Source organism: Diospyros lotus, chromosome 13 (genome assembly GCF_014633365.1).
Source record: "Diospyros lotus cultivar Yz01 chromosome 13, ASM1463336v1, whole genome shotgun sequence".
NCBI lineage: Eukaryota > Viridiplantae > Streptophyta > Magnoliopsida > Ericales > Ebenaceae > Diospyros > Diospyros lotus.
In genome coordinates this window covers 1,272,066-1,833,665 of record NC_068350.1, presented here as the reverse complement: position 1 = coordinate 1,833,665, position 561,600 = coordinate 1,272,066, and the positions used below count along the sequence as shown (strand labels likewise).

General features: G+C 35.9%; 30 protein-coding genes, 1 non-coding gene and 1 pseudogene across 79 annotated transcripts; 16 read left to right on the top strand and 16 right to left on the bottom strand.

Annotated features, from left to right (window-relative positions):
- Positions 1-1,465: 1,465 nt before the first annotated feature.
- On the bottom strand, positions 1,466-10,930 carry LOC127788363 (uncharacterized). 5 transcript variants are annotated; one of them, XM_052316542.1, is made up of 10 exons: positions 10,623-10,771; positions 7,790-7,977; positions 7,383-7,456; positions 7,196-7,298; positions 6,857-6,954; positions 6,533-6,663; positions 6,335-6,443; positions 4,190-4,381; positions 3,975-4,111; positions 1,466-2,056 (listed from the first exon to the last, which is right to left on the bottom strand). In XM_052316542.1, exons 3-10 carry the CDS (start codon positions 7,410-7,412, stop codon positions 1,768-1,770), a joined length of 1,089 nt encoding a protein of 362 aa, XP_052172502.1. In that variant the 5' UTR covers positions 7,413-7,456; positions 7,790-7,977; positions 10,623-10,771; the 3' UTR covers positions 1,466-1,767. The 5 variants fall into 5 exon arrangements, with proteins under 5 accessions (XP_052172502.1, XP_052172504.1, XP_052172503.1 ...); XM_052316544.1 differs by having other exon boundaries at positions 7,790-7,958; XM_052316543.1 differs by having other exon boundaries at positions 7,790-7,941.
- A 59-nt stretch (positions 10,931-10,989) lies between these two features.
- On the top strand, positions 10,990-11,061 carry TRNAG-UCC (transfer RNA glycine (anticodon UCC)). The gene has a single exon. It is a non-coding gene; the product is annotated as a tRNA-Gly (tRNA).
- Positions 11,062-12,986: 1,925 nt separating this feature from the next.
- On the bottom strand, positions 12,987-21,255 carry LOC127788859 (uncharacterized). 2 transcript variants are annotated; one of them, XM_052317510.1, is made up of 2 exons: positions 19,156-21,253; positions 12,987-13,343 (listed from the first exon to the last, which is right to left on the bottom strand). In XM_052317510.1, the coding sequence occupies exons 1-2, from the start codon at positions 20,964-20,966 to the stop codon at positions 13,337-13,339; spliced, it is 1,818 nt and encodes a 605-aa protein (XP_052173470.1). In that variant the 5' UTR covers positions 20,967-21,253; the 3' UTR covers positions 12,987-13,336. The 2 variants fall into 2 exon arrangements, with proteins under 2 accessions (XP_052173470.1, XP_052173471.1); XM_052317511.1 differs by lacking the exon at positions 12,987-13,343 and having other exon boundaries at positions 19,152-21,255.
- On the top strand, positions 21,090-25,757 carry LOC127788749 (glutathione S-transferase T3-like). The gene is made up of 3 exons (XM_052317347.1): positions 21,090-21,167; positions 24,876-25,289; positions 25,374-25,757. The coding sequence occupies exons 1-3, from the start codon at positions 21,090-21,092 to the stop codon at positions 25,755-25,757; spliced, it is 876 nt and encodes a 291-aa protein (XP_052173307.1).
- A 532-nt stretch (positions 25,758-26,289) lies between these two features.
- On the bottom strand, positions 26,290-27,581 carry LOC127788748 (uncharacterized). Its single transcript, XM_052317346.1, has one exon. It carries the CDS (start codon positions 27,568-27,570, stop codon positions 26,290-26,292), a length of 1,281 nt encoding a protein of 426 aa, XP_052173306.1. The 5' UTR covers positions 27,571-27,581.
- Positions 27,582-45,094: 17,513 nt separating this feature from the next.
- LOC127789091 (polygalacturonase-1 non-catalytic subunit beta-like) lies at positions 45,095-72,208 on the top strand. 5 transcript variants are annotated; one of them, XM_052317866.1, is made up of 3 exons: positions 45,095-45,223; positions 45,402-46,660; positions 71,541-72,208. In XM_052317866.1, the coding sequence occupies exons 1-3, from the start codon at positions 45,158-45,160 to the stop codon at positions 72,115-72,117; spliced, it is 1,902 nt and encodes a 633-aa protein (XP_052173826.1). In that variant the 5' UTR covers positions 45,095-45,157; the 3' UTR covers positions 72,118-72,208. The 5 variants fall into 5 exon arrangements, with proteins under 5 accessions (XP_052173826.1, XP_052173827.1, XP_052173828.1 ...); XM_052317867.1 differs by having other exon boundaries at positions 45,402-47,186; positions 72,067-72,208; XM_052317868.1 differs by having other exon boundaries at positions 45,402-47,282; positions 72,163-72,208.
- On the bottom strand, positions 47,302-75,147 carry LOC127789092 (uncharacterized). Of its 2 annotated transcripts, none has more exons than XM_052317869.1 (4): positions 74,870-75,147; positions 74,037-74,696; positions 73,323-73,414; positions 47,302-47,956 (listed from the first exon to the last, which is right to left on the bottom strand). In XM_052317869.1, the coding sequence occupies exons 1-4, from the start codon at positions 74,963-74,965 to the stop codon at positions 47,488-47,490; spliced, it is 1,317 nt and encodes a 438-aa protein (XP_052173829.1). In that variant the 5' UTR covers positions 74,966-75,147; the 3' UTR covers positions 47,302-47,487. The 2 variants fall into 2 exon arrangements, with proteins under 2 accessions (XP_052173829.1, XP_052173830.1); XM_052317870.1 differs by lacking the exon at positions 47,302-47,956 and adding an exon at positions 72,354-72,834.
- Positions 75,148-82,151: 7,004 nt separating this feature from the next.
- On the bottom strand, positions 82,152-84,575 carry LOC127789188 (polygalacturonase-1 non-catalytic subunit beta-like). Its single transcript, XM_052318002.1, has 2 exons — positions 84,381-84,575; positions 82,152-84,220 (listed from the first exon to the last, which is right to left on the bottom strand). The coding sequence occupies exons 1-2, from the start codon at positions 84,438-84,440 to the stop codon at positions 82,388-82,390; spliced, it is 1,893 nt and encodes a 630-aa protein (XP_052173962.1). The 5' UTR covers positions 84,441-84,575; the 3' UTR covers positions 82,152-82,387.
- Positions 84,576-99,387: 14,812 nt separating this feature from the next.
- On the bottom strand, positions 99,388-106,450 carry LOC127789118 (uncharacterized protein At4g28440-like; annotated as a pseudogene).
- A 2,579-nt stretch (positions 106,451-109,029) lies between these two features.
- On the bottom strand, positions 109,030-111,729 carry LOC127788257 (60S ribosomal protein L38). Its single transcript, XM_052316373.1, has 3 exons — positions 111,577-111,729; positions 109,705-109,888; positions 109,030-109,353 (listed from the first exon to the last, which is right to left on the bottom strand). The coding sequence occupies exons 1-3, from the start codon at positions 111,577-111,579 to the stop codon at positions 109,331-109,333; spliced, it is 210 nt and encodes a 69-aa protein (XP_052172333.1). The 5' UTR covers positions 111,580-111,729; the 3' UTR covers positions 109,030-109,330.
- A 968-nt stretch (positions 111,730-112,697) lies between these two features.
- LOC127788256 (uncharacterized) lies at positions 112,698-131,638 on the bottom strand. Of its 12 annotated transcripts, none has more exons than XR_008020304.1 (14): positions 131,055-131,638; positions 127,155-129,491; positions 126,813-127,006; positions 126,647-126,707; positions 126,438-126,486; positions 123,550-123,604; positions 123,370-123,457; positions 121,826-121,944; positions 118,993-119,118; positions 118,220-118,313; positions 117,647-117,716; positions 116,094-116,171; positions 115,212-115,301; positions 114,131-114,179 (listed from the first exon to the last, which is right to left on the bottom strand). XR_008020304.1 is itself a non-coding variant. In XM_052316368.1 (13 exons), the coding sequence occupies exons 2-12, from the start codon at positions 127,375-127,377 to the stop codon at positions 114,120-114,122; spliced, it is 1,224 nt and encodes a 407-aa protein (XP_052172328.1). In that variant the 5' UTR covers positions 127,378-129,491; positions 131,055-131,636; the 3' UTR covers positions 112,698-113,641; positions 114,082-114,119. The 12 variants fall into 12 exon arrangements, 6 of the variants coding, with proteins under 6 accessions (XP_052172328.1, XP_052172327.1, XP_052172326.1 ...); XR_008020301.1 differs by lacking the exon at positions 117,647-117,716 and adding an exon at positions 117,030-117,090; XM_052316368.1 differs by lacking the exons at positions 116,094-116,171; positions 117,647-117,716 and adding an exon at positions 112,698-113,641 and having other exon boundaries at positions 114,082-114,179; positions 115,212-115,366; positions 131,055-131,636.
- A 1,390-nt stretch (positions 131,639-133,028) lies between these two features.
- On the top strand, positions 133,029-133,907 carry LOC127788688 (tetrapyrrole-binding protein, chloroplastic). The gene has a single exon (XM_052317259.1). The coding sequence runs from the start codon at positions 133,029-133,031 to the stop codon at positions 133,818-133,820; it is 792 nt and encodes a 263-aa protein (XP_052173219.1). The 3' UTR covers positions 133,821-133,907.
- Positions 133,908-134,037: 130 nt separating this feature from the next.
- LOC127788687 (uncharacterized) lies at positions 134,038-167,641 on the bottom strand. 2 transcript variants are annotated; one of them, XM_052317258.1, is made up of 12 exons: positions 167,499-167,641; positions 153,152-153,222; positions 148,055-148,130; positions 147,896-147,968; positions 147,726-147,777; positions 147,422-147,483; positions 145,942-146,005; positions 142,239-142,296; positions 142,065-142,151; positions 139,578-139,671; positions 136,643-136,747; positions 134,038-134,742 (listed from the first exon to the last, which is right to left on the bottom strand). In XM_052317258.1, exons 1-11 carry the CDS (start codon positions 167,585-167,587, stop codon positions 136,655-136,657), a joined length of 819 nt encoding a protein of 272 aa, XP_052173218.1. In that variant the 5' UTR covers positions 167,588-167,641; the 3' UTR covers positions 134,038-134,742; positions 136,643-136,654. The 2 variants fall into 2 exon arrangements, with proteins under 2 accessions (XP_052173218.1, XP_052173217.1); XM_052317257.1 differs by lacking the exon at positions 134,038-134,742 and having other exon boundaries at positions 136,495-136,747.
- Positions 167,642-173,550: 5,909 nt separating this feature from the next.
- On the top strand, positions 173,551-177,733 carry LOC127788313 (signal recognition particle 14 kDa protein-like). The gene is made up of 4 exons (XM_052316455.1): positions 173,551-173,572; positions 175,719-175,812; positions 175,906-176,015; positions 177,384-177,733. The coding sequence occupies exons 1-4, from the start codon at positions 173,570-173,572 to the stop codon at positions 177,564-177,566; spliced, it is 390 nt and encodes a 129-aa protein (XP_052172415.1). The 5' UTR covers positions 173,551-173,569; the 3' UTR covers positions 177,567-177,733.
- A 3,190-nt stretch (positions 177,734-180,923) lies between these two features.
- Positions 180,924-209,194, top strand: LOC127788312 (signal recognition particle 14 kDa protein-like). Its single transcript, XM_052316453.1, has 6 exons — positions 180,924-181,299; positions 184,096-184,218; positions 204,742-204,812; positions 206,978-207,071; positions 207,165-207,274; positions 208,842-209,194. Exons 3-6 carry the CDS (start codon positions 204,810-204,812, stop codon positions 209,022-209,024), a joined length of 390 nt encoding a protein of 129 aa, XP_052172413.1. The 5' UTR covers positions 180,924-181,299; positions 184,096-184,218; positions 204,742-204,809; the 3' UTR covers positions 209,025-209,194.
- Positions 180,940-228,283, top strand: LOC127788311 (peptidyl-prolyl cis-trans isomerase FKBP17-1, chloroplastic). Of its 5 annotated transcripts, none has more exons than XM_052316449.1 (5): positions 180,940-181,038; positions 212,785-213,045; positions 220,801-220,923; positions 226,293-226,409; positions 227,309-227,692. In XM_052316449.1, exons 1-5 carry the CDS (start codon positions 180,955-180,957, stop codon positions 227,429-227,431), a joined length of 708 nt encoding a protein of 235 aa, XP_052172409.1. In that variant the 5' UTR covers positions 180,940-180,954; the 3' UTR covers positions 227,432-227,692. The 5 variants fall into 5 exon arrangements, with proteins under 5 accessions (XP_052172409.1, XP_052172410.1, XP_052172411.1 ...); XM_052316450.1 differs by lacking the exon at positions 180,940-181,038 and adding an exon at positions 228,150-228,283 and having other exon boundaries at positions 212,677-213,045; positions 227,309-227,479; XM_052316451.1 differs by lacking the exon at positions 180,940-181,038 and adding an exon at positions 227,154-227,222 and having other exon boundaries at positions 212,677-213,045; positions 227,309-227,455.
- A 185-nt stretch (positions 228,284-228,468) lies between these two features.
- Positions 228,469-228,879, top strand: LOC127788741 (uncharacterized). The gene has a single exon (XM_052317336.1). The coding sequence runs from the start codon at positions 228,469-228,471 to the stop codon at positions 228,877-228,879; it is 411 nt and encodes a 136-aa protein (XP_052173296.1).
- A 379-nt stretch (positions 228,880-229,258) lies between these two features.
- Positions 229,259-248,786, bottom strand: LOC127788310 (uncharacterized). 3 transcript variants are annotated; one of them, XM_052316447.1, is made up of 10 exons: positions 248,376-248,786; positions 247,369-247,733; positions 246,435-246,582; positions 236,224-236,334; positions 234,220-234,592; positions 233,264-233,506; positions 232,296-232,365; positions 231,079-231,260; positions 230,343-230,412; positions 229,259-229,575 (listed from the first exon to the last, which is right to left on the bottom strand). In XM_052316447.1, exons 1-10 carry the CDS (start codon positions 248,417-248,419, stop codon positions 229,412-229,414), a joined length of 1,770 nt encoding a protein of 589 aa, XP_052172407.1. In that variant the 5' UTR covers positions 248,420-248,786; the 3' UTR covers positions 229,259-229,411. The 3 variants fall into 3 exon arrangements, with proteins under 3 accessions (XP_052172407.1, XP_052172405.1, XP_052172406.1); XM_052316445.1 differs by having other exon boundaries at positions 247,369-247,873; positions 248,376-248,784; XM_052316446.1 differs by having other exon boundaries at positions 234,220-234,580; positions 247,369-247,873; positions 248,376-248,782.
- Positions 248,787-259,781: 10,995 nt separating this feature from the next.
- On the top strand, positions 259,782-264,715 carry LOC127788740 (calcium-dependent protein kinase 24-like). Its single transcript, XM_052317335.1, has 8 exons — positions 259,782-260,306; positions 260,407-260,530; positions 260,615-260,758; positions 261,470-261,622; positions 261,905-262,020; positions 262,809-262,976; positions 264,214-264,465; positions 264,581-264,715. The coding sequence occupies exons 1-8, from the start codon at positions 259,782-259,784 to the stop codon at positions 264,713-264,715; spliced, it is 1,617 nt and encodes a 538-aa protein (XP_052173295.1).
- A 1,066-nt stretch (positions 264,716-265,781) lies between these two features.
- LOC127787898 (probable E3 ubiquitin-protein ligase ARI7) lies at positions 265,782-337,965 on the bottom strand. The gene is made up of 16 exons (XM_052315965.1): positions 337,926-337,965; positions 337,540-337,738; positions 324,003-324,127; positions 306,263-306,368; positions 305,961-306,051; positions 303,205-303,377; positions 290,103-290,207; positions 289,924-290,012; positions 283,664-283,771; positions 282,432-282,522; positions 282,240-282,329; positions 279,385-279,432; positions 270,485-270,556; positions 268,100-268,199; positions 267,890-268,016; positions 265,782-266,524 (listed from the first exon to the last, which is right to left on the bottom strand). Exons 2-16 carry the CDS (start codon positions 337,714-337,716, stop codon positions 266,260-266,262), a joined length of 1,767 nt encoding a protein of 588 aa, XP_052171925.1. The 5' UTR covers positions 337,717-337,738; positions 337,926-337,965; the 3' UTR covers positions 265,782-266,259.
- A 10,004-nt stretch (positions 337,966-347,969) lies between these two features.
- Positions 347,970-362,054, top strand: LOC127788279 (inositol transporter 1). The gene is made up of 6 exons (XM_052316403.1): positions 347,970-348,689; positions 350,361-350,431; positions 350,918-351,253; positions 360,013-360,120; positions 360,226-360,411; positions 361,084-362,054. The coding sequence occupies exons 1-6, from the start codon at positions 348,551-348,553 to the stop codon at positions 361,744-361,746; spliced, it is 1,503 nt and encodes a 500-aa protein (XP_052172363.1). The 5' UTR covers positions 347,970-348,550; the 3' UTR covers positions 361,747-362,054.
- A 3,326-nt stretch (positions 362,055-365,380) lies between these two features.
- Positions 365,381-368,695, top strand: LOC127787883 (uncharacterized). 4 transcript variants are annotated; one of them, XR_008020271.1, is made up of 4 exons: positions 365,381-366,031; positions 366,737-367,024; positions 367,215-367,273; positions 368,230-368,695. XR_008020271.1 is itself a non-coding variant. In XM_052315951.1 (2 exons), exons 1-2 carry the CDS (start codon positions 365,521-365,523, stop codon positions 366,814-366,816), a joined length of 591 nt encoding a protein of 196 aa, XP_052171911.1. In that variant the 5' UTR covers positions 365,381-365,520; the 3' UTR covers positions 366,817-367,317. The 4 variants fall into 4 exon arrangements, 1 of the variants encoding a protein (XP_052171911.1); XR_008020269.1 differs by having other exon boundaries at positions 366,737-367,273; XR_008020270.1 differs by lacking the exon at positions 368,230-368,695 and having other exon boundaries at positions 367,215-367,317.
- Positions 368,696-371,308: 2,613 nt separating this feature from the next.
- Positions 371,309-382,201, bottom strand: LOC127789100 (probable glutathione peroxidase 2). Its single transcript, XM_052317881.1, has 6 exons — positions 381,933-382,201; positions 381,344-381,420; positions 379,184-379,245; positions 378,952-379,070; positions 371,728-371,895; positions 371,309-371,632 (listed from the first exon to the last, which is right to left on the bottom strand). The coding sequence occupies exons 1-6, from the start codon at positions 382,071-382,073 to the stop codon at positions 371,600-371,602; spliced, it is 600 nt and encodes a 199-aa protein (XP_052173841.1). The 5' UTR covers positions 382,074-382,201; the 3' UTR covers positions 371,309-371,599.
- A 3,286-nt stretch (positions 382,202-385,487) lies between these two features.
- On the top strand, positions 385,488-438,391 carry LOC127789094 (isoleucine--tRNA ligase, cytoplasmic). The gene is made up of 27 exons (XM_052317872.1): positions 385,488-386,219; positions 386,433-386,498; positions 387,006-387,149; positions 387,757-387,977; positions 397,811-397,976; positions 400,318-400,431; positions 400,773-400,870; positions 405,245-405,323; positions 408,815-408,973; positions 416,805-416,894; positions 418,975-419,108; positions 419,588-419,747; positions 419,862-419,945; positions 420,092-420,304; positions 423,692-423,817; positions 427,654-427,791; positions 427,918-428,021; positions 428,146-428,209; positions 434,671-434,759; positions 434,838-434,979; positions 435,704-435,767; positions 435,855-435,922; positions 436,076-436,198; positions 436,684-436,749; positions 437,670-437,781; positions 437,891-437,982; positions 438,084-438,391. Exons 1-27 carry the CDS (start codon positions 385,686-385,688, stop codon positions 438,186-438,188), a joined length of 3,555 nt encoding a protein of 1,184 aa, XP_052173832.1. The 5' UTR covers positions 385,488-385,685; the 3' UTR covers positions 438,189-438,391.
- Positions 438,392-439,959: 1,568 nt separating this feature from the next.
- Positions 439,960-452,241, top strand: LOC127789098 (U11/U12 small nuclear ribonucleoprotein 35 kDa protein). 6 transcript variants are annotated; one of them, XR_008020497.1, is made up of 10 exons: positions 439,960-440,229; positions 440,300-440,397; positions 440,518-440,569; positions 440,949-441,019; positions 447,802-447,892; positions 447,968-448,043; positions 448,860-448,938; positions 449,303-449,452; positions 451,594-451,667; positions 451,753-452,239. XR_008020497.1 is itself a non-coding variant. In XM_052317879.1 (9 exons), the coding sequence occupies exons 1-8, from the start codon at positions 440,082-440,084 to the stop codon at positions 449,438-449,440; spliced, it is 753 nt and encodes a 250-aa protein (XP_052173839.1). In that variant the 5' UTR covers positions 439,960-440,081; the 3' UTR covers positions 449,441-449,452; positions 451,594-452,241. The 6 variants fall into 6 exon arrangements, 4 of the variants coding, with proteins under 4 accessions (XP_052173839.1, XP_052173838.1, XP_052173840.1 ...); XR_008020496.1 differs by having other exon boundaries at positions 451,591-451,667; XM_052317879.1 differs by having other exon boundaries at positions 451,594-452,241.
- Positions 452,242-453,519: 1,278 nt separating this feature from the next.
- Positions 453,520-457,337, top strand: LOC127789096 (probable methyltransferase PMT19). Its single transcript, XM_052317873.1, has 6 exons — positions 453,520-454,480; positions 455,321-455,540; positions 455,619-455,919; positions 456,008-456,400; positions 456,490-456,567; positions 456,817-457,337. The coding sequence occupies exons 1-6, from the start codon at positions 453,842-453,844 to the stop codon at positions 457,013-457,015; spliced, it is 1,830 nt and encodes a 609-aa protein (XP_052173833.1). The 5' UTR covers positions 453,520-453,841; the 3' UTR covers positions 457,016-457,337.
- Positions 457,338-460,048: 2,711 nt separating this feature from the next.
- On the top strand, positions 460,049-463,559 carry LOC127789101 (basic transcription factor 3-like). Of its 2 annotated transcripts, none has more exons than XM_052317884.1 (6): positions 460,049-460,175; positions 460,786-460,856; positions 461,635-461,783; positions 461,868-461,924; positions 463,069-463,107; positions 463,263-463,559. In XM_052317884.1, exons 2-6 carry the CDS (start codon positions 460,789-460,791, stop codon positions 463,436-463,438), a joined length of 489 nt encoding a protein of 162 aa, XP_052173844.1. In that variant the 5' UTR covers positions 460,049-460,175; positions 460,786-460,788; the 3' UTR covers positions 463,439-463,559. The 2 variants fall into 2 exon arrangements, with proteins under 2 accessions (XP_052173844.1, XP_052173842.1); XM_052317882.1 differs by lacking the exon at positions 460,049-460,175 and adding an exon at positions 460,263-460,315.
- Positions 463,560-464,334: 775 nt separating this feature from the next.
- On the bottom strand, positions 464,335-483,687 carry LOC127789097 (uncharacterized). Of its 4 annotated transcripts, XR_008020494.1 has the most exons (7): positions 482,700-483,686; positions 478,072-478,127; positions 476,413-476,522; positions 476,149-476,308; positions 475,478-475,570; positions 464,728-464,921; positions 464,336-464,644 (listed from the first exon to the last, which is right to left on the bottom strand). XR_008020494.1 is itself a non-coding variant. In XM_052317874.1 (6 exons), exons 1-6 carry the CDS (start codon positions 483,460-483,462, stop codon positions 464,784-464,786), a joined length of 1,320 nt encoding a protein of 439 aa, XP_052173834.1. In that variant the 5' UTR covers positions 483,463-483,686; the 3' UTR covers positions 464,335-464,783. The 4 variants fall into 4 exon arrangements, 3 of the variants coding, with proteins under 3 accessions (XP_052173834.1, XP_052173835.1, XP_052173836.1); XM_052317874.1 differs by having other exon boundaries at positions 464,335-464,921; XM_052317875.1 differs by lacking the exon at positions 464,336-464,644 and having other exon boundaries at positions 464,895-464,959; positions 482,700-483,687.
- Positions 483,688-486,153: 2,466 nt separating this feature from the next.
- LOC127789309 (chitinase-like protein 2) lies at positions 486,154-488,803 on the bottom strand. Of its 2 annotated transcripts, XM_052318196.1 has the most exons (4): positions 488,570-488,803; positions 488,098-488,500; positions 487,274-487,433; positions 486,154-486,828 (listed from the first exon to the last, which is right to left on the bottom strand). In XM_052318196.1, the coding sequence occupies exons 2-4, from the start codon at positions 488,471-488,473 to the stop codon at positions 486,417-486,419; spliced, it is 948 nt and encodes a 315-aa protein (XP_052174156.1). In that variant the 5' UTR covers positions 488,474-488,500; positions 488,570-488,803; the 3' UTR covers positions 486,154-486,416. The 2 variants fall into 2 exon arrangements, with proteins under 2 accessions (XP_052174156.1, XP_052174155.1); XM_052318195.1 differs by having other exon boundaries at positions 488,098-488,803.
- Positions 488,804-495,688: 6,885 nt separating this feature from the next.
- Positions 495,689-505,221, top strand: LOC127789271 (cellulose synthase-like protein G3). The gene is made up of 6 exons (XM_052318137.1): positions 495,689-496,313; positions 501,591-501,740; positions 501,822-501,947; positions 503,560-504,003; positions 504,085-504,432; positions 504,558-505,221. The coding sequence occupies exons 1-6, from the start codon at positions 495,729-495,731 to the stop codon at positions 505,107-505,109; spliced, it is 2,205 nt and encodes a 734-aa protein (XP_052174097.1). The 5' UTR covers positions 495,689-495,728; the 3' UTR covers positions 505,110-505,221.
- Positions 505,222-505,830: 609 nt separating this feature from the next.
- LOC127787916 (clathrin interactor EPSIN 2-like) lies at positions 505,831-517,264 on the bottom strand. 6 transcript variants are annotated; one of them, XM_052315983.1, is made up of 14 exons: positions 517,124-517,264; positions 515,874-515,963; positions 515,670-515,721; positions 514,812-514,891; positions 514,651-514,729; positions 514,257-514,340; positions 513,975-514,120; positions 512,271-512,645; positions 511,914-511,958; positions 511,677-511,784; positions 511,419-511,597; positions 508,131-508,324; positions 506,861-507,758; positions 505,831-506,731 (listed from the first exon to the last, which is right to left on the bottom strand). In XM_052315983.1, the coding sequence occupies exons 2-14, from the start codon at positions 515,906-515,908 to the stop codon at positions 506,298-506,300; spliced, it is 2,709 nt and encodes a 902-aa protein (XP_052171943.1). In that variant the 5' UTR covers positions 515,909-515,963; positions 517,124-517,264; the 3' UTR covers positions 505,831-506,297. The 6 variants fall into 6 exon arrangements, with proteins under 6 accessions (XP_052171943.1, XP_052171945.1, XP_052171944.1 ...); XM_052315985.1 differs by having other exon boundaries at positions 506,861-507,743; XM_052315984.1 differs by having other exon boundaries at positions 511,914-511,955.
- An 18,424-nt stretch (positions 517,265-535,688) lies between these two features.
- On the bottom strand, positions 535,689-560,900 carry LOC127788595 (prolyl 4-hydroxylase 1). 3 transcript variants are annotated; one of them, XR_008020427.1, is made up of 14 exons: positions 560,572-560,900; positions 558,218-558,265; positions 556,855-556,923; positions 555,008-555,060; positions 547,153-547,218; positions 541,698-541,772; positions 540,593-540,667; positions 540,300-540,370; positions 540,162-540,213; positions 539,913-540,002; positions 537,807-537,899; positions 536,571-536,697; positions 536,358-536,476; positions 535,689-535,938 (listed from the first exon to the last, which is right to left on the bottom strand). XR_008020427.1 is itself a non-coding variant. In XM_052317061.1 (13 exons), the coding sequence occupies exons 1-12, from the start codon at positions 560,636-560,638 to the stop codon at positions 536,590-536,592; spliced, it is 867 nt and encodes a 288-aa protein (XP_052173021.1). In that variant the 5' UTR covers positions 560,639-560,900; the 3' UTR covers positions 535,692-535,938; positions 536,571-536,589. The 3 variants fall into 3 exon arrangements, 2 of the variants coding, with proteins under 2 accessions (XP_052173021.1, XP_052173022.1); XM_052317061.1 differs by lacking the exon at positions 536,358-536,476 and having other exon boundaries at positions 535,692-535,938; XM_052317062.1 differs by lacking the exon at positions 535,689-535,938 and having other exon boundaries at positions 536,285-536,476.
- Between the last annotated feature and the right edge of the window lie 700 nt (positions 560,901-561,600).

The window sequence follows — 561,600 nt, the reverse complement described above, 5'->3', positions numbered from 1 at the left end:
AAGACTGCGTCCAAGGGACTTCGACCGACCGTGATCGCACGGGAGAGAGAGAAGGGGGAGAAGGATGAGTAGAAGGGAAAGCACGGGAGAGCGTGAGGAGAGAGAATGATGAATTGAAGGTATGTATGTATTGAGAGTATACTTATAATTACAAGTAAATTTGTAATTGTGTATTGAGTGTCACTTAGGGTGGGCTTGTGGGGGGTGGGGGCGAATAACATTACTTTACAAAAAAAGTCTCTGACATTAAAGATGATATTTTAAGTTTAGATTGGTCTAAATGGTGAAATCGCTCACTCTAGACGCCTCCCACACCCAGCCTGATAGGACGTGAGAGGAGGTTAATCATGATGATCCAGCCGGACGCAGTGATTAGACCCGGACTCACCGCGCACAAGAAGCCCCTTCATTTTGGAGAGAGGTATCCCACACTGCCACTTGCGAGACTCGATCCTCAGTCTTGATCCAAGATTCACCACGAAAAGCACTTTGTGCCCTCTTTCTTGACCAACTGGGCTACCCATGCGGGCATCTTTAAGTCCAGATTTGTTGTCCCCTTCTTTGTCCAGCCAATCAAAAATAATCACATCACCCATCATTAAATAATAATTTTTATAAAAATATTATAAAATCAAATAATAATATATAAATTAATTTTTTTATTTAATTTTATAATATTTTTGCATAAATTATTATTTAATGATCAATGATGTGACTATTTTTGATTGACTGGACGAAAAAAGAAACACCAAATTGGGACAACAAATCTGGATTCAATATCTTATCTGGTGGCTTTGATGTGATGCATTTTGTCTTAATACAATAAATTTAAAATTAATGGTACAAACAAAAATAAAATTAAAAAACAATCGATCACCACCCACAAGTGACAGCATTTGGAGCCCGCAGGGGTACCGTAACGTTTTCCAAAGGCTCCACACATAGCTTGTCTTAAGATAATGGCATGACAATATCAAATAGGATCCGTGACAGACTTACAGACTATGATGGATGCCCTTCCCTAACTTAAAATAGTTGACTATATGAACACACAATCTTCAACTACTACCTTCGAATGCTGAGAAATTTCCATTTGAAGTGCTAAATTATTTATTTATAACTTTAAATAGTATTATAATACTTCTAAAAAATAAATCTGCTCCAATAATAAGTGCCAAAATAAAGATATCATTAATATTTTAATATTTTTTATTAAATTTTAAATTTAAATAATTAATATTTTATAATAAAAATTAAAATAGACCAATTAAAAATGACGGTTAAAATTTACATCTCTTTTTTTTTTCTCTTCAAAAGTTATAAAAATGACACCCCAAGAAGGTTGTTGCCATTTTGTAACCCTATATCCCATCCCTTGGAGTGATTAATTTTTAATCCAGAATACCATTTTGACGATTATGGAAATGACACCCCATATGCCACTCCCTGGAGATTTCTAAGGTTCTATCCCAACACAAAATATAATATATTAATACACAAATGTCAGAAAAAATGTGACTATTGAATATTTAAGTAGTATTTTCGAGCTTTCCATGCTCTTTGTGACTTTGGGTATCATATAATATTTTAGAGTTTAAATAGGCGAATAGACTAATATCATTGACATTGAAGTCTATTAAAGGTAGTATTGCCAATTTCTTAAACGACACTTAGGTATAAGGGGAGAAAATTAAACATTGAAACACAACTAACTCGGCCAAGTCTAACTTAGCGGGTGAGATGCCATACCGGCCGGCTAATTAGACGTCAGGCCGTGGCCTCTAGTGCTGCTCGAAATTGAGCCGGAACGCGGAGCAGGGGAGCCTGGATGTCACCGGGCTTGCCGAGCTGACCACAGGCGGCCATCCGATCATCACCTCGACTGAGTCGCAGGAACACTACACATCCAGCCTCGGCCAGAATGTTCCGAAACTGTATCATCTTCTCTTCGTCTGTTGGTTTAAACTGGGACCCGGAATGAGGGTTGAATGAGATAAGATTAATCTTGCATGGAATGCCCTGAACAAGATTAATCAGCCTCTTTGCGTCCTCAATACTGCAGGCAGAAAGAGATAGTTGCACAGTGGCAATAGGTACAGATTGGAGAAGATAAATAGAATCCTTTTTAAGCTTCAAAGAATACTAAAATGATGTGCCATATAACTCTAAGAAAGGAACTAAGGGCAACCTTGAATCGTTCTGCAACAGAACAACAAAAGATCAAGCCTTCATCCCACCGTGTGGGGTCGGCTCTTGAATGGTTCGGCAATTTGGAAAAAATTTCATTAAGGAAGAGAGAGTGATGTGATCGTGTGAAGACATTCATCAGACACTTGCAATAACCAAAGTCAAATAACCATTCACAAGTAAATAAACTGAAACTATGTTTCACAACCCCCGGTAGAGACTGGAGACATCTCACAAGAGCTGAGGTAAATAACAGAAGGGTAAAATATATGATTTTCTTCAGCAAAGATGGATCTAAATTGTACACTGGGGTACTCCATTTTTAAACAATAAATGAAAAGAAACTCAAAATTGATTAAAAGGAAAATTTTGAAGGTTCTCACACACTCATAATTTCCACAAGCCAAATTTCATTTACAGGTCCAAAAATTCTTTTGCAAAATAATCCAATCCTTCCTAGATATTAGTGGCCCAACCACTTAAAATATATTTGAGCTTGCCAAGAAGCCCTCGGTACCATCATAGTTGGAGGAACAATATCTAATTGAGGATGCTCCAGTCTTCTTAAAAATGTAAGTTTCGATTGAAAAATATAAGCAACACCAAATTGCTCTAGAGCCAAATCCTTCATTTGTCCTACCCATCGCCCCCCTGTTTGGAATTTCCCCTAACGGGTAATCTCCGAACTATTTGAAATATAGAAAAGCCATTTAAGTAATATTTCCACTAGCAAAAAAAAAAAAGTGACATTTCCAAAAGGGATGCAAATGGATTTGTTGGTCCACTAATCATTGACAGTTCGTTCTAGAATTGCTAAACTTGCATTACTCGTAACAGTACCTAGAATCACTACTGCCACCTACTGCCCTCTTTATTTATCCTAAAAAAGAAAAAGAAAACCATCATAGAATGCAGTTGCTTTGATGGGTTGACATGAAACAGCCTAAAAACTCAGTCAAAACCAATGCAATTGCCAAAAATGGCAATCTAGTCACTCTTTTTCTTTTACAAGGAAGCCTGATAACCCTTAAGAATGATCAACAATGCTAGATGACAAATCAATATGCATGTTACAGGCTCTGATTTTCTGAAGTACCAAGCAGTTCTGTTAAATCATTTGTATTAGATTAGTTGATTGTCTCGGGTGAGCAGTTAATGTTAGGGATGTATTCGGTATTTCATTTAGTTGTTCTGTTAGTTGGTTAGTTATAACAGCCAAAGCCGTTAGTTCATTAAGTCTTGTTTTGTCTGCCCTTATGTTCTATAAATAAGGGGTCGGAGGCATTTAGTTCTCACAGGTTTTTTTGATTTTATCTTGAGAATTCTGTGCGAGTATGTGCTGTGTAGAGGAAAGCAATTGAGAGCTGTGTAATTTGTTGTAATCTCTGTATAGCCTAGGCATAGGGTTGTGAGAGAGGGTTTGGTTCAGTACATGTAATCGTTTTCAAGATTCAAGATAGTGGAGAAGAGGCCAGAGGCAGTCTGGATGTAGGTTTCCTTAAAGAAAACTGAACCGGGATAAATCTAGTGTCTTCTTGTGTGTGTGTTCTTCTAATTTGCTGCTTTCATATTCTGTTTTTCCATTTCTTTTGTGTGTGGGGTAATTCCGATTATCTTGAGGGTAGAGTGTTTGATTAAGTGAGCCGGAAGATTGGGACAAGAAGTTTCGAACTGTGATTCGAGAATAAACATGAATATAATAGACTTAAATGCCATGTATGATGAAGTAACATGAAATTGAATAGTCATCACAATCTAAATTATCAGCAGTGCAGAATCCTTCTTACCTGTCATTAATGCCTGCAAGCATTACATACTCGAACAGAACTTTGTAATTATTTTTGAAACGAAGCTCCTCTCTAAGGGTCCCCAGAAGAATGCCTAGGTTATATTTCCTGTTAATTGGCATGATCCAATTCCTAACCTGCAAAGTATAAAATTGTTTTAAGGGTGATCTTACGACTCTCACAATGCCGCCAAAACAAGGTACGGAAGGAAATACCTCATCAGTTGTTGCATTCAAGCTGACTGCTAAAGCACAATTAGATTCATAAAGAAAACGTTTTAATTGAGGGACAAGTCCACTGGTTGAAACAGTAACCTTGCGAGGACTGAAATAAAGGCCTTGCTCGTGCACCATTATATCTGCAGCTTTTATGACATTTTCAATGTTGTGAAGTGGCTCTCCCATTCCCTGCAGATTCAATTTTATATAACTGTTTAAGAAGAAACAAAATAAAGATTTCTAAACTAGGCCTGTTATATTGGCTTAAAAAGATTCAGGTTGGTTCCTCACATAGTTGCCAAACTCCTGACTTAGCTATGATCTTACAAGCCATTTTGGTGAACTCGATCTAGGTTTTCCTTGGAGATAAGGTCTTACAGTTTTTATAATATCTTATTGAATAATAGAATATCAATCTCAATCCAAATCTAGTCCAATCTAATTCTAAACTTCATTTTTTCTTAGTATATTGGCTTTCCTATCGCCACTTTGTTGGTGGCCTGAACACTCATTTCACACTAGGTTCATTCAAAATAAGTAAGAATGGTTCATATTGCGTCAAATGTAAAGAGAGCATCCTTGGTGCAATGACTCAGCATTTTTGTGAGAGTCAGTAAGGGTTGTTTGTGTACCTAACCTCACCCTTGCTTTGCAAAGAGGTTGTTTCTACAACTTGAACCATGTTTGTAGTCACATAAAACAAAAACACATCAAGACTTAGTACATGAGTTCTAGCTCGCTAATCATCTCTATATATGGCTCCTTACAGTCAAATAGTGAGTTGGAAGGAGAAAACAAATGAGACAATTGAATACATGGTTACAACTTCATGTGCACATTTAGTAAACACTTCTAACATTGAAGATATTCCTCCTTTTCAAAGCTATGCCCAAGCTTGGATAAAAGAGGGCTGTGTAGGTAGCCAACAACTGGGGTAAGAATTGCTGGTTCAAATAACCTAAATTCTGAACAAAATTAGAGAGTTGTAATTCGTGCAGCAGACTTCACCTAGTGGGATTAAGATTTGTGATGATAAATAATTGAATGCATTATACATGGTTATATTTAGGAAAATAAACAGCTGAAGGACAAAAGCAAAATAATGAACATCTTCATTGCCCTACTCTAACCACTTCACTATTTCAAAAACTAAAGATCTGAAGCAGAAAAGCAAGATAAAGCAATCTGAACATCTCCGCCCCCTTCTCTGACCTGCTTCATTCTTGAGCACACACCTCAGATAGACCATCAACTACAACCTTCTTCATTTCTTTCCTCCAATTAAAATAAGCTCAAACCTATTCATTCTTTACATATATATATTTGGCCATCTCAAACCTATTCATTTTCATTTTCATAATTCCTTACAATTGTTCTTTTGTCATTTCTATTGGGGTGTTATTCCCTTTCTTCTTTTCAATTTCCTTTAGTTACAACCATATGTTTTATCTTCTGTTGGTGGGTTTCACAATTAATTTTTCAATAACTTTTATAGTATCTATTGCTATCGCAAAATGCAACTATAAAGTTTCATTTATGACAATAATGCTTTATTTTCTTTAATTATTTTTGCTCGTCAACATTTCTAAATTTAAATGTTTTTATTTTTCTAATTTCTTTGACTATTGACTTAATGCAAAATGCTTTATTAGGGAGCTCCTCTTCTCCATCTCATTTGACTTCTACTTTTTTGCAATAAATGCTATATTTATGATTCATCATAGTATATTACAGAATCTTTTTTTATATTTTGCATAGGCTCAGTTGGTGTCTACTTATAATATAAATGTTCATACATTATTATAACATATTTTGTACTTCTGTCATCCGAGATCTTACTAACCCTGATCTAATTCTATGGTTCAATTTTATAAAGCTATCAGGTTATTCTACATAGTATCCATTTTCACAACGCTGGTCTCATCTAGCACAAATAGGAAAGGAAGCTTATCTCCAGGTATCAAAAGGTGAAGTGACCAAAGGATATCTAACATGTTTGATGATTTATTCAAAAGAAGTGTAATGCATTAGATGTGCAGTGGGAGAATGCAGACTAAGCTCGTCAATTAAGTCCATTAAAAGAAAGAAGCAGTTCCGACATCAAAATAGGCAGAATTGAAAATCACTGTATTTTACACCTACCATGAACACAACATTTGTAATGGAGCCAACTTCACTCGAGAGCAGCCGTCGAGCAAATACAGCCTGGTCTACTATTTCGGCAGCAGTTAAATTTCTTTTCAAACCCATTCTGAAAAATTGATTCATGTGTCATGCCTATCACCTTAATTGTGTCATTAATAACATAAGTATTATTGAAGGGAGAGGAATAAAGCTTACCTGCCGGTGTAGCAGAACTGACAATTCATGGCACAACCCACTTGACTTGAAACACAAACAGTAGTCCTGCCCCTCTCGCAAGGTATTACAACTGTTTCAATTACCAGCCCATCTTCCAATGTGAATAAAATCTGCAACAATCCTGTGAGTTAAAAATAAATGAGAAAAATCTTAAGAAACAAAAGAATTCTTGACAAAATAAAATATGCATTAGGCACTTTGTCTACCTATAAGCATATGGAAATTCCTACTCATTTGGAGGAATACAACCAACACACAAAGCAAATGGGTATCATAGCAACAAACAAGAAAGATTGTCCCTACCTTTCTGGTGCCATCAGATGCAGTAAGAACATCTTTCATTGATAAAGCCCTAAATTCAGCATGTTGACTCAACATTTTCCTGAAATCTTTGTTTAAACCTACAAATTAAATTAGACAAATAAAAGGTTAACAAAGTAATAAATAGAACTTCTATCTTCAATTATGCAGAAGTATAAGCATTGCACGGAAGAGCCAACAAATGCATGGAAGATCTAGAGGACTACTGCAAACAGAACCATGCAAAGATTAAGAGTAAAGTTCATGTATTGAAACAATAGTTTGAAACCAAAATAGAAAATAATGATGACAGATGAATGAGAAAGAATCCAAAGAATCAACCTTCCAATTCATCTATACAATGTGCCCAGATGTTATTCCCATAAAGGCGTTTCCATAACATTAGGGCCTGACCAGGCCTAAATCCATGCAATTGGACCCATTTCTGTTAAACAGATTCATAAAATTAGAAAGAGACTTGCAAAATGAGACGTCAGTGTTAAAGGATAGAACATATAGAAATACCCACATAAAAGGAAAATCTGAACATCGAAATCATGTATCAGTCACTAAATCCTGTGATTCAACAAGTTGCATGTTTCCCTTGAAATTTTAACAAGGTAACTCAAAAGTCAATACGAAGCAAAAATATGCAAAAGGAAAGGATAATTTATGTCTGTCAATTGAAAGAAAAAAAAGAAAGATGACTAACATGGCAGCAATTGCTTGGGGAAGAAAAGCAATAGCTTAAAATTTCCCTTTAAATTCATAAATCATTGAACAAACTTCCCAATGACAATTAGAAAAGGTAAAGGTCCCAAAACAGTTGCAGGTTACCTCAATTTATAAATAGTTCTATATTGCCATCTCTTGAAAAATATAGACCATGCAAGAGTTACTATACTGCCAGTGTTAGAAAGGGTACGATGTGTATACCTTGCCATGTCTTATTTGTAACACCTTTATGTAGGAATTTCACTACAAACTTGTTTTCTTTTCAAATCAAGGCTACAATAAGGTTGCTCCTTTGTGATTGGAAGGTCATGAGCTCAAATTCTGGAAATAACCTCTTTGCACCCTCCCTCGTCCTTCATAAGCAGGAAGCCTTGTGAATCAAGGATACCCTTTTAAGGATAGATGCAAACAAAGGGTTATACAAAACACATAGGCATTGATTTTGAAGAACCATTTAGACTAATAGCTCACTAGGACTTTCATTGCATTGTCAGGCACTCTAGGGTTGGTTATTTTATCAACTTGATGTATATGCCTTCTTGAATGAAGAAGCCTATGAACTTAGTATAGTCAAATTGATAGTTGGCAGAAAAATGTTTTAAGAAAAGCAAAAGGGAGCCAGCCTTGTACAGGAAACATGGAAATGGTAAGTGTTCTGTTGTTGCACTTTATGTTGATGATTTTGGTTTGGTGATGACAAGAAACAACAGAAAAATGATTCAAGAGTTCTAGAAAGACATGATAAAAAGAAATGAAAGAATAATATAGTGCTGATACATATTCTTGGCATAAAAATATATCAAAAGGATGACAGCGTGTTAATTTGTCAATAAAAGCTTGTCAAGAAGATTTTAAAAATATAAAATAGAATGTATGGGCGCAAACATATTCAAATTGCTCTGCTGATTAATAAGAAGTTAAAGAAAGATGGAGAGAGAAAAAAAAAAAAGATGCAACTCCATATAGAAGCTTGATTAGGAATTTACTTAACTACTACAAGGGCATATATTTTGTTTGCAGCAAGAATGCTTCAAATTCATGTACAATTCCAGCCATATTCATTTTCAAGAATCAAAGACAGTATTTGGGTATATCCAATGCACCATTGGTCACCGGATCAAGTATGGAAGGAATTCAAAGACAACACTACTCGAATTTGGTTGGTTGTGCACGTGACATGAAGAGCCCTTCTGGGGATACTTTCCAATTGGGTTCAAGTGTATTTACTTGGCACAAAGAAGTAAAAATCAGTTGCACAATCTTCTACTGAAGTTGAATATGTTTCAATTGCATTAGCAACATCACAAACTAGATAACCAAGAAGAATTTTGGAGGATATTGGAGGAAAGCAAAAAGATCCAACTACAGTCGTGGGTGACAATAAATCAATCATAGCAATAGCCAAGAGTCCAATTTATCATAGCTGAACGAAGGATATTGCTATAAAATGTCACTTTATTTGATATGCAATTGAAAAGGTTTGGTATAATTTGAGTTGTATAAGTGTTAAGAGCAATTATCTACTATATTCATCAAGCTCTTGTCAAAAGAGAAGTTGTCATGACCCCGAGGATCCCCAAGGATAGAGTAGGAAATATAATAGTATTTAGTTTACCTGCATTACTATACTTTGTAATTTCCTTTCTTCTTTCTGTTATAACTATTTGTTTTGGCTATAAGCAGTTATAGTCACTGTTGTAACTGCACATGGGTGCATGTGCAATACTATGAGGCTATAAAAGCCACAGCTAGAGAGGATGGAAAGGATGTTGTTGAATGGTAATTGAATATTCTCATTTCTTTCTCTACATTTCTCTCCAATCTCCCTCTCGTTTCTCTCTACTGCTCTCCCTCATTTCTCTCTAAATCCTTCCCCATTTCTGTCCAATCTTCCCTTAATTCCCTTTGTTCTTGGATTTCTCTATCGGATCCCTGTTATCCTTAATTTTTCTTCATTTCTTCAGATCTAACTCTCTCAATTCCTCCCCAATTACTTCTTAAACCAGTTATGAACTCTAGGTTCATGACAGAAGTTCATTCCACCGAGAGAAGTTTAGGGAGATGAAGGGCCACAATCAAAGGAAAGAGTGTTGTGGTTAACGTGCTTCAACTTATGCCTTCTTAATTAAAGTTAATTAAACCAGGTTAGATTTAATGCTATGATACGATAGAGTATAAGTGGTATTAGATTAATATATTAGGAAGGAGTTCTCGAAGAGAGTTTTAGAAGTTTATCAAGCCTATATAAATATGGCTTTGTCATGTAATCTTAGATTATGGTTTTGAGAATGAACAAATGAATGAAAAAGAGAAAAGAAAAAAAAAAATCTCTCCTATTTTTTGCTAAAGAATTTGCTTTGTTATTCAATGTTAGCAGCTAACAATAGCAATTCTAAAAGTCTAAGACTCTAAAGTACGAGTATGGATGCATCATACCGGAGTCAATCATCATACGGAGAACTGGAAACAGTATTGACCAAAAAAAACTTTTTTTGTTTTTTTTTTGGGAACCCGGGGGGGGGGAGGAGAGCGAGAATCTCAATTAGGATATTGATATGTGGCGGATTGAAGCTTGAGACCTCCCTCACCCACAAACTTTTCTTTTTCCCTTAATGGTCTAAACACCCTGAATGTTGACACTTCCATTGCATATCCTTAAATTCTATGCTGAATCCAATTATACTGCAATTTTGTTCTTCACAAGGTAGGAGTCGCATAAGTAGTTAAGCGGTGGTAAAGGTAAATTGCTACTCATTTATCTTCCGAGATTTTACAAGTTGTCTTTTCTACAACATTATTGGCTATTGGAAGAACGGAAGCAAGTAAACTACAACCTCTAAAAAACAGATATTGCTTTATGAAGTTTGCTTTTCTATAGTGTTATTGGCTATTAGAATCACAAAAGAAAGCAAATTACAACTTCCGAATACAGTCGCAGATTGTGCAAATTATAAAAATTGCATCAGATATTGATTTACGCAGCTAAAACTGAAAGGCATATAAAATATAACTGTCTATATACACACGGACATACTTCGAGTTCGGCATATCTCATTCCCTTGAGCAACGCCTTCTCTGAGACCTGATTCGGAACCCCCTGCTCCTCTTGGTCGACGACTGGTTCGAGAGGAGGAAGGGAAAAACTGGCGGCGGTTGAAAGCAAGCGGCGGAGGCGGAGGCGGGAGGACGATGGAGGAATGCGGCGAAGCGGAGCCGGAGAGGAGGGAAGTGGAGGAGGCCTGGTGACGAGGAGCAGATGATGGTGGTTCGCTCTCAGCCTCCTCATCCACACGCCGCAACTCGGCTCCATTCGTCTGCCAGGCAGTGGGCCGCTATTGGATCAAATAGGTCAGATGGCGAGAACCCATGACAAATTTCAGAAACGCGCCGTCAGTCAACAAGCGTTTGTAGTCCAACGGTTAGGATAATTGCCTTCCAAGCAATAGACCCGGGTTCGACTCCCGGCAAACGCACTTTTTGCATTTTTCTTTGTTATGTATATTTTTATCTCAATTTCTTTTTATGTCATGAATCCAAAGGAAAATTTATCCTACAGTTGTTTGTGTAATCAAAATTGATGAAATGACATTAAGGCTTAGTCTAATTGTCATTAATGAGCCAAAAATCAAAAATTAAAATTAATATCAATAAAAATATTTCCCTTTCAAAAGTCCAAACTTAGATTACGTTTTTTTTTTTTTTTCCTGTTTTTAAGTCATTTTTAATTTTTAATTTTCTAAAATAATGAAAACACGTTTTTTTATTATTTTTAAAAATATATTTTTAAAAATAAAAAAAATTATAAAAAAAAACTCAAAACAACAAAAAGTTATTTTGAGTGTTTTCATTCAAAATAAACTCTAAAAGTGTGTTTGATTGCACTAATTTTCTATGAAAAATACGTAATTATTACACATTTTTTATGAAAAATAATTAAACACTCTTAATTTTTCTATGGAAAAATATGTATGGTACAAGTATTTAAAACTTATTTCCATGAAATTTATTTTTCAAGGGGGTGAGATGATTTTTATTTTCTAGGTAATATTACCTAAAATTTAATGCAATCAAACATATCTTAAATTCAAAATATATTTATTTATTTATATTTTATTATTGTAATGAGAAAAAATATTACAAAATTCATAACTTTAAAATGTATATATTTTTTTAATAATATATTAACATTAAATATTTCTAATTTATTGAATAATCAAATTTATTGAATAAAATATCATTAAAAAATTATTTTCAAAATTTCAAAGAGAATGTATTTTTTAATTTTCTATTTTGAGAAATAATTTTTCAAAATGAGAAAAAGAACGTGTTTTTAATTTTTTAAAAACAGACTACCAAAATAAAAAATTAAAAATAAATTTAAAACTCAAAATTGAAAATTGAAAAGTAGAAAGAATGCAATCTTATATTTTTCCTCTTATAATTTTATTTTTTTTTCGTATAATTCATCAAGATTTATATTTTCAAATAAATTTAATCATTTACTTTAATGTGAACAAAGTGTAATGTATATTTTATTATCTCATTTTATATTTTTTATACGTAAAAGTTAAATTGACTTAAAAATAGTGTAATTAAAATAAAAAATAATAATTATCACACACAAAAAATCAAAATATAATAATTAAACTAACTTAAAAATCAAGTTTAGATAAATAATTGAAATAACGAAAAGTTCATGTACTCATAGAAAAAACAAGAAAGTATAAAGACAAAAATATAAATTTCGAGTTTTAAAAAGGTAGACATATAATACATTAACAATATTAAAATGTTAACACTCATAAAATGTATTAAATTATAGCAAATAGTATTTACCATTACAGTAGGTTAATGATTTTTCAAAAAGTGAATTGTTTAAATTAGAAGTAAAAAGCTTAATTAACTTTTACTTAAATTCAGGCCAAAATGAATAGTTTTCCTTAACAATGTGACAACTAATTCCTGGTTCTTAAGCCAAAATGAAGAGCAAGCAATCATTATTTTATAAATTAAAAACACGTTTCATCAATTAACCAAACAATTAAAATAAATAATTTGGACAGATACCATCTGAACACACACATATATGCCTTCAGAAATGAAGTAGGAGGGGACGGTAACCAGAAACCACAATATGCAAGACTACAAAGACACAGCTAATGCCCTCTATATTTCTACTCAATTTATACAATATGCATTTCAGACCCGACTCGGGTCGATCCCTCATCTAGTGAGATTAAGACTTATAAGGACGATGATGAACCCAATTCACATTCCAAAGCATCAACCAATTCAAACACAAGACAAGGTGCAGGGATGGTAAACACCCAATCAAGCTCGAAAAGCCCCGGCTAAAGCTACCAGAATCCAGAAGCTACAACAACAACAATCACAAGCATTAATCCCAAAACCTATAGTTATTTTATAGTGAAAGAGAAATTACTGTGTGTACACAATGAAGGGGGAATAAGCTAAAAATCGGAAGAGATAAGTACAAAAACCTAATCAGAAAACCCCTTCACATAAGCAACTGACTACTTACTAACCAGAGAGGTGGGAACCAAAAAAACAGAGGGCAGTAAGGTACATTGATGCCATTCTCAACACTTGAGTTGTGTACATGTGCATATAATTTCAAACAGAGGAAACTCATCCTAGAGTAGTGTATCTAGTATACAATCTGGTTAAAACAGTTTGAAAAGGCAGTAGGTTGCTTCGATAATTTGGGAACCTTGAAAGTTCAGGAGACTAGTCCCTGCAAGGCAGAGATGAAAAATATATTAGCCTTTGAACCGATGACATAACTTCACAGGCAATAAGCACCAAGAAAAAGCACATAAAAACAAGGCGTAAGAAAGAGAAAGAGAGTTGCTTTATTTTTCATTACCAATGTGATGTAACAAGGCGTGAGAATGCATTTCCCTACTCAGATGAGAAAATTTTCTATTGAGCAATTGGGGAAAAAATGAAGTTCACTTCATGACACAGAGGCAGTTGCTTGAAGGACTAAGTTTTGAAATGATAACAAGTTCCCTCCATGTTCCAACAAACGAGATAAAAAAGGTGGAGAGTTAGGTTGTTAATCCCACACAACAAATGTCAAGCAAAAGGACAACAATCCTGAACCTTGAGAAAATAATCTAATAGAAAAAAATTAAAGCAAAACAAAAGAGGTTTCATTTTCCCAGGTTTTGTTTGTCTGTGTGTCTATGGAGACAAAGTTAAAAAAGTATCACATGTCAATTTAAGTTGCCAGCTTTACAAATCTCGTCAGGCATCTAATGAGACATCTCTTGGTTATGGTCCCGCAGCCCTCTCACTTGTTGATAGCCCCATGGCAAATGGCCTTTGAACAAATATACAGACAATCCAACAAAATAAAAGCAACCAGCTTTTATTTGCTCAGTTGTTGTGTTGGTTCAGGCAAACCAATTGTTAAATCGAGAATCAAAATCCTTATCCTTATTTTATGAATGTGAATCGAGAATCGAATCATAATATTCAATACACATTATCAATTTCAACTATAAATAATATATATCCATAGAAAATAAATAATGTGCCCACCATAATCAATTCTTTTAAATATAAATAGATAAATAATACTTCTAAATATATTTGCTAAGTTTAAAATTACCGAAAGACAAAAGTATATTCATGTTGCTTTTAAATTCAAATTGCACCAAACCAAACCACTTTCAAAATAACAAGCTAGAAAAAAAAAAAAAAATACAACTATTAGGTAATAAACTCTATTGTCCATAATCTTCACTAATTATCAATCATCTTCATCTTCAACTTCAAGAGCTTCATCATTTTCATCTTCTTCTTTGTCTTCAAACATAGCCAAATCGGACGAATATTTGATTAAAGCGCACATGCAGATGAAGTCGCACGAATCGAACGAATCGTGCGATTCATAATCGATTCGTCCGATTCACGGTCAATTCTAAGGGATTTTCGATTCACCCTATAGATTCGACTCGATTTCTATATGAATCGAGTCGAATTGTATGATTCGAATTGTGAATTGCACGATTCTAACAACAATGCAATGAACCAACTCAGAACAGAACCGACCTCTTCAATCTCTCACATAGAAACTGGAACCTAAATCACCAAACCATGGATTCAGAGAACAAAGAAAACTGAATTTATTAAGATTCATCTGGTTCTAAAGCAGCTCACTTTTTCACCCATCCCACAAAGTCCTGGAAAATCCCCAGGGGATCATGGCCAGGCTAGAACCATTATCCCATTACCCTAACGTCTTTGTCCCCAGGATAGCTCGCAGATAAAGCTACTTAAGGATGCATTCAGAGATTGCTGGAGGCTCTCGTGATGGTCCTTGAAGAATGGAATCAGAATGGTTGAGTGCACAAAGAATATAAAGCACAATGGGAACTACTCAACCTGATAAGGCAGCACACAACAGCATAAGACAAGGCCTAACACTAAAACATGTGGTTTGACATGATGGGGAAGCACGCACTGCCAGACACCCCTGCCATTCCTTCAAGGGATTAAACCAGATATAGGCAGTCATGTGATACTCTTAGTGAGGCTAGACAGAAGGAGGGGGAGCATTTGCATTGTTGATTAAAATTTTACCCCATCAGATCAGATCAGATCCACGAGACCATAAATATATATACATATATATATCAATGATAAAGATTTAGAGTTGCAGATTGACCGCAAATGATTGTGAACCAAATGCCAGCAAAGGTTAAAATCTGCATAGCAGAGTACGCCATAAAAGAGAACTCTAGAAATGCCAAGTAATGAACTTAGGTCGTATCCTGCCATCCTCGCTCCAGTTATCTAGCCTAGGTTGGAATATATCTTATCATTGTTTATGACAGACCAGCTAAGAGCAGCAAGGAAAACAATGGCAATTTCACATGTCCACAGAAGCTCCCATTTAATTTACAATTTGTGCCGAGACTAATTATTTAGTTTAAAATTTTGCTCCCAGGAAGACAAGTTGGCTTCGCCTGCAACCGAGTAGTTCCCAATGACAAGCCACGGAAGATTCAAGTCCCTTGTCATATTGCATCCATAACACTGAAGCCGAGATAATGAAAATCCATACAAGGCCACTTTGCAGCTTGAATAATTATTATTTTTTATTTGGAATAGTTGAAGTTCCAATACTCGCTTTTCCAACAGGACTAGTTGAAGTTTGGATATTAGTCTCTCAAAAATTCATTTTGGTTCTAACCTGTCTTGTAATGTTTAGCCATATCTACTCCTTACTCTAACTGCAATACATTGTAAGATTGAATTGGACTTGAGTAAACTTATTAACATGAAAAAACAGCCCATCAATAATGACCACAAAATACCATGTCACTTATCAGCCATGCTGGCTTGTTACAAGTTGAATCTATCAGTTAGATGCATAGATCCCAAGCTTTATGTCACGACCCTAAGGATATTATTGTAATGATAGTACGATTGTAACTGTGGAGTGAATAAGCCTATTGTATTAGGCAGTTACAGCTTTAGTTGATTGTACCTATTCAGTTATGATATTTCAAACCAAGGGAAGTAGCCTATAAAAGGCCATGTGCAAGGGGGTGGGAATCATGAATGAGACTATTGATTCTTTCCCTCCATTTATTTTCCTCCTCCTCGCTCTCTTCTATCTAATTCTCCCCCCTTCCCTCTTCAAATTCTCCCTCCAAATTCTACACCCTACATATAATTCCAGAATTGGCCTAACCTCAGATCTGAGGCTCGACATTCTGGTATCAGAGCCAGCAAATCTTGGCAAAGCAATTGATCTGGCGCAGATCGAAGGGATGATCGGATCACAGTGTGATCATGATCAGTGAGTGGGGAATTCAGATCTACCTGATCAAGAGGCAGTGAAGTGCAAACCATGGCGAAAGGAACAAGGTTGAAACAATTGGAATGTAGAATGGAAACATTGGAGTTTGGAATGAATCAGACGCAAGAGGCTGTCACTAAAAGCAGGGAAGCTATGGCTATGATTAAGAGAACATGCAAGGGGACTTGACAGTTACAAGGGAGAGTAGCAGTGATAATTGGAAAGAAATCGGGAGACAATGAGACAATACAGCCATAGGATCAACAGCATGCTCAATATGCTGTGATCCCTTCCCCAATTCCGGTTACCACCGGAATTTCCTCCCTGATAGGTCTCTGAATCGGACTTGGCCAGTCAAGGCATTCTTCCGCAACCACAAGGAGTTATAGAGGCGGAGGAAGTACCCAACCTGGAGTCTGGTGATCAGGTAAGGGAATTCACCCCTCCCTCTCCCAACCATACACCAACGTTGAGGTTATAGATACCTCTATTTGACGGATCAAAGCCAAGGTGGTGGATCCGCCGATGTGAACGTTTTTTTCAATACTACAATATAGCTGCAAATCAGCAGATTAGTCTGGCCACAACCTATCTGAATGATACAGCTGACTCCAAGTACCAAGGATGGGCCAGGTCTAAGGGTGTTGAGACCTGATGGATTGACTTTGCGAAGGAATTATGTAAACGTTTCAGAGAGAAGAATATGGTCGATGTCTCGTTCTTTTTCTCCCCAAATTCTGTCTTTCAATCGAATTTATTCTCGAAATTCTGCCAATTGCGCAGCCCTTAACCTAAGGGCTTAACAATTTGGTATCAGAGCCGATGATCTTCGACGGCTCCCAAGCGCGAATCAACAACAGTGTTAGACTGCGGCATACGGCAGAGGAGTTCGATGGTTACGGACAGTCGGAAGTGGTTAGAGAACGACCAAGCCATGGCGGAAGGCACGCGAGTGAAGCAGCTTGAGTCTTGCATGCAGGCTTTGGGAGTCGGGTATGTCACACACGCAGGAGGACATGGAAGCCACAAAGATTCAAAGTCAGGAGGATATGGCAGCCCTGAAGGATAGCATACGTGAGCTGGAGAAGGGCCAAGAAAGGGCGGACTACTATGGGCAGAAGATCGACAGCATGTTTAACATGTTGTCCGCCTTGCCACAATTCTGTCTACCAGGGAATTTCCCTCCAAGAACAGGTCCCGAACCGATCTTGGACCGGGATGGTATTTTGCCCAGACTGGATGGATTGCAGGCTGCTGAAGATAGGCTTGCGTGGGAGCGAGAAAATCAAGTGAGGGGTCCTTCTTCTTCAGGTTTTAGCCATACACCCATGCCTCGATTGGAAACTCCAATCTTTGAGGGGGTTAAACCAAGATGGTGGGTCTGCTGTTGTGAGAGATTTTTCAAATTGTACCAGATCGGTGAGGAGCAAAAGGTAACTATGGCAGCAGCGTGTCTCAACGATACTGCTGACGCATGGTATCGAGGTTGGAGACAAGCTGAGGGTGGAGCAGTGACTTGGCTGGAATTTTCAGAAGAATTGTGTGGCCAATTTGGTGAGAAGAGCATGGCGGATGTGGTGGAAGAATTTAACAAATTGAGGCAAGAGGGATCGGTTGAAGACTACCTAAAGAGGTTTGAATAGTTGAGTGTCATGACCCCAGGAGCAATAGAGGGGCATTATTGTAATAGGGTATAATAGTTTGTTAGGGATATTTTGCAATTTGTTAGGAGCACATGGGTATTAGAAATTAGTTAAGCAGCTAGCTATGCCTATAAAAAGGCCAATTGTAAGAGGATGGATATCATGTGTAATGAAATGAAAATTCTATCTTCCTAATTCTCACTATCTCTCTCTCATTTCTTCTCTAATTCTCCCTCTTTTTTCTATTGATTTCTCCCCCTCCTTCAATTCTAACATTCTGATTTCTTCCCCCAATTCCAATCACAACCCTAGGTAACCCTAGGAATGTGACACTGAGGACATTAATATGGGTGGCCCAACCAAGCTTGATTGAACCCTATTTCGTGTCAAGCTTTATTAGTGGATTGAAGGATGAGTTGTGATTGATGGTAAAGATGATGATGCCATCATCGGTTAAACAAGCAGCGGAGAAAGCCCGGCTGCAAGAACTGACATTGCAGGCAATATTCAAGAAGAATAAAGTGTGGACACAGCCTAGCCAGGGTAAAAACACACAGTTAGGGGGTAATTTCAAGGCTGTAACCTGGGGTACAGGTCAAGGAGGGGCCAAGAATGCCACAGGTCAAGGGGCAAACAAGAATCAAACTATGGAGCAGAGGAGACAATTGGGCCCATGCTTCAAATGTGGAGAGAAGTACAGTCCAGGGCAATGCAGTAGATTAATGCTAAAAATGGAGGGTTCTGATGAAGAGGGTGAGGAAGAAGAGGAAAGGCTGGAAGAGGAAGTAGTTGAGGAAAATGCAGAGGAGGCACAAGGGGATGAAGAAGGTGAGATTTCTTTCCATAAGTATATGAGAACATGCAGAAGTTTGTTACTCTTACTTTCTATCAGCCAGATTGAGTGAGTTCTTTACGCCAATAACAAATCAATGTTAAAATACTTGTAAGAGTTTTTAAGTGATTTAGTATTTGACAAATGGAAACAGACATGGAGCAAGTTAATAAACACAAGATATCATGAAATATTTAATATGCAACATAACCATGCATAAGAATAATCATAAAAAATTAAGAACGAGATTTCTTACCAGTACTTAATTAAGCCATCCCAGCCACAAGTTGCCACTTTACTTTGCTCCAATGGATGCCACTGACAACCAATACATACCCCTTCATGACACTTTAGAGTTCTAAAGACTTTGCAACTCTTCCAGTCCCAAAACCAGCATTTACCCTCGCCATCTCCCGACATAACAAATCTTCCATCAGGTGAAAAATTGACTTGGCAAGCATATCCAGCCACTATGTGCCCTGCAAACCTTTTCTTCTTATTAAGCTGAAATCTTTCCCTAGTGCTGTAGATAAGAATCTGGTTGTCCAAACTCTGGGCTGCTAGCCAGTTTGTGTTGGGGTGAAGAGCTATGGATGGCATGGAATGCATGTGAGGCTCACTGATATACTTTATAACCACAGGAATACCAAACTCCCAAACACGGAGAGATTTATCATCACTGGACGTGACAAACCTTCTGTTGTTGTCCACAAAAGTGATGGTATTAACTGCTCCCAAATGCTGATCATATTCTTGAGTGATTTGCCCAGAATTCATATCCCACTGAACAATCTTCTTGTCACTCATGCCCGCTAAAAGAATATTCTGCTTATCGTCATCTGGGTTCAGCCTGACCACATAAGGTATCTTCCCTGTTGAGAATGTTGATATCACCTGCCCCGTTTCTGTATCCCAATACTTGATGTTCTTGTCATATCCAGCAGTCAAAAACTTAGTCCCATCGTTGCAAAACCATATATCACGAACTGCCTTTGAATGCCCCATGTAAGTCCTCATACATTTACCCGAATTGAACACATCCCAAATCTTCACCTTCGTGTCCATTCCAGCCGAGAGAATCAAATGGCCATGCTTAGGGAAAAACCGAATGGCAGACACACCCTTTGTGTGCCCACTCCAAGTATGGACCAATCTCTTTGGTATATAACAATGGTCATTCGTGGCCTTGGCGTCCTTAGGTGGCGCAATCCACGATCTACCCTGATAATCCCTCTCCTCCTTCCCGTGGAATGTACTCTTATCAGCAACCAACTCACCCTTTTCACTATTCCCAGCTCTCTCTTCACCCTTCTTCTTCGCATACTCCTCCGCATACTTCTTCTGCTCCTCCGTCAACTCCGCCTGCAACCCTTCCTTCTTTCCCGCCCATGGACTCTTCCGGTTCTTCAATAACCACGCCTCCGACGCCGGATTCTGGACCTCCGTCTGATCAACCTGATCGACGCCTTCGCCTTCGCCTTCGCCTTCCCCTTCTTCTTTATCCTTCTTCTTCTCAAGCCTCCGCTTTTTCTGCTCGTGCTGGGGTATATTATACACCGATATGCCATCGCATTCCTTCAACCTATCCAAGTCTCCGACGTAATTAAACCCGGCCGAGGCCGAGGGGTCAGCCGCATAACCGTATTTGTGGAACGTATTATACTGTTCGTCGAAAACGAAGGGCTCAATCGCGGCGTTTTCGACGAACCCTAGCTTGTGATTGCGGAGGCCCTGGGCGAGACCGTCCTTGGCGTAGGGATGCGAAGGGCCGTAGATCGGCGCCCAGAGCTGGTCGTAAGTGGGATTGTAAGCGACGACGTGTTGCTTGGGGTCGAGCGGCTTGGCTAGGGTTCGATTGGTCTGGGCCACGGTGAGGGCGAGAGTGGTGTCATCGACTTTGGGGGCGGACGATTTGGCGGGGAGGGAGATTCGGACCGGCGAAGATTCCGGCGAGGAGTGGTGGTCGGAGGCGGTTGAGCTAGGGTTCCGAAGCGACTCGTCTGGTTCCTGGGGCTGTTGGTCGTCGCCATCGATTTCGCCGTCTGTGTATGACTGGAGAAGATCCATAGCAATGGCTTGGAATGAAAAACCCTAGGCACCGAGGAGATAATGCACAATCAGAAACCCTAACTCTCGTCGTCTCACTGTGTTGAAGCTTGACCAATAATAGACCTACGCCGTATAGAGACGATGACAGATACGATACGACGACGTCCCAGACTGGTGCGTTCTTGTAAAACAGCCATTGTCAAAGCGAAAGAGTTGCCGGTATTATTATTTCGTCTTCTAAATGAGCCGAGCAGCTTGTCTGTCAGCGGCTCAACAAGACTTGGTTTCTGTTGGATTTGTGGAGTGCTGACATGTTACCCGCGTCCGCTAGCAATAGCATAGGTAGAAATGGCAAACGGGCCGAGCCGGGCCGGCCCGGCCCGCCACCAAGTGGCCCGCGGGCCAAGCGGGCCGGGCCAAATCGGCCCGCTTAAAAACGGGCCAGCAGATTGCTGGCATTTGGCCCGCTTAAAAACGGGCCAGCAGATTGCTGGCCCTAGCCCGGCCCGCCACAGGCCCGCGGGCCAAACGGGCCCGCCAAATTTTTGAAAGTCAGAGACAGGCAGCGTGAGCGAGGCAGTAAGCGAGAGATGGCGAGGGGCGCAGGCGACTGAGGAGCGAGGGCGAGAGCAAGAGGCGCGGGCCAGGGGCTAGGGCGCGGGCACGGGCGAGGGCGAGACAGAGGGCGAGCGCGGGCGCGGGCGAGAGCGAGGGCTAGGGCGAGCGCGGGCGAGGACGAGACAGAGGGCGAGCGCGGGCGAGGGCGAGGGCGAGGGCGAGGGCGAGGGCGATGACTAGGGCGAGGGCGAGACGAGGGCGAGCGAGGGCGAGAGCCAAGGGCGAGGGCGAGAATGACAGAGGGCGAGACGAGGGTGAAGGCGAGGGTGAGGGCAAGGGTTAGGGTTAGGGTTAGGGTTAGGGCGAGGGCGAGAGAGAGGCGAGGCTGAGGGTGGGGGGGGTTTTGTGGGCCGCGGCGATTAACGGGCCGGCGGGCCAAGCGGGCCAGCCCGGCCCGCCACCATTTGGCCCGCCGGGCCAAGCAGGCCGGGCCAAATCGGCCCGGCCTTAAATGGGCCAGCAAACTGCTGGCCCTAGCCCGGTTTCGGGCCGGGCCCATTTTGCCATCTCTAAGCATAGGCCAACACAAATAAAAGCTAACAAAGAGCGGAAACAAACAACATTATGGGGCCTAATTACAAACAAATAATCTAGAGTACTTGTTGAAATGAAAGCCAGGGAGACTTTCGAAACAACCCCAATTAAAAAAGTGTATACAACAATATTACTAAAAATATATAATGAGTACTCTTGCTTGTGATTTGCTTCTTAAAGCGTTTTTAGATGTCTCTAAACCCGATTTTATCTAGAACTTGTTTGACATACAAACATAAGAGTAGGGTTTGATCTAGTCACTAGACTTAAAACTAAATAACATAAAAATAATACAATCAATATATAATTAATTATATACTTGACTCTTGAAAAGTTGTGCTCTTAGAAACCTCCTCTTTATTTCACTTTTTATTATATTATTATAAATAATTCCCACTCTATCCTAATTATGCCTATAAAATTGTGCATGCTCCAACCACTCTCCCTATTCTCCTCTCTATTTCACTCTCTATCCCACTTATTTATTAATAAATTTTAATTCTATTTATTTTACCTCACTTATAATTTTTATTACTATAAAATTTATTAGTTATTTTTCATAATTTAATAATAAATATGACAGTATTAGATTTTTATAATATTTAATATATTTGTAAATAAATTTACTAATATTTTTTAAAAATGATTATTTAACAAAATTATTTGAAATATTTTCATAATTCAAAATTTAATCAAATTTTGAATACAAACAAATGTATAATCAAATACACAAATTAATCAAATATTCACATACAAATAAATTTATAATTAAATACACAAAATAATCAAAATATAATTAAAACTCAATACTTAATATATATACAAAATATATATATATAATACATAATAAAAATCACAAATCCAGATTGAAGAGATAGTCGTTGGATGTTGGAGAAAGGAGTCATCGTCGCCGCTATTGCTGGTAGTCGGATTTGGTTCTTCTTTCACGCGCACGGCCACATTGCTTCTCCTTGCCAATACTCCTTCTTCTCTGCTGACCCTCGTCGCGGCCACCTTGCTAGTGCTCCTTCTTCTCTATTGCCTATGCTCCTTGTCGTGATTGTCGTCACTGCTGCTCGTCGCCAGAATTTTCTTCAACTTTCAGATACAGTAGAGAGCCGTTAGAGTCTTATTCAAATCTCAAATGCAATAGATAATAACCATTGAAAAAATGTAAGGAGCACAAAATCACTCCTCATTTATATGGAATCTTTTGAAGCTCCATATAAATTTGAGAAGGAAATTGTTGGATAGAAAGGCTCGTTGGAGAGTTTTCCAACGATTTCCTCATCAAAATATGACTTAGCGAGAAATTGAGGTTAGCGTTGGTGATAACCTTATGCCACATGGCCAATCACATATAGAGTGCGATTTTGTTCACCCCTTTAACGGGGGTGAACATCACCGTCACAATTTTTGTGAGGGTGAAAAAGCAACGAAACGACATGAAAATGTTAATTGCCTTTTTCACCCTTACATGCCGTTTCATTGCTTTTTCACCCCTGTTAAAGGGGGTGAACAAAATTGCACGCTCAAATATAGCCATGACATATGATTAAGATTGCACCAAATGGACAATTGGACCTTTGGATCGACTTGGCTAATAGGGCAGTATGTCTTGGGGCTTGGTCCAGGCCAAATTCTTTGGGTTGGACTTGTCCTTGCCTTCTAAAGCCTTAGAGCAACTCCAACGGGAGTTGCCATTAGGGGTGCCATCGGTGTAACTGCCAAAATGGCACCTGAAAATACAAAATATTCACTCCAACGAGAGTGGCAAATGAGGTTGTAAAATGGCAACTTCTCTCATTCGGTGCCATTTTTGTAACTTTTGGAAAAAGAAAATCAGAGGTTGCATTTCACCAACGGTCAAAAAATTAACGGCTATATTTTACATTATGTATATATATATAATTACCTGAATAGAGGAGACGGGCTGAGCAAGGGATACCAGAGGCTTCTGCGAGGGCGAACAACACTGAGTGAGAAGAAGAACAAGGCGAGGAAAAACAGTGCCAGCGAATGGGAGGACAAGGGCGAGCTGTGAGCAGAGCAATTGATTTGCAAAAAAGAATAAAATTTCTGGATTGCAAGGGCGAGAGAGCGAGCTGTGAGCAACTGAAATTAATTTTCAGAGAAGAAAAGATAAAGGCTTCTGGATTGCGTTAAAAGCGAGGGCAGCAATTCATTTGCGGAGGAGAAGTTTCTGGAGGCCAAGGTATGTTATAATATATAAATATATAATCATTATAAATATTTACAATTGATTTGGAGGAAGGAAAGTTCTGGAGGCGCCCAAATATCTTATAATATATATGTATATAATTATTAAAATGTTTACAATTGATTTGCTGGAGGAAGGCTCTGGAGCGTCCAACTATATTATAATATATATATATAAATTAATTATAAATGTTTATGTTGTTATATATAAATATATATTAATTAATTAATTAATTATAAATATTTAAACAGTATGTGGGGAGTTGTAAAACAATTATTGAAAGTTAATTATTAGAATTATATATATTAATTATAGTTAATTGTTATGTTTTGTTTTAGTTAATTAATTATTAATCATATATATAAATGTTTTTATTCTAGTTAATTGTTAGAATTTAAATTGATATTTTTAGGTTAGAATTATATATTTTGATTTTAATTTAAAATAAGTATTTTAGTTAATTGTTAGAATTTAAATTAATTGTTAGAATTTATTTTAATTTATTATTTTATGCTCATTCTTTAAATTGATTATATTTTTTAATTGTTTTTTAGATGGATTCTCAATTTGACGGTTCTTTCACTGATTTGCTTATGAGTAACACCGATTTATATGATGATACTATGCGGTCCAATCCCGCAATATTGGCGTCAGTACAAGATGAAGTCGTTCTAAAAGTGAGAAAATCGCAAAGAACAAAGAACTTCTCTCAAGAAGAAGATAAATTAATTGTATCTGCGTGGCTTAACACGAGTAAAGATGCAATTACTGGAAATGAACAACAAGGTGGTGCTTTCTGGAATAGAATATTGAAATACTTAGAACTTCATGGAGGCAATCAAGAAGAACGTTCGCAAGCTTCTTTTAAAAATCGTTGGACTGATATAAATGCAAAATGTGTCAAATTTGTCGGTTTTTATAGTCAAATTGAAAGACTGCGACAAAGTGGACACACCGAGCAAAATAATGTAATGATTGAGTTTTTTTTTAGATAGACACTACTATGATTTAATATTTGAACTATTGATTTAATGATTTCATATGTTTTTCAGGTTGATGAAGCTAAAGAAATGTTTGCTAAGATTATTAGAAGACCATTTCAATACGAGCATTGTTGGAATATCTTGAAAATGGAGCGGAAATGGACTGATAATCTCACTAGCAACAAAAGAGCAAAAACCCATTCAACTGGTAGTCCTACTGAATCAAATCATGTTGAATCTTGTTATTCAACTCCACATTTAGGGGATGACATTGAACCATCGTCTACTCCCAACCTCAATAGGCCATTGGGTAGAAAAGTTTCGAAGAAACAATTTAAAAATAAAGAGAAGCAAACCGGGGCTGAAGATATACTAGATTATCACCACTGGAATCAAAGAATGGAAGTGGAACGACAAAAAGCGGAGCGACATGAGAAAATGTTTGCTCAATAAGAGATAGCATTGGAGCAACATCATAAACAGTTAGAAATTGAAGAAATGCAATTAGAAGTTCAAAGAAAGAAGGTAGAAGTTGAAGAAAAGAATAATGAATGGCAATATGAAATGAAGATCATGGAAACTGACACTACTGGTATGGACCCAATTTCTGCAGCATATTGGAATAACTTGAAGATGGAGATTATGAAAAAGCGGGGTTTTACTTTTTAGTCATTATTTATTATGTCGTTATTATTAATGAAAAACTATGTATTAAGTTTGATTGTTATGAAAGTATTTTTGAAATTGACTAAAAATCTTGAAATTGAAATTAGAGTTTGATTGTTATGAAAGTACTTGTGAAATTGAAATACAACTTGAAATTGAAAATGGAAATGAAAATACAACTTGAAATTGAAAATGGAAATGAAAATACAACTTGAAATTGAAATTGGAATTGAAAATACAACTTAAAATTGAAATTGAAAATACAACTTGAAATTGAAATTGAAATTGAAAATACAACTTGAAATTAAAATTGGAAAAATTATTCTTCGCCATGGAGTTCCCACAAATGCTCGATAAGATCTGATTGTAGTTGAGAATGAGTTACAATGTCCCTAATCTGACAATGGGTTTGCATGAAGTCTTCCAATTCTGGCGTATAGGCATGCGACACTTCTACAGGTGGATTTGCATTACTTCCATCAAAGTCATTGTTACCAATATCTCCTTCATCCTCAATGACCATGTTATGCATTATTATGCACGCTTTCATAATATCTGCAAGTGTTTGTTCATCCCAAAAGCGTACTGGTCCACGCACGATTGCAAAACGGGCTTGAAGTACCTCAAATGCCCGCTCTACATCTTTTCTTGCTGACTCTTGTCCTTTAGCAAAATGTTTTTTCTTCAAACCTTGTGGGCAGGGAATTGTTTTTACAAATGTCGACCAGTTTGGATAAATACCATCAGTTAAATAATATACCATTGTATACTCATGGCCATTAATTGTATAGTTTACTGGAGGAGCATGACCATTTGCTAATAATGAAAAAATAGGGGACCTATCTAGAACATTTATGTCATTCAGCGAACCAGGAAGCCCAAAAAATGCATGCCATATCCAAAGATCTTGAGAAGCCACAGCTTCCAAAATGATTGTTGGTTCATGACAATGACCAGTATACATACCTTGCCATGCGGTTGGACAATTTTTCCACTTCCAATGCATGCAATCAATACTCCCTAACATGCCGGGAAAGCCACGTTGTTCCCCTATCTGTAGCAATCGAGTAATATCGCTATTGTTTGGTGGCCTCAAGTAATGGTCGTCAAACACTGCAATAATAGCTTTCACAAACCTTCTTAGACTAAGTATGGCAGTATTTTCTCCAATTCTGATGTATTCATCCACAAAATCTACCGGTGTTCCGTAAGCAAGAATTCTATAAGCAGCTGTTATCTTCTGAATGGATGACAAACCAAGAACTCCAACAGCATCTATTGTTTGGATGAAATATGGATCGTGTTGTTCAACTTCATTTGCAATTCGAAGAAAAAGATGACGACTCATTCGGAATCTCCTTCGAAAAAACCCTTCATATACACAAGGGGTTGCAAAATAGTCATGATAGAGTCTTTCGTGGCCTTCAACTCTACCACGATTAATTGTTCTACGGCCTGGAACAGAACCACGATGCCTTCTTACCCGTCCACGATTAGATCCTTCTGATCTTCTGGTTGAATCATACAGCATATCTAATTGATCATCATCTTCTTCCTCAATATTGAGGATCCCTCCTAAAATATTAGGATAACGATTCATATTGATGGATGAATGCAAATATGAGAGGATGAATGATTTTAGAGAGAGAATGTAATATAGATGAATGAAAACATGAAAAAGATTATCATATTTATAGATGAATTTAAAATTTTTGAATTTTTATTTTGGCGGTTAAATTTTAAAATTTCAAATTCAATGGTTGAATTTTGAAATTTGAATTTCAGCGGTCAAAATTTGAATTTTGAAATTTAAATTTTTAATTATATTTTTTAATAAAAAATATTAAAATATTAAAATGACACCTATATTTGCAACTTGTCATTGGAGCAGATGTAAAATTTAAAAGTTCCATAACACTATTCAAAGTTGTAAAATGCTAAAATAGCACCCCAAAATAGCACTCCCCCTTGGAGATGCTCTTATAGCTAGATTTAGGCCTTGCACTCAAACCTGACCCCTTGAGGGGTTTTTTTGTCTTTTTACTATGAGTTGAAACTTTTTCTCTATTTTAATTTTTTCTCATCTTGTAATCTAAATTTTTTATTATTTTGAATAAATTTAACTCTTATATTTTTATGTATGTATAAAAAAAATTAAAATAAATTAATTTAATATTATTTTTTACATATCAAAATACATGAGTTAAATTGATTAAAAACATATAAATACAAAGTGTAATTAAAACAACATAAAATTTAACTTATCATAAAAAAAAGTCACATATAAATTAAATTAAATTAAAAATACATATAAGGATGTATAATTGACATAACAAAAAAATTGAATGATGTACAAAAAATATAAGATAAAAATATAAATTTAACTTGAAACAAATTTATCATATGAAAAAAAGAAGAAACAGTGAACAATTGAGAGTTCTTCACACATGGCACCCAAATGCCACGTCAGAAACTGGATAAAATTGGAGATGACGTGTGCACACGCATGCACTACATGCGTTGATTTGAGAATGATTTTATTATATTTTTATGTTTTAACTAATGATCAAAGTTGTAACTTTATTTGCAAAGCAAAGGTGTAATTAATATTTAATGATTCCATGATTACGACAGATAACAAAAGCATAATCTTGATTAAGGAATCTTTTGATATATAATTGTTAGTGAGTTTGCCAATTTTTATTAGTCAAAATTGTAATGTTATTTTCATCGAATAATATAATATTTATTTAATGGGAGATAAAATCAAGGAGAGGGCTCGATTCCTCTCCCACACCCCCACCCGTGTGTGCTCGCATTGGAAAACGGTGATCTGTATAGAAGAACATTTGTGCTTTATTAGTTGCCATTTAACAATAATATATGAGCATTGTTAATGAGTGTAGTTAAGACATATGAATGTACCTATAATATATATTTATATATTATAATCTAAGATATGTATATGCATATTAGCAAGTGGCAACAAGATAATATACATTATGATAATAAATATGTTGCACTCCAAATTTAATAATGAATAATTATTAAGTTTTAAACGACAAATTTACCCTTGTATTAGTGATGATTATTATTATTTACAAATAATCTAAATTGAGTAGTTGTTGAAATGAAAGCCAGGGAGATTTTGGAAACAACCCCAATTAAAAAAGTGTATACAACAATATTAGTAAAAATATATAATGAGTAGTCGTGTTTGTGATTTACTTCCTGAAATGTTCTTAGAAGTCTCTGAACCCGACTTTATCTAGGACTTGTTTGACATATAAACATAAGAGTAGGGTTTGATCATTTGGTGAGTCATTCGATACTCAAATTAGTCACTAGACCTAAAACTAAATAACATAAAAATAATGCAATCAATATATAATTAATTATATACTTGACTAAGTTGTGGTCTTAGAAACCCTCATCTTGATTCCATTTCTTATTATATTATAAACAATTCACACCATATCCTAATTATGTCTAAAAAATTGTGCGTACTCACACCACACTCCCTATTCTCCTCTCTATTTCACTCACTATCTCATTTATTTATTAATAAATTTTAATTCTATTTATTTTACCTCATTTATAATTTTTATTACTATAAAATTTATTAGTTATTTGATAATTTAATAATAAATATGACAGTTTTAGATTTTTATAATATTTAATATATTTGTAAATAGATTTACTAATATTTTTTAAATATGATTATTTAATAAAATTATTTAAAATATTTTCATAATTCAAAATTTAATCAAATTTTGAATACAAACAAATGTATAATCAAATACACAAATTAATCAAATTTTTGCATACAAACAAATGTATAATCAAATACACAAATTAATCAAATATTCGCATACAAATAAATGTATAATCAAATACACAAATTAATCAAATATTCGCATACAAACAAATGTATAATCAAGTACACAAATTAATCAAATATTCGCATACAAACAAATGAATAATTAAATACACAAAATAATCAAAAATATAATTAAAACCCAATACTTCAATATATACAAAATTTATATAAAACACATAATAAAAATCACAAACCCAGATTTCACAAACCTAGATTGAAGAGGTAGTCGCTGGATGCTGGAGAATGGAGCCGTCGCCGCCGTTATTGCTAGTAATTGGATTTGGTTCTTCTTCCATGCCGCGACCACACTGTTTCTCCTTGCCGGTGCTTCTTTTTCCCAACTACTCCTCGTCGCGGGCGCCTCACCAGTGCTCCTTCTTCTCTATCGCTGTTGTCGCTTCTACTCCTTGCCGCGACCGTCGCCGTTGCTACTTGTCACCATAGTTTTCTTTAACTTTCAAATGTAACATAGAGCCGTTGGAGTCTTATTCAAATCTCAAATGCAACAGATGATAGCTATTGAAAAAATGTAGAGAGCAAAAAATCACTCCTCATTTATATGAAGCCTTTTGAAGCTTCATATAAATTTGAGGAGGAAATTGTTGGATAGGGAAGTCCGTTGAGAGGTTTCTAGCGATTTTCTCCTCAAAATATGTCTTAGCGAGGAAATGAAGTCAGCGTTGGAGATAACCTTATGCCACATGGCCAATCAGATATAACTGTGACATATGGTTAAGATTGCACTAGATGGACAATTGGATCTTAGGGCTTGGACTTGGTGATGGATGCCCCAGTCCCCGGAAGACTGATTTTCACCTAACTATCACAGGATAGCAGGGAGAAACCAAAAGTGTGAGGACACTTCAACAAGATACGTTTTTGATTTGTTTAAAAGTCTTCAAATGAAGGTAGATCAAAGCCTCATATAGTAGATTGTCCCTGACCCTTTGGATGCTAAGTACATGAATATAGAAATGTAACTGAAACATCTACATGAATGCTAAAAATAAAGAGAATACATCAATGCTGAATTAAAAGAACAATTAAATGAAACAATTAAAGTATCTATTAAATAAGCCAGATCAAGTGAACTGACTTGGTTGTTAGTCTCTCTCTCTAATGGGCTCCACGAGTTGGGTTGATGAGCTTGTTGGACTGGGCCTGTGATGGGCCTGGTCTTGTGGGCTTCATCTTGTTGGGCTGGGCTGGCATTCTGTGGCTGCACTCTGGGCTGATCTTGCAGGTTGGTCGTGGGCTAAGGCCTCAAATGGCTCATGTTGGCCTAGCTGGTCCACTGGTATGTTAGGTGGGGCCTCAACTGGTGCAACATGCTTCTCATTGCTATCGGGTTGCCTTGAATTATCGTCAAATGCGCCAATGTTCGGGCTGTTGTCTGAGCCCGCTGTGTCCCGAACCTCAAGGGCTGAGACTCGAGATCCTAACATTCTTCGCCCATTCGGAAGCATTTTATCCTCAAGATGCAGGTGCGAAAATTGGTAGGCCAGGTACTCGGTTGACTCCTATGTTGCTTTTTTTGGTGACATGTTCTCCCACTAAACTAATGCCTCGGGTGTCTTCTTCCGATTCTTTTTAACCACATGGTAGTCTAGGACCTGCAAGGGCTAGGCTAGCAGCGTGGTACCCTCGTTGAGCTCAGGTAAGTCATGCACCATATCGATCAAGTGGCTTACCTTGGGCTTAAGCTGGGAAACATGGAACACTGAATGGACTCAAGTATTAGCTGGCAATAGGGGTGTTCAAAAAAACCGGTGCACCGCGAAAACTGCCCAGACCAAACCGAACCGGTCGTTTTTTTTTTTTTTTTGCGGTTAGAAACGGTTTAAAGGCTGTCCAAACCGCACGGTTCGCGGTTTGGACAGTAAGCGGTTCGGTTTAAAACCGAACTGCCCAGAAAATAATAATAAAAAAATACTATTATAAACACCAACCTAACAGTCCCTTCCCCCACACGTGCAACCCTAATTGGCACCCTGCAATCACAAATCCGTCGGCACCTCAGTGGCCCAGCCCTTACAATCGCACTCGGCACCCCACCCTAGCCCCTGCCGCCGGCGCCGCACCCTTCCATCGTCTTCTCTTCTGCTTCCAGGTAGGTGTGTGTACAATCTCCAATAGGGAATGCCTAGTCCATCTCAAGTTAGAAATTCAGTTTCTGGAATCATTAATAATAATTATATTGAGACACCCTCAGTTCTCAGCTTTGTTGTTGACGTTATAAGGGGGAAGGTAGGGGAGAACCGCATTATTGAAGCGCATTTGATAAGGCTTTTGTACAATCAACACTTGCAATGGCAGTTTGTAAATGCTAAGACAGAAGCTGCCTTGTTGGTGCAGAAACATAATACAGAGGTAAGGCATTTAGGAGCATGTTCTGTTTGTTTGAATACTTTTAAATTTTAATTTAGCTTATCAGTTCCCAATCTAAGACTCTCTGCTGTAGGTATATTCAATTACATGTACGTATATATATTTGGAAATAATTGTATGTTGCATATTCATTGTATGATGACATGCACTATTTGATGTTATCTCACTAGTAATCATAATGGTAATCACTAGTAATCTTTATTTGCCATTTTTAAGTAGCATTTTTAGTGATTTTAAATCTCACTTGTACCAAATTTTCAAACCATGGTAAACCGTACCAAACCAGACCGCAAATGCGGTGCGGTTTGGTACGGTTTGGCCACACCCATACCAAACCGCGGTCTGGTTTGATCGAAAAATCACACTAGCGGTTTGGCGTGTTGAAAATGATTCAGATCGGCCAAACCGCACCGCATACACCCCTAGCTGGCAAGTCCAGCTTATATGCAACCTGCCCAATCTTTTGCAAAATCTTGTAAGGCTCGTAGTAGTGGTAGCCAAGTTTAATCTTGGCTGTAAGTGTGACGCTCGTTTGCCTCCGTGGTCGTAGCCTCACATAGACCAAGTCCCCATCTTGGAACTGTTGGTTTAGACGCCTCTAATCATAATAATTCTTCATTCGAGTTTGCGCCTTAGACAAGTGGGCTTTCAACTCTTCTAGCAGCTCGTCTCTATCCATTAACTCTCGGTCCACAATATCCATCTTTGCTGATTGTGGCATGTAAGACACCAATGTAGGACGTGTTTGCCCATATATTGCCTCAAACGGGCTTCACCCCAAAGACTGGTGGTAAGATGTGTTATACCAGTATTCTACCCATGCAATTCGATTGGCCCATGTGTGCGAGTTGCTTTGTGAAAAGCACCTCAAGTATTGCTTCAATGTTTGATTGGTGACTTCAATTTGGCTATCATTTTGTGGGTGATAGGATGAGCTTGCAGATAACTCTGTCCCCATTGTCTTAAAGAGCTCTTTCCAGAAATGGTTGGTAAAAATTCTGTCCCTATCTATCATGATGGTCTGGGGTAGGCTGTGCAAGCGGACCATTGTTTGCATGAAGACTCGTGCAACAGACTGTGCAGTGAAAGGGTGCACGAGCGACATGAAATAAGCATACTTGCTATATCTATCCACCACAATAAGGATAAAAGAATACCCCTGCGACTTCGGTAGGCCTTTCACAAAGTCCATACTCAAATCTTCCCAAATTTGCTCTGGCACGGGTAACAACTACAATAGGCCATTGGGTTGTGTCGAGTCATTTTTGGCGTGCTCGCAAGTATCACACTCTGCCACGTTCCTAGCAACCTATTGCTTCATGTCCTCCCAATGAAAGAGTCGGTTAAGTTGCTGCCAAGTGTGGTTTACTCCAGAATGTCCTCATTCTCTCGAATTATGGAAATGTCGCACAAAGGTAGTGCGCAGATCATTAGCATCTGGCACATACGCCTTCCCTCGGTATAACAATAGACCGTTGCAGTACTTGTAGTCATTGACTGTATCACTGTCCTTGTTAGTCTCTATCAAATCTTGACTGCACTGTCCTAATGCATCTTTGATCTGTTGCCAAATTGCCCAAGTTGGCCCCATGATAGGCAGTAGTTGAGGCTTGTCATCCCGTCGAGACAAGGCATCAGCAACTTTGTTCTGTGCCCCTGGTTGGTAAACAATTTCATAGTCGTACCTGTTGAGCCAACTTGCTCATATTAATTAAGTTTTGATAATTAACAAAATATTTTTATGATATAAATATTTTCCCTTACTCATGTAAAAAGTTAATTTATTTTAAATTAAAAGAGAATTGATTTTAGACATGTTTTATTATTTTAATCATTTATGACTCAAAAGTTTATATTTGAATTTTCAAATTTTGAATTAAAGGAGAATTATTTTTAGACATATTTTCTCTTACTCATATAAAAAGTAAATTTGTTTTGAATTAAATGAGATTGCTTTTAGACATGTTTTATTGTTTTAATAATTTCTATCTCAAAATCTTATATTTGAATTTTCAAATCTTGATTTCTCATGTAAAAAGTAAATTTATTTTGAATTAAAGGTGATACATTGTTTTCTTATTATTTGAGAAAAACTAAACATTTTTTGAATTTCAAACTTCATATTAATCATTTCTTTAGTGGCTAAAATGCTTATAAATACCTCTCCAAACTCATTTTTTGAGCATTCAAGTACTTCCATTGTATATCCAAAGTACTCGAAAGCTCTCAAGCAAAACATCCAAGCAATTTGAGGCTCTCAAAATATTATTGCACATCCATCGAAGAGCCACAAGTCAAGAGGAGAAAAGTTCTTCAAGTCTTCTACGACAAATCCAAATTTCTCCATTTGAGGTTACAAATTTATTTATTTATTTAAATATTATTGTCTTGTATAATTTGTTCTTAATTGTTTATTTGTGTCCAAGTGTAGACAAATTATTTGTAACATTTAAATTACTACTGTAAATTGTATAGGTTTCCTAGAACCATTAAAATCTAAATGAATATAGTTTCCAAGATAAGTTATGAAGAAAATCTTGGTATAGTGGTTGCTTATAACCCGTTGCAATCTAAGTATGTATTTAGTTTCCAATGTGAGCTAGTGTGCAAACCTTGGTGAAATTATTTTAGTGGAATTTCAATGGTGGTTAGACATTGAGAGAGTGTAGTAGGTGTATGTAAAAACACCGAACTACTATAAATTGTCTTGTATCTCATTGTATTTATTTTTGTTATATCTTGTGGGTTACATTTATTATTAATCTAAAATATAATTTATTATATTTATCAAATATATATTTTTCAATAAAATCATTAATCAATAATATTTATTAAAATTAAAAAAAAAATTAATCACTCAATTCACCCCCCTCTTAAGTGGCCATACCCTAAAGGACCAACAGTACCCCATCAGCTTTGTCACCCACTCCTGCTGGTCTGGGGTTATTATGAATTGCTCTAATAAATGCCTTAAAGGCTACTGGTCAGTCACAATTCGGAATCGTTGCCCCAACAAGTAGGGTCTCCACACCCTAATTGCTTCAATAACAGCTTGCATCTCCTTAGCGTAGGCAGACCAAATGGCTTTGGCTGGGCCAAGCGCTTTGCTGAGGTAGGCCACTGGTCGATCTTGCTGCACAAGTACGACGCTAATGCCTATGTTGCTGGCATCGGTGTGAACCTTGAACGGCTGTGATAAATCTAGCATAGCCAAGATGTGAGTGCACGCCATAGCTTCCTTCAAAGTTGCAAAGGCTTGGTCAGTATCCTTTGTCCACTGAAACTTATCATTTTTTAGTAGCTTCGTCAATGGCCTTGCGATAGCCCCATAATGCTGCACAAACTTCTTGTAGTAGCTTGTCAGTCCCAAAAATCTGCATAGTTGAGAAATATTCTTCGGCTTAGGCCATGACTGAATGTCAGCAATCTTCTGTGGCTCTACCTTGACACCATTAGGGCAGATCCTATGCCCCAAGTACACCAACTCTGTCTGCCCAAAAGCACACTTGGCTAGCTTGATGCAGAAACTTTCTCGGGCCAGTATGCTCAAGACTTGCTCCAAATGCTGCAAGTGCTGGTCCTTGGACTTTGAATAAACCAATATATCATTGAAAAAGACTAGCACAAAGTTACATAGCATTTGCTGGAAAATGTGATTCATGGTCGCCTGGAAGGTTGATGGTGTGTTGCACAAGCCAAAGGGCATAACCAGGTACTCATAGTGCCCATGGTATGTTCGAAATGCAGTCTTATGTATGTCCCCTGGGTGCATTCGAATCTGATGGTAGCTTATCCTTAAGTCCAACTTGGTAAAAATCATTGATCCTGCTAACTCATCCAGCATATCATCAATGGCTGGAAGTGGAAATCTATAATTCACTGCTGCCTTGTTAAGCGCTCGATAATCAGTACAGAACTGCCACATTTCATCTTTCTTCTTAACTAGTAAGACTGGTGATGAGAATGAACTGGTACTAGGTCACGCCAGATTTTTATGTAACATCTCTTTCACTTGATTCTCAATCTCTGCTTTCTAATGGTGGGCATATCGGTAGGGAGCAACGTTGATGGGTTGCTTATCTAGTAGGGAATACGGTGATCGAAAGGCCGGCTTGGTGGCAGGTTTGTGGGCTTCCGCACCACTTTGGGAAATTTGGCCAAGACTACCTGAATATCTGTGGGTAACTACACCTCATCTGTGGCTTGGAAACTGTCGGATGCGCGTGGCTGTGATGTTATCTATATGGCATAGCACTTACTGCCAGCCCTATATTTGGCTCTGACTCTTTGTCTTCCTTCTCTGGTGGGTCATCTACTTCGATTAAAAAAGATTGTGCCACCTTGCACTTATGGCCTGGGGTGAATTTTTCCTTGCAGTTGAAACAGAGGCCTTGCTCATGCTTATTCTGCATCTCAGCCCATGATAGCCGCTTGACCCCAGGTGGTATGCGCTTACTAGATGCAGCTTGAGGCATAAGTGGTGTCCTGGGCTTGGGCGCCCCAGAATTGGATTCGGTTGTGATAGGCCCTTTGTATGTCGTTGCCTTGCGCATGGTGCGCAGTTGGTCATTTTTCAGTCAGACAATATTGATTGCTTGGCACATGCTGGTGGGTCAGTGAAGCTTGACTTTTGTAACGATGTGGCCACCATTTCAAATGCCTGCTGGTAGTCTCTCAAGGATCCTGTCTGGCACATCTTTGACATGACTTCATCATAGTCCATGTAGCCTGTAGGGCCAAAATGAGTCTGTACCTCATGTTCGAAATCCTTCCAATGGATGCTTTTGCCTTGATTCTCATATGTGCGTGACAGCCACTGCCACCAATGTCTAGCCTCGCCCTCAAGGTAATAGGTGGCATGCTCCACCTTCTCCTTGCGCTCATATCTTGCGACTTGAAAAATAAATTGGCCCTATTAAGCCACGAAATAGGATCCTCACCAAAAAATGTTGGAAATTGTAGGCACAGTTTAAACGCTGGCCGGTTGTTGCGTGTGGGGTTCCAATTGCTGCCTCGTCCATCCGTCTCAAATCCGCTATTAGAGCCAGAATCGGACCTCTGGCTGGCTGAGGCAGTGGATCGTCGCCTGTGGGAAGACGAACGACTACTGCCACGCCTTGGCATCTGTTGCCGCTACATCATGATGGTTAGATTTTGTAGGGTCTGCTCCACCCGTGAGAATCTTTCGTCCATGGTGTTGGTCATGTTCTCCAGATTCTCTATGCAATCCTTGTGCGCCTGTCCTCCTGCCATTGTTAGATGACTGTTGGATAGACAACTTCTGAGAACGTCTTCCAACCACTAGAGCTTTGAAAGAAAGGATGGGAAACCTCTCAACGAGAGCACCAATGATGGATGCCTTAGTCCCCGGAAGGCTGATTTTCACCTAACTATCACAGGATAGAAGGGAGAAATCAAAAGTGTGAGGACACTTCAACAAGATATGTTTTTGATTTGGTCAAAAGTCTCCAAATGAAAGCAGATCAAAGCCTTATATAGTAGGTTGTCCCTGACCCTCCGGATGCTAAGTACATGAATACAGAATTGTAACTGAAACATCTACATGAATGCTGAAAATTAAGAGAATACATCAATGCTGAATTAAAAGAACAATTAAAGAAAATAATTAAAGTATCTATTAAAGAAGCCAGATCAAGTGAACTAACTTAACTGTTGGTCTCTCTCTCTGATGGGCTCCACTAGTTGGGCTGAAGGGCTTGCTGGACTGGGCCTGGTCTTGTGGGCTTCATCCTGTTGGGCTGGGTTGGCATTCTGTGGCTGCACTATGGGCTGATCTTGCAGGCTGAGGCATTAAATGGCTCATGTTGGCCTACTTGGTCCATTGGCATGTCAGGTGGGACCTCAACTAGCACAGCATGCTTCTTATCGCTATTGGGTTGCCTTAAATTATCGCCAATTGCACCAACGCTCGAGCTATTGTTCGAGCCCGCTATGTCCCGAATCTCAAGAGATGAGACTCAAGATCCTAACACTTGGGTCCAGGGCAAATTCTTTGGGTTAGACTTATCCTTGACTTGTAAAGCCTTATAGCTAGATTTAGGCCTTGCACTCAGACCTAACCCTTGAGGGTTTTTTTTTTTTTTTTTTGTCTTTTTACTATGAGTTGAAACTTCTCATGTATTTTAATTTGTTCTCATCTTGTAATATTAATTTTTAATTATTTCGAGTAAATTTAACTCTTATATTTTTATGTACAAAAAAATCTAAGATAAGTTAATTTAATATTATTTTTTACATATCAAAATACATAACTTAAATTAACTAAAACATATAAATACAAAATGTAATTAAAACAACAAAAAAATATAATTTATCATACAAAAAAATCACATATAAATTAAATTAAATTAAAAATACACGTAAGGGTGTATAATTGACATAACAAAAAAATTGAATGATGTACAAAAAAAAATAATAAAAATATAAATTTAACTGGGAACAAATTTATCATATATAAAAAAAAAGAAACAGTGAACAATTGAGAGTTCTTCACACATGGCACCCAAATGCCATGTCAGAAGAAACTAGATAAAATTGGAGATGACGTGTGCACACGCATGCGCTACATGTGTTGATTTGAGAATGATATTATTACATTTTTATATTTTAAGTAACTTTATTTGAAAGTTGAATAGATTAATATATCCTAAATTTTTGGTTGATTTTTAATTTTATCTATTTTTTATTTTTACTTTAATTTGGTCATCGAATCTTTACTTTTGTTTCAATTTTATCCTCGATCCAACAAGTGTTTGTCCCATCTTACGTAACAGTTAATGTGGCGTGCTGACATATTCAATAATGAACACGTTAGCAAAACGACGCCATTTTTGGGTTGTTTATGGTTGATTTAGTCAAAGAAACAAACAAGAATAAAAAACTGAAAAGATGATATAAAAAGATGAGCAGATTGCTCTGCCCAGAAAGTTCTAGATTTTTTAAGAATGTTCAAGAAGAGATGAGAGACAGACTAAGCACGATCTTGCAAACCTTGACGTCGAAGGCGGCGAGTGTGTTGAACCTGTCAATTGCAGAGGCTGGTCGCCGGAACCACGACTAAACGACGTTGCTGCACGTGGTGACGACCCTCCTAGCCTCGTTGTCACGGTTCCTCAGGCAAGCCTTCATTCTGTCTCACCCAAATTCTTCCCATCTGCTCCAGTATCGCACGCTCGAGCTCTGCGTCAGCATGGCATTCAAACGGCTCCGCACCAGCCAAGTCACTGTCTCCAACGTCGAGCCACCCATTTCCGATGCGTTCATGAGGGCGCTGACCCAAGAGTCAACCGTGCCATGTGTGAAGCCAGCTTCTCCAGCCCCGTCGTGAAGGCTGCAATTGAGCAATCGTTGAATTCCCAACAACAAAACATAAACCCGATCCCAATTGGATTAGGGTTCTGGTCGAATCCCAATCTGTTCCTATCCCCAGTTAGAATCTCTATTTGAATCCCCGGTTGCAGGAAGGGAATTCGGCTCAATCAAGGCAGTGGATAAACGATGAGGTTATCAAGATTAGGGATGTGCTGTTGAGGAGCAAGATTACCTACGATTTTTAGCTACCCACGGCACTGAGAACAGGGGCGGAGTCAGAAAATATTTTCAGTGGGGGCGAACTTTATTAAAGAAAAAAATAATAAATAATATAAATATATTAAAATTAATATAATTTATTTAATTTCTTCTTGTTAACATATGACAAAGATTTTCCTTTTAAATTTTTTTTCATAATTTCTTCAGTGTGGGCCAACTTAATGGCAGGCCATGGCCTGCACTGGGCTATGCTGGCTCCGCCCCTAACTGAGAAGATGAAGTCGAGCAGGAAAGAATGATAGAGAAAAAGAGATCACGAGAGAGAGAGAGAGAGTCGGTTGTTGAATAAATGTTGCAATATAGGAAGACGTTACTGCTATGGAAGGAAATGTGCAAGATTGTCGATTCGTGAATAGGGGATGAGAAAGGGGAAGCTTGATTCACGCCTCTAAAGAAGAAATCAGTGACTGTTACAGAGAAAATAAAGGGAGCTTGGATCTTTAGGGATCCCTTTGTACATAGGCTCGATTAAAGGAATCAACAGCTATTTAGAAGGGTTAAAACCCTAGTTAAATGATGAATATAATGGGTTTTAAGCGAGTGGGGCAGGGTAGGACGAGTCGGGTCGGGTGTTTTGCTGATATGTCCAATGAATGGACACATCAGCCGCCACATAAGATGGGACACATGCTTGATCGATTGAGGATAAAATTGAAACAAATGTGAAAGTTCAATGATCAAATTAAAACAAATGTCAAAAGCAAGGGCAGATCCACAGTGTGGGCAAGGGGGCGGCTGCCCCCCCTGCCCAAGAAAAATTTTCACTGTACAGTGATGTACAGTGTATTAATCTTTGCCCCCACCCCCCCACGTTCCGCCGCCCTCCCCTCACCCCAACCATTTTTGCCCCTTGCTTACATTTGCTGGCTCTGCCCCTTGTCAAAACTAGATAAAATTGAAAATTAACTTAAAATTTAAGATATATTAATTTATTCAGCCTTATTTGAAAAGCAAATATGTAATTAATATTTAATGATTCTATGATTATGACAGATAACAAAAGCATAATCTTAATTAGGGAATCTTTAAATATATAATAATAATTATTGTGAGTTTGACAATCTTTATTAATCAAAAATTTTATATTGTCTGCGTTGAGCATATAACATTTGCTCGCCGTGGAAGAGAGCCTGGTCGTCCGGGTTCCTCAGGCAAGCCTTCATTCTGTCTCACCCAAATTCTTCCCATCTGCTCCAGTGTCGCACGCTCGAGCTCTGCGTCAGCATGGCATTCAAACAGCTCCGCACCAGCCAAGTCACCGTCTCCAACATCGAGCCACCCATTTCTGATGCGTTCATGAGGGCGCTGACCCAAGAGTCAATCGCGCCATGTGCGAAGCCAGCTTCTCCAGCCTCGTCGTGAAGGCTGCAATTGAGCAATCGTTGAATTCCCAACAACAAAACATAAACTTGATCCCAATTGGATTAGGGTTCTGGTCGAATCCCAATCTGTTCCTATCCCCAGTTAGAATCTCTATTTGAATCCCCGGTTGCAGGAAGGGAATTCGGCTCAATCAAGGCAGTAGATAAACGATGAGGTTATCAAGATTAGGGATGTGCTGTTGAGGAGCAAGATTACCTACGATTTTCAGCCACCCACAGCACTGAGAAGATGAAGTCGAGCAGGAGAGAACGATAGAGAAAAAGAGATCACGAGAGAGAGAAAGAGTCAATTGTTGAATAAATGTTGCAATATGGGAAGATGTTACTGCCATGGAAGGAAATGTGCGAGATTGTCGATTCGTGAATAGGGGATGAGAAGAGGGAAGCTTGATTCACGCCTCTAAAGAAGAAATTAGTGGCTGTTACAGAGAAGATGAAGGGAGCTCGGATCTCTAGGGCTCACTTTGCACATAGGCTCGATTAAAGGAATCAACGACTGTTTAGAAAGGTTAAAACCCTAGTTAAATGATGAATATAATGGGTTTTAAGCGAGCGAGGCAAGGTAGGACGAGTCAGGTCGGGTGTTTTGCTGATATGTCCAATGAATGGACACATCAGCTGCCACATAAGATGGGACACATGCTTGATCGATTGAGAATAAAATTGAAACAAATGTGAAAGTTCAATGATCAAATTGAAACAAATGTCAAAACCAAGGGCAAATCCACAGTGTGGGAGGGGGGCGGCTGCGCCCCCTGCCCAAGAAAAATTTTCACTATACAGTGATGTACATTGTATTAATCTTTGCCCCCACCCCCTCACGTTCCGCCCCCCTTCCCTCACCCCAACCATTTTTGCCCCCTGCTTACATTTGCTGGCTTTGTCCCTGGTCAAAATTAGATAAAATTGAAAATTAACTTAAAATTTAAAATATATTAATTTATTCAGCCTTATTTGAAAAGCAAATATGTAATTAATATTTAATGATTCTATGATTATGACAGATAACAAAAGCATAATCTTAATTAAGGAATCTTTAAATATATAATAATAATTGTTGTGAGTTTGACAATCTTTATTAATCAAAAATTTTATATTGTCTGCGTTGAGCATATAACATTTGCTCGCCGTGGAAGGGAGCCTGGGACCGACCCCCGCCCCCCGGCGCCCGGTATGTCTATCGTGGGCAAATGCTATATGAGTAGAGGAACATTTCTGCTCTATTAATTGTACAATAATATATGAGTTTTGTTAATGCGTGTAGATAAGACGTATTAATGTACTTATAATATATATTTATATATTATAATCTAAGATATATATATTAGCAAGTGGCAACAAGATAATATATATTATGATAATAAATATGCTGTACTCCAAATTTAATAACGAATAATTATTAAGTTTTAAATGACAAATTTACCCTTATATTAGTAATGATTATTTTTGGAGATTTCACGAAAACAAGCACTATAATCCTTTCATTAATTAAATATTGAGAGCCACCTAATAACACTCTTGTATTAGTATATTATTATTATTATATAAATTAAATATATAATATAATATATTAATAATCAACTGATGTTAATTCTATGATCAACTGATGTTAGTGGTTATATTGATACGAATTACATAGTTTTTGTTGATAAAAAAATCAAACGAGAGACTAAATTTAATAAAACTCAAAGTTTAGTAATTATGATGATAAAAATTAAAATATGATAATTAATTTATTATAAAATATAAAATTCAAGGATTAATAATATAAGGACAATGATTAAGTAGCAATAAATATACATTGTTGTAAGATAATTTGTATTTATTATATTTTATTTTTAACATCTAAATAATTTTATTAGTTGATGATAAATATATCGTATTTTAAACTATTTAATCAAATAATATAATTATTTAGTTATTGAAAACACGATGTAATAAATATATATTATTTAAAATTAAAGAAAAATGTATACATATATGAATATATGTATAAAATGAGAAAAATGTTATACTTATTGTTGTGTAAAAGAAAATGGACTCAACAGAACAAAAAGCCTATTAAAATAAGGAATCCATGGAAGAAGTCACAATTGAGAAAGTTATCGAATAATCGAAAAATTTAAGAGATATCACTTGGGGCCTTTGAGAGACTATTTAAGGAATTCATGTATCACTCGATCATTATTATTCTTGCATACAAATATAGAAAAAAGTTTGAAATATGTATCGATGTTAACTGAAACGTTAAATTTGCCTCGTTACACTGCTACGTCATCACGGTTTAATGCATTTTTTAGTCCCTGAACTAATAAAAAAATAGTTTTAAGCATATCAACTAAATTGTGCTCACTATTCATCCCTAAACAAAATAATTTTATACATTTTTAATCCCTAGCTTAACTGAGATGTTAACTTTGTCTCGTCATACTGCCACATTACTACCATGTCACTCATAATAACCACGTCTATTGTCCATATTTTTATAAAAAAAAAAAACGTCTCCACAATTTGGCTTCCCGACCACGGCCATGGGGAGGCTGGGTTCCTCGACCCAGCTGTGGTTGGGACCGGGAACCTAGCGGTCTGGCGACTAGTCACCATGGCCATCAACTATTGGGGGTCAGGGAACCCCAGAACCTTGGTCATCGACCCCCAACTGTTCCCCGACTGCTGGGTTTAGAGTCCTCGACCCCCAGTCGTTCTGAGGCGATCGACAATGGCTGAATCGACGACGGGTGCAGAGACAAGAATGGTCTAGAACGAGGAGAGAGGGAGATGAGGGAAAAAATGCTCCCTATGGCTGTTGGGATCCATGGTTGGGTGTGTGTAGACGTTTTTTTTTTTTTATAAAAATATGGACAATAGACATGGATATTATGAGTGACGTGTCAATGATGTGGCAGCGTAACGAGGCAAAGTTAACGTCGGTTAAATCAAGGACTAAAAGTGTATAAAATTATTTTGTCCAAATATGAATAGTAAACACAATTTAGTTGATATCTTTAAAACCATTTTTTTATTAGTCCAGGAACTAAAAAATGCATTAAATCGTCGTGATGTGACAGTGTTAAAGAGTGACGTGTCAGTGATGTGGTACCATGATGAGCAAAAGTTAACATCTCAGTTAACGTTGGTTAAGCCAGAGACTAAAAGTGGATAAAATTATTTTGTCCATGGATGAATAGTAAATACAATTTAGTTGATATTCTTAAAACTATTTTTTTATTAGTTTAGAAACTAAAATATGCATTAAGCCTTTTAGTTTTGGTGTTATAGATAATGTTATTTAATTTATATTAAATAATATTAATATAATAATTATATAACGTCTATCTATTTAATTATCTCAACATAATAATTGTTATATTTAAATGGATAGACTTTAAATAGATAGACCTTAATAATTATATTTCAATAATTATTGTGTATAATGCTTTATATAATTATTGTGTTGAAATAATTAAATAGATAGACTTTATATAATTATTATATCAATATTATTTAATATAAATTAAATAACATCATTTAGAAAATTAAAATTCTATATATATAATCTCTACAGTTGCACATTATATATCAGTGCACATTAGCATATATATATATATATATGTATAATGCCTTCCTTACGTCTCTCTCATATATATATATATATATATAAATTAAATTAACTCAAGAATATAAATTTATAGATGTAATTAAATTAATAAAAAATTCAGTGATAATAAAAAAAAAAAAAGAAGGGGAAGAACAAAAGAATTTGGGTCGTTTTATCTATTTCGTGTCATTATGCGAAGTTAGCCTCAGCTTATGAGTATAAATTGTTGCTTCCATTTCCAAGCCGGAATCACCCCCAAACCTTCCAACTCTCTCTCTCTCTCTCTCTGCCTTTCTCTAAGAAGTAGGAATTCGCCATCTGTGAGCACATGAGACCTCCGATCATCTGCATCTTCTTCTTCCTGTACCTCCTCCACCTATCTTTCAATTTCAATGTAAGATACTTCACTTTGGTTTGGATTACCCTTTTCTTGCACGTGATCATTCATTCCTCAATCCGACAGTTAGAAAGAAAAGGAAATACGTTTTTGTAATGCATTATGATTTTTCTTTTTTTGTTTTTTGGGTCTGTAATGGAAAGGCAGTTTCATGGTTTTTCGTCTCTCAATGTAGGTTGCCGGCGCCGGCGATAGCTCCGGCAAGACGGCCGGAGGAAATCCGTTTACTCCCAAGGCCTATCTCATTCGTTACTGGAAGAAAGAGGTGTCCTGCGACTTGCCAAAACCCTGGTTCCTTCTCAACAAGGCCTCGCCAATGAGCGCCGAGGAATCGGCCAGATTCTCCAAACTCGCCGATCAGAACGCGCTTTCCTCCCAGCTCTCCTCGTTCTGTACCGCCGCGAACTTGCTCTGCCCCCCCGATCTATCGCCCAGTCTGGAGAAGCACGACCCGAACGCCAACTTCGCCATGTATTCCAACAAGAACTTCTCAAACTACGGCACCGACCGGCTCGTCGGAGTCGACTCGTTCAAGAACTACTCCGACGGAGAGAATGTCGTAGAAGGCTCGTTCCAGGGGTACAGCCGTCACTCGACGGCTCACAAGGAGCGGTTTTCTAACTACGCACCCGACTCCAACTTCGTCGACCGGATGACTTTCAACACATACGCCGCCGCCGCCACCGGCGGCGCCGGCGAGTTCACCGGCTACAACCAAGGATCCAATCTCCCGAACCTCCAGTTCACCTCCTATTCCGCCGACGGAAACGCACATAGCCAGTCGTTCACTACATACACAGAAACGGCCAATGCCGGCGTTGAATCCTTCGCGAGCTACGGGAAGAACGAGAATGCCGCTCAGAATGAGTTCAGAAGCTACGGGGAGCACTCGAACGTGATGGGCTCGTCCTTCAATGGCTACGGCGAGTCGGCGAATGCCGCCACCGACACATTCACTTCATACGGCTCGGATGGTAATATACCGGCGAACAGATTCAAAAATTACGGCGAAGGCGGTAACCGGCCGATTGAGACATTCAAGAATTACAGAGATCTGGCAAATATCGGCGACGATTCGTTCCAGTCATACGGGAAGAAATCGAACGCGGCGAGACTCAATTTCCTGAACTATGGACAATACACCACTGCAGGGACCGAGAGTTTCGCCGGATACGGCGAGGGAGCTTCCGGCCAGGCCGTCGCATTCAAGATCTACGGAGCTGCCAACAACTTCACCGACTATGCGAATAAGAAGGCCGTCTCGTTCGCCAGTTACACAAACAGAAGCTCCGCTGAATTGACATCAATGGCGGCAACTGGAAATGGCAAAGTTGTAAATAGGTGGGTGGAGCCGGGCAAATTCTTCCGGGAGAAAATGCTGAAGCCTGGGACTGTGATGTCAATGCCAGACATTCGCGATAAAATGCGGAAAAGGTCGTTTTTGCCCCGGTCGATTTGGTCGAAATTACCGTTCTCGACCTCGAAGCTCGCCGAGCTGAAACGAATCTTCCACGCCGGCGAGGGCTCGACCATGGAAAAAATTCTGTCGGAGGCGCTGAGCGAGTGCGAGAGAGCGCCGAGCCGAGGCGAGACCAAGCGCTGCGTCGGCTCGGCTGAGGACATGATCGACTTTGCCGTCTCCGTGCTCGGCCGGAACGTGATGGTCCGTACAACGGCGAACACGGAGGGGTCAAGGAAGGACGTGATGATCGGATCGGTCAAGGGAATCAACGGCGGCAAACTCACCAAATCGGTCTCATGTCATCAGAGCCTGTTCCCGAACCTACTATATTATTGTCACTCGGTCCCGCAGGTTCGGGTCTACGAAGCGGATCTTCTCGACCCGAAATCGAAATCCAAGATCAACCACGGTGTTGCCATATGCCACGTGGACACGTCGGCGTGGAGTCCGGGTCATGGAGCCTTTGTGGCTCTGGGTTCGGGTCCGGGCAAGATTGAGGTCTGCCACTGGATCTTTGAGAATGACATGGCCTGGACTACTGCTGATTAAGCCACTCAAACTAAAAGGGTTTGAAAATTTGAAAATAAAACCAAAGTATCAATCTAAGGAGAAATAGCCAAGGCATAACGGGATATACTCAGTACCATTGCTAGAGAAATCCAATCAGATGGAGCAACCAACCCAGATTGGTCACTAGCTATTAACAGGCAATATTACAAAATACAAAAAAACCCACAAATTTTTCACTATATTAATAAGTGACTTAAAAATCTGATAGAATTGAGTCAAATTGAAGCGTTTAGACTCGAGGGTTATTGGCCTTGATCCTCAGCTTCCTGGCTATGTGAGCTGCTCTGGGGTGATCCTCAACTTCCACCCTATAAATCACCTTCAATAGCAACGACTGAGAGACTCCTTTGGATGATTTCTTCAGACCCTTCTCCAAAGCTTTCTCGAGAAAATTCATGAACCAAATCCCTGCTTCACTCTCAATCCGCTTCCCCAGATTGATTGCTTTGGCAAGGCTGCAAGAAACCGGTTTCTTGTTCTCATCATTCTCAGCTGTTGCTGCTTTGAAATGTGCCCCCAGAACCCTCTTCTGATTGAAGAAAGCATTGGAGTTGGAGCTTGGGTGCTCGTCCATGGAGGCGTCGGCGGGCATCATCTGGGCTAATTCTCGAGTAATTTGGCTATGGAAGGCCAAGAAGTGGTGGAAGCAGTCGGCTGGAGCATCGGGTCTTGCAGATTTGCTCAAGTTGGAAAATATCCTTGAGGCATCATCATCATCATCCATGACAACAATGGGTCTTAGCCACTAGCAAAACTAGTAAACAGGACAGTTGGGAAGAAAAATGAAGGGTAAATAGCATAAATGATGGTGATTCAACATTGCACTGTGAGGTATACTACCAGGGCCGGCCCTGAGATCTCATGGGCCCTAAGTAAAATTTTGTATGAATTTTTTATATTTAAAAATAAAATAATAAAATTATATATAATGAATATGATAATTTTTTTTATTATATAAAAATATTCAAAATTACCTTAGCTGCCCTATGCGTAGCCCACTACTATTGTCATATTTTGAAATTATGGAACCTTCAAAACATTCGGCTCAATGTTCTATGCGCATAGAACTTCAAAATATTCAGCCCACTATCTTGAGATTTTATATTCTTTTACTATATAAAAATATTTAAAATTTTGTATGAACTTTCAAAACATTAAACTCACTGCCCTATTCGCAGCCCACTGCCACTGCCATATATGCATTAAATGCCATTTTCTCACATCTGCTGCTTGCTGATTTTACTATTATTTAAATTTAAATTTAAATTTAGCCTTTGAATGCAAAAAGAGCTCCTAGCTATTCTATTAGATTTGAAAGGAGAGGGGAGGGCCCTAGGCGACTGCCTAGACAGCCTATGCCCAGAGCCGGCACTGTATACTACTTTAATTTGTAATCAAATACTCACTGAATTTTAATTTAGAATGTAATTCTATAATTATCTTTAGAAATTAATGAAATATTGATATTTTTGTATTTTAATATAAAGTTTCCGTCGTCTCACTGTGTTGTAGCTTGACCAATAATAGACCTGCACCGTATAGAGACGATGACAGATACGATAAGACGACGTTCCAGACTGGTGTGTTCTTGTAATATAGCCACTGTCAAAGGTCAGCGGCTCAATAAGATTTCGTGGATTTGTTTTATTAATGAATTAAATTTGAGTTTTAGATTTATAAACCATTGAGCAAGACAAAATTTGGTTCAATTGGACGCACAAATAAAGCTTGTGAATAAACTTATGAACTGGTTATAATTATGATCTATAATTTAAATTTAATTATATTTGGAGCATCTAATTTGATTGTGTTTAAAACTTCACCTACATTTAAAGATTTATCTTTATCACTTATCAAGATTTATCTTTGTGACTCGTATTCTGATCAAAATATAAATTTATATAAATTAATTATTTTTTTGTATGTATCTAGAGTGATAGATTTATAAATAAGTACTCAATATTCAGAAAACAATATCATTGTTGAAGTAACAATATCATCATAGCAAGATTTTATTCTTTCTACCGATAGTTTTTCTTAATTTGGGTTTTCTATATAAAATTTTTGTGTTTATTTCTATGTTTGATGATTTAATCGTTGTTTGTTTTCAATACTAAATTCTTACATTTGCGAAATAAATATTTTGTATTGTTATTTTAATATTTGGTTATTTCTCTTTGTATTTGTAATAAGGATGTTTATATTTATTTAAATAATTTTATTGTATTTATTTTTTAGAATTTATGCTTATGTTTATTATATTTTTGTTATAAAAAATAAGATTTAATCGCTTTAATTAAAAAAAAAGTTTTTGACAAGATTGAACTCAACTTAATAAAATCTCGTTTATCATGTTAAAATAAACTCCTAGCGAGTCGAGTTTAAACTCTGTAAATCCTTAACTAGCTTGAGCTCACCAGAATCCTAACAAACCAAGCTCAAGCCCAACAAAGTTTAGCTTGACTTGATTACAACTCCATTAATATTGCAGTTCAAAATTCAAATTAAATTGTGTTAGAATTTAGTGAAGCTTCATATGCTACTATTTTGAAGAATAAGGAGGACTAAAAGCCATTTGTCAGCCCAAAACAACAGCGTTTTGGGAGCCATGAACTGGAGGGCCAAAATGGCAACCTCCCCTATCGTTTCTTCAATTGGCACGATTGCCTTGTCGTTCAGCCTAGTGCTCTTTTGGTCGTCGATTCATCTTTACTAGATTATATCTTCTCCACTGCTTTTGCCTATTTATATCTTTCATTTCCTCAAGATCAGTACAACATAGCCTCCGATTGTTTATACCATTCAGGGTTTTTTCATTTTTGTTAGTTTATGATAGCTCTCTGCACAGCTCTTTTTCTCTTTGATTTTCTAGGGTTTTGCCTCTAATTTGTATTTGTTGTGGTTATGGGGTATATTTAGAGAGATTTCATGTTTGTACAGTGAATAAATGAGTGAGATGTATATTCTGAGCCTATAACTATTTTTTCAGATAGTGCAGTGAGCTCTTTTCACCAGAGCTCAACGTGGATGTAGCCCTTATTTACGAGTGAACCACGATAAATTATTTTGTGTTCGTTTTTGCATTCTTATTACTATTTCTGTTTATGTAAATATTCTTCTATTGGTTGTTCTATGTATTTGAAACTTTATTTTTGGGATTCTAATTGTTAGAGGTGATCGAGACTTGTCACGACCCAACAAATTGAATCTATTAATTTTGTATAGTTTGATTCAATTTTAATTTTATGAAGATAGTTTAATTTAAAATTTTCAAGAAAATGGGAGGGGTTTATGATTTGGTCAAATGAAAGATTGAATCGACATTAAATTAGGATGTGTTTTAAAAAATAATTTTAATTATATTAATTAAGGATAAATTATATACACAGCTCTTACATTTTGATCCATTTTCAAAAACATTTCTTATATTTTAAAATTGGTCCTAAAATTTTATATGGTTTTGAATTTTTTCATGTTTGTTTTAGGAGTCGATGTCATATATTAAAAGCTGAAGTGACATCATTTTACATCTTAAAACATTAATTAACTTATTTACATAAAAAAATTAAATTTAAATAAATATAAAAATAAGAATAGTTTGTCGTTTGAACCAGAAGATATGGTTTTAACTAGTTAATAACTCGTTGTCAATTAGGTTTTAGGAATCTCCATGCATGCAAGAGAGAGAGAAAGAGGAAGAAGGAGAATAAGATGATGATGATGGAAAACTCATTACTAAGGGTGCGTTTGATAAGAGTAAAAAATGAGGGTGTAATTCATTTTTTATCCAAAATCTAGGAAATTCTATCAAACAGTTTTTTGTTTTTTTATAAAATTTGAATTCCATCTTAGTTCAAAAAGTGAAAATTTTTCTTGAAATCAAGGAATTGGAATTCATAGGGGATAAGGTGAGAATTGAAATTCCATACAATTGGAATTCCACCTTCCAATCAAACGCACCCTAATTGTTTTTTTGTTCTTCTACGATCGAACCCATTTAGGATACGTCCTTAACCAATTCTAATGAGTTCGTTCTCATTCATTCTTTAATTGACCTACTTGGACTTTTCTCTGAGCTTATTCATATTTTGTTCGAACCTAAATGGGTTTGTTCTCTATCTATAAACAAACGCAAATGGATTCTTATTTGTTTTTCTTCATTATTCATTCAAGCCTATGTGGGTTCTTTTTCGATCTTATTAATTCTATATTTGAAATAACTTTTTTGATTTTCTTTATTCTATATTCGGAACTACTTATTCATTATTTTCCCATCTTCATCGATCTATTATTTGACAAGTGAGTTCATTGATCATTGGTGAGTTCACTTTCACCAGTTACTAAAATCCATTATTACGATAGGGTTGGATAGTTTATAGTTAGACAAAATTTTCTTTTATTATATATATTTTATTGTGATTAAATTTACATCAAATTTAACTTAATTAACCTGCATGCATGAGCCTTGCGTTCGGCCTGAGATGAGTAAGCAAGGCAATATCCTCTACACGCCAACCCGTGCCGCGTGTGGCTTCGGGATTCGAAGGCGCTTTTCCTGGAGGATTAGAGTGCTATTTGGATGGTAACTGGCAACCCCTTGGATGCGTGACATGAGGCGGCTTGGTGATGGTAGATCCATGGGATGAGTCGTAGGTGTTCTTCAACGATCTTTATAAGGATCCCCTTTCGGCTAAGGTTTCCTCGCTTTCTCAGTAACAGGAAGAAGGAGACAGTCATAGAGGTTTTGGCGAACCTTACAAGTGACAGCTTATTCGATTGCTACTTGCGCTTGTGTATTTTGTAGGGTGAATGGCTTCCGCATACAGTAAGAAAGACATCAGGGAAGAGATGGACACGCCTCGCAAAGAGAGAGGTAGGGCTTTGTCAAGCTCCATTTCGGTAAAGAAGGCAGCTGGGAAGGCTTTTGTTGCGCCGGCGCCTGTTACTCCCTTCGCACAACCTGTCGCTATAGTTGCTGAGACCATGACTCCGGGCACAGGCCTTGGGAAGCTTACGATTTCTGATGAGGAGGCTTGATCACTTGGTGGTTCGAATCTTGTTGAGAGTGGCGGCTTGGCCTCGTTTCAGGATCCTGAGTTTCAAAGTGACCTTTTCATTGACGCCTATCTCAACCCATCGTCGAATCGGAGAGGGCTACCAGGTGTTGGTTCGTCTGCCGCGTTTCACCAAATCAAGCACCAGGTGCTCCAACTCGCCGCGAACTGTCGCTTGCTCAAGGTGGGTGTGGCGACTTGTTTCTCCGAGATGAAGGCGGACCATGAAGAGGAGTTGCATCGGGCTCGGGAGTCGATAAATGGAGAGGTTAAGAAGGTCGTGGAGGCGGCTACCATCGAGGTAAATAAGCAGGTTGATGAAGCCGGTTGCACAAACAACGTTCTTCAGTTTAACCTGGATGTTGCCGAGGCGGAGTTGAAGAAGCAGGAGGCGGAGGTGGCGTTAGCAAAATATGAGGTGACAGCGATAGGGGCGAGAGCGAGGGCCGAGGTGGTCTTTGCCCAGTCCGAGATGACGAATGTGAGGACGGAAGCGAGGGGGTCGAGAAGGGACAGGTATGAAGCGGCCCTGTCCGACGTCAGAACTGCTTTCTCAGAGCTGGATCTTTCAGGTTTTGTGCCTCTCGAGGAGAGTCGGGTCATGCCGTAATTTTTACAGTAGCGTAGGTTTTTGGCGTTTGCCTTGTAACTTGTTGAGTGCCTTTTGGTTAATAAAAAATCACGTTTCTTTCCCTATCGGGATGACTTGTTCCTGTCTTTCTTTTCGTGTGTGTCTTGCCCGGTCCTTGCAGCTTTGATGTCCTGGTTAACCTATTGTGACCGTGGTTTTGGTTCATGGGATGGGGCCGAGCTGTCGTTCCCCCAAGGGGTTTGACGCCTGGGCTTTGGGCTTTTGTTTTTGGTGGCCTTGTTTGATTGTGCGGGGTTTCATGGGCTTTGAGAATCGAGGTGCCTGCTCGAGGGTGTAAGGTGCCATCTGAAGGCACGAAAGGGCTTGCCATCCTAAGCGGGGCAGGTTAGTCAGAATGCTCATTGCAGGACACATGGTGGGGTTTCGTTGGCCGCTGGTCATCTGTTCGGTGCCTCCTATGACGACTATTTGTATTTGTTGCCCCGTGCGTGCACGTCCCTTACCTTTGTTCACGAACCCGTCCTCTGTCTTGGGATTCTTGTTCCATCGTTCCATTGCTCTGCCTAGTCGATTAGTCAACTTCGCGAATGGCTATGTCTACTTTAATCTTCTCTTGCCCGCATGACTGGATACTTGAGGAGGTTGCTCTGATTGCGTCGAAGTTCTCTACGGATTCATCTTTGGCTGCGGTGAGAGGAAAAGTCACCTCCCGGAGTGGAGATGGAGGGAAGAAGGACGGAGGAAGGGGAAAGAAGTTCGTCTGCCTTCCCTGTGGCCGAGACGAATGCATCTGTCATTCATCCCCGGAGTTCGGGTTCTTGTATATGTACGAGGTGTAAGATCCCGTTTTGGCATAAGGTTGCCACGTAATTTCAATGAAATTAAAATACCGAAAAGTGGGTTTGATAGTAAAATAAATTGTCGAATCGACTGCAGGGAATGCCCCAGAGTGTAATTGGCTATGAAAAATGATATGGTCTCAATGAGCATTTCAAGATAGGATTTATGATATTAAAAGAAATCGAAATTGAGATTACAACGAAATTACAGCTATAATTTAGGTTGAAAAATCGAATGGTTGTAGGGGACGTCTGAAAAGTCAACGAAACCTTGAGGGGGCTCCGATTTTTTGTAACAATCAACCTTGAGACGGTTTCAGGATGAATCAAGGGCTCGGTGAGGACACTGGGGTAAAATCGGTCTTTATCGAGTAATTGTCCACTATTAATTTTGGAGAAATGAATGTTTTGAGTGATTTAATGCAAATTAATGGGTCATTAAAGGGTGTTTTTGCAATTGAAGAATTTTTCAAGTGAAATAAAGTTGAATTATGGGGATTAAATGTGCAATATAAATATAATATATACAATATTCATTTATGTGTGCTCGTGTAATGACAAGGAGGAACAAAAAGGCATGCGTAATGGAAGCATAGGAGATGGCATGCAGCACGTTGGATTTGGTCCTTCAATTGAGAGGATTGTCATATGTACGGTGTGCAGGAGGAAGCTTCTGGGAAGCTTCATGGCCAATCGAGTGGCACCCAAGCTACCTTGCTTATATATATAGATGAGAAATTTAGAGAGTTGTAGGGAAAGGGAGAAATGGCCGAATTCGGCCATGGCAGTAAGCTGGTTGAGAGTAATGAAGAGAAGCCGAGAGAGATAGAGAGATCGGATGAGAGAAAGAGAGAGAAAGCTAATGAGAGCTTGGGTCGAAGTCGGCCATGGTAGCTCACGAGGAAGCCGAAGCAATACAGGGGAGATGACAGTGGCCAGCAACAAAGTAGCAGCAGCAACTGGTTCTGAGGAAGCTTGGAGGAGGCCGGTAAGGCGAGGCCTAAGGCGGCCAAATCGAGCCGCACAGTTGTTAGAACCCATATTTTTGTAAGGTTGTCACGTAATTTAAACAAGTTTAGAATACCAAAAAATTGGTTTGATAGTAGTTATAAGTACCGAATCGATTGCAGGGAATGCCTCAGAGTGAAATTATCTAAGGAAAATGATATGGTCTCGATGAACGTTCTGAGATAAGATTTATGGTATCGAAAGAAATTAGATCGTGAATGATTTTTGGTAGAACTAAAATGTAGATGCTATTTAGGATTTAAAACTGAATTGTCGTAAGGGACTTTCGGGAAGTCAACGAAAACCTAAGGGGGTTCCGATTTTTTGTAATGAGCAACCCTTCAGTGGTTTCGGGATGAAACAATAGCCCAGTGAGGACACTGGGGCAAAATCGTCCAAATCGAGTAACCTTAAAGTTATTAATTTTGGATTTTCAGAAATGAAATGCAATTTAATTCAACATTTGAGGGCGCATTTGCAATTAGGGAATTGCATAAGTGAAATAAAGATGGAATTTGAGATTTAAATGTGTGATTTCTCTTGCATCATAGTGTAATATATATAGTTATATAAGTATATATACATATGTGTATGAATGACAGCCTCTGTGAGATCTTCATTTGCAAGCAAGTGACAACAAGATTTGAGGAAGAATCTGAGAGAAATTTGGGATAGGTAAGAAAGCAGTATTTGATATTAAATGTGATGTGTATGCATGTGCGTGGAGGCCATGCCTTTGCAAATCCATGGCATCAAGTAGAGTATTTTACACGCCAAGAGGGATGGGCATGTAGCTGGGCGCGGTGGAGCTTACCAATAAATAAAGGAGAGCTTGAGAGATTTGAGAAGAGCAAAACGAGCAATGGCAGTGAAGTGGAAGCATAGAAGCTGGCCGAGCACGATGAGAGAGAGGGAGAGGTTGTGCGAGTGAGAGAAGAGCGATGTGGTTCGTTGAGGCAACCGAAGTGGCGGCATTTGCTTGCGGCAACCATAGCTGCAAGCTTCCAGCAAACTTGAGTGGCTATGGCCTCAAGGCAGGGGTCGTAAGACGAAGTTGGGCGACGCACGAGCGGGCATCGAAGGAGACCGACAAAGTTGCAAGAGGCCGACGAGGTGGTCGGTGGTGGCAATAGCCTCGAAGATGGCTGCCGGAGATGGAGTCGCAGCCACGAAGCTGCGTTGCAGCAGTTGGCTAGCAATGCAGTTGGCGTCGGGGGCGGTATGGCGGCCACCGGCAAGGCAGGGGAGGCCGGCGAGGGCAGTTGTGGCCGGCGGGGGTGGAGGCAAGGTTGGGATTGCGGCAGTGCAGTGGCTGGGCGAAGCTGGTTCGCGCGCGTAGGGGCTGCGCGAAGAAGAAGAAACAGAGGAGGGAGGAAGAAGAAGAAGAAGAAGAAAAAAAGAAAAGAAAAATGAAGAAAAGAAATGGAAAAAAAATAGAAAAAATAGAGAAAATTCTCTAAAAATCCCAAAAAATAAGAAGTTGATATTTATTAATATTTCAGAGATTTTGGGTAAGAAAATGGTTCGGGCACACATTTCGAAGATATGCCACACATACCGAGGAAGCCTGAGAGGCTAAGTTAAGGTAAGTAAAATTTCTTAGAAAATTTCAAAAATTCAAGAATATTATTTTACGAATTGTCGTAGTGAAATACTTGAGAAAATATTTAGTTTGGATTTATTGAAGAAAGATAGGACGAAATAGAGAGAAAAATAAAGAAAATGCAAGAAATTATGGAAAAATAAGTTTTAATGTTTACTTAAATAATTATGGTGATTAGGATGCTCTGAGGCTTAAGTTGAAGTGACTTGTGTAAATTTTGAGGTTGACACACAAATGGAGACGATGCACGACACGAATATCGAGCTCGATAAACTTAAGAAGGTAAGTGATACTTCCCAATTGAATTTAATTTTATGGAAAATGCTTGGTTTATAAGTGGTTCAACCCAAAACCTGATTTTAAGTAAATGATTTTATCACATTATCATGCATTGATGTAAATATATCATGTTGATTGTATTTACATGTATTGATGATGAAATGTGCATATGTTCACGATAATATTATTGATCATGCATCGCATAAGGGTTTGAGATTATGGACTGGCACCGTTGCTTTGCCAAGGGTGCACCCATACACCTCGACCTGGTAAGGAGGCTGTAAAAATGGGGAGCAACAGTTGGGTGCGGTCGACTCAAACGTTCCAGATGGAGTTGTTGCAGAAACGAGGATGAATGATACATGAAATGACATTTAGTAAAGTGCATGATGAATTGAATGATGAATGAAATGTATGTAATGTAACCCATGTATTTAAGTTCTGGTACTTTAAATTCTGCACATTTTGAAAGAATTGATGTATAACCTTATTTAGGGTTAATATTAGTTGAAAAACTTTTGCTTTATATTAAGTTATGTTGAGGAACTATGATGTAAGAACTGAATTTCGATTAATGTCAAGATGTTAGGTTTGATCATTGCTTCTACATTAAATGCATAATGATTCTTTTTCAAGAAAATGTATGAAAATTTTGGGATAGATTTGAGAAATGATATGATTTAGCTTTAAGTTTGAAATAAAAAAAATTTATTATATCAGAATTGTCTTAAGTTATAACACGCCTGGAAATTGGGGTGTTACAACAGCCGCGGTAACCATGGCCGTGAGCAGCGGCTGGGCACGGCAGCAAGCGATACAGGGGAGGTCGATCGCGGCGAGGAGGAGACGTAGGCAGCTGGTGGCGATCGAGGGTGATCGGAAGAGGTGGCGTTGGCCGCGGGTGGTGACCGAAGGAGGCCCAAACGGTGATTGGCGGAGCTGGGCCATGCGCGCATGGCAGTGCGCATTGCAGGGGCTGGAGGTAGAAGATGAAGTGAGAAAAAAAGAAAAAGAAAAGGAAAAGAAAGGAAAGAAAATGGAAAAAATGTGAAGAAAATCCCAAAAAATTTTAGAAAAATAGGAAATGGAGATTTAGTAATATTTCGGATATTTTAGCAAGAAAAATTTGTGATGCCCGTTCCCACTTACGGGTACCACTCGTGAACAATTACTCGAATTGCCCACCTGCCCGGCCTTTGGTGAATGGTGGACTATGTTTCAACACGAAATGCCCTAGGTGGGAGCTAAGCTCATCATTCCCTTCCCTCAACCCTAGGATTCACTAGTATAATTGGGCTTTAACCACACCGCACTTGACTAAAAAGAAATCTCAATAAGATGCTCAATCGCCATTTTCTTATTTATATTAAATTCTTCTTCCATCCAAGAATTTTATTGGGCTCCATAAATTTCACCATTTCAATCAACCCATTGATTTTACCAATTTTTGGAAAAAAAACTCATAATTTTCAATTTCCCAAAAATTCGGCATTATTCTCCAAAATGCCCAAAATTCCCTTTATTTTAAAAACTTCTTTGGGAAAAAATCAATTTAGAAATGCCCCAAAAATCCCAAACTTTCCAGAATTTTTTAAAAAAATTGGCCGGCTGGACCTACCGACACGTCGCCCGCACGGGGCCCCGTTGGGCGCTGGCCGCGCGGCTGGCAGCGGGTCGCACGCGCCCGCGTGCCTGCTGTCGTCTGCTACCCGCTGTGGCCCCCTACGGGCCACACACGGGCCTCGGCAGCTGCTACTACTGCCTCCACTTCTTTTTCTCTTTTTTTCCTTGGGCTTTAAACCCCAAATTTTTCAAAAATTATACCCCCAATAAATGCATTTAAAATCTCCACATTTCCAATCAAAATCCATATTATTTTACTTCTTTGTTGCTTCCCACAACACACACCAAAAAATGAGACTTTCACCCAACCTAGGCTTTAACATGCCATAAGCCAATATCTTATTTCAAAGCAAAATCAAACATTTCAAAATATAAAATACACACATGATCTTAGGCTTTAACAAGCCATTACCAACCAAATAAATTTACATCTGATAAATCAAACACAACAACATAGGCTTCCATAAGCCATAATAAACTCTTGGATCTTCATTCACATGCTTTCCTATGCCATTTCACTTTGCCTTGACTTTCTCATGCCTTGACAACCTATATGTGAGGGTAAAACCTCATGAGCTATTAAGCTCAATAAGGGTGGAATGCAAAATAAATATGAACATAACAAAATTATATAATACCAAATGCATGCAAGTGTGGCTAGGTCTCTTTGCCCTCACAACCCACAAAGGTTAGAGGCATCAACCCACCAATCCAACCATGTTCTCAAACTACCCTATGGCCATAAGTCTCATGAACACAATAGAGCATGCTAATGCAACATACATATTTATGAACCATAATTACAACACATTGCAAGGCCACCATCCCATGGGGCCATCCCTTACCTTATTCTTTTCAAGCTTTAAACTCTCACTAGCTTCCTTCCAACACTTCTCCTAAAGAGATTCCTTGAAACAAAATATAAAGAAACTAAGTCCCCCATCAAGACAAGTAACAAGATCTTACACTACCCAAAAGAAGGAATACTTACCTTCTTGATAATCTTCTTTCATTTTCTTTCTTTTCTTCTCTTTTCTTCTCATTGGAAGGCTTCTTCCATTCTCTTACTTTCTTTCATTCTTTCAAATGGCAAAAGGGAGACAAGTCTTCCTTACTTGCCCTTATATACTACCATTTTTCATTTTCAAGAATGAATCTCTACCATTCATTAAAAGCACAATCCATGTGCTTAGGGAGAATTAAATCTCCACATTCCATTTCGAATAAACAAATCTCATCTCTTGGAGAAAGCACAATCCATGCCATTTCCTCTCTTTAAATCTCAACCATTGGATTACTTTGCCTTTACAAGACTTAATCTCTACCCTTAAAAGGAAGCACAATTCATGTGCCTTTCCAAAAATTAATCTTAACCATCCAAAATTAGTTTTTAAATTAAATCATTAATATGTTGGCAATCCTTGCCAACCTTCAAGACTAAATGGTGGCCTTTAGATCATTTCCAAATTCAAGAATCAATCTCATCCCTCCAATTTTTCATTTCTTTCTCATTTAAATTAATGAGATTATTTTCACCCCATCACATGAGAGACTACCTTGAGAGACATAAAACATTTCTTTCCCATTTAAATAAATCCCACCATTTTCAAACATTAATGGGTGACTAATTTCCCATTTTCCTTTGGATTTATTTAATTCACCATAATCATTCTCTTCATTAAATGCTTAAAAGACTAATATCATTTCCTTTTGCATTTAATTAAATCCCCTTTTTAACTTGGACCACATTAACCATGTGTCACTCCAAGACACCTACTTTAGCTTCCAAGTTCTAATCTCTTCCATCCATGTGGCATCACCACATTCATTCTCCAATATAGGGAAAATTAATTATTTTATCAAATAATAGAATATCCACCATTTTCCCAATATTCCATAATTAAATTCCTTTATGGAATTAATTTCAAAATTACCAAAATACTCTTTGTGAATTATTAATCCCATTTATCTCCACATAAATGCAAAATTGAGATTTAATTCACTTACACACTTATCTCCACATAGGAATTATTTTTAATTTACCAAAATACCCTTTATTGGACTTCACTATCCAAATTACCAAAATGCCCCTCTCATAGGGCACCCTCATTCTCAATGATATATCACCTTCTCAAGGGTATTTTTGGAAGTTTCATACTTCCTTTCTTATTCTCTTAACACCGGTAACACCAGGTGTTACAAAATTATTTGGGCACGCATTTCGAGGTAGTTCATGAAAATTGAGGCATGTTGCGCATAACGAGAAAGCTTGAGGGGCTAAATTAAGATGAGTAAAATTTCTTAAAAAATTTCATAAAATTAGGAATATTATTTTATTAATTTTCATGAAGAAATATTTAAGAAAATATTTGAGGAATATTTAGTTCGGATTAATTAAGGAAAATAGTTATAGAATAATTTATTTGATTTCTTGAAAAGAAATAGACTTTATGGAAAATAGGAGAATAAGGAGAAAAAATAGAAAAATTGGGAGAAAAATAAGAAAATTAGGAGTATTGATTTTAGAATTGATTGATGGCTAGGGAGAGATTTTATTTGGAAGACTTCACGTAAATCGAGGCAATCACACACTCAAGGTTAAAAGCACGCTTCTCGAGGCTTAAGCAAATTTCAAAAGTAAGCTAGTTTTCTCAAACTTAATTTATTTATGAAAGGTATTTTCTAAAAATGTGCCCTATTGTTTGAAATAGTATGCCTATATGTTTGATATGATGTATACTTCAAAGTATGTTTTTGCATGTTGACATGCTATGATGTGTTTTCACGTAGATGCATCGGCATGTTTTGTTGAGATGTATACATACATAAATGTTATCATCCATCATGCATTGCATATGTTTGAGGGTATGGACAAGCAATATCGATTCAAATCGGTATGAAAGTTGTTATGTCGGCTTAGACCGGCATGAAAGTTGTTAATGGCTTGTCGGCTCAAACGGCCAAGTGGTAAAGGACATTGTTGCATTTTGCACTCACGCATGTAAATTATAAATGTATCCTTACTTAGATGATTCATTATCTAACTCGGGTAATGCCCCTGGAATATTCAATGTTCCAGATGAAGGTCATAGCAGGAACGAAGAAAATGAAGACATGTAATGGCACTTATGTAAGTGCGTAAATGTATCGATTATATGTATAAGCATGCTACATTTAAGTTATGCTACGTTATTTATAATGTTGACTATGTTATTCTGGCATGTATTATTTTGAAGGATGATGTTAGGTTATGTTGAAAAAAACCTATTTAGGTTTCGGTCATGTAATAGAGAAGATATTCGGTTTGATGTTTTGTTCAAATTATGACTATGAGATTTTAAATATGAATTAGGTTGCGATCTGAACACGTTCCGCAATAAGACATAGTTTACCCCAGTGAGGAGAAAAAAAAAATATAAGGTAAAATGAGGAAATAGATGTTGAAATAATTATATGTCAGGGTAAGAAACGCTCCTAGAAGAACGGGGCATTACACGAGGTGCTATTCACGAGGCTGCAATTGCGATTTTCTCTAACCGAGGTAAAGACCTGGCAGATGTCGAGTTCTTGGCAGAAGTCTTGGAGTCTGCCGTTGGTGAATTGAGTGTCGTTATCTGAGCTTAGCACCCCAGGGAGGCCATACCGACAAACGATATTCTTCTAAATGAATCTGCGGATTCTTTCAACAGTGATTGTAGCTAGGGGCTCAGCCTTGATCCATTTTGTGAAGTAATCGATTGCTACTACCATGAATTTAAGTTGTCCTGCAGTGGTTGGAAAGGGTCCGAGGATTTCTATCCCCCATTTATAAAATGACCAAGGGCTGCTGAGGTTGTGGAGCTCTTCCGGGGGGGAATGATGCGTGTTTGCAAACTTTTGACACTTGTCACAACGTTTCACATAGACTAGGTAGTTGTTCCCCATTGTCGGCTAATAGTATCCGACTCTCAATATTTTCGCTGCTAGGGACTGTCCGCCTAGGTAGCCTCCACATACTCCTTCATGTATCTCAATAATGATGCAAATGGACTGATCGAGATTGACACATTTCAGAAGTGGTACGGGGTAACCCATTCAGTATAGCTGGTTCTCAAGTAGTGTGAAGTAGCAAGTTGTTCTTCTAAGTCTCTTGGCTTCTTCGGCTCCTGTGGGGAGCATCCCGTGCTGCAGGAATCGAATGATAGGGGTTCTCCAAAATTCGGGTGCTGCTTTCACTACTTATATATCTGGAAGGTCGATGGTGGGCAAATCCAGGGCCTCCTGTATAACTGACTGTTTGTTTCTAGGCTTCTTGATGCTGGCAAGCTTTGAGAGTAGAATTGCTCGCGTGTTTTGTTCTTTGGGGATGTATTCAATTTGGAAATAGTCGAAGGTTTCAGCCAGGGTTCTAACCTTGTGGAGGTATCGGCCAAGCTGTGGTTATTTTATTTGGAATGTGCCCTTGACTTGGTTGGTTACTAGTTGGGAGTCGCTTTTAGTGATTAATCGGGATGCTCTGATTTCCTTTGCTAGGTTTAAACCGGTTATGAGGGCCTCATATTCTGCTTGGTTGTTGGTTGCCTCGAAGTTGAAGTAGAGCGATTGTTCGAGAATTAGACCGTTAGGTCCTTCTAGGATGATCCCAACCTTGCTTCCTTTCACGTTAGAGGCTCTATCAACAAATAATATCTAGGGATTGGGTTCCGGGTTTTGCCCAGGAGGGAGAGTTCTGCACAAAAATCGAAGAGTACCAGGGATTTAATGTGCTTTCGTGGCTGGTATTGTATGCTGAATTCAGAAAGCTTGACTGACCATGCAATCATTCTTCCCAAAAGCTCCGACTTCTAGAGTATTTGCCGGATCGGTTAATCAGTTTGGACTGTGATCTAATGGCTTTGGAAATATGGCCTGAGCTTTCGGGCCGCCGTCACCAGTGCTAGTGCTAGTTTTTCGATCTTTTGGTATCGTAGTTTAGCTCATTGAAAAGTTTTGTTGATGAAGTATACTGGCCGCTTTGTTTTGCCTTCCTCCCTGACTAGTATCGTACTGAAGGCGTTAGCAGTGATGAAGAGGTAGAGTGAGAGTTCCTCCTTGGGCTCTGGTCTCGAAAGGATGAGGGGGCTACTAGGAAGGCTTTTAGTTCCTGAAAAGCGGTTTCGCATTCTTTTGTCCACTGAAACTCGATTGACCTTTTTAGGCATTGGAAGAAGGGCTTTTCTCAATCGGCCAACTTCGGAAGGAAGCGGGATAAAGCTGTTATTCGGCCAGTTAGCTCTTGGACCTCCTTCAAGCTGGCATGACTACGTACTGTGAGGATGGCTTCGCACTTGTCTGGGTTGACTTTAATTCCTCGACTGGTTAGCATGGATCCCAGAAACTTACTAGCTTGCACACCGAATACGCATTTGTCAGGGTTAAGCCTCATGCTGTGCTGCTGGAGTTGCGCAAAGATTTCGGTTAGGTCCAAGTAGTGGTCTTGTTCTTTTGAAGTCTTAGCTACCATGTCATCTACGTAGACTTCGATGTTCCAGCCGATCTGCTTGGCGAATACTTTATTCATCAGTCGCTGGTAAGTTACACTTGCATTTTTTAGCCCGAATGGCATGACCTGATAACGAAAGTTGGCATTCTCCGTGATGAATGCTATTTTTTCTTCGTCTTCAGGGTGCATCCAAATCTGATTGTAACCAGAATAGGCGTCCATGAAACTTAAGTATCTGTACCCAGAGGCTACATCCATAAGATGGTCGATATTGGGCAGCGAGTATGAATCCTTTGGTCACACTTTATTTAGGTCGGTGAAGTGAACACACATTCTCCATTTTCCTGAAGACTTTTTTACCATGACCACGTTGGCGAGCCATGTTGTGTATGGGACCTCTCTGATGAATCCTGCCTTCAGGAATTTGGTTGTTTCCTCGGCGACTGCGCACCGTCTTTCCTCTCCTGGTCTTCTTTTCCTCTGGACGACCTGTCTGGCCTCTAGATCTAGAGCTAGCTTGTGGCATATGACAAGTGGATCTGTCCCGGGCATGTCCGTGGGGGTCCAAGCGAAGAGATCGATGTTTTATCGAAGTAAGCTAATGAGCCTCTCTTTCAGCTCATTTGATAACGCGAAACCTATACGGACGATTTGTTCCGAGCGAAGACCCAGGCTTACAGGGTAGAGCTCCTCTATAGGTTGGGATCGTATGTCCGAAAACTTGACCCGCGGATCTAGCTTGACCATATGCACATGGTGCAGTGGGTTCTAGCCAGCCTTGGGACCCCGGGTGTCGAGACTATTGTGATAACATTGCTGGGCTTCATTTTGGTCAGACTGGATGACTCCGACCTCAGTGTTAGATACCAGGAACTTCATAGATAGATGGGAGGTGGATACTACCGCACCCAAAGTGTTGAGAGATGGTCGGCCTAGGAGCACGTTGTACAGCGCCCGACAACCCACCACCAGGTACCAGATAATGATGACCTTGACTAACGAAGCCGTCCCAAATGAGGATGGCAGGTCTATGTAGCCCTTGACATCTACCTGTTCTCTTGAGAAGACGATTAAGCTTTCACTAAAAGGTCCCAACTTTTGTTCAGAAATGTCCATTCTTCTCAGGGTAGATAGGTATAACAGGTCAGCTGAGCTGCCCTAGTCCACCAAAACCTTTATCAAGAAATCGACGACGACAACCGAAATTACCATGGGGTTGTCAGGGTGTAGATCCACTCCTTCTTAGTATTGTCTATTATCATGTCCGCATAAGGGTATTGACCTCGTGTCGAGCTTGGCACTCCATTGGTGAAACCTCCAACGATAGTGTCGATAACCCCGGTTATCCGATTGGTTGGGGGTGGGTCAATACAAGAAAGGGTGCGGGTATTTAAGCGGCAGTGGTCATCACTTGACCTTTGGGTATAGGTGTTTTCTACTCGTGCCATGGCGTGACAACGGGGAGGTTCGTTTGAAAGGCTTTTTGTGAGCTTATGGGGTAAGTTTTAACGAGCCCCACGGTGGGTGCCAAATGTTCCTTCTTGACCAAGTGAGGACGATCAGAGGCGGGGTGTGCGCTCCGGTGATGGGTCCATCTGGGGGGCAGCTGGCATCTGCAAGCATTCCTACGGTCGAGTGAGTAAAAGAGTAAAGAGAGGCAGTGTATCAATAGGTCAGAGATCAGAACATACCTTAGCTCTGAAGAGAGCTGGTTGATATAGAAGGAGGAGATGTCCTCTTGCATGCATGAGTCGTGCGTTTGCAGGTGATGGGACTGGTTATCCGGCACTGGTGGAGGTTCCCAGGCGGTAACATGGTGGCGACGGGACTCTCATTAATGTGGTTGGGATCCGCCATTAATGAAGACAGGATCTGGGACTGCCGCGCGGATACCTAGTGGAATTGCAATGATGTTGTGGCAGATTGGCACTAGGCCAAAGCTGAATCCAAAAAGGAGACCAAATTGGGCCTAAGGAGAGGGCCGAGATTGGGTCCGGACGATCCAAATTATAAACACTGAACAAAATAGAAATTAAAGTTATTGTATACTTGTTAACGTTTTATAATAAAATAATTTTCTAAATTTATATAATAAAGCACATCAATAAATGCTCTAGGAGCCTGTATTCTACAATTTCAGTATGTATTCTACAACGGAGGGGAACCCCGGTTTGGGGTCGGAGAACCTTAGATTCTAAATCAGTTGCTAGCAAATCAGATAATAAAATTTAATATTTTATTTAAATAAATAACTATCATGGATAAAAAAAACTTAACGGGTTACAATCAAGAGAAGAAGAAAAATATATAAAAAATAAATTTAAAATTAAAAAATAAAGAAATCGTCCTACATTAAAAATAATTCTATTTTTATTTTATGAAGAAACTATTTTTAATTGTTTACAATTAAGAGCATTAGTATGTAAATTTAATTTTTTATTAAAAATAAATTTACAAAAAAATTCTTAATTAAAACTAAAGCTATATTACATTGAATAAAGGTGAAAAACAAAATCTAACATTAAAATTGTAAATTAAATATACAAAATTTAGCACTTTGTAAATCATAGCTCATAAATCATCATATCTTTATATCCAGACAACTCAAATGCATTTCACAATCACAAAGATATCCCAAAAAATTTGTTTACAAAAAATAAAAATTAGAAAATCATGTCCAATTGAGAAATTTTTTTAAATAGACATCCAAAAAATATGTTCTTCAAAATATCCTTGTATTAATTTGTAAATACAAAAAAATATGTTCTTCAAAAAATTCGTTTACAGTTTGTGGAATGCAAAATAATAGACCAAAATGCATTATCTAAAAATTTGTTAATAGACTGAAATACATTAATATTTATGTAATTTATTTTAAAATTTTAAGAAAAAAAAAATCATTAATGTATGAATTCGATCTAATCAATTAGTTCAATTTAATTAAGGAATGTCAATTAAATAATGTATTTCGATCAAATTGTGAGCATAGTTTTAGCTAATCAATTGTAAATTGTGAGCATAGTTTTAGTTACTTCAAACTATAAAATATATTTGTATTAATATTATTAAAAAATATAATATATTTGTATTAATATTATTAACAAATATAATATCACTTTTTTGTTTAAGAAAACAGTAAAAAATCACTCTATTATACGTTTTCCATTAACAAATCCCTATATTAAGATTAAAATCACTATATATATTATATTAACAAATAATAGTTGGTGGGTTAGGCATGTGAGTCGGCACTAAGTTAGAGTGAGCATGAAGGCACGTGACCTATCAGTGAAGTGCAGATAGTGGATGGTGGGCTGAGGATCGTGGGTTGTGGGCAATGGTGCTTTCCCAGTGAGGAGAGAAAGAATGAAAGATACATACATACATACACACAATCACGATTGAGCTTCAGTGGCGACGGATATACATAAACACACAATGAGGAGAGAAAGATAAGGGATGAGAGAGAATGAGAGATACATACACACACATTTCATTTTTTAAACATTGTGTTGCCTTTAAAGGTGGTTGGGTTGAAGATGACTGAGCCCTAGCCTTCTTAGATAACCCAACAGTGGCTGTGCTATCACACTGATACAAACTAACAAATAGTGAAAAACTAAGAATTCGAGATGGATTTTGAAGAAATAACATACAGATTTAATTGACTTGCAGTTCTTTTATTTTTCCTTTACTTTCTTTATTTTCTCTTCTCCTTCCCATCTTTTTCTTCCCTCATACTTCTCCATCACGCATGGCCGAACCACCCACGCTAGTTGCCTCCGGCTATCAGCCTAGGCCCTCATCGACCATCGTCGCGACCTTTCCCACCACCGTCTGCAGCCCCCTAGCCACCATCGGGGCGCCGATGCTCGCCTCCGATCGCCATCTCTGGCCGCCAAGCGTCGCACCATCCAACTGCCATTGGCCAGCCATCGCGACTTCAGGCCACTGCCGCGCCTTCAGCCATCACATCCAGTTGCTGTATTGGCTCTCCATCACCAGACCAGCTCGTCATCGGCCACCTCTGGCCACTCCATCGTCGGTCGCCGCTGCAATCGACCCCACCGACCAACCCATGGCAGGCCACCGTTCAGCCTTTACTACTTGCTCTTTGTAGATATAGAGAGAAAGAGAGAGAGAGGGTTAGCAGAGAGAAAGAGAGAGTCGTGAGTGAGGGAGTAGGTGGGTGGGTAGGTGTGAGAGAGAGAAAGAGAGGTAAGACAGATGGTAGTAAGAGTAGGCGAGAAGTTAAAATTGTAATTTATCTCATCTATTCATTTACACTAAGAATTCATCTTAGCCATAGGATGAAAATATATCAAAGACATTTTCAAGAACTCTTGTGTTTTTTAATATAGATATATATATATGTGTATGTATGTATTTTTTTATCATGTCTATACAATGGCTTTTGACCCCTTATTTATAATGTGAGGTATTGATAATTTACACAAAATTCAAAGCGATGGGGCCACATCGTGAGGGATAATGTGCCCTTATTACCTCCATAAAATAAGGAGTAAAAGCTCCGCACTACGTGGGGATTGACTTTCCACGGATAATGACAGGTAGACATCAGATTCGGTTATTCTGCTTCGTGGTTTTCTTTGCGAGCTGATCGGGTTGACCAGCAAGCTAGAGTCATCGCCAGGAGCTCGCTTGCTATCGTGATCAGAGCTCGCACTTTAGGAATTATGCGATCTTGCAGAGGGCCTTGGGCCCATTGGGCTTCGAGAGGTTGGGCCTTATCATTGGACCGTTTCCAGCCCACAACAGTCCCGTTAATAGCCCAAGGCAGATCAAAAAATCCTCGTAACACCAGTAATGTTCCTTACGTCTCTCTTATGCAATTTTATGTAATAATTTAATTTTTTTATTATTTTAATTACAACTTATATTTTTATTTTCAAATTAATTTAATTTTATAATTGAATATATAAAAAAATTAAATTAATTCATCTTACTTTATTTTTTACACATGAAAATAGATAAATTAAATTAACTTAAAAAGACATATATATGAATGTAATTAAAACAATGAAAATTTTGAATTATCAAATAAAAAAAATAATGTATATGAGTTAAATTAATTTAAAAATATAAATTTATATGTATAATTAAAATAATAAAAAAATTAAATAATAATAAATAAAAAACATAAAAGTATAAGAGAAGGTGGACCTGAGTTTGGGTCGTTTTTTCTTTTTGGTGTCATTTTATAAAGTTAGTGTATTCCATTAGCCTCAACTCAACTTAAGCCATATCCAATGCATAGCCAGAATTCTCGCTAAGTCAAAAAATAGGAGGAAAGGGCTTAAATTCATCTCCAACCCAGCTCCCTCTATGTCTTGTCACTACTCAAAATTTGGTTTGGGATAAAATGACTCTCTATAGATGAGGAGTTGAAATTTGCTCTCTATTTCATTTTATATATATTTTGTATGTATTGAAGTATTAAATGAATTATATTTTGTGTATTTGATTATACATTTATTTGTATGTAAATATTTAATTATTTTGTGTGTTTGATTAAATATTTTGTGTATGCATGTATTTAATTATTTTGTGTACTTGATTATTCATTTTGTGTGTATTTGATTATTTTGTATATTTAATTATTGATTATGTGTATGTGTGTATCTATTTATATGTGTATGTATGTATTTGATTATTGATTATGTGTATTTGATTCATTTTGTATATTATATAATTTTTCTATATGTTCTAATTTAATGTTTTGAAATTAATCCTAAAAATGAATGTCAAAGTTACTCAATTAGATTATTTAATGTTGTATTTAAAATAATAATTATTATATTACAAGGATAGTATTTATTTTTGTAATTTTTTTACACAATTTGACCAATTAAATTTTGAATTATGGAAATATTTTAAATAATTTTGTTAAATAATTATTTTTAAAAAATATTAATAAATTTATTTATAAATATATTAAAAATTATAAAAATTTAATACTGTCATATTTATTATTAAATTATCAAATAAATAATAAGTTTTTATAATAAAAAAATTATAAGTGAGGTAAAATAAATAAAATTAAAATTTATTAATAAATAAGTGGGATATTGAGTGTGATAGGGAAAAGAATAGGGAGTGTGGTTGGAATATATATAATTTTTTAAATAAAATAAAAATAAGGATTAAATTATATATAATAATAATATAATAAAAAATAGGATATCGAGTGCGGTTGGTGAGGGTTCTAGCAGTATAAATTGTTGCCATCACCCACCAACATTCCAACTCTCTCTCTCTCTCTCTCTGCCTTTCTCTAAGAAGTAGGATTTCGCCATCTGTGAGCACATGAGACCTCCGATCATCTGCATCTTCTTCTTCCTGTACCTCCTCCACCTATCTTTCAATTTCAATGTAAGATACTTCACTTTGGTTTGGTCTTGCACGTGATCATTCATTCCTCAATCCGACAGTTAGAAAGAAAAGGAAATACGTTTTTGTAATGCATTATGATTTTTCTTTTTTTGTTTTTTGGGTCTGTAATGGAAAGGCAATTTCATGGTTTTTCGTCTCTCAATGTAGATGGCCGGCGCCGGCGATAGCTCCGGCCATACGGCCAGAGGAAATCCGTTTACTCCCAAGGCCTATCTCATTCGTTACTGGAAGAAAGAGGTGTCCTGCGACTTGCCAAAACCCTGGTTCCTTCTCAACAAGGCCTCGCCAATGAGCGCCGTGGAATCGGCCAGATTCTCCAAACTCGCCGATCAGAACGCGCTTTCCTCCCAGCTCTCCTCGTTCTGTTCCGCCGCGAACTTGCTCTGCTCCCCCGATCTATCGCCCAGTCTGGAGAAGCACGACCGGAACGCCAACTTCGCCGTGTATTCCAACAAGAACTTCTCAAACTACGGCACCGACCGGCTCGGCGGAGTCGACTCGTTCAAGAACTACTCCGACCGAGAGAATGTCGTAAAAGGCTCGTTCCTGCGGTACAGCCGTGACTCCGCGGCTCACAAAGAGCAATTTTCTAGCTACGCACCCGACTCCAACATCGTCGATCGGATGACTTTCGACACATACGCCGCCGCCGCCACCGGCGGCGCGGGCAAGTTCACTGGCTACAACCATGGATCCAATGTCCTGAACCTCCGGTTCACCTCCTATTCCGCCGACGGAAACGCGCATAGCCAGTCGTTCACTAAATACACAGAAAGGGCCAATGTCGGCGATGAATCCTTCGCGAGCTACGGGAAGAACGAGAAAACCGCTCAGAATGAGTTCAGCAGCTACGGGGAGCACTCGAACGTGTTGGGCTCGTCCTTCAATGGCTACGGCGAGTCGGCGAATGCCACCAACGACATATTCACTTCATACGGCTCGGATGGTAGTAATATACCATCGAACAGATTCAAAAATTACGGCGAAGGCGGTAACGGGCCGATTGAGACATTCAAGAATTACAGAGATCTGGCAAATATTGGCGACGATTCGTTCCAGTCATACGGGAAGAAATCGAACGCGGCGAGACTCAATTTCCTGAACTATGGACAACACACCACTGCAGGGACCGAGAGTTTCGCCGGATACGGCGAGGGAGCTTCCGGCCAGGCCGTCGCATTCAAGATCTACGGAGCTGCCAACAAGTTCACTGACTATGCGAATAAGAAGGCCGTCTCGTTCGCCAGTTACACAAACAGAGGCTCCGCTGAATTGACATCAATGGCGGCAACTGGAAATGGCAAAGTTGTAAATAGGTGGGTGGAGCCGGGCAAATTCTTCCTGGAGAAAATGCTGAAGCCTGGGACTGTGATGTCAATGCCAGACATTCGCGATAAAATGCGGAAAAGGTCGTTTTTGCCCCGGCCGATTTGGTCGAAATTACCGTTCTCGACCTCGAAGCTCGCCGAGCTGAAACGAATCTTCCACGCCGGCGAGGGCTCGACCATGGAAAAAATTCTGTCGGAGGCGCTGAGCGAGTGCGAGAGAGCGCCGAGCCGAGGCGAGACCAAGCGCTGCGTCGGCTCGGCTGAGGACATGATCGACTTCGCCGTCTCCGTGCTCGGCCGGAACGTGATGGTCCGTACAACGGCGAACACGGAGGGGTCAAAGAAGGACGTGATGATCGGATCGATCAAGGGTATCAACGGCGGCAAACTCACCAAATCGGTCTCATGTCATCAGAGCCTGTTCCCGAACCTACTATATTATTGTCACTCGGTCCCGCAGGTTCGGGTCTACGAAGCGGATCTTCTCAACCCGAAATCGAAATCCAAGATCAACCACGGTGTTGCCATATGCCACGTGGACACGTCGGCGTGGAGTCCGGGTCATGGAGCCTTTGTGGCTCTGGGTTCGGGTCCGGGCAAGACTGAGGTCTGCCACTGGATCTTTGAGAATGACATGACCTGGACTACTGCTGATTAAGGCACTCAAACTAAAAGGGTTTGAAAATTTGAAAATAAAACCAAGTATCAATCTAAGGAGAAATAGCAAAAGGCATAATGGGATATACTCAGTACCATTGCTAGAGAAATCCAATCAGATGGAGCAACCAACCCAGATTGGTCACTAGCTATTAACAGGCAATATTACAAAATACAAAAAAACCCACAAATTTTTCACTATATTAATAAGTGACTTAAAATCTGATAGCATTGAGTCAAATTGAAGCGTTTGACTCAAGGGTTCTTGGCCTTGATCCTCAGCTTCCTGGCTATGTGAGCTGCTCTGGGGTGATCCTCAACTTCCACCCAATAAATCACCTTCAATAGCAGCGACTGAGAGACTCCTTTGGATGATTTCTTCAGACCCTTCTCCAAAGCTTTCTCGAGAAAATTCATGAACCAAATCCCTGCTTCACTCTCAATCCGCTTCCCCAGATTGATTGCTTTGGCAAGGCTGCAAGAAACCGGTTTCTTGTTCTCATCATTCTCAGCTGTTGCTGCTTTGAAATGTGCCCCCAGAACCCTCTTCTGATTGAAGAAAGCATTGGAGTTGGAGCTTGGGTGCTCGTCCATGGAGGCGTCGAGGGGCATCATCTGGGCTACCTCTCCAGTAATTTGGCTATGGAAGGCCAAGAACTGGTGGAAGCAGTCGGCTGGAGCATCGGGTCTTGCAGATTTGCTCAAGTTGGAAAATATCCTTGAGGCATCATCATCATCATCCATGACAACAATGGGTCTTAGCCACTAGCAAAACTAGTAAACAGGACAGTTGAGAAGAAAAAGGAAGGCTAAATAGCATAAATGATGGTGATTCAACATTGCACTGTGAGGTATACTACTTTAATTTTAATTTAGGATGCAATTCTATAATTATTGTGAGAGATTAATGAAATGTTAATATTTTTGTACTGTAAAATAAAATTTAATAATCTTTTTATACTTTTATATAAATTTTAATAATTATTTATGTTATCTAATCATTTACATTATTAGTCACGTTAATTTTTTTAATGTCAATTGATAATAATAATTATAAAATAATATACTAAATTAAAATTTAATAATTTTTTGAATATAAATTAAATTTTAATATTTTTTTATATTTTAATTTAAAGTTCAATCACAATCATTTATATTATTTAGCCAAAAATAAAAGGATGAAAAAAAGACTGAGAGGGCCTGTACTTGAGACACCGGACAAGATTTTCGGTTGCTGCAGCTTCTCTGACTGCTTGAATGGCTGTTCTCTGCCCCGTCTTGCACTGTTGCACGGCCTCCTGTTGTCCAGAAAACCATGAAAAGTCAACACGAAAATTGAAAAATAGTTGCGAAACTAAAGCCTAAATAATATGAATGAGGATTGGTTCCCCCCCGCCGTCGCGAGGATTGTTCTCCACCCCCACACCCTCGCCGTTGCCGCCACCGCCGCTAGGCTAAACATTATCTAATACGAATAATATAATAATTATTAAATTTAAATTATAAAAAATATTAAATTTTAATTTATATTTAAAAGATAATTGAACTTTAATTTAATATATTACTTTATAATTAATATCAATTATTATTTAAAAGATTAACAAAATATTAATCTATATTTTAGTATAAAATTTAGCCATTTTTTTACATGCAAAGTCAGTAAATATTAATGTCAGTTATCCATTTATATTGTTAATTACATCAACATTACTCATTTAATAATAATTATAAAATTATATAATTGAAATTTAGTAATTTTTTATTTTAAATTAGAATTTAATAATCTTTTTATATTTTAGTGTAAGGATGGGACACCACTTACCCTATTTAGCCGAAAGTGAACACTAAATCCAGAAAACGGGCGCTGAAATCAAATAAATAAAAGCCGACATCAAAATCAAATGGGCCCGAATGAACTACCTGTACTAGCAGACTAAGCCTTCCGGGCAAATTCATGGTCGGCCCGACACAGCTTTTCCCGGCCAACGCAGGGTTGCTACAGCCCTTAAAGTCCACAATTTTGGGCAGATTTGCACCACCCGGAGAACACCTAATCCTCCCAATTGAGCTTCCATCCATGGCTGCTCCGCCTCTGATCACCCGAGAAAATGGGGGATTGCCCCCAATTCTGCCCGAAATAGGTCTCCCTTTCGCCGGGGTAAACTGATCAAAGTCTAAAGGGACCGGCCTTAAAGCCAGAGGAGATGAAACAGAGTCTGCTACATTATTTAGCCCCGTTCCCCAAGAACATCTTCTGCGAGCAGAGAGCTTTGGATTGGCATTTTCATGGCTTCTCTGCCCCTTTTCTCTGAGACCCATCAATGGCTCTGGTTTTCCCACCATTGGGCGCCTTCCGGGCAGCGGTTTCGTGCCTTTAACGACTGGAACAGGAGATCCGGGCTCCAATTTATCGACATAGATGAACTGTCCGAGCTGCATTTTGTTGCTGAAAATAAGGTCATCTTCTTCAAAAGGCAAGCTGACGTAGATGGAGTGTGAAGAATCTGAAACTTTCACATAAAATCCATGGTTTGGCCATAAATTTCTCTCATCAAGATCGGCCGGGACGATGCCGGTGACCTGCGTATGATCAAAATCGTCCATTCTTAGAGACGGGTAATGAAATATTCGAATCTATCACGAATGCTTATGATGATTGAGATAATTAAACCAACTACATAGACTAAATCCACTAAGATAATACAGTTAAAATGATAAAACTCTAGTTTTTAGTTCAGATTATCATCAATGACCTGCAGGAGCGAGCTCCGGTGCTCGCCGGTGGGTTTAACACCGGTATTCATCCCGTCGAGAAGCTTGAGCAGCGCTCCGGGTGCCAACATCGCCATTGAATTTGTGCCCGCTAAATTCAACGCAGAATCGCTGAATCTACAGCACACCCACAATTGAAAACATGGAGATCGAAACGCGAGATCCGGTGAAATTTGAAGTTTCAGATGGTATATTGATGAGGGTTTTCACGAGGAAGAAGACGAGCTTCGGTTCGGTTCTGAAGTGGGTGGAGCCAGCGGTTAAGTTGGAGCCAAAATGGGGCCAACTTTTGAAATTTCTTTTTCATTTTAGTACGTTGCTGGCGCGTCCCCATGTCATGATTTCCATTAAAAGAATATTATTTAGATATTTAAATTTGATTTTTATGATAAAAAAAAACATCAAATTTGAGTATAAATTTTATTATTTAATCAAACAAACATTTTGGTCTTCTTAATGTAAATAAGATATAAATTCAAAGCCTCTCGTATTTAACATAAAATATTTTTAATTTATATATAGATAGTAGTCATATTCTTGAGATGCCCTCCCTTACAGGGGTTTTTGTCACTCGATTTCACGATTTTCGATAAAAATAATAGCACACTATTTGTTCTTAGTAAAATTGAATGGCACAATTGTATGTATCTTTTATCTCAACTCACTTTGCTTGTGATTTAAATAAAGGTTATTTATTATTTCAAGGCATTATTGTTATTATGAGGATAAAGTTTAGATTTTATTTTTTGTAAATAAGAATTTCATAAAATTGACTAAAATGATCCACAACTCTAAATTAGGATATATTCTGAGTCTCACAACAAAATATTAAGAAGATTAAAATAGTTAAAGAATAAAAGAATATACAATCCTTCTAATAATAAAAGAAATAAAATATATAAATATTAAAAAGAGATCTGCATTAGTGTCACATTCAAAGATCATCAAGAGAAAACACCTTCCCCAAACACGTTTAGAAATTTTAATGGGTTTTCAAAATTAATAGGATTTAGTAAATTTTAATATTTAGTAGTTAATATTTAACATTTAACATTTAATGGACTAATAAAACATTGGCATGTCACCCGGGTGAGTCTTCTGCATTGTTACTTGATTAGGTAAATATATCAACTATCTAAGAGAATATATTTGCACGCGTCTACAAGATTTAGTTTGAGTATTTAATTATTCATTATTCTGAATAAAATTTATCTTTCGTTGAGATTTTGTTGATAATATCATGGGCTCTTATACCGTTAATTTTGTTATCCATACAATCGGATATAAAGAAAAATAGGGAACAAATTGAAATCCTTACAAATTTTTTACAAATGAATTTGGTTCGCATTTTTTTTTCACATTTAAAGAAGATTTAATTGAAAGAAGATTTGATGAAGGCAATCATGAGATAAGGAGAAAACTCATAGCATTAGGAATGGTGTTCCTTCAAATCTACTCACATTCTCGCTTAGTTTCCACACTTTGGAGACATTATTTGCAAGGAACATTAATCTTTCCTTAGCCACTAAATTACATTAATTTCACCACAAATTTTAGCATTGGTTTCTTTAAAAGTGGTACAAGTGGTAGGGGTTGCAACCAATTTGAATTGGATTGAGACCGGAAAGTTTTTAATTTAAAGATTTAAGATCGAACCATGTTGACACAATTTGGTTTGGTCCAAATTGGTATAACAAATTAATTTTATCTTTATTTAATATTGGTTCGGAACAACAAAATTATCAAAATATCCCTCTCAAGAAGTCAATCCAACCTTGTCACGTATTCGAAATTTAGGCATATAAGGAGATAACGCATATCATCTTTTCTAGCTTAGATCTAAATCTAAAGGATTAACTCAGATCTAACTCACATGTATCAATCTAAAAGGATTTAGGTTAAATTTAATAGATCTATCTTTATTTAAATTCAAATAAAAAGTTTTCCTATTTAATAATAGTTAAACTCGAGAATTTCAAAGCAAATCTCAAGAATCCCAACCATTTTAGGAATAACACCAATTATCTCACCTCTTTCAACCTATGTAAATTGAGGACTTTTTTAGGTAAAATTATTCGATGATAAGATCATCATTACTTTTTCTAAATTGCATTGGAAGTTATATCGGAAGACTTTATTCTCTTTCAAGTGTAGTTCTTGAGAAGTCAATCTTGCATGTGCACATCGTGAGGTTTAATTTTCGAGATAGTGTGTGATAATTAGTCTTTCATTCTATCATTAGATAGGAATTTAATAAAAATTTATACATACACACGTTAATGCATATATGGATTCAAGCAAAATCAACAATAATTTAACATTCAATTTTTGATTCAACAAAACAAGTCAACTTCGTGTATATATATATATATATATACACGTAACATACATACACACACTTGATTTTCAGTCTAAATCAATATTTAAAAATAAAAATTACTACTTGTCGAACCAAAGACCAAATTAGGATGGTTTGATCTTGAATTGAGATGGTGTTGTTAGTCCAATCTAGTTGAAATTTGCATAGCCCTATTAAGTGGTGACTCATGCTTGACAAGTATGAAGTCATGACTTTGAGCCTTTTTACAATTTTTGTGTAAATATTTTTATTTATTTCTTTTACACCAAAAAAAAAGAAGATAATTTTACATTTCATGGACAGATTTAACATCATAAGTTTAAGAAGAAAGAGTAATTTAGCTACGAGTAAAACTCTTTGTTAGGATCTCATTAGTACTATCATAAACTTCACACCATTATATTCATAAGTAGTATGGTCAAGATATCATTGAAACATAAGAAATGAGAAAAAAAAAAAACATTTATGATCCCACAAGGGTTGTTTTAGAGTAGGATATTCAAATATCTCGTGTCAAACATGTGATTGTTGTTTTAATATATTTTTTTATTGATTTTTTGGGTTCACTAAAACAATAAAAAGTTGATTTATTATAATCTTGTCACAAAATTTAAAAGAATTAAAAGATATGTTGTCTTGTATAAGTGATCCCACCTATTCATTGTTGTCAATTATTTTTATATTTAATTTGTTTGAAGTTTTTGTATTTAATTTTTTTATTATGTTGTATTTTTTTTTTAATCCCAAAATCTACAAACAAAAATCAAACAAGTTGTTTGATAAAAATAATTGGGTATTTGTTAAAAAATTATTTATTAACAAAATATCATTTTTAATGATACTTTATCTAACTCGATTAACATGTGTGCATCTTATAGAGGCTCCACTTGACCTCGACCCACTAGCTGGGTGACGCTCGGTCTTAGCTTATCTTACTAGTCTCAATGTTTTATTTGGGCTTATCTTGGCCCATATTAAAAAAGGTCTTCTATGAGGCCCAATGCTAACCAATTCTACTCAAAATTGAAATGCCAAATTTAGTTAAGATTCTTTTCCTAACATCAAGGGATAAACTAGTGATCATGCATTACTTCCTATAATCTAACTATTTGTTCTAATCTAGACAAACTTGGGGATAACTAAAATCTTCTCTTAAATCCCATAAATGTTGTCTTAAGAGGATAAAATTATTTTCTTAAAAAAAATATTTAACATTGACAAAAATACACGTCTTTAAATATTTTGATTTTATCATTAAAAATACCCAAGCAAACATGCTTTTTACATTTTGTTTTCTTGACATAATTGTCAATGAGTGTTCCGTAAACACTTTCCAAACCTAGATCTAGATTCGACCCGATCAAGGTTGGGGTTATTGGTTGTGTGGGGTAAAATTATCTGAAAACTTTTTATTTTTTAGGGGTTGGGGACTAAGCAAAAAAAGGTCAATAATATGGAGATGTTCCAAATTTGGGCTCAATGGGAGGAGAAAATGTGAGATTTGCTTTAGAGTCAAAAAGGAAAGAAGTTGCTTCCCACACATTATGTGGTTGGGCCTTAGAAGGTCATGTACCCACATTCAAATGGGCTACATCAGGGCCTCTAAATTTTACCCTCAAATTGCAATTATTATTATTATTATTATTATTGAAAAATGACTTTGCTTGTTTTCCTATCTAAAACATGAAAATATTAAAATAATATATATTTTGGTATTACATTTTTATTTTCATGACTAAAACTCTCCTTATTAATTCAATCCTCCGTGTCTAATTACTCATTACCTTTTTGATCAAGTGAACCTCGAGGTTGGACCTTTTCCTTTTTCTTGCAGGAGGTGGGTATTTTTGTAAATTTGAAATATTTTTTTTAGATATTTAATCACTTATTAAAATGCACAACACTTTTAAAATAATATTATATATATATATAGCAGTTGGGCAGACACAGAGAAGGGTAAAAAGGACATTTTTCCTATGTGGATTATGAGATCTTAATCAATTAAATTAATTAAGCCACCTTAGGCATAAGATAATGTTAATGGGTGTTGTTCTAATGATAAGTTAATCAATGATTGCTCACTAATAGACGACCATAGACTAATTGGGACTACTGGCCAGTGCCAATGCTCCTAGTAGGAGGGAGGGCACCTGGAAGTTGTTCGATTCCTATTGTTGGATGTATGTATATGTATATATGCTCCAAAGCCCCCATTCTGATTCTGGTTCTGGTTCTGGATGAATCCTTAATTTGGTCTAATCAAAGAAATGAAAAAAAAGCCCTAAATAATTCCAAATTTGATCAATCAGAGCTTCAAAGTGCTGGCCAGTTGTTCCTTAATGTCTTCATCATGAATGGGAAAAATTGTACAAAATCATGTCCATTTGAATAAGAAACACGCTTTTGATCACTGAAAATGATAGAAGAGAGAGAGTAAGAGAGAGAGGATCCACTCAATTATTTTTTTTTCTTCTTTTGAGAATCACCTTTTTACACAAACGTCTTTAGAATTCGATTTTTTTACGTTAAGTAATATTTGTTGAAATGAGTAATATAAAATTGTATTAAGATAATTTATCTGTAAAGTTCAATATAAGAGAAGGGATAAATTTATCTAAAAAGTTTAAGATAAAAAATTACATTATTATTTTTTAAATAAATTTAACAAATATAAATTTATCTGAGATATATCTTGAGAGTTGATATATTATCCCGAAATGAGTTACACGGGGTGGGGCAACATGGGTAGCGAGGGGTGGAGCGTGGGGCCAGCGTGTTGGCCGATGCAAGCAACATGTCAATTCCACATATATCCTTACAAAAATTATTATGAGTTACCAGAACAAACTAGAATTAACTAAAACCTATATGAGATCTACCCTTCTCGACATGAATACTCCCCCATCCAAATCTCCTATTATTAACTAAAATTTACCCGAGACGTACCCTTACTTTCACGAGTACTCCTCCATCCACATCACCTAAACTAAAATATAGTGAAAAGGGGGAGTGAAATCTGTGGGAGCCCTCAGTCTGGAGTAGGTGTTGGATTAATTTATGGGTAGGTCTTGGCAGTTTGACATTAATGGCAGCTCAAATAGTCAATAATGAACTAAAAATTGAAGTGACCCTTCACCAAATCACGATTCTTTTATCATAGATACCTAACTGTATTTATATTTTTGTAAAGAATAATATTGATGTTACTGAGTGATAAGGAAATCAATAAAGATGTGATACGTAATTAATGAAGATGTGACACATAATTAATTACGATATTATCAATCATTGATAATATTTTTTAATAAAATAAAAGATTTGTACACCGAAACAAAATAGAGTCTCATGATTAAATGTGACAAATAATTTATTTGCGAGTGACATCTATTTCTGGGGAGTGGAAGCAACAAATGTGGGTTGATCATTCTCATTGCGAGAGGTTTGTCCACACATAGCCAGGCAACAAGCAAAAGACAATGAGAGGGTCTTGTGGAAACAGAAACTCACTCAGGGCATCAAGCAAGCAAACCAACCAACTCGTCCAACTGACCAAACCAATATAAAATGTTATCTTCCTTTCCGTACCCACTATTTTATCCCGAATGAATTTTCTTTCATTTAAAAATGCAAGGCTCCTTAGCAACTTTATATTATTAAAAACACAAATTGTCATCCATTCAACTGCCACGACATTTTGATGGTAATTTTTGCACTTTATAAATATAATTCACAAATTAACATGACGTATATAAAATTTTATAATAATTTTATTTGAAGTCCTAGAAAGATCTGTGAAGAAAAAAATCGGTTAGGGATACAGATAATTCTCGTGCGTGACCCTTCAATGCTTAAGTTAGTATTTTAATTTGAGTGCAGAATACAGAGTAAGCAAAATTATAATCAATATAAAGTTTTGAACATATTTCAACTGGAAAGGGCTCTCCTATTTATAGAAATGATGATATTGAAAAAACTATATTCTTTGGCAAGCATATCGAATGTCCTTTCGAATTTGTAAGCAAAAAGGTTTGAGATAAGATTGACTCGTCATTTACGGTCTCATGTGAATAATGTTTAGAGATCAAGTCTCTTAGTATAGTCTCTTATATTTTGTTGGGAGAGTGACTTTTGGATTTGGATGGCCCACAAAAATTTCTCGAAAAGGGTTTTCTTGTGACTAAGTAACTATGAAATTTTTTTGAAAAGGTCTTTCAAAGACATCGAGAGATATTTCTATGAAAGGCCACCTGAAGCACTCGAATTGAAGTCACTCGAGACTCGACTCTCGATCTGAAGTTACTTGAGTTTCATCGTAGGTCTTTGAGTCTATTTCATATGCCCATCCTTGGGCATAACATATATAATATATAAATGTTATAAAAGATATATTACAAAGAAATAGCATTTTGATCCTGAGACAGAAATTCAGAGACAGGGATTGGGGCCCTACTCCCAGTTAGATTAAGAGCAAAATCTGGAATAATAATAACTTAGATGAAATGGATTAGGAAAAAATAATTAAACACAAGAAATAAAAAAAGGGGGGGGGGGGGGGAAGGGAAGTGGGCCCAATGACAACTGGCACATGGCCTTTTTCCCATACAACAGTAAAGCAGCAGCGAGCGGGTGCAGCGCGTTGTTTGTGTGTGAGGACCACCATGGCCTCATTCTCATTGTTTGCCACATAATAATAATAATATATAATAATATTAGTGGACGGACGGATGGATGGATGGATTTTGCCTTCGCTTCGGCCTCTTCTCCTTGTTTCTCAAATATTCAATCTCTCTCTCTGTCTCTCTCTCTCCCTAATTATAAATTATAATTCCTAATCTTAAATGTTATTATGATGACTCTTTTATCATAATAATAATCATATATATATATATATTTGTTCTTTGAAATCGGAAAATAAAACACCAAATCATTTGGAAATCTTTGCAATTAGGGTCTTAACATGGGGGTTCAATTCAAACTTAAAACATCACCTCCATTGAAGCTTGACCTTCAATGGAACTTGAAAAACTACATTAAAATGGGTTTTATGTAGGGGGCCCCGGGGGGGTTTGGAACCGGAGGGTCGGGTTTGTAACCCACCGGGTCAAACCCATCTCACAAATGGGACCCGGCAAAGCTTGCCTTAATCAGCAGTAGCCCAGGTCATGTCATTCTCAAAGATCCAATGGCAAACCTCGATTTTCCCTGGACCTGAACCCAGAGCCACGAAGGCTCCGTGACCCGGACTCCAAGCGGACGTGTCCACGTGGCAGATGGCAACACCGTGGTTGATCTTGGATTTGGTTTTCGGGTCGAGGAGATCTGTTTCGTAGACCCGAACCTGAGGGACTGAGTGACAGTAATAGAGTAGGTACGGGAACAAACTCTGGTGGCATGAGACTGACTTGGTGACTTCTCCGCCGTTGATTCCTTTGACCGATCCGATCATCACGTCCTTCTTTGACCCCTCGGTGTTCTCCGTCGTACGGACCACAACGTTCCGGCCAAGCACAGTGATGGCAAAGTCTATCATGTCCTCGCCGGAGCCGACGCAGCGCTTGGTCTCGCCTCGGCTCGGTGCTCTCTCGCACTCGCTCAGCGCCTCTGAAAGAATGGCTTCCATGGACGAGTTCTCGGCGGCGTGGAAGATTAGCCGGAGCTCAGGGAGCTTTGACGTCGAGAACGGTAATTTTGACCAGATCGCCCGGGGCAAAAACGACCTTTTCGGCATTTTATCGCGAATGTCTGGCATTGGCATCACAGTCCCAGGCTTCAGCATTTTCTCCCGGAAGAATTTGCCCGGCTCCACCCATCTATTTACGGCTTTGCCACTGTCAGTCGCCGCCATTGATATCAATTCAGCGGAGCTCTTGTTGGTGTAACTAGCGAAAGAGACGGCCTTCTTATTCGCATAGTCGCTGAATGTGTTGTTCACCCCGTAGGTTGCGAAATGGACGGTCTGGCCGGTAGCCCCCTGGCCGTATCCGGTGAATTTGTCGGTGCCTTCGTTGAACGATTTTCCATAGTTCAGGAAATTGACCTTCCCTCCCTTCGATTTCTTCCCGTACGACTGGAACGAATCGTCGCCGACATTGGACTGATCTCTGTAAGTCTTGAATGTTTCAATCGGCTCTTTGCCGCCTTCGCCGTAATTACGGAAAGTGTTCTCCGGTACGTTGCCGTCAAATCCGTATGAAGTGAATGTGTCGTTGGCGACATTCGCCGACTCGCCGTAGCCATTGAAGGCCGAGCCTATCACGTTCGAGCTCTTTCCGTAGCTACTGAACTCGCTGTGAGCAGCATTCTCATTCTTCCCGTAGCTCGAGAAGGATTGATCGCCGGAATTGGCATTTTCTGTGTAGCTAGTGAACATCTGAGGATGCGCGTTCCCGTCGTCGGAATAGGAGGTGAACCGGAGCTTCGGAACATTGACGTCTTGGTTGTAGGTGCTGAACTCGCCGGCACCGCCGGTGGCGGAGGTGGCATAGGTGTTGAAGCTCTGGTCGATGACGTTGGAGTCGGCGGCATAATTGGAGAACTTCTCCTTGTGACCCGCCGAGTCACGGCTGTACCGTCGGAACGAGTCAAACACCACATTATCTCCGTCAGAGTAGTTCTTGAACGAGTCCACTCCGCCGACTCGGTCCGTGCCGTAGTTTGAAAAGTTCTTGTTCATGTACACAGCGAAGTTGGCATTCTGATCGTGCTTCTCCAGACTCGGCGATAAATCAGGGAAGCAGAGCAAGTTCGCGGAGGAGCAGAACGACGGGAGCTGACTCGAGAGCCCGTTCCGATCGGCGAGCTTGGAAAACCTGGCCGATTCCACGGCGCTCATTGGCGAGGCCTTGTTGAGAAGGAACCACGGCTTTGGCAAGTCGTTGGACACCTCTTTCTTCCAGTAACGGATCAGATATGCCTTGGGAGTAAACGGATTTCCTCCGGCCGACACGCCGGAAATCTCGCCGGCCCCGGCGACCTACATTGGTAGTCAAAAAATTGAACCGTCAAATTACGCCTCGATTACAGACAAATCGCAGAAAAACAAAATCAAATTCAGAGTCACAATGCATCATTCGAGTACTTATTTTAATCATATTTGAAATCTCCAAAAGCAGAGATAATGTGAAGAATCTTACATTGAAAGATGAGAGAAGTAAGTACAAGAACAATGCGATCCAGAGTAACAGCGAACTCATGTGCTTCCCTTCTTCACCTTCCTTCCTTCTTGTTTCAGAGAGAGAGAGAGAGCGCCAATTGGAATGTTGGTTGGTTCGCTTGGAGTGGAGGCAGCAATTTATGGTAATAACCAGTGAGTGAGTGAGTGAGAGAGAGAGAGAGAGAGAGAGAGTGTGTTTAAAAATGGGGGCCGTAGTTCTTCTTTTTACTGATTTGAGGCTGTTTTCATTTTTTAAAATAATGAAAATGTGATTATTTTTATATTTTTAAAAGTAAGAAAAAAATTTGTAAAATAAAAATAAAAATAACAAAAAATCATTTTAATTATTTTCATTACAAACTAGTTTAAAATTTTTAAAACACAAAAAATGTTACAAACAAAAAGAACGTTTTTTTAATAATATCAAAACAAACGAGTAAATCACATCAAATATCACTAAACTTTAGTGTGTTTTTTATTTTGATCACTAAATTTTAATTCTTTTTAATGTGATCATAGAAGTTTAAAAAGTTTTACAATGTGGTTACATATAAAATTTTTCGATCAATCTACAGCCGGAGTGGGTGACGTGGTGTTAATGTGAAAAATAATAAAAATATTGTGTAATAACAACCAATCAAAAAGTGCCACATGGCGTTGATGAGTTTGATAGGTTTGACACGTGGTACATTCTAATTGGTTGTTATTGCACAATAATTTTTATTATTTATCATATCAGCTCCACGTCATCTACTCTAGCTATAGGGTGGCCGAAAAATCTTATATGTGACCAAATTGTAAATTTTTTTAAACTTTTATGATCACATTACAAAGAATTAAAGTTTAGTGATCAAAATGAAAAAATATCAAAATTTAATAATTTTTGGTGTGATTTATCCCAAAACAAACACTTAAAGTATAAAATTAAAAATAAATTTAAAATTTAAAATTAAAAACTAAAATATAAAGAGAACAACCGCTTAATTTTTGAAAGTCGACTATGAAAATTAGAGAGAAAGCAAGCAAAGAGAAAGCTGATTATTTTGCTTTTCTTCTTAATTTTGATGGTTGAGATTTGCTTCTTTACTTAATCTAGGGCACATTTTAATATATCCTACCACCTTTTTTGTGGGTTAAATTCGATTCATTATCATTTTTACAACATTTTTATCCTATGCTGGTTATGGTAATAGGAGTCTCAGCTCGAGCAATAATATTTTTTTGTTAAAATTTTCACAATTACATAGAATTGATTCAATATTTAAGTCAATTTTAAGTACTCGTCGGTCGAGATTGATCTCGTTTTTAAGTTTACAGTCAAAGATGTTGTGTCGAAAAGATTTTTTTTTTAATATGCAAGAATAATATTAAAAAAGAGTGTAGAAATCATTTTAAAAATTGACCCAAATTACATTACATGTGATTAAAATAGAATAAATCCTACAAAATTTAATTAATCTTGTAAATTACTTTACATAAAACATGTTAAATAACAGTAATTAATTATTAATTAATATTAAACCCGAAATCGAATTATGCGGGCCGGGTCGGGTCAGGGTGGGGCCTTGAAAACGAGACAAAGGGCGGGCACGGGAGAAAGGTTTTGAGGAAACTTATGAGTTTTGAGCCACTGTGTCCATGAAAATTGAGTGACAGGTGAACTCTGTGGAATGCCGCGTATGTCCGCGTGGCGCGTCTTTATTGGCCGGATGGGGGCCTCACGAAAATGGATTCGGACGCGTTCGTTTAGCCTCCAATCCTTTTGTTTTTTGCGGCGAAGGTTTCCAAACTTTATGTGAACCTCATACGGTAAGAGACAAAGCCCGTGACAGTGGCATCACTGGTAATTTCTTCCCAGCCATCGGGCTATTTCCGGGACTCCACTGTTTGAATTTTCGTTTCTGTGGATCCATTCATTTAGGATAAATTTCGCGACCACCTCTTGTGATTTAATCCCCTTTTAAAGATATATTGTGTACTTTAAAATCAACCCCCATAAGCTTTTGTAGTTTCCTTTCTTCTAGCCCATGTCCATTCCATCAATTTTAAAACTTAATGTTGTCTATTTAGTTTTATTTTAATATTTTTGATTAAATTATATGGAATTAAAATTTAATTGAACATAAAATAAAAAAAATAAAGGAATCAGATGAGAAAGCACAGACACGATCGAAGTTTCCATTAACGACTCTTCTCTTTTATCTTTTTATATCTTTCTTACCTTTTTGAACCCATCTCAAATGATTTTAAAGAGAGAAACTCATTATTCATCAACCTAATTGTCCAAACCCCTATCTTCGAGTCAACTTTCTTAACTCTCCAAACCTTTCTCGACAAATGCCTAGATTTTGACAAATTGCTCAACATCAAGTGTCTATACGATCAATTTCAATTCAAGAACCTTTTTTTATCATCTCGAGTTCATCACTTAAGCCACGGAAATAAAGGCTCACAGACAAATGGGTGTCGAAAATTGATGAACTCTAATAAGTTCTCTACAATCATTGAAGAGGGAGACTAAAAAATATACATAAAAGAGATGACAAATCAATGAAGAAAGAGAGGAATTGAAGAAGAAGAATTGTGATGCTATTGTTGCTTCTTTTTCATCTCCAACATCGTTTGTCTTTCTCATCATTAACATCAATTCGATCTTCTCAATTGTGGGGAGTCGTAGGACAAGTTACAATGACGAATAAATCTAGGTTCATTTCTTCTCGCTTTTAGTCCTCCAATAGCAATGAGAGATGAAAATATAGTGACGATAGTTTCTTACCTATAATTGATCACAACAATGGCTTCGAGCTTTCTCTTCCTCCTTCCCCCTTTTTTTTTCATCTTTATTTGAGTTTCAAATTTGAAACCATTGCTAACAAACGATGATGTTGGAACTGTCGATTTTTTAATGACCACCATACTTCTTAACTATGGTTCTAGGGCTTTTTCTTTATTTTTTATGTTAATTTTAATTTATTTTTAACTTAAAACTTATCACGATAATTATAATTATTGCAATTAACGTTGACCCAAGTTTATGCAATGCTTATTTTTTTTTAAAAAGTTTACGATAGTGGTGATATTGTAAATAATTTAAAATTTAATAATATTTTTGTAAAATAATCATATTTATGATTTTTTTATATTAGAGACAAAATTAATGTCAATTTTTTTTAATTATTAAGGATCAAATTTTATATTTATGCATTAAGCTTACTCTAATGTGTCTCATTGACGTGATTTTTTTTGTCATGTAATATTTTACTTGACATAGATAACGACTCCATTTATTCTCAATCACAATAAGAAGTTAAGATAATATTTTTTAATAATTGAGATATTAAATCTTGACGTTTTACATATTAAAAATTAAACGTCATATTTTTTAATTGTTAAGGAGTTACCGTACATATTGAGGCTATTTTAAAATTAATTAAACCTAATTATAAATTAAATTAAATATGAGTTTAAGTCACAATAATTTGGTCTCTACTTGGCCACTATAGCATAACTCTCGTGACTTGCATTTTGGCTGTGTCCATTCCAATTGTCTCTTCCAAAGTTAGACCTCTTTAAGAGATTTTTATTTTTAAAGTTTAAAGTTTAAATTTTAAATTTTAAATATTTATAAAATAAAATAAAGAATATTATTTGATTGTTAGAATTTTTTGGAAAATGGGTTATCATTAATTGAAATAAAAAATAAAATAAAAAATTTGAAAACACATTTATTGTTGTTGTTATTGTTTTAATATAAATAAATTAAAATAAATAACCAAATGTCACTTTCTCATTATCAAAATAAAAAAAGCAAAAACCAAAAAGTTGATATAGACCCAACCATGTACACTAAAAAAGCTCTTATTTCCACGTGGCAATGGATTTTAAAATTAAAATTTATAACTCCAATTGGAATATTCTGATAAGTATAACAATGGTTAAACAATAATAAATTTATTTTATTTTTAAACAATATTAAGGATAATGATTAACTTCATCTTTTTTTAATCATTGAACTTCTAGATAGATGTCTCTATTTATTTTTTATATAGGTGTCGTTAAATATAATAATAAATTTATTAATTAAAAATATTATTATTAACCCAGTTGAACTCTAAAATAAAAAAATAATAATTAGAGGGAATAAAACAACTCATATACAAACACTCTGATACTTAAATTATACATTAAAAATTTAAATGTTATATTTAAATCAATATCAGAAACGTATATTTTTAAAGTAAGGGCATCTAATTATAGAGGGCCATGAAACTTTTCAAGATTTACTAGAATTATGATTTTTATGGATAATATTTATCTTAACGTTTCGAAATCCACTAAAATTAAAGTTCTTATGAATAATGTTGATCATTTTTTCAAAACTCTTAGATGGATCTTCAGATGTTAGAGTTATCTTATTTGCGTTTTATTCAAGACTCCCTCCCCCAATTAAGGAGAAATTTACACGGTGGGTTTCAAGATCTTATAGTCTCCCAAAACTTGTTATAGTCTTCGGGAGACTATGAAAATCTCTCCAACTATCTCTTAAACGGTCTCTGAGTCCCGAATACGTATCCATTCTCTAGGAGGCACGGTCTCTTGGAAGAGTGTAGTTCGGTCTATGAGAAATTGCATTCTCCTAAGATCTGTTAATTATAGTTTATCTTTTTAGCCCAAAAAATTGTTTTGGGCAGCAGGCGGTATTTTTAATTGAAACCAAAAATGTGTTTCCAAAATGGGAGTGAATATAGGAAGCTGATTGATTCTATGAATGGAGTGAGTGTAGTGTAGGGTGGTGTGTGAGAGAAAACAGGCGATAAGGATGGCCCAACAAATAGAACACGCACGAGACGACACCTTTTCCCAGAGGATTTGAGATAAGACTGCTTTGTGTTGATAACATCACGGCCAGTTTGGTGGCATCGTGCTATGTTGGACACTTTTATTTTTGTGTTGTAAAAATAATATTTAATAATTGAGTATATATACTGTTCTAAAGCACGTCTAACACTTTTTTTTTTTTTGTTTAAGTGGGGGAAGTTTGAGGGGTTCTTGGCCAATGAATAATTTTCGGTCGGCACCATTCTACCCTGACTCGATACGTCTTGGGTCTGAATAGTAGACGGATAAGTAAGTTCGAAACCTGACCAATCAAATAGACACATATTATTAATTTTTGGTTCACTTCATTATTGAAATTCTAATTTTTTAACTCAAATTCACCAACACAACTTAGAATGGACAATTATTCAGCGTATTAAAATCTAGTAAATGGAGTTCTATATATATTCATGAAAAGTTAAGTTTGAAATATCTTACTCTACTAAGATTACCATTTTTACTAATAATAAAAAAGTTAAAATGTGGGCGAGAAAAAATTTAAACCTCTAACACTGTGGTTCGTAGCCACGTGTTTTGATCTTTTGAGCCATAGGTTCCATCTCGTCTCCATTAGATCTATTCCTGAGAGTAACCACAAAAAAAGGAACATTTCCTTTTAAAATTATTTGTGAAAATATACATCCAGCTGAACCCCATTTTTTTTTTTTTTTCAAAATTTGAAAACAAAATTAGAGATTTCAAAATAGCCAAACAGCACTTAATATCTAGGAATGCTAATCTCCTATCCATACCTCACACCTTCTGCATGAAACCCCACCTCACATCGTTTCTGCATGAAAACATCAAAAGCACAGCCGCGCACAAACACCAAACCTTCTTCATTTTCAATAATTACAAAGTATTTATTTCTCAAAAACAAAATTAATCTTATTTCTAATCCTTTGTACAAAATTGCTAGGGCCAAATGACATTTCTGCAATTACCACTCAATCAAGCCGATAACATTTTTTATGATATTAGTGTATTAATACTCAATACAAAGATACACCAAATTATTACACAAATTGATAAGTGTTTCGGGATTAGTCATCGCTTAATTCGTACAACAGCTCTCCCCTAGTTATTTTTTATTTTGAGATATTCCTAACAATCTTCGAGACCGAGCTTGTCTTGGCTTGCTCTAATTGCAAAATGAGGCAAAGCTCAATCTCTCGATAAATCCTCTGAATCTCAAGTCACTTACTATACATCATATTATATGATGCAATAGTGATACAATTAGTGGGGCCTTTGATTCATGAACATCACAATTTTATATGGACCACTTGAGGGGTAGGTAATGACCTCGTCGGCCCATGGGAGTTGGGGGCCCTAGGCCATTTAAAATTTGGAGTTCTTTTAAAAAATAATAAAAAACATGAAAATTTTATTAGGGTCCCTTTTTAATACTAAAATATTTATCATTAAAAATTTATTGGGGCCCATTTTAGGTAACAAATATTTTTAATGTTAAAATATTTAAATATTTTTACTATTGAACTTGACAAAAAAAAATTATTGAGACCTCACCTTTCTAGGGAGTCCTAGACATAGGCTTCACTGACTTATACCTTAAGCCGGCTCTGATAAGGACCAAAATTTAAATTTGAGTCTTTGAAAGAACTTGACAAGCTAACTATGTCATATGGGCATGGCTTTGGACCTTATTCCCTTTTGCATTTCTTGCTTAGATAATTTGGGACGAGACCTTAAGCTTGTTCTAAGCAGACCCATTCTTCAGGCTAGCTCTTCTTCGGATCAAAGATTAAATTTGGGTTATCCGCAAGAGAAACATATTCGTATTTATCCCTAAAAGTTGAGTGCTCCATCATAGTGAAAATTATTAAAAATATTACATTTAAATAATATAGATACTTAGTGGAAATAGACAAAATGGCAACTGCTTTCATAGCTATCATAAATGATGGAACCACTGTGCTCATCAGCTGGAACCCAGATGGCGGCTATAGGCACCGTAGTGTTGGGCCAAGCAACTATCAATATCTTTGATACTTTTTGCACGCAAACGTGCATGTTTTTATTCTTTCCCTTTTTGGGTTAAGTAACGTTAACATGCACGCTAATACGCTTACGCGCACGATCGATGTTCCAACGGTCATCTATTTGACCAAGTTTTGTACCTTTGACCCACCGCCGCTAGCTTTAATCTCAATTAATTTTTATTATATATAATAAAACTTCATTTGTATTCGTTGATTATATAAATTTTAAATTTTTTATCATATTTTTTTATAAATTCATCATAACTTCTATCATATTTAAGAGTTTTAGCTCTCTAAAATTTTTATTTGGTCTCCTTAATTTTATTTTAGTTTCCCATCACGTGCTATCATTTTTTTATTGTTCAAAGAAATTTGAATAGGCTTGACGTCAATGGGATTCAGAAATATTATGGGCAAGGATAAGGTAGAATAGTAAGAACCCCTAACAAATTGTTAATAATTTAGTTTCGTAGGCTATGATCTATTTTTTATGGTAAGAAAGCAATATTAAATACTTTAGGGAATGAGAGTGATTTGTGTCCTAGTTAGTGTATTAAATCCAAAGTGCCATTTGAACGAGGTTAGTTATTATTTATTTCTTTCCCTCTTACTTTATAGAGCCGAGCTTTTGGTGGCTTTTGGCTGACCAATCTTCTTTATTTCGCTGATTTGATCAATCGCTTATGGTGGTTTGATCAGTTCTATGTGAGTATGTTTGTGCACCCTAAGTGATTATATTGTTATCCTTGGATGACCTAAGCCTGCATAATCCTTAGGAAAGTTCATGAATTGATGGTTCGTTCTAATATTCGTTTGCTTACCTCATTGGTTTGGACTGTTTAGTAATTGGGGGTTAACATCACAATTGTCAATACTAATAATATAAAACGATAGCTTGTGAGTTATAAATATGCTTATGCACCCTATGTAAATCTTAAGGAAGTAGTTTCTTCTAAATAGATTTAGAAAGTGATGCTGATGAAGATTTTCTTAAACGATTGTATATATTTCTCTTAATATTAGGAGGGTTGTACATTTTTATTAGCTGTTTAGATCTTTTAGTTTCGTCCATTGTTGTAAGGTTCGAGATATGCCCTACCAGTAGATCTTTTTTTGGCATTTTCAATGAAATTCTTATTTATCAACAAAAAAAAAAAAAAAAATCTTACCAATTTTGTCATTTTACAGGCTCTTCTTGTATTAATCTTCTTTTTCACATATCTAAAATAATTGTTATCGTCCAACAACACCCAATAAATTTTTATTTATATATTTTTGTTTTCTCTTAAAAGGTACATATATAGCACAGATCACTTCACTTCTCTAATATTATTAATCGGGGCTCCAACCTCTCATCTTTAATTATCTTACGACCTAATTTCACATCGATAGTTTTTTTACACTATTTTGAATGAAGAAAAGTTGATTGGGACACAACAAACGACATTTGAGCACCACTGCCAACAACCCACATGAAAGAAAGGGAAAGATGAAGAGGCATGGACAGCAAATAAGCCCCAGCGCGCAGCATCCACCATTGTTGAACAGGAGGAGAAGCTGCACTTGGCATCATGCATGTACGCATGCGTGGTGGAGAGTTAAAGAAGATATATAGTGATGAAGGAATATATATACTCGACAATCGTCTTCATGTAGGCCAAGTCTTGCTTGATTTCAGCCCTTGGTGCTCCACAAGACTCTTTAATTAGCAACCTAAATAAAGAGGCATTTGCAAACTTGGGAACAAGTGTATTTTATTATTTAGAATTGGATTCCTAAGATTTAGAGATGAGTCCAAATTCTAATAAATTTAGGATAAACTTCTTCTTCTTTTTTTCTTCCTAAATCTTTTAGAAAGATGTTCCGAAATGATAATCCTAAGTTTCTTAATCTGTCTAGGACAACGGTTCTTAGATACTACTAGACTAGAAGACTTAATCTAAGAGTTATCTCCACATATTGGCTATAAAAGAGGAGGAGAGGTCCTCTCGATTAAACATTTAACTTACTCTTAATGTTCCCCTATCTCTAGCCAGCTAATCCTCCACTCACTCATTGTTCCTGAACTTTGATAAAAATATATTTATGCCCTTAAATTTTTAAGTCTTTTTCTCTATTGGAACCCTAAATTTGTTTTAGTTCTAAATGTGCCCCTAAACTTTACAAAATTACTCATTTAAATTTAAATACTTGTCCAACAAGTGAACCGGAGGCACATTTTAAGTGTTTGAGCGATTTTGCATAGTTTAGGGTATATTTGAAATCACAAAAAATTTAGGATTCTAAAAAAGAAATAAAAATTCAGGGACATAAATATGCTTTTATCCAAAGTTTAGGAGTAGGCTTAAAATCACAAAAAAAATTAAAATTATACAATAAAAAAGTATAAAAAATTAAGGACATTTTGGCCTATTATCAAATATGTATACATGTTGCCCGTATGGGCAGCCTAGTTGGTCAAGAAAGAGGGCATAAAGTGCCGGGCAGCCTAGTTGGTCAAGAAAGAGGGTATAAAGTGCCTTCCGTTGTGAATCTTGGACCAAATATGTATACATGTTAATGTGGTTCGCAGCAGCTAGCTGTACAGCTTTCTTCTGCCGCTGCTGCTGCAGCAGCATCATAAGTGCTGGCTCTTGACTTCACCTGAAAATGGAGATGGAGCTGAATGGGGTTTGAATTTTGATGATCAGAGACAGAGATGTCCATTAATGGCCTTTAATTAATTGTGGGGTGGCTGGGCATAGGGTCCATTGATCAGTTAATGAAGTCGCATGCATGTGGTGATGGCGCCCGCCTGTGGACCTACCTCCATTGATTCATCCATCACTACTGTTCTCTCCACTTTTAAAGCATGCATTTATGCCTCATTATATCTCCCAGTACTTGTGTACATAAGATCTTGCATGTCCCAATGCTTCAGATCCTCCAATTTAATTTACTTCTTCTTGGTTGGGTGACAATTAATTAATGCATTAAATATGTAAGAGATATTTTCTATTTTGTTTTAGAGGTGTTGGTATGTTTACCCCCATAATAAAGATTTTTGTGAAAAAGAAAAAGTCACTTTTTATTTAAAGTAATATTAAGATTCGTGTATTATATCTTTATTAGAGGAGATATTAGATAGAGAAAATAATAATACATGATCTTCTTAATCTGTTACGAAAAAATATCATATAATTGATGACACCGTCATTAGTTATGACTCATATATATCATTATTTTCTTATTTATAATTTTGTTTTTAAATTACTTATAAGTTGGGGTTCACTCTTCACGCATACTAATGTGGAGTTGTCTCTCCCTTATAAGAGTCCAAAGTTAGGAAGGAACCATCAACGAAAAATTTTATAGAGGTTGTGATGATCGGATCTCTAGTTTTTAAGGACAAAACTCTAAGTTTACAGTAACTCATATTTAATGAGCCCAATAAGATAAGACTTGAAGGTTCGGATCTATCTAAAAACATAACTCAAGGCTATCCAAGTAAAGAGTACAAAGACATGCTTGAGCCCAAGTTCACATTTTATCACTAGCTTGCCTAGTTCACTAGATAATCAAATTCGACTATCTACTTGACATCGTTCTAGCTTTTGTTAAACCCTTCAATTTGCTTGGATAAAGGCGCAATCTTTTAAAAGTTGAATAAAATATTTATTATGTATTTATTACATCATTATTGTATCATTTCCAAGCAAAGTGATTGAGTTGAATGTTAAAAAATTCATCAGGGGACCAAGTCATGTTTTTCTTTTGTAGGAAATACCCGTCTAGATAAAGCTTATTCTTGAGAATTGCGAGGACTACCTAAAAAAAAAAAAACCCAAAAAAGACCACAATTTAATCTCTTTAATTAGGTGAAAATGAACCCCAATAACATCATCAATTAATAACTTTAATTTATTAGGATATCCAAAAAAGAGGAAGTTTAAAGATAGAAAAGCATGAAATGGTCAAGTGTGACATGATTTAAGGAAGAACATTATTACTTAGGGTTAAAACTAAATGTGGGGCTTTCATTTAATAATATTGGAATCCAAGGGTAAAAGATGACTCCATTTTGATAATCACAAAAGGATTATTTATCTAAAGCCTCTTTAATAAAGATTGTGTTAATTGACTTTATTTTATCTTTCATAATCATAAAATCGTTATAATTATTTCACTTATGCTTTTGTCTCTAGAAAATAAAGGTACCTTTATTTACCCAAAATAGTTACTTAGATACTCGAGTGTTTCCAATATTAGTACATCGTACTGTTAATTTAATCAATTCAAGTGTACGACACATCAATGTTAAAACGTTACACTAAGTGCTACTTTTAAAGGTCCAAATAACATTTTCGTATATAATGTTAGAAAGGCGACTTTTGTTATGCAAATGTAAGTAAAAAAAATAAAAATTCTAAATAAAGCTTAATGCCACGAAGCGACTCGTGGAGTCAATATTGTAGGTATTAGGGGGATTCTTGGTGTTTCTAAAATGTCAAAAAATTGGTTGGTGTTGCTTCTTCTAGCTAGTACTTAAACAAAATCCTAAGAAAGGTTAGTGTCGGGGAATTATTGTGACTTAGGTAAATTTTATAGTCACAAAGGTTATTTATATAAAGCCTCTTTAACAAAGATTGTGCTTTGTTTTATTTTATCTTTCATCATCGTAACATCATTATAATTATTTCATTTATGCTTTTCTTCTTTGAAAATAAAGTTAGCACTTAACTCTACCCAAAAGAGTTGCTTTAATCATGTGCACTAATTTTGTCACATGACCCATATATACATATACATATATATACACATAATCTTACTTAGATATAGGGGAGAGCAAAAATTCGATTTACTCGAACTAATCGAATTGAACTGATCGAACTTGTCGATTCGGTTCGATTATTTTTTTTTTCAAAATTTAATTTTCGATTCAATTTTTTGATTGGAAGAATCAAACTATTCGAACCCACAGAACTTTTAAAATGATGTTGTTTTAATGTTTATAAAATGACATTGTTTTATTTGATTTTGTGTGTTTTTTATTTGTTATTTCAATTTTCTTCATTTTTTTTGTATTTCTTCAATTTAATCGGTTCAATTCAGTTTATATAGTTTGAGTTCAATTTTTTTGGTTATTAGTTAGTTCAATATTTCGAGATTAATCAATCAATTTGGTTCGATTTTTCTATTTAGTTGAGTTTAATCGAGCCGACCTTTTGCACACCCCTATTTAGACGCTCAAGAGTGATAATCTTACATTATAACATCATATTATGTGTTTAATCGATATAAGTGTACGTTACACCAATATAAAAATGTTACATTACCTATTACTCTTGAAGGGTTCAAGTAATACTTTCGTATATAATATTAGAAATGTGACTTTTATTATGCTCGTGTAAATAAAAAAAATACAAATTTCTAAATAAAGCTCAATTTCATGAGGCGACGCACGGAGGCATTGTAGGATCTTCACAATTCTTGGCATTGCGAAAATCTCAATAATTGTGTTCTCGATGCTTCTTCTTCTACTTATACAAAACTTTGATAAAAGTTAGAATTATCGCGAGTTCGGTAAAATTTTAAGTTATAATTTAATTTTTTTTTGAATAAAATTTAAATGAAGATGAACTTTGAAGTAATAATTATCTTATAATTTGATCTGAAATGTTATTCGGACATTCAAATTTAATTTTTTTAAATATTTTATATTAACGACTTATATTAATATAAATATATAAAATATCAAATTTAAGTGTAGAAGCCACGTAGGGCATTCGTGTGTGCAGACGTCATCTCAGTTATATATTGAAATTCCATTTTTCTAAAATATATTATTATATTTTGTTTTAATTTAATTTTTGTGGACGTTTGTCACGCGGCAATTGAGCAGCACGTACGTGAGAAGTCAGTCCCCCACTTGTTTGCTGTTTCATAGATTGGATTGGCCTTGCAAATAACATGGTAGGACCCATTTGTTCCCACAGCTTGGATGCCACTCTTCCCAGCCCTACCAAAGAGTCACCAACATTTTAATTAAATTCAAATAATTGAATTGAGTTGGTTTGAATTTCCATTTGATTCTATCACTATATTAAAAAATTTTAAATAATCAAACTAATTGAAATGTCAGAAATAATATCATTTTTACCAATTTTTTATTTTTTTTTTCAGTTTATTGGGTTTTTCTTTTGACATTTTCAGTTTTTTTTTAAGTCGGTTCGATTTTATTTATTTTTTATTTTATTTAATTTGAGCATATATTTGATTGATTCAGTTCGATTTTTAAAATACATAACGTTGAGTAAGTCCTTGTATTGGTGTTAATGTAAAATGTCTATTTTTAGAAAAATCATATCTATGAAAAATTATTTTAATAAGAGTTATTTTAAAAAAATTATATTATTTAGGAAATATTTTTAGCATTATTATACATGTTTCATTTATATAATTAATACTATTTCATTTCTTAATTTTAATAAAAATTGCTTTTAAGAAAAAATGACATTTGCATATATCAATTAAGAAACACTTTTAGTATTAGGGTAACTCCAACCATCTCTGTCGTAACTCATTTCTCGACTACTCATAGTAGCAATTATGTATTCTAATCTTGTTATCGTTCACCATTTTTGTCACAACTTCTTTCTTGATTTTTTATTATAGCAAGTGCCCACCCCCAACTTCATTGCCATCACACCTTCTCTTTGTAACCATCGTTACCCATGTGGGCAATGATGGGTAACGATGGTTACAGAGGATGAAAGAGGGACTTTTGCAAAGGATGGTTGCGGCAATTGTGGCAACAGAGAAGTAGTGGAGATGGTGGGCGGTGACGAAGACTAGGGTCTGGGGCAGTGGCAATGATGAGGGTTTTTTCGAGATGTTGTTGAGGATGGGGGACGTAATTTGGACATTTGAATTAGAGGGGGTGTTTGACTGTTGAGGAGAAAAAAAAAAAGAAAAGAAAGAAAGAGGGGAATATTTGAATGGAGTGTCACTGGAAATGTTAGTTAGAAGTGGTTGGATAGCATTAGCATTGCGACAGTATGATCTCAGCTACACAAAAACAACAAGAACTGAATGAGAGAGAGAGAGAGAGAGAGAGAGAGAGGTCTTGGAAACACTCAATTCTCTAAGCTTACCCTGTCAGATAGCATTCATACACACCACAGCTCATTGAGATTTGTTTGCTTCAAATTCGATCCTTTTTTATCTTCTTTTGGGCTCTTTTGATATCTGTCAAAGGCCTTTGTACTCCATCCATCGTCAGCTACACGACAGAAAGGGGATGAGATATAAGATGTGACATGTAGTGAGGGGGCAAAGCAAATTCAAATTGTTTGAATACATGAAGAAAATGAAAAAAAAAAGGGACTAGAAGACACATTTACAAGGTGAGTAAATGAAATAAAGAAAATTTTTAAACATGATGTGACATATAACGAGTTTATAAGACATATACTGAGATAAACATAATTGGATGATTATAATAATTCATGATTGAGATTAGAAATAACAAAGACTTTAGAGAGAGAGAGAGAGAGGGGGGGGGGGGGGGGGGGGGTGTCCTTACAAACACTCATTCTCTCAGCTTACTCTGTCAAATATCATTCATTCACTGCCATTCAGTGGGATTTGCTTCCTTCAAGTTCTATATTTCTTCTTTTTTTGGCTCCTTTGATATGATCTCAAAGGCCTTTGTATTCCATCATCAGCTACCCACCGTCAAGAAGTAGGGCCTTTTGGCACTCTCCTGCACCAGTTGGACACCACTTCCATACTTCATTATTCCCTTCACTTTAAGAGAAGCTAAAGGTACTTTCAGAAGCTGAAGGACCACGACAAAGCCACGCAAAGATCACTCCAACATTGGGGGGATGTATTCTTCCAACTACATATAAGCTCTTTTCTCAAAGCTTTTCTTTCTACCACGTGCTTGTTAATTAGCATTGTTATTCTGTATAAATCTTGTGAATTTTATCCGTAATATTAAAACACCAACATATCAAACCTTAATCCCACTACTTGAAATCAACTACATGAATTCTAGGAGCATGGTGAAGGGAAAAAAACCAAAGAGGGTTAGAACTTCACCACATAAGAAGCATATTCATGTGAGTATAGATGCAATGGACACAAAACTAAATTTTGGTAACATTACACCAAGCTTTAATCTACTAGATGGGGTCAGCTGCTACATAAGTTCTAGCTCACTTATGCCCCACCAAAAATGACAATAAGTAGGCGTGGTGAAAAGGAAAGGCAACAAAATTAAGAAGAAGTATAACAGTCAAAGAACAAATAGAGAGCAAAGCAGAGGGCCCCTGCAATACCATAACGTTTAAACCAAAGCCAAAAGTACTAAAGCTTCCCTCGGTTGCAATGTCAAGAAAGATGGAACTGTGAAAGAAAGTAAAAACCATCTAGAAGTCGCTGTACAACAACATCCACGCGTTCAAACTCCATCAGTGACAAATTATTGTTTTCTTTCACGGAGAAATCAGCAGGCTCAGCCACTTCAACACGGCCTGACTTGTCCACTGCAAGCCTCATCGAGTAGCTCCTTCTTTCATCAAATCCACTATACAAAAAAAAAAAAAAAAAAAAAAGGATCAAGAAAGTGCACAGATCAGATGCATTCTAAAACTATGCAACACTATGAAATCGAATGCATTGCATCACAGAGTGCAGATTATTATAGACCATCTTCACATGATATAATTTTGATTTACGCACAAAAACATATATAGAGGTAGTTTTCTCTGTCTTTTTTATCACAAATTATTGTGTTGTGACAATACATTTAGATTTAGAAATCACTTTGAATAAAGATGCAAGGTCTGTGTATTTTCCTTAATTCATAATACTAGATACATTCAATAATCTTATTTGCTCAATATCTGCAACGATACATTAACTTTGAACAAATTAAGAAACAAATCTTAATATTGGTTATTAGGTGATCTCACAATCTCTTGAGTGCCAAAGCTTATATTTCAATTCAAAATTTATCTATTATATTTTCACATTTTATTCTCGAAGTTTGCACTATATTTTTGTAACACAAATATTTGGGTTTAATTTCCTTCTTGATCACAAATTTCTAGCTCTATCCTTGTAATAATAACAGGAAGCCGGTTTCATAATAAAACACATCGAACTACCAGGACACAGGGCATTAATTAAGCACATCTCACCAAATATTTCAATAGCACACATCTGGAGAAGTGAAACAATTGAATATTTTCCAGAGTGAACCTTTGGATAAAAAGAGTAAGCGAAACACTTCAGGTCAAAACGTATTTGCAAATGAAACCCATGGATGACAATGAATTCAGCTAACATGTCCATCACATATGCATCTTGGTGTACACAAAAGATCAATCGTTCAAAAAGTTTAATTGAGCAAGGTTGTTTAGTTCTAATTGCACAAGTAACCACAACATGCCAATGCAGCAGGAAGTAATATTAACCTGAAGGCTGATTAAATTCCATATTAACAGCAATATATCAAGCCATCCCTTTTCTAATAGTTTTTCATTTCTAAGAGATTGCTTTCTCCCTCTAATTCTAAAGTACAGGTGAAACCAACTTTGCACTCAGCTTCACCAGCTTCAGAAGCCAGTCCCATCTGAAATGGTGTATGGGTACTGATTTCAAGCTCTAGACCATGCTCCGCCCTGTCTCTTGCATATCATGGGGTTGGAAAAAGATTGAAACCATGTGTCACTGTCTGCAACTCCATCTAAACAACAGACTAAGAGAGAGATTATCATTATGATGATAAACAGCAAGACTTAGAATAGATGTGTGCATGTGAGGTAAAAAACAGTGGCATGAGCAGAAATATTCGAGTTCATTATGTCGGGAAAATGCTAATATTGGATTGTGCGAAGTGATGAGCCAAGATTATCATCCAATTTACATGATAGGCCTATATCCTTTTCTCAAGTATTAAGGTTCCCCTCCATCCATTATGCAAGACTTGTTAACATGGTCATGATCTTCAATTATGGCAGGGGCAAAAAGGAGGAAGAAGATTAGGAACAAATAAATGTACTCTCTCTCTCTCTCTCTCTCTCTCTCTCCATGCATTAGATGAGAAGGCGAAAGGAACTTCCAAAAGCCTAAAACAAAAATGTATGCCAGACACAGAAAAGTTTTTGTTTCTATGCTAAAGCTGGTACTGGCAGTAGACTGGTAACAGTAACACTACAACACTGGATGGTAGCAACCAGTATTTTGACTGGGATAATGTTATGGTCCATTACAAGGTATGGGACTTATCCCACATTAGAAGTTCAAGCTCTTGGTGTGGGGTTTATAATCTCTTGGGCACTCTTCCCTTAACAGCTAGTTTTTGAGGGTGAGTTCTACCCGAAGATTGTAACAGTGGTATCAGAATCGGCCTCATGGCTCCCAGTGCAAGCAAGCGGCGACGGAGGTGATGCCGGCATTGCAGTGTTTGCCCGGGACTAGCAATGGCTAGTACATAGCTTGTCATCGTGGGCATCGGGCTACGGAGCGTGGTGGTATGTTATGGTCCATTGCAGGATATGGGACTTGTCCCACATTGAAAGTTCAAGCTCTTGGTATGGGGTTTATAACCTTTTGGGCACCCTCTCCTTAATAGCTAGCTTTTGAGGGTGAGTTATACCCGAGAGTTGTAATAAATAACTCATCAAAAATTATGTATTGGGTTTACTGCTATACCGGCTAGTATGGAATGGAATAAATAACTATCGTTTTTAGAATGTGAGTCCATGACATTAAGCTGACAATATAATCACCTTCTGTAGTTTACTTTCCCCCCCTTGAGTTCCTTGAATTATTAGGAACATTACACAAGTGGCTGCAAATAATCCTAATAACTTCAGCAAATAATCCTAATAACTTCAGCAAATAATCCTAATAACTTCATATATCTTCGAAGGGTTTTTTTTACTTTAGTACAGATAAATAACAACATCAACAAATCCAGTCTTTTTCCCACTATTTTTTACTTTAGTACAGATGCAGAAAGAAAATAGTTGGCTTTCCTTATGATTACTAACTAGGTCTAGGTAAACAGTACATTAGCATTGATTGCAATGGCAATCTTCCAGAACTAATCTAAAACTGAAACTTGTGTTGAAGTTGATTCTCTCTTCCTAACTAGTGACTAATTGCTCCAACTAAATTCTTGTACACATCTCTTTCTAAGAGTCATCATATGCAATGTTGAAGTGCCATATATACATATATATCTCAGATCTTTTTTCAGAATGCTTAGTATGCCCAAAAAAAAAATTCATAAGCACATATGAACAATGATATTCTGAGCCCCAGTTCTCCTCTCACCTTTCACCTCTCCTATTTACACTTGCAAAGTCTGTTAAAGGCTTCTAGCCATCGACACTATCAGCTCAACAAACTTGTAAGCAGTGTTCGAAAATTCGGCCTAGGCGGCCACCTAGGCGTTAGGCGGCCACTGGCCGCGGCGATTAAGGGCTGCTCGGCACCCCTAGTCGCCAGGCCCGATTAATCGCGCCACAGCGGCGCCTAGGCCGCCCAGGCGATGCCAAACCGCCTGGGTCGCGCACGGCCAGGGTCGCCTAGGTCGTGCGCGTCCTGGGCAAACCTATTACCCCCTTCCCTTTTTGTCTCTAGTCGTTCATCGCGGGTCGTTTCTCTCTCTCTCTCTCACTGTCGATCTCGTCTCTTGGTCGTTCGCCGCCGCCGTCGATCTCGTCTATTGGCCGTTCTCTCTCGCCACCGCCGATCTCATCTGTTGGCTGTCATCTCTCGTCGCCGATCCCATCTTCCTCCGGTATGTATCCATCTTCCTCCGATCTCATCGATCTCGTCTGTTGCGTTATTGCTTGCTGCTCCTTGCTGCATGCTGTAGCTGCTTGCTGCTCGCTGCAGCAACTTGCTGGTTGCTCCTTGCTGCAGCAATAAGCTTGCTGTTGATCTAGTCGCCGCCTAGGCGCCCTAGGCGCTAGGCGCTAGCCTGCCGCCCGACTAGCGCCTAGCGCATTTTTGAACACTGCTTGTAAGAGTATGATACGATAAGAAATACAAATCAAAGCCACATATTCCAGAAATCTACACATAAAAGTTAAATGATATGCCAACAAGGCCAGTTTCACAGAAACATAATTCTGAACAGTGAATATAAGAGGGTAGAGTTGCATAAGATTCCAAACCTATCTGTTAGTTAACTCGCTCTTTTAATGTTATGCCGATCCATAAACCCAATTGGCCCCGTAGGTGGACCAGAGCAACAATATGAGTATACTGTACACTTTACAGCATATCTAAGGCTACTGACATTTCACTATTTGCACCTTGGTATTATGTGTTTCATCATACAGTGAAATAGATTCCTTTCATCGGTACAGGAAAATTTTGTCAACCCTTATTTCTTCCTTCTTTACTATTTTGCTCTGTATTTGTTCATCAATTTTGTCCAACAACATAACTGACAACTTAAGGGTCCGTTTTTTTTTTTTTTTGTTAGGGTTGTAAATGAGCGAAGTAGCTTGTGAGTGACTTGACGTTCGGTTCGATAAGCGCTCGTACGTGTTCTGTTCGTGTTATAAACAATCTGAACTTAAGCTCCAATTTGGAGCTCAACTCATAAATGAGCCGAGCTTAAGGCAAAGCTTGGCTCAATTTGGCTCGTGAATAAGTTTGTGAATAGGCTCACGAATAAAATATATTTTAATATTATTTTTTGAATAGAGATGAAATTTTTTCCGTCTCTGTTCAAAATATAATTTTTTTAATTGAAGATGCTTCAGAAATGGATTTAGAGACCTAAGTTTTTAGTCTAAGAAAAAAATTCTATCTCAAAGACAAAAAAGATCCGTCTCTACACTTGGTTCAATTTTAATCCCAAATATCCTCATTTATTCTCCATTTGTTGATTTGTGAAGCATATTCTAACCCTAAGTCAAATCTCAACTGCCTCCACCATCCTTCCCCATCCCCGTCGATGTTGTTGTCGTCACCATTCGTCTCCTTAGCCATCGACGCCATCTTTCTCCACCATTCTTGCTACCTCCACCATCTATCTCCCTTACCGTCAATGCCTCCTTCTTTCCATTCTTGCCGTCAATGCCATCCTTCTCTACCATTCTTGCCATCAATGCCATCCTTCTCCACCATCTGTCTCCCTTCTATCAACGCTTCCATCTCGCCATTGTCACCACCTCCACCATAGAGTTGGTGGTTGATTGAGGATTGGAGATTGAACGTGTTTTCATCCATGGACAAGTAGCTTTGAACATCTTTATTATTATATTATTGTGTTTACAATTTTTTATTTATCCTTGTGTTTGTGATAAGGATGTTTATATTTGTTTGAACAATGTTTTTGTATATGTTTTGAGAATTTATGTTATATTTGTTATATTTTTTGTTATGTAAAAATATGTTTTAATGGTTTTAATTAAAAAAAAAAAAAAAAGTTTCTGGCAAGCTTGAGCTATCCTTAACGAGCTCAAACTCAAACAAAATTTTGAGCTCGAACTTGACTTTTTCCTGATGAGCCAAGGCTGCCGAGCTAGCAAAGCTTGGCTCAATTACAACCCTAATAATTGTAGTAGCTTTTCATCATCCCCATACTTGTGCCTTCCCTACATTCAATGATTAAATGCACATGTTGATATCTTCAAGCAAGGCGCCTTACTTGCCTAACCAGAGCCTCAAGAATGGGGCTGTGCCTTGGCTGTTAAGAGGCTCACAAGCCAGCGCCTCGTGCCTAGGTGCACCTTTGACAACTCTGAACTAAAGATCAAAAAGGCATAAACGCACTTGGCAAGTGCGTTTATTGATTAAACAATCAACTCACTTACCAAGTGCATTTATGCCCCCACAAGCTAACATGCCTACAAGGCAGCTGGTGTTCCCAATGCCATTTCAGTAAATATTTTTAATCCAGTATTGTTTGGGTAATTTTTTAAGAATAATATTATTTAAAAAAACTCCAATAAAACACAAGTCCTTAATTTTATAAAAATGACTAAAGGCTATATGAAACAGGTTAGGATCAGGACTACAGCATGGAAGATGCATGTAACATCAAGAATTAGTATCATGCAACAAAGCATCAAACCTTGATCATTTCTGGCAGTAAAGATAATTATTCCTGTCTCATCACCCACCAAGCATTCAGCAAGCTGCATTTGTCACCCTTGAGTTCCATCAGCATGGCCCTTCGGTACTATACTCTTTGAACTAACAACTTTCACTGTGAGGTGAAGCCTGTCAGCTAGAGGGCGAAGCTGCTCAACCTTTGTAAAGACTGGTTGCTTAGCCATTCCCAATGAACCCTTTTGACATACTGGTGTACCCAAAATTTAATTAGTAAATCACACAGATTATGCCTCATTCTGAACAGAGAAAAAGGGAATTCACTTGCACCTAATTGTTGGAAAATGAAACTTGAAGTTCAGAAAAAGGGAAACTCATACATTTTTCAGTAGAGAATTCGAGGCTCAATAGGGAGTAGGAGGAACCCCGATTCAAAATGGGCCACAAATAACAATATGCCCCAAACTTATCGTTTCAAATCAACACTTACTGGTTCTGCTATATCATTGCTTCACTTCTTTCTTACTGATCAAACAAAGGTTGATGTAATATAATATACCTGAACTGAGCTAGGAACTAGGATTTCTCATCGGAAGGAAAACAAGTTCATCTTACCCATATATTATCAAACAAAAAGCTATCTCTTTCAACGCATACATATTCATCCTTTTTCTTGTTTCCAAATCCAACAGAAACAAAAAGGTAAATAAATTTAGCTTCAATCCCTCCATTATCATTCCCTGTACTGTACTCTCCCTTACTCTTTTTCTCCTAACTACTAGCACCAAACATCTCCTAAGGATCAAACTTGGTACTCCAGAATCAGTTTTAAGCACACAAGCATATTGCGAAAAAATTACTGATCAAATCAAAAGAAGAACAAAACTAGTACGCGGAACTCAAGACAAGAGGAGAACAATACATCAAGTAACAAAGGCTTAATTCTCGGATCAGTGGCAATTGATTATACACGCAAACATCATCGTACCGCAACGCAAAAATGAACAATCAGACACAAACCAAAACAATAAATCTTAATCAGGTTTGCACAGTAATCGAGGGCTAAAGCAGACAAAATGGAGAGATGAAGGCGCAGGCGCTTTACCTCACGCGAGACATGCGCCGAGAGAGAGGAAGGCGAAGAGAGATTTGTGCTCGATCGAAATAATTGGCTTGCATTATTGCCCCGCTTTTATTTGGACGGCTACTATATATATATATATATGTACACTGTGATGCACGCACGGCAAATACTTTTAAATATTTTTTATATCGAAATATCAAAAAATATAAAAAAATCTTTTAAGACATTTCTATAATTTTAAAAATATTTCAAGAACTTTTTGTAATATTAAAAATTCAGGATTTTTTTTTTGTTTATAACAGATGATTTTTTTATTTTTAATTAATAATAAGAATTTAGATTTATTTTTATTTAAATACATTATACAATTTATATTTATTTTTATATTAAAAATTATATTTATAAGAAAATTCTTATATTTTTTTTACTTTTTTATAAAATACTATTCTCATTTTTGTTGTATTTTTATTTTCGTGCAATCTATTATATATATATATATATATATATATACACTAAAAGGTGGATCATCTGGGTAGGGAATAAAAATAAAAATTTATTAATTGATATTTACAATAACAGTTTATTTTTAAATTTTAAATATAAAAATTAAATATTATTTAGAAGTTATGATTTCAAATCTTGTTTTTATAATTAATTTTTATTTTTTAAACAGAATACATAAAAAATATATTTCCAAAAAATACTTTATTAATTATGATACATAAAAAATGTCTCGAGAGTATTATTTTATAGTTTTTAAATTATTTTTATATCAAAAAGTCTAGAAATACTAAAAACACGTTTTTTTGATTATTTTTAAAAAATTTTAAAGTTATTTTATAATATTAAAAAATATTAAAAACGCATTTTTATTTTTGCCTATGAGGGGGTTAGAGACAAAAATTCTTTTTTAAAATTAATTTTTAATATTTATTTAAATGTATTATAAAATTTATAAATTAAATAACTATTTTTTATATTAAAATTTATATTTATACAAAAACCTCTATTTTTTTTATTGCATTTCTTCACATTCTTATACGGGGGGTTTGTCATTTTCATACCACCTAGGTTGACAGAACATCATAATACTAAAATTTATTATTTGTTCATATAAAATATTACGTATAGATACAGATATTTCTAAGAACATAAAGAGACTCTATTTAGCATTAAAGTTTAGTTTTTTTGTGCTATTATTGTTATGTTAGTTTTAGCTTTCACGTGTTGCGTAAACTATTTGGCTCATTCTAAGAGGGTTCAAATGCTCCCCTACAAAGCTCTGTAAAGTTGTTATGTCTTTTAAGTTGATAAAATATTTGAATAAAATAGACTTAAAATTGTATGTTATAAGCTATCATATAAGTTATCTATATAACTTATAACTTAGAGGCTGTTTGGCTTAATTTTTTATCAATAATTTTTAAGTTAAAAATTAAATAATATTTAAATTGATAATGTGTTTGAATAAATGTGCTTTTGAACTATTAATTATTAATTATATGTTTGATTTAGAATAACTGGTAAGTTATCAAAACTTAATAAAACTAAAATAAATATGATATTAAATGATGTAAAATTGTAACATTAAATATAAATAATTTATACATAATTATTAATAATATATTAATATAATATTATTATATATATAAATATAACTGTTCACAGATGGCGGGCAACTGCAATTGGGGAGGAGGAGATGGGGGCAGCGATCAATGGGGGTGATGACAACTTGCGACAACAAATCTGTTGCAAATGGTGCGACCCACCGTAACAGATCTATCGCAAGAACGGTGATGGCACGACCCACCATAAGGAGGTGGCTTGCGACGGCCCAGATAGGCGATGGCGACAAATGAGGTGCAACAACGGTGCTAGATGAGGGGCGACGACGCTGGGTGAAGAAGATGAAAATGACAGGAGAGAATGGAGGAGAAGATGCAACAATAATAAAAGAACAATTATGTAAATATGTAAAATGATTGAGGACAAATTAGTACTTTAATCGATCAACTTAGGAGCATTTTTTGCAAAAGTTAAGGGTACTAGTTTTTACAAAACGCTATTATAACCGTTTTAGGTTATGTAACTTTTACGCCACATATAGTTGCCAAACACTTAAACATAAAACGCTATTTAACTTATACGCTGATTGGGTACCTTATAAGCGGTCAAACCGCTAAGCCAAACAGCCTCTAAGTCTATTTTAACATCCATTACCGTGCATTCAAGATAGAATTGATTGATCTACCATGGCAGATTACAATAGAAGCAAAGCTAAGCTTGCAAGTTACGACATATAAAACCCCAATTTTACTTTTATAAGGTTGTAGACTCTCTCTAAGCTGTTGTCATCTTCTGTCTATGATTCTATCTATACCAAAGTTCGTTAAGCATAAACAAAATCTTACCTTTAAATCAAATAAGATTGTGTAATGGATACCAGAAAAGATTGTAGCTGCCATAACTCATATGAGTCTCCAATCTTGACAAAATAAAAAATTGCACAAGACACGCGTGTCCCTCAGGCATTTTGGCGGATCAATCCACTAAAAACCCTGAACTCTATAAAGGTAGAAAAAAAAAGCTATATATGCATAAGCAATGCTTAAGTCTAAATTATCAAACCAGAAATGGAAGTAATTCAAAAATTTGTCCTTGAAAAACATCCAGAAACTGAAAAATTAAATAAAAGCTGCTTACACAATAATCAACCAGCTCTACACATCCAGAACTAGTCAAATAAGTGTGTAGTTGAGAACTGCCTAAAACTATAAGAAAGTGACAAATGCAGAATCATTACCAACACCATTGCCATATTAAAAGCATCATTTGTAAAACAAAAAAGTTCTTCCAATTGGCACTCTTCCAACCCAGTTTTTTGGACAACTGGATTCACAGGTCTTGCACAGTCAAACCTGCAAATATAACACCAATAATAAAGACAATTGTTGGATAATATATATTTTCACAACTAGTCAAATACATCATATTTTCAAAAGCAAACAAAACCACTAGGGGCACGAGAACACCATGGATGCAAGGAAGCTTAGGGAAAACACATGACATTCCAAAATAATCTCCCAAAAGAGATTTTTTTTTTTTGTTCTTTCAATGTCCAAACGAGGAAGCAGTCTTTTTGATATGCTTAATTAAATGACTTTATATTTAAATAAATTCAATGAGGAAAATGCTTGCAAGCAAACATGGCCAACTATAGTCATGAGATAATGTTACCAGTACAAGTTCAGGCACAACCAAAAACTAACCTGGAGGAAGGGATTGTTTCAACTTGTCAGCCTTCTCCGAGTCAAACACACAGAGCGTGTACAAGTACTTGGAGCAACGAACCTTGAACTTCACAACATCTTTGCTCCTCTTGATTTTAACTGAACGTGCATCCTTCCTTCTAGCAGTTAGAAGAAAATCCTTGATCTCATGAATTTGCTTCGGCTGTATATGGGGGATGTGAGGGAGAAGTTACCAAACACAACTGAAATAAAGCATAATGGGCAAGAAATGTACCATAGAGCCTCAAAATAATTCATCATGATCAAAATTATTATGATAAACAAACCACTAGCTCAAAAACAGCAGCTGAGATTTGATTTTTGGGTACTTGAAGAAAAAAAGAGCTTAGGAAGCCAACAACTACCAACTGCAGGTTAACTAATCAACAACCACTGCCATCAGGCAACTTCAAAGTAGGGAACACAATTGCAGATGTTGCACAACTACATCCTATAAATTACGATTTTTATACTTGAACTTGTGCATTAAGAAATCTTCTAAATCCACTCAACTAGAACAGTTCAACAGTACAAAGTTTACTAACGACAAAAATCATTTAGGAAAAATAGTAGTGATAAGAAAACCATCAAAATCTTCTCCATTGTATGGTGCAGATATGCATAAAAATGCCCCTCCACACAGATGCAATAATCAGCCAAATGCTATAGAATGCAATTTGAAGGAAAGAAAAGGATTGTACAAGCATTTACATCTAGGAACACTTGGTGGACATCTCCACCTAAAAATCCAAATAAATCAATCATAATATTTTGGCCTGTACTTGATGATGCTTAACAGAATGCACCGACTCATAAAACCGAGTCCATCAATTGTCATATCACAGGCAAACTTCAAGTTAAAGAATGGGAGAACTACCAAGGACATCAAATCACTCACTTAAAAAGTTATAATGCCAGAAATGCATAATTAGTTTGACCACAAAAAAGATGTTATAACTTAAACATAGTTAATGCATAAATATTCTGCAGACTGTTTACCAATGACAGGATGGATAAAAATTTGTCATAATAAAAGCAATGTACCAACAAAAAACAAGTGCATCATAACCCATTCACAAGATAGACTACATAGAAGTAGCCTCAAAGCTTTTCTAACAATCCCATTTAATAAACATTAATTAGACACAAAGACATACATCCAAGAGAAAGAAAACCACGGGGAGGGAATTAGCAATCATCACAGTGCTAATTCACTGGATGCGAGTAACAATTGGAGGGCATAAACCCAGAATGCTTCAGACCCTCAAAGGCCCTACCGTTTCTTTCTCCCCAAATGTGCCACAACGTAAGCGTTGATCAAAAGCGATGAATTTCATGAATTTCCTTATATATGCCAATTCTGCAAATCTGTACATGGACCAAATGCCACTGAGAATGTTTTTTCTCGGCACAAGTAACTACAGTTTCTGGAAACTAGCAAAATTTTCCACAAAACAAGGACTGTCCAGTCTACATTTGCACTAGACAACTTCCTGAGAAATTGGTTACGATCACAACAAAGAGGGATGTAAAATCTATCAAGCGCATCTCCACTAACACGGAGCCACAAAAACGTGTAAAAGGCTACCAAAAAGCACATAAAATACAAACGCCCCTAACTTAACATGGGATCTACTTTCACGTAAGCAGAAACACTACTTGCGATTCGTCATTACACGATTCAACCAAAAATAGACAAAATTTGAGGAAATAGCAAGTAATTTGCTGAAATAACGAAAGAATTTTACACTCTAAAACGATATTGAGCGTTGCAACAACAAACATATTATACTTATACATCTATGCGCGGGCACGCATACACACACACATAGAGAGAGAGAGAGAGGGTACCATCTTTGTTGGTCCAGGGCCTGAGAGCTTCTTCCTCGATAGGCCGTTCCGAAACCCTAGGGTTACTGAGAGCGGTACGAAGTTGGACGGAGGACTCTAGATATAAAGATGATTCATAAAACCCTAGATTTACATTTTATCTCATTTGCCGGTTTTGCCCCTCCTCCTTCGAGATGGGCCAGGCCCAGCCCCAGCCCCTTTTTGTTGCATAAAATTAATTCTAAACCCAATCACTTCGGTAAATTATAAAAAAATCAAAATTTTAACAAGTTTTTTAACTTTATATTAACTTTTAATTTTTCAGTAATCATACTTTTTTTTTCTTTTAATTTCAACACTAATTTCACTTTTCCAAGATTTTTCACAAACCCATTGCCTGCCGTCGGAGTGAACAAAAATTTGATTTACCTTAATTAATCAAATTGAATTAATTAAAATTATCAATTCAATTCGATTATTTTTATATTAATTTAATTTAATTATTTTTTAAAAAAATTGATTTTTTGTTTTCAATTTAATTTTTTAATTAGAAGAATCAAATTTTAAAACGATATATGTTTTTTGATTTTATGCCTCTTTTATTAATTACTTTGATTTTTTTATATTTTTTTAATTTTATCAATTTATATAATTTGAGTTTAATTTTTTTGATTATCGATTAGTTCAATTTTTCGAGTTAATCAATCAATTCAGTTGGACTTTACTCTTTAATTTAATTTAATCAATTAATAAATTTTAATTAATTCAGTACCCGAACTCACCATTGACCGGTACCTGGCAGCATGGGCAAAATCACTTCTGCAAGCTTCATATTCACCATTATCAAACAAAGACTCACGCAATGAACTTTGATTTGAAAACACGAATAAAGTTGATTATTTTTTATTATTTACTTCACAGGCTAAGTTCTAAATTTTTGTTTCTTCTTCACAACGAAAAGAAAAAGAAAAAAAAAATTCTTGTACAAAAGCTTTATAGTTTTAACCAAACATTAAGAAATATATATAATACTGTTTACATTAAAAACTTTTCTGAGTGTTACCATTAGCCCATTGTTAGATGACTTATGAACAATGGTGGATCGTTTAGTGAAGTCAGCCACAAAAGCAGAGGTACATGAGTTGTATTAAATTTAGGCTTTTTATTTATAATTCTAATTGTAATTGTTTTATAAATAGTACTGGTTGCAACAAATCCTACAGTTAATCAGCCAGCCACCCAGCCAGCCAAGGGTACCAGTACAGTAGTACACTTCAGGTACTGTAGTTGCCCCCCACAAAAAATCAGCCCATGACCAGCAGCATCATTACTGTTCCCCAAAGGCACAAACTTCTGTGCAATCAGATGACACCAAATAAAGGTTACGGGCTAAGCTAGGCGAGGAAGATGAGTTTGATGACAGGGTGATGGTTAGCCATAACTGGTACTTCAATCCTTGGGGAATGAGGAGGCCATTCCACTGACGCAAAGAATCCACCCACCCTCCAAAACCTCACCTCCCCCAAGACGCTGGGCCAAGAAACCGTGTAGAATCAGCGACAAGACTAGCCACCAAAGCATCATTGACGACGAAAGAGAGAGAGAGAGAGGCAAATAGCAAGGAGGAGGTCGGGTAGAGGAGATACCTCAGGCCCTCAGCACCACAAAGGAGGAGGTCGGTTAGAGGCTAGTAGCGGCGAAGAAAGAAACCAACCAACCACCAACGACCCCGATTGTGGTGACAAAATGGACCAGCCAGAGGCCAACGATGACTCATCGATCCTCCCCCAAAAGTCTTGTTGCATTTTTTGTTGCTTCCTCTTTTCACTCTTCATATTTCTCTCTCTAGAAAACTCAGATTCCTTCGCATGGTTTGTGCCTTATTTTGATAAGGCTATGTATAAAGACAACCCCCCTCCAATCCTTGTAGAGTGATAAATCTCGTGCAGTGGAGAATCCCTTTTAGGAATATCAATGAAGCCGACGGCTCATTATGGTGATGTAATTCAATTGCTTGGAGTTGAAGCAGGTCAATATATACCATCATCTTCAAGCAAAGACAGGTTGGATCAATAAGCTGAATAGACTAAGGCAAAGGAAAAGAAAAATTAATATATCAACTTGGTCGATAAGGAATGACCTTACTCTAGTAGATGGTTTAAGCAGCAAAGCCAAACATTTCATGTGCAATGACCAATACTAGTAAACTAAATGTATCAACATGAGCCCAGAAAGCAAAAGAAACTGTGAAAGAAAGATTAAATTGCTGCCAGAAACAGACATTAAAGGAGGACAATAACTAAAGAAAGCTCAACAGTTTTTCATCCCAGTAATATGCCAACTACTCAAACATAAAGGTATAGAACAAAGACCTAGCATTATTTTCAAGTGATCATCATTGAAGGAAGAAATGAAATGTAATGCACTTGAAGAACGATTACAAGTATTCTATACACACTCATAATGGAAATCTCCAATTGTGATAGCGTAGAGATGAGAACAATTCTAGAGAATGGGCATTCTTACAAATTGAGGACTCGAGAAGGATATACCCTCTGGTGAAATTAGTGTTTCCATCCCTTTGAGTGACCATCCTCCATGTATGGTTCAAGGAATCCTATGAACTGCAACAGTACATAAATTATCAAAAATTAGTAATTTGGTCCCTACATAGACTCTCTCTCTCTCTTCTCTATGCTCATGATGTTTGTGGGCCAATACTTCTTGATTTCTAATATATTACCATTATCTCCAGATGCTTCTTGATGTCCTCTTAGAAGTGCTCACAACCCTTCGGGTTTGGCCTCAAACCTGAGGTCTTTTAAGATATTACTCAAGAAGAATGCTCTAGCCAGATGCCGAGGAGATACATATTAAGGTGTCGAGGTAGTTTATTAGAGGAACTAGTTTCAAAAAGTAGTAGGAGATAATGGGTAATATCTAGATGAGACATCAAGGAAAAGCCATGTCATTGAGATATCCTGAGGTAAACTATCCTAGTGGCATGCTCTGAAACGTGTGAAAAGATGAACTTGGGACAAACCAAACCAATGAGCACATATATTCCTTTAGGCATGAATACCCCTTTGAAGCATTTTGAAACTAAGGAACGGGGCTGACCTTGCTATATGGAACCTTAGATAAAAATTTATCACAATTTGGGTGGAGAGAACATCACAACTCAGGTTTGGTTGTATTCACCCAAATTGTGACAAATTTTTTGACCCTAAAGGAAGACCCGGAGAGAACATCACAACTCAGCCCTAGTATTGACATTAAAGGAAGACAGGGAGAGAACATCACAACTCCGCCTAGTATTGACCCTAAAGGAAGACAGGGAGAGAACATCACAACTCAGGTGGATATGTACATCATAGAGGTTTTTTGTGTGTGCATGCGTGTGCTTGTGTGCGTATGATTTTTTTTTTTTTTTTTTGGGGGGGTGGGGGGGGGGGGGGGGGTGTTGTGGGTTGTTTGGAATTGAAATAACTGTGAGGAGATTGGAAACAGGATTAAGAGTTATGGGGGATTCGGAAGAGGATCCAATCTACTTACCTGCTGTCTTCCCTAGCCTAGCTAATTTGCAGCCCTAGATGTTCCATGCAGATTTTAAAAATTTTACAAATAAATGTACATATATTTACCAAAATTCATACCTTAGTTCCATCTGCAGACCACCTTGCACCATAACCATCAGCAATCCTAATCTCATAGACAGCCCCATGTGGTGGAACAATATGCATATTCTGCCAGCAACAATCGGCAATTAAGAGACTAATGACATCCTTCGCAAGCCTGTTTTTATTGGAATCTAGAGATGAAAACAAAGTAAACAAAAATAGATGAATCAAGAATATTCAAATTAGGGTCCACAATGTAGAAACTAAGCCAACAAATCAAATCCAACAACTCAATCAAAATGAGCTTGTAAATTTTACACAATTAGTGATCAACAAAATTCAGGAATTATTATTGAAATAAAAGTTGTTATTATCTGATTAGATTTTCTGATTCAATTCATAGATGCTTAGTCTCTTGATGTTTACAGAACACTGCCCTCAAACTAGAAATTGACATATCCTCAGTTGCCTCCAGCCTCATAAAATATACATCAGCATTGAAATTTATAATTCCAAGTAAAAATTGGAATAGTTAGAAAAGTTTGCTACTTGGACCCACTATCATGCAGGTGGGGAGTGGATTTATCTAAGTTTATAATGCCTAAAACACACATTGAGGCTGTGGGAAAAATATGCCTTGCATGTAATGTGGCAGGACACTTTACAAATGGCCAACTGTAAAAGACCCAAGTAACTAGGATTGAGCCTCACTAAGATGTCCTCTGTATTACCTCAAAAAAATTTACATTTCAATATTTGGAGTCTACATTTGCAAATGAAAATTAAAGAAATGGAGTAAATAAACATCAAATTTTTTAAGCACCCACCCACACCCAAATATATAAATAAATTTTCATTAAGTTATTTTATTTTCATTGAGCAAAGACATATGTTAGAACTTGTGGAGGAAATATTCACCTTTTTTATTTTCAGCTGAGCCCTTATTACTCTACTCTAGTGAAGGATAAACTTACTCAGCACATCTGATAAGAGGTCCTGATGCAGAAGCCAAAAAAAGAACACAAGAATAAACTGGAAACTCAATCAATAAACTCAAATCAATTATATAATCAAGACTACTCTCAATTACAACCACAACTACTATAGTAGGAAACTAATAACCATTCTATTCTAACTAGGATTCCATAATCCCACTCTAATTAGGATTCTAATAGATTCTATTAACTAAAGGAAACAAAAGAATAATAGGAAATAAACAAAAGAATAAAGTAAACAATACTATTTCCTATTTCTATGCCTCAAATAATGTTTTTCCAAAGTATTTCCTTTTATGATCTTCATCATTCTCCCCCACCTGAAAAGAACTTGGCTTCGACGAATTGGTATGCAACTACCACTCCAAGAGCTTGGGATCCAAGACTCAAAAGTCATCCTTAGTCATCCAAGTAGCATCTAAATCTGGACAATATTTTCATGGACCAAGAGAATATGAGGACTTTGTAAAGCAAGCAATGGGATTACCAATGTTAGCAAGGGATGTGACAGGTGAAATTGGTTGTTGTGTTGCCTAGAATTGAAAGAATTGAGCATACTCTCCCTCAAATATAGTCATTGGTGAAGAAGCACTAGGGGTGATAGCCATAGCAATGTGGGTGGTGTTAGCCATTTGAGTTGGGCGGCCATGTAAGCTATAGCAAGTCTCCCAAAGGTGACCAACATGATTACAATAGGAACACTAGGGTCGAGTACGTCCACCACCACAACATCCACTTGAAGTACCCCCACAAATAGGAGGAGAACTGGTCTGGGCGTCGACAACAACAGAGTGGTTTCTAGGCAGAGAGGAGCTCTTATCAACAGTAACTAAAAGGCTCAAAGTAATCGAGCAAATACCTCTGTCAAAGGCAGAAGAGAGGCACTGCCTAGAATTTGTCTACCTCGTTGCTCTTGTTGCCTTTTCACATCAGCATCAAATGACATTAGTTAATTAAAATCAATGATGGAAGCTTGGAACTTATCAAGATAGGTCATGTCTAAATCATTATGTTGAAGACGAAATAGAGCACCAATCACATCATATATACGAGTGATGTCACTTGTTTACAGCTCACAGGAAGTTCGTAGGGGAACTACACTCACGATGAGGTCGAAAAATAGGCAACAAAGTGGCTTCAATAGTTTTCCACATCAAACTAAGTAATTGCATATCCAACTTTTGCTAAAGAAGATTGCTCTCAGGAATAATTGAGATGGTATTTGTTAAATGATCTTCAAGTCCATGCCCAAGAAACCAGATTTCCACCATTGCAGACCATGCAGAATAATTGATCCCATTCAATTTTTTCATGGTAATAACTGGTGTGCTCGAGAATTGGGGAATGGTAACAATTGTTGACATTGATGAGAAAGTTGTGGATGAAGACTGTGCAATAGATGAAGACATGAGGATGATTACAAACCCTAATCAGATAATCGGAAAGAGAGAGCCATAAATCAAGTCTGAAAATTGCCTGGAAATCAAGAGATTGCCAATTGAACTCAAGGATTACAACCAGATCTACAGTTCCGAATCAAGGAATCCTGAAATCACAACCACATCTGCAGGCGTGAAGCACTGGAAGTTGTGATCTTTAAATCAAAAATCACGAGGATGCATGGTTTGTGCTAGTGAAGTCAACGACGGTCAATTTCGAAACCAAAAATTGCTAGTGAGCAAATGCATATGCAGGTGCAGGAGCATGTATGGATAGGGCAATATATGTACATAGCAGGAAAATTTTCCAGGTTTTCATGATTTACTTTAGACAGGGCGTATTGGGAGGACAAAAAGGAATGAGGAAAGGTCCTCAAGGTTGATGTTGGGGTTAGGTGCAGCCTAACCAACCTCTTTTTGCAATCTCTATTCAAGTGACTTGTGATGCCATAGCTTCTTTGAAGTACATTTTATATTCATACAGTGCTCTTTAAAGAGTGTAATTTCCATAAAAGTAGTTTGGGAACAGGGTTTTAGTTTTTAAATAAATTAAGATGACTAACAAGGTACTCATTCTTGTAATTCAAGTTGCTCTGATCAGAGAACTAACCGCTCCCACCAAAGGTGCCCCAATATTTACTGCTACTCCTGTTGACATGCTTGGCCAAGGCTCTGGCTCCCTCAGTCAAGGTAGAACCTTTCACCTCAATCCAATTAAGACAGAATAGATTGTCAATAATTGGAAGGAAAAAGAAAATATATCATACCAACATTATTTGAAAACAGCAAGAATAGATATGCATTAACTCATACAAACACACTTCAAGGAACTCTTTACTGAAAATATAATGATTTCAATCCAACATTACAACAACAATACCAGGCCTTACCTCCCCACCAGGTGGGGTCTGGTCAGTCATTTCGACCGGTATTATCTAGAGAAAACTCAAATGAGTGAGTAGATGACAATTCACAACTGATAAATGGACCCAAAAGATTTTCTTCAAATATACGATAAAGCATCTTTGATGACATTATAGATAAGAAGAGCTCATCTTCTCTTATCAAAAGAATCTTCATTAAACCCATCAAATGGTTTTTCCTAATTCATAGTCTATCTGCTTAATATGTGCACTTCCAAAACCTATCACAACATGCAGAAACTAAACCATTTAGCAGCTAAATGGATTTAGCTGAACATGAAAATATAAATGATTTTTTTGTGTCTCTTTTTGTTTTTTCTGTTGAATAATGTTAAGACAATTGGAAGCCAAATTTCAGAAATTATATTTCAGAAAGTAAAAGATATTGAAACTGCACAAATTCTTCACAGTATAGCTAAATCAATAGGTAAGAAAAATGAATCATCAATCATCATCACACCTTTGGATTATGCGGCAACAAAAATGAAGAGAGAAGAGTTGATCTTGATGGGGGAAGTGCCTCTACAGATGATCCCACAGTATGCACAAAACCTAGCAGCCGCTGGATGCCCCCATAACTCAATCCCTGAATAAAATGTGGAATAGATTTAAAACTGTTTAGCAAAATGTTGCAAAGACTACTGAGCAAGCTAGGGGAACATTCACCATGAAGGTAAATTTGGGGTTTGGATATTGTATGACTCTTGGGAACACACAACAATAGGGAATGCCTTTGCCTAGACATCCATACTTACCAAACGTTTCCATATCAAACAATTTATGCAAATGACACCATACACAAGAAGCTACCTCCTAAGTACTCAGGCTCTCCATGCAAGCCCCAGCTGGTTGCTTGGGATTGTGTACACTGTTTTCAATTTTACTGAGTGTTCTACTCCAAAGTCCAAACTTCAATTGCCTCTAACATAATCAGAATTCTAAAGGCTTAATGTTATGCAATTAATTAAGTCAATTGGTACAAATTTCCAAAAATTTTGCAAAGACCTATTTTGGAACTCTCACTCTCCCACTGCCTAAATCAGGAGAACAAAAGCAAGTTGCTCAATCCATTATTATGCCCCCAAAAAAAGGAAAAGAGAAAAGAAAAGATGAGCACACCTGGAAAATCATATGTATGATACACAACCTTCACTTTTAGTTAATCACTGAAATCTACCTATTTATCTGACCTAATTTAGTAGGCTTTCACTTTTAAATTGTTGATAAGTGCATAATTCCATACATTTATTTCCCTTACATATGGTTTATTGGGTGAGCTTTATGCCTTATTGTGTTGATTTATACTTATTTTTATGGTTAAGACAATTTTAGAATAAATTGGGCTTTTACTTACAAAATTTCAGCTTTTTAATATTTTGACCTTTTGGGCTTCTTGCAGATTTTCAAACATATTAGAGTCTAAGAACATGAATAAGGTCTTCAGAGCTTTTGTAGAGGACTTCTTGGGCTTTCCATAATGGTATGATTTGTCCAAATCCGAGTTCGTTTGGGCCTCCAAATATTGCTTCAAGTTAGGGCCGAAAAGCTGGGCCAAATCCTAATTGGATTAGAATTCTGCACAAACATGGAATCTTTAAAAGGCCATAACTTGATGTCCAAATCGAGTGATTCAAAAGTCCAAATTCATCTAAACAATTTGAAATACAATTCTTAAGAGGGGCCGAAGCCCAAAACACTCGTTATCCGACCCAAAACGGTCTCACAAGTTACGGGAGTCTAGGAGCCCTAATTCCTTGGCTGATTTGGATTCTTTGTTGGGGGATATTTAAAGTCTTGATCCAAGCTCGAGAGGGGGGACGCTCAGGAAGCAAAAGAGGCAGAGAAGCACATCCAAGAGGGGGAATAAGCATCCTTTTCATATTTTCTCTTATTTTTGTGTTCTTTCTCTCATTATGTGTGGCTAAACTTTGGTTTTTCGGTAGAAGGATATTTTGAAGCCATGGTAAAGAACATTGTGAGATCTTTTTGAGTTTATTTGCAATCTGATTTTCTCTTAAATATTCATGTATCTTCTGGTTTTATTATTTATGATTGTGTGTTTTGATTGCATAGACGGCCGCTATTCAATTCTTGATGTATGATCAATTGCTAGCTTGAATACCAAATCCGTAATTGTTTGGACTTTCTTGCATAAGTAGCAACTAGGGTTGATGATTATGGACAAGTTTTCATTCAATTCCTAGGGAGTACATGTGTTGAATTAAATAAACCGAGCTTGTGTGTTTATTGTTCAGATTTGGTCTCGTTTCCACAAAGTTTAATGCTTCCATTGAATTAAATTCTAGAGAGCTTGTTCTAGGGTTGTTTGAAGGTAAGGGTTAATTGAAGAGCTTGTTTTAATTAACTAAGAAGTAAGGGAAACATTGAATGAACAGAGCTTGTTGTTCTTTCTAAGGCCAAGTATTTAAGGAAAATTAGTGACTTTGGTATCAATGATCAGTGTTATAACCATTGGTGGATAAATCCCTTCTACTGGAAGCGTTTCTATTAATTACTTTAATTTTGTTACATTCTGATTTGTCTTATTCATTTAGAATAATATTTTATTTTTAATTGTTTAAATTTCAAAATACAAACCCTCCAATCGTTTCTTCTATTTACTCTAATTTTTCAAAGGAATAGATCTAACCAATCCCTGTGGATACGACCTTGCTCATCACTATCACAATTCATATTTTTAAGAGCAAGAATTTATTATTTGTTGGATTCGACACCCATCAATTGTAATACAGTGAAGCCTAACGCTCATCAGGTACATAAATTTTAAAAGCAATTGAAATCTTAATATTTGGATTAATTTATAGCCATCTTGGATTGCTGATTAAAATTTGGCCATGCCAACACCAACCTACCCAAAATATATATGTAGATGCATGTATATAAAGAAAAGAACATAAAAGAAAAGGGCTTTTTCTTGAGTAATTACACTAACCACCCTTGAGGTAAAATGACCATTTTACCTTGTCTTTTTCAAACTCTCTCTCCTTGTCTTTCTCTCTCTAAACGGAAAACAGAAAAATTACAACAAAAAAAAAAAAAACAGAAAATACTGGAGGTGGCTGGCTCCCATCACTGGCCACAAGTGGTGGCCAGTCACCACCTCTGTTCATCTAATTTTCTAGGCTGAATTCCAAAGGAGACAAGATTGAGCAGATTAGTACTCAATTTAGCCCTGCTGGTTTCAGCCCAAGCTGCCAGAAGTATTTTTCTCAAGCACTTTAATCTCCATCCAATAATACAGATCTCGCTTACTATGGATAGAGTAAACATACGGAAATCATGCTGGTCAATGGAATATAAAGCTGAGCAGCTGATTTTGCAACACAAATTGCAAGAACACCATTTGATCGTTCCTTCTCCTCTGAGTAGAACTTCCTGTAGATCTGCACGCCTGAAATACAAGCATATATTACTTCGGGATAACTGCATAAGATTCAAAAATACTTCAAACTGAAGAACCTCATGGCACTATTGTTCTCTTTTGAATGCCAGTCACAGTAGGGACCAAGAATGACAAACATCTTTACAGTCTCATGCACAAATGAACAGAATAGACAGTGACATTAATTTGCAAAAAGCATCAACAGATGACACTCCTACCAACTCTAAATCTGGACTTCAGCAATTACCCAAGCCAAGTTTCCAAAAGTAGGAAACAATTAACACACACATGAGACAATATAAATGATAGAAATCTTTGTTATTTGTTTATCATGCAGAAGGCGCTAGAATTTATCCTCACTTAATTTGGATATTTTCTTCATCGTCCGTCTACTCTTTGCCATTTTTGGTCATACTCCGTTCACAATTTTGAAGTCTAGCATGTTCCAGAGTATGTGTTATCTTGTCCAAAGTTCCAGTCAAGATGCGGGACAGCAATGAATCACAAAAAGTTGAAGACAGATGATAGAAGAAGAAGAAGCTGGAGAAGAGGAAGCCAAGACGAAGAGAAAAGTTGAGGGAGGGAGAGACAGTCAAGAAGGGGAAATCATATTATTCAATTGTCCAATTCTCAATAAAAGGTTATATTATGTTGCCTATTTATAGGCAAATAAAAGATAACAACTAATCAAAATATGACTATAATATCTAAAATCAAATATAACTCTATCTAATCCTTAAATCAAATAAAATTCTATCATCTAAATAACTATGATAAATCAAAACAGAACAACATAAAACCTAATCTAAACCTTATTTTTAAAATCAAAATAGAAAAATATCCCTATCATTTCATCTTCTCTCTAGTTTATTTTCATTTTTTTATTTCTCTTAAACATAGCAAGTTTATTAGAAATGAGGTTATTAGTAATAAGGTAGGAGTAGTGCCAATCAAGGAGAAGATGAAAGAGACTAGACTAAGATGGTTTCGTTATGTGAGAAGGAGACCAAAAGATGCTCCTGTGAGGAGAGTTGATAAAATGGAACAACTAATCAAAAAAGGTAGAGGCAAATCCAAGAAGACTTTAGGAGAGACATTAAAGTTTGATATGAAGTGTATGAGCCTAAATGAAGATATGACAAAAGATATAAATACATGGAAGTCTAGAATTCATGTAGCCAACCCCACATAGTGGGATAAAGGCTAGATATATTGTTATTGTTGTTTGTTTTCTTAAACATAGCAAGTTCTGGTTTTGTAAATTGGTAATAGGGCCAAATCAGGTAACAAGTATGTCAATCTCCCTGGTACTATTGCTCTCGTGCAGATATTCCACCAACCTTGAACAGGCAATACAACATACAGTTAAGTGCATAGATTTAGTGGAAATGAAAAAAGAATTTAATAACTATAATAATATGTCAAGAAAATTACCTTCTTCAATAGTTTCTACTCCAGGAAGGACTTTTGATAAACTTTCTGCTTCCAACATCTCTGAAAATGAAGCATACCTGTGAACATCCTGCGAATTATCAAAGCTACATGGATACGAGTGGCAAGGGCATAAGAAGATATTGAAGATGAATTGCATGGCAGCATGAGACATTTAGTCACCTGCACTTGAAGTACCAAACATTTGTTGAGGAGAATCAAAGCTCCTGATACAATTCTACAAAACAAAGTTACAATTAAAGAGGGAGAAGAAACATAACCAAGCAAATTGTTATATCTGCTATCTCCAAATGCAAAAAATAAGGAGGAAGAGACATGCAGCTAGGGCTGGCAATGAGTCAAGCCAAGCTGAGCTGGCTCAGCTGAACTCAATTCAAATTTGGTCAGCTTATAGCTCGGCTTGAGTTCAATATGAACCATATCTTCTGGCTCTATAACTGTCTTGGCCGCACCAGGGAGACTTGCTACGACCTACATGGTCACTCACCTCCCATGGCTAATACAGTTCAGGTTGCTAGTGATAGTTTAGAGATCCAGGATACTACAATTGGTAATACCTTCATCTATCTTTGTTCTTTGTTACTCTATACTATATCAATCATGCTTTGATATACAAGTTTAAAGCTGCAAAAGTTTGTCATATAACCTCGCATTAAATGTTGTTATTATTGTTGTTGTCACTGATATTACAACACCATCATCAACAATTACAAGCCTTAATCCCTGGGGGGTCAAAGTCACTGATATTGCCAGTCTCAGTACTTTTATTTGCAAATCACCCTAAAGTATAGAGCACAACTAGAATTATAAATCCTTTGCATCTTAAGGGGGTGTCAATATGCCAAAGAAAAGGGCTATATATGTAAGCCCAGTCCATGTCTTACATGCTTTTCAGAGTATAAACCTAACCCAAAGAAATTCACATCCTTTAACCAAATAAAATTTCAACTTCAACAATTGCAAGTAACCATCAGTAACATACTATGCTTATGTCAATACATCCTCAAGCTGTAAGCACAGAGGCCTCCATGTCAAACACCCCTTTTGGGTTTAATAAAACTGCTTCTACTAAGCCTTGGACAATGCTGCAAGCCTAAGCTTCCTCTGGGTTTTACATCCACCCAATAGGGTTACTTAGGATTGGATTTCATGCCAAAAAGGCACTAAATGATAAGAGAAAATGAATATAAGAATGCAAAAGTATATCATTGATTACTGTATTGTGTTTTCTGAATTATTTCTACAATGGCTATACATATAAGTCCTATGACTAACCTGTCACTGCCAAGCAGAGACAATAGTGGATTTCCCGGTTTGGTGTGAATCAATAGTCCACTATAGGAAAAATAGAAAGAAGAATAGGGAGAAAGGAGCAGAACAGAGGGAGAGAGAGAAGAGTGAAATTCTGAGAGAAGTAAGAGTTCTTTTTTGATTTTCGATAATCCCTCCCCAAGTGCCTTGGGAAGTATTTACAGGACCTTAGGGTGATGCTGCCACAGAAGATCACTCCCCCAAAATGGTTGCAACCGTCTTCTTTGTCCTATTCTAACCCAAGCATGTGGCCTCTCTCTCTTACTAATTCTCTAACAGAAATATTCCCTCAATTACAGCAGTAAAAAAAGGAATTACAGAAATTACAAATAGTAAAGGAAATATAAAAGGAGTTACAGCCACTAAAAAACCAAAATTGATGTAATAAGGCTCGATCCGTAACATAACCTAAATAGGTAATAAACAAATATGAAAAGATTACAAAGAATATATAGAAAATGTATGGAGTATTCTAGCGATATTCTCAAGATATTCTAGCATCCCCCTTCAAACTCAAGAAGCTAAGAAGTTAAGATAACTTGAGTTTGGATAGAAACTCATGAAAGTGCCCAAGGACGAAGTAACATCTGCACACTGATGTAACATCATGACAGGCGACAAATTTGGCTGGAGGAAGCAACAACAATGGTGACTAAAAGTCACACTATTAGAGGTTGCATGCTGAAAGGAAGTCATGCGATTTGGGAGGGATGCATGATGTGCGAAAGCATGTGGGCAGGGGCGTGAGAGTGCAAGGGCAGGAAGGTGAAGGTGTGAGGGTGCGATGGCAAAGGCTCAAGCACGAAGGTGAAGGTGAAGGTGAGATTTGCACTAGGAGTGGCAACTATGGCAGAAATACCATCAACGATTGAAGGAGACAATTGTTGCATCTCACTGGAGAAGATTGAGGATCTTCTACATCTCATCAATTGAGCATCATTGCACCATCAATTGGCTTCAATTGCAATAGTGATTTCTCTAGTAATTTCAGGAGGGAGACCGGAGTGAGTGGTGGCAGCAGTGAGGCACAACAACAACTACACAGGGCAACAATGCTAGGTCTTCTCGATGAAGTAGACAGCAGAATAGTAGCTGGGACTTCTCAATGAAGAAGATGATGAGGCTTCAACAGAGGTTACCCATGGCAGAGCAGAGGAGCAGCAGCGGCTCAGGCAGTGGCTGGACTGTTCCCTAATAACAAAGGGATTCTTATAGCTATAGCAGCAAAGGAGCAGCCGCGCAGGAGGCAGCCTGGCTGTTCCTTGATGACAGAGGGACACTTCCCTTCATCTTGTATGTGAAGCACACCTAAGATCATATATGAAACCCTTTTTTTGTAGGAAAAACGGAAAGACAGGCAGAAAATAAGGCATAAATTGGATAAACTACAACAAAGCGTGAGGACAACTAGAACAAGTGGACTGAAACAAAAAGAAAAAGAAAAAAATGGAACTAAATAAAGATATAACAGAGCAACTGGACATTGAGATTGAGTTTGCATATAATCAGTCTCATCTTTGGGAAAACATGAAACTCAAAACAGATCAACGAGGTTGGATAATATTGTATTTTTGTATTCTATTTTCTAAATTATTTCTACAACTGGTATATATATAAGTCCTGTGACTAATCTAAATAGGTAACAAGCAAATGTGAAAAGATTACAAAAAATATATGAAAAATCAATAAATTCTAGCAATACTCTCGATGTATTCTAACAGACAGAAACAAGCTGATACCTGTTATAGTCACCACGAGCATATCTCCCTTCAACAGTTTTTAGGCCATCTAGGTAACGAAATTAGCAGAAAATATAAGGCATCTTCTACATACAAAAAACTCTACCAAGAACACGGGAAGAAGGGCAATTTACAATTTCTAAGAATTATCACGGTAACTTAATTAAGAGATGGTCACGCAAGACTTCATGAAACAAGTAAACCCATACCTCTGAACTGAGAAAAGAAAGGCTCTTGAACATGTAGTTCGAACTCTACATTTTTTAGTACCTAAATTATGATGTAAATGCAGTGCCAGTTAGAGACTTGCCTCAGCATGAGGTATGTATTAAAACAATTAAACAAGAAATAACATAAAAACCACGCCTAAGTTACATTTAGCAATTCAGATCCCTTCACCATAACCAATTGGATCCATTCATCCTCTTTCTGCTTCCTAGAACTATCTTCCTGGATGAACGCCATGTTTCGATATTGTGATGTAATGAGGGCACCAGAAGCTATGGAGTGGCATAAAGCTGACGCTAGACGCTTGTATAAAGGATACAGAGGAACACCTTGCGAGAATTCTACATAAGCGAAAATGAAGCAGCGATCATGCGTTTGCCGTATTATGCAATGAATAGACCAAATAGGCAGTTACATTAACCATCGAGAACAGAAGTATGCAGAAATGGAAGGGAGAGAAGAATTGAATCACAGTTGGAGTGCAACTACCAGGAGGAGTGGGGGAGGCGGAATTGGAGCTAGGGCTGGATGGATGATCATGATGATTATGTTGGAGGAGATTGGAACAGTACTCCTTCGACAGGCCGATATCTAAACCTCCGCCTAGGGTTCCGGTCACTGAGGATTGGAGCGTGAATTTGAGCAACTCCTCGACGCAATCCTCCGGCCGGAGGGGCGGGCCACCCGGCGATTGCGGCTGGCCTTCTTCCATTTGAGCGAGCAACTCTCTTCAGAACCAGCTCGGCTGCACTGATAGTTCGAAGTTTCGAGATAAATTGTCTCCAAAGGCAAAACACAAAAATCAGGTCACGTGGCTTTGGTAAAATCCACCTCCAGTAGTCACGTGGCTTTGGTAATTTGTCGAGAGTAATTTAAAAATATTTTTAATAAATTTAGTGATTTGGTATTTTGTGAAATTGTTAATTTATTAAATTATTTTTAATTAAATTCAAATAAACTCCAATTAAATTAAAATACCTAAATTAAATCAAAATTAATGATTAAAAATAAATTTGTTTGAAATAATAGGTTCCATAAAAAAAAAAGGATGGTAATTAATGATATATATAAAATAAGGAATGGTAATTGAATTATAGTTAAGTTTATTTGGTCGGCTTAAATATTATTTAACACTCTAATGTATGAAAATATAAAAACCTGCCATTTCAAAAATTTTAAAATGTTTTCTATTTTAAAACATCAATAAATATAAAAAATTATTTTCAGACTGTTTTTATAATTTTTAATTTTTTTATTAATATTAAAAATATATTTCTATTCTGCCACCAACCAGCTTCCTTCTCTATGATTTTAACGACCATGTTAATGATTTTAGACCAAAATAATTTGTATTTATATTTGTTAGAATAGATAATAAAATTTATATTTATATTTAATTAAATAATAATTTTTTATATTAAAATATATTAATAAAAACCCTTATTTTTTTATTTTCAATTTTTTATTTTTTAAATATTATTTTTTCGTTTCCATTTTCCTATTCTTATTTTTATATTACTTAGATTTCACACCATTCAACTTCTCTAAGTTGAGACAAAAGAAAAAGGGTGAAGTTTGTTTATCCAATGTTAAAGCCATAAGAGTGGAAACTTACGGCTTTTCCTAATAGTTGTTTTGGGTACTCTTTAAGTGTCTGGTTTGTTTGACAATAGATGTTCCAAAATAGGCTTTAGACAGCGCCAGAAACATCAGCCCCAACACCATACCCAGATAGATAGATGTCTGGACACAGCCACTCCCATCTCAATAAACATCAGCCCCAACATCATCACCACCTTTCTCCTCCACTCCCTCCAAATTGCCTTGTCGACAACCCATAACCCTGGAACACCATCACTGCTCGTCTCTTCTCCATTGAGAGCTCAACATCATGACAGAATTTGGCAACAATCCATCCATTTCCAACCCCTGCCTGAGTCTGTCTACTTCATTTACACATACTAAACAATCTCCACATCTGCAAATTCACATTTGATTTGCTAGTTTTAAGCAAATCCTACAAAAGAAAGGTACACGGAAACAAAACCAGCTTGCATATCTTCAAAACTAAGAATGAAAATGCAGCAAATCCAGTTTCTTGAACCCTTTTGTTTATATAAGCATCTGCAGCAGAGAGCCTTTTATCTTCTCTCCAGATGTGTGTGACGGGGGAGACCGTTATTGGGAACTTCATATTTCCTTGCCACGAGTCCGCTCCGGTCCTGGATGTGAGTCAGGGAAGAGCCCGGGTGTTTCTTTAGCGGCTGGAGTACCAGACCAGCAACGAGTCACCGCCAAGGAAGTCTTCCAGCTTCGGAGCCGGCTGCTTCCTGGATTTGCAGTTGGATGAGGCCCATGAAAATAGAGAAATCTGCGATGCTTTGATTTGTTACTTGTTTCATTATTCAATGTTCTCCGGCATAAAGAGCTTGAACCTTAAGCAGTGGAGTTGTGGTCTTTCCCTATCTGAGAAAACCACAACTCCACCATTTTAAGGCTCAAGCTCTCTATGTCGGAGAAAATCAAATAAAACAAATAGCGAATCAAAGCATTGCAGATTCCTCTATTTTCAAGGGACTTCATCCAATTGCAAATCCAAGAGCAGCCAGCTTTGAAGCTAGAAGACTTTCTAGGCAGTAGTGACTCAACATAGGTCCAAAATTCCAACAGCCAAAGGAATACCCAAGACTCATCCCTTACTCGCATCTATGACCAGAGTGGACTTGTGCCAAGGAAAGATATGTCTACCTTCTTTATTTAAAAAATCTCTCCCAGATTGATTCAACACCAAGAGGGTGTAGCTCTGTCCAGGGAAAAGAACCGGCTCTACAATTGAAAGAAGCAGCAACCATTAAAAGATTAACAACATTACCAATCAGAAACTTGCAACAGAAGAAGCCACCTTAAGTGTATTTTATATAGTTTGTTTTATTTGTTGTGATTGCTTTCTTTTATGGGGATTTTGCAGTTCTAACTTGTACCACTATGGATAAAGCACTAAACTTAACATTAATGTACAGCTAGCTCTCTAGTTGAACAGTATTTGTATATCGACCATATATACTCTGAAATTTCACAAATTGAACCCATAAATACAGTACAAACAAAATCTTCAGATATAGCAAGTTGAAACACACAAATCTTTGTTTAATCAATCATTTATATAGTTCTCACTGTTTATTCGATATCCTAAAATCTGCATCAAATTGCATGGAGAACTAAGTGATTTCAAAACAGAAAAGAGATAGCATGGGTGATTAAGAAATGAAAAAATGCATTTTAAGCTTCACCACAACAAAAATGCTGGCATCATTGGGCAATTCACAAATTTACTGTGCAGTAAAAACAAGGCACTTAAAGAGAAATCATCACCACCCAGGAAATTTTCACTACGAAGCTGAAATACTGTTGATAATTTTTTATTGTCAATCTAGTAAATTTAATTAAGCAGCATGCTTCCAATCAGATTGTGATACTCAGGAGTGAAGACTGTCTTGGATTGAATAAATTACTGTTTTCTCTATGAAGTTTAGTCATCAATTGAAGATGCATGATTTGGAGAAATATCACAGTGAAAATCATTTTTAGTAGTCAATCCAAATTAAACTAAACCATAAAATTATGGTTTCGTTTAGTTTAAACTATTGCTTGGAGTTTGGACTAAATAAAAATAAATATTTTATAATATATATATATATATATTCTCTTACCTAATATGAAAACTCAAAATATTATCATCAAGTATAGCAAATAATTAAAAAAATATCAAATAACGACTAATGCAATAACAGCGTTCATCATGTAATACAAAATTCAAATAACTCATCACTCAAGCGAAACAAATAGAGAGCAATATCAACAATGTTCAAACAATGACAACGTAGGCATAAAGCTTAAGTCTTGCCCCCAAAAAAGAAAAAAATCAACATAAGTCAAACATTCAGACAATCCTTATGAGAAGTTATAATAAAGAAATTATTTTATTTCTTTGTATAAAATTTCTTTTATAATGGATTTATTTATATAACATTTTTGGTATAAGAATTTATTACTGAAATATCCTTGCTACAAGATATTTTTTGGGTAAATATTATATATTATATGTAATATAACATAAAATAATATTTATCAAATATATTAATATTTCGAATTACATTTTTTATTTTTTTTCCACCACAAACCAAAACCACACTATAAAATGTATTTTTCAAAATTCATAAATCAAATCATATTTTTTTAAATGTAAACTAAACCAAAACAAACCAGATTAACTATTTGATTTGATTTAACAGTTTGGACCAAATTAAGCACACCTTTAAATGAACATAAAGACACGCAAGGGTATATAAAATGCCAGAGTGAAAGGCAACCTTGAATGGCAGTTAATACCTTCTGTAATCTGATGGTCGTGGAATATAAAGGTATTCCAATGATTTAAATATTGCTCAGAGAGTGCCCAATATGCTGAAAACCGTGTGTTTGTATCCATGAGCCGACTCTCTCACTAGTGGAGGGAAATCACCAAGTTTTCAACTTCAAGGTAGCAAAGAGCCTGCAAATACCGATACTTGGATGGATCTTCCTTCAATACGAGTGCTCGATGAACCACCGTTCCTGATCTGGAGCTTCCTCGATCAGAGAGAGCTTCTTCTACTATAACCTAATTCGTAACCGCCAGGACAGGAGAGGAAGCTCCTAGAAGAAGAAGAAGAAGAAGAAGAAGATCGTCCTCTTCTGGTGACAAATTAGGGCTAGGGGCCTAGGGCTATGTGGATTTACAGAGAATTGGATCAAGCCCCAGCCCTAATACCTGACCGACATGGGAGGGAAGCTCCTAGAAGAAGAAGAAGAAGATCTTCCTCTCCGGTGGTGAAAAAGGGCTAGGGCTATGTTGATTTACAGAGAATTAGGGCTACAAGCCCCAGCCCTAATTCGTGACCGACATGGAAGGGAAGCTCTTAGAAGAAGAAGATCGATTTTGCCTGCCTGTCTGCTTTTATGTTTGGCTTTTTGGCGGACCCGGTTACAAGTCCCTATTGAACCTACCCGACCCGGTTTAGAAAACAGTTGGGCTTCAAATTGGAGCCCCAACCATACCCGTTTGAGCTCTGACATATTCTTTAAATTATTTGATCTAATTTAGATAATTTTTATATTTCAATCAACCCAATACTAATTTATCCTGAATATTGGTATATTTTCATCGTTTCTCTAAATAAATAATACATAAATAAATATCTATAAATTAATCCCATTAACTTATACCAATAAAATATAAATAATTATTTAAATATATTATAGTTATTTAGAATAGGTGTCATTGTCAATAACTACCATTTAAGATCAAATGTACTAAAACACAACCCCCTAACTCAATTTTATTTAATTAAAAACGTGAGAGGAGTATTGATTTTTAATTGTGCACATGTTAAAGAATGAGCCAACAAAATCCACTAAAATTGTAATGAATGCGAGTTTTGAAAATCTCCAATCTAACATATTCCATTTAAACTAGTTGGAGCCCAATTGACACTCTTATCATCACTTTTCTAAGTGATGTTGCAAAGCATTCCTCCCTATGGCAACTTTGCTAAACAAAAATGCATAAAAATGTCATTATTAGAAAATATTTTTTTCCCTAAGCCACTTGGTGTTTTGCATTAATCGAAAATTTAGTTAGAAAGGAAGCAACATTTTTTTGTTGGTAATATTTAATCCCGTAAAGGTAAAATTGTAAATTAAAAAAAAGATAAATGGACGAGTCCTCTCACAAGATCTCTAATAACGCGCATGAGAGTTAAAGTGGAGCATGACAAGATTGTAAACTAATAATTTTTGTATTGAACGATTGTTTAAAACATGAGGCTCTTTATATGGAAAGATGACCATAAATTAAGCCTAAAAGTTGGTCAAAAATCAAGCTCTACAAATTTGTCTAATTACCTAAATTAAGGATAGATTAAAAGGGAGAAGAATTGTTGCGAGCTCAATGTCTATGGTAGATACGTATCGAGTAATGATCTCTTTAGATCGAATTTTCTTACGCACGTATAAAATGGTAGTTAATTTTTATATGTTTCATGCAAAAAATGACAAATAATTTTAATTGATTTAATTTAATTATTTTGATTAAACCAAACTTATGCACATCAGTAGACAAGGTCAAGTCACCTCATACAATATACAAATGGAGGGGGGGGGATTGGAGAATCCGGCCTCAGCCACACGTAGCCAATCAAAATCCTCATTTGTGTTGGCTCTAGATTTCTCCTTCCGTAGGCCATAATAGTCCATTGCCTCGTCCTTATCTTCCCCAACAGCGTCAATTAATTGCTCCACGCTTGCTCCCCCTCCACCAATCTCATGGCCAGCCACTCCTTCCACTCCCACTCCCTCCGCCACCATCCCCACCACCGCCTCCGCCGCCGCCACTCCATCGACTGCCCTCCCTCAGCCTCCTCCTCCTCCCCCCGCTTCCTCAAACGCACCGTCACAGCCACAGCCGCCCCTCTCTCCCAATCCTCCTCCGGCGGCGCCGCTTTCTCCCTCTCCCCCTCCTCCAACTCCTCCACCGCCGCGCCGCCCTCCGCTGCGGACTCCATCTCCCTCGACCTCCTCCACCGTCATCTCTCCTCCGGCAACTTCCGCCAAGCCGACGAGGAAACCCGACGCCTCCTCATCGCCCTCGCCGGCGAGGCGGCCCAGAAGCGAGGCTACGTCTTCTTCTCCGAGGTGCAGTTCATCCCGGAAGCCGAAATCAAGGCCATCGACGAGCTCTGGAAGCAGCACAGTGACGGCCGGTTCGGGTACAGCGTCCAGAAGAAAATATGGAAGAAGGCGAAAAAGGACTTCACCGCCTTCTTCCTCAAAGTGGGCTGGATGAAGAAGCTCGACACCGAGGTCGAGCAGTACAATTACAGGTCCTTCCCGACCGAGTTCATCTGGGAGCTCACTGACCAGACCCCAGAGGGCCACCTGCCATTGACGAATGCTCTCCGAGGAACCCAGCTTCTGAACAGCATTCTGAGCCACCCAGCTTTCGATGATGATGATAATGATGACGATGAAGATGACGGAGATGGATTGAGCCAGGGTTTGAGGGGGGGCTCCAAGGCTTTGAGCAAGGGCGGGTTCAAGCCAGACTACAGCTTTTGATCAGTGGTTTGTGAAGAATTGGGTTAATTTTGTACTGATTTACAGTCTTAAGAATTGGAAAATGATTCCCTGATTTTTCCCATAAAATACATACATTAGTATATATATATATATATATGGTTGATTGATGAGAATTTTATTTTAACGTAAAAAACTCGAGAAGTCACTCGATCATAAATGGTCTTCAAATTAATTCTATCTCATCCTCTCTAAAATATACTATCGTACAGATAAATTTACTATGAATAAAAATTTGAAAGCCCAACTCCTAAAAAAAAAAATATATAGTCAATTGCATATATATTCTTACATATTTTATAGAAAAAATTCTAGAAAGCCCGACAAGCTTATCGATCAGATTATCGAAAGAGAGTAAAAAGACAATTTTGCCCCCACTTCTTGCTTTTTCCCTTCCCCACCCCCGTCTCCCATGTTATAGTCGTTGCCTCATCTTCATCACCGCTCTGTCATCGTTACCTCGCCTCAACTCCCCAACAGTCGCTGCATCGACTGTCGACGAAATAAGGTGACGATGACAGAGAGACGACGGAAACACGACAACGACTATGGCAAGGGAGACAACAGAGCAGGAGTGGAGATAATGGCTAGCTTTACAAATTTACAAAGTGAGCAAAAATAAAATTATTTTTTTACCCTTTTTTTGTGAGAGACTCAGTGGATTCGTCGGGCCAAGTAGAACTTATTCATTTTATAAAATTAAATTCACAAACTTATAACATCCCAAATTCCCTGACAAGTAGAACTTATTCATTTTATAAAATTAAATTCACAAACTTATAACATCCCAAATTCCCTGACAGATGTTGATTGATTGATGGGATTTGCTTGGGTTCCTCCTAGATGTTTTCATCGTCGGCAAGGAAGCTTGCCTCTTGCTTGGCAAGTGAGACATTGCGGGGGACTTCAAAAAAATAAAATAAAACAAAAGTTGATTAAATTATATTCATAGTTAAAATTTCACTAAATTACACTTTAAAAATTAAACAAATGTTAAGAAGTTAGTATAAATATATAATAAAAAAATATTAAAGATACTTAGTCTAATTTAAATTTAAAAATATGGGGGACTACGGACACTCCTTGTAGGGGCCCATTAAACTTTAGAAGGGTACAATATATTCCTTTTTATTAATAAAATGTGTTATGCCTATGCGGACAAAGCCCATTTTTTTTTTGAAAATCTATTTAAATTGGTAATGAAAATGACCCTTTACCATTCACTAAAAGAATGAGCATTTTATATTGATATATTATATATTTATTTAATATACCACAATACAATATATCAATACACAAAAATGACCACTAAGTAACCAATAAGAACTACGCTTTGAACACCCAAAAAATTTGTAACTTGTGTAGGTGACCCAAGATTTTTGAATTGAACAATAAGGCAAGCAACCTTGGCCATAGATGACCCAAGACGTTCCCTTCTTTCTTGTTTGATGTGAGGTTTATGCCTTTAATGCATTTGGTGTGAGATTCCAAAATCACAATTTAAACCCATTAAGCTCACTATTATATCTCCTCATTTCTTCAAGATTGGATCAAACTCAATTTCAAATTCCCATTTATTTAATCCTTTTTAGGTTTTTGTTCTTAAAAGAAAAAAAATTTGAACCCAAGGGAAAAAAAAAACATCTGATGTGTGCTTTCACATTTTGATCCTTTTCAATCGTTTACAAGAAAATAAAGAAACTAAAACAAGCTACGACCTTTTTTTTTTTTTAATTAAGACACCCCCATTATTAACTGTCAATTATATCCTAATTAAATTAAATTTGGTGAATTAATAAATTAAATTTAATTAACAGTGTTATTAATAGATGAGGTGTCATAAGAAAAAGGAATTAAACCACGAGACTTCTAAAATAATTTTTAGGTCATAAAGGTCTAATGATAATTTACCCCAGTTTTTTACTTCCCTGTCTACTTATCCTTCCCCTCAAGTCTAGTTCATTGGCCATTTGTGTCCTACTTATTATTTTTTAAAAAAATTCCAAGCAATTCCTCTAAAATTTGGCCATCTGTGCCATATACGACAATAATAATATATTCAGCTTTTATCCCACTATGTAGGGTCGACTAAATAAATTCTAGATTTTTATATATTTTTATCTTTTGTCATACCTTCATTTAGGGTCATACACTTCATATCAAATTTTAATGGCCATATGTGTATGTATTTCTAAAATTGACAGCCTCTTTTTGACTTTTGAAAGAAGATAGGAAGGGAGAAAAGTTCATCCATGGCCATTATATAAGAGGGGAATGGGGCCATTGTTTAGAGAGAAGGTTTAGGGTCATCAATGGCAAATCCAATCTTCTCTAGCAACGGTGGCCCTATCTTCTCCAGATTGGCAACCCTCCCTGTCCCTCCATCTCTTTCTGGCTTTCTCTATATCTCCTAAGCCCCAACCATTGTTAGGGTTCATTAACGCATTCTCCAACTGTTGATTCATCCTTGGTTTCTCCTTTAAACACTAGAATAAATCATGACCAAAATACAGCAAGGAAACATCCAAAAAGCAGCTATGAAGGTGGCTTTTGCGGGTGTGTGTGTGTGGGGGGGTGGGGGGGGGGGGGGGGGGGGCATACTTTGTTGGTCTAAGAATGCTTCTAAGCCTGTCCTTATAACATTTGCAAAAGAAAATCTGAATGCAAAATTTCATTCTGATGTAGAATGTATCTCATAGCATGATTGTCACTTTTACATGCCCGTAGGCAGGTATTTAGCTACATAACTCAGGCCCCCATCATGTGAAACTATGTTGCGAGCATATATAAGAGAGACAACTTACCAAATTGTGGACCTAAGCGCAGGGGCAAAGCCTCCTTGTGTGCTGATGCAAACCATCACAAGAAAGCATCGATTCCTTTTCAGTGTACAAGCATGCTCCCGGATGCTGAATATGAGAGGAAAACAATTCAGTATCAGGTTTAATCTCATAAACACACATTTTTCTACCGATCTAATAGAGTTAGGACTTCAATTTCTTTAATAGGGGGATTATTCTACATTGTTTGACGCGCTTACTAAATGGGGTCAAAAAGACCCAAATGCCCTCACCCAACCTTCACCTCTCTCCCTTCTCCCATGGCCGCCTGCCCAGCCCTCGCCTCCCTCCTCTCTCCCTTCTCCCATGGCCGCGCGACCGCCGACCGTCGCTGGTGCGCAGCCATGGGAGAAGGGAGAGAGGTGAGGGCTGGGCTGTGCAATGGCATCCTTGCAAATTTGTATTTTGGGCAAGGGTATTTTGGTCTTTTTGATCCTATTCTGTAAGCCTCTCGGTGAAGCTTTCTGGCCCTATAGTAGAACTCTTAACAGGGAAACAAGTCTGGATAAAGTTTCAGATCTGCTTCTTTTTTTTATAATTAGTAATGTTACAGATACTTTAAATAGCAGGAATGTAAAGTTTTGTTACTGAAATGTTGGTAAAATAAATAAGCAGGATGCCGATGCTATATTGTTCTGAAAATAACAAGCCAATGCAGTGTAATGTAATCTCCTGAGAAATGTAAGTACGGATCCTAACATACTGCAGATGGTTGAGCCAATTCAAGATAACGTAAAATTCATTTTTTTTCTTTCTGATCTGGAACAGACCCTAATAGTTACAATTGCATAATTCTTAGATCAGCATTTTGCAATGACGTACTTTACCAATTGCTTGTGCTGATTCAGATTGGGAAACATTATTAATGTGTTTTCTCCATGATTAGAAAACAATACCCCCCAGCTTCACATCTACTTGCGAAGTTACAATGTTAAAAAGACGAGTTATATTGCTACGGTGTAAACTAAAAGAATTTTCTACGACCCTCTTCCACAGTAGTAGAAAAATTCTAATGCTGCTTTATGAGTTCATAGGTGGCAAATACATAAAAATCATCTCAGACAATATAGGTAGCAAAATAACTCTAGTGGGATTAAAGCTTGATATGTAATTGTTGCAGCAGCCAGTGAGAAAAATAATTGATTTATGCAAAGCAAAGTGCATAGAAGACAAAAATTAGAAGGTATTGGTAACATGACAGGGCGATTAAGGAGAGATGGAAGGAATACTATTCCCAAACTTATTCAATAAATGTGGAGAGACAAAAGTTGTGTTTGGACATCTTAGTAAAACTGTGAAGAAATAGTAACGACATGTTATAGAGACATATTTGTCCAAACAAAGTAAAGCAAGCTATGAAAAACATGAAGAATGATAAAACAGTAGAATAAAAAAAAAATACTGGTAGTAACATGGAAATGTAAGGGAGAAATTATTTTGTACAATCCTTATATCAAAGATGATGCTTGATGAGGGGAGAAAGATCAGCCTAGTGCTCGTTTTTAAGAATAAAGGAGACTCAAAATTGTAAAAAATAGAAAATCCAACTAATGAGTCATAGTATGAAACTTTAGGAGTGAGTGATTGAGCAATGTTAAGGAACAAAACCAAAATTTCTACAAAATCTATTGGTTTTATGCCTAGTAGATGAACAATGAAAAGATATCAACTTAGGCATCTAATAAAAAGGTCCAGAGATAAACAGACTGATTTGAATACAGTATTTATAAACTTGAAAAAAGCATATGACAAAATCCCTAGAGAAGCCTTGTAAGTCAAGGTTTTAGAGAAAATAAATAGGTTGGCCTGCTTACATACAAGTTTTCAACCACATGTATCATCAAGCAAAACTGTGGGCTAAGACTTGTGGAAGAGATAAGGAGATTTTTCCAATTAAATTAGATTATATCATGGATCTATACTAAGCCATTACCTCTTTCTTCTTGTGATAGATAAACTCAAAAGGCACATCCCAGAAGAGGTATCTTGGTAATGTTATTTGCAAATGACATTTTTGTGGATCACACACACACAAGAAGGGAATGATGTCATGGTGAATAAGCACCTTAGAGTTCAAAGGTATCAAATTGAGTTGGTTGAAAACTGAATATACAGAATGTAAGTTCAAGAAAAATAAAAGTGTGAAGATATGTCATGGTGAGAATTGAAAATTAAGTTATTCCTGGAAACAATCAGTTTGATATATTGGGTCAATTGTTCAAAAGAAGGGAAGACTATTCAGGATGACATTCATAGAATTAAAGAAAAATTATTAAAATGGACAAGGACATCCAACATTTTATCTGATTGTAAAATTCCTATACAGCTGGAAGAAAAGTTTTATTAAACATTTATAGGACCATCTTTGCTGTATGACTCACTCAGAATGTTGGGCAGTTAATGATTAACATGTGCAAAAAATGATAACAAATGAAATATGGTGTAGTCGTATAAGAAAAAAGAAATTAGAAACAAGATTACATGTAATAAAATTAGAGTGGTGGGTATGAAACAAAAAAATCTTGGTGAAATTATACACGATTAAAATAGTTTAGACATATGATAAGATCAATAGACACATATAAGGAAAGTGAATGGAATAGAGAATTTTGTCACAAAAAAGGAAAAAAAGTGTAGAGGAAAACCAAAGAAAACTTGGTGAAAAACTTCTAAAAATGACAGGTGGCCTTAAAGAAGATAAGACCATGGATAGAGATGATTGAAAATCTAAAATCATGTAACTAACCTCATCTAATGGGATTGAGACTTGTGCTTGTTGTGATTATAGAATAAGATAACAAGGCAGGTTTTATTAGATAAACTTCTTTCCATGAATTATTGTACATGCACAATTTGCAAGCTTTATAACCAAATTTCCATCACAATTTAGCACAAGTACCAGATGTCTTGGGGCATCTTCAACAACTTCAGCAGGTTGGTCTGCTCCAGTGCTTGCCAAACATGATCCTTTGCAGCTCATGTATTTCTTCATGCTATTAAACAATGAGAATAATAGGTAAAAAGAAAATTTCATAAAAACAGCAACAGTAATAAATATTTGAAGACAATAATCACAATAATAATATTTGGAAACAAATAATAGAGACAACATTGCAAAAAGTGCCACTGAAGTGAGAATGGCCTTAAATTGCTCAATCTAAGCTATAGGGGTGCGAATAGTTTGGTCCACACCGTTAAACCAAACCATACCAGCTCATTTGGTTTGGTTTTGACTTCTTTTTTTAAACAGTTTGATTTGTACATTTATTAAATATAATATACAATAATTTATTATATATTCTACACCCAAAAAATTATATCTTGAAATATTACATTATTATATACCCAAAAAATATATCATGTGGCAAAAAAATATTTTAATGATAAAGCTTTTACCAAAAAAAAATTGTTTAAAAATTTGTATAGGAGTTTTATACAACATATATATATATAGAAACAAATGTCATAAGAAAAAAATCAATACAAATAAATAATTTTTTTATTATAGTTTCTTATATAGTCATATTTTTATGTTGTACAAGTTGGTTTCACAATATCAACTATGTGATGAAACACGAACACATCAATTATCTTCATTCACTATCATCTCATAAAACTTTTTCTTATGAAAATGGTATTGGAACTTTATCTCATCATTCATTTGCTAGAGGGATACATCAGTAAGGGCATCTAGTGTAAAATTTTGCCACATTGTTCTTTTGCATGGATTTGTATTCTCAATGTGATGATGATGATGATTTCTTATAGAAATTTATATAGAAGCCCAAATGCCTAAGCTAAAACAACATATCAAGCCTTAATCCTAGTATAGGGTTGGCTACATAAATAATAAATTCTAGTTCGTCAATCGTTTCTATCTATGATCTCATATTTTGTAAGACCCTTATAATTTATATAAGTGTCTCCTACTAAGTTTTTCTTGATCTTCCTCTACTCCTTTTGCTACTTGTTCTATTCCATCCACTTTCCTCAAAAGAGCCTATATTGATCTTTTCTTGAATAACCAAGCCGCCTTAATCATGTCTTACACATTGTATCTTCAACAAGAGCTAGTGCGATCCGACCTCATTATGAATAATCTTATTTCTAATTTTATCTTTTTTTATATAGTCGCACATCCATTTTAACATTTCTTATTTTTGTTACACTCATATTTTGCACGTGTTGGTGCTTTATTGCATAACATTCTATGCCATGCAACAAACTAATCTTATAACCTAAACTAAAACAAGGGTAACAAGAAAACTCTGCAAATAATTGTTTGAACATTTTTGAGTTATGAGTTGAATTGTAATTTACAAGACTTAAAACTTTATGGTACATTGTAATTTTTTCAACAGAATGCTACATTTTTCCTTGTGTGATGAAATATTCATAATTTTGAATTAGTATTTTGTGATTTATCTTGTTATTGCATTGGTCGTTATATGATTTTTCAATTATGCTTGATATATTTTTATGCCCTTTTTTTAGTTTTCATTTAAAGATAAAAAAATTATATAATTATTATGTCATTCACACTGTTGTTTAAATCAAACCAAATCATAAATTACAGTTTCCAGATTCTTTCAAACTGGACCGTGCACACCTCTAGTTACTATTAATTTCAATACATTTTGAGAGTGCAAAAAAATCTTTTATTAGACAACCCATCCATCAGCTTTATGGGATTTCATCCCCTATGAGATAATTGCAATTAAAGAAATAGAAATGTTCTGTCATGGCATCTGATAAGAAATAGAAATGTTCTGTCATGGCATCTGATAAGAAGTAAATTTTATCTTGGGATTTGGCCAATCCCAAGATAAAATTATAAAAAAGAAAAGATGATAAAAATAATGGTTCAAATGGCAATTTATGATCACAGTGAAAGAGGAGGAATCATTACGAGTAAGAACATAGTTCAAATGTCATCTAGCTGCAGAAAGGGTCCTTCAAATGAGTTACAGAAAAATATACAGACAGCAAATCCTCCTAAGATTATGAAAAACAAACTAGTCAATAAGAAAGCTACAGGAAACAAAGGAAGTACTTTCACTTCCAACCGGCTACCCATATGCCCCCCTTCAGCCAGTTACATAAAAATTTAAAAATTGATTATGATCCTACATTAGGCAATTCATGACACAGAAGATAGTGAAAACTGAAAATTATACAATTTGAACAAACAAAAACCAACATATACATTTTAACACAAGTTTGTCGACCTTATAGATTGTAACTAAAATTCAATAAGCTATGCTAAAAATCATAGCTAGAAAGAAAATTAGTTTGACTAATCAGTTTCTAAGTTCACTTAGCAGACTTAGCAGTTCACAGCCAAATAAAAACAGGGAAAGACAAAAGGATGAAAATTGAAGCTTACATTTCACACTGATTAAGGAGTACCAGTTTGTTTGGGACACAGGTCTTCCCATTTGACTTGCAAACAGAATCACAGGACTCTCCTTGTCTTTCTCAAATTCAAAGCACGAACATAAGATCAGCTGAAGATTGAAGATGCAAGGATCAGAGAACAGAAATAGGGAGGACGGCTAACCTTCCAATAACAATACTGATGCCAGCTAGTCTTGCCTCCACAAGAGCATCAGTAGTCCCTGTCGCACCATATTCTCAAGAATTAGAATTTCAATTCTTCATAGCAGGAACTATTCAGTTGGAAGAAATAGGCCTTCATAAATAAGCAGACAAAGAGTACCGGACAAAAAGTAACATCCTACAAATAATTGCAGTGATTTCCTCATTGCAAGGTCTGAATGTTACCGTTACCCTCATGACTGAACTCCCCAAAAGTTTATAAATGGAAGAAACAAATTATGTTCCCATATAAGCTCATTGTTCACCTGCAGTTTTAAGTTTGGTACTGATGAACTTTGAGCTCTGAGTGCAATTAAACTGCACAAGACATGGTCCCCAGTTTGAAACCCTCTTGACACTTATGTTTGTGAAATATACAGAACTGAGAGAAAATAAGAGGGTAAAAAGATTTTGGAGGAAAAACTAATTCAATTATACTGAGCTAAAGTTATGGGCATTTATACTAAACTACCGTAACTGCTATGTACAAGTTATCTAAGCTAGATACAAGGTACAACTAATATATACAGACCACCTAATACAATCAAACTAATATGAATTCTCAACAATGTTGATGCATTGGCTTGTGTTGGGCCATAAAGAGAGCCTCAAACAGACTTTCATAAACTATGGACCACTATATAAGGTGGTCTAACATGTGCAAAAATCGATACCACACCAACAAGGATTCATTTTTGTTGAAGTTTATGACAAGAGAAGTTTAACAGGTAAGCCAATAATGTGAACTGAGGCAGTGAATAAATCATGACAGCCAATGACTATAAGAAGAAGATTGTGGAGCTAGATGTAGGAGATGAAATCAATATGGTTAAAGCCCAAGTAGGTGGCTTCAAGGTTTTGCTTAATTAACTTAAGTAAGCTACTAATTTTCTGTCTTTACTGGACATGCATGATCAACTATGATTGCTCCCATTACCATCTCTTTTATCAAACCATGTACAAATTCCTACTCATTTTTTCATACAAAATAATGCTCTTAAAATTTACACTTGCACAGTCACTCAAATGTTCAATATTGCTGTTTTATGTAATTTCCAATTTGCCAATCCATAAAAACAAACACAGTTGTAGTTCTACATTGTTTGTGGCAATTTCGGGGGGAGGGGGGGGGGGGGGGTGTTGGGAATTGGCTTAGCGCATGTCCTGCAAACACACTATTTATTTGCAAAATATTTGAGGTACGGGAAACTAAAGCAAAGGAAATACAATTGGATCATGAGCCAAGGTACAACTCACCACTTCAGAGAGGCTGCTAAGAGCAGGCAAGGTGCATATTCCTGCCTACAATTTTCTTATTAATCAGATTTTGACTATAGGCATTGTTTTAACAGCCGTGGGTTAATTTTAAAGTAGGAAAGATGTACTGGAACAGAATTTGCACTATTCTATACTGCAAAAAGTAGCTCAAGGGGTTACCCCAACACCACAAGAGCATAAAATAAGTATAGGATATTCACATACTTTGTGAGAATCAGCAATTTCTCCTAGTAGCTTCAACACCCATTTAGAGTTAATAGTCTGTGTTGGCAGTTTAACTCCCGGATATCAATCTACATGGAATTCAACAAGAATAGCAACCACTGCTGGAGGGACTCAACTGGATTACAGGGTAGGCAGCATCTTATCATCTTTCATTGACTACAAAACCTCCTTTTCCCAGCAACAAAGGATGGGTCTCTTGATATTTCTTTAATGCGGGTTCGCACATAAGCTTATATTGGTTGACTAATTTACTTTATTCTATGCAGCTATGAGCAGTTAGCTCAGTTTCACTAGTACAGGAATAACTAGTAGACACAGCATTGAAACTCTCATTCTGTAAAACATTTTAAAATAAAGTTGTAGTACTACAGAACAGGAAGTTTGTCCATGCAAATATTACCTTAGGCATATAAACTTAACGAAGTTAAGTATAATGTTAATTCAATACAAAAACAAATGCCATTTCATCGAAGCGAAGAGGTACTCTAGCAACTCCCTCCTACACTGCATATCAATTTGATTCATCAGCCAATAATTTTTACCTAAAACAAAATGAGAACTATTTTGATCCAAATCAGGAAATTTTGGAGCTAGCTTACTTTCAGAGAAAAGGAAAACAAGAATCTATATGTTGTACCATTAAATAAAAGGGCAAATAGCAAAAAAAGCCCAAACCTTTTCGCAAATTTGCAACTTTATCCAATTGTTTCAATTTTGGCAATTATATCCCAATTGGTTCAATTTGGTACAATTTTATCCAACACCTAAAATTTGATTTAGAAGCCGTGTGTCAATGCTAACGTGGCATGTCAATTGTCATTTCATAATAATATTTGTGAGACCCACATCTACATATAAGTAAAAAAAAAGGAATGTGAATAGTCGACATAGCTGACTGTCATCGACCACCTCCTTGCTTGTTGTCGTCGACTACCGTTACAGCTTCTCATAGTCACCATCGACTATTCACATTCTTCGATTGTCGACTTACTCCCGACAACCAAATGTCAGCCTCTACAATTGATCCACCATCGTTGACGATTCCTCCATTTTCTACTTCTTCTTCTGTTGTCTGCAACTGTCTTTTGCCCATCAACTTTCACCATCATCGCTTTCCACCCTTATCTCTTCTATTCTCTTATCTCTCATTTCTCTCTGTTTTTCCTTTCTTCCATTATCTCTCATATCATCGATTGTTGGCATATCTCACGACAATGGGAAGAAACCTTATCACACGCCATTGTCTCTCTCTCTCTGTTATGGGTTCAATTTGAACCTAGATTCAATCTGGGTTTGAATTGAATCTAGGTTGTCGGCATATCTCACGATGATGGTAGATGTTGATCGGCGAAAGACTGAATCCATAGGGTTTCTCATCATCGAAGAAGGTGAACAGTCAACGGAAGAAAGGAAAAGATGAACCCATAATAGAGAGAGAGACAGGGGACGAAAGGTGAATAGTTGACGGAGAAGGTGAATAGTCGACAGAAGTAGATGGGTTCCATTATCTCTCATATCACCAAAGAAGGCGAACAGTCGACAATGCCTACGAGAAGCTCTGATGGTGGTAGATGGTGACAGGCAAGGAGGTTGCTGACAACAGTCAGCTACATCGACTGTTCACATTTTTTTTTTCTTTTTTCTTTTTTTTTTTCTTACTTATGTGTATATGTGGGTCCCACAAATATTATTATTAAATAACACCTGACATGCCACATCAGCATTAACATACACCTTCTAAATCAATTTCAAGTGTTAGATAAAATTGCACGCAATTGAGACAATTGGGATATAATTGCCAAAATTGAAACGATCGGATAAAATTGCAAATTTGTAAAAAGGTTTTGGTTTTTTTTATATTTGCCCTAAATAAAAAGGGCGTATCTTAGGATCAAATCTTGAAAAATGTAAGAAAGTATTGTAATATGGAGAACAACAATTCCAACTTTATTTCTTCTTGCATCCAAAGATACAAAATTCAGTCTAATAGGTAAAAGGTAAATATATAGAAGTTAAGTTTGCAGTAAATTTTCACACATTTTTCCATCCAATTGTATTATTGAATCTATCACCAAACAAAACAGGAATCACCAATATTAAATGGTTCATATTTTTTACAACCAAAAAACATTTCATTCTTGCCATAATTGTTGCATGCTCACCTGATGAATTTGAAGGAATAGAAAAGCAGTGATGGAAGTCACTAAGGTAAGCATTTTCATGAACCTGAAATATTAAAAAGGCCAAAAATAAATTATAACTGCAGTATAAAATCCAGTATGTGGGTTTGTGAAATAGTTTCCAGCATTTCAAAAGGGTGCATCACAGAACATAGAAATGATATTAGATGCAAAGAAAACTTTTAAGTTCAATATATGATGCTGATCTTTATAAAAAATCAGAATCTGCATGAAGACTACTGAGAAACAAACCAGTTTCACGTCTGTGAGAGCCTGATGACTTATTTAAAATTTATTTCTAATTAGGAAAGCCCTAGGGAAAAAACCAGGCAATAAAGTGAAACAAAGGCTGTATACTGCTACCATAAAGCAAGGAGCTTTAGCTCAAAAGTTGTCTTCCTTTCCTGTTTTCAAATGTGTACACATGAATATTTTTAATAAAAGGCTTTCCCACTTCAGGATGACACATCTCTAGTGGATACAGGCATGAAAGAAACCCGTTGTTAACATGCATGCAGGATTTTTATGTTCCCATGCATAGACAGACACAAACCACAGCCCCCCCCAAAAAAAAAAAAAAAATCACAAAAACAAAGAAAAAATTGAACTGTACAAGTCACATGAACTTGGAGGTCTCTGCATTTGAACTCTCACTGGTTTCCTGTCTCATTCTCAGTGACTCATTGGGGTTTCTCCTTTCAATCCTTTGTCTCCTCTGCTTTATTTGAAAATTATAAGTGACATATATCCACTCTAGGTTTTTGGGGAAGCAGAAAATACCATACTGCAGCATGACCAAAAAAACAAAAGAAAAAAAAGAATTAATAAAAGGGTTAGTAGCTCCTCCAAATATATGCTAACCTACTTCTCTTAAAACGCTCTTCTTTTTTCAAGGTACCAAAAACCCCATCCCCCCCCCCCCCCCCCCCACCCAAAGGGGGGCAAAAAAAAGAAAGAAAAAAGTAAGAAGGCCGGTGGCCATAATGCAGTAAGATATAAACAATCCCCAAGAAACCTTATGTTGAAATTTGACTATATCTAAATGCTCTGCACTACTTTGTTCAGAAAATAAAAAATACTGACTTGCCATTTAGTTAAATTGTATTACTTGACTTATTGAAAAAACTAGCTTAAGCTAATTTAATAAATTGATTAAATTAATCCTAAAACCTACACCAACTAAGCCATATGCAGACCAGCTACATTTTAAATCTGAACATAACTTAACAAATGACTAGTTGAAGAAATGGAACTATAAAAAAGAAAAAAGCAAGATGATACCCTTGTTTACATGACACATATTCAACCTTAAATAATAAAATGTCTAACTAGTTCAAAAGCAACAACAAACAATAATAAATAATTCAAAGTATGATTTTCATGTCATGCTCTGCAAGTTGAGAAAGGTCAATAATCATCTTGGGGAGATAGAACGAAGTTGAACCTAGAGATCATTACATACCACACTCTCTGAATTGTGGCGACACCTCCCAGCACAAAAGTCAAAAACACTTGAGTAGGTGCCTGGAAAAGGATCAAGAACATTTATCTCATCAACAAATTTAGATCCACTGAAAATTTGTCATGTGAAGTCTTAACAAAGAAAAATGATATAGTGACTTTTCTTTTGGCTGGTTCTTATTTGGTTCTAAGTACTTGACCTCAAAATTCACCTAACTTATAAAAAAAATTTAATATTAAATAAAAAAACTTCATAAACCTATTAATGTGTTCGTGTATATTAATATAATAAAGTGGAAATTTACCTGCTGTTGCTTGATTAGCTATCTTCACCTTCAGTGTCAGTGCCTTCTGAGTCTGGTAAAAGCAGTAGTTTTCATTTTGAAGACTTGTTTGATGATTTCAAAATACAAAGAAAATGTTTTAACGTTAACATAATTATAGTAAAAAAACTAGGTAACTTGTTATACAATACTTTTGCAGGGTTCTGGCAGCATGACACACAAAATTCATATGAACTGCAGCACCGTGTAACAAGGTTGCATCCACTGCATGAATCAAGAAAGATGTTGGTAATCTGCACCACATTTCAGCTGATGTGATATTTCAAACTGCCAAATCAAAGATAACTCACTGACAAGCAAATTGCTCTCCACTTTCAGGGCAGCAACGAGACTCCGGGTCAACTGATAGCGCATTACATACATTACCTGCAACTTAAAGTCCTTTAGGAGACGTGCAACATTGGCAAATAATAAAACAAACTAGAATCCTAAACTTCTGAATACTTTTTGAAATAAAAAAAAAAAGTTGCAACATAACTCAATCAAGCTAAACAAAGATATGTAGCCAAGGCTTCAAGACAAATCCAGGAGCAATAACAGTTGTAGCAACACCTAGAACAAGTAACTTGCATCTTAAGAATTCTGGAGAAGCAATTATTAATCAAGCAACCAAATTATTGACCCAGGTAAAAAATTGAAAAGATCTATAATAGGGGAAAAGCTATTAAAATACAAGAAAATTATAGAAATAAGTGGGAGAGCTATTGAAAGACCAAGAGATTGATCTTATAATCCCTGATGTTATCCTAGGACTATGCGGAATGACCCTTGGATGATATATGCCTCTCTCAACATTCTCAAATCCACCCAGCAATAATAGGAATTGAAACAGAAATTATAAGCAATCAAAAACAGAATGAAAATAAGAACAAGAAACAATCAAACCACAAGCAATAGGCGCAGATTTATCCTGGTTCGGTTTCCTTTGAGGAAACCTACATCCAGCCTTCAAAGAGCCCTCCTAGCAGTCTTATTAAGGAGAAGAAAGACCAGTACAGTAGCAAGATCTCTCCCCTATTCCCGAGTACAAAAACAACAACTTCTCTCCCAAGATTACAAAGCTAAAAAACAGAACTCTAGCCTTCCTCTCAAAGAATACAATGCACTCGCTACAATAGAAGAGAATAGAATGGCCACACACACCCCCTAGTACTCTATTTATAGAGTTGGCAATTATCTCTAGAGAAGACATTAGATATTTACAGTTTAACCCCCCCCCCCCAATTTTCATTAATTACAGTTTGGGATATAAACTTCTATCTAATTCTTCAATGGCCCTCTAGCACACTACCATCACTCACTGCTTTCACTTTTCTTCTTCTTATACCATATACTCGAGACAATATTTCAACACTTGAAGTAGCTAAGGTATTTCAATCTCTTAAAAGAGTACCTAACTATCACTTCCTTCTCATGTTAACTTTTAGTCTCTTAACTTCCTCACTAATAATAATGAGAACTTGAGAAGGTAAGGTAGTAAGGTACATCTAGAAAAGTAGGAAATACGGTGAAAGCACCTTTAGGGCGCTATGACATTATGCTGCTTGAGGCACTAGGCACTCAAAAAAGTGCTCACCCAAGTGAAGCAAGGTGCTTAAAGTGATAATAATAATAATAATAATTGACATGAAAAGATTGTCATATGTGCCATGTTTGCATGTTGTACAAGTTGGTTTCATAATATCAACTATATTATGTAACACGATCATATTAATTATCTTCATTTACCACCATTTCATTAAACTTTTTGTTATGAAGATGGTGTTGGAACTTTTTTTTTTTTTTTTTGGTTAACGCACCATCACGAGCGACACCTGCTGCTCAGCCCCACAATACCAACAGAAGATGTAAATCAAGGAACCCGGCAACCAGTCCGACCCCTAGCCTTTTCCACAAACGTGAGGGTGGTGTGGCAGTCTTTCAACGTTCAAGGTCGCCCAGGCTACTAGGCATTTTTCCCTCCCCTGGCCAGGGCTTGAACAAGGAACCTGAAGGCCCAGAGAGCAACACCCCAGCGCATTCTTCCTTTGCCAGTTGATCTAGGCTCTAGGGGCGGTGGTGTTGGAACTTTATTTCATCATTCCCTTGCTAGAAGGTTGCACCAAGAAGAGCATCTAGTGTAAAAAAATTTCCACATTGTTCTTTTGCATAAATCTTGTATTACAATATGACTTTTAGAAATTAGTTAACATTATGAATGCTTTGTCACTGACCCTAACTTAGGGTAAGGTGTAGTTGATGGTGATGAATGATGATGAAAAGATTATTATAGAACGTATATAAGACTTCTAAACTACTCTCAAATATAAATTCTATTAATAATGCTTAAGCAAATAACTTTGGAATCTTCCAAAAAATGGGCAATCTTCAAAGAAACATCTTTGGGATCTTGCAAAAAATTATACATCCAAATTGGATCTTTTTTTCCCCCTTCCACTTAATGAAAAACAGTCAGAGGCAATTTGTTGTAGCTGTAATAACAATGCTAAAGAACAAAAATGTAATATATTATAAAGCAAATAAAGAATATATAGAAACTAACTTAATTGTCTAATATAATAATAATAACAATCAATAGCCCAATTAGCCCAAAGCAAGCAACATATTCTAGAATTTCAGAGAAAAGAAACATAGAGATTGGTTGTCAATCACATCACTAAGCCACAAATACTAGAATAGAGAGAGAATAAGATAAGGATGGCTATCAGAGTAGCAACCTAGAAGACTAACACATGCCATCATGCACTATGGGTTCATTAGTGAGTAACTCCACTCGCCAAAACCCCTTAGCCCATGACAGCTCTAGCTGACCTTCGGTAACTCCTTTCTGAATTGCCTTCTTGTGATCTATATGTCATGGTAATTTCTCTAGCTATAAAAGAAGAGAGAAGAGATTGAGCAGGCAACTTTGGGTGATCGCTTAAGCAATAGCAACAACTAAGCAATAATCTCCTTTCTTTTCCAATCTGTTTCTATTTTCCTCTTTGTTTTCATCTTATAAGTGCCTTTTTCATGCCCCTTTTGATTTTTAGTGCTTATTCTTCTTAACCTGTTTTCTTTATTTACGCCAAGGCAAGTGCCTTCAATGCTTCATTTGAGGCGCTTTCCTAATTGAAGCCACCTCACCTAGAGGTAGACGAGGTGCTTCCATGGAGCCTTGAGGCACCTAAGCGCCTGGCAGAGGTGTGCAATGGGCGGTTTGGAAAGTGTTTTTAAAACCAAAACCCCATGGTAGTTTGCCTACTTCCAAACCACTATATACTTAAAACCACCCAAACTATAGATTAGCAGTTTGGCCGGTTTGGGTGGTCTAGGTGGTTTCAACTATAATAATTAGCAACAACTAACAAGAAAAAGAGGAAACATAGCAATAGTAAAGACATTTTTTTATTTTTGTTTTTAAAATAAAAAACTTTAAAAAAAAAAAAAACTTGGAGTTGTCAATTAAACTAACCCACTCAAGTTACCAATCAGTATAGCTGAGATGGAGGTAAAAAAGTTGATAGCATTTTCCAAAGGCTTTAGTCCAAATTATTAAACCAAAAATTGTGAATTTATTACTTTACTTGACAATCAATTAAAGTTCATAGTTTTATGACTAAATAGAAAACTTAAACCCTAAACAATCTTAGCTTCATTTGGACTGGCAGTTTACTAATGCCCAAAACCCATGCCAAACCACTTTAGGTGGTTTTTAAACTTGTCAAAACCACTTCTTTTGTGAGATTACAGTTTGATGGTTTGGTGCGGCCAGTTTAAGTGGTATGATTTTTCCTTACCCCCTAGTGCCTAGGCAAGTGTGGCGCTCACCTTTGACAACAGTGGGAGACTGACCCTTCTTTCTTATTCTTTCCCATTGACTTTGAAAATAGGATGAAGAAGTCCGTATATACAAATGTTCTGCAATACCCTTGTGTAAATTAATTAATCACTAACATCCTTTATAGTTTATATAAAATGCAATAAAAATAATTGAACTCCATCTTAACCATGACCACTGGTGGTGAAGTGCTAAAATAACCTCCCTTGCAACCAGGATTCCAGGAATAAAACTGTTAAGACCCAAGGGTTTTCTAGGGTTTGAATAGGAATTTAGAAGAAGAACAGAATGGGGAGGGAAACAGAACAGAAAGAGGGAGAACGAGAGAGAGAAAAGAATAGAGAGAGATGTATGGAGAATTGGAGAAAAATAGACTAGAGAGAGAGAATATGGAAAACATTCGTGTATTATTCGATAATCCCTTCAGCTATTACACAAACCTTCTTATAGGCTCTCTCCTAACTCCCTAACAATCATTCAGCTAACTCCTAACCACCTAACCACTTACAACACAACCCTTTGTTAGTTATAGCCCCATTTGTCCCTTATACCCCTAGGTTCCTAACAAAAACCTCTTGAGAGACAGATAATCTTGCACATAGAATCTGTGTGCTACTTGGCCTGTATGGTTTGTATGTTATTATGAGTGTTTTATGAGTTTTGCTTACTGCAAACATAAAAGGCAGTGACTATAGGTTCCCACTATCATAAAATAATAATAATAACATTAAACCACATTTCAAGCAAGTTTAATAAAATTTTCAGATTTTACATTTTACTTGCAGAATTCCCTTGAGCTCCAATAACAATTCCACAATTTTCTTTTACTGAAAATATCTATATTTTGAGGATACCATGTTCAATCCCCAATTAATGCATATGATACTTTACAAGGCAATACTCTCTGGAAAGTTCCACTAAAAAATGATCTCAATCAATTCCATTGGCTCCACTATGTTATACTAGTCTTACTAGGGAATGACAATGCCCTAGCAAATTACAAATTGGGATGCGCATTCCAAAATAGAGCTCTTTCATTTCTAAACCGATGTATTTTGCAGAGAGATCCAAGATTTTTCATATTTATTTCCTTCAAGGTTTTGTCACAAGCAGAAAAGTACCAAACATAATAAACTGAAATCTCAAGTGGATTTTGCAGGATAAAATATATAAATTGGCCATCACGTTTCAACAAAATGTGCTATTGTATAATTAGTTTGAAAGAAGAATAGTCTGTATCACATTATTTAATGCCTTCTTATTAATTAAAAAAAAACCTATATCATGTCTACCCGTACAATTACACATTGTAAAATGTGTGGCACACCATGTTCTTGTTCCACATTGTTAACTAATCATCCTCCAGGTGGTAACCAATCAAACCAAAAACAACTGCCTTGTTAAAATAGCAATTCCTTGCTAATGTAAACAATATGTATGAATTTCATGTACTATCTTAATATCATAGAAGCATAAGAAAGCATTTTTGCTTCTATGAGTAAAGTAGAAGCATCAAAAAGCATGAGAAAGGACAACGCAAACCATGGTATGAAAGTAAAAGGCATACCATTATTATCAGATAGCAAGTATCTTCCTTGAGCTGTAGTTCTACAAATGCGTTTGTCTTTTGCGTCCTTCCTACAAAAAAGACAAATAAATCTGTCAGGAAAGGACTCCAAAATCCTTCTCTTCAATCTTATTTACCTCGCCGGAGGTTTCCTTGATTTATACACCAGCTTTCTTTATAGAATAGGAAGTTGCTAAAACATTTTAAGAAAGATTCTAAACCTAGATTAGGAAACCTATACAATATTTAGGATACAATAACTTATAAAAATAAACATCAATCAATCTAAATCTAAAAGATACATTCCATAAATAAATACACCAATCCTATCTTGTTCCATATCTTGTTCCGAGAATGGGAATGAGATTAGGAATCCTTGTTGTTGACACTCTCCCTCAAGATTGGGAGTGGATATCCTACATCCCAATCTTACCTATCATCCTTTTGAACATAGCTGCTAGAAGCCCCTTGGTTAGCATGTCTGCTAGCTGATCCCCCAAGGAGATATAGGGAGTACAAATCATCCCACTGTCTAACTTCTCTTTTATAAAATGCCTATCCACTTCAACATGCTTTGTTCTATCATGTTGAACTGGATTATGTGTGATACTAATTGCTGACTTGTTATCACAATAAAGTCTCATAGGTTTTGTCCATTTGATCTTGATATCCTCCAATAATATCTTTAACCACAATAACTCACACATACCTAGGGTCATGGATCCAAAACTCAACCTCTGTACTTGACCGGTCAACTACATTCTGTTTCTTGCTTCTCCATGTTACTATGTTACCCCCCTAATAAGGTACAATAGCTAGATTTTGATCTTCTATCCACCATTGATCCTGCATAATTAGCATCTATGTAGGCTTCTAATAGCATGGCCTTACCTTTCTTGAACAAAATGCCTTTCCCAGGTGTTCCCTTCAAATAGTGTAGAACCCTATAGATAGCCTTGAGATGAGGTTCCCTCGGGTTATGCATGAATTAGCTGACCATTCCTACTGCTTAGGCTATGTTTGGCCGAGTATGAGCTAAGTATATCAACTTCCCAACCAATCTTTGGTAAGCCTCTTTGTCAATCATATCATCCTACATTGCCTCTCCTAGCTTGTGGTTCAGATCAATGGGAGTTTCCGCTGCTTTGCAACCTAACAGCCCTGTTTCACTTAGGAGATCCACTACATACTTCCGTTGAGAGATAAAAATACCTTCTTTTGAATGAACCACTTCTATTCCCAAAAAGTATTTCAGCCTTCCCAAGTCTTTAATCTCAAATTCTTTCATCAAACATTCTCTTAGCTTATCCATTCCTTCCTTATTGTTTCCAGCGACCACTATGTCATCCATGTAAACAATCAGCACTGTCACTCCCCTTGTGGCCGAGTGATGGATGAAAAATGTGTGATCTCCTAGGCTTTGCCGGTACCCAATATTAAGCAGCACACCTGTAAACCTGCCAAACCAAGCCTCGGGTGACTGTTTCAAGCCATACAAGGTTTTCTTCAGTTTACACACTACAGGCTCCTTTGTAGTTGCATAATACCCTAGTGCCACGTCCATGTATATTTCCTCCTCGAGAATCCCATGCAAAAACACATTCTTTATATCAAATTGATGTAAAGACCAATATAGGTTAGCTGCTAAGGAGAGAATCACCCTTATTGTGTTTAACTTAGCTACTGGAACAAAGGTGTCCAAGTAATCCACTCCATATACCCTGTGTATCCCTTGGCCACCAATCTTGCCTTGTATCGATCTAAGGACCCATCATATTTTTATTTAACAGTATACACCCATTTACACCCCACGGGATGCTTTCCCTTAGGCAAGGGCACCAAATCCCACGCTTGATTCTTGTTAAGGGCAGCCATCTCGGCTTCCATAGCATCCTTCCAATGTTTATTCCCTATAGCTTCAGAAAAAAAAATTTGGAATGGGAATGGTATGAAAGATGGTAAGAAAGGCCTTGTGAGCATATGAGAGCTTAGAATATGAGAGAAATAGGTGTAGGGCATGTTTAGTGCATGTTCTAGTCCCTTTCCAAAGAACAATAGGCCAATCAAGATCACTCTTAGATGTATCTATAGTAGGAATGGATTCAATAGACCTCACAGGATTATCAGAGGATTTTGAGGAATCAGTGATGGAATTACTTGGAGTTGGCTTTGGAAAAATGATTGAATTGTCAGTGTCTCTCTTGTCTGTAATTGGATTAGAACCAGTAGTGGATGCGAAGGCTTGCATAGGGCTAGGTTTCAGTCTCTGCCTCCTTGAATATACCTACAATGATTTAGGAGTATCAAGGGAATTTTCCCTTGATGACAGACCTATAGGGTCCTTCAAATTAGCAAATGATTGAGGAGATGATAACATGTCTTGGGTTGAGAGAATGAGAGGATACTCCTCATTAGACAGATGTATATCCTGTCCCCGGGCAGTGGATTGTTTAAAGTAGGGCTCATTCTTAGCAAAGGTCACATCTGCAGACACAAAGGACTTTTTTGTAAGAGGATGATAATACCTATACCCCTTTTGAGTTGAAGAATACCTGATGAACACACATTTTAGGGCACAAGGATCTAGTTTCCCTCTGTTGACTGTAAGAATATAGACATAGGTTGTGCACCCAAAAATCCTAGGCTGCCAATGACTAGTCACATGAAAATCAAGAAAATAGCTGGCCAACAACTAGATTGGACTACGAAATGCTAGAGTTTTTGATGAAAGTCTATTGATGAGAGAAGTGGTTAACAATTGCTTCACCCCAATAGTGATGGAAGAGAAGAGCTCTAATTATAGCCAATAGATGTCCATTTTCCTTCTCTGTCACCCCATTCTGTTGAGGAGTGTAGGGGCAAGAGGATTCATGTATGACACATTTTTGTTGAAAAAACATTAACAGGGACTGATTAAAGAAATCTTTAGTATTATCAGACCGAAACCGTTTTATCCTTATTCCAAACAGTGTTATTAAAGGCGCGCCTAGGCTCAAGGTGCACCCTGGGCGCGGGGGCAGACCCACAAGGCACGCCTTGGACTTTTTAACTGTTTTTTTAAGGTTTTTATTTGACTGTTTGTTACTTTATTTAATTTTTTACTGTTTAAGGTTTAAATTTATTGCTTCAACTACAAATTTGATAATAAGTAAAAAGGCTATTACTTCAAATGCTCCAATTGAATTTGAATTAGATGAAGATGGATAGGAGAATTGAACAAATTCAAGGCATGCAATAACAAAATGTAACATTAAGTCACCAAAATAGCACCCTTATACTTGCAACCATCTTTTTTAGGCTTCTATATATCATCAATGATCTCCAGATGCAAGAAGTCGACAAAAAAGGAAAAAGAAAATTATATTTTCATAGGCCCAAGTTAAATAGTGGTTTTTCCTTAGTTTCATATCTTCTTTGATTGTGTTTTATTTACTTCAACAATGTTTCGTTAAAGCTGTTCAAGTTTCCATTTTCTTTAAGATTATATTATTCTAGTAATAAAAAGTCAAACTACACTCAATATCCAATTATCAATATTCTATTGGCGTGATCATATTTATAGACACCACAGAGGCTAAGTTTTCATTATACAAAGAAAGATGCAAATTCAAGTCTAGTATATTACCTACCAAAAAAATGTATGAAACTATTATCACACTTCTAAATCATAGAAATCATCCAACAAGAGGAGTAGATGATGTGGAAGAAGATATTAGAGATGATGCTTTTAATGATGAAAATATAGAAATGTTTAATCTTGATGATGAGGATGATTTTTAGATTATTTAAAATGCATAATTAGTTAATTTTGATTAAGATTTAAGACCTATAATTTTTTAAGATTTAATTTAAGTTGACTTAAAAACTTTAGATTACATCTTTTGGCATTTTTTATTGTTCTTTTCATTAGTATATGTTGAATTTTTTAATTTCCTCAATAACATACTTGTAAATATGTTATTAGGAGTTATGACTTATTTTATACCTTATTTTTCAACTAGAATATATATTTTTCTTTTTTTTAGTAAGCATGCACCTAGTTCCATCAGGCGAGCACCTCGCCTTGCACCTTGCACCTTAGGCTCCAACACCCTTTTGCGCCTTAGTGCGCCTTAAACCTTTAATAACACTAATCCCAAATTGATTCTTTATCATGTTATAGAATATCGAAAAAAATTGACTCACTTCTGACTCTGTTTTCAGCAAATATAACCAAACAACCCTAGTACAATCATCTACAAATATGACAAACCATCTTGCCCTTGAAATGTTGGGAACATTTGATGGACCCCAAATATCACTATGCATGAGAGAGAATGGAGAATCAGATCTTTTATTTGACAAGGAGAAAGATACCCTTTTATGTTTTGCAAACTCACACATAGCACAATGAAAATCTTTAATGTTTAGATCCCTAGTTAAATCAGGAAACATCAGCTTAAGAGTATGGAAAGAGGGATGACTAAGTCTATAATGGTGCAACCATAACTGATCTGAATTGGACTGACCTAGGCATGACACCCGAGGGAGAATCCTTTGTTTGTCCTGCCCCCTAGGTTCCTCAAGATAGTAGAGTCATTCCTTAACCCTAGCAAGCCCAATCATCCTCTTCTTGCCTTGCTCCTGTATCTCACAGACATTTGAGTGAAAAAACACACTGCAATTAGTGTCCTCAATGAGTTTATAGACATATATGAGGTTAGAAAACAACTTAGGGACATGAAGAACATTTTTCAAAGTGAGATATTTATTAAGAAAAATATCCCCTTGACCAGTGACAATGGTGAGAGAACCATCTGCCATTGTAATTTTTCTTGAACTAGGACATGGACAATAGGAAACAAACAGGTGTGGAAAAGAGGTCATATGATCCAAGGCACCAGAATCTAGAAGCCAGGATTTCTGGTGCCTAATTTCTGAAGCTTGTAGAGAATAGGAAGAAGAAAAATTACCAGTGATAGCAAGAAAGCAAGTACCCTTGTCAGTCTTCTTGTCGAGGGATCCCAAAAAACTTCTTAGCCGTTCAATCTCTGACTTATTGAGATCCAAGACTTCTTCTTGTTCTAGATTTCTTGGTTTAGATGGTTGACAATTTGCCATATATACCTGTCCCTAACTCCTCACTGGTCCTCCCTTAGTGGTTTCCTATGTAGCTTCCAACATTTTTCTATGGTGTTCCTAGATTTTTTTGCAGAAAGTGCACCACAAGGAATCCCTATCCATAGGTTTCTTTTCTTCTCTAGCCCCTCTATTATGAGCCTTCAAAGAGACTAAGGCAGAGCTTTCTCCAGAAGGGGTTTCTAGCATGACACCCCTTCTTGCTTCATCTACTCTAATCAAAGAAATTACTTCATTCAAGGAAGGAAATCCTCCTTACCAAGGATTTGTACCCTTACTGCATCAAATTTGATGTTGAGACCTGCTAGAAAATTGTATGTCCTTTCTTTTTCAACAAATCGCTTGTGCAGTGTTGCATCCTCACTGCACTTCATCTTCAAGCACTGGTAATGATCTAGTTCTTGCCATAATGTTTGCAACAAGTTTGCATACTTAGTAACGGTCCTTGTTCCTTGCTTGGTTGCCGCCACCTTAGCTCTTATTTCATAGATCTCAGCTGCATCACAGACTTTAGAGTAGGTGAGACCTATTGCGTCCCAAATATCCTTGGGAGTTGTTAAGAACATGATTGTGTCGCTGATCATTGGAATCATCGAGTTCCAAAGCCAGGACATCACCAAGGAGTCTTCTTCATCCCATGCGCCAAATGCCAGGTCCTCCTCTTGAGGGCCTGTTCCCAACAGGTAGCTGAGTTTTCCTTTTCCTTTAAGAAAGGTGTGAATCAACTGTGACCACTTCAAATAGTTCTTACCATTCAACCGATAGGCTACTTGAAGGTTTTGTAATTCTCCCCCTATACTACTATTGTGAGTTCCAGCGAACGGGACTTTGGTCATACAATTGGAATCACTAGAGTCGAGTATAGGATCATGAGTAGAAGTTATGATGTCAAGGAGTTCTAGAAAAAAAGAGGATTGAAGGAAGGTTGAAAAAAACAGGCTATGACCGTCCTAAGAAAACTAGATCGGCTCTGATACCATGTCAAGAAAGGACTCCAAAATCCTTCTCTTATTTACCTCGCCGAAGGTTTCTTTGATTTATACACCAGCTTCCTTTATAGAATAGGAAGTTGCTAAAACATTTTAAGAAAGATTCTAAACCTAGATTAGGAAACCTATACAATCTTTAGGATACAATAACTTATAGAAATAAACATCAATCAATCAATCTAAATTTGAAAGATACATTCCATAAATAAATACACCAATCATATCTTGTTCCATGTCTTGTTCGGAGAATGGGAATGAGATTAGGAATCCTTGCTGTTGGCAAAATCAAAAATAAAAAAGAAGGAAAAATTAGAAAAGAGAAAGTAAGGGGTTGCCCGCTTGTGGAAAACAGACCCTGATTTCTGGAAAAAAATTACAAAAAAATGAAAAATTGAAAATCAAATTCAAAATGAGAAAATTTTCCAAATAGAAAACAGAAAACTCTATTTGTCAGTTAAATTAATATATCAAAAATATTATTCTTGCAAAATTTTTAGAAGTGTAGACAAGAATTATAATTTATAATCAATTTTATTCACGATCATCTTTAATACTATAATATTAGCAATATAATGATTGTTGTATTGATGATATTGATTTTATAACAGTAACAATATAATCATTAAAATTTTAATGTCATAATATTATTATTGTTAATAATAACATAACATGACACTATATAATGATTAAGCACATGTTCTGTAAAACCATCTTGAACACATTTTTCAATTTTCAAGATAAGAAGATAGATTTTTAGTGTTCAACAATTTAACGTGTTTTTCAAATACTTTTTGAAATATAAAAATCAAAGATGAGGTGAAAAGGTAACGATGAAAAACTAGAAAATGTTTTTTGTACCTAAATAAACCCTAACTGATTTAAACACAAACCAAAAAATTAAGAAAAAGCATTTTTGCACCATGGAAAGAATGCAGTTTTATTTTGTAACAACACTTAGAAGAAGAGCATGATCACACACCTGAAACACAAAGTAGTAACTCCTATCCATTACAACCAACAATTAGCAATGTACAATTAATTGAGAGAAGAGAATAATCCCCGGTTTTATTTGATAGTGCTCAATATCTACATGATTAGGAGATAGAAGCCCTACCTAATGTACAAGACTACTCTATCTATAAGTACAATATCTAATCTATTTAATTTTACAACTTATCTAACAGAAATAATCAGCTAACATATAGGAGAGATATTCGGTCTTATCTCTAGCTTTGAATGATCTAAATATTTAGGAGCTGAATGATCCGAATATTTAGGAGCATTATCTCGGATTTAACTTCCTGATAATGCCACTAATTTCATTTTGATTCTCCACAACCCCCCCCCCCCCCCCCCCCTCCCCCCTCCCCCCTCAAGCTTGAGCCTAAAAAATGTTTTTCAAACCAAGGTTGGAGCTCATTTCATCAAAAATTCTTCTCAATAGAGCTTTAGTTAGGCTATCTGCCACTTGATTATTAGTAGGAGTGTAGACCAGTTGAAACACCCTTCTTCCAGCTTCTCTTTAATAAAATGTCGATCTATTTCAACATGTTTTGTTCGATCATGATGGATCGGATTCTTTGCAATGCTGATGGCAGATTGATTGTCACATAGCATTTGTACTGGTTTAGGGACAGCCACTTGTAGTTCTTGAAATATTCTCCTCAACCATATTCCTTCACAAAAAACCCTTGAGCTATAGCTCTAAATTCAGCCTCCACGCTACTCCTAGAGACCACGGACTGTGTTTTGCTGCGCAGAGTGACTAAATTCCCCCAAACAAATGAGCAATGCTCAGATGTTGACCTCCTATCACAAATTCAACCAGCCCAATCAGCATCACTATACACTTCTATTCCTCGATTGTTTGTTTTCCGGAACATCAAGCCTTTGCCAGGAGTCAATTTCAAATACTTTAAGACGCGGTAGACAACCTTCATATGGACTTCTCTAGGATCATTCATAAACTGACTAACACAACTTACTGAGAAGCTGATATCGGGTCGTGTATGGGATAAATATATTAATTTTCCCATCAATCTTTGGTATCTTCCTTTATCAACTGGAGCACACTCTTCGCCAAGATATAACTTTGTAGTTGAATCCATAGGTGTGTCAGCAAGTTTGCAACCCAACATTCCAATTTCTTTTAGTAGGTCTAGAGTGTACTTTCTTTGGGATACCAAGATGCCTTCTTTTGATCTTGCAACTTCCATAGTACCTTAGATTTCCTAGGTCCTTGATTTCAAATTCCCTTGCAAGCATTCCCTTGAGATTATTTATTTCAGACTTGTCATTTCCTATAACAATAATGTCATCCACACGTACTATAAGAATGGTCAATTTACCTCTCAATGTATGCTTGATGAACAATGTGTGATCGGCCTGACTTTGGTTGTACCCTTGTTGTTTGACTGCCCTTATAAATGGCTTGAACCAAGCTCTAGGTGATTGCTTGAGTCCATAGAGAGATCGTTTGAGTTTGCACACCTTATCTCTCGTATAATTGGTTTCAAAGCCATGAGGGATTTCCATGTAGACTTCTTCTTCTAGAGTCCCATTTAAAAATGCATTCTTCACATCTAGTTGGTGAAGAGGCCAATCTAGATTTGCAACTAGAGACAATAGGATTTGGATGGTATTCAACTTTGCCACCAGGGAAAAACTCTCTTCGTAATCAATACCATAGGATTGAGTGAACCCTTTTGCTACTAGTCGAGCTTTGAACCAGTCAATTTGCCCATCTTCCCTATACTTAACTGTAAATATCTATTTGCAACCGACAAGTTGCTTTCCAGGAGGTAGTGTGGTTATCTCTCAAGTTCCATTTTTCTCTAAGGCATTCATTTCATCAACAACGGCTTGTTTCCACTATGGTTGTTGAAAGGCTTCTCTAATTGTGCTTGGCACTCGCACCTTATTCAAATTGGATAAAAATAAACAAAACTTTGATGAAAGATCCTTGCAGGATAATGTAGTTGTGTCTTGGGTGTTGAGTGCATGATCTTACTCCCTTTCATAATGCAATAGGCAAATCAATGCTTTCATCAATGGTTGTACTGTCCAAGCTTTTCAACACTGTCACTTAGGAGAATATTCAGGTTAGTATCTTGGTCAATACGAGAGCAGGAGTGGTGTTTTCTCTCCTGTTGAGACTTCCTCCGAGAATAAACCTAAAATTCTTTGGTAGGAAAAGGTTGAGGACTGATGAAAGGACTTGTAGGAGCAAGGTCAAATTGGTTAGGTTGATGATGGTTAGGTTTTGGTTGCATAGGTTCAAGCTGCATAGGAATGCATAGGATCAGTGTGTTGTTGATGGTTAGGCTCTAGTTGCATAGCTTTAGGTTGCATAGGATTAGTGTGTTGCAGAATTTGAGGGCTTAGGCTTGCAAGAGTTTCCCAAAACTGATATTCTTGAGAATTGCAGGAATGGATCTCCCCCTGAATATTAGTTTGGGGATAATAGGGTTGGTTTTCAAAGAAGGTTACATCCATGGAGTTAAAAATTCGCTTATGCTCAAGAAAGTAGCACTTGTAACCTTTTTGATGAGGAGAATAGCCAACGAAGATGCATTTAAGGGATTTAGGGTCAAGTTTGCTTCGGAATTGTTGGTGTACATGAACAAACACAGTACATCCAAAGATTTTAAGGGGAATATGAGACAAAATCCGAGTGTGAGGATAGTATTTGAGGAGGGTGTGGCTCGGTGTTTGATGATCTAGAATCCTGAGGGCAATCTATTAATGAGGTAAGTGGCCGTGAGAATGGCTTCACCCCAAAAATGTTTTTGAACATTGGTGGAAAACAACAAGGATTGAGCCACTTCTAGTATATGCCAATTTTTTCTTTCGGCTACACCGTTTTGTTGGAGTGTATCCACACACGAACTTTGGTGTATAATGCCATGGTTTGAAAGATATGATCCAAGGATTGAAGAAAAATATTCCTTGGCATTATTGGTTCTTAGGATTTGAATTTTGGCATTGAATTGTCTTTCCACCATAGAATGAAACATTTGAAAGATAGGGCCAACTTTTAATTTTTCTTTCATAAGAAATATCCATGTAAGTCGAGTATGATCATCAATACATGTAACAAACCAACGAGAACCCTGTGATGTTTTTAATTCAAGAAGTCCCCCACACATCACTATGAATCAATGAAAAGGGATGTGAAGATGTATAATTTTGACTAGGATAGTTATTCCTGAGAGTATTGACAGATTTCACAATGCAATTTATGTGGATCTTGACTCTTAAACAATGATGGGAATAATTTCCTAAGATAAACAAAGTTCGGATGACCTAGTCTATAGTGCCATAACATGATTGCACTATCATAAGTAGTAGAAGAATTAGAGAAACAAACAAAAGGAATTGTTGAATAAGTGTTGGACTACGTTAGGTTGCCTCCGAAGTTGGTCTTTGTAAGAAGATAGAGCCCCAATCCTGCCTCAGCACTACCAATCATCTTCCCCGAAGTCCATTTCTGAAATTCACATATATTCTTTGAGAACTTAGCAATACAATCTAAATCAGATGTTAGTTTACTGAAAGATAATATATTGCAATTTAGATTAGGCACCAACTGATTTCAACACAATATCCTTAGAGAGAGCAATGGATCCGGTTCCCACAACCTTTGATAGTGAGCCATTTGCCACCTTTACGGTCCAATTTTTGTTACATGGTTGGAAATTGGATAGGAGATTGATTTGCCCCGTCATGTGATCCGAGACCCCTAAATCAATCACCCAAACATTGGATAAATCTCTCTTAGTGATAAAGGCATGTAGAAAAGTACCTTTGTGGGGTATAGATCCCGATACTATGGTAGAGGACTGATTGATTTGAGTCTTTCCAAACATCGTTTGCAGCCATTCCATCTGTTCCTTACTAAATAGTGTTGGTGTCATGGCTACAATGGGCTCCTCCATAGATACTAGGTTGCTCTTACTCCTCCTCTCATGTGCTGGCTTCCAATCTGGGGGTTTGTCGTGTATCTCCCAACAAGTATCCTTTGTATGTTGTACTTTGTGACAATGATCACACCATGGTTGTCAATTCCTCGGTTTGAAATTCTATGGAGTACTTCAGGTGACTAATGTTGATTGTTTCAAATTAGATGTTGCAAGTTTAAGCATGATCTTCAACATGCTTTCTTCCCTTTGAACATCGGAAAAAGCTTCTCGGATACTTGAGAGAGGTTTTGTACTGAGTATCCTTCCTCTAACATCATCTCGGTTCTTGTTCAAGCCCATTAGGAATTTATACAACCTCTTTTGTTCCACAATCTTTTTGTATAGAATCTTCTATGCACTTCCATTCAATGTTATCAAACTTATCTAGTTGCAGTCAATATTTGCTCAAGGAATTGAAATATTGAGTCACATGAGATTCACCTTGTTTGAGATCATCAAGCAAGCTTTCAATCTCAAACAATTCGGAGGTGTTTTCAACATATGAATAGGCTTCTCTAACAGCCTCAAATATCTTGGGTTGTATCATATAAAAGAAAATTCTCTTCTATATCATTCACCATAGAATTTATAAGCTAGGACATTACCATATTATTCTCAGCTTTCCAACTCCGATATATAGGATCTTCTTCCTTTGGTTTGGTTGTCGCTTCGGTCAAGTAATCGTCATTCCCCTTCCCACATATGAACATCAAGACTGATTGAGACCATTGTAGGTAGTTCTGCCCATTCAATTTATGTCCAATGACAATGAACATATTATTGTCGATGGCTCCTTGATTGTTGGTGGGTAAGGGGATAATTTTGGATGATTGAGAATTTTTGCCAACCATGTTGACGAATAGGGAAATACGAGTGGCTGAAAGAAGAAAAGCACTACGAGAGGAAAGGCAATAGTGGTTTATCAGAAGAAGCATGGGAGTGAATCAAAACTCAGCTCTAATACCATGTAGAATTAATTGAGAGAAGAGAATAATCCCCAATTTTATTTGATAGTGCTCTATATATACATGATTAGGAGATAGAAGTCCTACCTAATGTACAAGACTACTCTATCTATAAGTATAATACCTAATCTATTTAATTTTACAACTTATCTAACAAAAATAATCAACTAACATATAGTGTTGGGTTTTTTGCATGGAAGATTAGCTCTAGAAGTTGAAGAGAAGAACCTGTTAGAATGAAGATATTTTTCTGACTGTATTTTTAATTCTAAGTTAGATTAGTTAACTTAGTTATTTTATTATGAGGGGTATGTTAGTCTTTTGTATAGGCTAAGTTTTAAACCCTTGTAATTGCCGCCTCCCTATAGTTTATAAATAGGAGGCGAGAGCTTGCAGTCGGTCATAACACAAATCATTCTGATTGTTCTCTATATGCAAGTGATGTTGCTGAGAGACACACAGAGAGAGAGGGGGGGCTTAGAGATAAAGTTAGTCCTTGTATTCTCTTGAGAGTGCAGTGAACTTGTGTGAGGGAGAGAAAGGAGGTTCTTGTATCTTGTTTCAACTGGTTTCTAGTGGATTTATTCTCGGAGAGAAGGTTGGATGTAGGATTGCTTTAAAGCAGTCCGAACCAGGATATTTCTGTACTTCTTGGATGGTTTGATTGTTCTTATCTTTCATTTCCTTACTGTTTTCAATTCTTGTTATATATATTCTGTTGTTTTCTTGATTTCTGGGTGAGGAGTGAGGAGTGAAGAGAGATTGGCAAATCTAAGTCTTGAATCAGTTTCTAAGAGCTCCTAATCATAACATATAGGAGAGATATTCGGCCTTATCTCTAGCTTTGAATGACCCAAATATTTAGGAGCATTATCTCGAATTTAACTTCCTAATAATGCCACTAATTTCATTTTGATTCTCCACAAGCAACATAACTCCCCTCAATGATCTTCTCTTCTTTTACTTTCTTCTAACTATAAAACGGGGTTGAAAGAGAATATTGTCAATGAAAAATTCAGTAACGCATTCCATGTAACCATAATACATGGTCTGTCAACTTCAGTTGGATTGCTTCAACAACAAAAAATAACATCATAAAGTATTACAATTAAATCCAACTTCTATTTGTAATGTTGGTTCATTGTTATAAATGATATTGTTCAGAAATTGAAATTACAATTTGGTATATCTCTATTTGAGAGATACTAGCCACTGTTCCAGCTTAGAATTATGGGTCTCATAAAGAGAAAAAAAAATTATTTCTTTTCAATCTATCAACCCCCCCCCCCCCCCCCCCGGGGGGGGGGGGGGGGGGGGCAGTTAATAGAACAATAAATTTTTTTAAAAGGAATGCCCAAATATTTATGCAAGGCCCCCAACATTTTTCAAGACTTATGCTATAGAACCTTTCAACATGGCCTAGAAAAGTTGAAGCACCGATCCGCAATGGCACAGTGATTTATAAAAACAGTAATCAGAATCTGAAATTAGTAAAAGATGTCACATTCAAGGAAAGCGATAAATGATCGAGATTTTACCAAAAAGAAAAATATCTTCGTAGGATCAGAGAGAGAGAGTGAAGGGAGAAAACTTATTAATAGACAAATTTGAAACAAATATTAGAAAAAAATTGGAAATAACAAGCTATATGCCAGATATAACCAATCACTTTTAACGTTTTAACGATGCATAAATCTGGAAGGCGCATTTTACCTTAAACCAAATTAATGCACTCAAAAAAATTAAAACGTTCCAATTACAGGTTGAATAGACTTCAGATTAAGTCATAACAATTAAAGTAAACTGTTTATGCCAAACCGGGGATTTTGACACTATCACCGATACATGCAAACGTCGATGGTTTCTCTAAAGGAACAAATAAGGCATGTTTGCCACAAACTATAATTTTCTACAGTTAAGCTTCGAATGGGTATTGTACCATGAGTAGTTCAATCAAATAAACAAAATTTGTGTAAACTTTTCAAGTCCTTATCTTTAATGAATTTCTGATGTCCATATGAACCCAAAGGATCAATTCTGTTAAAATGGAAATGTTAGCCACAATAACTCAAACTGCTGATTTACCCCTAAAAATCAAGCGAAAAAAAAAAACTTAATACCTAAGTGTTTAAACACAGTACATGTTCGATTCAACAAAATTTTCAGTAGCGTAAGGAAATGACGGTAAAGACAGTGCTTGGTGTCTCGACGAGGTTCTTGATTTTTCACCTTCCGATCACCGGAAAAACAGAACTTTCCTCTTTCTACGATTATCTTTGATACGAAACGGGGAGTTTAGGGGGAAAGGAATCACCTGATTGCTGATACTGAAGACGAAAGCCGAAAGATTAACAGATCAAGAAGCAGGAGGATGAGAATCGAACGATTCTTAGGCATTTCCATCTTCGAAATTGATTTTGGAGGACGAAAGATTCTGACTGAAACGAGGGTGGTTTGATTCACCACTTATTTTCTTTTTTTTGGACACGTTGTTCAAAAATAATATTATTTTAATAAAAATTCTAAACTTAATATCAATACTAAATTAATTTCAAATATAAGATTAGTTTGTCGTTAAATAAGTTTAACAAACATATTAAAAATAACAAAATGTAAAATGTTTTTCATATCTTATATTTTCTAATTTATATATTAGCTAACAAATATTACCTTAAAATAAAGATAAGAGGGCTTAAGTGTAATAAAAGAAATATGGTGTGTGTATAGATATAACTTAGCCTATTTTTCTCTAAATTTTGTCATTCTTAACCAAGAAAGATAGATGGAAGGTAAAAGAAGAAAATGAAGTAAGGAGTTAATTGGTGGCAAGGTGTAATTGCCAAAGGAAAGAAACAACCAATTGTAAGTAGTAGTTGGATAGTAACAAACTTGCGATTTAAGTGAGTTAAAATTTATAATTTTTTTTAAGTATTTTTGACAATCCAACTTTGCATTCGCTTTCTTTTAGCTCTTAGGACCCTTAATACACCTTTGCATTTATTAAAAATTGAAAGAATAAGGAAATAGAAAAAAACAAGCCATGACACATGACCAAACCACTAAAGAGGTTGAAAGAGCTTGGATGAGTCATATTCATTAGTTTTAAGTTATCGAGTGATATATATTGCTTCTATGAAGTCTTTAGATCATGGATATCAATATTCAAGTGAGGATACTACAAAGTACATGGAAAAAATTTGAGTATAATAAGCCATGGTGTTCAACCAAGGGTGTCAAGCATAGTTTTGCTAAATTTAGGGGTCTAATTGAAATAAATCTAAAAAGTTAGCTATTATATGAGATTAAGAATGAATTTATAACCTATTATGTGATAATTATTGGAAAGCCCAAATGGAAACACCAACAAGACCCACAAAGTATGTACTAAAGCAAACTAAAAATGATATTTTTCATGAACAAGTTGTTTGATATCCAATGGTGGAACCAAAAAAGAATTTTAGTTCGGGTCAAATTATAATTTTAGTCCTGATCAAATTATAAAAGTTATAATTATCTATAGTAATATATATAAAAAATCAAAAAAATAAAAAAGTCAGTTGGGGCCTTGGCCCTAGCTGGCCAAAACGTCGCTCCGCCACTGTTGATATCTGTTTTATAATTGTAATATAAACAATAATTTTTTGACTTTACAAGAGTTAAGGAAAGATTATTATTTTATAAAAGGGTATATTACACAAAGCACACATGAGTTTTGGCAAAAAGACATAAACATCATCTAACATTTGAAAAATGACAAAGACCCCTTTCAATTTAAAAAATAAGTAAAGAAAACAATTATATCTTTATGACTTTAACTATTTATCTCTCATTTTTCTTTTATCAATAACAACCAATTATCTTTCTCTCTCAAATATTTCTCATTGATAGAGAATAACTATAGTGTTATTTCTCTTTCTTATCTTTATATCTATTTGTAATTCTTATTTCATATTCAATCCAACTACAATCCCAAGCTTGATTAATCCCTTTAAGCACTGTTGATCAATTATTTCCTAACTATTGTCAAATGGCTTTGATTACTCTTTCATTGGTTGATTATTATATTCATCTAAAAAATATCTCTATTAGTTGTTTATTATATCTTATGATAAATCTAAAATTTTACCAAAAACTAACATTTAAATTATAGTATACTTAATTAACAATTGCCACCTTGCACAATCACTAATTGACTTTTTTTTTTTAAAGGTAAAAATTAGACTACAACCACTAAGGGACACCCCCTTGAAAGTGAACTTTCATTTAAAATTTTATATATTTTTTTATCTATACCTGCATAACAAGAATCAACTCTCTAATAAAATTTTATATATATGCTCAAAATTACTTTATTTGATCTAGTGTAGAGTTTGTTTAGAATTTAGTGTTTAGAGTTTTGATCTATCTATACATGACATATAAAATTAGTACCAAAAATTTATACTGCATTTTTTTTGCTTTTCAAATTTTAATTTTTAATTTTGAGTTTTGAATTCATTTTTAATTTTTTGTTTTTATAATCTGTTTTTAGAAAATTAAAAATACGTTCTCTTTGTCATTTTGAAAAACTATTTTTCAAAATAGAAAATTAGAAAATGCGTTCTCTTTGAATTTTTTGAAAATAATTTTTTAATGATATTTTATTCAATAAATTTGATTATTCAGTAAATTATAAATATTTAATATTAATATATTATTAAAAAGATATATACATTTTAAAGTTAATGAATTTTGTAATATTTTTTCCCATTACAATAATAAAATATGAATAAATAAATAATTGTGTTTTGAGTCTATAGTTTGTTTTGAATGAAAACACTCAAAACAACTTTTTGTTGTTTTAAGTTTTTTTTATATATATATTTTTGTTTTCAAAAATATATTTTTAAAAACAACAAAGAGAATATGTTTTCATTATTTTAGAAAATCAAAAACTAAAAATGACTTGAAAACAGTATAAAGGACACAGCCTTAGTTTCCTATCTTAGTCTTCTCTCTTAACCCTAATATTTTCTAGTTCTTTATCCTTGTTTATTTACTATTGCTTTGGTCTCAATCTCAGTGGCATTCTTTGCAAACTCACCTTAATCTATCAAGAAGCTAGACCTCTATCTTTATTTATTTTTTTAAACATATAACCAATGTTCAAATTATGCTACATATATTTTGGACATAAATGATTATATTATAAGGATAATGTATTAACCCATTACCATAAGTGTTGATTATTTTGTTTTTGTTGATTTGTTGGATTTTATGGTTTTACAAATATTCTTACTTGGTTTCATTATATCTTTAAAACCCACAAATTTTGAAAAATATCTTCTTATTTTTTGTAAATATAGCGGCATAATTATTAAATAAAATTGTTTATTTATTTACTAGTTTAGTTATCTTATAAAAATGAATTTTATGGTGAAAAGAAAAAAGAATAAACTAATTAGGTGGGATTCATGTAGAACACAAAAAGATAATAATAAAAATATTAATATAAATAAGAAGACAAAATGAACCGGAACAAGCAAGGTCGAATATAAAAGGAAGGAGAAATCATAGTTTTCCACCATTTGTTTCATTTTAGTTGCAATCATGCTTTCTCTCTCTTCATCTCTCTCTGAACTCTATCATCTCTTTCTCGTCCTAAAATTCTTTCTCAGGAAATTGCGTTTGGTAAGGAATTGAATAGCCCTAGCCATTTTTAGCAACATTTTAGGGTTGGACCCTTTCGGTAAGAATTTCGATGGTTTCCTCCATGTTTTCTGATTTTTATGTATACATTCATTACTTACATATATGTACATGAGTTATTGGATGAATACTATCTTCTTTAAACTCGGATCTACTAAGATCTGACCATTAGATCAACGTGGCTTTAAGATTTTGGATCACAAGGATAAATGGAATTTGATGCTAACTTTTTTAAACTCAGATCTACTAAGATCTGACCATTAGATCAACGTGGCTTTAAGATTTTGGGTCACAAGGATAAGTAGAGTTTGATAGTCAATTTCAATCATTAGAATCGCTGGATATGGTGGTTGGTAGTTTTTTTTTTTTTTTTCTAAAATGTTAATGTTTAACAAAAAAAATGTAGATATACTAAATTTAGTTGTTAGATTGTCTTCATTTTTTGGATATATGAATCAACACAATTAGGGGAATCTAATGGCTTATCCTAATCATCGGAATCCCTAGCTAGCGTCAAAATTAAATTTTTCAGATCTATAAAAATTCAACTGTTAGATCATTTTCATTCCATTCCGAGATATGTTAGTCACCACTATATTAGGGAATTTGATGGTTACTCTAATTATTAAGGAATTTGTTTTCTCAGCTAAGAGGTTTGTTTGGCTATAATCCTTGGGTTGCTCCAACTAGGTTTAAAATATAATGAGTTTGATTCTAAATTATAGGTTAGGCCTTAGTCTTTTAAGATAAAATGGTGTCCTTCATCACTAAAATTATAAATTGGGTTGGTTTATGGCTTCAATTTGGTGAGGTCCAATGGACTAAATTGAACCCAATTTTGTTGAATTAGATCCAGCTGCTAGTTGTAGCAACCCTTTAAGTTGGCCTAAGTTTGATTTTTATTGGATTCGATGGTTTGAATTACAGCTTCTCGATTGTCTCAAATATCTTGGATGCATCCAATTAGACCAATCTCAACTCATGATATTTAATTATAACCAATTAGATTGTCCTTTAAGCCTTATAGGAATAACAAGTAACTCATGAATCACTTAGTTGATAAGAGATCTAAAAAATAGACGTTCTTAGCATGATTTATATTGAGTGAGATTAAGTCCAAGGCGTGTTCCAAGTTGGTCGATGATGGCAACTTAGGCATTACTAGAATCTTGACTCTTAATGGACTAAATTAGTCTAATGCTAACATGTCACCACCTTTACTAGATTATATTGATTTTATAAATAATTTTACAAGTAATCAAAATGTAGCATGTATATAATGAGACTAGGCAATATGTGTATATATATATATACATGTAAACTAGTAAAATATATGAAAATGAGTTGAGCACATGAGTGTTGTGCACATGCCACATACACAAGTTGAAATTAACACATGCAACCTATGTGTGAGTATGTAACACATGGTCTGCACTCACATGTACCTCATATGGTAAGGCCATGATTATATAGTATAATAGAGTAGCACTACGAATTCCATGACATCAAATTCAACTTGCATTCAAGACATAGTGGGATAGATCGAACGCAAGTATGATACGATACTGTGGACCTTGACATGTCATGACCTCTGTATATGTTAGTAGGATTATACACAACTATTTTTTATTTTCTAGGTGTTATATGGCATCATTACTATTTGTATGTCTTTGTTTAGTTTTATTAGCTTTACCCCATATTTTATTGTATATCATGTCTTTAATTTCATTATTATTGTTATTCTTGATTTGTTATTCCACAAATTTATTACAACTACTTAAAACGAGACTTAGAAATATGGATGAATAGATTCATGGGTAGTTGAAAGGACATTATACCATCATCATACTCAATTGCTGAAGTCACCATTTTCCCATTATGTTCTATAGTTTATGCATTCCTTATAGCAGGATTGTTTGCATTCTCCCTTTTTATTTGCAAATTTCATAACATTAGATATTAGTTTTTCATCTTTTTTTTGAGTTTCAATCTACATGACTTTATATATCCTCGAAACAACAGAGATTGATTTTCTAGACATTAGACATTAGAGATTGGTTTTTTCCTTTGTCACTCGATCATTTAAAAAAGTTTTTAATTAGAGCTTACAATTGGTTTTTTGGAAATGCCATTTTTCTATCTCACTTAATTCTTTTTAATTTTTTATTTGTGTCACACTGATTTTTAAGGTCGCACTTAGTCAAAAAACTATTTAAAATTACTTCAATTAAACTCTAATTATGTCCAATTTCCTTAAATTGAATTACAAATATATCAATTAAAGAACAATTTCACTTCCATTCTAACGCAATTAGTACTACTGTTTTAACAAGATTAACTCTATCATTTCTGTATATTTTTCATAAATTCTTGATGAAGGATATGATTCTCTTTTTTTTACATGAAATAGATCATTTAAGGTAATTTCATATCTCATTTTTTAGGAACTATTGCATTCATTGTTGTTTTAGTACATTAATCTGTATCGTTTTAGTACATTACCTCATTTTATATATGTAGATACATGGATCATTGGCCTAACAATTTTCTAAATTTGTAAATTTTTTTAAAATATATATAATTATTTTGTTAAAATTATAAATCATCTCTATCATCGGGATTGTAACAGGAGTGAAGGAAAATTTGCTTCATTACGGGTTTGGCCTTTGCGATTGGGTCTTGAAGTGAAGCTCCAACATGGTAACCCTTCTTTCTCTTTCTATTGATATACACAGTATAAAGTACAGAGATAGATATGGACTAATGTATATTTTATTCTTATTTTTAGTCATTTTAATCTACCATTTCCAATTGTCTAATTTAATTACTTGACATAAATTTTGAGAATTGAGAACATATATTGGTCATGGTTGTTAGTAATGTATCGGACAAGGTAAATAATATGGATTATAAAACTATATATGATTATAAAAAAGTTATTTTTTATACAAATTGGCATCATAGAGATGGCCACCACTATTATCAAGAGGCCGTCTAAAATGAATAATTTAACATTAAAAACATAGCACTATAACAATCTCTCAAAATCATTTTGTATTACAGACAAGATGATTATACAATTGACTATAACAGTTAGGCAAATTACATTATAATATTTATAATTGTAAAATAAAAATGTGTATTTAATTATATATAATTATATAGACCCCCCTTTACAAGGGCATCCTAGCAAGTAGCAAGACTCCTGTCACACCCCCCTCTAAATATATATTTAACTCCTAACTACAAGTTAGACTTTAATTCTACAAAGATTTAAGGGTTCATTAAACATGGTTTTATACTTTTCAATGAATTTTTTGATCAATTTTCGTCCTCCCCTATTTTCTCTAGAACAATGGGTTATCTGTTGAGTTAATGTTTAAACTCTACAATTAAAAAGAGTTCCTGTATTGGTTATATTTACCACTTTGAGTTAAAGTTCTGTTCTGAGTTCTCTCCAGAAAATCTTAAAGTCTTTATCTCTCCCCATTGTCTAGAGCTTTCAATTGGAATTGGTACCGTAGCTCATATTGGTCTTGGTGGGACTGTGATGGAGAGAAAACCAGCAAGGCTAGCTTTCTGTTCAAACTAGAACCGTAAAGCTACAGATTCTGTTATGGATTCGAGCCGTTTTCCAAACACCCTCACCTTCTATTTTAAATCTTCTAGGAGAGAATACCAGATCTAGGTTGTCAAAATGAAAGCCTACTTAAAGGCTCATGACTTGCGATATGTGGTGGAAACCAGTAGAAATCCACCTCTACTTGCAAATAACCTAACTGTTGCTCAGATGAAGAATCATAGTGAGGTGTGTACAAAGAGATTCAAAGCTCTAACCTGCATTCACTCAACTATGTTTGATGTGATTTTTATGAGGTTTATGGCCTATGAAACTGCAAAGGAAGCTTGGAATCTCATAAGAGAGTTTGAGGTTTTGAGAATGAAAGATTCTGAAACTGTTAAAAGAATATAAAGACAGGCTTGTGAAGGAGGTGAATCAAATTAGATTGCTTGGAGAAGAGCTCTCTGATAAAAGAATTATGGAAAAGGCTCTTGTAAGTCTACCTTAAAGGTTTGAAGCAAAGATTTCTTATTGTTTCAGAGATGAGATATATGGAGAAATTTTCCTCATTTTATGCCATTGGGATCGACCCCTGTATATATATATATATATATATATATGTATTTATCCTGTACAAGCCTAAATCGGCAAAGAGGGCAGAATTTGGATCTAAACAGGAGGAAATCAAGGGAGAGAATGGTGGGTCTAGACAGGATAATTATAGATCTTAATATTCCTTCACTTTAAGATTCAAAAGATCTTTCTCAATGAACTTGCTCAAAACTTGTGAATGCTTTGCAAGCACAAGAGCGAAGAAGATCAACCAGACAAGAAACAACCGAGGGAGCACTTCAAGCCAAGCATAAGGTAAAAGAACAAGTAAGTAATGAGGGAAGGAAGCCGGCAGGAGAAAGAGAAAAAAAAGGAGAAGAAAAGTATTGAAGGAAGTAAAGATGGTAATAGGAAAGGAAAATTTCCTTCTCGTTCCATTTTTGCAAGAAAACAGGTCATTCTAAGGAGTTAAAGTCATTCTAAGTAGGCCAGGAGTCTAATGAAGGGGATGCAAGAAGTTTGGTCGTGTGGTGAAAGTTAGTAAGAATAAAGGCAATTAGCATGGTCAAAGACTAAATTGCTGAGAGTCAGTAGCAACAAGAGGAGGGTTGCTACTATATATTATTGCCTCCTGTTCTGCAGGCTTGCCTTATGCATAAATAAGTGTGTTTTTATTAACTATGTTCATCTTTCATATTGAAGACTTTGTATTGATTTCTATTGTTTGTTTAGGTACTTCTACAAACTGACCTGTTTTTGACTGAGCTTACAACCATGTTCGAGCATGCCATAGAGAAAGGTTCTATTTGGGTTACTTTCAAGCGCTGTAAGTTATCTTCTTTTACATCTGTATTTGTTTGTTATTCCTTAGGACATATAGATTGCTTTAATTTGTGCTTTTGTGTCTTTGTACATGTAGCATCCATGAAGTCAAAGGCACAAAGGAAGAAGAAGGCCTCAAAAAATGAACAACTTGAATACAAATGCCTTATTCGGGCAACCAATGGAAAGAAAACCATTTCGACTTGGGTAACTACTGTAAAAGCCTATTAATTTTGTGGGTTTAAATTAGTTTCATTTAGAGATTTTGCTTGTTATCTATTTGTGGGTGTTCAGTTTGTGGAATTTCAAAGTATAGGTGGTCGATATACATGTACTGTTCAACTAGAACACATTAATATCTAAGTGCTTTTAGCTTGTTTGGGATTTAATCCTTCCTCCATATCTATACCAGTTATCTTTCGAGAACCCCACAAAAGAGAACATTCACAGCAACAAAATAGGCCATAGACAATACACTTAATGTATCGTTTTCTTGTGAAGGATTCTAATTGGTAATGTGGTTAATCTTTTAATTGTTATTGCCCCTTCCAATTGTAGAACTGGTTCTTTTCCCTTGACACAATTAGAGCACCAGATCTTGGAGCCAAATTTAAAACTAAATCAATCTGAAAGTGGTCATTTTTATCTAAAGAAAGTAGATTTACACTTTTCCTGACTTACAAGATGTCTCTTTTCATTATTCCTCTCAAGAGGGTTAGGTAGCATCTTATCAGGTGGAATAAGGCATTCCTTACCCATAGAAGGCGGGGACCTAAGACTTTAAGAATCTTAGCAAGGCAGGTCTCCTCCTTTGTAATTGGTTTTAGAGATTTTTCATTTTGAGAGAGTGTCTGCAGGGTCCATGCTAAAGACTAATTCTTAGCATATGTCCATGAAATGTACATATATGCGGCAACTCTAGAGCTGAAACAATACATATGCATGAGTGCTTTGGTACCTCTTCTCATGTAAGGACCTGAGCTTGTGTCTCAGTTTAATTCCTTGTACGAAAATCAGAGTCATGGCAACATTCTTCGCAAGCTTAGATTAACTGTCGGCTTTAGATAGGCCCTCCATTTGTAGGACATTAGGTTATACCTAATGCCTAGCCTGTAACAATGTTTGTTCTAGGTACTGAGGCATTGTAAGGTATCAACTATCAACAACCTCTTGCTTCCCCTCAAAGCCTCTTAAGCTTCTACGCGACCTTCTCCTGGTCCAATATATGGTTGCAAATGGTCCTTTAGGCCTCTATTATCAGTTATTCTGATAATAGAGAAACACATACTTCACCCAATACACAGCCCTTGAATCCTTCATTTGGTCATGTCCTGTTGGCACATGAATACATAAATATGAGCTAAAAGCTTATGCAACATGCAACACAACATCCCTATATAGCACCTCAAGAAGCACAAAATGTTTCAACAGTACTAGACCATAGTGATTTTTAGACATTGTGCCCAACAACATAACATGCATTGATCCAGATATATGTATTTGTGACTTTATAATTTTAATAAGGGTTTCTTGTGATTTTACACATTTTGTTTTCATGGTTTGATTGAAACAAAGGTGGGGCCAAATGAACATCAGTGCTTTCAAGCTTCATATGCAGCTATCCTAAAGGCCCAGATGACTGTTTTCTTTCCAGAAGAGGAGCCAGAATGGGTGGCAGACCTGCTAGGGGAAGATGAGCCAGAAGAGGTGGTGGGGGACCCTTCACCGGGGCCTCACCCAGAAGAATCACACCCTTAATGCATCCTTAAGTGTGGATTGTCTATGGTATAGCTGCTGCTGTAGTTTCTTTATCCTTTGGTTTGAATTCTGCCTTACTTTAGTTGCATTCCTATCTCGTTTGGTATTGTCCTGTTGTGTTGTGTTGTGTTAGGAATGCAATATCGATAAACATAGTGTTTGGTAATAAAGTGTAGTGCCGTGCTTAATAATATTAAAAGCAGGAGATAAACCTTTGGTTAATATTTTAGCATTGTGCCGTAGATGTGTAAAATGACTAAAAATAGATACTAGTATATTAAATAGTTGTTATAGAAAGTAACATGCTTTGAAGAGACATGTATAATACTTATATGAATATGAAGGGTCCATGGTTAAAGAGCATTAAATACATCTCATTTTTCTTTTGCTCGTTCTTAAAATAATATTATTTACTACACCTTGTTTTTAAGACTAAATATTTTTTATTAGTTGGTGTCAAAGCAAATGCATTTATTACAACTAGAAGTTTGTCCCATGTTATACACAGTAAAAAAATTACACTTTTGATTGTACACTTTTTTCATAAAAAAATAGTAAATTTTCATCCAAATTTTAGCTTTTGTAGTGTTTGATTAGCTAATTTTTCCAAGCAAATTGATTTTCCACTTTAAGTCATGTGATGCCCATTTCTCACTTTTGTTGGAAAATATTTTCTCATGGGGGGGCGATGGAATAGATTTTCCAAGGAAATGGAAAATCAACCCAATGAGAGACGTAGCGATCTGGTAGAGGAGAAAAAGAGTGGCCGACGGTCACGAGGAAGAGGAGAAGTGCGGCTATCTATCGCGAGGATGAGGGGAAGCTCTGTCGACAGTCTGAGCGAGAGAGAGAGTGACTAAATGAGAGGATGAGCGAGAGGTAGTGGCCGAGGGGTGAATGGCGATGGCGACATGGGAAGCTCGATCGGCGGTCTGAGTGAGAGAGAGGGCGATTGAATGAGAGGGTGAGCGAGAGGCAACAACCGAGGGGTGAATAATGATGGCGACAAGGAAAGCTCCGTAGTGGTTGCCAATGACGGTGGCCAGTGGCGGCGGCCCTTCTCCTTCATCTTCGTCACCATCTCCGACTTCTTCCTTATCATCGTCAACATCAAACCACCATTTGCAACAACCATATTTATATATATATGTATATATGTATCTATACATATGAAAATCAAATACCAAAATTAAAAAAATATATAATAATTTTTAGGTAATTCTTTACCTTAATCAAACATTTTCAATAGATATTTTCTCTTAAATTTAATTATAGATAATTCAATTATCTGTAATTCATTTTCTTTTCATTCAAATTCCACCATTGCAATCAAACACACCCTTAGTGGTTGAAGTTTACTTGTATTTTAGGTAAAATTTAAATTAAAATGACGTGTACTTTTATCTCAATATCTTTATTAAACGACTATGAATGCAATTGTTTTTCTATTCAAATACTCTATTTAAAAAGTTATATTCTTGTTGTCTACAAAGAAAGACTGACCTCGTGTGAACAAGCAAGGCGCTACATGGAAACAGGGCTAGGCCCGTAACAAATGTTTTTTATTAGCAACAACCAAATTTACTTGATTACCCAAAAAAATAAAAAATAAAAATCAAATTTATTTATTGTAATAATACTCAAAGGATTCACTTTTTCTTTTTTCCATATTAATTGGAAAAACAAAAATGCTCAAAGACTATGATTCCATATAATTCAGTATCTTATACTAGTCTATCAATTAATTAAGATTATATTTTGTAAGTTCATCATTAATGCAATTAGAGGTTTATATTTGAGTAATAAAACTCAATGTGGTCGTGAGTGGAAAAAATATACATATATGTAAGAGATTTTATTCATTTAAAGTTATTATCTTATAAGTAAGAGCTTATAGTTTAGTTGTTAATGACCATTTCCAATAGTTAAAAGTCTAACGATAAGACAAATAGAGTTATTGAAATACGAGTGACTAGTCACTGAACTAGAAAATACTATAAAAGTTTTCTATTTATTTTTTTTAGAAATATTTTTCCAATTTTGCTAATGCAAGAATATACTGGAGAGATTTTAATTTGTCTACTCGAAACTACAGTTAGTGAAATATCTTTTTGTAATGGAATTGTAGATTAAGATTTGGATTGTGTTTATTTTCTTTTAATTTTCATATGTGTAATCTAATTCAAACAAATGCTATTGAATTGTTAACCTTACACAATATTGTCTAAAAGGCAACAAGTGGCTTCCAAGTGCTTTCTTAGCTATTACTTAAGTAGATCAAGTATATAGGCAACAATTACCTTCCTAGTTATTATTTAAGTATAACAAGCGTACAGATAGGCATACACATCCGATCAACAACCCAATATTTGTCTAAGCAACTTGTTAAATAAAAATAAAATGTGATAAGATAGAAATTAGCTAAAATTTGGATTTTTAGGTAATGTGACCAAATTATAGTTGCATCAATTAATTTGTAGATAGAATGATGAATTAAGTTTGGTATGACCAAATCATGATCACATCAATTGTTGTTAAATAAAACAAGTGTCACATTTTTCAGTTCCAAGGATTCGTAAATGTTGGAAAAATTCCCTCACAAATGCTTGCTACTCAATCTCTGGCATTTGTGTTTGTTCTTCCATATTTACCTAGACGTTATTAATTTGAAGTTTGAGAAATTTTTCAAAATATTAAGATTTTTTGAATGCCTCAATTCAAATATGTCACAAAATCAAACAGTGTAAACCTCAAAGATGAAGTACTCTAAGGTGATTTTGCAAATGCCATTATTATGCCATCTAATGGAATGATCCTTCCGAGTTCTCTCACAATTGAAATTTATTTCTCGACATGTTCGTTGGATTTAATAATGTAAAAGTTTTACTATTCCATAATTTTTCTTAAATGACAGCCCTTATATCAATTATTATTTATTATAAGTTACTAAGCTCTCCCTTGACTTCTCGTTAAGGTAAAATTATCCAACTCTATATAAGACATCAAATTGTTATCTTCGACTCCATCAATTAATCACTTAATGTTTGTTATATTATCTTTTATTAGTTCATTTACCAAAATCTTGAAGCAAATTATCTTTTATATAGCAATCGCTTAGTAAATTATCTTTAATATTGAGCACCATTAGGGTTATGTCTTTTGTTTTTTGTTTTTTAAAACAGAGGAGAGAGGAACAGAGACGAGAAAACAAGGGTAGAAGAGACATTCTAGTATATTTCTTTAACTGCAAAAATGGGCAAAAATGTCGTTGCAGTTAAGTCAAAACTTGAGGGTACTTATTGCAATTTACTATCCTATCTATGCTTGGAACGGTCACATATATATATCTGAGAGGCAGGCGGGACGCAGGTAGTCTGAGGATGAGAATATGAAGGGTCAGTGCAGCAGCGGTTGCAGTTTGTCAGTTTCCTCTCGCCTCAGCTTTCTTCCTTTCCATTCCCAAACTCTAGACCTAACCCTAGCCCGTAACATCTAAGTGTCTGCTGCAAGTTCTTCATCGAAATTGTCACTGCCATCGCCATGGACGAGCAGAAGAGCAGCTTTAGTTGCTACTTTTTCCGCTATCTCCTCCTCGGCGTTCTCCAACTCCCCTTGTTGGTCGAAACCCCTTCTCCTCCTCCTTCCCGAGTTCTTCGAGCTACCAAATTCCGGCGGAGTCAAGGCTCTGGATCTTCGCCTTGGTGACGGCGAGCTCCCCATTGATGGGGACCAGGTTCCTCCTCTCCCTCTCTCATAGATTTATCCTTCCACCGAAGCAAAAATGTAAAACGAATATGATAACAAATGAAAATGAAAAAAATGACATTTTTAATAAAAATGTGAGAAAACATGCAAATAAAAAAAATATAGGAGTTTTTTTTTTTTTTTTTCTCTTTTTGTAAATTTAATATAAAAATTAAAAAAACAAATATTTAATCAAATAGAAACATAAATTTTATCGTATATTTAAGTAAACATAAATATAAGTTATTTTCGTTTCTAACGCAATTGTCGGGACAACAGAGACGGTATTATTTTCGTCTTTAAGGTGATGACTGATCATGAAACATAAATGCATATATAATATTTTTTCAATATTATGAGACTATGGTAAACAGAAGTGGCATGGAAATATTTTTTAGTATTTATTGACATTTCAAAGTACGAAACGTTTTGAAAACATCAAACGACACCATTTTAGTGTTTCCGTGCATCAAAGGATTTATCTATCCATAATGGTGGAGATGAAACGCCCTATTCATATGTATTCATGCGTAGTCTGCTAGGGATCCTAGCAATCTTATAAGGATCGCGATTGATACATTCACGGTCCTAGTAATCTACTTTATGATATGTGTATTGCTATTAAAATTTGTAAAACCTGATAAAGCAATAACAGATTCAAATGTTTCTTGGCTAATGCATTTTTTTAAATTCTTGGTAATAGAAAGTTATGGGCTGTTCTTTTAGTGTTTAAGTTTTAAATTTATTTTCAATTTTGTGTTTCGAATGTCTATTTTGAAATTGCTGAAAATGCATTCTTTCTGTTCGTAACATTTTTCGCGTTTTGAAAATTTTGAGTATGTTTGTGATGAAAACAGCCAAAACGACTTTTTATTATTTTGAGTTTTCTTTTCAAATTTTTTTTATTGTTTTTGAAAATACGTTTTGAAAATATTAAAGTAAACACGTTTTCACTGTTTTAGAAAACTGAAAATGGATTGAAAATAATAAAGAGAATGTGACCTTAGTTTTTCTAAGGTGTTGAAAATCTTGATAAACGTTGTGAGATATTTCCCTAGAAAAGCTCAAGTTTTTTGGAACAAAATGGTAACCAGAGCAGGTTTTCTTGTTCTAGTGCCAGATATTATTCTGTGATCCAGTTCCATGGTACTCATACATCTCCATTTTTCTCCATACATTCATAATCGCATGTTGTCAGCTTTGTCTTTGTATTTTGTGTGCTGTATTTAGACTGAGTTTTTTTAGCCCATGGCTCCATCTTATGCAAATTCTTTGCAATCTTGTTCTCCATCTCGAGCTCAAATTCATGAATGCAAGCTGACTCATTAGTCTTGCTTTAATGCTTCAATCAAGTTTGATTAATCTTAATTTGAATCATTTCCAACACCAACCTTTAGTGAGTTTGAACAAACTCAAAACAAAGAAAAAGTAGAATTAAACTCCCAGCCATGAAGATCGTGCTTGAAAAGAGGGGATCAATCAATGTTTCTAAAGTTGAGAGCAAGTAATCATTTAGAAGGATGGGAAATAGAAAATGAATGTAAACCAAAATCTAGCTTTCTAAGAACTCTAGTATCCCAAAATAAAAGGACACTGCCGTCATTGTCCACTGCATCTAGTGTCCATAATTCTAGCCAATGAGCTTCCCAAATACGTTTAACCAACTGTATTGAACATGACTCCAACTTGGATTGTTGTTGCAAGAAATAACTTCACCTTTTGCACAATTTTTATTGTTTCTTAGCAAGAGATAAAAAACAAGGTATAAAACTAGCTTTAGTGAGTTGTGGTGTTTTCTACATGTTGACTTTTAGGGAATGATGTAAATTCTCCCAATTGTGTTCCCTTATCCATTGATAAACCCGGGTCTTTGGATTTTGGGGGGAATCCAAGGTCAAGAGTTGAGGGATCATAGCAGTAGCTGGGATTAACTAGCTTGTAACTGCCAGATTCCTTTGATTCTTCAGATGGATCCTTACTAGGTTTAAAGAGTAAGTTTCTAGGAATTAATCTTGATCATCTGAGGGGAAAAAAGCATGAAAGGATAATGTTGTCATACCATTGTATGAGAGATAGAGATAGTTCCTTTGCAGAACAATCTCAGAAGGTCAAGGTTGCCAAAGTCTGATTTGTAATTTAGGTGTAAACAATCAAACTCATCTGATGATGTGTGATTTATGCACAATTAATTCAGGTGTATCTTAGTCAAATATGCATATAGTGAAAATATTTGATTCTTTTAGTTAGTTTGTTAATATCTGAATTATTTTTGAATATAAATCTTAGACATGTTTTTAAAAATTCACAGACATCCAGTTACGCGTGTAGGAATGAATTCACCCTTTCATCTACTCTGGTACACATGCCTGCAGCTGCTGACTGACAAACTGAATTTGTTGAGTTATTATGTTTGCTTGCACAGAAATTTTACACTGACATATTTGATTGTCTTAGTAAGGTTGCATACAAATACAATCCTTCCTCAACCCTTTTAAAGTAGGGAGCTTTGTGCACTGGGAATTCCTTTTTGGATTAAATGCAAAAAAGATAGAAGTGGAGATCAAACGATCATTAAGACTTTTTTGTTTTTATTGATATTGTATATACAATAAGTGAAATACTGTATTTTTCGTGATGAGGATATGCATTCTCAGATATTTTACATGCTTGAATGATGTTTGCATGGAATCTAGAATTCACTCTTGCAACCATTTTTGTGGAATGACATTAAAGTTTTTGAACCAATCTAGATAAACTATTCATGTTTTTCACCACTTTTTTCAAGGTGGCAATTCATTACTATGGAAGGTTGGCAGCAAAACAAGGATGGCGCTTTGATTCAACATATGATCACAAAGATGAAACTGGTGAACCAATTCCATTCACCTTTATCCTTGGGTCAGGCAAAGTAAGTTCTAATGGTAGTTAGTAATACTTTTCTTTTACTTCATTAGAATGTGTTGTAGCTTTGGTTAATAAAAAATAATTTGATTGTTGAACTGTCTGGAACGAAATGTTTGAGATGTATATCATGATCCAAATATGCCCCAATTGAAGTCATTTATTTTTATCCCCAACTATGGAGCTGCATTTCCATTCCCTCAGAAGCGTACTTGCATGTGATTGCCACTTTAAATTTGAGCAGCCATATAGATACCCTGCTGTGGCCTAGGTATCAAAAAAACGATAGTCATAAAACAAACTAAAGGAAAAAGATAACTGTTAGAAATTGGGAACACTGGCAGCCTTTAATCACCCAAGAAACCACTCAAACACCTCACAACACACTCACAACTCACCCGACCAACATACCACAACACAACCATATACTAAAGAACAGAAATTTAATGCAAGAAATGAAAACATCAAACCACACAAGGAGACAAAGATTATCCTTGTTCAGGCCAACTTGAATCAGCCCTACATCCAGCCTTCAAACCCGAGCATAGCCTCTTTATTTGATAGATGATTAGTACAGCAACTCCACTCTTTCTCTCTCACGATACAAGCCTCTCCCAAGAATGTACAAAGACTACTTACACACACATATAGCCTTCCACTCTCAAAGCTCTCAAGAAAAACAGAAAGAGAACATGCGGCCTCTTAACCCCTAGCCCTCACTGCCCTATTTATAGACAACAGTGAAATTTCCTAGGCACATAATTGATATTTATAGTTTGACCCCCAAACTTTGAACTAATTACACTTGAGGCCCAACGCCTATCAACTAACCATTTAACTGCATATAAACAACTACACAAAAATCCTATCACTAACTCGAGACAATCTTCAACAAATCTCCAACATTGTCTTGAGTGTGATACCTTCCATCTTCATCCATCAAAGACTTTTTTTTTTGGCTTGCTCTTCCTTTGGTTTCCCGCATGATAACCTGATCATCAAATCAATCAACAAACATTAAGAAAATCAAAAACAATGCTGTAAATTTCACCAATGGATCACCTAGGACAATACTTTCAGCTGCACTTAACTAAACCTGCAACTCTTATTTGAATTATCTACCTCCTCAAGAGTCTTCCTAATGAATACATTCCTAACATCAATATGATTGATATACTCCATGGTGGGACTAAGGACTAAGCCAATTGGACTGCCCATTGGCTGTTTCAACTCCTCCTACCTAGACTATATTTTAGGGTTCCTGCTGCATACAAAATGCAACATATACACCCTAAATGCATAATTTCCAGCTAGGCACACTCCACCATAAACCAAATCCATACATGACAACTCATTAATCCAAAGTGTCCAAACATTTATACAGCATCACAACACAGTGAACCTTACCCGGATTGGCCTTAACTTTGCTAGACTTACTCCTAGCACCCAAAACCGGTCTATTAGGCTTTACCACTGTTCTTCCTCTAATGTTCGCTTCAAACAAACAGGACTTCTCATCTCTACCTACCAGTTTTCTAAGATATGCTTACAATTAGGGTAACCTAGGCTGCCTTAAGCTGTCCAAACCCTACTCCAATCTCTATGCCTTAGTATTTCCCAGCTTATCCTTCCTCCCACACTCTCAAACACTGATCTAAACACTCAGCTACACCTTGAGAGTTTTATTTTTGGAGAAAATACCAATAAAGCTGCCCATCAATATACTAAGCATACCACTGGAATATTCACAGCTTCCCTATGCACTCAATTTTAACCCTTTTGGACTCTTCCAATCTTATATCTTACTGAAGGAACTATTATCATATCTTATACCTAGAGAGACCTTCTAAGCAACCAATCCTTGCTTACCTTTCCCTCTAGCCTCTTATTCCTTGGCTATACTATAAGATCACTTTTCTCTTAGTTTCCACATGGATAATGGCTGTTAGTGATACCTATTTGATCCAAATTAAGCCTTCATGTGCTGCTTTAATCAATGGCCATTTGTCTAGCATTTTTCCTAGACTTTTCCCCATTTCCAGCACCTTCCTTAATTCTCAAATAGCCACTTCACAGCACTCCACCCCTTTAACCTAAGGGATATACCACTTAAAAGTCCAAGCTTCATTTTTCCCCAAATTTACATGGTTCCATTGTTAGAACAGTAGGTTCTATGGCACACACCAAGAGGGGGGGTGAATTGGTGATTTTTAAAAATCTTGATTGATATAACCTGAAAAACTTTTTAATACAGGTTGAAGTTTTAATGATTTAAAACGTGAAGCATATAAAATGACAAGAGTGAAACAAGTGAGGAATTAAGGAATGCTTGGAAAGATAAAGATGATTTAAAGAACACAAGCACACAAGAACACCAAGATTTATAGTGGTTCGGCTTAACCCAAGCCTAATCCACTACCTTAGCTCCTCACTAAGGATTTTTCAAACCATCCACTAAAACCCCCTACTTAAACCAAGTAGGTCCTCTAGTCCAAGACTAGGAATTACAAAAACCTCCCACTGAATTGGGCCCTCTAGCTACACAAGCTAGGAAGAAAAAGAAATGTAGAATATGAGAGGATCTAAGAGATGAATCTCTTAGTTACAATGTCTCTCAAGATTAAACAAGGCTTAAATGAATGTATTAACAATAATAGAATAAAGCCTTGGAGAGAAAAGTATAACAATGAAAGCCCAGAACACTGTAAATACAAAGGAATATAAACCGTAAGCTCAAATCAATTCATTCCCATCCATTAGCCTCCTCTTGATCATCTATCACATGTATATATAAGTGTCCCACGAAGTTGAAGAGAAATATAGCCGTTTGGAGCCGTTGGGATTTGAAAAAATAGCCGTTGGAACTTTCTGCAAAAAGAAATAGTCGACAGAAGAAATATATAGTTGACTATTTTTATAACTAAAGCAAGAAATAGTCGACAGACAAAACGAATAGTCGACTATTTTATAACACAAAATTTCAATAGTCGACAGACACATTCCAATAGTCGACAGATGCTGAGATATGAAGAAATTTTTGAAACTTATGAACAAAAATAGTCGACAGATCAAAAGGCATAGTCGACTATTTTTACTCGATAGTCGACAGATGCTAAAATAGTCGACAGATGCTTAAATAGTCGACAGAACATCAAAAATAGTCGACTATTTTGAAGCATAGTCAACAGAATGAACCTGATAGTCGACTATTCTTTAGAAAAACTTGAATTTTCAATACATCCTTATTCGATTCTTTTAAAACCTCATTTTGATTATCTTGAAAGCAAGTTGAGATTATCAAAAGTATATTTTGAAACAAATCACTCTCAACAAGCAAGTTTTTCAAATCACTCTCAACCATACTCAGTATTTCTTCTATAAGTTTTCATATCTTGCTTCAAAGCTTATATACTAAAAATTCATTTTCTCATTCATATAATCCACATAGTAGAAATTGATTTTCATATAGACATTTATCAAAACCATTTCATTTCCAAGAGATATTAGATATCAAAATACCAAGAGATAGTTTTCTAAAATGAACACACTTTCAAAAACATGTTCTAGTTGGTCTTTTGCCTTAGAACAATTTTAGCTCTATGATGACCAACGACTTCAAAGCTAATTTGAAAATCATTTTAGGAGATTCTTTTAAGACTAAAAACTTGACTTTGCAAATCTCTAACTAAAATAGAAAATCATAAATCTTTTTGGTTTTCATTTTAACAATGCACTTGAAATTGATTTTGTTGAAAACCACCACCTTGATTCATGACTTAGGGATTTAATAACATATGTTTTTCATCATCAAAACTAAGCACAAGGGTAGAACATCAATCTCCCCCTTTTTGAGGATGACAAAACTTAAAATCAATTTCACAAAACTCTCCCCCTTTTTGTCATAAATCAAAAAGGCAATACTTAAAAAAAATAATAGAAACCTCCTTAAACCAAAAGATAATATCTCTCCCCCTTTTTTAACGTTCCCCCAACGATAGTTTGAAAAACTTCATTTTGAAATAAAAACATTTCAAACGATTTCACAAATCTTAAAATAGATAATCTCCCCCTTAAACCAAAATCTTTTCAATAGAAAGGAATTGGAGATAAACAGAATCAAGTAAAGATAGTTTTCAAAACTAGAGATAGCTCCCCCTTAAGATGACATTGTTAATATCAAACATATATAATTTTTTAGCACGTGTCATATATATAAAAAAACATTGTTCATGAGATGCCAAAAAAAAATTTTCATACCATATTGCAAACTCATGATCATATCAGAGCCAATCTATATCTTTCAAAGTAATCACTCATATTTAAACAATCAAAGCACTAGATCAAATGCATAGCCATTCATCATATAAGAGGCATATACATTAAATGATCAATATAGGAGTGAAATAAATCATTTCCAGCAAATAGAAAGACTCTCTTTGAAAAAGACTCCCCCTTAAACTTATACGGGAGGTTTTAAGATATAAAGACATTTTTCATATAAAAATAGAATAGTAATTTGTCTCAATTCAAATGATTTTCACAAGAGTAAAATATAACAATGATCATAAATTTGAGGAATGAACCACATGCACTCACATATATATTCAAAGAATAAGTGGTCATCCAAAAACATAAATCTAAACAAGTTATGACAAATTTAATGCAAGACATATTAAGGATAGGCTTTAAGAACATACATTTGTCTTTTGATAATATTAGCCATACTTGTAATCACATAGGATCATTACATATAGATAACTTCAAGAAGCAAGATGATCCTTTAGCAAATAAAGCATGATTTTATACTCAAGTATTCATTTGTCACACAAAGATAATCAAGCTATTTCATACAAGAAAAATAGCATTATAAATGATTCAAGACATGAATACTATATGCCATCAAGAATATATCATTCATCAATTTTTTGAGATCTAAGAGATTGACGGCAAAGCCCTTTGATTTAACCAATGATAGATTTGAGAGACATGAAGGATCGAAACTTCTTTAGATAAAATCACTTGAACTCAAGGATTGATGGGGATTTATCTAGAGTTTGATTTCCAATAGATTTGGACATGATACCATTTGATATTTTCTTTTTTAGCAAGATTCCTTGAATTTTTGCTAGGGCTATAGCATTTGTATTTGCACATTTGATTTGGAATATTGTGGAGATTTATGCCATAGTCTTTTTGTTCCATCCATAGGATTTGAGCAACTACATATTCACCTTTAGTGAACAAGAATGGAATGGAATTTGAGTTTCTCTTAAACAGAGACACTAGGAAATATCTTATAACTTAACATGGATCACTAGTGTTCTTTTTAGCCATTTTGCCTCCAAGATGGGATTTCTTAGGATTGGATTGAAATCTAGCATATAGGCAAACACTAAACACAATGTTCATCCTATTAGCTATAGAATATAGCAATGGTCCAATCATATTTCTATATAGCTCATTGTCCACCATTTGGCATTTCCCATATTTGTTTAGGCTTGATGAACTATTCTTTTGAGAGGCTGGAAATATTAAATTTCTTAAGAAGATGTATTTTTTTTTTTTTTTTTAAACTATACCCTTAAGCTACTAATCTAGCTCAATTCTTCTTTTATCCATTTTGATTCTAAACAATCATTTGGTTCATATGGTTGGGTGATCTTTAGGTCTTGGAACCAATCGCATACATCACTTCTTTCAAATTTATTTAGCCCTTCTTGCATAGCCATAAACCAATTTTCATCATTCAAGGCTTTCTTAATGCTTTTTGGCTTTCTTGAGATATAAAGACATCATATTAACACTTATTTCTAATGAGAAGATCTTGTTCTAATTTTTCTAGAAACATTTTCTATGATCTCATTATCTTGCACACATTTTCTCTTAGAAATGATGATTTTCTCTTTTCATGAGCTACATTTTCTTCATTAAGCAATTAAGCTTATTATCATTTGATAGATTTGATTCTAATGATCTAATGAGAATTTTTCAAATCTTTATCCTAATTCTTTATCACCACTTTCCTTGGGTTTTGGAACTTCAACCCTCACATAATTAACTGTAACTAGAATAGATTCTTCTATTTTTAGAGTCATATTATTAAATACTCTATATACTTTACTTTGAGTAGAATATCTTAAGAAAATTCTTTCATCAAATCTTTTCTAAAGAGTTTTTACCATTGTTAAGAATAAAACATGTACTGCAAAAAACATGAAAATATGGAATATTTGGTTTATAACTCATAGGGGTTTTCTTTAAGATAGGCTTTATAAAAATCCTATTCAACATATAGCATGAGATGTTAATGGCTTAGACTAAAAATGAATTTTGTCACATAGCACAATTCTAGCCATTTCTTGTAAAGATCTATTTTTCTTTTCAAGTACCTTATTTTGTTCTAGCACTAGAAAATTATGACCAATACCATTTTCATCACAATAGTGTTTGAATTGCTCATTTCAAAATTTTCCCCACGATTGCTTTTAATTTTTGAAATACATATATTTTTGTCTCTTGAAAATATTTCAAATGACCTAAATATCACTTTTATATGCAAGAAACATTAGCAAGTAAATCTAGACAAGTCATCTACAATGACAAGAGCATAAGGTTTTCTATCTATGGTTTGGGTTCTCATTAGGTCTAAAAAGATCTAAACGAAGTAGGTTTGGAGACCAAGAGGTTGAGACTTCATTTGAAGGTTTAAGAATTACACCTAGTTGTTTGCCTTTCATACCTATACCACAAATGTGGTCTTTTCAATATTTGAGCTTGGGCAATTCTTCAACAAGATCACGTTGGATAGATAGTCAACAACATTCATGCTCACATGACCTAGTCTTTTATGACATAGCCAAGTTTTGAAGGCTTAAATGATATACTTATTTGTTAGCCTTTCATGGATGCCTCACAAATATTTTTCATATTTAAGCTTTAGGCAATTTCTCAACAAGATCATGTTTGGATAGATTATAGGAGCATATTCATATTTGCATGACTTAGTCTATTATGCCATAGATAAATATTTGAGATATGGATTATACTGGGCATTTCTCTTATACTAGACAAGAATAAGTCTATGCACAAATTCTATCCTATTTTCTATGATCTTTATTTTATTTGTGACAAGATATTTTCACATGAATTATCATTAAAGCATACTTCATATCTTTATCACATAATTGACTTATGCTAGCTAGGTTATGCATAGGAGCATTTATCAAGAAAGTATTTCTAGCATATATCAACAAACTTCGTTCTTCCTTTACTCAATGCACATATCAAAACATAATAGAGTGCAAGCATATCATTCATTTTTATCAAGAACTAATAAGCATAGGGAGTTAAGGGATAGAAGCATACCACCAAGATTTTGATTAATAAAATCTTTCTTACACTTGGTTGGCAAAATGAGGAGTGATCTTCTTGTCCACTTCCTCCTTCCTTCATGCTTGATCCATCCATAAAGATTTCTCTTTAAAGTTCATTTGGATGTCAAGCAACCTACATAAACACTATCCACAAGCTTTTGGTGCCCAAACCACCTTGGGTTCACCCATGTTAGCATAGAGCTCCTCCTTAGGAACCCAAACTTGTTTTAGCTTATGTGGATGTTTTGTTATGAAACCTTTATGTTCAAAATGATACCAATGACTAGGATGTGTAGCAAAGGGTTTTCGTTTGAAATTCATTTTCCTTTTATCCTTATGCACATTCCTCTTAAAATGATCATTTTTAGGTTTCAAAACATACTTGGATCCTTGGGGTTTAATATTGGAAACAGTAGACACCTTAGTTCCCTTAGGAATCCATTTCAAATTAGGACCACTAGTTGATTTCCTTTTAAAAGGACAACAAAATGCAATGTGGCCTTTCTTGCAACAATAAAAACATTTAATATCATGAGAGGTGTGTGAAGGTGAGCTTTTGACATTAGCTCTTTGACTAATAAAATTTTGAACACCTATTTCATGATCACAAGAATTTGAAATCTCCTCTTTTAAAATGGATTTCTCATTTAATGCACTGTTCGAGGATTTCAATTCAAATTCTTCCAAAAATTTTTCCTTTAAAAATTCTTTATTGGAAGTAATCAAATATTCATTCTTAGATTTTAAAACTTCCAATTCTTTTGACAGTAAATCTAATTTCTTTTTAACAGTTTTATTTTTCAAACATAGATTTTCAAAATTTTCATATAAATCATTCAAAGCATTCAATAACTCTTCATTTGAAAAATCATTCTCACTGTCATCAACATAAGCATACGAAGAACTAGACTCATGATCATTTTCAATATCATTACAATCATTAAAATTGACAGTAGAAGTAGAGGTTACCTCCTCTTCTTCATTTACCATGAGGCACGTGTTTGAGCTTTCTTCACTAGAGGTATGGGAACTTTCTTTCTCCTCTATTTGTTGATGATTCAATAAATTTTTAACCTGTAAATTTTCATCAACATGCTCACAAGACTTGTTAGAGAGATATAATGAATCAAGAGTACTCAATATCTCTTTAGCACTAGAGCACTTAGAAATTTTTGCATAAACATCTTCAAGTAAAGCTTGATGCAAAATTTTCATAGCTTTGATATTTAAAACAAAACTGTTTTTATCATCTTCACTCCAAACGGATTTTGGTTTTGAAACAAATCCTTTTTCTACAATATACCACAAATTAAAATCAATAGATTGCAAGTAAATACAAATCCTTTTTCTCCAAAAATCATAATAAGAACCATCAAAGTACGGTGCCACATTTGTAGGATAACCTTCCTTAAGAGCCATGGATCTCTCCTTAGGTTGTTAAACCTTGAAACAGGGAGTTAGGCTCTGATACCAATTGTTAGAACAGTAGGTTCTATGGCACACACCAAGAGGGGGGGTGAATTGGTGATTTTTAAAAATCTTGATTGATATAACTTGAAAAACTTTTTAATACAGGTTGAAGTTTTAATGATTTAAAACGTGAAGCATATAAAATGACAAGAGTGAAACAAGTGAGGAATTAAGGAATGCTTGGAAAGATAAAGATGATTTAAAGAACACAAGCACACAAGAACACCAAGATTTATAGTGGTTCGGCTTAACCCAAGCCTAATCCACTACCTTAGCTCCTCACTAAGGATTTTTCAAACCATCCACTAAAACCCCCTACTTAAACCAAGTAGGTCCTCTAGTCCAAGACTAGGAATTACAAAAACCTCCCACTGAATTGGGCCCTCTAGCTACACAAGCTAGGAAGAAAAAGAAATGTAGAATATGAGAGGATCTAAGAGATGAATCTCTTAGTTACAATGTCTCTCAAGATTAAACAAGGCTTAAATGAATGTATTAACAATAATAGAATAAAGCCTTGGAGAGAAAAGTATAACAATGAAAGCCCAGAACACTGTAAATACAAAGGAATATAAACCGTAAGCTCAAATCAATTCATTTCCATCCATTAGCCTCCTCTTGATCATCTATCACATGTATATATAAGTGTCCCACGAAGTTGAAGAGAAATATAGCCGTTTGGAGCCGTTGGGATTTGAAAAAATAGCCGTTGGAACTTTCTGCAAAAAGAAATAGTCGACAGAAGAAATATATAGTTGACTATTTTTATAACTAAAGCAAGAAATAGTCGACAGACAAAACGAATAGTCGACTATTTTATAACACAAAATTTCAATAGTCGACAGACACATTCCAATAGTCGACAGATGCTGAGATATGAAGAAATTTTTGAAACTTATGAACAAAAATAGTCGACAGATCAAAAGGCATAGTCGACTATTTTTACTCGATAGTCGACAGATGCTAAAATAGTCGACAGATGCTTAAATAGTCGACAGAACATCAAAAATAGTCGACTATTTTGAAGCATAGTCAACAGAATGAACCTGATAGTCGACTATTCTTTAGAAAAACTTGAATTTTCAATACATCCTTATTCGATTCTTTTAAAACCTCATTTTGATTATCTTGAAAGCAAGTTGAGATTATCAAAAGTATATTTTGAAACAAATCACTCTCAACAAGCAAGTTTTTCAAATCACTCTCAACCATACTCAGTATTTCTTCTATAAGTTTTCATATCTTGCTTCAAAGCTTATATACTAAAAATTCATTTTCTCATTCATATAATCCACATAGTAGAAATTGATTTTCATATAGACATTTATCAAAACCATTTCATTTCCAAGAGATATTAGATATCAAAATACCAAGAGATAGTTTTCTAAAATGAACACACTTTCAAAAACATGTTCTAGTTGGTCTTTTGCCTTAGAACAATTTTAGCTCTATGATGACCAACGACTTCAAAGCTAATTTGAAAATCATTTTAGGAGATTCTTTTAAGACTAAAAACTTGACTTTGCAAATCTCTAACTAAAATAGAAAATCATAAATCTTTTTGGTTTTCATTTTAACAATGCACTTGAAATTGATTTTGTTGAAAACCACCACCTTGATTCATGACTTAGGGATTTAATAACATATGTTTTTCATCATCAAAACTAAGCACAAGGGTAGAACATCATCCATGCCATCCATTTGGACAAGAGTGCATCACCTCTTCTTGTACAAGAGGTTCTATTTTCCAGCCTGCTCCTTAGCACTCAAACCTGAGCCTAAGCATCCTTCAAACCCAACATTCCATACCTCACTGGTAGATTACTTGTGGTTCTATCTTTTACCCATCCTAGGCAACACTAGACCTTCTATTCCCTTGCTCATTACCTACAAGGTGATTCTCCTTCCCTTTCCTTGCTTAATCCAGATTTTGATCAACCATGGGCTTCACCATACAAGACAACCCTTGCAGACACCCTTTTCCCCTCACTGTTCACAAGGACCCTCAATGCAAGAGCCAAAGCTATACTAGATTCCTCCCTCTCACAATCTAGCCCAAGCTTACACAATGAATCTAATCAAACCATTTTCCAGATTTCCCTATTGTTATACCCTGGTTCATAGGTTAGTTTAGGACATCCCAAAGGATTCTCCTTGCTGGCCAGCATTCCAAATTCCATCCCTTGGCCTTGGAATCAACTAATTCCATGTCCTATTAGTAGTGTTTTCCCTCATAGGTAAGAACCCTAGCTTTAGGAGACCTAGGCATACCTATTCCACAACTCTACTACACCTAACCTTCCACACCAGAAGCAATTTCCAGCAAGCTTCCTAAATTCCAGCAAGCTCATATACGCTTGGGAATTCCTTAGGGACACATCATCACCACTAGGTTCACTTCACCTAGCTCCACCATGAGACAAGGCTTAGATAGGTTCCCAAAACATCCTAGAAACTGATTTCTAATGGGATTTACTGATTTTGGAGACTTCTACCTTTGGAGACCTAGCCAGAACTACATGGATTCTATTCCTATACACCTGCAAATTTTCCCTTCCCCTGATATCCTTAGCCTTAGATACCTTTCCTAGTCCTTGCTCACCATTGTGAGCCATCCTCAACAAATGACACAGCCTAACCTTATCATAGGCTATCCTTTAGTGGCTGCAGCTTATCCACATATAAATGCAAGCATGCACCACATAACCTCCATTCTTGAGGGTTGCTACCATCTCTCTAAGAGATCCTTGCAACTTCTTAGGACTCCAATTCTCACTATCTTATTATTCCTAAGGACATTAGGCTTTCTATTAAAACAGGGACATATTTTACAGCTTCTAATATTCTGGAACAGCTCCACCATGCTTCCTGTTCTCACATCTCCAATTATCTTGGCCTTAGTTTGATGCCTAGACAAACCATTTCCCATTTCCTATGAGAATTACACCCGAACCCTAGGACCTATGCTATTTTTACTGCATACCTAGAAAGACTATAGGACATCCGCACTCTCATAGCCAAAACCACACATGGTGTTTGAACATTCAGGGCTGGTTCTTCCTTGGGATTCTTTCTTCTTGTTTGGGCAATTCTTCTTCATATGCCCTTCTTCATAGCAAAGAAAGCATTTAATCACTTTCTTGCCATTCCTAGACTTAGACCGAGACCTACCTTTAAACCTAGGGTCTCTTCTTCTTGTTCTAGAGTTCACTGCCAAGGCTTCTATGGTAGATTTTGGGACTCTACCTTGTGTTGAAAATCTTTGGTACAACTGCTTGGACAGGGTTCTAAACATGTAAAGTGTCTCTAGTCTATCCCAAAGATCCTTCGCGGTTGTCTTCTTTGACACCTCCCGCAAGACTTTTATCTTCTAGACTTAGAATAAGGGTGTTAAAAAACTCTTTGATGGTTTCTATCCTCCTATCCCTGATTTCCTTTTTCTGGACTTCAGATAGGGTTTTCGGGCATAGGCTTTCCAGCCTCTAGGGCTTCCTCCAGTCCAAGATTCCCTAATAAAGCTCTCATCTTCATCCTCCATAGGCCAAAAACGTTTTGGCCATCAAGCTTCTTCACATCATACCGTGCGGCAAAGGCTATAGAAGCCATTCCTGCGAGTATGGGGTGAAATTCTAAGTTCTTGATGGATCTTGATGAGAGACCCGTCTCTGATACCAAATTGTTAGAAATTGGGAACACTGGCAGCCTTTAATCACCCAAGAAACCACTCAAACACCTCACAACTCACCCGACCAACATACCACAACACAACCATATACTAAAGAACAGAAATTTAACGCAAGAACAGAACAAGAAATGAAAACATCAAACCATACAAGGAGACAAAGATTATCTTGGTTCAGGCCAACTTGAATCAGCCCTGCATCCAGCCTTCAAACCCGAGCACAACCTCTTTATTTGATAGATGATCAGTATAGCAACTCCACTCTTTCTCTCTCACGATACAAGCCTCTCCCAAGAATGTACAAAGACTACTTACACACACATATAGCCTTCCACTCTCAAAGCTCTCATGAAAAACAGAAAGAGAACATGCGGCCTCTTAACCCCTAGCCCTCATTGCCCTATTTATAGACAACAGTGAAATTTCCTAGGCACATAATTGATATTTATAGTTTGACCCCCAAACTTTGAACTAATTACACTTGAGGCCCAACGCCTATCAACTAACCATTTAACCACATATAAACAACTGCACAAAAATCTTATCACTAACTCGAGACAATCTTCAACAATAACTGAAAATATGATGTATAACCTGTTTCTATGTTGTATTATCCATGAAGCCCAAGTAGCTGTTTGATTGTAATGACACATCAATGTGACAATGAATTTGTATGCTGTTGGGTTTGCATCTGGTAAAGTTATTGGTACTACATAGGGTGTACATGTTTGGTGCTACCATAGTAATGACAGATCAGCAACAATAGGTGGGTAGAAATTTTTTTTAAAGTGTCAACATGGTATTTCTTATCTATATATTGGGCATAGTGAAAGCTCCTTCTCTTTCATTGGCGCAATTTTCTTTGTTTAATTCAGTAAACAATTTCGATAGTCTAGTTAACGAACTAGGGTAGGATAGCAAGCGAAGCAATAAGGAATGTAGTTTGTAGCCGTCCTCCTTTCTTTTAAGAAAAAGAGTGAATATATACAGAACTAAGATTTTAGTACCTGGAGGAACAATAAGCAAGGCTAAAGTTCATCTAGTGTGCTAAGCAGGAGTTGGTCCTTAATAGTTGTTTTAGTTGTACCTTTCGATGAGCCAACTTGATGTAGCATAGAATCTATGGGTAACTTATATTCTTTCATTCTCTCTAAATGTCTATATTCCCCCAAGGGTTGTTATATGGTGTGTCTCCACTGAACTATATTTAAGAAGCACAAACATGGACAAAATGAAAAGGGTTAAAAAAGAGGACAAAGAAACAATGTGGTAAATGGAAAGAAAATACTTTTTCCGTGTAGCCTTTTATTTTATATATATGAATGTAAGACAACTATCTACCAATTATGTTTAAAAAGTAACCATTTTACGTGGAAAACATCATCTCAACCATACTCTTAAGGTTCATTTCATGTAGAAACACTCTCTCATCAGTCATAAAGCATGGCGATGCTAAACTGTAGTTTAACTTGATTGCAGTTTATTTATGAAAAAGGATAATACCATGGATCGAATATCACAGTCCAATACATCATTAATGCCCCCAGATAAAATAAAAAGTGCTAACCCAAATAAAATAATGTAATTGATCTTATCCCTTTATTAGTTATCAAGTACCTTCCCTATTATAAACTTTTTCTTGTCAACATAATACTACTTTAATAATTATTGTAAGAATAATGATAAGGAAGCAAGCTATCAGTGACCAAAAGTGTAGCTTTGGAAACATAATCTCATTCAAAGTTGCTATCTCATGGAGTGGTTAGTGATAAAATATTTGCTAGAAGTTTCTCTCAACATTATTTATGGCAGATTTATTCCTTAGGGCTTGATTTATGGTGCGTAGAACACTAATTGTTAGACGAATGTGAGATAATTTTGTTCTTTTTTTAATCCCCTATTGATTTACCATTTGGGACGCTTTTGATTGTTGCTTTAACTAAATGTTGGGGATGCATCCTTGATGAGTTCCTTCTCAAATTGACAATAAAATATGTGGTTTTGTTTCTAATGAATATTCAATATTATGAAAGAATAGTGTATCTCCCATCACTATTACTAACTTTAGAAAATTGTCCCCGCACTCACTAAGAATGCACTCAGCAGTCTCAACTTTCTCCCTTCATTTGCTTCTAACAGGTTTAACAATCAATTAACATTTGTGCTCTTATTTTGAAGCAATTTAATCCTCAACTTAAAGTAATTGGACTAAATATCATAAGATCCTGATAATTTGTTGTGCAAGGATCAACATTCATTTTCAAAATGGAATGAATCCTGCCTAGTAAAACATCTATGCAATTTAATGTTATTGTTTCTAAATCCTAAGCTCAAAATCCTTCGAAAGGAGTTGTCACTTATTGCAGCGACTAGTTATTGCCTAAAATAATTGATTAGCCTCTATTGTTAAACTAAGATTATGCAACCAAATGATGTAGTTGGAGACAAGGGAACCTTGTCTGTTAACTACTTTCTTCTCAACCGATATAAATGATTTTTGTCATTTTCAACAAATACATTGAAAATGACAAAAATCTAAGGCTGCGTTCTCTTTGCTTTTCAATTTTGAATTTTGAATTCATTTTTAGTTTTTTGTTTTGATAGTCTGTTTTTAAAAAATTGAAAACGCGTTCTCTTTGTCATTTTGAAAAACTATTTCTCAAAACAGAAAATTAGAAAACACGTTCTCTTTGAAATTTTGAAAATAATTTTTTAATGATATTTTATTCAATAAATTTGATTATTTAGTAAATTAAAAATATTTAATATTTATAAATTATTAAAAAAATATCAACATTTTAAAGTTAATGAATTTTATAATATTTTTTCTATTATAATAATAAAATATGAATAAATAAATGTATTTTGAGTTTTGAGTTTGTTTTAGATGAAAACACTCAAAACAACTTTTTGTTGTTTTGAGTTTTCTTTACAATTTTTTTTTTTTATTTTCAAAAATGCATTTTTAAAAACAGTAAAGAGAACGCGTTTTCATTATTTTAGAAAATTGAAAACTAAAAATGACTTGAAAATAACAAAGAGAACGCAACCTAAAATATTTTTCATATCTTACATTTTTCAATTTATATCTTGGTTAACAAATATTATCTTAAAACAAAGATAAGAGGACTTAAGTGTAATAAGAGAAATATGACATTTATATAGATGGAACTTAACTTATTTTTGTCCAAATTTTTCCATTCTCAGCAAAGCAAAGAGAGATAGACTAAAGGAAAAAAAAATAAAATGAAGTAAGGAGCTAATTGGTGGCCAGGTGTAGTTGCCAAAGGAAATAAGTAGTCAATGGTGAGTAGTAGTTAGATGGTAACTATGAACTTGCGGTTCAAGTGAGCTAAAATTTACAATTTTCTTTAGATATTTTTCACAACCCAACTTTGCATTCTATTTCGTTTAGCTCTTAGGACCCTTAATACACCTTTGCATTTATTAAAGATTGAAAAAAGGAGGAAATAGAGAAAAACAAGCCACGGCACATGACCAAACCACTAAAGAGGTTGAAAGAGTTTGGGTGAGTCATATTTCTTAGTTTTAAGCTATCAAGTGATATATATATATATATATATTACTTCTATGAAGTCTTTAGATCATGGATATTAATTTTCAAGTGAGGATCTTGCAAACAAAATGGAAAAATTTTGAGTTTAATAAGCCATGGTGTTCAAACAAGGGTGTCAGGCATAGTTTTGCTAAGTTTAAGGGTCTAAGTGAAATAAATCTAAAAAATTGGCTATTATATGAGATTAAGAATGACTTTATAGCGCATTATGTGATAATTCCTGAAAAGCCAAATGGAAGCACCAACGAAACCCACAAAGTATATAGTAAAATGATATTTTTCATGAACAAGCTGTTTGATATATGTTTCATAATCGTAATATAAATAATAGTTTTTGGTTTTACAAGAGTTAAGAAAAGATTATTATTTTACAAAAGGGTACACTACATCGAGCACACATGAGTTTTGGCAAAAAGACATAAACATTATCTAACATTTGAAAAATGACAAAGACCCCTTTCGATTTAAAAAGTAAGTAAAAAAAACTATTATACCTTTATGACTTTAACTATTTATCTCTCATTTTTCTCTTGTCGATAACAACCAATTATCTTTCTCTCTCAAATATTTCTCATTGATTGAGAATAATTATAGTGTTATTTCTCTTTCTTATCTCTATCTCTATTTCCATTTGTTTTCTTTCTTTCATATTCAATCCAACGACAATCCCAAACCTAATTAATCCCTCTAAGCATTGTTGATCAATTATTTCCTAACTATTGTCAAATGGTTTTGATTACTCTTTCATTGGTTGATTACTATGTTCATCTAAAAAATATCTCTATTAGTTGTTTATTATAACTTATGATAAATTTAAAATTTTATCAAAAATTAATATTTAAATTGTAATACTTAATTAACAATTGCCAGATTGCACAATCACTAATTGAGTTTTTTTTAAAAAGGTAAAAATTAAACTACAACCATTAAGCAACACCCCCTCGGAGTGAACTTTCATTCAAAATTTTATATTTTTTTTATCTATACCTGCGTAACATGAATCAACTCTTTGATAGAATTTTATATGCTCAAAATTCCTTTATTTGATTTAGTGTAGAGTTTGTTTAGAATTGAGTGTTTAGAGTTTTGATCCATCTATACATGACATATAAAATTAGTACCAAAACTTAATTTCCTATCTTAGTCTTATCTCTTAACCTTAATCTTTTCTAGTTCTCCATCCTTGTTTATTTACTTTTGCTTTGGTCTCAATCTCAGTGGCATTCCTTGCAAACTCACCTTAATCTATCAAGAAGCTAGACCTCTATCTCTATTCCCTTTTTAAACATATAACCAATGTTCAAATTATGCTATATATATTTTGGACATATATGATTATATTATTATAGGGATAATGTATTAACCCATTACCTATAAGGGTTGATTATTTTGTTTTTGTTGATTTGTTGGATTTTATGGTTTTACAAATATTCTTATTTGGTTTCATTATATCTTTAAAACCCACAAATTTTGAAAAATATCTTCTTCTTTTTGGTAAACATAGCGGCATAATTATTATTAAATAAAATTGTTTATTTATTTACTAGTTTAGTTATCTTATAAAAATGAATTTTATGGTGAAAAGGAAAAAAGAATAAACTAATTAGGTGGGATTTATGTAGAACACAAAAAGATAATAATAAAAATATAAATATAAATAAGAAGACAAAATGAACCACGACAAGCAAGGTCGAATATAAAAGGAAGGAGAAATCATAGTTTTCCACCATTTGTTTCATTTTAGTTGCAATCATGCTCTCTCTCTCTCTATCTCTCTCTGAACTCTATCTTCTCTTTCTCGTCCTAAAACTCTTTATCAGGAAATTGCGTTTGGTAAGGAATTGAATAGCCCTAGCCATTTTTAGCGACATTTTAGGGTTGGACCCTTTCGGTAAGAATTTCGATGGCTTCCTCCCTGTTTTCTGATTTTTATGTATACATTCACTACCTATATATATGTACATGAGCTATTGAATGAATACTAACTTCTTTAAACTCAGATATACTAAGATCTGACCATCAGATCAACGCGGCTTTAAGATTTTGGGTCACCAGGATAAGTGGAGTTTGATAGTCAATTTCAATCATTAGAATCGCTGGATATGGTGGTCAGTAGTTTTTTTTTTTTTCAAAAATGTTAATGTTTAACAAAAAAAATTTAGATATACTAAATTTAGTTGTTAGATTGTCTTCATTTTTTGGGTATATGAATCGACACAATTAGGGGAATCTAATGGTTGATCCTAATCATCGGAATCCCTAGCTAGCATCAAAATTTAATTTTTCAGATATATAAAAATTCAACTATTAGATCATTTTCATTCTCAGATATGTTAGTCACCACTATATTAGGGAATTTGGTGGTTATTCTAATTACTAGAACCACCAGTGTGAATTGTGATTGGATTGCCTAAACCTCTTGTTTTCTCGGCTAAGAGGTTTGTTTGGCTATAATCCTTGGGTTGCTCCAACTAGGTTTAAAATATAATGAGTTTGATTTTAAATTATAGATTAGGCCTTACTCTTTTAAGATAAAATGGTGTCCTTCATCACTAAAATTATAAATTGGGTTGGTTTATGGCTTCAATTTGGTGAGGTCCAATGGACTAAATTGAACCCAATTTTGTTGAATTAGATCTAGCTGCTAGTTGTAGCAATCCTTTAAGTTGGCCTAAATCAATTTGATTTTTATTGGATTCGATGATTTGAATTGCAGCTTCTTGATTGTCTCAAATATCTTGGATGCATCCAATTAGACTAATCTCTACTCATGATATTTAATTATAACCAATTAGATTTCCCTTTAAGCCTTATAGGAATAACAAGTGACTCATGAATCACTTAGTTGATAAGAGATCTAAAGAAGAGACATTCTTAGCATGATTTATATCAAGTGAGATTAAATCCAAGGAGTGTTCCATGTTGGCCGATGATGGCAACTTAGGCATTACTAGAATCCTGACTCTTAATTGACTCAATTAGTCTAATGCTAACATGTTACCACCTCTATTTGATTATATTGATTTCATAAATAATTTTTCAAGTAATCAAAATGTAATATGTATATAGTGAGACTGGGTTATACATGTATATATATACATGTAAACTAGTAAAATATATGAATGAGTCAAGATGAGTGTTGTGCACATACCACATACACAAGTTCAAATTAACACATGCAACCTATGTGTGAGTATGCAACACATGGTCTACACTCACGTGTACCTCATATGGTAAGGCCATGATTATATAGTAGCGTAGCACTATGAATTCCATGACACCAAATTCAACTTGCGTTTAAAGCATAGTGGGATAGATTGAACGCAAGTATGATATGATACTGTGGACTTTGGCATGTCATGACCTCTGTATATGTTAGTAGGATTATACACAACTATTTTTGATTTTCTATGTGTTATATGGCATCATTACTATTAGTGTATTTGTTTAGTTTTATTAGCTTTACCCCATATTTTATTGTATATCATGTCTTTAATTTTATTACTGTTATTCTTGATTTGTTATTCCACAAATTTATTACAACTACTTAAAACGAGACTTAGAAATATGGATGAATAGATTCATGGGTAGTTGAAAACACACTATCATGGTTGTTAACAACCTTGCACACTATACCACCATCATACTCAATTATTGAAGTTACCATTTTCCCCATTATGTTCTATAGTTTATGCATTTCTTATAGCAGGATTGTTTGCATTCTCCCCTTTTATTTGCAAATTTCGTATCATTAGAAACTAGTTTTTCATCTCTTTTTTGAGTTTTAATCTACATGACTTTTTATATCTTCGAAACAACAGAGATTGATTTTCTAGACATTAGACGTTAGAGATTGATTTTTTCCTTTGTCACTCAATCCTTTAAAAAAGTTTTTAATTAGAGCTTACAATTGGTTTTTTGGAAATGCCATTTTTCTATTTCACTTAATTCTTTTTAATTTTTTATTTGTGTCACACTAATTTTTAAGGTCTCAATTAGTCAAAAAACTATTTAAAATTACTTCAATTAAACTCTAAATTATGTCCAATTTCCTTAAATTGAATTGCACATATATCAATTAAAGAACAATTTCACTTCCATTCTAACGCAATAATTACGACTGTTTTAACAAGACTAACTCTATCATTTCTGTATATTTTCCATAAATTCTTTATGAATCATGTGATTCTCTTTTTTGACATGAAAGAGATCATTTAAGGTAATTTCATACCTCACTTTTTAGGAACTATTGCATTCATTGTTGTTGTAGTACATTAATCTGTATCATTTTAGTACATTACCTCATTTTATATATGTAGATACATGGATAATTGGCCTAACAATTTTCTAAATTTGTAAATCTTTTGAAAATATATTTAATTATTTTGTTAAAATTATAAATCATCTATGTCCTCGGGATTGTAACAGGAGTGAAGGAAAATTTGCTTCATTAGGGGTTTGGCCTTTGCGGTTGGGTCTTGAAGTGAAGCTCCAACATGGTAACCCTTCTTTCCCTTTCTATTGATATACACAGTATAAAGTACGGATAGATATGGACTAATGTATATTTTTTTATTGTTTTTAGTCATTTTAATTTACCATTTCCAATTATCTAATTTAATTACTTGACGAAGATTTTGAGAATTGAGAATGTATATTGATCATGGTTGTTAGCAATGTGTCGGACACTAGATTTGACATTTGATATAGAGTATTTTTCAAATATATCGCTATAATAAATTAATAATATGGATTATAAAACTATATATGATTATAAAAAAGTTATTTTTTATACAAATTGGCATTAGAGAGATGGCCACCACTATTATCAAGAGGCTGTCTAAAATGAATAATTTAACATTAAAAACATAGCACTATAACAATCTCTCAAAATCATTTTGTATTACAGACAAGATGATTATACAATTGACTATAACAGTTAGGCAAATTACATTATAATATTTATAATTGTAAAATAAAAATGTGTATTTAATTATATATAATTATATAGACCCCCTTTTACAAGGGCATCCTAGCAAGTAGCAAGACTCCTGTCACGCCCCCCTCTAAATATATATTTAACTCCTAACTACAAGTTAGACTTTAATTCTACAAAGATTAAGGGTTCATTAAACATGGTTTTATACTTTTCAATGATTTTTTTGATCAATTTTCGTCCTCCCCTATTTTCTCAAGAACAATGGATTATCTGTTGAGTTAATGTTTAAACTCTACACTTAAAAAGAGTTCCTGTATTGGTTATATATACCACTTTGAGTTAAAGTTCTGTTCTGAGTTCTCTCCAGAAAATCTTAAAGTCTTTATCTCTCCCCATTGTCTAGAGCTTTCAATTGGTACCGTAGCTCATATTGGTCTTGGTGGGACTGTGATGGAGAGAAAGCCAGCAAGGCTAGCTTTCTGTTCAAACCAGAACCGTAAAGCTACAGATTCTGTTATGGATTCGAGCCGTTTTCCAAACATCCTCACCTTCTATTTTTAAATCTTCTAGGAGAGAATACCAGATCTAGGTTGTCAAAATGAAAGCCTACTTAAAGGCTCATGACTTGCGATGTGTGGTGGAAACAAGTAGAAATCCACCTCTACTTGCAAATAACCTAACTGTTGCTCAGATGAAGAATCATAGTGAGGTGTGTACAAAGAGATTCAAAGCTCTAACCTGCATTCACTCAACTATGTTTGATGTGATTTTCATGAGGTTTATGGCCTATGAAACTGCAAAGGAAGCTTGGAATCTCATAAGAGAGTTTGAGGTTTTGAGAATGAAAGATTCTGAAACTGTTAAAAGAATATAAAGACAGGCTTGTGAAGGAGGTGAATCAAATTAGATTACTTGGAGAAGAGCTCTCTGATAAAAGAATTATGGAAAAGGCTCTTGTAAGTCTACGTAAAAGGTTTGAAGCAAAGATTTCTTATTGTTTCAGAGATATTTGGAGAAATTTTCCTCATTTTATGCCATTGGGATCGACCCCTATATATATATGTATGTATGTATCCCGTACAAGCCTAAATCGGCAAAGAGGGCAGAATTTGGATCTAAACAGGAGGAAATCAAGGGAGAGAATGGTGGGTCTAGACAGGATAATTATAGATCTTAATATTCCTTCACTTTAAGATTCAAAAGATTTTCTCAATGAACTTGCTCAAAACTTGTGAATGCTTTGCAAGCACAAGAGCAAAGAAGATCAACCAGACAAGAAACAACCGAGGGAGCACTTCAAGCCAAGCATAAGGTAAAAGAACAAGTAAGTAATGAGGGAAGGAAGCCGGCAGGAGAAAGAGAAAAAAAAGAAGAAAAGTATTGAAGGAAGTGAAGTTGGTAATAGGAAAGGAAAATTTCCTTCTCGTTCCATTTTTGCAAGAAAACAGGTCATTCTAAGGAGTTAAGTCATTCTAAGTAGGCCAGGAGTCTAATGAAGGGGATGCAAGAAGTTTGGTCGTGTGGTGAAAGTTTGTAAGAATAAAGGCAATTAGCATGGTTAAAGGCTAAATTGCTGAGAGTCAGTAGCAACAAGAGGAAGGTTGCTACTATATATTATTGCCTCCTGTTCTGCAGGTTTGCCTTATGCATAAATAAGTGTGTTTTTATTAACTATGTTCATCTTTCATATTGAAGACTTTGTATTGATTTCTATTGTTCGTTTAGGTACTTCTACAAACTGACCTGTTTTTGACTGAGCTTACAACCATGTTCGAGCATGCCATAGAGAAAGGTTCTATTTGGGTTACTTTCAAGCGCTGTAAGTTATCTTCTTTTATATCTTTATTTGTTTGTTATTCCTTAGGACATATAGATTGCTTTAATTTGTGCTTTTGTGTCTTTGTACATTTAGCATCCATGAAGTCAAAGGCACAAAGGAAGAAGAAGGCCTCAAAAAATGAACAACTTGAATACAAATGCCTTATTCGGGCAACCAATGGAAAGAAAACCATTTCGACTTGGGTAACTACTGTAAAAGACTATTAATTTTGTGGTTTTAAACTAGTTTCATTTAAAGATTTTGCTTGTTATCTATTTGTGTGTTCAGTTGGTGGAATTTCAAAGTATAGGTGGTCAATATACATGTACTGTTCAACTAGAACACATTAATATCTAAGTGCTTTTAGCTTGTTTGAGGATTTAATCCTTCCTCCATATCTATACCAGTTATCTTTCGAGAACCCCATAAAATAGAACATTCACAGCAACAAAATAGGCCATAGACAATACACTTAATGTATCGTTTTCTTGTGAAGGATCCTAATTGGTAATGTGGTTAATCTTTTAATTGTTATTGCCCCTTCCAATTGTAGAACTGGTTCTTTTTCCTTCACATAATTAGAGCACCAGATCTTGGAGCCAAATTTAAAACTAAATCAGTCTGAAAGTGGTAATTTTTATCTAAAGAAGGTAGATTTTCACTTTTCCTGACTTACAAGATGTCTTTTTTTCATGATTCCTCTCGAGAGGGTTAGATAGCATCTTATCTGGTGGAATAAGGCATTCTCTACCCATAGAAGGCGGGGACCTAAGACTTCTAGAATCTTAGCAAGACAGGTCTCCTCCTTTGTAATTGGTTTTAGAGATTTTTCATTTTGAGAGAGTGTCAGGGTCCATGCTTAAGACTAAATCTAAGCATATGTCCATGAAATGTACATATATGCGGCAACCCTAGAGCTGAAACAATACAAATGCATAAATGCTTTGGTACCTCCTCTCTTGTAAGGACCTGAGCTCGTGTCTTAGTTTCCTTGTACGAAAATGAGAGTCATGGCAACATTCTTTGCAAGCTTAGATTAACTGTTGGCTTTAGATAGGCACTCCATTTGTAGGACATTAGGTTATTCCTAATGCCTAGCCTGTAACAATGTTTGTTCTAGGTACTGATCAGGCATTGTAAGGTATCAACGACCTCTTGCTTCCCCCCAAAGCGTCTTAATTAAGCTTCTATGCAACCTTCTCCTGGTCCAATATATATAGGATAGTTGCAAATGGTCCTTTAGGCCTCTATTATCAGTTATTCTCGATGCCTCCTTTGGTGGATCAGATGTCTTGCATACTAAACTTACTAGGAATAAGGAGATGACATGAGCACCAAGGAGGTTCATGCACCTCATGGGTGATGTTAACACTTTTGGAGCAGGAATAACATTTCCCACATCGCAAGGTTCCATCTGACATAATGCATGAAATCATCCTTATGACATTCCAAATGATTACCCATAGAGAAACACATACTTCATCCAATACAGTACAGCCCTTGAATCCTTCATTTGGTCATGTCCTGTTGGCATATGAATACATAGATATGAGCTAAAAGCTTATGCAACATGCAACACAATATCCCCATATAGCACCTCAAGAAGCACAAAATGTTTCAACAGTACGAGACCATAGTGATCTTTATACATTGTGCCCAACAACATATATATAACATGCATTGATCTAGATGTATTTGTGACTTTAGAATTTTAATAAGGGTTTCTTGTGATTTTACACATTTTTTTTTCATGGTTTTATTGCAACAAAGGTGGGGCCAAATGAACATCAGTGCTTTCAAGCTTCATATGCAGCTATCCTAAAGGCCCAGATGACTGTTTTCTTTCCAGAAGAGGAGCCAGAATGGGTGGCAGACCTGCTAGGGGAAGATGAGCCAGAAGAGGTGGTGGGGGACCCTTTACCGGGGCCTCACCCAGAAGAATCACACCCTTAATGCATCCTTAAGTGTGGATTGTCTATGGTATAGCTGCTGCTGTAGTTTCTTTATCCTTTGGTTTGAATTCTGCCTTACTTTAGTTGCATTCCTATCTCGTTTGGTATTGTCCTGTTGTGTTGTGTTGTGTTAGGAATGCAATATCGATAAACATAGTGTTTGGTAATAAAGTGCAGTGCCGTGCTTAATAATATTAAAAGCAGGAGATAAACCTTTGGTTAATATTTTAGCATTGTGCCGTAGATGTGTAAAATGACTAAAAATAGATACTAGCATATTAAATAGTTGTTATAGAAAGTAACATGCTTTTGAAGAGAGATGTATAATACATATATGAATATGAAGGGTCCATGGTTAAAGAGCATTAAATACATATCATTTTTCTTTTGTGCGTTTTTAAAATAATATTATTTACTATACCTTGTTTTTAAGACTAAATATTTTGTATTGGTTGGTGTTAAAGCAAATGCATTTATTACAACTAGAAGTTTGTCCCATGTTATACACATGTAAGTAAAAAAATTGCACTTAGAGTGTGTTTGATCACACATTTTTTTTTATGAAAAATGACCAATTTTCATTCAAATTTTAACTTTTGTAATGTTTGATTAGCCAAATTTTCTAGGCAAATTGATTTCCTTCTTTGAGTCATGTGACGCCCATTTCTCACTTTTGCTGGAAAATATTTTCTCATGAGAGAGGGGCTGGAATAGATTTTTCAGGGAAATGAAAAATTAACCCAATGAGAGAGGCAGAGATTTGGTAGAGGAGAAGTGCAGCTAGCAGTCGCGATGATGAAAGGAAGTTTAGCTGACGGTCTAAGCGAGAGAGAAGGCGATTGAACGAGAGGGTGAGTGAGAGGTAGCGGCCGAGATGTGAACGACGATGATGACATGGGAAGCTCAACCAACGGTTTGAGCGAAAGAAATGATGACCGAATGAGAGGGCGAGCGAGAGGCAACGGTTGAGGGGTGAATGATGATAGTGACATGGAAAGCTCAACCAATAGTTTGAGTGAGAGAGAGGGCGAGCGAGAGGCAACGACCGAGGGGTGAACGACGATGGTGACAGAGGAAGCTCGGTAGTGGCCTCCAGTGACGATGGCTCCTTTCCCCTTCATCTTCGTCACCATTTCCGACTTTTTCCTCATCACCGTCAACATCAAACCACCATTTTGCAGCAGCCATATTTATATATATATACATATATATGTATTTATACATATGAAAATCAAATACTAAAATTAAAAAAAATATAATAATTTTTAGGTAATTCTTTAATTCAATCAAACATCTTCAATTGATATTTTCTTTTGAATTTAATTATAGATAATTCAATTATCTGAAATTTATTTTATTTCCATTCAAATTCTACCATTCAATCAAACACACCCTTAGTGGTTGAAGTTTACTTTTATTTTAGGTAAAATTTAAATTAAAATGATGTGTACTTTTATCTAAATATCTTTATTAAACAACTATGAATGCAATTGTTTTTCTATTCAAATAATCTATTTAAAAAATTATATGCTTGTCGTCTACAAAAAAAGACTGACCTCTCATGAACAAGTAAGGTGCTACAGGGAAACAAGCGCTAGGCTCGTAACAATTGTTTTTTATTAGCAACAACCAAATTTACTTGTTTACCCAAAAAAATAAAAAATAAAAATCAAATTTCTTTATTGTAATAATACTCAAAGGATTCACTTTTTCTTTTTTCCATATTAATTGGAAAAACAAAAATGCTCAAAGTCACTATGATTCCATATAATTCAGTATCTTATACTACTCTATCCAATTAATTAAGATTATAATTTGTAAGTTCGTCATTAATGAAATTAGAGGTTTATATTTGAGTAACAAAACTCAATGCGGCCGTTAGTGAAATAAGTATACCTATATGCAAGAGATTTTATTCATTTAGAGTTGTTAACTTTTAAGTATAAATAAGAATTTATAGTTTAGTTGTTAATAACCACTTCCAATAATTAAAAGTATAATGGCAGGACAAATAGAGTTATTGAAGTATGAGTGACTAGTCTAGAAAATACTATAAAAGTTATTTATTTATTTTTTTTAGAAATATTTTTCCAATTTTGCTAATGCAGGAATATATTGGAGAGATTTTAATTTGTTTATTGGAAACTACAGTTAGTGAAATATCTTTTTGTAATGGAATCGTATATTAAGATTTGGATTGTGTTACATTTTTTGTGTTATTTTCTTTTAATTTTCATATGTGTAATCTAATTCAAACAAATGCTATTGAATTGTTAACCTTGTGCAATATTGTCTACAAGGCAACAAGTGCCTTCTTAGCTATTACTTAAGTAGGTCAATTATATAGGAAACAATTACCTTCCTAGTTATTATTTAAGTAGAACAAGTGTATAGATAGGCATACACATCCGACCAACAATCCAATATTTGTCTAAGCAACTTGTTAAATAAAAATAAAATGTGATCAGATAGAAATTAACTAAAATTTGAGTTTTTAGATAATGTGACCAAATCATAGTTGCATCAATTAATTTGTAGATGGAATGATAAATTAAGTTTGGTGTGACCAAATCATGGTCACATCAATTGTTGTTAAATAAAACAAGTCACATTTTTTCAATTCCAAGGATTTGTAAATGTTGGGGAAATTCCCCCACAAATGCATGCTATTCAATCTCTAACATTTGTGTTTGTTCCTTGATATTTACCTAGATGTCGTTAATTTGAAGTTTGAGAAAATTTTCAAAATGTTAAGATTTTCTAAATGCTCTCAATTCAAAGATGTCGCAAAATCAAACAATGTAAACCTCAAAAATGAGGTATTGGAAGACGATTTTGCAAATGCCATTATTATGCCATCTAATAGGATGATCATTCCAAGTTCTCTCACAATTGAGATTTATTTCTCAACATGTCCGTTGGATTTAATAATGTAAAAGTTTTATTATTTCATTATTTTTCTTAAATGACAACCCTTGTATCAATTATTATTTATTATAAGTTACAAAGCTCTCATTTGATTTCTCGTTAGGGTAAAATTATCCAATTCTATATAAGGCATCAAATTGTTATCCTCGATTTCATCAATTAAGCTCTCTGTAAAGGTATGTTTGATTGCATTACCTATAATTTAATTATAGGTAATATTGCTTAGAAAACAAAAACTATCCCATTCCTTTAGAAAATGAATTTCATGGAAAGAAGTTTTAAATACTTGTACCATACATATTTTTTCATAGAAAAATTAAGAGTGTTTGATTGCTTTTCATAGAAAATGTGTAATAATTACATATTTTTCATAATAAATGTGTGCAATCAAATACACTCTTAATGTTTGTTATATTATCTTTTATTAGCTCATTTAACAAAATTTTGAAGCAAATTATCTTTTATATAGCGATCATTTAGTAAATTATCTTTATTATTGAGCACTGTTAGTGTGATGTCTTTTGTTTTTTAAAACAGAGGACAGAGGAATTGAGACGAGAAGGGTAGAAAAGACATTCTAGCATATTTCTTTAACTGCTAAAAGGGCAAAAATGTCGCTGCAATTAAGTCAAAACTTGAGGGTGCTCATTGCAATTTACTATCCTATCTATGCTTGGAACGGTCACATATATATATATATATATATATCTGAGAGGCAGGCGGAACGCATGTAGTCTGAGGATGAGAATATGAAGGGTCAGTGCAGCAGCGGTTGCAGTTTATCAGTTTCCTCTCGCCTCAGCTTTCTTCCTTTCCGTTCCCAAACTCTAGACCTAACCCTAGCCCGTAACATCGAAGTGTCTGCTGCAAGTTCTTCACCGAAATTGTCACTGCCATCGCCGTGGACGAGCAGAAGAGCAGCTTTAGTTGCTACTTTTTCCGCTATCTCCTCCTCGGCGTTCTCCAACTCCCCTTTTTGGTCGAAACCCCTTCTCCTCCTCCTTCCCGAGTTCTTCGAGCTACCAAATTCCGGCGGAGTCAAGGCTCTGGATCTTCGCCTTGGTGACGGCGAGCTCCCCATTGATGGGGACCAGGTTCCTCCTCTCCCTCTCTCATAGATTTATCCTTCCACCGAAGCAAAAATGTAAAACGAATATGATAACAAATGAAAATGAAAAAAATGACATTTTTAATAAAAATGTGAGAAAACATGCAAATGAAAAAAATATAGGAGTTTTTTTTTTCTCTTTTTTAAAATTTAATATAAAAATTAAAAAATAATTATTTAATTAAATATAAACATAAATTAAACATAAATATAAGTTATTTTCGTCTCTAACACGATTGTCAGGGAGAGACGCGATTGTTGGGACAACAGAGAAGGTATTATTTTCGTCTTTTAAGGTGATCATGAAACATAAATACATATATAATATTTTTTAATATTATGAGACTACGCTAAACAGAAATGGCATGAAAATATTTTTTAATATTTATTGACATTTCAAAGTATGAAATATTTTGAAAACGTCAAAACTGTTGGTAAGAGATCAAATCATATATTTCATTCTCTTCTATTCTATTACAGAGTTAGAGTAGATATATATATATATGTGTGTGTGCAGAGCTAGCCTATACAAAAACTACAAGTATTGAGGCTGTAATTGTGGATCCACGGTGACCCTATGATTGACGGATTACAGTACATGATTTCAGCCTGTGATATCTCTTCAATAACTCAAGAATAACTCACACCAATACTCCCCCTCAAGTTGGTACGTATATATCGATGAGTCCCAACTTGTCTAGTGAGTTGTAGAATATTTTACTATATACTGCTTTCGTAAGGATATCTGCTAGTTGGTCTTTAGACTTCACAAAGGGAACCGAATGATCTTTGCATCAAGATGTTCTTTGATGAAGTGTTGATCTACCTCCACATACTTCGTCCGATCATTCTGAAAGGGATTATGGGAGATGTCAATTGCTGCCTTATTGTCACAAAACATATTCATCTCGGAGTTGGGATGAAGCCAATTTCCGTTAACAGTCTTCTAAGCCACAGTAATTCACATAGCCCCTTAGTCATACCACGAAACTCAGCTTCAACACTAGATAGTGCGACTACTTTTTGTTTCTTACTTCTCCAAGTAACAAAGTTCCCTCCAATAAAGTTGAAGTAGCCCGAGGTGGATTTCCTATCCATGGTGCTCCTTGCCCAATTTGCGTCTGTATACCCTTTTACTCTTAAGTGGTTGTTCTTTGAGAACATGAGCCACTTTCCTGGGGAGGACTTCAAGTATCTTAAAATCTGTATGACAACGCTTATATGATCCTCACTTGGACAGTGCATAAATTGGCTTACCACACTTACTGCATATGCAATGTCGGGCCGCGTGTGAGAGAGATAAATAAGCTTTCCTACTAGTCTTTGGTATCTTCTTTTGTCCGTCAGTACTTGGTTGGGATATTCTCCAAGTTTGTGATTTGGGATTATTGGCGTATCTGCAGGCTTACAATCTAGTAATCCAACCTCTGTTAGAAGGTCTAGAATATATTTTCTCTGAGATAGAAATATACCTTGCTTTGATCTAGCGACTTCAATTCCCAGAAAGTATTTGAGTCCTCCTAGGTTCTTCATTTCAAATTCAGACACCAACTGCTCTTGAAGTTTCACTATTTCCTCTGAATTGTCTCCTGTGAGGATCATATCATCTACATAGACTATTAAAGCAGTCACTTTGCCCTGTCTATGTTTCAAGAATAAGGTGTGATCAGAGTTACTTTGCTGGAACCCATACTTTCTCATTGTTGTACTGAGTCTCCCAAACCAAGCTCGAGACGATTGTTTTAGGCCGTATAAAGTTCTTTGTAACTTGCAAACAACATTGCCTTTTGTGTTGGCTACATATCCTGAGGGAATATCCATATAAATTTCTTCTTCAAGATCACCATGTAGGAAAGCATTCTTCACATTGAACTAATGTAATGGCCAATCAAGGTTTGCTACAAGCGATAGCAGTACTCTTACCGTGTTTAATTTGGCTACAGGTGAGAAGGTCTCCTGATAGTCAACTCCGTATGTCTGCGTGAATCCCTTTGCTACAAGTCTCGCCTTGTAACGCTCAACTGTTTCATCTGCCTTATATTTAATTGAAAACACCCACTTGCACTCTACTGTCTTCTGTCCTTCAGGTAAAGTAACGAGGACCCACGTCTTATTTTTCAATAGCGCTTCCATCTCTTCCTTCATAGCCTGGACCCATTTAGGATCTTTCATTCCTTCTTCAACATTTGTAGGAATTTGACATGAGGAGAGTTCGTCTGTGAAAGCCTTGAGAGGTTCAGGAAGCCTTTTCGTAGATATATAGTTGGCAATTGGGTATTTCGACCCCTGGCCTTCAAAGTCAAGAGAGTATCTGTCCGGAGGCTTACCTCAGTTGTGCCTGTATGGCAACTCATAGCCCACAGGAGTATCGTTAGCAACTAGAGGTGTACTTGGAGAGTTCGGGGAGCTTAATTCAGAAGTATTCTCAGGAGTTGGGTCTGTGGATACTGTGGGACGAGGAGAGGGTACTACTTCTGCTTCAGTGGTATGTTGCTTCTCTTCATGCTTCTCACTAGTTTCTTCACTAGTCTCCTCAGGTATAGGGCTTGTTGTCCAATCAAATTCCGGCCAATCAAATCTCAACCAGTTCAACTCTTCATTCCTAGACTCCCCCTGAAGAGTAGAAGTGGGGTTGGCAGAAGGAAAAAAATACTCCGATTCTAAGAAAGTGACGTCCATCGTCACATAGGTACGACGGGTAGTCAGATCATAGCACCGGTATCCTTTTTGGTGTGGACCATATCCCAGAAACAAGCGTCGAACGGCATAAGGATCAAGTTTGGTGCGGTGATTCTTGTGTAGTGTAGGTGAACAAAAGCGATGCAACCAAAGACTCGAGGCGGAAGATTAAGGCCGTAGGTAGAGTAATGGTCGTGGATAGAGTTTGGAGAGGAGTTTGAAGCTTAAGAGCCTTAGATGGCATTTGGTTAATAAGGTGAACTGCTGTAGAGACAGCATCGGCCCAAAACTGAGTAGGGACACTAGCACCAAGGGGAAGAGCGCGAGCAGTCTCCAAAATATGTTGATTTTTCCTCTCGACAATTCCATTCTGTTGCGATGTCTGAGGACAGGAGGTTTCATGAAGTAAGCCATGGTGGGTGAAATATTTGTTGAATTCTCGATTCACATACTCTCCACCATTATCAGAGCGAAGTATGCGAATCGTAGCAGAGAACTGGGTTTTAACTTTTAACCATCTCATGAAATGAGCAAAAAATAGGAAAAACTTCATCTTTATTTTTCATCAGATATAACCATGTATCCGAGTGCAATCATCCACAAAAATCGCAAACCATCGAACACCAGACACAGTAGATTTAGGAGATGGACCCCACACATCATAATGAATAAGCTGAAACGGTATCCGACTCTTATTCAAACTCAAGGGAGTAACACGATGACTTTTAGCTAAGACACATGTCTTGCATTTAAAATCCAAATTCGACAATCCCGAAAATAAAGTAGGAAAAACATGTTTTAGATAACCAAATGAAGGATGTCCTAACCGACAATGCCACAACCAAATGTGCGCTTTATTTCGATCATTGGTGCTGTTTGCATGGTTAGCTCGACTGATGCCAAAATCTTCCATATAGTAGAGCCCCCCCTTCTAGTACCATGCCCAATTATCTCCTTGTTAAGAATATTCTGAATAAGACAAAATGTAGGATAAATTAGAATAGCACAATTTAACTCCTTCTTGACTTGGCTTACTGACAATAATTTATGTGACAATGATGGCACTAGAAGGGTATTGGTCAGGGAGAGGGCTGGTGATATTCTCATTGTACCAGCCCCTTTTACCAGAGATATGTCTCCATTAGCATTAGTAATGCTAGTATGTCGAGGAGAGGATCGTTCTGAAAAATCACTAGCATCATATGTCATGTGATCGGTTGTCCCTGAATCAAGAATCCAATCGTTATAAGATTAAGTGGAATTGGTCCCCAAAAAAGCCATACCTACATCCAAATCCACCATTGTAGCAGGGATAAGGGACAACTGGGGCATAACAGAGGCTATTGCAACCTTGCCAGTGCTGTTTGCTGCATTTTTGCTTATTCCACCATCTTTGCCGCTCCCATCCTGTCGCCTTTTTGCTTGTAACTCATGCCACCAATCCGGGTACCCATGCAGTTTGAAGCATGTGTTCCTGGTATGTTTTAAATTTCCACAATGAGAGCATTTTGTCCCATCTGATAGGCCCTTTGACTTAGAAGTTGAATTGAACCTTCTATTTAATGATAGAGAGTTGGTTGGAGTGGAGGGTCCCTGTTTGAGACTTCGTGAGGCCAACATTGCTCCAGCTATGTCTTCAACATCATGGGCTGTCATCACTGCTTAACGCACAGCTTCTCTACGAACATGGGCGTATGCTTGTTCCACCGTGGGAAATGGCTTAAGCTGCAACACATCACTTCTAATATTATCAAGTTTATCATCCAAACCATCAAGAAAGGTATATACCTAGTCCTCCTACAGCATATTGTTAAAGTATTGGATGTCCGCCAAACATTTCATGGGATTGGGGTGGCGGAAATCAATCTCCTGCCATAGAACTTGGAGGTCATTGTAGTACTTCTCTAGAGAGCCGCCGCCCTGCTTGAGTCTCGCCACTCGTCGCCGGAGTTCATAAACTTGGGCTGCATCACTTCCATCGAAGTAAGTAGTTGAAATTGCATCCCAGACTTGCTTTGCCGTTGAAAAACGGATAAAGTTACCGATAAGGGATGGATTTATTGAATTAATCAACCATCCCTTCACATTTGCATTTTTAGTCCGCCACCTATGGAAGGACGGGTCGGTTGTTGGTGGTTGCGGGAGATCTTCGTTGATATAGTTGAGTTTATCCTTGCTCGAGATGTACATCTCAATGACTTGTGACCAGAGGGCGTAGTTCGTACCGTCCAGTTTGATGCCAATCGGCGCAGTTCCTGAATCGGTGGTTGGAATGGGTGTCGGAGCTTTGCTCAAAGCTTCCGTCATCCTTCCAGTCAGTTCGTATAGAATAAAGGTAGTGGTTGGGGATTCACCCGAGTGAGAGTCGTTGTTGGTCATAAGAGAAGAATTGTTGTCGGCCATAGGAAAAGAATGGGGCTCTGTTTCACTAGGGTTGGTTGAATGAAAGACAAAGGATCGAAATTTGCTCTAATACCATGTTGGTAAGAGATCAAATCATATATTTCATTCTCCTCTATTCTATTACAGAGCTAGAGTAGATATATATATATATATATGTGTGTGTGTGTGTGTGTAGAGCTAGCCTATATAGAAACTACAAGTATTGAGGCTGTAATTGTAGATCCATGATGACCCTATGATTTGAGGGATTACAGTGCATGATTCCAGCATGTGATATCCCTTCAATAACTCAAGAATAACTCACGCTAACAAAAATGACACCATTTTAGTGTTTCCGTGCATCAAAGGATTTATCTATCCATAATGGTGGAGATGAAATGCCCTCTTCTTATGTATTCATGCATAGTCTGCTAGGGATCCTAGTAATCTTATAAGGATCGTGATTGATACATTCACAGTCCTAGTAATCTACTTTATGATATGTTTATTGCTATTAAAATTTGTAAAACCTGATAAAGCAATAACAGATTCAAATGTTTATTGGCCAATGCATTTTTCTAAATTCTTGGTAATAGAAAGTTATGGGCTGTTCTTTTCGTGTTTTTGAGTTTTAAGTTTTAAATTCATTTTCAATTTTGTGTTTTGAGTGTCTATTTTGAAATTGTTGAAAACACGTTATTTCTGTCTGTAGCATATTTTGCGTTTTGAAAATTTTGAGCATGTTTTTGATGAAAACAACCAAAATGACTTTTTGTTATTTTGAGTTTTCTTTCAAAATTTTTTATTGTTTTCAAAAATACTTTCTGAAAATATAAAAGTAAACACGTTTTCACTGTTTTAGAAAGCTGAAAATGGCTTGAAAATAGCAAACAGAATGTGGCCTTAGTTTTTCTAAGGTGTTGAAAATCTTGATAAACGTGGTCAGATATTTCCGTAGAAAAGCTCAAGTTTTTGGAACAAAATGGTAACCAGAGCAGGTTTTCTTGTTCTAGTGCCAGATATTATTCTGTGATCCAGTTCCATGGTACTCATACATCTCCATTTTCTCCATACATTCATAATCGCATGTTGTCAGCTTTGTCTTTGTATTTTGTGTGCTGTATTTAGACTAAGTTTTTTTAGCCCATGGCTCCATGTTATGCAAATTCTTTGCAATCTCGTTCTCCATCTCAAGCTCAAATTCATGAATGCAAGCTGACTCATGAGTGTTGCTTTAATGCTTCAATCAAGTTTGATTAATCTTAATTTGAATCATTTCCAACACCAACCTTTAGTGAGTTTGAACAAACTCAAAACAAAGAAAAAGTAGAATTAAACTCCCAGCCATGAAGATCGTGCTTGAAAAGAGTGGATCAATCAATGTTTCTAAAGTTGAGAGCAAGTAATCATTTAGAAGGATAAGAAATAGAAAATGAATGTAAACCAAAATCTAGCTTTCTAAGAACTCTAGTATCCCAAAATAAAAGGACACTGCCGTCATTGTCCACTGCATCTAGTGTCCATAATTCTAGCCAATGAGCTTCCCAAATACGTTTAACCAACTGTATTGAACATGACTCCAACTTGGATTGTTGTTGCAAGAAATAACTTCACCTTTTGCACAATTTTTATTGTTTCTTAGCAAGAGATAAAAAACAAGGTATAAAACTAACTTTAGTGAGTTGTGGTGTTTTCTACATGTTGACTTTTAGGGAATGATGTAAATTCTCCCAATTGTGTTCCCTTATCCATTGATAAACCTGGGTCTTGGGATTTTGGGGGGAATCCGAGGTCAAGAGTTGAGGGATCATAGCAGTAGCTGGGATCAACTAGCTTGTAACTGCTAGATTCCTTTGATTCTTCAGATGGATCCTTACTAGGTTTAAAGAGTAAGTTTCTAGGAATTAATCTTGATCATCTGAGGGGAAAAAAGCATGAAAGGATAATGTTGTCATACCATTGCATGAGAGATAGAGATAGTTCCTTCGCAGAACAATCTCAGAAGGTCAAGGTTGCCAAAGTCTGATTTGTAATTTAGGTGTAAACAATCAAACTCATCTGGTGATGTGTGATTTATGCACAATTAATTCAGGTGTATCTTAGTCAAATGTGCATTTAGTGAAAATATTTGATTCTTTTAGTTAGTTTGTCAATATCTGAATTTTTTAATATAAATCTTAGACAAGTTTTTAAAAATTCACAGACATCCAGTTACACGTGTAGGAATGAATTCACCCTTTCATCTACTCTGGTACACATGCCTGCAGCTGCTAACTGACAAACTGAATTTGTTGAGTTATTATGTTTGCTTGCACAGAAATTTTACACTGACATATTTGATTGTCTTAGTAAGGTTGCATACAAATACAATCCTTCCTCAACCCTTTTAAAGTAGGGAGCTTTGGGCACTAGGAATTCCTTTTTGGATTAAATGCAAAAAAGATAGAAGTGGAGATCAAACGATCATTAAGACTTTTTTGTTTTTATTGATATTGTATATACAATAAGTGAAATACTGCATTTTTCTTGTTGAGGATATGCATTCTCAGATATTTTACATGCTTGAATGATGTTTGCATGGAATCTAGAATTCACTCTTGCAACCATTTTTGTGGAATGGCATTAAAGTTTTTGAACCAATCTAGATAAACTATTCATGTTTTTCACCACTTTTTTCAAGGTGGCAATTCATTACTATGGAAGGTTGGCAGCAAAACAAGGATGGCGCTTTGATTCAACATATGATCACAAAGATGAAACTGGTGAACCAATTCCATTCACCTTTATCCTTGGGTCAGGCAAAGTAAGTTCTAATGGTAGTTAGTAATACTTATCTTTTATTTCATTAGAATGTGTTGTAGCTTTGGTTAATAAAAAATAATTTGATTGTTGAACTGTCTGGCACGAAATGTTTGAGATGTATATCATGATCCAAATATGCCCCAATTGAAGTCATTTATTTTTATCCCCAACTATGGAGCTGCATTTCCATTCCCTCAAAAGTGTACTTGCATGTGATCGCCACTTTAAATTCGAGCAGCCATATAGATACCCTGCTGTGGCCTAGGTATCAAAAAAACAATAGTCATAAAACAAACTAAAGGAAAAAGATAACTGAAAATATGATGTATAACCTGTTTCTATGTTGTATTATCCATGAAGCCCAAGTAGCTGTTTGATTATAATGACACATCAATGTGACAATGAATTTGTATGCTCTTGGGTTTGCATCTGGTAAAGTTATTGGTACTACATAGGGTGTACATGTTTGGTGCTACCATAGTAATGACAGATCATCAACAATAGGTGGGTGGAAATTTTTTTTAAAGTGTCAACAGGGTATTTCTTATCTATATATTGGGCATAGTGAAAGCTCCTTCTCTTTCATTGGCGCAATTTTCTTTGTTTAATTCAGTAAACAATTTCGATAGTCTAGTTAACGAACTAGGGTAGGATAGCAAGCGAAGCAATAAGGAATGTAGTTTGTAGCGGTCCTCCTTTCTTTTAAGAAAAAGAGTTAATATATACATAACTAAGATTTTAGTACCTGAAGGAACAATAAGCAAGGCTAAAGTTCATCTAGTGTGCTAAGCAGGAGTTGGTCCTTAATAGTTGTTTTAGTTGTACCTTTTGATGAGCCAACTTGATGTAGCATAGAATCTATGGGTAACTTATATTCTTTCATTCTCTCTAAATGTCTATATTCCCCTAAGGGTTGTTATATTGTGTCTCCACTGAACTATATTTTAAGAAGCACAAACATGGACAAAATGAAAAGGGTTAAAAAAGAGGACAAAGAAACAATGTGGTAAATGGAAAGAAAATACTTTTTCTGTGTAGCCTTTTATTTTATATATATGAATGTAACACAACTATCTACCAATTATGTTTAAAAAGTAACCATTTTACGTGGAAAACGTCATCTCAACCATACTCTTAAGGTTCATTTCATGTAGAAACACTCTCTCGTCAGTCATAAAGCATGGCGATGCTAAAATGTAGTTTAACTTGATTGCAGTTTATTTATGAAAAAGGATAATACCATGGATCGAATATCACAGTCCAATACATCATTAATGCCCCCAGATAAAATAAAAAGTGCTACCCCAAATAAAATAATGTAATTGATCTTATCCCTTTATTAGTTATCAAGTACCTTCCCTATTATAAACTTTTTCTTGTCAACATAATACTACTTTAATAATTATTGTAAGAATAATGATAAGGAAGCAAGCTACATATCAGTGACCATAAGTGTAGCTTTGGAAACATAATCTCATTCAAAGTTGCTATCTCATGGAATGGTTAGTGATAAAATATTTGCTAGAAGTTTCTCTCAACATTATTTATGGCAGATTTATTCCTTAGGGCAAGATTTATGGTGCGTAGAACACTAATTGTTAGATGAATGTGAGATAATTTTGTTCTTTTTTTAATCCCCTATTGATTTACCATTTGGGACGCTTTTGATTGTTGCTTTAACTAAATGTTGGGGATGCATCCTTGATGAGTTCCTTCTCAATTCTTATGAATATTCAATATTATGAAAGAATAGTGTATCTCCCATCACTATTACTAGCTTTAGAAAATCGTCCCGGCACTCACTAAGAATGCACTCAGCAGTCTCACCTTTCTCCCTTCATTTGCTTCTAACAGGTTTAACAATCAATTAACATTTGTGCTCTTATTTTGAAGCAATTTAATCCTCAACTTAAAGTAATTGGACTAAATATCATAAGATCCTGATAATTTGCTGTGCAAGGATCAACATTCATTTTCAAAATGGAATGAATCCTGCCTAGTAAAACATCTATGCAATTTAATGTTATTGTTTCTAAATCCTAAGCTCAAAATCCTTCGAAAGGAGTTGTCACTTATTGCAGCGACTAGTTATTGCCTAAAATAATTGATTAGCCTCTATTGTTAAACTAAGATTATGCAACCAAATGATGTAGTTGGAGACAAGGGAACCTTGTCTGTTAACTACTTTCTTCTCAACCGATATAAATGATGCTTAGCTTCTTTTCGTTCTCCTCCAACTTTCACCTCCCCTTATGGTTGAGTTCCTTGTGACAGTAACATGAAAGCGCCGCACTCCTACCTTGGGTGTGCCCTATCCACATTTCTTTTTTTTAGCTTTATGCCATATCCACATATTAGTATAGGTAGCCATGATCACTTTTGAGACACAAGTTCTGAGTAGGGTTCCTCAGAGCATCATCATTATCCCTAGCAGCATGACATCATCATTCCTTTCTCATTTCACATTATCATCGTTTCCATAATGACGCCTCTTTTATGCACATTATATACACATGCAATGCGCATGAAATCATGCAATTATGCTACCATAAACATTTTATATATAAAACTTTTAACATGCCACACATAACAAACCATATAATGTTTGTGAGCAGAATATCTACAAAACAATGAGTTAGTGCAATATATTTGACAAAACAAAATGCGAAAATATCACAAAGTATATACAGAAACTCTTTGGCAGTCACGATGAACACATTCAAGGCTCAAATCTGGGCAATGAATCACCACTTAGGCAACACCACGAATAAGGACACCAAGCCCCAACGAAACCCAGGCCCGAACCGCCCAATTGCCTTTCTCTCTCTCTCGGCCTAAATGAGCCCCTCTTGCCAAGAACAAATCTGCTCTACACAAAGTAGAGTCCACCAAGGAAGCAAGAGATATCACAAAGATAATAGGTCGAAGAAAGCTAACTGAGAGGATTTCTCTGTTTTCACACTCCCTCAAAGGATTTGACCAAGCCGAATATATAGGGAGAAAAAGAGCCGCACAAAGCAACACGAAGATGCTGCACGAAACAACAAGGGGGCAGGCAGGCCAACAGCAAGGGGAAATTGCCGCCGACCGGCCAACAACAAGGAGAAGTGGAGGGGGGCTTTCGACACCGACTTGGGAGGGAGAAGAGAGAGAGAGAGAGACTTGAGTCTCCAAAGACTAAACAAGAAATATATGTGAGGGCAACATAGGGCATCCAACAAATGGGTTTGCACAAAGCAAATGGGCTAGGCTTCTTCATCTCTTAAGCAAATGGGCTAAGGCCCATTTCACCTCCAAAGAGATGGTAAATGGGCTTATGGCTCGACTTCTAATTAGGTTGCCAATAAGTGGTGATGTGGGTTAATGCTTCAATCATGGACCAAGCCCTATGAAGATTATACTCGCTCGAAACATCGTCATCGTCTTGGGCCTTATTCGGAAACACAACCTAACAATGTTCCTTACCTAAGCCATTATAGGTGCAGAAATCGGCCCTTTGCTTTCTCATTGCATCTTTCCTTTTTCCTCCTAAGCTTTCTCCCCTCTTTTTCTCTCATTTACCTCTTGCTTCCTCCCTTTCTCTCTCTACCGTTTTGTGTTGAAACCAAATGGATGGAAGGCTTATTAGGAACATGAAGCAGCTGGAGTTGCCCAATGGCTGCCATCTATCTGATAGGCAGCCATAACATTCCGCTACCAAAGACGTAAGAAATAAGGGCAGAATAAGGATATTGAAATGGGAGAAGGCCAATTGGTGCATGTGTAGACAACAAATTCAGTTAAGGGGTAGAATGGGAAGAGCGAGGGGGGGGGGGGCATGTGTGGGCAACAGATTCCTATAAAGAGAGAAGCAAATAGAGTAGAAGGCAGGGAATATTTTGGTGAATATAGAGGGAGAGAGCTTGGACCTCTCGAATGTCCAATTTTCTTTCATTTTGTTAATTTCCAGCCTTGTAACTTCCTTCGGTTATCAGTAATACAAGTAATCCAAGCTAGACTATTATCAGTAGCCTATCACTATCCTTCGCAAGGTGTTTGTTTCATAGGTTGAGACCCAGCTGCCTGCTTCATCCCTTCCTTCACAACTCATCCATATTCTAGAAGTTCCCACATGATGCTAGAGACTTCTAGTAGCTGCTGGAACTTGATGTAGAATATTTTAATCCCCATTAATTACCCTTAATCACTTAATTAGTGACTAATTATGTTTTCATAAACCTTGACAAAAATTAATAATTTTTATACTGTTAGAATCTCTTTTTATGCATAATAACATATTAAAAATGTATGCAAACACCTCTAAATTTAATTTTTTAAAATTGATTTTAATTCAGTTGCTTGCCTGAGGTTTTAACTTGCCTGCTTTGTGATCTTTATATTTTAATTACATATCTTACAACATTTATGTGTGTGTGTGTTACTGCTGCTTTTCATGTCACCTGATTTAATCTCAGGCATTACATAATTCCACAACACATGATCCACTTTGGCTAAATTGTACATTAGCTTCTTAAGTCTATCTTATTTACTCTAGGACCCCCACATTAGCCATGTGAAATTGTTAAATGTTTTACTTTAACCCATTTCCTAATCATCGTGTCTCTCGGATGTTTCAAGGGTATGTGTGCTACCAGATTTCCTTGAGTTCAACTTTCCTTAACCCTATTTAATGTAGGTTAGAATAAGATTCTATAGTCAATAAAAATGTCAGTGGACTTTGGATTTCTGATTAATCATTTCTCTATAAACAGCCCTTAGGTCTTATCTGCATAGTGTGGTGAGCATTTTAGAATCATCAGAGATATTGTGAGATGGGTGTATTAGGATTTTGGGATTGAAAGATCTGAATTTTTTACTCTCTTACGCTTTGCAAGTAGGCACTTTGACAAAACACATTAAACATGTATTTATCTGATTTTTCATCTTGTCTAGATTTTGTTCAATTTACTCCTTACTCGATTGATTGCTTAAAAATAGAAAGGAAGGGAATAATTATGATTATGATAACGTTGTAACAACTCAATGGCTGAATTTCACCTCTATTTCTTTGAGATTTAGGATTTAAGTAGCTAGATCCATAATGTTTCAAAGATGTATGTACAATCCATCATTGAGGTATAGTGGCCAGCAGTTATAGTAGTTCTAATGTGATGCATCCGAGTGAACAAAAATAGAGACATCACCAGATTACATGACGTATTCATCTCTTATCTCTCTGGTTTGTTTGCAATTGAATTCTTGCATTTCTACATCATTGTAGAACATTGCCTTTAGCCTTGTTTTTTTCAGTTGTAATTAAATTAGAGCATTTTGGTAAACCATTTAATGTGTAGAGGAATCCTTTTAAGTTTGATGGCTTAGTAATTCTAGGTTATACAAGGGGTTGAAGCAGCTGTAAGATCAATGAAGGTACATGGCCAGCGTCGAGTCATCATCCCCCCATCGCAAGGATACCAGAATACATCCCAAGAACCGATTCCACCTAATGTAAGCACTCACTATAATCTATATATATTCTTCCAATTTATTCATGTGAGTATGGTTCTCATGAAATTTATAACAACAATAACAACATATCAAGTCCTTATCCCATTATGTGAGGTCAGTTATATAAAATTCTAACTTGCCACTCATTTCAAGTGAAATGTTATGTTGCTGGCCACGGGCAAACTCAGAGGAAGGTGTGGGCCCTCCCTCCCCCCCCCCCCCGCGCATGCCTTCTTTGGGCAACAGATCAAAGCCCCTCATTTCAATTTATAGCTTATCTTTTGTAAGACCCTTATAACTTGTGTTATATCTAACCTAGGTGTATCCCACTAAGTTTTTCTTGGTCTTTCTCTACCTCATTTAACTAGATATGTAGTTCATTTCATTCATTTTTCTCATAAGAGTCTTCCGTGGTTTTTTTCTCACATAATTAAATCATCTTAGTCATATCTCACGCATCTTATCTTCAGTAATAATAACTTTAACTTTATTTTAAATAATCTCATTCTTAATTTTATATTTTTTTGTATGATAGTGTGTTGCGTCCATCTTTACATACTCATTTCTGTTGCATTCATATTTTACACATGCCAATTTTTATTGTCCAACATTCTATGCAATACGACAAAGGTTGTCTTATTGTCATCTTACAAAATGTCTCCTTTAGCTCTAATAGAATCCTGCAATTCTAATGAAATATATTGGCAAAAAAGAAGAAGATTAGTAACTTTGGTATTTTCGTAGATTATGGTATGTAAATTTCAGGTGTTGAATCTCATCGCCCCAACCCCATCTACAAACTGAAGAAAGCATGTACTGTATTTATAGCTTTTTGCAGTTGGTTTTACTTGGCCCCTTCCATTTACATATGCTTATTGAAGCTTCTTCACTTTGTCCAGTTTTTTGATAGGCAAAGGCTATTTACCACAATTTTCAATCCAACACGCCTTGCCAATGGAGAAGGCTCCACATTGGGGACTCTCATTTTTGATATCGAGTTGGTCAGTTTGAGACATCAATGAACTACTTTCTGTCATTACTTACCCTACAATCGACTTTTCAGGTCTAAGGTAAAGCTTTTCCAAAGAAAGAAGACTCCATTTGTAATTAGGTTTTGAATAGATGTAACTATTCAAATGTCAGGACAGTGAGATTTGAACACAAGATCTCGGTCTATATATTGAATAGATGTAACTATTCATCATCTTATCTAACAATCGAAGGTTGTAAATATGAATAAATCTTGTTTTTATTTATATATTATATTTTATGAGCACGAAAAGGTGATAATTTTTTTTAGATAACATTTATTAAAATAAATAAGATAAGATTAGAATGTTTTCCGAAGAATCAAGATATAAAATTGTCAAGATAAAATTTTGAAACATTCTAAAATTTTTATCAAATTGTTTGTTAAATTTTTTGAAATACATTAAAAGACACATGCGTCATTTTTTTTTATCCGTAAGAACTTGAATAAATTTATCCAGAAGAGTAGAGATATAAATTTATCTGAAAATTTTCAGATAAAAAATAATATGACTTTTTATCTAAAGAGTTGTTAGATAAATTTAATAAAAATATAATAAAAATATTTTTTACATCTCATATTTTTCTATTTATATTTTATTTAATGAGCACTACCTTAAACAATTATGTAGTCATAAATTATTATTATAAGTTTTATTTATTTATTTATTTATTTTTATGAGATTAAATTACCAAACATGTCATTTTCAGTTATAGATTGAGCAGTTGGTTTCACACGAGATTCCGTCATTTTCGGCAAGCAAGAAGGCTGTCGTTTTGCCTGGTTCCGATTCGATTCGAAATCTCTCTCCAAAACGGGATCAAATATCTGCTGTCAAACAGTGTTTGCATGGCTGATCCCCTCAGATGACAATCGGAAACTACTACTTTCCCGGACCTTCTCATCACATGTTCCCGGAAAAACCTGTCGTCTCATTTCGCGATATATGGAAATCGCAATCTTCTGCAGTTCAAAACGATCAATCAGTCAGTTATCGATTCTAATTCGACATATCCCGCCGCTCTCTCGATGGCGCGACAAAGATCGTTTCCGTCGCGCCCGGGCAGGCGGAGGTTCGGGGAATTGGCCGTGGGCACGGCGGCGGATTGCACGGCGGTGTGCTGTTGCGGCCCATGTGTGGTGGCGAAGCTACTGGTGATGGCGTTATACGATCTTCCTTGCCGAGTGTGCCGGAAGGCGAGGCGGAGGATGACGAACAGGAGGAAGAAGAATCAGATGAAGAAGATAGGCATCGGGAAGCGACAACCGTCCATCTCCGGTGGGAGTTTGACGTTTGATGAGTCGAACAAGGGCGGATTTGGAGCGATGATCATAGACCGCGGCGGCAGCGAGGCAGCGGCAGCCGATTTCGAGGCGGAGATGTGGCAGCTCTTCCGCGGGGGAGGGTTCTGGAGGAGCCTTTCGCAGAGGGACATCTGAATAATACCGATTATGAGTGTGTAAATATTAATTATTAGTTATATTTATTGTATTTAACAAATTGTGTATAAAATTCTTATTAACAATGGATTAATTGAGCTCGGAATATTATTATATATAATTCCGTTAATAGATATTTTAATCTCTATATTTAACTATTTTTTATTTAAATATTTAATTTTTTATTATTTTAATTACATTAATAAATTATATAATTTCGAATCAATTACACACTTGATCTTCAATTCATTATCCTCGACAAATTTGTTGTAATTGATTAAAAATTATATAATTTAATAATATAATTAAAATAATAAAAAAATTAAGTGTTAAAAATAAATAAATAAAAAGTAAAGAAACTAAAACAACAAAGGATCACTTGAAGTTCCAAACATAACATTGCAAATATTTTAACACGAAAGGCACCACCATGATGGTGATGGGGTCTTAGTCTTAAGTCTTAGGATGACATTCTAATAGCTAAATATGCACAACTGCAGAAGCATTATTTTGTTTGAAGAATGATCAGTGATCAGGAACTACAGGCCCCACCCCCACCCTGGGCCTGGCTTTGTAGTTTGGCAATCAATTCAGCAGCAGCTGATTCTCTTGCTAAACGAGGACTAGTTTTCATGTGGCTTCCTGCTGAAAGCTGAAATTTCTCTCCTGCCACACTTACACTGGCTTGGAAACCACCTAAAACAAGGGAAACTACATAAATTAATTCCATTCTGCAATAATATGACCTAAAAATCAGATAAAACAGGATATCTACTGACCACCTTTAATATGCAAAAGTAGAAACCAAAAAATGTCCACTAAAATAGTACTTGGATCATTCCAAAAGAAAAGTACTCAATGTCCACCCTCCAGTTTACTAATTGAAAAAGGAAAATGAAGGAGAGAACAAAGATGGAAAACCAAAAGCTTTTACCAGTGGATAAATGCCCATTTAATTCTGCACTACTGCTAAGGTTAATCTTTGCTTCCGAGAAATCATCATCCGGTTTTCACCAAAAATTGATTATATGTAGATTTGGATCTTAAAAGAATCCAAATATTGATCGAGAGATGCAAAGCAGCAGAACAAAGGTTCTTCTGTCATACTGATTTGGTTTACAATTATCAGCTAGTTAAGTTCATGAGATCTTTATTTAGTCCCCCCCCCCCCCAAAAAAAAAAAAAAAAAAAAAAATTGTTTTTGGCCTTTTGGTTTTATGCTTTATATTTTTCTTCTTCTGGAACACACATAATAACTCGTACAACTGATACTTAGGCTCACTAGACAAGCTTGACCTTAAGATAATTAGTTCTTGTAATTTGCCCACCATACATGCCATATGAGCCATTGCAGCAATCAATGACATATAGCGCTAAGATTAATAACAAAACACAGTACCATCTCCAACGTAACATTCAATATGCCTATGTCATATACTCACATCCAAACATAGACATCTTACCATCTGCAGGGGATACATGATATGTTGGTAATGTCCAATTGTTCTCGTAGCATATATTATCCAATTCCCACTGAAGAAAACAAAAATGTATCATGTAAGTATGTTTAAACGAACAGAAACAGGAAGAATCTAAATTTGATTATGAGCAATCAACAAAATGCTATCACGGCAGATCTAATGGCTAGACATGAATCTGCAAAAAGAAAACAATGCTAAGATCACAACATTCAAGTGCAAATAGGAGATCCTATAATGCGTTTTTTTGACACTAGAACACTTGTACCCTTTCATCACAAATGATACTGGAACAAACTTCCAATAAACTTGGGATCACACCATACACATCATGAATGTCCATCTCTTTTGTGCAAAAGAAAAGGATCAGATTATTGTTTAACCATATTCCCCATTAATCAAACTGCTCAAACATATGAGTTACTTTTAAGTTGGACTGGTTTGAGCAGCAAAAGTAAAATAATATATTATTTCATTTGCAGTATCTAGTGGCAGAGTAAAGGGATGGAGCATGCGAACTCCAGAAGACCATATATTTGTTTACAACTAATTTTCAACTGAAAATCACCAACCTCTAATTTCTGAAATAACCCGTCAAAAGTGCGTAGCATCATTTATTGATCTAATAAGGACTTTAGACAACTTTATCAAGAATGTAAAAACAGATACAATCATGTCAGAACATTTACAAAATGTCAAATGACATAATGCAAAAACTTGCCTGAGAAGAATTTGGTAAAGTGAGAACAGCTTCAGACAATCTCTTACCCCTACGCTGGGATGAACCTTGGCTTTCAATATATTGACAAGTCTTTTCTTGCGTCTCAGTTTCAACTTTCAGGAATACATCACTATATTCATCTATAATTGCCTCTATCTTTAGAGCCAAGTCATCTGCAACTCCTATCAAAAGTAGAAAGAGAAGTTCACAAGTTAGATTCTCCTTTGGAGACTGCAATTCCAAGCAAAACAGGAACCAAGCGAGCCACTAACAACAAAAATAATTCCCTACAACCCAATGAAGTATCTTAGCAGGCAGATAAATTCCTAGTTTGTCATTCACAATATTTTTTAGAACTTCAAAAATATCCCCAGAACCTTGCTCTCAAAGCCTTATGTTCTGACCTGAAGGACAATAGCTCCAGACCAGTGTCAAGCATGACAGAAGGACTGATAAGAGAGGGCTCCAGGGTGATTAGTTGAAAAACAACTAGCACATGCTCCTCCAAAATAGCAAAAACCAAAAACATATCCTTTCAAGACACAAAGGAAATCTCCATAGGCCTAAACCAGGTAAAATGATTCCCCCCTCCCTTCACTGTGGTGTTAGTCTCTCTCTCTCCCCGGTGCAAGCGCTCAAGGCTGCCAACCATCAATAATCGAAACCCTACCTTTTTTCTTGTCCATCCCAGTTCATTTCAAGGTACACTGAGAACTCTCACTGTCAATCCTTCATTCCTGTATGTCTACATATGTGTAATTCATCTACCATTAGACTGCTACATATATGCAAGTATACAATATTTTCTGGATATTTCTATTTAACTAATATCAAAATTTCCTTTCTTGTCAGCCAAAAAAAAGAATTCAAACTAAAAATGACTCCTCCCACCCAGAGTCTGCCCTCTTTTCCATTTAACTCTTGACATTTCCCACATTAATTAATCCCTTTGTAAAGAGTTATAGGTCTGACGGAACAGTAATTCAATAAATAACATAAACCCCAAGCATTGCAAGAAGAAGGTCAAAGCTATACATCACCAAATGCTAAACGGCAAGTTTTGGCACAAAAAGCTGGATACTGTTCACAAGCTTAACCCAACTAATTCTTAACAAACAGAATGGTTTCACTTTTTTTATCCTAATATCAATACATATCAACTCAAAACAGATTACACAATACACTAATACATAAATAAGGCTGAAAAGATCTCACACCATCTGAAATTGTCTGGATACTTCTGTCACATGCAACAATGTCAGCTTCTAGATCTCGTAGTTGGCAAGACTACAAAGATAACCACAGAACATAAATGTATATTTCTAGAAATCTAAAGCAAGAAACAAAGTGCGAATAAAATTAAACGTAGTAACTTATATTAGAAGGAAAAGTTATATCGAGCAGCTGCCAGAAGGAAAAGAAATTATCTGAGGTCTACTAGGAAAAATCCTATGTCAAAAACTAGACCAAGCAAATGATTGCCATATTTGATTTAAAATATGCAGGAGGTCAAGAATTGGATAACTGAATTACTAAACAACACGCAGCTCAATCTCTTCAATGCAAAATACAGTACAATTGAATCTCAACAGATAAATAAATTTACACCAAATATAAATACTTGAGCTCATCTCCGAAGTATTCCTTAAATTACTTGACCTGTGTATGTACATGTAATATATGATGGCATGACACAATTGCAACAGGGATTTGAACTCAGGTCATCTTTAATTGGGAAATAGCCTGTAGGCCACTGTGAATAGAGGGAGTTTATGCTATTTGACATTTAAGTATAATATTTTAGATATAACTGTGAATAGATAGAGTAGCATACACAATGATGCAAATGAGAAGATATGAAGACAGGAAAGAATCCTGTATCACTTGGACTAAAGGTTGTTTCTTTTGGAAACATATTGCAACATATTCTTCACTTTGCACCCATTTTCATCCAGATTGAAGGGTTCTTGTGCAAGTTGGCTATCACTGCATAGCCCCACTTCAGAAGACCCTCCCCCACTCCTAGGCAGGACAAGGTGCCAACCAAGAAAGAGAGAGAGAGAGAGAGCAAATAGAGCCAACACTTAACCAAATCTCTTATCTTGCTTATTGCAAACTGAGTAAAGCCTTGGGAGTTCCAAACAAATATAGTTTAAGTTGTGCTTAAGTACTAAAGAGGTAATACCAATTTGGTTCGCTTATTGAGAAGAAATCTCAAGGCAGCCTGTTGCAATGCATTTTCCTTTGAAGTCAGAGTAACTTCTAACTTCTCTAAATGTTTAGAGCTCAGTTTGAAAGGAATCAGTGCACGATCTCTTATTGGCAGTTCATCTTGACTGGACAATGTCATGCTCTTGTTTACAGCATCTGCCTTTTCATCTCTGAACTTAGAAACACAAGAAGTTTTCACAGAGTCACCCATCTCCACCTGCCAACCATGTGGAAAAAATCTCATGATCTAGAAATGCCAAAGGAATTTATAATGATCACTTACGATATTCGACTAATACTGTGCTAAATACATCAGTGTCATTCATATTCATCAATGTAACACCCAAAAATCCCAATGTAAAAAATATTAAAGAAATACAAAATAGATGAGAGATTGGATGAGTAATTTTCCTCAATCCAAATTAAAGTAGGATTTGGTTTAAGCAACTATCAAATAGAGACAATGGAGGAATCCGAAAATTTTGGAAATAATAGGCCTCAAAATTCAAGGAATAGGGTTCTATAGTACCTATAAATACCCGTTGGGATGAGGTTCTGAAACATTAGAAAAAGAAAATCAAGAGATCTAGAGAAATCTAAAGAGACCCCTCATAGTCATAGTGTGTGAGCATGAACATGAGAGAGAGAGAGAGAGAGAGAGAGGAGGTTGTTCGGTGATTCAAGAAAAAAAGAATGGGTGAAAGGAACACTACCTTGTGCAGTAATTAAAAAAAAATACTAGAAAGGAAACCTACCTCAACTCCAGCGACATGACTCACAGATTCTTTGTCAGCTGATAGCTCAAGCAATAAAAAACCCCAAGTTTCAAAAACAAAAAACAAAAATCCCCAAAAGACTGTTCTCATACAAATAAATAAACTGGAAGAAATACTAAATGGAGTTAACAAACAAAGATTCAAACATCCTAACCTTGAAACAACTTCCCTTGGCAAGTATAGTACTATCAGCAGATGTACTCATCCTTCGTTGATAATGGTAAAATTTTGTGAGGTTACATTTACTCTTGCTTCTGTTCTCATTCTGGTGGTTGACTGTAGCAGAATCATCAACATCCATCGCACTTGTGTCACAATCCCCCTTTCTCAAAGATTCAGTAATAATTTTGCTACCTTTTTTGTTTACAGAATTTGGCCCATTAATATTTTTTTCAAAATCATCTGTGCCTTCAGTAGCAACTTTGTCACAAAGGTTGGCAATAGTCTGAGAGTGTTTGGCATCTGCATCTTGTAACTTCACCCTCAAATCTCCCAAACTATTTGAGAACACTTTCCTGCAACATTTTCTTGCAAATACCAAATAAGACTAACTGAAGTGCCAGATCCTGCATACTCCCTGAACTATGAATTCATAATAAGATGGGAATAGAAATTCTACAATAATATGGAGATTCAGGAGGAATAACCAGAAAAAAGGGGCAAATTTTGGTTGTATAATTAAGCATGGAAGTCTATGGCTACACATAGTCCAGCATCACAATTGCTAATTGGAAGATAAACTTTCCAGATCCTCATGCAGCCATCACACAGAGGGCCAGTTACTATAAGTCTTTTTTAAAAAATTCATTCTACATCAAATAAACATTTTCATTTTCAAGAGAACAGATAATGAATAAAATTGGAAAAGATTATTAATGGTGTTAGCATATTGTTATAAATTGTTTCGGAACCATTGGCAAGTCCAGGGATTACTCTGGCAACTGAAATTCAGTTATCTATACGATGCCATGGGAATTTTAGTTTCTCAATACGAAGAGATGGTACGATATATTCTGGTCATGCTCCACAGGTACTTGGAGGTAGATTTGTACATTGTTGGATCCAAGGCTATGCTGCCAAATGAGATATTTATTGGGGTTTGAATTGATTATTGAATATTATTGCGGTTCCCTTAGTAATTGATGTTTTATACATTGCGGAAAATTGTTAGCTACACCATGTGATACATTGCATGGGGAATAGTGGTGAATAGTTGAAACAGAAATTTATTTTTATTGTATAGGTATGAAATCTCTGTTTTGATTATTGATTTATTATGCAAGGTAACCTCAACTGAGTTGTAAGCTCACTAGTCTCCTAACATATTTTTCAAGTGAGTAGGATTAGCAGGGCTAGATGTAGACCTAGATTGGGAGATTACTAGTACACTTAGTTTGGGATAGGTTAATTTTCAGTTATTTTTGGTTATAATATGGATGAATGTTTAGGCTTCGTGAACTTTAAGTCTTAGATTAGGATTTATGGTTGGTCACACCACCCCCATAGAGGGGGTGTGAAGTGGGTGTTGGAGCAGAGGGTGATCTTTGGTGGTTGATGTTTTTGGCTATATGCACAGATGCTATAAAAGATCAGTGAATCGCTGACGGATGAAAATAATGCCCTAATCTAATACCAAAATTGATGGGGGATGGAGGGTTTTTTTTTTGGGGGGGGGGGGTGGGGGGTGGAAGTAGGCAGAGAGGGGAAAGGCCAATAGCAACCAATATTTCTGTACATCAATTAATGCAAGTTTATCTTTATAGCACACTCACAAATATAAAGGATGGCATAATCCAACAAGAAAAACAAAACAAAGGGAAAATTTATAAAATGCAGAATTTAAGACAACCAAAATACTAAAATATGAAAATACCAAATAAATTTGGAGCCCTAAATTCTAGGGAATCTTCTCTTCCTTCTACTCCTATGGTTACTTGTAGGATTTCCGTTCTCAATGTCAATCACTGGATATGGAAACAGTTTCACATAGCATACTATAACATGAAGGCTGGAAACACAGCAGACATGCCGAGTTGGAAAAGGATTGAAGTAACCCACAAAAAGCAAGGAATCGTATGATTTCCTTAGTAGAAAGCACAAAGATAACAACCAAAAGAAACAAAAAAGAAAAAGAATATATAGGAGAACCAGTTTTTACCTAGAATACCACTCTGTCAAGACACCAGCATAAGGAAGCATGTGAAAATACTGAACAACTGGGGTTACTGTCCAACAGCGGGAACTCCGTCTAACCAAAGGGCCTTGCAAACTACAAAAAAAAGCATAATCTGAATCTTAACCAGGGAAAAAAAGTAAAAGAAAAAGAAAAATGACAAATACGTGTTTTGATTATGCAACATTTTCTTGAACAACGTAATTAGCACTTGTAATCTCTTTCCCTATGAGCACAGACCACTGTCGAAACATGCAAACAAATGACCCTAATTTGATCAGAGATCTGCCTTGGTTAACTTGATATGGCTCACTTGTTCATCAAATCAATCACATTCAACAGATTGCTTCATTCAAGCAAACACACACCCCCCACACCCCCCCCCCCCCCTCCAAAAAAAAAAAAAAAAAAAAAACAGATGGCTTCAAATTTAAAAAAATAAACAGAAAGGAATCACCACTACAGTAATATGACCCTGAAATTATCAATAGAGAAAGGAAAAATTAGTTCTACTGGCACAAAAATACCACAGTTCAAAAAAAGGCTCTCTTAGAAATAAAGCAGAACCTATTTTAAATAGAGCCTACCTAGATCACATTTCCTTTCAAGCACGAGATATTCTGAAACAATGAGTATTCCCCAAAAATATAAATCAAGAATGATACTGCATGAAGAGACAATACCTAAAGGACATTTTAGATCTGATATATACCAAAATTATATCAACAATAAGTGAGTTTCCTTTTCTTTCAAAAATATGGATAATTAAGCACATATCCTTGGATTCCATATTACTGAGTGGCATATCCTCTAGTGCAGATAAAAAATTTTATAACCAATTTATGTAAAATCGGTGGGTTTTTTTTTTTTTTGTTTGTTGGGGGGGGGGGGGGGGGGGGAGCTTGGGGGGAAGGTTTACAAAATCTCTCATTTTAGGTAACCTTCTTTGAGAGCAGATTTTGACCTCTAGAGGGGGTCTTTGAGTGAGCCACAAGTTGGAAGTGTTATTGGACATCTAGGTCTGCAACTTTGCTGTTGAAGTCATGGCAGGAAAGCAACCAAAAAGAGGTGAAAAGCAAGCTCAAAGTTGGGTCAACATCATTGACAGGAAGTTGACTGGAGGACTCCCAAAGCTTGCTGCAGCCAAATTAGAGCTCCATTGAGGGTGAGACCAGGTGCATTTTAAAGAGGTTACATAGAATCTTTCTGAAGTGGTGAGCCTAAGAGCCACCACAGCCAGAGAAAACAATTGACAATGTTTGCCTCAATTTTTTGACTGGAAAAACATGATTTTTGACAAGCCAGTTCCCAAATTATTTTTCAGCCAAATTATCTTGGGAGGTAATTCTCTCCTTTCATGTACCATGCATAATGAGTTGTTTAAATGCATTTTGTTGGAAATCATGTCACGTTTGTTCTGGGGCATTTTGATCTAGCTATGTATGGTTGATATTGGCTATGAAATGTAGAGAATGGGGCCAAAAGAGGTGGTTCCAAGCCTAGTTGAGTTAGATCTAGATGTCCTAGGGGAGATGTTTAATTGATGATTTGCTAAATAGTTCTGAAATGCATGGATTTTTTCATAAGGCAAGAGCATGTTATATAATGTTTGGATTTGATGCTTGTGTTGATTCCTAGAGGATTTATTGATTCTGTGGAGCTCATTCCCTAACTATTTTCAGGTTAACACTTGGCCAAAGATGAGAACATGAGTTGATTTCCATGTTTTCGATTTGAAGATGCATTCACCCTAAATGGTAAGGCGGAGATAGATTTTAGCACTCTCTCCCTTGCTTTTGATGGCCTCTCTTACTTCTCTCCTGAACTCTAATTCAAAGTTGTAGTGAACTATCATTTTGAAGTGTTCTAGTTTATTTTAAACCTTTTTCTTGGATATGTGATGTGGAACAGCCAAAATGTTGTGAAAGATAAACAAAAATAGGAAATTAGGGAAGAAGAAGAAGAAGAAGAACAACAACAGAATATATAGGGTCTCCTAAATTGTCTATAGCTTGATTAATTGAGAAATTTGAGGTCAACAAAATCATTTAAATGACAATAAGAGGTCTAAACCGAAAGGGCATCCTGTAAACATCAAAAGTCCAGAGACTAAACATAAATTTCTTGGCATCTAATGTGATTATAAAATTCCCCAAAAATTAAAGATGATAAGAGTCTCAAGAGTGTGCCAGTAAATTTCATGCAAAAATAAAATCATTTGATCCTCAAAAAGCTTGACGTTTTGAGGAGTATAAGAATTGGCAGCATTGAGTATTTTCCTTAAAGAGGGTATTTTAGTCAGTTCTGTGAAGAGTTATTATCTGGAAATTTTAAAAGTATTATAGATGTTTAATTTTCCTTCTGTTGAATTATATGAATTAAGGAATTTATTAATAGGTTTGTTGGTGCACGGTGAATTATGTATGTGGTGATGTGCGCATGTGTGATCAAAGAATGCAGCAGTTTTTTAGAAGCTTCCTAATCTAAAATAGGATGTTTCCCAAATCAGACTTAGGAAACTTTCCTAAGAGTGTAAATATATGTTCTTTCCATATGTTGTATTTCTTGCAGAAGATAGGTTTCCTTATGAGCTTTCTCTACTCCTCTATAAGAGGATACCAATTTTCATTCAATTTCTTACATGGTATCAGAGCCAAAGATACCGACCTGATCCACCTAGAACCCTAGTGTGCCTTCATTGCACAGTTTTTCTCCTCCGTTTCTTCTAAGCCTTCATTGCTTCTTCTTTGTTCAACTGATCAATCTGGTGAACATGTCAAAACTCTCTGAAGCCGCTCCCACCTTGACAACTGGGGAATCAACTTCGGTTGAGCAGCCAACCAGAGCTAGATATTTGCTTGGTATGCACCATTCTAGACGGTAGGAACTACTTGCAATGGACTCAACTCGTTAGGACCTTTCTTAAAGACCGGGAGAAGATCGGCCACTTGACTGCACCTCCTCCCAAAGACTCAAATCCCACTTTCACAGTATGGGATGTTGAGTACTCCCTCATTATGTCGTGGTTATGGAGTGTAATGCAGCTTGAGGTTAGTAAGAACTTCATGTTCTTAAATTCAACAAAAGAGATATAGGAAACAGTGAGACAAACCTACTCAAAGGTCCATGATGCCTCAGTAATATTCAGGATTAAGACCAAGATTGGTGGATCGAGGCAAGGTCAATTAATTGTTACAGAATACTATAATAGGATGAAGGGCTTGTGGCTGGAACTTCATCGTTATCAAGACATAAAAATGGTGTGTAGTGAGGATGCTGGCACCCTCAATCGGATTCTTGAAAGAGATAGAATTGTTGAATTTCTAGTAATCCTAAATCCCGAGTTTGATCAAGTAAAAATTCAAGTACTTGGTAGAGATTAACTCCCTTCTCTTAATGAACTGTTTGCCATTATTAGAAGTGAAGAAAACCGGAGGGGTGCCATGCTTAATGAGCATAGGTCTGAAAGCTCTGCCTTAATGACTAGCAACAAAGAAGGAGCAACAAAGAAGGTGCAAGGTTTAAAGTGGGGAAGTCAAAGGCTCAAACTAAGAACTCAAGCCATGAAGGGCAGTGATGTACCTACTGCAAGAAACCTAGGCACACTAGGGATAGATGCTTCAAGCTTCATGGGAAGGAGGCTGTTTTGAGCAAGATAGGAGGATTCAAAAATCTAAAGCACCAGGCCTATTTCTCAAGCAAGGAGCAAGAGGAAGTGTAGGATCAACTGATAAGGCAGAATCCTCTAGATCTAATCTTAATCAGTTGAATGCAGAGGAGATTAACAAGCTGAAATTCTTTTTAAGGACAATCTAGGATGGAGCATCCTGTTCTCTTGCACAACAAGGTAACCACCTAAACTCTAGTTCTTTTTCAGCCTCTAAAACTTATTGGAATAACACGTGGATTCTTGATTCAGGAGCCACTTATCACATAACCCCTAACCCTCATGTTTTTGAGACATATGAGCCTCTTGAAACCACCAAACAAATAACTATTGCCAATGGAACCTCAGTTCCCATTACAGGATGGGGCAAGGTCAATCTTAGCCCTAGTTTATCTATCAACCAAGTACTTCATGTATCTAATTTGGCTACCAGCCTTATTTCCATTCATCAGCTAACTAAAGAGCTATATTGCCATGCTATCTTCTCTCCTTATATGTGTAAATTTAAGCCATGGACACGGGAAAAATAATTGGTGTGGCTGAGGAACACAATGAACTATATGTCTTACAAGGGGAGAGTGATTGTCCTGAAAGGAGACAGCTAAGGATTGCTTGTTCATCCCAATCAACTTCAGATCTTTCCAACATTTGGCTCTATCATTTTAGACTAGGTCATCCCTCTTTTGTTCTGTTAAAAGGCATGTTTCCCACCTTGTTTAAGACTCTAGGTTCTAGTAGTTTTCAATGTGATGTGTGTGTAATTGCTAAACACCATCGAGTATCCTATCCAATCAACAATAAACTGTCATCTAAACCATTTTCTTTAATCCATTCTGATGTGTGGGGTCCATCCAAAATACCCAATTGTTCTGGGGCAAAATGGTTTTCCTTTATAGATGACTGTACTCGTATGTATTGGATTTTTTTGTTAAAAAATAAAGTTGCCATTGGGACTGTCTTGCCCTATTTTTGCAAAATGATTTCCACTCAATTTGGCATTTTCATTCAAAAATTTCGTACTGATAATGCAAGGGATTATTTCAACAATCACTTACATCAATTTTTCCAATAAGAGGGGATAATTCATGAATCTTCCTACATAGATATTCCACAACAAAAAGGAGTAGCTAAACGGAATATGAGACATCTCCTCAATGTAGCTAGAACTCTCCTCCACCATCATCATGTGCCTAAATATTTTTTTGGGGAAACTATTCTAACAAGAGCTTATGTGATTAATAGGGTTCCATCCAAGGTTCTAAACAACCAAAGTCCTTTCCAATGTCTAGTATCCTTTTTCCTAGATTTGAGTTTGCATTCTCCTCTCCCTCTTAGAGTGCTTGGTTGTGTGTGTTTTGTTCACATTCCTAAAGCTAATCGGGACAAACTTGATCCTAGAGCTCTTAGATGTGTCTTCCTTGGGTATTCTTTTACCCAAAAAGGTTACAAATATTACAACCCTACCTCACGGAAATTCTGTCTCCAAAGATGTCACATTTGTTGAATCTTAGTCATTTTTTGGCTCTCCTCAAGTTAGTCTTCAGGGGGAGACTGCGGGGTATGAGGATCAAGACTATCAGAATTTCTTCCCTAACCTAGAGTCAGCAACACCAAGCTCCAGTGAGCTTGGTGGTACTGATCAAACTCTTAATCTCTTTCCTTATTCATCCCCTCAGCATACTTCTTCTCCTAATTCCTCTCCTCAAGATGCAAACAGCAATGAACAAGCAGTTCACCAGCTGCCATCTCCAGTTAGGTTTAAGGGCTCTCCTCATGTATTCAAAAGAAGACAGCCCATTGATGATCCTCAGCCTGCATCAGCATCAGATCTTGACCCAGGTATGGAATTCACCCAACAATCAGCTTCCATTCCATCAGTTTCAACCCCATCTAATCCTGAACCAAATGATTTGGACCTACCCATTCTTGTAAGAAAATGGGTCAGAAACTATACCAAACATCCCTTGGCCAATTATCTATTCTATCATCGCCTTTCCCAAAGCCATAAAAGCTTCCTAACATCCTTGGATGCTATTGTTGTTCCAAAATCAGTAGAGGAGGCTCTAAAAGATCAGAACTGGAAGGAGGCTATGTTGGAGGAGATGAGGGCCCTAAATAAAAGTCAGACATGAAAATTGGTGTCTAAACCCAAGGGAGTTAATCCAATGGGTTGCAGATGGATCTTCAATTTAAAATACAAGGTTGATGGGATCTTCAATAAAGCCAATCTGGTGGCCAAGGGCTATACATAGTCTTACGGCATAGACTACCTTGAGACCTTTGCCCCCATGGTAAAGATGAGTTCTATTAAGGGTCTTAATATCTCTAGCAGCCAATTTTGGGTGGAAGCTGCAGCAACTAGATGTGAAAAACGCCTTCTTACATGGAGATTTAGAGGAGGAGGCGTTTATGGAGTTACCTCTAGGATTTCAGCAAGGAGTAGGAAAAGTATGCAGACTTAAGAAGGCATTGTATGGGCTCAAGCAATCCCCACACACCTAGTTTGGCAAGTTTTCTAAGGCCATGAAGTCTATAGGGTATCATCAGAGTAGAGGAGATCATACCCTCTTCATCAAGCATTTGGGAGAAAAAGTAACAGCCTTACTAATTTATGTTGATGACATTGTGGTTATAGGAAATGATGAAGAAGAACAACAGGTTCTCAAGGTAAATTTAGCCAATGCATTTGAAATTAAGGACCTTGGAGTTCTCAAATATTTTTTAGGAATTGAAGTAGTATACTCTTAAGGCTGGAATTTTCTTATCTCAACGGAAGTATGTACTTGATTTGCTAGATGAAACAGGTATGATAGGGGGAAAAGGAGCTAGCATACCAGTGGAACCTAACATCAAATTCCAGGAGAATCCTAATAGAGAGGTAGTGGATAAGGGAAGGTTCCAACGATTAGTAGGCAGGCTAATATCTCTCTCTCACATTAGGTCTGACATAACCTTTGTTGTCAGCCTAGTGAGTCAGTTAGTCAGTTCATGCATAGCCCAACCGAGGAACACATGCATGTAGTGAGGAGGATCTTGAACTAACTAAAGGCTACACCAAGCCAAGGCATTCTGTTTAAACGAGGGGCTGATCTATGTATCAAAGGATTTATTGATGCAGATTATGGAGGATCTCTAATTGACAGGAGGTCCACAACTGGATATTGTGTGTTCTTAGGGGGAAATTTGGTGTCTTGGAGAAGTAAGTGATGAGGAACGCCATTATGAGCTGTACCAATGCAAGGATTTAAGCCATTTTCAAAAACATCAAAGAAGGCAGTGGAAACATTAACAAAAACGACCTTGCAAGACCCGTTTCTCATGTCCATATGCTATACGAAAACTAAACCATGCCATAGGGGGTTTAGTTGGTATACCTCTCAACACTTGAAAGCCGATGTAGAGGTTGAACTCCACTAGTGGCAGCAACTCCTTGCTCCAAGAACAGCTCCCGAATCTCCTTTCGGTTAGATCGAACCGTCCCCCGAAACTATGGAGGGCCTATCAAGTCCACGCTCCTGTGAATGATTGAATCCCATCACTCTCTCTTTGTGCTAGATAGAGAGAATGTGGGAGATTTTGGGCTGAAACGATAATGGGTTCAAACAGAAATGAATGAAACTCCAAAAACCAAAAATAGACTCTCTATGTTTCGGTTAGATACTCTAGCTAATGGAGTCAACAAGAAGCAGGGATTGGAAGCTATGATTGAGGGCTTTGGTGAGCACTGGAATGGGAAGAAAAAAGAGCCTTGGGTTGAAAGAAATCTCACACAAAAGGCTAGGCAAAAAAAGCTCTTCTCGTTTGAACCTAGACGCCCAAAACCTCCAACTCAGACAAAAGATGTGGAGGACGAGCTGGGGAACAAGGAGGAGACCACAAGGACGCACACCATCCTTCCCTCGTCCACCCTTATCACGTGCCCTAACTTTCCGTTACACAAAACGACAAACGGACATGCAAATCAGAAGAGGGATCGACAAAAACTATCGACAGTTCCTTTGAAACTATTGACAATTTTGGCCCTTATTCCCAAACTTTGGTTTATTGCATCTAGACCCGTTATTAACTCTTAATAGTACTTTCATTATCTCATAATGACACTAAGGCCCCCGTTAACTCTTAACAACATGCCCATCAACTCTTGATGATTGCTCCTCAAATACTAATCATTTAAACCTGACCTATTAACTCTTAACAGTAAATGCCATTAACTCTTAATGACGATTTCAGCCTTAATCACTTAGTCAACTATCACACCCGGATATGCGTGTGATTTTCTAGGTTCACTACTAAGTAGCAATCGGGACACGTCAACCACTTTGACACCGACCAAACACCTTTGATCTACAACGAAGATCTCTCCATCTTCTCGATGTACCCCGAAAGACCCTGAGTGACAACTAGTATTATGTTAGGGCGATTCTACCAATAATGAAGTCTTACTTCAGAATATAACCTATTTGGGCTTTCGATTCCCGTGTACTATAATCCCTCAATCAGTTATCATCCCGATCGAGTGAGAGTCATGGACTGATCAAACTCACTAACTCGATGATTATGCCAAAATTAGTGTAGTGAGATTGAGATGACACATTGGAACTCTTTCCGACATTGGAACACTTTCCAATCAAGTGTATCCTAGCCAGAGGTTTCTACAATCAAGACCACTATTGATTGCATAGGATGTTCACCTTACGCCGGAGATTGATGGATCCCATTAACAATCACATGTCTCCATGTGTCACTACACAGGGACCACACAATGCATCTCTCACCTGATAACCGGATGGTTCTTAGCAAAGACAAATCCCTAGCACCAACATATGAGACAACTGTGCTGCCTTCGGTCAAAGGACCAGTAACACAATCAAAGCCTGTGATAGACCATAGATCTTCTCAGTCATGTGATCTATCACGTGCGTCAAATTCAGTAAGTGTTCCACTAACACCTACCCACATGTATATTATATTCATCTCATGGATTATGGCATACGACTCACCATTCTTTATCATTAGCATCTCATACTGATCAAATGTAGTATCCCATGTGCCAGTCCGTACTCGACTAATCATAATCCTTATTTGAGAAGTCTAAGGACTGGGAATTATTATTAAGATATCCTTATTACAAAGGTCAATTGTCACATATTCTTAACACTTAAGAATAAGATCTTCAACAGGAAATCTAAGAACTCATTCATACATATTGATTGGAAAGCTATGAATGAAGATATGATCTCAAAATATGAAAATACATTTTGTCATATATATATATATACATATATATATATATTGCAAGAATTATATCATTAGTCCCATAATTATAAATGCCAGATGTCATCTAAATTTAGCATTAGGGCACCAACACTAACAGTAAGAAGCAAGGAGTTGTAGCAAGATCAAGTGCAGAGGCAGTATTTAGGGCTATGGCCCTTGGTTTGTGTGAGTTGTTATGGTTACGAATCATCTTAGAAGAATTGAAGGTCAAGGTGCAAGGTCCTATTGAACTATTGTGTGATAATCATTAAGCTATTAGTATTGCTCATAATGTTGTTCAACATGACAGAACAAAGCATATAAAAATATATCAACACTTCATTAAGGAAAAGTTGGATTCAGACCTACTTCAAATTCCCTACGTGCCATTAGAAAATCAAGTGGCGGGTGTTCTTACTAAGGGGCTGGCTGTCAAAAGGTTTGAATATCTAATAGGCAAGCTAAAAATGATAGACATTCATTCACCAGCTTGAGAAAAAGTGTTGGTGCACAGTGAATTATGTGTGTGATGATGTGCGCGTGTGTGATCAAAGAATGCAGCAGTTTTTTAGAAGCTTGCTAATCTTAAATAGGATGTTTCCTAAATCGGACTTAGGAAACTTTCCTAAGAGTGTAAATATATGTTCTTTCCTTATGTTGTATTTCTTGTAGAAGGTAGGTTTCCTTATGAACTTTCTCTACTCCTCTATAAGAGGATACCATCGTGCACATTCTGTATCATTGCGGCATTATTGCAATTATTTTTATTCAGTTTCTTACAAGGTTAAATTGAAATGGTAGGTAAAGATTCTTTTAAAGGAAAGAACATAAGTGCTCAAATACAATAGGAATTAAGGCTTGGATATTTAAAATAAATTTGATACAAGGTGGTTATCCAATGAAAATACTATCCAACAATTTTCAAAGTATCAAAAAATCCAGGTCATGATAACTTTAGTCCCTTCATGCCTCCCCCTACTCCCCCAGTTACAAAAAAAGAAAAAAGAAATAAAACTAATTTGAAATTGTCAAATAAAATGTTCATCAGAGTCCTAGTTTCAAGATTAATAGAAACTCAAAAAAGAAACTTAGTTAAAGAGGATAGCAAAAACTTCAAAGACAAAAAGCACATTTTAGTAAACATGTGACTAATCTCCGTTGCATGAGGTAGGCCTCACCATCAAAACACAAGATATATCTGATGAGAATACTATCACCCACTAACCACCAGAAAGTAGAAAACATGTGATAGAATATGATTGACAGAACTAACCTCTCAATAACATCTTTAACAGGTAATTGAGTACCCTCAATGAATGATTTGGTACATTGTATTATATAAAAGTGAGCAGCTTCTTTTTCTTTGTTTAAGGCGTACACACAATGGCTCTCCAAAATCAAAAGATCACTTTGATTGATCCCTGTTTTACATGAAAGAAACATGTTCATCAGAAGTTCCTTAAACATACCAAAAACAAGATGCATACTATTCTCCATTTCTATGGCAGCCAAATAGCTTATGGCTGAAGAATACTAATATCATGGTGCTCAGGCAACAACATGACTGGTTTAAGTAAGAAGTTAAAAGGTGGCCCCCCTATGGATTCTTCCTAGTTCCAACTCCAAGAATGATGAAAGGCAATGAGGAACCCTCGGATATGAGTTCCTATGAAAAGAATTGCAAAGTCCAATATTAATAGATCAAGAGAGAGGAATGACTGGTTGAATTAAGAGATAGGATCAACTGCTCTTCTCCCTTAAGTTCTGAACATGTATCTGCTGAATTTTACTGATGCAGGGAGTGTTTGATGTAGAAGCAATGGAGTGGATCAACTTTGATCCCTTTCTTAGACCTATGGTCGGCACCACCACTAAGAATATGATGTGTGATAGTAAAACACATATTTGAACATTGCTTAATGGCAACTTGTGACAGGTTTTCTTGCATAAAAATTTAATATGTGGGTCCTACTGATACAACCATTAAATTTACAGTGTTAAAATCAAAACTTCTTTTCCAATGAAACAATTTAGATGACTACAGGAGTACATCTTTTAATATACCAGTATCTTTTTTAGTGAAAATAAAAGAGCAGGGCAAGTAAGTACAGCACATAACTGGGCACACAATTCAGAAAGTAGTCACAAGAATCCAGCTCCCAGAAGCTTATTAACCACCTGTCTATATATGAAAAAGGAAGCAATACCTGTCACTTCCTTTACTGCTGAGAGGACAAGCTGCTCAAAAGCACCTTTATCAGTCTTGACTTCATCTCTCAATGGTTTTCTCATGTTCCTTTTACGATTGTTTGTGTGTTTTCCCTGACTTGAGACATCAAGCTCTTTTTCTATGAGCGACCAAACCCCATGGGTGATGGAACTAAATTGCAGCAAGCAATTATCTCCACTGGAATCAGTTAATAAAATTGCAGCTTTGGTAGCAGGCCATCCCTCTATGCTTGGAGCATCTTTAGAGGCATCAAGACTTAAAGCTATATCACATGCATTCATGACTGCTTTCTCCGTCATTGAAAGATGATCTTCTAGGTCATCCAACTCCACATAATCAGATCTGTGCATGAGTTTCATGTATCCTATCAAAGCTGGTTTCAATATTACAGCCAACTTGCAGAAGGACTCAAAACCTAAAAACTCTACTTCTAAATGGCGTTTTCTCTGGTAGTAGTTGTAGAGTAACACTAAAGCAAGCACCTGAAGCGGATAAAAGCAAGAAAAGAAGCAATTAGTAGAGCCTGATGCATATAGCGGCGGACTTGTATACAAGTGGGAGTGGGTTTCCTATGCCTATGAGTAATGGAGTAACCAAGCTAATGAGCCATTATTAACGCTTTCCGATTAAGCAAACAACTAGAACATCCAAACTGATGCTGAAATTAAAATAAAAGACATAAGTCTGAAAAACATTAGAACATGAAACAGTTCACTTCACTTCCATCTCCTCCCAAAAATAGAAATTGTTTAAAATGACTGTCCTCACGCTTCCTAATTCATCTTACATTTGTCACGCATTCCCTCTAGAAAGATTATCCAGACAACCTAACCATTACCTATTTCCTCCCAAATCTTTTAATTTCCTTCCAAATCATACAATCCAAACGGGATAATGTAGTGATTATAACAAATATCACAAAAATCGGTAAGATGAATTACAGAATGGGAATTCAATAAGTGATCGAAACCAAAGAAGATTCACCTGTTTGGAGACCAATTGTTGTTCAGAAAGTGAAGGAACCACATGAGCAATGGACTTAAAGGGTAAGACGGGATCAAGCAAATAATCCAACAATGCCTGCACTACATCCTCTGCTGGACCGCCCATCTCCTTCCTCAGTGACGATGCCAGCGACGAATCCATCCAATTGCGCTCTATGCTGAAGCTTTCCTTCGATCATCAAATGCCCCAAACCTAAAACCCCAGCAAATGATTTTAGGGTTTAAATTTATGAGATTTCGTGAATCAACTTAGAATATAGGAAATTTGCAAAAATAGGACGGTCGATAAAGAACTTTGCAAAAATATGATTCTTAATTTTTTTGTGTAAAATTAAGACTTTTGAGAGTTGAATGAACTAAAATGCCCTGGATTTAAATCAGCATATGATCCCCTTCGTTTTCTTCTTTTTCAATAGATTTTTTTCCTTCTCTCTCTATTACTCTATATATATAAGGTACATATATATATATATATCCATCTATCATTTTTTTTGTTCTTTTACCATTCTCTGTAACCTAAATATATGTGTATATATTGTTTATGATTCAAGAGATGTGGGTCTCTTTCATTCTCTCTCCATTATGTATCATATATTATACATGTACTGTGTGTATTTGCGTTGATGGGAGAGGAAAAGAGACAAATGGTGGCCATGTACAAGAAAATGAGAAAAACGATTGCAATAGGGCCATGGCATTGTTGATTGCGGTCATGACTGATATATTCACTGCGACTGTTTTAGTTTCTTATCGTGGTCATGACAGATATCTTTAACAGATAAGTGTTAAGGATATCTGATATTTGTTAAAGATATCTGTTAAGGATATCAGTAACATATACTGATATCAGTAACCGATATTTGTTAAGGATATCCTTAATAGATATCGATATCGGTTAATAGATATCGGTAACGCATATTAGTTAACAGATATCGGTAACCGATATCCTTAACAGATATCTTTAGGGGGTGTTTGTTAACCAAGATAAGAGGGAGAAAATGTTAGATATGAGAAGCATTCTGGATGTTTGGTATTTCCAACGTGTTTGTTAACCTTATTTGACCATTTCCGAAAAAGGTCTCACATGACCTCTTATCTCCCCCTTTTAAGATAAATTTATCCGACCTCCCCCCTTGGATAAATTTATCTTGTTCTTTCAAGATAAGGCTGAATTACTTATCTGCCCCTTGTAAGATAATTAATGCCATTTAGTGCATTTTAAAGATTTAAATTTATTAAAAAACCTTATTTATTTAACTCTTATAATTAATATTTTTTAATATATTTTTAAATTATTATATATTTTGACAATTTTTAAAATTTAAATGACATTATTAATTTCATTGATTTTTAAAATTTAAATTTCTCTCTCTCTCTATATATTTTATTTAACTCTTTTCAACTCTTTTTAAATTTATTTTTGGACATGAATTTGAAAAATAAAATATTATTTTTAATTTTAATCTTAATTTTTTTGACAATTCATATTAATCATAAAATACTATTTTAATCATAAATTTGATAATAGGGATATTTTGGTAAAAAAACCCTTATCTTGATGCTTATCATATGTATTAACAAATACATGGAAAGAAAAAATACAATTATCAGTGAATTCTAAAAAATTTAACAAATAGTTTGATAGAAATTTTGGAATGCTTCCCGGCTTTATCTTGATCATTCCATATCTTGATCTGGAAAGCATCCAAATCTTATCTTGATACCACCTTATCTTGCTCATTTTAACAAACGCCCCCTTAACAAATATCAGATATTCTTAAATTACTTGCAATGGCTTTGAAGGCGAAGACCAACGAAAAAACAACAACCTTAGATGCTTAGAACAGAGGACGAGTGAGAGAGATGTTCTGATTGACGGGGCGATTGGGGATGTGCGTGCGAGAGGAAGAAGACGAAGGGAATCGTAAGCTTATTTAAATCGGGGGCATTTTAGTCCATTCAATTCTCAAAAATCTTAGTTTTACAAAAAAAAATTAAGAGTCCTATTTTTACAAAGTTCTTCGCCGGTAGTCTTATTTTTGCAAATTTCCCTAGAATATATGCAAAAATGGAAAGGTACAATATACTGAGCTGAACGTACAAATAAAATACAAACTCAACGTACAAATAACAATTTTAGAATCACAAGTAAAAGGCGACTCGTAAATACATTATGCAGATGTAAATAAAAAAATAAAGTATTTTTAAATGAAGACTCATTTTTAAAGAAAAATTATTTGATAGTTATAATTTAGTTTTTTATATTCTTCTCACCTATTTGTCACTTACGATCAAAAGTCGTCCAATGTTATCACAACTCCTCTAGTGGCAAATGCAAGCAATTCTATCAAGAACAATAAAATCACTCTCAAGCCCTTTTATCGTCGATAATGAACTGATAAACTTTTTTAATAATGGTTGAATGAGTTTTAGATAATTGAAATTCTTTTATGGTGTGTTTCTTTAATCTTGAATGTCATTCTTTTAACAACAAATGCTCATATGTGATGGTGATTAAACAAGGATGCTTAAATTTGCTGAGCGATGGTTGATTTGCAAGCAAAGAATGGTGAGCTCGAGAAAAAAATAATTGGGTGGTGGCGATTTGAAATAAGGCAATGGCAGTGATTTTTGGTGGTGGTCTTTTGGTAATAATAGTGTCAACGAATTAAGAAAATTGAGATTCAAAGAAAACAGAGAGAGAAATTGAAAGTATTGTTGGGTGAGTTCTATAGAGAAAAAGTTGTTATAATGTAAGGTAGGCAAAAAGAAAAGGCAACGAACAACAACATTCATCTGTCGTTTAAAAAGAAAAAAAAGAAAGCAATAACAATTGTGAAAAGTGTGGCGGCCATTATCTGTTGTCAAAGAAAGTGAAGATGGGTTATCAATAATGATAAAGATGCTATAATTTCTCGTGAAATTCTAAAAAAAATTTATTTAAAAAAAACAATTACTAATTTTAGTTTATATAAATTTCACAAAATACCACTGAGGGTTAATTAAAATGTATCAATCATGCCTATGTTTCTTAAAATGTTAACTAACTTCTCTTGACTTTATAAATTGTATAATAAGTAACCTTTTACTAATAAAAAATAATTATTCTTTTTTTAATTCTCAAAATACCCTGTCTCATTCTCTCCACTATATTACATCAATAAATAAATAATTACTAGCAAGCAATCCGTTCCCATCTCTAGTTAGAACCATCTAGGTTTTTCTTGAAAAAACCCAATTATTTGCTAGGTTTATAGGCTAGTGATTATCAACTACCATAGTTAACAATAAGCATCTAAGCTATTCTTGAACAAATCTAGATTTGACTCGAATTTTATGAAAAATGAGAAAATGAGAGAGATTTTTATAGTAGAAAATAGACACACACACACTTATCTTTAAATTTTTTATTAACTTTATAGAAACACAACTATTATTTTTTAATTTAATAAAATCTACTTAAGGTCTAATTTTTATGAAGAAAAATTTCACAAAAATAGCAGATAGACTTGCCCACGATTAATAAAGTGTTGATAAAATTAGAAAAAAAATATTTAAAGGGTTTTAAGTATCAAAAAGTCAATTATGAGAGACTACTTTAGACACTTAAAACCCATCAAATAAAATTTGTTGACTTGCAACTTATAGAACACTTTTATCTACCTCTGAAAAGTGTATTACTATTTTTGCAAAATCTTTCTCTATGAAGATTCAAATCTTAGATATCTTCTTGATAGGTTAAAAAATGTTTTAAGCATAAAACTATAAAGTCGATAAAAAATTTAATAAAAAATGCATATAATAGCAAGTCTCGACCATGTTTCTATAGCTATTCCATTCATATGCAACTTACCTTTCCATAAGTAGGTAGCTAGCTTGACAATTAAAGCATATAGAGCTCTTAGGTTTTGTCTAGTAGCTAAGCGAGCATACTTCTTGCACTAACTATTAGGGATCAAAACCCTCTCACGGCATGGGTTCGTCAACCTTTAATTAGTTTATTCAACATGTGAGAATTACAAATTATTAGGTGCACTTTAAAGTTTTTGGTCAAACCTAAATTTTTGTCTCTATACTTTCATTTTTTTTTTTGTGAGGTCATTCAAAATTTTTGTTATTTTGATTACACTCATGTATTTATCTTTTCGAGTCAATTTAACTTCTTATACTTTGATATTTTTTTTTCTTGTGGCAGCTTAAATTTTTCATTATTTCGATTACACTCTTGAACTTATATTTTTGAGTCAATTTAATCCATATACTTTGACGTGAACAGAATGTGATATTTATTTTATCATCTCATTTTATTTTATTTTTTACATATGAAAATACATGATTTAAATTAACTTGAACATGTAAATCTAGTAATGTAATCGAAATAACGAAAAATTTAAGTTATCACACCAAAAATGGTTAAAGTATAGGAATTAAATTGACTTGAAAATTAAATTTAAAGATTTAGTTGAAATAATAAAAAATTTTAAATAATCAAACCAAAAAAAATCTATGAGAAAAAATATAGATTTAGCCGAATTTATTCAATACAAATGTCTTGTCAACATATTTTGTTGGTACTGGCTACACAACCAATGTGTTGTTTCCACCAAAAATTCAACTCTTATGCAGTTAATTCATCTATCAGAGAGATCCATCCAAGGAGAAATCATCTTTGTTAAATTCTAAATCAATCCCCTCATGGCCATCGAACTCTTCCAGCCCTAACAAGCTCTCAATTGGAACCACTACTGCATTCGATGCAAATTCCTCTTCATCCCTGCTTGGTTCCACAGATTCTATTTTCCCGGAAAATTTGGTTTTCGTCTTCCCAACAAGCTTGCTTTCATGGCTCTGCTTCAGTCCCAGCATATCTGCAATCCGTTTGCGTGGTGACATGATGAAGAAATCCCATTTTCCCCTTTCGAATCTCCCACCATTTGGCCAGAAAATTGGTTCGTCGGAGGATGAAACCGGCGAGCTAGAACTCGAACTGGCGACCTCAGAATCCCAGCTGCTCCGGCAAGAGGGGCTGGGAAAACCCAACAGGATTCGATCCAACTCGGCCTCTGAATCACACCACCCAGAAACACAGTCGGTTTTGATCCCAAAAGGAGATGAGGAATTGTCCGGAACAGTATGATCATCATCTTCCTGCAACATCTGAATCTCTTCTTCCATGGGATTCAGCCTAGAACCATCGAAGAAGCAAGTGAGAGTACTTTCAGTTTCAGCCATTAAAGGACTAGGATTTGCGACTAGGGATACCAAATCAGGGACGAGCCAACAGTCCACTGTCGAATCCAACAGAACAGAGAACCTCTGATCTTCGAGACACGAAGAAGGAGAGCTTTGGCCCGAAGACAGCCACAAGCTCGCTTTCTCGTCGTCAACCCAGCCTTTCTCCTTGAACAACTCATCGAAATCGACACCATCATCATCTTCATATTCTCCCGCGGGCTTGAGAAGGGCGGCGGCAGCCCTTTCTCGGGGCTTACAGAGAGGACCCATCTCCCGGATTCGCGACGGCCGGGTTCGAGCGCGAGCCGATCTACGGGGGATAGCGATGGAATTCGTCTTCTCCTCCATTGGAGAGCAACTGGGCATCACAGAATTGGGAGAGCTATCTCCTACCTCTGTGGAGCTGCAGGCAATCTCACTTCTGATCACTGTTCCATTGGCTTTACCGAATACTTGGTCTGAGGACAGCATGTCAGCAACCTAAGACCGGCCAGCCTAGGAAAAGCCGAAGTAACTAACCTCGAACAGAAGCAAGGCATGGATATGGACGAGGAAACTGACAAAAGCGTGGCAGAACTGATGAGCTTCATTCAGGCTGGGGTCAACCACCAATTAGGAATGGGCTACGTGTAAGAAACGAAAATGGGAATGGAAACATTTTTGATAAGAAATGAGAAACGCTTCCGATAGAAAACGAAAACGTGGAAACAGACGTTTTTTTAAAAATATAAACATAAATAGGGTCTGAAATAGAAATAAGAAACGTTTTCGAAACGTTTCGAAAATAGGAAAACGGCACATATGAGATATTTCCGTGCAACATAGGGAATGACAGTCTGCGCCATGAGCCCTTTCCCTGATACCGATTCCCCTCGAACCTGATTCGGATTTATCGTAGATTCAATTATTTTAATTGTTTTAGTATAAAAATCAAATTAAATTAAAATAATTAAATTCAAAAATTGAATCCAACTGAACCGAACCGATAATTTTAACCAATTCGATTTGATTATTTCAACTTGATGGAAATGTTCCTCACCTCCTTAGTCTCATTTATTAAGTGAGGTAATCTAATTCAAAATATATTTTAAAACTATTTTAAGTGCTGCTGCATTGAAGCCGCGGTCTGTAACAACTGGACTAAAATAAAGGCTAATAATCCCTTTAAAGAGAAAGATCTCTTAGTTTGAAGACTTGACTTCATCAAATGAGAGCAACTTTGTTGAATACTTGGAAAATAGGGGGCCGTCACCATGACTTGGAATCAATACCAAGTCTTCCTTTCTAATTAAAGAAATAATATTGCAACCATCAACCTTAGTTTTAATTTGAAGTTATATATATATACACACACACACTAGAGGGGATGTTCCCCTAATATACACGTAAAAAAATTAAATAATAAATATATATATATATACACACACTAGAGGGGATGTTCCCCTAATATACACGTAAAAAAATTAAATAAAAATTTATTGGATAATATTTGACAATTATAATAACAAAAGAAGCAAAAATACATAAAATGTATTTAAGAAAATACCTTATTGATAAGGTTAGTAATGGAATTAGAGACCAACTACCCCAACTTTGTCTTAATCTAGCCACTTGTAAGAAAAGAAAGGTTGGTTCTCTCTGTATGATCACTAAAGCTCAATTTATTATAGTAAATGGTCAGTAATGAAGAGTATTAAATGTTTAGATTTACTTGGTTTACATGTGAGACTTCATGTCTTCATATAAGTGAAGGAATTGAGATATTCGAAATTAATATTATCTCTAAATTTTTCAAATTTGATGATTCTGATCACCATTTCTTTTTCTTGTTACATCGATCTTACCACCACTTAATGTTATAAAAATAATCTTTAATTTTTTCAACTTTATTTTACTTTAGATTCTTTATTTTTTTATGACATCCATTATAAAAGGACTAAAGCATTGAGGTATAAGGTCTACATAATCGGTAGACTCCAATCCCTAACCAAATAAAAATAGATTATAACATAACTTGTAGCTAATATGAGCCTACAAGAGGGACAAGTAACACATCAATTAATACTCGACCAACAAAAATTACATATAAGGCCTAACACACCAAATACCAAATCTACAAGGTCGGAAGGAAAACAACAGCTAAACAAACAAAACCCTTCACTTTTAATGGAAACTCTTTTAAATTTTTAATGACTCGCATATATCTTTTGATAAATGAAAGAAAGGTTCTATTTTGTAATATTGGAGAAATGAAAGGCTAAGGTAGAAAACTAGAGAAAGAACAAATAAACTACTAAAATAGGGTATTCGTCCCAACTTTGATTGACTAAATTTGAATGGGATTTAGTAGAATGCAGGTTAGATCCTAGCTAAACCACATTTCATGCGACAACTTATAATTACCTTAATCTTATGGAAACATGGTTTGGTACTTAAGAGATTAAGGAATAATGAGGCCGGTGAACTTGTTAAATAAAATTTAAGAAGCATATTTATTATATATATAAAAAATTTCCATTATATATATTGGTTGAGAAATATGCGCAAAGAGTAGAGTATTACATTTACGTGTCTGATTTTAATAATAGCAATGATTCCTCTTGATTTTACGAACATTGTTTCACTGATACCCTATGTACCATTAACTAACCTTATTTGAATTTATATAATGACTAAACGACCTATCTTGCTCGCAACTTTCTTTGTAATATTAACGCGTTGCGTTGTCACCACTTGCTCATATCATCGTCAAACATCACCTACCATCGATCAGTAATTCAGTCACCTTTTGTTTTGACCTTGGGTCATCGCTAGGCTTGCTACCTTTGCACCAGACTATGTATTATTATCGTCAACACCGTTATTTATTGCCTTTGCCTCTATCATTTCTTCCACGTCTTCTCTTGCTCTTCTAATAACCTTATGATTTCTTTTCCCCTCTTCTTCTTTCTCGCTCTCTCACTTCTTATATCTACTGTGACAGAACCTTAAGTATTGTCGGGTTCATATTCGTTGATAGTAGTAGTTGATGTCAGTTATTGGTATTTTTTTTATTTTTATTTTTTTTAAGATTAAAAGAGAGATGAAAAAAAAAAGAAGGGTAAGACGGACAATTCAAATTTACTCAAAATTTAAGGCTAATATCATGAACAATTATTATAATTTACTCAAATTTATTTATTTCTTTGCTTGGATTATAAACATTATAACTAAAATATCCATCTCTTTTGGCCAAAGTAATTATATATCTAGTCACTATAATTTTTGTAAATAATTGAAACTAAAAATATATTCAAATTTATAAAACATTAGGCTGCGTTCTCTTTACTGTTTTCAAGTCAATTTTAATTTTTAATTTTCTAAAATAATAAAAACAAGTTCTCTTTACTATTTTTAAAAATTCATTTTTGAAAATAAAAAAAAATTTGTAAAGAAAATTCAAAACAATAAAAAATTGTTTTGAGTGTTTTCAACCAAAACAAACTTAAAACTCAAAATACATTTATTTATATATATTTGATTATTGTAATGGAAAAAATATTATAAAATTTATTAACCTTAAAATGTATATATTTTTTTAATAATATATTAACATTAAATATTTTTAATTTATTGAATAATCAAATTTATTGAATAAAATATAATTAAAAACTTATTTTCAAAATTTCAAAGAGAACTTATTTTCTAATTTTCTGTTTTGAGGAATAATTTTTTAAAATGACAAAGAGAACGCGTTTTCAATTTTCTAAAAACAGACTATCAAAATAAAAAATTTAAAATGAATTCAAAATTCAAAATTAAAAATTAAAAAGTAAAAAGTAAAAAGTAAAAAGTAAAGTTAACACAGCCTGCTCAAAATAATAGCAGTTTCCAAAAAAATCTGATAAAATGATTGTAAATATACTACTAATAATAATTTGACTGTAATCACTGGCACAACTGTCAACAAGAACTGATTTCCATGACAAACCTAAAGTTAACTCTTTTCAAGCTTGTTCTTCATCGTGGCATCCATGGATTGCCTGTCAATACCACCATTACAATCAATCCAACCCATCTTAATTTCATCATCTTTCATATATATATATATATATATAATATACACTCACACAATTTGTATACAGGTATATCGTAATAACCCTAATGATTCTGCTTCTTCTAGTTCATCATCTTCTCTGATAATTGCTGTATCGATTGTTAACCCATCATCTACCTTCAAAATCAAGAATGAGTCGCCAAACTGGGTTCTACATTCCGGTGGAGACAGCCGACGATGGCGACGTCTCCGCCTTCTCAGTCTACATTCCGGTGGAAATCATCGCCAACTCGGGGAACGAGCCGGCCGGCGTGGAGCTGGTGATTAAAGATCCCAACAAACGACTCGCGATTGATCAGCTCTATTGCTGATCATGCAATGCGCCCTCACACTCTTCGTCTTCCTCACCATGCGGAACCAGCCGACGGCTTCCGGCGGCGACCCAGAAATCCACGCCAAATCAGCCCCTCTCTCGCTGCTCAACGCGTCGCCGGCGGCGGCAGGGGAAATCGGGATGAGTTTCAGGAAGCCCGAGTACCGGCGTTCGGTTTTCCTCTACGGCAACGCGGAGGTCTCGCTCTGGTACAAGAACAGGCTGGTGTCCATGACGATGGTGAAAGGGTTCTCCCAGAACGAAGTGGAGGAGACGACGGTGAAGGCAACTTTCCCTTGTACGTTCTCCATTGTGGGTCTCGAGAGCTATTGCTGAGGATTTTGTTGGAAAAAACCAAAGGAATTGAAGGTAGAAAAGGAACAAAAGAATGATAATAAAAATAATTAAGTTTGAAATATGAAGTCTATATTTTAAAAATAGATTCTATCATACACAATAATAATTTATTAAAAGCGGTTACCCCAAAATACAACAAACTCTTCTCATATTATTAACTACAGAGTAATAGTAGTATAAGGTGACAAGAACAACAAAGAAATAAAATCCAGCAAATGATATTGATACAAAAGAGGAAGCAATATAAAGTATTAGAGAGAAAAAAAGTAGTGAATTGAAGATATCTTAAAGGTTGGACGAGATGTTATATTTATAGAGTAAAAACGAGCAATTTCAACTTGTCAACTTTTAGTTGCAATTTCAGTAGTCACCTCAAAGTTGAAATTTTAACAATGATTACAAAATTTAATTATAAATATCTTTAAAAGAAGGAAAGGGGAGGCTTTGGAGACAGGTGGAAGAAGGAAGAATTCAACATCTTTTGAAATATTACAAGAGATTTGAGGTCCAACGATGGGTTGTTGTTCCAAGAGTGAGAGGGAGGGTTGAATGGCTGAGAAGAGAAGATGGGGAAGAAGAGGAGGGTTTGGTGCCCTAATTTGAGGGTTGAGTTGGGGTTGGAGAAGAGGAGGTTTGGTAATGTCAGGTGGGCCTTTGAAATGCAATGTTCAGAGTGCCAGAGAATATTAATCTCAATTTTTTTTCATTTTTGCTATGTGTGTGCCAAAGAAAATATATTAATCAAAGGGAATATTTCCACCCAAATACCTCTTAGGCTAATTTTATTTCATTGATTTCTCTTTTATTCTCCATATTCTTTGATAAAACCTCTATTTTTCCCGTCAATCCAAATCCAAATTCAAATCCGTAGCCTATATTCTTCCTGTCATTAAAATCCAAAAAGGTGTGTGTATTAGCATCTCTCTCTATATATATATATATAAATATAATTTAGAAGTAATATTGTACATAAAATCAGAAGGCTTATACGTACCCTTATAATTAAACAAATAAAGAGAAATAGTAGTAGTGCTCAAAATTGATGGTTGCATGTACTCCCTACAAAAGCGGCCCGACATGCATATAATAAACAGACCCCTCCCTATCTCCCAACTACTTTTTCCTTCTTCTCCATCAAACCTTCTGAAACCTGGTTTTCCACAAATGGCGGCTGCCGGCTGGGGCTGCCTTCCAATTCATCATCATCATCATCATCATCATCATCTCTCTCTCTCTCTCTCTCATGCATACACACATCCATTGAATATTAGTAATTAAGGTATTTCCATGAATCTCCATCTCTTGGGAATTAATCAATATGCATGCAGGCAGTACGTAGTGCATAGCAAGTGTTAATTAATCCATATGATCCATTGACTGGTCCCATGGGAGGCTGCACATCCGTGGACGCGACTTTCTTCCGGCAGCAATACAGGCGCAGCAAACGATGCCTCCCCTCCACCGGCCGCAGCTTCGGCAGCCGGAGATCCAAGTTCTTCAAGGTCCGAGTCTCCCAGAAGACATCCACCGTGGTGAAAGATCCCTGCCGGGGGGACATCTTCAAGCGCTACCACTTCGAGAAGGAGCTGGGGCGAGGAGAGTTCGGCGTGACGTACCGCTGCCACGACAGGATCACTGGCGAGAGGGTGGCCTGCAAGCGGATATCGAAGAGCAAGCTGAAGACGGAGACGGACGTGGAGGACGTGAGGAGGGAGGTGGACATCATGAGGCATTTGCCAGAGCACCCCAACATCGTGCAGCTCAAGGAGGCCTACGAGGACAATGAGGCGGTTTACCTCGTCATGGAGCTCTGCCATGGCGGCGAGCTCTTTGATCGGATTGTTGCCAGAGGCCATTACACGGAGAGAGGAGCCGCTATTGTCACCAAAACCATCCTCCAGGCCATCCAGGTATCCACTTATATGCTTCGATCCATCGACCCATCCATCAGTACTGAATCGTCGTTCCTTTAGCTAGCCCTTCTCAAATTTGTTCATGCACATGTTGCAGGTTTGCCATAAACACGGCGTCCTGCACAGAGACCTAAAACCCGAAAACTTCTTATATGCAAACGAGCATGAGAATGCTCCATTGAAGGCCATCGATTTTGGGCTCTCAGTGTTCTATCACCCCGGTAAATATACTGTAACATGCATTGGCGGCTCCATGCACGTTTAATTTCTAGATCTAAACTGCGATCTCTGAAAGATTTTGTCAGGTCAGCGATTCAATGAAATCGTAGGCAGCCCATATTACATGGCCCCTGAGGTCCTGAGACGCGATTATGGCCCCCAAGTAGATACGTGGAGTGCAGGTGTGATACTGTACATCTTACTCTGTGGAGTTCCTCCCTTCCTCGGAGGTTTGTTCAACAACTTTGATAAATCTCATTGAACAACTTTCACTTTGCCAAATACATATTTTTGATTAACTACTTTTATATTTTTTTTCGTGTAATCACTCAAACTTTTTATTATTTCAATTATATCTTTAAATTATATATTTTTAAATCAATTGCACTCCTCACATAAGAGTGTGCAACACACCATTGAAATGATCAAATTACCCCTCATGTGATGATGATCACCGTCTCCGTCATAGCTTTTTCCTTCAATGGCCAAGAATGAGATAGGCGCAACCGATGGTTATGGTAGAAGGTGTAGAGCTCATCGTTAGTTGAGAAAAGAGGAAGGCAACGAGGCAAAGGCGTCGATGATTGGTGGATATGGCCTCTGCACCTTCTGCCACCACCAACGCCTTAACCTCTTTCCCGACCACTAAAGAAAGAAGTTGTAGTGAAGACAATGATTTCATATATTAGAGGTAATTTGATCGTTTTAGTGCACATGTTATATACTTTATCTGAGTTGTACAATTAACTCAAAATGTATAGTTTGATAATTTAATTGAAATAATAAAAAATTTATAAAAAAAACGTTAAAATATATATGAGTAAAAATATATATTTAGCCAATTCTAGGTTCTACCCAGTTTAAGCTCAACACTACACGAAATAATATATATATATATATATATATGTTATTAATAAAATGTTTCTTGCCAAGTGGTGCAGAAACTGATCAGGGAACTGCAGAGGCAATTATTAGAGGAAAAATCAACTTTCATAGGGACCCCTGGCCAAGAGTTTCTGAAGATGCCAAGGAACTTGTGAAGGCTATGCTTGACCCCAATCCTTACAGTCGAATGACTGTTGAAGAAGCTATGGGTATGTTTGTGTGTATATATATGTATGCCTGTATGTATGTATGTATGTATGTAGCTCTTGAGCATTGTTTAGTTGGCCATGCTTATATTTTTGTTTATGTACTTATATTTTATTCGTGTAGTTATTTAAATTTTCTGTCATGACTACAATCAGAAGTACTTTATTTCCTTACTTTTAATCCTACATTATTTGAGGTTATGCTCCATATATTTATATATTGGTCAAAAGTGATGTTTATCATATATATGCCTGGGTTAACAGTTCTACATATGTTGTGTGCAGAACATCGTTGGATACACAATGCCCACCAAGTCCCCAACATTCCCTTGGGAGAGAATGTTAGAACAAGAATTAAGCAATTCTCATTGATGAATAAGTTCAAGAAGAAAGTCCTTAGGGTAAGCAGCCCCCACTCTCATCCCCTCAAAAACTTCTTTTAATTAAAAAAAAAAAATGATAATTAACTCTACTCGACAAGAGTCATTTGTTACATACTACTCCAAAGTAGATACATGAATTGTCAATGAGGACGTGAAACTCATATGTTCACTTGGGTACTCATATGCTCATAACATGGAAAGAGCGAAACTAAAGTTAGGGCATACTTCGAATAAAAAATAAAAGCACAAGAAAAAAACTAAATATAAACTAGAGATACAAGAACTCAAATGGTAAAAGCCCTAAAAAAGTTACAAGCTATCTAAGATAGCATTTGAGGAGAGGCATCATAAGTGGACCAATGCCAACCTAGCCCCTAAAAAGAGATCAGGAAAACTGAAGAGTAGGATAAGCACAATCATTCGGTGTTCTAGATTAGATGAACTAACTGATTTACTGAATGACTATAGAAACATCAATTATTGCTCTCATACCAGATATAATGAACAATCCCTTAAAGAACAACACCATTGCCCACCTGCCACAAGCTCTCGCCACTTTGTCTTAAGTAACATAATTCAATTTCAAAATTTGATAATTTATTGCTATTGAGTAAAACTAGATATTCGAATCTCATTAGAAGTGTCATAAGCCCTCACCCCATTAATTAAACTTGTAAATTACGTAAACGGGTACAATCAAATCATAAAAAAATAGAAATAATTAAGACCCAAAACTTCAAACCCCCCACCTTAAAAACTTCACCAACAACCATATATGCTCAATCTTCACTCAATCTTAATTGCAGGTAGTAGCAGACAACTTACCATATGAAAAGGTGGCTGCTATTAAGGAAATGTTCCATACTATGGACACTAACAAAGATGGAGTCTTGACATTTCAAGAGCTCAAAGCTGGCCTCCATAAGATTGGCCATCAGATTGCTGATAATGATGTGCAGATGCTAATAGATGCTGTAAGTTAAATCATATGCAGATAATTAATTACAAAATCTCTAGCTATTTAAGGTTTATTATAATATTTAATTTTTATTAATTTTATCATTACCTTATAAGCTAGGCTAATATACAAATCGAGTAGAAGTGACAATTTAACACATCGAGCTTCTGTATTCACCTCTTTATCCTTAATTTTTTTTTTCTTGTTAAATCCTAAACTAATTAAACCATCGCTCCTTAGTTTGTAAGTCATTACTCCCTTACAAAACCTACTTGAATCTTGAGCCAATTAATTAATACCTACTTGAATCTTGTTATAAGTTCTAAGACGATGTTCGATGCTTATATATATATATATACTATTTTTATAGATTTTGTTTTCTTTCATCGATGTTTCCAAGTCTCTAAAATCACCACTTTTTTTATTTATAATGTTCTTTTTTATTTGAATTAATCACTCTAAACCTATCTCTTATAATTGACTTTTTATACTTAAAACTGGAAAGACTTGTTTATCCTTATTTAATAGAAAGTGAATATTTTAACAAAAATAATGGTTTAGTGATTTGTATGACTGTGACTACCCTTTCAACAAATTTTAGATGTTTTTTTGTAATTATTTTTAAATTATATTAATATTTAATTTTTCTTCATACAATCAACCACTCTAAGCTCTTATAACTACTTTATTATATTTTTTTCTTAGATAAATTACATCCAAATCTCTTGTGATATAGGTTATTTATACAAAAATCTTCTATAATTTAGAAATATCTCTCAAAGTACAGAACCCTCGTTTTTCTCATCATGTGCAACTAACCATTGTATGCTTTAGACTATTTTACTATAAATTTTTTTTGATAAACTACACCCAAATCTCTTGTGATTTGAGTTATTTGTATATAAATCTTCTACAGTTTAGAAATATTTTTTAAGATTCTTATAACTTACAGTTTCTACTCTCACATTATCTAGAAACATTCTTATGCAGATATAAAGAGTGTGCTTAGGTAAAAAGAAAAAAAAAATTACACGAACCTTTAGAGATATTTTTAAACTATAAGACAACTCTCTACAAATAACTCAAACGACCCATATAATTTACCCTTTTTGTGTTTTTGGGTGGATGGGTAGTTAGTTTACTATAAGGAATAAATGAAGGAATTGCAGGCATGCATGCATGATGAAGATGTTTGGGTGTTTTGAGTATTGATTTGTTGGTGATGGTAATGAATGAAATCTCACTCTTGGAAGGCTGATGTTGATGGAAATGGGGTGCTTAATTGCGAGGAGTTTGTGACAATGTCTGTGCACCTCAAGAGAATAGGCAACGACGATGAGCTACTGCGACAAGCCTTCAGATACTTCGACAAGAACGACAATGGCTATATCGAGTTCGACGAGCTCCGCCAAGACTTGTTGGACGATGACCTCGACTCCAACAACAATAACAACAGCCCTGACCAACTTGTTCGCGACATCATCCTCGATGTCGACTTGGATAAGGTAATAAACATGATTCCATCTCAACAAATCAGTAATATCGTGGATATATACTTCTCTCTATCTATATATATTGTGAGATTGATTTGTGTGGATGGATCGATGGACGGATGAACAGGATGGGAGGATCAGTTACAAAGAGTTCGAGGCCATGATGACAGCCGGGGTGGAATGGAGGATGGGGTCTCGCCGGTACTCCAAAGCAAAGCTAAATGCTGTGAGCCAGAAATTGTTCAAAGACAAAGCTTACTAGTAGAATAATGAACTAAAAAAGAAAGAAAAACCTTTTCTAAAAAGGGAAAAAACCCAGAAAAGGAAAGCCTATACAAGCAAGCTTCCTCATCAAAAGTTTCATTTTTTTCACATATATCCGCCCATATATATATATATATATAGGTATATATGTACATGAATGAATCAAGGTTGATGTTTTGTATGCTGTTTGGACACTGAGGAAAGGATCCTCGTAGGGTTGTAGAAATTGAGGAAGTTTGTGACAATTTTGTCCAGAAAATGATGGGATATATAGAGAAGTATTTTGTGGGTTTAGACTGACAACTCAAAGTTACACTTGAATAAGTGAATATCTTTTTAATAATTTTGTACATCGAATGTCCTTAACCGATGACAAGTTTTTAGGGTTTTCTCTTTTCTTCTTGTCAGTAAAAGGCATAATCAAATATCGAAAAATCCTTGAATAAAATTAGCATATAATGACATGTTTCTTTGTTAATGTCTTTAATTTATAACAATGATACATAACCAAGCTCATATTTTTACCTATGTACTTTCACATTTTTTTATGTAATCACTTAACCTTTTTATTATTTTAATTACATCTTGTATTTATATTTTCAAATCAATTTAAATCATATACTTTCACCTTTTTTTTTTTTTGTAACAAACTGTACTTTTTGTTGTTTAATTAAACTCTTGTATCTACATATTTTAATCAATTTAACACATATTTTGATGTGTTAAAGAAAAAGATAAAATAATATAAATCAATTTAATTTTTATATAGACTAAATTAACTAGAACATATAAGTACAATAGTATAATCGAAATAACAAAAAATTTAGATTGATATATGAAAAAAAATCAAAATATAAAAATTAAATTAACTTAAAAATACAAGTATAAAGATATAATCAAAATAATGAAAATTCAATTAGCCACAAGAAAAAAACAAAAACAAAAAAAAGACTTGAGTCAAAAATACGAATTTGGCCTACTTTCTTTAACACACATGAAACAAATTCTGAGTAGTTGCTGCTGTACATCAAGGCAATCACCAGTACCCAAGATTTAAAGCAATGGGAAAATGAAAAGTAAAGATCAATTTACAGAAGCCAAAAAACATTCTTCCTTCCATTATACATTTCAAGGCCAATAGTTCAGCCTTCTAAAGCAGAAACTAGAGGCATATGCAAATGAGTAGCTTTACATTTGCCTCTATCCATTAAGAGATGTCACAATTAAGCTTCAACAACAATGACAAGCAAATTGATAGATAGCTGATACAGACACACACACACACACACACACACACACACACACAGACAGTGGTTCCTATCATCATATTTCTAAGAAAATATCAAACATGGCTACGTCTCAATTCTTCTTTTCTTGTTTCTTTCCCTCCATGTTTCTTTTCTCGTTTCTTTTTACGAGCATAAGTGCCGTCCTAAACACCCCATTCTTGTCCTCCTTTGACGACAGTTTTATCGCATCTCTCCCGCTTACTCTTCCACCATTCTAGGGCAAACCACCATCACAGGGTTGTGGTTGTGTGTTTCATCGGTGGTGGTGGCAAATCTTACATGTGCTTGCCATTTTGATATTCACGCAAGTGCACTGATCACATAACCAATTGCCTGAATTATCCAAGTCTCTACTACCACCCCGGGAAGCTCCTTTTCCTCTTCCACCTTTCCCCTTGACAGGAATTCCAATGCTTTTCGAGCTTGCTGCCTTGCTGCTGCAACCTCCTTGGGAGCCCACATCTGAGAGACCATTCTCTAATGCTCTCACCAAGTTCTCAAAGTAATTTCGCGTAACGCTGTTGCAATTTTAAGGCAGATAATTAAACTAGTAAAATGCTGCATATTTAGATATAAAATATACACACACATACAATCCAAAAGCTGTGCAATAAAATTTCTGCAGAAAAATGAAAAATATGTCAGGTATGCAAAACACAGCCAGGGAGAGAGAATTTTACCATTGCACAAAAATACATCTAAATTTGGCAATTACTGAAGAAAACACAGGATGTTCATATTCACTCTAGAAGGATAGTAATGCCTAAAGTAAATAACGATAATAAAAGAAACAAAAAGTGAAAGATCATATTAAGTATATTTTACATATAAAAAAAGGCAGTCCAAACGCACATTACTCCCCATTTTGCGAGGGTCAACCCTCGCTCTACAGAGAAGCTATTTCCACAATTTGAACCCATGAACTTCCAATCACAAAGGAGAAACCTTAGGGACTGTTTAATAGGAAAACAGCCCCAGTTTTCCAAACAAGTACTCCACAGAAAACTGGAAATTAGAAGATTTGTTCAAATATAAAATTTTCCAAATAGAAAATGGAGATTTGGAGAACATGGTTTTCCAAAATTGAACTAAACTTGGAATACTCTTAAAATGAGTCTTCTAAATTTTCCTTACTAATTTGGAGACTTGAAAACGCAGTTCCTCAAAACTTTTCCATAAATTATCTCTATCTCCTTTTCTAACTGGAACAAAAAAATAAAAAATTAAACATTGTCACCTAGGGGCATACCCGTCTTTTTTCTGCCAATGCATAAACAACTTGAATTTGTTAGTTACTGCTGTAACCGGTTGTACCCTTTCAGTTAAGCTTTACAACTGAAAGGAAGAGCCTATAAAAGGCTGCAATGTAGAGGATGGGAATTATGTTGAGATTAATAACAAATTATTTCCCTCTTAAATCTCTTTCCCTCCCTTTTTCTCTCTCTCAATTCTCCCTCCTTTCTTTCAAATTCTCCCGCCAATTCCATTCTCTCTTTCTCGGATCTCCTTAATTCTGGCGAACACCAAGCCTCAGCTTCGAGGCTTAACAAACATCTTTCCCTTTTTGAACATATGCTCTAAATTTCTAGATTGGAAATTAGTTTTCTATATTTCGAACACTTTAACGTGTTCTCCAAATTTTCTATGGAAAATGAAAACTAGAGATTTTAAAGAAAATTGTAGATAGAAGAAAACTGGACAACTACACTTATGACAGAATATGCTTTAGTAGCAAGATATCCAAGTGTACTAGTCATGTGAAAAGAATACTTGTGAAGCTATTCCATCACCTTGAGCAAATATATTGAATCCCTCATTTCCTCCTTATACGAACACGTAGAACACTGAATTCCTCTAGAAGCAAATCCTAGAAAAAACATTACCTAGTCAGTCCAGCCAGCTTTGTACGAAAATCATTAAAATCATTTGAAGGTGCATCAGCAATAAGGTAATTTTGTAGATCCTTCTCAGCACATTGATGAAGCCTTTCTAACCCAGCCTCAGCCTCACCTGCAACAACCAGTTGTCACTTTGATATAGTGTCACAAATGATTTAAAACTGCAATTTAACAGATAATTGGATGACCAAATACCTTGCAAGTATTCAAAAAACTGCCTCTTAGCATGTTCAAGCTCAGGTAGGTAGTATCCATATGCATAGGTCCATTTTAACACTCGCCGGCATTCAACTATCTGCATAGACGAAATAACATCAGACATGAACTTATGTCCAAATATAATAACAATAAAGATGATAATAATAATAATAATAATCTTATGGAAGTGATCAAGGACCGATATTCTAAATACCAAATTTAAAACTAGTTCAACAATTTTATTTGATTGATCAAGAATTTAAAGCTACAAAAGAAGCACACAGACAACAGATATAAATGCAGTCAAAGATGCGGTTAGATAAAATTATATATAATTAAATTATCAACAAATAATAGTGGGGGTTAGCTGCTTCACTGGCTCATAGGGAGGGTCCCTTGCCTTCACTCAGGATTGCTGTTCAGATCCTCTAATAAGGAGGTGTTTAATGGATGTTGAATAGATGTCAGAAAATTAGCTTTATGGAGGAGGTAGATATTTATGTAATGGAATGTGGCTGAAATTAAACAGAAGTAATCAAGAAGCTTCCTGCTTATTCCTCTTTTCCCATTTCATTCTCAATACCTTCAAGACTTGAGAAACTTCAAGAGGATTTTTGCTTTAAGATGGGGGTGATACAGTGTCAAGAATTTATTAGTGAGATGATTGCTGTTCTCTCATTGCCACTTCCTGGTTTCTTCCCTACTTCTAATAAGCATCTACAATTTCCCTTATCCCCAGATTATCTGCTTCTTAAATTTCAAAACTGAATGTGGATGAGGCAACTACTATGTTGTTGCGTCCCTAGGGACAAGATTTAACTTTCGCAACCTTCTCCACTACCACAATAAGTTTTTATCTTGGAACAAAAAAACTAATTTCTTCTCATATTTTTAATTTCCCTCCTTTTGTACCCATCTTAACGACCAGCTACCAACTTCAATTTCCTTTCATAGCATTGGAATCCAAGTCCCAACAATTGGTGTATTGCAGCCTTTCGACATGCCCCTGTATTCATTAAGTGTTTATCCTTCTTTATCAAAGCCATGCATATACAACTTCCCCACTCTCTCTTCTTTTGTTTCTTCTTCCTTTTTTCACACTTGGTAACAACAATAATCACCATCATAATCCCACTAGGTGGGTTTTGCATACTTTGTAGATCGTTCAAAGTGTATTATCCTTCCCCTCACTCTCAGCAACTATGTAATCCTTTTATTCCAGGGATTTCTTTTTACTAATCTGATGGGTAGGTATAGGAAAGAGGCTGATTCCCTGAAAAAGCTATCTCTATGCATTGCTTCCAAATGCTTGTCTCCATATTGGGATTATTCTGGCATTTGATGCTGGAAGAAAGAATATGGTAAATGGGACAAAACCACTGGTTAATAGCATCCATCATAGGAGAGGTTCGATTTCCAAACTGATCTCCTACAAATATAGATTATGAGCTTCTTTCCCATCACTCCTAGAAGGTTGATTCCAGCTTCTTTCAAATTGTAACAGGAGTTGCTGTGTTTAAGTCTCACCCTCTTGATAAAAGTAGCACTCAGATGAAAACCATTGTCACCATACGTCTAAACTAACAAACATTAGAAAAAAACAGTGGCCATTATTTTGTATAAAAGGAAAAATTATAAGCAGACAACATCACTAATATACTTGTAGAATATTAATTCATATTTACTCTATTATCATTTTTCCTGACAAATTTCTTGTTGAAACTTTCAAAGATATGTGTTATAGATATTGGTTGGTGGGGAAAGAAAGGAAGATGTGACTAAGTATCCTACAAGTAAAACCATAGCTTAACTCCCAGAAAATTAGGGCATGAACACAAAGTAAGGAGCTTGGTCAGCTTAAATGTTATCTACATCTTTATGACAGCAGAAGACAGCTTTGGCACGATTCCTCAAACTTAAATGTTCAGGTATCTAAAGCATTTTCTCAAATAATAATTAAATTCACAATTGATATTGTGGAGAACACTTCTAATATGAAAAACCCAGCTTTTTGTCATGCCCCTAAACCATCTTTTTTATAAAATCTATTGTTGTATTTTTCTTTCTTTCTTTTCTTTTTTCTTTTTTTATGGGGTATTGGAACTCTAATTCCTCCAGATTAGCAGTCAGAAGGAAATAGAGATAGAGAGCTCTGGTGCATAACCCAGAACACATTGACAAATCAACATTTTTTTTATAGCAATTAAGCCATAGCAACAAGTGGATCTTTTAAGTTGATAATTAAAAATTCTTCAAAAAAATTTCATCACTGTCCCAAAAAAGAATATCAGAAAGACATATTAAGTTTTTTTTTCTTTTTATTTTGATAAGTAAAAGATATACTAAGCTCCTGAATGTAAATCAAAGGAAGTTTAGACTCACCTGTAGCCATGCCTCTAGAATGAACTTGAGCTGTGATTCAGGTTGAGATTGTTTGTCACTAAGTTTCTCAAGCTGTACAAAAGAGGACAATTGTCAAGAATTTATATAAATAAGTGTAGTTACTAGGAAACAGACTTAGCCAAAAGATAAATCTCAAATCATATGATATGAAAAGAGACCATTACCCACAATAAAACAACCTAGAGGATCAAATATATTTGAGATCAACAAAGAAAATCACTCCACTCTTCCCTCTCCAAACCCACAAAATTAGGCAAATATTTTTCAGCCAACTATCCATGCCATCCAAACAGGAGCAGCAGTTCCACTCATTTTATCCACAAGCAACAGCTCATGGCAAATTTCGAACATTCAGCATCATTTGCATCCCCAATTAGCAAAGGCCAAAAAATGTCATACAAAAATTACATGAACATTTAAAAAGATGAAGCATCTCAAATGGAAGAAACTCAAACCACCAACAACATGAGCTTTAACTACACTAAGTGGTTCAGCTACATGAATTCTCAACCTACAACCATCTCTATCCATCACCATATCCTCTAAGAGGCCATTACATCCTATGTCATGTTTATAGGTGTCATGAACCTAGGGTTCATAACAGGGTTGGAATTGGCAATCGGAAGGATCCGATTGAATCGAACTGAAATAGAATGATTCAAGAGGGAAATGGGACAGAAATGGGGAAGAAATTAGAAGGAAATGAGGGAGAATAACAAAGGGAACAAGAGGGAGAATGGGAGAGAATTAAATCTTTGTTTATCAATTCAAGCATACTCTTCTCTACATACTTGAGCCTATTTATAGGCTATATAACTGAAAGAAACATCTAGAATAACAACCCCATGTGCTGTAACATAATAACAGAAATAGCTCCTAACAAACTAAGGTAGCTAATTACATTATTGCCCTTCTAATTACCCTTGGGTCGTGATAATAGGTTTCCCACCAAATCTTCTTTGGTCTTCCTCTCCCTCTTTTGCTACTAACTTCATCCTTAGTATCAACTTGCCCCACAAGTATATCTATTGTAGAATTAATTGAGAGAAGAGAATGATCCTCGGTTTCATTTGATAGTGCTCAATATATACATGATTAGGAGATAGAAGTCCTACCTAATGTACAAGTCTAATCTATCTATAAATACAAAATCTAATCTATTTAAATTTATAAATTATCTATCTGTAAAACAGAAATAACCAGCTAACTAATAGGAGAGATATTCGGCCTTATCTCTAGCTTTGAATGCTATGAATATTTAGGAGTATTATCTCGGATGTAACTTCCTGATAATGCAACTGATTTCATTTTAATTCTCCACATCTATTGGTCATCTTCTCACATGTCTAAACTATCTTAACCGTGACTCGTGCATCTCATCTTCAATAAGAAGCACTTCAACCTTATTATATATGATCTTGCTTCTTACTTTGTCTTTTCCTGCAAGACCACACATCCATCGTAAGATTCTCATCTCAGCTATACTCATATTCTGCACATGTTAGCACTTAGAAACTGCCCAACATTCAGAAACACACAACAAAAATGGATGCACTTCCCTTTTAGCTTCAAATGGATTTTATAATCACATAAAATGTTGGTCAACTATCATGTTCCTCTAAAATCTCCCTTTCTTTTTGAATCCTATCTAAATTGGCCTTCTTCTAGTGCTGTGTCACTCCCCAAACTTGGGTATACCCTCTCCAAGGGTAACATATAGTATAGCTGTTGAGAAGAAGTGTTAGTTTGATAAGTTGCTGTAGTTTTGAGTTAGTTGTTAGTTTCTTATACAAGTGACTTTCTTTGTATTTGTTAAGCCGTGTTGACAGCTAGATTCTGTTGTAGTTTGTTATTCAGCTAGGGTTTTAGTTTCAGTTCAGAGCACCTGTATATAAGGTTCAGTTGTATTCAGTATTTCATTCATTGAGCTCATTTTTCATTGATCAAACACTAGTTCTCTGAAATTCTCTCTTTAGCACTTATGTGCTTAAGAGTTTTTCTTTGTTCTCTTGCTCTTTCAGTTTTGTGGCCTCCCATGCCCAATAAATCAACCAGGTAAATATGGTCTAAGAAGCCCCACTTGTGACCTGTGTCAGTACTTAGCAGGTCATAAGTTAACCCTTAGTTGGGAAATATGGACTCCATTTTGAGTACACATTTCAGATCTTGACTTAGCTCCTCTTGCCTCACTTTTCTTGATTTTAGCTTTCCAACCCCACAAGAAACCCCACTAGTCGACTCTTCCTTACACAGTCAACCTAGTTTGTATTCTGTTATTAGCAATCAACCTTACCCTCGACTGCCCCTCCATGACAACTGATCTCCCAGGCTTTCAATTTACGATCATACAGTCGAATGTCCCATCAGTTGTTGTCCACTTCCTTCACTCAGCCAACCTTCCAATCAACCTTAAATTGATTCTAGCCCACCCTTAACTTTATGCAAGTTCAACCTAGTCAATAAATTATTTATTCCAGACCTTCAAGTTTTGGTAGTCAAGTCAACTACATATCATTAGTATCCCATACCTGATTCCAATCAATATAACAAGGGTTCGTGGCAATAATTCATGGCAATAATATGCTTCTAATTCCACATGTTTCCTAAACCACAAGGGTCATACCCCAAACCTAGCAAAGAGCCATAGTACAAGGGGAGTCCAACTCACCCACTATACTATAGTCATCATATATACAATCACTCACCATAACCATGCCTTCTTCGTGAACATTGGACACGCTTCAGACACATGCAATGCACATGAAATCATGCTACTATGCTGCCACAAACCTTCCATGCACAAATCATTGAACATGACACGTATAATAAATCATAACTTACCTTAGCCAATCTAAGCTTTCTACCTCAGCTCCTTGCCTCTCCTAACAACTTTCCCTTTCTTTCAGCAGAACCTCCTCTCTTTCCTCAATTTTTCCCTACTTTTCTTCCTCTCACTTGGCCTTCTCTACCTAGTGGGCAGTTTCCCTCACTACCATTTGTAAGAATCAAATGGTATGGAGGCCTATTATAGGCACCAAGCTGCTAAAGCAGCTGAATGGGTGGTAGCTCAAATTGCAGCCACCTAGCCTTTTCAATACGTTTTATACCTGAGTTGACAACTAGTTGACTGCTTCACTCTTCCCTAACACCTGGCCCATCGCCTGGAGGTCTCCACATGATGCTACAGAATTCCACTAGCAATTGGTACATTTAGAGAACCCTAATCTTATTAACTTAAATCATTAATCACTTAATTAGCCACTAATATGACTCTCACAAACCTTAACCAAAATTAACAATATTTATACAATTAGATTCCTCCCACCAAGCCTAGCAACATACTTAAAATGCATCTAATTATATGTTCATAGTCTTCCAAAATTGAGTTCAAAGTCTTTTAACTTGCCTGCTTCCATAAGTCAATCAAAAGTTGAGTGATGGTCAACCCATCATCACTGTTTTCATAAATCGATGAAAAGTCAACTGATGGCTAACTCTTTATCCCTACATATGGAAGGTCGACTCTTGACCTTTACTTCAGTATTATTCTTCCTTTAATCCTCAAATAATGTGTGGGATGTTATGTTAGTCTCACAATGACATCATCCATGATTCTATTTTTGGCTAAACTGACATCCACATATTTTGTTTTGACCCTCAACTTAAAACCTTTGGACTCTAAGGTGTTTTTCCTTAATTCGAGTTTATTATTCGCATGTTTTATTCTCTCATCTAGTAAGACAATATCATCCACAAATACCATATATCAAGGCATATGTAGTGGATGTCTTTTGTAAGTTCATCCATCACAACAATAAAGAGGTAATACCAATCCTTGATGTAATTCAATTATATTTGGAAAAGCATTGGTATCTCCACCTCCAGTTCAGAACACATTTTTGATTGCTGATGCATATCCTTAATAACCAGTATATGAGCAATTCAGACTCTTTTCTTCTCCAACACCTTCCACAAGACTTCTATGGGGATTCTATCATAGGCAATTTCCAAGTCCACATATATCATTTGCATTTTGTCTGCCTTCAAACCATTCTATTATACATCTCAATACATAGACAGTTCCATTGCTGACCTACCAAGCATAAAACCAAATTGATCTCCAAGTAAGTTTCTCTCCTCATCCTTTATTCAATTACCCTCTCCCAAAGTTTCATAGTGTGGCTCATTACCTTAATCTGTCATAATTTCACAACTTTGCATCTTTTCTGATAAATAGAGGAAAGAAGGCTGACACCATGGTATACGTATCTGTGCATTATTGTATGTTGCATGCCCTAGAGCCTCCTTACTGAGTATTGTACTCATGCATGTATGAATGCTAAACATTTCAAAACAAGCAGATGAAGGAACCTAGGAAGAGGGAAGAAGACTTCAAGGGAGCTGACAGAATTGTTATTTCATTTTGGAAGTCAGGCATAAAAGCATTTTAATTATTCTTTTGCTGATGATAATGTTGGATATTCTTAATAAGTACGTTAGAATCTGATAAATTGTTATGGACCTTGTAAAACCTACATTATGTTGATAATCTTGGACCACGGACAAAGTAGTAAGAGGTGTCAACAGTGAACTGGGAGTCAATTGTGACCCTCACCGAAGGACGACAAACAGGATACTTGATTGTGGACCTACAGGTAACCTAGAAGATCGATCTTAAAAGTAAAGAGTCAGCTATTGAACTGGTTGTCTAAACCAGAGACCAAGAAATCTCAATTATTGAAAAGGACAGTCAACTGAGTGATTGACTATGGCTTGGAACATTGGCAGCTCTAAGTGGCAGTAGACTGTCAATGACAAAATGTGTTGGACATGTGGAGCCTGATTGCTGAGCTGGTATGTGGGTCCACTCATATGGTCAGTGGGCAGGGGTCAAGGGGGCAGCGCCCCTTGCGGGGGCTCAGGAGCAGAGCCCCTGGACCCTAAACACTAAACAGGCCTGAAACCTAAACAGATTAGGAGTCCTGTTTGAATTAGGAGTTCTACTTTTTCCCTAGTTTTCGTATATAAATATGTGGGCATAACTCTTGTAATGGTAACCTTCTCAAATGGTGCACGATTGTGTTCCAGTTTTTTTTTTTTTTTTAATTGCTTGATTCGTTCCCTAACAAAATGCAGCCTATATCCATTAACCAAGGGACAGTGAACTTAGGGGTCAGCTGTTGACTACTCAGGACTTATCCAAAGGGAAATGCCTAGCCATGATAGACACCAATCATACCAACCTTGCACAGTCACCCTACTTGGAGGTTACTTTCCAAATTCCTGATACTAGCCCAGAAAGGTCACCTAGAGGCACTCACAAGTTGATCAGCAGGCTATGGGCAGCCCCGCAAACATGCAATAAACAGTAAAGTTAAGATGGTAACATCCGAGGTAAAGACAAGGTACCACACTAGGTATTCCTTGTACCAACCTAATGCAGTCACCAATCAAGACCTGGCCCAAGTTCGACCCGACCAAACCGGAACAGTATCACCGAAATAGTAGCGCCAGAACAATATTTTAATACTTCTTAAGTTTTAGAATTCTACTTGATTTATGATTCTACTTCATGTTTCTACTTGATTTAGTATTCTACTTCATGATTCTACTTGATTTATGATTCTATTTCATGTTTCTACTTGATTTAGGATTCTACTTCATGTTTGATTAGGGTTTTATTTTTATTAGAATTCTAGTTAACTTTTACTTAGGATTTATTTCTATTAGGATTTTAGTTGGATTTTGTTTACAAATAATAGATGGATTTTGATTAGTCAAATACTATAAATATGCCTAGAATCTAGAGTTTGTAATCAAGTTTTTCTCAATCAAATTTCAGCAAACTATTTGATTTTTCTTAGCAAAACAGTCTTGTTTTTGCGTCTTCTTGAAAGCCAAGCTTCGGCCATTGAAGTTCACTTTTTCAAGGGTTTATTTTGGTGTGTTTTTTTCACACACACGCTACACGCTGCATCAGGTGGTATCAGAGCAGTTCATCAACCAATCAGATGGCCAATCTTGAAGGTAGCGGTAGCAACCAGCCTCGTGACAGTGATCGGGGGCTGCCCACGATTTGAAGAGCAATCGAAGAACAACAGGAAATAACTCGTACAATGGAGCAGCAATTGGAGCGAATCCGCAACCAATTGGGCGTTTTACAACGAGTTAAGGATAATCAAAACCGGACTAATAGCGTGAATCAAGCTGGCTATGTTAAATCGGGAAGACCAGCCATTAATCCTATCCTCATTAATCCTAGAAGACCAATGATGGATGATAGCGACGATGAGGATGATCTTGGTCGTATGATAGCCAACCCTAGTGGTAAAGGGGTTAGGAGGAATGCGCAGCAACACAACTATTGGGGAAACGATGAGTATAAACTAAATAATGGCTTTTCGATGAGTTTGGAGCTTGATTTCGAAGATTATGTTGTCCTAGCAACCTCAACGTTTGCAAACTCAGGTCTGATTTATGCTGCTAACATGATAGAAACTCTAAGATTATTGACTCATACTGGGGTATTTTCCAATCCCGAAGACTCAGGCATTGCTTCACAACCCAATGATGGTGGCGTTTCTTCTAATCGGCTTGCGACTGTAAAGGAGATGGAGGTCATGATAGCAAATCTTTCTATAGTTTATTCAAGCTCTAGCACGATTGAATCGAAGGCAATAGGAACATATTTAGCTTCGCGATTGCAAAAGCAAGATGATCACATGGGTCTCTTTGTGGATAGGGGTGTTGGATCTCCCAAGCTAGTTAACTCGGGTAGTGCAACTACTTTTGATATTTATCTGAAATTAGATTCCGAAACTAAAAATGTTGTAACAGCTGCTGCTATAGCTGATCAAGTGCTTAGACCAGAGAAGGATTCAAACATCAATATTTTAAATGATGGAGAGACTGCTGGTAGTCATGGAATAAGCCTTTATTCAAAACAGTCGCAAAAGAATACTTCTTCAGGCAAGAAAAATCTACGAATGAATTCAGAAGCTAATGAGGAGTCAAAATCAAGAAAGCTAAAGAGAGGAGAAGGACCTGTGATAAGATCTACCAAATTAGAGAAGCGCTCAAGATGGAATGTTCAACATCCTCAATCTAATAGTAATAATACAGTGGAGGCAGATGACAACAAACATGGCAATGGCTGGACCCATGCCAACGCAGATATGGCTAAGAAGGGGAGAAATGTCTTTGCTCATGTTCCCTTAACAGAAAAGTTCAAGCGGTTCACGAAAATGTCAAACAAAAGTTGCACAAATAAGAAGTATAAGGCAACAACTGACAAGTATAGGAAGCACAAGATATTTGAGGTTGGAGATGAAATCATAATATTCTTGAAGAAGGAACGGATTTCAGCAAGAAAGTAGAACAAGTTCAAGCCAAAGAAGTATGGTCCTTACAAGATTCCAAAAAAGACCAATGACAATGCTTATGTTGTGGATTTGCCTAATCATATGGGTATTTCTAAACATTCAAAGTGGTTAATCTCTCTTTGTACTTGCCGAACGTGGATTTGTCTTACTCGGATCAAAATTCGAGATCGAATTTTTTCTCAAGTGGAGGTGAATGATGCGGTCACCAATCAAGATCTGGCCCAATTTCAACCCGACCAAAACGGAACAGTATCACCAGAATAGTAGTGTCGGAACAATATTTTAATACTTTTTAAGTTTTAGAATTCTACTTGATTTAGGATTCTACTTCATATTTGATTAGGGTTTTAGTTTTATTAGGATTCTAGTTAACTTTTACTTAGGATCTATTTATATTAGGATTTTAGTTGGATTTTGTTTACAAATATTAGATAGATTTGGATTAGCCAAATACTATAAATATGCCTAGAATCTAGAGTTTGTAATCAAGTTTTTCTCAATCAAATTTCAGCAACCTATTTGAGTTTTCTTAGCAAACCAGTCTTGTTTTTGCGTCTTCTTGAAAACCAAGCTTCTGCCATTGAAGTTTGCTCTTTTAAGAGTTTATTTTGGTGTATTTTTTTCACACACGCGCTACACATTGCGTCACAACCCCTTTGAATCCTCCAATAATGTTGTCTTTATGTCTTCTTCTAACTCAACTTGTGGTTCATATATACTAACAAAGTTCTTCTCCTAGAACAACTAGCCACATTATTCTTCAAAATCTTATCAATAATTATTTGCACTCCTTTCCTTGCATGATCTTTTCTTGAGTACCGAAGTTTATACTAAGACACTGACAACATTTTAGCCTTCTTTCAAACCCATCTCGTCTTTTAGAGGCATGTAATTCCAATTTTCTCCAGATCATCACATGCACCACTTAAGATTTTTCAGTCAAATTTCTGGCACTCCATGATCCAATCCTTGATCTATAATCCTGGGCTAACATCTTTACTCACATTCGTCTACACAAATTTAACGCAAACCTGGCCATTGATGTAACAGCCTAATTCATTTTTTAGTGTAATAAAAGGCAATACAACACGTGGCTGAGAAAGTTATGCCCCAATGACTTTTCATTTGTCTAGAATTCACATTTAATCTAACAAGTTTTACACTAGCTAACAACTACCTATGCAACTAAAAATCTTCATTCTGATAGAGTCCTTTGCATTTTCACTTTTCCTTGTTACAAAATATATGACTCTCCCCTGACCCCTGCAAAGCAGGGAGCCTCATGCATTGCTGACGCCCCTTTTTTCTTGTGCTTATAAGCTATTCTAAGTAGTTATAGTAAAATGCATCAAGAATACATTGACACTGTACAGTTCATTGATCAGACAATCACAGTACTACCCAAATCATTCATCAGATTTTACTTATTCAGTTAAAACCCATCTCCCATAGTGTCATCTAATAAACTGCAAAAAGTAAAAAAGAAAATACGCTTACATGCACAGTCTGCATTTGGTGCAAGTCAGCAAGAGCTTTTTGCCTAGACTGCCAGCAAAGGGAAAAGGCAAAGGTCAGATCAAACAAAAAAGAAACAGAAACAGAAAATCACTCATATCAAAGTACCAAGTAAATGTTGCACAATTGCAACTCACAGAGAGCTAAAACATGCAAAAGGAGAGATAAAAACTAACAAGCAGCAGAAAAAGAAAAAAACCATAAATAACTCAAGAATGCATATCAATGATTCCTTGTGGACTTAACAGATGGAGAAAAACCACTTGTTAGAAAAGACTGAAGCAAAAAAAAAAAAAAAGCCATGGAGAAATAAACCAAAATGGTACACTCTAGAAAAAACTGCATGATTCAATTATTAAAGGTGGAAATATCATGTCATGTATGCCCCCAAGCAAATCTTTTGTGCAAACAATAGGTGAAAACAATCTTCTAATTAGAGACCGGTTTGACAGAGCTTTCAATTTGCTGTTTTCAATTTAGTTTTTCATTTTTTATGTTCAATTTCTGTTTCAACTTAAAAATAAAAACTTGGGATAAATAACATTGCTACTCCCTGAACTTTGCACTACTTAACAAACTGCTCACTGTACTTTAATTTTTGTAATCAGAGCCACTACTTTTGTTAAAAATTTAAAATTCAGTCTCTGTTGATTTTGAATTTCTTTCTTCTACCTCCTCTCTCCATCACCAGTGTAGTGATGTCAAACAGGGCAGCCCAACTGACGCAGCGTGTAGCGCGAGTGTGAAGAAAACACACCAAAATAAACCCTTGAAAGAGCAAACTTCAATGGCCGAAGCTTAGCTTTCAAAAAGACGCAAAAACAAGACTGTTTTGCTAAGAAAACCCAAATAGGTTGTTGAAATTTGATTAAAAAAAACTTGATCACAAACTTTAGATCCTAGGTATATTTATAGTGTTTGGCTAATCCAAATCCATCTAATATTTGGAAAACAAAATCCAACTAGAATTCTAATAGAAATAAATCCTAAATAAAAGTCAACTAGAATCCTAATAAAAATAAAACTCTAATCAAACATGAAGTACAATCCTAAATCAAGTAAAAACATGAAATAGAATCCTAAATCAAGTAGAAATATAAAGTAGAATCCTAAATCAAGTAGAATTCTAAAACTTAAGAAGTATTAAAATAACATTATGACACTACTATTTTGGTGATACTGTTCCGGTTTAGTTGGGTCGGCCTTGGGCCGAGTCTTGATTGGTGACCGCATCACCAACACAGGGCCAGCCATGGGCCCTAAAGTGTTGGGTTGGGCCAGACCCAGCTCGTTCATGAGACAAGTTGAGCCAGGGCCCGACCTGTCAGCACAAAGCCAAGCCTGTCCAGGGCGGGACGACCCCAGTAAAAGCCCATTGGGCTCTGGCCAGGTTTTAATATAGTTTTAAAATGAATTAAAAATTACATTTATTTATTTAATGAATAGAATCTAAAAATATTTTTAAAATAAAAGAAGTAAGAACTTAGAAGTTAGTGGTTAAAAAGTTCGAAAACTGAAACTTTTATTCTTTAATAGTTTCCACTTTCTAGTTTTTAATGATCCAATTATACTTTTATAAAACTATATTAAATTTTATAAATATTTAAAAGTTATAAAAAGTTCCTCATTCAAGAAATATATATTTAGTGTTTGTTTAAGGTGATTATAATTTTTTGTGTATGAGATATAAATTTTTTTAGGTAATTGATTATGAGATATAATTTTTGAGCTTCCACTTTGTAGTGTTTACTAACTTAATGTTCAAACAATTAAGTGCAAGAAAGTAAAGTAAAAAGAGACCAGAAATTTATAGAGGTTCAGTACACGTTATAATTTTTAAAGTAGCAGGCTTATTAAATTATATATCAAAAACTTAAAATCAAAATTGCAATATAAAAAATTTGTAACTTTCTTATTCTAAAAAATTAAATTTAGGCCGAGCCCAACGAGCTGGGCTTGTAGTGCTGGCAGGCCAGGAAAGCAAGCCCCAAGTCTGGCCAAGCTTTTTTCAGGTCAAGTCAGGCTGCAGGCCCAAAATTGTTAGGCTCAGCCCGACCCTATCTAGACAACAAGCTAAGCCAAATCTGACTCGTCACAGGCCAAGCCAAGTGGGCCCACAGGTCACCCGACTTGTTTGACATCTCTACACCAATAAAGTCACCAGACCCTAGGTAATCCCTGAGGCCAGTAGTAAACATCAAGAGTCGTGGGAAGAGAGATAGAGGTCAGTGGAGGGGAGAAGAAAATCATGAAAACCGAAACCGTTAAAATACCTTTTGGTGTTTTCATTTTTCCAGCAGTTTTCAAAAAATTTTAAAATAAAAACAAGGAATCAAATGCCATTTTCTGCTTCCACTTCCAAAATTTTGAAAACAAAAACTGAAGACAGAAGATGAAAACTCAACAAAAAAGTGCTCTTGATAAATAGGTTTGCTAAGACCAACAAACAAACATAACCAAATGGTCGACGACTCTATCACCAGTACAGTGTGACCTAATTGGTATCTCTATCACAACAAAACAAGAATAAGAACAAAACTTATAATAAAAAACTAAGAAAAAACAAAATTATTACACAGGATATATCCATGCAATATCAAAATAGATACTAATTATACATTGATGCAAAAATTACTAACCCTATAAGAACAAAAACATTAAGTATACAAATCAAGCAACCAAAAAAGTGTCCAAAGTTTAAACATGAAAAAAAGAAAAGGAGCTCCCAACTCTACCTAATAGCATATAAGAATTCTTTATCAGGAAAATATGTATGACTAAAAGAATCCAAACCATAATTAGCACATTTGAGGGCATGCTAACAAATTTATACGTACCGATTGATTGGTTGCCCACCGTTCATAATAGTGAGTATATCTCTCAAGGGAGTTTTTAGCCATTTCTCTCCTCCTCTCGGTTTCATCATACTGCAACCAAAAACATATACAGAAGAACGTCAAGAGTATAAATTAGCAGCATAATCCAGAATATTATCTAAAAGACACATAAAACATGAGAAATCCCATTACCACTCCCTCTTGCTTAGCTGCCTCATAACGGTTACATGCATAGAAACCACCTGTCCTCTCTCCATGATCAGTCCATGCACCAAGGCATAGCCTGCATGTAACATGGTTAAAGCCAGAAAGTAATCAAACAACATTTAGGGAAAATGTCATAAATACAACATACCAAACCTTTATCCTACCATGTAGAGTTAGGAAAAATGTCATAGGAAAATATGATGCCATGCTAATTTTAATGAACTTGAAGCACTCCTGAGGCACTAAGGGCCTGTTTGATTGCAAGCATGGAACTTACATAGAAAGAAAATAAGTTCTAGGCAATTCAATTGCCTAGAACTTATTTACATGGAAATTATCAATTAGAAATGTTTGATTGAATTTTATTTTCTATGCAATTTCCTCCCCAAACCCACCCCCGTCTTCTCCCTGCCTTCTCCTATCTCTCTCTCTCTCCCCCCTACCTCCCAAACCCAGTTCTTTGCCCTGCCATTCTCCATCGCCGCCATCACTGGAGAATGGAGAGATCTAGCAGCACAAGACCATGCTGCCCTACCTTCTCCCATCGCCACCATCGCTGGAGAAAGCATCGCCACCATCACTGCCTTCTCCCATTAGGACCTGGAGAATAAGGTGGTGCCAGAGGAAGGAGATGAGGTCGATGAGGCGCCCGTCGACCTGGATTTTCGACTCCAAGGAGGTGCCCCCATGGAAGGACCAACTCATTTTCAAAGCCTTCATGGTAAGCTACCCATCTCTCTCTCTCTCTCTCTCTCTCTCTCTCACAAACCCAGTTCTTCTCCCTGCCTCCCCCCATTGCCACTAGCGCTAGTTGCAGCGGCCATCGTCTCCGTTGCCATCTTCGTTGCCCATCATCAATGGTTGCTGCAACTGCCAATGGCCGATCTTCACTAGCCATGGCTTCTCCTTCGTGCTTCCGCTTTTCTTCTTCTTCTTCTTCTCTGGAATTTCTTTTCCAAGCCCCCCCCCCCCCCCCCCCCGAATTGATTTTCCAGCAAAAGTGAGAATTGGAATTACCTAAAAAATATGGCTAATCAAACAACACCAAAACTAGAATTTACATGGAAAATATGGCTAATCAAACAGGCCCTAAGTTCACATTTTAAGCGGGAAAAAATTCTAGCAAAAAGAAAAAATGCAGAGCTTTCCATCATATACGGGCAGCAATAAGAATTATGCGTGCAACATTAGTTCACAACATGGCTATTAAAACTTACCAGCAGAATTCAAATTTGCAGGGAGGTGTGCATGTCATGTGCATACAACCTTGGTTTTTTTCAATCGGTCGCTTGCATTTTGGACAAGGCTTGGAATTAGCTAGTATCCTGACAGTAAAACATCCACTTAGCATTTTGCAAAGACATAAAATGCCAATACAATAAACCCAGCTTTATTTTAATAGCAGACAATAGATGCAAAAAATAAGAAGACCAACTCCAACTTAATGACAGGGATGGCAGACAATTTTCTGCTATTAAAATAGATGCAAAGAAGACTAACTCCAACTTAATGAAAGGGATGGCAGACAATTTTCCTTAGTGAATCAAAAACTTGGCAATGTATTCAAAGAAGCAAAGCAAAGTGATAGTAGATTCGTTTTCCTTCATAAAGTACTCAGCTATAAGCCCATATTTAAGCAATGAATCAATTGGCATAGCACCTATGGCATCTCCTTGATATTAGATGCAATGCATTATTGAATTCAGTACTTTACTGCAACAACAATCAAAATCCTTAATCCCACTACTTGGGTTCAGCTGAATCCAATAGTTTACTCTTTAAAAAAAAAAATATTTTGTTTGCGGTTGAAAAAGCCATCAATGCCAATGGAAACTATAAAAATCCTTAAGATACAAATATTTCATATTTAGATTTCAACAATTTCAGATCTTATTTATAAGACTTCAGCAATCTATTTTTGATAATGCAGCAAGCATGACCAAACTGGTTAATCAAACCACTGAACAAGATACCTGCCATGTTCAGTGTTTGAAGTTAACTGCTAACCAAAAATTAAGTACGATGTTTATAAACTTCTTCCTAGCCACATTTCCATGTTGTACAGGTTTTACAAAATCAACTATATAATGGAACACAACCACATCAATTATCTTCATTCACTTTCATTTCATGAAACTTTTCCATATAAAGACGTATTAGAACTTTATCTCATCATTCCCTTACAAGAGAGTTTAGTCAAGAAAGCTAGCCACCATAAAATCTTGTCACATTGTTCTTTTGCATGGATTGTATGTCAATGTGACTTTTAGAAGTCAATTGATATTACGAATGTCACCCTAACTTGGTTAGGATAAAATCTAGTTGATGATGAAGATGTTTATAAACTTCTAATCTCCATAAACCGTACATAAACATTCCTTCTGTGCGTAAGGGTTTGCGTTGAGGTTTGATAGACCTGAATTGCCTATTCTGCTTCAAGAAAGGTTGGATACAAAGGCTGTTGAAAGAGCGAGAGGCCTCTCAAAATGAAAGATTGCCTCTTATAGGTGCAGTGTTCTAAAACGCGCTAAGTGCTAGTCGAGCGTCAGGCTAAGGCCTAGCACCTAGAGCGCCTAGGCGGCACCTAGGAAAAAGGCTCTTGTTGCTCGCTAGGGAACATTGTTGCTTGTTCCTCGCTGCTTGCCGCAACAAGGAGCAATGTTTTTTACATTTTTACCGGAGGCAGAGAAAGATGGATACATACTGAAGGAAGACGAGATCGGCGACATGAGAGGACGACCAACAAATAAGATCGGCGACAAGAGAGGACGACCAACAAATAAGATCGGCGACAAGAGAGAACAACCAAGAGATGAGATCGACGGTGGCAGCGAACGACCAAGAGACGAGATCGGCGGTGGAGGCGAGAGAGGGAGAGAAACAACTCGCGACGAACGACCAGAGAGAGAAAGGGGAAATAGGGCGGCTCAAGCCGCGCACGACCCAGGCAACCCAGGCTGCGCACGACCCAGCGCCTAGGGGTGCCGAGCAGCCCTTAGTCACGGCGGCCAATGGTCACCTAACACCTAGGCGGCCACCTAGGCCGCATTTTCAAACACTGTATAGGTGAAAGGGTAGTATGGATAGCACATTGAGGGCTTGATCAAGTGCTCCAACAAAACAAGGAACATTGTTGGTGCAAAGACTAGTCTAGCTTTTTAGACAAAGCATGGCCTGATGGGGACCAGGATCCCCACCTGTGAATTGTGGGAGTTGGTTATAATCTTCATCATGGTAAGGGCCATATTTTTATGAAAAACCTTTAGCCATTAGTGACTTTCCCATGTGGCAGCTAGACAGGGCCAAGCAACTCAGTAATGCCTTAGCCCCAGCCTCCAGTCCACAAGTTCCAACGGATCCCATTGGAAGAGCTAACCAGCTCCCAGATTCTGCCTCAAATTCAAGGTGGTCTTCAAATGATTACTGGAGAAATATATCATGAGGAGATGTCAAGGAAATCCATCTCAAGAAGGTAATGATGCAGTGTGCTGGAAGAACTGACACCTAGGAGCATAGGGAGATAACTGGTATTGCTTGTTGGAGATATCAAGGAAAAATCATTTCATCAAGATGTTTCAAGGTAAGCAGATTAAATGGCTTGCTTTGGAGAGAGTGAGGAAGAAGTCCTAGGCACAAACGAAGACACATAGGGCCCATTCAGTTGCGGAAAACATTTTCTATTTTTCAATTCCAATTTTATAACTAAACATTTTATGCTTCAAAAAGCATGAACATTCACTTCTAGAAAATTTAAAAAATGTCTTTTTTGATGTTTTCCAATTTATAGTATAAAGTTGAAAAATTAGAAAATGTTTTCTGAAACTGAATAGGCCCTTAGTGTGTATCCTTTGGGAAAGGCAATCCTTATCAGTGAAGGGCATGAATATTCCTCTTAAGTATGCCTGCACTTAAACATGAATCCAGAGCATTTCTATGGACAGGCATGGGGGCCTTGCAACATGAAACTTTTTCTGATCTGTCAAGAGATTGTAACTATCACATAGAGGTTTCAGAAAGTGACAGCAGAGCCTAATACATGCAAACACACTTTTAGTCCAGTGCAACATAAAAGGTCGGATAAATTTCAAGAAAGGCATGAGACATCACAGGCGAATGGTTCGTGAAAAGAACCAAGTATGTCCATCACAAACTTGATCATGTGATAACCAATGACTTGTGTAATTAATACTTGCATCCAACTAACTCTGCTAGTGAATTGAGTAATTGCCTCATCAATTCTAGAATTGAAGGTATTCCTTCTTATCATAGCTAGTCCAAAGCCCAGATGCAACAGGATGGCATTTAGTAGACAACAAAGAGTAAAATCGTTAAATCTTAACTCAGATCAATTGTTTAAAAAGGGAGATTGTTAAGCATATTACTCACGTAATCAAGGTGGGATGGTTAAAATGGATAAATGCATTATGTATGTATGTGATAGTAAAATTCCTATCAAGCTAAAAGAAAAGTTGTACAAATAAGTATAAGACCATCTTTGTTGAGAGGCTTATAACATTAGGCAGTTAAGTAATAACATTGTGCAAAATATAAGTGTAACTAGATAAAGTTGTTACAGTTGAGGCACAACCATATAAAAGAAGATGACTAATAGACACGCCTATGAGCAAGTGAATAGAATAGAAGAGGTTACTAGAAAAAGAAGTAAAGGAAAACCAAACCAACCTTGGTGGGAAACTTTTTTAAACATGATAGGGAATATAATGGTCTTGTAAAAGATATGGCCACGAATTTCAGATGATTGGAGAGCTAAAATTCATGTAGCCAACCCCACCTAATGGGATTAAAGCTTGTTACTTTAACATCTCTTATAGGTGAATAAACTTGACAAAAATAGGAAAAGACTCATGGACACACATTGAAATCCAAAGACATCTACATCAAGCATATGATTCCTATACAACTTTTGCTTGATCCAACATGAAATATTGCTATGTATATTTGCATCCAACACTGCCATTTAGAACACACAAGATTAAAGAGGACCGAGCTCATGGGTTTTAAATCACTTTTTTTTTTTCTCCAGACATAAGGCATGGAGATAAAGCTAAATCTATGCTAATAAAAGCATCTCAAAATGCCCAGTTGAAGCAACCAATACATCAGGTGAACTTCTAGCAACTCAAATACACCACAAGCTTAGGACCATTAAAAGCAATAAACAGAGCTCAGAGGTGTTTAAAGTTGACAGAAGGAAGAAATTGGAAGATCATGGGCAGGTTGCACATTTTCCAAGGCTTTTGTATATTTATAGCTGGTGTCTATAACAAGAACCCAGTAGCAGAGAGATCCAAAAAGATCTTCTTATCTTTCACATAAACAAAGAAGCCATTCAACAGGAGAAATTTTGGCCTCCAGGCAACCATGGAAACTTCAAAAAATGGAAAGCCGGGGAAACTCTAAACTTACTGATAAGGTCACAGATATGTAAACATCTACAGCTACTACTATTTTCAATTATTTTAAAATGAAGTATTACCCACTCAGTTTCTGAGTTACTTTGTAGTTTTAATTTTTGTGCGTCTGCAAATATCAGAACAAAAACTTCTTCAAACGGAAAGCCTAGCCTAGTTAAGGCATAGAACTCAAAGGTAATCAGTGCCCAAATGCAAATTTCATTCTTTAAATATCGTACCAATTCTGTAATTTCTTCCCTCTTTATCTTTCTTAAATTTTCGGATGCACACAACTAAAAACAAAGACACAAATATTTAGGAAGTATAAACACAGACAGAATGAAACGTTCAAAATTTTACAACAATAGTCAAATACACTTGAATGCAAATGCACCCAACACCTAATAATCCCACCTACCAATAAATTTTAGGTTCACCCACCCGTATTTCATTGTTCACATCCCGTAGAAAACCATGCAGGCAACAATATCAATTTTGACCTTCTAGCAATTATTAACTCTTTTGTTAACCATTTTTTTTCATTATTTTTCCCTTGCTTGAGTCAACAATATGACCTTAATTAGGTGAGGATCAGCCCTGTACAAAGAATACCATTTCATCACCCTAGAACACAGATAGTAATTGGTCTAAACTTGTTATTAAACACACAATTCGTCAATGAAGGAATCAAATGACAAGAAAGAAAAAGAAAAGCAATAAAAAAAAGGGCTATTAGCACCGAAAAGTCAAAACTTTTCGAGTTTTCGAGTTGTGACGATGTTATCCAATCCTTCTAATTTTGGCAATTAAGGTCGAATTTGTAAAGTTAGTAGCAATTTTAGCCAAATTAAAATAATGGGCTGCCCAACCGTCAACCCTTGACCACGTGACACGCCACGTGGATATTTTAGCGGGCCCACATATGCGTAATGGACCGGTTATGTAATTCTATCTCTACACACACATACACAAATAATATTCCCAATACATATCTATCTCTACATGCAACAATCAGAATGGGCTTATGCCTGTCTTAGAAGGCGGTGAAGAAGAAGCCAACGAAGCGAATATCGAGCCAGTCGGCGGTTACCCCTAGCTGCGGCGGTGTTGGTTCAAGCAGTCGATGGACTCGAATTCAGTCGGCGAAAGAGGAATTAGTGATTCACGAGCAAGCTCTCGCGGCCGCAATTCTGTTCTAGCAGCACCAACAGCTCACAGGCAGGGGTGCTGGACTTGAGTTCGATCGACGAAGGAGGAATCAATGATTCACGGGCAAGCTCTCACGGCCACGATTCTGTTCCAGCAGCTCACGGGTGGGGCGCTGTCATTTGATCGATCGGATTCACTGCGGTATCCGGTGCCAAGCTCCAATAAGCAGCCATTGTTGCCTCGGAGTTCGAGGTTGAGGGCGCGCTCCCTCACCGATCCTCTGCTTTCGCCTCACTAGCTTCTTAATCAGGTTTTGGTATTTCGGCTCTTGAACTGACAATGTGGAACTTTTGTTCCTAATCCTTGGTGATGATGCTGTTGTCGACATTGTTTTTTTTTTTTTTTTTTTCGGTCCAATTTGTTCGTTGTTTGTTAACTAGTTAACCCTTAACTTTGTATTTTTTTATTTTTTGGCTCAGTCAGCAATGGGCCCGCTAAAATATCCGCGTGGCGTGCCACGTGGTCAAGGGTTGACGGCCGGGCAGCCCATTATTTCAATTTGGCTAAAATTGCTACTAACTTTACAAATTCGCCCTTAATTGCCAAAATTAAAAAGATTGGATAAAATCGTCACAACTCGAAAAGTTTTGGCCTTTTGGTGCTAATAGCCCTAAAAAAAAGGTAGAAGTTTACACACCAAAAAGCAAAAATTCATGTAAAGAAAAAAAGACAGAATAAACTTCATAACCCTTCAATAAAAATTATAAAATGTTTTCCCTCTATAGGAATTCAAAGTAGTAAAGAACCTAGAGTTTCATTCAAAATAATATAGAAAACACGTCATCGCGCGAAAGAAAACAGTAAGCACAATATCAAGCATGAAACAACTTTATATGATGCAACATATCATATACCAATTCATATTTTCAGACTCTGCACTGTTTTTCAAAATCCACTGGGCTACAGTACGGCAGTCCACGGGACGGTGAGCTTCTTCTGTACACTGCAATTTCAGCTCAGCAAGTTTGAATCTCACATGAGCAAATCATCATTTTGTAAGTACAAATTCTAAACAAGCCAAAAGGAGACTTACATTCCAACAAAATCCATATGAGCAAGTGCAAGAAACATCATAGCCCCCACTACCAGCAACATATTCAATAGCATACTCACAGCCTGGTGCAGGACACCACTTGGTCTAGAAAAGACATCAGAAAGAGGAAAAGTTAAACAAGACAAAAGGAGGGGTAAATGACACTGGATACCATAAAAAGGAAGAAAAGACAACATCAACTTAAGTCAAAATCCACTTTTAGGTCTAATTTTACAGCATTCATCATGCTCAAAAGGTGACAGAAGCAGCAGAACCTGATTTATCCAGCATTCATCATTATAACCAAGAAATGAGAATAACTTAATGAAAAAGCCAAGCTAACTCTCTTTGGGAACAAAAAATAAAAGTAAAGATATCTCAAGTTATGGTGAAGCTTGATGATCAAGTTATCCCTAGAAAAATCAATTACATATCTTATATCATTTATTCAAAAAGAAAGGAAGATTATTGACAATGTTGCTCACAAAATTACACCATGATAGTTGAAGTATATAACTTCTTCTAGTATCTTATGCAACTTTAAAAATTCTTTAAAGCAAAAAAAGATAGTTTTATCTAACAGCTATGAGACCAGCTTTATCCATAGTACAGAGTGTTGAGCAATTACGTACCAATATGTACAAAATATTGTCATGACCCCAAGGGCATTAGTTGTAATTGTTCTTGTTTGTATTTTCCTCAGTGTCTAGTTACTTGAGTTGTTAGTTGTTAGTTCTTGTTAGTTGGTTGATAACTGAATTGGGTGTAAACAACCGAAAAAGAGGCTGTAGGTTAGGGCATAAGGGCTATCAATGAATTGAATGAAACATTCTGATTTCCCTCCCATTCTTCTCTCTCCCTTTGTACGTCTAAAACCTCTCCTTTCCTTCTCCATTTCTCCCTCTTTATGTTCTGTTTCCTTCCCCATTCTATTCTTCTTCTTCTAAATTCCTATTCCAACCCTGGGAAACCCTAGGATTGTGACAAAAATGAACGTAACTAAAAATGAGAAAGTTATAGTCGATATGCAACCATACCAGAAAGACATAATTAAAAGTGAGAGATTATGCATAATTAATTAGAATCCATGCCTATTGAAGATAAGAAGTGCAAACAATGAGTAAGAAGGTTTGGACATTTGAGCAAAAGACCAATAAACACAACTATGAGGAGAGTAGATGGAATGGAAGAAGTTTTTAACAAAAAGGTTAGAGGAAGACCAAAAAATAAAATAAAAACTTGATGAGAAACTTTTTATCTTGACATAGAATAAGAGCATTCCAAAAGATGAGGCCATGGACAGATAATAATAAAAATCTAGAATCCATGTAGCTGAGCCCACTGCCAGCGTGTAGTGTCAAGTGAGCTAGGGCCGCTGCATCAGCGCCCGGATATAGTGACAAATGAGCAAGGGCTCCCGCATTTGCTTGGACGGATGTGAGTAAAGAAGTTAGTCCAAAATCAAAATCAAAACCAAAAACAAAATCAAAATAAAAAACAAAATCAAATTCAAAGTCAAAGCCAAAAACAAAAACAAAATCATAGATTAAGGATTGGGTCATGGAACATAGGAACATTAACAGGCAAAGCTATAGAAGTGGTAGATGTGATGATTAGGAGAAAGATTAATATTATGTGCCTTCAAGAGACGAGATGGGTTGGGAAAAAAGCAAAAACTTTGTCAGAAAATGCATATAAAATATGGTACACAGGAAATGATCAAGCAAAAAATGGAATGGGGATTATTATGGATAAAAGCTTATTAGATGAGGTAGTGGATGTAAAGAGAATAGAGGATAGGATTATTATGGTGAAGGTTATTCTAGGAAGAATGACTATGAATATCTTTAGTACATATGCATCACAAACGGGGTTAGGTGAGGAGATAAAAGGAAAATTCTGGGAGGACCTAGAGGGACTCATACAAATGATACCAAGAGGAGAGAAAGTGATTATAGGAGGTGACTTAAATGGTCACGTGGATAGAGACGGAAACAGCTATAGAAAGGTACATGGAGGGTATGGATTCAGGGAAATTAATAATGAGGGTAAGTCTATTCTAGATTTTGCAATGGCATATGGGCTCATCATAACCAATACTAGGCTCAAAAAACGAGATGAACACTTAATCACATATAAAAATGTCACATCAAGCACCCAAATAGATTACTTCCTCATGAGACAAGAGGACCGGGTATGTTGTAGGGATTGTAAGGTGATACCCGGAGAGTGTTTGACTACTCAACATAGACTTCTAGTACTTGACGTCCAAGTAAGAAATTGGAAGAGAAAAAATCACATAAAACAAAATCCAAGAATCAGGTGGTGGGATTTAAAAGGGGAGAAACAACTAAGCTTCAAAGAAAAATTAAGGGGTAGAAGAGAATGGAATGGAGAAGGACAGACAAACCAAATGTGGAGAGAAATGGCTAATGCCCTGAGAAGCACAGCAAAGGTAGTTCTTGGAGAGACAAATGGTAAAGCCCCTAACCTTAAGGAGTCTTGGTGGTGGAATGAAGAAGTACAATTGAAAATTAAAAATAAGAAAAATTGCTATAAGGCTGTATATCAGTGCAACAATGAAGAAAATCAAAAAAATTATAAAGAAACAAAAAAGGCAGCAAAAAAAGCTGTTAGTAAAGCAAGGTCAAAAGCATATGAGAATCTATATAAACGACTTGATACAAAAGATGGAGAAAGGGGTATATATAAATTAGCTAAAGCAAGAGAACGAAAAACAAGGGATTTAAATCAAGTGAAATGCATAAGAGATGAAAATCAAAATGTATTAGTGAATGAGGGAGCGATTAAGGAGAGATGGAAGGAGTATTTCACAAAATTATTCAATAATGATGGCAACACAAGAGTTAGGTTGGGACATCTTAGTAACTCCGAAGGGAACGTGAGCTATACATTTTATCGACGCATAAGTCCAAATAAAATAAGGCAAGCATTAAAAAAGATGAAAAATCAGAAGGCGGTGGGACCGGATAATATACCAATAGAAGCATGAAAATGCATGGGAGAAGAGAGCATCTCTTGGCTAACGAAATTATTTAACGCGATTCTTAAATCAAATAAATGCCAAATGAGTGGAGGAATAGTACTTTGGTCCCTATATATAAGAATAAAAGAGACGTTCAAAACTGTGAAAATTACAGAGGAATTAAGTTAATGAGCCATACCATGAAACTCTGGGAGAGAGTAATAGAGCAGAGACTCAAAAAAGAAACAAAGGTCTTGAAAAGTCAGTTTGGTTTCATGCTCTGGTAGGTCAACAATGGAAGCTATATACCTATTGAGGCGCCTAATGGAAAGGTATCGGGATCATCAGAAGGACCTACATATGGTGTTTATAGATCTAGAAAAGGCCTATGATAGATCCCTAGAGAAGTATTATGGAGGGTTTTAGAGAAAAAATGAGTCCGAATAGCCTATATACAAGCCCTTAAGGACATGTATTATCGTGCAGAGACAAAGGTCAGAACATGCGGAGGGGATACTGAACCGTTTAAAATTACAATAGGACTGCATCAAGATTCTGCACTAAGTCCATATTTATTTGCTTTAATAATGGATGAACTCACTAAAGATATTCAAACAGAGGTGCCATGGTGTATACTATTTGCAGATGACATAGTGTTGGTGAATGAAACAAAAGAAAGAGTGAACACTAAGCTTGAATTATAGAGAAACAATTTAGAATCTAAGGGATTTAAATTAAGCAGAAAGAAAACATAATATATGGAATGTAAATTTAGTAAGAATGCAAGAGTGGAGGATGTTATAATAAAATTGGAAGACCAAATCTTACAAAGAAAAGACCATTTTCGATATTTGGGATCAGTGATTCAAAAAGATGGAGAAATTCACGAGGATGTCACACATAGAATTAAGGCAGGTTGGCTAAAATGGAGAAATGCATCGGGGGTGTTATGTAATGATAAAACCCTATTAAAACTGAAAGGCAAATTCTATAGGACAGTTATAAGACCAGTTTTGTTATACGGCTCTGAATGTTGGGCAGTCAAATACCAGCATGAGCAAAAGACAAGCGTAGCGGAGATGAGGATGTTAAGATGGATGTGCCGCCATACAAGAAAAGATAAAATTAGAAATGAAGTTATTCGTAATAAGGTAGGAGTAGTGCCAATAGAGGAGAAGATGAGAGACTAGACTAAGATGGTTTGGTCATGTGAGAAGGAGACCAAGAGACGCTCATGTGAGGAGAGTTGATGAAATGGAACAATTAGTCAAAAAAAGAGGTAGAGGCAGACCTAAGAAGACTTTGGGAGAGACATTAAAGTTTGATATGAAATGTATGGACCTCAATGAAAATATGACAAAAGATAGAAATACATGGAAGTCTAGAATTCATGTAGCCGACCCCACATAGTGAGATAAAGGCTAGATATGTTATTGTTGTTGTATGTAAGTGAGAGAAGGTACGTAGAGGAGCCAAGTGGACCAAACTGCAAAGCACATACTATAGTATCTGGCTACAAATCATGAAAAACTGAACCATCAAGTATATAGTCTCCATAAAGGCTGCACTCTAGAAATTAGTAATCTATGATGCTCCAGATGAAGCTTGGTAACTGAGGTGTCAAATATTTGGTGCAAGAAATTTTAGGGGACAAATGTAAGCTTTGATTGTCAATATCATCCTATTTCTGATATAAATAAGCTGCCAAGAGGTAAGATTAGTAGCTCTATCACAAGATATATGGGGAAGAATAGATACATACTGTATACTATTGGGCACTGCGAAAGAATAGAATAGCTCATATGGTTGACATTGGCAATCTTAGATATATGTTTTTAGCTTAAGATGCTTGTCATTCTCTTTCATGATTTTTACTCTTGGAATCAAGGTTATCACCCTAAAGTATCAGAATCAAATTGAACATTAACCTGGTTAAATGTACTGGTTCATCGGTTCACTAGTTCAACTGCAGTTCAAACTGATTTATAATTAATTATAAGTGTAATAGTATAAGAATAAATAAAATAATTAATCATAAACATGAACTGCAAGCTCACAAATTTCTCCATTAAAAAATGAAATAAAAGCCTGCAAACACAAATGAAATATAAGAACAAGATATGTTCATGTGGCAGTAGCTACTAAACACAAAGAGATAGTTGTTTTATCCAAAGGGTTTATGTTCGAAAACATGGCATCAATGTCACTTACCCTGGCATCAATGTCACTTACCCTACCTACACGTAAGGTCCTTACAAAGAAACCTTTCTTTAAGAAATCAATTTCTGTTTCCAAATGCCATTTGATCCCCTCTCAGATGGAGAGAAGCCATGACAGAAATTTTCCTAGGTTGGGATATTTCAGGGCCATAGTTCTGAGGCCTTTAGGACTACATCTAGCCTGACAGAAGATAACAAGAAAGAAAATCACATGATCCTAGCAAAGAAGAGATTTGAAGGCAAGTCCCTCTACTCCTGAACTAGCCCAATTATTTTTCCCAGCAAGTCTCCGTAGTACAGCAATCAACTACAAACAAACTGATGCAACTAAATCTTTGTCTTCATTCTTCAATTTAAAAACCAGAGTTCAATTTTTGGAAGAAGAAATTAAGTTACATGGTTCAATTAGGATGACCCATTTCACTGGTATCTTGGAAAACCATGCAGTTGACCAGTTTCCAAATGGTTTGTGCATTTCTTGTATAAACAGAACTGGATCATACTGGTCCGGTCCAGTTTGGTTCTGATAACAGTAGTTTCAATCAACCAAAACAACACACACACACACAAAACAGTCAAGCGCACAACCTCTGATGGATGGAAACGCAGAAATGCTGCCATTTCAGCATTTCCAAAACATTTCCTACCCTGAAATGCCTAGAAACACCAAAGAAACATTTTCGGGCCATTTTTGTAATTTTAGAAATATTTTGGGACCATTTCGCAATATTGAAAACGCATTTATGTTCCTCGACCACATTAGAGATGGAAGCAATTCCGTCTCTATTGTCAGCAATCACGTTAGAGACAAAAGTAACTTGTGTTAATATTTGCTTGAATGGATGATGGAATTTATGTTTATATTTGATTGAATAATTATTTTTATAATTTTTATATTTAAAAGATTATATTTATAAAAAGGCCCCTATATTTTTTTATTTACATATGTCCCCTGCATTTCTGTTTTCTACTCTTTTGAAAAATGTCATTTCCCTGTTTCCATTTCATATCATATTCGTTTCCCGTTTCCATTTCCATACAACCTAGAGCACAACCCCAACAGCCTAAAATTACAAATTTACAAGTTTGATACATAAAAAATTAAAACTCCAGCTTAAAATGTATCCTTCCGCTTTTATCTCGAAAATAAACTTCATAAAAAATTAACACTCCAGGTTATAATCATCCATTCATCCTTCCTCTTTTGTCTCTATATCTCTGTTGCTTACTTTTGGAACTCCTTGTGTTAAGAACATGGTATTTCACTCTCAAAATTTACAAAACCTTCTTTCTTAGAAGCTAATATTCAAAAAAATAATTTCAAAAGCCATAACTTTTATGAGTCATGTAGAAATTCTGTTGAGGTAAACATTTTGTTGTAGATACTAGATAGATTCACAAGGTTGTGAACCACCCCCTCGCACAGTTTCTTTCCATGCAATCTATTTTCTTGCCCCCGGAGGGGGGGAGTAATATGTGGTTTAGGTTCATTAACACTCTTACATTTGGTTGTGTCAATTATTGTCAAGGATATTCAAAATATCAACAAAAACAGGCTCTTGTATTTATTCTCTTAATTTGTATATGAACAAACCCCAGCACCTGTTCAACATACCATACATGTACACTTGCACGCTCGCACACATAAGAAAAAAGAAAGAAAGACAATTTGTTAAGGTGCCCGCTATGCTGCAGGAACATAGCACTTGTCAAGATTGCACACACAGGGTGGAGCCATCTTTTCCTTACTTTGTGGACCAGGTCATCATGTTTGCTTCAGCTCTTGGCCGATAAGTTCTCCTCTCTCTACTAGGCCGGTTGGTTATTGTCAGGTCCGAAGGATCTGACTAAGGAATTCTCAATCAATAGGCTGATCGAGAGAGTCAGGAGAGGGAAATAAGAGAGAATTGAAGGAGAAAGAGAGAAATGTGAGAGGATTCTAAAGAATTAAGTTGTAATATTGCCTAGAAAATGTCGAGAGAGAGTACCCATATATACTGGGATGCTAGCCCCTCATGAGCAGTAACCGTTTACATCATTGGGAAATGTACAAGCTGCCACAACAACAACAAATTCTATACCATACCCCTACAACCACTAACTAACTCGCGCCTAGATTCCTCTCTTATTACATTTAGTTCCTCCATTACATTTAATTGTTATACTACCCCTTATATCAGACGGTACATGACAATAACCCCACCCTACAAAACTTTTCTTGTCCTCAAGAAATGTGGAGGAGGTTGGCCACGTGAGGGAACTGGTTAAGGACGTACGAAAGATACTCCCATGTGTTATTATCCAAGTGTAGATCGGACCACTTAATGAGAACTTGGGTAATTGGGGCTCCCTATCTGTAGATCACCCTTCTGCCAAGTATAGCTATAGGCTCTCAAATAGGAGCTTCAGCCTGGGAAAGAGTTGGTAAGATGGAGCTTGCTGATTGTGCCCCCACTGCCTTCTTGAGGAGTGAAACATGGAACACCGGATGCATATTAGAACCCTTTGGCAACTGTAATCGATATGCAACTGTTCCCACCCTTGCAGTAATTGGAAAGGGACCATAGAACCTTGGAGTTTGGAGCCAGGGTGAGGAAGTAAGGTTCTTAGGTGTCCTGGCTTTAGCTTTAAATACACGATGTCACCTACCTGAAATTCCCTCTCACTCCTCCTCTTGTCTGAAAATTGTTTCATCCAATTTTGGGAATTAGCTAGCTCCTCCTTAGTCACCTGTAGAGCCTGTTGCCTCTGTTGTGGGTATGCATCAAGGGCTGCCACAGTTGAGTTGTCTCCCAAGGCTGGCAATAGAGGTGGTTTGTAACCGTAAAGGACTTCAAAGGGGGACCTTTTTATGGCTGAATGGTGGCTGGAATTGTACCACCATTGAGCCATCGGAAGCCATTTGTGGCATGTCTTTGGTTGAAGGAAACACGTACACCTGAGATACATCTCCAAGCACTAATTAACCCTTTCGGCTTGCCCATCCAATTCAGGGTGGTAAGCACTAGACATCTTCAGTTTCACCCCCAATAATCCCATCAACTCCTTCCACAATAGGCTAGTAAAGATTTTGTCTCTGTCTGATACTATAACCTTAGGTGTTCCATGTAGTTTAACCACTTGGTCTAAGAACATTTTAGCCACCTCTTGGGCAATGTATAGATGAACCAAACCCATAAAATGCCCATACTTGGTGAAGCAGTCCGCCACTACCATAATGCAGTCTCTACCTTCTGATTTGGGCAGTCCCTCTATAAAGTCCATTGAGATGTCCTCCCATGGACCCCGGGGATATTCAGAGGTTGGAGTAGCTCAGGCGCTGCTACATTCTCTGATTTGCACTGCCTACAAATGTCACATCTCATCACAAATTCCATAACATCCCTCTTAAGTCCTGACCATTTGAAGAGTTGTTTGACTCGATGATATGTGTTTACAATACTCAAGTGTCCCCGATGAGAGAGGCAAGCAGTGCCTCTACTATCCTCTTTTTTAGTGCTTCTTCTTCCCCAATCACCAGCTTCCCTTGGTATCTAATCATCCCATTTGTTAGAGTGTAACCCAATTTAGATGACAGGTCAACCACCAACTGCTACAGGAGCTCTCGAGTCTTCTCACTTGATGTATAGCTAGCAGCCACCTCTTGGCACCAATCTAGGACAATGGTTGTGATTGTAGCTCCACTCCCCTCTTCAAAACACCTGAATAGAGCATCCGCTGCTAGGTTTCCTTACCCTTCCTATATTGAATCATATAGTACAAACCCATTAATTTAGTCATACATTTTCATTGTAACTGTGTATGTAGCTTTTGTTGTGGCAAAAATTTAAGGCTCTCGTGGTCTGTCTTGATCACAAACCTTCCCCCCTCGAGACAATGACGCCATTTCTCCATTGCCATTAGTGCTACCAGAAGCTCATTTTCATAGATACTCAACCCTAGGTGTCTTGGGGCAAGGGCTTGGCTAAGAAATGCTATAGGTCTGCTTTCTTGCACCAGGACTGCTCCAATCCCATTAGCACTCGCATCTGTTTCAAAGATGAATTGCTTGTTAAAATCCGGCAGGCCTAAAGTTGGTACTTCACTCATGGCCTGTTTGAGCTTGCAAAAGGCTTTCTCTGCCTTAGAATCCCACCGAAATCCATCTTTCTTCAATAGGTCAGTAAGAGGTCGACTAATAATACCATGCCCTTTAACAAACCGGCGATAGTACCCGGTTAATCCTAAAACTCCCCTCAATCCTTTCACATTGTGAGGGCCTTGGCCAAGCCACCATTGCAGCCACCTTACTAGGGTCAGTACTCACCCCTGAACTGAATATGATATGCCCTAGATATTCAACTTGCTACCTGGCAAAAGTACACTTTGACTCCTTAACATACAGTTTATTAAGTCTAAGGACCTCAAAGGTAATTTTCAGGTGGTTTAGGTATTGTACAAAGGTAGGGTTGTAAATTAAAATGTCATCAAAGAATACTATGATGAATTTATGTAGGTATGGTTCAAAGATTTTGTTCATTAATGCCTGGAAGGTTGTAAGGGCGTTAGTGAGGCCAAAGGGCATTACAAAGAACTCATAATGCCCTTGGTGAGTCTTAAAAGTTGTTTTAGGGATATCTTCAGGCCGCATTCTAATTTGATGATAGCTTGATCGGAGGTCTAGTTTGGTAAAGACATAGGCATTTTTGAGCTCAATGGGAAACTTGTTTTTGATAGTTATGACATTGAGTTGATGGTAGTCAACACAAAACTTCCATGATCCATCCTTTTTCCTAACAAGTAATACCGGTGACGCAAAGGGGCTATGGCTGGATTGAATAATGGATTTTTGCAACATATCTTTGATGAGTTTCTCTATCTCTGTTTTCTGTTTGGGAGGGTATCGGTAGGCTCTTAGGTTAACAGGCTCTGCATTAGACTTAAGATTTATAGTATGGTCATAAGATCTCTTTGGTGGTAGGGAACTCGACTCAGAAAATAAGTCCTTAAATTCAATTAACAGCAAGTTAAGAGAGTCAAATTCCTATACCTGCCATGGCTTATGAGAACTATTGTCCACTACCTCCCCCAGATGACCCTCTTCTCCTTGTTCCCCAAGGGTGGATTCCATGGTATGGATAGAAAATAATTGAGCCATCAGTGATAACTTGCTCTTGAGCATCCTGTGCAGCCTCTTCCCGAAATCATTTTACACACCCCTACTTCATGGCTGGACACTAGGGTCTTCCTCCTTCCCTCCTTCTCAAACGTGACCTCCATTTTTTTTAAGTCAAAACTAATATGATTGACCACCTTCATCCAGTCCACTCCCAACACTACGTCACAACCTCCCAATTTCAACAGCCTTAAATAAGCTACAAACTCTTCCCCATTCATCTCCCAGCAAAACCCCAAGCAAGATGACTGACTCACCACCTTGTTTCCGTTTGCTACGGTCACCAATTGTGGATGTGAATTAGAGACTTCACACTTCAACTTCTTAGCCATGGTTTCATCCAAAAAGCTATGGGTACTCCCACTGTCAATGAGCACCAATATTGGGGCATTTCGAACTCTCCCCTCTACCTTAATAATCTTGTTGTTTGCTAACCCCTTCAGTTCATGCAAGAATACCTCCCCTCTATCTTCTTCCTCCTTTTCCATACTCTCGTCCCCTTCTTCTTTCTTCTTCTTCTTCTTCTTCTTCCGCTTCTAACACTAACAATTGTCGTTTACATTTATGCTCCACAAAGTACTTATCTCCGCACCTACAGCAGAGACTAGCTAGGCGTCTCTATTCCATAATCCTTCCCCCATTTGCAGCTAGAGTCATTGTCGAAGGTAGGGCCAGGACATTCTTGCTACCTTGCCCTATATCCCTACCTATAGCCTTGTTTCTGGGCTCCCACCCTCCGATACTTAACCCTTTCATCTGACTCCTTTGTTTCTTTAACATGGCTTCGATAGTCATCTCCTGCAGCCTTGCACTATCGGCAACCTGCTTAACTATCTGGGTTTGCATCATCTTTACCATTGGTCTCACATCTTCTCCTAATCCACTGATGAAACTTGATACAAAATCCTCTTCAGTTAGGTAGGGTTGGTGTATTACCATTAGCGATCTCAACTCCTCAAACTTCAGTTGATAGGCCTGAACCGTCCCATCCTGCCTTAGCTTATTGAACTCCTCGATCACATCCCTCAAATCTAAGTCTCCAAATCTCGCACAAAGGTCCTCCGCAAATACATGCCAGGGACTCCCCTCCTTCGATGTGAGCCAACCCTGAAACCATGCATCTCCCATATCATTCAAGTAAGCCGAGGCCAAAGTTACCTTTTGTTGTTCTTGAACTTGATACAGTGAGAACACCCTTTCACGCCTCCTTATCCACCATCTTGGATTTTCACCCTCAAATGGTGGAATCTCCAATTTCGGCACCAGAATATTTGGTTGGGTCCGATTCGCCTGCACTCCATTCCTCCTATTTTCACCCAGGGTCTCTATTTTGAATTCAAAGTCCAAAGTTCCCCCCTGACATTGCTCCATTCCTACTGTAGGAAATATGGGCTCTATCCTTTCCTTGGGCGAAAATTCCAATGACAACCTCCCCGACTGTTGTGATGCAAACATTCGTATGAACATTTGCATCTGCTCACGCAGCAGGGCACTCTGCTCTCGATTTTTTTCGCACCACCTCCCCATTGCCTAATCAATACGGGTATCCACCCCAGTTCAAATCAACGATTCCAAGGATCCCAGCCTGGACTGCATCTTTGCCATGGTTGTTCTCACTTGTTGTAATTGGGACTCCATCTGCTTCATTCGCGTCCCATCAACCATTGTGTCGATATAGTAGTATCCGCTCGACGCCCAAGAGCGAGCTCTAATACCAGATTGTCAGGTCCGAAGGATCTGACTAAGGAATTCTTGATCAATAGGCTGATCAAGAGAGTTGGGAAAGGGAAATCAGAGAGAATTGAGGGAGAAAGAGAGAAATGAGAGAGGATTCCAGAGAATTAAGTTGTAATATTGCCTGGAAAATGCCGAGAGAGAGAGAGTACCCATATATAGTTGGGATACTAGCCCCTCACATGTGGTAACCGTTTATATCATTGGGGAATGTATAAGCTGCCACAGTAGCAACAAATTATGTACCATACCCCTACAGCCACTAACTAACTCGCACCTAGATTCCTCTCTTATTACATTTAGTTCCTCCATTACATTTAATTGCTATACTACCCCTTATATCACGCGATACATGACAGTTATGAAGGCAGCTTGGGTTGTGTCCAGGTCTCCCTAATGGCTGGTGGTGTGTGTGTGTGGATGGGGGGTTGGATTTCTCTTGTACCAGGTCATTGGTGGGGGCAGCCGGTGTTTTTCTAAGGATTGTGTATTTCTTTTCTGGTTTCATTAATATCATATATGTGCTCACTTATTTGTTATTTCAAAAAAAAAAAAAAAAGATGTGATTAATTCAATTGGAACTTGTAAAATTTGGTTGTAAATTCTAGTGGTTCTATGAAGAGTTTAGATGAAATGAATATGACCACATGGACAGGTTTAAAATATATCAAAAATTGCTATAGAAAACTATACTGTAGATGGAATTTTAAGAATAAACATAAAATTTTTGATAAACTTTAAGCAATAGCATTTAGAACAGAAGGTTGAATCCTGATTTTAGGTTTCTTTTGTGGCACTGTTTTGGCATTTCAACAAACAACCATTCTGCTAATATGATGTTATCACGCAGGACACAATGTCACTGGATAAAGTAATGTATCACACAAAGAGCAAAGACAAAATAAGACAGGAAACTTCCATTGCCCTCAACACAATCATTTCATCAGAAATTCAAGGTTGACATCTACCAATAAACTAAGGCGGGAAGAATCTAAATCCCAAGTATACCTTTCTGTTGTCTTCAACATAAGAACGTAGAAGGTAACGAGCATACTTCTCCTTATCTAACTCAGATACCAATAGATTGATCATATCTTGACCGACAGCGGAACTACAAGATGGATCAGGGCATCTCAGCATCAAACATCCAGGGCCACCATCGACAGCTGTGCTCATGTAAGCTACCAGCATACGTACAAACAAAAAAAATTAAGAGATGTTTCTAGGAATAAGATATTGCATGAGAAAAAAAAAAATTATCTGGCACGTCATTCAGCATTTTCTAAATTAGAATATTCTCAAGTGATTTATGAATGGTCAAACAAGCAATGAATTAATGTCCCTTTGAAATCAGCTTTTTTATGGGGCAAAAGTATATATATATATATATATATATAGCTTAAGAATTAGTTAAAAGATTGGCTTAAAGGAAAAGCAATCATAGTGCACTTATAACAACTTAAGAGAAACTATAGGCCCCGTTAACAAATCTTTTAGTATTCCTATTCTCCTTTTTGGTTTTTATTTTTTAACATTCACTGATATGTTGTTTGATAACTTGGGCTCGTTTTCAATTTATTTAATTTTCTCATTTTTTTCCTCTCAACCCCCCCCCCCCCCCCCCCCCAACAAAAAAAAACAACAGCAGATACAGTCAGTAGACTCTGGGAAGTCCCACAGTGATGGTCGCTGGTGACCAGCAACTCCCTATGAGTTGGTAGGGCTGGAAATAAGCCGAGCCAACTTGCGAGATGTTGACAACTCGATTCATTAACTAACTCAATAAGCCAGGTTCATGAGCCAAATAAACTTAAACACAAGCTAAAAAATGTGGCCCATTTAATAAATAAGTTGAGCTTGATTCATGATATGTTTAACTTTTTTGGTTCATGAACCAACTTAAATGAATTACATAATATATATTATATGTTATGATATATATTAATAGTACTATTATATTATGTTATATCTTAATAGTAAAATACATTAAAAGAATTTTCAATTTAAAATTTGAAGTATTATAAAAGTACTTTCTGTGATTAGAAATTTAATTTTTCACTGGTGAATATCCTATAGTAAAATTTAATTTGCACATAATATATAATTGATTATGGAAAAATTATTAGTTCAAATTATTGCAAATTTGATCTATGCATTTTCCTTCCCAGGTGATTAATTTTTGTTCTGAAATAATTTTCTTTGTTTTTTTTTCTTTTTTGTTGTATTTAGGCTGAATTGAATTAAATGAGTTGAGTTAATAAACTAAGCTCATGAGTTGCTTGACTCGAAACGGTTCAAATTGATAATTAAATGGTTCACAAGCTTCATTCTAGTCAAGCTCAAGCCAAGAAATTTTGTTTATACCAAACTCGAGCTGAGCTAAATTTAGTCAAGTAAAGCCAAGCTGAACGTCAGCTCAACTCGACATGACTCATTTGTAGCCCTAGTTGTTGGGGACTCCAAGACAGTCTAGGATGGCTTTGACTTTTACCAAATGAAAATACAACAAAAAGAGTTGCATTACAAAAATTAAATTGATAATTAAAACAAACTTTAAAAAATAATTTATAGTTAAAACATTGGTCAACTTACTCATAGGCATGATGGTAATACTAGATAGAATTAGCAAAACAATGTCTCTTTGCATAATATGAATTCGAAACATACATGAGCTAGAAATAAATGACTCAAATACTTATGTCTTGGTAAATTAGAGAATCACTTCTGCAGAGATTGTAAACAATGTTCTTTCAACTAGATATATTCATGTTGCTCTAGGAGCATGATTGTGACCAACATAAAAACAAAGTGATTTCACGGGAAAAAAAATTAAGATAGAAGACAAGATCAAATAGATATTTTTATATGGATGCACAAAAATATGAAATATCCCTTCATTTTTTTACAATAGAAGTACATTTATAGTTTTATCAAAATTATAATACATAAATTTATCTTCTACATTACAGGTTATTTTCTTTTAAACTTCTTAATCCTTGTCTTAGTGTCCAAAGAACATCTTTTTTTAATTTTTCGGAATAAGTGAGCATCTAATTACAGAAACATCAACAAAATACTGGGACATGTTTGGGTCAATGTCAAACATGTGTGATGAAGTTTTAACCAATATTGGTGATTGATTAATATTCAATATGGGCTTGACTTCCAGGGGCATTGGAGAAAACTTTTAGTTTTCTATTTTCAGTCTTTAGTTTTGGTTTTCCTTTTTCATATTTTCATTTTCATTAAAAACAAAAAGAAAACTTAACATGATTTTTGATTGCTTTGATTTTTTTTTATTTGTTGTATTCATCTTTCATTTTTTTTTTTTTTTAAGAAAACTTATCTTAATATGTTCGATAACTTTGGTTTGTTTTTAATTTTATCTTCAATTTTTTTGTTTTCTTTTTCCTTTCCCCCTTTCTTCTCACTTTTTCCCAAACTCCAGCAACTCACCAAAGGTGGTCATCGGGACTCTTAGAAGAGGCTATCTCCACATTATATAGGAATCACTAGTGTCCCAGAGACTGACCGGAGGGTTCAGCCCGAGTTTGGCTATTAATATTGCCAATGGTAAAGAGAGCAAGGAAAGGGGAGAACATAAAAACAAAATGGAAAATATGTAGACACTTTTACTATCATTTTTCTCAAAAATTTTGAATATAATGAAGAAAGAGAAAATGCTTCTAGAAGGAAGCTTCAAGTGAGCAGATCAGCCGGCAATTTGAACATAGTCAAATCTAAAAAAGTAAAATGAAGCAAACCTCTCCAGCACGAACTGCAAAAGGGATGACCACAAGCAGCAGAGCAAATTCTATCAAGTGGATAGCTATCAAAACAGATCCCGCAAGTCAGCTGCAACCCCACCCCCCACCCCACCCAAGAAACACAAAGAAAAAAAACAAAAAGGAACGAAAAACAAAAGAAGTCAACTACTACATAGGAACAAGTGAGAAGGACAAGAACCAAACTCTGTGGTACATAAGTGCCATGTTCTTAAAAAATCAGAACTTTTTATGTTTGGTATTCAGTTACTTTTCTTTTTTCAAATAAGCAAGCAACTTACTTCTTTAGCATTTGGAAATTGAACTGCTGATCGTTCCAACAGGCCCACAGACATACGGACTGCATCTTCATCGGTAAACCATGCCTCATGCACGTTACTCACACTCCTATATTGAAAGGGGGGGGAGAGAGAAAAAGAGAGTGAATAGCCATCATGCAGCATCTAAAATTTAATTAATCATGCCACCAGACGACACAAGCTTGTGATATACAGACTATTTGACTGTTCAATCGCATTATCAGGAACAAATAAAATACAAACGTGAAAATACCACAATGTGTCACGAAAATGGGTGACAGCACTCCGAATTCAATGAGAATTTAGGAGATGCAATCAAGTGCAGAAGAACAGAGAGAAGGGAGATAATTAGAAGAATTTAGAAAGAGAGAGACACAGAGATGTAAAGAAGAATTTAGAAAGAGAGAGACAGAGAGATGTAAAGAAGAATTCAGAAATCTCATATTCATTTCAGATACCTTTCCAAGAGAGACTTGGAAGGTGATATACTCCGTAGGGTAGGCGCTGCCACAGGGGATCCCCTCCTGCCAACGGTTGTAACAATATAATTTGTCCTATCCGGGCCCCTTTACACGTGGCAAGCTATGGCTAACAAACAACTAACAACCTCTCTAGAAACTACAGCAATAGCTAATAAATGCAACAGTAAATAGCTACAAATTACAGCAAAAAATCAAAATGACCGCTAATATGAATGGCTGCCATGACATTTCCCCCTCCCTTAGCAGATTTCTTGTCCTCAAGAAATGTTGAGGAGACTGGCAGCTATCGGAAACTGCTTTAGGAGGTCTGGGAGGTACTCTCAAGTGCAGCAATCGGACAAACTATCCTGCCATTTGACCAGCACTTGAATCAATGGAGCCCCATGCTTATAAATCACCCTTCTTTCAATAATAGCCTCCAGTTCCACCTGCTTGTTAGTCTCTTTAGGAAGTACGGGTAAGGCAGTGCTCATCGGTTGTGCTCACTGAACTCTTTAGAAGGGACACATGAAATACAGGGTGGATTTGGGACCTGGCCGGTAGCCTTAGACAGTATGCCATTCTTCGAACCTTAGCCTCTATGGGAAAAGGCCCGAAATACTTGGGACTAAGTTTGGTTACCCTTCCCTAAGTGATTGACTTTAAATGTGGGTACCTCAGTCTTAAGTAAACTTCATCCCTTACAGCAAACTCCCTCTCACTTCTTCTCCTATCAGTTGTTTGTTTCATTCAGTTTTGAGCAGCTGCTAGTTCCTGCTTCAATTGTTGTGAAACCCTTCTTCGTTGCTGAAGATATCCACTCTTGCTACCTTAGTGCCTCCTTCCACTGTTGGTATGATAGGGGGATTGTATCCAAATAGGGCCTTGAAGGGGGACATGTTGAGCGAGAAATGGTGGCTGGTGTTATACAACCATTGAGCCAAAAATAACCACCTATGCCACTCCTTAGGTTGTAAGAGGCAATTGCACCTTAGGTAGGTCTCCAAACTTTGATTCACTCGCTCAATCTACCCATCTGATTGAGGATGGTATGTTGTTGACATGCTTAGTTTTACTCCTAAGGCCCTCATGAGTTCCTGCCACATCAAGGTAGTGAAAATTTTGTCCCTGTCGAAAACAATGTACTTAGGAGTCCCATGCAAGTTAACCACTCAATCTAAGAAGGCCCTAGCTACCTCTTAAGCCGTATAAGGGTGGGTCAACCCTATAAAATGAGCAAATTTTGTAAAGCGGTCCACTACCACCAAAATACTGTCTTTCCCTTCTGATTTGGGTAACCCTTCCACAAAATCCATGGACACATTTGACCAAGCTTGGCTGGGAATCGGCAACTGTAATAGCCCCGAATAGGCTACTGTTTCTGACTTACACCTTTTGCAGGTGTCACAAGCTGTCACAAACCTCTTAACTTTCGTTCTCATTCCTGACTAGTGGAAGAGCTGCCTCACTCTCAAGTAAGTGTTTTGCACTCCTGAGTGCCCTCCCAAGGGAGACCCATGCAAGGCTTGCATGATTTTACCCTTCAGCTCTGCCTTATCCCCAATCACCACTCTCCCCTGATATCTCAGCATTCCTTCCACTAGGGTGTACCCTTCTACCTCAATGGATCCCATAGACAACTTTTCCAGCAGCCCTTTTATCTTCTCATCTCCTTCATAGCTGTAAACCACCTCTCAATACCACTCCGGAACCACCAGAGTTATGGCTATTGTACTCCCTTCCTCGTGGCACCTTGATAGAGCATCAATCGCAACATTTTCCCTTCCCTTCCTATATTGTATGGCATAATCAAGGCCCATTAGTTTAGACATGTCTTTCTTCTGTAGCTAAGTATGTAGTTTTTGTTATAACAGAAACTTTAGGCTTTCATAATCAATCCTAATTATGAATCTGCCCCTTTCCAAATAATGCCTCCACTTGTCAACAACCATCAACACCGCTATAAATTCTTTTTCATAGATACTAAGCCCTGAATGCTTAGAGCTCAAGACCTGGCTCAAAAATGCTAATGGCTGACCTTCTTGTACCAACACCGCCCCAATGCCCGTGCCACTTGCATCAGTTTCTAGAACAAAAGGTTTTGTAAAGTCAGGCAGCCCGAGGACTGGCACCCTACTCATGGCCCCCTTTAACTTCTTAAAGGCCTTTTCAGCTAAGGGACCCCAATTGAATCCCCCCTTCTTCAAAAGGCTTGTTAGGGCTTGCTAATGGCCCCATAGTCTTTCACAAACCGGCGGTAGTAACCGGTTAGTCCTAAAAATCCTCTTTGCCCCCTCACCGTTGTAGGCCTCGACCATGTCACCATAGCTTCTACTTTCCTTGGGTCCGTGCTAACACCTTCTCAGGATATGATATGCCCCAAATACTCAACCTGTCATTGACCAAAAGCACACTTAGATTTCTTAATAAAGAGATGGTTAGACCTGAGAATTTCAAAGGTAGTCTTTAGGTGGGATGGGTGTTGATCAAAAGTAGGGTTATAGATGAGTATATCATCAAAGAATACCAATATAAATTTTCGAAGGAAGGGTTCAAAAATTTTGTTCATAAGGGATTGAAAAGTAGCCGGGGCATTAGTGAGTCCAAATGGCATCACCAAGAATTCAAAATGCCCATAATGAGTTCTAAATACTGTTTTTGGTATGTCCTCAGGCCTCATCCTAATTTAGTGATAACCTAAGCGTAGGTCAAGCTTAGAAAAGAAGTGGGCATTGTGTAATTCATCTAAAAGGTCCTCAACAAGGGGGATTGGAAACTTATCCTTAATGGTCGTCGCATTGAGTTGGCGATAATCTACACAAAATCACCATGATCCATCTTTCTTTTTAACTAGCAAAACAAGGGAGGCAAAAGGGCTTTGGCTAGGGCGGATAATAGATTGTTGAAGCATATCCCTAACCATTTTCTCAATCTCACTCTTTTGGATTGGGGAATATCGGTAAGACCTAATGTTAACAGGTTCCATGTTTGGCTTTAGGTTTATGGTGTGGTCAAAAACTCGGGTTTGTGGGTTCAACATACAAATACTCATAATCTGCCAGCAATGTATTAAGAGAATCTAAGTGATGTACCTAGTTGGACATACCTTGGGGTGTGCTGACCGTCAGGAACAACTCTCCTTGCCCCCTTGGTTCGGTCTGGCCATCCTCTAGGGCCATAATTGAGAATATATGTGCCAATTGACTCCACTTCCCTCTGATCACCTTTTGCAATCTTTTCCCTAAAATCATTTTGCACACCCCCATTTCTTTTCCCCCCGACAACGTCATCTTCGTCCTTTCTCTCTCAAAGGAGACCTCCATCCGATTGAAGTCAAAACTGATGGGGCTTACCCCTTTCATCCAATCAATGCCAAGCTGTAACGCCCCACTTTTCAAAATACGCAACAATGTGAAATATAATTAAGACATCACCTATGGGCGTTATGGAAACCCTTACCAACGGAAGCATTGGATCGAACCTGAAGCTTAACCAAAGCTAAATAAAGGGGTTTCCACTAGATTTCCTTTGCAAGTACAAGAAATTCATACAACCTTCAATACCCCAAAACACAACACTTGACTACAAGTACAATTGTAGGACGCCCACACACACCTCTTACAACTTTGAGTATCCTAGCTGCTATTACAATACATCACTTGGTTACAAGGGTAATAATGAAATAAATCAAAAGCTAGCTGCAAAACCCAAAGCTAGCCAAGCCCCACCTTTTGCCCTTACTCGTATTGGAACCTGGATCACCTGGCACATCTGATATACTTGGGACGTTGAATATCCTAGGGGTATGAAACACCCGAGTTAGATTGTTACATCTAAGTGAATGCTACAAGAAAAGAAACTATGCGTGCAAGAGCAATGTGCAGTTATGCCAGGAAACATGCAGAAATAAGTATAACCTCCCAAGATCATATCAATATAAAACCTCCCCGAGTCACCATCATCCCTTCTAACACTTGTGTCACACATCTCAGCCTCACCTCTAGGCTAAGCCCCACCTCTAGGCACGTGAACGTGGTCCAACTCCTCACGCCTCACCTCTAGGCACGGCCCCACCTCTAGGCACGGGATTCCCCCCCCAATCATCGTGATGTTCCACCAACAAGCTACTAGTCATCATGTTCGAGTTCCAGTCCCACCAACTAACCACAAAATACAACACAGAGATGCATATATTTATATATATAGGCAGGATATGCTCAAAGTAAGGAAATATGAGATGTAAGCAACAAACCATCCACAATGAACCCAAGAGTGATCAAGAGGAAGCAAGAAGCATGTACAAGAACCACTCACCCTGACTAATTACCATTAAAAGCACTGCTTACAACAAGCGAGAATGGGTTTTCTTGCAGTTTTCTTACTGCTTGGCATCAACTTCGAGAAAGACTCAAAAACTCTGGCGAAGCTCGTTCTCCCTCGATTCTCCACCGATTTTCTTCCTTCGTTTTGCAAGATTCTCTCTTCTTTCTCAAGAACAAGACCCTCTCCTTTGTTTCCCTCAATTTGGAAGAGATTCTCCTCTAGAATGTTTGAAATGATTTGTGATTAACATAGGCTCCTATTTATAGACTTTTCTAACCAACCACATGTTGCCACCTCAAGGGTCATCATGAGTCCTTAACTTAGCTTCCAAGTAGAACAATGGTTGTTTGCCATGTGTCCTTGAAGATAAGGTTTGGAGACTTTATCAAACTTGGAGACTAAGTAGTTTTTATGGCCAATCACACGATGCCACCTCAGGGGGTCATTATGAGCCATGATGTGATCTTATCCTTTCTTTCAAATAACCAATGGAAGCTTTCCACATGTCTCTAACTTGGAGATTAAGCAAAAGACTTGGAGAAGACTTAGAAAATAGTTGGAAAAGACTTAGCAAAGACTTAAAAGAGGACTTGGAGAAGACTTATTTTAACAAAGACTTGGACTTGGACTTCAAAACGATTCAAAACTACATTTGATTTGAGTTTGAAATCCAATATATTTTGAAGCAATATTTTAAAGTTTCAACAAACGACGCTTCGGCCCAAACTTTTTACATAACTACACTTAGACCCTTCGCAACTTGGTCCCTGAGTCATTTTTAATTGCACTTTTTGGTCCCTGAAAAATGAATAAATTACACTTAGCACCCCAAGATTTTAGATAAATTACACTTTTACCCGACTTCAATATTTACGATTTTGCCACTGGTTCAGAAACTGAACCTTTATTGTTTGAATAAGCAATCATGGTCCAATCCCTCAGCCTCACCTCTCGGCCACTGTTGTTAGAATCTTACGATTCACGATTCGAATCGTACGATTTGACTCGATTCATATAGAAATCGAGTCGAATCTATAGGGTGAATCTAAAATCCCTTAGAATCGTACGATTCACGATTCAAATCGTACAATTCGGCTCGATTCATATAGAAATCGAGTCGAATTTATAGAGTGAATCAAAAATCCCTTAAAATCAACTATGAATCGGACGAATCGACCGTGAATCGCATGAATAGCACGATTCGTCCAATTTGTGCGACTTCGTCTGCATGTGCACTTTAATCAAATATTTGTTCTATTTGGCTATCTTTGAAAACAAAGAAGATGATGAAAATGATGAAGATGGTGATACTCTTGAACTTGAAGATGAAGATTATTGATAACTAGTGAAAATTATGGATAATGGAGTTTATTAGTAACCTTATAATTGTAGGGTTTTTTTTTTCTAACTTGTTATTTTGAAAGTGATTTGGTTTGGTGTAATTTGAATTTAAAGCCAACATGATTATACTTTTGCCTTTTGGTATAATTTTAAACTTAGCAAATATATTTAGAAGTTTATTTATCTATTTATATTTAGAAGAATTGATCATGGTGGGTACATTATTTATTTTCTATGGATATATATTATTTATAGTTGAAATTGAGAATGTGTACCGAATCTTACGATTCAATTCGATTCTCGATTCTCGATTCACGATTCATAAAATAAGAATTCCGATTCTCGATTCGAATCTCGATTTAACAACTATGCTCTCGGCACGAGATTGCCCCCCCCGATCATCGTGACGCTTCTCCAACACGCGGCCAACCATCATATGCAAGTTCCCGATCCACCGATAGCAACTATCACCAAATAATATGTGGAAGACAAAGCGGAAGGAATGTGTACAAACAAAGGAATATCAAGTAGACACGGCATCACCTGTAGGCACGGTGCACAAACCAAGGAAAATATGATATGCAAACCACAAGTTACGTGCAAGAGTAGTCATGTTTAATCCCATTGATAAACCACAACAACAAACTTCGTGATGCAAGCAAAATAGGAAAGAAACGCTCAAAAGTAAGGAAACATGAGATGTAAGCAACAACTGTCCACAAGAGAAAAACCAAGAGTGATCAATATGAATCAAGGAGCATGCATAAGAACCACTCACAAATGAAACCAAGAATGATCAATAGAAAGCATGCACAAGAACCACTCACCGTGATCGTTTTCCCTTCGATAGTACTGTTTACAGCCTGGTTTCGAGCACTAGGGGTTGTTCCTACAGAAATCACGGAGAGATAGGATTGGTCACATATATGCAAGGGACTCAGCCACCGGGTCAAAGTATTCTCAGGTGCCGGATGCCATTGATAGGTTCCAACGATTAAGTCCCCCTGTTTTTCGAGGAAGGGCGAGCGCTGACCCGAGCGAAAGTGAGTATTGGATAGAACAACTCGATAAGATTTTTGATTTCATTGGATGTGGGGAAGGGGAGAAAGTAGTTTGTGCCACTTTCATGCTCCGAGATGAGGCGGACCATTGGTGGAGAACGATGTAAAGGACTTTGCCTGGCCCTACGAGACACGGTATGCCAGTTGTCACATGGGCTCAGTTTAAGGAATTATTTTACACTAAGTATTTCCCTTTATGCAAAAAGTTGGAAAAGAGCCAAGAATTTATGAATTTGAAACAAACTAGGGATATGTCAGTTGCCTAGTATGAAGATAGCTTTTCTCGGTTAATTAAATACATGCCTGTTTATAATTTGGATGAAGAGGCAAAATCTCAGAAATTTCTTGGTGGGCTAATACTTGAGATACAGCTGGCATTGTGTTCCTTAGGGGCCCGTACTTATGCAAAGGTTGTTATGCAAGCTTTAACGGTTGAAAGTAACCTTGTGCGAATGAATACTTTAAAGGTAGAAGTGCAAGAACCCGAGGACAAGAACGCGGGAAGGAAGCATCACTTAAGAGTCCAAGGAGGAAACTTTAAGCCTAGGAGTAGGTGTCTTAAATGTCAGAAGTTCCATCCTGGAAGGGCATGCCAAAGCTAGACTCAAGGATGCTATTCATGTGGAAGGAGTGACCACTTGGCCCGTGATTGTCCCAAGGGACCTAAGTGTTTCAACTGTTAGAAGATCGGTCATCTTTCAAAGGACTGTCCACAGAGAAAGCAAGTCGATCAAGCAGAGTAGGCAGAGGAGGCCAAGAACCGCGACGAGGCCGAGTGTATCATCTAACGAGGGAGGATGCCAACGCAAGCCCGTCAGTCATACAAGGTACACTAATCTTTCTCAATACACCAGTGCGAGTGTTAATTGATCCTGGATCAACACATTCATTCATTTCTCATGCGTTGATACAAAGTTTGAATTTGGAATTGGAGGATTTTGTATGTCCTATGCTTGTGGCTACTCCTTTAGGGAAACAAGTGGAAACTAGCACAAGGTATAGGAAAGGAAGGGTTGAGTTGGGTGATAGTGAATTTGCACTTGAACTCACATCATTAGAAATCCAAGATTTTGATATAATCCTTGGAATGGAAATTGAATTTTCTATAGAAGTTGTACCAGGAACGAATCCCATATCCATATCCCCGTATAAAATGGCCCCAGCAAAACTAAAAGAACTTAGAAGTCAGTTGCAGGACCTTTTGGACAAGGGATTTATTCAACCCAGTACCTCACCTTGGGGAGCACCTATGTTGTTTGTTAAAAAGAAAGACGGAAGTCTGAGGATGTGTATTGATTATAGGCAGCTAAACAAAGTGACTATCAAAAATAAGTATCCTCTCCCTAGGATTGATGAATTGTTTGATCAGTTGCAGGGTGCTAAAATATTTTCCAAAATTGATTTAAGGTCTAGTTATTATCAGTTAAGGATTAAGAAGGAGGATATTCCAAAGACTGCTTTTAGATCCCAATATGGACACTATGAGTACCTAGTGATGCCTTTTAGATTAACTAATGCACCTGTTGCCTTCATGGATTTAATGAATCGGGTGTTCAAACCATATTTGGATCAATTCGTAATTGTGTTTATTGATGACATCCTAATTTATTCTGCTAGCAGAGAAGAGCACGAACAACATTTGAGAATTGTCTTGGAAACATTGCGGAAGCACTAGCTATATGCTAAGTTTTCAAAATGTGAGTTTTGGTTAAATCAAGTTGCTTTCCTTGGTCATGTCATATCAGGAAAAGGAATAGCGATAGATCCCTCAAAGGTCGAAGCAATAAGAAACTGGTCATAACCCAAAACAGTAAACGAGGTACGAAGTTTCTTGAGTTTAGCTGGCTACTATAGGAAATTTGTTGAAGGATTTTCTCGCCTTGCTTTACCTTTGACTCGATTAACATGAAAGGGAATTAAATTTGAATGGAACAAGATGTGTGAACATAGCTTTAAGGAACTTAAGGAGAGACTAACCTCTACTCCGATTTTAGCGATGCCTAATGATACAGGAGGAAACTGATACCCGGGCGAAACACCTCCTCGATTAGTCTACCAGAAAGTCTGAAGGGCTAGTTAGTCCAAACTAAAACTTTCTTAAGTATGATCATGTATAAGAAGGCTATCACTCTTCCAACAACAACATATCCAGCCGTTATCCCACTATGTGGGGTTGGCTATATGAATTCTAGACTTTTATGTGGGTTACATCCCAACAGATAGTTTGTCTAGAATTCATATTTGGATCCGACTAGGTTTTATGCTGCCTGTCGGCTACCTAACGCAACCCTCCTCCTTTATCCGAGCTTGGGACCGGCAGTGGATAATATCCCCTGGCGGAGTAATGATGAAATGAAATTTGAACACCATTTTCACGTGGAGAAGTTTCATGAGATGGTGGTGGATGGTGAATGAAGATAATTGATATAGTTGTGTTCCATCACTTAGTTGATATGGTGAAACCAACAAGTACAATATGGAAACACAACATAAGGCTATCACTCTTCCATTCTGATATAATCATACTTGATTAGTTTTCTATCCCTTAAATCATTCATCTTATGTTAGACTTAAACTCTATCACTTTTAGGTGATACCATTGTAATACCTCCTCGACTCAAGTATCACGAGTAGATTTACACCTAATCGCCCAAGAGGTGTTAGGAAACCCTAAGCAGCGAAAACCATGAATCGAACCTACCAGAAAGTTTGAAAGGGTTTCCCATACAAGCAAGCCTTTCATTACGATAGAGTTTAAGTCTAACATAAGAAAAAGAAGTATCATCTCCGAATTATCACAACACTTCTGAATAGGATTACATAAAATAACATAAAAGTACTAAACGTCCACAGTTTCTTTCCCATTTGCCTCGCTCGCCTCCTTAGCTCTTGACATTCCAAACATACCTAGAACGCGGAACGTTTCAAGGGTATCAACCCAAGTTAGATTACAAGAATCTAAGTGAGATGGTTTTAAGAAAGAAATAGGTTATGTATGAAATGCAAGTAAGCAAAGTGAAACCCCCTTTTGTGGAAGCCATGCCAGGGTGTTGCAATCACCCACGCGCACGCCATGCTCACCTCAAACACACATATGTGACTCCAAGAGCCACTCATGGCGGCCACTAGCTTGCCACAAACAACCACATGCCATGAAGTGATGAAACAAGTAAAGTAACATGCTAAACAAAGAGAGCAAGTGAGTAGGTTCACTTTCAACACAAATGATTCAAGAAATGGTCAATATGAAACACAAATAATGCAAGAAACCACTCACACTAACTGTTGGTCTTAACGGTTCACCGTTTATAGGGATTTTAGCCCGATTTAGCTGCAATTTCATACAGTTCGAGTCATCAATCCAAGATATTTTTATATATAATCATAGAGAATGATTTAAGAAGCAAAACCACAAAATTATAAAGGAAAAGACCCTGCCACGCGCCTTCACGCGCCACCAGAAGGGCGGCCACGCGCGGCAGCGGCTAGCGCGTGTGATGCACGCACCGTCTCCTTGCTTCTTACGGATTCTGCACCAGAAATTAAAACGGCTATATCTCATTCATTTTAATCCCGATTTGCCTTCCGTTTGAACCTATGGACTCCCCTTTCAGTGCTCTACGACCCTACGGAAAGAAAATTGACTTACCTTTTCAATTTCCTTTCTATTTTCGCGATTTTCCGACCAGGTCTCTCTATCCTTCCTTCTTTGCTTTTTCTTTGATTTTTTCTTGCACTTGCTTGCTTTCTTTCTTCTTAGCTTCACGTGGCTTCTCCTCCATCCCTTTATATAGCCTTTTAAACCCCAAATCTCCAAGATTTCTCTTAGCCTCTAAGTTAACCCTTTTTTCTACCCTAGCAATCATTACAACTTTGAAATTTTTCTCCTTTGATACTATCTTTCAAAGCAAGCCACCACTCCTTCCAATCTAAAGCCTCCAAATACACCTTCAAGATAAGCTCTATCATCTTCTTCCTTTGCAAGCAAATCCTAGCTAATCTTAGTCTTCCAAGTTTAGACTTCTGGGGTAAAACAATCATTACAATCATAAGACTTTAAGACTTTAGGGAAAAATTCTCAAACCAATCCTATCTCTCCAACACATGGCTTCTAGGATAAGGAATCATTATTGCATTCATTCCTTTTGTTGGAAACAAGCTATCCCTTTACAAGTTGTGATATTTGCACTTGGGTCTGGTTTAGTGCCCTAAAACCATTTCTGTTTACACTTTAGCTCTAAACTTCCATTTGAAACACTTTTGACCTCTTTTTCACATTTGCTAAATACCATTCACTTTATTGCAACATCCAAACTTTACATTAAATTCTTGGGTATTACATCCTCCCCCCTTAAATAAATCTCGAGACGAAATTTCCTTAAGTCTCCATAAAGTCAAAGAGATTTGGATAATTTTGCCGAATTTCTTCTTCTCTTTCCCAAGTAGCTTCCTCAATGTTGTGATGTCTCCACAGGACTTTCACTAATGGTATCGTTTTGTTCCTTAGCACTTGTTCCTTTGTATCCAAAATTTCAACTGGTTCTTCAGGATAGGTTAAATCTTCTCGTAGCTCAATAGCCTCTACAGGAATCTTCTGGGTAGGATCAAGTTCATGTTTCCGGAGTCGTGAGAAATGGAAAACATTATGTATGTTGGACATTGTCAGAGGTAATGCCAAACGATAAGCAACTACCTCGACTCGCTCCAAGATCTCATATGGTCTGATGTATTTAGGGCTCAACTTCCCTTTCTTCTTTCCTTGGGATATTACTTGAGAATGTATGATCTTCAAATATACTTTATCGCCTGGTTGAAACTCTAAGTCCCTTCTCCAGTGGTCTGCATAAGACTTTTTTGTCTACTCTGAGCCATTTTGATCCGTTCTCGAATTATCTTGATTTTCTCATTTGTCTGCTGCACAATTTCAGGTCCTGTTATTCGCCCTTCTCCTACTTCTGTCCAGCATAGAGGAGTTCTGCATTTTCAACCGTAGAGAGCTTCGTAGGGGACCATTCCAACACTGCTATGGAAACTGTTATTATATGCGAACTCAATTAAAGGCAAATGTTCTTCCCATCCCTTTGAGAAGTCAATTACACACGCTCTCAGCATGTCTTCCAAGGTTTGGATGGTTCATTCCGACTGGCCATCTATTTGTGGATGGTATGCAGTACTCATCTGCAAGCATGTTCCCAGACACTCTTGCAAGCTTCTCCAAAATCGAGAGGTAAATCTTGGATCTATATCAGAGACAATGCTGACTGGTACCCCATGTAGTCTGACAATTTCCTTTATGTACAGTTGAGCTAGCTTACTAACAGGTTGTCCTGTCCTCATTGACAAAAAGTGAGCAGACTTTGTCAGTCTGTCCACAATCACCCAAATCGCATCATTCCTTGACGGTCCTTTTGGTAATCCTGTTACGAAGTCCATAGTAATATGCTCCCACTTCCACTCGGGAATTTCCAGAGGTTGCAACTTTCCAGCCAGTCTTTGGTGCTCAATTTTGATTCTTTGACAGGTATCACACCGAGCCACTTGTCGCGCCACATCCTTTTTCATTCCCAGCAACCAATATACTTTTTTCAATTCCCTGTACATTTTCGTAGCACCAAGATGAATCGTATATTTGTCTCTATGAGCTTCGTCTAGTACAGTTTGCCTCAATTCCCTTACTCTAGGTACAAAAACTTTGTTGGCAAACCGTAGTATGCCATCTGAGAAACTAAAACTTGGATTCTTGACCTACCCTTGGTCGTCAACCCACAGTTTCAGTCTCGAGTCTTCCTTAGTGGCTTACCGAACTTGTTCTAACAGTTGAGAATGAACCACTAGGCTAGCGACATAAATAGAAATTTCTTTAGGAATTACATTTACCGCTAACTGGCCAAAAGCCTCCACCAATTCCCACTCCCGAGTCATCAAATTGGCCATCAAGGCAGGCTCTTTTCTACTCAATGCATCGACCACAACATTTGCCTTTCCGGGATGGTACTGAAGCAAACAATCATAATCCTTCAGAAACTCCATCCACCGCCGCTGCCTCATGTTCAAGTCTTTCTGGGAGAACAGATACTTCAAGCTTTTATAATCCGTGAAGACCTCAATTTTTTTTCCATACAAATAATGCCGCTAGAGTTTTAAGGCAAACACAATCGCCGCAAGCTCCAAATCATGGGTAGGGTAATGCCCCCTTACCCATGATACTTGAATCATTTGTATTGAATGTGGACCTACTCATTTGCTCTATTTGTTTAACATGTTACTTTACTTGTTTCATCACTTCATGGCATGTGGTTGTTTGTGGCAAGCTAGTGGCCGCCATGAGTGGCTCTTGGAGTCACATATGCGTGTTTGATGTGAGCATGGCGTGCGCGGGGGTGATTGCAACACCCTGTCATGGCTTCCACAAAGGGGGTTCCATTTTGCATACTTGGATTTCATACCTGATCTATTTCTTTCTTAAAACCATCTCACTTAGATTCTTGTAATCTAACTTGGGTTGATGCCCCTGGAACGTTCTGCATTCCAGGTATGTTTGGAATGTCAGGAACTAAGGAGGCGAGCGAGGCTTACGGGATGGTGGACTACGGTGCTTCAGGGACGCGTTATGCAACTTGTTGATGCTCTAGGAAATTTCCTTGACGTGGTTGTTCCCGTCATACAGCAAGTCCCACCAGGCCCAGTACTCCCGTATATAGTAGAACTCCAGTTGGGTTATTTGGTGTCCATACTAACCCCAGAATTTAATGTAAAGCTTGGATGTTACAATAAAGTGTTTCAAATGGAAATTTAGAATTAGAGTGTAAACATGAATGGTTTTAGGGTATTAAACCGAACCCGAGTGCAAATATCACAACTTGTAAAAGGGATAACTTATTTCCAACAAAAGGAATGAATGCAATAATGATTCCTTATCCTAGAAGTCTTGTGCTGGAGAGATAGGATTGGTTTGAGAATTTAAAGTCTTGTGATTGTAATGATTATTTTACCCTAAAAGCTTAAACTTGGAAGACTATAATTGGCTAGGATTTGCTTGCAAAGGAAGAAGATGATAGAGCTTATCTTGAAGGTGTATTTGGAGGCCTAGGATTGGAAAGCATAGAGGCTTGCATTGGAAGATAGTATCAAAGGGAGGAAAATTTCAAAGTTGTAATAATTGCTAGGGTAGAAAAAATGGGTTAACTTGGAGGCTAAGAGAAATATTGAAGATTTGGAATTTGGAAGGCTATATAAAGGGGAGGAGGAGAGGCCACGTGAAGCTAAGGAGAAAGAAAGCAAGCAAGTGCAAGAAAAAGCAAAAAAGAAAGGATAGAGAGACCTGGTCGGAAAATCGCGAAAACGAAAAGAAAATCGAAAAAGTAAGTCAATTTTCTTTTCGTAGGATCGTAGAGCACTGAAAGGGGAGTCCATAGGTTCAAACGGAAGGTGAATCGGGGTTAAAATGAATGACATATAGCCGTTTTAATTTCTGGTGTAAAATCTGTAAGAAGAAAGGAGACGGCGCGTGCATCACACGCGCCAGCCGCAGCTGCGCGTGGCCACCCTTCTGGTGGCGCGTGAGGGCACGTGGCAGGGTCTTTTCCTCTGTAATTTTGTACTTTTACTTCTTACATCAATCCTTATGATTATATGTAAAAATATCTTGATTTCGTGACTCAAACTGTATGAAACTGCAGCTAAATCAGGCTAAAATTCGTATAAACGGTGAACCGTCAAGACCTATAGCAAGTGTGAGTGGTTTCTTACATTGTTTGTACTTCATATTGATCATTTCTTGAATCATATGTGTTGAATGTGGACCTACTCACTTGCTCTCTTTGTTTAGCATGTTACTTTACTTGTTTCATCACTTCATGGCATGTGATTGTTTGTGGCAAGCCAATGGCCACCATGAGTGGCTCTTGGAGTCACATATGCGTGTTTGAGGTGAGCATGGCATGCGTGAGGGTGATTGCAACACCCTGACATGGCTTCCACAAAGGGGGTTCCATTTTGCATACTTGCATTTCATACATGATCTATTTCTTTCTTAAAACCATCTCACTTAGATTCTTGTAATCTAACTTGGGTTGATGCCCCTGGAACGTTCCGCGTTCCAGGTATGTTTGGTATGTCAAGAGCTAAGGAGGCGAGCGAGGCAAACGGGAAAGAAACTATGGACGTTTAATACTTTTCTGTTGTTTTATGTAATTCTATTCAAAAGTGTTGTAATTATTTGGAGATCATACTTCTTTTTCTTATGTTAGACTTAAACTCCATCGTAATGAATGGCTTGTACATGTTTTGCTTATATGGGAAACCCTTTCAAACTTTCTGGCAGGTTCGATCCATGGTTTTCGCTGCTTAGGGTTTCCTAACACCTCTTGGGCAATTAGGTGTATACCTACCTGTGATACTTGAATCGAGGAGGTGTTACACAAGCACTACATCACAACCCCCTAATTACAGCAACCTCAAGTCTGCCTCAAACCTTTCTCCTTGCATCTCCCACCCAAAGCCATTACAGGCTAAATTACTCATCACTTGACTTCCATTAGCCATTGTCACGCTCAAGGGTGAGGTTCCCGTGAGCTGACACCTGAGTCTTTTGGTCGTGCTTTCATCAAGAAAGTTGTGGGTACTCCCACTATCAATTAAAATCATCAAATTGCACGTGTTAGTTTGCCCCTCTACCTTGATGATTTTATTGTTAGCTACCCCCTTCAGAGCATGAATTGAGATCTCCCTATTATCTTTCTCTCCATCCTCCCCCGTGCCCTCTTCCTCTGCTTTCTTGGGACCCTCCTCCTCATCCCCTTCTAGAAGCGGAATCTGCCTCTTACATTGATGCCCAATGTGGTACTTGTCACCACATTGAAAATAGAGACCAGCCAATCTTCTTTGCTCTCTTAACTGCTCCCCGTGGGGAACTGAGCTTGAGCCTCTTACGGTCCTCACTCCTTGGTTACCTTTTGCCATACCCCGATGATAGTTCCTTCCCCTAACAGGGTTTGTTCCCAACACTACTCCTCTTTGTTGATGTCCCTGCTTCTTCATTAATGCTTCTACTGACATTTCTTGTAGTCGATCACTTTCAGAGGCTTGCTCCACTGTCCTTGGTCTCATCATCTTAACCATTGGACGTAACTCCTCACTCAGACCACTCATGAAGCTCGACACAAAGTAAGCTTCTGATAAGTGGGGATTGTGGCAAATCATGAACAATCTTAATTCCTCAAACCTTTGCAAATAAGCCCCTATGCTCCTTGTGTGCTTAAGCTTATTAAACTCTTATATCATATCCACCATACTCCTCTCCCCGAATCGCTCACCCAATTTTTCAGAAAACTCCTCCCATGTGTAGTCTTCCCTCACACTAAGGCACCCCTGGAACCAAGCATCAATTGCTTCATTGAAGTAAGCAATGGCTAACGTCACCCTCTAGCCCCTAGGTATGCTGTGCCAATTGAATATCCCCTCGCATTTCCACAACCACCACCGGGGGTTAACCCCTTTAAATGTCGGTATCTCCATCTGGGGCATGGAAAACCCTGGGGGATGGGCACGAGGCTGCTCGTTCCTTTCTCTGCCCATAGCTCCCTCCAATCCTTCTCAGGATCTACCTCAATCTCCAAGGTCCCTTCCATCCTATTCGTTCCATTCCTCGGTAAAATGGACTCTTCTCTTTCTCGTGGAGGAAAATCAGGAGCCATTCTTACCGCGTTTTGGCGAGTGAACATGATCATGAATTGTTGCATTTGCGCCCCCATGTCTTCTCGCAGCCTCGCCATGGACCCTTCTAGTCTCTGCTCCATTCCCTCCAACGAACCTTTCAGCTTGCGATCCATCGCCATGATCACCTCATGGTTCCTTTCTCCACCAATCTCCAGTTGGTCAATCCTACTTTGGACATCTGACACAGTTGAGCTGACTTGCTGCAACTATGTCTCGAAGTTTTTCATGCAAGTTCCTTTCGCCATCGCGACCACCTAGTAGCTTCGGCCAAAAACCAATGCTCTGATACCAATTTGTCACGGAAATGGGTGACGGCACTCCGAATTCAATGAGAATTTAGGAGATGCAATCAAGTTTGCAGAAGAACGAAGAGATGGGAGATAATTAAAAGAATTTAGAAAGAGAGAGACAGAGACAGAGAGATGTAGGGAAAAATTCATAAATCTCATATTCATTTCAGATACCTTTCCAAGAGAGACTTGGAAGGTGATATACTTCATAGGGTAGGCACTACCACAAGAGATCCCCTCTTGCCCAACGGTTGTAACAATATAGTTTGTCCTATCCAAGCCCCTTTACACGTGGCAAGCTATGGCTAACAAACAACTAACAACCTCTCTAGAAAATATAGCAATAGCTAATAAATGCAACAGTAAATAGCTACAAATTACAGCAAAAAATTAAAATGACCGCTAATATGAATGGCTGCCGTGACACAACGTCCGCAATAGGAGGCAGGATTTAAGAAAGAAAAAAGATGAACAATCTGCTGCTGGTGTCCACAAAGACCAGAGGAATAACAGAACATAAAAAGTTTACCAATGATAGTGTCGAAGTAGAATGCTTGCAGCTACTTTTGAGATGGACAGAATGGTGGAAACTGTTGTGATATCATCTTCTTGACGCTGGCGTATATCATCTTCTTTCAAGACAATATAATTTTTCTGAAACAACAAAGCATATTTGTGAAATCCAGAAGAACAAATTAAGCAAGAGCATAAATTAATGACCTTGTGACAAATGCAATCCAACTGAAAAGTGCACATAAAAATAGAAAAAAAAAAATGTGAGTTCGTTTAAACAATTTTTACAATGATTTTTCTAATATTCACTGTTTTGTCCACATAAATCTTGTGAAACAAGGGCTATACTCCCATATGTAATACAAACATGGGCAAATTAATGCCCTGTAGTTGGGCTGAAAATCAGTGTGTCCTAGAACTTTAGTTGTGATTCTAAACTTCCATGTGAATACTGCTAGTGTGATTTTTTTCTAAACAAAGGTATTAAGAGAAATGTCCCTCTTTTTTCCTAGTTTCTCAAGGTCTTTCTTGCTCCTCTCTCTAGACTTCTTCCTCCCACCCTCTCTTCCACCACGTCTTTCATCACTTTCCACATAGCTCCAATGAGCTCCAGCTCCTACTCCACAACCACACTAGCTTCGAACACCACATCTGACACTACAACCAGCAAATTCATTGACCAATACAACTTCATTCCTATTCCTTATCTCTAGAACAAAAATCACCACCATTGTCCATCCTTACTCTTCCTAAACTACCAATCCCCATGCCCAACTAAAACTAATTCACCACCAAGCCCATCAAAGTCCTCACCAACTCCAGCCCCCCAACTCAACCATCAAGCCAGCCATCTCAGTCAAAGCAACTGCCACATCCAAGCACCCCAACCTATTACACCTTACCCCTATTTGAGCCCCAACTGCACACCAATCATAACACTTAATTCTTACCCTATGACCTCCTGCTATGAAATGCACATATGCACATTCCCACCTCCAACCATAAAATCTACCATCATCCTCAGCCATAGGCAATTATCTCGTCATCCCTAACCACCCCCAAGCCCAACTTGATTACCACCTCTAGCCCCATCCCACCACCACAACCATAATCAATCATCATTCCAACCCCAACATTTTGAAGTCTTAACTCCCCATCCTACTGCATTAAGATTTCATAGCACTATCCAATTCAATTCTACAAGCATTTTCTCACACGTGCCACATTGTAGCAGTCACATTCTCCAAACAGTTGCAATAATTATTTGCCACACCACTCAAGAGAAGGGTTTTAAAACACCAATAGATGTATTAATAATTCTTGATGGTTCCAATTGTACTAGCTTAAGAAAACCCTTCGCCAACCATGATTTCCTCTGAGACTTGTGCTCATCCAGCCCAAACAGCTTTACAACAAATTTGGCTTGGAACATCCTCGTATGTACTTCCTAGTCTCTTCTTGGCAACACTTCCATGTGTCCTCAAGATAGCACTTCTGCATGGGAAAATTCGCTACAAATGCCCTCAAGAGTTGTGTTTTGTGATTCTTGTAAAGCTGGTAAACTTAGTCAATTACCTTTTGTTGATTGTCCAATTACAGTCACTAAGCCTCTTGAATTAGTCTACTTTGATTTGTGGGGTGCATCTCCTATTTTCTCCGTTGAAGGATATCGGTATTACATCATATTTGTGGATACTTTATTCACGATATACATGGCTATACCCATTGAAATTTAAATCAGATGCCCTCTCCGTTTTCAAAATCTTTCATAAACTTGTTGAAGTCCAATTTCAAACCAAGCTTAAGGCTTTACAAACTGATAATGGGGGAGAGTTTAAGGTGGTTTTACCCTATCTTCATAGCTATGGGATCCAACCTCAATTCACATGTCCTTACACCCATCAGCAAAATGGGGTAGCCAAATGTAAACATAGGCACATTGCAAAAATGGGGTTAACCTCGTTATCACACTCTCATATGGCACTAAAATTTTGGGTTGAAGCCTTCCAAATGGCAGTATACACAATCAATTTGTTACCTTCTTCTACTCTTAAATTCCAAATTCCATTCGAGCTTCTCTTTCACAAACAACCTAATTACTTGATGTTACAACCCTTTGGTTGCGCTTGCTTTCCTTATTTGCACCCTTATAACAAGCACAAATTTGAGTTTCATTCTACCAAATATGTTTTCATTGGGTATAATCATGCACAAGCAGGATACAAGTGCTTGCATCCATCTGGCCGAATTTATGTTTCTCGGCATGTTCAGTTTAATCCTGATGATTTTCCATTCATCTCGTTGTTTTCTTCTAGTTCTATTTCTAATCCCTGTTCTCCTAGTTTTTCAACTTCATATTTCTGAGTCTATTCCTTGGTCAACCCCTCCTAAAGTAGCACAACTCGAGTCCTCTTCCTTATCAAACTCAATCTCTTCTCAATCCACAAGGTCTCTTTCCAATCAGGTTTCTAGTTCTCCTATTCATCCTCAACTTGTATTAAGTTTGTCTATACCTTAGCCTTGTTCTCAACCTATACCATGTATACCTAAATACACAGCTTCTCCTCAACCTTCTATTCATCCTATGCTTACCAGATCCAAGGCCAAACGACTTCAATTAACTTCTCCTCATGCCCTAACCAGTTCCTTAGTTCCTAGTTCTGTACATGAGGCCTTCTTAGAGCCAAGATGGGTTAAAGCTATGACGGAGGAATTTACAGCATTGAAACATAATGGTACTTGGGAGTTGGTTCCATACTCTGACAGTATGAACCTCATTGGGTGTAAATGGGTGTATAGAGTTAAATACAACCCTGATGGATTAGTTCTCAAATTCAAGACTCGGTTGGTAGCCAAGGAGTTTCTTCAAACACCTGGAGTGGACTATATGGAGACTTTCAATCCAATGATTAAAGCTCCGACAGTACAGGTTTTGTTCACTTTAGCAGTTACCTTTGGTTGGGATATTCAACAAGTGGCTATCAATAATGCATTTTTGAATGGCGACTTGACAGAGGAGGTCTATATGTCTTAGCCTAAGGGGTTTGTGGATGTAAATTATCCCTCACATGTTTGCAAGTTAAGGAAGTCTCTTTATAGGCTTAAATAAGCCCCTAGAGCCTGGTATACAAAGTTGCGGTTAGCTCTTCAGTCATGGGGTTTTGTGAGAGCAATGTCTGATGCATCTCTGTTTATTAAACGCACCCTTCAATTTGTCCTATTTGTCTTGATCTATGTAGATGATATTTTGTTGACTGGTTTAGATTCTCAAGCTCTTTCAGATTTTATTCATGCTTTGGATAAGGATTTTGCACTCAAGACCTTAGGTTCAATGCATTATTTGCTTGGGTTTGAAGCTCATCGAACTCGTGCCGGAATTTGTCTTACTCAGTCCAAATATGCACTGGATTTGATGGGAAAGGTTGGTATGATGGATTGTAAACCGAGTAACACACCTATGAATTCCTCTAATTCCTTAACTGATGAGGGTGAAGTGTTTGATAATCCATCACTTTATCGTATTATCATTTGCTCCTTTCAATATTTGACATATACTAGACCAGATTTGTCGTTTGTTGTAAACAAACTCAATCAGTTCTTGTCTTCACCTAAACAGCAACGCTAGGTAGCTTGCAAAAGGCTTCTACAATATATCAAGGGTACCTTGGGTCTAGGTTTGTTCTTTGCACCAGCTCCTCTTGATTTACCTTTGGTAGTCTATACAGATGCGGATCATGCTGGCTGCAAAGTCAGCAGGAGATCTACAAGTGGAACATGTGTTCTTCTTGGTCAGAGCCTGATTGTTTGGAGCTCCCGGAAGCAAACAGTAGTGGCTCGATTAGTTGGAGAGGCCGAAAATAGAGCTATAGCTCAAGGGGTAACCAAAATCTTATGGCTGCAATCACTGTTTTCAGAGTTGGGTTATAGTTATGGTTCTACTCCTATAGTGTGGAGTGATAATATGGCTGCAAAGAGTATTGCTGAAAACCCAATATTCTACTCTCGCACCAAACACATTGAAATTGATGTTCAATTTGTGAGAGAAAAAGTTGAAAATGGTGTTGTTGACATTCGGTATGTGCCTTCCTTACATCAGTTGGCTGATATTTTTACTAAAGGACTACCTAGCAGCAGATTCAGGTTTCTATGTGAGAGGCTCAATCTCAAGGAGTCTCCTATACAGTCAGCCTCAAGCAAACAACCTGATGGAGAGGAGTCACAATTGAGGAAGAATGTGAAAGGAAATGTTACCTGAAGCTATACTTTCTACTTATTGTTTTGTGTTGCATTTTCTCTTCTTATAATTATGTTGCTTGTTGTTTATATTGGTAGTCCTAGCTAGTCTATTTCTTTACAGTTATTTCTATGTTTGCCCAACTTATGTTTGAGCGCCCTTTCTGTTGAGCGCCTTTCTGTTCAATCGCTGAGTATATAATCAGCGGCTCTTCTGGTTTCAAGTATTCGATTGATCATTCTAATATCTAAATTTAGTTCACGATTCTCTTTCTCCTCTGTTTGCCCTAGTTATTGCTTTTGTTTTTACATTTACACATCTAGCTTATTCAATGATAGCCTAATTACAAGTATACCACTGGGGTCATGACACTTACAAGTACACATTTTATCACGGGGCAACTTTGCTAAGGGTCCCCTGACTCTGAAGCGAGAGCTTCACAATTGAAAGAAGAAGAAAACAAGAGATGAAAAAATACCTCGATCAATGCTATTGAAACAGAATGAATAATATCACCACCCAACATCATGAGAATTAACAAATCCTTATATACAACAAGTTAGATAGGCGTTGCCTAACTGCCTAACTAACCATTACAACAGTTATAACAAAAATAATCAACTACAACTACGAGCACAAATACAGCCTGCTACCAACAGCTTATATCCTTCACATTCCCCCTCAAATCAAGATCCATAGATGAAGATAAAATAGATTCTATAGTACTTGTAGGCAACAGACTTTATGTTATAATAGCAGAAGGATCAGTGTTGACGTTAGACATAACTGACCTCTTGAAACCCAGCTTGGTACATAAAAACACAAATCTATCCCTAGATAACCCTTTTGTAAAAATATCGGCCACTTGATGAAGTGTAGGCACGTACCGAATATCAACATCTCCATTTTCAACATTTTCTCTCACAAAATGCACATCAATCTCAATGTGCTTTGTTCTCGAATGAAATACAAGGTTCGAAACCATACTTTTAACTGTTAAATTGTCGCACCAAAGAACTGGAGTTTGAGTACCAAGGATAGCCTAACTCGGATAACGGTGACTTTAGCCACAAAATCTCGATTACACCTTGGGCAACTACCCTATATTCTACTTCACCCACTGATCTGGCAACTACTGACTGTAATTTGAAACCCCAAATTAACAAATTGCAACCAAAGAATACACACAATCCACTGGTTGATCTCCTAGTCACCTTACACCCTACATGAAGGACAAATTCATGGGAGATGGAGTGAACACTAGACCAAAATTAACAGTTCCTTTAAGATACCACAACAATCCTTTACAAGCCAGCCAATGTTGTTTCCTTGGAGAAGAGAGAAAATGACTTAACTTGTTAACTATAAAGGCTATATCAAGCCGGGTGTACGTTAGGTATTGAAGAGAACCAACAATAGTTCTGTAGAAAGATGGATCCGAAAACATCTCACCCTCATATGTCAAGGATATACTCGAAGTCATAGCTGTGCTACACGGTTTACAATCTTGCATTTAAGTCTTTTTCCATAAATCCAAGGTGTATTTAGACTGTGTAAGATATATACTAGTGGGATTTCGATATGCTTCAAACCCTAGGAAATAATTAACCGATCCTAGAGTTTTGAGAGTAAAATGTGTGTCCAGATCATATATGCACACTTGTAAAGCTAAAGAATCTAAACCAGTTACAAGAATGTCATCCACATACACCAAGACAAACAGCACATGAGTTTCTCTTAATGAAAAGTGAAGCATCAGAAAGTGCCTTCTTGAAACCCCAATCTTGTAAGGCTGACTTCAACTTTGTGTACCAAGCTCTAGGAGCTTGTTTAAATCCATAAAGAGACTTTTTCAATCTACATACATGTGTGGGAAAATCTGGATTAACAAATCCTTCTGGTTGAGTCATAAAAACTGCTTCATTTAGATCACCATTTAAGAAAGTATTATTTACATCAATTTGTTCAATGTCCCAACCAAAAGAGATAGCTAAGGAGAACAAAACCCTGATGGTAGGAGCCTTTACAACAGGACTAAAGGTCTCAACATAATCAATTCCAAAATTTTGAAGAAAACCCACTTGCAATCAATCAAATTCATGTCAAATGAAAATGGAACCAAATCCCATGTTTTATTTCTTTGAAGCGTTGAATACTCATCATTCATAGCACCATCCCATTTAGAGTCTAAGAAAACCTCTTGAACAGAATTGGGTTCAGAAGAACTTACTAAAGCATGAGGTGAAGAAACAACCAAATGTTTAGGCTTAAATCTAGTAATCATAGGATGAACTAAACAGGCAAGAACAGTTTTTAAATTAGATGATCGTGGCAAAGGTGGCAATTGATTAGTACAATTAGGTACTAAATAATCTGCAGTTGCAGTGTTATTAAAGGCCCAAGGTGCACTAAGGCGCAAAGGGTCTTGGAGCCTGAGGTGCAAGGCGAGGCGCGCGCCTGGCAGGTGCAAGGCGCACGCTGACTAAGAAGAAAGAAAAATATACTTCTTAATTGAATAATAAGTCATAAAATAGATCCTAATCACATATCAACATTTATGTTATCAAAAAGTTCAAGAATTCGACATATATTAAATAAATCACAATATAAACATACTTCAAGAAGAAGCAGCAGCAGGCATCAACAAATAAAAATTAAAAAAAAAAAAGGAACTGAAGAAGAACAAGAACAAGAGGAAGAGAAGAAGTAGCAGCAGCGTAAGAAAGAAGAAGAAGAAGCAGAGGAAAAGAAGAAGAAAAAGAAGCAGGCTAGCAATAGCAGCAGCGTAATAAGAAGAAGAAGAAGAAGAAGACGAAGTTTAGCAGCAGTGGAAGAAGAAGAAGTTTAGCAGCAGCGGAAGAAGAAGAAGTTTAGCAATAGCGGAAGAAGAAGAAGAATGTTTAAAAAATAAAAAATGCTGAAAAATCAATTGCGCCTGATGGATGTGCACCTAAGGGAGGTGCGCCTGAAGGGCCTAGGCGCACCTGGCTGGATCTCGCCTCGCCTGGGCATGGCAAGGCGAGATGGCTGGGCCTTGAGGGGCCTTGCGCCTAGGCGCGCCTTTAACAACACTGTGCAATTGTATCTTGAGAAGAGTCAACATGTAAAGAATCATTAGGAGTTAAGATAGAGGACTGTGCTACTCGAGAGTTGGAAGAATTGCTAGGAAAGGACTGAATAGAACGAAGAACATAAGTAGGCTGACCAAAAGAATTTATCTGAGGGGAGTGAGTAGATGAGTTAGGAAACAATTGAGGAAAGGGAAATTCATCAGCATTAAACTGAACATGTCTTGACACATATACCTTTCCCGAAAGATGCAAGCACCGATATCCAGCTTGAACATGACTATAACCGAGAAACACACATTTGGTAGAATGAAATTGAAATTTATGCTTGTTATAAGGTCAAAGAAAAGGAAAACAAGAACATCCAAATGGTTGCAATTGCATGTAATTAGGCTGTTTGTTAAAAAAAGTCTCGCATGGAGACTTAAACTGTAGAGTTGATGCAGGTAAGAGATTTATGGTGAAGACAGCAGTTTAAAATGCTTTTACCCAAAACTTTAAGGGCATATGAGCATGGGGTAACAAGGTAAGACCCATTTCAGCTATATGTCAGTGTTTTCGTTTTGCTACACCATTCTGTTGATGTGTATAAGGACAAGTAAATCGAGGTTGAATACCATAAGAGGTATGATAGGGTAAAAAGGCTTTAAATTCACCACCATTGTCAGTTTGAAGGGCCTTGACTTTGGATTGGTATTGCAGTTTATGAAAGGTTTTGAAAACATCTAAGGAATTAGATTTTTGTCAGTTTGAAGGGCCTTGAGTTTGGATTGGTATTGCAGTTTATGAAAGGTTTTGAAAACAGCTTAAGGCATCAGATTTTTGTTTCAACAGATATAACCATGTATATCTAGTGCAAGCATCAACAAAGACTATAATACTTAAACCCCTCAGCAGAAAGAACTAGAGCAAGACCCCACATATCTGAATAGACTAATTCTAAGGGAGCCTTTGCAGTAATTTGACAATTTGCAAAGGGAAGTTGATGCATTTTGCCTATTTTACAAGAATCAAAAAAAGAGAGATTCAAATTTGAACAAGAAACACCAACTTTATTCAATATCAACTAAAGTACATGAGATGAAGGATGTCCTACCTTGGCATTCCATTGTTGACCAATTTTATGAACATTCAAAGATACATGGAAGGAAGACAAAGAGGACAAATCTTGTCCTTTACATTTATTTGAAGAAAGATCATGTGTAGAACTAGTATTAGAAGCTGGTGTTCTTGACTCAACAAAGAAAACAGCTCTAGAATCAGCATGACCAAATGCTGGAGTGAGAGCTGGTAAAGACCATCTTTAAGAATCCCTCGAAGTAGCACTTGTCCGGATCCCTTGTCCTTAAGAAAGCAAGAATCAGAGTGAAACTCAGCAATTAAATTGTGATCTTTAATAAGTTGAGAAACACTAATAAGATTCTTTTTCATGTTAGGAACATGAAGAACATTAGACAAAGAAATGAAAGATTAAAGAGTAGTTTGAGTATACAATGGACTAAGGCCAATGTTAGAAATAAAAAGTTTCTTATCGTTGCCAACTGCAACCTTGTCACTGCCATTGTAAGGAGAGAGGAGAGAAAGATTGCTAAGATTAGTGGTAATGTGGTTGGTAGCTCCGGAGTCTACAATCCAAGAAGGTTCATTGTGATAAGATGATGTAGAAGAAAATTGAGAAGTTTTTGAGGATTGGGGCAAATAGCCATAGTAAGTTCCTGGATGAGACCCTAGCTCAGTCAAGTAGGCTTCATTAGAACCTATGGGATGAGCTATAAATGACTGGGAACCAGATTGCGGCACACCACCTCCTCTACCAAATTGTGAACCACCAAAATTCTGAGGAGGAAAATTTCTTTGGAAATTCCAATCAAATCTATGATAGCATCGGTCTGCAAAATGACCAGGCTTCCCACACAATTGGCAGTAAATCCTTCTACCTGAAAATCTTCCACATCCTCGTCCTCTTCTAGAATTACCTCCTCTATTTGGACCTCCTCTACTCAATCCATTCTAAATTTTAGACCATTGAGAGGCTAAATTCACATTTACAGAATCAAGACCAGAAATAGAAGAGTTAGATGTATCCTTGGCAGCAAGCCTTTGTTCATGCATCAATAACAAGTATTGAATCTTTTCCAAATTGATTTCATCCATTTGACTGTAATAATACTCACAATTGTCTCATAATCACTATCCAATCCATGTAATATAGCCATCAGTAACTCTTTGTCGTTTAAAGGTTCTCCAATTGCAACTAAGGCATGTCCTATGGTCTTGATTTTCAGCATGTAATCATTTATCAACAAATCATTCTTTCTTATAGATCTAAGCTGTTGTTTCAATTGGAATGATTTGGCAACAGATGTAAAGATTTTCAGCATGTAAAGATTTTCGAGAACACTCCAAATTTCAGCAGATGTTTCACAATGAATAACTTGTGCCAAAACTTCTTTATCAATAATACAAAACAACCAGCCTAAGAGTAATTGATCTAACCTTATCCAATTTAGATATTCACGATTTACAACTTGAGCCTCGCGATCGGAAGTTCCTGAATCATTGATGTACTTTGATGAAGCTGGAGACTTGTTGATGTATGGCAGCAAGTCAAATGCTCTAATCATGGCTAATATTTGAGCTTTCCAGAACAGATAATTTCCAGAATCGAGTTTGATCAAAACAAAGTTAAAGGATTTCGCTACTACTATAAAGTCGAATTGAGATGTCGACGATAACATAGAAGAGGAGTTAGGTATTAATGAGGAGGACGGACTGAAATCATGATTTGAAGCCATTGACGTTAGTCGTTTGGCTCTGATACTATAAAGCGAGAGCTTCACAATTGAAAGAAGAAGAAAATAGGAGATGAAAAAATACCTTGATCAATGTTATTGAAACATAATGAATAATATCACCCAGTGTTCTAAAACTCGGCCTGGGCGATGCCGAGGCACTAGGCGGACACTGACCGCCGCGAATATGGCCTAATCGGCCCCCTTAGGCGCCGGCCCGGCTAATCGATACCAGGCGGCGCCTAGTCAGCCAAGGCAACCGCCTAGCCGCGTGAACCGCATGGCTGATTAGGGTTTTTGTTTTCCCTTACCTCTTATCTCTCTCGTCGATTTCCCCTTCTTTCTCTCACGCACCACCGCCGACTGTCTTTTGCCAAGTCGTCATCGCCACTTGCCCTTTTGGTCTCAGCCTCTCCCTTCGCACGCTGTTGCCGTCTCTTGCGGAGTCGCCGTCGCCGACCGTCGTGAACAGTGGACTCGCCGCCGACCTTCATTCTACTCTACTTTCCAGCTCTCTCTCTCGTCTTCCTCACTCCTCACCCTGCGGTAAGCAATAAGCAAGCAGCAAGCGTTGCTGCTGCTTGCTGTTGCTTCTTTTCTTTTTGTTATTTATGTTAATATTTGTTAATGTGTGATTTTGTTGTTTGAATATTTATTGATGTTTTAAATATTTTAATATTTGTAGCAAACAAGTTAAATGTTATTTATATTTTAATATTTGTTAATGTTATTTAATATTTATAACAACTTCTTGTTGCTGCTTCTTGCTGTTGTTGGCTCTTGGCAAACAACAATTTATTTTCTTAAACTTAATTTCATTATTTCACTAGTTGTTTCAGCTTTAATTTACTTTAAAATAACATCAAAATGTTTAAAAAAAAAAAAAAGTTTTTCTAGTCCCTGCCTAGACGCTAGGCCCCAGTCAGGCGCTCGACCAGTGCCTAGAACATTTTAGAACACTGATATCACCACCCTACATATTGAGACTTAACTGATCCTTATATACAGCAAGTTAAAAAGGCACTACCTAACCGCCTAACTAACCATTACAACAGTTATAACAAAAAAAATCAGCTACAACTAAAAGCACAGATACAGCCTACTGTCAACAGCTTATATCCTTCACAGACTCCCCTCATAGTATTTACAGTTGCTCGTGGGTCAGGTTGGTTTGGATTCTATATAAACCCAAAGTCACCCAATCATGATCAAGTCTGTAATTTTAGACTCAATCACAAGGCTTAACCAATCCAATCAAAATCAGGTATGTATTAGTTAGATCTCGATTTCAAAACATGTGCTCCTACCAAATCATCTTAAAAAACCTCTCTTAGGGTTGTCTGGTGCAGTTTTAAGTCTTGTTGACAGTGTGCAAAGGGCATTTTTCAGCTAGATTCTTGGCAAGCCATACCCACCACAATGCATTTTGGGGCCACGCCCACCACAATGCATTTGGAGTCAATGTGGCCCTACATGCCGTATGTGGTTGATATGATGTTGCGCCCACCACACTATGCGGTGGGTTAGTGCAAGCACTATGTGCCCCTTGTGGTTGCTCAAGACTCCTCCTACCATGCGGTGAAGGTTTGCCTAACTCATGTGGATGGAGTAGTTTGCATGAGCCCATAGGGATTTAGTACGGTCAAAAGTATAGATACCCAGTGTTAAAAAAATAAATAAATAATAAGTCCTTGAGAAATCCTAGTCTGCAACTCCACTTGGAACTCTCAAACTCTCCTTGGGTTGCTTCTTTTGTTATAAGTAATTGGCTCTTTTCACAATGTAACCTTGAGAAATCTTAACAATTGTACACAAACTAGCTCAACATTGATTACTCTCATGATAATACTTAATGTCCTTGGCTGCAAGTATATCCCTAACAACGTCACCCCCCAACTAGCCCAGGCCAAGCATCCACAGATTTCATCTTTATTTGTGCATTGTTTAGTATGTGTGCATGTATCAGCCTACGTTTATGAATAGATCAGTGTGTATAATATATGAGATACATGCATAAATATAACAGATCAGTGAATTTCCTTTATGCATAAAATACACATGTAGTTTTGGTGGTTAGTTAAAGTAATTTGAGAGAGAAAGTGAACAAAAAGAAAAAAATAAGACTTTGTTTGGGAGAAAGTTAGTAATGGAAACGAGGGGAATGCAAAGACAATATTTTCTCCTTATTTGGCAGAGTATGGGGCAGAAAGTAATAGAAAGTAATGTAAATTATTTCTCCATGTTTGGGAGAGCAAAGAAAATGGATAAAAAGAAAAGATATTGAACAACAAATGACCATCATACCCTCTCATTGAAAATATAGTGTGTAATTAACTCAAGAGTGCATTTAAACTTTTAAACAGCTACTATGGGTAATGTTGTCAACACACAAAATTAAGTTTTCTATCCATCATCCCCCAATTCAAGATGAGGAAAAAAAAAATAAGGCTTTGGAGGAAGACAAAAGGAAAGTGTTTCCACCTATTTCCCTTCCATTTCACTACTTTTTTTTCTCTTACAAACAAAGAGAACCCACTTCCATCCATTTTGATTCCATCCCACTCTCTCAAATGCACTGTGAGGGGAAAAACAAAAGCTCTGAGAGCAAATACCAGTGACAGTTGTTCCAAGTGACCATTATCCAAGGACTACGATGTTGACCAAAAACAAATCATTTTTATACTTAGAAGCTGGCTTAGTGTCATACCTATTCAAATTTAAGGTACTGTACAATTTGTGCACAATGCGGGGCCACACAATTAAGACCCTACTACGTTACCTCAGTATTATAAACTCCAAAAGTCAGTTACAGACAAGTTCCACACCCTTGAAAAGTTGGAACCATTTCAACATGACCATATTGAAGTAGCACAAAAGACCTTTTTGAAGGCAAGAGGATCAGCCAACGAAGAGTCATAGAGAGAATCCAAACCATAGCATAAACTTGTCGCTGTGAAGGTAAGTAAATATGATAAGAACGGCCAAGTTCCACTGCAAACCCAAAAAATTAATTCTACATGCTTCGAACCCCTCCCGATAACCTCAACCAACATTTACTGAAGCTAATTTGAAATGGTTTCATCAACCGACAATTTGTCACTCAAACATAAAAGGGAGCTGAATGTCATGAAATTCAAACAGCAAAAATCTGTGCGATATGATTCATGAAAGCCATATCTTTCCTGCACAAATGTGAGCACCCAGCAACCAGTCACCACCACAATCACAATTGAAACGAAAACCCTCCCGGTAGCCTCAATGCAACTATTACGCCAAAATCATAACCCACTAGACCAAACTGAAACAGCGCCTCCATCGGATAACAGGTCACCAATTCCCATGAAAAGCTAAAACAGAAAGCGGCCAAACCAAATTACACAGCAGACGATCACAGACATACCCAACGAAACAACCAAAAGACCCTCAAGCAGCGACTTCTTCCAATTTAGCAGGACCAACCTGTTGGCGAGTGACCAAGACGTCACCGGAGTCATCGGAGTAGTTGTCCATGAACTCGTAGTCGGCGCCGTCGTAATCGAAGTCGTTGTCGGTGCAGTCCGCCGCCGTATCGCCGCTGTAGTAATCCTCCAGCGAATCGGCGTCGTTCGCGTCGTGCATATCGTCCTCCGAGTCCATCGGTGAACCTCGAGACAAAACCCTACAATTCCCGTTCCCAAAGCTAATTAGGGCACGGACAGATCAGATCAACGATGCAGATACAGCTACCTGCTCCATCTACGTATAGAACTGGATGCTTTGAAGAGAAGACTGGTGTTTGTTTCTCGAAAAAATTGAGTTTGGACGGTGTCTGGGAAGGCTTTTCAGCAGGTGAGCCACAATTGTACCTTTGGAAGTCTTTGTGTTGTTTTGCCTGTAAACGTAGCGTCAGTGCCATGGCTTCGTACCAAAATATATATACATATATATATATGAAGAATAATGATATTTAGATCGATATTATTTAATAAATATTATTTGATCATTTTACCGAACAAAAACTTCTTTATTAAACAATTAAATGCAAACAATAAAGGCAAATAGAGTGATTGTTATATATCTTATGTTATATTTATTTAAAATCACATTTTTGTGATTGTTGTTATTATATATAATACAAATTTTGTAGTTATGGAATAATATTTGTCTCGAACTTCTAGTTTTTAACAAATTTATGGGAGATGAAGCAGTTAGGGGCATGACTTGTCTCTTATGCGATCAATTTGATGAATTTAATGCTTAAGTTAGTTTTTTAAATAATACAAGAAAATAAACAAATTATAGTATGAGTAAAATTTTTGTATTATTTCGATCAAATGAATAGCCTCTTATTTATAAAAGTCGAAATCGATAGGTGAATGAGCATTAATATCTTTTGGATCATCGAATTTTCAAGCAGTGACATTGAATTCGAGTTTGACACATTATTGGAACTAATATAAACTTTTTGAAAGGCCTCCCAAAGATAATTTTGTGATGAAAATCCTTTGGGCTTCCTTTCTTTACTGTGTGCCTATCTTAGACTTTGACCATTTAATAATGAGTCTACAAAATAATAATATTTAAATTAATATTATTTAATAAATATCATTTTATCGAAAAGCATTTATCTTTATTAAACAAATGAATACGAACAATTTACATATCTTGAGTTATATTTATCTAAAATCATGTTTTGTAATTTTAAAATGAGTCTAATTCTTTTTAGATAATAAATAGTTGTTAAGATATAATAAATAAAATAATCAATTATTTTTCTTAAAATAATAGTGGTCGCATTACAATTAAGACAATCATAAAGATAATTTTGACTATCTCATATAACAATAGTTAATGTGACGAAAATACTCATAAGTTATGACTAAAATATAGTATAATTTAACTATATTTATGAGTTTATTGTTATGTCTCGTTTTGTCAATAGATGAAATTTGAAATATTGTAATATTTCAATTTTGTTGCTACCTCATCGTATCAATATACAAAGTTGTACAACAGTTTTATCTGTAATTTTAGGTTAATTGTTGAGCGATATTATTTGGTCATTTTATTTATATTAACTACATATATAAAATCAACTATAAACTTTTAATCATTTGTTGGTCTAGTGGTGATTTGGCTTTTCGTACTATTTAACTTTAACTGACAAAGTTTATAAAATAAAGCTAAATTTAAGACGAGAATGGGTAAATATTTAATTATTTTAAAACACCTCTTATAATTTTTATTATTTGGACTAATATAATTAAATAAGTGTTTTAAAATTGTTGTCTATAAATTTTGAATTATGAGGCTATTTATATGATAAGGCTCTAGGTTCATTACATCAATATTTAAAACATGATTTATGTTAAACAAGCAAAGAATATCTATGTCATTTACATTCTCATATTTATAATCCTCGTATGTTCAACTTTATTGAAATTATAACTAACTTAAGTATTAGAGCGTCATTCCGGATATACCATAAAAAATGCACATTGTCTCGTGATTACGAATTATTCGTAGCAACAAAAATTCAAGATTTTCAAGAGTGAATAAAGTATGAACAACAACAATTTGGATTCGACAATTTTTATTGCAATAAAATCATCAATCGCATCGTACAAGAGTAAAAAGGGATTTTTGAAATATATTAGCAAATTTTGAATGTTGTTTGGTTCTACTTATACCATACCACAATGGCCATTGGCATGGAACATGATTTTTTTCCATAGAGAGTCGGAGGAATTGAAAAATATTAAAAAATACTTAGATATACTTGGTGTATAAATCCACAAATACACTTGATGGTTTGAATTATTTCAAGTCAACAAACAATTATAAATTTTACCAAATGAAATTAAGTAAAATACAAAAATTTTAAACCAAATTTGTTAGATGACATTACGCAATCCTGATTATCTATTTCATCATATCGTCTAGGAAAAATGTGAAATTATCATTGAGGTAATACAATTTTTTCGAAATAAAATTTGTTCTCAAATAATATTGTGAAAAAATTATCTCAAACAAGTAGGTCATTTTAGAGAGTAACTCGTTATTCTTTAGCATTGCGTTACATCATACCTGATCGAACTATCATCCTAAAGGAAACAAAACAAGAAGCCTTATCCCAAACAAATAGTTAACACCATCAAACATATAAATAGACACGTACATTGGGTGTACTTAACACACTAATAAAAGAATCATGATAGATGTACAACCATTTTGTATATCTTGGGTTACATAAGAGGGTATTATGACCAAAATATCCTGCACCTCACATGTGCCTCATGAGAGATTTTTTTATTATTGATACACTTTTATGCAATTCAAAATATACACAAAGATATATCAATAATATTTTCCCTAACAAAATTCTTGTGCGGCCTTGGGGGCACAGTTTGGAACTATTTTGCAGTTGATTTTATTGCTAATTTTTGGGCCACGTATAGCTTAATTACTGACATTAGGCCCAGGTGTGAAAATCGTGGGCCGATGTTTGGGCTATAGTTGAAATTAAATAAATGTGAAATTTAGGCTTGAAATGAGGCCCAATTTGTTAAACTAATAGGTTGTGATCAGAGACCGTAATGTGGTTTAAAAGGATATCTACTTAAGCCCAAAATAATTTTTAAATGAGGCCCAGCGTTATTTTAAAACTTAGGTATATGTGTTAATTAATTAGGATTAATATGTGTTAATTAAAAATCAAATTTTGAATTGTTTAATTAGTACCCATTAAATACTATAAATTGCATACAACAAATAGACAAATGTTACTTTCACGGTATAAATAATTTTTTAATAGTTCGTTACAAGAAAATTATAAATAATTTTTGTTCAATAAGATATCAAAGTGGATAATTAATTAATTTCATACTATAAATAATAAGGGAAAATCTTTTGATAACACGGATTTTTATTTTTCAATGATATTTCACGATCGAGACAATTAGCCAAAACCTATAAGACTGTTTCATATTTGTCATTGTAATTTTATACATAAATAAAATTTCAAATCATTGTTTTTTGAACCGTATGAGAATAAAACTTTCTATACGTTTCTAGGGAGTATTATTTATGTATATCTATCTCAATAAACCATTCAAGCACTTCCGAAAGTTATGTCTCAGGAAATATTACATTAAAATTTTCAAAATACTACTGTTATTTCTCAAACTTGAATAATGATTATTGTAATTACATTAAAATATATTTTATATAAACAAATATGACATACGTTTTGAGTGTTATGAGGCCATGTTTATAAAGTAAATTTTCAAAATACTCTTTATTTTTGTTGTTTGAAAGACCAAAAAAAGAAAAACTTACTCACCAAAATTTTATCTCATAATTTTATAAATATAAAGTATTTAATTTGACCACATTGTTCATTTTAACCTAAAAAATATAAAAACTATGCCACGACTACCAATTGCCATCAAATCAATATTTATTTAAATTTTTATTTTTTTATTTACATGTCCGTAGCATGGATCACCCTTTTAATATTATAATAAGCAAACAACCATTTAGTGTGCAAAACCCTATCAAACTTTCATTAATATTAAAATACCATTCACATGGTGATAGAAATAATGTGTTAGGGCACATTTCCATGAGGAGTGAATTTGATGTTTTTTTAAAAAATCAATTCAAAATTTGTAATCCTTTAAAATAAAAATTTAATATAAGTGAAAATTAATAAAATGCTTGGAATAATAAATGGAACAAAAAACATAACCATAAGAATAACACAATGATTTATAATGGTTTGACTTAATCCAGTCCTAGTGTACTACCTTGACTTCTCGTCAAGGATTTTTTAATTAATTCACTAAAACAAAATAGTCTCCTACCTTCGAGATAGGTACATCTAGCAATGAATGATAGGCAATACAATCCTCCTACACAAATGGTAGGTCATTTAGCACTAATGATAGCTAATACAATGAAATGAAGATGAAAATTCATAAGAGTTTATACCCTTAGTTACAATATATCTCAATAAGAATGCATTCCGATCAAGATATGGAATTATCAAAATAAGACTGTAAAGTATTCCAATATTTCTATTAGAGTGTTTGTTAATTTTTTTGAAATCCACTTATATTTGTATTTTTTTTTTGTATGTGTTTGTTAATGCATATGATAAGTAACAAGATAAGAGTTTTTTTTACCAAAATATCTTTATTATTAAATTTATGATTAAAATACTATTTTATGATTAATATGAATTGTCAAAAAATTAAAAATTAATATTTTATTTTCTAAATTCATGTTCAAAAATAAATTTAAAAATAATTGAAAAGTATAATTAATTATTATTAGAATTACAATAATTCCGCCTAGATAATTAAAAATGGTCAAAATATATTTTTATAATAGATAATAAAATATAAAATAATTTAAAAATCGGTGAAAGGAATTATATTAGTAAATAAATGTATTAAAAATGTATTAAATAATATTAATTATATGACTTAAATAAATAAATTTAAATCTTTAAAATGCATTAAATGACATTAACTATCATACAACGGGCATATAAGTAATTGAGCCTTATCTTAAAAGAGGTAGATAAATTTATCTTGAAAGGAGGAGATAAGAGGTCACGCGAGCCTTTTTCGGAAATGGTCAGACAAATTTAACAAACATGTTGAAAATACAAAACATTCGGAATGTTTCCCATATCTAACATTTTCTCCCTCTTATCTTGATTAACAAACACCCCCTAAGTAAACAAGACTTGAAATAGAGGTAGACAAGGAAACACTCAAACCCTTAACATTGAGAACGAGATAATTCAAAAATTCAGAACAATAAATGATTTTGCCACTTGATAAATCAACAATAAATTCATCTAAGCCTCTTAAATGAGCCACCGGCATTGTATTTATAATTAAGGATGATAAATGCCAAAAATTGGTGGTAGATGGGTCGTATTAATTGTGTTAGAAAATTAACCGTTATGAAACCTACAGAAAATAAATTGTTGACAGTTTAGATGATACTATAGACAGTTTTGGTTGAATAATTAACATAATAAATGCATATTAATGACAATTTAGATGATACTGTCAATGTACTATCGACAATTTCGATCGAATAATTAACATAATAGAAGCATACTATCAACAGTTTAGATACAGAGACTGTCGACAGCTAGATTCATAAAACCTGATTTAAATCTATTGACAGATTCCAAACATACTGTCGACAGTTCATATTTTTTAGCAAATGAAACTATCGACAGTTCTTTAAAGATGCTGACAGTTTGGGGTTGAAATTTTCAAAAATGACTTTTCTACTTGAATGATTTAAAATCCAAGTTTCTTTGAAAATGTAAGACTTCAATACTTGTTTGATTGATCAATCTTTGTTTGTTTGAAAATATAAGACCACTTGACATGAGAAAATTTAGTTTATCTCTATATATATATTAATTGAATAAAAGATATACTTTAAAAACGAGGTAATGTTTGAAAATTGATTTTAAATATAAGGCATAGACATTGATGTTAAGGTTTGTCATTATCAAAACACCAAAATCATTATTAGAATATCACACGATTCTGTCACCAAAATTGTGAAACTAAAATATTTATTTTTACAATTTAAACAACTGTGGTTATTACATATTTATCTTTTTGTTTTACACAAGAAAACATGAGAACACGATAATGCTATATTGACACTTACGACACTTGTACATTAATATATTGTATATTTATAATAATATAATACATTCAAATATAAATATCACAAATGAGTGTTAAAATAACTTTGTAAGTTAGTGTTTGTTAAAACGACTAAGATAAGAGAATATAAAGCTAATGCCTCAATGTTTTATGGACTAAGATATGAAATTATTAAAATAAACCTGAAAAAGTATTCAAATATGTTTATTAGACTATTTATTATATTTTTTAGAATATACTAAATGACACAAGCGTCGTTTTTTTTTATTCATTGTAAGGATTAAAAAATATATTTATCTTGAGAGGATATAAATAAGCATATCTTACAAAATTAAGATAAGAAATCATGTAATTTATTTTCGAAATATTACTAAATAAATTTAACAAGTATATTAAAAATAATAAATATCTAAAATATTTTGTATATTTAATATTTTTTACCACACATCTCAATTAACAAACAGTTTCTAAGTTTTATATCACCACCTAAACCCAGAAGTGTTGCATATTCTTTAATGTTGTGTGATGTGGGCTGGGCAAATGGATAAGAAGGTGACCAGCAAATTTAATAATAATAGTTTGAAGTTGTCAATATTCATCCATCCAAACCGAATGGATAGGCCTCTCCAAATAAATTTAATAATACTTTCTATTATTATTAAAACCACATTTATATTTCTTCTTATCTACATATAAAATTAATTAAATTAAAGGGAATTAGCTAATATTATATGAAATAATGTAATTTATTTATAATTATAAAAATACACTAAAAAATATAAAATATCACATCAATAAGACATATCAAATTATTTTTTTTTAATAAAAAAAGGCTAAATTACCCATAACTTTAAAAAAAACTCTAAATCCCAAACATATAAATCTCTAAATCATTAAAAAAAAAAAAGAAGTTATATTGTTATATTTTTAATCACAAAATATAACATAACTAATCTCCATTATTTATTTTTATTGAACTTAGTTCCATCATTCTCTTGTTTATATCATCTTTTGTGTTTCAAGATAAAAACTTAAAACAATAATTTTTAATAATTAAAATACGAAATCTTAACATTTTTTTATATATTAGAGATCAAATATTATATTATTTTTATTGTTAACGAAGTACAACAAATCAGCTAACCTATTCAAATATTGTCAATTGATTTTTCATACAACATGTTATTTATAGAAACAAACAAGTATATACACGCGCTAACATTATGTTACAGTAAAGATTTTAAAAATAATCGATATACTAAAATTTGAAATTTTATACATTAAAAATTAAAATACCACATCTTTTATTTATTGCTAGCAAGTGTTTAGGGTTGGCCCTGAGAAGTTAGGAGCCCTAAACAAAATTTTATATGGACCATAACATTCAGGCCCCTAATATTATTTAATATTATGAGATGGGTCCATGCCAACAAGGCTAGGATCGACCTTGGTTGGGGGCCCAAGGCAACTGCCTTGGTTGCCTATCCTCAGGGTCGGCCCTGCAATGCTCAAGTTTGGCTCATCAACTTTTAACTAGTCAAGCCTCACCCAAGCTTAAAAATTGATTTGCGAGTCAAATCTGCGATCCACTAGTTTAATGTAATTATACAAATCATGGCCCAAGGGAGGACCTATTACAATAGGCCACGTAACCTAAGAGAACTTTTTTTTTTAGTTGTTGTTTAGATATTTAATTATGATATTTTTATAATATTTAAATATCAATATATTATCCATTTATATTACTGTGAAACAGCTAGAATAAGCTAAATTTTTATCTTTATTTGTATACTTTCACATTTTTTATATAATTTTAAAAATTTTATTATTTCAATCACATTCTTAAATTTATATTTTAAAATTAATTTAATTCCTATATTTTTATTTTTTATGTGATAATTCAAATTTTGTATGTTTCGATTACACTTATAAACGTGTGTTTTTAAGTCAATTTAACTCTTGTAATTTGACGTGTATTTTATCATTTTACATTATATTTGTTTACGTAATAAATTATATGTGTTAAATTGAATTGAAAATATAAATTTATAAATCTAATTAAAATAACAAAAATTGATTAAAATACACGGATTAAAATTTTAAGTTATCATATAAAAAATAGTTCAAAATACACAGATTAAATTGATTTAAGAATTAAGTTCAATAATGTAATTAAAATAATAAAAAATTTAATTCATTATTTTTACAAAATATGAATTTGATGAAATAAAATATATTCAAATATAAATATCATAATTTAGCGTTGAGATAACATCAGTCACGGTCAGAGGGTGAATGTAATACCCCGAGAGCCCAGAGAAGTTAGAATATATCGAGGATAGTGTAAGAAAGGAAACAACACCAGCTGGATACCTTTTAGGCTGAATGTTGGCAAAGAACTCCCAAGTTAAGCGTGCTTGACCTGGGGCAATCCAAGGATGGGTGACCCCCCTGGGAAGTTCGCGTAGGCCCATCAGGGTAAGTTGTTCCGGATCCTTCCTATCGCTCGAACGGGATGTTACAAATGGTATCAGAGCCGACCCTTGGCGAAAGCGGTCCGATGAGGGCGGGGAGTGGCGCCGGGGCTCGAGGGCCTGTACAAGGAGCGGCTTCTGGCAGGCTTCTAGGATGGCAGCCCCCAAGGGGAGAAGGTCTGGGACCAGTTGTAAGGTCGCATGACGAGGACGTCATGTGCTTAAGGGGGGGAGAATGTAATACCCCGAGAGCCCAGAGAAGTTAGAATATATCGAGGATAGTGTAAGAAAGGAAACAACACCAGCTGGATACCTTTTAGGCTGAATGTTGGCAAAGAACTCCCAAGTTAAGCGTGCTTGACCTGGGGCAATCCAAGGATGGGTGACCCCCCTGGGAAGTTCGCGTAGGCCCATCAGGGTAAGTTGTTCCGGATCCTTCCTATCGCTCGAACGGGATGTTACAGTGAACTCACCGGAGCCACACGTTTCACGTTTATGCGTAGAACGTCGGCGGTTGGTTGGGGCGTGTGTAACTTGCTAATCGCCGGTCAAATTACCAGTTTGTCCAAGTTTGAATTAGCGGCTGCCCGTAAGGCCCAACGCGAGTACGCAGAGCTTGTGTACGCGAGCGAGTGATGCTTGTACGTGGTGGTTTCGAGTGTGATCCGGAAGTTCTTATCAAGAAACCCACGTGGATGGCTTCACAAACTTACATAAAGCGCAATTGTCATTTTCTTCATTGGTTTAATGAATATTAAAAGTTAAGTATTAAAAATTAATTAATAAATATTGACATTTACTAAAATTTTAATGGAATTTGGCGCCATTTTTTTTCAAGAAGCCTCGATGCTAGCGTGCACCTCCACCGCACCCTTTTCTCCATCATTGTTTCTCATGATTCATTAATGATTATTATTATTTTTTAGATTACACCATATTATTGACATCCTCAACCACATTGTCTTTAGAATTATACTGAGAAGATAAATTGAGAGATGTGTCCGATTGATCATGTTGGTAGGCCTTGACACCACTAATGTTACTCCCAAGGTCTTCCCCAGAAATAAGCATTCTGCTTCTCCTAAAAATCGAACCCACACTAGAATCTCCTAGACAAGTTTTCAACTAGTCCATTTGCCACTTGAATATGCCCTTGAGGGCCATTGGTGGCTATTTTTTATCTTGTCACGACGTCCACCTCTCAACCATTTTTATTATTTCGATTATATTTACATATATATATATTTTTGAGTCAATTTAATATATGTATTTTGATATTTTTTTCATATAATAAATCAAATTTTTCGTTATTTCAATTACATTTTTTTATTTATATTTTTGAGTCAATTTAACCCATACATTTTTGACATATAAAAAAAGAGAAGGTAAATTACCTGTGATTTTATCTTTTTTGTTTACGCATCAAGATATATAGGTTAAATTGACTAAAAAACATGAATATAAGGGTGTAATTAAGATAAAAAATTAAAATTATTATTAAAAATTAAAATATAAATATTAGATTACGTAAAAAAATATAGATATATAAATATAATTAAAATGACCAAAAATTTGAATGAGCGCATACAAAACAAAAAAAATACTTGAAATTGAAAGGTGAGTTTTACCAAATTTGGATAGAGTCAGTGAGTCACCGGTAGGTAACCAAAGTTGCAGAGGTCATTTTAAATACGCCTTCGCCTCCCGACACGTGGATGCGCTCCTTTTTCTCCGGCCGTTTTCGTGTGCTACTTTCCGGGAAAAGAGAACGTGAGAATTTCCACAACAAAGTCCGCCTATCACCTGTTGCTCCGTTGCCAATCAGTCCCAGGCACTGACCAATCCCTCCCTCGCTTTCCTTAAAGACAACCCACAAAAATCGGGCCGGAAAGTCCTTCTGGGGGTTCCCTATTTTCGCGAGCGAAGCCTTTCGTCTGTTGGTGGATCCGAATCGCGTTATGGTCATAATCTCGACGCATTCTCGCTGTCTGAACCAGCATAAATTGGGGTTTTAGTTTTAGATTTGAGGGTATTCTATATAGGCATTCAGCTTGGGTGGTCAGTTTGTCAGTGGTTCTTCAATTTATCTGTACAACGATCCGTCTGTGAGTCCTCTGGTCCATAGTATTGACCAACTCTTGAGCTGGGAACATTTCTCCTTTTTGCTTAGTTTTTGGCCTTGAATTGGGTATGACTTGAGTTGTCCGTCCGACTATTTCATCCACAAGTCGACTGGATTTGAGTCATTGGAGGGTGAAAATCTCTATCCTCGAGTCCTCTGTTTTTGCTGAAACTTATTTGCGTTAAGAGATGACGATCGAGTCGTCGCCGGGAAGTTCAGGGTGCTTAGATTCTGGTAGAAGGAAAAGTTCGTATTTCAGCAATGGATATGTACTGGGTTTGACGGTGATTGCTGGTATTGGAGGACTTCTCTTTGGATATGATACAGGTATTTTGAATTGCTTATCGTGTGATATTTTTTCTGGTTTTGGAATTTCATTATTAGTTTCGTCTTCTTGGAGAGAGCTGTTGTTCTGTTTGCAAATGGATCCATTGAGATATGTCTTTCTTTCTTTTTTTTTTATGAGAACCTGCAACCAATACTATTTGGGTGTGCGCCCAATAAATCGACTGGACACTTGCAATAACCTTCAAATTACGTATACCAATTTGTGTGTAAGATCACCCCAAAGGGGTTTAAACCCTGGTTGTAGCCTAATGCCACCAGGGCAACCCTTAGGAGACTCTTGTCTCTTTGGACGGTTCTAGGATCTGAGAGAGGAAAAGAGAGGAGAGAAAAATTTTCTTTTGTAAATATGTAGGTAAATAGTTTCATTATTTAAAATTTGTTCCTCTTAAAAATTATAGTTTCAAACATATCCTTATCCTTGACTGGTATGCTAGGACTATGTTATCCTTTTCTATTTCCTTTTCCAAATTTTGACTTGAGCTTATCACTGTGCATGTGGGGTTTACATTCAAGGTAGGACAGCTCAAGATTCTGGGAATTTTAAGCCATTTTTTCAGCAACTGAAATATTTCACTCTGGCTCAACGGGGATCAAGTTATTAAAAGCTTTGAAGTTTTTTATCTAATTAAAAAAACTTAATGAAATATTTTTGAAGTGGCTTAGAATTTTGTTGATATGCTACCTTTTTCTTATTTAAGTTTGAAGTACTTAGGCTTTTGATCACATTTTTTCGAACCAATAAGAAGAAGAGCATCCTAGGCTTATTGAAGTGCCTAAAATCTGGAACTTTATTTTGTTTATTTATTTTATTTTTATTTTACTAAGTTTCTTTTGGTTTCAGAAACTTGCAGAAATTAATACTCTTTTTGGTGCTGTCAAGTTCAGTCTAGTGTTCCTCATCCTCAAAAAATAGTAATAATAGTAATAAATAAAGGAAAATAGAAAAAATAGGCAGGGGCGGCTGTTGGGACATTGTATATAATAGAAAAAGAGACGGGTGCTTTGTATACAACAAACTGAATCTATGCAAATAATATTGGCAAATATAATAAGCATTCTACTTTTTCTGTGGGGTCTTTCATTGCTATCAATATTCTTGGCTCAATCAAACTGTGCTTGTCTATGGACTTACTATTGTGTGATTGCCACCTGTCTCAAAAGTTGAAGCTGCTTGGAAAGGAATAATGTAGATAAGCTTTTTCAACTCTCTCCTTCATGTGCAGCTTGCACGTGGAGATGGAGGCACCAATGCTTACAAACCAAGAGCACACAACAAACACATTGGAAAGAAACACCCGTAACAAGACTTAGAATTTTCTGGAACATAAACTTTGTTAGTGCGAGAACTGTGAAGTTATTACTTGTCCTAAAAACTTAACTAATAAGGAGAGAGACCCAATTAAATATCTCAAGCTTTCAAGACCTATTATGAATTCTGAGTCCATCAAACAGATTGCAATTGAGTTAGCTTATACAATGTTGCTTGGTTCTGTGAATCTCTCACAACTGTAGTGCATGTGCATAGGCTGCAGCCCTTTCATGTTCTAAAACAACTTTGCACTACAAATTTGTGAAATATTTTATTCTTTCATGGATTTTATGTATAGTTTGTTGGAGAGAACAATGTTAATGTGGCATTCTTACTTGCAGGAGTAATATCTGGAGCTCTTCTGTATATTAAGGATGAATTTGAGGCAGTCAGAGATAGTAGTTTCTTACAGGTACACCGTACAAGTAAATCTTCATTTGTCTCTTTTTATTTAATATTAATAACTTAAATCTCGTTATCATTTTGAAAAGAGGGAGAAAAATGCTTTCCTCTGTGAATTGTATTCAAGTGGGATATGTGAAGGTTTATTGAAACTTTAACTGTTGAGGTATCATGGTGAGGGGTTTCAGCACATGGTTTTAGTGGTGATACCATAGTTGTTCTTTCACTATGGAAGTCTTTGGTTAGACTACTGGTTATGGTTTATTCTGGGCAATTATTTGAATAGCTATTTCCATATTTTACATAAAAAAGAACTTGAAGTAAAATTTTCCAAATCATTGTTCTTTCTCAACTTTTTGGTGGTATTAGGAATGCTCCAAAGCTAGAGTAAAGATAATTCTCCTTTGCTCTTCCTCCTAATTTCATCATATATTTTAAAGATGTCAATATTGTTGTGAACCCCTTTTGATGGATGCCATATATGTGGAATTGATAGGAAACAATAGTTAGCATGGCTTTGGTTGGGGCAATGATTGGAGCTGCAGCAGGTGGGTGGATCAATGATGCATATGGGCGCAAGAAAGCTACTCTTCTTGCAGATGTTATCTTTGCAAGTGGATCAGTTGTTATGGCTGCTGCACCAGATCCTTATGTTCTTATAGCAGGAAGGCTCTTAGTTGGCTTGGGTGTGGGTGTGGCATCTGTGACTGCTCCTGTATATATTGCTGAGGCATCGCCATCTGAAATAAGGGGAAGTCTGGTCAGCACTAATGTGCTTATGATTACTGGTGGACAATTTCTTTCATATCTCGTCAATCTTGCTTTCACTGAGGTCAGCTTTTAATTGCTTTGTCATTTTTTTTCTTTCTAATTTCCCTAGTACTCTAAAATTTATATGCATGAAGCATGATTAAATCACCATCATCAACAATGAGCATTCCACCGCCACCAAAATGTTTGTGAAATAAACTTGCTATTGTTACTATTACCTGTTGAGAAGAGGAACAATAATCCAATCTTATTCATCTTCAAGGTAAAACACAGCATATATACACACCTATCAATTCATATAGGCAGTTTCCTAATGAGAGAAGGTTTCCTAAATTAACTTAGGAAATATGTAAAGGAAAGGAAAGATCTTATAATTGTAAAATACAATGAAATACAAGCAAATCAAATCAAAAACAATAATCAACAATTAATCAGCAAGACACGATACACATGATAATAGGAAAGAATCCACAATAGGAAGGAATCCACTCGTTGATTTCTAACACTCCCCCTCAAGATGATGAGTGTATATCATGCATTCCCATCTTGCTCAATATCTTGTGAAAAACTTGACCCGATAAGCCTTTAGTTAAAACATCTGCTAGCTGCCCTCCAGTGGAAACAAAGGGAGTGCAGATCAGTCCACTCTCAAGTTTCTCCTTGATGAAATGCCTATCAACCTCAACATACTTGGTCTTATCATGTTGAATCGGGTTATGAGCTATACTTATGGCAGAAGATTTGTCACAATAAAGTCTCATAGGTGCTGACAACTGAATTTTCAAGTTTGTTAGAATAATTTTCAGGCAAAGTAGTTCACAAATGCCTAGGGCCATAGATCTAAACTCAGCTTCAACACTTGATCTTGCCACCACTCTTTTTTTTTTGCTCCTCCCAAGTAATAATATTTCCACCCAAGAAAGTGTAGTAGCATGAGGTGGATCTTCTATCCATAAGGGATCCAACATAATCAGCATCTGTGAATGCTTCTAAAGACAAGTTTTTGCCCCTTTTAAACAGAACACCCTTACTTGGAGAACCCTTAAGATAGTGGAGAATCCTGTGCACAGCCTTGAGATGGCTTTCTTTAGGATTGTGCATAAATTGGCTAACCATACTCACGACATAGGCTATGTCTAGCCAAGTATGAGACAAATAAATAAGTTTCCCTACCAGCCATTGATATGAACCCTTAACCATTGCCCCTGCTTCAGAATCAACCACAATTTTGTGGTTTGGTTCAATAGGTGTCTCAACTGCCTTACTACCAAGCATGCTCGTAATCAAAAGGTCCAACACATATTTATGTTGGGAAATAAATATTCCTTCCTTAGACCAAGCCACTTCAATGCTTAGAAAGTATTTCAACTTCCCTAATTCCTTGATCTCAAACTCTCTTGTCAAACATTCCCTTAATTGTTCCATTCATTCTCTGTCATCACCGGTGACTATAATGTCATCAACATACACTAATAATGTTGTTATCCTCCCTGAAACTAAATGATGAACAAACAAGGTATGATCACCTCGACTTTGCTTGTAACTTAATCCAAGCATAACTTTGGCAAACCTCTCAAACCAGGTTCCAGGAGACTGTTTTAGCCCATAACGAGCCTTTTTCAGCCTGCATACAACATCTCCTTTTTGTTTGCAACCCAAATCCAGGGGGGACTTCCATATAAATCTCTTCTTCTAACTCCCCATGTAAAAAGACATTTTTTTATATTAAATTGATGTAATGGCTAGTCATACATAATTGCCAATGATAGCAACACCCAGACAATGTTCATTTTTTCTACCGGGGCAAAAGTGTTTAGGTAGTCTACCCCATAGGTTTGGGTATATCCCTTAACCACCAGCCCAGCCTTGTATCTCTCTAGTGTCCCATCAGATTTGCATTTCACCGTAAACACCTATTTACACCCTACAGGCTGCTTCCCCTTCGGCAATTTAACCAACTCCCAAGTTTGATTCTTCTCAAGGGCTACCATCTCAACCATCAGGACATCCTTTCAACTCTCATTACTTAATGCTTCATACAAGGTCTTTGGTATAGGGATGGAATTAAGGTTGGTTAAGAAAGTTTTATGGGCAAGAGATAAGTGAGAGTAGGTCATGAACAGATGGATAGGATGTTTTGTGCAGATCCAAGTCTCCTTCCTGAGGGCAATAGGAATGTCCAAGTCATTAAGCTCAGGTTCAGCTTGAGTATAAGTAACTGAGTCAGGTTTGGATGTAGCTAGGTTAGGGGACATCATAGGTTGAATAGGAGATGAAGCAGGCTCAGAATTGAGGTTACAAGACTCTGGATTTGATTTAGATGATTCAGCCTGCATAGGGTTAGGAACCGTGGCCTTTCTTCTTGAATACACCTTTAATGGGTTAAAAGAAGGCTGGAGTGCTTCCCTGTGTATCACATTTAGAAAATCCTTTGAGATATCCTTTGGATGAGATGAAAAATCCTTTGAGAGAGGTAAAGGGAGAATAGGGAGAAACAATTCCCTATTTGGTTCCTCCAAGAATTCAGTCTCCCCCTCGGGATAAGAATTACTAAAATATGGACTTTCCTCCACAAAACTAACATGATAACATCAACTGAAACAAAAACCATTTGGATGGAGGATGAAAACATTTATACCCCTTTTGGGTGAAGGAATACCCAACAAAGATACACATAAGGGCTCTAGGATCCAGTTTACTTCTATTAGGTGAGTTGTTATGAACAAAAACCACACAACCAAACACTTTAGGACATATTCCATTAGAGGGCATGCAGTCTGGAAAGGTTTTAGAATGAAGTTGAATTGGGCTGTTGGAATTAAGACTTCTAGAGGGTAATCTGTTGATAAGATAAGTTGCTGTTAAGGCTGCTTCTCCCCAATAATGTTTAGGAACATTATTATGGAATAACAAGGCCTTTGTAACTGTTAGCAAATGTCCATTTTTTCTCTCAGCTACCCCATTTTGTTGAGGGGTATAGACACATGAAGACTCATGAATTATATTCTTATATTGAAAGAAATTGGACAAAGTTTGATTGAAAAAATCCTTAGCATTATATGTCCTCGCCCTCTTGATTTCAGCCCCAAACTGAGTCTTAATCATTTTACAAAAATTGGGAAAGATCGTGCACACTTCTGATTTGGACTTTAAAAGGTAAATCCAAACCACACGTGTACAATCTTCAACAAATAACACAAACCATCTATTTCCAGATAAATTTGGAACCGGAGAGGGACCCCATATGTCACTATGAATTAAGTCAAAGGGATGTGAACTTCTATTATTATTGAGAGGGAATGAAACCCTTCTATGTTTAGCAAGCTCACATGCATCACATTGAAAGCTCTAGCATCTAATCCCTTGAATAAAGAGGGATACATAAATTGAAGAAATTTAAAAGATGGGTGCCCTAAACGAAAATGGTGAAGCCAAAGTACATCCTTATTAGGTTTAGCTAAAAGTGATACAAGAAAACACTGCCCTTTTTCAATTTGATCACTAAGATTTTCAAGGTGATAAAGACCATTTTTTACCCAAGCACTCCCAATCATCTTCCTTGAGTTCTTTTCCTAAAATTCACAAAAAGAAGGATAGAAGATGGCACGATAGTTAGCATCATGGGTTAATTTTTGAATAGAAACCAGATTAGTGTAGAGATTAGGGATAGGTAGGACATTTGTTAGGGTTAGGTTGTTGTTAATGAGAATATCTCCTTGGCTTGCCACAGTTGTTAAGGATCCATTGGCCAACACAATTTTCTTAGTACTAAACATGGTTTGTAGGACAAAAATTTGTTAGAAAAATGGGTCATATGGTCTGTTGCCTTGGAATCAAGGATCCAAGAATGTTCAAGGGCTATGTCTGAAGCATAAATGAAGTGGAAGTAATACCTGTGAAGGCTAAGTTAGAAGAACTTGGGCTTGCACCTAGTCCCTTTTCAAGAGATCCCAACAAACTCCTTAGTTTCTCTATTTCCTCCCTATTGAGTTCCATTGAACTAGCTTGATCTACAGCTTCACCATCTACACTTTGTTGGCTGTTGGCTACATAAGCCTGCGCCTTTGATTGTCGTCCTTTAGCTAGCTTGCTATGAAGCTTCCAGCATTTCTCAATCGTATGTTTGAGCTTTTTGCAGTAGATATACCATAGATTGTCTTTGTTTGTGGTTTTAGCTAGGTCTGAAGTCTTTTTCTCCATCGTTGCCAATCTCTCCTGAATAAGGCCTTTCAAAGTCAACAAGGCTGAATTCTCCATAGGGTTTACCTCTAGCATCACTCATCTTCTGCCTTCCTCAGCCCTCCCTATTGAAATTGCCTCATTTAACGAAGGTAACTCAGATTTACCAAGGATTTGGACCCTCATTGTATCGTACTCTACATTAAGGCCTGCAAGGAAGGCACAGGTTCGCTCCTTTTCCACAAACCTCTTTTGAATGACAACATCCTCACTACACTTCATTTGAATACACTGATAGTGATCCAACTCTTGTCACAAGGTTTGCAACAAATTTGCGTACTCGGTTATAGACTGAGTCCCTTGTTTAGGGGTTGCTATCTTAGTCCTAATTTTATAAATTTGAGTAGCATCATTTACCTTAGAATAGGTGATCTTCACAACTTCCTAGATCTCCTTAGCTGTGGAAAGAAACATCACTGTGTTGCTTATTTCTGGAATCATCGAGTTTTAGAGCTAAGACATTACCAGCGAGTCCTCCTCATCCCAACAGGCATATGCCAGATCACTCTCCTTAGGCTCAGTTCCAAGCAAGTGACTTAACTTCCCCTTTCCTTTAAGGAACGTCCTAATTAGCTGGGACCACTTGAGGTAATTTTTACCATTCAATTGGTATGCTGCTTGAATATTTTGCAACTCTCCACTGGTGACTCCACCACTACTAGAACTACTCAAGAAAGGAACCTCATTTGTACTTCTAGATTCGATGGTTTTAGTCATGGCTCTAGTTTATGAGAGAAGATTGGATTAAAGAAGGTTTCGGTTTCAAATAACCAAAGAAAAAAAAAAACTTGAATCAAAGAAGGTTTTGATTTCAAGCAATCGGGGAAAAATGTTTGGATCGAGTATAGAACCTAGGGCTTCAATACCATGTTGAGAAGAAGAACAATAATCTAATCTTATTCATCTTCAAGGTAAAACACAGCATATATACACGCCTATCAATTTGTATTGGCAGATTCCTAATGAGAGAAGGTTTCCTAAACAAACTTAGGAAATATGTACAGGAAAGGAAAGATCTTACAACTGTAAAATACAATGAAATACAATTAAATCATATCAGAAACAATAATCAGCAAGACACGATACACATGATAATAGAAAAGAATCCACAATAGGAAGGAATCCACTCGTTGATTTCTAACACTACTAAACTAAGCTTGTTACGAAGTAAACTCGTAGCTGCTTCTGGTACTATCAACTTGGGGCTTATATAATATTTTCGTGACCTAATTCCACATTGATAGCCTATTGAGAGGTCTTTTGGGCTATTGAGAGGACCCATTGTATTGTAAGCGGTACTAGGGACCCAAGATCACTATCGTGTGGTTGGTTAACCAAAGCCTCGAAACCAGTGTTTTAAAAGGGCAGGGAACAAAATGAAGTGTTTTACCTTTGGTGGGGTGAGGTGTGCACTCCAAGATGCCAAGCATGAATTTTTAATAATTTAAAACATAAAAAGTTATATTTCAAAATTATGAAAATATAGAAAAAAATTACTAGAAAATTCAGGAAAATATAGAAAAAAAAGAATCATGATTGAATAAGTGAAAATGAAGAAGGATCAATATCTGTAGTCCTTGTATCTTAATGATATTATGTACCAAGAGTATTGTTCTTGCTCATATGAAATGGAAAACAAGGCTGACCCATTAAGTTCTAATATTAAAAAAAAAAATCATTTAATGATTAGTACAAATGTTACTAATAAATCATATTAAGTAAATAAAACAAGTTAAATCAATCCATTCAAGTATCTTAGACTTCTACATTAGACTTTTTTTCCCTTACCGTAAGTTTTTTAATTAATGTCAAGGTACCTAACAACTATAATTAATGTTATACTTAATTGTAAGAATACAAAAAACCCATTAAATTTTGGGTGTTTAGTTGGGTTTATGCCTATTAGGTAGCATATAAAACTTGCACCTTAAGCACCTAGTGCAAAGTCTAAACCACTAAGGTGTTTTCCCTAAGGAGACTTGCTCTTTCTATAACTGCCCTGAGACAATTTTACCATGCCTCGAGGCATGCCCCAACTTTGCCATTTGAAACTATGCTTGAGACTGACCGTGGATCGGAATCATAATGAGGTGAGATTTTTGGGGCTTAAAGCAGGAGAGTTAATTATGACCCAATGCTATTTTAGTCATGTATTATTTCATTTCAAGAGCTCAAAAGTTAATTTTAGCTGGCATTTTTTCAGAAATTTGCTTGTGGGTCTACATAAATTCCGTCCAATTTTGAGGGATGTGGTTTTATTGGCTTTTTTGAAGTAAGAGTCAAAATGGTTCTCCACAACATTTTTGAGCAGTGGTTGACAGCCATTTTCTATTAATATTAAATAGGGTTTCCAAGAGAGGATGGATACCTGAGCAGTCTCGTATTCTCCTTGATTTTTTCCATTGTTCTTTTGTCCCTTTATTCTGTTCTCTTCTTGGCAAGAAGCAGGCAGTGGGTTTTGTTGGTTTTTGTGCATAAAAATCATTGAATTTTTGGAATACCCATATAAATTCTACCAGACCTCAAGTAGCTTCAGTTTAATTCTGGTGTTAAAGATGGGACTAATTTCAACCAGTTTGTGTTAAAGTATGTGATTTTTCTGACATTTTCGAGTCTTCATTTTCTATAAATTTTCCTAAAAGGAAAATGAAGCAACAGTTCGTTAATTAGAAATCAGGAAATATAGAATGTACACCTTTCATTTCTATCGCATTCACTCTTGATATCTTGTTTTAATCTCATTAAAATTGTACATATGTTCTCACAAATGCATACTTATCTCCATTTGATGCAACAATGCAGGATAAATTTATCTCTAACCATGCTTATTAGAAATGCTTTGTTGGCATGAAAGGTTTTCCATTTTGCAGTTTCAGAGATGCAGCAGCATCAAGATAGAAATTGGGGCTTCCATTATATATATTGGGAATGAGAAACATCAATGGAGGAAACTATTCTTTCCTTTTCTACTTTTTTTTAAGTTGTACCATGCTGATCTGCCTGTTGAGAGTTGTTTTTTTGGCTGAAATAGATATATTATTTTATTAACCACACTCCCTTTATTGGTTGTTTCGGAATGGGAACACATTCTACCAATAGTTCTTGTGATTGTTTAGCACTTTAAGTTAAACATACTAAATCTTTTTTGTGCAGTAGATAATGACCACCTGCCCTAGATTTCAGAAAAACACTTCTGTTTTTTTCATTGGCCAGTATAGCTGTAAACCATTGCAACTTGGAAGGCATTATATCTTTTATTAGTTCTCAACTTTTTTCCTTGAGCAATTACATTTATATGATCATCAGATCATGTTCAACATAGCTACTTCTGCATACGCAGTACACTGAAGTGCCAGAATATTTTAGTCATCTGTTGATGATGATATTTCTTTGTGTGCACTCAATGGTCATTTCTTTTTCCCTTTTCCATTGTTCCTATGATCACAGTACTTTAAAATCTTGACCTTTCTCGTGGCAGATCTAGAGTGAAATTACAAGACTAACCTGAACCCTTCACAAAAGAAAAAGATATAGGAGGGATGAGAAAATAAAATTGAAAATTATAGGATGACTATAAGTGCCCTCAAACTGGCAATGCTAAGTAACAGATGCTGGAGGTTTCAGTAAAATTTTTGTTTAATCTGGTGGCAGTGGAGTTTGAGGCCAAAATCTTTCTTTTTCTTTTATCGCTTCAGCAATTAACCAAAAGCATAAACAGCTGATGGCTTTGGCTTTTATGTGCCTTTTCTTGCTAAGAAGCCCTATATTTCACTCTTTGGTCATGTCAAGAGACTTTTTGTGATTCTGTTCTTCACTTCTATGGAAAACTGACCTATCCTAAAAATGTTTCATATTTCCCTTTTATCAGTTTTTAGTTTGAAAAAATGTGTGTTGAGAAGTAAAATTGGAAATATGTAGAATTTGTCTCATTTTCAAGGCTGTGTTGGAATGTCCCTTAGGCTTTTGGATTTGATTATTTGACTTTATCTTTTTTTTTTTTAGTTTCCTTTCTTTTTCATTTTGGGGGTTGGGGGGTTATTGTTAAGCTTTGTAAGCCCTTAAATTTTTATTTTTGGTGGGGGGGCGGCAATCTTAATAGGGCCAGATCTTGATATTCTTGGCTGCTTCCTTATCCTTGAACTAGGGAAAAAGAAAAAGGTTTCTTGAAGTTAAATGGTTCAGAAAATTATAATGCTATATTGCTATTCTTTTATATATATATATATATTACTTTTTCCTTTTCTGGGTTTGCGAGGGTGAAAATGTGATATGCTAGTTATTACAATTTGTCAATATTGCTGTAATGTAGAGTTATTGGTTATTCTGGTTATAACAATTTATCAGACCGTTTGCCTATTGATTGTACATTATATGGATTTGCTGGTTTTTACTCGCTTAGCACAGGGCATGAAAGCTCTTTGTTTTTTAACTTGTTCATAGGTAGAGAATTGACAAGCTAGAATCCAATGTAATAGACCACACCTAGTGAGATTGTACCTAGTGGGATGGTTCAAGCTCTTTGCTTTGTTTTTTAACTTGTTCTTGTGTGTTGAAATTTCTTTCCTATGTTTCACTGAACAGGTTCCTGGAACCTGGCGATGGATGCTTGGAGCTTCAGGCGTGCCAGCTGTTATTCAGTTTTCCCTAATGCTGTTTATGCCCGAGTCTCCTCGCTGGCTTTACTTGAAGGTACAAATTACTTAATTTCCAAATATATTTTCACTGAGTTTTGCCTCCATCTGTTTCGCTATTTGCTTAAATACCCTATTTGAAACCTTTTCCATTTATCTGCAGAAAGATAAATTCGAAGCCACGGTTGTCCTTTCCAATATTTATGATCCTTTCCGTTTGGAGATGGAGTTAGATCAGCTTGCTCTTGCATTGGAGGAAGAACGTCGGAGAGAGAATTCTGTTAGCTATTGGGATGCATTTAAATCAAAAGAAATCAGACTAGCATTCCTGGCTGGTGCTGGACTTCAGGTAAGTTGAGACTTTCAAAACCTAAAGTTTGAATAAAAGAAGTAACTCCTTGGCTAGTTCTGTAATTTTGATGTCTCAATGAAGTTATTGTGTGTCAAAAACAATGATGTTGAAGTGATCATATAGTTGGTGATGTGTTCAGTTTCTGGTGTCAATCATAAAATACAAAACTTTTCTAGTTGTGAATATAAATTAATAATTTCTCAGCTATCTTTTTTTCTTGTCAAAAGAAAAATAGATTTAGATTTCTGTTGGCTATATTTTAATTCAATCATGAATCGCCTCAATATTTGTTAGGTTTGATTCAAAACGACGGTCTTCTTTAACAGCATTGCTTGATGATAGATGACTTGCCCACTGTGGCTTCTTTCTTAATTTAGGTCCTATTTTGAAATCACCCACTAGAATTTCTTTGTTTGCAATCTTAGGCCCCATTTGACAACCTTGGCATTCGTTTGTGTTTCTTTTCAATTTTTTTGAGGGGCGAAAAAAGTATAGATTTCCTTTTGACTTCTATCCACTGTCATATGTTCTGTAAGTCCCATGTACTTAAATATCAATTCAAACCCAATTGTCTCCCGCCAAGCACGTGTTTTGCAGCGGAAGCATTCTGACCTTCTTGTAAAAGTGCTGTAGTTATTTAGTGGCTGAAGAAGCATTCTAAATTTGCAGGCATTCCAGCAGTTTACTGGTATCAACACTGTCATGTACTACAGCCCAACAATTGTTCAGATGGCTGGCTTCAGGTCCAACCAGTTAGCTCTTCTCTTGTCTCTCATCATTGCTGCGCTGAATGCTGCCGGGACAGTCGTTGGAATTTACCTTATTGATCAATTTGGGCGTAGGAAGTTGGCCCTCAGCAGCTTAGCTGGCGTGATCGTGTCCCTTATTCTCCTTTCTGTATCATTCTTACTAGAAACTTCTGAAGGTTCCTCAAGTGGAATCTTCGGGTGGATGGCTGTCTTAGGATTAGCCCTGTACATAGCTTGCTTTGCACCCGGAATGGGACCAGTTCCATGGACCGTGAACTCAGAAATATATCCAGAGTCATTCCGAGGGGTTTGTGGGGGCATGTCTGCTACTGTGAACTGGGTTTCGAATCTGATTGTGGCCCAGTGTTTCCTTTCGATGGCTGATGCTCTGGGAACGGGTGGTACCTTCTTGATACTGGCAGGCATCGCGGTTCTTGCATTCGTGTTTGTGATGATGTTTGTGCCGGAGACGAAGGGCTTGACATTTGAGGAAGTGGAGAGGATGTGGAAGAGGAGGGCTTGGGGCAGCGAGTATGATGCTGCTGCTACTGAAGGCCTTCTTGAGGAGGGAGGGGAGTCTTAAAACATTAGTAGGTATATATAGCCCCAGAATTTGGAGTGGAGCAATCCAGTTTGTGGCTTATTATTATACCCTGTACTTGATTAATAAGGGATAGTTTGTACTTCAATTCTGGGGATTTTGAGGGGTCAGATTTTCAGGCTTAGGCTTGTGCTTCTTGTGTTTCAGACAATATTCAGAGGCCCCTGCTCTCCTGAATGCTATTTTAGGCATGGAGTGGAGTGGAAGGAGCTGTTGTTCAATTAATAGTAGTATCTAAGTTTGTAAGTGATACAATATCAATCAAGAAGAAGATGCATTTGCAGGCTTTATTTGTTTGTTTGTTTTTGTTGGGCTTTAATTCTTAGTCATGGTAATGTTTAACATGAGCGGGGTTTCATTTCATAACTAGGGGCAAGGGGTGGGCGTGGTTCGGTTTGAGATGGCTTGCATAATAATAATAATCCAACTCAAACTCAAATATAAATGGGTTCAAATCAAACCGAAAAACAATAATTTGGTGTGGTCTAAAATGGTCTAATCATTTGCTTGCACGCCAGTAGGTGGAGAATTGGAAAAGACGAAATGAGAAGTTGTTTGATTAAGAATTTTAAGATGATTATTAAATAAAAATATGAAATAACAAATATTTTATATATATAAACAGTTTAGTTTGATTTTAAGTGGTTTAAAATTTTATAAATCGTACCAAACTGCCAAACTAATTTTGCTAAATATTTCAAACCAAACCAAACCAAAGTGTTTTAATATATAACCAAACCAAACTGTTAATTTGGTTTGGATTTGGTGATTTAAACTGAATCATGTCCACTCTTAACTAGGGGTGCATGTGAGCCAAGAGAATTTATAAATGAAATTAAACTCTTATGATTGGATCGGTTTAGTTCTGATTTTTATTTATCTTGATTCAGTTTCAATTCTAATTTTAGACTCAATTGACATTGAATTCGAGTTAGACCTTTAGGGTTATGGACTTGATCCAATATCACTTATATAAATAACTTGTGCTTGCTATTTTATTTTTTGAATTTGTGTTCAAACCAAGTTTTTATAAATCTTAATATTTTGGTATGTTATTAGTTTAAGGTTATAAATTTTTAGTACAACTGCATATATTTTAAAATTGACATCCAAGTTCATTAAATTCAAATTTAATTAAGTCAAGGTTGATTTTTTATTTTTTTATATAATTTAGTCAATTTTGGGTCAAAATGTTCAAACTCGATCCTACTAGATTCATATAAAATCATAATGAACTAATAGAATACATGTGAGTCTTCCTAATAGTATTATCTACAAATTTAAATGGGAAGATTATAAATAAGTTAAGATTATTGACTAATTAAATTTATATAATTTGTATAAAAGTTGGATCACAAACCACTCTCTCACCTAAACCTAAAAGGCTTGCATCAACAAAAACAATAAAAGTTGCTCTGGGTCTATCGGGATTGCTATTTTAATACTTGAGTTAGTGAAATAAGAAAAAAATATTTGAGAGTTGTGAGAATTGAGACGGGTGTACTTACCTTTGTTTCTCTCCTTTTAGGTGTTTTTATATCCTTAAAGTGAGAATAACGATAAAGAGTGGCATATCATACCGTTATTCCAAAATAAGTTGATTGTCCCTTGTTACATAAATTTGGGATAAATTTGAATTGTAATTGTAAAATCAATAACAATTATCTGAATATAAGATTATAAAATAGATAACACGTGGTACCAGTAGAGTCAAGGTGCCATTCCCATAGCTTCCATGTTTGATTATATATGAGTTCATCATCTTCCTAGATATTAACGATATTCTCAAACAATAGTTTTAGGGTTTATTTGATAAATCTTTGAGATTTACTTTAATAGTGATTATAGTTGAAAATTGTGTTCACCTTGAATTGCCTTAGTTAGACTTTTTTTATTTTTGCTCGTCGTGGCTTATGGCATGACATTGACCAATAATGTGACGAAATAACTTTATTAATTGTACTAATGAGTTGTGTCCTAATCAAAACTTGTTCTTTTGGGCATAATCACTTTGTTTATATAAAATCGATTGTTCTATGAGTAAGGGATTATCCAAAGATATTTAAAAAAAATAATTCATGTATCAAAATATTATTAAAAATAACAAGAGTTTGATAATATAATATTTTTAAAACATATATATTTCGTAATAAATAAATTATTCTTAACACCTATAAAGTTTAGTAAAAAGATTGAGATATCTCTGAAATTTGAAAAACAACAATGATATCTCCGACTTTACAACTCTAGTTACATTTTTTTTTTATTATTGTTAAAATTGTTAGTACTATAAAAATAGTATCACGTTTTCTCTCTTCCTTTATCCTTCTCTTCTATCTGGTGAATCGATCAAAATATTATAATTTCTTAATTTTTTTTATAATTTAGTGAGAGATCAATAGATAGGCGAATTTTAACTAATTTATTATACGAGAAGAAATGAGAATAAATGGAAGAAATAGAGTATTCTTATTATATTAATTTTTTAAAAATTTTATGAAGTAAGATAGAGATAAAAGTGCAATTAGAATTATAAAATCGAAATTTATTTTATTTTTAAAATTTAAAAAGTGTCCTTATTTAATTATTAATTTATTTTATTTTCATAATTGGCGTAAGGTAGATACAGGTGAGCAAACAGCTGACTTGTAAAATTATTATTTATTGAGAAAGGGACTGCCACGTGGGTTGTTGGCTTCTGATTGTCCTATTCATCCCACTGCCACTGGCCCACGTGGCACGCCATAAATCACGGGCAAATGCCCTTATTATTGTATGTATATGTCATGATGCGCATGTTGTCATGTGCCTGATAAGCATCATCAACATGAATGAATGACGTAGATACACGTGTAAAAAAATAAAAATTTTAAATTAACATTTAAACTTTAATTAAAGATGAAATGAGTATTTAACAAAAAAAAATATATACGAATATTAAGAAAAATTTAATAATGTTGTGTCATTTTTGAAATATGAGTCATTCATCTAATTAAATTATTTTATTAAAATATAAAAAAAAATTATATTTTTGAATGATAATAAGATTCAAACTTGCTGAACTTTCTCTCCGTATAAATTTTGTTTTGAATAATAATTATTTATTTTCTTTTTAATTGGTAGATTATCTTAATTTTTTTATTTACATTATAAAAAAATTTAAGTGTAAATAAAAGAAATATATAAATATAAATATAAAAATTAAAATGTATATTTAATAATAAAAAAAGAACACAATGATGAAGCCATGAACCATACATGGAGTAGAGCACAAGCCGACAAAACTCGCCGATTTGGTGATCCAAACACACACCCCACCACCATCTGTGCTTTCTTCCCTCCCCACCTTCTACAGCGGTCCCATTCCACTTCATCACAAACCCACATCCCACGTGCCAACAATATCATATTTTCCATTAATCTATACATACGTAAACATATAATATATACATATATATATATCTGTGAATGTTCGTTAAGGTATAGATACGTGCACTGATGATCGCCGCAAAGACATATATATATTATAATATATTTATCCTGAAAATAGACACCTTATAGCGTAAACATTCATGTAAAAATCCTATCTTTAAATTAAATACCATAAATTTCTCATATATTACACACACAGAGACGAAGAGAACCCAGAAGCCAAAGAGGCTCCAGCTTTTTAGATGGTTACTTGGTTCCCTTAAGAAGGGTAACTCTACTATTTGGCATATCTAGAGAGAGAGAGAGAGAGAGAGAGAGAGAGAGATGGGGAGAGGGAATCAGAATCATTCAGCTGAGACAACAAGATCCAATTCCAGGATTTGGCAAGAAGAGGGCCCGGATCCTCTGGATGAACAGCCTGAAATCCTTGAATCTGCAGGCGAATCCATGGAGAACAATGACAGTGAACTAGAGCCAAATGGGTCGGTAAAAGAGAAGACGATGAAGAAGAAGAAGAAGAAGGAGAAGAAGGGGGTGTTCCTTGAAGGGTATGTGGAGGCAGGAGGGGAAGAAGAGGATCTAACAAGGACCAAGAGCTTGACGGATGAGGATTTGGAGGAGCTAAGGGGCTGTTTGGACCTTGGATTTGGCTTCAGCTACGATGAGATCCCTGAGCTCTGCAACACCTTGCCGGCTCTAGAGCTCTGCTACTCCATGAGCCAGAGGTTTCTCGACGATCATCCCCACAAGTCGCCGGATTCCGCTGCCTCCCCCGACGAGACCTCTTCTCCGCCGCCCTCTGGCCCCATTGCCAGTTGGAGGATCTCTAGCCCTGGTGAGCATATCTCGCTTCTTCTCTCTCTTACTTTTGGCTCTTTTTTAGCCTTCTTTCTGGAGAGATTCAAGGAATCTGTTGATGAAAACCTGAAATGGGTTTATTGATCTTTGAGATGTGAATGCATGAGTTGATTGATCTTTGTGGTGAATTTCTGGTTTGCAATATGATGTTTGCCTGAACAATGTTGAACTGCTGGATTTTAGGGTTTTGTGTAATAACTTTTTCTTCCCATACTGTGGCACAATGCTGCTGGTTCTAACTCAAATATCTCCATTATCATTAGACAAAACCTTTAATTTTCAGGATATGTCTGTGATGAATTCATTTGTGCTCTCTTTGTTTGCCTAAACATAATCACCTTGAAGGATCATTCCTCATTTGATTCTGCTGATCTTCACTTAAGATTGCCTTTTGCTACAAGCCATGAAACTAAATTTCTAGAATTTATTAAATTATGTTGGTTTCTCCAACCTGCATTCGCTTGTGAACTTATCCTTACAATTGATCTCTTACACCAAATGTGACAACTTCAAAAATTTTATTCTGAGATTAGATGAATCCGCCTAGTCTGCTCTTAGTCATGTGAATTGTGAACAAAGTTCCAGCTTCTTCTGTTTGTGAAGCTACGATTGCATTGATTACCTCTGTTGGATGTGATTGCCCGCCTCTAACGCTCCTTTGCTGGTTCTCTATTTGCCTCAGGTGACCACCCCGAAGATGTGAAAGCCAGGCTCAAGTTTTGGGCACAGGCTGTGGCGTGCACTGTCAGATTATGCAGCTAGAAGAAAACACCCCCGTCGAGAATTTGATAGCTTAAGACCTTCCATTGAGAGCTTGTCCTCCATAATCCATTTGATCCTTTATAGGAGCTGCCTGCAGGGTCTACAGTTCCTTCTATTCTTTACCTGGAGTTGGACAGTACAGAGTCCGTCAGTGATGGGTTGGCTTTTAAAGTAGAGGGGGAGGGAGAGAGGATGCAGTGTGTTTCAGGTCCGACTTCCGAGATTAACCAAATACCCAATGAGAGTCTAACATAATTCACCTGAGGCTGCTCTAATGTTACATTTAGAATAAACTACAATGCGAATAAGTTTCTTCTCCTTTGATGTGTGCATTCTATTCGTAGTCATTGTTGATGTTTCACAGTGTTTCATAGTATTCTCTCTTGTTGTGTATGCAGTGGTGAGAGAGCCTCCATTGGAGCTTCATCAGCTACTTGGAGATCTCTGCATTGCTGAGGTAACTAATTTTGTTAATGAAGAATGCTGTATTAATTGAAATGACTCTATGTGGCCTCGATATGTTATCGATCAATGGTTGTGAGAATGATTTGTGCTGATCTGTTTCAGCATGAAATTTTGGATGAAGCTATTTATGAGGAAGAGATGTTGATTAGTTGTAACTGAAAAAAAAAAGGGGGGGGGGGGGGGGGGGGGGGATAAAGTGACAAGATTGCCTTTGTCCACAGACCGTGTAGATATATTTGTATGTTGGAACTTTTGTTAAGTTGCTAAGTTTATGTTTATCTTGGTTGTCATCTTCATCGCAAGTTTTAATCCCACTAGACAGTCGGCCTCATGAATATTTTTAGTGTTTCAATCATTTTCATCCATGGTTAGATGGTCTGTTTGCCCATTACATTTTGTCATGTACAAGGATTTAATAAGTTTTCTTCGATTTTTGTAATCTTTTCCTTATTACAACCTCCCATTTCATTTGCTCGCCTCCTGGGTGCATCTATACTCTACTAGGGTTTTTTCTTGTATGTTCAGATCAATTTAACTCGCACCTTCAAACGGGAACTTCAATCTCATTGTAAGTCTGTGAGACAAATTCTTTTAGGAGAAAATTATCAACATTTCCTTGTGCTTTTAGTGGGGTTGAGCCCCTTTATTCCTTGAGCACCTGAGTATAGTGTAACATGATGGGATGTCACTAAGTGGGGGAGAAATTAGTGCCACCAACCCTTTAGTTACCATCACACCCTGGTTGTAGGTCCCTGCTAGCAATTAGGCCTTTCACACCAAGACTTGTGGTCTCGCGTTGCTTTGGCGCGTTGCAGTCTACAAGTTTAAGAGCGGGAGAGCTAATGAGTTGCCTTAAGACTACCAAAGATTTTTCTGTATGTAAGTCACCTGAATTCTCCTCCTTGTTTATTTAACTGCTAAGACAATAGTTTTTGGCTCATATGACAGACCACCTGCCAAAGGAGATGCGCGATTTGCAAGCTTTATTCCATTAGATGGGGTCTACTACATGAATTGTGGGTTTCCGGGGTTGTATTATCTACAGTGATTTGTTAATCCTGACTCTGGCCATTTGTCTTGGGTTGAGACTGCTCATAGTCTGCAAGGAAAGAAAATTTTGGGGAAAAGGTCAAAGAAGGAAGCTCCCTCAATGAATAATGGGAGATATGGTGATGCATGCACCTTCCACGAATCTTCCTTCCTTCTGTATCATTCATATCTGGCTGGCTGGCTGGCTGGCTTTTATTACACAGAGAGAGAGAGAGAGAGAGAGAGAGAGAGAGAGCTCCGATTTATTTTAGTTGCACTGTTTTGTCTGTTTGAACGCAAAGCCAAAGGTGTGAAAAGTATGCATTTGATGAGTTAGGCGCAGCCGAGGAAGAAAGTGAGTTGAAGCATGAGGAAAACATGGCCGGCGGCAAGCTAAATCAATTCAAATAGTGATACGGAAACATAAATAAAAAATGGATTCGATACGAAATAAAAATGGGGAAATGATAATTTAAAAAAAAAGAAGGTAAAAACAGGAGATATGGGTGAAAAGGTAGGGTTAATGAGTTAAAAGAACTTGAGTTTTGAATGTTATAAACTTCATTTACTCTTTCATTAAATTTAGCTCAGGAAATAGTGTTTTGGCTTTTTCATTAAATTTGCGGTATATATGATCTAAGATACTACCAAGTCACGTAGACGTAGTGCAATAATGGTCCCAAGAACCAATCTCTCGACCACAAGGACTTAACCACATGGGCCAACACCTTGGTGGTTAAGACAAAAATTACTAATATTTTTATCCCCTCAAACATATTACTTGCACTCTATAATCACTTTTGTCAGTACAGTTTCATTAGACAGTTAAATTCGATTACGAGTGTAGTTTTAGTTTTGATTTTTTTACACAATTTTCAGTTCAGATTTACTTTAATATGTTATACTCACAAGCACAATCAGAACTGACATTCAAAGTAGTTATAGAGTGTAATTAATTTATTTGAATGGTTATAAAATGTAATTAGTTTGTTTTGAGGGATAAAAATATTTTATATATATATAAAATGGTTAAAAATAATTGTGTCTGTTTATTTTTAATTAATTATGAATATTTGTGGGTTCCATCACAAAAGATTGATGGTTTAAAATTTATATAGTCAATTCGAATCTAAAAGGATTAAGACTTGTGATTGTTGGTGGTGGTGTTATTTCCGGCTACAGCCATCCAGAAGAAACATCTTTACACTGAAGTGATGAGACAAAGGAACATCCAAATCTCCACAATGAACCCACCCAGGATGCAGCTACATTTCTCAACCTCCTCTCCCTGGAAGGTTTGGTGGGATGGACAAAATAGTCATTTACTCATTAAAGAAAAAAAATTCTAACGTGTTTTTTTTTTCACAATTACTTTTTACTAAAATTCAATATGATGAAAATAATCTAAAATAAAATTCCATTTTTACCCTTTTAAGAAAGTATATCACTCTTTATCTTTCTGTATTCAAAAAATTAAAAAATTTAATATTTCCCTAATTCTAAAATTTAGAAGAAAATAAAATCTTGAAGTTTAGAATTAAGGAGATTTGTTCTCTATAACTCTCAAACTCTAGAGTTTGAGAATTTTCTTTTCCTTTCACATTCTTCCTATCCCCAGAGTTTGAGAGAATTACATTCTCCCGAAAAGCTACTTGTAATTGTAATTAGGCTATTAAGTGGAAATCTAGAAAAAAATTTGGGAGGCATGAGGAAGTATTATATAATATTATACAATAAAGTGGAAGACAAAAGCCCGAAAAAATTGATTTGTGGGATGAAAAATATTATTGGTACATTATTATATACGTCTTGAGTTAAATAATGATAATGATGTTAAAATATTTAAAATATTTCTCACTAAAAGTGATAGGCATAGTGAAGTGCGATAAATACTTAAAATTTATATTTATATGTGTTATGTAATTTAAAATATACATAAATAATGTAACAAAGTCTGATGGGAAAGGTGCTGTCTGATTGATATAACATATTATATTAATTTATTAAAAGAAGCAGCTGACAGCCGACAATGAAATAAAAAGAAAGAAAATTTTCTTGTCATCTGGAGTTTGGAAGAAAATAAAATTTTCAAACTCGCGTTAGGGAGAATAAATCTCTCAAATTCTGAAGTTCAAAAGTTTTGTTTTCTTTCTAACAAACTTAGGGGAGCATTGAATTTTTCAATTTTTAAAATGTAAGAAGATAGAGTGATATAATGTGATGGTATATTTAGAAAGGTAAAACTATTTTTTTTTTAAATTATTTTCATCAAATTAAATTTTAGTAAAAAATAACTGTAAAAGTAAAATAGTGTACTGCAAATAGAATTTTCTTTAAAAAAAATTCATCTATGAACATATACTGTAAAATTCATATTTTTACATTTGTACTTTTATGTTTTTTAGTAATTACTTAAATTTTTTATTTTTTTCGATTATACCTATAAACTTAATTTTTGACTCAATTTAATCTTTGTACTTTATTTTCTTTTCGTATGGCAATTCAAACTTTTTATTATTTTGATTACACTCCTAAACTCGTATTTTTTAGTCAATTTAATTTTTATATTTTTATATATAAAAAAATTAAAGTGAAATGATAAAATATACATCACACTCTAATCATGTCAAAGTACACGAGTTAAATTAACTTAAAAATACAAGTCTAGAGATATAATTAAAATAATAAAAAGTTTAAATTGTCACACGAAAAAAAAAATCAAAGTATAAAAATTAAATTAATTTAAAAATATAAATCTAAAGATATGAAGGTCAAATGACCATACGAAAAAAAACGTGAAAATACGGAGGTAAAAATATAAATTTGGCCCTAAACAGGTTATATACCCTTCTTACTCCAAACATGGTAGGGATCATTCAACCCCATTACTAAGTGGGATACCAAATGACTTGTTAAGAGTCTAGACCCTCGTAATGCAAAAGCAATTGGCTCTGCCATTCATAAGGTTGTATTAAGAACAAAACAGAAAAAGCAAAAGTTTCAGGCAAGCCAAACAAACCATACTAAGATTTGGGTTTAAAGATCGGTCTACTTGTTTGGAACTTTTTAACATCCTTTAGAGTTGACAACACGTGTCTGGACTCTGGAAAATAACCAGTTTAGTTTTCAAGATCCGTCTTGAGCGTGAAGCAGTAAAGACATTGCCCATATAATTTCTTAAAACAATTTTTTTTTATCAAAAACATCAACAGATATTTTCAAACTATTCCAGCTGATCAAAGTGCCAATAATTTCAATTCTAAACATGGGGTGGATCTGACCTTATTGCTTAAGAAGGTACCAGCAGATCCTGTATGTCTTTCTGCAAGAGGAACAGAAGAAAAGAACAATCAAATCCACAAGTAATGCACTTCACCGAAATAAAGCCTGTATGAAGAAGCCAACAATTGCTCAAACCTCAATCTTAAGAGGTGAAGTTCTGGGAGCATATCGCTGCACAACTTTCCCTTCTTTGTTTATCAAAAACTTTGTGAAGTTCCATTTGATTGCATCCCCAAATATCCCACCTTTCTCTGATTTCAGGAACTTGTAGAGTGGTGCTGCATTCTTTCCATTCACCTCAATCTGTACAACACAAGACATTTCATGGGTTTCATTATAGCTTTCGAAAAAGTAAAGAAATTGTGTGGATTAATACCCAACAAGAGGAAATACAAATGAAATGGAACAGATTTCTAAAGCATGGATCTTTTTCTTTGGAATTGTCCACGCCATTTTTGTGCATTAATATCTGAGCATTCAGTCATTACCTTGCTAACATGACACAGATGCTCTGAACAAGTTAAAAACGAGGCAAGATACAACTTTTTCTCTTAGAAATGGAAATACAAGGACATTAATGAGCAATTGATATCTGAGACAATCAGCTATAGTTTCATAGACATTTTACTATGCTGCATAACCTAAACCACCAAGCAATGTTACTAGAATGAATTAACTTAAGGGAGAAAACTCTAGTACCCATTGTTGGATTTAAGTGAAGCTTCAACGATGCCGTTTTGCAGGGGGGTCGGATGGTCTTTTGGCAACCATCATTGGCTGCCCAAAACGCTGCCGTTTTGGGCCCATGATCTGGATGGCCAAAACGACAACCAGCCCCTACCGTTTCATCAAGGCTTGCACGATCTCTTTGTCACTTAGCCTACTGCTATCTTGTTCGTCAATGCTGCCTTTAGACGATCAAATCCTCATCGCTGCTTTCCCTTATTTATCCTCTACAGTGCCTCGAGATCGGTAGCATCACAGCCTCCGATTTGAGTTACCTTTTAGGGTTTGCTTTTCATTCTCTGCTACGATTTGCTCTCTGTATAGTTTCATGTCTATGTTTTTCTCTCTAGGGTTATCGCCTCTGATCTGTATACGTGTGGTTTTAAGGCATTTTTTATTAGAGAGTCGTTTGTTTGTACAGTGAGTATCTAAGTGAGAAATTTGTACATTGAGATTGTAATAATCTCTTCTGATAGTGCAGTGAGCTCTTCTTACTAGATCTCAACGTGGACGTAACCCTCATTAACAGGTGAATCACGATAAAAATCGTTGGTGTTTATTCTTGCATTATTTTTATTTTTGTTACATGCAAGTTATTGTCTATTGTTTGTTCTATGAGGCTCTATTTTCTGGGTTATGGTTAGAGTTTTGGTCGAGTCTTGTCTCGACTCAACAGTGGTATCAGAGCCATTTCTCTGGTATTCACGGTTTAAGGTTTTGGAGCCTATGTTATTCAATCTCAGGATTATATTTTTTTTTGTTTCGCTTGTGTCGATCTAATTCTCTAAGATTTCCTGAGAGTCTAGGTCAGTTGAGTATTTATTGTGTGAGTGCTAACTATGTCAATTGAGTGTTTACTGTGTGAGTCTCTATTAGCGTCTAGGGTTTTAGAGTACCTTCGTGCAAAGCGAAGATGACATCAACCTGATTTGAAATCGGAACATTCAATGGAAAAGGCGATTTCGAAAGTTGGAAAAAGAAGAGAGTTTTGCTCTCTCATCATAAAGTGCTTATTGCACTTGAACCTGATGACAAAAAATGGACAGCATATCAGTTAGCTAGAACTGATAAGGTAAGGGAAGAAGCTTACAATCTTATTTTTTTGCATCTTGGTGATAGTGTTATCTTTAAAGTTAATGGTATGAATACTCCTATTGACTTATGGAATAAGCTTAATTCCTTATATTCTGTTTTGTCTACTCCTAACTTGGTTTACCTGAAGGGTATGTTATTTAACTTTAAAATGAATGTGTCTAAATCTATGGATGAAAACATAGATGAGTTTACTCGACTTGCTTTGTTGTTGAGAGGTACAGATCAAGCTTTAGGTGAGACCATGATTTTATTAAATTCTTTACCTGATGAGTATAATGTTGTTAAGTATGCTCTACAATATATTGGAATTGTACCTAACTTAGATCTTGTTATATCTAGAATTAAAGCTAGGGAGTTAAGAGTTAAATACATCTAAAAAACCTGGTAATAATTTATTTGTTAAAGGAAAATTTGAAAAGAGGAACAATACGAGTAATGGAGATCAATATGGGGGTTTGGGGACTAAGGGTAAAAACAAAGAAAAGAAGGGTAAACAAAAACCTAAGTGGAAATGTTACCATTGTGGGAAAGAGGGTCACATTAAGAAATATTGTTATGATCTTTTAAAAAAACAGAAATAAGGAGGTAATGTAACCATAGCTGTCAGTAATTCTAACTCATTAGCTGAAGTTCTTATTGTCTCTAATTCATCTATCACTAATGAGTGGATAATGGATTCTGGATGTTCATTTCATATGTGTCCTAATATTACATGGTTTCAAAACTTTAGTAACAAAGAGTTTGGCACTGTTTATATGGAAACAATCAGTCATGTAGTGTGCAAGGAATATGTGACATAACTCTAAAAATGCATGACAATAAAGTTAGAATGTTCACTAATGTAAGGTATGCGCCTAGCTTGAAAAGAAATTTAATATCTCTTGGTACATTAGATGAATTAGGTTATTCTTATAAAGCTGAAAATGGTTTTATGCATGTTTTTAGAAAGAATGAGCTGATTCTAACTGATACTAAGAAGTATGGTTTATATGTTTTAAATGGTTGTTCCCTTCTCCCTATTTCTTCTGCATGCATAGCTAAATCTGATAAGACAGATCTCTGGCACTTGAGACTTGGTCACATGAGTTAGAAAGTTCTGCAGGCACTGTCAAATCAAGGTTACATTAATTCAGTGTTTGCAAGTTCCCTAAACTTCTATGAGCCTTGTACTCTAGACAAGCAACACAAGCAGAGTTTCCATAAAGGAACTCACCTAGCGAAGGCATGCCTAGAATACTTGCATGCAGACCTGTGGGGTTCCTCACAAACACTTACCCTTGGTGGCAACAGGTATTTCTTATCCATTGTTGATGACTTTACTAGGAAAGTTTGGGTGTTCCCTCTTAAGACTAAGGATCAGACATTAGAAAAATTTAAAACATGGAAGGTCTTAGTTGAAAACCAAATTGATAAGAGGATTAAAATCTTAAGAACAAACAATGGATTAGAATTTTGCAATAGAGAGTTTGATGAGTTCTGTAACACAAACGGCATTACTAGGCACAAAACTGTTAGGGATACACTCCAATAGAATGGGGTGGCTGAAAGAATGAACATAACACTACTATAAAATGTAAGATGTCTACCGTTCACAGCTGGTATGCCAAAACTTTTGGGGGGGAAGCCCTCTCTACTGTTGTCTACCTGGTCAATCAAAGCCCCTCCACTCTCTTAAACCTTAAGTGTCCTAAAGAGAAGTGGACAGGTAGAAAAATGAACCTAGATTATCTAAAAGTCTTTGGGTGTGAAACCTATGTTCACTAATCAATGGGCAAATTAGACCCAAGGTCCATGAAATGTGTATTTGTGGGGTACCAAGATGGGACTAAAGGCTATAGGTTATGGGATAGGAGTTCAGATGGAGTTAAAATAATCAAAAACAGGGATGCTATATTTAATAAAACTGTCTTCTCTTGCAGATTAAAAAACTTAGAAATAGATCCCAAACCTAGTATCCCAAATGACTTTGTAATAACTGGTAATACTCAGATTCAGGTGGAGTAGCCAGCAGATGTGGATGATCGACCAGCTGCTCTAGTCTCTTATGATCCCATCCCAGACGTTGATCCAACCTCTAACCACGAAAGTGATCATAAGGAGTCAACTGATGTTCCTGAGGCTGAGGTAGAGCAGCATGACTCTCCTCAGCAAAACTTAAGGGATTATCAGTTGGCCCGTGATAGAAGCAGGAGGGTTGTCAGACCTCCTACTAGATATGCATATTCAAACCTGGTTTATTGTGCCTTAGTGGCAGGAATGGAAATGAGAAGCAGTGAGCCATCCTGTTATGAGGAGGTTGTCAGCTCTCATGACTGCTCAAAATGACAGCATGCAATGAACTGAGAAAATGGCCTCTTTAACGGCCAACAACACTTGGAAATTGGTTTCAAGACCTCAAAAACAGAAGATGGTAAGGTGTAAATGGCTATACAAGCTCAAAGAAGGTATGTCACCCATTGATCCTATAAGATTTAAAGCTAGACTAGTGTCTAAGGGTTTTACACAAAGGAAGGGTATAGATTATACTAAATTTTTTTATCCTGTTGTTAAATTTAAAACTATACGTATAATGATTGCCATAGTTGTTCAGTATGACTTAGAATTAGAACAAATAGATGTTAAAACTATCTTCTTACATGGTGACTTAGATGAGCTCATTTATATGGAACAACCAGCTGGTTATGTTAATAAACTTTATCTTGAATATGTTTGTTTATTAAAAAAGTCTTTGTATGGATTAAAACAATTCTCAAGGCAATGGTACAAAAAATTTGATAATTTTGTAACTAGAATTGGTTTTGCTAGAAGTGAATATGAAAATTGCCTTTACTTTATCCTCTCAGAAACTCTTGTTTATTTGCTTTTGTATGTCGATGACATTTTGTTGATTAGCAAGTCCAAGTCAAAAATATGTGAACTAAAATCAATGTTGAATACAAATTTTGACATGAAAGACTTAAGACCTGCTAGAAAAGTTTTAGGAATGGTTATTGAGAAAGATAGAAGTAAACCTTGTTTAAAAATTCACCAACATGACTATTTGCTAAAGGCTATACAAAAATTTGGCATGTCAAGTTGTAAATCAGTAAATACACCTTTAGCTAATCATTTTATCTTGTCTAAAACTCAATGCCCATCATCTGATTCTAAAAAATTGAAACTGGAAACAATCACATATGCTAATGTAATTGGAACCATCATGTACTCTATGATTAGTACCAGGGCAGACCTTGCATTTTCAATCTCTTTGCTTAGCATATTTATGTCTAACCCTGGGAAAACTTATTGGGATGCTTTAAAATTCTTATTAAGATATATCAATGGTTCTTTAAATATTGGTTTAAATTACAAGAAAAGATGTGATGCTCTTGATCTTGTAGGCTTTGTGGACTCTGATTTTGCAGGAGATAGAGACTCAAGGAAATCCACTACTGTCTATTTCTTTACCTTAAGTGATAATTGTATTAGTTGGAAGTCACAGTTGCAGCATCTAGTTGCATTGTCTTCCACTGAGGCAGAATATGTGGTTGTGACTGATGCATTTAAGGAAGCCATTTGGCTTCAAGGTCTCTTGAAGGAAATTCAGATGTTACAAGGTAAGGTTGTGGTATTTTCTAATAGCCAAAGTGCTATCCATTTGTGTAAAAATCCAGTGTACCATGAAAGGACAAAGCATGTGGATGTGAAATACCACTATGTAAGGGATCAGGTGGCCAAAGCTATTGTAAACATTCAGAAAGTTCCTACTGAAAACAATCCAGCAGATATGTGAACAAAAATAGTGATTGCAGCTAAGTTCAAACATTGTTTGGGCTTATTGCCTGTCGAAGTTGGTTGAAGGAACAACCAACAAGAGTAATGATAGCAAGAATTGAAGCATGTTACACTGTTTTTGGAAAGTATGTCCCTGAAGTGTTGAAGCTTCAAGGTGGAGATTGTTGGATTTAAGTGAAGCTTCAATGATGCCGTTTTGCAGGGGGGTCGGATGGTCTTTTGGCAACCATCATTGACTACCCAAAACGTTGCCGTTTTGGGCCCATGATCTGGATGGCCAAAACAACAACCACCCCCTGCCATTTCATCAAGGCTTGCACGATCTCTTTGTCGCTTAGTCTGCAACTATCCTATTCGTCAATGTTGCCTTTATATGATCAAATCCTCATCGTTGTTTTCCCTTATTTATCCTCTACAGTGCCTCGAGATCGGTAGCATCACAGCCTCCGATTTGAGTTACCTTTTAAGGTTTGCTTTTCATTCTCTGCTACGACTTGCTCTCTGTATAGTTTCATATCTATGTTTTTCTCTCTAGGGATATCGCCTCTAATCTGTATTCATGTGGTTTTGAGGCATTTTTTATTAGAGAGTCGTTTGTCTATACAGTGAGTATCTGAGAGTGAAATTTGTACATTGAGGTTGTAATCATGTCTTCTGATAGTGCGGTGAGCTCTCCTTGTTGGAGCTCAACATAGACGTAGCCCTCATTAACGAGTGAACCACGATAAAAATCGTTAGTGTTTATTCTTGCATTATTTTCATTTCTGTTACATGCAAGTTATTGTCTATTGTTTGTTATGTGAGGCTCTATTTTCTGGGTTTTGGTTAGAGTTTTGGTCGAGTCTTGTCTCGACTCAACACCCATGAAGCACCAAATGTTAGTCATCCCTGTCAAATGAGATCTATTTTCTTAAAATGATGGAATAATCCCAGAATAACAGCCTCATCTGTAACTAAGTGATATATATATATATATATTACTGACACCCCACACCTGTATGTGGCATAATATAAAGGCAATGACTAGAGTTTTCTCCATTTAGTTAATTCAGTTCTATTTAAGTAGTAGATTTTTTTCCATCTCGAGGGTAGGGACTAGAATTGCAGTGCTCCAGTCACATTTGACTTGTATAAGACTTCTACCCTCCTTACATATTCTTAAGTAGAGGGATCCACTCAAGAGAAAATTCCTTTACAATGGTAAGTTTCAGGTTCCCCCCTGTAGGCCCACCAAACATACAGCACTCAACTATTTGTGCTCCTGGCAGTCAATAAATGTAGTCATAAAAAGATTGTGTTCAATAAAGGCCAAATTTATTAACTAAACAGATTTAAAGGAAGGTTGTTAGGAGCTTTTCTTTAGCCTTAATTATTTGGTTATCTAACCAAATGATCAAGTTTAAAATAGTTTTTCTCCTTCTGAGGACTTCACCTTCTATTATTTAGTTATCCATACAAGATCCATCAATTCTTATGTTTCAAAAGACAAATATTTCTTATCATCGTTAGAAGTACTTGCATGGTTCCAATTCCTTGCATGTACCCGGTTAGTTAAGAAGCAAGTATATCCAAAACTTTTAGATTTGAATTTTGTGGGCATTGACTTGTGCAATAACAATTTGGAAAGTCTTATGACATTTTTTCTGTTCTAAGACATCCTTAAAAGCTTTTCAGAGTGCTGAAAAAAAGGTCAATGACTTAATTTAGGAAGTTGGTAATAAGTTAAAAAAAAAAGAAGCTATTTTGCTCTCCAAGATGATTTACCTTTTCAAAAATTGGGAACTCAGCTTTGAACATTGTGCATACAGTGTCCTGAATCTCCTCATTAGTGCCTGGTTCTTGCCAAGCAAACTGGTTGCAAGGAAATGCTAATATCTCAAAACCTAAAATGACAACGTGAGCAACAGAATTATGACCCTCATTCTCTTGGAAAATAAAATAAAATGCACAAAAAACTGAAGATAACTTTAATAAAGAATAACTAACATAAGCACACCTTGATCTTTGTATTTTTCATACAGTATGTTCAACTCCTTGTAATTTGATTGCGTTAAACCACTGCAAAACAGGAAAGCAAGAATGAAGCAGGCAAAGTTTAAGTTCGTCTGAAGTTTAAATGTCTTGAACTTGGTTTATGGAGCTTTGTGTTCACTTAAACCTTTAAGCTCCAGCAAATGACAAAGCAAAAGTGATACACAGGAAAATAAATGGGTCCATATAAATGGCCTGATGAAAACGGGAATGCCTTTCCCTTCTCAAAAACATCTTAAGAGCATTAAAACACAGAAATTAATTATATGGTCCAAGAACCAGTAATGTCACATGGGCTTCCAATACTTTCGAGCATTTCCCCTTTTTTCTGTTTTACATTTTTATTTTTATAGAAGGTTAAATTAAAATGGTTTGAACATATAAAAAGAGGATCAATAGACACACACACCTATGAGGTGAGTGAATGGAGGAATGGGAAAAGTGGGAGAGGAAAACCATATAAAACTTGGTGGGAAACCCTTAAACATGGCATCGGATATAATGGCCTTATAGAGGATATGATTGCATGAATAGAGATGGTTGGAGTTCTAGAATTCATATAGCCAGCCCACCTAATGGAATTAAGGTTTGTGATGGTTGCTGTAGGTTTCTCCATAGAAAACTCAAAAAATCTTTCAGCTAGGATTTGTTCTCTTTTACAGAAATAGTACAAATAACTTTTAGTAGTTGTTGCAGTATTTTTTTCAACCCTGGCATTTTGCACCTTTCACCAGCACAAGTTCTTCAATCTCTTTGTTTCAGCCGTTGTTACTTGTCATTCTTCCTTTCTTGTAAAGTATGTTTGTTTGACGATCAAATTTTTGGACCCAATTGATCTATTCCAACTGTCAGCAGTTTGCTCTCAACCTTAAAGGCCTGTAATTGAGGGGTGCACATTTTGAACAATTCAGTTCATACTGTAGGAGTCATTTGCCTATTGCAAGTTCCTTGAAAAGGTTAATCTTGATATGTTCTAACTGCATTACTGATGCTCTAAACAACTGTGAATCATATTTCAGACTAATTTTTTAAAGGTATTAGAAAGTTTCTATCAACGTCTTGATTATACTTGGGGGGAGGGGGAACCTTACAGCTTCCCAAGTTAATACTTTAATGAAACTGCTCGTTCTCTTCTGGAGCATGTTCATCCTCCCTCACCCCAACCTTTTGGCTAGCATGTTCGTGTCCCATAAGATTTTTAAAGGATAGCTGATGCAACAATTGCTAAAAACTCGCCACCATAGAAACGATTTTCTTGTCATAATGTCTTTAAAAAGAATATGCATTTATTTTCGAAAGTAATAAGGAGTATAAGTGAAAGGCATTGAGGCCTTAAAAGCCTTGATGTTAGCATGCATAATTTAAAAAAATAAAATAAAATTCTTGGTTCGATTATGATAAAGTCCTGAACTCTAGGAAGCATGACAACATCTGAGAGCAAAGAGCTTATGACGACTTCTGAACCATTTGACAGCTTAGCCAGTAAACAAATCACAAAACCCATGGGATAATCGAGAAATAGAAAGCAGCAAAGCTTCAATGATTAATCAGCTGACAAGAAAATGTTAAGAATATGCTGATCTTGCTACAATTGTCAACATTAACCATAAAAGTTTAAGCATTAGTCATTCTCCTAATATGGGTCTGACATGCTTGAGACTGCAAAGGGGATACTATTTCTCCTCCGAATTTTTTAATTTCATAATGAAAAATAAAACAAAAATATATTTGAAGACCAAGAAAACTGAAAATTCTTTATAAAACACCAAAGGCGATTACTAAGAATCTAAGATCCTTGAGCAGAAATTACAGCTCATATGCCCCTTTATATTACCATACAGTGGATTTGCCAAACCAAAACATAGTTCCTACTTCTATAGAATATCATTGCTTCAATATGCAAATATAATTATATGGTGATACATATGCAAATCTGTACCTGCCTTGGATCAAGGAAATGAATCAGTGACAAATGAATTCATAAATGGCATGATCATTTGGAAAATAGCAGAGTCATCAGACTGTAAAATCCAGTAGTCTAAGATTCAATGTTTGATTTTTGCCCCTGTGATGACACGAGAAGAAGACAACATACCCTTCAAATGAAAAGCAAAAACCAAATTACCATTTGGAAGCAACATTGACTATCAGAAGGACCTTTCCATTGTAATTGGTAAGAGGTGCATCATTTCCACGGATATCCTGCACTCCAATTCAATCAGTTAAACAAGTATCAATAATACTTGACCAAGAAGACTATGCTGAGAATAACAACATAAAATCCCACGAGTGGTGGTGAGTGGAGGGGACAAATAAGAAGCATTTCAGGAACTAAACTATTCTAAGCCCAAGCAGTCATGACCACCCTCTTGGCCAGAAATTAGATGTAATCCAAACTTCAACTAAGCAGATATTTACAATAATAACAAATGGCACTCCTACTGCACGAGATTCCCGGAAAGAGGGTAGTCTTTGCACATAATCTTTCCCTTGTTTTGCAAAGAGGTTGGTTTCATAACCCAGCAAGACTTACTGCTGTTTCTCGCCCTCCACATGTTAACAACAATGCAGAAGCACATTCAAGTAAGAAGCAGAGTTGAACCGAGGACGAACACGGAACCGGATCGACAGCCAGAGATTGGATGAAGAATTCCGGAAAGAATACAAACAAAAACACTCTGGCAAACAACGAAGAAATTGAACTGGATCAGTACCTTGACAGTGAAATCGTAAACGGATTTGGGGGTTTCTTCGGCCATATTAGAAGGAGAGTGAGAAGGGTATCTATAGAACCAGAAGACGGCGAGACCCAGAAAGAGCAGAGTGGCCCCGTTGGTGAATCCCCGCGAATACATGATGCCAAGGAACGATCAAAAGCATCGCATTTATTATACTCGAGAAATCTGGTTTCTTCACTAATTGGTTGGCTGTTGTTAGTTGGGAAAATCGTCGAGAAAACCAAATCGAGGCACACTCGAGCGAGCTCGTTGACTGGTCGGCCGGAACTCGGAATACTAAGTCGGAAACTGTTTTTAACAACCATGAGCCGACTCACAAATTGTCGACTAAAATGTTTAATATGTTATTATATTCTATTTTAATAATTATTTATTTAAAATATCATGGATGAGTCCTAATCGGTGATAAATAAATGAAAAGTTTTATTTTAATATTGATAAAATCATATTTTAAGTGAGATTGAATGAGGATTTAAAAAATTAGATTGTAAAATCGTAAAATTTTATAAATAATTATAAATAATATTTAATTTATATAAATATAAATATATGTTTATAATTATATAATTTTTTTAAAAATTAATATTAGTAAATACCTTATTATTACAACCTTATTAATTATTAATATTCTTTATTATTAATTTTGACAGTAATACCCGCAACATCGAGTAATTCAAGATTCATAATTGTTACCAACTTACGATAACGACAGCATCGAGCACCAATGATGTTGCAGCAAGAGAAATGATAAGAAATGACGTTCATGTTGCACCAAAGGGAACGACAATACTAAGCATCAATGTCAACACGATGTCTCGTACTCACAGTGACACGATGTTGATTTGTGTATAAATTGAGTCAATTGACTGCAACAAAAAGTACATAGAGTCAATCGATTGTGGCATAAGGTGAATTGAGTTGATCAATGGTGGCACTGAGCATCGAGTAATTGTGTGGCAAATGATAACAGCAACGAAAGACGTTTTTACACAAGGGATCTAGGGTTCATAAAACACTTCGCATATGGAAATCTATGAGAAGCTTAGAGATGAAATTCGATTATGTCTCTAAACTTCCAACTATCAAAAAAATAAAATCATTAGAATTGCAATTTTAAAGATTTAAATCACAATTCACTTATATTTTATCTCAATTTCGATTTTATAATTGCATTAAATCATTTAGAGGTATTAAAAACGTGAAGTCGTACACATATGATCATGATTTAAACAACAATGAGTGTTGGTTCCCACTTATTTGTCGTCATTGTCATCGCTATCGTTTGATACTTTGTTAGTAACTACAAGATGTTTCTATGCAAAATAAATGTGAATGTAACATTTAGCATCCCTTCCCATGCGAAGTATTATGGTTGAAAATCTTATATAATTTTCAATTATAATGGACTAGACAGACAATAAAAGGGATATAAACCAATAGAAGTTGTAACAAATTTAACAATGCAATGGAGCACTCTAAGAAGCAATGCGGACTAATGAATACTAATGAATGAGGAGAGCATTGATGGAATCATTAAGCCTCGATGTATTTATTAAAAAATAAGTGATGCTATTACAATATTTGTCACAATTGTAGCCTGTCACAATGGCATTCTTATGAAAAAAAGGGTTGTGATCTCCGGCCATGATGTTTTGTGAGAAAAAAAGGCTATCATTATTGATTTGGAGCATCTTGCGAACACCTATAAAATCATAGTGGCAATAGAAATATTAGAGATGGGGATGCTTGTTATTGACGTGATTGATTGCAATGTTTTATAAAGTTATATACTCTTATTTAAAAAATTAAAAGATGAATCTAATTTAAAAACATAAGTAAAATTAGATAATCTTTATTTACCCCTTTATATATAGGGGTATTCAATTTTTGATATGAACCAAAAAATGGATTCGTCAAGAAGCCTGATATGGTCTAAGATCAAATAAGTTTGGTCTTATATTTAATTTGAAAATTTTAGAAAATTGATGATCAGTCCAATTTGATTCAATTTTAGTATCGGATAGAAGACCAAACAAATTGTCATGTACATACATACATATATATATATATACACACATACATGGTATACTACAATTACATACTAAGTTTCATATAAACAAAACTATGAAACAAATACTATAAAAAATAAAAATGAAATAAAGACATTTTCAAATAAATAGAAAACGAAAATGCTTACAAAAAAAAATTGAGGTATTTTTTGTAAATATAATTCTTAATATAAAAAGTTATAAAATATTGTTATTCAATAAAAAAAACTCAAATTTCATAATACATTCAAATAAATTTCGTTTTTAATCTCTTTGTGGATGTAAATGCATTTATGATATTTTGTTAATATTACGAAATGGTTATGGAATATTTTTGAAATTACACGAATGACACAAAAATGTTTTTTTTTTTTCTTTTGAGTTTCGATACATATAACAATTCAAAAGCGCTAATACTCCCAAAATATTTATGTACATCGTAGGCTACATATATCCAGTCCAATACCACATTTATTTGGTCCCATATTCAATTTGAATTTTATATCAAATTTTATTTGAGTATGACATAATATTGAATTGATATGATCGAATCCAAACTAATTGAATAACCATTAATCCATTTGAGTTGATTCTATCCAATCCAAACTTTTATAAATAATTAATTAATTTATTAGATATTTATTATTGCAATTCCATATAATCGCTTTATTCATAATACCAACTCGCTATTTGACTTATCATTTTTTAATATGACTTTTAAGCATTTATACTTATAAGTTATGTAAAGATTTAAAGTTGTCTAGCATTTAAGTTGACGTATTTGGATAAATGTGTTTTAATATGTAATTTATATAATTATTTGTTTAGTTTAAAAAGTTTATAAATTATTCGAATTTAACAAAAAATATTAAAATTAACATATTACTAAATAATACAAATAAGATTCATAAAAATACTAATTCTAAATAAAAAATTATAAATTAATGTCAAACTAATAAAATTATTATCATTACATATTTGATAAAGATGAGGGGATAGCTATTATAAAATGCTGTTAAAATAGCGTTTAAACTCAATAAAATTTAATCTATTTAATTTTTAATAAACGTATGACTAAATAAATTATATAGTGTTTAACCTAAACTGTCAACTTATAAGCGACGAAACGGGTAAGCCAAACACCCTTCATCATTTTTCACAATTGTACAGTTTTTTAATTTTTTGGATTCAGCTAAAATGTCTGAGTTTATTCTAACTAATTTTTAAGAACGGATGACTTCCTTATGATGTACCTTTCAGGTAAAATTGGAAGCGATCATAGTTTATATATATTTAGAATTGAATGTTCGGTGTAATTTATGTGAAACTTATTTTTTAATTTTATTACTATTTTTTAATAAAATACTAATTTTCAATAATAATTTTACCTTAAAAATTCTCACTGATTTGAATGTCGATACTAACTCCAAATAGGCATTTCCGCGGTGGCACAATTGTACGTGGTTGGATAATAGCGAATTGTGTTATGGCAATAGTGATTCCTTTGGTGAGGGAAAATTCCAAGCGTAATCTTTATTCAATCTCAGCTGCCTTCTTCTCTTCTTCGTGTACTAGGGTTTCTTCTGATGCTGTCCTCCTCCTAAACCCTAGCCCCCACTGTCTCTCTCTCTCTCTCAATTCGTTGATTTAACAGGATACAGAACGATCATCGGAGGGAGTGATGGATGATGTGTGTGAAGGGAAGGACTTCTCATTCCCGAAGCAGGAAGAGAAGGTGCTGCAATGGTGGAGCGAAATCAAGGCGTTCGAGACGCAGCTTGAGCGGACCAAGCACCTGCCCGAGTATATCTTCTACGACGGGCCCCCGTTCGCAACGGGACTGCCGCACTACGGCCACATTCTGGCGGGGACAATAAAGGACATCGTGACTCGCTACCAGACCATGCGTGGCCACCACGTCACGCGCCGCTTCGGTTGGGACTGCCACGGCCTCCCCATCGAGTTCGAGATTGACACCAAGCTCGGCATCAAGACCCGTGACGATGTGCTCAGGATGGGCATTGACCATTATAACGAGGAGTGCCGCAGCATCGTTACCAGGTACGTCAACGAGTGGGAGAAGATCATCACCAGGACTGGACGCTGGATCGATTTCAAGAACGATTACAAGACCATGGACTTAAGTTTCATGGAGAGTGTGTGGTGGGTTTTTGCTCAGCTCTTTGAAAAAGGCCTCGTCTATCGAGGTTTCAAGGTTTGTATGCTGTACTCGCATAAGTGTACTTTTATTTTGTTCTTATTTAGTAGTTACCGTGTTAAAGATGAAAATGAAAGGAAAGAGAATGATGCAGGAAAGATGAGAACCTTTTATTCTACTTTTGTCATTCGGAGATTTTTAAGATGTCAGATACAGTTTAATTTGAATCGCAGTTGCAATTTATGCCCTCTGTGATGATTCTATTTGCAGGTTATGCCATACAGCACCGGTTGCAAGACTCCACTGTCCAACTTTGAAGCCAATTCCAACTACAAGGTTTAAAATCAGAACTTCTTGTTAGTGGGTTGTTCAACTTCTATTCTTGTTTGAGAGATTGTAACAGATATTCGTATGTTGATGCCACTCTTTTGTTACTGTCATCATTTGTGTTGTTTGTGAACGCTACAACTGGTGTTTTCTCCTTGCATTTGGACCGCTGGTTTTATAACCAAGATAGACTACTTACAATGTCTCAAAAAATTTATTTTTAGCTTCATCTGCAATTTTTATATATGAATTTTTGATGTTGTATTTTACCCCTCTGATGTATGTTTTTCATTTCCCTTTGTAGTATTCTTAAATTGATATCCATAGTTTCATTGTAACATTCTATATATTTGTAGTGTTTTTGATGTGGTGAGCTGATATATGGCTAATAGAAAGGTGAACTTGAACTAAGCTGTCTTTGTTTTGGCACTTCTACCATTGCTGTCTTGATTAAATTTAAAATTTTTGATATTCTCATTAAGTTGTTTTGTCATTCGTCAATTCTTCCCTGAACAGGAAGTTCCTGACCCTGAAATCATGGTAACTTTCCCCATAGTTGATGATCCAGATGGTACAGCCTTTGTGGCATGGACAACGACACCTTGGACACTACCTAGCAATCTCGCTCTTTGTGTGAATGCTGATATTGTCTATGTCAAGGTCAGTTAGTGCTATTTCTGTTGGTAACTAGGCAAGGATGCATTGAATGCTGTTCACTGTACAGTAGTGGTCTGATTACCAACAGTGTAGATAATGACACTGTTTGGAAACTCTATATATAGTGGACAAAAGCTACTTGTGGTACATATATCTAAAAGCCTCTTCAAATCTAGATATGTGTATGGGGGTAGTTGTCTACTGCATCTTCAGTTCATGGTTTTCATTCTATGCTTAAAGTGAGATACTTGTTTATTTTCACAGCAACTAAAGTTGACATTTTGGATGTGCCTTGAGCTGCAGACCTTTTTGAGGTTTATGCATGCCTATGCGTTTTGTCTTCAAAGCATGAAACTTTCTTTTATAACAACACATAACAACATATCCAGCCTTTATCCTATTATGTGGGGTCGGCTAATGAAACTTTCTTTTATGGTCAGAAAAATTTCTCTTATTCTATGTCAGGATTTGAAATCATGGCACATGAGTTATTGTTTTGGTTTCAAGCCTTGTTTGTATTAGAACATAGCTTGTTTCAATTGCATGTTTATTTAATGTGCTGTTTTCTATGAGTTGCTTTAAAATTAATTTTGGTGGAAGCAACAATCAGGTCAAGAACAAGTTGAATGGGAAAATTTATGTGGTTGCTGAGTCTCGACTATCAGAGCTTCCTGTTGAGAAACCAAAAAAGAGCATGCCTAATGGTTCCATGAATGACACTGAAAATTCAAAGTCTAAGACCAAAGGATCCACTGGAGGGAAAAATAAGAATGCAGTGGATACTTGTGAGGTTTTGGAAAAATTTTCAGGGGCTTCACTGGTGGGAACGAAGTGAGTATTTTTTGAACTTACTATTAGTTATTAGTATGAGTTGTGCTCCTTTTTGGTTATTCATGCTCTTCTTATCTTCCTCTTCTTATCTTCATGAACTTTAGCTTTGCTTTGAGTTTATCATCCTTGTCTGTCTGTCTTTCTTTCCTTCTTTTTTATTCTTCATCTTCAACCTTTTCCTTCTTATCTGAAGATATTTGTTGGTTTCTCAGCTTTGTCTTTCTTTTTTTTTTTTGTTGTCCTTTTCCATTTGCAACTTTTTCGTTAAATTTTAAAAATATTTGTCTATACTTATGTTCTTATTGCATTGCTTGGGTTTCTTTTTTGAAGTTAAGGTGAACTGTTGATTTCATATTTGTCTATACTTATGTTCTTATTGCATTGCTTGGGTTTCTTTTTTGAAGTTAAGGTGAACTGTTGATTTCCTTGTGCTTTTAAATCTAGTAGTGTACTCAAGTAGGTCCAATCCTTTTGATAAGTCCAATAGTGTACCTACTATATGGTGATTGAAATGCAATCAACTTCTAAGCATGAAAGATTTGTAAAATCACTTCCGTTGCTCTTGAAATCTTGGTACCACTAATTTGTAACAACTAAAAAGATATACTTTTCTTGATATTCTCTAAAAGCAAGATAATGTTCCTTTCCAAGCTAGGAGGAAGAACATTCGATACAAGCATGTTATTCATTAAGAGCACCTAGCCTACAACACAAAACAATCATGAGGTCTCGAATTTCCCATACAAGCTTTGAGCTTCTTTCGATGGGGGAATAAATGCACCATCTCCCACCACTATCTCCAAGCAGAGAGATTTGTGTTGTTGTTTGAATTGTTTGATCTTGTAGAGGCCTTAGTCTACATTCAAAGGGTTCAATGGCCCAACTTTGATATCATTAGAATCAAAGAACAAAGCAACAGTTGTATAAGAAGAATTAAATATTACTGAAAATGTATAGATCATTTGAATTCCGACATATATAGATCAGGAAAATTTATTAGTTAAGAGGGAGAGAGGATTATTTTAGAAGAGAAGGAAGGGAGAAGGGAGGAGAGAGGAGACATAGTACAACTATCCAAGTTGCTCATATTTAAATATTATTTACCTCTTGATTTGTATAATTTTTTATATCAATAATGTGACACTCCAAGTTCTAGCTTATAAAATTGTTCCATGTTTGAATTTGAAAATTGATGTTAATTGACATGTTGAAAAATTTGTGAAAATTGGGAGTCTTGGAACTCTTGGGAATGGAAAATAAAGGGTAAAATGGTTATTGGGTTGCCAAGGAAAAATTTGTAATTTGCTGGGGGAAAAGGCATCTTGATGCGGAACAACAAAAAAGATTGCGTAAAATTGAAGAGAGAAAAGAAATTGGAGGGAGAAGAAAAGTAGTAATAGTTTGAGAAGAAGCAAGAACCAAGAGGGAAGAAGAGGGGAGAAAAGAGAAATCAGGGAGAGAAAATCATCAATTGTATCAAACCATCAAAGGAGTGAATTTTTAATTACAACATAAGCCTATTTAATAGCTAAAATGCCATCATGACTAAGATATAGTTAACCTCATAGTTGTCAAAGGTGTAAGGCGTGCTAAGGCTCAAAAGAGTGTTTGGGGCCTAGGCTTAAGGTGAAGTGCAAGCCTCATGCACATGAGGCACACATTTAGTCAAAATGCTTATAAAATACTTATGCACCATTCTTTTCAATATGTATCTATAAGGAGGTAGATGTAAACTCATAAAATCATAAATGACAAATAACCAACCTTATAATAACAACTAATATTATTGCAGACAATAATTATTTTCTCTTGCAATTAGTTTCTTCTAACTGCCAAAAAAAATTAGAGGAAATAAAAAATTACAGCAGAATACATTGCAAAAAACAATTACAGGAAAACAATTAAGTTTCTTATAATTTCTTTTAAAATTAGAAGAAAAGAAAAAAAATTACAGCAGAGGGCACATAAAAAACAATTAGTTTCTTTTAAATTGCAAAAGAAATTAGAAGAGTGAAAAAAAATTAGTAGAGCACACATTGAAAAGCTTATAGAAACAATTTGTTTCTTTTGCAATTAGGTTTTTTTTTTCTTTCTAAATTGCAACAAAGATTAGGAGATAGAGAATGAAATTAGAGTATAACACAAAAAAAAAAAATAATTAGAGCAAATAGTTAGTTTATTTTAAATTGCAAAAGAAATTAGAAGAAAAAAAAGAAAAATGCAGTAGAACGCACAGTGACACCACTAACAACTACAACTTCATGCTGGTTGTTGAGAGTAAAAATGATAATATAAAAGATAAAGATAACTCTCTATCTAACAACTTATACTTATGCTTTTAGATGAGATGATGGTTAACAATTCAACACTGGTTAATAGAGAAAAAGTCACTGAGAGGGTAGTTGCTTGCCGCCAACAATTCTGTAGGTGAAAACAGGTCACAAGAGAATGGCCACACGCCCACAGGTGCAACTAGTTCTCCAATGAGTGAATATCTTTTCCAGAGGATCCCAACTAATGGGAAATCCAATAAATGTTTGGCTTCCACTGCTAGGTTCACCTCTCAATGATATATAAGGATATGTAATCAAATCAACAAGAAAAATAGGATCTAAGATGACAAAATGGACAAAAACTAGGGTTTTAATACAATTATATGTGCAAAGCACATGAGGCGTGTGCCTCATGCTCCTAGGAAGCCCCTCATGCATGGCATAGCCTCTTAGTGGAGATGAGCTGTACAGTGCTGCGCCTTTGTGTGCCTGCGCTTTGACAACTATGGTTAACCTAACTATGATTATCTCAACAAAATGAAAGTGAAGTTCTAAGAATTTAAAAGCCAAATCTAAACCTAAAACAAAATATGATAAGTTGAACTGAATGCACGAGGCTCCTACTTTGCGGACTTTTGGAAGGTCAATTGTACACAACTTTACCCTTGTTTAGCAAAGAGGATGTCTCTTGACTTCAACTTATGAATTCTAGGTCATCGTGGAGCAACCTAAACATAATTTGATAAATCAAGATAAACTAGGTAATATCATATCAATATCCCTCAGTGAGAAGACAAATTGTCCTCGAGTTTTGTAAATCCTCGTTGCTTAGTCACCCAACTATGGAAAAAGTGGTTTGATGGCCTTCTGTTCTCACCTATTATATAGTGGTTTGACTTGCCCAATATTGTAAGAGCTTGCTATTTTCATGTCTGTATCCAATTTGCTTTGTATAACTCCATTAAACTAGGGTCATTCTGTAGTAATTTGGCTTGGGGGATCTAGGTAGAATTAGAACCAAGAAGATCTTTCCAACATTTTAAGAATCGTTGGACCTCTCCATCCTTATTAAAAATAATCTACTCATCTTAAATAGCATTAATTTTATCCTTGGGTGTGAAATTTATAGCTAAAGGTAGTGTCACGTTAGGTTTGGTTTGAGGAGGTTCTGTAGAGTCAACGAAAGGACAATCAGTGGTATGATATGACCATCGGTACTGTCACATTAGGTTTGGTTTGAGGTTCTGTAGAGTCAATGAAAGGACCATCAGTGGTGTGATATGGCCTCTATATGCAACAAGGTTCTCAACATTATATGTGGAACTAAAACAACAATTAGGTGGTATATTGATGACATATGCATTTGATCCAACTCTTTTTAAAATTTTAAAAGGACTTCTTGTTGTAATCGCTTGTATTAGATTAGATTAAGATTGTCTTAGGAGGGTTTTTCAGTTGTAATATTAGTGGGTTGCATTTGTATATCACTTGTGTTATTCTAGAAGGCTTGTTTCTAGAAGGGTTGGTTAGTGATATAGGCCGGTTAGTTGGTTGTAACTACCGAGATATGTCTTTTATTTTTACTGCCTCTATACTTTATAAATAGAGGTCGGGTGAGGGGCATTAGCATTCTATTCTAATTTCCTGTCTTGTGATAAGAAAGAGAGAGGAGTATGTGCAAGGGTAACTTGAGAGTAAAGAGAGGATATCTTGTGTCACGGAGGCAGTCCATTAGGAGGCCTTTCTTTAAATTTTTGCTAATTGTGATATTCAATTATATGTTTTCATTTCTACTGTAACCGTAGAGTACTAGATGGTCTAGTAGAATGTATTAGAATCAGAGTTTGTTATGCAGTTAGGGGTGAGGGCCCACCTGTCAGGGGAAAATACCCCTCCAACCATAGTTCTGAAAGGCGCGAGGCGCAGCGAGGCTCAAAGGGTCCTGGAGCCTGAGGCGCGAGGCCGAGGCGCGCCTTTGCGAAGCGAGGCGCACCTTTTAGAAAAAAAACTAAAAATCTTGTAAAATCATAAAAAACTATCAAATTATCAATAATAACACATGCATATCATTAATGTTTCATTATCTTCAAATTCTAAACTAACAACATCAAAGTTAATTCATTCATCATACAATTTCTAAACTAGAAACATCATCAAAGTTCAAACTTAAAGTCTCAAACTCAAACAAGTACCAACCATCGTGCAAAGTTCTAAACAAACATATAAACACTACAAGTCCACAATCAATAAAGAAGTTTTAATCATCATCATCATCATACCCTTCACCAAATTGAAAATCATCATCTTACGGTGCCATATTTTGCTCATCCCTGATTCCCTGTTATTTTTCTTCTTTTGCATGTACTCTCCAATCTCTTGTTTTATTGATGGAGGACATTTTGGAATAGCTTTAGTATTCTCCACAATCAATAAACACTACAAGTCCACAATCAAGAAAATGCTTTCATTTTGAAAAATGCTATTTTTCTAGGTCTGGAAGATTAGCGCATTTTTTCTAAGTCTGGAAGATTAGGGCATTATAAGGAGACATATAAGAAAATGTTTTCATTTTGAAAAACTAACTCCCGGTATTTTGATAGTTAATATTCATTGTTGTTAAAATGATTTTTAATGAATTTTTCAAGAAATAGTAGGTATGTATTTTGGGGGTGGTAAAATCGCTAAATCCTGAATTTGTACTAAAATCAAAATTCTATTTTCTTATTGTTATGGATTTTGATTTTTTAGATATTTTTATTGAATCCAAATGGGGGGTACTTTCTTATTTACATTTATGTATTAAAGTAAATGGAAGGTAAAATATAAATAAAAGAAAATGTGGACATTTACTTAAACTAAAGAAATGTAAATAAGTAGTGATGTATACATGCTGAAACTGATAAGAGGGGATGCTGGAGAGGAAAGAAAAAAGTGATGCAGGCAGGATGCAGGCGCAATTTTCATGAGGCGCGCCTCACCTTGCAAGGCGCGCGCCTTGCAGAAACCGCCTCGCCTTAGCCCAGGCGAGGCACCAAACTGGTGCCTTGCGCCTAGGCGCGCCTTTAATAACTATGCCTCCAACGGCCTTACAAATATGTCTCGTGCGATTGGGAAAGGCATGCTTGAAAATCAAGAGAATCTGCTTCTCTCACCTACTCATTCTCTCGTTCTCCCTAACTCTCTATCTCTCTCTACTCGTCCCTCTTCTCCCTTCTTTCTTTCCCTGCTTCTTACTGTTCTTCCTTACTGACGACTCCATTCACAAGTGGAGGTCCAAATCTCCCTACCAATTCCCATCGGAATAGTAGGAGGGTGGGCAGTCACAACCGAGTTGTGAAACTTTGTAATCTTGGGTTGGGAAACTCTATACAGTTCTGTGTATAAGGCTGTGGGAGAGTTGCAGTGCATGTAATCCTCGAGTTTTTCGTTCAAGATAGTGGAGAATAGCGCCTCGGGTAGTCTGGATGTAGGTCTTCTTTAGAAGACTGAACCAGGATAAAATCTGGTGCCTTTGTGTGTGTGTTTTGCTTACTGTTTTGTTCTAAATCTTGTGTATTTTGTTTTTCGATTCCTGTTCTTATCGTGTGAGGTTGTGTGACGTGTATCTTGAGTGGTTCTTTGGTTTGGTAGTCTAAGATCCTAGGTTAACACTTGCATTGTGAGCCTATAATTTGGAGATGGTTCTTGGAGGAAGCCTCTTTGGCTTAAGGCGGATCATCACATAATTACCAACATTAAATTACAAGATGCTTATAAATGTCAGCACAAAGTTTGTATAATGCATTACTCACATCGAGTTGCCAATTGATTTCAACGTGCACCTCATGAATGTGTTGTGCAAATGACTTAATAGACTCTGACAGTCAAACATGGGAACAAGGTCTAAAGGTTTCTTAGGTTTGTAACCATCAACTACCTCAAATGGACTCATACCAATAAACCTATCGATTGAGATTATAGAGTTGTGTAGCGGGGAGGATCAAATCCCAATTCCTTTCATGCATTGCACTAAGCATCTCAACAATTTTCCTAGACTCCAATTCACATCCTCAATTTGTTTGTCCATTTGTGGATGATATCTAGTGGAAAATCTTAGTTTAGTGCCCACTAAATGCCATAGTATTTTAAAAAAATAACTAGTGAATCTAACATCTCAATTAGAAACTATGCTCTTAGGAAGGCCATATAGTTTGTCAATTTCAGTAAAGTATATTTTGGCAACCTTAGAAGCATCAGAAGTTGTATGGGGTAAAATGGGTCGTTTTAGGAAAACGATCCACAACCACAAAAATTGAGTCATGTCTTTTAGGAGTGTAGTGAAGATCTAAGACAAAATCCATGTTGACATCTTGTGATAGACAAATGGGAACTAATATGATTGGCTAGCTGATAGGTGCAACATTGATTGACTATATTACCCACTTCATTCTTTTGGACTTGGCTAATAAAATTGGTGTTCTACTTCATTAATATTGTTGTTACACTCGAAATATCGTAAGTGCCTTCTGGCATGAATTTCCCACAATAAGAATATCTCGCCGATGTTCTTGGGGTACAAAGCCTATTAGCACAAAAAAGATATCCATCTTGAGTGTGAAATTCATCCAAAGAGTTCGTTTGCCCTTCCTTTTAAGGTTAGATAGATTTCTCCAAAGTCAGGGCATGTCTTTTACTCCTCTTTTAGTCATGCTAACTCCCCATGGCGTTGATATTCAATGTAGTAAGTTGTGGCATTGAAGTAAAGGCATCAACGACTGTGTTTTCATCTCCCGATTGATGTTTCACAACAAAGGAATAGGCTTGCAAGTATTCAATTCAATGACCATGTCTATGATTTGTTTTCTTTTGTGAATTTAAGAAATGAAGGGCTTCATGGTCTAAGGACAAATTCTTGGGGTAAGAGTGATGCTACTGACGCCAAAGATTGGACAATATGTAACAGGGTGTTGTTTTGGACTAAACAATGCACCCATGCTCTTATACCAAGTTGATGGAGAACAAAAAAATTGCACACAGACAGAGAGAATTTGATGGAAGAAGAAGAGAATAAGCAAGAAGCAAGTGAGAGAGCAAGATTATATTTGAATCATTAAAGGCGTGAATTTTTGGTTGCACCACAACCTATTTATAGGCTGAAATCCTAACTAAATATAATTTACATAACTATGATTATATCAGCAAATAAAGTTTGAAGAATCTAAAATCCAAACAAAATATGATTCTAATACCTAAGGAAAATATAACAAATCAAGATAAACTTGTTAATATCCTATCAGGTTCCCAGTTCATGAGGCTCCCCCAATGTAAGGGCCGGGGGAGGGTTGTTTTTGTACTCACCCTTATTCTCTGCAAAGAGTCTGCTTCACAACTCAAAATCTGTGAGCTTTCAGTCACCAAGGAGCAACCTTGCTGCTGCTAGCAAGGCTCACTCTCTAATTTTGCTGGAAAATGAAAATTTACGGATAAGTCCTAAATGTCAAGTGAAACATGATGGAATTGAAATTTGGTAAAATTAGGTCAGGGAAGCCCAGAAATGAGATGCACATGACTGTTCGATAAAATGCCCAAATGGGCTAGGTGCAGTGTGATTGGGAGGCCCATTTTCGGGCTACTTTTAGGTGATTAAATGAATGCATTTGGACTCCAAATTGGTACTAGAGATAATACTGGTGTAGGACATTAAAAGGAACCTATTTTGTATGAGAATTGATAAGATGGCATGCAGAGATTTCTGAAATTTTGAGAATCGATAAGATGGCATCCAGAGATTTCTGAAATTTGTGTGTTGGGACAGTAACAGTCATAATGAGAGGTTGACCAAGGGCAATTTTTGGAAGGCTTAGGGAATGAGTCTTGATCCCCATTTTTGATATATAGCATGGTTAGAGCTGATTCAGGAATGTTAGTTGGTGTGCTTTTTGGTTCAGATTTGGACTAAATTTGGGCAAAAAATGAGTCCTTGGGCAAGATTGAGATCCTGAAAGTGCCGAGACTGGAAACTTTTTAAGTGTTGGCTAAAAGTGGGCTGTTTTTGTTGTGTATATGAGGGTTATTATGGTCATTTTACCTGCCAATATATGTGTTATGAACAGTGTATGGGGATGAAGAGTGTTGAGGAAGATTGGCTTAACGGAGATACACACAGAATGACCGAGTGGGAGGGAGGGATAACTTGCCCATGAAGGGTCCCAAGTGCTTCAGCTCATCAAAACACAAGGGAGGCACCAGTACTTGTGGTTCTCACAACTCTTCCCACCTTGATAGTGAAAAATGATATACAGAATTGAGAGAGAAAGAAGAGAGGAAAAGAGAAATTGGACGGAAAAAACTAATCAAATCTATTAAGCTAGGGCTACAAGTAGTTATACTAAAACACTGTAACTGCTATGTACAAGCTTCCTATGCTAGGTACAAGGTCCAGCTAGTCTATACGGCACACCTCATACAAGCTAATATGAATTCTCAACAGATAGCTCAAAAGTTACTCCAACCCATAAGGGCCAAGGTTTGACTCTTGCCCTTGGATCCTTGCCTTAAGGGCAATCTGTTTCATGATTTCACTTGTCTAGGCTAACTCTTTAGAGCCTTAGCTCATTGCCACTAAAATGCAGCAGTTGATTTAAGTCATCCTAAAACAGTAGTGCTCCAAGTTATCTTTAGTTTTAAAGCTAGTCATTTGATTTGCACTTTTGTGAACCAAACCCCCTTCTTTACCTACTTATGACTCTGGTGCATGACTTAACATTCTTTGTGCTAGATTTACCAATATGTCCCACCTAGAGTGGAATGCCTACAAAACCTCAAATTGATAATGATCATGATTCATTTTAGGTAAAATACTTGATGCTCCTCTTTATTCTTAAGCAAGCACTCCAAAGGGCTTGATTTTTCCGTGATTTATTTTGCTCCCTCCTTTTTCTTTCCATTTGTTTCGAGAAATGCACACTCTAATTCTTTCTAATTAAAATATGTGACTAAGTCTCTTAGTAGTCTATACCCTTATGTGTGGATTCCATAAGTGATTGCCAGTTCAAGCTATATCTGATGATTTAGATCTTTCCTACATTATGCCATCAATCTTGTTAAGGGGAGTTTCATTTGAAGCTTCTGATTTGAAAGGGAGTACAGCGCGCTAATTAACTTTGATGAATCCACCTGTCAGATTCAAGGATTAATGGGCTTAGTGAATTTCTTGTGGATAAGAGCTCTCATAGGCTTGGGAGAAGGATATGGTTAGTTCTCATCCAACGTTGAGTTAATAGCTTATCATGTGAATCACCCACTTAGAGCTTGTTATGCCAAAATCAAGAAAGATGCAACTTGCCTCTTACAGTAAAAGGAATGCATTCACACCACATGCTGACAAAGAATCAGAATTGTCTTTGCTGTAGGATAGACCAACTGTTTCTGCATTTTTGAATTTTTTGGATGATATACAATGTTACAGTTAACTGAGGCTGTGCTTTTGTGATGAGATATATCAAATGTGTTATTTATTTATTTTTACTCCTAGCTCATTTATGATTGTAGAACTATTCATAAGAAAGAGAGCTATTGCAGGTACGTGCCATTGTTTGACTACTTCATAGAGTTCTCAGATGTGGCATTTAAAGTTGTTGCAGACAATTATGTGACTTCTGATAGTGGGACTGGAGTTGTTCATATGGCTCCTGCATTCGGTGAAGATGATTATCGTGTTTGCATTGAAAATCAAATAATTAGCAAGGTCAGCTAGTTGCTGCACTTAAATATTTAAGCTTTTTTCCCCAAGTTTATCAATGTTAATGGTATTTTGTTATCTCATTACTTTTGTTCACCTTTGCTTGTATTCATGCATCAAAAGCTACTAGTTCTTTATTGTTTATTGGTCATAGAGAAGAAAGAATGATAAGGGGGTGGACAGGAACTTAGCATGTCAATATGTTCTAGAAGTAGACTCGCCACTCGTATGTATCATTAAAAACAGAAGATGAAAGTTCTGGACTCTTCATTGGAAAGGTGCTGAACTCTTCATTGAAAAGATGAAAGGTCTGAATGTTTGATTTTCCATAGAAGTCTGGGCATTTCTAGGATTATAGAATTTTTTTAATATATATATCTGATTTTATTAAAATCTTTTTAAGATTTGATGACAGTTGTTTCTTAGTAAGGATCCATACAGGCAGACCTATTGTAACACAAATTTAAATAAGTCCAATAGTCTTTATGAAAAGTGCAACTTAAGTGCTTTTGACTGTGCTAAACTAAAGTTGCTGAGCTTTGACCACAAAAAGCCGTGAAGGAGTTGAACTTTGTGCTTAAAGTGCACATAACTGTGCTTTTTAAGACACTAAACAGGAGCTGGAAGCCCTTCCCATGTTTTCCCTGCCTCATCTCTGGAAACTTCACTCAATTCTTGCCTATAAGCCTCAGCCCTATTGAATTTCTATTTGTCCAATTTTCAATAATCCAATTAGCTTTTTGAACCAAATTAACCAGAAAACCTGACCCAATTTGAGGACCCATTAACTCAACTACTGACCCAATCCATGTCAGTTTTCCCAACCCAATACCCAATTTAATCTAAGCCAAGCCCAATTGCTTTAAACCAAGCCCAACTCCATGAATGACACAAATTAGGTTCTTGGCCAAGAAATAGGTTTTTTTGGGGGGTATATTTGGATTAATGTTCTATTTAGAATGTTTATTAAATTTGGCCAAGAAACAGGAGGAAATTGTTTTGTCACTCAAGGATGATCAAAGAGAAGTTTGTCAGGAGATTGAAGAGTCCATGATATTCTCCCTGAAGAACCCCCAAAACTCCTTACTGCTTTGCCCATTTTTCAACTTCCCTTCGATGTTTGATGATTGATCATTTCTTTCAGTAATCCTATTATTGACACATTATTTGAACCTGCTTCTGAGTGAAAAATCCCATCAACATCAACTTTTTTGTTATATGCACACAGATTTAAATTTAACATTATTTTTATATGAGCAGAATGTTCTTTCCAGGAATGAACAGATTCAATATTTTCTTATCCATTGGGAGAACCCTTATTAGTTTCCTATATATAGTTGCCTAGGATGTTTTTGTATTGAAGGTAGCATTGGTTATTGTTATTGATTTGAGTTTATTGATTAAGTTTTTAATTTATTCTTGTATTCTTGCTCTTGGTACTGCATCAAATAGCTTATTAATCTTTCCAAATAGATATTCCGTAGTCTTCTATCAAGTTTATTACTTTTCCTTATGTTCAATGAAATGGTTTTGCTGTTTGAAAAGGAAAAGCTATGATATTTTGTTCCTTGATTTCACATAATTTACATGAATAGTTCACATAATATAAATTTAATTCAGACTATATTTGCTGCTGCATCCAGCACAATCCAAATTCAAGTTAGGAATGCAATGAGCATGTTTCATTGTTTACTGTGGGGGGTTCATGGTTCACCATTCAATTGACTCTTGCAGATTTTTTCTAGCCTTAATAAGGGAAGCAACCATATAGAGTATCTCTTTCTTCTATTTAATTATATCATTAATTGTGGTTACTTACAGAGAGCAGTGATGAAAGTTAGACTCAAGAGCTAAGATGAATGTGATTTACGTTATTACCTTATGGACTTCAGAATTTTCATTTGCTTATCTTTTTTTTTTTTTTTAACAAGTAATTCCTATTCACTTTTTGTGTCCTTTTCATGTGGAATGACATTCATCTCATGGCTGATTTGTCCACTTGTCTCATTTATAATTATATTTATGCTGGCAAATGAGCTTATTTTGTTGTGCTGAAATTTTCACGGAGTTGATGCTCTTGTCTTTCCTTGATCTAGTATTTTATTATTTGCACTATTTTTGAATGTTCTGATAATTCTTTTGTGTGTGCTTTCATCTCCTGGTTATTAACTGTAGGTTCCTAAGGCATGTTTTTCTGTGTATATAGCTGCTTGTTCTATTTTGTGTTTCCCTGGTTGCATCCACTGTGTTTTGATAAAATTTGTTATCAGTTTGATCTGTGCTTTGTCAGTTTATCATTTCTCCCCCTCTGCATTTGTTACTTGAAGTTGTTTGTTGGTTTTTGTAGGGGGAGAACCTAATTGTGGCAGTTGATGATGATGGCTGCTTTACCAGGAAAATTACTGACTTCAGTGGCCGCTATATTAAGGATGCAGACAAGGATATTGTTCTGGCAGTGAAGGCAAGAATGATTTTGATATAAGACTCAATACATTTTGATGATGTTGTTGCACAAAGGGATTTCCTACAAGGGGTGCTGTATATGAGCTAATTATAGCAGTTCTACTTGAATTCATTTAACAATAAATTCTGTAGATTGTTCTCTTTAATAAGCAATAAATATCATAAGTCCTTGTGAGTTGATTTTTTTTCTTTAATCTCAAATTGTATGTGGTAAACTGATGTTTTAGACAAGATTCTTCTCCAATCCCTGATGACATATGTTATTGTTTTATCTTTATCTACTGTTTCTGTGTTGATATATTCTAATTTGCTTTTGGAAATTCTTTTTTTATTGTGCAGGACAAAGGCAGGCTTGTAAAAACTGGAAGTTTTACACATCCTTATCCATTTTGTTGGAGATCAGAGACACCACTTATATACAGAGCAGTCCCGAGCTGGTAAGCTCTCATCACTTGACTTTTTCCCTGGCAACTTCTGTATTTTTATGTATCTGAATTGCCAGTGGTCACTACTGCTGTTCTAGTCTATTTTTGATACTTTCTCCATTCTCATAATGTTTGTGGACCCCTCTAGCATCCATTTTTTATGTGTAGTTCTGTTATTTTCTGGAACTTGTATGTTTGGACAGCTATTGATGCAGAACCAATAAAAAGTCATTCTATTGGAGAACACATTCCAAAAGAAAAAGTCATTCAATTGGTGAATATCCAAAGCAATATGAAAGGTGTTCTCAAAATAAATCCAATAAGGCTTATATAGGTGAGTAATCATAATCTAGTTAGGACTTTAATGGAACATAATAACTAAAAGATTAACTACCAGATAAACAAAAGAAATAAGGGAAAAATGTGTTCGGTGCCCCTAAGGTTTAGTGTAATTGCAATTTGTACCCTTGCTGTTGGAGACAATACAGCGACTACCCTGACCTTTAATACCATGTTGGAGTTCCCCCCCTGCTGTTAATACCCCAGAGGCTGACTGGAGATGATTTTGCATTTTAAGAAATTGCAACTTTTTGGTTTAGAAGACCCATGGATAAACATATCACTTACACGAGCTATTTCAGTTAGCTTAAAAATGGGAAAAAATGATTTGGAAAGATAAGGCAAATGACAAAAAATGTTAGAAATATATAAAAATGTTTAAATGCCAAACTAAAAACTATACAAATGTTCATGCAAACTCAATAATTGAATAGTTGCAGTCTTTTATCATAAGGGCACTACTAATTTGATATTAGGAAGTAATATCAAACAAATCATTCTTTATAAACCCTTAATTCGATTCAAATGAAATAAAACCTGCTAATTTGTGACGTTAATAATAAACAAAGGTAAAATCTCTATAAAATTTCAGAAAATCCCTCCTAGAAACTTGTTGAAGATTTTGATTTTTTTTAAATAAAATAACTAGAACCAGAATTGACGAATTATTGGTAATGGATAGAGATGACTAACAAGCTAAATCCATATAGTCGACCTCATCTAGTAAGATTAAGGCTTTGTGTGTTGGTGATGACAAGAAGAAGAATAAAGTTTAGTGGTTTACTGGAAATCCGCAAATATTCAACACTTGTAAGTTCAATAACATATTAAACCTCAATCCCACTAGGCAGGTTGACTATATGAATTCTAGCTCGCCAATCACTTTTACAATTAAAAGTTTAAATTTATGTTTTGAATTGTTAATTAGGGGCATGAGCTTGTAAAAGAAATTCTGAATTGGAGTAAGAGTGAGAATAAGGGTTAATAATACACCAATTATAATATTTATCAAAAGAAGTCAGTTGTAGGTTTAAAGCAAGAGAAGTCTCTAATCACATCTGTACTATTGTGTCTCTTTATCTCTCATTTTAATAAACATTACATTTCATTTATTTTCTAATATTTTGTTAGTATAGTGTAAATAAATAAATGCTGTTAGATGTTACTAACAAGTATCAAAAGAACTCATTGTTTTAGAAATGATTTGTAGAATTTTGCTGTCTTTTGGTACTTTGATTATGTTTCTATGGAAACGTTGAATTTTTTATTTTCCACGATTATTTAGTTTTGATTTCCTAGGAAATGGAAATGGGATTTTTGGCCAGTTTGATGGAGAAAGGCAGTATTTTTGTTCCTTGAAGTGACCTTTAATATTGGCCAAATTGGATTTGCTTGTTCATAACTATTGAGGGTTTTAAGAAGACATTCTTGTCATGTTTTACTTGGATATGATATTTGAACTATAAGGTTGGCCTTGGTACAATGGTGAAGTTCCTGTATTATGGACTGGTGAAATCTGTGAAAATAGCCTCTATATTTTTGGGCTGGTTTGGTAGCATCTAAGGTTCCCCAAATACCATGGTAGTGAGTGATTTTTGATTTAGGGATTAGATTTGACTTGAAAGGCAATATTTTCTTGTAATTCCTCTTGAGAGGAAAGCTCATAAGGGATCATGATGTTTGATTTATGCAAGTTCTTTCAGCGGGAAGTAAGTTGTAAAATTTGCTCAAGACTGATGAGAGCGGTATGTTTTAAGGATTATTTGAGTAAGAGTAAATTATGGCAATGGTGGAGTATTTCTTGCTAACTAGAGCTTGGTTTTGTGATAACTAACTTTAACAGATCCAGAATGCCTTGGAAGATATAAGTCTTCCTTGAGTTTATGTTTTGAGAACATTTCTTACGCTTGACTTCTGAGATCCTTGCTTGTTTCTTTACTAGCAAGTTGGAAATCTAAGTGTACATATATAAAAGAAATCAATATTAGATGTTGCAGTGGAATGATGGTGGTTCCTAAGCTGACTGTAGTTGTCCAGGAATTTACCTTTTGCCCTGATCATAATTAGATATAAGGTGGTTTATCCTTCGACAGTTCAACAATTGATTTCCCATCATTACCTTATTTTTTTTTCTTTACCAATTTTCTTTATCTAGCCCATACTTATTTGCCCTAGTAATGGATGAACTCACTAAAGATATTCAGACAGATGTGCCATGGTGTATGCTATTTGCAGACGACATAGTGTTGGTGGATGAAACAAAAGAAGGAGTGAACACTAAGCTTGAGTTGTGGAGAAACAATTTAGAATCTAAGGGATTTAAATTAAGTAGAAAGAAAACAGAATATATGGAATGCAAATTTAGTAAAAATGCAAGAATGGATGATGTTATAATAAAATTAGAAGACCAAATCTTACAAAGAAAAGACCATTTTCGATATTTGGGATTAGTGATTCAAAAAGATGGAGAAATCCACGAGGATGTCGCACATAGAATTAAAGCAGGTTGGCTAAAATGGAGAAATGTATCGGGGGTGTTATGTGATGGTAAAATCCCATTAAAATTGAAAGGAAAATTTTATAGGACAGCTATAAAACCAGTCTTCCTGTATGGCTCAGAATGTTGGGCAGTCAAATACCAGTATGAGCAAAAGATGAGTGTAGCGGAGATGAGGATGTTAAGATGGATGTGCGGACATACAAGAAAGGATAAAATTAGAAATGAAGTTATTCGTAATAAGGTAGGAGTAGTGCCAATCGAGGAGAAGATGAGAGAGACTAGACTAAGATGGTTTGGTCATGTGAGAAGGAGATTAAGAGATGCTCCTGTGAGGAGAGTTGATGAAATGGAACAATTAGTTACAAAAAGAGGTAGAGGTAGACCCAAGAAGACTTTGGGAGAGATATTAAAATTTGATATGAAATATATGGATCTAAATGAGGATATGACAAAAGACAAATACATGGAAGTCTAGAATTCATGTAGCCGACCCCGCATAGTGGGATAAATGCTGGATATGTTGTTGTTGTTTACCAATTTTCTTTATCTGTAGGTTATACTATCTCATATATTTGCTACATTTTCATAAAATAGCTGGCAATATCTTGAAAATCTTTATGTTGGTATGCAATCTGTTTTACTGCTCGTGTGTTATTCTCATGTTTCCCCTTAACGTCAATTGTTAAATATTTGCAAACGTACTCATACTTAGTGGCAAAACCTTGGGCACACAAGTATATAATTTTACTCTTTTAATAAAGTATAATTATTATAAAAAGCATGTACAAGGATGCAGCTTTGTACTAAAGGTTATATGTGTACAGTATGGTCAACATAGAAGTTGAACTCATGCACAATGTAAAATAAGATGAAGGAAGGGTTCACAAAAAATTTCCTTTACAACCCCACTGAAGGCTTTATAAAAAACTCATATTTTAGCTTTTCTAGTGCTTGTGCAGTATCTCTGAAGTCCCAAAATTTCTCTCTCCTGAAGCACCCTGTGACAAAATTTGCTGGCTTCCTAGGTTTCATTATGCTCTTCGACTTACACCCGGCATCCCAACATTGCAATAGCTTAAGAACTGATGCTTATGTTATCCAATGAACACCACAAAATTGTCAAAATCTGGGCTGTAATGTCTCATCTACATGGCCATGGAGCATTAAGTGATCAACTGAAACCACCTCAGTTAGCACCTGGCTTAAATTGAAGATTTTCTATATTAAGTGACTGTGTCCTTTTACCTGTTTGGTAACTTGCAATGACTTTTATTCTCTTGTTTGCTTTTGGTCATATTCCTTCGATTCTTAGTCCCTTTACTTCATGCTGCTGCTTATCTCAAGATGTTTACTCCCTGTGCCGTGAATTCAGGCTAATTTTCTCAAGTATGTTTCACTTTTGTTGTCATTTTTGTTGGGTGCCTGACTGATGTTGTCTGTGCTCCTATTTGTTGGTTCACACTTTCATTCTTATTTGATTGCTTATCAGTTTCTACTTGTTGACCTGAATCCTTTTTTTTTTTTTTTTCCCATTTTGGTACCTTTAGGTTTGTGGCAGTGGAGAAGTTGAAAGATCAATTGCTAGAAAACAACAAACAGACGTACTGGGTGCCTCATTTTGTGAAGGTTAATTTTTTTTTTTTTTTAACCATAGAAATATCAGTCAATTTGTTTTCATTTTATACCTTCTTTTAATTCTTTTATTGTAGATAATTATTTTATGCTGAACTGAAATGGATTTATTCTTTGTTCAACTTCTTTCTTATTTTTTCTTTTATAGTCTTTTATTATGTTTATTTGTTTTTCGGGGTGGGGGTGCAAGTTGTTTGAGAACAGTTAGAGCTCACTCTAAAGGATTTACATCTGTTGTGTCATTTGTATTAGATTAGATTAAATGTAAACAAGTATTATTGTATTGCTGCATGGTTCATTTCTGTTGTAGTGTTAGAATTAGTCTTTCTTCTAGAAGGTTTGTTTCTAGAAGGGGCAGCTGACCAATTAAGTTAGTTCGGTCAGTTGGGCAGTCCATTATACCTTGTAACCCACTCTCCTATATCTTATAAATAGGGGTCGTGGGATAGGGCTAAGGATATAGCTTAGTGCGCCTATATCTGGAAAGGATAGTTTCCGGATTCTGTCTTGTATTCTAGGATTGAGTGCGAGAGGTAGAGAGTGGCTGGTTTCTAGCTTGTATTCTCTAGGATCCTAATAGCTTTCAGTGTATATGGGCGAGGGGGATTCCGGTTCTCGTTGTAATCATCCTATGGATGTTTCAAGATAGTGGATTGAAGAGGTGCCTAGCAGTTTGGATGTAGGTCTTGTTTCCAAGACCGAACCAGGATAAATCCTTGCATTTTCTTGCTGTGTGTGTTATCCGTTTATGTGTTTCATGTATCGGTGTGTTCTTGAGTTTGGTAGTGAGCTAGTTGAGTTGAAATAATCGATGGAGTGCTGTGAGTTACTCTAACAACATCTATGTATAAAATGGAGAACCCGACTCCGCTCCTCCTCCAACTGGGGATGTTGGCTTCACATGTGTATTTGTGGAAATGCGAAAAATATTCCTGTGCATGGTTAACTTTTTAAGAACAATTAAATTGCACCTTTGTATGAGTTGGTTCTCAAAAGGACAACAGTCCAAGTGTAGTTAAAGCCTTCAATGTCTCTCCGGTAGTGTATGAATTGTGATATCAGTTTTAAAACTGCAAAATGTGCATCTTATTGTTATTATTGTTAGTTGGTGCTCTTTCATACTCTCAATTTTAATGGACAAAGGTTGTGGCTTTATTCTTTCCTGTTTGCAATTATTCTTGATGCTGGAAATGTTTTGCTCATATGTTAACCATGAATTACACACTGCAAAATTCTAAAAGGGCTAGAATAATTCTTCAAAACAATAGAAGAGCTAGATTTGATATGTCAGTGACGTGGCAATGTATTTATAGGCAAGTACATATATCCTATGTATAACTTAATGCGATAGTGATTTATGATTTTGTAGTTTAAAATGATAAACTTTCATTTCTAATGAATGTAACAAATACTCTAAATTGCTCACTACGTCAGAATTTTCATTAGTGCAAACCATCCTGCAGGTTGTGGCCTTGTATTTCACTGCATAAAAAGGGTTCATTTAGTGATTTTCTTTAGTTTTTATAGTTCTGACACTTAAATGCCACTCACACGTTTCAAGTAGGAGCAGCAATAGAAGTGGGATAACTTAATTATTCATTAGTGTCACCCTTTGAAGCTTGCTTTTTTCTGGTTGGAATATATGTCTTTAATTACTTCCTTCAGGAGCTTCTTCCTAATCATGTGCTTTGTTTGCCATTTTGGAAATGGTTGTATGGCTGGTTTTGGAAATCTGCTATTGTTCAATCGATTTGTTTATTTAGCACAAGTAGATCTTTGGCTAGTCTGTTTCAAGTTCTTCCCAGCAATGGTTTATTTATCCCCCCCACCCGACACCTTTGACTCTGAAAATAAGAGTCTGGAGGAAGCCCAATTCTTTATATAAATGGTAATAAGTTGGCCTAGTTGTCTCTCAGAAGCTTTCAGCTCTAGTAAAGTCATGTTCAATGGTGATGGCTGCTTCCCTGTGCCTTTGGTGCCAGAGGGTGTTGGATGTCTTTTTTGAGGCAAAGTTGGAATCATTGGACTACTCTAGTTTGGTCTCAAGTAAGTAGAGTAACTTAATAAAACTCCTGTCTTATTAAGTGGTTGGTGAGCAATATTCTTTTTTGTTTGCCCCTTATCATTACACCTTATGGGAGATTTAGCTATTGCCAAATTGTGGGCTTGGCTAGTGAATAGACATTGTCTTGGTGTTACAGAGGATTACTTGCATATACTTTTGGATATTCTGTGGTCATTTGAGTGGTGTTTTTTTTTTTTTTGTGCTAAGTTCTAGGAGTGAAGAGCTCGATGATTGAGCCAAAAGAAGTGTTTTAACACATAAATTCAGAGGTTCTGTTTTGCTTCAATGGGCCATGTTTGGTTTAAGGTTTTTGGCAGGTGCAACTTGTATCTTAGTTTGAGGAGTGGCGTTGTATGGCTTGGCTTGGTATATGATTTCTGTCTTTCTGTGTGTTATGTATTTCAACAATGCACCCTTGCATTTGGTCTTCTATAAGAGTGTTGCTCCACTTCATTTGTTTTCTTAATAAACTTCTTTCATTTAAGAGAAAAAAATGGAATGCTGGTGATTGTGGCAGTTTTGAGTTGACAGCTGTCATGGCTTGATGTGGTCATGACAGCATGGCTGAAGCTACTGCTGTTGGGGTGGTGCAGCTGATGGTAGTATCTGTTGGAATCATTATTACCGCAGTGGTGTTCAGGATTAGGCAGTGGAGGTTATGGCATATCAGCGTTTAGTAGTGGTGATATGCACCGGCATGGATGTCCTTCCTTTTTCAATACTGTTATTGTTGTTGTCATTCTTAGTCTCATTCAATTTCTTTCTGTGTGGGCTTTCAAATAATACTATAATCCCTAATCTTTTTTGGCATTTATAACAGATATCAAATTGACATTGAATCATGGATCTGCTTTAGAACTTTGAACCCGATAAAGGCTTTTGCATCCCAAACACCAATCTGGATTTGGATTTGTTTGAACTTAATACAAATATCATTCCAGTTCTATCTGGAAGTACTTAAACCAAATTCGCCCATACATATTTGAAACTTGAGTTCCTTTTATCATGAGCATGTCTTATTCATTCATTCTTTTCTTTTCTTTTAATTTCTTGTTTCTAGAACCTGATACTTGTCAACAGATAAATCTTATACATGTCCAAGGCTTAACCCCACTAGGTGGGTTTAGATAAATCGCATACTTACAATTATAATGAAACTCAAAGTCCTTGAAGAGCCTTTGTATGGTCACATAGCAGCAGATTTAATAACTTTTCCTCAGAAAAATGTGTGTTTTGTCATCCTGCTATTTGATAACTTTGGCCCTCTCCCCCGGCCAAAAAGGAATAAATAAATAAATAATAAACCTAATCCATATAACAGCAACAATGTATCTTGTTCTCTGGATTAATAGCTAGTTTTTTGTTTTTTCATTTTTTGACCACTCTCCTGTTGATTCCATTTCCTGATGCCTTATTACAGGAAAAACGCTTCCACAATTGGCTTGAAAATGCCAGAGATTGGGCAGTTAGTCGAAGTAGATTTTGGGGTACCCCCCTTCCTGTATGGATTAGTGATGACAGTGAAGAAGTGATAATAATGGACTCTATTGCTAAACTTGAAAAGCTTTCTGGTGTTAAGGTTTGTTTCCTTAGTTTCATTGTTCTGTATTATTACTGTGCTGATATTTTCACTTCTCCGTCAATTAACTTGTAGGACATATGTTCACTTGAAGTTGATTGCTGAACCACTCTTCCTTGCTTTATTATTTTCATTTTAAGACTTAGTTTTATGAAAATTGACGATTTTTGATATGCATGAAGGAAGATTCTGTCATGAGCTACTCTTAATACTTTTAATTTCTTAATACTTTTAACTTGTTTGTAATTCTAAGAATTGATAGAATAAGGAGTAACTAACCGCACATGTTAGCGGTAGTTGTAGTGGCGGGAGGCACTATGAGCGGGAAGCTCTATTTTCATTTGAATTGTCGGGAGAGTAGAATAAAAAGGCTGATCTCACATGATGAAGGCATGAATGAATTGATTCCCATTCGGAAATTCTCTCTCTCTCTAAATCTTCTATCATTCCCTCTAAATTCTATCTCTCTCTCTCTGTCAATTCTCTTTTCCTTATTTGAATTCTTGAAGAAACCCGAGAGTTCTTCTCTGTCAGGCGTGCGCCTTGACAATTTGGTATTAGAGCGATCCAGGCCAATTGAGTTGCGAGAAGATTCGGTGATGACGGATAGCACGAGGATGAAGAACATGGAGGCACAACTACACCAATTTGGGTCCACGGTCTTAGACTTGCAAGCGCGGGTAGATCAGCTAGAATTGGGATCAAATCGTAATCACGAGGCGATCATCTCCATTGACCGCAAATTGGATGGGGCTGTTAATCAGATTAGAGAAGAGGTAGGAGCGCAAATCCGAGAGCAGCTACAAGGATTCATGGTTATGTTTGCGCGATAATAACTGGTAAGCCTCCTCCCAGATTTTCCACCTAGAGAGAGGGTGGATCCGATTCTTCCTAGCCATGGGATGAGTTATAGGAGACCGAGAACCTCTGAGGTTGGTGAGGAGCCGAGGGAAATGGGGGAGAATGTGATCGGCTGAAGGCAAGGAGTGAATGGAGGCCTTGGCCACCCGGGGATACCAATGCCAAAATTGGATATCCCCATTTTTTATGGAAATACACCTTGATGGTGGATTAGAAGATGTGAGAGGGCCTTTGAGTGGTTTGGAATTCCGGAGAACCAGAAGGTGGCCATGGTTGCGGGCCTTGTGGCCTACCTCAACGATGCTGGGGATGATTGGTACCAAGGATGGGCAATGACGAGGGAGAAATGTCCCTGGGCGGAGTTTGCAATAGAATTCTGCAAGAGGTTTGGAGATAGGGTAATGACTGATGTGGTGGAAGAGTTTAACAAGATCATGCAGAGTGGATCGGTGGCCGAGTACCAGAGAAGGTTTGAGGAGTTGAAGGTGTTGATGCTCAACCATAACCCCTATCTCACGGAGGCTTATTTTGTTTCCAGTTTTATTAGTTGGCTAAATGAGGAGTTAAGGCCTATGGTGAGAGTGTTGCAACCACAAACTCTTAAGCATGCCACTGATAGTGCTCGATTGCATGAGCTGATGCTGGAAGCGCTCACGAAGAAGCAACAGTTTATGAGCAAGGGAGGAACACACAATGTGTTAGCTCCCGTGGGGAAGGCTTAGGGAATGCGGAGTCTACTACCACTGCCCCCTAAAACTCAAGGGGAGAGATTGATAGAGCATAGGAGGTAGGCCAACCTCTGCTACAAGTGTGGGGATAGGTACTTTCCTGGGCAACAATGTAAGAAACAATTGCTATTGCTAGATGGGGAGGAGGATCACTTGGAAGAGGAAGAGGTACTAGAGACCAACGAAGGAGAGGAAGACAATGGTAAGATTTCACTACATGCGCTAAGGGGCCTAGTTAACAATAAGATTATTAAAGTGGAAGGAAGAGTGGGGGAGTGTAAGCTTATGATTCTTATAGACAGTGGGATTCTTATAGACAGTGGGAGCACCCACAGTTTCATAGATGAAGAGACGACTAAGAGGTTGAAGTGCTCACTAATTAGCAGACAACCCCTCACGGTGATAGTGGCAAATGGGAGTAAAGTGGTCAGTGTTATCCTAGGACTATGCGAATTTACCCTTAGATGAAATATGCCTCTCTCAACACTCTCTACCCTTCCCAACGATAATAGGAATTGAAAACAGAAACATAAACAATCAAAACAGAATGAAAATAAAACAAGAAACAATCAAACCGCAAGTAGGCGCAGATTTATCCTAGTTTGGTTTCCTTTGAGGAAACCTACATCCAGCCCTCAAGCAGTCTTTATTTCCAGACAGAAGATTAGTACATCACAGCCCTCATAGCCCACAAACCCTGAGTACAACACCACACTGTTTCCCTAAGAAAAAAACCCCAAGACTTGTAGACAGTCTTCCTTTCTTGAACAATGCATTGCACTCATAATATAAAGGACTAGAGTACTCACAAAATGATTCTATCTCAGCAGGCGCCTTGCCCTCTTATTTATAGAGGAGGCGGTCACACTTAGGCAACTAACTAACTTAGGGAAATTACATATTAATCCCAACAAAATGTACTAATTACACTTAACCCCTAGCTGCCTAATTTCTTCAGCCGAGACTACTCCTGCATGCTCCTTTCCGGTTTTGCTATCTTTTAGGACAAAACTCGAGGCAAACTTCATCAGTTAGTAAATCAGCTTGTACAGGCTTTTGTTGGACCATACAAGGAGAGGGCTTCGAGGCAAATCTTAGATTGCTTAAATTGGGGGGCTGCGATATAGTCTTGGCAATAGACTGGATGAAACATGTGAGGCCTATATGTTTTGATTTCAATAGGATGGAAGTGACCTTCAAGAAGGAGGGTTAGAAGGTTCCCTTGGCTCTTCTTCTTCTTCTACTGCCTAGATAGAGAAGAGTTGGGTTACCTTACTCATCTTCCGTTTGAGTATTTTTTACAGCCACCATACAAGGAGAGGGCTTCGAGGCAAATCTTAGATTGCTTAAATTGGGGGGCTGCGATATAGTCTTGGCAATAGACTGGATGAAACATGTGAGGCCTATATGTTTTGATTTCAATAGGATGGAAGTGACATTCGAGAAGGAGGGTTAGAAGGTTGACACTAGTGGGAAGCAAAGAGGTGGTGGGCATGTGTAAAATGAGCATTGGAAAAAGGCTGTAAAAAATACTCAAACGGAAGATGAGTAAGGTGACCCAACTCTTCTCTATCTAGGCAGTAGAAGAAGAAGAGCCAAGGGAACGAAGTGAATTGCTACTGGTGGTAAGCAGCCCACATCGACTATCTTGGGAGGTAAGACAACTTGACTCATTAGATTTACTGTTGGTTGAATATGAGGATCTATTCAAAGAGCCTATAACCCTACCTCCACACTGAATCCATGACCACACAATTAGCCTTAAACCCCAATCTGAACCTTGCAATTCAAGAGCCTATCGTTACCCCCAGCCTAGAAAATTGAAATAGAGAGAATGATCAAAGAAATGCTGAAAAACTCTCTAATTCAACCTAGCCACAACCCTTTTGCGTCCCCTGTGTTGTTGGTTACAAAAAAAGATGGTTCATGACGCTTTTGTGTGGATTACTGACAGTTGAATGCCATGATTGTCAAAGACAAATTTCCTATCCCACTTATTGAAGGCCTCTTAGATGAATTGAGGGCGGCATCTATTTTTTCCAAGCTAGACCTTAGAGCTGGCTATCACCAGATTAGGATGAGCCCAAAAGATACTCACAAGACTACCTTCCGCACCCATCAGGGCTATTATGAATTCTTGGTAATGCCCTTTGGCCTCACAAATGCACCAGCTACATTCCAATCCTTGATGAACCAAATATTCGAACCACACCTACGGAGCTTTATACTTGTGTTTTTCGATGACATTTTGGTGTATAGCCGAGACTTTGGTCAACCCCTTACACACCTAAAGGCTACTTTTGAGATCCTTAGAGTCAACCAACTGTACATCAAAAGGTTGAAGTGTTCATTTGCACAAAGACAAGTGGAGTATCTGGGGTATGTTATTTCTAGTGATGGGGTTAGCACCGACCCTAATAAGGTGGCAACCATGCAGGCGTGGCCAAGACCTACAACCCTGAAGTTCGTAAGGGGCTTTCTTAGGTTGACAGGGTACTACCAACGATTTGTGAAGGGGGGGTATGGTGTAATAAACTGACCACTAACACAATTGTTGAAGAATGATGGATTCAGGTGGGAACCGGAGGCTGAGGCAGCATTTGAACACTTGAAGAAAGCCATGAGTGAGGCATCGGTGTTAGGATTGTCGGATTTCAGCTAGACGTTTGTCGTTGAAACATACGCTTGTGATAATGGGGTGGGAGTGGTACTGATGCAGGAAGGCATACCCATGGCCTTCCTCAACCAGGCATTGGCCCCAAGACGTGAAGGGTAAGTATTTACGAGAAAGAGTTCGTGGCAGTCCTATTGGCGGTTGAAAAATGGAGGCACTATTTGGAAGGGGCAGTTTGTGATCAAGACTGACAACCAGAGTCTTAAGTACCTATTGCATAAGAGACTCCACACGCAATTACAGAAAAGGGGCATGGCAAAGTTAATGGGGCTTGATTATATGATACAATATAAGAAAGGAAAGGATAATTTGGTGGCAGATGCCCTATTTCAATGTATGGAGAAGGGAGAAACAACAACCATTACGACGGCCATACCCAAGTGGTATCACGAAGTGGCAAGCAGTTATGAGTCTGATGAGTCAGTTAAGGAGATATTGGTGCAGCTAGTGTTGGACCCTAACAACAAGAAAGGGTACACATTATAGAATGGGGTGCTACGATATAAAGGAAGAATAGTGGTTGGAGACTGCCCACATATTAAAGATAAGATTCTCCATGCCTTACACGAATCCCCTTTGGGTGGACATTTAAGGATCCAAAACATATACCTCAAGGTAAAGCAACTCTTCTTCTGTCTTAAGTTTAAAGAAGCAGTAGTTAAATTCCTTATTATGTGTGATGCTTGTAAAGATGCAAATATGAAACGGTGCCCACACCTAGGCTCTTACAACCCTTGGACATTCCAGGGCAAGCATGGGAAAGCTTGTCCGTGGACTTTGTGGAGGGGCTTCCTAAGTCAGAGGGCAAGAATTGTATATTGGTGGTGGTCGATAGGCTCACGAAGTTTTCCCATTGCATAGGCTTGTCCCACCCCTACACCACTTAAGAGGTTGCGAGAGTGTTTTTGGACCAAGTTATCTAGTTGCATGGGGTCCCTAGGACTATTATCTCTGATCGTGACAAGGTCTTCACTAGTATGTTCTGGCAGACTCTATGGAAGAATATGGGAACCAAGCTCAACATGTCATCAGTTTACCTTCCTCAAACGAATGGGTAGAGTGAGAAGGTTAATCAATGCTTAGAAAATTACTTAAGGTGCCTAAGTTTTCAGCTGTTGAAGCATTGGCACAAGTGGCTAGCATTAGCTTAGTGGTGGTACAACTCTAGCCACCACAGTTCAATATGAAGGTCACCATTTGAAGCTCTTTTTGGGTATAAACCCCCCTTCCTCCTAGTACCCCCTGAGTTTACTAAGGTAGCAGCAGTGGATGACTATCTTCAACAAAGGCAAGGGATTCTTCAATAGTTAAAGGAGGACTTAGCTATGACCAACATAGGTGAGGGCTATGATTGGAGAGGCCACAACTAAATTAAGCCCATGGTACTATGGTTCATTCTCTATCGTGGCAAGATTTAGTAAAGTCACTTATCAGCTCCAATTACCGGAAGGGTCTCTAATTCACCCGGTATTTCATGTGTCATTGCTTAAAAGATGTGTGGGAGACCAGCTTGCAAGTTCTATGTTACCCACCAAGGGCCCAGGGAAAGAATTAGCAAGGGAACCAGAAGCAATCTTAGATCGAAGAGTGATCTATCAGCAAGGGATTGCTCTAATGCAAGTGTTGGTGAAGTGGAGGCAGTTACCTACCGAAGACAGCACATGGGAATACCTCCCAGATTTGCTCAAACAATTTCCAAGAGCAGCAAGTCTGCTTAGTATTTCTTGAGGACAAGAAAGTCTTGAAGGGGAGGGTAGTTGTCACGAGCTACTCTTAATATTTTTAATTTTTCTTGTTTGTAATTCGAAGAATTGATAGAATAAGGAGTAACTAACCGCACATGTTAGCGGTAGTTGTAGTGGCGGGAGGCACTATGAGCGGGAAGCTCTATTTTCATTTGAATTGTAAGGAGATCAGTATAAAAAGGCTGACTCACCCGATGAAGGCATGAATGAATTGATTTTCATTCGAAAATTCTCTCTCTAAATTCTCTCTCTCTCTCTCTCTATCAATTCCCCTTTCCTTATTTGAATTCTCAGAGAAACCTGAGAGTTCTTCTTTGTCTGGCTTGCGCCCCTGATAGATTCTATTTATTATTTATTAGATAAATTATATGAAACTCCCTTACACTTAGGGTTATGTGCAACTTACGCCCCTATGCTTTTGATTGTGCCAAAAGACCCCCTTACTCTTTTTAAATTTTGCAATCAATCACCATCCGTTATTATTATACAGAATTTTGTGCAACAATTTACATAAAAAATACAGAATTCTGTATATTAATGAAATTTAGAATTTTGCGTTGGTCAACTAACATATTGCACAAAATTCTGTATAATAATAATAGATGGTGGCTAATTGTAACATTTAGAAAGTGTAAGGGGGTCTTTTGATGCAATCAAAAACACATGGGGGTAAGTTGCACATGATCCTAATTGCAAGGGAGTTTCATATAATTTACTAATTATTTGTTCCCTTCTGATTTATTCAAGTTGAATGACACTGCCAGATTGATTGCCTGATATTTTATACCTCTGTTCATTAGTTTGTTTTCAGATTTGGGATAATATTAGATCATGCTTCAGACAGATTCTCTGTACTGTTCAGAAATGAAATGATTAACTTGGTTCCTAGTAGACTAGCAGAATTAGAAAGGAAACTTTAGGCATCAAAAAGAAATTTTCTTCTGAACTTATTTTGAAATTCAGCAGTCTAGCAGATTTATGCTGGTGCACTGACACGTTATCTATTCCAAGCGGAGGATTACTTCTGCTGGGGTTGTTTGAAGTGATAATGAGTTTTTACCTACCTGACTGATTATTTGCTAAAAAAATCGTACCATTTGGATTGTATCGAAACCCTGCTGTTAATTCAGATGTTTTTGCTGAGAACTTTGGGTGTGGTTTCCATGTGATCTTTAGTAGTCAGATATTATTTGGCCCATGGTTCTGGGCCTATATCATGAGCTAGCCTTCCATGAAATAGCAGAATGTGGACTATATATACAGGCATATACATCTAATCCCAAAAATGCACAAAAGAATAAAATGATTGAGGTATATCTTCTTTACTCCATATAAAATGGAAATGAGAATGGTTTCTTCAAACAACAGATTGAGCTCTCTATGCCTTAGAAAGTTATCTGGTTTCTCTTCCTCCAAAATAACCATGTCTAGCCATTTCACTATATTATTTTTGATTTATTCCATTTATGCATGTCACTCTCAAGTGGTGTGGGGCTTTTGGCTTATGTATGCAAGACCAATTTATAAATGATGTTTTATTTACATGTGAAGCCTTTTTAATGGATGTACCTTGTCATTTGTTTCATGCAGTCTCCCAATACCATAAAATATGTTTGCGTTTGGTACTCTGATGATTATTGATTCCTTCATTTGTAAATTAGTTTTCGGTTTCTTTTTGAGATTTCTTTAATTCATTCCAGCCATCATGCTCATCTGGTTTTCATAGTTTTATAATAGCAATTACTTGTTATAGGCTTGGAATCCATTCACATTTACCTCAGTTGCTTTGTTAATTGCTCTCTCTCTCTCTCTCTAATTGGCAGGTCACCGATTTGCATCGCCACAAGATTGATCACATCACAATTCCATCAAGTCGCGGCCCAGATTTTGGAGTTCTTAGACGTGTTGAAGATGTAAGAGCATTAGATATTGCTTTTGATTAGTATATTTTTTTATTTTGGACTTTAATTTTATTACTCAATTTTATACTTGTCTGTTGCTGTTGTTTTAATATTCAAGTTGTCAATGGTTGTAAAAATGACTTGTGATCCATTGCTGATTGCCCCAATACATGTCCACTATGGAAAGGTCAGGCAAATTATTTTACTTTCATACGAGACCTCAGTGAAATATAGAGCTGTTATTGAGAGCAATTTTGACTTGTTTCTTTCAGTTTCTTCTTGACTTAGTTAACCTTGCATTGGAATCTGGTTTGTGTTGGAAGTTTTTTATTTTCCGACGTTTTCTTTTGCCATACTTTGTCAAAACATGTCTCATTCTCAACTAGTTGTTAAAGCCGCAATGAGTCACTAAAAATAGTGTATGTCATAATAGGTTTCAAATAAAGTTATTTCTTCAGCTATTTTATTTTTTTTAAGTAAATAAGCATGCACTTCATTTATGTTATGACAATTGCAACCAAAGGTTCGTCATTTAAAATCATGTCAGCAATATAGCAAATCAAAAACTAATTATTTTAAGTTCCATCACCTGGTCAATTTATCCATACTAGCAAGTTTATATAACAGCCTAAGAATATTCACTTTTCATGTGTATGAGGCTTGATCTCAACAATTCAGGATTTTGTGCCTATTGGTCCTCATGATGAAACTTCATGAGTTAAAAAGATTGCTCATTTCTAGAGGTTCAGCATTTGCAGAAGAATGTTTGGTTCTCTTTTACTAAACAACAACAACAACATATCTAGCCTTTATCCCACTACGTGGGGTTGGCTACATGAATTCTAGACTTTCATGTATTTCTGTCTTTTTTCATATCTTCATTTAAGTCCATACACTTCATATCAAACTTTAATGTCTCTTCCAAAATCATTTTAGGTCTGTCTCTACCTTTTTTTTTGACTAGTTCCATTTCATCAACTCTTCTCACAGGAGCGTCTCTTGATCTCCTTTTCACATGACCAAACCATCTTAGTCTAGTCTCTCATCTTCTCCTCGATTGACACTACTCCTACCTTATTACGAATAACTTCATTTCTATTTTTATCTTTTCTTGTATGGCCGCACATCCATCTTAGCATCTCCGTTACACTCGTCTTTTGCTCATACTGGTATTTGACTGCCCAACATTCTGAGCTATGCAACAAGATTGGTTTTATAGCTGTCCTATAGAATTTTTTTTTCAGTTTTAATGGGATTTTACCATCACATAACACCCCCGATGCATTTCTCCATTTTAGCCAACCTGCCTTAATTCTATGTGTAATATCCTCGTGAATTTCTCCATTTTTTTGAATCACTGATCTCAAATATTGAAAATGGTATTTTCTTTGTAAGATTTGGTCTTTCAATTTTATTATAACATCCTCCACTCTTGCATTCTTACTAAATTTACATTCCATATATTCTGTTGTCCTTCTACTTAATTTAAATCCCTTAGATTCTAAGTTGTTTCTCCACAACTCAAGTTTAGTATTCACTCTTTTTGTTTCATCCACCAATACTATGTCATCTGCAAATAGCATACACCATGACATCTCTATCTGAATGTATTTAGTGAGTTCATCCATTATTAAAGTAAATAAGTATGGACTTAGTGCAGAATCTTGATGCAGTCCCATTGTAATTTTAAACGATTCAGTATCTCCTCCGCATGTTCTGACCCTTGTCTCTGTATCGTGATATATGTCCTTAAGAGTTTGGTTATCTTTTACTATTGACGTTTTATTTTTAGTGGCCTGTAGAATGCTCTTATGATGGTAAAGCTTCTTGGAGGATAAATTTGTGGTTCATGTGAAGAATGTAGAATAACTACAGCAGTTTTGTTGTCTTTTATGTTGACGTGTGGCAGCTTTATCAGTTTCAAGCTTTTGAAGCTGACTGGCTGCTGCATTAACATTTTCTAATTGAAATCTTTTAACAAATAACCACCAATTTATGCTCTTAATACTGACAGTACATTACCCACAGAGTATTTTCCTACCTCTGGACACTTTTATCCTGGAGGTGACAATTTTTGTGTTAATGTTTTTAGGTGTTTGATTGTTGGTTTGAGAGTGGGTCGATGCCTTATGCTTACATCCACTATCCATTTGAGAACACTGAACTATTTGAGAACAACTTCCCGGGGCATTTTGTGGCTGAGGGTTTGGATCAAACTCGTGGCTGGTAAGTGTACTGTCTTTATTCTGTGTACTCAGTATTCTCCATGCTTATTTGAGTATATTCAGCATAATTATCATAGTCTTTCTCCACCTCAACCATCGTTCATTGAAATTACTGCACTTGTTTACACATCACTAAATACTGTCCAGTAATGCTATTCTAGATTTGACATCTGCGAACATGAATAACTCTTGAGTTGTAGCCCAGTCTTGTTCAAAAATCCTATTAACACAGCAATTTTAGCTATCAATGCATGTTTTGAAAGTTATGCTTACTGTTATTTATTAAACTCAGCAAGACTTACTGTTTTTAATCTAATCTTCTTTGTGTTCTCTAGATTAACTAATCAATGAACACTGAGTATTTAAATTTGACTCATGCTGGATTAGCTCTTTTTATCTTCTTTAGTTTGAACTGCTTCATGTCCCTCTTTCTGACTAAAGAATAGTGGAAATTTATGGTTTTTCTTTTTTTATATGCAGGTTCTATACTCTCATGGTCTTGTCAACTGCACTCTTTGGGAAACCTGCATTTAGAAATCTCATTTGCAATGGGCTTGTGCTGGCAGAGGATGGGAAAAAGATGAGTAAAAGACTAAAGAACTACCCTTCACCTATGGAAGTCATTAATGATTATGGGGCTGTGAGTAATTGCCTTCTTGGATGCTGTCATATTTGAATCCTCCCTTGGTGGTTTTGTATTTTCGTGATGCTTAGTCAACACACTAGATTTTTATTATGATGCCTGCTTTTGCAGGATGCTTTACGTTTATACATTATCAACTCACCGGTTGTGCGTGCTGAGCCCTTACGTTTCAAAAAGGATGGAGTGTATGGAGTTGTAAGTATAATGTTTTGTCTCAATTTTTAGTGACTCCAGATTATGGCATTCTGCAGATGTTTCACAGGTCTCAAACATTTGAGTTTCTTGTATTTCAGTTGATATCAAATTGCTTCTCCTAACTATAGTTAACAATGTCTGCACAGGTCAAAGATGTATTTCTACCATGGTACAATGCATACAGGTTTCTTGTTCAGAATGCAAAGAGATTGGAGGTTGAGGGGCTTGCACAATTTATTCCTATTGAACAATTCACTCTTCATAAATCATCTAATGTTCTTGACCAATGGATCAACTCAGCTACTCAGAGTCTGGTGCACTTTGTCCAACAAGAAATGGATGGATATCGTCTCTATACAGTTAGTTATCTGTTTACTGTTGTTGTGAAATCGGCAACCATGAATTTTTCAATTAAGTTCTTTGTTACTGTGCAGTATATGACTGGTAACCCTTGGTACGTTCTCTATAAAGTTTGAAACATAAATGTTAAATACAGACAAAGAGACCTTCATACTTACAGGTTTAGAGTGATTAGATAGAGTCATTACATCAACATTATGAAACCCATAGCCTGTAAGAAAAAAGAAAAAGACACTAGAGAAGAAAAGACAACAACAACAATTTTAAGCCTTAATTCCACTAGGTAAAGTTTGAATTCTAAACCTCTCTATCGAAGATCATATCATTTGTGAGGCTATAATGTTTATATCATGTCTAGTTTTTTCACCAAGTTTTCTGTGGTCTCCCTACTCCTTTTTTGCTCCAAATTTCCTCCATTTCACCACTTGTGTCATAGGAGATTCTATCAGTCTTGTTTGCACATGTCCAAACCATTTTAATCATAGCGGCATTTTATATTCAATAGGCACCACTCCAACTTTATTATGCACCACTCCAACTTTATTATGTATGACTGTGCTTCTTATTTTGTCTTTTCTTGTATGGTTTTCATGTTCATTGCAACATTGTCATCTCAGCTATGTTCATGTTTTTCACATGTTGGCACTTAACTGCTCACATTTTGAGCCATGCAACAAAGATGGTCCTTTAGTTGTTCGATAAAACCTTTCTTTAAGCCTTAAAGTTATTTTACAATCGCATCCTGTCTTGTTCCAATGAGTTACATTCTCTAAGATTTCCCCATCCTTTTGAATAGTTGATCCTAGAATTGATTCTATTTTGTAATAACTCTATCCCTAATTTTTACAATAATATCATCCGCACTGCTGTTTTTACTAAACTCACATTCCACATAATTAGTTTCTGATTTACTTAATTTAAAACCTTTGGATTCTAAGGGGTCTCTCCACAATTCAAGTTTACTGTTCACGTTTTCTTTTGTTTCATCCTTCAAGAAATCAACTGGAAATAGCATACGCCAAGATGCTTCTTCTTGGATGGGCTTTATGAGTTTATTTTTCACAAGAGTAAAGAGATAATGGCTTAATGCAGATCCTTGCTGTAATTCTATTATAATTGGGGAAGTCTTAGTATCTCCTCCACAAGTCCTAACAAGCATTTCTGCTAGGTGATTCACGTCCTTAATAGCCTGTGTATAAGCATTCTGAACTCCATTCTTCTTTAACAGCCTTGACAACAAGACTTCCCTAGGGACTCTAGTACATGCCTTTTCAAGTCTATATATACCACATGAAAATCGTTTTGTTTGTGCCTAGACCTTTCCATTAAGTGTCTCAATAAGTGAATTGCTTTTTTCTTGACATACTAGGCATAAAATGAAATTAGTTTTGGTAGACCGTAGTTTGTCTCCATAACCTTTGCTGAATCACCCTCTCCTGAAGTATCATATTGTGATCATTATCTTGATCCCTCTATAATTTTTTCAACTTTGCACATATCCTTTATTTTTAAAAAGACACTAAAGTGTTCTTTCTCTACTCATCTGATATCCTTTTTTATTTAAGGATCATATGCAAATAATTTTGTTAGCAAAAATGTCATCTTCTCACATGCATTTCTATGGTTCAGTTGGTATATTATCTGGTCCAACTGGTTTACTATTCTTCCTTTTTTTTCTCTTGCTTTAGCTAGTTTCTATTTATCTCTTTCCCCATCTTTTGTGTTAGGTCATTGTTGTAAATTTTCAGCTTTTAACTTTGTCTCACTACTTTTTCTGCTTTCTTCTTTTCTTTCTTTTTTTGGCCAAAATGCGCCTCTTTAAGATTTGTTTCTTTACAGCACATATGTTAAGTTTTCTAGCAACCACTCTGAGTTTTGGTTTTTTCTTGTTGTTCTTCATTCCACCGCCAAGACTCTTTATCTAGGAGCTTTTCTCTTTGACTCTTGTAAAATTGTTTTTGTTGTTTTTTGAATTGCAAAAGTTATCCCAATCCACATTTAACTTGCCTATGCTTTTCACCTTTTAAACCCCACGATCTAATCGTTGGGCCTCATTTTCTATTATTCTTTTTATATTTTTTGATATGAATGTCATGTCAAGGACCATAAGCCTATCTTGAGTGGCTGGACATTCTCTTGTTGTAGCTTTACAATCTTTACAACATAAGTGGTTCTCTTGTTTCTTAAGAAAGTAATCTATTTGGGTAGGTGATGAACCATTTTTATATGTGATCAAGTGTTCGTACCGTTTCCCTAACCTACTATCAGCTACAATGAGCTCAATTGTCATGTCAAAATCCAAAATATCTTTTTCCTTATTCTCCAAATTCAAACCTCCATGTACATCACTATACTTGCTCCTTTGTCAGCCCAGATGACCATTTAAGTCAACTCTTACAATGTTCTTCTCTACTTTAGGTATTCCTTTTGCCAAAGTTTTGTGTTTATCTCTTATGCTAATCCAACTTGTGGTACATATATGCTAATAATATTCATAGTCTCTTCTCCTACAACCATTATACCTGTAATAATCCTATCTCCTGTTCTCTTTGAATCCATTACCTCATCCTTGAAAATCTATCCATAATTCCCACTCCATTCCTTGCATGACCCTTCCTTGAGTGCCAAAGTTTATCTGTACTCTCTCAACATTTTAGTCCTGTCTACAACCTATTTTGTTTCATGTAGGCACATAATATTAATTTTTTCCTCATCATCATGTCCACCACTTCCATTTATTTTCCTGTTAAAGTATCAATGTTCCACGATCCAATTCTTAATCTATGATCCTTGACTAACTCTTTTACTTGCATCCATCTATGAAAATGTGATAACCCTTGCAAATTTGACATTGCACCTGGGCTCCAAGGTCGGCCTAGCTCATTTTTCATTTCACTTAATACTATACTTTGCTGTGTATGTCAAAGAATAAAAAAAATCAATTGTGATTACTATTTATGTTCGGAGATAGAAGAAAAATAAATCAAAGAATATGTAGGGATCTGTTTGGTTATGATTCCAAAACTAGATAATGTCAATAGGATAGATTTGGTGAATTGGTTTCAGAAAGTGTTTTAAGGAAAAAGCTATGCCAAAAATCACCTGAATTTTAGGGGAGTAAAAATTGTTTTCTTAGTTCCCAATATCATTATGATATGAAAGTGGAAATTACAGAAACTATGTTCATTTTCAAAATTTTCATTATTTTCAATTCAGATTTGAAAACAAAAGCACTTAATAATATTGATATCCAATGCAGTTTTGATGAGAAATAAATGTTTGGGTTCACATTTTGAGGATGATGGTCTGTTCTTGTTTCATGAATTAGATAGTGCTCAATCCTTTTGATTCTATGATATTCATGTACTTATGCTTTCTCTTTGTAGGTTGTTCCTTATCTCTTAAAATATCTTGATAACCTCACTAATATATATGTGCGGTTCAACCGTAAGAGACTCAAAGGCCGGACAGGAGAAGAAGACTGCCGGATTGCACTTTCAACTCTCTATCATGTATGATGGCAGTGACTTTGGTCTTGTAATATTTAGGATTCTCTCCTTGTTTTCCTGACTGAGTTTGCCTGTCTGTCTGTATATACTTTGTTTTTTTGGTGTTGAGTTCTGTCTGTCCTGGACCTTTCTTTTACGTGATCAGTAATACAGAAAATTTAAAATAGAAATAGGTCAAGTAAATTAACCAAATTATTTGTTTCCGACAGTTAATTCTTGTTTTTGTTTAATACTAAGAACAGAAATATAACGGTAAATTTGAAACATAGGCACATGGCTGTGGATTCATTATATTGAATCTTTGAAATATAATAATTCAAATCAGATTTTGGGAATAGAAAAGGGAATTAGAACATTCATGGACATATAAACAGAAAATAGAATTTGATTTTTCAATTAGTCTTCTTGACACATTTTTTCCTTGACATTTTGTAGTGTCCCTTTTGTGTGAATTTTAGGATGAGTTTCTTCTTTCCCTATTTATAATATGTGCTTTGGAAGAGTGGATATTTTATAGGCCTTCTTCAAATTCCTGGTACTTATATGAAGCTAAACTCACTTGAAATTCATTTTTTCTTAAAACAGAGCTTTATCCAATGTTAGTAACTACTTGGTTAACATAAAATATGCAACAGTTTCACAATCATTCAGATGGTTGCTCTTTTGGTGCTTTGCATACAACTGTTTTCTCTGTTTACATTTTTGCTTTATGTTCTGGAGATCAGTGTAATATTTGGCACTCAGGTCTGCTCTTAGTGCCCTCTTTTTCCAGGCTCAAACTTTAATGACCCGTTCTCTTTGCGTTTCAATTTTCAGTTTTGAGTTTTGAATTCATTTTTAATTTTTTGTTTTGATAGTCTATTTTCAAAAAATTAAAAATGTGTTATGTTTTTCATTCTGAAAAATTGTTTCTCAAAATAAAAAAACTAGAAAATGCGTTCTGTTTAGAATTTTGAGAATAATTTTTTAATGACATTTTATTCAATGAATTTGATTATTCAGTAAATTAGAACTATTTAATGTTAATATATTATTAAGAAATATATACATTTTAAAGTTGGTGAATCTTGCAACATTTTTTCCCTTTACAAGAATAAAATATGAAAAAATGAATAAATTGACTTGGCCAAAAAAGCTAAACTTTAAAGTTCGATTTGTAAACGAGTCGAGCTTGAGCTTAGTAAAACCTGGCTCGTTAGCTTGCAAGCTGGCTCGATTAAAGGCTCGTGAGCAGGCCTAATAAGAAATTCGCGATTAGATATAATAATATATGTATGTATAATATATTAGATATATATTTTATAAATATATTATTTAACATACATACATATACATACCTATTATTATTAATTTTCCACCCACTCTTCTCTCCCTCTCTGGTCCTTCCCCCCCCACAAAGAAACCCACCCACTTGTTCTCTTCCTCTCTTTTTCCCTTCCTTGGCTGGCCATTGCTGTCCTTCTCTAGTCATCTTCGCTTCACCGCCTTTCTCTTGCCGTCGTTGCCGCCTCGCCTCTCGCTGCTGCCTCTTCTTCTTCAGCTCTCTTTCGTTTGCCGCCTTCCTCTCGCCGTCGTCACTGCCTCTTCTTCTCCAGCCCTTTTCCCTTCACCGCCTTCCTCTCGTCGTCACCGTTGCCTCACCTCTAACTGCCACCTCACCTCACCTCTTGCTGCTGCCTTGATTCTCGCTGCCTCTCCTCTTGCTGTTGCCTTGCCTCTCACCGCCTTGCCTCTTGTTGCTGACTGCCGCAAGAAGAGAGATGGTGGTTGACGACGGCTCGAGGCGGTGATGGCGCTAGCGGGCGTGGTCGACGGCTGAGTCTTTAAGAGAAAAGAAAGAAGAGAGAAGGAAGAGAAACAAGAGTCGAAATTAGATGTGAGGATGGAGAGTGTTTTTCATGTTTTGGACTTGAAGATCTTGTTTTGGCTGAAAACAGCGAAAATGTCATTTCAGCGTTTTGAGTTTTGTGTACAAATTCTTTTTTGTGTTTTGGAAAATGCATTTTTGAAAATGGGTAAGTAAACGCGTTTTGAGTGTTTTAGAAAACTGAAAATTGAAAACAGCCTGAAAGAAGCGAAGAGAACAGGGCCTAAATTTCCAGCAGAAAAAGAAATAAAAAATGATGAAACAGGAGCATATGTTTGTTATTTTGAGAGAAGAGACTAAATGGTTTCATGTTAGGGATTGTATCTGGAGACTTACCAACAGAAAAAGAAAAAAGATTGTATTGGGAATCTTCTAGGTTAATAGTTTTTTTTTTGGTTCATTCATTTTCCATAATTGATTTTAATTTCTTTATGAAGGATTTCCTTTTAGGATTTTCTGCGTTTTGGTTCATACCTAAATATCAACTAACCAGTTGTCTTTGAAGAGTTCTTAATGTACAGAATGAAGTCAGAATGTGCTGCTTCCCCTGAAGCAACCTTTGGAGTTCTCTGATAATCCTGCAAGATTAGAACTGAAAACTAAATTGAGCTAGACACAACTGTGAATGTATTTCAAGTTCTTGTCTTGGAACAAGCTATTGTTGGCCTAAGCTAGCCCAATTAATGCCCTAGAAAAATCTTAATCTTCAATAAAATAAGCAAACTAGTCTTAGTTGTTTATACTCAAACATGATTAATCAGCTGATAATTGGAGGGAAAGATGCCTACTCATGTTACAAGATAATAAATTAGGAGTGAGATCAGTCATGACTTGTGGGACACATAGCATGCTGTAGAGCGTGGCTAATAGGGCTAGGTTGAGAATTTTTGTTGAGCTTGGTTTTGGTACTTTTTAACTAATTTTAGGCTTAACCCAAGACATTTTTTATCGGAGACTATGATACTGTAGCTTTTTATTTATGCTCTATTATATTGTGGAGATCGAGGGTGGTTTTGTAATTGCTGCATAAACTAATACTTAGGAGACAGTAGAATTCTATTACAAATATAATTTTGCTGCACAAATATAATGCTAGTATGGTACCAATATTTGTGCCTTATCTGCTGCTAGTTCCAATGTATGCACTTGATCCCTGATATTCTTGATGCTTAGCTGCATGGAAGAAGCATCCAAATATAGATACTAATTGGGTTACCAAAAACAAATTGTCTGATATTTTTGGAGCATATTGCAACAATTACCCCATAAGGTGAGCTTCTCCCAGAGGATCCTATAACCATTACTCTATACAGGCAAGGTTCTCTCTACCGGGACAGAGTCACGTGGATTGCATGATTTACAGCTGTACATTTACTTATACATGGATAGAAGGCTGAATTTCAGGATGAGACTGGCATATATATATTTATACATAAATATATATATTTTTTTCAGGGAAGCAGGATCTACCTGTAAATAATACTGCTAAGAAGAGACCTAAGAATAGAACAAAATGAAGTCGTGGATTATTGGATGCTCAGATGTGTAGGGTTGGCATGCTACTTAAGCTCTGGCATCTCTGTTTGGGATTGAATTGGAAATTTATTTCTAGAGTAAATAGGATCCCTTGGTGGGATTTATTGCAGTCATCATGCATATCTTGAGAAGCAAACAATTAGATTGGAGAATTATGTTATAATTTGTGAAAAATGTCTATCTTTTGAATTTGAGAATATCATTGTCTCTTTCCCAGATGGTTTGTGCCTGCTTGTATTTCAGAGCACTATTCCTTTCTATGCTTTGCTGTGGCAACTGTCTCAAGTGCTTATATTTGGAATTTCTGTAGTTGATATGTTGCTTATGATTATTCATTAGATATGCTTAATTGCATTGAAACCTTAAGCTACTAATTACATCCCTTGGTTTTGACAGTGCATAAATATCTCTGACAGCTTGGACTGTTATCTTTCAGGTGCTTCTAACCTCTTGTAAAGCAATGGCCCCTTTAACGCCCTTCTTCACCGAAGTGCTCTACCAAAATATGCGTAAAGTTTCCAGTGGGTCAGAAGAAAGCATTCATTATTGCAGTTTTCCTCAGGAAGAGGGGAAGGTCGTGCTCATTTATTCTATGTCATAATTGTGATGTTTTGTTAGAATTTGAATGCAATTTATTTAAAAGCCTCTGTGTTGTCTCCATTTAGAACTGTCTGTCAAAGAACTTCTGACGTCATTTCAGGGAGGGGAACGTATTGAACAAAGTGTCAATAGAATGATGACGATCATCGATCTTGCCCGAAATATTCGGGAGCGTCACAACAAACCTCTGAAAAATCCACTTAAGTAATTCTTATTGCTTGCATGATACTGCCTTTCTGCACTTGGTTCATCCTTCTTCAGTTGCTTCCTGTTGTTCACTTCTTTATCCTGTAAACTTATTCTTCTCTATTGTTTTCTATAACTGCAGGGAGATGGTTGTAGTTCATCCTGATGCAGAGTTTCTTGATGATATAGCCGGAAAACTGAAAGAGGTCTGTACATGACTTCTCAAGTTCTTAAATAAGATACTATACCTTATATGCCATGATATCTGCCTATACAAGCATTAGCTATGTACTATCCTACTGGCCTGTGCAAGCGACTTCCTTATTTACCTAATATTTTATAGTTTTGCTAATAATAAAAAGAAACACCAGGGGGCCACAACCCTGTACACATGGAGTATGCAAGCGTAAAGAAGCAAAAACAACTAACAAGTGTTTAGCAGGGTAAGTAAATCCCTTAAGTAATCAACCAAAAGATATGAGAAAAGAGAAGATTCTTCAATAGATAAAAATACAATCTCTTTACCTTGGAAGACTTTCCAATTGCATGCTATATATGTGCAACGGTTCTGCTCCTTTCAAATGCTTCACATCAAAAGTTGTTTTACTCTTCTGAGGCTTTTTGTCCCTGCCTCAAAGATACTTTCCCCTGCCCTACTAGCAGTAATCTAAAAAACCCAAGAAAGAAAAAATGAAACAGAATAGAAAAAATAAAATTCTGTGACTCCTATCAACACAAAGAATGCCACCTCCAGAGAAGGCACGTAAATCTTACTTGAACTCTTGGGTCCTGAACAGCCATGTGAAATGGTGAAAGCCAGAGAGTTCCTGGTGTAGAAAGAGACCTATGGTATGGCACAGAAGCCTCTTTCACTGCTTTGAACCACAACAAATCCGGAAAAGCATCAACATAGCAGCCTCTGACCACACAAAGCATCAAGTCTTGACGTGGCTCTTTCTGCCATCACCCACCTTGAAGCTGAAAGTAATGATATTCCACATTAGGGATTTGACACCCACCTTGATGCCATCAACTGCTCAGAATCACATTCCTCTCAAGTTGTCCTTCTAGAACATCAAAGTAAACATTTGACTGGACAAGCCTTATTGAAAACTGTTAAAATACATAATCCACAAACCCACCGCCTTTTCATGGATCACACATTAGCTCTTAATCAACCCAATAATACTTTTCCCTTTTTCTTGGTTTCTTTCATGGTTCTTTATTTATTTATTTGGATAAGCATAAGAAGCAAACTCTAGGAATAAGCACCATCATTAAGTGGATGGGCACTGTATAAATGGAGGAGGACAAAGCAAATAACTACTTATAAAGAAATATCATGCCAAGAAATTATATGCAGTGGCTAAGCATTTGAGGCATATTAAGTGGGTGCCCACCATAAACAAAGTACTTTTATGTAATCATTATGCTAAATCTGTTTCACTAGAAATTTGTTCCATGGGAAAAAATTCTGATAAATATTTTATTTGAGTTTGTATGTCATCTAGTAAAAATGATTGTGATGTGTCTTCCATTAGATCAAATCCAATATACAATAACATCATATCCAGCCTTTATCCCACTATGTGGGGTCGGCTATATGAATTCTAGACTTCCATATATTTCTGTCTTTTGTTATATTTTCATTTAGATCCATACACTTCATATCAAGCTTTAATGTGTCTCCCAAAGTCTTTTTGGATCTGCCTCAACCTCTTTTTTTGACTAATTGTTCCATTTCATCAACTCTCCTCACATGAGTGTCTCTTGGTCTCCTTCTCACATAACCAAACCATTTTAGTCTATTTTCTCTTATCTTCTCCTCGATTGGCACTACTCCTACCTTATTACGAATAACTTCATTTCTAATTTTATCTTTTCTTGTATGGTCGCACATCCATCTTAACATCCTCATCTCCACTACGCTCGTCTTTTGCTCATGCTGGTATTTGACTGCCCAACATTCTGAGCCATATAACAAGACTGGTCTTATAACTGTCTTATAGAATTTTCCTTTTAGTTTTAATGGGATTTTACCATCACATAACACCCCCAATGCATTTCTCCATTTTAGCCAACCTACCTTAATTCTATGTGTGACATCCTCGTGAATTTCTCCATCTTTTTGAATCATTGATCCCAAATATCGAAAATGGTCTTTTCTTTGTAAGATTTGGTCCTCCAATTTTATTATAACATCCTCCACTCTTGCATTCTTACTAAATTTACATTCCATATATTTTGTTTTCTTTCTACTTAATTTAAATCCCTTAGATTCTAAATTGTTTCTCCACAACTCAAGTTTAGTGTTCACTCATTCTTTTGTTTCATCCACCAACACTATGTCGTCTGCAAATAGCATACACCATGGCACCTCTGTCTGGATATCTTTAGTGAGTTCATCCATTACTAAGGCAAATAAGTATGGACTTAATGCAGAACCCTTGATGCAGTCCTATTGTAATTTTAAACGGTTCAGTGTTCCTTCCGCATGTTCTGACCCTTGTCTCTGCACCGTGATACATGTCCTTAAGGGCTTGTATATAGGCTATTTGGACTCCTTTCTTCTCTAAAATCCTCCATAATATTTTTCTAGGGACCCTATCATAGGCCTTTTCTAGATCTATAAACACCATATGTAGGTTCTTTTGATGATCTCGATACCTTTCCATTAGGCGCCTCAGTAGGTATATAGCTTCCATTGTTGACCTACCAGACATGAAACCAAACTGATTTTCCAATACCTCTGTTTCTTTTCTAAATCTCTGCTCTATTATTCTCTCCCAAAGTTTCATGGTATGGCTCATTAACTTAATTCCTCTGTAGTTTTCACAGTTTTGAACATCTCCTTTGTTTTTGTATATAGGAACCAAAGAACTCTTCCTCCACTTATCTGGCATCTTTTTTATTTTAAGGATCACGTTAAATAATTTCGTTAGCCAGGAGATGCCCTCTTCTCCCATGCATTTTCATGCTTCTATTGGTATATTATCCGGTTCCACCGCCTTATGATTTTTCATCTTTTTTAATGCTTGCCTTATTTCATTTGAACTTATGCGTCGATGAAATGTATATCTCACGTCCCCTTCGCAGTTACTAAGATGTCCCAACCTAACTCTTGTGTCGCTACCATCAGTGAATAATTTTGTGAAATACTCCTTCCATCTCTCCTTAATCGCTCCCTCATTCACTAATACATTTTGATTTTCATCTTTTATGCATTTCACTTGATTTAAATCCCTTGTTTTTCTTTCTTTTGCTTTAGCTAATTTATATATATCCCTTTCTCCATCTTTTGTATCAAGTCGTTTATATAGATTCTCCTATGCTTTTGACCTTGCTTCACTAACAACTCTTTTTGCTGCCTTTTTTGCTTCTTTATAATTTTTTTTAATTTTCTTCATTGTTGCATTGATATACTGCCTTATAGCAAGTTTTCTTATTTTTAATTTTCAATTGTACCTCTTCATTCCACCACCAAGACTCCTTAAGGTTAGGGGCTCTACCATTTGTCTCTCCAAGGACTACCTTTGCTGTGCTTCTTAGGGCATTAGCCATTTCTCTCCACATTTGGTTTGTCTGTCCTTCTCCGTTCCATTCTGTTTTACCCCTTAATTTTTCTTTGAAGATTAGTTGTTTCTCCCTTTTTAAATCCCATCACCTGATTCTTGAATTTTGTTTTATGTGATTTTTTCTCTTCCAATTTCTTACTTGGACGTCAAGTACTAGAAGTCTATGTTGAGTAGTCAAACACTCTCCTGGTATCACCTTACAATCCCTACAACATAACCGATCCTCTTGCCTCATGAGGAAGTAATCTATTTAGGTGCTTGATATGCCATTTTTATATGTGATTAAGTATTCGTCCCGTTTTTTGAACCTAGTATTGGTTATGATGAGCACATATGCCATAGCAAAATCTAGAATAGACTTACCCTTATTATTAATTTCCCCGAATCCATACCCTCCATGTACCTCTCTATAGCCATCTCCGTCTCTACCCACGTGCCCATTTAAGTCACCTCCTATTCACTTTTTCTTCTCTTGGTATCATTTGTTTGAGTCCCTCTAGGTCCTCCCAGAATTTTGCTTTTATCTCATCACCTAACCCCGCTTGTGGTGCATATGTACTAAAGATATTCATAGCCATTCTTCCTAGACTAATCTTCACCATAATAATCCTATCCCCTATTCTCTTTACATCCACTACCTCATCTACTAAGTTTTTATCTATAATAATCCTCACTCCATTTTTCGCGTGATCATTTCCTGTGTACCATATTTTATATCCAGTTTCTGATAAAAATTTTGCTTTTTTCTTTACCCATCTCGTCTCTTGAAGGCACATAATATTAATCTTTCTCCTAATCATCACATCTACCACTTCCATAGTTTTGCCTGTTAATGTTCCTATGTTCCATGACCCAATCCTTAATCTATGATTTTGTTTTTGGCCTTGACTTTTAACTTGATTTTGTTTTTGATTTTGGTTTTGGTTTTGATTTTGATTTTGATTTTGGACTAGCTTCTTTACCCACATCCGTCCAAGCAAATGCGGGAACCCTTGCTCATTTGTCACTACATCCGGGCGCCGATGCAGTGGCCCTAGCTCACTTGACACTACACGCGGGCAGTGTAGCGCGTCGCTATGAAGGGTTACGCCCACGCCCAAATGATTTTTCATAATTTGTCTAGAGTTCATGTTTTGGATCCGACTATATTTTACATTGGCTGTCGGCTACCTAACACAACCCTCCTCCTTTATCCGGGTTTGGGACCGGCAGTGGATAACATCCCCAGGCAGAGTTATCAAATCCAATATATATTTCATAATTTTTTCTTTTGTTTTTTGTATTTAGAAATACACTAGACTGATTAATTTGTAGAACCAAAAGAGCTTTCGGAAAATTTTGTCAAGCCTTGGATCAGAGACTTAGACTTGGACAATTCTGAGAGAGTCGTAGATTAGAGAGAAATTGGAGGGGAAATTTAAAAGAAGAGAGAGAGAAAGAAGGAGAGGGAAATAACCGAATACTTTCATTGATAGTTCACATCCTCTTTTACAATGCCTTTTATAGGCTATCACCCTCAGCTTATTGGCGTAACCGACTAGGTACGATCATCATAAGCGGTAACTGCTAAGTACACATGCTAGTAGTACGGTATGTTTATTACAGTTATGTCCTTAGGTTTATTATAGTTATGCTTTTAGGCTTGTGACAAATTTTTCTTTTTTGTTAAAGTATAGCATACCATTAAGGAGATGGCAGAAAGGGGTGAAACCTGTACAATGCAAGGAGGGGACACAAACTGCACTTTTAGTATCCAGTTTTATCAATAAAAGAAGTGAGAGCGTAAAAGGAGAAAAAATAAATCCTCTTTCAGCCACAAAAATAGAAAATGAGAAGTGTCCCATTAAAGTGTATTGAGCTCTCTATGCCTTCAAAAGCTCCATGATTTCTTTTCATAAAAACCACATCTGGCAAGGAGCAATGTTCCAAACTAATCTCAGCTCCTCATTGGGTATGCTTGCCCGTGCATGAAGGAGATCTAGAGCTGAACAGGCATACCTCGTTAATATTGAAAAAGGCATAGGCAAGATACAACTGTTGGGTCCTTGGAAAAGGTAAGGGGTGGGGTCCACTATGTCATGGGCTTAATCTTCAAGATACTGTGTGACACTTAAGGTTCTTGATTCCTTCACTAGCGAAAGCCTAAGTTAAGCCTTACTCCCTCAAAATTTAGGGTTAGCTCAAAATAATGAAGAAGATAATGGCAAAGGAAGCACTCAAGAGCGTTTTGGCAAGGGCTCATATATTGCACTCTCAAAATGTTACATTTTCTGGATGCCCTTACAAAAGTAGCCCTCCCTTATATGTAGCACCATGGAAAGAATGTGTGCTAGCATTATGCCACACGTTAATGATCCAATGGGACATCTTAAGATACATACACATCCTTCTATAGAAGTCTATAAGTGTATAATATCCTACACTTCTCTAGAAAATCTTCTAGGGAATCCTAGTGAGCTCAAGAATTTCTAGAGTCTTCTAGTATTGTCAAAACTTCTCTAGAAATTTCTAGATATATCTTGAAAGTTCCACATTTCTTCAAGAAGTTTTGCATTCAAGGTGTGGCCTCCATTATTATTAGCCAAGATCAACAATTTCCACATCCTTTAAGAAGTTTTGCACTCAAGGTGTGACCTCCATTATAAGTAGCCAAGATTGACAACTATTTGTGCAACTCATGACTCATTGACTCTTCTACCTCCTCTTGCATAAAGCACCAATCAGTTATTATATGCCTTATTTTTCTAAAGTTATCATTATTCATTAGCAAGCATATATCCATGTGAACCCATCCACACGAGTAATGTCACTCTGTGCTGGTGCTGGTGTGTTTATTTGTTCCTTTGCTCTTTCACCGCCATATTATGAAACTTTTTTATATGAAGATGGTGTTGGAACTTTATCTCATTGTTCCCTAGAGGGCTGCATCAGGATTTGTAAAACTTTTAGAAGTCAATTGACATTATAAATGCTGTGCCACTGACCCCAACTTGGTTAGGATGAAGTGCAGTTGATGCTGTTGCTTCTGTTTTCTTATCTTTTCTTTCTTTTGCCTCCTTTTGCTTTTCTTATGTGTTTCTTTTGTATTGTAGTATGTGTTAGAGGAACTCAACATAAAATCCATTGTTCCATGCAATGATACTTTGAAATATGCTTCCTTACGTGCAGAGCCAGATTTCAGGTATTGAATCTATAATTTACTCTCTCTCTCTCTCTCTCTCTCTGAACGCTAATGTTATGTTATTGGATGTTCTCCAAGTGTATTGGGTAAACGTCTTGGAAAATCAATGGGTGTTGTTGCCAAGGAAGTTAAAGCAATGTCACAGGAAGATATTTTAGCTTTTGAGAAAAGTGGAGAAGTTACAATTTCGACACACAGTTTGAAGCTGGCTGATATTAAGGTACATGATTGTTTCTGGGTTCATGTTGCTCCATATTTGCTTCTTTTCTCTTAAATGTAAAATAACTTGCAATTTACTACTGTGCATATGGATTGATATTGTATGTGATTGTTCACACAGCCCCAACCTGTAAAAAACAAGAAATTGGTCATGACTCTTCTAATAACTGCTAGAAAGAGGCTATCAAATATTCTGATTTTAAATGTGCCTAGCCATTTTTGCAAGCAGTAGTTGTATGCAACTTACCGTCTGATGCTTGTGGAACTTCTTCTAAAACACCCCCCCAAAAAATATATATATAGATCGAAGCCTATGCACCTGGAGAATGCTTGTAAATTTACCCAAGCGTGATTGAGATTGAATGGATCCATTTATTTTAGTAGCCACCCATGTTTGTTTCTCTAGAACTAAATTCCCAGACCTTTATTTACCTGGAACTTGTTGTACTTAAGAAATGAGTTTGGTTATAAAAAAATATATCAAATTACAAACGAATGAAGGCTGTGGCAACTTATCACCCCAAACCAAATCTATTAAGGCACACCCTTCTCTTTCTATTCTGGTTACCTAGGTATATGGAATCATAGATTTTACCAATGGCGCGGTGATGACATTGCCTTGTTCATGTTGGAATTAATATTGCACAACTACCTTTTACAGGTTTATTATTATCAAAATATCATCTGAACTTCTGTGACTAATTTCCATCTGTTGTTAACCTTAGATCATCAGGGGTTTCAAGCGGCCTGATAATATGACAGAGGAGGAAATTGATGCTGCAGGAGATGGTGTGGATCAATTTTGACATTGTTTTACTAAATACATGGTAAACTATATTATGTTTCCTTACAATCAAATCTCGTATCATGTTTTAGGTGATGTCTTGGTTATATTGGATTTGCGTCCGGATGAGTCATTGTTTGAAGCAGGGGTTGCCAGGGAGGTAAATTGGAAACCTCTTTTCTTATTTTAGTAAAGCAGTGTGTCAGGTGCCTGTGAGAGTGCATTGGACATTGGTGTTAGCATTGTTGCATAAAGTTGAAGTTTACTGATTTATGGGGTGCACGTTTGGACTTGTAAATTTCAATTTTTGTAGGTTGTTAATAGAATTCAGAAGTTAAGGAAGAAAGCTGCCCTTGAACCTACTGACATGGTGGAGGTTTACTTCAAATCATTAGATAAAGACAAGTCAATATCGCATCAGATTTTGAACTCACAGGTAACTTTCTGATTTTGGTGTACTATACTGGTAAATGTTTTTATCCTTCATGTTTGGGATCGTGAACTCCATGTAAAATTTTCCTGGATAGTTAACCTAGGTTATTTTGTCCTTGAGCAGCAAGTTATGCACCCACCTTATTGCTGCAGTATCTACATGAGCCTATAAATAAGAAAACTTTTTTTTTTTTTTCTTGCTGCAGTTAAAATGGGCAAGTAGGTGTTCCCCTTGTTCAACTTACATGAGACCCGTGTATGATAATGTCTTTGGCTCTGCCATTCTGGGTCTGAATATATTCACCATCCAAATAGTTATCCATTTTCTTTTTACCGACTGTAGGTTTGTATTGAAAATTAAACTTGTGGGCAGAATCTGAGCAACCAACCCTCTGACAACTGCACATTTACGTGGTTAAAAAGTCTTTGCTTTCAGGTTCAGGAATCATATGTTTAAACATTTATTTTCTTGTCTTTTCTATTGTGCAGGAACAATATATCAGGGATGCGCTTGGTTCCTGTTTACTTCCTTCTACCATGATTCCCCCACATGCAGTGAGTTGCATTAATTAATCCTTTTTATGCTTCTGATGTTCTTTCTTCTTTATGATGGCTTTTCCCAATTGATTAGTTTTGTTGACTTGTGACAAAACTTAAAATGAGCCAGCTTCTTCAAACGATGGTCATGTTGTGAATCATTTATTCGCTTTGAAAGTTTCATATATTTGAATTGTGAAACTTCCTTGTAAATGCATAGGTCTACTCATGTTTAGTAGCTTTACCTGGCTAATAACACATTTAAGATGGAATTTTATAGCTGCCCAATACTTAATGCAGGTAACATGATATTTATTTGGAGTTACAGTTTTAGTTGATCAATTGCAAAGTTCTTCAACATTGCATATCAGTAAACGGCTCATGAACTTCTATACACACCTCACAAAGAAAATGAAAACAGAAGACAAATGTAGTGAAACATATTTTGTACTGAAGTACATCTTATTTTTACTAATGAATAGAGAAATAGTACACCTTTCTTCTCTGCCTAGTCTCAACTCTGCCAATGATTCTCGTTGCATTTTGATTTCTCATAGATTGGTGAAAACCAGAAAGCCTAGTGTGCGTAGGGTTTCTTGTGATTCCTGATTAAATGTGGGGATCATAATTGATGGGGATAAAGTTATGACAGTGAAGATAGCTACAAACAAATGCCTAGAATGATCAAACTGGTAATGGTGTTGAATCAATTGTTTTGAATGATCAAACTGGTAATGGTATTGAATCAATTCTTGGGAGTTCTGATCTGAAATCTTGTCCTGAATTTCTTTGGGTGGAGTGGTAATCTGCAGAATTTCAGTCTTTTTTTTTTTTTTTTGGGGGGGGGGGGGGGGGGGGGGGTGCGCATAAGTGATTCGGTGTTGTCTACACATTTGGAGCAAACTTGTCAACAATTAACATTCTGCTACAAATTGCAGGTGGTTCTTGCTGAGGAAAGCTTCCATGGCATTTCTAATTTGGCATTTGTCATCACTTTGGCAAGACCGGCCTTAGTATTTAACTCAGATGCTATTCTTGCGTCATACAAAGGTTGAATCATGATTTTCCTCTTACCTCAACGTTACCTGCATTTGAAAATGCTTTGTTTTGGTATTTTCATTTCTGCTGCCTCTCTCCATATGGGTTTATATTGTCGCAGGAAACACAAAGTTTGCGCATGGTTTGGAGACCTACTTGCTGTCAAGGGATCATCATAAGCTGAAACTAGAATTCCAACTTGGAAATGGAAAGGTGTGTTGCCATCTTTAGAACTCACTCTTTGAAAACAGTGTTAATAGGAGGAAGGCCGTACTGATTACATGATTTTTGGTTGTTCACGTCCTGTTCCACAGATTACTGTTGATTGCATTGAAAATCAGCCTGCAGTCAACATAGTATCGGGAGAACATGTATTCTTGTCTGTTGGAGACTACTTCTTGGGCACAAGAAAGCCCTGATTTCACTTCCATCCTATTGTTTTGCATTTGTCCCAAACATGATTTTGTGTTTTCCCCAATAGAAAAGCACAGAAGAACAAGAACAAATGAAAGAGAAGATAGCCCGCCAGTGTAATGTTATTGTTACCTTCATCTTGTATATTATCCCCAAATTGATGAGTAAAAGTAATATTTTTGTGGAAAGGAAGATTTTCTTTGGCATCCATTTGTATTGTCTGTTTCTTGAGGTATTATTGGCTCCAATGGTGGGTAATGTGACTTATTGGGGTTGAGATAAGGTGCGACACTTTCATGGGGTATTTCATGTTTCCAACTAAGAAAATGCAAGTCTAATCTTTTACTTATGGGACTATCTAGATTTGACCACTAGAGTTGTAGCTTAGTGGTAAAGTGATAGTTCGATAAGGTTAAACCCTTGAGTTTAAGCTTTTGTAGGTTGGTTTCAAAAGATAACCACCGTTTGTTAAGTTGACAAAAAGAGCTGCGGTTTAGTTGGTCTCGAAAGTAAAGTGCTCATTACCTTAACATACATTTAATGTATGAGAAATTATAATGATCTTTCTTCTTGTTTAAATCCCGCTGCATTTTACCCTATATATTGTTAATTTAATATTATTAAAATTTTAAAATGTCAAAAATGTCCTTAAGGAAGAAAAGAAAATTTGAGAGAAAATAGAAAGAAATAAATAAATTGTATTCTTAAATTCTAAATCGTGATCTCAATTGAGATTGTTGAGTTTATGTACAGAATTAAAAATAAAACTATCGATTATTACTAATAATATTACATTATCTTTTTTTCGATTTTTCTCTTATTTGTACATTGCAAGACTTAAAAAAGACTATCCTTATTAGTTTCTCCCCCTTCTCCCTCTCTTCCTCCCTTTCTCTCAATCTCCTTTAGTGACCAAAATGATCGATCAAAATGATTCCTCCCTTTCTCTCAATCTCCTTTAGCGACCAAAATCATCAAAATGATGGCATTGCAGCCATAGCTTCCTTCTCATTTCTTCTTGTTCCATTTGTGTGGCAAGATAGGATTATAAAGATGGGTTCTTGGTTGAATTTTAATGGCAATAATCAATTCTTAGACACCTAATCTTGAACAATTTTATAGTTAATTAGCACCTTATAACACAACAAAATAATTCTAAGAATAAATTTCATTGCAAATAATTAGATACTCAAAATTAACTTTAGTCATAATTCTATCTCCGAACCTAATAGATAGGTTGGATTTTCTTATTTCTCAATCTCTCAAAATCAATTTTAGGTACCTAAATATTTATAATGAAATTTGTTTCTACTTCAAAATTAGAAATGTTCTGTTGTTTAGGGTTTATAATTATTCTATTATTTTTAAAATTCTAAATGATAATAAAATTCCGAACAATGCTATCCAACAATTGGTTGCTGTCTCTAAATTTTAATTAAGAACAAGAGAATTTTCTCCCTTTTCTAACCAAATAAAGTTGGATAAATTATTTTTAATAAATTTATAAAAAAAAGAACCCAAATTTCTTAAAACAATCTTTTCTATGAAAGGGAGGGACCAAGAGAAAGATAAAATTTTCTCCATTCTTTAATCTTTTCAGAAGTTTAGGATATTACGAAACCATAAATTTGATTATATTTTCATGTAAGATTATATAATCATTTATACTTACCTTAGAGATCAAGTCTTAAGCGTTCGCCTTGCATCTATCCATACATCTAGCACAAATAATGGCTGAGTCTAAATTTTAGAGAGGGAGGGGCGGTCCAGACATTTGTGATTGTGATTGTGATGTCTCGAGTTTTCATGTTAAAAAGAAAAAAAAAATCAATTTTAAGTACAAAGAAAAAGACATATTTAAAGCCGTGAAAGTTCAGTTGAGAGAGAGGGAGAGAAAGATGAGTGGTAGCAGCAGCAGTAGAGCGAACAAGGTGTTCTACGCGGAGACGTACCATCCGATTCAGGCGGGAAGTATCGACGGCACCGACGTTCTCCCTCACGACAATGCCGTCTACAGAGCTCTCCTCTGTTCCCATGCCGCCCTTTGTATGTATTCACAACTCATCGATCTCTTCTTTTTTCTAACCTAACCCCACCGTGAATCTTTCTGTTTCAGATGATCCTTTGGGCGATCCCAAGGTTATAGGCGATCCCTATTGCACTCTGTTCGTCGGTCGCCTCTCTCGCCTCACCACGGACCAGACCCTCCGCAAGGTCTCTTTTTCATTTTCCCAGTCCCCCCCCCCCCCCATTGTTTGGCTTCCAAGAAAAAAAAAATTCTCATGTTTCTCTTCCCCCGCCCCCCTTTTGTGTGTGCGTGCGTGCGTGTTTCAGGCTATGAGCAAATATGGAAAGGTTAAGGACCTGAGATTGGTCAGAGACATTGGTATGATTCTGTTTCTCTGTGGTGTTTGCTGATTGTTATACTACTGATATGAAAACGGCTACTCTATGCCGCTACAGCTCTTTATACTATTAGAAATTGTATAATGCATGAACACTGGTTTTTGAGTGAGTTTCTCTTTGCCAATATTATAATTCAGAAGCTAAAGATTAAATGCACGAACTTTTTAATTCACTCCGAAATCAGTTGCTTAAACAAGACAAGATGGAATCATATTGCTGATGAGTATTGTTGCGTGGTTTTTGGTTTTTTGTTTTTAACCACTTGCAGTGTTCCTTTTATTTAGAAACTGTCAGCAGTCATGGACTCCAATCTGAATGCATGACAGCCATCTGCCTTTATTTTATTGGTTCTGTTGCAGTGACTGGTGCCTCACGGGGTTATGCCTTTGTTGAATTTGAAACTGAAAGAGAGATGCGGCGTGCATATGAGGTAGTTTTGTTTTGTTAGTTGCTAAAAATTTATATATCTTTCCTTTTCTTTCTGTGCTGTTGTTATGTAAATTTCTGCGTCCTCAGTATCAATGGTTTTTGTTGCATCCAACTAAGTTTGAACTAGTATTAAAGCTATGTACTGTGTAACTTTGAACCCCAAAAGATGGATGATATAGTTGTCAAAGACGCACCTAGGCTAAAGGCTCACCTGAGGGTGCCTCACTGTATGAGGCATGCGCCCAAGTGCTAGGTTGCACCTCACCCTGAGGCACAAGGCACAGGCCTTTTGCTCCTGTGTAATCTTTTTGTTGGATTGTTAAAATCTAACCAGTAATATCCAGAAAAAATTGAAAGAAATTTGATAAAGCAATAAAACATCCCATATTTAGTTAAATAGTAATGGTTGTTTGTTATTTATGAATTTATAAGTTTGCATTTACCTCTTTATAGGTATATATATTGAAAATAATGATGTATACTTATTTTTACACAGCTTTTTAAATGTGCACCTCGTGCCTAGGCTCCAAGCAGCGCCTTGGTGTGCCTTGAGCCTTTGACAACTATGATGGATCCCTCATAATGGTCAATGAATATTAATTGAAGAATGGAACACTAGAAGTGATCTAATTTATGAGGATTTTATCACACTGACTGGTTTTGTTTTAGTTACACAATTTAGAAAAGCTATATAACTAGCAAGGAAAATTGCCAATACATATAGAAAAGCATGTAGTTGTTTAATAAAATCAGCAATAATTTGCTAGTATAACACTTGGCAAGGGTGCCCTCATGGAAGTATCACTAAGTTGGTCCTGGTGATGTACTTGTTGACAATTGGCATGTATCAGCTACTAAATTATGGAACCAATTTTAGTGGCATGTAATAGAAAAGTAGAGTTAATAAAAGACAGTTATAGCAGTTTGTAATTGCAAATTATAAGGAATGATTTGAAGTCATTATTACTTATGGATTCCTGTTGTAGGTGAGCAGAAAACATTTTAGATATAATAGCTCTACTAGTGCTCCAAATTTTGTTTGTAAGTACAAATAACTAATGGACCACAAAAGGATTGAATAGTCCTTGTCCAGAAAATATATCTAGATTCATATATTACTCATTAAAAAACATGTCCCATCTTTTTGGATGCTTGATCTAAGGTATGTGAATTGATCATTTCTTGCTATGTCTTGATCTTCTAGTTTTATCATTACATCATCCACACTTATATTTTTATTGAACGTACATAATGACATTCCATATATTTGGTTTGCACTCTTCTTAATTTAAAACCTTTATATTTTTAAAGTGTTCATATCTCGACCTTAGTATTCATACTTTCTTTTGTCTCATCCACCAACATAATGTCATCTGTAAATAACATACCTTACGACACCTTAACTTGAATATATTTAGTGAGTTTATCCATTACTAGAGAAAATAGGTATAAAATTAATGTAACTTAAAACCTTTACATGTTTCTGCTCCATGATACATGTCTTTAATAACTTGTGTATAAGCAATTTGGACTCATTTCTTCTTTAAAACTCTCCATAAGACTTCTTTAGGAACTTTGTCATAAGCTTTTTCTAGATCTATAAACACCATTTGTAAATCATTTTTTTATCTCTATACCTTTCCCTTAGTCACCTCAACAAACATGTAGCTTCTATTGTTGACCTACCAAGCATGAAATCGAATTTGGTTTCCCAGCACCTTGGTTCCTTGTCTTTATCTTTGCTTAATCGCTCTCTCCTAAAGTTCCATCTTCTGGCTCATTAACTTGATTCCTCTATCATTTTCACATATTTGAACATCTCTTTTATTCTTGTAAAATAGACACTAAAGTGCTCTTCTTCCACTCACCTGACATCTTTTTCGAGTCAAGGATCATATTAAATAATTTCGTTAACCAAGAAACGCTTGATCTCCCATGCATTTCCATTCTTCTATTAGTATATCATCTGGTCCAACTACTTTACTATTCTTCATCTTTTCTAGTACTTGTTTTATTTCATTTGGACATACACATCTAGAACATGTAATTTTTATTTCTTCGGAGTTATTAAGCTGCCTGATGCGGTCACCAATCAAGACTCGGCCCAAGGTCGACCCAACTAAATCGGAACAATATCACCAAAATAGTAGTGCTATAATGTTATTTTAATACTTCTTAAGTTTTAGAATTCTACTTGATTTAGGATTCTATTTTATGTTTCTACTTGATTTAGGATTCTACTTCATGTTTGATTAGAGTTTTATTTCTATTAGAATTCTAGTTGGATTTTGTTTTCCAAATATTAGATGGATTTGGATTAGCCAAACACTATAAATATACCTAGGATCTAGAGTTTGTAATCAAGTTTTTCTTAATCAAATTTCAGCAACATATTTTGGTTTTCTTAACAAAACAGTCTTGTTTTTGCGTCTTCTTGAAAGCCAAGTTTCGGCTATTGAAGTTTGCTCTTTCAAGGGTTTATTTTGGTGTGTTTTCTTCACACTCGCGCTACACGCTGCGTCAGGTGATATCAAAGCGGTTAATCAATCAATCAGATGGCCAATCTTGAAGGTAACGGTAGCAACCAGCCTCGTGACGGTGATCAGGGGTTGTCCGCAGTTTGGAGAGCAATCGAAGAACAGCGGGAAGTAACTCGTACTATCCAACAGCGATTGGAGCAACATAGCAACCAATTGGGCACCTTACTACGAGTTGATGATGACAGGAACCTGAATAATGGAGTGAATCAAGTCGGAGCGGGAAGACCACCCATTAATCATGTCCTTGTTAATCTTAGAAGACCAGTGATTGAAGATAACGATGAAGAGGATGATTTTGGTCGAGCAATAGCTAACCTTGGTGGTAGAGGGGTTAGTAGGAATGCCCATCAGCACAACCACTAGGGCAACGATGAGTATAAACTAAAAGTTGATATTCCCACCTTTAGTGGAGATCTTGATATTGAGGGGTTCCTAGATTGGATCACTGAGATTGATCGTTTTTTCGAATACATGGAGATCCCAGATAAATGACAAGTAAAGTTAGTGGCTTACAGGTTGAAGGGCGGTGCATCTGTTTGGTGGGAGCGATTAAGAGAAATGAGATTGAGGGAAGGCTGACAGCCAGTTCAGACATGGAGACAAATGAAACAACTGTTAAGAGGTAGGTTTTTGCCCCCTGACTATGAACAATATATGTTTGAAGCTTATCAAAGATGTGCACAAGGAATGAAGAGTGTGAATGAATATACCTCTGAGTTTTTACGATTAGCGGAGAGAAATCAATTGTCAGAAAGTGACAATCAACAAGCAGCTCGTTACTTGAATGGATTGAAGCCTGCTATTCGTGATAAAATTGGGGTTCAGATGGTTTTGAGTGTGCAAGAAGCAAGGAACTTAGTTTTAAAGGCTGAGTTAATGTTGAGTGAGAGATCTCGTAATGACAACTATCGTCGGTATAGTGGGAATGAAAATAAACAACCAGCTTTTGATAAAGGCAAGTCGGTTCAAGGAGCGCAACCCTCCAATCCACCCCATACAGTCAACTCTAATAAGGCTACAATGGGGGGAAACATTCGAGGTACTACTTCTAATCTTCCAAAATCCCCCAATCCTTATGCAAAGCCTATTCTTTTAAAATGTTTCAAGTGCAATGAGGTTGGGCATCGATCTAGTGATTGTCCAAGGAGAAAAATAGTTAACATTGTAGAAAAGGAAGAGGAAGATGTTGCTGAAGAGGAAGTATATTGCGGTTCTGATGGGGAGGATGATGAAGAAGATTATGGACACGAGCAATATACCTGTGTAGTGAGGAAGTTAATGCTATCTCAAAAGAATGAAGATACTACTCAATGGCATAAGCTTTTTCGCACGAGGTGTACGGTGAAAGGAAAAATCTTTGAGTTGATTATTGATAGTGGAAGTCAGGAGAACATCATAGGAAGAGACGTGCTGGCAAAGATGCAGTTAACTCCTGAAAAACATCCAAGCCCTTACATGATTGGATGGATCAAAGAAGTTGGTGGCATACATGTGGATGAACGTTGCAGGGTGCCTTTCTCTATTGGTAAGTACTCCGACGAAGTCTATTGTGATATTGTTGATATGGATGCTTGCCATATTTTATTTGGGAGGCCTTGACAATTTGATGTGGATGCTAAGCACTCGGGTAGGAAGAACACATATCAGCTTGAGAAAGAAGGTGTGCGTTATACTTTGTTACCCATAGTGGAAAAGAATCAAACCAAAGCTTCTAAAGTGGAGCTTGATTTCGAAGATTATGTTGTCCCAGCAACCTCAACGTTTGCAAACTCAGGTCTGATTTATGCTGCTAACATGACAGAAACTCCAAGGTTATTGACTCATACTGGGGTATTTTTCAGTCTCGATGGCTCAAGCATTGCTTCGCAACCCAAGGATGGTGGTGTTTCCTCTGATCGACTTGTGACTGTAAAGGAGATGGAGGTCATGGTAGCAAATCCTTCTACAGTTTATTCAAGATCTGGCATGGTTGAATCGAATGCAATAAGATCTACTAGATTAGAGAAGCGCTCAAGATGGAAGGTTCAACGTCCTCAATCTAACAATAATAATGCAATGGAGACAAAAGGCAACAAACATGGCGATGATTGGACCCATGCCAATGTTGATATGGCTAAGAAGGGGAGGAATGTCTTTGCTCATGTTCCCTTAGCAGAAAAGTTCAAGCGGTTCAGGAAGATGTCAAGCAAAAGTTGCACAAATAAGAAATATAAGGCGACAACTGACAAGCATAGGAAGCACAAGGTATTTGAGATTGGAGATGAAGTTATGATTTTTTTGAAGAAGGAACAACTTCCAGCAGGAAAACAGAACAAGTTCAAGTCAAAGAAGTATGGTCCTTACAAGATTCCAAAGAAGACCAATGACAATGCTTATGTTGTGGATTTGCCTAATCATATGGGTATTTCTAAACATTCAAAGTGGCTAATCTCTCTTCGTACTTATCGGACGTGGATTTGTCCAAACAGGATCAAAATTCGAGGTAGAATTTTTTCTCAAGTGAAGGTGAATGATGCGGTCACCAATCAAGACTCGGCCCAAGGCCGACCCAACTAAACCGGAACAGTATCACCAAAATAGTAGTGCCATAATGTTATTTTAATACTTATTAAGTTTTAGAATTCTACTTGATTTAGGATTCTATTTTATATTTCTACTTGATTTAGGATTCTATTTCATGTTTCTACTTGATTTAGGATTCTACTTCATGTTTGATTAGAGTTTTATTTCTATTAGAATTCTAGTTGGATTTTGTTTTCTAAATATTAGATGGATTTGGATTAGCCAAACACTATAAATATACCTAGGATTTAAAATTTGTAATCAAGTTTTTCTTAATCAAATTTCAGCAACCTATTTTGGTTTTCTTAGCAAAACAGTTTTGTTTTTACGTCTTCTTGAAAGCCAAGATTCGGCCATTGAAGTTTGCTCTTTTAAGGGTTTATTTTGGTGTGTTTTCTTCACACTTGCACTATACGCTGTGTCACTGCCCCAACATAACACTTGTCTGTTTACCTTTATTGAATAACTTCAGGATATACTTATTCCATCTCTCCTTGATCACCTCCTCATTTACTAGTACATTTTGGCTTTTGCCTTTTATGCATTTCACTCGGCTCTTAAACCCATGTTTCTCTCTCTCTCTAGTTTACATATATATATATATATCTATATATTCTCCATTTTTTGTGTTAAGTTGTTCGTATGAATTTTTATAGCTTTTTATTTTGCTTTTTTGCTTCTGTTTTGGCCAAACTACCTCTTTACATTTTCTTCACTATAACATTTATATAAAGTCCTATAGCATGCTCTCTTAGTTTTTTTTTTCTCTCATATCTCTTCATTCCACCACCAAGACTTTTTTTCTTGAGACGTTTCCCTTTGACTCTCCTAGAACCATTTTTTTCATATTTCGAATAGCAGTAGCTATTTCCCTCCACATTTGGTTAGCCTCTCATTCCCATGTCCAACATCTTCTGTCACACTTCTCCCTTGAAAATTGTTTGTTTTTCACCTTTTAAATCCCACCATATAATAATTTGGCTTTGTTTTATGTCGTTTCTTCTCCATTGTTTGATATGGATGTTAAGGACCAAACTTATATGTTAGGTAGTCAGGCATTCTCTTGGTATAACTTACAATCCTTTCAGCTTAGGTTTGAATAACAAACAATACAATTGAAACAGTGAGTGAAATTCTTGGAGTTAGTTATGTGTACTCTTAAGTTGTGGCACATGATCCTTATAGTTTCTTTACAACAATACTAACTGGCCACTAGGTTGCGTTGGTTACTTAGATTCTAGCTCTCCAATCATCTCTATGCATGATCCTTATAAAACGTAATGATCCTCATAGTTCCTCTATTTTTATAATTTTTGTTTGAATTTATTTTGTATTACATTGCACCAAATTCAATGGTCATAATTGCAGATATATGAGGCTGTGGGAAATACTCACAGGCTGTGAGAAATACTCTCATTTTTCTGAATCTAATTTTTTGTTTCTATAATGGTTGTTGAAGGAAATTTTGTGCTTCCTCTCCCTTTCTCATTTTCTTTTTTGAGGATACAGTTGTTGTTCCTAGTACTTTTCAGTTCATATTTTTCCTATTTTATTGCTTCTTAATCATGGCATGTGCAATGGCTTAGTATGCTCATAACTACGGTGGGTTTATGGTCCTGAGCATGGAGTTAAAGCTCTGATAATTGAGATATCCATTTCCTTTTGCCCTCTATTCATGCAGGATGCACACCATTCATTTATTGATGATTCTGAAATTATAGTTGATTATAACAGACAACAGTTGATGCCGGGGTGGATTCCAAGAAGGTTAGGTCAGTTAAAATTGTCTCCCCTCTAAAACTCTTGTTGCCTGTTTAGATTAGTTCTGATGTTATATTCTTTGACAGGAGGTGGCCTTGGTGGTAGGAAGGAATCAGGACAGCTTCGATTTGGAGGAAGAGAAAGACCATTTCGAGCTCCCCTGTATGTTTCCCTTTTCTTCTGTTGTGCGCTGAATTATTTGATTATTGTGTTTTGCAACGTTTCAATCCTTTGATTTTATTTTATCTGTTTCTCTAATATACGGCACTTGATAACTTGGAGTACAAAACAGAATTCAAGTAACAGAACCTATACAGTTGAGAAAAGGCTTAGCTGAGTTGATTAGTTTCTGTATTCTCATTTGACATATCATATGTTGTTTTATTCTGTGCTTGATTTAGGAATTCATAAGCAAAGATGTAATAGTTATCTTGCACTTCTAAACTAAATAGTTGAACAGAGGTTTCATTTTACTTGTAAAACAGAAATTAGTTGACTGGCTTTTGTATTCACATTTGAAATATTGTATGTTCCCATCAGTTTTCTGCTGAATTCTAAATTCAGGAACATGATGTGATAGCTATATTTTTAGTTTTACTTGTCACTAAATAATCACATAAAAGCATAGTTTACTTATGATGTAAAGAACCACTAGTGCAAGACAAATATATTGCACTTGAAGGGAATCTTTTGCTCTCAAAATTATTGCCTATATAGCTACCGAAGAAAGTTGGTCGTAGAAATTTCCCTGATATCTGGAACCAGAATTCGCTCATTAAGAGGATGCACAAGGAAATTATAGTGGTTCAGTGTCTACCACGCCACTCTTCAAGGCAATCCCACCTTGAGGTTTCAAACTCTAATTATGTTTGGAAATTTGTACGTGCTTGGGCAATGCCTTTGTAACTTAACCAGTATGCTAGGCCATCTGTGCTTGGAAGCTGGAATTAATTTGACATATATCTGTTCCCTGACCAGGCGACAGATCCCCTTGGATGATTTGAAAAGGCTTGGCATTCCACCTCCTCCAGAAGGAAGATACATGTCTCGCTTTGAGGTACTCTCTTCCTCGATCATTAGATGTGTAATACCCAAGTGCAACTGCAGCAAAAAGATTGGAGTTGCTCTTAAACAGATAGATAGTTCAGCTACCGCAAACGAGTTGCTTATGTTCTTCCCGTGCCACCATCTCATCCCAGGCAAACGGCAGATTGTTGCTGCAAATTTTCTTGAATCTTAATTATTTACATCATTTTTTTAGTTTTGAAATATCTGCCCTTATTTCACTGATCTTTGCAGTCCAATTTCTTGATGAATGTTTTCGGTCGGTGTTTCTTTCTGAAACCATATCATTGCTAGAACCCAGTATTTGTTGTCTACTTTCTTTATGCAATATCATTTTTGCTCTTTACTGGATGTAGGTTCCATTGCCACCCCAAAGAAAAAGGAGCTCTGTCGACAGGGAGGAACATTCTTACAGGCGCCACAAACATAGTAAACACTCTCATCGACACGAAAGGAGAAACTCTGCAAGCCAAGATCGCTCTTCATTTGACTAGAGATTGTAAGAGGTAATCTACAATCAATTTGTTTCCCAAATTTGTCAATCCACATCGGTTCCATTTCCTAATTCATGCTCATTTGATCCCCCAATGCATCATTGTTGCTCCAATTTCCTACTTCTAGATGCATGTTTGTATGCGAAACTACTTGCTGTAGCAACCCTCTATCTAGGACAAGGATTTCCCAGCAGGAAAGGGAAAGAAAAGAAAAGAATATGAAATATGTATATGCATTTTTACATGCACATAAGAACATTTATTTTCATCTCATTTTCCTTTCCTTCCACAGATCCTCCTAGTTCCCAACATAGTGTGATTGAACCCAACGGTTTGTAACTGTTTTCACCTCATCCTTTTAGAATAGAAATGGAATACTCTTGTTCGAGTCACCTATACTTTGAGAAAATTACAGTAACCACTCCTAGCGTCTGCTTTAGTAGTTGTAAAGACACTTGTGATGTTTTGAAATGCCAATGACCACCTTTGCTATTAGAAAAGAGTAATGTTACAAGACATCAGTCATAATAATCATCATCAGTACATATGTCAATTATATGGCAGTGTTTGGTTGGCATTATAATAAAATTTATTGAGCTTCGTCATTTCATCACATGTGCTAATGATTGTCATGACTGATGCCATATAGCATTACTCATTAGAAAAGGGGAAGACAATCATTTTACCGTTACTCTCTCCTTGTCGGCCACCACTAGTGTTGTAGATTGACCATTGTTCCTTTTTAATGTTTCTTGACCTTTTGAAAGGGAATATTGCTTCTTACCTTTTTTTTTTTTTTTTTGAGATTATTATGAGTATAATATATGCTTTTTTAAGAGTATAATTAAATAGATAATACAAATCAACTACCAACACGAACTTCAAAAATTAAAAAAAAGAAATGCACATAACAAGACTTAAATCATAAGTATGACTTCTTATCCAATTAACTGTACTTTTGAAAAAAAATAATAGGAGGATTATATGGTAGGGAGGTATTGCATTTATTTTTTAAGGTATTGAATATTTTAATTAAATTTCTTTAATAATATAAAAATATGCAACTAAATTATATTTATTTTGTAGAGTAGGTTGAGTCTCTTGTGCATAGAAATACTGAAATGATGCCCAACTTACCTTGAAATGTCAAACAAACATTTAAAGAAACGATTTTGGGCTATTTTTATAATTTTAGAAACATTTTGGGGGTTATTTTGAAATATTAAAAAAAATTATAAATGCATTTTTATTTCGCAACAGACAGGAGCAATTGTCTCTGCTATCCAGACAACTACGTTAAGGACAAAAATAAGTTATTTTTATGTTTATTTGTATGGATGATGAAATTTATATTTATACTTGATTAAATAATTAATTTTTATAATTTGCATATTAAAAATAATATTTATAAAAAAAACACACTCATTTTCTTAATTTACTCGTTTTTCCCTCATCTTTGTTTTCTAATTTTTTTAAAAATGTCATTTTTTATTTTTATTTTGTATTATATTCGTTTTTTGTTTTTGGGAGTTGAGTGAGGCTTTAAAAAATAAGAATTTGGAGTTTTAATATTTTGTATAACTTTCTATTTTGATTGAGTTATTAAGGATAATATGATTAAATTAATTGCTTAATTCAATTCCATCGCAGTTATTACATTACGTACCAAACATGAGAATTGAATAAAATAATAATTCCGTTCCATTCTCGTCCCATTATTTCTTTCTATTTGTTTTAGTTTCCGTAACTATTGAAATAAATAAAATAGCAATTCCATATTCCATTTTCGCCCCCTTATTTCTATTTGGCTTTGTTTCTATTACTCTTAAAATAAAATAAAATAGTAATTCCATTCCAATTACTTGCTTGCCCAAGAAGGGAATAAAATGGAATTCCAATTCCAAATGTAATTCCAAATGTATCATTTGAGAGAGAGTGAAGCCATTAATTATGGGAGTCTTTAAGAATGAACATGAATGAATCTGATCACCATTTAATTAACATGCATGCATCACCATCAGCATCAGCATGAACATGATCATGAACACACACACACTCTCTCTCTCTCTCTCTATATATATATATATATATATATGTATATATCTTGTATTCTCCAAAGAGTACTACTGGTGCTGGCTATTTGCTTGAAGTAGTAGCATGGAAATGGAAAAGGCTCTGGTTAGAATGGCTTCCATTATCTTGCTTCTAATACTTTCATCTGGATATGGTACTCTCTCTCTCTCTCTCTCTCTCTCTCTCTCACTCTCTACATAGACATGTGTGATGATGATGATGGTGCATGTATAATGAAGGTGGGTTGAAACTGGGAGGGGAAGCAAAGAATTTATTTGACTGCAACAGAGATGAAGATTGCAGGGACCCCTGTGACATCTGCACGCCCTTTGTATGCGTCGACCATGTCTGCCATTGCTTGTGCCCTTCTTCTTCACCTCACCATCAACATGAAGATCTTCATCATCATCATCATGATGTTCAAGTTGCTCAACCCACAAGGGAAGCTCCTCCCTCTGTATGATAATGAAATTTGAATATCAATGATGAGATCTAATTAATCCCCCTACCCAATTGCTTTCATTCATCATCATGCATCTAAATCTTCATCATATGGCTTCACATGTCAATTTTATATATATATATATATATATGTCGTTGGATTGAGATCAACTTTCGCAACTGAATGATGGATGAAATCTCATATTGAGTTGACTTATTTAAGGGGAATCTCACAGAGTTAGGCTCACCCAACAATAAATGAAGTGGTTTGTGTTGAAAGTTGCACGATTACTTAGTTGGCATGGCTCTTTTGCTTTTGTGGCACATAATGTGTCTCTTCAGTCTATATGTTACAGTGGTGACGTACATATCTGACTCCATCAAACTCATTCACTTGGTTGCAAGATTCATTAGATTTAAGTAGAGAAAAATACTATTTAGTGATGATATCTCCAATGGTGGAAATTAAACACAAACGGTATAAATTGAATCAAATTAATTAAACTGATTAAATGCAAAAAAAATTAAAGAAAATTGAAATAATTGATAGAAAATATATAAAATTAAAGAAAATAATATTATTTTTATAAATATCAAAATAATGTCGTTTTAAAATTCAATTTGTTTGATTAGTTTGGTTATTTTAATTAAAAAATTAAATTAAAAATTAAACATTTAAGAAAAATTAATTGAATTGAATCAATATAAGAAAAAAATTAAATCGAATCGACAAGTTTAATCGATTCAACTCAGTAGTATGATTAAATTGAACTTTTATGAACATGACATCACTATTCAATAATGGAGACATCATCACTATTGTATAAATTACATCCACATCACTAGTACATGAATTAATTTTTAGAAAAAAATTATTTTGCAACATAACTACCGTAAAAGGGTAAACAAATAATAAATTTTACATTTAAGTTATTTAACAAAATTTTATTGCTCATATCTTGCTTTCTTCGATGAATGCAAATAGTAAGGTGTTATGCTACATGAAGTGAGATTAGATGTCTTAAGTTCTTTTTAGAATTATCGTCTTTATGTGATTTTTCATCGCTTGTGTCCTCGATTTCAACAAAGAAGATAAATCATAAGTGGAGACTTTGTCTCATTGCGCAAGACAAGAAATCGAACTCACAACCTATTGATGTAAATCTCAACTTCTCATAATTCAAATACTTAATTTGTGTTGTGGGGGGGGGAAAATTAAGTTCTTCCTTATTCATTAATGATCTTGTTCAATGGGAGAGTTTTTCTTCTTCTATGCATATTGATTCTATCTTCGAAAATGAGAATGACTTGGATTCTCATTTTATTATCGAATATGAAATTCTCCCTTAGATGAGAAGGATGAGCCATAGATTCCATCGGCTTTGATAAAGAAGCATTTTGTAAGTTTTATAATCTATAGTTGATGTCTCGCTCGAACTCTATCCCGTTCTTAGTTTTTTTTTTCATTTTGTTGACAGTTTTAGAGGTACACAAATATTACAATAATAATATCTCATTTGCATATCAAATATGAATTTTTAGGACGAAAATATTATGTAAACATTAAAATTAACACTTAAGTGATACGCTCATATCAATATATTATATATTTATATTAATTAAATTCCTAATATAATGTGTGGTAAGATATGCCACCGACAATGTTTGCTGCATTGGAAAAGAGGAGAAGCAAGCCAAGGAAGGAATCCCAGTAAAAGAAAGAGCTTGTCGACTTCACTCTCTCTCACTCTCACTCACTGTCACAGTCACAGAGAAAGCATATCCCGCCATTGATGAAGCTTCCAAAAGCTCTTTTCTTTTCAATATGTATTGTATATATATATTCACATGGCAATGGGAGAGTGGTGACGCCGCCGCCGCCGAAAAATGGCATCCGAAGCACCTCCCCGCCCAACCAAGAAGAAGTCGTCCTTCCACAAACGCACCCCACGCCATTTGCTCCGCCGCTTCTCCATCTTTTCCTTCCTCTGCTCCCTCTCCTACATCCTCGGCCTCCACACCGCCCGCCGCCGCACCTCCTCCATTCCACTCCCACTCTGCCGCCTTCTCTACAGCCCATCTCCTTCCCCTCTCCGCTTCGATCCCAACCACTCTCTCCCTCTGCCCCCAGACCCCCCGCAAAGCCCCCAGTTCTTCCCTTTCTGCCCCTCCAATTTCACCCACTTCTGCCCTTGCCAAGGCCCCATAAGTTCCTTTCACCGGAAGCGGCATTGCTCCGGCGACGCCCGGAAGCTGCGGTGTTTGGTTCCGGCGCCGGTGGGGTACCGGCGGCCGTTTCCGTGGCCGAAGAGCAGGGACTATGCTTGGTTCAGCAATGTGCCTTTCCCGAGGCTGGCAATGTCCAAGAAGAACCAGAATTGGGTGAGATTGGAAGGCGACCGGCTTGTTTTTCCCGGCGGGGGACCCTCGTTTCAGTCCGACGTCAAGGGTTATGTCGACGAGATCAGTCGGGTTCTGCCATTGAAGTCGAGCAAGATAAGGACTGTCCTTGATGTTGGCTGTGGGGTAATTCTAACTTCTCTTTAACTAATTAACCTTCTTTTTGGGTGTCATTGTCTTTGTCTGTTAAATGTGTTATATATTTATATTGATATGAATAATATGATACAAAATATAACACGTCAATACATAAATGTTACCCAAAGTGTCAATTTTGGGTGTCCAAATAGCATCTTCGATTCTATTTTGATTCTTGTTGTAGATGATTTTTTTAATATGTGTACTATTAACTACACCTCAAGTAGGAAAATCAAAAATTGATGGTAGTTGTGTATAAATAAGCCTCTTAATAAAGGTTTTGATTGATCGCACCTCAATAATTTAAAAAAAAAAATGTAAATGAGTTTTTGGGTTGTGTGTCAAGTGTGCCATGACTTTGCAACTAGTATACTTAGCAAGGGAATGATTATTACCTATAATTGTGAAGATCAAGAAAATTTTTGATCGAGAGATTATATTAACACATTTAAAAAGTGATGTTAACATAGCAAAATGTTGGAAAAGACAAAATACTCCTTTCGTAAAGAAAACCATTGTGAGGGAAAGAAGAATAAGGATATTTTTGTCCTTTTAAACATTTTAATGCGTTAACATCTCTTTTGAGGGTATTAAAATGATTACCCTTCTCTCTCAAAAAAAAAAAATTGTGTCGTTAGGGTTCATAGTTTCCCTCACGAAAAACTACACCATCATTGATCGAGCCGATTCGTCCCACTATAAGAGATTGCAAGTTTAGATCTCTTGAAACCGAACCATGTTAAATTTTCTAAAATTCAAGAACTATTATAGTAGTTTGAGAATGTATCTATGGAGTTTGTATTCATGGGCCTCTCTCCTCCTCCTCAGCTGGCAAGCTCGGAAGCTTCCCTAATGGAACATGACATTTTGACAATGTCTATTGCGCCTAGAGACTCTATCCACGAAGCCCAAGTGCAGCTTGCCCTTGAAAGAGGGCTTCCAGCCATGCTCACTGAGCTCAGTACCCACAGATTAGCATTGCCCGCCAGGTCTCTGGACATGGCTCACTGCACAAGATGCCTTGCTCCTTGCCTTTGCTCTGATTATGGTACTCAATCTTGATCCTTACATTTCTTTCATCAGTTCAGACAAATGCAAATTCATTCCTGTAATTCCTAAATGACAGTTAATCCAGATGGCCTCTTCTTGCTGGAAATCGACCGGGTTCTGCGCCCCGGTGGATACTGGGTGCTGTCGGGGCCGCCTATGAACCACGAGGGCAGCTGGGAGAGAACATCTCAGGGCCCTGGGAATGAGCAGAGGCGCCTGGAAGATCTTGCCAGGCGGCTATGCTGGAAGAAGACGGAGGAGACTGGCTCGATCGTGGTGTGGCGAAAGCCTACTAACCATATTCACTGTGCCCAGAAGGTGAGGACTTGGAGAACTCCAAAATTCTGTGCTGAAGCTGATGATCCTGATGCTGGCTGGTGAGTTTATGGTTTTGCGCCAGATGACGGACAAACTAGGCGAAGAAACTTGCTAGTTTGCTTTAAAAGTAGTTGCTGCTCTCTGCAGGTACAGGAAGATGGATGCTTGCATTACTCCTCTCCCCAAGGTTTCCGGCATTCGCGATGTATCTGGAGGTGCCCTGGAAGAATGGCCTAAGAGGTTGAGCGCTGCACCGCCTAGGCTGAGAAGCACAGCAGCCATAGAGACCACGATCAAGATGTTTAATGATGAAAATCAGTTGTGGAAAAGGAGGGTCGAGCTCTATAGCAGCATTCTCAAATCTCTCTCGGTTGGTCGATACAGGAACATAATGGACATGAATGCTGGCATAGGAGGCTTCGCCGCCGCCCTTGCTGGCTATCCAGTGTGGGTCATGAATGTGGTTCCTTCTCATCATTCCAAGAACAATACTCTTGGGATCATCTATGAGCGTGGCCTGATAGGGACCTATATGAACTGGTAATATTTGCAGGATCTCGTTTTCTCTTTGGTAAGTGGCAGCAATAAGGTCGCTCCTTTTGTGACTAAACGAAGTCTCTTGATTGCAGGTGTGAGCCCTTCTTGTCGTACCCTCGAACTTATGACTTAATACACGCCGATGGTTTGTTTAGCATGTACATGGACAAGTAAGTAGCAGAACCTACAAGGGTGGTTCTTGTAGAATCATACTAATTAAGAAACTGCATTTGCAGCATTCTCTAAATTTACAATTTTTTAGCTCGAACGAAGAAAGGTGACAAGCGACATGTTTGAGTTGTCGAAACAGCCTCTTCCTCCTCCCCTGGGGACACCTTTGCCCATCACCAAAGAAAACATTCCATTCTTTCGAATCTTGCTTTGGCATGAACATAACGAATTCGTCAATGCGCATGCAGGTGCGACATCACTGACATTCTGTTTGAAATGCATCGGCTCCTACGCCCCCATGGAGCGGTTGTGATAAGAGACCAGGTCGACACCATTGTCAAAGTAAAGGGAATTATGGAGAAGATGAGATGGAAAGGTAAGGTTACAAACAACGAACGTGGGCCTTTCCATCCTGAGAAGATACTGTTTATCGACAATTTCGGGTGACAGAACATAACAAGGCTTTGATGAACATGTAACACGTTAAATTTCTATCCATATCAGCAATTGTGTTGATTGTGCAATTTAGCCTAGCAAATAATCTCAAAGTTCATTTAAAGGTAGAATGCAAATGTTGGCATATATAGTGAACTCAAAGTAATGTCTCATTTGATTTTGCCAAGAAGATCTATACCTTGTTTTGGAAGGATTTTTTCTTATTCATTACCTTGTAGTTGCAAATAGCCAGTGGTCTTTGGTCCCAGTTTTGGACTGAAGATTAGGGATTATTCTCTTTCTGTTTTATTTTTAATTTTGAATTCATTTTTAACTTTGTATTTTGAGTGTCTATTTTAAAATTATTAAGAATGCGTTCTTTTTGTTTATAACATTTTTTACGTTTTGAAAATTTTGATCATATTTGTGATGAAAAGAGCCAAAACGATTTTTGTTATTTTGAGTTTTATTTATAAAAAAAATTTCTTGTTTTAAAAAATGTACACGTTTTTATTGTTTTAAAAAACTAAAAATTGAAAACAAGAAGTAAAATAAGGTCTCAATAATTGTAAGAATATATACATTGTTGTATAAATATAACAACATGTGTACACTATTTATACAGAGTGATTATAGGCCTTTCAATTCTTAAAAAAAAAGTCTAAAACAACCAAATTTAAGATTAAGACCCAAGTTAGAAAAGACTTGAAGAGTTGGATCTACCCAAAAGTTTGAATTAAGATAACTTAAACAAATACCAATGTGGGCTTAGGCCATATAAATACCAACGGATCAATACAAGCCTACACCCATATCTAACTCATTAAGTCCATCCAAATGATCAAATTCGACTATCCATGTGCCCTAAACCTGGCTTGTATTGACCATTCAATCTATTTATACAAAAGTGCGATATTTGAAGATACATATGCGATATTTTTATATATTTATTTTTATCATTATTGCAACATTCTAAAGCATGCTAATTAATTTGATTGTCAAAAGATCTACTTAGCTACTAGAACTTCCTTTCAATTTTTTGTAAAAAGAGTTAATTTTAAACAAGTCAAGCTGGAAGAATACTTGGACAACCTTGGGATCGAAAGAAATCAAAAAAAGAGCACAATTATGTCACAGATGAGGTGGTAAGCAACCATAAAACTCTTATCACAGACCATATACACAGTGCCTATATACGTTACAATATATATATACAACTATATATATAATGTATATATTGCATATGTACATATATTACCTGTAATATGCAGTGTATGTAATATATATCTAGTATATGTAAATTGGACCAATTTGGTCCTACCCTTATTCAGAGCCGGTCCTGAATATTTGGAGGCCCGGGGCAAATTTTTCCAAATATGCCTCTTTATATAAATTAAATAAAAAAATAAAAATTATTAATTAATTAATTTTATTAAAATTATAAGAATTTACAAAAGATAAGAAAAAATAATTTGGGCCTCATTAAAATCTTATTTGAGAAAAATTCAATGGGACAAAACTCCAAATGAAGAAAAAATAGTACCTTGCATTGTAAATATTGCATTAAAAAATGAAAACAACATATTTGAGTCTATATACTTTCTTCCGAATCCCCATAAGCATTTCTTGATTTGATCAATCTTCCTTTCATCTAGGATTGTCAAAAAATATCCAAAAATCGGTGAACTGGATCAAACTGGACCGAATCATGCGGTTTGGATTGGTTATATGGTTCAATGGTTAGGCTCTAATTCTAAAAAATTAAAAACCAATATATTTATTTTGGTTACTGATTTTTTTTTTAAACCATGGTTCGAACCAAATCGGAACTGATATTATACTTATATATATATTATAATTTCTTGAGTATATATATATATATACACATACAAAAATAGTATCACTTATTAGGAAACTAGCAAGATTCATGAACTCTTTTATTTTTAACATTTTATGCTCTATTGTTATACTAAATTGTTGACATAATCTCGTTTGATGAGATAGTTTATGAATTATTTTGTTATACTTTTACTTCAAGACTTGAAGCATTAATGAAGTTATGGGTTTATTTTAATTAACAAATTTGTTTATAATTTCATATTTTGAGAAAATGTTTAGAAGTTAAATGTTAATTGGATAGAACCGAAATCGATCCGGTGTGACGGATTGGTCATGGTTTGGTTTTATATATGTAATGGTTCAGTTACGGTTCTTATTTTTTCGAAACCTTTAAAAATTGTTCGGTTACTGGATTCTTATAGAATCGGACCAATCCGAACCATTGACACCGCTATTTTTATCCTCCACAATTAATTGAAGTAAAAACAATTATCACATATACCAATAAAATAAAAATAGCAATGAAATCTTTTTTTAACAGGGTACGAGTGACAATTTATTTTGTTAATTTTTTTTAATTTTTTATACACATATATACATAAATTAAAAAAAAAAATTGTGCCCTCCTCACTTGTGGGCCCTGGGCTGTGGCCTTGGTAGCCCTAGCCCAGGGCCGGCCCTGCCCTTATTTAATCTGAAATTTTTATCAATTTCGATTCTAATCCAATCTGATATAAGATTAATTCGGACTGATTGAACACCTTTGATAGAACTCACTTGTGAACCATTAACGTTATAGTTTGAAAAGAAAGGAAAAGGAAAAAAAATTAAAAAAATATTATTAATAGATTATATTAACTCTATCATTATCTTAATATATTATATAAATATTTTCGTAACAAAATTATACTAATACATTAATTAATAATTAATAAATACATTTTACTTTTAAACAGATTAATCTAATTTTTTAAAAGATAATTATATGTTAAAAACAAAATTATAATTAACTAAAAATTATTTTTCAAAATTTTTAATAAAGATGTATTATAATTTAAAAGCACAAATATACTAAGAATTAGATGCGATAATAATTAAATTAGAATACCCTTGTGTGGTGGGGAGGGGGGAGTAAGTGGAACCCTGGTTATTTGAAGGGGATAAAGTGAAAATAACGATAGATAACGGGGTGATGATATAATTAGGCCTATTATTGCATAAAGCGGGCAGTGTACGGAGACCGAGAAGTAGGGTTTGCTTTCTCGTTGATTTCCATTCGTTCGATTTGCCTCTCAGCTCTCTTCTTCTTCGTCTTCTTCTTCCTACTACAGAGGTACTGTTCTTAGCTGCGCTTTCTCTCTCTCTACATATCTATATATATATGTGTGTGTGTGTGTGTGTGTGTTTGGTGCTCGTCGGTGACACTTTGGTTCGATCGAGTGTGAGAACGTATTTGATGTTGAGCTGATGAATGTTTGTCGTTTATCTCTCGTAGTTTACCATTTTATTGATGTTTTTGGTGTTGCAATTGTCTTGCTTAGCATAAATGGATGGAAAACTAGGGGTCCCCAATGTTTTTGTATTTGTGGGTATGTTTTTATAGAATTGTTTGTGTGCGTTATCCATCTGTTCTTTGTTTCGTTACAATGAGCGAGCCATTTTCTCTCCTTTGTTTTCCATTTCAAGCTCTTGTTTTTTTTATTGAGAAACTGTTGCAGCTAGGAGTCCAATGGAAAAAGAAGTTGAGAATGTGTTTTGTGGATTGTCTGTTGGTTTTGTGATGAGTTGATCTCTTGTGCACTTTACTTATGAGGCTGTAAAACACGATGATTGTGAGTTTGTTTTAATTGGTATTTGACAATAAGGCAGTGTTAAAAGTTTTTCTAATGATCAGATTGGAATAGGGATAGTACATTTTACCCAGTTACTGCTTTTTGTTACAGACAATGAATGTCGAGAAGCTTAGGAAGATGGCTGGTGCTGTTCGCACTGGTGGGAAGGGTAGCATGAGGAGGTTCGTCAATCTCTTCCTAACTTTATTCTTGATCCTTTCTTAAATGGTCAGAAAATTATTGCTAGCAAATCTGTTTCTGGTCAAATGGCTTAAATAGCTTTAGAAATCAAGAAAAGAAGCAAAGGGAAAAAATGCATCAAGTCTTAAGCTCAAAAAGAAGAATGTTCTTTAAAATATGTCAGGGCAACTGATTTTCTAAAATATGTACTTTCTTTCTTTTGCTGATTATGATGAAATGATATGATTGTCTAGATGTCTTAATGTTATGTTGGAATGTGATCTGGTTCTGCTAGGTTGATATTTTAATAAGATTGGATAACCACTGAGGTTTTTGGCTCTGATTTTGGTGGCTTTTTGGTAATTTTCAGCGATAATCTAGGACTTGTTCTATAGGATATTGCTCACATGTAAATTTATAAACTCTAGTGGCTTGCCCCGTGTGTGTAAGCATGCATAATATGGAAGGTAATTGATTTTTGAAGTGTCAAAGTGCATGGAAGTATGTAAATCTGATGGCATTTGCTTCTAGAATTTTTGCCTGATTACTGTATGCTGATATTGCTTGCAAATAAGGAAAATTTATTATGGCCTCCTTCTGGCCAATTCTTTTGGTTGGTCCTACCATTTGAGGGTGTTTGACAGGATATCCCTGTATAGGAGAGGGTAGCTTGTGTGTGCGCGCGCGCGCACCCATGTATATAAGTATTTCTTTCTGAAGAATTGAGCTTCTAGCTCTTCCTAGTGAATTAATTATATTAGACATTTTCTGTAATGACAGGAAGAAGAAGGCTGTTCACAAGACAACCACTACAGATGACAAAAGACTTCAAAGCACGCTTAAGAGAATAGGTGTGAATGCCATACCGGCAATTGAGGAAGTCAATATATTTAAGGATGACATAGTTATCCAGTTTGCAAATCCCAAAGGTAGTTAGAGTGCAGTGGGAATTTTGTTTATTTTCATCATTTATTTGTTATTTAATTGACATAATTATTTTTTTTATATTTCAGTTCAAGCTTCTATTGCTGCCAATACTTGGGTTGTCAGTGGCTCTCCTCAAACGAAGAGTATATTTTCTTCCCTTTCTAATCTTCGACAATTACTATTCCTAATTGCTGGTAAACATGTCTATGATAGCTGGCCATTGCCAATGAAGATAAATCTGGGAACTGAATGCATTACTTATTACCCCTCTCTCTCTCTCTCTGTGCAGTTCCCCCTCCCCCTTTTTTTGTGTTCTCGAGAAATGGATAAGGGCTTGCATTACGAATCGAGGCAGTAGACTAATTACTGTTATATACTTGTGAGAATTTGTATTCGAAAAAACAGTATGATGCTTATTTTTCTTCCTTAGATAGTGTTTGTTAACCAAGATATAGAACTAAAAAGATAAGATATGGAAAGCATTCTAAAATTTTGTTCTTTCTAATGTGTTTGTTAAACTTATCTAGCGATCCTTAGAAAAGAAGTCACGTGACTTCTTATCTTGCATTTTTTAGATATGCTTCTCTCTCCCCCTTCTCCGAATAAGCATACTTTGGACCTTACAAATAAGAAAAAATGATGCATATGTCTTTTAATGCATTTTAAAAAATTTAACAAATAGTTTGATAAAAATCTTGGAAAATTCCTAGCCTTATCTTGACAATTTCATATCTTGGTTCAGAAAACATTCTAAGTTTATTTTGATACAACTTTATCTTACTCATTTTAACAAATGCTACCTTAATGTAAAGTATCTCTCTGATGTTGATAAAGCAACAGCCAGCGCGGTTATTGCACTAGGTACCTCTGATGTTTGAGTTGGAAAGGTATTAGTATGTTCATCCTCAGTCATAAAGTAAACCAATATGTTTTAGGATTATCATTACTTGTGGGAAGAAAAAGTTTCAGGATAATTTAGCTATATAAATAAGATATCGATAGAAAGAAGTTTTAGGTTCATTATCCTCTTGAAGAACCAAAAGAAGCAATTTACGGCTCAAAATACCAAACCCTCGAGAGACCCAAAGCAAAAATATAAGATCTCCAGGAGCTGAGAAAAAGGGATGCAATGGGAAGTATCTTTTAAAGTTACTTTTCTGCTTTTTCCACTTTTCTGGCTGCTTCTTGTTGAGCATGGTGGCAGATTTATTGTTTGTCTTTGAACGAATATAATTTTAATTCACCTTTTTGAAATATTTATTTAACCATTATTTTATGTTTTTCCAGAGTTGCAAGATATTCTTCCTGGAATTATTAACCAATTAGGTATGGGCTGCTATCTCCTGCATTATCTTTTCTTTTATAGCAAATGGATCTGCCATCTTTTTTTGCAAATATCATTGTTATGCCTGTATAGAATGCCCGGAAAATGGATAAAATTCAAGGTGGGTAGGTTTACACTGGGTTCTTTTGCTCTTCAGGGCCCGATAACATGGACAACTTAAGGAAGCTGGCGGAGCAGTTGCAGAAGCAGTCACCTGGTGCCGGCGAGGGTGCTGATGCAACCGCGGCCCAGGACGATGATGACGAGGTCCCAGAACTTGTGCCTGGTGAGACCTTCGAAGCAGCCGCAGAAGAAGGCGGCCATGCTTCTTAGAGACACTTACATATATAAACTTATGCAATTTCTCTGTGTTCCTTTGTTTCCGGTAAGATCTGCTTTGTTTTTGTAGTTGACATGTTCCATTTGGTTATCTGGAAGCTAGTTTGATATTTTTCCCTTTGTGAAATTATGTTACTGCTGTGACCATTGGCAATCATTGTGATTGCCTTTATCAATAGTAAAATGAAGAGAATTCTAAAAAGTGATAGTTGATCAGAGAAGAGGGTATGCAAATCCAATTTGGTGAGAAAATGCCACACCAGATCAGGGGTTAGTGATAGAAATGAACAAAATTTGACAGGCACACAACAGTATATGGGGGAGAGAGCCTTGCAGCATTGCCCATAGGATGAGAGAATAAAACAAGCTTTGTATATTACATTACAGGAAGTTCTGTGCTACTTAAAACGTGTAATACATATAATATAAAGAATGTAATGTATTATACATGCGACGGGAGGCAGTTTGATTCCACTTTTGTTTTCATTTTTTGTTTTTGTCTTCTAATCAGGCTTGTGGCAGACTCATTGGATGAGTTGGATAGAAAACAAATGAATACGTCAATTTAGACACCTATATAGGCTTAAATTCAAATTGTCATTTAAAATGACATCTATATAGATTTCATTTCAAATCTATAGGAACTTAGAAATCTCAAATTTCAAATGATAAAAGGTGGAATGACCATATATATATATATATATATTAATAACATGAAAGACTCGAAAAGATTCTTCAATCACAGAACTTTTGGTTGTGAACTTATCTCACTTTTTTTAAAACTCATCATGATTCACTTACTTTAAAACCCTAGATGAACAGATAAATTCCTCAAATGGATAACGGCAAACATAAACATGTTAGAAGATATTATTTGAGATTCGTAATTTGATTTGAAACGCAACGCACACCTGTCTAGGTGTCAAAACACACATAAGAGAAGAAAAAAAATCACATCCTCTATATTTGATTGGCGCACACTATAACCCAAGAGATTACAAAATTTCAAAGCCATATGATGGCAACTGGATGCTGCTGTAAAAGCCATATTTGGCGTCACATTATGAATAATCAGTTCATAATGTTAGTTTGCAGATGCTAAAAGCCTGGAAGCAACAATTATAACACAGTTCAGTGTCCTGGTATTATTTACATTGACAGATTTCAATGAGGATGCCAAACATCTTCGGGTGCAATAGCCTACAAGAGAGAGGTGGCAAAACACAATCATACTCGTGAAACCAAAACATGAAATCATAGCATAGCATAGCATAGCATCCAACCGTGAGGTGTGACGCCAAGGAGAGTTTGCAAGGAAAGTCAGTAAGGAACAACAGGACTAGACCAGGCCCAGGGCTTCTGCCATACTCGTACGGTTTCCTTTCTTGCAGACCCCGTCAAGCATGTCCATCAAAAATTTCCTTTGTTCTACTTTTAAATGCTTCTTGAGGCCTTGAGCCACCATTTCCATCTCGGGCTGCAGAGGAGAAGATGATAAAAGAATTTCACAAGTCACTAGAAACAGGAAAATGCATACCCAAATCAGAGCGGATTCAAATGGTTTTAAAATTTGAGTATCATTGCCAATACCATTTCACAAACTTCACAAAGCATATCCAAGAAAATGTGCTTGTAATATTATTTGCAATCTATATTTTCTTGATGGATGAGTGAGGCAAAAGAAAGCATGAATAATAAATTTGAATTTTGGAGAAACACCTTCAAATTCAAAGATTTTTAAATTAACTATGTCAAATACTAAGTATGCAGAATGTAAATTTAGTAAAACTATACGTGGATGATGTTATTGCAAAATATGGAGATCAAGTTATCCCTAAAAAAGATCAATTTCATAAAAAAGGAGGGAAGCCTGACGAACATTTTATAAAACAACATATCCAGCCTTTATCCCACTATGTGGGGTCGACTACATGAATTCTAAACTTTCATGTATTTATGTCTTTTGTCATATTTTTATTTAGACTCATACACTTCAAATCAAACTTTAATGTCTTTTCCAAAATCTTCTTAAGTCTGCCCCTACCTCTTTTTTTGACTAATTGTTCCATTTCATCAACTCTCCTCACAAGAGCGTCTCTTGGTCTTGTTCTCATATGACCAAACCATCTTAGTCTAATCTCTCTCATCTTCTCCTCAATTGGCACTACTCCCACCTTATTACGAATAACCTCATTTCTAATTTTATCTTTTCTTGTATGGCCACACATCCATCTTAGTATCCTCATCTCCGCTATGCTCGTCTTTTGTTCATACTAGTATTTGACTGCTCAACATTTTGAACCATACAACAAGACTGTTCTTATGGTTGTCCTATAGAATTTTCTTTTCAGTTTTAATGGAATTTTACCATCACATAACACCCCCGATGCATTTCTCTATTTTAGCCAACCTACCTTAATTTTATGAGTGACATCCTGAATTTCTCTATCTTTAAGAATCACTAATCCCAAATATCGAAAATGATCTTTTCTTTGTAAGATTTGGTCTTCCAATTTTATTATAACATCCTCCACTCTTGCATTCTTACTAAATTTACATTCCATATATTCTGTTTTATTTCTACTTAATTTAAATCCCTTAGATTCTAAATTGTTTCTCCACAACTCAAGCTTAGTGTTCACTCCCTCTTTTGTTGCATCTACCAACACTATGTCATCTAAAAATAGCATACACCATGGCACCTCTATCTGAATGTGTTTAGTGAGTTCATCTATTACTAAAACAAATAAGTATGGACTTAATGTAGAACCTTGATATAGTTCCATTATAATTTTAAACGGTTCAGTATCCCCTCTGCATGTTCTGACCCTTGTTTCTACATTGTGATACATGTCTTTAAGGGCTTGTATATAGACTATTCGGACTCATTTCTTCTCTAAAACCCTCAATAATACTTCTTTAGGGACCTTATCATAGGCCTTTTCTAGATCTATAAACACCATATGCAAATCTTTCTGCCGATCCCGATACCTTTCCATTAGACGCCTCAATAGGTATATAGCTTCCATTGTTGACCTATCAGGCATAAAACCAAATTGATTTTCCGAGACATCTGTTTCTTTTTTGAATATCTGCTCTATCACTCTTTCCCAGAGTTTCATGGTATGGCTTATTAACTTAATTCCTCTGTAGTTTTCACAATTTTGAACATCTCCTTTGTTCTTGTATATAGGAACCAAAGTACTCTTCCTCCACTCATCTAGCATCTTTTTTTATTTAAGGATTGTGTTAAATAATTTTGTTAGCCAGGAAATGCCCTTTTCTCCCATGCATTTCCATACTTCTATTGGTATATTATCCGGTCTCACCGCCTTATGATTTTTCATCTTTTTTTATACTTGTCTTATTTCATTTGAACTTATGCGTCGATGAAGTATAGCTCACGTTTCCTTCGGAGTTACTAAGATGTCCTAACCTCACTCTTGTATCCCCACCATCATTGAATAATTTTGTGAAATACTCCCTCATCTCTCCTTAATTGCTCCCTCATTCACTAATACATTTTGATTTCATCTTTTATGCATTTCATTTAATTTAGATCCCTTGTTTTTCTTTTTCTTGCTTTAGCTAATTTATATATATCCCTTTCTCCATTTTTTGTATCAAGTCGTTTAAATAAATTTGCATATGCTTTTAATCTTGCTTCACTAACATCTTTTTTTGCTGTCTTTTTTGCTTCTTTATAATTTTTTAGGTTTTCTTCATTGTTGCACTGATACATAGCCTTATAGCAAGTTTTCTTATTTCTAATTTTCAATTATACCTTTTCATTCCACCACCAAGACTCCTTAAGGTTTGGGGCTCTACCATTTGTCTCTCCAAGGACTACCTTTACCGTGCTTCTCAGGGCAGTAGCCATTTTCCTCCACATTTGGTTTGCCGGTCCTTCTCCATGCCCTTCCCTTCTACCCCTTAATTTTTCTTTGAAGATTAGTTATTTCTCCCCTTTTAAATCCCACCACCTAATTCTTGGATTTTGTTTTATGTGATTTTTTCTCTTCTAATTTCTTACTTGGACATCAAGTATCAGAAGTCTATGTTGAGTAGTCAAACACTCTCCTAGTATCACTTTACAATCCCTACAACATAACTGATTCTCTTGTCTCATGAGAAAATAATCTATTTGAGTGTTTAATGTAACATTTTTATATGTGATTAAGTGTTCGTCCTGTTTTTTTAATCTAGTATTGGTTATGATGAGCCCATATGCTATAGCAAACTTTAAAATAGACTTACCTTTATTATTAATTTCCCCGAATCCATACCCTCCATGCACCTCTTTATAGCCGTTTCCGTCTCTACCCACATGACCATTTAAATCACTTCCTATAATCGCTTTCTCTCCTCTTGGTATCATTTGTACGAGTCCCTCTAAGTCTTTCCAAAATTTTGCTTTTATCTTCTCACCTAACATCGCTTGTGGTGCATATGTACTAAAGATATTCATAATCATTATTCCTAGACCAACATTCACCATAATAATCTTATCATCTATTCTCTTTACATCCACTACCTCATCTACTAAGCTTTTATCCATAATAATCCCCACTCTATTTTTCGCTCGATCATTTCTTGTGTACCATATTTTATATCAAGTTTCTGATAAAGTTTTTGTTTTTTTCCCTACCCATCTAGTCTTTTGAAGGCACATAATATTAATCTTTCTCCTAATCATCACATCTACCACTTCCATAGCTTTGTCTGTTAATGTTCATATGTTCCATGACCCAATCCTTAATCTATGATTTTGGTTTTGACCTTGACTTTGAATTTGATTTTGTTTTTTATTTTGGTTTTGATTTTGAACTAGCTTCTTTACCCACATCCGTCCAAGTAAATGCAGGGACCCTTGCTCATTTGTCACTACATCTGGACGCCGATGCAGCGGCTCTAGCTCACTTGACACTATATGCGGACAGTGTAGCGCGTTGCTATGAAGGGTTATGCCCTAACGATTTTTCATAATTTGTTGTCTGACTTAGAAAGTTGGGCAATTAAGTGCTAACATGTGTAAAATATAAGCGTAACTAAGATAAGAATATTATAGAGATGTGCAACCATTAAAAAAAAAAATAGAAACAAGATAATATGTAATAAGGTTAGAGTAGTGCTTATTAAAAATAAGATGCATGGATTACAATTAAAACGGTTTAAACATGATAGAAAAAGACCAAAGAAAGCACCGGAGAGGCAAGTTGATGAAATAGAGAAAAAATGTAGCAAAAAAGAGAAAGACTAGAGAAACTTTGTGAGAAACATTTAAACATAACATAGGGCATAATGGCCTTACAAAGATTATGGCCACAGATAGAGATAGTTGAATGTCTATAATTCATGCAGCAGACCCCATTGGCTCACCTAGTGGCTTGTTGCCCCCCCCCCCCCCCCCCCCCCAATCATTCAAAAATTGCAATTGAATATTTCAATAAAGATAATAGAGAATCATAATTGCAATTGAATATTTCAATTATTAGATATGGCAAGATGTGCCTTGCCCGAAAAGGGGTGAATGAACCAACCACAAAACAAGCCCTTATTCTTTAAGAAAACCACACCAATTGATTGCATATTCGATTTTTATACGTGGAGAAAAGAAAAACAAAACCAGAATATAGATAAAGATGATTTTTTTTTCTCCTCTTTGGGAGTGCTGCATTTTTTTAACTGTGCTCTTAAACAACTACCATACTTTTCTATGTTTAAGGTAAGAAGAAAGCTTCTTACATAATTTCAAGAAACATGATTGTGAAGACATTTGTTTTAGATTAGTTTATGTACTTAGATTTTTGTATAAAATCTATTAGCATAAGTTTACTTGATGTACTGGTTTTTTCTCTCTGTTTTATAGCTGTCCAGAAGTTAGTTAGTTAGTTTATCGGTCAGTTAGGGCAGTTGGTTGTAATTGCCTTGCCCGCCTCTATGCTTTATAAATAGGGGTTGGGAGAACTCGGTTGTGGGTGTGAGATCTCAGGAATATCTTGTAAGGGTTGAGCGGGTGAGCTAGGTTGAGAGATTCTGTATTTCTCTTGGGGTTTCTTCTCTTGGTAGTCTAGGGTTTTAGACTAAAGAAAAGAGAGGGTTTTCCTAGTTCATATAATTGCTGTAAAGTTGTCAAGATAGTGGAGATTTCATGGGCCTAAGGCAGTCTGGATGTAGGTTTCATTTATGAGACTGAACCAGGATAAAATCTGGCGTATCTTGTTGCTATTTTTCGATTCCTATTCTTGTTCTTCCTATCGAGTGATTGTGTGTATATTGTTTGAGGTATAATCAGTGAGTTCTTGAGGGGTAGTTTGCTGTGAGTGTGTGGCGGTCTTAAGGACTACAATCTGGTATCAGAGCTCCAGGGATCATCTCCAGCAACTCTATCAAGATTTTCAAGATTCTCAAGAAACCATAATCAGCTCTGGTAGGCGATTATGACACCCTCATTGGCCACCCGATATGATGTGGAGAAGTTCGACGGCAGCAATGATTTTGGTCTCTGGCGGATCAAAATGGAAGCCCTGCTGTGCAGTCTCGGATTGGAAAAAGCAATCGAACAAGAGGTAACTACCGAGGGAAGCTCTGAAGGTAAAGATCCTAAAACCATATCTTGAGAGGATAAGGAAATTAACAAGAAAGCATTCAGTATGCTTATCTTGAGTCTTGGAGACAAAGTTCTCCGAGAAGTTTCAAAATTAAAAACAACCACTGAAATCTGGATGAAATTGGAGTCTCTTTATTTAAAGAAGACTTTATCCAGTAGGCTATATTTGAAGGCCAAATTCTTCACATATAAGATGCAAGAAAATCAGAAACTTCAAGAGCATCTAGATGAATTCAATAAGCTATGTCTTGACTTAGAGAATATAGGAGTAAACTATGAGGATGAAGACAGAGCCCTAGTTCTTCTTTATTCATTGCCTAAGTCTTATGAAAACTTTGTAGACATTCTTCAACACGGTAGGGACAAGTTATCGTTAGAAGATGTAATAGGAGCCCTAAACTCAAAGGAATTGAGAATAAAAATGGAAGTAAAAACCACCCCTAGTGATGCCCTAACCGTAAGGTCTAGGAGTACCAAAAAGGACTCAAAAGGGAAAAGAGGAAAGTCTAGATCAAAGTCTAGAAATGGAAAGGGCCCTATTAAATGCTACTATTGCCAGGAGGAAGGGCATATCAAGAGATACTGCCCTAAAAGAAAGAAAGACATGGCTGAAAAGAAAACATCCGATGGTGGAGCAAACTTAGTTGACCTTGGATATGACTGTTCAGAGGCCTTGACTGTCACAGAAATAGCTAGAAATAATAGTTGGGTGATGGATTCAAGTTGTTCATTCCACATGACCCCTAGAAGGCATTGGCTGCAAAACTATAGAGAAATCAATGGGGGTAAGGTCTTGCTGGGCAATGACCATGAGTGCAAGGTTATAGGAGTGGGTGATGTGAGGTTAAGGATGGATGATGGCACGGTTATGACTCTCTCAGCAGTCAGGCATGTGCCTAATCTCAAGAGGAACTTGGTTTCCCTTGGAGAATTAGACAGAAATGGCCTAAAATTCAAAGGAGAGACAAGGGCCATAACAGTGGCAAAGGGGTCACTTGTCTGCATGAAAGCTAAACTGCAGAATGGAATTTATATCTTACAAGCCTCCACCTTAAGTGGTGAGGCTGCAGCAGTAAGTAACAAATCCCAAGATTTGGCAAAACTGTGGCATCTAAGGATGTCACATATAAGTGAGCAAGGGCTCAAGGAGTTAGCTAAACAAGGGATTTTAGAAAATAACCAAGTCTCAGTTTTGTCCAAATGTGAGTCTTGCATCTATGGAAAGGCAGCAAAACTTAGGTTTAATAAGACTGTCATTCACTCATCTAAGTCTATCTTAGATTATATACACTCGGACCTGTGGGGACCAGCCCAAACCCCAACCCATGGAGGTTCTAGATATTTCCTTTCTATCATAGATGATTATTCTAGAATGTTGTGGGTTTATGTGCTAAAATCTAAAGATCAAACTTATGAGACCTTTAGAAATTGGAAGACAATGGTAGAAGCTCAAATGGGCAAGAAAATTAAAACCATTAGGATAGATAATGGATTGGAATTTTGCAATAAGGAATTCAATGAAATGTGCAAAGAAAATGGCATAATTAGGCACTTAACAGCGCCTGGAAATCCCCAGCAAAACGGGGTGGCTGAGAGAATGAATCGGACAATTTTAGAAAGGGTAAGATGCATGTTATTCCATGCACATTTGCCAAAAATTTTCTGGAGGGAAGCAATGTCTACTGCAGCCCATATTCTAAACCGAACCCCATCTAAAGCCATAGATTTGCAAACCCCTTATGAGAAATGGACAGGCCATAAGCCTAGTCTTGCCCACCTTAGGGTATTTGAGTGCTTAGCCTATGCTCATGTGAAGCAAGGCAAGCTTGAACCCAGGGCTAAGAAATGTCTCTTTATAGGTTACCCAACCGGTGTGAAAGGATATAAACTATGGAACCTTGAACAAGGAGGACCTAGGACAATAATCTCAAGGGATATGACATTTGATGAGTCAACTACCATGAGTCTAAGCACAAATGAAACCCAGAAGGATCTAGATGGAAAGAAGGACTCTATGAAGATAGATATTCAAGGTATAGAGTCTGAAATAACTGAAATAGAGCCTGAACCAGATCTGGACCAAAATGATCAGGTCCAAAAAGAAGAACAGGATGCTGAAACCTCTCAATATGAGGAAGAAGAGGCTGACAGTGATGCTGATTCTAGCATTGGTGATCAGCCAAACCCTAATAGGTATAGTGTGGCTAGAGGTAGGCAGCCTAGAGTTTGTAGGCCACCTCTTAGGTTTGGCTACTCAGATTTAGTAGCCTATGCTTTATATAGTGCCTCTAAAATTTCTGATGAAGAGCCACAATCCTATGACCAAGCTATAGCATCTAAGGATTCCCAAAAATGGATAGAAGCCATGAAATCAAAAATATCTTCCCTTAAGAAAAACCAAACCTGGGAACTGGTAGAAAAACCAAAAGGGAAAAGGATTGTAAGCTGCAAATGGCTCTACAAAATAAAAGAAGGAGCCGATGAAAATTCTAAGCCTAGATTCAAAGCTAGGCTAGTTGCTAGAGGGTTTACTCAAGTCCAAGGGGTTGATTACAATGAAGTTTTCTCCCCAGTTGTAAGGCATACATCAATAAGGGTTTTGCTGGCCATCACTGCCCAATTAGACTTGAAATTGGAGCAGATGGATGTTACTACAGCTTTCCTTCATGGAGAGTTGGAAGAGAAGATATATATGAACCAACCTAGAGGCTTTGAAGTTAAGGATAAAGTGGAGAAAGTTTGTTTGCTCAAAAAGTCTCTCTATGGGCTCAAACAATCTCCTAGGCAATGGTATCGTCGATTTGATACTGTTATGATAGGCCAAGGATATTCAAGATGTTCCTATGACTGTTGTGTGTATCTTAAGCACATATCTCCTAGCATTTCAATATACTTACTGTTATATGTGGATGACATGCCTATTGCAAGTCAATCCCATAGAGAAATTCAGCAACTTAAGCAAAAATTAAAGGCTGAATTTGAAATGAAGGAGCTAGGTGAGGCTAGAAAGATTCTAGGGATGGAAATCTCTAGGGATAGACAGCATAGGAAAATTTTCTTATCTCAAAAATCCTATATAGAAAAGCTGCTATCTAGGTTTGGTATGGCTGTTTCAAAACTAGTGAGTGTGCCGTTTGCACCTCATTTCAAATTATCTTCAAATCAGTCCCCTAAAGATGAGGTGGAGAGAAGAGAAATGGAGAAAATTCCATACTCAAATGCTGTTGGCAGCCTGATGTATGGAATGGTGTGTACCCGCCCCGATCTAGCTCATGCAATGAGTGTAGTTAGCCGCTTCATGGCAAACCCAGGTAGATCCCATGGGATGGCTGTAAAATGGATGCTTAGATACCTAAGGGGCACTAGCAAGAATGTATTGTCCTATGGTGGAGCTAATATAGGAGAAAAACCTAGTATTCTAGGCTTCTCGAATGCAGATTATGCTGCTGATCTTGATAAACGTAGGTCCACAACTGGTTATGTTTTTAAGTTGTGGAATTCCTCTATTAGTTGGAAGTCTAGCCTCCAACATGTGGTAGCTTTATCCACTACCGAGGCAGAATATATAGCTGTTGCTGATGCAATTAAAGAGGCTATATGGCTTAAGGGGCTAGTGGGAGAGCTTCTAGGTTTAGAGATTAAAGTCACTTTGATGTGTGATAGTCAAAGTGCTATACATTTATCAAAGAACTAGGCTCACCATGAGAGGACGAAACACATAGACATTAGGTATCATTTCATTAGGGATATCATTGAAAATAAACTTGTTGATCTAATCAAAGTTGCAGGTGAAAATAATACTGCAGATATATTTACTAAAGCTGTTCCAGTTTCAAAGCTTCAGCATCATATCAAGCAGTTGAATCTTATCCCAGATCAGATTGAAGGTGGAGCAGGAGTGCAGGAACCTAAAGTGCAGAGAATCTAATTCAAATGGGTGGAGAATTGTGAAGACATTTGTTTTAGATTAGTTTATGTACTTAGATTTTTGTATAAAATCTATTAGCATAAGTTTACTTGATGTACTGGTTTTTCTCTCTGTTTTATAGCTGTCCAAAAGTAAGTAAGTTAGTTTATCGGTCAGTTAGGGCAGTTGGTTGTAACTGCCTTGCCCGCCTCTATGCTTTATAAATAGGGGCTGGGAGAACTCGGTTGTGGGTGTGAGATCTCAGGAATATCTTGTAAGGGTTGAGCGGGTGAGCTAGGTTGAGAGATTCTGTATTTCTCTTGGGGTTTCTTCTCTTGGTAGTCTAGAGATTTAGACTAAAGAAAAGAGAGGGTTTTCCTAGTTCATATAATTGCTTTAAAGTTGTCAAGATAGTGGAGATTTCATGGGCCTAAGGCAGTCTGGATGTAGGTCTCATTTATGAGACTGAACCAGGATAAAATCTGGCGTATCTTGTTGCTGTTTTTCCATTCCTATTCTTGTTCTTCCTATTGAGTGATTGTGTGTATATTGTTTGAGGTATAATCAGTGAGTTCTTGAGGGGTAGTTTGCTGTGAGTGTGTGGCGGTCTTAAGGACTAAAATGATTATAAAAGATCCAGACATAGAAATGGCCACTGAAGGAACTGACATATCAGGTCAAGAGGGAGAGATTGGTTATATAATGAAAACAATATTGATAATTCTTCCTCCCATTATATGTATAGACAGAAGCTTGTCTCAGCACATTCAAAATAGGCGATGTACCTTGGAGAACAATGACATGTGGGAAGTGACCGGTAGAAACCAAAGTTTGATACCATATTTTAGTAAAATCTACCTCAGTGTATGTACAGCATACATCAAATGAAAATAATTAAACAATCATAAAACAAATCTTTGGGACTATGGAAGAGGAAGAAAATGAGACTCCATGATCCCAAAATCAGGTGGTATTTATGACTGCAGAGCAGCCATCGGAAAGGTATGTTGCCAGCATGAAAGGTGCTCTTTCGCAATGGCAAAAAATTGACATGAAACCAATTCAAACAAAAATAACGTTTACAACCTCTTTAACATCACTATGGCCATTAGAAATTCTATTTACAAGTGCAAGAGGACCTTCTCCCACTGCATGTGTTAACCATGGAGACCACATGTAAAAGGAGTGAATTTCCTGGAAACTGGGACATATAGAAGGTTTTCAAATGGACTTATATTGCTTTAGAAAGAAAGGAAAGATGATGAGAACCTTGGAAGTGAGAAAGTTAGCGTTCTAAAACAACAGTTGGCAACGAATGATAAGGAGCATCAGTCTGCATGCATGTTCTTGCGGACAGCAGGGGATGAACCCTTGCATATCCTCATGATATCCTTAAAAGTCAATGAAACAAGATTGCATATTCCTAGAAAACAAGGAAACATCATATTTAACATTTACAGAATGGAGAAGAATTTCTTCAGAGTAGAATGCGAGGGAGAAAGTAAGCAGCACATACAGAATTCTCTTCTGGAGGAAATATCTGGTGGATGAGACATATCTTCAACAGCTCCAACTCTGCTTCAGAATGTTTCCCTTGCATTTCCAAAGCCTAAAAATTGAATAAATGCTACAAAGAAGTTAAACTAGAATCCAGAAGCAACCAAAAAGATTGAAGGTACACTTCTTAAAATTAAATCTGAGATGTCATGGCCAGCTCCATCATTTTCAGTGAAGATTTATAGGTTGGTAAGGAACGATTTTTAATGACCTATATCACCAAGCTTTATGTCTTACCCTCTGGAATCTAGAATTGTCAATGTGTTGGATAGCTGATCCATTATGGCTGTTGCTTGTTATGTTGATGTTCTACGTTTGATTTTTATTGTTCTAGCAACAATATATATTTTATATACACCCACTTGTTCCAATAATGCACATGTATTTGCATGTTCTACACAACATGTGCATCATTTTAATGACTCCTGAACCCTCCATCGTCCTTACACTTAAGACCCCAAGAGACCTTGGCATCTTGGAGCAGCTCAAGCATTCCGTGACTATGATATATGAGAATGTCATGTATGCCTCTACAGAAAGACATGACGATGCTCTTGCAGCAACAGCCCAGAAAATGCCATTGGCAGAAAATATCATCCACTTCCAAGGATGAGAATATGAAAAAATTACCCAAGCCTGTAGAAAGGATGAGCGTGTGCGTGCAGCAACAGTTGCAGAAACTATTCTTGCAGCACGACCGTCCTCAAGTCCAATGTTATCAGCAAGCCCAGCAATGAATGCCTGGGGATCCTCACCATCAATGTGGACAGAGGTAGGTTGATTTTCAGCACTGGGAAAAACAGAATCATATCTTAGTTATGTAATGCAGCCAGTAAAAGAAACCAGCAATAACCAGTTATTGAGGAGGTTTAAGTGATACTAGCAGAGAAGGACCTGCCACAAATGTTTAGAACAAATTCCACAGATGCACGATACAAAGAATCACGTGCATTGGTAGTGTCGATTATCACCCTTGCTCCAGATGTCCTGCATAATCGACGGAACTGTTTACCCCATAGGGGTATAGAAAATCCAGCCCATTAGCAACAAGTCAGCTAATCCGTCTGAATATCGCCACCACAGAATGTGCATTTTCAATTAATCATAGCAACAAATTTATTTTTTATCTTTTACTCTTAGGAATATCACACTCAAACTAACATCATGGTGAAATTTCACTGCAGTTTCTGTCCTTTTATTTTTCCGCTCAAATGTTTGATTAAAATCCAAAGACAAGAAAAACATTCAAAATAGAAACACTGGACTGGATTTTAATAGGAAGGTTACAAGATATCAAGCCTTTATCCCACTCTATGGGGTCAACTACAGCTGTGAATGCTAGATATCCATTCATTTCTATCCATTGCCATATCTTCTGTAAGGCCCATATACTTAATGTCAAACCTATCTATGCAGAAAAACTGGAAGAAATGTACACATGTTGGAGAATTTGGAGGTCACACACAGGGACCAGCCAACAAGAATTTTTAAACATGTGGTGGCCAAATTCTTAAGGCTCCTCTATGCTAAATAACTGCCATGCCAAAGTTCTCTTAATCTGCTAATTCCCAGACCCTAAGTTTATAGTTTGGAGAATCAGCACCCTTCACAAAAACGAACTTAGAATATTCAAACCCTTGATCTCTTTCCTTCAAACCTGCGTCTGGATATCCTCTAACATTGCCCAGAACGCCCCAATTTTCTACATTGATGACAAAACCTTGAGCAGGCACATGTATAGTACAGTTAAAATGAATATTTCACATAATCTAATAAAAAAAACTATCAAATTAATTACTGGAACTAATGAAGAATTTAGCATGAACTCCAGTTTTACAATTGCCCATGATGGAGGCCAGTAGGGTTTCCTTCAGAAGAGATTTGACAGGTAGTGTTACCTTAGTACAATTTGTGAGATATTAAGCTTTCAAGGGGCATTCAACCATTCATAATTGGAAAAGAGGAAAAATTATATAGACAAGGTCAAAGGTATATATAAGATAATTCATTACTAAACATTAAAAATAAAAATAAGAATAATACACAGCCTATGGAAATACTACACAGATCCCACGCAATACAGAGAATGAAAAATGGAAAAACAAAGACTGGAGACAACAGGAAGTGGAAGCAGATGGACAAATACATTACTATTACTGTGTCAGAAATGGGGACACTATTACTATGTCAGTGCAAAAAAAGCACGACTATGGTATTCCACAAAAATAAAATCATCACAGGTATCCATCCGATCTATGGTCTACAATAACAGAACTAGCAGTATCGCAACTACAGCATGAAAAATAGAAAATTAAAATGAGAACATCTAAGGGTGTAAGCACCCCACTCCCTCTGGACAAGAATCATTCTTGAAGCACACGAGAAAGATAAATGAAGAAATAGGTACAACCCATGGTTAAAGTGATGAATCCCCAATGTGTGTGTGGATGCACTTGCTCACAGAGAGAGAGAGAGAGAATATGTTCTGTGGTATAAATGGAGTCATATGCATGGATATGAATAAAAACTTAAACAGGACGAAGAGGCACTCACTTGAATTATGCTATCTTCCGAGATGTCTCTTCCACTTATTCTATGGTCCAGGATTGCTGGAAATTTAATTGATAAGCTGTGATTTGATGAAGAAAAGCACGACCATAACATTCAAGGAAATTTGAGAAACACATTGTTACCTACATGAAACACAAAGTCCAACACTAAGACCACACCTATTCGATACTATCAGTATTAATTAACAGTTGGCTACAGTCCCCTCCTTTTTGCAACCAACCAATATTAGACTGCTTTTTTCTTTGCTAAATTTATCCAGATTAGACTGCTAAACACCTGTTTAGAGAGAGATTATAACATAGTACACATCATTCTCATTACAATTTATAACAAGTAATATGTGAAAAACATTATCATGATAACATAACAAGGGTAAATGATAAAGAGGTAATTGGAAAGGCAATTGCTATTTGTTGGTGTTGTTTAAATATGTTAAAGTATAGCAGTACCAACAATAACATATCAAGTTTTTATCCCGTTGAGTGGGATCGGCTACGAATTCTAGCTCACCAATCGTTTATATTTACCACCTTACTTCTATAAGGGCCTTACAACTCATATGATACCTAGGTATATCTCCCACCAAATTCTGTCTTCCCCTGCCTCTTTTATTAGATACTTGTTCCATTTCTTCCACTCTTCACAAGAGCCTCTATTGTTTTCTTTTCACATAACCAAACTATCTTAATTGTGTCTCACACATCTTATCTTCAATAGAAGCCACACTAACTTTATTATGAATAATAATATCACCAAGAGGAAAAAAATTAATGTATAAAAGACACAAAGGACAATAGTATCTGTCTACCCATCAAAACATGAAAATAAAAGTATCAGATCCTGCACCAATTTAAGAAAACCAATTTCATACTCAAAAGTATGGGAACCAACATAATCAGATCATGTAGGAATTTAAGAAGCTTCTCAACAAATTTTATACTCAAACAAAAGTACACTTAAACTTGTAAATACTCCTTTGGGATGACCAACATGATCCTCTCTCTCCAAATTTTAGAGTGAAATCTAATCACTGATAGTTAATCACAAAAGAAAAAGGAGATATAGGATAGTAACCATACCAGTGGCAAGAGATTTGCATTAGCTTAGAAGCCTATTATAATAGCTATCCTCAGAAACAAAATAAAATTAATTGAATTTGGGCCCTTCTTCCCCTATTCATGTCCAGCTTTTTTCAAACACTACCCTAGAACTTTACCCCCTGTCACGGCAGTGCTGTGACAGTTAGCAATTCTCCTGATTAAACGTGAATTGGAGGATTGTTCTAGAACAGAAAAGAAGGACGGAGAAGGAAATGTAGAAGAGAAGAGTAGGGAGGAAGAGAAATAAGAGAGAGAGAGAGAGTAATAGAATCTTTGATTGAAATTCTTCGAATGCCTTTTACAGAGGAAGGAACAAGCTTATATAGCTTGACATGTGGGTGCTGCCATAGCAGATCACACCCTCTCTAACCAACTATTTTGTCCTATTCTAGCACTAGGACACCTGGCAGATTCTGCCATAACAAACTACCCAGTTGGAAAATAAATGCAAGTAAGAGAATAAAAATACTAAGGCAGTACAATTAGGTAATATCTGAATTCGACACCAAACTTAGCCACAAAAATCAGATGTCTCTTGTCTCGTGACACCCCCCACCCCCCCCAAAAAAATAAAATAATAATAACAGTAATAAATAATTATATAAGCAAGTTAACAATACAATTAATTAGGAACAGAACGAAACTGATATTACAGTTTTGTTTTGTTAAAAATTGAATATGTTCCATAGCAAGTTCATTCAATCATTTCAAGAGGATCAACTCAATCTCAGTATTCTTATTAAAGAACCAGGGAAATGAATCCAGAACCTAAATGGGCTGGGCTAAAAATATAAAACCAATCATCTAAGAAACACAGCAGGTTGGCAAGAATGGGCAAATCCAATGGTGCAGCAGAAAATCCATCAAATTGAATTGGATGGAAAACTTAGGATGTCAGAGAGGTGGAAGAAAATTCATATCTTCCAGTGATAGGTGAAAAGAAGAAAAATACAAACTCTTTCTTCTCCCAGCAAAAAGATAAAGTGGCTCCATAACTCAATTGTCCATTACAAACTCGGCAGAAATTTGGCACTTTGGGATGTACCAAGTTAGGACTTAGAACATTAGAAATTAGATGTCACTTGAATAAGGGAAATTCATTGTTGTATCTCATTGGTCAGTAGAATGATGACTGATTACCCTACCAGAGTGAAATGGCTGGAGATGGGATACTGTTGCAGGTGAGTTTTCAAATTGCGAGGGCAAGGAAAGAGATGAGGAAGGTGGTCTCCATCAACTGATGCCTGGATGCAGCTTCTATTATGTCTTGGCAACAGCCAAAGCTCAACATTGCAACCTCATCTGGACAAGGAAGCCATCATTTTAATGCCTTAGAAAGTTCATAAGTAGAAACTCTTAGCTAACTGTAAGGGGGTAGAGGTACCGTGATGGATTAGGAAGGTCCTTCCCCAGTTGCATAATCATCAAGAACTGACCATAATGCAATTGGGGAGGTTCCAACAGGAGTAAGAGTAATAAATTAGTGAGGTTTCTACAATATATCAGCAAATAGGAACCAGTTTACTAGATGAAACCTCAACAACCATGAATTAAAGCTATTCTTTGAGCTGTTTTATCAGGTTCGATGGAGAAGATGAGCAGTGAGTTCATGAGTGGTACTTACCAGAAAACTTGAATACAGAAGCTATTTCTGAAAAATGGGCGCAACATATATGGGTATTAAATGGATAAGGATGAGGAAAAAGACATAGGGGTTGTTCAGTTGTGGAAAATGGTTTCCAGTTTCCTAAAAAATCTCTGGTTTTCAATTTCCATAGAAATTTTGAAAAATGCATTCAAATGTTAGAAAAACAGAAAACTAATTTCCAGTCTAAAAAAAAGGAACATATGTTCAGAAAAAGGAGAGGTGTTTTAATTTCTTTTATGTAACTTGTGTGTTAGAGAAGGAGACGGAGATGATTTGTGGAAAAAAAATTGAGAATTGCATTTTCCAAATCTCCAAATTAATAAGGAAAACTCAGGAGGAGTTTTCCAAGTTCAGTTCGATTTTGGAAAACCACACTTCCCAGATCTCCATTTTCTATTTGGAAAATTTTTGTATCTGAACAAGTTAACTAATTTTTCATTTTCTGTGGAGTAATTTTCCAGAAACTAGGCAGTTTTCCACAACTAAACAGCCCCATAACGACTCCATCTTAGATGGGCTTGGATTTGCATTGAGGGAATGTTACGAGATTTTCAGACCTTAATCAGCCTCAGGATGGGCTCATAAATTTATCATGTCTTCATGGGTTTGAGTCAGGTTGTAGAGCGATGATATGAAACCTACATGATGATCATAGAGCAGTTGGGCTGCAGTAAAGAAGGTTAGAACAAAGGAAGATGAAAGCACGTCATATAAGAGGTGGAGGCAAATAGGTATGTGATGACACAATTGGCCATCCCCTTCTTCTTCAACACACTATGGTTCAAAAAATCTCAGTTGCTGGACATCTTTGTCTTCAGACCGATATAATTAAGGGCAAAGTCTATTAGTAGAGGCAAGGAATCCATAAAAAAGAGTATAGGTGGGGCTATGGATTGGAGTTGCGGCTAATGATCAGCCGCTTTGAGCAGAGGATTTCTTATAGCGGACAAGTAGGTCTGTCAACGGAGGAATTTGGAGCTGCCAGGATGGAGTGGGTGGGTTGGTTTCATGGTAAGATTCCCAGTCAATGCAGTTCTTTAACAATGCAAGCCAGGGAGACTGAACATCAATTTGGTGTTGGGGATGCCCAATTTGGACTCCACATCCAGAGACAGGCACAGCAGAGGCAATGGATAGAAGAAATAGGAGGAAGTGGTTTAAAAACTTCTATATAGGCAGCAAGTATGATCGTGGGAAGAAGCAGTTCTTACTCCACCACAAATCTTTTCAGTGTCTGGACCTGACTGCTGCCTTGGGTGGATAAACCCCAGCTAGAGGCAGTTCTCTCACAGAAAGAGTTTCAAAATTGCCAGACGCTACCCTGATCTGGATTTGTTACCCTTGCAGAGGATTTGCGATAGACAATTCTCAGACACCAAAAGCTACTGGTTTCTTCTCTGCTCCATGCGGCATGTATCAGGATTTACACTCTTTTCCTATAGCCTCACAAAGGAGGGGCTATATAGCTGGAGATTATTTGGGCCACACTTTAATGGGTCACCTGGGGTTCTTGATTCCAATTTAGTGGATACCTATAGCTGTTGAAATTCTGATGCCTTTGAAGTTGATTCTTAATTGAACACCACTTATGTGGCTGACAGTTGAATCAACCCATATTACGCGCAGTCATTTACGTATGAGAAAAAAGGTGAAAATCATAGCTGGAAGAGAAATATGTATGGAGCAATACATATGGCATCTTTTAGCTTCATCCTCTAGTTAAAACTTTTTTACGTAAAAATTTAGGGAAAACAATCAGGTGCCTTCTAAATTTAGAAAATTAGACACAAGATCAAAGATTTCAGCAGGAAAAATTTGTGGACACAAGAAGAAAAGGCAGCAAAAAGAAAGGCAGAATCAACCTCGAATCAATCTGTTAGCCATTCTCTGATACTCCTCCTTGTCAACCACAGCAACAGGCGGCGGAAGCAAAACCGGCCACCAACCTGGCAACTTGTTCTCCTTCTCCGTCCTCCCAGTCCAATTCTTGGGAAATTCCGGCCAAGCTCTCATCACACTCCCCTGAGCTGGAGATAATGGATTCTTCAGAACCCTCAAGTTACTAAGCTTCGCATCATCCCTTTTCTTGCCAACTACTACTTCTCGACCCCCAAGACTCCGGTCCCTCCTCCATATCACTCCACTCTTATTATCAAACCCCAATCGAGCCCCCCACAACCCTAACCCTAATTTCACCAAAACCCTAAAGGCAAACACGACGAAGCAGCTCCAGAGAACCAAATTGCCCAGGAATTGAAGCGTGGACATCCGACACGACAGCACGACCCTGCGATCGGAATCGACGGCGATAAGAGTTTGCAAGTCTTCGAGAGCTTCAGCGCCTGAGCGAAAGAGGTCATCGTAGGTCAATACCGATGATCTTTTCAACATCCCTTTCAGGGACGTTGAGGCCTCCCTCGCGACGGTCTCGACGTCGATGACAATTCGGAGCTTCTCATCGGACGGGGACAAGGGATTGGGTTGATTCGGCTTTTGTAAGCCTCGACGGCGGCGGTGGTGGCGACGGAGCGAGCAAGAAATAATGGAGGTCCCGGCAGGACAATGACGGGGGCGGTAGTGGTAGTGGTAGTGACAGCTATGGTTCATCGTCATCACCACTGACATTATAGGAGAAGGGTTGCTCGTCTTCCGTGCGAATCAGAGATGGGTCTTGCTGTTGCGGAAGAGATTCATTGCAGGTTGAGGCTTGTGTGGAGGGGAATGGAGAAAGAGAAGATTACTGTACAGTACAGAACCCTCGGTGTGATCCGCCGGACTTTAATTAATCATATCCCATGTCTCATGTCTGATTCGTGGCCGCCCTGCATACGGCGTACTGAATTTTCCACTAATTTATGAGTGCAATTTTGTGCACCCCACTTTAATAATGGGGTTGCGCTTCACCCACCGTCAATTTTGTGGGTCCCGTCTCTCTTCGCCCCACCCTCATTTATTTTGTTTTCTCCCTCCTTTCTCCCTCTTTTTCACTAAGTCTCTCGTAGATCGTTGTTATATTCTCACTTTTAATCAATCAAGAGGGAGAATGTAACAATAATTGACACACGAGAAATAAGAGAAGGAAGAATGCAATGACAATCTGCGTGCAAGAGATAAGATGACGAAAAGAAAGATGAAGACAAAGAGAATAAAATGCAAAGACGAAAGAGTCAACAATAAGAATAAAGGAAGAGAAAAAAAAGAAAAGAGACGATTTGGGAAAAGGACCCCACCATGACTTTTTTACTCCCAAATTGAAGATGGGTGACTACACCCCCTTTATAATGGCGAGGGTGCATAAAATAACACTTTTTCTTTATTATCTTATCTGTTTTACGAGTTATTAATTATTTATTTCACGATGAAATGCTATGATACATGAAAACGTCATTAAGTCGATTCGGTATATTTTGAAATGTTTTTATTTTTAAAATATTAAAAAAATATTTTTTAGATATTTTAGTAATTTTAAAAAAGACTATTTTTCAATATTAAAAAAAATAAAAAATGCGTGTTTTTTATTTTGAAATACATTTCCATCAACAAAGAGATTGGAGACGAAATTTTTAATTTTTACAGAATTTGTTTGAATACAATTTATGTATATTTTAAAATTGAATCACTTTTTTATATTAAAAATTATATTTAGAAAAAGTCTTTTTTATTTGTTGTTTATGCATTTTTTTTGAAAAAATGTTGTTTCTCCGTTTTCTTTTCTCATTTTCATTTCCATGCAACCCAAACGAAATGTTATATCTATAAATAAATTTAATAAATAATTTATTACAAGCCAAAACGATATAGTTTTGCTTCTTATAACATTAATTATATTGTTTTGAACAAAAAAATTATAATTGGTTAGAGTTCATGAGTTTCAATAGACAAATAACTTATAAAAAAGAGAATCTGAGTTAAGAAGAAAAAAAAAAAAAACAACAATGAAGATGAAAAACCACAAATCTATCATCATCTTGATGGGGTCAATTGTATTCTTTCTCCTTTGTTTGAACCATTTTGATCTAAAACGAACCCATATGAGTTCAATCTTATGTTTTCTTTTTCAATTGAACCTATATCATTTCATTCCAAATCCATTATATTTATTACAAATATCTATAAAAACTTTCTTCGTCCCTTTCTTGTAACTTAACTTGATTGATTGAAAGACATCTTATTAATTTTTCACAATCTTGTAAATTTGAATATGGTTGTGTTAATTATAAATAGACTTAAAAGTCATGTGAATTTGATTAGGGTTTGATTTTTTTCGAACCTAATCTAGCGACTGATCTAGAATAACACGAATGAGTAGACTAAGGTAAAAAAGTAACTTAATTTGAAGAGTGAGTAAAATTATTTTAACTCGAGGTGATTAAGAATTGAACCCTAATGTGATTGAGTGTACTATAAGGATACTGTTTAACTACGACTAAGTTAATAATAAACTAGTAATATATATTCTAATTATAAGTATAAATATAACAAAAGTTGCAATATAAAATGCCATTATAAAAGCATAGAAACCATTGTTACTATGAAAAACATATCCTAAACATATATTTATATTATTCAAAGTTTTCAAAAATACAAATAAACATACATAACAGTTCAAATTTTTACTTACACAAACCAACATAATAAGTTAATCTACAATATATGAATCACTTATTATAGAGAATAAACAAAACAAAAATTAAAAGATAGGGTATCCCTCTTCGGAGTTTAGTCTTACATAGGGTATCCCGAGTCACGAGTCTCCTACCTCTGTGAGTTGAGGAGTGTCAATTGAATAGATATGTAGTCTTTCCTTTATTTTGGATTTAAATTATTTTCATTACTCTAAGTAGATGGCCTTTTAATCATTGAAAAGTAGCGTTTTCATTACTACTAAAACTCAACCATGGATTTAGTCTTTATGCAAATTTAGTTCACTCAAAAGTCGCTATAAAAGCAAGTAAACATATCTTAAGAGAGATGGAGACTGAGAAAAGAGTTTCGACTCATATTCCCCAAAATAGTGGATCATGCTGTAATAACTTTGAATAAATTAAATATGTGCATTAAGATATGAATACTTCTTATCCTACAACAATAAAAGCACTTTTTCACTTTTTCATATACTATGGAATTTCACTTAAAAAAGAAAATGTTTCATAGTAATAGATTTGGATCTATAACCATGAGTTTTAATGCACGAGATTAACACTTACTAATGAAACTTTATCAATTAGTATTACATGGAAGAAATCAATTATAAACACTCATACAATTAGATATGCTCTTCATAGACAAACTTGAGATTTGCAATCCAAGACAAAATAGGTTCAAGATCATGGGATATATATATATATATATATATGAACAGATCAAAATGCATATACAATTATAAGGTTCACACCAACATTGCAAATCTTGTTACCATAGGTACAAACTGATTCCAACATCTACAAAATAACAAGTGGATTTACCCAAACCCTGGATTCAAAGCTATGACATTGATCCCAAAGCAAGATCTCACTCACTTGTCCTTATTGTTCAGGCTGCTTGTTTGAAGAAGATTATGAATCCGAATCATGAAATGCTCAAGAAGAAGCAGCAGTAGACGATGGGGTGAAGGCCTTCTGCTCTGAACAAGCGAGCACTTCATGCGGCCCTGCCTCCTCTCTGCCAACTCCCATCAAGTCCAGGTAGTACTGGTAATGAGAGACGATGTTGTTCATGGAATCAGAATCACCCTGCCCGCAAACAAGGTCCCCGTAAAGGATATTCATGGTGGTACCGAACCCAGGAACACGCTTGGACAAGGTGTCGTTCTTGGTGGGCTTCCAGTTGCCAATAAAGGCATCGTGAGCTGAAGGCTGGGACTTCTTGACTGGGGTCATCCACCTCCAGATTGCAGCCTGGAAGGCAAGGGTAGCATTCTGCTCAATGTACTCTGGATGGCTCAACAGATCCACCTTGAGGGCTTCCCCGGCTTTTCCATAGTTGTAGTTCCTGTGAGAATAACAGGAAAACAAGAGGGTCGAGGACAGGGGGGTGTTACCATTAACTTCTATCCCAGATAATTGTAAATCTGACAGATAACCTACTCTACAACCGGGAACTGTTTCAAACTAATTCACCTTGATGGTGAATTACAACATGATACCTAATTCAGCATGCTCAGATTGCGATTCTTATGGAGTATGTGCACTGTAAAGCGATGTTGTATCAGATCTAGTATGCATGGAACAGAAACTCGGTTTGGATGCTACGTGGCATGCCAATGCTTGACAAATTGTTGTTGGGTGTGTCAAAATACACATTAAACATGTTGGATCTCTTGGAAAGTTGATAATTGAAATGCTTACTTTCTTGTTAATGTTGGACAAGTCGAGGTCTAGAATTCATGTATTGACCTAACAACAGATAGATGAAAGAAAGAAGAAGAGAAGAATACCAGTAGAGGGGCAAAGCGCCACGGCCATAGTACTCAACACCAGGAGTGCAAGGATAGGTGTACTTGTAGAAGTCATCACAGTATGACTGGCTGGGACTCATCTCCTTGTTGTAGCATAGACCCCAGGCAAAAGGTCCTCCTGTGGCCACCCCATAACCACCTGAAGAACAGTTCATTAGATTAGATCCCCCAGCAGCTAAATCCTAAATCTATTCAATTCAACAGCAAGCAGATCATCCAGATCAAATGTGGGATCCTATATGGATTGACTAATAATAGGATACAAGATGAATACAAAAAGCCCAAACTTATTTGTGCCAAAATCCAGATGCCAATTCAAATACAGGATGAAACTCTAGCTATATAACATCAAATCCTCTCTTCAATCGAACACTCATGAAGCAAAAATTTCCCAAACCCATTTTTTAATCAATCCAGTTCAAATTAAAAATTCCCTGTTTAAGTGTTTTCGGGTCTTTCTTGACTTTTCTCTTCCTCTATTTGTTAAATATAATAACAAATTACCAACCGAACAACCTTAAGACACCTCACTTGAACCTCTTTTTGTTAAATATAGACGAATGACCACCTGAACTACCATTAGACACCTGACTTGAACCTCTTTTTGTTAATTATAGTAACGAATGACCACCGGAACAATCGTTAAGACAGCTGACTCACCAGAAGTATGACCAGCTGAACTAAAATTTTGTGTGATTTGGGTAATTAACTGAATAAACAATAAGACTTTCCTCAAATAGTTTCTCTACTGCTTTTCTCACCAACCAAACAGAAAATGAATTAAAGTAACGGAGGCCACTTACAAGAGGTTTTGCTGCCGACATGACCAAGGAACGCGGCGACCTCCTTCATCCTCGTGGTCTTGTTGCCGGTGGTACCGAACCCGTGGGGCTGGTAAAGGGCGGCGGCGGTGATGAAAGACTTGTAGTCCCAGAACCCAACGGCGTGGGCCACCGGCGAGTTCCGCTTGGAAAATAGATTCTCAAACTGGTAGGCCTGGAAGTAGTCGGAGATCGTCTCGTTGCAACAATACTGCGACCATCCTTTGCACTCCCACCCCCTGTCACAGACCTTCTTCCCCTTCACAACCTTCTCCAGCCGGGGCGTCGAAGAATCCCCTTCAACTGCGACCACCGCCAGCAAAATCGCCACCACGATTACCCACCACCTGTTCGACATTTTTTCACAATCCCTTGCACTCGTTCGCTGCGATGAGGAACGGGGAATTCGGGTGTCATTTTAAAGAAAAAGAAAGAAAGTGAAGGTCCATCTTACTGGGTGCGGAGAGCTTGTGATTGAGAATTTCTTCGGGTGGAAGGGAAGAGTGCGTCGGATGAGCTTTCTCTTTCTCACTAGTGATTAGCCAGCGAACGAGTTGTTGCGGGGGAAGATGGTGTCAGACGCGGGTGATAATACGCAGGGGCCGGACCGCCGGGAAGGATCGACCCCACCGGCCTCAGGCCAACAAGCCTCCTCTGCTACATTTCGTAACGCAACAGCAACGACTTATGCCTCGCCATACCTTACTTAGTACGTGATTTTTGATAAATTTATAAATAAATAAAGTATTTAAACATTTAAGTTTTATATTTTTTAATATTATTTTATCTTAATATCTTATATTATATATCACATTAATTTAAATATATAAAATCTTAATATAGAATGCCAATAAAAATATCAAACTTAATTTCTCGTTATTTGTGGAAGGCATAAAAACATCCATATATTTTATATTTTATCAAAAATGGGACATGACATTTTAAATTTTTAAAATGTTCTATTAAACACATTTATTTTAAGAAAATATAACTATTAAATACTTTATTTTTAATCAACAAACTGCGTAGGAGAACGCACCAATGAACGCCTTTAACAAGAACACCCTCATTTTTCTCTCTCAACGTCTTTTAACTTTTTTTCTATCTCTCGACTCTCATAGGCCGTACCCTAGTCCAAATTCCAAGAAAGATTTGAGGGAGTGCTAAGGCTCTCCCCCTTGCCCCCCAATCCAAATCCCAAAAAGATATCGACCTTGTTTGTTGCAACTTAAAAGTTGTAACTTCTAGTTTCTAACTTTAAAAAAGTTGGGATGTAGTGTTTGTTTTACCTTATAGAATTCTAACTTATAACTTTTACTAGCTTTTAGAAGGGGTAGAAATTGGCTTTTTCAAAGCTAGGGTACCCCACATTTTACAATTTCTGCTTAAATAATTATATTTTATGACAATTTTGCCCTTATTTTTAGCAAAGAATTACTCTCTTATCTACGCAATCATGGGTTTTTCTTTTCCACCGCCATTTCCATTTTCAAATCTCTTCCTCTCTCTCGTCATCTTCCTCTCTCTCTATACTTTAATTAATTTTTTTATAACACTTGAAACTTATACATATACACTAATTAATTTTTAAATTATCATTCTATAACTACTAAGGGTATTATGGATAATTATACAAAAATAAGTTATTTTACAGCTTATGGTATCAAACACCACAACTATTTAACTACAACTTCTAAGAAGCTGCAGCAAACAGGTTCACAACTTATTCTAAGTTTTAGAAACTATAATCTAAGAAGTTATAAACTATAATTTCTTTAATTAAGTTGCAACAAATGGGGCCATCATTTGGGTTGTCCATATTTTTTAGGGTAAATCACACCAAATATCACTAAACTTTAGTGTGTTTTTTATTTTGATCACTAAACTTTAATTCTTTTTAATGTTGATGTGCCCTGCAAACTTGGAGAATCACAAGACCTAAAAAAGTCGCGAGATATGGACATGAAGCTCAAAGGCCCAACAAGTTGTAAGCGATTAAGGAAACAAGCCGAAGGAGCAAGAGGTCAAGCCGAGACCAAGTGAGAAGGACCCACTCAGCACAGTTATGCTGAGTGGGTACGATATTGTTTTGGTTTTTTAGGCATAACTCTCTTATACGAGCTTCGATTGAGCTGATTCAAATTCCTATGGAAAGATAAAAGAATTATCTACAACTTTTATATTTTGAGTTTTTAGAGATTCAAGCTTCATCAAGGCTTAAATTGGGCTCTAAGTTGATGCATCTGCACTATTAAGGCTTAGAGTCAAGTATTGAAGGAAGATGGATTCGAACCAAGACAAAAGGGAAAATAAAGGCATGAACGAGTGGGCCCCCACATGGTCATAACAGGGTGGCCCCCCACTTGGTCATGGGGAGACCAATTTCCCCTCACTTTTCATGACCCACTTAGTTATGCCGAATGGGTTCATAATGCTTTGATTTTTCGGCCATAACTTTCTCATATGAGGTTCGATTGAGCTTATTCAAAGTCTTATGGAAAGTTAAGAGAATTATCTACAACTTTCATGTTTTGAGTTTTGAGATATTCGAGCTAAATCAATGTGAAAATAGGGTATGAAGTTGAGGTACGAGAACCACTCAAAACCAAACCAAGGAAAATGACAAAAAAAGGCATGACTGAGTGGCCCCTCACTCAGTCATGGTCGAGTGGGCTTGGGCCAATTTCTCATCTTTTCCCTCTCGGATGGGCTGCGAAATCATCAAAATAGGCCTCGAGATTCTCGTACTGATTCTCGCACGTCTTCTCTCTCTTATTCGTTATAAATAGGAGACCATGCCTTCATCACAAGGTACGCATTCTTGAGTTATTGAAGTACCATTTCGTATTTTCTCTTGAGATCTGATTTAAGCATCAGAGGGTTTGCACAGGGACCCCCACCCGCGTCCTAACGGTGCTTTCATTTTGTAGGTCACTCGGTTATCCGAGACTACTCGTCACCTCAGGTCACTCGATCACCTCAGGTCACTCGGTTATCTTGGGCCACCAGGTCATCAGCCCACCAGATCATTAGCCCACCAGATCATCAGCTCTATTGGATTACCAGATCTGCACATCTACCAGATCCACTTGCTCGTTAAAATTCTCATCAGTGAAGGCACGACTCCCAAGACTTTTACATCTGCCCACAAGTAAAAATAGATGTTGCATTTTGGCAACAACAAATGTGATCACAAAAGTTTAAAAAGTTTTGCAATGCGATCATATATAAGATTTTTCAGCCACTTTATAGCTGGAGTGGGTGACATAGCGCTGATGTGGCAAATAATAAAAATATTGTGTAATAATATTTTAATATAATATTATTATATATTGACACGTGGCACTTTCTAATTGGTTGTCATTGCATAATAATTTTTATTATTCGTCACATTAGCTAAAAAATCTTATATGTAACCATATTATAAAATTTTTTAAACTTTTATAATCACATTAAAAAGAATTAAAGTTTAATAACTAAAATAAAAAATATATTAAAATTTAATAATCTTTGATGTAATTTAGCCGATCTTTTGCCAATGTCTTTCTCTTCTTTCTTTTTGGTTGGGACCTTTCTCCTAGTTTTTTTTAGATGGTAGATTTGTCCCTAATGGTATCGTCCATCAAACCTCGTAGATGGTTTTATAAGAAAGAGGAATTGTCAACATCAGTTTGGTTGTTCGGATTGCAACTTTATGCCGCCTAAATTGATTTTAATTATTCTCTAAAAAGAATATCAATTTTGAACTTGAACCGCTGCCACGAACAAAGCTCCAAACGGGTCCCACATATGAAAACCCTCACAAATGCTATTTAGACATTTAGTTTTAATATTTTTAGTAATACTTATATTGATATTACATAAAATATAATATAATATAATATTAATGCACGAATATCATAAAAAATATCACAACTGCGTGTATAAATAAATATAGTTTTCTATAACCAACCCATGTGAATCACGTGATAGTTTATTTCTTGGTTATAAAACAATCAAATAGAAATTATATATAATAAAATTGAATTAAATTAAAAACAAAAAACCCAAATCAATTAACATAATTGAATTTTATTTAAATTAAATAATATTTTAAGATTAAGTAATAATTAATGTATAAATATTAGCTGATATAAATTTTAAACCTTATAAGTGCTTATTATGATTTTTTGAACCAAAAATAGTCTTTATAATTACGTTAAATCTGGAGAATAATAAGTATAATTTATTAAGAAATTATAAAAATAAAATTATATACAAACATATCACTCCTGAGTCAGTAATCTCTTAGGGGGTGTTTGGTACGGGAGAAGTTTTTAAATTTCTGAAATTCATAATTCTTAGGAATATTTTAGAAATATTTGATTTTCAGGATTTATGCAATTCTATATTTGGTAAACTTTAAATATTCTCATGAATATTGAGTATTCTTTTATGAGAATCTTACATTCCTATGTTTGGTTTAAATGTAACATTATTGGGAATTCATATTATTTTTTTAAAATTACCATTATTTAATTTTTTATTTAAAAATGATAAATTCATTCTATTATATAAAATATTAGGATTCATAGCATTTTTAGAAAGTCAAAAAAATGTCATTTTTTTACACATTATATATATATGCATGTGTATATATATAATATATATATAATATATATGTTTGTATGAATATCTACTTTAGTATATATATATAATATTTTATAATAAATAATATATTATATTATAATATATATTTTTATATTTAATATTTATATTATTTATTATAAATATATTACATATATATAATATATTTATATGGGATTATAAAAGAGTAGGGGGTGTTTTAGTCTTTTTCTTTGTTAAAAACATTCTCAAGTCTATAGAAAACTTGGATTCTCAACCCCCATAGAAATCTTTTTGTGGGAAAGTTGCTTAAAAATTATTATCGGGAATCCTATTTCTAATGATTCTTTTTATAAAAAAATTATACCAAATATGAAAATAGAGATTCATAACCTAACATTTCCAAGAATCTTAAAATTTTTCCTGTACCAAATGCCCCTTTAGGATAGTGTAGGCGGTCTGTCACACATATTCAAAAACTTGGGATAGCTTGAGATTGTGGATTTAATTCTATCTTCGTATAAAATTGGCATAATTGTTTGTGTCTATCCGAGATATTAGGCTTGGGGTTCGACTTACGACGAATTTGTCCATACACTTAGGTCAAGTTCAAGTAGATTATAGATTTTAAAAAGGGTGAAATAATTTAGGTTATAGGTTGTATGTGTATTAAGGATCCTTCAAGTTTTTCACAGTATAATAAATAATATATGAATATAATATTTTTTAATGATTGTAAAATGAAAATTTTTGTATATTAATTATATTCCTATTTTTAAAACAAATAATATTTTCTAGAGTGCTTTATAAAATTTTAATACAATTATTAATATAAGTAACAAATTACGTCAGCATGACATTAGCTTTTGGCATTCACCTACATTATCCCCACCTGCCCTTTGCTCGGTGCTTTGACTTGTCAACTTCATAAAATATCAGATTAAATTACAATAATATCCTTAAAATTTTTATTAAATTACAACTTAATCTTTGTATTTTTATAGAAATTATATCAAAATTTTCTCCAAAAAAACAGACATTAAGAACTCCAACTCCATGTAATTGGAAATGGCAACGGGTCGTCTGTTTACTCATTTAATAAATATTTAAAATATATCTTATATATTTTTATTCTTCAAATTATGAAAATTTTAAATATATTATAATTTTAAATAAATAATTAATATTTATTTTCAATAAGTTATAAGCAAAAGTCTTATCAAAAAAACCAAAAAATCTAAAAAAATTTAAAAATTTGTAGAGAATAATTCAAAAAACTAGAAAAACCAAGTTTAATATTTTTAAGAGATCTTAAACTTGGTCTCCCGTAAATCTTAAACCCAATTTTCGGGGGAGATCTTCGTCAAGGTCTCCAAATATGATGTTATCTGAACTTGATTTTTTTTATAATTTTTTAAAAAATTCTAAAATTATTTTAGATCTTTTAGATTTTTTTTGATGGGCTTTTACCTTTAATACATCAATTTTAATAAATATTAAAATAAATTTTATCTCTATAATATTAAATATAATTATTTTAATTTTAAACAATTAAATAGCACCCATTTATTGACTCATTACAATGCCCCTGTGTAAGATGTAGAAATTTGGTTGAAAGTCAATCTAGAGATGATTGAGTATGATTATTCATGGAATAAATTATATAATAATATTATTAATATAATATCAATCTATATATAATTAAAAAAAGTACATAATTTGGTATTCGGTTTAAAGAATTTTATAAGAAATTAAATATATTATATAAGAAATTAAATATTATTTGCGACTTGAATTTAAAAATATATTATATATTATTAGAGAATAAAACGTAAAATTAATTTTTAATTAAAATTTCAAAAATTGAAGGTCTCACATCCTTAAATCCACTAATATAACAAAGGGGCACCCTTCTGGTGTTTAATTTTTTATATCGTCAAATACTGGAAGGATAGTTATTCGGGTACAAAAAGATGCTTAAAAAATAGGACATTGGGTGGGATTTTATCATTTTACCCTTTATTCATTTCCATGTTAGAATGGTAAAGGCTATACTGTTACGTAATTTCAAAATAGTTATGTTGAGAGGGATTCAAATTTTAGTCCAGATTGAAGAATCAATTGAATTCGGTCCGAACAGAGACTGGTCTACGGTTGAAAGTCCTTTAAAAACTAATATAATATTGCTTATTAATAATATATATTATTTATAAAAAACTGTTTGGATGATATATAAATATATATGCATTTTTTAAAAATTTATATTAAAAAATAGATAAAAAAATATTTAGGATTAATTAATGATGATACTAAACCGATCACCGAAGTCTACCTCGAAACAAGTACCTGCAAGTGCGGGGCCTTTAATCCCCCAAGAGAATTCCGACACTCAAGTCAGTAGAAAAAAAAACTCGAAATGAAAAGTCACACAATAGTCAGATGATCCATACCTGTAGAAGTTGATCTCTATTTAAAGATGACGTAAAGCATACTCTGAAGAGATAAGATAACTTTTAAATAAGACGTTGAAAATAATCTCGCTTGACCGAGTGAGCTTCGTTCAAAATCAAATATAGGATGAAGATCTAAATGACACGTGGTGTTTCCTGAGAGTGCCACGTGGCGACACCGGATTGGTAATTTTCGAGGATAGTATAGTAATTTTGCCCTTAGTAAAATATCTCCTCATCAATTAAGATCAAATCAAATTAAACCAACTTGATTCTATTGGTTCGATCTAATAAGAATCTAGAATTGAATCCAATTTGAATCGATTTTCGATGTCATATGAAATTTTTGGTATTTTTTATTATTTAATTAAAAAAACATAGTTTTTAGAAATAAAAATTAAAAAGTATATAAAAATAATCATTGGCTAATTTTTCCAAAATAGTTAGTCAGCTAATTTTAATTTTAAAAATAGAAAAAGCATCAAAATAAAAAGTCAACTTCTAATCCGTTTAATAGTTCGGCATCTCTCTCTATGGAATGGTCAGTTGCAGAGAGCAATGGAACGTGTCGACGGCGATCCCCTCCTTCACACTCACCGGCTTTCCCATCGCGCCGCGGCTAACCGCGTGCTCGGCGTAGTTTACCTATGCGGCATCGTCGCCGTGCTCTACCACCGCGTCGTCGCCGTGCTTCAATCCACCAGCTTAGCCTCCTTCTCCATCTCCGTCCTCCTGCTAATCGCCGACGTCGTTCTGGCGTTCACGTGGTCCACCACGCAGGCGCTCCGCCTGCGGCCGGTGCACCGCCGGGAGTTCCCCGAGAACCTGGAGAAGGTGGCGAGGGAGGAGGATTTCCCGGCGGTGGACGTCTTCATATGCACGGCGGATCCGTACAAGGAGCCGCCGATGCGAGTGGTGAACACTGCTCTGTCTGTGATGGCGTACGACTATCCTCAGGAGAAGCTCTCGGTGTACGTCTCCGACGACGGAGGCTCCGCCCCGACTCTCTTCGCGTTCATGGAGGCGGCGAAATTTGGAAGGCTGTGGTTGCCGTTTTGCCGGAAAAACCAGATCACGGAGAGATGTCCGGAGATATACTTCAGGCTGCAACACTCTCCGAGCTCTGAGACTCAGCACCTGAAGGTATGTGAAAAGACTATTTTGCCCTCGTCTTCTCCATATAAGCTTGTGCTGTTATGTATATATCTCAATATTTATTGTAACTAGACATGGCCACGGTTCATGAACCGCCGGTTCCGGTTCATGAACCGCCGGTTCCGGTTCAAGAAATCTTTGAACCTGAACCGAACCGCCCAAGGGCGGTTTGGGACGGTTCGGTTCCGGTTCCGGTTCGTGCCGGTTCGGTCAACGGTTTGGACCGGTTCGGTCAACGGTTTGAGCCGGTTCGGTCAACGGTTCCGGTTCCGGTTCAAACCGAATTTTTTTAATTTTTTTTTAAATATTGTTGTATTCAATTTTGGTCCTTGTTCCGTTGTTCGGTTCGGTTTGGTTTCGATTTTTAATTGTTAAATGTAATTGTAAATATAAATATTCTCAACCATATTTTTAATAAAAAAACACTACTAAAAATTGAAGAAATATAAGTAATAATTTCATTAAAAATAATTAAAACAACTAAACAAGTATGTAATATAAGTAATTAATTTTTACAAATGTGAAAAATAAAAAATAAAAAATAGAATTAGACTTAATTTCATTAAAAAATAATTACAACAAAAATGTAATATAAGTAATTAATTTTTACAAATGTGAAAAAAAATAAAATATGGACTTGGATCCTACGCATCTTCATTGGAGTCGGAAGTCGCCGTTGTTGAACCATCATTAACCCATTCGTCAGATGATGATGAATGGATAAGTTCTTCTTGACGTCGCATGTTAGCTCTTTCCCAATCATCGAGGCAAACTTGAGCTTCCAATGATTCTGGAGCCAATCTTGATCTTCTTTCGTCCAAAATGTTGCCTCCACTACTGAATGTTTGTTCAACGGCTACAGTTGAAGCTGGAACTGCAAGAAGTTGACTTGCAATAATTGCAAGAGTTGGAAATGTCTCCTTGTGCCTTTTCCACCACTCCAAAATTTCAAAATTTAAACCTGTATCATCACCAAACTCAAAAACTGTGGTTAGATAAGTTTCGAGCTCCGAATGTGAGCTCGATCTAGGTTTTTTCCTCCTTTGATCTAAAAATTTATGACCCCATTTCATTGGTTGGGAGGAAGAGGAATGCGGAGCCATGGATGGAAATGATTCTTCACTACTAGGAGCAATAACATATGCTTCATATAATTGATTGCATAAAGTTCTAACCTTAGAAATTATAATATTCACATCAATTTCTTCATTATTTTCTAATCCTAACAACGAATAATAGTTAGACAAACACTCAATTAAACCATCAAATTTACACCTAGGATCAAATACCATAGTAACAAGAAAAATTTCAGGAATAAATTGATAATAACGTAACCATTTTTCTCTCATTTCTAAAACAGCATGACAAATTTCTTCAACATTAATTCCTTCCATTAATACACCGGCCACATTCATTGCTTCTATTAAAAATTGATGTGAAGTTGGTTTATAAACACTACTAAGTGTATGAGTAGCATCATTAAAAATTCGTAAAATATTCAAAATTGAACTACAAACATTCCACATAGTTGGAAAAATAGGATATTGTGGAATATAATTTGCTGCAAAAGAACACAATAAATCTTTATATTCAAAAGATTGATTAAGTAATTTAAAAGTTGAGTTCCAACGAGTAGGGACATCTTTTGAAAAACGTTTTGGGGTTTGACCATTGGAGGTGCAAAAATGTGCCCATGCTTTTGCAGTTCGAGGGTGTACCCAAATATAAGAAATAACATTTCTAATTGGATCTAAATAAGAATTAAGTGACTTAATACCATCTTGAACACATAAATTTAAAACATGACATGCACATCTAACATGAAAAAATCTTCCACCAAAATTTGGTTGGCAAATTCTTTTCAATTCATTAATAGAAGCAGTATTAGCCGATGCATTATCAAAAGAAATTGAAAAAATTCTATTAACTAATCTATATTCTTGTAAAATTTGTTGAATTATTCTACAAATATTTTCAGCATTATGACTTTCATCAAAACATCGATACGCAAGAATTCTTTTTTGTAAAACATAATTTTCATCAACCCAATGACAAGTAATACCCATATATGAATGAGTTTGCCAATGATCACTCCAAATATCACTACAAATAGAAACATTAATATTATTGTTTTGAAAATATGTTATCAATTCAATTTTTGAGTTTTTAAACAATTTTAACAAATTCCTTTTCAAAGTATTTCTAGGAATTGATTTAAAACTAGGATTAACAAAGTTTTGACAAAATCGAGTAAAACCTAATTTTTCACCAAAACTAAAAGATAAATGATCAATTGCTACCATTTCAGCTAAACCAGACCTACAATTAGCTTCATTATAATGAAATAATTGAGGAGAGTTTGAAGAGGTAGCAAACCCGGATATTTGTGTTTGATCGCGGCTCAATCCAACCTTGAGCGGGTGCTTTGTTTGCAAATGTCGGGCGAAAGTACCATATCCACCTCCTTGCTTGAATTTGTATACTTGATTACAATAATTACAAGATACATCAAATTTACCATCTCCTTTTGGTGTTTTCTTGAAATGAATATTAAAAATATCAGAAGTAGAAATTTTTCCACCTCCCTTTTGTTGAGTTTCACTCTCTTGTGTTTGAAAATTTTGAGCTTCAAACTCAACATTTTCAACATTTCTACCTTCACTTGCCATTTTTTTGAAAAAAGTATGATAATAAAAAAATATAATAATGATAAAATAATATAGTAACAAGTAATAAATAATTAATAATATAATTGAATAAATTGATAAATAACAAAATGAGAAGATTGAAGAAATTGAAATTAAAATATTAAATGAGAGACAAAATTGAGAGAATAATAATAGCTTGAGACTTGAGAGAGAGAGAGAGAGATAGAGAGAAAGTGTGAAAAATGAGTGGGGGAGGGAGGGGTATATATAGATAGGAATTATAAAATTTAAAAAAAAAAAAAAAGTTTGAGGGGGGGGGTCCAACGGTCCAATCCAATTTGGACCGTTGGGGGGGGGGGCTGTCCAACGGTCCAATTTGGACCGTTGGGGGGGGGGGGGGTGCGCCGCGCACGGGGGGGGAGGGGGGGGGGGCCGCGCACGGGGGGAGGGGGGGGGCTGTCCAACGGTCCAATTTGGACCGTTGGGGGGGGGGGTGCGCCGCGCACGGGGGGGGAGGGGGGGCCGCGCACGGAGGGAGGGGGGGTGCACCGTGCGCGGCCGCACGCGCACGGGGGGTGGGGGGGGGGGGCCGGTTCCGCGGAACCGGAACCGGCGGTTCCGGTTCAGCGGAACCGGCGGTTCCGGTTCCGGTTCCGCGGAACCGGCGGTTCCGGTTCCGCGGAACCGGCGGTTCCGGTTCTCCGGAACCTTGAACCGGAACCGGACCGAATTTCGCCGGTTCGGTCCGGTTCCGATTCCGGTTCCGGTTCGGCCGGTTCCGGGTCCGGTTCCGGCCGGTCCGGTTCCGGTTCGAACCGCCGGTCCGGTTCAATTTTGGCCATGTCTAATTGTAACATGGGGGGGGGGGTGAAGTAGTAAATAAGTCAAATGTATTTTTATTTTGAGGTCAAATTAATTATTATATTTTAAAAAAAACACAAATTATAACTGTGTAGAATTATTTTGATTAGAAATAAAGTTATCATTATCAATGAACAAAGTTAAAAAAACATCTATTGTAGTGGCTGACACTAAATTTAAAAGCATAATGATTTAAAATCCTTTACATAATAATGTAGATACAGACAAAGAAAGCAACGCCCCACTTGTTATAAAAGAATTGGGTATATATGTGGAGGGTATTTTAGGTAATTCATGAATGGATGGAAACTTTTCAAAATTACCTAACAGGGTTGGCGGTTAGTGTAATTTCTCAAATTTGAGGGTACTTTGACCGCTAGTTTACAACCTGTTACGACATTAAATCTTGAATCTTAAATATTTAAATAATTGTACGAACTTGATTTAATTATTATATAAAAAAGTGTGATCATGTGCGAGAAGACTAGGGAGTAGAGACCAGCCGTAAATTTTCATGTTTTATATAAAGGACAATGTTTACAGTCCCAATGAACACAAAAAAGGATGGATTATACCGACTAGAAACCAACCACAAATTTTCACTAATAGAGCATGCAAACTATAATAATACAATCTCAGCAAAAAAATAAACAAACTATAATAGTACAATATAAAGTTAAAGTAAGAGGCAACCTTATCCCTCTTCCCTAAAAGATGCAAACACGTGGTTTCCATATATGTACAAACCTGTCAATTTAGGCTGGGCCATGCATTATTTTCCCGGAAAAAAGTCGTTACATGAGCCAATAACTTGAGAGAGTTTTAATTGATTTGAGTTGAGAATTTTATTGAGCTTAATCTTGATTTAGAGTCAGCTTGTAAGTTCGAGTTCGACTCATTAAAAAATTGATGAGCTGAGTTTGACATCAACTCTAGTGTTTGTTGTTGAGCTTTCGTCAATAGATTCGAATTTATCAAAACTTATTAGTTTATTTAAATTTAATTTGATATTTTGTTTTATTATATATACATAAATTATATTATATTAAATGATTAAATTAATATATATAATAATTTTAAATATATTTAATTTAATTATATTATTATAATAATCTAAACTTTCATAACTCTATATTAAATAATATATTTATAAAATTATAAATAAATATATTTATAAATGAAGTTATTCACAAATTATTTATAAATTTCTAATAGAATATATTTACAAACATTTAATAAAGTCTATTAATATTTATAAGAGTTTAATTGAGCGTGTTCGTGAGTTTTAACAAACTCAATCTCGTCTTATTTACAAATTAAGTTTTAAAGTTAGACTACTTAAACTTAGTTCGTTTATCTTAATAAATAAACTCGAACAAATTTTTGTTGAGCTAAATATCGAACGGCTCACAAACAACTTCACTAATTTGTGACCTATTTAAAGAGTGTTAAAAAATGTTTGTTGATTGATTTATAAAATTGATTAAGAATAATAAAAGTCTAAGTGTGCATGGATGTTGTCAATAAGCGGAACTTTGCATTGGAACCTTTCTTCTTGGTAACAAGGGACTAAGGAGAAGTAAACTATGAGTAGCTCTCCCAATACAAGGGATCACTACTATGATTGAGTTTGCCTGTTTGACCTCGTCAGAGGATAATAGCCGCCCAAGTCGAATTCATGACCTGGTAGTGCGACAGTTGCATTAGACAAGGTTTTTATTTTACATTAATATTATTAGAAATTCTGGTTGAACAGATGACGTATGAAGAGATGAAGAAAAGAGTGGAGAGTGCTGTGGAAAGAGGGAAGGTGGAAGATGAGTACATCACTAGCCAACAAGAACGCGAAGCTTTCAACAAATGGACCAAAGATTTTAGCCCCCACCATCATCCTGCTGTTATTCAGGTTTGATTAATTAGCAATAACACTCCAACCCATCTTCTTCTTAAAGCAATGCCCCCACTAATTGCTCTGCAAATTAAGCAGGTTTTGTTAGAGAGCAAGGAAGACAGAGATGTGGCAGGCCGAGCAATGCCAAATCTGATCTATGCATCCAGGCAGAAAAGTAGGACCTCCCCGCATAACTTCAAGGGTGGTGCCCTCAATGTCCTGGTACTTTGTCTAGTACTGCTTTTCTTAACCTATGAAATAATGATTTTCAATTCGAATTGGGAGACAAATTTATTTGTTCATAGATCAAGAATTATTAAAATACCTTTATAATGATATCCATATAAGAGTATTTTAGAGGGTAAAATTAATAAATAGTCACTGAACTTTAAAGTTGTAATTATTTGTTCACTCAACTTTAAATTGTAACTATTTACTCACTCAACTTTACTCATTGTTAACCATCCATTACTCATTATAACTCCGTTAAATATTATAAACGAAAAATACTAATAGAATCTGACGTGGCTAACGGAATCTAACGTAGCAAAAATAAATTTAACAAACACTCACTGAACTTTAAAAATGTAACTAATTACTCACTGAACTTTGCTCAATGTTAACCATCAATTACCACGTTACATCACCGTTTGATATTGAAAAACACCCGTTACATCATCGTTTTATCTTGAAACATATTAAAAACTTTTTATATGTTTTTAAGATCACTTACTTTTCAAACCAAAAGTTAAAAATTAAATTAATAATTTAAATTAAAAAAATTACTGATGCAAATCAAAAGTAAACAAAAAATCTATTTAAATTTTTTTTATCTCCATTACGAACAACGAAATTCACAAAAAAAAATATTCAATAATGAGACTAATAGCCAAAAACTAATTACAAAAATCGTATTTCTAAGAAAATGATATCATATGCATTTTTTTTGTATAGAAGAAATACGATTTTTGTAATTAGTTTTTGACTTTTGGTCTCATTATTGAATATTTTTTTTTGTGAATTTCATTATTCGTAATGAAGGTAAAAAAATTTAAATAGATTTTTTTTTTACTTTTGATTTGTATCAATAATTTTTTTAATTTAAATTATTAGTTTAGTTTTTGACTTTTGGTTTGAAAAGTAAGTAATCTTAACTGTATATAAAAAAATTTTAATATTTTTCAAGATAAAACGGTGATGTAACGGGTGTTTTTCAAGAGCAAACGGTGATGTAACGGGTGATAGATGGTTAACGTTGAGCAAAATTCAGTGAGTAATTAGTTACATTTTTAAAGTTCAGTGAGTGTTTGTTAAATTTACTTTTGCCACGTCAGATTCTGTTAGTCACGTTAGATTCCGTTAGTATTTTCCGTTTATAATATTTAACGGAGTTATAACGAGTGATGGATGGTTAACGATAAATAAAGTTGAGTGAGTAAATGGTTACAATTTAAAGTTGAGTGAGCAAATAATTACAACTTTAAAGTTCAGTGACTATTTATTAATTTTACCCGTATTTTAGAACAAAGATATTCAGTTCGAAATGAGGGGCAAATTCATCCGTTGATATACTAAAGTGACTAGAATACACTTATATTTTGATCATTTTGACCTATTTACAAATGAATTTGGTCTCCCCATATCATGCTTACCCATATAGGCTTTCAAAGATAGATCCGCTTGATCATTTTCATAGCTTGATCTTTTTTCTTTGATTAGATAAAGGTGATGGACAACTATAGCTGGCTTTCCTCTAAAAAATTTATGCAGATGTTTGTAATTTGCGTTCTTTTATGTTTTCCTAACCATACTTAATTTGTATAATGTTTTGAAGCTTCGGGTATCAGCTATCATGACCAACGCGCCTATAATCTTGACTCTAGATTGTGACATGTACTCTAACGATCCTCAAATTGCTCGTCGAGCCCTTTGCTACTTCTCTGACCCTAAACTTACGCCCAAATTAGGGTACATTCAGTTTCCTCAGCGTTTTGCTGGACTCAATGAGGATGATATTTATGCAAGTGACCTTAAACGCATCTTCCAAATCAATCCACCAGGGATGGATGGGCTTGTAGGCCCAATTTACGTGGGGACGGGAGCCTTTTTCTCCCGCCGGGTTTTCTTCGGAGGCCCATCATCTTTCATCACACCTGAGAAGCCCGAGTTGCGGCCAGACCATGCAGTCACCAAGCCCATTCGGGCCCAATCAGTATTGGAGTTAGCCCACCAAGTAGCCGACTCGAACTATGAAAGCAACACCAGCTGGGGTTCCAAGGTAAGCTTTTCTGAGACCAACATGTTTACAAGCTTCTGAAACACTGTTAGGTGAAACCTTTGAATGGGTTTAATTCTGCAGATGGGGTTCAGATATGGATGCCTGGTAGAGGACTTTTTCACCGGCTACCGGCTACACTGTGAGGGCTGGAAGTCTCTGTTTTGTCACCCTAACAGGCCTGCATTTTTAGGGGCAGTTCCAATAACTCTCAATGATGTGCTGAACCAGACCATGAGATGGTCCTTGGGCCTCCTTGAGGTGGGTTTGTCCAAATACAGCCCATTAACTTTCGGCATCCGCGGGTTGGGCCTCATAATGGGCCTTTGTTATGCACACCACGCATTCTGGGGAATTCCTTGCATTCCAGTCACCATTTATGCTTTCCTCCCTCAGCTCACACTCCTCAATGGAATCTCCATCTTCCCCAAGGTACGTACGCATCTTCTAAGCTCATCAATGCATGCCTTTCCTTGAGTGTATAGGAAATAAGCTGGCTCACCTCAGTTCTACTTTACTAAACTGATGTTATTAGTACTGCAAATTGCGTGTTACAGGTCTCGGATAAGTGGTTCATGGTGTACGCTTCCCTAGCTCTCGTCGCGTACGGCCAAGATTGTCTAGACTTCGTGGTAGGCCGGGGAACGCTCCGGCGGTGGTGGAATGAACAGAGGATGTGGATGATAAAAGGGGTGACAGCCTACTTATTTGCCTTAACAGAGTTTGCATCCAAGCTGTTGGGCATGGGCAGCCATGGGTTCAATGTGACCAGCAAAGCAGAGGAAGCGGGGGAGCAAGGCAAGAGGTATGAAGAAGGGAGGTTTGAGTTTGGAGAACATTCCCCCATGCTTGTGTCCCTGGCCGTGGCTGCTCTGATCAACTTAGCAGCTTTGCTTGGAGGGGTAGTGGAGGCTCTGAGGGGGGAGAAGATGGAGGGCTTGTTTGGACAGATGTTCATAGCTGGTTTCGTGGTGGTGAATTGCTGGCCTGTTTATGAAGCCATGGTGTTGAGGACTGATAAAGGGAGAATGCCCCCCAAGACCACCGTCATTTCCGTGGTTCTTGCTTGGGTTCTTTATAAAGCAGCTTCCCTTGCACTAAGCACCTGAGACCTTGGGGCATTGGCTTGCCTGTAATATCATTGTTTTATTGAACATTTTCTCCATTTTTTGTATTGATCATTTTCTCCTATCCATCAATATTAGGACAAATTTAGTTAGATACCAGATATTTTCTCCTATTCATTGCTATTGTTATTTATTTAAGATCTATATACATGATAACAGATAATTATTTGATAATACTACAATAGTACAATAATTGGATATCATAATTGAATTGAATATTTTTTCAAATAACAAAAAACAAAATGCAATCTTTCATTGATTTAACATGTATTGGTGACTCTCAATATATATAATTATTATGATTTAATTGGCGTTCTACAATCATGAAATTTATAAAGAACTACATTAGAATCATAATTCTTAAATTTTAAACTTAAAATAAGAAATCATAACTTAAAAACGTTAAACCTAATAAAAATGGCATTTTTCGAGCACAAAGCTTTCTATTTTGTAAAGGTGTAGAGATTAACCTTTTTGACACAATTTATCCTTATTTTGGAGAAAAACAAATTTCAACAACTTAAGCCCGTGACTTTTCAGTCACAAAGGAAGAACCTTGCGAAAACTCCACAAATGTTCTCACAAAGTCTCTCTAATGTGTTCTCAGAACTCTTCATGGTATTTCTATATCATGCATACGCAATACGTTTACAAGTATCAACTCGTCGATTGAAACAGAGAGAAAGCACATTGAAGCCCAAGAAGAATGAATTATCAATTTTTTATTGCTTTCAGCAAGAATGGGGCACACAATCAAATTCTTACAAATGACAATAAAATGAATGGATAGTGAAGGGAAGAGACACCTGAGAGAGGCGATCCCCTGTGTATAGAGCTTTTTCTGATTCAGTCTTCACCACCCAAGACAAGCAGCAGCGCATCTGCAACAACTCTTACGACCCAAAAGACATAAACAATAGGGTGTCTGGTCTGCAACTAAGAGAAACTTCCAATGAGTGACAAATACATCTCTACAAGCAGATTCCAGAAACTCAAAAACTGATAAATATTGAATGAGATAAAATGAAACAAAATTCAAACATCAACAGCAGGACCAAGAATTCAGTGACAGATTTAAGAGCAACTCCGGGTCTGCTTCCCATGCCCATTTTTACATCATCGACTGCTCGAAAGCTTTTCTGATCTCGATGCATGGTTGCTCGCTCAACCTCATCGGTATCCACCACCAAACGGTTGTTGGGAAGCAAAACTACTACTCCCCATCGTTGGATTGTATCCACCGGGCATGGCGGATCCAGGAGGAAACCCATATGGTGGCATTTGAGATCCTTGCTCAATACCCATATTCATTCCCATGCCCATGCCCATACCCATGCCCATGCCCAAGCCCATACCCATGCCCGTACCCATTGGTTGATTCACTCCTCCATAGCCTCCCATACCAATGCCAGGACCCATCATGGGGTTTGGTGGCGGCCTAAGGGCACCAGCACCAGCTCGGCCTATCCCAGAACCAGATCCCATAGCTTTGCCCATGGTAACAGTTGATGTCACAGTAGCTGTTGTAGGTTTCTCCATCCTCTTTTCCTTACGGTTCATTGCTTCAAAATCAACTCCAATATCTGCCAGTGGATTTGTTTTAGCTGCATATGGAGAAAAGTTAAAGAGTTATCTTTCAGTTACACAAAGACAAATTAAAAAGCATCCGTGAATGAAGTCCAATTAAAAAGCATCCGTGAATGAAGTCCAAGCTCAAAACTATAGGAACTCACGGCCAGATATATTCAAGTTGACTAGCCCTCGGTTCAGGGTATCTGCCCAAACTGCAGACTTGGGTTCAAACTTTTCCTTGGCTGGTTGAGGAACTGTAACCAATGATCCTGTTGAAGGCGGAAGAAGGGGCTGATAGCTCATGGCGTTATTTTGTGTTGGTGGTCCAACTGGAGTTTGAGGAGCCATTTGAGAAGCGATGGGTGCAGCAGGACTTGTTAGGGGAAGGAAGTTTGCAGTATGGTATTGTGTGGTTGATCCGCCATTGTTTTGATATGCAAAGTGCGAAGCTGTAGATCCTTGCTGTTGGAGGAAGTTCCCATAAAAATGAGGACTTGACTGTCCAGGAAAACCTGTTAGGGATCCCGGTTGACTTGTTTGAGCTGAAAAGGCTGTCAGTGGTGCAGGCTGGTTGGCTTGGCCCAAATAGCCAGTCAGTGATGTTGCCGGGTGGCCAGCTTGAGCCAAAAAATCAGTCTCTGATTGATCGCCAATTTGAGCTGGAAAATCAGAATGCGTTGTAGGTTGGCCAGTTAGAGATGGGAAGTTCATCTGCGGTGCAGGTTGGCTGGCTTGAGCAGCACAAACAGTCATTGGTGCAGGTTGGGGTGCCTGCGCTGGAAAACCTGAGAATGATGTGGGTTGGCCATCCTGAGTTGGAAAACCTGTCTCTGAAGCCACAAGATGTGAAGATCCAGACGGTGGCAAAATATCTGCTAAAATATCAGTATTCTGGCTAGAGAGAGTTTGAGCAATTGGTTGAGGCAGTTCAGATCTTTGGTTGGTGCTAGGATGGAAGGAAGCATTACTAGGCGATTGAGCTGGGTCACCATCTATAGCAGAGAGAGCTCTAAAAGGACCATCACCAAATGGATCTTCAAAAGGCTGCACCAGAAGAAACTTAACCAAGCAAATAAGTACACAAGAGGATCAGAAAAAAAGATGTTAAGAAATAGTTTTTAAATTCATCTTCAAAATATGTAGTTATATAATTTGGAGAAATCCAAATCATTAATTAGCCAGAAATTTTTTTTTGTTGGCAATAACCCAAAATAAAAATGAGAAAGAAATCTGGAAAGAGTCAGAATTTTGTGGATGCAATAATATGACCAATTAACATCATGCAGCACAATATGTCAAGCTAGTATCCATTGAAATTCTTTTGATGTTCAGAAAGATACAAAGCTCCTAGGCTGATTTAGTTCATCAATGCTATTCCAAAAATCAATAATAATAATACAGAAAGCAAATAGAATGTTGCTACAGATCTACCTGATTTGTAACAGGGGATCCTGTTGCTGTGGCTGCAAATGTAGACCCATTGCTGATGTCTGCTGCTGATGAATTCACATCCGAGGCTGTAGGTCCACTTGCAACTGGCACAATTGCCAATTGGTCGGAGGAAAAAGGCTCTGACAAAGAGCCAAGCAAGTCCACTTCTGCACCATTTGCAGTAGCTGCGGGAGCTGATCAAAGAGGAAAAAGTGAGAATCAATAAATATTGTAGTTGCGCAAAAAGCAAAAGTAGCATCTTCAATTTTGGCGTGCCTTCAATCATGAATTTGCCAAGGACAATTTGTTGCACTCATGTGCAGAGGTTTGGAGTCATTAGCTTGGTAAACCAAAAGATCATACAGGTAAAATACATTAACAAGAATGGCCTCTGCAGTGTAACATAAATGAAAACAATCTATGACCCAATATATCGTGAAGTGCTTATTTGCATGAAATAACCATGGACCAAGTATAAATGTGATCACTTTTTATTTCACAGCAACATCCGCCTCAAGAAGCTAGACAAATAAATTCACATGCAAGAAAGCCTTTTTGGCTACTACAAATAGAAAAGGGAACAGATTTGTCACAAATGTAATTAGCTAAAGCTTAACAACAAGATTAAATGTACAGCTAAGGAAGAGAATAATATTAAACATGCAGCTAAACAAGAGAAGTACAGCTTAATGTACAAATAAATAAATAAAATCAAGCACAGGTTTTCATCTTTTTTATATATCAAATTGATAACTAGTCTTTAAATTGAAAATGGCTCCAAGCTGGAAGCACATGAGTTGCCACATGTTAATTTTTCCAACCAGATTCCAATCCTTAACTGTAGAAAAACTCAAATCTGCATGTGAAATCAATTTTCCTCAGATAATACATAATAGAGAGGTAATGAGTCACAGCACTCATACCCACAATCTGTGTGGAGAAAACATAATCACCAATAGGCTGGCTGATCCAGAAGCGCACACATGGAATTTGTCCATTAACAAATTGAATCTAATTGTAGAATAATCACGAACACATCCCAATACTTTATTGAGCTCACATTGTCAATTAGCATCATTCATCCCATTGCAAGTTTGTTACAGGGTTTTGGTGCCAGAGACCAAAATGGTTAAACTCAGTCTTACTGTACACAGACAAATTGGAACTATTGATACTTGCTGTTACACACGTTGATGCATAACACTCAAAAAGAATGGAGAAGGTAGGGGAAGAAGAAGAGAAGAAGCAGCAGAAGCTTTAGAAGAAGCCTAAGAAATAAGTAAAGCTGAGAAATAAAGATGGAAAGATAAACCAGCCTAAAATAAACAAGATAAGATAGCAAGATAAAACCTAATTTAATATAATCTCTAAAACCAAAACAGGAAACCTATAAAAATATCCCTATCACATGTCCATACAACAGATTCATCCATTCACACAAAGTGAACTTCAACACCATTTGCATCAAGCACTGTACTAAATTAAAAGACAATTACATTTCAGTATTTCTCTAATCTCATCAGATAAAAAAAAGAGAAAAAATCAATGCATGCAGCATATTGTCAAAGCATCTTGTGCACTAAAAATCTGGTGTATTCAAAATTGTGTTTGATTGAGAAAAAGCATGCTGGAATCTCTAGCAAATCTAACTGTAGATGCATCAACCATAAATTGCAGTTCCCCTTTTTCCCCCTGATAAGTAACCTGCCCTTCTAGACACATAGATAAGCACCATGAATCCAGCTTAAACTATGTTAGATGAGAAACAGTAATACATACTCAGGGAACTTACAAATTGGGTCTATTTCCATCAAGAAGGTGCTTGCAACACCCTAGTGAATCTAACCATACCTATGCCAAATACAACTCGTCTTCCTGGACATTTGGAGGAGCATCAAGCAAGTTTCCAACATGCTTGCTTATGCTGCCAGTCCAATGCAGTAGCATGTTTCAACAAATAAAATCAATAGGAACAATTAGACATGTACTGGAAAAAATCAACACACACAATATCAATTACAGCACGTAAAAGAGTGGCTTTGGACAAATATTGACATGCTAAACCCAATCAGGTAGAGCAAATGCTTAATTCAAAATTCAACTCAAGTAATCCTTGTTCTCAACTACTTGGAGTGAGCAAAACAGATCCTCTTTGCCATTCTGTGCTATGAAAAGCCATAATTTCAGTTGGTCCTCAAGTGTATCATATTTTTCTTTATTTTCTCAGTCCAAATTAGTTATGGTCTTTCTTGCTTGCAAACATTACTCTCAATAGAGATAATGCCACTTTTCCTTATCAGTACATCTATTCTCTCCATTGAATAAGCCAAAAGCATTCAATTAATCTTGTCATATTTTATCTAGAGCAAGTGGTACCTCTATCATTTTCCATATTCATTTATTTATAACCATGTCTCTCCTAATTTTACTAGATCCACCATGGTATCTTCATTTCAACTAACCTTAATTTCTAAAATGTTTCCTAATTGACCAACACTATGTACCACTGACCACATTGATCCTATAGTTGTCTAAAAGTTTTCTTTTAATCTTGTATGCATTCATTGGTCATGTACAACACCAAAAACATCTCTTTTTAGTTCATTTTGCTTAGTTCTTCAAGTCACATCCATACAAATCTCTCCATCTTGTTGTATGATTGAATCTAGGTACTCAGATTGTTGACAATCATAATAATTGGCCTTTAACATGGACCTTTCCCTCATTTCCATTCTGATTTTAATGAAGTTGCATTTTTTTTAATTTTATATTTTGATAACTAAGTTTTATTCTACAATTATTGCTTTGGTTTTACTTACATTATAACTTCCCGACTTTATAACTACTCTTGCACCTTCTAGCTCAGCGTTTTCTCTATAATTGCCATCCACAAAAATAATATCATAATCAAATAGTAGACTCAATAATAGGTCACCTGTACATGCCTAATCAAATCATCCATACTAATACAAAAACATAAAAGTCTTAAAAATGGAAATTGCTCCTGGTGTCTCCTACAAGTGTCCTCTCCATTGTCAAGGTTCAATAATACATATCTTGAGCCACTTCAGTATACCAACTTGTGATAACTTTTCTTTCTTTTTTCTTTTCTTTTTTTTTTAATCCATCATATCAAATCTCTACTAAACTTATCACACACTTTCTCCATATGAAAAAGACATTGGCGTAGTAGAACAAAGTCTGTACTACACAAAAGTAACAAGGTAAAGGTATTGACATTACTAGAATAGCAGGATTGGACAAAACTGAATCAGAAAAGATATGCACCTGAAAATCGGCTTTGTGGATCAAAGTCATTAAAACCATCAGCTTCCTTTTTTGGAGAAGCAAAAGCAGCAGCAGAAGCAGGTGCTGCAGATGTGCTGGGTGCAAAGCTTGCATGGCTCGGGCTAGTGCTTGTAGGAGGAGACATTTTGGGAGGAGATGCTGCTGAAGTTTCTCCTTTCCTTTTAACGACATAGTTAATAACAACTAAAGTATACCAAACATAGTTTGAAATGCAGGACAATACGACAACAATATTACCTTTCAACATGAACAGGGTACTGAGCCTCACCCACAGCTTCTTCATAACTAGGAGGAGCACCAAGATTTTGTTCCGAAAGTTTCCATTCATGTCGCCTGCCTGAAGAACTGGTAGAAGGAAGAGATACATTTCTGAATGTAAAAACTGCTACCATTAAAGCGAAAAAAAAAAATTTATACCACAATTATCAAATAAAATCAAATGTCTCTGTCTCAAGACAGGAAAATTCTAGTCACCTTGCATCTTGAGAATGCTCATCAGCTCTGGTGCCATTTCCTCTGCTACAAGAAAAGGATGGAGTTAAAATGGCTTGTAGCAAAAGGTCCTATCTTTGGCATAGTACAGATGATTTACATGAAAAAAAATATAAACTTCGTCATTAGGCCAGGCACCAGCACATCCATAGGATAAACTTCCTTGTTTTTTCAGTATCCTATCTTTGTCAAGAAACACTGCTACTTAATCTGTTTCATGTAATGACTTTCTATCTCATTAAAATAAATAATTCAACCATAGGATATTGCAGGATCTGATGAATAATATACAACTGTTGACCAATAAACCACTAACAAGTTTGTAATACTTCCACATACCTAAGTGAATTTTTACCATCATCTTCATAAGCACGGTCCCTTTCTTTGTCACAACTCCTAATTGATCCATGCCGGTAATCGTCGCTGCTTTGACTTCTTCCCCAGTAATCATCCTCCCGGTAACCATCTCTGCTGTAGCGTTCACCAGAATCTCTACCATAGCGATCTCCATCATGACCATATGACTCCCCATATCTACCATAGTGGTCATCATCCCTGTAGCCCCGTTCTCTTTCTCTCCCATAACCATTCCAGTCATCATCTCTGTACCCGTGACGACCTCCATAACGATCATCATCATATCGGTCACCATAGCCTCCTGTACTGTAATATGAACTTGGCCTATACATACCACCCAATGATGCACTGCGAAACCTATTGTTCACACAGCCTGGTCAAGAACATTGCTGAAGAAATATTTTAATGTGAATCCAATCTATAGAAGACTCTGTTTTTCTTTTTGCTTGATAAGTAAAATAAGATTTTTTTGATTTCAATAAGATTTTGTTTATCAAAAGATCCGAAAAAAAAACATTTAGAGAAAATTATGAATTAATAGTTCTTGCATCAAGAAATTACAAAAAAGAGAATGCCAGGAGTCACTAGATGTGATAAGGTTGGAGTGGCTCTTATTGAAGGTAATATGCATGAAACACAATTAAGATGATTCACTTATGTGAGAAGAATGAGCAACAAAGGCTCTTGAAATGAAATAAGTCTTTAGCAAAAGAGGTAGAGAAAGACTAAGAAAATCTCGGTGGGAGACTCTTAGGTATGATACGAGTTATAAGGGCTTTATAGAAGAGAAAAGACTAAATAGAAATAATTAGCAAGCTAGAATTCATATAGTCAACTCCACATAGGAGGATTGAGGTTTGATATGTTAATGTTGTTTCTTCTGCATTCCTCTGCCATTTTTTATCATATTTTGAATAACTGAGTCAACTCAATCCACATTTGGTTAGCTCCCCTTCTACAGGACCATCCCTTCTTTCACACGCTTTTTCCTTGACAATAGGTTGTTTTCTTAACGTTTAATTCTTAGAGGCTTCAATTGTTATCATTCTTCTTTCATTTTTTGATAGGAAAGGTAAGGACCATAAGCCCATGTCGATTAGTTAGACATTCCCTTGGTATAACTTGACAATCCTTAAGAACATTAGCAGTCCTCTGTCTCAGAAGAAAGTAGTCCATTTGGGTAGTTTATAGGCATTTTTATATGTGGCCTAGGGCTATCCACTTCTTGAATCTCATAGCTATGATGAGCTCATATGTCGTGGCAAAATTCAAAACAGTTTTGCCTTATTATCTGTTTCTCCAAATCTATGATTTCAATGTCATCTATATACTCATTCAATTCTCTTCCAACATAAACACTCTAAGAAAATTCCTTTATTTACAACATTCAAGGAAGGAAACCCTAAACCAAAAACACCAGGTTAGGTGTAACGTAGTTTAGCATGAAAGTATGAACAACAAAAAAAGCACTAGTCAGGCTGTAACATAATAACATACAATAGTAAATTATTTTATTAATATACTTAAGGTTAAAAAGAATCACCATTGAAGCCCATTTATTTGGAAATTGACACATGGTGCATTTGATGTTTGTGATGGCAATGCAAATGTCCCAAAAAAGAAAGAAAGAAAGAAACTGGCAAAAGATCAACATTGTAAGCCTTATATGTTGGGGACCGAACTTACTTGTCGCGGTTAGCAGCAGCCTTCTGTCGCACTTCTTGTATTCTTTCTTTATCATTTACTAGAACAACAAGACACTGAGATTTCTTTCTGACATTGCTTCCCTGATCCCTACCACTGGAATCAATATATTGAAAATTGGACAACGTCTATCAAGAGAGAAAACACTCTTGTAAGTAGCAGAATAAATTAAGCCAAATCATACCAAACCAGCCTCAACATTGCGCAAGAAAGAAAACATGTAAAACTGTAAGAGCCAAATAGCTTTGAGAAACCGAAAGTTACTGATATTTGATATGCATGTTCTCTGATCTCATCTATAACACGCTCTGACCCATGTGCGACCAAATATTCCAGCACGATCAAGGCCTGAAATAGAGAATCTATTTTTCAGTTGTCACTGCTACAAAATGTTTAGCAAAGGAACAAAATGGAAATAAAATGAAATCTTGGCATAAAGCATTTTAATTCAGATGGATTCGATCTACAGCAATAATTTTTGAAAATTAGTTCCAACTGCAGCCACAATGGAGTGCAAATGCAAGTGTGGATGGGTGGTTGTGTATGAATGCAGACAAGCATGCATATATATATATATATATATATATAGAGAGAGAGAGAGAGAGAGAGAGAGAGTCTCTGAAAAAATATCACCAGTACATGGTACATTGTTGCCGACCTTATAGACATGGCGCCAATTCTTGCCAGTATCATTAAGACGCTTCCAGATTACTGTCATGATCAACTGGTAGTCATGACTGCATGGATGATCAGTCATGAATCTCTTCCAATCAAAATAAGGATCATAAGGTACTTCAGAAAACAGTTGGTAAAGCTTACTAGTTTCTCGTAGCCTGTGAAATTTCAGAAAGAAGCGATCCATGAGGACCCCAGGGCTCATTGCTAGTAGCATCAAGAACCTGAAATACGTAGTTGGAGAAATACTAAATAGGAGATAATGGATAATCTGGCACTGGATTCGGAGACCAACCATCAACTACTTTTCAAACAAGTAATAGAATATCACAAGGTAAAGTGGATCATAAGAAAATAATCCAGCTGGATCATTGTCAGTATCAACTACCGATTGCTAAAGGAAATTTAACAATCGACAACTGGATCATCAGAAAATAATCCAGCTGCAGAACAAAGCGGTCATGCAATACATGTAAATTTGAAATTGGGATGATACATTTTTCTTTCATTGTGTAACTTTGTGTGTGTGTAATTTTTGGTTAATTTATAAAAAGAAAAAAGAAAAAGCAAACTTCTAGATTTAGCAGGAGATGGTAAAAGAAAACCTGAATATGCATCAAAACATTTCAAAACTCATAAAGAAACCTAAATGCATGAAACGAATAAGTGGAGACCATTGATGTCCATACTCCAAAGAACATGGGCTTCTAAAAGGGGGGTGCCGCATCCTGTTGGATACTATGTTGAGCGATACTCTTCTAACGCTTCCAGATAAATGCTAAAACCTGTAAACATATTCTTCTATTGCTTTACTTTTGACTTATTTTGAATAGAACTTTCTATGCAAGCATTTAGTATTTCTCTCCCAAAAAAAAATATTCTTGTAAGTTCAATGTAAAAAAGAAATTTTTGGTATTTCATATAATGAAATCTGGCTAATGGAAATGAAAAACTTGCTACACATTGGCAAGACAGATATGCACAGACATATAGTCAAGTTACCTTCTGCTCCACTCCAGGAACTTTAAGAACTTTCTTATTCACCTCCCTCTTACTGCAAGATACAGACAAGAACAGAATATCATGTCTTTATGAGATTATTAGAGGCTGATAAGAAAATAAGATAGTCATGGAAAATTATGAAGAATAAATTCTAGCAATTATGCATTTACTCTCAATACAAGTTTCAATAACAATCAGACTTACATTTCCCGAACTGTTTGATCAAATGCCTTCTTCATTGTAACTTCAGTTCAGGGTGCAAAGTTCTCCGCAACAGAATGAAACTTCAATTTTCTGTGTGTCGGGAAAAAAAGAAAATTCACCAGCTGTTATGCAAAACTATGAGACACCTCTAATTCACCAACATAAGGACATCCAGTCATTATCAGATTGTGGTGACAAGTAAGAAGCTCAGCAGTACTAGTGTTTTCTTCTTTCTCCCAACAGTAAGTCCCATATGTAATGCATTGAGGGAGAGAAACAAGGGCAAATTTGAAGGACAAATACCGGACTGGTCGATCTTAAAACTATGAACATCATAGCTAATGTATAAAGCATAATAAGGTTTCCTAGCCAAAAAATACAAAAAACAAAGCATAATAAGGTTAAGTTCAGACAGAACATTAGTGATTTTAAAGACACAAATATTCGTGTGTTTTGGAGCAAAGACTGCCATTCAGCCAAACAGAGTCATAGAATTAAATTTCCATTTTGGAAATATATATATAACAAGTTGTATGCAGAAAATCTTTCTAGAGAAACTTAACAAGGCACATAACATGACCCTTAAATGGTCATTGAATCAAGGGAATGTACTGGGGTTTAGGCACCCATTGTTAGCGTTAATGTTACAGATTGATATTATCTCTACACCACACAAGTTAATTAGGCTCATTACATAATTTATTCCCAGGTAGAATGAGAATCCTCTAAAAGTTTCATGTTTGCAGACGCACTCGCAAAGGAAAGGTAAAACAAAGAAAGAAAGAAGAAAACATGGAAATTACAGCATCATACTGGCAGTCAACAGAAAAAAGGTATTAAAAATAGATCCATTACAGCAAATAGAGAGCCACGAAAGAAACCGGCCAAACAAAGCCAAAAAGCATTGTCTGGAGAACAACATTAACAAAAATTGAACCAGTCAGAGCGTTAGAAGACGAAATTCACCAAGTCTAACTACCACCATATTTGACTAGATAAAAGGTTGACTATCAAAATTAATGCAGAACAAATTCTCCATCAATTGGAAGAAGAATGATGATGAAAGGAAACGTTAACGTAGCTAATCGAATAGCACTTCACAGATCGCGAACCGGAATCAAACGACAGAACAAGGTATGATTCTACATCGAACGCATTCTGAGCTGAATCCGCGTCGAACGAACAAAAGATAGAATCGGAATCAAATCTGAACCAATCGATCAGCCGCAAGAAAGGAGAAAATGCCGAACCTGATCGAATTCTACGCCCTAAGCAGAGGGCGTCGCAATGCGAAGATATCAATCGCCAATCCGGAGACAGACGAAGCCACAGAGAGAGAGAGAGAGAGAGGGAGGGAGAGAGAGAATGGAATGGCAAAGTTGGCAGGGAGGGAGAAGGACAGAGAGAGGCTTTTATGGCATTCCATTCGAGACTTGATGCTGAGGTGGCGGTGATGGGACCGACAATACCGCACGTGCCACCCAGTCAAATAATTAACTTTTCCGTGGAATGATGACATCTCGCTCATCGGTCCGACCAGCTAGTCGGTCTGTCCAATAAACCGACCAGCTATTTGTACGTCATTGACCAATTTTATGTTTTTATTTTTGTATTTTTATGATTTTTTTTTATCATCACTCAAATTTTTAATTTAATTTTTAAGTCAATTTAATTTTTTTATATAATAATTTAAACTTTTATTATTTCGATTACACTTATAAATCTATATTTTCTACTTAATTTAATTTATGTATTTTTACATATAAAAAAAGGATAAAATGAGATGATAAAATAAACGTAAGGCTCTGTTCAAGTTAAATTATAAGGGTTAAATTGATTCGAAAATATAAATTTAAATATATAATCAAAATAATAAAAAAATAAATTGTCATACAATAAAAAGTCAAAGTAAAATGATTAAATTAACTCAAAAATATAGATCTAGGATGTAATTGAGATAATAAAAAATTTAAATGACCACAAAAAAAAAGTGAAAATACATAAATAAAAATATAAGTTTGGCTAATATTATTTTTTATTATTTAATTTTAATATTTATAAAATGAATAATATTTTCTTTCTAAATTAATAACATTTATTCTCAAAATATTAATTGTTTTAAACATTTTTAAAATTATTTAAAATGTCTTTTAAAAAATATTTATAATTTATAAAAAGTTATACTCTCTTTAATTTTTTTTATCAATTTTTGCTAATAAAAAACAATAAAATTACTTAATTGTGAGGTTTATATTAACGAATACCTCTTTAGTTTTTACTAATAGAAGAAGTTAAAGAAAAATTAAGTGAGAAGCTGAAGTTTAACAAAAAAAATTAAAGTTTAGTGGTTATGATAATAAAAATTAAAATATAGTTGCTAATTTGTTATGAAGGGTAAGCTTGGGAACTATTAAAGTAAATAAATTTGAATAAAAATTCTTAGTTAGTGTTTAATAAAGGAGCCGAGCTCCGGTACTTATTCAACTCAAGTAAGTAAACTTTGCTAGAGGGAAGAGCGAGTTTATCTAAATAGAACGATGACGTTTTGTTTTCTATTGATCAGGGCCGACCCAACCCTAAAGTCATGTATACCATGGCATAAGACCCTCAAAATTAAAAGACCCAAAATTTAAAAAATTTGTAATATATATGTATATATATATTTATTTATTTTTTAATAATAAATATTTTATTAATAAATTTAAATACAAAATATTATAAATTTTTTAACTTCCCTACGTGAATGTAAATATTTTTTTACATTAATATTTTGTTTTGTTTATTTCTATAAGAGAATCATGAATATATAATTTTTATTTGCACTGATCATCTTCTTAGAGTTTCAATAAAAATTAATTTTATTTTTCTTTGTTTATTGTAGTAAATGTTGGAAATGTATGCCCTAAAGACACGTTTTGTTTAATTTATGGTAATGATATTTCTTTTATTCAGTTTATGACACATATATTATTTGCATTTAATTGTTGGAAATGTGTCCATGCTATTAAGTAAGTGATTCATGTGATGGGACGTTCTTCACAGTTAGGCATGAATCATGGGTACTTAATAAGTAAGAAAATATTACTCTTGATCTTTTGATAGAACTGGGCATTCTATCATGATAAGATCATTGTGCAATAGATCCTAATGGAGGATGGCTTGCCTTAACTAGTAAACAGTCCGTTTACTCTAATTGTACAAGCGCATTTGGAATGCGTAGAGTGGACCTGTGATAGAAGCTAATGACAAAGTACTAATTATCATGGAGCTAGTCTATCACTGCTACTACGTGGACGAGTACTTTAATACTTGAGTATTAGTTGGTGGTCTAGTGAACCTAGAGCTATATTCTTAGATTCATTGTAGGTGAGGTCTATCAAAGATCAATATCCTTTTGAGTTGGGAGTATGGTTTCTAATTAGCTAAGACAGACTAATACAAGATAGTTTCTGTGATTCACCCCCTTGTGATTGTCCAAGAATAATCAAATAATCCAGGGCCCTGGGAACGTGACTTAAGAGTGTGTGCTTCTGGGTAGCTCCCAGTGATAAGCAAGTACATTCGAGTAGTTACGAATTATTGGACTAGTGATCTAAGGATGGTAGAAATCATTTAGAAAGGTGTTAGTACATTATTCCTTTCTAAATGATGGGTGTTACGCAGAGGGATATTTTCGTCATTACACTAGTAGGTCAAAGATATGGCATATGCAAAATTATTCGTGGGGTCAGTGTTACCATATGGTGATAGTTGGAACACTTAGAATGACAAAATATAGCTACTAGGTAGCAGGGATATTTTGGTCATTTTAGTAGCCGTGAATAATTTGTCTTTTGGTCCCCGGGGTAGCTCGATGTAACTCATGTATTTTTTAATACATTTGGCTTGTTGGATGAATTACATTGAGAGAGAATTATTTTATTCAGAATGGTCTATAATTAATTGGGCTAGAGTAAAATAATAGTTCATTAGGGTTTTTAATTAATTAATTGGGCTAACCCAATTAGAAAATTAATTAAATGATCTTGGCCCATTAGGGTTTGGCCCACTAGGGTTTTAACCCTAGGGTTCTCCCTATATATTCTCTCATTATTTGTTTTTTCATCCAAGTTGTTTTTCATTCTTCTTCACCGAAGAAAGGCCACGAGTTCGAGTCATATTTCGGAAGAACGAAAGAGAGTCTCGAAGTTCCGATGCGAAGGAGCCGAAGGATAGCAGGACAGCCGTCGTCTCCACCACGCGAAGAAGCTACCGCGCATCCTGCCCCTATCGCCCCATTCCGACCGGTAATCTGCCGTAAAAGTAAGTCTCTTAGATTCTAATCAATACGAGGATCGTTTTTGATTAAAACGCTTCCGTTGCATGCTTTTGTATCCTCGTTTTTGATCCTTCAGTAAATTGTTTGGCCTTTTTATTTTTATTTTTTAATCTCTGAGACATTATATTTTAGTTAAAAATTTATTATCGTTAAAAGATTATTATATTTTGTAGTTGATTGAATTTTAATAATTTTTTTCTTTTTTATTTAATAAAATGCTAAAATGTTTGGGTAAAAAAGTGTATTATTTATTTTTTTATAAAAAAATTAATATTCAAAAGTCTCAACAAATCTTTTCACCTAAGACCCCAACTCTATTGGGCCGACTCTGCAATTGAGTAACAAATACTTAGAATGCGTTCTCTTTACTGTTTTTAAGTCATTTTTAGTTTTCGATTTTTTAAAATAATGAAAATATATTCTCTTTGCTATTTTTAAAAACATATTTTTTAAAATAAAAAAAATTATAAAGAAAATTCAAAATAATAAAAAGTTATTTTGAGTGTTTTCATCTAAAACAAATTCTAAACTCAAAACACATTTATTTATTTATTCATATTTTATTATTGTAATAGAAAAAAATATTACAAAATATATTAACATTAAATATTTCTAATTTACTGAATAATTAAATTTATTGAATAAAATATTATTAAAAAATTATTCTCAATTTTTGTTTTGAGAAACAATTTTTCAAAATGATAAACAGAATGCATTTTCAGTTTTTTGAAAATAAACTTCCAAAATAGAAAACTAAAAATGAATTCAAAATTCAAAATTAAAAATTAAAATACAAAGAGAACTTAAATTCTAAAACCCTCTTGCGATTTCACTCATGCACACTGATAGTCTCCAATTCTCCATTGTCCCGAATCAACTTTATCGCAATCTTTTTGTCATCATCTCAACCAAGTAAGTCATTGATTTAGGATACAACTTGTTTTGATTTTGCATTTGGTTTAGGGTTTGCTCACATTGTTGGTGTTTTTTTGCTTACATTGTAGGTTCATTGTAGTGTTAATTGGAATTCTTGGACAATTTCATTGTACTTGTTTCCTCTTTGAAGTGCCATTCTAATTGGGGGGAGGGGTGATATATATTATTAGGTAATGTTTGTGAAAATAAATAAAATAATATTGTATCAAGATAATGTTAAAATATTTTTCAGACCAAAATATGAAATGATCAAAACAAGTTTGAAAAATATTTCAATATTTTTATTAAATTATTTATTAAATTTTTTAAAATGCACTGAATGACTCAAGCATCATTTTTTCTTATTGGTAAGGATCAAGATATGTTTATCTTGAGGGAGAAAAATAAGTATAAATAAAAAAATCTAAATAAAAAGTCACGTGACTTCTTTTCTAAGACTTGCTAGATAAATTTAATAAATATATTAAAAATGACAAAAACTTAAAATATTTTTTATATATTATATTTTTTGATATATGTATTGATTAACAAACACTACTTTATGACCAACTCAAGGGGTTGGAGGGCCTAGCCACATGCCTCACCAACCTACCCCTTGAGCCGACCCTGCACTACCTTAATGAAAACACTATATGAATATGAATATATTATATTTTATGTTATATAAATACTAAATATATAATATATCAATTTATAATAGTTATTAAAAATATTATAAATAAGCATCTAAATAGTATTTTTTTGTTATTAAAGAAAGTGAAAGGTGTAAATGTGACAAAAACAAAATCGATAATGGTACAAAAGAAAATACTATTGGTATATCATTGTGTACACCTTGAACTACACAATGATGTTAAAATATTTAAAATACTCTTTATCAAGGCGATGAGATGAGGCGAGGCGGTGAGGTGTCGTGAAGCAGTGAGGCGCATAACTAAAGTATCCCTCATTAAAGGTGTTGAGACAGTGAGACACAATAAGGCGAAGCGAGGTAACAAGACGTGAGAGATATTTTTATCATTTAAATACATTATGTAACTCAAAGTGTATATAAATAATGTACCAATAACATGACTATAGTACAAAACAACGGGGCCTAGCTGGATTGGACAAGGCATGCTCATTGTGTGCCTTATAGATTTCACCACCAATCATGCATATATCCAATCAATCAAGTTAGTCGGGCCCACAGACCTTCTAATTGGGACAAATGGGGTAGACCCATCGTGTTTATAGGACATTTTTATTTATTTATTTATTTTTTTAGGTGAAAGTGTCAATTAATTCTTGTCTTTTAGTCTTTATTTTTTTTAAAGAGTTAAATACACTCTCCTATATTTAAATTTGAGATTGTGATTCATACTCAATTACTAATATTAAAAAATAATTTTTGACCACTATTTTAAATATTACTCTATTATTTCTTATAAATTCATATACATTAACTTGCACACATCAAACTGATAAAATTCTAATCAAAGAGTGATGGATATAGTCTCCAAAAATAACATTCGCTTGGTGTTTCAAGTTTGAACCATGAATCAACTCAAATTCTTTATCTTCCAAAATCACTTGAGCTAAACCTTAAGGGTTAAATACTTAAACCACTTTTATTTTTTTAACGTAGGAAACACACGAAAGTCTATGATCAATGCACAATCTTTGACCGAGACTATCTCACCTTCTCAAAAACCTATGACCCTCACACTTCGAATTAAGCAAACAAGTAAATGAATCGCGAGTTGAAACCCATGCCCTAGTGGCTGCACTCTCACCCTGCAATTAAAACACAATAAAAATAAATCATAATAAAACTTTTATATTTTTTTTATTTTAGTGAGAGGTTTATACTCGCCAGTGTACGAGTGCAGTTGTAGTCCAAATTTAAATTTATATTTTCTGGATGAATCCAGGTCGTCCACTGAGAGATTTATTTATGGCAAAAGAAAAAGAATGTCACACACACGCACACGCATTTGGACAAATTGACAACAAGATTTTTTATGGTTTTGTTTTTAGACAACAGATACTAGAAAATAAAGTAAGGCAAAAATTGAAATAAACATTAAACGTAAAAATATGAATTTGGATAGTGCTTGAGTTAAGACAATTTCAGTACCAACCCGTTGATTCCCAAATTTTAGCATAAAAAAATTAGCAACATTAATTTAATTTCAGATATGAGGGTTTGTTATTAAATGCAATTAGAGATGATGATAGTTTTAGGTTAAGCAATCCCCATACATGATATGCGAGATTCTAATTTAAGCAACCACCATAAATCCAATTGCAATTAATACACAAAATAATTAAATTAATCATCTGGGTTTAGGTATGATAGCGTTTCCAGTTCTAGTAACTCTCATACATGGCATGAAAGCTCTAAGTTAGGCTTACGCTCCAATCCAAACCTAGTGATTTTTTAATAATTAATACACACTCATACTGAAATTTAAATTAATGTTACTTATTTAAAGCGCAGCTTTCTTTGGGAATCATTGGCGTTGGACACTGTCCTTGCCTTAACCCAAGATTAGATTTAACTACTCATTTTTATTTGAAAGTTAATTGACATAAATTTAAATGACGTAATTTAAATAACAGAATTTAAATGACAAGAAATTTAAAGGCATAAACTAACCGGCCATTTAGGCGGTGGATAATTAAATGACAAGAATTAAAATTGCAGAAATTTAAAGGCATAAACTAACCGGCCATTTAGGCGGTGGATAATTAAATGACAAGAATTAAAATTGCAGAAATTTAAAGGCACAAATTAACCGGCCATTTAGGCGGTGAATAATAAAGTAATAATAAATGACATAAGAATTTAAAAGAAGAAAGAAAAAAGTAAGATTATAAGAGAAAGTACTAAAGAAAATGAGAAAGAACAAGAACAATTCTCAAAGAGAGAATTATAAGGAAACAACTAAACTTTTATTCAAGAATAATAATCACACTTACAAATGCAAGCAAGTGAGCTATTTATAGTCCACAAGATGCAATACAAACCACACAATTTCAATTATTCAATTAGACATAATTATATCTAATGGGCACTCACACACTTAAAGTTAAATGGATTTTAGCTATAATACACACCTAATATTAAATGGATTTTAGCTAAAATACATACCTAATAAAGCACTCATAAAGTTAAATGGATTTTAGCTATAATATCCACCTAATAGTTAAATGGATTTTAGCTAAAAAACACACCTAATAAAGCTCTCACATAAAAAATAAAAATAGATTTCTATAAATTGGTTTTTAATCTTCATTAGGATTAAAAATAATCCTTGGGCCTTCTCCAAATAATATTTTCCATGGATTGCTCAAATTGGGCCTTAATTCTTCATGGGCTTGAATTCTTCATGGACTTTAATTTTTCATGGGTTTGATTTCTTCATGGACTTGATTTCTCCATGGCTTTGATTTCTTCATGGACTTGAATTCTTCATGGACTTTAAGTCTTCATGGGCTTGAATTCTTCATGCCTAAAAAAAATAAAAAAAATTTAATGTTATTAATAAATTATATATTATATATATGTATTACACATGGCACATATATATATTAGATTATATTATATATATATTACATGCATGCATATAATAATATATATGTATTATATATAATTTTATATATTATTATTATTTACTTTAGAACTTCATTTCATTCATCTTTCAATTTAAATTTACATATAACCATAAAATATATATTAATATCTAATTTAAACCATATTTAAGATCGAAAGAAGGGTATAATTATAACAAAATTTTTACAAAATTAACCACTAATCACCTAGCCCTATGAATATATGCAGATTATCAGCAATCGCACAGAGACAAATTCAGTCCATTGACCTTGCAATAACCTAAGCTTTCAAGAGTGTGTCGTAGACCATCTGCACTATCTTAGAGGTTTAAGAGGTGGTTTGACTTACCCATTTTTTAGCAGCTTTTAAGTTGTGTAAAATTTAAAAGTTATATAATGTTTAGATAAATATATTTTTAAACTATCAGTTAATAGTTATATATTTGATTTAAAAGAACTGATGAGTTATTAAAATTTGACCAAAAAATGAAAATAGACATGTTAAATAATACAAATAAAATGTATAAAAATATTAATTTTTAAATGATAAAAAGAGACAGCGATAGAGGCAATAGAGATGACGAATGACGGGCTAGGGCGACGAAAATGACGATAACAACAAACAACAACGACAGTGGCAGCCACAGATGAGCTTGGAGACAGAAAAGACAAATGGAGAAAAAAAATATAAATTGAAAATGTATGTTTTGTTTGAAGATAAAAAAAATAATTTAATCGATCAATGCTACCAATGTTTTTCCCTTGGGGGGGTGTGGTTGCTCATTTAACTTTTTAAGTTACCGAAACAGGTCAAACACATCAATATATATATATATATATATACTACACAACTTATAAGTTAAACTAGTGGATCATCCGTGCAATGCACAGATATCGTAAAAAATAAAAATAAAAATCATTAAAACGGAAGTTATATAATTTAAGTAGTTATAATAAATTAACATCATAATAAAGAAGTAGAAAATAAACAAAATAATCATATTGCAATCATGAGAAATGAACAAACATATAACAAAATTAGTTATTCAATTATTCTATGCCCCTTTTTGTTTGACCTTTTTTATTTTTTGACTTTTTTTATGCTTTTATTATGGTTTTTCTACTAACACATATGTGTGTTTAACAAAAGATTGTATCCAACGTTTATAATATTTGTGACTTGTTAGAGTGGGGTTAATGTCTACCATTTCTAACACACTATTTTCACTTTGATGCACGAAATACTAAAAATGTGACATGTCTTATTCTAAACTCTCAGTAGTAAGATAGTTGATTACTCAGTATAAATAGTGATTTCTCGATTCATTTTATTAATTATTTGATTGAAAATATTTCTCATTCGTTATGATTTCAATATTGTGTATGTTATTAAACTATAGCTCAATTATGATAAATTTTTGTACAATATGCTGGAAAGAATAATTTGTGCAGTGAAAAAAAAAAAAGAAAAAAGAATGCAGGTAAGAATGTAGGAACGTTAAACACCCACTATAAATTAGTGGACTAAAAAAAATATACAAATAAATAAAAGTGAAAGAACAAAAAAAAAAGAGCAAATACATAAGTGTGAATCAGTATAAAAAAAAGAAAAAAACTAAATAATAAAAGAAAACAAAAAACATATAGATCAAAAAAATTGCCTAGATATAAATCCAGCAACAACCAAAATATTTAGAAATAAAAAATTAGCAAACCAAGTTTACCTTGTATAAGAAATTATAACAAAAGCCAACAAATAAAATTTAGTAGCAATTAACAAAACAACCTCAAAAGTTTTATAGGAATAAGTCATAACAAAAAAAAAAAAAAATTATTGTAATCCGAAACCAATCAGATAAACTTTTTTAATTATCCTCTTTCTTGATCATCGATTGAATCTTCTTAGTTACATTAGTCAACAAATCGTCAATGAGAGCCTTTTTGGCAAAACACCCTTCATAGTTTTCCAATGTATGTATAACTCACAACCCAACTTCAACAACGTAGTAACTTTATCATTAGATGAAAAAATCTAGAATATAATGTCATTAATTAGTACTTACGTCATACATATTAGGAACCCCCAAACTTATTTTATAAATATAGATATTAAATTCTGAAAATTGATGAAGTACATTTTCCTCCTCAATTTCAATATTTTCAATCTTTCAATAAAGATCAGACTCTTACTATTGAGAAATGTGGGCATAACATGTTTTAGTACATGGTCATTCTTAACATATTGCAAACCTTAAAACCTTAAACACTATACTAACCTAACTTGCTTCTAGCATACACGTGCTCTTAAAGATCAAATTAGGGTTAATTACCAACTTCATCACACTAAAAACTTCACAACGTTTGTAAATAAAGTTAAAAAATAAAATTATAACATTTAAGTTATATATAAAATTATAACATTTAAAATTATAAAAAATAAATTTAAATTAATTAAGCTATATATAAAATAAAGATAATTTAAATAATCAATTAATTATATAAATGATAATAATTAAATTTTCAAAGTTGATTATCCATAAATGACTTCACATATTTCTCCTGTCAATCAATTACCACATTTAAGATAGGTCAAATTTTTAAGAAAGTAACAAAAAAAAAATAATGTTAAAAAATAAAATTATAACATTTAGTTATATATAAAATGATAACATTTAAAATTTTTAAAAAATAAATTTAAATTAATTAAACTATATATAAAATAAAGACAATTTAAATAATTAATTAATTATGTAAATGATAATAATCAAATTTTTAAAATTAATTATCCATACATGACTTCACATATTCTTTCTTTATCAATTACCACATTCAAAACATGTCAAATTTTTAAAAAATCAACCAAAAAAAAAAGTTAAAAAATAAAATTATAACATTTAAGTTATATATAAAATTATAACATTTAAAATTAAAAAATAAATTTAAATTAATTAAATTATATATATTAAAGATAATTTAAATAATCAATTAATTATATAAATTATAATAATCAAATTTTCAAAATTGATTATCTATACATGATTTCACATCTTATTCCTAACAATTAATTACCACATTCAAGATAAGTAAAAAATTTTAGAAAGCAACAAAAAAAAAAAAATTAAAAACTAACTATTAACTGAAAAAATTAATGTTAGGATGACTTCTAAAAAATTAAGTTGTTATACAAAATCTGTTCATATTAACATGACTTTACATATTGATTATCCATACAAAATTTGTTTATACATGACTTTATATATTCCTCTTGGCAATTAATCACCACATTCTAGGTCAATTTTTTAAGAGAGTAACCAAAAAAAAGTTAAAAAATAAAATTATAATATTTAAGGCTTAAGCTATATATAAAATTATAATATTTAAATTATAAAAAAATAAATTTAAATTAATTAAACTATATATATAAAAAATAAAGATAATGTAAATAATTAATTAATTATATAAATGATAATAATCAAAATTTTAAAATTAATTATCCATATTCGACTTCACATATTTTCCCTGCCAATAATAAAAATATAAAACATAATAAATTTTTCAAAAGAAATATGAGATCATATGATAAATATAAATAGTCTATACAAAATATTTTTATTTAAAATTAAAAAAAATAAATTTAAATTAATTAAACTATATATATAAAAAATAAAGATAATTTAAATAATCAATTAATTATATAAATGATAATAATCAAAATTTTAAAATTAATTATCCATAAATAACTTCAAATATTTTTCCTGCGGATAATAAAAATATAAAATATAAGAAATTTTTCAAAAAAAATATGAGAGCATATGATAAATATAAATAACCTATACAAAATGTTAATTTTGTTAAAATAACTTAAACGACTTATTTAAAAAATAAATTTAAATTAATTAAATGATATATATAAAATAAAAATAATTTAAATAATTAATTAATTATATAAATTATAATAATTAAATTTTTAAAATTGATTATTTATACATGATTTCATATTTTCTCCCTGACAATTAATTAACACATTTAAGATAGGTCAATTTTTTTTGAAAATAACAAAAAAATAACTATTAACTGGAAAATTTAATGTTACGATGACTTTCAAAAAATTAAGTTGTTACACAAAATTTGTTCACATTGGCAAATCGAAAACACGATTAAAATTAATTGATTGAAAACCAAAAGCCTGATTAAACTAATTAAATAAATGATAATAATCAATTAAGTTATATATAAAATCATAACATTTAAAATTTAAAAAAATAAATTAAATTAATTAAACTATAAAATTATATAAAACTATAACATTTAAAATTATACAAAAATAAATTTAAATTAATTAAACTATATATAAAAAAATAAAGATAATTTAAGTAATCAATTAATTATATAAATAATAATAATCAAATTTTTAAAATTAATTATCCATATATGACTTCACATATTCCTGCTATCAATAATAAAAATATAAAATATAATAAATTTTTCAAAAGAAATATGACAACATATGATAAATATAAATAGTCTATATAAAATATTAATTTTATCAAAATAACTTAAACGACTTATTTAAAATAATCCAATTTTGCCTAAATAACTAATTTAACATAATCTACCAATTAATTATTTTTCAAAATTAAGTAATAACATAAACATATATAAGATTTGTACTTTTTTTTTGCATAATTTTGAAATTAATTAAGGGTTTTAGAGTTTTGAATGGTAGCTTTATTGAGAGATAATGAGAGATAAATTATGAGAAATAAAATAAAAAATTAAATTTATTTTTTAAAAAAATTTACTTGGCAATCGATATCTGATGGTATTACCTGATATCTCAAGATTTTTTTTGATTTAAAAAAGTTTTATATTTCTGTAATTTATTTCAATTAAAATTTTATATTAATATTTAAGAATTAATAATATAAATTAGATCTTATCTCTTCATATACCATGCTTAGACATTCTTCAAGCATTTTTCAGTTAAAAAAAATTATCTACAAGTTTCAAGAATTACACATTTTTCACAAATCTAGGCTTAATTAATGATCTACAAAAATTTTATTTCGGGTAAGAAGAAAAATAAACAAAACATAATAAAATATCAAAATAAAAACTAAAACTGGGCGAAAAATGATTTGACGACTATTTTATTATAATATATATATATCTATATAATAAGGCAGCACTGTTTTTGAATTGTCTCCTCACAAATGTGAGGGAGATATTTTTTGAATGGTTGAGATAGATTTTGAGTGTTAGTGAATGGTTGGGATTAATTTCACTTCCCGTCCAATATCAGAGACATCTCTCTCTCACAACCCACCCACCCACTCCCTTAGTCACTATCTCTCTCTGTCTCTATGTCTTTCTCTCTTAGAGACCCACCCACTCTCTCACTCACTGTCTCTCCCTCTCTTTTTCTCACTCTCACCCACCCACACCATCGCCACCCCTCCCTCCGCCGTTCACTGCACCCCCTTTGGCCCCAGCCTCTCTGTCTTCGCCGCCCCCTTCTGCCGTTTCAGCCCAACCTGTAATACCCTAAGTTTTATAAATAAATTTAATTAAGTGATCTATTAGGTGCATGTAATTAATTAAGTTAATTTTACCTAAAGTGTGCTTATGAAAAATATAAATATACACATATGATTTAAGATTAAAAAAAAAAAAATCCGAAAATCGGATTTTGCAGAGCAGTGCGCGGCCAGAGCATGGCCGCGCTTGCAAATTGTTTCTTGAGGGCAAAGGAGGGGATTTAAATGTTGATATGACCAAGGAATGGCCTCTGGGACGCGTGGCCGTCGATAGGGAAGCAAAGCACGTCGAAAATGGGCTATAAATAGCCAAGTTCGCGCTGCCCAACCCATCCGAAAATTTCGAGGCTTAGATCAGTCGATTGGGAGTGATTTTGTGAGTTTAGAGGGTGAGGTTCTGATCTTCAAGTTGTGGGCGTCGTTTCTGGAGAATTTGGAGGCCAACAGAGCAAAGGAGAAGGCGAATCGAAGCTTCGCCGGAAAGCACGCGACTCGCCGGAGCCGAGGGATATTCGGCCGATTCGAGGTAAGTTCGATCCTAATTTTTTGTAATTTTTGTATCAATGTGTTCGTAATGTCGAGATCTAGAGATTAGGAGTAGAAAAATCGAGTTTAGAGGTTAAATGGCCGGCCGGCGGCGAAGCTCTCGCCGGAGAAGAAGAACCAGTCGGGCGCGTGAGCTGCACGCGCCCGCGAGTGGGAAGAAGGCGCGTGCGGTTCACGCGCCCGCCAGAAAAAAAAAAAAAAAGAGTAAAATTTTGAAATTTTTTTTATTAAATTTGAAATGTTGTTTCTGGTTTATTAGTAAAACAATTTTCTGAAATTATGGTATATTGGAAAAGCAATTCTCTGAAAATGCCAAAATTATTAATTATTTAAGTGAATTTTTCTATTATAGAAATAAAGAAAAATAGAATTTTGATTCTGAAAATTTCAAGAAAAATTTCAGAATGTTATAAGTGATATTTAAGGAATATTAGTGAAAAGAAATTAATAAATGGAAAGATTAGGTAATTAGTATGTGATAATTACATATTTAGCTATTATAAAATAAGAGAAAATAGGAATGAAAGTTAGAAAATTACAAGAAAAATTCCAAAATACTAAGAATATTATTTAAGGAATATTGGTAAAAAGAAAGTAAAATTTTATGAAGCATAGAAAATTATTATGTAATTTTGGAAGAGATAGAGCTTAGGAATAAAAGAAAAAGGAAGAAATTATAAAAAAATTTACAATTGGTATTCTAAAAATAAATCTATGTTGTAGGGATCCTCGTGAGCAAGGAAATTAAGGAATAGCCGTTGGGCACGTAGTTCGAGACAAATTAGCTGTAAGTATGCTGCCTGAATCTAATACGGTAAATGCTTTTATCATATTGGCATGCTATGATATGAAACCATCATGTAGACTGCATCCATGGCATGACTATGAAATGCATACATGCACAATGATACTGTTGATCACATGCATATGAGGCCGTAGGGAGTACGAACTGACACCGCTAGCCTATCAAGGGTGCACCCATACACCCCGGCTTCGAAGAGGTGGCCGCTAAAATGATAGGCAGCATGAGGGGTGTAGTTGACACCTACGATGAAAGACATTGCATACACTCATAGCATTGCATTTGGTATTCTTACTTAGATGATTCATCATCTAACATGGGTTCGCCCCTGGAACATTCAACGTTCCAGCCGGGACTTGCAGAGATGATTCAGAGAGTGGTGATGTGTAGTGACACGAGACATCAAGATGCGAGTGAATGTACCATATTATAATATGATTAGTTTAAGATTTATGTATATTGTCCCATCATCAAACGCTTTATATATTAACTTGTATTAGTTTAAGATTTATGTATATTGTTCCATCATCAAACGCTTTATGTATTAACTTGTATTAGATGCCATATACGATTATTAAATTATGCATGAGCAGGTTCGATTCAGCTTCCGCTTTACATTTATTTCTAGTCTAGTTATTTCATCTGGCACTAGATACGGTCTTAGGGAATTTTAAAATAATGTTCAAAAAAAAATTTAACCAAATTTCTTAAGGCTTAACATGCCCAAGAAGGCGGACTGTTACACAACCCCAACATCATATACGCACACAGGCATATACACATGCATATATACACACACATACGCTTACATATATATACACACATACGCATACATATATATGCGTCTTCCTCTTGCCTGTTTGTGGCAGTCTCCTCATGGGTGTCTTTGGTTTGTGGCTGACTATTGATTATAGATCCTCCATGGCCGACGGCTAAAGCTTCTTTGATCGATCTCGCCTCCACCTTGGTTTTGTGTTTGAGATGGCTGATATATGGTCGCAAAGTTCTAAAGAGAGGAGCCCAGGGCTAAAGCCGCTGGCAATGAAGGAAGAAAGAGATCGACATTGGGGAACAGAGGCTGTGTTAGCGACGGTGCAAGGAAGAAGATGCAGTCAGTGGTGGCACAAGAAGGAAAAGAGGCAAGAAGAAACAATTTTGTTATTGGATTTGTTGTTTCTTTTGCTGTTTCTGGTTGTTGCGAACAAAAATTTTAACTGCTGTGATTTAATGATCTCAGGAATTTTTTATGTGTTCTTTGCTGTTGTTTTTTTTACTGTGAACAGAATTTAAGAAAATTTCTGTTGGGCATATTCATAAGTCTGTTATGCCATGTTGTATGTGTGTGTTTATATACCAACTGTGCGTGTGTGTATATTATGTATATATTATATACTAACTGTGTGTATATATATTATGTATATGTGTGTGTATTTGAATCAGACTCATAATGAATTTTGTGTTTCTATTTCTTGGAAGGCACCTGGCATTAATGATCGGAGATACTGGAATCACATTCCAACTTATTAATCCAGGTTAGATATATATATATATATATATATCATTGAATCACTTACCTTCCTTCCAGGTTAGATATTATCTTCTTTTTGTTTGAATCACTTGAATCTGAACTTATCACTGCCATTGTTTGGAAACCAATTACTTTTCAAATTTCAAGGCAATTTGTTTGGATGATGATACCAGAGATCGTATTAATGGGCCAAATGACTCCAAGAACAAAGTTGTAGGGATGCCTTTTGCAGGTACTTTTCCCTTCTCCATTGAATCCGGAATTAGTGATGGGTGGTTGGCCAACTCATGTCTGTGTCCAAGATCTATTTTAATTTTAAGAAATAATTAGTTATTATCATTTATTAGTTTTCGGGTTGAGTTTGTCCGATCGTGGCAGCCCTTCACTGGATAAGAGGGATTGAATGGAAACCGGGACCAATGCGTATAAATTCATAAAAGAAATAGGAATTTCAAATATGATCCATAAAAGTTAGAGAAGCCATCAATTGAATCCTAAACAAAGGAATTCTTGGGATTCTAGGAGTTGAAAGCATGATTCTCAAAATTCATCGATAATATTATGTATATCTATATACAAGGCAAACTAGGACACTTGTCACATTATGAGTCAGATTCAAATACACAAAAATATACACACACATACCCATATACACACACAGACCTCTCTCTCTCTCTCTCTCTCTCTCTCTCTCTCTCTCTCTCTCTCTCTCTCTCTCTCTCAGAGACCCACCCACCCACCTCTTACTCAGTGTCTCTCTCTCTCCCCATCTCTTTCATAGACCCATCCGCCCACCTCTTACTTATTCTCTCTCTCTCTCTATCCCTATCCCTTTCTCTTTCTCTTTCTCACAGACCTATCCACCCATACCATCAGCAGATACGATGGCAGTGGGGGGAAGAGATGGTCAACAATGGTGTGGGGAGCCAGTAGGTGTGACGATGATAAGGGGGGCAAGAGGGACGACGGTGAGTGGGGGGGGCTGGAGGTGCGACGGTCACTCACTCTCTCACTCACTACCTCTGTCTTTCTTTTTCTCACAAACCAACTCACCCACCCACGTCATGGGCAGGTGCGACGGCAGTGGGGGCAAAGAGGGTCAACGACGAGTTGACAAGTGCGACGACATTGAGGGGGGGCGAGAGGGACGACAATGGGTGAGGGGTCGACAGGTGCCACGACCACTCACCCCCTCACTCAATGCCTCTCTCTCACTCTCCCTTTGTCTTTCTCTCTCTCATAAACCCACCCACCCACACTATCTGTAAGTGGGATGGCAGTGGGGGCAAGGAATGATCGACGACGGGCCGACGGGTGCAACGACCACTCACGCCCTCACTTACTACCTCTCTCTCCCTCTGTTGCACCCTTTCTCTCACTCCCTCACTCGCTGCCCCTCTCTCTCTCTCTCTCTCATAAACCCACCCACCTACGCCATCGACAGGTGCGACGACGGTGGGGGGAAGGGAGGGATGATGGCGGGTGGGGGCAAGGTGCTGTGAGCAGCTAGCAGGGTGCAATGGCGGTCCAAGATGACCCGCGAGCCCCCGACCGGCTGCTATCGAAGGCCCTTGAAGCCCTCGACCAGCGACAGTCAGGGGCTTCATTTTATTTTTAAATTTTTAATTTTTTAAAAAAAGTTATATACAATTTTTTTAATTTCTATATATCAATACTTAATTTTATTTGAAAAGTTCTAAATAAAAAAAATACCAACGTTTTAATTTATAAGAATTTGACATTTATAATTTAACATGGATGATTCAATTCCAAAAAAAAATATATATATATTTTTTTAAATCATTGATGATCAAATATTATTTTTAGTGTAAAACTTCAAATAATGATTTCAAAGTAGGATGTTTAATTTGAAATTTAATATTTTATCTTTTAAGTGTTGAATCTTTGATATTTAAAGAAATGTGAAATTGATTAATCTATCCTATTGAGTTACCTAAACATGCAAATATTCAAAAAGAATTTATTTATTTATTTATTTAATTCTATTTTTATTTTATTAATTCTATTTTTTATTTTAGCTACAATAATTTTTTTAATTAATATAATATAAAAATTAAAGAGTTTCCCACCACGCATGGTCGGGGAACCCAAGGTTCTCTAATCCTGAATCGAAGTTTCCCCCTCCTCCTCGTTGATGGTCACCGCCGTGGCGGTTGGCGACGGTTGATATGTATTGTTTGATATTTAATTTTTAATTTAATTTATTCACATTATAGAGCACTTACTGATGTGCTTTATTATGTGCTTTATTATATAGATTTAGTAATTTTTTTATTTTAAAACATTAACAAATATACAATAATTTTTATTTTTATTTTTTTCATTGTTTACAATTTTTTTTTTTGCAATATTAATGAACATTATTGCATTTTAATCTTAATATTATTTACATCGTGCCTTTAAAAAGATATGTGATATAAGGCGAGTTTAGGCTTTCAATTTGGTACGCATCTGAGTTCATTGCTTGATTATTTCGAGTTCAAATTTAATGTTTGATTTTTTTTAATTACATCGTGCCTTCAGACACGGGTTATTCCTAATATATATATATATAGATGAAGCAATCAAATTTCTTCGAAGTGCATGATCATGACATACCCCATTGGGCACACAACCCAACTAGCATGAGTGCCCATGCGTGTCAACCTGCAATCATCTCAACTCTTTTAACTCGTTCTAATCATCGAGATATATATAACCAATTAGTGACACTCCTCCCTAGTCAATCAATACCCTCGTTCATGCGCTCCCCCAGGTTGTAAAGCACTCGTCAAAATGAGCTGCAATTAACATATATAAATCACCATAAATTTTACATAAAAACTCTATAAAATAGGCCAAACCTAATACTTTGGCCTCCTATTTTCTTTTTATCATTTAATTTTTTTATTATTTTAATTATATCTCTAAATTATATTTTTAAATTAATTTAATTCATATACTTGTAAAGAGAAACATGACGTATAATTTATCATTTCATTTTAATTATTTTTTTATATAAAAATACAAAAATTAAATTAACTTAAAAATATAAATTTAATGATGTAATCAAAATAATAAAAAGTTCAAATTGCTACACACAAAAAAAATCTAAGCACATTGACTGGAAAATCAAGTTTAATGATGTAATTAAAATAACAAAGATGTAAAAGTAAAAGGGCAAAAATATGAATTTGGTCAAATTTGATTAGTAACTTACATTTACACGACCCTCAATTTGTATCATTAAGAGGAAAACAAGAATCAGCTGGAAATAGGATGGATGAGTTGGGAAGGTAAATTATTGACCTGATATTAATTTCACATCCACCAATCATTCTGTAATGAGTCCACATATCAGTGTATTCTAGTTGAAACTAAAAATAGAGAGTAAACCAGCATACAACTCCATATATATATACATTATACTAACCTATGGTGGTGCTGCAAAATCAGGAAGTAGCGCTCTGCCTCATCCATTTTGTAGCCGACCATTTCTCTCCTGACAGTACTTCACAGCCTCCATGAATACTTTTTGGGTCCGACTGCCCGTCTAGGCCCTGAGACAAACAAGTTGATCAATCATGTATTTTAACTTCAATATCAACAATTACTCTTTATGGTCAAAAGTTTGAAATCTGATCCAGAGAAATGGTACAATGAAACGGATTTCTTGTATATAACCACTAGCCAAAGCCTATAAAGCATTCGGTTGTGGTAGCAGAGCAAGGTAGATATTGTAGCCCGAACTAGTTCATTGTGTATAGGCGATGGATAGGCTCAATCCATATTGACATTCTAATCGGGTAATCAAGGCCCTAACTAATCCCACACCAACTCCATGATTATGAGGTAGAACTTGAATGATGTTATATCAGAGTACATGATCCACAATACAACGGAAAGACATTCCAGAACATCTAAATATGAATCATTCTCGGGCAAGTGATATAACACCAATGAATGTCACACTGAATTTCAAGTAGATGGAAAGAAGAAACTAAATTATGAAAATGGGAATTCGGAACAATTCTTTACACATCAATTAATCAAGCGGAATATTCAACACCTCTAGTGTTGAATATATTCCTCCTTATCACATATAGTGCCAAGCATGGACAAGGGAGGGTTGAGTTAGCTAGCCAACAACCAATGTTAAAATAGTCGGATCTTTCATATAGGTGGTGTTACAACAATGTAAGAAGCCTGGACTGTCCTGGTTCCTATTTGTAAAATATTCTTATCCTTGTCACTGTAAAGGCAATATTTGAATATATGCCTCTAATACTTGCAATTATTGCTTTGTTATCTGAAAAAAGCTTGAGACGTGAAACTCCCAAATGCATTACCAAAGAGAGTACATTCAAACAGCCATAAGTGGGGAAACCTCCCACTATACAAGGAAACAAGCAGGAAAGTTTCTTTGATTTGCTTATGGGATGAAACCACACACCATTCTTGCCGTGGGGACCTAAACTAAAAGAAAATTTTCACAATTCTAAAGAGTTATTTGCTCTCTTTTCTTTTCTTTTCTTTCCTTTCTTTTTTTGGCTTGTTCAGGGAAATGATTTATTTACTCCTTTCATAACATATAGATTTCAGATATGATTACCTATGGAAAAAGTAATAATAATAAAAAACAAGAGACAGAGAATGCAAGAGAACAAACCATGCTCCAGAAAAGCACTGCATCTCCTTTAAGAGGTTTTACACACAACCCTTTCATTATTTTCCCACCACAACTGCATTCACCTGAACCAGCCTGAAAAAATCCAAAAATCAAGAGACACCAATGCAATGAGAAATTTAAGAAAAATAATAATAGACTAGCAACATAAATCATTAGTTGATTCCAGAAAATTTGAAAGGTTATATACTTTTCAGAAAACAAACTGAAAAATGTTCCTAGGGAAAGTATATGTAAATGTTGAGAGTAAAAATAATAATACAAAAGATAAAGTTAACCCTCTATCTAATAGTTAAGTTTTTAGATCAGATGTTGGTTAACATTTCAACATGGTATTAGAGCTGGCAAGGACCCTAAGTTCAAACCTTACCGCTAACCTAATATTTAAAATGTTGCACATGTTTGAACCAATTATGCAATGAAGGCTGGACACGTGTGAGAGGGATGTCGAGAGTAAAAATAATAATAAAAAAGATAAAATTAACCCTCTATCTAATAGTTTTAGCTTTTAAATGAAATAGTAGTTAACAATTCAACATTAAACAAAGATATCATTTGAACCCATGCAACTATAACAGTGAAATTTACTAGTAATAAGTTAATAAGACAAATTGGTTTAAAGGGTTAACTAATCTTGCATCCTTGAAACTTCAAGAAAATACGCCTTGCCCACACTAAAAATCCAAGATCTATTGTATGTGAGAGGAAACTCTCTTAAATCATATTCACTGCCTATCTAGAAGACAAGGCCATATATAGAAATGAGTGGTGAGCTAGAATTCATGTCGCCAAACCCACAATGGGATAAAGGCTTGGTAAGTTTCACCAAGTGTGGATGCTCCTGAATTTCTGTGCATAACATTCAGTTGACCTCCTGTTGGCATATGGAAGCCTGCATATTACACTTTGATTCAGACTTGTCTTATCACTTATGGAGGATGGATTTGGATGCTGGACGGTGTCACTCGAGGCATTATAATGAAGCAACTCCTTATACCCAGTGGATTTGGATGCTAGGCTTTATGCTGCTAGTTTAAAGAAAGATCTTGCACATACAATAATCCAGATACTTCATATGTACTACAGGGCAAGATGATTGAGGTTCAAAAGGACTTGACCTACAAGGAGCAACTGGTAGAGATTCTTGACCGAAAGGAATATGTCTTGAAAAAGAGTCTACTGACACAGAGGGTAGCATAGAGGAACCATTAGATCAAGAAGCCAACTTGGGAGTGGGAGGGCCAGGATCAAGGCCAAACCTGAATTTATTTTGGTGATTTGTTGTAATGTGTCTGGTTATGAAACAACTGTATGGATCTGATATTATTAATAATTTGAGGGTTTTGTGACTTGATATATGTGCTCTGTGAAACTTTGAGAACAAAATTGTTATTTAAGGCGCGTAATATGTGACACCCCCAGAATTAGCCTAGAAATCTGTGCCATATGTGAAGTTAAGGGTTCAAGGATTTTAGGGTAAATTGAGATACTAAAATCTATGGAAATTGAGAGTCTTGACCTAGAGTCAACAAAGGAATTAAGAAACACCAAGGTTGAGGGGAAAAATTGTCATCTGACATCCAGTTACAAAAATGGTTATTTTCAAACGGCAAAATTGAAAAGGCGTTTGATAAAATGCCAACTGTATGCTGTGTGGTTGCGATACCTACCTTGGGGCCATTTCTGGTGAGCAAATATCATCTTACTCCCACACTTTGAAAGTGTGGGAGTAAGATGATATTTTCCTAAATTTCAGAAAATATTTGGGTTTATTTGTTATTTCCAACTTTAACCACTTTGACTAACTAACCCTAAAGCCGTGTTCCACACTTAAATAGGTTGCTCCTATAGGACTGCCATAAAACATCAAAGTTCATCAATGTAAAGCTGATATCTGGAATAAACTTCAAACCTTCCACCACCTCATTTTCAAACATTTACTGATTCAAATAATATTCTGCAAATGGGCAATCATCAATGCAGATCAAACTAATGGATCTTTTTATGATGTGGTCCAGAAAATCTGAGGTTGCAACAGTTAATGTATTTCGACTATAATAATGCAGAATGGAAGTTTTTAAGTATTACCATGGGAAAGTATGTTTCTCCTCCCTCAACGTTGTCACTCAAGTACATGAGCACTGTAGCTACTCGTTGCCCACCACGTTTCAAATTGAACTGGAAAAGGAAAGAAAGAGAAAGCTTTCTTTTTAATAGGAACATGCATATGCTAATAGATATGGATTAAATAGAGTTTTTTGTTTTTTGTGCAAGTACTGAAAAAGATTTAAAAAACAGTGCTGAAAAAAATGAACAATTTGTTCAGTAAAAACTTACAGTATCTGAAAAGTAGTCATGGTGAGGTCTGTAAAACTGATTTTTTTCATACCTGTGTTTTTGCAAATGTTAGCTTTGATAGTTGAAAATATTAGTATTCCTGTATTAAAAATTTAATATGAACAATATGATCCATACCTTAAAACTTGGATAAGCTCCCCATTTTCTACTGGTACTTGTGAATAGACAGAAATTCGTTTTTCAATTGCCTGATTTTGCAAGAAACATGAACAAGTCATTAGCACACAATGTTTTTCATTTCATTGTGTTCCCACATGAGGTCTTCCCAGCATATGAGGAATGTCACAGAACAATGCAAAAAAAGGAAGGTATAAACTATTGTTGAAAAAAGAAGAGAGAGAACACTCACAATTTGCAGTCAATCATAAACTTCTACAAATTGAGAAAAAGTAAGATTTCAGAGAACCAACCTGTACCATTGGGTACATCCTTTCTTCAGGGCTCAAAAACATACCAGAGCTCGTCCTAACATCACTTTTGATTCCCTAAAATTGATGAAAATCAAAATAATAAGATACTGACGAGAATCAAGATAAATCAACCAAGAAAAATTACGACGTCTCATTGCAAATAACATGATAACAATCAAAACACATAAATGACAACCTAGTTGTTGGCATTTTTAGCCTTCCACAATAAAATTGACCATGAATTTTTTCTAACCATTGTGACTATTGGTTGGAGTTCTTTGCAACATGAATTCTGATTCTTGAAACTGGGACTAGAGGGTAATATGACAATGGCTTCCATTTCTAACAGTGAAGTGTGAATTTATGCAAAATGAAAAGTGCAAAATTTAAATCAAACCCATAACAAAGCCATTCAAATTAGATCTTAACACACAAAATGCATGTTGTTAAACAACACACAATTTTTACGCTCAAGAACACAAAAGAAAGCCAACATGAGAGGTCAAAATGACATAAACCAGTGCATATGTTTGAATGTTCAAGAGCTACAAAATTTCTATGAGGTTTGGTTTCTACTCGATATCCAAGTCATCAATATCAAAAGCTAACTGACATGGAAAGAAAGGATAACAATCAAGAAACTGAAACATATTGAGTGGGTTCAGTTCAAATTGTAATTGTCAACCAGAACTTTCAGATAAGTATTACAAGACCTGGGATATCACAGAAGGTATTGGAAGTGGCACATGCTCATGGAATAGTCCAACTTATAGAAGCTCAAATTTTCTATCAAATCTGGTATCAACTTGGTACTGACATCACCAACAGCTAAATGATTATGAATGAAAAGTTGATGTTCAAGAAATGAATTAAGCTCAATGTATTACCAAAAGAAAAAATGTAATGGTCTAGAGTATCTTGTCTTTTAGATATCATCAAAGTAGAGTTATCTCTGGGATGCTGCAATGACTAAATCCTGATCCATTCAACAGTTAGAAAAATAGCAACAAAAGGTATACCTCAACTGAAAAATGTAAGACTTCAAAACATTGAAATGATAAGAAGGTGATACAACATCAAATCATATAGATACACTTCAATGCACCTTCCCAGTTTTTGTATCCACTACAGTGGAAATCTGAAGACGAGGCTTCGCAATTGCTACAAGATAATCACATTCCTACAAGGAAAACAATTTACAAACAAAACATTAGCATCAAGAAACTACTATTTTTTTTCCTTTTCCAAAGTTAAGCATGGGATGATCAAAAGCTTCAAAACTAAGGATTGGGAAAAAAATATATATATATATATATATATATCTGATGCAGTTCTTTCAAGAACTGGAGAAATACAATCAGATGGAAATGATGGCAACAATTATGATAGTGACCTGTACAACATTTAAGGTTGACTGGAAATTAAATTATTTTGATTTGGCAGGAAATGCTCATACCTATCTGACATGTGAGGAAACATGGACAGACAATGCCCTGTGGTTGTAACATGCCATGGTGATAACATGCCATCTGAATAGTAAAGACAATAAACTTATCTTTACAGGGATTTAAACAGTTAAAACCAAGGCTGGTTTAGCAATGCTTACATGTATTGGTGTATGAATAATTTGTTTCAATATCCATCTCCTTTAGGCATCTTTTTTTTAATGGATTTCATACTGTAGCTCTTGTTTAAGTTTGTCTACAAGTTCTATTTTTCAGAAATTTATTGGGTTTTCTATTTTCCAGAAACTTATTCCACTGTTTTTAGTTTCCATTTTGTTCAAAAGCTTTCTACAAGCTATTCCAAATCATCTATTGACTCCAGTAAATAACCCAGTTCTAGCCAAAACATTTTAACGAACAAATGATGTTCCTTTAGACATTGACTCATTCAAACCTGAAGAATTCTCCTACAATTGATGACTTTCTGGCTGTCTCCCACATTAATTCTCACATGATGTTCTCATCTCCAATCACACAATAGCAGCAGATAAATCATTCATCCTTCATGGTGGAATAATTTAAAGCCAGTGGTAGTTGACAAGGAATATTGAAGGAACACAGAAAAAACTGTGAAATGGGCATGGATTTTAATTGCAATCTTGTAATTACATAGTTGAGTTAATGATGGTGAATAATTAGCAGGAAACTTAATTGCGTGAAGTTAATAAACTATACATGCAGCATTATTGCTAAAAATATTTTGAGCATGGTTCTCAAGTTCAGTGTAGTCAAAAGCGAGTGCCTGGCTCACCTAGGCACTCGGACCATGCAAGGCCCCAGGAAAGGGCTTCGCCTACTGCTAGGCAAGGTTGCTTCACTCAGGCGAGCACCTCTGCTGAGGCGTCAAGTGCCACAAGCACTCACCTAGGATGTAATGAATCAAAATCAAAAGAAAAATTGAAGGAAAGTGAAGGGTCGTTTGTAGAAGGAATGTGAAGGGTCTCTCAGTGTAATAGGAAGAATAAAATGAAGAGGAAAATGAAAAAACAAAGAAGAAAAGCAGATGCACCTGGCTTCTCCTTGTGTTGTATGTTGTTGATGCTGCCTTTTAGTCACTATTGCATTGTTTCTCATTTAGTGTTTTAACTTTTCAGCGTCTACTAATTATTGGTTGACAGTCACTGTTTGGTTCTATGATATATATATTTAGTTCTACACTTTTAGTCAATACTCAGTTAATATTTGCAACAAAAGAGTTATATATGTTTGCTAGAACTGTAAGCTTGCAACAGTGTAACCTATAACTTTATATATAATATTGTTTGTATGTCAATATTGTATATTATATAACTTTATATAAATTAAATGACATTTTTTGTGTGAACATTTATATTATATTGTATGTTTGTTTACTTTCCTAAAAGTATTTAACATTGTTTATTTTTTATATAAAAAATGAACAATTGTTATATAACTTATATTTTGTGTGTTAATGTTATATATTACATTGTCTAATTATCTATTTCATATTAAATATATTTTTTATTAATTTTTTTATATTTAGTGCCTTGCTTTGGTCATGCAAGTGCTTTTTTAGTGCTTAGCGCCTCGGGCGATATGAGGTCCATGGTGTCTTAAGGGTGCCTTTCACCCCTCACTACCTTGCTCAAATTAGAAACTCGAAAAAAAAAAAAAAAAAGAAAGAAAAAGGTTTGAATTTGTTTACTACTCTTTTTCCCTTCATCTTAGAGATTGGTTCGAATTGATGGCTAGTGGTTCAGAGAAATAGCAGAGAACTCATTGTTCAGGTTTCTGTCCCACTCAACCCAAACGCAAATCATGGCACAAGTTGAAGGAATTGAGGTTGACCAGAGTGTTAACGGGGGAGTGGAGAAACTGCTACAATTCTGAAGGGGGCTAAGCAAGGGGTCATTCCAAGATAATTATCTATTCTTATCTTATCTATTAATAAGATATATGTTACCAAAATCTCCAGTACAAATTGCATCTAATCCATTTAAGTTTATATTCTCATGCATGAACAAAGTGCATGGCAAAATTATTACAATCTTAGAAATCTAGGGTGCATACCAATCTATCACTTAAGACTTAGATGACACAGAGTTAGTTTGAGGTAGCCAAGGGCAAGGAGACAAAATTCTAATTGCAAAAACTTGAAATAATGTGGATTTATGCATGCTAGTCTGCTACCCCTCCCCTTAAGGAATTTTTATTTTAGGAGTCTCAATCACATAATTTCAAGTTTATTTATGAGCAGATGTTCTAGAGTAGATTTTTTAAACTTTTATTTACACTTCTTTTCAGTATAAACAATTGAAAAAAGATTATCTTCCTAAATCAACTTAGGTAACATATATCTTTATTTGATCTTAGATGAAAAGATAAAAATAAATCTCACTACATTCCTATACTAAGATGGATCATCAGTTTATACCACCTTGACTTGAGGGAAAGGAATTTCTCCAAAAAAAGTGCCGAGCACAGTGTTGATATAACTCATAGCATATCAAAGAAACTAAAGTTAATAAAAGCATCTTATGATTGTTGATAAAGCTACAGGAAACCCAAGTTGTAGTCTTTGGCCACCCAAAAACCAGGTCAAAAGCATATGACCAAAGTCACATATAAGCCTGTTTGAAAAGCTTTTAACTTCATTTGTTGTTAACATTGCTATACTATTATTATTGCTGTTTTTCATAGTTTTATAAGCTTGTTTGATTGAAACCTTATGCATGTCTATTATCGTATAAAATTGAGCTTGATATTATTTTTTGCTTGAAGGTAATCCAATGATTCCTTGTTGGTATTAGATTCACTTCCATACAGTACACTTGTGTCTAAAGAGTAAACCTCAAAGATGTAAAAGTTCTAATCATTGATCTTCAGCAAAGCTCCAAAACAAAGACACTTTTATGAAGATGTTGTATCATGTCAGACCTTGTTGGAGGCCAAAATTCTCAGGCACTTCCAACTGCATGTTGGGCACTCATCCAAATGTATTTCTACTTTTTTTTTTTTTTGTATATTTCAAGACACATTATGGACACTTCATAAACATCCATGTAAATCATGAGGATCATTTCATGTCCACTGATATAAAAACTAGTCACATTATATGCTAAAAAAGATAAATTCAAATTCAATTGAATTACAAAACTTTTATTAATATAATTTTCTAAAATATATAGACTAATCAAAAAAACAAAAGCCTTGAGTTGTGGAAACAATCTCTTTGTAAAACAAGGGTAAGGTTGCGTGTAAAAATGACCCTCTCGCAACCCTCATAAAGCAGGGAGCTTCATGCACTAGGGACTGCCTTTACATGGACTAATCACACATTTTTGGTTATGCAGAATGTGACTAGTTTTAAAGAGATACTAATTAATTATTTAACATGTTGAGGTTGTTCAACCTGGTCCTTGTTGCGATCTTGGGGCTGCCTGGTGCAGGTTTAAGTCTTGTTGACCATGTGTGTAGGGCACCTTCCAGCTGGATTATTGGGGGCCATGCCTGTTGTGACACATGGTGGGGTCTATGTGGCCCTACACATTGCATGTGATTGATGTGGTGCTCCGACCACCATACTGTGTGGTGGGGTCTATGTAGGCACTGTGTGCCCCTTGTGGCTATTGTGAGATTACACCTGCCACATGGCAAACCTTTGCCTAACTCATGTGGATAGGCAGTTTCCATGGGTTCATGGGAATTAGTGGAGCTGAAGATCCGGATACCCCATGTTACAAAAAAAAAAAAAAAATTCATATGTTTGTGCAGTGTTGAGTGCTAATTCATTTGAAATTCATGGTATGACATCATCCATGCCATGTCATGTTTCTTTGTGTCCACGCCTATATTTGTGCTTCTTAGCTATAACATTGAAATAGTATGTTTGTAATTCATTTCATACATTTCTATTGCATTTCTTTTTCCTAGAAAATTGAAACCCTGTTATCACATGAAATGTTGATTTTTTCCTGTAAACAAAGCTAATTGATACATTATGGTGGATGTATGGCCATACAAGACAAAATGAGAAACAAGAAGAAGATTATATGTAATAAGGTTGAAGTGGTAAATATTAAAGAGAAGATGCAAGAGATATGATTAATATGGCTTGGACATATGAGAAGAAGACCGATAGATGCACTATGTGGTGAGTGCATAGCATGGAGGAAGTTTGAAGCAAAAGAGGGCAAGGAAGACCTAAGAAAACTTTATGAAAACCCTTAAACATGAGATAGGGTATAGTGGCCTTACAAAAGATATGGCCATGGTTGGAAGCCTAGAATTCATATAGTTGAACCCATCTAGAGGGATTAAGACTTGTGATTGTTGTTGTATCTCAACTACACAAACTCAGGGAACAAAAAAGCTCCATTGCTATCACAAATGGGCAGAGGGCTCATTCAAGTTGGATATTTGTTTTCCACTCAGTTTTGTTGAGAATGTAGACTAATTTCATTTAGCCATTATTATATAACTAGAGATGAATATATGTTCTTGTCATTAACTTTATTATTTTGAATTTCACTTCATCAACTTGATTGTGTTTAGCAGTCACATTTGATTATACACTTTCGAATTTACATAGAACATGAAATTGTACAACTAATTTTAATAGGCTATGCACAGCTAAGCCACCCCACCTAGTGGGATTAAGGCTTGTGATTGTTGCTGTAATTACAGCTATAGCCAAGCATTTTAAAAGGGAGAAGAAGAGGAAAAAAAAAAAAACTCAATAGATTCAACACTTAAGAGTAGCCTCCACCAAATAATTTTCAATTCTTCTCAACGTGGTTATTTATATAAAGCCTAATTTAACCAACTCAAAAGAGGCACCTAGTATCAATGTTTCAAATCCATCCATTCAGATTTGTGTTACAACATAAGTATATAAAAAGCATTTTTATTGTGATGCATCCAAAGCTCTTCAGAACAAATATGTCATAATCAATAAACCCCTTACTTTAATTTACCAATTACTAGCGTATCCAATTTCTACAGTTAACATGTATGGTTTTATTCATTAATAACATCAGTACCATTATATCAACCAGAATACATAGAGATATAACCAAGAGATGGCTAGTATACCTCGATACTCAAAAAGTTATGAAGTAAAATAATTCGAGGTGACCAGCTAATTATTTCAGGTTTGATCTGCAGCAAAAAAGAACAGATTAATATGTGTATTTCTTTGAATTGTCTGCTACAGTACATGGCAGTAAAGACATGTACTTCAAAAGAACAGTTCCTGAAAAAGAATGGCGGCATTTTTATTGAACAAATTAAGCACTCAACCATTTCCATATACATCCATTCAAAGCACATAAGCATCCAACTGGCTTTAAGTACATACAAACAGTGAAACAGTGAAAGTGCTTTAAGTAGATACAAGTCTTCAGGGCAGAGGGCTCTTTGTTAATAGCCTAATGAAAATGCTGGTAGATGATGAAAGATAACTTTGTGCCCCTTGTGTTGCAACAAATGTGGCTGCAACAATCCTTCCTTTTCTATGCAATTCCCAGAGAAAGAGGAGGGCATCAAGTAAAGATTTTTAGGGTTAAAAGCTTAACAGTGAGCCTTTAAAGACTTTGTGAAGGTAATCTTTAAGGCTATAGAAGATCGTTAAAAAGACCACCATTTTGTCCAAACTAAGTTCACCAAATCTTATTCACCACGCTGACAGATGAAGCATTCTCAAATTGAACAATATGTACTGAGAACTACTACATTCAAAGTCAAAAGGAAACAGAACAAGATGTAGACCTATTATATTCAAGGTCAATATTGTAACAGAAAACAAAAGGAGGACTGCAATTCTTTGGCTATGTAATGGAATAAAGAAGCTATGAGATTCAGGGGTATTCAATGAACCAAGTTTCAATGTTTACTTGTTCTCAAATCTTTTATTTTTATTGGCACAACAACAAAAATAAAAAAGTCATGTTTGGAGATCTTGTTGTGTCAAACAAGTCTTTCTTCAGTGTCCTCCATAGTGCTTCAAGCAGTTTCAAAATATTTCCTTGTGTTGCTGTGGAAATACTGGAATTTCAATTTCATAATTATATTTCATATTGGGTTCTCAGGAAATCAAAATGTCAGTCCTTTTAACAGGAAAGAGACATAATATTTTCCTGCATTTCATCACTATCCTAATGTTAATCAAAACTCTCTAGTTTTAATTTAGAACCCGTTCTAATTCATGTAAGAAAACTCTTGTTTCTACAATGAATACAATTCAACTTTTATCAAAAGTATCATAGGAAGATAAATCAATATGACCCAAAGTGTATTCAGCATAAGAAAGAGAGAAGAAGAAAAACTAGATGAAAACTTCATGGCTAAACCATGGATCTCAATAGATAAACAATCAAGAGTTCTGAAGAGCAGTGAAAGAACACCCGGCTACTATGTTTCTGTTAATGCAACATGCCTATGTGATATCTGTCTACAGATTGATATAGATTTAATATGTCTACAAATGATATGCATCTATGAATTGATATATGCCTAAATGATCTCTATAAATTGATATAGGTTGTGGCACATGTACACGTAAGATAATGATGAATATAAGTTGGTATGGTTTTTCTAATTCATATATGGATCACTAGAAACTGTAACAACGATTCCATTTCTCACAACTTTCTAAACCACAAAAAAACATCAATCTATGAACTCTACTGTACATCTCAAAGAAGGCAATGTTTAGATCCCTTCAGTCCTATGAAAAACTGATATCCATCTGTGGCTTCTAGAGAGGGAGTAGTGATAGGCCACATAAGAGGGTCACAGCATGGTGAACAGGTGGTAGGTTGTAGTTCATTGCAATGGCCGTGCTCATGATAGTGGTTAGGCAGTAGTAATTAAGGATAACTGATAGCAGAGATTAGCTGCCAATTAGCAGTGGTGGCCCATGTGAGTTGCAGTCATGGATGGGTTTTGGTGATGATTTAAGAGTTAAGACAGATATATATATATATATATAGAGAGAGAGAGAGGGAGGGAGGGAGGGAGAGATAATGGGGGATCATTTGATAGATAGAGATCCAAGAGATATTTGGAGGAGAGAGATGCTCAAAAGATTGATTATCAAGTAGAATTTAGGCAAACAAATTCCACTGGAAAACAGCAATTTAAAAACCTCAAAACAGCACAGAATTACTAGCATATATCCAGTTTAGAAATTTTTAATGTTCTACCTCCAATTCTTTTTTTTTTTTGTTCTGTCAATTTCTACCTCCAATTCTTAGTCTTCCATCACCAGGAAGGTAGCTGAAGATGACCTATTTTTTGGGAGATTGTGCCCCCCCCCCCCCCCCCCAAAAAAAAAAATAATAATAAATAAATAATAAATAAATAAAATTAGGAGCATCGATCTACAAAAATTACCAGGCCAGAATTGGAAGTATGGACATTGTGTTGTGGAGAGAGAGAAAAGGGGCTGGGGGCTGTTTGAGATACCTCAACAATAAGCCAAACACCCAAAGAAAGGAAAAGAACTGCCCTGTCATCTTTACATTTGTTCCATTAATTAATTAGTATTACAGTTCCCTGTCCTCCTTTCGAAATATGAACTAGATTGGGGAATTTGTTGTCACGGCTGGTCTGAGACAGTGGTCGGCTTTCTAATTCCTATTGAATTAGAAAGCTTAAGAGCAGCACAAGAACAGAGAGGTAGAAGGGGGAAGAAGACGTTAGAGGGAAGAGAGAGAGGAGAGTGAGAGAGAGTGTTTGTGAAAGAGAGATTCTGTATTCAATTCATTCATGCCCCTCCAAGATAGCCTTGAGGAGAATATATACTCAGCCGTGGGAGGTAGGTCCACTGTAGTAGATCCTACTCCCTCATTCAGTTGCAACCAACCTTTTTGTCTTTTCCTAGCCACTATGTGTGGGGCCTAGGACTAACTACTTCTCAACAGAAAATGATAGCAAGAAAGCTAACAATTACAGCAGAAAAAGAAAAATCAGAAAGTTACAGCAATAAGGAAATTTAGGATAGGTAAATGGGATTCCTCTCGTGACAATTCTTCCCCCCTAACAGATTTCTTGTCCTCAAGAAATCATGAGGAGGCTGGCAGCTCTCGGAATTGTTTGAGTAAGTCAGGCAAGTATTCCCATGAGTTGTTCTTAGCCGATCCTTCCTTCCATTTCACTAACACTTGCATGAGTGGGGCTCCTTGATTGTAGATTACCCTCCTATCCAATATGGCCTCCGGTTCCTCCATTCTATTTTCTTCCCTAGGGAGGGAGGGTAATGTTGCATTCACCAGCTCAGTACCTACTGCTTTCTTCAAGAGCGAGACGTGAAAAACTGGGTGAATTTGGGATTCTTCAGGAAGTTGCAACCTATAGGCCACCTTCCCCACCCTAGCCATGATAGTAAACGGTCCAAAGTATCGGGGGCTAAGTTTTGATACATGCCCTCGTGTAATTGATTTGATATGGGATTGTTTTAGCCTCAAATACACCACCTCTCCCACTATAAACTCCCGATCACTCCTCTTCCGATCAGCTACTTGCTTCATTCGATTTTGGGCGGATGCCAATTCCTGTTTCAATTGTCGTAGTACCTCTCTCCTCTGCTATAAGTATTCCTCAACTGCGGTTGCAGAGGTATGATTCCCTAAGGCCGGTAAGAGAGGTGGTTTATACCCAAAGAGAGCCTCGAATGGTGACATTTTTAGGGAGGAGTGGTGGCTTGAATTATACCACCACTGGGCTAAAGTCAGCCACCTATGTCAGGTCTTGGTTTGTAGAATACATACACAACTTAAATAGGTTTCCAAACTCTAATTCACCCTCTCGGTTTGCCCATCCAATTGAGGGTGGTAAGCGGTGGACATATTCAGCTTAATCCCCTTTTGTTGCAGCTAGGTTTGAAGTTTCTGTTGTAGTAGAAACTTCAAACTTTCATGATCGGTTTTAATCACAAATCTACCTCCTTGTAAGTAATGTCTCCATCTATCCACTGCCATTAAAACAACAATGAATTCCTTCTCATATATGCTGAACCCTTGGTGTTTGGGGCTCAAGGCTTGGCTTAGGAAAGCCAACGGCCTTCCATTTTGCACCAATACCAGTCCCACTTGCATCCGTTTCCAGCACAAAAGGTTTAGTGAAATCTGGCAGTCCTATCGGCACCTTGCTCATGGCTTCTTTCAGCTTCTCGAAGGCTTCCTCTGCCGCAATTCCCCAGCTGAATCCTCCTTTCTTAAGCAACTCGGTTAGAGGTTTGCTAATGGCCCCGTAGTTCTGCACAAATCGGCGGTAATAACCGGTTAACCCTAGAAATCCCCTTAGGGACCTCACCGAGGTCAGTCTTGGCCAAGACATCATAGCTTCCACCTTCTTTGGATCGGTGCTCACCCCTTCCTTTGAGATAATGTGCCCCAAATACTCTACATGTCCTTGTCCAAATGCGCACTTAGATTTCTTAATAAAGAGCTGGTTAGATCTCAGGATATCAAGGGTGATTTTAAGGTGAGTCAAGTGTTGATCAAAGGTAGGGCTATAGACAAGTATGTCATCAAAGAATACAAGTATAAATTTTCAAGATAGGGTTCAAAAATTCTATTCATGAGGGATTGGAAAGTAGCTGGGGCATTGGTGAGCCCAAATGGCATCACCAAGAATTCAAAATGCCCATGGTGGGTCCTAAAAGCCGTTTTGTAGATATCCTCGGGTTTCATCATAATTTGATGATATCCCAAGCGTAAATCCAGCTTAGAGAAGTATCGGGCATGGTGAAGCTCATCCAAAAGGTCCTCCACCAAGGGTATAGGGAATTTATCTTTGATAGTTATGGCATTAAGTTGGCGATAGTCCACGTAAAATCGCCATGAACCATCTTTCTTTTTAACTAGTAGGACTAGAGAAGCAAAATGACTTAGGCTAGGTCGAATGGTTGCTTGTTAAAGCATTTCTCTAACCATCTTTTCAATCTCATTCTTTTGGATTGGGGGATAACGATAGGACCTACTGTTGACCAGTTTTACATTGGGTTTTAAATGGATTGAATGGTCAAATAGTCTGGCTGGGGGCAGGGATTTAGGCTCAACAAATAGATCCTCATAACCAACCAGCAGTTTATTAATGATTTCCAAGTAGTGTACCTGGTCGGGACCCCCCTGGGGCATGCTGACAGTAAGGCCAAACTCCCCCTGCATCATTGGATCCTCCACTCCTCCTTCGATGGCCACCATTGAAAAGAAATGTGCCAGTTGATTCCATCTTCCTTTGAATACCTTCTGTAGCTTTTTTCCAGAGATCATTTGGCAGGATCCGGTCTCCTTGTTACCCGATAATGTCATCCTCCTCCCCTCTTTCTCAAAAGATACCTCCATTTTGTTGAAATCAAAACTGATGGAGCTTACCCCCTTCATCCAATCTACTCCCAAAACCACATCACAGCCCCCCAAATGTAGCAATCTCAAATCTGCCTCGAATTTTTCTCCCTACATCTTCTAACAGAAACCATTGCAGGACAACCTGCTCAACATCTTTTGGCCATTGGCCACCGTTACGCTCAAGGGAGGTGTTCCCAAGAGTGGACACTTCATTCACCTGGTCGTGCTTTCATCGAGAAAGCTGTGGATACTCCCACTGTCGATTAAGATCATGAGATTGCCTTCCTTGGTTTGTCCTTCCACCTTAATGATTTTGTTGTTAGCTACTCCCTTTTAAGGCATGAATGGAAATCTCACCATTATCTTCTTCTTCCATGATCTCACAATCCTCTTCCTCTGTTGCTCCTTCTTCCTTTTCTTCATTCCCTTCCAATAGAAGAATCTGCCTTCTGCACTGGTGCCCAATGTGGTACTTATCCCCGCAGCGGAAGCAAAAGCTAGCTAACCTCCTCTACTCCCTTAATTGATCCCCAACCGGTACCGAGCCCGAGCCCATTCCACCCCTACTCCCATTGTTAACCTTCGTTGGTTCTCTGCCATACCCCTTACCTCCCACATTAGAGGCTCCTGTCACCATTCCCCTTGTTTGTTGCCTCTGTTTTTTGAGTAAAGCCTCCACTGCTAGCTCTTGTAGACGAGCACTCTCCGTTGCTTGTTCTACCGTGCGAGGTCTCAACACCTTAACCATCGGTCTCAGCTCCTCATTAAGGCCGCTTAAGTAACTAGACACGAAGTAGGTTTCTGATAGATGCGGGTTGTGTTGGATCATGAGTGATCTCAGCTCCTCAAAGTGCACCTGATAGGATTCCACACTCCCAATCTGTTTAAGTTTGTTGAACTCTTCTATGATATCCACCATGCTCCTTTCCCCAAACCTTTCACACAACTTCTCCGAGAATTCTGCCCAAGTACAGTCTTTTCTCCACCTTATGCATCCTTGATACCAAGCGTCAACTACCTCATTGAAGTAAGCTGATGCCAGTGGCACCCTCTATTCGTCGAGGATGTTATACCAATCGAACATTCTCTCACATTTTCGTAGCCACCATCGGGGATTCACTCCATCGAATGTGGGAATGTCTGCCCGAGGCATGGGAAATCCTGGTTGGTGGATATTACCCGGGCCATTCCCTCCCCCGTGGAGTAACCCTTCCAGCTTGTTCTCGGGTTCACCCTCTATCCCCACGGCATCCTGTCTATCAGCTCCTCAATTTCCTTGAAGAATCGATTCTATTCTCTCTCTAGGAGGAAATTCGGGAGATATACTTACTTGATTCTGTCGTCCAAACATTAACATAAACTGCTGCATTTGAGCAGCTAGATCCTCTCGCACCCGCATTATGGAGCCTTCAAGTCTTCGTTCCAGTCCTTCCATGGAACTCTCTACCTTCCGATCCATTGCCACAATCGCTTCGTGACTCCGATTAGCTCCCAACTCCAATTGTTCTATCCGGTTATTGGTGTCAGCTAAAGCCGAGCTAAACTGTTGCACTTGCATCTCCAAGGCCTCCATTCGAGTTCCCTCCGCCATCGACTTAATCCTAGCTCTGCCGATGATGGTGACTCTGATACCAAATTGTCACGGTTGGTCCGAGACAGTGGTCGGCTTTCTAATTCTGATTGAATTAGAAAGCTTAAGAGCAGCACAAGAACAGAGAGGTAGAAGGGGGAAGAAGACGTTAGAGGGAAGAGAGAGAGAGGAGAGTGAGAGAGAGTGTTTGTGAAAGAGAGATTTTGTATTCAATTCATTCATGCCCCTCCAAGATAGCCTTGGGGAGAATATATACTCAGCCATGGGAGGCAGGTCCGTTGTAGCAGATCCTACTCCCTCATTCAGTTGCAACCAACCTTTTTGTCTTTTCCTAGCCACTATGTGTGGGGCCTAGGACTAACTACTTCTCAACAAAAAATGACAGCAAGAAAGCTAACAATTACAGCAGAAAAAGAAAAATCAGAAAGTTACAGCAATAAGGAAATTCAGGATAGATAAATGGGATTCCTCTCGTGACATTTGTAAGGTTCGAGGCTTTGATAGATTCAAAATACTAAACCCCACCAACCAATAAAAAAAAGATAAATCAATAACAAGTTGTGTTATAATCTGCTATACTCTTCCATAAATCGTATAGGTAGAGAAGTGCCCAAGGTTGAGGCTAGGATAAGTACAGAATGGTGGTCCAAGAAACTTAAACAACCTCCTGGGGCAAAAGGAAAAAAATTAAGAGTTGCAATATCAACTGAATGTATTTAAACAGCATGATGTTGGCAAGACTAGCCACGATTTACAGTTTAGACTTTGTGAGTTTACCTGGTAATTACCCTCTTACCCTACCATCCAACCACAGTAATTGATTACAACTCAGAAATTCAGACCAAATGTATGAACAAAATAGGAGGAAAAAAAATGCAAAATTGATAGGAATCCTCAACAAGCAGCTTGCATGGAGGAATTGAGAGCTGAACTAGCATATAAATGTAAACATAAAGAAAGACCAAGTATTTAATCATGTAGGCTCATATCAACACAGGGAACATACATATCGAAAACGTAAAGTTTCAGCTTCCTTGTCATTAGCCCAAGGAAGAACACCTGCACAGAGAGAGAGAGAGAGAGAGAGAGAGAGAGGTTAAAAAAAGATGCCAAAATTTTACTAGAATCAGAAGCATGTCTTCTTTTTTTTTTTTTTTTTCTCTCTTCTAACCCCCCTCCCCTAGGCCACTGATAGACCACCACCTGTTGATGGAGTGCTTTCATATCTCTTAACAGATGATCTTCCAAGAGATGATACTGGGATAATGTATACCAGATTGACTTTTATGTCATGTTTGGTGAGCATGGGAAAAGTTCATAATAAGTGCTAAAGATGTTTATTTGCATGCAGATAAGAATATAACTTAAAAATTTACCACGATATTATTTGTATTATATGTTGTATATTTTTATATTTATTTGTTTTGTTAAGTTGATCTTATATATATAAATAATTATGCTAACATAATGGTGCATAATTACTTTACATATTTTCATGCTATAATTATAAAATAAACTATTATTATATTTTCCATGGTTTAAGATATTTCATTTATATTACATTGCATGCATGCTACTGCCATTACTTATAAGTAATTAGAACTCCACTTGTGCATTGAGCAATCCACCTAAACGCTTCTAGGACTGAAGATATGATTAAAAATCTTTATCACAGCAGTCCCAAGCTCAGAAGGAGTTAAATAGTTGACAATCAAAGTAAAAGATGTTGGATCTTTCCAACATGGATTCTAGAATTATGCTAAAGTTTTATAATAATATTAGGATGTTATAAATGTAATATAGACCTATATATTATCTTAAAAATTATAATTATACTTGAAACAAACTATAAAATACAAATTATAATAACATCATTATTAAATCTACAAATAACTATGAAATAAACAATCAAAACAATGTACTTTATTCGATACCATCATGATTAAATGATAATATTATCAAGTATGTTGTAGAACATATAGTTAACAATGTTGTAATCATAAATTAAAAAATAAATTATCATAATAACGCCATTTATAACTTTAAAATAATATTATGTTATACTGTTTAGAACTGTGGCTGTATCCATATGACACATAATATATTATTGTAGTAGATCTTTTATAGTACAATATGAAAATACTATTTTAATATACTATAATCTATATTTAAATATGAAAATGTGATATAATTATTAGGATAATATGGTAAACTTGTCCCTTAGGGTGTTTATCCCATTGATAGTAAAAATAATAATATAAAAGATAAAGTTAACCCTCTATCTACAAGCTTAACCTTTTAAATCAAATGTGGTTAACAATTCAACATATCCAAGGAGATTTATCCCAATCGCCAATGGGATAAATATTGGTTCCATGCACACATAATATGAGGTTAGATTGGGAGATTATCATAAAGTCACATGAACAACATTATCTTCTCCTATATAACCCCAAGATTTGTATAAATATGACACTAGCGTTAATGCTACTTATTATACTCCTCCAACAACTGAACCTCCAAAACTTCTAAATTTGGTTGATGAGTAACAGAAGAAAGCCAATAGATTCCATTCAGACATGAATAGCTGGCAAAGGGCATATCTTACATAGGAATATAACTCACTACTTGTTTAACTGCAATCACAAAAATTCTGTTGGAACTGTTTTCCAAATTAAGCTTTATTTTTGTTTATTTGTTTGAGTCAAACTGAGACTTATTACAAAAACAACAACAAAAATAAGTTTCTAAAATTTTCTTAATTTTATTTTATTTTCTTATAAGTTTATATATCGGAGTAACCAATCATAGTTAATATGAAATTTGACACAAACTAGTATGAAGCATACCAACCTGTGGACAACTGCCGATTGCCAAAATTCCGACTTTGATACAGTCTTCTAGATAAAGGAAATTCAGTGCCTATAACAAACAGAAAACCTTATAAAGTCATCTAACAAAAAATGCATTTGTATAATAGGTAAATGAGGTCCAAAAAATTTTTTAACCAACAATGCTAGAAAAGATGTCACTATATTTGATCCATGCACATAATAAAACTAAAGCTAAGAATACAATATAGCAATGGTATAAAAGTAAAAAACCATTTAATTGACCACTTGCCCACCATTGATAATAGACAAGGATGGAGAAGTGCCATTCCTCAAGAAAGAAGAACTAGCACCTCTAACAAGAAGCATAGATTATTTTATTTTATTTCCTATAATGTCCAAAAGATGTTAAGCTGAGTGCCTCATACGCATCTTCAGCTTTACCAATTGCAGATTTCCTGATGCAGCACCTACAGAGTGTTGAAGCGCATGAGAATGACAGCTGGTCATTCTCCCAGTCCCAGCACTGACATATTGGGCCTAAGCTACTTCAGAACCACAAAGAAAAGGTATGGTGTCTATAGAACTAAAATAGAATGCATACTTAATAAATAGCATACTCATTTGGTTGTCCTTTTACTAAAGAAACAGATAAACTGAGGCTAGTCATTTTTTTTTAAAGATGTTTCAGCCATATCAGAATTGAAGCAACTCATTCTGTCTATCCTTTGATGTTCCCCATAAAGAGTATACATGTGGATCGATGCTGTTGTGTTGAAGACAAATGAGAGGTATTTAGGCGGAGTTTAGTCCCACCCCTAGCATAGGAAAGAAAAAACAGTGTCCCTTAAGTCTTGGTTCCCTCAGGATAATCAAGAACCCACCAGACGATTGTCCAGGCCCATGAAACAGGAAGACACTCATATTGTTGTTCATTCACTTAAAAGAGTTGTTTATCTATGTAGGTGCTGAAGTAGATAGATTCTTCGGACACATTTGTTCCCTGGAGGAAGGTGTGAGATAGGACAATGAGAGATTTTTATGCCACCCTATGCCAAGTTTGGTGCATCCATTTAACTTATACCCCACATATATATGAGGAAAAACAACCCAAATGGGTAGGGTATATTCTCGAGGGACCATTGGCTAAGCTTTGAAAATGGAAACATTGCCATTAACCTTAGGGACAAGATCCTAACCACTCTATTTTTTCACACACCTTCTAAACAAAATAGCAATGCACATGCCAATCCACTATTATCCTAAAAATATAAAATTTAAAACATTAAAAATGGGGGAGGGTCAGGCTAGGATGAAGCATGCAAGAGATTCAGTCATATAATAATTTCTATCACTTGTAAGAAGGAATGATTTCAAGAATCTACCATAAGAATCTTCCAACCTTCTGAGAAATGCCAATTGAAATAGAGCTCCTGCAAAATTCCGATAATTGGAGACATTGTAATTATTCACCATTAAAATATTAAAATTGCTGTTATCAGAAACATCAGGAAGCATCAAAAACCTTTAATTAAAAGATAATATAATTTGAATAATTTGAAATCAGAAAGCAAGTGGTGCCAGTAATGAAACTAATTATACGCAACTTTTCAATTTGGATGCACAGTTTAGAAATGTACAAGTCCTGAAATCAGTGAAAGACCCCCCTCAAATTTAATCCATGGTCAACCAAGTTGACAAATGTAGATGTGGATATGAGAGTTCGAGGGAGATTAGAGGGGCCAAGGAAATAAGAACTAGGTTCAATTACCAGATTTAAATATATGCAAGGTAAAAGACAATATGTTAAATTATTACTAGTATTCTGTATTACCTAAAATTTATTCTCTAAAAAATTAGTTGCCTAATAATAATATAGTAAGTGTAATATATTACTGTTTGATGAGGGTAATTTATGCATAAACATATGCAATTTAAAAGAAAATATTTTAGCAAGTAGCCAGCTTGGTTTCCTATCATAAGTGGCAACAGGGTCTACAGTGTACCAGCTTAAGCCACAGTTTGAACTTGAGGAGTTTGGACTACCCAAATTGTAATAGTTGGATGGTGAATTCCCTCTGCTACTCAGTATTGAGGTGAAGATTTCTTTTTTAAGTATGATTTAACATTTGTTGTTTTTTGTTTCCTAATAAGGCCCGAGGCTATGGCGATTTTTCGGGTGAGTTTTATCTTCATAGGTTTTGGCCCGAGACTGAAGAACCCAAGACCGTCACCACCTTCAGGCAGCCCATTTTAGAAGACGGGCCATAAGCCCACTCCCCACTTTGGAGGAGAAATGGGCCTCGGCCCATTTGCTCAAGTGGGGAAGCCCACTTTTTTTAGCCCATTAGCCCTCATATAAAAGGGCACTCTTTGGCCCTCCTTTTGGCATCTCCTTCTCTCGTGGCTGAACCCTAGCCCCCCCCTCTCTCTCTCTCTTTTGTTTCCTTTCTTGGCCGATAGCTCCATCTTTCTTTCCTTGTTCATCCGATCGTGATGGGAGTCTTCTTGCCTTCTATGGTTGTTCCTTCCTTCCATGTGAGCGGCCGCCTTTCACAGCCTTTCCTTGTGTGTGAAAGGCGGTCCATTGATGTCGCTTGAAACTACTACATATCCGAGACCAAGGTCTCCTCTTCGGGTAAGCTCTTCTCTTTTGGCTTTGTGCTTTTTACCCTTCGTCTTTGTGACCGATCTACCTTCTGTGGTAACCTACTGTGAGTGGTTTTGATCACTTGGGTGAGAGAGGGTTTCGTTGAGTTCGGCCGAGAGGTGTCGGGGCTTTTTGGGCTTATGGTTTGAGAGCTTCGTTTGTGACTTGTGGTTCCTATTCGTTGGCGTTACCAAAAGTGGTGATTGTTCTTTCAGATCTGAGCCTTGAACATTATTTAACAGGGAGTTTTTCATTCTGTTTCTTGCGTTCTTTACTTTTGTCTATATTTGGTTCGATTTATTGCACTTAACCCTTTCTGTTTTGTAGAGATTTTCCGCAACAACATTATAGATAGATTTGTGAATTTCCACTTGTCCATCAGCCATCAAGGATGGTATGAATTAATCCAAACGCGTCGATCACACTTCGATTGGGGTCATTCAGTTTGGTAATATTTTTTGCTAAAATTACTGGTTTTCGTAAATTTTTAACGAAAATATGCAGATTTGTGAGGGAAAAAAAGAATTACATTTTATAATCCCCTACTAACTCCACCTATCCCTTTTTTTCATCCCCATCATCCCTATCTTAGGTAACGGTCATCCCCACAGATAACATGTAAAAGTATCACTCACTGTTACTTATTTTTCTTTTTACAAAACTTATGATCCCAACCCTATCCATCTACGCCTAAATCATGCAACATTCACTGATGTTTTTTTTTTCCTTTGGAGTGCCATGAACTGAACAAATGATTTGATTCCGTATAAATCATGTGTCTTTTCACCCTGCCGAGTTTTTAGAATAAAACTAAAAAGCTCCACCAAAAATCTAATAACGAGATCAGACAAAACAAACAAACAAACAAATAAGAAGGCAATAAATTAAACAACATCGATACTGAAATGGCGGAGAATGAGCCGAAAGAATAAAGACGCCAACCATTGCGGATAACAGAATTAGTAAATTACACTCAGATTAACAAGTGGATGCAGCATTAACCACGCGCAAACATAAAACTACACATATACACGCATAGAAATGAGATGCATGTAAGAGGAGGACAAAGGAAAGAACACAATTAGGTACCTATAATCATGCCGATGGTGACGAATGTAAGCAATCCGAACACAATTCGCATCTTACTCGCAGCCATCGCGAGAGAGAGAGAGAGAGAGAGAGATTTCAGGTGCTTCCTTGCTTTCTTCCTAAGCCAGGGGAACGGACCCGAAGGGCGTGAAGAAGGAAAACGGAGAGAGAGAGAGAGAGAGAGAGAGAGAGAGATAAAAAAATTGGTGTTAAGGCGGTGTTTGTTTCAGGACACGACTGTCGGACGCCCACAGAAAGAGGAAAGACGCCGGGGCTCTGAAAACCATTGAAAGGCGAGCGGGTTCGATCCGATCGTCATTACATTTTATTTTTTACGTTTTATTTGATGACTCAGTTCCAAACTTGCGCTTGACTAGTCTGGAGATAGCAATCCCAGCGCTGGTAATTACATTTTTTGATGAGATCAAAGTAGAATTAAGCTAAAATTTAACTCCAACTGCAAATTAATAAAAAAAACAAAAAGGACAAATGAAATGGGAGATTGACACGTGCCATAATTTTGGTAATTTAATATAAAATTTATTTGAAAAACATTCGGCCATATTAGTTGATAACACCTTATGGATAAATCACACCAAAGATCACTAAACTTTAACGTGTTTTTTATTTTGATCATTAAATTTTAATTCTTTTCAATGTGATCACAAAAGTTTAAAAAGTTTTGTATTGTAGCACATATAAGATTTTTTAGCCACTTTATAGTCTAAGTGGGTGATATGGCACTGATGTGGCAAATAATAAAAATATTATGCAATAATATTTTAATATAATATTATTATATATTGACACATGACACGTTTTGGTTGGTTATCATTGCACATTAGTTAGAAAATCTTATATGTGACCACATTACAAAATTTTTTAAACTTTTGTGATCACATTGAAAAAAATTAAATTTTAGTGATCAAAATAAAAAATATACTAAACTTTAATGATTTTTAGTGTGATTTACCCATATCTTATGCCTCTATTTTTAATGATCATAATTTATCTTATTATGGCCCGAAC

Excerpts from the sequence above, each read along its gene's own strand:
- LOC127788363 (XM_052316541.1), bottom strand. The coding sequence starts at position 10,898 with ATGGAGCCGAGTTGCGGCGTGTGGATGAGGAGGCTGAGAGCGAACCAC. Across the intron at positions 6,444-6,532 it reads CAGTTCTGCTACACCGGCAG|AATGGGTTTGAAAAGAAATT; the intron begins GTAAGCTTTATT and ends TCAATTTTTCAG. Across the intron at positions 4,382-6,334 it reads TTACAAATGTTGTGTTCATG|GGAATGGGAGAGCCACTTCA; the intron begins GTAGGTGTAAAA and ends TTGAATCTGCAG.
- LOC127788859 (XM_052317510.1), bottom strand. The coding sequence starts at position 20,966 with ATGGATCTTCTCCAGTCATACACAGACGGCGAAATCGATGGCGACGAC.
- LOC127788749 (XM_052317347.1), top strand. The coding sequence starts at position 21,090 with ATGACAGATACGATACGACGACGTCCCAGACTGGTGCGTTCTTGTAAA. Across the intron at positions 21,168-24,875 it reads TCAAAGCGAAAGAGTTGCCG|ATGGATTCTCAATTTGACGG; the intron begins GTATTATTATTT and ends ATTGTTTTTTAG. Across the intron at positions 25,290-25,373 it reads GACACACCGAGCAAAATAAT|GTTGATGAAGCTAAAGAAAT; the intron begins GTAATGATTGAG and ends TATGTTTTTCAG.
- LOC127788748 (XM_052317346.1), bottom strand. The coding sequence starts at position 27,570 with ATGAATCGTTATCCTAATATTTTAGGAGGGATCCTCAATATTGAGGAA.
- LOC127789091 (XM_052317864.1), top strand. The coding sequence starts at position 45,158 with ATGAGACCTCCGATCATCTGCATCTTCTTCTTCCTGTACCTCCTCCAC. Across the intron at positions 45,224-70,278 it reads ACCTATCTTTCAATTTCAAT|ATGGCCGGCGCCGGCGATAG; the intron begins GTAAGATACTTC and ends CTCTCAATGTAG.
- LOC127789092 (XM_052317869.1), bottom strand. The coding sequence starts at position 74,965 with ATGGCGATGTTGGCACCCGGAGCGCTGCTCAAGCTTCTCGACGGGATG. Across the intron at positions 74,697-74,869 it reads ACCGGAGCTCGCTCCTGCAG|GTCACCGGCATCGTCCCGGC; the intron begins GTCATTGATGAT and ends GATCATACGCAG. Across the intron at positions 47,957-73,322 it reads AATCTTGTCCGGTGTCTCAA|GATATTTTCCAACTTGAGCA; the intron begins GTACAGGCCCTC and ends TGATGCCTCAAG.
- LOC127789188 (XM_052318002.1), bottom strand. The coding sequence starts at position 84,440 with ATGAGTTCGCTGTTACTCTGGATCGCATTGTTCTTGTACTTACTTCTC. Across the intron at positions 84,221-84,380 it reads TACTTCTCTCATCTTTCAAT|GTCGCCGGGGCCGGCGAGAT; the intron begins GTAAGATTCTTC and ends CTACCAATGTAG.
- LOC127788257 (XM_052316373.1), bottom strand. Across the intron at positions 109,354-109,704 it reads GAAACAATCCCTTCCTCCAG|GTTTGACTGTGCAAGACCTG; the intron begins GTTAGTTTTTGG and ends TTATATTTGCAG.
- LOC127788256 (XM_052316368.1), bottom strand. The coding sequence starts at position 127,377 with ATGGAAGAAGGCCAGCCGCAATCGCCGGGTGGCCCGCCCCTCCGGCCG. Across the intron at positions 127,007-127,154 it reads CGCCTCCCCCACTCCTCCTG|AATTCTCGCAAGGTGTTCCT; the intron begins GTAGTTGCACTC and ends TCGCTTATGTAG. Across the intron at positions 126,708-126,812 it reads AGGGATCTGAATTGCTAAAT|GTACTAAAAAATGTAGAGTT; the intron begins GTAACTTAGGCG and ends ATCATAATTTAG.
- LOC127788688 (XM_052317259.1), top strand. The coding sequence starts at position 133,029 with ATGGCCAGCCACTCCTTCCACTCCCACTCCCTCCGCCACCATCCCCAC.
- LOC127788687 (XM_052317258.1), bottom strand. The coding sequence starts at position 167,587 with ATGGAAATGCCTAAGAATCGTTCGATTCTCATCCTCCTGCTTCTTGAT. Across the intron at positions 147,969-148,054 it reads GGAGAGCAATTTGCTTGTCA|TGGATGCAACCTTGTTACAC; the intron begins GTGAGTTATCTT and ends TGATTCATGCAG. Across the intron at positions 146,006-147,421 it reads GCCACAATTCAGAGAGTGTG|GTTCATGAAAATGCTTACCT; the intron begins GTATGTAATGAT and ends TTAATATTTCAG.
- LOC127788313 (XM_052316455.1), top strand. Across the intron at positions 175,813-175,905 it reads TTGGGTTACTTTCAAGCGCT|CATCCATGAAGTCAAAGGCA; the intron begins GTAAGTTATCTT and ends TTGTACATGTAG. Across the intron at positions 176,016-177,383 it reads AGAAAACCATTTCGACTTGG|GTGGGGCCAAATGAACATCA; the intron begins GTAACTACTGTA and ends ATTGAAACAAAG.
- LOC127788312 (XM_052316453.1), top strand. Across the intron at positions 207,072-207,164 it reads TTGGGTTACTTTCAAGCGCT|CATCCATGAAGTCAAAGGCA; the intron begins GTAAGTTATCTT and ends TTGTACATTTAG. Across the intron at positions 207,275-208,841 it reads AGAAAACCATTTCGACTTGG|GTGGGGCCAAATGAACATCA; the intron begins GTAACTACTGTA and ends ATTGCAACAAAG.
- LOC127788311 (XM_052316450.1), top strand. The coding sequence starts at position 212,701 with ATGAAGGGTCAGTGCAGCAGCGGTTGCAGTTTATCAGTTTCCTCTCGC. Across the intron at positions 220,924-226,292 it reads TTATCCTTGGGTCAGGCAAA|GTTATACAAGGGGTTGAAGC; the intron begins GTAAGTTCTAAT and ends TAGTAATTCTAG. Across the intron at positions 226,410-227,308 it reads AAGAACCGATTCCACCTAAT|TTTTTTGATAGGCAAAGGCT; the intron begins GTAAGCACTCAC and ends CACTTTGTCCAG.
- LOC127788741 (XM_052317336.1), top strand. The coding sequence starts at position 228,469 with ATGGCGCGACAAAGATCGTTTCCGTCGCGCCCGGGCAGGCGGAGGTTC.
- LOC127788310 (XM_052316445.1), bottom strand. The coding sequence starts at position 248,537 with ATGGATTCGTCGCTGGCATCGTCACTGAGGAAGGAGATGGGCGGTCCA. Across the intron at positions 247,874-248,375 it reads AACAATTGGTCTCCAAACAG|GTGCTTGCTTTAGTGTTACT; the intron begins GTGAATCTTCTT and ends TATCCGCTTCAG. Across the intron at positions 231,261-232,295 it reads TATCCAGACAATTTCAGATG|GAGTTGCAGATGACTTGGCT; the intron begins GTGTGAGATCTT and ends TACTTTTGATAG.
- LOC127788740 (XM_052317335.1), top strand. The coding sequence starts at position 259,782 with ATGGGAGGCTGCACATCCGTGGACGCGACTTTCTTCCGGCAGCAATAC. Across the intron at positions 261,623-261,904 it reads GACTGTTGAAGAAGCTATGG|AACATCGTTGGATACACAAT; the intron begins GTATGTTTGTGT and ends TGTTGTGTGCAG. Across the intron at positions 262,977-264,213 it reads TGCAGATGCTAATAGATGCT|GCTGATGTTGATGGAAATGG; the intron begins GTAAGTTAAATC and ends CACTCTTGGAAG.
- LOC127787898 (XM_052315965.1), bottom strand. The coding sequence starts at position 337,716 with ATGGACTCGGAGGACGATATGCACGACGCGAACGACGCCGATTCGCTG. Across the intron at positions 283,772-289,923 it reads GAGTCTGAAAATATGAATTG|GATACTAGCTAATTCCAAGC; the intron begins GTATATGATATG and ends TTTTACTGTCAG. Across the intron at positions 266,525-267,889 it reads AAGCTGGCTGGACTGACTAG|CGTTACGCGAAATTACTTTG; the intron begins GTAATGTTTTTT and ends AAATTGCAACAG.
- LOC127788279 (XM_052316403.1), top strand. The coding sequence starts at position 348,551 with ATGACGATCGAGTCGTCGCCGGGAAGTTCAGGGTGCTTAGATTCTGGT. Across the intron at positions 348,690-350,360 it reads TCTCTTTGGATATGATACAG|GAGTAATATCTGGAGCTCTT; the intron begins GTATTTTGAATT and ends TCTTACTTGCAG. Across the intron at positions 350,432-350,917 it reads GAGATAGTAGTTTCTTACAG|GAAACAATAGTTAGCATGGC; the intron begins GTACACCGTACA and ends TGGAATTGATAG.
- LOC127787883 (XM_052315951.1), top strand. The coding sequence starts at position 365,521 with ATGGGGAGAGGGAATCAGAATCATTCAGCTGAGACAACAAGATCCAAT. Across the intron at positions 366,032-366,736 it reads TTGGAGGATCTCTAGCCCTG|GTGACCACCCCGAAGATGTG; the intron begins GTGAGCATATCT and ends TATTTGCCTCAG.
- LOC127789100 (XM_052317881.1), bottom strand. The coding sequence starts at position 382,073 with ATGTATTCGCGGGGATTCACCAACGGGGCCACTCTGCTCTTTCTGGGT. Across the intron at positions 381,421-381,932 it reads TTTACGATTTCACTGTCAAG|GATATCCGTGGAAATGATGC; the intron begins GTACTGATCCAG and ends ATTGGAGTGCAG. Across the intron at positions 379,246-381,343 it reads GTCAATGTTGCTTCCAAATG|TGGTTTAACGCAATCAAATT; the intron begins GTAATTTGGTTT and ends CCTGTTTTGCAG.
- LOC127789094 (XM_052317872.1), top strand. The coding sequence starts at position 385,686 with ATGGATGATGTGTGTGAAGGGAAGGACTTCTCATTCCCGAAGCAGGAA. Across the intron at positions 386,499-387,005 it reads AAGCCAATTCCAACTACAAG|GAAGTTCCTGACCCTGAAAT; the intron begins GTTTAAAATCAG and ends TTCCCTGAACAG. Across the intron at positions 428,022-428,145 it reads CCTCTGAAAAATCCACTTAA|GGAGATGGTTGTAGTTCATC; the intron begins GTAATTCTTATT and ends CTATAACTGCAG.
- LOC127789098 (XM_052317879.1), top strand. The coding sequence starts at position 440,082 with ATGAGTGGTAGCAGCAGCAGTAGAGCGAACAAGGTGTTCTACGCGGAG. Across the intron at positions 440,230-440,299 it reads CTGTTCCCATGCCGCCCTTT|ATGATCCTTTGGGCGATCCC; the intron begins GTATGTATTCAC and ends TTTCTGTTTCAG. Across the intron at positions 440,398-440,517 it reads CGGACCAGACCCTCCGCAAG|GCTATGAGCAAATATGGAAA; the intron begins GTCTCTTTTTCA and ends TGCGTGTTTCAG.
- LOC127789096 (XM_052317873.1), top strand. The coding sequence starts at position 453,842 with ATGGCATCCGAAGCACCTCCCCGCCCAACCAAGAAGAAGTCGTCCTTC. Across the intron at positions 455,541-455,618 it reads TTGCCTTTGCTCTGATTATG|TTAATCCAGATGGCCTCTTC; the intron begins GTACTCAATCTT and ends CCTAAATGACAG. Across the intron at positions 456,568-456,816 it reads TTTAGCATGTACATGGACAA|GTGCGACATCACTGACATTC; the intron begins GTAAGTAGCAGA and ends ATGCGCATGCAG.
- LOC127789101 (XM_052317882.1), top strand. Across the intron at positions 461,925-463,068 it reads TGGCTCTCCTCAAACGAAGA|AGTTGCAAGATATTCTTCCT; the intron begins GTATATTTTCTT and ends ATGTTTTTCCAG. Across the intron at positions 463,108-463,262 it reads TGGAATTATTAACCAATTAG|GGCCCGATAACATGGACAAC; the intron begins GTATGGGCTGCT and ends TTTGCTCTTCAG.
- LOC127789097 (XM_052317874.1), bottom strand. The coding sequence starts at position 483,462 with ATGTCAGTGGTGATGACGATGAACCATAGCTGTCACTACCACTACCAC. Across the intron at positions 475,571-476,148 it reads CATCCTTTCTACAGGCTTGG|GCTTTGGAAATGCAAGGGAA; the intron begins GTAATTTTTTCA and ends TTCAATTTTTAG. Across the intron at positions 464,922-475,477 it reads TTCCTCCAGAAGAGAATTCT|CCCGAGATGGAAATGGTGGC; the intron begins GTATGTGCTGCT and ends TCTCCTCTGCAG.
- LOC127789309 (XM_052318195.1), bottom strand. The coding sequence starts at position 488,473 with ATGTCGAACAGGTGGTGGGTAATCGTGGTGGCGATTTTGCTGGCGGTG. Across the intron at positions 487,434-488,097 it reads TGTCGGCAGCAAAACCTCTT|GTGGTTATGGGGTGGCCACA; the intron begins GTAAGTGGCCTC and ends ACTGTTCTTCAG. Across the intron at positions 486,829-487,273 it reads GGCGCTTTGCCCCTCTACTG|GAACTACAACTATGGAAAAG; the intron begins GTATTCTTCTCT and ends TTATTCTCACAG.
- LOC127789271 (XM_052318137.1), top strand. The coding sequence starts at position 495,729 with ATGGAACGTGTCGACGGCGATCCCCTCCTTCACACTCACCGGCTTTCC. Across the intron at positions 504,004-504,084 it reads ACACCAGCTGGGGTTCCAAG|ATGGGGTTCAGATATGGATG; the intron begins GTAAGCTTTTCT and ends TTAATTCTGCAG. Across the intron at positions 504,433-504,557 it reads GAATCTCCATCTTCCCCAAG|GTCTCGGATAAGTGGTTCAT; the intron begins GTACGTACGCAT and ends TGCGTGTTACAG.
- LOC127787916 (XM_052315983.1), bottom strand. The coding sequence starts at position 515,908 with ATGAAGAAGGCATTTGATCAAACAGTTCGGGAAAT. Across the intron at positions 514,730-514,811 it reads TCACAGGCTACGAGAAACTA|TCATGACTACCAGTTGATCA; the intron begins GTAAGCTTTACC and ends TCATCCATGCAG. Across the intron at positions 511,598-511,676 it reads TACCCTGTTCATGTTGAAAG|GAAAGGAGAAACTTCAGCAG; the intron begins GTAATATTGTTG and ends TGTCGTTAAAAG.
- LOC127788595 (XM_052317061.1), bottom strand. The coding sequence starts at position 560,638 with ATGGCTGCGAGTAAGATGCGAATTGTGTTCGGATTGCTTACATTCGTC. Across the intron at positions 556,924-558,217 it reads AAGGTTGGAAGATTCTTATG|GCACTGAATTTCCTTTATCT; the intron begins GTAGATTCTTGA and ends TGTTTGTTATAG. Across the intron at positions 536,698-537,806 it reads CAGTGCTTTTCTGGAGCATG|GGCCTAGACGGGCAGTCGGA; the intron begins GTTTGTTCTCTT and ends TGTTTGTCTCAG.